Below are 576,716 nucleotides of genomic sequence, written 5' to 3' on the forward strand. Positions count from 1 at the left end.
AATTACAAGTCCCAGGATCCAAAGGAGAAAACTAGGATTGGTCTAACCAGTCCTGCATGGAACTGGGCAACTTGACAGCAATGTGCTTGAAATTAATTAACAAGCGTTTGCAATGGAATAGGTCTTGCATTTGCTTGAGTTAGAGCTATTGGCGTTGTAAACACATAATTTTTCTTGCCGCATAAATTGGTTAATCCTGCTACATAATTTGGTTCTCTCTGCTACATAATTCTAGTCGTCCTGCATATAACTAAAGCACTCCCATTACAGCTATGGTCCAGAGTGATTAAACCTTTTCAAAACACTAGCTACTTGTAGTCTCGGAGTTTCTTTGAGGTATTCCTTTAGTTGGGTGGCTATGGAAGCAAAAGGGAAACCCTGAAAATGGTATTGCACAGCTAGGGTAAAGGTAGAAGTGGGTTAGGGAAACAGGACCTGGTAAGTGATACAGATTTGCCTAACTAACACACGGACACCCCACTTATCACCCCCAAGAGTTTGGGACCATCATCCAACTACAAGGGTATTCTCTCCCGTATCAATGTGGCCTCCTCCTACCTGGGTAGTGGAAGTGAACAACAAACGGCCACCACAGACAGACATACTAGTATGGGTGTAGGGAACGTAAATGGTGACAAACAAGTCATTTGCAGGCATGGGAAGACAGTCAGCTTCAGACAATCTAAAACAAAGCTGCAAGAATCGCTATGCACACTGGACTCATAGAACACCTATCACCAATGTTAATTGTGTCTTAATGCCTACCACAATTCAAAGCCACAAAGCCTTTTCATAATAGTTCACCAGCATCTACTTTTTAAAGGACCCAACTGTTCCAGAATTGGGGCAGTTATGACCCATATCCACTCAGAATTTGGTTGCAAAAACAAAATGAACACCACTGGCAAAGCCTGTAGGTTTAGTGTTTTGTACGGCATGTTATTTATGAGCAATTCTTGTTTACGTGCTGACACATGACCTCAGGCTAAAGCATCTAAAAATGGATTATACAAAAAGTAAGACAATGCCGTGTTTTGTATAGCATCAACTATACAGATGCTTTTATCAGCACTCACCTCTTAGTGCTATAAGGCTGATCATAGACTCTTGAACAGTGCCTCATGCATTATAACGGAGGCAGAAAAACACACCAAAACAGCCAATTGAAAACGGCAAGAATTTCCTATGTGAGGGGGTCTGACAATGTTTCACGCCAATGGATGACGGTTTCAGAGCAAAACAAGCTAATGGTTACATCAACCTGACCGAAGCCCCTTAAAGTAAGTATAGAATACAATATGTTTGTTTTAAACGCATCAGTGATATACATATCAATGTAATTATGAAATGACATGATGGAGACAATATTGGAGGGGCAGAAAAGCACACAACGAGACAAAGCAACACAGGAGCAGTGAAGCACAGTGCGAGGCAGAGCAACACGGAGACATAGAGCAAGAGGTGTATATTATTGACATCAGCTACAGCTTTGGTTCAGATGAGCCGCAAGCAGGTTAAATGATGCAGTAACTCTTGAGTAATATATTTTTAGTACCACTGAGGTTTAAATGTTGTAGTGTCTGCATTAAAACTCATTACTTAACAGTGGTGGCAATGTATTGCATGTGTACATCAAACAAAGTTTTTTGGCATTTTTGGAATAGTGTCAGGTCTTGATGCATGAGGACTGTTTGCGTGTGTGTGAAGCGCACCCATTTGTGTGTATGTGTGTGCATGCATGCACGGGCATATAGATGCATCTGAATGGGACTTATTGATCAGATCCACCCGTAAGTGAAATGACCAATAATAAGGAAGAGCAACAAGGCAATGACACCAGATAAAATATTTAATGAGCAACCAAAGCAGAATCACCACGATATCTCAAACTAAGAAAAAATTTAAACTTGCTGGACTATATAGTCAGGCAAAATGTTTCAACGTGGTAAAGTGTGTTTCACTGTTTTTATTACTCCGATAAAAGTGTGTAGTTTGTTGTCTTGAGCTAGAAGACCCAATGAAAAACAGGAGGCACACGGCCCCCTGAAGCGGCCGCCATACTTAAAGATAAAGCGCAGCGGGCATGAATCGGCGTGCGCTAATCATTATCAAAATGTAACATGAGGGTGTGTACAGAAAAAAAAAAGGTGCGCTGCCTCCAGAAGTGGCCGCCATGTTTGAAAATTAAGTTGGTTCAGTGTTACGGGACTTGTTTACTTTCTGTCTATTTGCCCCAAAAAGCATTCGGGGGGGAAAGTTTCCCCAAGTGCTGTGAATATTGTAGTATTGGCTCTCCCGCTGTGCTGGGAGAGCTGCTTTGAGAATTTCTATGTTTTTTTACTCAGGAAGCTACCTCAAAATGCCATGGCCATGGCTGCCATGGAGTGCGAAAGGGGACAGCCAAAAGCAACATTAAAATGACTCGATTTGATGAACAATGTGACGTAATTGGTAGTCATGCAAATCGCTCCGATACCTCCGATCGAGTTTCCAATCAAGTTCCACTGTATGAAACAACCATGGCTGCCATGGACTGCAAAGGGGAGAGACAAAAGAAAAATGTAGTTCCCCTCACAAACGTATATCAGCAATCATGCAATTATCCATGTAACAAGGTCAGCCTGCAAGGCAGTAACCAAACCGCCCCAAGGCAGGACAAACGTAGACCATTTACCAATAATATCAAGGGAGTTTTGAAAAGCAAGCCCAGGAACAAATGAAAGTGATGAGTGTGAGGGGGCGTGGTCAAAGCCAACAAATAGATTACAATAGGTCAGAAAAGCAGCACTTGCGCCCTGCTATGCTCAACCTAAAAAGGAGAGCGGTTTCTTTTTTTTTTTAGTTTAATCAGCTTTATTATGGAATATAAAAAAAAAAAAAAAAATTCCATTAACACAGGAAATAGTAACAGTACAAAGCTAATAAGCAACATAGAGAGAAAAGCTGTTTATAATTTTATAATTAGAGGGAGAAGGAAGGACATAACAGGGGGAAGGGGAATGCAATTCAACATTTGAAGATCAGGTAGGTAGATATAATAACATATAAGCATAATGAGAAAAACTAGAACGATGTTACTGAGAAAAGTCAGAGATAAATAAACATATTACGGTGTTTTAAAATTTTCCAGGCCTAATGGATTGATCACATTGTTGAAAGTTATTATTGAGAAAGGTCATTAATGTGGACCAATACAAATCCCTATTCACCAGAAGTCTACAAACAGAAGCAAAAATTATGTCTAAACAATGATAATGGCAACATTATTCCACCAAGCTGAAAAGGATACGTTAGAGGAGGATTTCCAGTTAATTGTAACTTGTTGAAAAGCAAAGGCCAACATAAGATCAAATAATCCTTTGTCAAGGGCATGTAATTCAATTTGATCTCAAAGACTACCTAAAAAAAATGAGATAATTGACATGGGGCACTTTATTCTAAAAATAACTGAGAGTTGGGCCCAAACTTTTTGCCAAAAAATGGCAGTAGGGGGGCATAACAAAAGGATATGAAGCAAATCACCTTTCGAGTAATGACATGACCAACAGGCAGGACTAGCTGTGATACCAAATTTGGCTAGGGATGTTGCCGTATGATATAGCCTATGATAAACAAAAAACATAGATTGAGTGGTAGAAGCCGATCTTGACATTTTAGAGATTCTGGACCATATTTTGTTCCAGAAAAGAATGGTCCAATCACAACCCAAATCAGCTTCCCAAGAAAGTTCTACTTTGGCTTTAGGACGAAAAGGATCAGTTGATCAAAAATATTTGTATAGAAAAGATGATTTAGGGTTAAGGGATAACAAATGTAAAAGTGAATCTGGGGGAGAAGGGAAAAGATCTATGGACTCTAATGGGAGCGAACAGAAAATGTCTAAAACTGTCTTCATAAGGATTGAAAATTTGTGTAAAAATGATAGAAGACAGTCAAAAATCACTTGGAATTGAAGAAAGGAACGAGGATTGAGGCCATCAAAAGATCTTGAACCCAGATAATGCCCCTAGTTCTCCAAGATTTCCAATATAAGGGTCTATTATTAATAGTTATGAGTTTATTATACCAAAGTGCAAAAAAGTGACTCTAGAGGAGATTTTTCTTTGATAATAAGGACTCAATAAACAGCAGGTATGTTTAAAAAGCGGTGAGGAAATTAGGTTATTTTTTGAAGAAAACATTAAAATTTCTTTACTAGAGAAAGGTGCAAGTAATGCTAGTTCAATGTTAAGTCACAATGGAGTAAAAAGAGAGGGAGCTGAAGAAACCCATTTGGTACCTTGTTTCAAACAAAAAGCTTTATGATAAGTCTGAAAATCTGGACAGTTCACACCTCCATTATTCTTAGCTTTTTTAAGAAGTAAAAGAGAAATTCGAGACTTTTTCTTATTCCAGAGGAATTTGGACAGAAATGAGTCAATTTTTAAAAAGTAGATATCTGGTATATGAACTGGAGTCATAGATAAAATGTATAAAACAGTGGAAATAATCATCATTTTAATGGAATCCACACGACCCCACCACGATAAATAAAGAGGATTCCAGGAGGACAATAGTTTGTCAAATCTACTAATACAATCCTTCATATTTATTTTAACAGATTTTACAACGGAGTTAGTAAACCAAATGCCCAAATATTTAATTTTAGAATTATTCCAATGAAACCCAGTGGAGTAAGAGGAATGCTTAGTACAAAATTTAGTAAGGGGCATAATTTCGGTCTTCTCTGAATTAATTTTATAACCAGAGACAGATGAAAAACTTGAAAGTTCTTTAAGTAAAGCAGGTATAGAAATATCAGGATTAAAAAGGAAAAGGAGAATATCATTTCCATAAGCAGATAGTTTTAGGTGTTTATCACCATACTGAAAACCTAATATAGAGGCGTTTTCACAGATATGAGAGATGAAAGGTTCAAGGGCAATAAAGGACACCCTTGACAAACCCCTTGTTTCAAGGGAAAATAGTGAGATACACGACCGTTAATTAATACTGCAGCCTGAGGATCTGTGTAAAGCAAGGAAATAAGAGATATCATTTTGGGTCCAAAGCCATACCATTTCAAAACTTTGAGTAAAAAAGACCAGCTTACTCTGTCAAAGGCTTTTTCAGCATCTATAGAAATAGCCACTAGAGAATATGAAAGAGAAGGTGCTTTGTTTAATACATTAAAAAATAAACGAGAATTATCTGAAATTAATCTACCTTTAACAAAACCACATTGTTCTTTACCAATTAATTTGGGCAAAAAGGATTCAACACGAATGGCTAGTAATTTGGCAAACATTTTATAATCTACATTAACAAGAGATATAGGGCGATAATTCTTACATTGTGTGGGATCTAGTCCATCTTTATGTATTAGGCAGATAGTAGGTTCTTGAAAAGTACCACCAGTCTTGCCAGAAATGAAAAAACATTGAAAAAGTTGTAAAAGTTTAGGCATCAAAAGATTGGAAAAATTTCGATAAAATTCTACAGTAAACCCATCTGGGCCAGGTGACTTCCCTTTTTTCATCAAGTTAAGGGCTTTGAGTAATTCTGTAATTGATAAATCATCTTCAAGAAGATCAAAATTCAATAAAGGCTGGGAAGGAGGAGAAACAGAGTTAGGATAGGAATCAATAGAAGTAGAACTAATAGGATGTTCCGAAGTATATACATTTTTATAGAATTTCATGAATTCAATTAAAATGTCACCCTCTTTAAATAAAATTCTCCCATCTGATGATTGAATAAATTCAATAAAAGAGCATTCCTTATGTATTTTCAAATAATTGGCTAAATGTTTTCCTGATCTATTACGACCACCATAATAACGGGCACTACTACATGAAAATGCAGAGGAAGCTTGATCAGTTGATTTTTTATTAAAAGCTAATTTGGCCTGAAATAGATCATATAACGAAGAATCTGAAGCTGAGGAATAATGTAGGAGGCTGGCCTGGCTTGTAGTGGGTATCAATGGTACTTACACCTTATACAAGGTCCAGTTATCCCTTATTAGTAGAGTGTAGTAGTGTTCTAGCAGCTTAGGCTGATAGAGGAAGCTATAGAGCCAAGGCTGAACTATGAGACATGCAAAGCTCATGCAATACCACTTGTATCATACAGTATAGGTACTATATCATAAGAAAGACAAAACTCATGATTACTAAAAATATAGGTACTTTATTTTAGTGACAATGTGCCAAAAATATCTTAGAGGATATACTCCCTTACGAGGCAAGTAACATACACAAAATATATACAAATAACCAAATCAGGTAAATAAAACTGTCAGAAAGTAGTGCAAACACTGTAGAATACAAAAGGATGCAATAGGCCTAGGGGCAACACAAACCATATACTAATAAAGTGGAATGCGAACCACGAATGAACCCCTAGGCTAGTGTAGTGTGTAGATGGTCACTGGGAGTGTAAGAAAACACTAAGGGTGTAAAAGATACCCAACCCCAAGACCCTGGAAAGTAGGAGTAAAGTACTACTATTTCCCCAGAAACACACTAAAGTCGTGATAAAGGATTTTGCAAAGACCACAACAGACTGCAAAGCACTGAGGATGGATTCCTGGACCTGAAGACTTGCAAAGGAAGGGGACTAAGTCCAACAGTCGCTAAAGTGTCCGGGGGGGCAGGAGCCCATTAAACCCCGAATGAAGGTGCAAAATAGCTGTCTCCGGTTGGAAGAAGCTGCAAGTTTTGCAACAACGAAAGGAGGTAGGAAGTTCTTCTTCATGCAGAAGATGTCCCACGGCGTTCTGAAGAATGCAGAGTTGTTCCCTTGGCAAAATACCGCAAACAAGCATTGCTAGCTGCAAGAGTCGCGGTTGAAGAAAAAGGGTGCTGCCTCGGCCCATGAAGGACCAGGATGTCGCTATTTGGGAGAGGAGACAGAGGGGGCCCTCAGCAACGTAGAGAGGCCTCGTACAGGAAGGAAGCACCGCCAGAAGTCCTTGAACACGGGTTCAAAAAGTCTGAACATGGCGGTCGTCTCAACACTGCAAAGAGAGGTCCCACAACACCGGAGATCAACTCAGGGAGCTAAGCATCGCAGGACGGAGTGCTGGGGACCTAGGCTCGGCTGTGCATGCAGGATTTCTTGGAAATGTGCACAGAAGCCCTTGTAGCTGCAGATCACGCAGTGCACGGGGTTACTGTCTGGGGAGGGGAAGCAAGGACTTACCTCCTCCAAATTTGGACATTTGGACCACTGGACAGTCTGGGTCACTTGGGTGTTCCAGGGGCCATGCTCGTCAGGATGTGAGGGGACCCAGAGTACCGGTGACGCTGAAGTCTGGTGCCTGCTGGAGCAGGGGGAAGATTCAGTCGACCCACAGGAGATTTCTTCGTGGCTTCCAGTGCAGGGTGAAGGCAGGCAGCCCCCAGAGCATGCTCCACCAGGAAACAGTTGAGAAAGCTGGCAGGATTAGGCACTACAGTGTCGCTGGTAGTCTTCTGGCTACTTTGTTGCAGTTTTGCAGGCGTCCTGGAGCAGTCAGCGGTCGATCCTTGGCAGAAGTCAAAGACAGAAGTGCAGAGGAGTCCTGCTGGATTCTTGCAAGTCGTAATATGAGGAAAAGCCCACAGGAGAGACCCTAAATAGCCCTCAGAGGAGGATTGCTTACCTACTCAGGTATGCACCTATCAGGAGGGGTCTCTGACATCACCTGCTGGCACTGGCCACTCAGAGGCCTCCAGAGTGCCCTCACACCTCTGGAAACAAGATGGCAGAGGTCTGGGACACACTGGAGGAGCTCAGGGCACCACACCTGGGTGGTTATAGACAGGGGAATGGTCACTCCCCTTTCCTTTGTCCAGTTTCGCACCAGAGCAGAGCGTGTGTCAATCTTCTTTATTACATCACATCCTCCAGGTCCTTACAATGGTGATTCTAGCCAACACGTTTCACCTTGGTTGTTTGGGACCTTCACTTTCTCATGGCTAGAACAGATTACCAAAATGAATCCACCAGTTCCAATAATATCCATACACTACATCTAATTCTGTGTTCCAGGTTATTCATTGTTCCGGTACTCCATTGTGCAATCCTACTATATTTACCAATAGGGAGTAACCTTGTGCAGGACTTCAAGCAAAGTCCAAAAATAAGGAAGATGAGAGTTCAAACAGAAATTCACTCAGTGGCAAAAAAAAATGAGTTCACTAGACTGTGCTCATCCATTCACTTTCTGAGTTAATTTTTCCCTGAAAGCCACTCTCAAAACATATCTGTTATTGTGCCATTTTGTTAATCGTACCCTCACTACTATGAATTTCCATTATCTGCTTTTGATTGGTCTGTAACTTTAATTTCTACAGTATACCACCTGCTGTTCACACAATCAAATACGTACAGACATAATAGTTTGAACACCAGTGATGTTGGAATATTCATTTAACAGTCTAAAATAAACATTTTCTGAAAATGTCCATTCAGAATCATATTTCTGTATTATTTTCATATTAAATCTGTGTTGCTTATCTAAATAAGTTTGGTTAGATCTAGTTTCAGTTGAGGCATTCTCATCAGGAGAGTTAAGACACACTAGTAAGCCCTCTAGTAATATAACCTTGGTTAATGCCAACGAGCTAATATCATTTTGCAATCCCTTTTTGTGGTTGACGATGTGGTTTCTCTCAGGTCAGATCCAAAATAAAAACAAAATCTACTTGTATCCACAATACTCTGCAAATCAGCAAAACCATCAGTTCTATTTACTATACAGCTGTTAGTTCAGGTTAGCTTTAGGATTAGGAGCCTAAAACCTTCAACTAGATACTAAAGGGAAATTCTGTTCTTCTACTTGGTACATATGAGAACCTAATATCTTTGTCTGAATATCAAGGAAGAAAACATGAATTTTCAACCTTTGGACATATGTCACTTGAGTTTGTTAATCAAAAAATGTGTTCAGTTCTTTAGCTGTGGTAGCATTGTTCGTGGATTGTTTTCCAAAACACTTGGACGAATTTCATTTTCATTACTTCTAAAGTCAGGATCACCTTTAACAAAATAGTTCCACCTAGGAGCTGAATATCTTTGGTTTGGCACTCTTTGTCTCTGTTGTTCTGGCCTCAGGTTGTTCACTGTCACTAGCACTCTGTTCAAAACACTCTAGTGCTTCCTTGATTGTTTCTGGAATGCGTTCTTCTGACACAGCAGTTCTCCGTCACTCACCACTTTTTGTTCACTTCTCTTCCCTCTGTACATTACCATCAGAAGTGCTTGCCCTTTCTTCTAGTCCATGCTGCACACTCTTATATTCAGCTCCTTGTTAGAATGTGGTTACTCTTGCCTCATTCACCACAAGTTGTCCACTTGTCACAACTTGACTTAAAAAATCTTGTGTACTAGCTTCTCCTACCTCTGAACGTTCATTATTCTGACTCTGAGTTTGACTCTGTTCATTCAGTGATTGTGGTCACCAGTTCTTCACTGGCTTGTCTCACTTTTGTGGTATGGGAGGCATGTATCCAGTTTGGTAATCTGCCACGCTTAACAGCAGTGTTTGTCACAATGCTGACCTGAAAAGCTCCCTTCCAATGTGGCTCAAGGCCCATTTTCCTGATGTGTTTCTTCACCAGGACCTACTCACCTGGACTAAGGTTATGGAAGGTTCATCAAAGCATGGGGAAGAGTGTCAGACCATTTAAAAAAGGTAGACCTGCATACCTTGGCCATCCTTAATTTCAGAGGTCAGCATCCCTGTGCCGGAAGCCTCTGGCCTGTGACTACAGTGGAATCTCTAATTTATCTTCAGTGCTACAATCAGTAATCTCATATTCCCATTCATAAAATATAAGCTGCAATTTGACTCCAGACAAACCGAAGTCCAAATATGGGACTTGATTTCCTCAATAATAATTTTGCCACACTGATGTTGTTACACATCCTCGTTAGATACACTTCAACCCAACAGGAGGAGAGACAAACCATTAACAGAATGTAAATCGAACCTATTGCACATGGGCATCTCAATAAAGTCCAATTACATGCGATTAAATGGACCATCAGATCTCCCTATGTGACTCAAAGTCCCAACCGTTCTTTTGCCCGCATTTAACTGCTGGCACAGATTTTCAGCAATGACACAGAAATGAGGATTGTACTGGTAGTTACAAAAGGTGCACATCATGGTGCCTCCTCCTACGTGGATAGGACCATTAAAATGCTTAGCCATTGTGGAAAGCGTAGCATCAGGTAATACAGGTCTGCCATCTCTCGAAACCCATATCTCACTTGGATTCTTTACACCTCCAGAACCTTCCCACTTTTCCTTTCCTGTCTCTGTAGCTTCATCCTGTAATTATTTTCAATTCTTCCCAACTTTACTCAATGACATGTTTGAAAACAGGGTCATTGTCAAAGTCATATGGTTCCTCTTGATTAAATGTACAGGACCTAAGAGCTCAATACCTAGCCATTCTGTGCGTGTAGCCATTTCTTGCAGTAACACAATTCCATCTGCGCTTTTGTGCTGCACATTTTACAACTTATATCTTTCTAGACAGCTGTAATCCCTCTTGTAAGTCCATGACATTTTCCATTCGATTGGGGAACCAGAGGGTGTAAGGAAACCTCTCTGTGATCACAACTGTCCATAGTAGTAGACCATGAAAGGACCACATTGACTGTCATTGGAAATGGTGACACTTATAGTTTTAGAAATTGAACACGCTCTGGTCAGAGTAATCAGTGCAGCCACCTGTGTGGAAGTTACACTGCATAAATAGGTGGCTTCCTCAACACCATCTACGGTGCACAAAACATAAGCTGCTTTCAGAATTCCTTGTCTGTCTCTTAAACAAGAGTTGTTTACAAACATGTCACGGTTCCTAGCGGTTCTGTCAGGACCCCATGAGGTCACAGAATACCTCCCTATGGATGTAGTGTACCAAAGCAGAAGAGCAGATAAAGGCATACACCAGGAATGAACAGCTATAGTAAAGCACAGAAACAGGATAGTGAAGGCAGAGCAACCTTAGTGTGAAAAAACAGGGAACAAATCTGTAATGCACAACCACACTGGGGTTACCACTAAGGGTGTACACAGGTAAGGCTCAGGATGTCCCAAAGCAACAGGAAATGTCTATGCTTCCATGCAGATTACTCTTACAGATAGTCACCTCGCAAGCCCCAATAGAAAGGAGGCAGCAGAAGTGATTCTGTCTCTGGACCCTTAGCGCACAAACAAGGATTGTACTTACAAACATGAGACAAGCCCTTGTGGGTTCAGCTTGAGACACAGTGGCAATTCCTGGAAAACAGCAATGGCACACTGCCACAATTAGGCACTTAAGACTATATACAGCACTAGACAAAGGATGGGGCAGGAATTGCCTCCTGGAAACCAGAAGCCAACCCCTGTACAAAGGAAAACACATACACAAGTCAGGACTAATAGTACACTTACCAGACACAATAACCCAAGATGAAATTACAGAGGAAGAGCTAGAAAGGTGCCTAAGAAATGAAGCTCAAATTATACACAGGGATACGAGGAAACTGTAACAAGCAAGAGACTAACTACAAGAGAACTAGAGACTGCAGGAATCATAGAGAAGGAGAACAGAAACTAGGGGCCAAGTCTGAGACACAGAGAGGTTACAGGCACTAAGGAAGAAGTGAAGGAAGAAGTAAAGGGAAAATAATACCAGGAACAGAAGGAACAAACTAGGAAGCAAAGCAGGAACAGGAATTGGAAACAGGGAGCAGGGTCTGGCTGAAGCAAGCAGGAACAGGACTTGAAAACAGGGAGCAGGCTCTGGCTGAAGCAAGCAGGAACAGGACTGGGAAACAGGGAGCAGGCTCTGGCTGAAGCAAGCAGGAACAGAACTGGGAAACAGGGAGCAGGCTCTGGCTGAAGCAAGCAGTAACAGGACTGTAAAACAAGCCAACAAGAGGTCCACCACACAAAGGAAACAAACTCCAATGCACCACAGGGAGCTTCAGGAAATGGCAGCTGTTGGAAATAACCATTTTTGCAGGGTTATCCACAAACCTTTTGCCTTCTTTCTCCTATCTTTCAGGTCTGTTTTTGCTGGTTTATTGTCTCTGAAATCTTTACCACTGCTAATCAGTGCTAAAGTGCAAGTGCTCCCTAGGTAAATTGTACTGTTGATTAGTTTATCCATGATTGGCATATCTGATTTACTGGTAAGTCCCTAGTAAGGTGCACTGGAGGTGCCCAGGGTCTGTAAATCAAATGCTACTAGTGAGCCTGTAGCACTGGTTGTGCCACCCACATTAGTATCCCTGTAAACATGGCTCAGACCTGCCACTGCAGTGTCTGTGTGTGCAGTTTTAAACTGCCAATTCGACTTGGCAAGTGTACCCACTTGCCAGGCCTAAACCTTCCCTTTTACTACATGTCAGGCACCCCTAAATTAGGCCCTAGGTAGCCCCAGTGGCAGGGTGCAGTGTATTTTTAAGGTAGGACATATACTAGTGTGTTTTATATGTCCTAACAGTGAAATACTGCCAAATTCGGTTTTCACTGTGCAAGGCCTATCTCTCTCATAGGTTAACATGGGGGCTGCCTTTAAATATCCTTAAAGTGCAGATTCCCTTTGAGAGCAGATAAAAATATGGAGTTTAGAGTCTATGAATTCACAATTTAAAAACACATCTTTCAGTGAAGTTGGATTTTAAATTGTCTGTTTGAAAATGCCACTTTTAGAAAGTAGGCATTTTCTTGCTTAAACCATTCTGTGACTCTGCCTGTTTGTGGATTGTCTGTCTGGGTCAGTTTGATAGTTGGGCTGTTTTACATCTCTCTAGACAATGACACAAAAGGGGGCAGGGGTGTAGCCTGCATATCCTGATGTGCCATCTGAGCTAGAGGGGAGGGAGGCTGGTCGTTCACACCTGAAAGGACTGTGCCTGCCCTTACACAATACAGTCTCCGACCCCCTGGTGTGCGTCTGGGGCCTGGCCTGGACAAGGAAGAATCTTGCAAACACTTGAGACTTTGCTTTGAAGTTTGCCAACTTCAAAGGCAGAACAGGGTGTAAGAAGAAGACCCAAAACCCCAGACTTTTAGAATCTTTCTGGAATCAAGAGGAATCTCTGCCCAGGAGAAGAGCTGAAAGAGGAGTACTTTCCCTTTGCTGTGCGGCTTTGCTGGACTGGCCTGCAGTTGCTGCTTCTGCCTGAAAAGAGTGCAAAGGGTGATCTTTGCTGTGTGTCCTGCTTGAGAAAGGTCTCCAAGGGCTTGGAGTAGTGCTTGCCTCCTGTTGGAAGTCTCCGGGACACTAAAGACTTAAGTTTCCTCGACCTGCAGCACTGGGAAGTGTGTGTTTTGTGGTGTTCAAGAGGAGAAACCACTGCAATGCCATCAACGACGCTGCTGGCCTGCACCGTGACCTGCCAATGCCACACGGAGTCGCATTGGCCCACTTCGCACCGTGACCCTGATCAGACGAATTCACTGAGCCGCTGCTTGCACCGCGACCCAGAGGCCTTGCACTCCGGCATCGCCTACTCACACCGCAGCATGGGCCTCCCTGGCATCGCCGCTCCTGCTGACACTGGCGCAGCTGCCTGCACAGTGGCCTGTGGACACCGCTTGTGAGGAGCACGAAGCACCGTCCCGTCCGACACAGCAGCCCCGTTCCACCAATGCCAGCGCCATTGAGTCCAGTGTCGTCACCAGGCATCTCTGCCCACACCGTGGCCTGTGGACACCGCTTGTGAGGGTCACGAAGCACCGTCCCATCCAGCACTGCAGGCTTGGGCCTACCGACAACAGCGCTTCCACAATAACGACACCGCTGCCTGCACCGTGACCTGTGAACACCGCACGTTGCACCACCCCACTTCACACCACAGCCCTGATCTCACCAACACCACTGGAGACCGTCACCGAGCCGCTGCCTGCACTGTAACCTGTGGGCACTGCACGTTGCAATGTCCCACTTTGCACTGCAGCCCCGACGCCATCAACACCAGTGCACCTGACATCATCAGCCCGGAGTTCGATCCGCAAGGTGTGTGACTTCAAGGGCCGATGACTCCTTCACCGACCCTGGAACCGACACCGCGACGCCGCTCTCCGGAGCTCACCGTGAGGATCATGACGCCCTGCAATTCACCTGTACTGTTTTGCGGGTCTTCCCGACACCGTAGCTGGCCTGTAACGCTGCAGCTGCCTGAACTGATGGTTTTGTTGATCATGACGCCATGATAGCCCAAGGTGGAGCTATTGACTTCAAGGAACCGTATATTTGAGTAAATCTGGCAGAATTCATATATCTATTACTGTATGGTGGATTTTTATTGTATTCGTCCTTGTTTTATATAGATAAATATTGACTATTTTTCTAAAACTGGTGTGGTGTCCGTTTTACTGTATTACTGTGTGTTATGTACAAATGCTTTACACATTGCTTCTGAGATAAGCCTGACTGCTCGTGCCAAGCTACCAAGGGGGTGAGCATGGGTTATCTGAGTGGGAAGCTCCCTTATCCTGACTAGAGTGAGGGTCCCTACTTGGACAGGGTTCAAACCGACTGCCAACTGGAGACCCCATGTCTAACAGCAGCTTATAAGCAGTTCCAGGCAGCAGTAAGCCTAGGGTGGAGTTGCATGGATGGGCTGCACAAGAGTGGCCAGAGGTGTGTGCAGTTTCAGTCTCTCACAAGTCCTGGAGGAGAGAATCCAGAACAAAGGGACAGCAGGACTATTCTGATAGGAAACAATGGACAGCAGATTCCAGAGCTACTGACTACCATGCAGTGCATTATGGGACCCGAAGTCCATGGAAGCAAATGTAGTACTTCAATAGCATACCATACCGAAAAGGGAAGGAAACAGGAGTCAGAAAGGGACTCTGGATGAGTGTTAATGGTGATTACCAGGCTGCAGATAGTCCGTTTACAGTGCCCCCAGATATGGGACGACAGAGTTGTAACAAAACAATGGAAAATTGAGCTATTATAAGGAGACATTTCAAATGTCATCTGTTGGCTTGATGCACATCTCTGTAACATCAAGACAATCATGGTTCACATCATCATTGTCGGAGTCACCCTCAATAAGGGGCAGAAGAGTTGCAGGGTTCAGAACATTACACCTTCTAGGAGAAACCTTTTCTGCTGTGAAAATCACTTGTTCATATTTAGTGAGCCTGCTGTTCGTCATGTCCTGAGTCTGAGTGCAAGTCAATAAGATTTCAACTAAATGTGGGACCATCACAATAAGTTAGTAGGCCATAACTATGCCCTTGCACCGTTGGATACTAACACCCACTGCAGCTACTGCTTTAAGGCATCCAGTAATCACTGCGGCCACTTGATTGAGCTTGGTAGAGATATAAGTCACTGGCCATTTGGCTTCCTATTAGGTCTGTGTCCATGCAGACAATGCAAACCCTTCTCTCTCACAGCAATAAAGGACAAAGTATTTGTTGTATTCACGCATTGCTAGTGCTGCTGTAGGGCAGAGTTTCTCTCTAAGCTCTAGGTAGACACTCATGCATTCGTTGTCCCAAGGTAGAGGATCAGAAACATCATTGTATGTAAGTTTCCGTAGAAGCTTAGCTACTAGGGCAAAGTTGGAAATCCACTTACAACAGTAGCCCATTCTCAGGAACATCCTGACTTCTCTCTGTGTCGTGGGGTGGTTAATTCTCATTATTGTAGAGATACGTTCTTGGGATACTTTCCTAGTTCTTTTCTTAATGTGGTGTCCCATATAGAGAATCTCTCTCTGACAGTACTTACATTTTTAAGGGGACACCTTCTGTCCATTTTCTGCATTGTGATTCAACAAGGCAATGGTGTCTTACTTGCAGGCCTGTTGAATTATAGACACAACCAGTAGGTTGTCAATATACAGGACCAGAACCGAATTGCAAGGCAACTCCAGGGTCTCCAAATTTTATTTCACTATCTGATTAAAGATCGAAAGGCTTTCTGTATACTCCTGTGGAACTCAACACCACAATTGTAACTGGCTATCTTTGTGCGAGGTAATGAAAAAAAACACTTGACAGGGAGCCATTCGGCATCACATAGAATCAGGAAGAGAATCACAGCAGGGTCCGATACCAAGGAACAACATGGGACTACAATTTGGTTCACCTTTCTGATGTCCTGAACTATCCTCCATTTCTTGTTTGGTTTCTGCAAACTCATCACTGCTAAGTTGCAAGGATTCCCTAGCACCTCCTTCAAGGTGCTTGCTTCAACATATATTCCATGACAGGAGTGTTCTTGCCACCCCCCTCAACTATGAGGTTTTACTGGGGCTTACGGGGATACTCTGCATTAGTTTTCACTGTGATTCTCACTGGTTCACATTTTTAATCAGTCTAATGCCTTCGCCTGTAAAGTCCCAGATTTTCTGTTTCACCATACATCGTAAATTAAAACATAAGTGTACCTTGGTTTGGGCTGGGAACATTGCAACTGCTGTCTCTCGTGATTTGAACTTAAACTCTATATCCTCATTATGTGTCAGAAGTTCTACACCATCTGATGTGCAATAGATCACACAATTCAGTTTGCAGAGTTAATTCCTGGCCGATAGTTTTTCAGGACTTGAGTCACAGATTACAAAATGGTGGTCACGTTCAAGGGAGCTTATCTTTACAGGAACCTAGCTGAAACTGGATGCATACTCTGTCTGAGATGCCTACAACTTGGAAGTGTTTTCCAGAGTGGTAAGTTTGGGAGCGCTGCTGTTCTCCCAGTAGAGCAGGTAGCTCCAGTATCGATTACAAATAATATAGGATCCCCATTCGCCTCTCCATCCGCACATGGCCTACTCTGGTCTACCTCTAGAACTACACCAAGGACACAATTCTCCTCCCCTCTCAGGCAGTGTAATTCTAATTGATCAGGGTCCAGTCCAATGGGACTGCCAAAAACTGGGAATCGTTGGAGGTTGTCATCAACTATCAAAGGATTCTGCTGAATTTTGAAAACTGGATTTAAACTGTACCTTCTGTTTACCATATTCTGTTCCATCATCGGGGCTTGGGGAATATTAGCATCATATGATCTGTGAACTTGCATATTCTGCATTGCTGCTGTATTCATATTTGACATTTGAACATCATTTTGCTCTTAATTTGGGTTCAAATCACATTCTCACTTACAGTGGCCCACTTCCTTACTAATATGGCAAGTAGTGGTTTTCTACATGTTTATGTCCACCCCTGCATTTGAGTTGGCAGCATTCTTTGGCTTCTGCCTTGAGAACTAAGGGCCTCATTATGACCCTGGCGGCCGTCGATACGCTGGCGGTAACACCGCCAGTGTATTATGACCGTGGTGCATTAGCCAGGCGGTAATAATCCCCAACCGCCAGCCTGTCCATGGCGGTAAACATCACCATGGAAAGGCTGGTGGTAAGGTGGACTCGCGGTGCCCCTGGGGGCCCCTGCACTGTCCATGCACTTGGCACTGCATGGGCAGTGCAGGGGCCCCTAGGCACAGCCCCGCCGCGCATTTCACTGCCTGAATTTCGGGCAGTGAAATGCGCGACAGGTGCTGCTGCACCCGCTGCACATCAACATTGCCGCCGGCTCTATTATGAGCCGGCTGCAATGTTGATGTGACTTTTCCACTTGGCCAGCAGACGGAAACGCTGTTTCCGTCCGCTGGCCCCGTGGAAATGTCATAATAGGGAGCCACCAATACCGCCAGCACTGGCGGTATAGTGGTGCCCGCGGCTTCGTGGTCTTTTTGAAAGACCGCCGAAGTCGTAATGAGGGCCTAAATTTCCCTGCTTGTGCCATCTGACCACCACCTTGAAAACCAACTGCCTGCATCAACATCAGGAACAGAATTAAACCCTGAATCTGGCACATATTGACTGTTCTGACATCGTCTTTGCACCAAGTTAGTCTGTGCCAGCACTTGCCAAAGTTGTTTTTATTGAGTTGAACATTTTTACACAAATCAGAATAACATGTCTGGATTTCCTCTGACATCACTCAGTAGCTAACTAAAACACACAGCTTATACTGTGACAGAAGAGACCATTTCATGCTATCTTCTCATTAGAACTTCCAACATTTTAGTGATGAGAAACAAAAAAAAGAAACATAACAATGGTAAAATAAACCATTCGAGGTAATGAGGGGTCTTCTGTCTGGTGGGGTGGAGCATTTGTCGGGGAGGGGTGTAGTCCAATAGCCATTGGGTTCTGGGCCCCTTGCTCTGCCACTCCCCGCAGAGCCCTAAGATGGCACTCACTCGATCTTGGTAATGGGAAACCACTGGGTCTAGAACTGGAATAGGTAAAGGGCCCTGGTGTGTGTGGGGCAGGGAAATAGTGGTAAGCCTATTGATAAGAAGGTCACTAGTTGTCTCCACGTATATTCAAAGTTCTTACATTCACAAATATGCATACCATACCAATCCCTCCATTGTCAAAGCCTTCCAGAGGCAGGCGCGCCACTGTGTAATGGCTGGGGCCTCCTTCTTTTTCCAAGCTGCCACTAGTGTCGTTTTGGCCGCCCCAGGGCAAAGCCAGAGAATTACCCTATCACTACGTGGTTGGTGTTAGAAGGATTCGTCCCACATTCCCAAGAGGGTGAAGCTGAGCATGTGGGGTATTGGGTATCCTAATATATCTTTAATGTGTGCAAGTATTTCATTCCAAAAGGAGCAACTTATTGGACAATCCCACCCTATACGGTGGAAATCTCCCAGCAACCCACAACCCCTCCAACACAGATCAGATGTATCTGGAAATATTCTCTTCAATTTAGTAGGATACAGGTGCCAATCGTACATGATCTTGTAGAGGGCTTTCCTCAGAGAAATGGACTGATTGTACTTTAAAATGTCTTGACACAGATTATCCCGTTGAGTGTCAGAAATGTCTTCCCCTAAGATTTGCTGCCAAAAAGTAAGGCTGCAAGATCTAATTGGTGCTAACAGGGCAAGTAGCAAAGCATAAAGGAACGTCATAGCCCCTCGAGGGGTGCCCACCCGGTGGACACATTTTCCAACGGGGGCGAGTTCTCATGTGGCTGCTAGTTGGTTGTTGGGTTGCAGTGCCCAGTGTTTTAGTTGAGTGTAACGGTAGAATTATGTGTGGGAGAGATGAACATTTTGTTTACAATTATCAAATGTTAGAATGTCCCAGTTATCAAAGAGGTCAGCCAGGGTGAGGCACTCCCCTCCCTCCAGGTGTCAAAGGGACCCAGACGGCAAGCCGGGGGAAAGCTGGATTGAAGTGTATCAGTGTAGAGGGTGAGGGGAAGGGCATCCAAGCTTGTTTTTTAATCACTCCGTCCCAAACCTTCAGGGTCGTACTCGTTGGTGTGCTAAAATAGGCACTCTGAGGGTGATCTGACCTTGGCTTCCAGAGTAGGTCCCATATTACCCTTCCTACAATGGCTCGATCCATGTGTAGCCAATGTTTGTCTGGCGCTTTAAACAACCACTCAGTGATGACTCTCATCTGGGCTGCCTTGTAGTATAGTCGGAAATCTGGGATTCCAGGTCCCCCGATTTCCTTGACATATGCAGTGTTTTGTAGGCTAATCGGGCTTGGCTATTCTGCCAAATGAAGCAGGTGATTGTTGTACGTAATATTGATACAAATGTGTGCTCAACTTCTACTGATAGACTCTGAAACAGGTATAGCACCTTAGGGAGAATAGTCATCTTGATTGCATTTAATTCTACCTAACCAAGAAATGCAGAGTGATGTCCATCGTTTCAGCTCTTCCTTTATTTGGGGCAATAAGGGGGGGAATTTCACCCAGTTTAAATTTTCTATTCTCTGTTTAATGCCCAGATAAGTGATTTCTTTCTTTGCCCATCGAAAGACAATGGAAGACAGCAAAGTTGCCATTTCCTGTGGGGGAAGAATAAGATCTAGCAAAGAGGATTTGGGCCAGATGTACCAAAGGGTTTTTCCCATTCTGTGTCAATGGGAAAATGTGTTCGTACATATGGCCCTTGGAGAGGTTGATTTTGAAACCTGCAACTCCCTCGAATATACACAGTTCCTCCTGTACTGTAGAGAGTGAGGAGTCAGGGTTGGAGAGAGTGAGAAGGATATTGTCTGCAAACAAGGAGATCTCATCATATATCGACCCAAACAATATCCCATGAACTTGTGGAGATGAGCAAATGCGGGCTGCCAAGGGTTCTATACTGAGTGCAAATAAAAGGGGGGGATAGTGGCCACACCTGCCTCATCCCCCTTGTCAGTAGCAATGGCTCGTAGCTTATCCCATTGACCAGTACTGTAGATTGTGGGGATCCATAATTTTTCTAGGTCATCTTGATAAATTGGTTGCAAAATCCATAGCGCCGGAGACAGGAAGGTCCAGTCCACTCGGTCGAAAACTTTTTCAGCATCAAGACTCTGCAGAATGTCAGGGTTCTTTTTCTTTTGAGCCTTTTCAATCAAGTGGACCACATGTCAGATGTTATTGTGTGTCTGTCATCCTTTTAATAAATCCAGATTGGTCTAGGTGGACAAGGTCTGGGAGCAGTTCCTCCAGTCAAGATGTGAGTATCTTAAAGTTTTGCGTCTAGATTAAGGAGGCCGCTGGTGTGCGGGTCTTTTCCAGCTTGGGCATAACCGTAATAAGGGCCTCACCCACAGCAGACTGTGTGATAGCTCCTGCAGTGCCGATATAGTTGAATAGGGTTGTCAAATGTAGCATTAATTCAGAGCTGAACGTTTTATAAAATTGAGCCGTTAGGCCATCTGACCTTGGTGATTTGTATAACTTTAGATAATTGATCACCATCGAAATCTCCTTCTCGTCAATAGGTGGTCCTCGGCTGCCATTCTGAGTTGGAGACACTTGTAGAGATTGATGTCGCCCAAATAATAAAGTTGAGCGCTATCTACTGTTGGTGCTGCTGTATAAAGTTCCTGGTAAAAATCCCCGAATATGGTCGCTTTTTCTACATCAGAACTGGTCAGCTCATTTGTGGGTCATTGTATGTCACCTATGTATTCCCTCTCTCTCTTAATGCACAGTTATCTGTCCAGGTGGGAGCCTATGTTATTCCCCTGTTCATATGACGTCTTCTGGAGGTGCAGTAGGGTAAGCTCCATCAGATTTGTATAAATTGCATTCAATTTACTTTGCAAAGCTCTAACTTTGCTTTGGAGTATAAGCGTGGGGTGCTCTTTATGTGCTTGTTCTACATTGCGGAGATGTATCTCTAATTCACAACAATCCCTTGCTCTCTGTTTATTTAAGGCTGCCATCAGGGAGATACATCTCCCTCGGAGTACAGTTTGAATGCGTCCCATGTGACTCGGATTAGTGTCCTCTGAGTTGTTAAATAGGAAATAGTCTCTAGAGGATTTATCCCTAGTCAGGGAGGGTGGAGGAAAACCAGCGAGGGTAGCACAACTATCCTTTACCCACAGTAAAGTGACCTCCACCAGGGTGTGGACAGAAAGGGAAATGGGGGGATCATTGCCTTGTGTAGCCCTTGCCTTCTCACTTGACTAATAAAGACATAATCAATCCTAGAGTATGTGCGATGTGAGTGTGAATAGAAAGTATAGTCTTTGTCAGTGGGAATTGAATTTCCTCCACAGGTAGATAAACCCATCTCCTGCAGGGCTTGCTTTAATACATGGGAGAAGTTGCCTGTTGGGGAATGCTGTGGGTGCGTGCTATCACAGGCTGCATGCCACGTGAGATTAGAATCTCACATCAGGAAGATATCTCCCTCCGCAAATTTCCCCAGCATCGTCAAACATTTGTGAAATAAGTTTTCCTGGTTAGTTTTAGGTACATAAATAGTAGCAAATTTAGTCTGCTGGCCCCTTAGGAGTCCTTCAGACATGATTATTCTCCCCTACCTGTCAGTATGGTGGAATGTAGCGTGGAAATGTAAAGACTGGTGGAGCATCAGCGCCATGCGGTTGTGTTTTCAGGGGGCCGAGGATTTAAAACAGTGCTAGTATGACTTTTGTTTGAGTCTGTGATCGTCCTCACAATTAAGGTGAGTCTCCTGCAGTGCTGCCACATCATAGTGTTGATCTAGCAAATATTTCCAAGGTTTGTGATACTTTTTGTGTGAGTTTAGACCTTTGACATTCCATATAAGTGTTGTCATTACTGTGGTGAGGGTATGTGTAGGATGCTATGCTATATTATTCAATGTGTGCCGTCTTAGGAGATGTTTCTCCAGTATCCCATCCCTGTCACCCATGTTCCCTCCCCTTCTTCCCCCTCTCCACCCACAATATTGCAGCTGCCTTCAATCGCTTTAAACCCCCCCGATCCCTGTAAAAGAAAACAAAGACATTATAAACTAACTCCTTGGAAAGTGACTTCCTTCAATTTCGTGCTGCCTGCAGGATGACCTCTTTGACCTTGAAAGAACAGGGCATGGAAAGCACATCACGTGGTCATCGTTTATCCCCAGAGGCTTTGAGGCCAACTCTGTACTTGTTCCAATTTCACCTTCAGGTGTGTCTCCCTTAGTATCTCCTGGAACAACCCCACCATAAAGGCCTTGAGGTCTGGTCCTTCCGCTTCCTCTGCCAGACTGCGAAATTTGATATCATCGTGCTGTGTTCTTTTTTTTCTTCATATTTTCCTGTTTAAGTAGGTAAGCCTGGAGTTGTTGACGCAGTACCTGTGTCGCTTCTTTATTTTTAATATCTGTTTATTTGGGTTTCAACAGAACCGATACAATTTAAACAAACTTGATCAGACAGCATGTCACAATGGGCAGTGTACAATAACCATTCGCTTAGACAGCATTACCATACCTTCAGCACTCACATCATCAATGGAATCATGTTAGAGTCAACAGACAATTGGCTACAGGAAATCAGATGACCTCATTCCACCTAACAGACAGCAATCCCTGCGCGGTTTGCCCCAACCAGTATTGCGCCCCACCATACCCCTTCGCTGTATCAACAGACCTCAAGGCAACCTCATGATTCCCCTGTGTCTCTGCCACCCCCCAAAAGATAAGCCTGGAACGGGCCCCAGATATCACAGGGATGACTACAGCTGGGGAAGAGTTCGCCAAAAGTGTCGGATAGTATATTGCAATATGCCATAACCCTAACCCAATCCTTAAGTGTTGATAGGGAGGGCCTCCCCCACCACACTGCTTCCCTTTGCTTTGCTAGCAGGAGTCCTATGGTAGTCAGTCGACGTACAGTTGCCAGTACATTTCTATCGTAACCTAGCAGTGCCATCTGGGGGCCGAGTGCTAAAGGTTCACCCTCGATAGCACTTAGCTCCTGGAATACTATTTGCCAAAAGCTTTGTGTATCCGGACAGCCCCAGGCCAAGCGCAGGAAGTCTATCTCCTCCTCTATGCATCTAAGGCATGCAGCACTCTCTCAAAGACCAAAATTGTACAAACATGCTGGGATGCAATACACCCGGTTGATATATTTGAAATGGCTAACCTGTACCTGCTATTTAGATAAATCATCCTGGTAACTGAGCAGCAATACATCCACTTTTTATCGTCTGTTAGTACCCCAAGATCATTCTGCCATGCTATACAAGCTCGTGACACCCCCAGCTTACATGCCTCCTACGCGTACACATAATGTTGTGATATGAGATGACAAGGTGTAGATGTTTGCAAGAGTGAAGTCAAGGCCGATATTGCAGAGTCTCTAGTAATTCCTCACCCAAAAGAGCACGCATCCCAGCCCATACCCTGTGGCAATAGAACTGCATCAGTGAGTAACATGGAGCGCACGCTCCCGTATTTCCTCCCCTTCACACATACGTTCATCTAAGAACAGGTCCCCCAACACATGAATTCCCAAGTCCCACAGCGCCAGTATGGCGCCCCACTCTTGCGACAGCAGGAGCCATGTGCATCAGGCCAAGGGCACCACTGGGGAGTATAGCAGTGGACCGGCCTGTCGCTCCAGAAGTTTGTGAAATGCAAACACTGTCACATTTAGGGAATCCAGTGCCCCATACCTCTGGATCAGTTGCTCAAGAGGAGTCTGAGAAGTCCGTGAGGTGCCGCCATCCAGTCTGACATGCGGAAGCTCCTGTGGGCCGTAGACGCAATAGTGTGCAAACTGAGATTGTGTTACTAGATAGTATACCTCCAGGTCAGGGCATTAAAGCACCCCATATCATACAGTAGAGTCAAGGTCCACCTTCCAACTCTTAGCTGTCCACCCGCCCATGCCAAACGACACATGAGAGTTCGTAGTCTGTCAAATACTGCCTGAGTGAGAATTATCAGGATGTTCTGAAATAGAAATAAGAAGCGGGGCAGCACCACCATCTTCATGATAGCTACTTGCCCCGTGAGCAAAAGAGGAAACTTAATCCAATGCTCCATGGCATCGGTTAGGCTTTGTATCACTTTCCCATAATTGTCTCGCAACACTGTTTCTGGGTTTCTGTGAAATAGTATTCCTAGGTAAAGACAGAGTCGTTGTCCACTGTAGTGAGTATGCCATTTGTATTGTTTTAGTAACAGAGGTGAGAGAGAACATTATTGATTTACTCCAATTAACCCGAAACCCAGTATGGCTCCCAAATAGCACCACCTCCCGGAGAACCACAGCCAAATTATGCTCTGGATCCTTAATGTAAAGTAGTGTATCATCTGTGTAGGCTGACACTATGAGTGTCTATAAAGAAAAGCATAGGCCACGGTCTCGGCAACCAGGGCATACAGGAGAGGGGAGAAGGGATAGCCCTGTCTGGTCACCCTTTCTATAGGGATAGGAGTGGTCACCAGTCAATTCAAGAGGATGCGTGCCACAGGCTGTGTGTAAAATACCGTGATTAATTGAAGGAACGTGTCTCCAACTCTGACTCGCTGCAGGACTGCCTTCAGAAAGCCCCACTCCATGGAGTCGAAGGTCTTTTCTATATCGAGAAAGCCTGGAATCGTCTGAATCTCCAGGTTCACAATATGTATTGCACCAAACAGGGTTCGGAGATTAAACGACAAACTCAGCCCAAGTACAAAGCCTGTTTGCTCCATGCCTTTACAGTGGGATAAAGGGAACCTAAAATGGCATCATCCCTCCCTGCCTCCAATCTGGACTCCAAGTCCGCTATGTCAGCTTCCAATTGGCCAAGCCTGGCATGCAACAACTGCAGCACTGCGGCATGCTTTGCCATTGTCACACATCGTATATATACTTTAAAGGCTTCCCAAATTGGGGTAAACTTTGCTACAGTGCCTGCATTTAGTTTGAAGAATTCTTCCATGTCACGGGCCAGCTTGAAAGGCCTAATGTAAGAGTGAATTCAGAGGGAACCGTCATGAGAAGGCGGGACAGAGCGATCCAATCCCAGGACGATAGAGGAGTGATTAGAGTACATACAGAGTAGCACCTCACATTCCCTAATGCATGGGCCAGCCCCCTAGATAGCAACCAGTAGTCTATACAAGTGTGTGTGTCATATACAGTCGAATATTGAGTGTAGCCAGGAATCTCCGGAGACCTGTGAGGCCAAACATCTACCATTCCATTGCACTGTTTTATTTCAGTAACAGCACGAGCTGCCAATGAGGGGCGCTTCAGGGGGCCTTTTGATCTATCCCTCTCAGGATTAAGGACACAGTTGAGACCCCCCATATCTGAGGTTAGTTAGCCCACTGTCTAAGTGTAGCATTAGGTGTATGGTAAAAGCTTGGATCATCATAGTTAGGACCATATATTCCCACCAGCAGTATCGCATGACCATCAATGAAGCACTCCTTCCACGTCCATACACAGCTCCTGTAAATGGAGACCCACTCCTTTCCTGGTCCAGATGAGTACCCCCCTTGCATGCAAGATGAATCCTGCTGCTCATATCTGACCCTGCACTCTACGCTGCAACCATTCTTGTCTGCCGGAAGTAAGATGGATCTTCTGGAGAATGGCTACGTCCACCATATGCCTACTAAATAGGCCATCACTTCCCAAAGCTTACGATGATCATTAAGCCCCCTAACATTCCATGTGAGCAGTCTTATCGTCCTAGTCCCTCCCTGACCACTCATGTGTACCTATCCTGGGCTAACTTGCGGTTCCTGTGATGTGTGGCATATATCAATTAATGTGCAGTATGTGATGAACAAATATTTCCAGACATGCTGCTGAAATCCTATAACCCAAACAGCCTCCCCCCACCCACACCACGCTGCCCCCAACCTGCGCAGATTGCAAAGCACCCCGCTATCCCACACTGAAGGTCCCACAATAACCTTATATGCATGACAAGGGGTTCACACGTGGGGACCGATATGCCAAGCATTCTGTATTCTTCAGAGGTACTGCAGTGGCCACAATAACATATATACACTTATATTGCATCCTAAACAGTATCAATGACAGTTTGGATCCACAAAAATCAAGGCCTTACCATCTATCATCACCCTGAGGAGCGCCGGGTACAGAACGTTATATTCTATCTGTAGCTCCCGGAGTAATTTTTTGCCCTGCAAGCATTGTAGCTGGGAATAGCGAGATCTCTGGTCCCTCATGCCTTAACCCCTTCCTTGTCACAGACGTAGTGGTTACGTCCGATGGCGTGGCGCTGAGGCCTATATTAATTAGGCCGATCTGCCCCAGGGGGGCAGAAGCCACTAGACACCAAGGATTATTTTTTACATTTATATTGATAAGGGGAGTGACCCCTTAGGCAAGGGTCGCTCATCGGGGGGGGGAAATTGTTTTTAGGCCATTTCTGCCCCGTGGGGGCAGATCAGCCTATTTATATTAGGCCGATCAGCCCCTGGGGGCAGAAACCACTTGGGCACCAGGGATTGGTGTGTGTGTATGTGTGTGTTTTGTTTGGGGGGCAGCCCCTTGGGCAAGGGTCACTCCCCATGGGGGCACATTACTGTTGTCCATATCTGGCCCCTTTGGGGGCAGATCGGCCTATTTGTGGAAGGCCCATCTGCCCCCCAGAGACCAGGGAAGATTGTTTTTCAATTTAAGAGGGTGGGGTATGGCCGTACCCTCACCCCACATAAATGGGGCCAAAGTTGTTCTGCCCACCAGTGGGCAGATGGGGCAATTACCCCCGATCCACACCCCAGGGTGTCGAAAGTCTACTAGATTCCAGGGAATGCATTTTTTATAAAAGATAGTGTGGTGGTGGCTACCAACCAGTATGGGCATGCTTATGCCCCCACCCCAACTGAAGGGGTAACAATCTTTCAGCTCTCCCCCCACACACTAAAACATATTATCCCACTGCAAGCAAGAAGAGATTTGTTTATTTGGGGTTTTACATTTGGGCAATGAGAGCTTGGCTAACTCTCAAAATCGTCCCACTTGGAACGGTAAGGGCTGCACTTTTTGGACATTGGGACACTGCCATGTAGAAAAATCCACAAGACCGAGACACATCTGAAAACTAAACATCTGGGTGAGTCCAGGGTGGTGTGCTTCACATGCACCCTGCTCCATTTTCTTACCCACAATGCCCTGCAAACCTCAGAGTTTGCTGGAAATCACACAATTTTTCCACATTTTTGTGATGGAACCTTACAGAATCTCCAGGAATCCACACTATTCCTACCACCCAGCATTGTCTCATCTATACCGATAAAAATTCTGCCCCACTTGTCAGCCTAAAAATTTTTTTTTTTCAAACTGCCCTTTTGGACCCGCTTTGGTTCCACCTCAATTTTGACATGTTTTTGGCTCCTCCCTGTCACAGGCACTTGGCCCACCTACACAAGTGAGGTATCATTTTTACTGGCAGACTGAGGGGAACGTTGGGTGGTAAGAAATGTGTCCCGGTGCGGTGATCCCACACAGAAATGTGGGGAAAATGTGATTTTTTTAGCTAAATTTGAGGTTTGCTGAGGATTCTGGGTAAGAAAACATTGGGGGATCCACACAATTCACACCTCCCTGGATTCCCTCGGGTGTCTAGTTTTCAGAAATGTTTGGGTTTGGTAGGTTTCTGTTATATGGCTGCTGAGACCAGGACCAAAAATGCAGGCCCCCGCAAAAACAGGTAGTTTAGTATTTGATAATTCTAATGTCTCCACTTAGTGTTTTGGGGCATTCCATTTCGTGGGCACTAGGCCTATCCACACAAGTGAAGTACCATTTTTATCGGGAGACTTGGGGGAACGCTGGGTGGAAGGAAATTTGTGGCTCCTCTCAGATTCCAGAACTTTCTGTCAGTGAAATGTGAGGAAAAAGGTTTTTTTGGACCAAATTTCGGTAACAGAACCTGGTGAGAGCCCCACAAGTCACCCCATCTTGGATTCCCCTAGGTGTCCAGTTTTAAAAAATGCACAGGTTTGGTAGGTTTCCCTAGATGCCGGCTGAGCTAGAGGCCAAAATCTACTGATTGGCACTTTGCAGCTCTGTTTTCTTTGGGAAAATGTAATGTGTCCATGTTGTATTTTGGGGCATTTCCATTTCGTGGGCACTAGGCCTATCCACACAAGTGAAGTACCATTTTTATCGGGAGACATGGGGGAACGCTGGGTGGAAGGAAATTTGTGGCTCCTCTCAGATTCCAGAACTTTCTGTCACCGAAATGTGAGGGAAAGGTGTTTTTTTTGGCCAAATGTTGAGGTTTGCAAAGGATTCTGGGTAACAGAACCTGGTGAGAGCCCCACAAGTCACTACAACTTGGATTCCTCAAGGTGTCTAGTTTTAGAAAATGTGCAGGTTTGGTAGTTTTCCCTACGTGCCGGCAGAGCTAGAGGCCAAAATCCACAGCTAGGCACTTTGCAAAAAACAGGCCAGTTTTCTTTGGGAAAATGTGATGTGTCCACGTTGTGTTTTGGGGCATTTCCTGTCACGGGCACTAGGCCTACCCACACAAGTGAGGTACCATTTTTATCGGGAAACTTGGGGGAACGCTGGGTGGAAGGAAATTTGTGGCTCCTCTCAGATTCCAAAACTTTCTGTCACTGAAATGTGAGGAAAAATTGTTTTTTGGCCAAATTTTGAGGGTTGGAAAGGATTGTGGGTAACAAAACCTGGTGAGAGCTCCACAAGTCACCCCATCTTGGATTCCCCTTGATGCCTAGTTTTCAGAAAAGTGCAGGTTTGGTAGTTTTCTCTAGGTGCCGGCTGAGATAGAGGCCAAAACCCACAGCTAGGCACTTTGCAAAAAACAAGTCTATTTTCTTTGGGAAAATGTGATGTGTCCACGTTGTGCTTTGGGGCATTTCTTGTCACGGGCGCTAGGCCTACCCACACAAGTGAGGTGCAATTTTTATCGGGAGACTTTGGGGAACGCTGGGTGGAAGGAAATTTGTGGCTCCTCTAAGATTCCAGAACTTTCTGTCACTGAAATATGAGGAAAAAGTGTTTTTTTGGCCAAATCTTGAGGTTTGCAAAGGATTCTGGGTAACAGAACGTGGTGAGAGCCCCACAAGTCACCCCATCCTGAATTCCCCTAGGTGTCTAGTTTAAAAAAATGCACAGGTTTGGTAGGTTTCCCTAGATGCAGGCTAAGCTTGAGGCCAAAATCTACAGCTAGGCACTTTGCAAAAAACACGTCAAATTTAAATTAAAAAATGTTATGTGTCCATATTGCGTTTCCTGTTGGGAGCATTAGGCCTATCCACACAAGTGAGGTACCATTGTTATTGGGAGACTTGAGGGAACACAGAATAGCAAAACAAGTGTTATTGTACCTTGTCTTTCTCTACATTTTTTCATTCCAAATGTAAGACAGTGTAAAAAAGACATCTATTTAAAAAATGCCCTGTAATTCACATGCTAGTATGGGCACCCCGGAATTCAGAGATGTGCAAATAAGCACTGCTTCTCAACACCTTATCTTGTTCCCATTTTGGAAATGCAAAGGTTTTCTTGATACCTATTTTTCACTCTTTATATTTCAGCAAATGACTTGCTGTATACCCGGTATACAATGAAAACCCATTGCAAGGTGGAGCTCATTTATTGGCTCTGGGTACTTAGGGTTCTTGATGAACCTACAAGCCCCATTTATCCCCACAACCAGAAGAGTCCAGCAGACGTAACAGTATATTGCTTTAAAAAATCTGACATTGCAGGAAAAAGTTATAGAGTAAAACATTGAGAAAAATGGCTGTTTTTTTTACGTCAATTTCAATATCTTTTTATTTCAGCTGTTATTTCCTGTAGGAAAACCTTGTAGGATCTACACACATTACCCCTTGCTGAATTCAGAATTTTATCTACTTTTTAGAAATGTTTAGCTTTCTGGGATCCAGCATTGGTTTCACACCCATTTCTGTCACTAACTGGAAGGAGGCTGAAAGCACAAAAAATAGTACAAATGGGGATTTGTCCCAGTAAAATGCCAAAATTGTGTTGAAAAATTGGGTTTTCTGATTCAAGTCTGCCTGTTCCTGAAAGCTGGGAAACTGGTAATTTTAGCACCGCAAACCCTTTGTGGATGCCATTTTCAGGGGAAAAAAACACAAGCCTTCTTCTGCAGCCCTTTGGTCCCATTTTTGTTTTAAAAATGAAATTTTCGCGGAATTTTGGCTAATCCCTTGGTCTCCGTCAGGGGAACCCACAAAGTCTGGGTACCTCTTGAATCCCTAGGATGTTGGAAAAAAAGGACGCTAATTTGGATTGGGTAGCTTATGTGGACAAAAAATTATGAGGGCCTACGGACAAACTGCCCCAAATAGCCAAAAAAAGGCATGGCACCTGAGGGGGAGAAGGCCTGGCAGCGAAGGGGTTAAAGTTCCTAACTCCTGGGCCTTCTGAAGGGCGGCATCTCTGTAATTAAGCAGTCTCACAATTATAGGGGGCAGAGGGGCCCCAGGGCACGGCGCTAAGGAGCGATGCTTGCGTTCCACCAGACTATTGCGGAAAATGTTTCCATGCCCAATAAACCAGTCAGTATTTGTAACACAAATCGCTCCATGTTGTTGATGCAGGTTGACTCTGCCACCACCACAATTCGTAAATTATTCCTGCAGAAGCGAGCTTCCATGTCCTCTGTTTCAGAGCGTAGCACAAGGAGTAATTTGTTTGTTTTTTTCTGCGCTGTCCCCAGTGTATTCTGCTCATCTTCGTCCTCTGGCACCCTTCGTTCCACCAGATCAAGCCTCTCCGCCTGCTTGTCCATCCACTCAGACATGCGATCCATCCTGTATCTTAGAGTGTCTATCTTCCTATTGATCTTCGAGAGACTGTGCTGCATTGAGGCCAGAATTTGCTTTAAATCCAAATCTGACCCCTCTACAGCTCCCGCCTGCGTCTCCTCAGGTGCCTGCGATACTTCACTGCGAGGCTTTGGGGGCTTCTGCTGGTTAAACTGCAGCCTAGTTTGGACTCTGTCAGCTTTCCCCATATTTCCACCTACTCCCTGCACACACAGTCTCAAGGCTCTTCACTGCCCCATTCCGCTCAAAGATCTACCCTGGCGTCCCTCAAAAGCAGCCGAGGCCCGTCCTTTGGGGCTGAGAGGCCACGCCCTCTCACCTTTTGCCCCTCATGAAGAGTGCCTGATAGGCTGAGCAAAGGTCAGCCTGACAGACACTCTTCATTTTCAGATCAGGCAGCCAGGAGCTGGACATGCGCGATTTGCGCAGGCTCCTGGCCGCCTGGGATGAACCTTGCTGGGCTGAAGAGGTCACAGCTCCTATGGGTGTGACCTCCTCAGCTCAGCAAGGGTGCCTCGATGCCCCCCCCCTCGGTGACGAGGGAAGCGTCACCCATTGACTCTGACCTGGGCGCTTCAGGTTTACGCTTTTAGGGGGGATTCCAGGAGCCGTTGCATGTTTGTTTTGTGTCTAGGACGCCAGGATCATGAAGGAGTAATTCCTCGGCTGGAGGACCCCTCGGCCTATGCTGCCATTTTCTTTGCCCAGCAGACTCTTCCCCTGTGTCTCTTCTTCTGGCTGCATCGTACGGGCTAGCTTCCCCCTTGTCCTTTAATCTAATGGTATGTCTAGCGTGGGCTCGAAGAATCAAAATGCGGCGTGCTGTGGAAGGACGCTGTCCTAACTCAGCATGATCCTAGGCCTCTCCCATGTACTCTATACCCTGACGGTCGAAGGTGCTTAGGAGTCCACCAGGGGAGACCTCCTAACTCAGGCTCCTCACATATGTAGGATGTATCTTCCCAGACTGTTCGGGTGGGTGCCATCTTAAGGTAAGGCAGCCCACTCAGATAAGCTAGGCCCTTGGATTCTTTCCACCCAGCAGTCATTCCCCCAGGCATCGATTCTGCTAGATAGTCAGCTTAGACTCTCTGCCCCGGTGAGTAGATGATCCGCATTTGGAAGGCCTGATCAATGCTTGTTGTCTTCCATGCTGCACCCCGGGGCCCGGTCTCGGTGTCCCCCTTGTATAGCCGCTTTCCATCTCCCCTGTGGACCTCGGGAATCTCACTTGCCTACTTCAGTAGCTGCTACAGGTTACTGCTGCTGCAGGGTCAGAAGCAATGGGTTCTTCTGTAGTGTTGAGCCCTTCATCCGCCTCGGGCCTCACGTCTGCGTTGTTTTAGTGTCTCTAGGCCGTAGCTCCAGGTCCGCACAGCCACTGCCCTCCGCCACTTAGAAACTCCATGGGCAGCCTATTGGGGTTCTGTAGGAGGCTGGCCTGGCTTGTAGTGGGTACCAGAGGTACTTACACCTTGTGCCAGGTCCAGTTATCCCTTATTAGTGTAGAAGAGGTGTTTCTAGCAGCTTAGGCTAATAGAAGGTAGCTATGGCAAAGCAGCTTAGGCTGAACTAGGAGACATGTAAAGCTCCTACTATACCACTGGTGTCATATGCACAATATCATAAGAAAACACAATACACAGATATACCAAAAATAAAGGTACTTTATTTTTATGACAATATGCCAAAAGTATCTCAGTGAGTACCCTCAGTATGAGGATGAGAAATATACACAAGATATATGTGCACAATACCAAAATTATGCAGTAATAGCAAAAGGAAGTAATGCAAGCAGTGTAAAGTTACAATAGGTTGCAATAGGAGCACATAGGCATAGGGGCAACACAAACCATATACTACAAAAGTGGAATGCGAACCACGAATGGACCCCAAACCTATGTGAGCTTGTAGAGGGTAGCTGGGACTGTAAGAAAACAGTGAGGGTTAGAAAAATAGCCCACCCCAAGACCCTGTAAGGTAGATGTAAAGTGCACCTACAACCCCCAGAGAGCACATAAGTCGTGATAGGGGCATTCTGCAAGGAAAACCAACACCAGCAATGCAACAACAGTGGATTTCTGGACCTGAGTACCTGTAAGACAAGGGGACCAAGTCCAAGAGTCGCAACAGTGTCAAGAGTGGGCAGGAGCCCAGGAAATACCAGCTGAGGGTGTAAGGAAGCTGCCACCGGATGGAAGAAGCTTGGTGTTTTGCAAGAACGAAGAGGACTAGGAATTTCTCCTTTAGAGTATGGATGTCCTACATCGTGAAGAAGCTTGCAGAGGTTCCCATGCAGAAAGACCGCAAACAAGCCTTGCTAGCTGCAAGGGTCGCGGTTAGGGTTTTTGGATGCTGCTGTGGCCCAGAAGGGACCAGGATGTCGCCACTCAGATGAGGAGACAGAGCTCCTGGTGCAAGAAGGAGGCAGGCTACCCCCAGAGCATGCACCACCAGGAAATAGGCGAGAAGACCGTCAGGATGAAGCGATACAAGGTTGCTAGTAGTCGTCTTGCTACTTTGTTGCGGTTTTGCAGGCGTCCTGAGCAGTCAGCGGTCGATCCTTTGGCAGAAGGTGAAGAGGGAGATGCAGAGGAACTCTGGTGAGCTCTTGCATTCATTATCTGAAGAATTCCCCAAAGCAGAGACCCTAAATAGCCAGAAAAGGAGGTTTGGCTACCTAGGAAGGAGGATTGGCTACTAAGAGAGGTAAGAGCCTATCAGAAGGAGTATCCGACGTCACCTGCTGGCACTGGCCACTCAGAGTAGTCCAGTGTGCCAGCAACACCTCTGTTTCCAAGATGGCAGAGGTCTGGGGCACACTGGAGGAGCTCTGGGCACCTCCCCTGGGAGGTGCAGGTCAGGGGAGTGGTCACTGCCCTTTCCTTTGTCCAGTTTCGCGCCAGAGCAGGGCTGGAGGATCCCTGAACCGGTGTAGACTGGCTTATGCAGAGATGGGCAGCATCTGTGCCCATCAAAGCATTTCCAGAGGCTGGGGGAGGCTACTCCTCCCCAGCCTTCACACCTATTTCCAAAGGGAGAGGGTGTCACACCCTCTCTCAGAGGAAATCCTTTGTTCTGCCTTTCTGGGCCAGGGCTGCCTGGACCCCAGGGGGACAGAAACCTGTCTGAGGGGTTGGCAGCAGCAGCAGCTGCAGTGCAAACCCTGAAAAGGCAGTTTGGCAGTACCCGGGTTCTGTGCTAGAGACCCGGGGGATCATGGAATTGTCTCCCCAGTGCCAGAATGGCATTGGGGTGACAATTCCATGATCTTAGACATGTTACATGGCCATGTTTGGAGTTACCATTGTGACGCTATACATAGGTAGTGACCTATGTATAGTGCACGCGTGTAATGGTGTCCCCGCACTCACAAAGTCCGGGGAATTTGCCCTGAACGATGTGGGGGCACCTTGGCTAGTGCCAGGGTGCCCACACACTAAGTAACTTTGCACCCAACCTTCACCAGGTGAAGGTTAGACATATAGGTGACTTATAAGTTACTTAAGTGCAGTGGTAAATGACTGTGAAATAACGTGGACGTTATTTCACTCAGGCTGCACTGGCAGGCCTGTGTAAGAATTGTCAGATCTCCCTATGGGTGGCAAAAGAAATGCTGCAGCCCATAGGGATCTCCTGGAACCCCAATACCCTGGGTACCTCAGTACCATATACTAGGGAATTATAAGGGTGTTCCAGTATGCCAATATGAATTGGTGAAATTGGTCACTAGCCTGTTAGTGACAATTTGTAAAGAGAGAGCATAACCACTGAGGTTCTGGTTATCAGAGCCTCAGTGAGACAGTTAGGCATCACACAGGGAACACATACATATAGGCCACAAACTTATGAGCACTGGGGTCCTGGCTAGCAGGGTTCCAGTGACACATAACAAACATACTGACAACATAGGGTTTTCATCACTATGAGCACTGGGCCCTGGCTAGCAGGATCCCAGTGAGACAGTGAAAACACCCTGACATATACTCACACACAGGCCAAAAGTGGGGCTAATACGGCTAGAATGAGGCTACTTTCTCACACAACTTCCCCCCCCCCCAACAAACGAAGGACAATAAGGCTAACCTTGGCCAGTTGAGTCTTTATTGTCTAAGTGGTGATAAGTGGAGAGTAGCTCTGCAATAGACTGGTTACTCCCTTTATCATCCACTATATGGTTACTTCCCTGTGGGGATGTAAACCACCCTGTTTGAATTTTTTTTAGCTAACCAACAATGTGAAGATATATTTTCAGAGTTCCTATCAGTAAGTTTTAGTTTAGAACAGTGGGAATTGTCCACTAGACCTATTTCTATTGATGAGAATGCCAGACAGGGAGGCTGTCTCAGTAAAGCCATAGTTGGGCAAAAACATTGTCCATATGGCTGTAAGAGAGAACAGGGATGCTGTTTCTCTTTAGTTGGAGCAGGGCAGGGATGCTGTCCTATGAGCTCCACACTAGGGCAGGGCTGCTGTCCTAAGTGTTGTGAGGCAGTGCAGGGTTTCTGCACTAAAGTTTCTCTGGGAGGGTTGGAGGGATGCTCCATGTTAACTAAAATGGTGCCCTTTTTCTCACCAATATTAGTTATCCCACAGAGAGTTACTTCCACCTCAGGGAGTACAGCTATGCCAGCTGATGATTCCCTTTGTACTGGTGCCACCACAGGAGCGGTTTCTTCCACCACAGGAATGGTATCCTGAATGGCAGGGTGGGTAGGGGATACTGTGATACCCTTTTTACCTGTTGTTGGAGAAGGATCCTGAGTTTTCAGGCCTTTTTCTCTCCTTTGCTTTTTCATTTCAGTAGAAATGAGAGGGAACAATTCCTCAGGGATAGCCAGCATGGCTGCATGGGTATACAACTCTACCTCAGCCCAACCTGAGGTCTCTAGGTCACTACCTAAGAGACAGTCTACAGGTAAGCTAGGTGACACTACCACCTGCTTAGGGCCAGTAACTCCACCCGAACTAAGCTGAACTATAGCTAAGGGAAGAAATTTAGTGGAGTTATGGACATCAATAATCTTGTCCTGTGGTCCAATGATGTGTTGTTCGGGAGCCACTAGGTTTTCAGTCACCAAAGTGATACTGGCACCTGTGTCCCTGTAGGCCTGGGCCTCAACACCATTTATTGAAACTGTCTGCCTGTACTTATCCATTGTAAGGGGACAAGCAGCCAGTGTGGCAAGGCCAATGCCACTAGGTGTGACAGAAACTGTCTTGGGACTGACTACCCCAGTTTCTATGATAGACCCATAAGTGAACCCAACTACACCCTTAGTTTGACTGTTGCCAGCAGTCCCACCACTATTACCACTACTGTTAGGGGCACTAGAGCTTGATGTATTAGTGGTGGTTGTCTCAGGGGGTTTACCTGGACAGGACTTATCCCCTGGCCTATAGCCTTTATTTTTACACACAAAGCACCAAGGCTTTTTAATGTGTGTATGTTGTGAAGAAGAGGAAGAATTTGATTTATCCCCACCCCCTGAAGAGTGTTTAGGATTTGAAGAAGGATCTTTGGTTTTACCCTTATCCCCATGCTTATCCTGAGATTTCTCACCATCTTTCTTCTTTCCATCCTTGTCACCGCCTGTATGAACTTTTCTGTTCACTCTTGTTCTGACCCATTTGTCTGCCTTCTTACCCAATTCTTGGGGAGAGGTCAGATCTGAGTCCACTAGATATTGGTGTAACAAGTCAGACACACAGTTATTCAGAATATGCTCTCTCAGAATAGGATTATACAGGCTTTCATAGTCAGAAACTTTACTGCCATGTAACCACCCCTCCAAGGCCTTCACTGAACAGTCAACAAGGTCTATCCAGTCTTGTGAGGACTCTTTTCTGGTGTCTCTGAACTTAATCCTGTATTGTTCAGCGGTTAAGCCAAATCCATCCAAGAGTGCATCCTCCAAAACTGCAAAATTGTTAGCATCACTTTCTCTAACAGTAAGGAGCCTATCCCTACCCTTTCCATTGAAAGATAGCCACAATATAGCAGCCCACTGCCTTTGAGGGACCCCCTGTACCATACAGGCCCTCTCAAGTGCAGCAAACTACTTGTTAATGTCATCCCCCTCCTTGTAAGGGGGAACTTGTGCAGATCCCTGGAATCATGCTCTCTAACAGAATTACTATCAGGAATACTGCTGCTGCCACCATGGGGTCCAAACCCCAATCTCTGTCTCTCCTTCTCCAGGTTTAGGGATTCCCTGTCTAGAGCCAGTTGTTGCTGTTTAAGCTTTAGCCTGGTCTCTTCCACTCTCAACTTTTTGAGTTCCCTTTATAACATGTTGTCTTCAGGGTGGGTGGGTTGGGAATGTTTAGACACTGAGGACAAATTGGAAATAACAGTGGGAGATCTGTCCCTAACAGTTTCGACTCTAACCACCTGGCCTTCAGGAACAAAAACATCCCTACTATGATGGGAGCTTCTATTACTTCCAGCATTGCTATGAGGTCTGCTAAGGGGCAGATTTGGAAGAGAACCCTCCACTCCTCCCTCAAGGGGTTCCCCTGAGTCAGAATGGGAGCTATCTACTAACTTCTCAGTTGAAGTGCCAGCTAGGGACTTATCATTCTCAATGAGCATGTGAAACAGAAATTCTCTAGAAGGGTTCTTTCCTATCACTAAACCTCTATCAATGCAGAGACTCCTTAGGCTCTTAAAGTTCAAATTGTCATAAGTTGTATTGACCATTTTAAGAGAAGCTCCTACATCAGACATGATAGAAGAAGGTTTAGAGACAGTGAGAAGAGAGAAAAAGTTTCAGGACTTTTTAAAGAACAGGAAAAAAACTTTTTCAAACTTTTTGAAACTTTTTAGAAGTTTAGAAGTACTTTTCAGCACTTAGTAGAAAGTGGAAGAGAAGAAAAGCAAAACTTTTTGGTTAGGTGTACATACACTGAACTTGTTTTGTATATTATTCTCTTATGAAAAGTACAAAATGACAAAGTGGTAAGTAGTTACAAGTACTTATCCCACCGCTGCACAACCAATGTAGGAGGCTGGCCTGGCTTGTAGTGGGTACCAGAGGTACTTACACCTTGTGCCAGGTCCAGTTATCCCTTATTAGTGTAGAAGAGGTGTTTCTAGCAGCTAAGGCTGATAGAAGGTAGCTACGGCAAAGCAGCTTAGGCTGAACTAGGAGACATGTAAAGCTCCTACTATACCACTTGTTTCATATGCACAGTATCATAAGAAAACACAATACACAGATATACCAAAAATAAAGGTACTTTCTTTTTATGACAATATGCCAAAAGTATCTCAGTGAGTACCCTCAGTATGAGGATGAGAAATATACACAAGATATATGTACACAATACCATAATTATGCAGTAATAGCAAAAGGAAGTAATGCAAGCAGTGTAAAATTACAATAGATTGCAATAGGAGCACATAGGTATAGGGGCAACACAAACCATATACTCCAAAAGTGGAATGCGAACCACGAATGGACCCCAAACTTATGTGAGCTTGTCGAGGGTCGCTGGGACTGTAAGAAAACAGTGAGGGTTAGAAAAATAGCCCACGCCAAGACCCTAAAGGGTAAAGTGCACCTATAACCCCCAGAGAGCACAAAAGTCGTGATAGGGGGATTCTGCAAGGAAAACCAACACCAGCAATGCAACAACAGTGGATTTCCGGACCTGAGTACCTGTAAGACAAGGGGACCAAGTCCAAGAGTCGCAACAGTGTCGAGAGTGGGAAGGAGCCCAGGAAATGCCAGCTGAGGGTGCAAGGAAGCTGCCACCGGATGGAAGAAGCTTGGTGTTTTACAAGAAGGAAGAGGACTAGGAACTTCACCTTTGGAGGATGGATGTCCCACGTCGTGAAGAAGCTTGTAGAGGTGTTCCCAAGCAGAAAGACTGCAAACAAGCCTTGCTAGCTGCAAGGGTCGCGGTTAGGGTTTTTGGATGCTGCTGTGGCCCAGGAGTGACCAGGATGTCGCCACTTGGATGAGGAGACAGAGGGGGCGCCCAGCAAGTCAGGAAGCCCTCACAAAAGCAGGCAGCACCCGCAGAAGTACCAGAACAGGCACTTAGAAGAGGAGTGAACTGGAGTCCACACGAAGTTACAAAAGGGAGTCCCACGACGCCGGAGGACAACTCAGAAGGTTGGTTAGAGTGTCGGGGACCCAGGCTTGGCTGTGCACGAAGGAAATCCTGGAAGAGTGCACAGGAGCCGGAGCAGCTGCAAATCACGCGGTACCCAGCAATGCAGTCTAGCGTGGGGAGGCAAGGACTTACCTCCACCAAACTTGGACTGAAGAGTCACTGGACTGTGGGAGTCACTTGGACAGAGTTACTGAGTTCCAGGGACCACGCTTGTCGTGCTGAGAGGGGACCCAGAGGACCGGTAATGCAGTCTTTTGTTGCCTGCGGTTGCAGGGGGAAGATTCCGTTGACACATGGGAGATTTCTTCAGAGCTCCTGGTGCAAGAAGGAGGCAAGCTACCCCCAGAGCATGCACCACCAGGAAACAGGCGAGAAAGCTGTCAGGATGAAGCGATACAAGGTTGCTAGTAGTCGTCTTGCTACTTTGTTGCGGTTTTGCAGGCGTGCTGAGCAGTCAGCGGTCGATCCTTTGGCAGAAGGTGAAGATAGAGATGCAGAGGAACTCTGGTGAGCTCTTGCATTCGTTATCTGAAAAATTCCCCAAAGTAGAGACCCTAACTAGCCAGAAAAGATTTGGCTACCTAGGAAGGAGGATTGGCTACTAAGAGAGGTAAGAGCCTTTCAGAAGAAGTCTCTGATGTCACCTGCTGGCACTGGCCACTCAGAGCAGTCCAGTGTGCCAGCAACACCTCTGTTTCCAGTTTCACGCCAGAGCAGGGCTGGGGGATCCCTGAACCGGTGTAGACTGGCTTATGCAGAGATGGGCAGCATCTGTGCCCATCAAAGCATTTCCAGAGGCTGGGGGAGGCTACTCTTCCCCAGCCTTCACACCTATGTCCAAAGGGAGAGGGTGTCACACCCTCTCTCAGCGGAAATCCTTTGTTCTGCCTTCCTGGGCCATGGGCTGCCTGGACCCCAGGGGGGCAGAAAACTGTCTGAGGGGTTGGCATTAGCAGCAGCTGCAGTGCAAATCCTGAAAAGGCTGTTTGGCAGTACCCGGGTTCTGTGCTAGAGACCCGGGGGATCATGGAATTGTCTCCCCATTGCCAGAATGGCATTGGGGTGACAATTCCATGATCTTAGACATGTTACATGGCCATGTTCGGAGTTACAATTGTGACGCTATACATAGGTAGTGACCTATGTATAGTGCACGCATGTAATGGTGTCCCCGCACTCACAAAGTCCGGGGAATTTGCCCTGAACAATGTGGGGGCAACTTGGCTAGTGCCAGGGTGCCCACACACTAAGTAACTTTGCACCCAACCTTCACCAGGTGAAGGTTAGACATATTGGTGACTTATAAGTTACTTAAGTGAAGTGCTAAATGGCTGTGAAATAACACTGACGTTATTTCACTCAGGCTGCACTGGCAGGCCTGTGTAAGAATTGTCAGATCTCCCTATGGGTGGCAAAAGAAATGCTGCAGCCCATAGGGATCTCCTGGAACCCCAATACCCTGGGTACCTCAGTACCATATACTAGAGAATTATATGGGTGAACCAGTATGCCAATGTGAATTGGTGAAATTGGTCAGTAGCCTGTTAGTGACAATTTGTAGAGCAGAGAGAGCATAGCCACTGAGGTTCTGGTTAGCAGAGCCTCAGTGAGACAGTTAGGCATCACACAGGGAACACATACATATAGGCCACACACTTATGAGCACTGGGGTCCTGGCTAGCAGGGTCCCAGTGACACATAACAAACATACTGACAACATAGGGTTTTCACTATGAGCACTGGGCCCTGGCTAGCAGGATCCCAGTGAGACAGTGAAAACACCCTGACATATACTCACAAACAGGCCAAAAGTGGGGGTAATAAGGCTAGAAAGAGGCTACTTTCTCACAGGTTCTCCTCGCATCACTGCATCGGCGCCTCCCAGAACGTGAAGGATCGCACCGTAGTTATGTCTACATTCTTGACTTTGCTGCTGCTTACAGTGGAGCTAAGCGGGATTACATCTGATCAGCCATCTTGGCAGGCTACGCCCCCCACCTTCTCCTTTTTTTTGTAAATATTTTTATTACATTTTACAACACATTAGAACAATCCAAAATGTATAAGTTGTAATTTAGCTACCAGTAGGCTGAGTGCAGATGCAAATCTGCAATAATCAGATTACATGTTACAAATATTTGCTAACTTTAAGTCAGCATTTGATTTGGTACTCAGGAAAATCTTATGGGCTAAACTCTCAAGTATGGGAATCCTGCCGACTTTGCTAAAAGGAATTGTCCTATTACATACAAACATTTGGTCCTGTGTAAATACTGGAGGCTGCAGAAAGTATCTAAAATGATTTACACCTCCACTCGATTGAAACCAGGCTGGTGTTAACTCTATTACTGTTCAACATTTTTTTTGGCAGGTCTTTCAACGTCATTAGCTAACAACAGACCCATGCACCCACCACATCTACAACCTGGGAACATCACCAATCAACACCATCTAGACCCACATCATCAACACCTCTATCCCGTCTGTCACTTTCCAGGATGAATGGAAAGTTGCAGAAATCAATGCCCTACTCAAGAAGCCCACAAATGACCAGAATCAACTGAGCAACTTCCGACCCATCTCTCTGCTCCCCTCTTCAGTCAAAGTGATTGAGTATGCAACAAGCAACTCACAACCCATTTCTAACGTCACCATCTTCTAGACACCACTCAGTTAGGATTCAGAAAGAACCACAGCAATGAAACAGCACTCATTGTAGCCACTGAGGACATTCAAATAATCCTGAACTGAGGGGAAACAGCGGCCTCTATCCGGCTCGGCCTGTCCATGACCTTCGATACTGCCTCCCACAACACTCTCATCAGAAGCCTCCACAAAACTGGCACCCAAGGATCCACTCTGAAATTGATTGTTTCTTCTTCACAGGAAGAACCTAAAGGGCAAGGCTACCATCTTTCACAACAGAGACCAAGGGCCAGATGTAGCAAAGACTTTGCGAGTCGCAAACGGCAAAAATCGCCGTTTGCGAGTCGCAAATGCGTCTTTGCTATGTAGAAATGCATTTTGCGAGTCGGAACCGACTCGCAAAATGCATTTCCGAGTCGCAAATAGGAAGGGGTGTTCCCTTCCTATTTGCGAGTCGCAATGGTATGCAATTCCAATGGACTCGCAGTTACCATCCACTTGAAGTGGATGGTAACCCAGTCGCAAACGGGAAGGGGTCCCCATAGGACCCCTTCCCCTTTGTGACTGGACCAAAAAATAATTTTTCAGAGCAGGCAGTGGTCCAATGGACCACTACCTGCCCTGAAAAATACCGAAACAAAAGGTTTCGGTTTATTTTTCAAAGTGCAGCTCGTTTTCCTATAAGGAAAACGGGTTGCACTTTGAAAAAAAAAAACTGCTTTATTTAAAAGCAGTCACGGACATGGAGGTCTGCTGTTCCCAGCAGGCCTCCATCCCCGTGAGTACCCTGAGTCGCTATGGGGTCGCAAATTGCGACCCACCTCATTAATATTAATGAGGTGGGTCTTTGCGACCCCATAGCGACTCGCAGAAGGTGTCTGAGACACCTTTCTGCATCCCAAATTGCGACTTGAAATTTGCGAGTAGCAGGGACTCGCAAATTGCAAGTCGCAATTTGGGCCTTTCCTACATCTGGCCCCAAGAAACTGATATGCGGGGTCCCACAGGGATCGTCCTTCAGCCCCACACTTTTCAACATATACATGATACTGCTTGCCAACATCACTCAATCACAAGACATAATTGTAATCTCCTACACCGATGACACCCAACTCATCCTTTCCCTGCCGGACTAGACAAGCACCACCAGAACCAACTTCACCAACTGCATGATCATAGTAGCAGACTGCATGCGTACCAACTGCATGAAGCTCATCTCAGATAAGATGGAAGTAATGGTCTTCAGCAAAAAAGATATCCCCATGGGTTTCCAACTGGTGGCCATTGGAGCTTGGACCAACATCCACAGACCAAGTAAGAAATCTAGGGATCATCCTAGACTACAAGCTCAGCATGACGGCTCAAATCAATGCAGTGTGCACCTGCTGTTTCCACATCCCAAGTACACTGCAAAAAGATCTTGAAATGGTTGCCTCAGAACACCAGGCAGGCCATCACACAAGCACTCATCACCAGCAGGCTGGATTACAGCAGCACTCTCTAAGCCAGAATCTCTAAACAACTCCTACACAGACTCTAGGCCACCACTGCAAGACTTAACCAGACCTCCTGTGTTGCAACCACATCGCACTGCACCTCAGGAAGCTTCACTGTTCCCCATTCACAAGTGCAGCCAATTCAAATTTCTGAAGCACAGGTACAAAGACTTACAAACACAGGACCAGAATGCGTGAATGTAAGGAAATGCCTCCTTGGCATGGTTGCCCCCTGACTTTTTGCCTTTGCTGATGCTATGTTTACAATTGAAAGTGTGCTGAGGCCTGCTAACCAGGCCCCAGCACCAGTGTTCTTTCCCTAACCTGTACTTTTGTATCCACAATTGGCAGACCCTGGCATCCAGATAAGTCCCTTGTAACTGGTACTTCTAGTACCAAGGGCCCTGATGCCAAGGAAGGTCTCTAAGGGATGCAGCATGTCTTATGCCACCCTGGAGACCTCTCACTCAGCACAGACACACTGCTTGCCAGCTTGTGTGTGCTAGTGAGGACAAAACGAGTAAGTCGACATGGCACTCCCCTCAGGGTGCCATGCCAGCCTCTCACTGCCTATGCAGTATAGGTAAGACACCCCTCTAGCAGGCCTTACAGCCCTAAGGCAGGGTGCACTATACCATAGGTGAGGGTACCAGTGCATGAGCATGGTACCCCTACAGTGTCTAAACAAAACCTTAGACATTGTAAGTGCAGGGTAGCCATAAGAGTATATGGTCTGGGAGTCTGTCAAACACAAACTCCACAGCACCATAATGGCTACACTGAAAACTGGGAAGTTTGGTATCAAACTTCTCAGCACAATAAATGCACACTGATGCCAGTGTACATTTTATTGTAAAATACACCACAGAGGGCACCTTAGAGGTGCCCCCTGAAACTTAACCGACTATCTGTGTAGGCTGACTAGTTCTAGCAGCCTGCCACAAACCGAGACATGTTGCTGGCCCCATGGGGAGAGTGCCTTTGTCACTCTGAGGCCAGTAACAAAGCCTGCACTGGGTGGAGATGCTAACACCTCTCCCAGGCAGGAATTGTCACACCTGGCGGTGAGCCTCAAAGGCTCACCTCCTTTGTGCCAACCCAGCAGGACACTCCAGCTAGTGGAGTTGCCCGCCCCCTCCGGCCAGGCCCCACTTTTGGCGGCAAGGCCGGAGAAAATAATGAGAATAACAAGGAGGAGTCACTGGCCAGTCAGGACAGCCCCTAAGGTGTCCTGAGCTGAGGTGACTCTAACTTTTAGAAATCCTCCATCTTGCAGATGGAGGATTCCCCCAATAGGGTTAGGATTGTGACCCCCTCCCCTTGGGAGGAGGCACAAAGAGGGTGTACCCACCCTCAGGGCTAGTAGCCATTGGCTACTAACCCCCCAGACCTAAACACGCCCTTAAATTTAGTATTTAAGGGCTACCCTGAACCCTAGAAAATTAGATTCCTGCAACAAGAAGAAGGACTGCCCAGCTGAAAACCCCTGCAGCGGAAGACCAGAAGACGACAACTGCCTTGGCTCCAGAAACTCACCGGCCTGTCTCCTGCCTTCCAAAGATCCTGCTCCAGCGACGCCTTCCGAAGGGACCAGCGACCTCGACATCCTCTGAGGACTGCCCCTGCTTCGAAAAGACAAGAAACTCCCGAGGACAGCGGACCTGCTCCAAGAAAAGCTGCAACTTTGTTTCCAGCAACTTTAAAGAACCCTGCAAGCTCCCCGCAAGAAGCGTGAGACTTGCAACACTGCACCCGGCGACCCCGACTCGGCTGGTGGCGATCCGACACCTCAGGAGGGACCCCAGGACTACTCTGATTCTGTGAGTACCAAAACCTGTCCCCCCTGAGCCCCCACAGCGCCGCCTGCAGAGGGAATCCCGAGGCTTCCCCTGACCGCGACTCTTTGAACCTAAAGTCCCGACGCCTGGGAGAGACCCTGCACCCGCAGCCCCCAGGACCTGAAGGACCGGACTTTCACTGGAGAAGTGACCCCCAGGAGTCCCTCTCCCTTGCCCAAGTGGAGGTTTCCCCGAGGAACCCCCCCCTTGCCTGCCTGCAGCGCTGAAGAGATCCCGAGATCTCTCGTAGACTAACATTGCGAACCCGACGCTTGTTTCTACACTGCACCCGGCCGCCCCCGCGCTTCTGAGGGTGAAATTTCTGTGTGGACTCGTGTCCCCCCCGGTGCCCTACAAAACCCCCCTGGTCTGCCCTCCGAAGACGCGGGTACTTACCTGCAAGCAGACCGGAACCGGGGCACCCCCTTCTCTCCATTCTAGCCTATGTGTTTTGGGCACCACTTTGAACTCTGCACCTGACCGGCCCTGAGCTGCTGGTGTGGTGACTTTGGGGTTGCTCTGAACCCCCAACGGTGGGCTACCTTGGACCAAGAACTGAACCCTGTAAGTGTCTTACTTACCTGGTAAAACTAATCAAAACTTACCTCCCCTAGGAACTGTGAAAATTGCACTAAGTGTCCACTTTTAAAACAGCTATTTGTCAATAACTTGAAAAGTATACATGCAATTTTGATGATTTGAAGTTCCTAAAGTACTTACCTGCAATACCTTTCGAATGAGATATTACATGTAGAATTTGAACCTGTGGTTCTTAAAATAAACTAAGAAAAGATATTTTTCTATATAAAAACCTATTGGCTGGATTTGTCTCTGAGTGTGTGTACCTCATTTATTGTCTATGTGTATGTACAACAAATGCTTAACACTACTCCTTGGATAAGCCTACTGCTCGACCACACTACCACAAAATAGAGCATTAGTATTATCTATTTTTACCACTATTTTACCTCTAAGGGGAACCCTTGGACTCTGTGCATGCTATTCCTTACTTTGAAATAGCACATACAGAGCCAACTTCCTACATTGGTGGATCAGCGGTGGGGTACAAGACTTTGCATTTGCTGGACTACTCGGCCAATACCTGATCACACGACAAATTCCAAAATTGTCATTAGAAATTGATTTTTGCAATTTGAAAAGTTTTCTAAATTCTTAAAAGACCTGCTAGGGCCTTGTGTTAGATCCTGTTTAGCATTTCTTTTAGAGTTTAAAAGTTTGTAAAAGTTTGAATTAGATTCTAGAACCAGTTTTAGTTTCTTAAAAAGTATTCCAACTTTTAGAAGCATAATGTCTAGCACAGATGTGAATGTGGTGGAACTCGACACCACACCTTACCTCCATCTACAGATGAGAGAGCTAAGGTCACTCTGTAAACTAAAGAAAATAGCAATGGGCCCCAAACCTACCAAAGTACAGCTCCAGGAGCTTTTGGCAGAGTTTGAAAAGGCCAACCCCTCTGAGGATGGCAACTCAGAGGATGAAGATAGTGACTTGGAGGGAAATTCCCCCCCTCCAGTCCTACTTAGGGAGAGCAGGGCTTCTCAAGCCCTGACTCCACAAATAATAGTCAGAGATGCTGGTTCCCTCACAGGAGGGACCAACAACTCTGAAATCACTGAGGATAACTCCAGTGAAGAGGACATCCAGTTAGCCAGGATGGCCAAAAGATTGGCTTTGGAAAGACAGATCCTAGCCATAGAGAGGGAAAGACAAGAGATGGGCCTAGGACCCATCAATGGTGGCAGCAACATAAATAGGGTCAGAGATTCTCCTGACATGTTGAAAATCCCCAAAGGGATTGTAACTAAATATGAAGATGGTGATGACATCACCAAATGGTTCACAGCTTTTGAGAGGGCTTGTGTAACCAGAAAAGTGAACAGATCTCACTGGGGTGCTCTCCTTTGGGAAATGTTCACAGGAAAGTGTAGGGATAGACTCCTCACACTCTCTGGACAAGATGCAGAATCTTATGACCTCATGAAGGGTACCCTGATTGAGGGCTTTGGATTCTCCACTGAGGAGTACAGGATTAGGTTCAGGGGGGCTCAAAAATCCTCGAGCCAGACCTGGGTTGACTTTGTTGACTACTCAGTGAAAACACTAGATGGTTGGATTCAAGGCAGTGGTGTAAGTAATTATGATGGGCTGTACAATTTATTTGTGAAAGAACACCTGTTAAGTAATTGTTTCAATGATAAACTGCATCAGCATCTGGTAGACCTAGGACCAATTTCTCCCCAAGAATTGGGAAAGAAGGCGGACCATTGGGTCAAGACAAGGGTGTCCAAGACTTCAACAGGGGGTGACCAAAAGAAAGGGGTCACAAAGACTCCCCAGCAGAAGGGTGATGAGACAACCAAAACTAAAAATAGTAAAGAGTCTTCTACAGGCCCCCAAAAACCTGCACAGGAGGGTGGGCCCAGAGCCTCTTCACAAAACAATGGGTACAAGGGTAAAAACTTTGATCCCAAAAAGGCCTGGTGTCATAGCTGTAAACAGCATGGACACCAAACTGGAGACAAGGCCTGTCCCAAGAAAGGTTCCACTCCAAACTCCCATCCAGGTAACACTGGTATGGCTAGTCTCCAAGTGGGATCAACAGTGTGCCCAGAGCAAATCAGGGTCCACACTGAAGCTACTCTAGTTTCTGAGGGTGGGGTGGATTTAGCCACACTAGCTGTCTGGCCGCCTAACATGCAAAAATACAGACAGCAACTCTTAATTAATGGGACTAGAATAGAGGGCCTGAGGGATACAGGTGCCAGTGTCACCATGGTGACAGAGAAACTGGTTTCCCCTGGCCAATACCTGACTGGAAAAACTTACACAGTCACCAACGCTGACAATCAGAGAAAAGTACATCCCATGGCAATGGTTACTTTAGAATGGGGAGGGGTCAATGGCCTGAAACAGGTGGTGGTCTCCTCAAATATCCCAGTGGACTGTCTGCTTGGAAATGACCTGGAGTCCTCAGCATGGGCTGAGGTAGAGCTAAAAACCCATGCAGCAATGCTGGGTATCCCTGAACTGGTGTGTGTGAAAACAAGAGCACAATGCAAGGCACAGGGTGAAAAAGTAGAGCTGGAGTCTGGAAAAATGGCCCAGCCTACCAAGAGAACAGGAAAGTCAGTTGGGAAACCAACTGCAACACAGCAAAAGAAAGGGAACCTCTCTTCTCAGGAAGAAGTTCTGCCCTCTGAGGGAACTGAGCCTTTGGAGCTTGAACCTTATCAGGTTGAGCTCTTAGGCCCAGGGGGACCCTCAAGGGAAGAGCTGTGTAAGGGACAAGAAACCTGTCCCTCTCTTGAAGGCCTTAGGCAGCAAGCTGCTGAAGAGTCCAAAGGCAAGAAAAATGGAACCCATAGGGTCTATTGGGAAGATGGGCTCCTGTACACTGAGGCCAGAGACCCCAAACCTGGTGCCACTAGGAGAGTGGTAGTGCCTCAGCTGTTCAGAGAGTTCATCCTAACATTGGCCCATGACATTCCCCTTGCTGGACATTTGGGACAGACCAAGACGTGGGAGAGGTTAGTCAACCACTTCTACTGGCCCAATATGTCCAACATGGTTAAGGAGTTTTGCCTCTCCTGCCCCACCTGTCAAGCCAGTGGTAAGACAGGTGGGCATCCAAAGGCCCCCCTCATTCCACTTCCAGTGGTGGGGGTGCCCTTTGAAAGAGTGGGTGTGGACATAGTTGGTCCACTGGAACCTCCCACAGCCTCAGGAAATATGTATATCCTGGTAGTAGTGGATCATGCTACCAGGTATCCTGAAGCTATTCCCCTTAGGTCGACTACTGCCCCTGCAGTAGCCAAGGCCCTCATTGGTATCTTTACCAGAGTGGGTTTCCCTAAGGAGGTGGTGTCTGACAGAGGTACCAACTTCATGTCAGCATACCTAAAGCACATGTGGAATGAGTGTGGAGTGACTTATAAATTCACTACACCATACCATCCACAAACTAATGGCTTAGTTGAGAGATTCAACAAGACATTAAAAGGCATGATCATGGGGCTCCCAGAAAAACTCAAAAGGAGATGGGATGTCCTCCTGCCATGTCTGCTTTTCGCTTACAGGGAGGTACCACAGAAGGGAGTAGGGTTCTCACCCTTTGAACTTCTGTTTGGTCATCCTGTAAGGGGACCACTTGCCCTTGTTAAAGAAGGCTGGGAGAGACCTCTCCATGAGCCTAAACAGGACATAGTGGACTATGTACTTGGCCTTCGCTCTAGAATGGCAGAGTACATGGAAAAGGCAACCAAAAACCTTGAGGCCAGCCAACAGCTCCAGAAGTTTTGGTATGACCAAAAGGCTGCACTGGTTGAGTTCCAACCAGGGCAGAAAGTCTGGGTTCTGGAGCCTGTGGCTCCCAGGGCACTCCAGGACAAATGGAGTGGCCCTTACCCAGTACTAGAGAGGAAGAGTCAGGTCACCTACTTGGTGGACCTGGGCACGAGCAGGAGCCCCAAAAGGGTGATCCATGTAAACCGCCTTAAGCTCTTCCATGACAGGGCTGATGTCAATCTGTTGATGGTAACAGATGAGGATCAGGAGGCAGAGAGTGAACCTCTCCCTGATCTTCTGTCATCAGACCCAAAAGATGGTACAGTAGATGGAGTGATCTACTCAGACACCCTCTCTGGCCAACAGCAAGCTGATTGTAGGAGAGTCCTACAACAGTTTCCTGAACTCTTCTCCTTAACCCCTGGTCAGACACACCTGTGTACCCATGATGTGGACACAGGAGACAGCATGCCTGTCAAGAACAAAATCTTTAGACAGTCTGACCATGTTAAGGAAAGCATCAAGGTGGAAGTCCACAAGATGCTGGAATTGGGAGTCATTGAGCGCTCTGACAGCCCCTGGGCTAGCCCAGTGGTCTTAGTCCCCAAACCTCACACCACAGATGGAAAGAAAGAGATGAGGTTTTGTGTGGACTACAGAGGGCTCAATTCTGTCACCAAGACAGATGCTCATCCAATTCCAAGAGCTGATGAGCTCATTGATAAATTAGGTGCTGCCAAATTTCTAAGTACCTTTGACTTGACAGCAGGGTACTGGCAAATAAAAATGGCACCTGGAGCAAAAGAAAAGACAGCATTCTCCACACCTGATGGGCATTATCAGTTTACTGTTATGCCCTTTGGTTTAAAGAATGCCCCTGCCACCTTCCAAAGGTTGGTGAATCAAGTCCTTGCTGGCTTGGAGTCCTTTAGCACAGCTTATCTTGATGATATTGCTGTCTTTAGCTCCACCTGGCAGGATCACCTGGTCCACCTGAGGAAGGTTTTGAAGGCTCTGCAATCTGCAGGCCTCTCTATCAAAGCATCCAAATGCCAGATAGGGCAGGGAACTGTGGTTTACTTGGGACACCTTGTAGGTGGAGGCCAAGTTCAGCCACTCCAACCCAAGATCCAGACTATTCTGGACTGGGTAGCTCCAAAAACCCAGACTCAAGTCAGGGCATTCCTTGGCTTGACTGGGTACTACAGGAGGTTTGTGAAGGGATATGGATCCATTGTGACAGCCCTCACTGAGCTCACCTCCAAGAAAATGCCCAAGAAAGTGAACTGGACTGTGGACTGCCAACAGGCCTTTGACACCCTGAAACAGGCAATGTGCTCAGCACCAGTTCTCAAAGCTCCAGATTATTCTAAGCAGTTCATTGTGCAGACTGATGCCTCTGAACATGGGATAGGGGCAGTTTTGTCCCAAACAAATGATGATGGCCTTGACCAGCCTGTTGCTTTCATTAGCAGGAGGTTACTCCCCAGGGAGCAGCGTTGGAGTGCCATTGAGAGGGAGGCCTTTGCTGTAGTTTGGTCCCTGAAGAAGCTGAGACCATACCTCTTTGGGACTCACTTCCTAGTTCAAACCGACCACAGACCTCTCAAATGGCTGATGCAAATGAAAGGTGAAAATCCTAAACTGTTGAGGTGGTCCATCTCCCTACAGGGAATGGACTTTATAGTGGAACACAGACCTGGGACTGCCCATGCCAATGCAGATGGCCTTTCCAGGTTCTTCCACTTAGAAAATGAAGACTCTCTTGGGAAAGGTTAGTCTCATCCTCTTTCGTTTGGGGGGGGTTGTGTAAGGAAATGCCTCCTTGGCATGGTTGCCCCCTGACTTTTTGCCTTTGCTGATGCTATGTTTACAATTGAAAGTGTGCTGAGGCCTGCTAACCAGGCCCCAGCACCAGTGTTCTTTCCCTAACCTGTACTTTTGTATCCACAATTGGCAGACCCTGGCATCCAGATAAGTCCCTTGTAACTGGTACTTCTAGTACCAAGGGCCCTGATGCCAAGGAAGGTCTCTAAGGGATGCAGCATGTCTTATGCCACCCTGGAGACCTCTCACTCAGCACAGACACACTGCTTGCCAGCTTGTGTGTGCTAGTGAGGACAAAACGAGTAAGTCGACATGGCACTCCCCTCAGGGTGCCATGCCAGCCTCTCACTGCCTATGCAGTATAGGTAAGACACCCCTCTAGCAGGCCTTACAGCCCTAAGGCAGGGTGCACTATACCATAGGTGAGGGTACCAGTGCATGAGCATGGTACCCCTACAGTGTCTAAACAAAACCTTAGACATTGTAAGTGCAGGGTAGCCATAAGAGTATATGGTCTGGGAGTCTGTCAAACACGAACTCCACAGCACCATAATGGCTACACTGAAAACTGGGAAGTTTGGTATCAAACTTCTCAGCACAATAAATGCACACTGATGCCAGTGTACATTTTATTGTAAAATACACCACAGAGGGCACCTTAGAGGTGCCCCCTGAAACTTAACCGACTATCTGTGTAGGCTGACTAGTTCTAGCAGCCTGCCACAAACCGAGACATGTTGCTGGCCCCATGGGGAGAGTGCCTTTGTCACTCTGAGGCCAGTAACAAAGCCTGCACTGGGTGGAGATGCTAACACCTCTCCCAGGCAGGAATTGTCACACCTGGCGGTGAGCCTCAAAGGCTCACCTCCTTTGTGCCAACCCAGCAGGACACTCCAGCTAGTGGAGTTGCCCGCCCCCTCCGGCCAGGCCCCACTTTTGGCGGCAAGGCCGGAGAAAATAATGAGAATAACAAGGAGGAGTCACTGGCCAGTCAGGACAGCCCCTAAGGTGTCCTGAGCTGAGGTGACTCTAACTTTTAGAAATCCTCCATCTTGCAGATGGAGGATTCCCCCAATAGGGTTAGGATTGTGACCCCCTCCCCTTGGGAGGAGGCACAAAGAGGGTGTACCCACCCTCAGGGCTAGTAGCCATTGGCTACTAACCCCCCAGACCTAAACACGCCCTTAAATTTAGTATTTAAGGGCTACCCTGAACCCTAGAAAATTAGATTCCTGCAACAAGAAGAAGGACTGCCCAGCTGAAAACCCCTGCAGCGGAAGACCAGAAGACGACAACTGCCTTGGCTCCAGAAACTCACCGGCCTGTCTCCTGCCTTCCAAAGATCCTGCTCCAGCGACGCCTTCCGAAGGGACCAGCGACCTCGACATCCTCTGAGGACTGCCCCTGCTTCGAAAAGACAAGAAACTCCCGAGGACAGCGGACCTGCTCCAAGAAAAGCTGCAACTTTGTTTCCAGCAACTTTAAAGAACCCTGCAAGCTCCCCGCAAGAAGCGTGAGACTTGCAACACTGCACCCGGCGACCCCGACTCGGCTGGTGGCGATCCGACACCTCAGGAGGGACCCCAGGACTACTCTGATTCTGTGAGTACCAAAACCTGTCCCCCCTGAGCCCCCACAGCGCCGCCTGCAGAGGGAATCCCGAGGCTTCCCCTGACCGCGACTCTTTGAACCTAAAGTCCCGACGCCTGGGAGAGACCCTGCACCCGCAGCCCCCAGGACCTGAAGGACCGGACTTTCACTGGAGAAGTGACCCCCAGGAGTCCCTCTCCCTTGCCCAAGTGGAGGTTTCCCCGAGGAACCCCCCCCTTGCCTGCCTGCAGCGCTGAAGAGATCCCGAGATCTCTCGTAGACTAACATTGCGAACCCGACGCTTGTTTCTACACTGCACCCGGCCGCCCCCGCGCTTCTGAGGGTGAAATTTCTGTGTGGACTCGTGTCCCCCCCGGTGCCCTACAAAACCCCCCTGGTCTGCCCTCCGAAGACGCGGGTACTTACCTGCAAGCAGACCGGAACCGGGGCACCCCCTTCTCTCCATTCTAGCCTATGTGTTTTGGGCACCACTTTGAACTCTGCACCTGACCGGCCCTGAGCTGCTGGTGTGGTGACTTTGGGGTTGCTCTGAACCCCCAACGGTGGGCTACCTTGGACCAAGAACTGAACCCTGTAAGTGTCTTACTTACCTGGTAAAACTAATCAAAACTTACCTCCCCTAGGAACTGTGAAAATTGCACTAAGTGTCCACTTTTAAAACAGCTATTTGTCAATAACTTGAAAAGTATACATGCAATTTTGATGATTTGAAGTTCCTAAAGTACTTACCTGCAATACCTTTCGAATGAGATATTACATGTAGAATTTGAACCTGTGGTTCTTAAAATAAACTAAGAAAAGATATTTTTCTATATAAAAACCTATTGGCTGGATTTGTCTCTGAGTGTGTGTACCTCATTTATTGTCTATGTGTATGTACAACAAATGCTTAACACTACTCCTTGGATAAGCCTACTGCTCGACCACACTACCACAAAATAGAGCATTAGTATTATCTATTTTTACCACTATTTTACCTCTAAGGGGAACCCTTGGACTCTGTGCATGCTATTCCTTACTTTGAAATAGCACATACAGAGCCAACTTCCTACAGTGAACATTTGCATACATTTTCACAAACTCACCAGACAGCTATGCTCTTGCTCACTCTCAGTATCACACCATCCCCACATCTGCGTTGGCCCCAATGCTTAAAGCAATCCAGACGAAATTACTCCCTACACTTGCCTATATATAGTACTGAAGCCCTGAGAGGGGGAAATAGGTGAAAGTGCTTGACAATTTCACTACAGTGATTTACAAGAGTGCATGTCTTCTAACACAGTTCTCCTTACTAGCACAAACTCAATTAGAATTTGGCTTAGTTAAGCAAGTGATTGCCTGCAAAGTGGAGTTCTTGAAATTGTGCTTTAAATTTTGTCAGGCTTGGATGGCTGCGCTAGTCCACTTGTTCTGGTTTGAAACGGAAAGCTCAAGAGAGGATATGCCTATAAACAGTTACCTGCTTGCATCATTAGTCGATCTGCAAGATGAAGGACCATGGACTACCAGATCACATTTGTCTCTTTCCAAAAATTTGTTTCCGGGAACATCCGTTCATTGTCACTGCTGAAAGACAAGAAGGAACTGTCAAAAAGGCGCCCACGCTTGGACTGTTATTACCACCTACCCGGTTCTCACCGGTCAACTTTATTTGGGAATACACAACTTAACTACAAAATATAAACTTCTGGAGGACTTCCATCTTTAGAGCTAATGCCCATGTGGCGTAATCCCAATGACTTGCAGCATTGTAGACTCTGTGGTTATTTCAAAGAAACCACAGAACACATTTTGTGTGCCTGACCCGTATGAGCAAATGTTTAATTGGATAGGGCTCCGCTCGCCAGGCACAGAATTATGTCAGGACCAGAGGCTCCGATTATGCTTCTCTTTCTATGCTTTACTTTTCCCAGCAGCCAATAGTATTAAAGTAAACAAAACATAACAGTCACATGGTCAACCATAGAGATGGCCTATTTATATATATACTCTTGCCAGACATAACTCCTCCTATTTCTTTGCTGCTCCGCAGCCAGTTAAGTACTTCCTCATTACTTTATATAACTCTTCATTGCGATATTGATTGTAATTTATGCATATTCTAAAAGCAATAATTTGCACGTGCGTGCATCAATAAGACTGCATTACATTGCGCTGCAAAGCTTCTGTGAAGGCAGTTGTTGGCCCCTCAGAGCGAGGTGCTTGTCGACAACGCTTGCTATATTATGGAGAAGGAATTTGGAAACCAGGAGGACGCGATCTTTGATCGCGTCGTACTCTTTTCATTGCCTTCATCGAGAGCGGTTTCATTTCCTTATCATCGCGGCTCATCTTTTGAATGCGTGGACGTGTGCTTTTTCTCTACACGACCCGCTGAGATTGAAACTTGCTCCAGTGGACGCCCTGCCTAGACGGAGTGCAGCAGGTTTGTAAAATCTCTCATAGGCCCTGCCCAGAGCTGGATAAGGCCTTTTCCCCTCCACTCTTTACTTTGCACTTGGCGCTTGCCTAGTTCTTGGGGTTTGAGGAAAGTTTTGTATTTCTGCTGCCGTGCTCCTCCTGAGTACCCCTATGGGGCCTGAATTGTTTCTGATTCAAGGAACTGTATTGGTGATTAAATATTCTTTCACAGACAATATTTATAATCCTCTAACAATGTCTGAAGAATATCAACAAGGAGATGACAATTATTACTATGAGGAGGACCCCTCTGGGTCATTTGAACTGACGGATTTGTTCCGTATTTGAGAGTATTTTACTTATACTTTGTTTAAACTGAACTGATCTATTGTAAGTTCTTTTAGTGAATGGTTCCTATTGATCGAAATATGTGTTAATACGTTTGCAGACTATTGCTGCATTTCGTAAATTGATTAAGGATTGATTGGAGGAAAGAATATATGTATACTTGAGGTAATAATTTCATGTATTGATATTTTCTAGATTGAATTAAAAGGATGAGACATATGGCGTAGATGGGAATATATTGAAAATAAAAAGTCGGTGATTAAGTCAATGGGTATGTTTATCCATCTGAGGTAAGCCTTGCTTATTGTATGTATCTAGTATTTGGAGATCCAGTGCGATATGAGGAGCAGATATGAGGTGACTTAGGTATTTTTGTAATTTGATTTATCCTTTAGATTGAGCTGTTTGACCCATTGAAATAATGAAAAGAATGTTGTGATAAGAAGCTTTTTAGAAGTGAGGGTGAGTATATTTGCTATAACAAGATCAGCATAGGTAAGAATTTTCCATTAGTTTATTGTGATTCGTTCTATGGTATTATTATAGGGACTCCCACCAGCTAGTCCTGAAGAAGACCCGCTATGGAGCACTGAATTGGCCCAGGATTTATAAGGGTCAAAACGTCGACGTACTTTTCCCAGCCGGGATTGGTCTTTGTATACATATAAAGAAGGATATAAAAAGAAGATTGTTTTTTTGCCAGATAATTCGAAACTGAATTAATGCAGTGAATAAGGAACCTACCGGCTGTTTTTACCTTCTGTTTTTAATGTTTGGAATATGTGGACATTGACTATATTTCTCTATCGCCTAACACGAGCACTTTTTCTTTCACCTTGTCCTTCTGTCTCTTAGGATGGGATGGTTTGTCCTATAGTATGATTATATGATTTGTTATCCTTATGTTGATGTGAAAAATAATTAAAAGGTTTCTTTATTTAATGTACCTATGCCGGTTGTATATTTTATGTAATTGTTTCCCTTTAGGGGCATTGTCGTCTTTTGATAATCATTTGCACCCAGCCCCTTTGGGTATATGGGTTACCCTCTATGGTTTAGTAGCGCATTTTTGAACAGGGCCGGGTGCTTTAGGGGTTGAGCGTTTGGCCGAGGATAGCAGCAAGGCCCACAGAGAGAATATTATCAAAGAGGTAGAGGTGGCTACCAAGATCAATTAAGCACCTTCTACCCTTCCAGAACCCGCAACTCCAGAGGCCTCTTCAGAAAAGGGCAATTTAGGAGTAACCCTGGCTCCTTACAGACTCTAGTACCACTTGTAAGAATTTTTCCTTTAGCAGAGGTTTCTCTGGGGGGAAGAAGACAAATGTTTATTCACAACTGGTGCAGAATGTCTGTCAGGATCCTACGGAGGATCCCTGTTGACAAAACTCTAATGGCCAGTGTAGTGTCAACCAAAATCAAAAGTAGGAAACAAGTAGGAAAACAAACAAACTATTGGAAACAGAACTGGCAGCGCTGGAAACTCAAGATGGCTGCCAGATCAGGTTTCTCTGCAGCGCAGTAGATGTTCTCTCCTCCAAGCACGAATGGAATGCGAAGCATGCGCTAGCTAAGGAATGTGCACTTTACTGAAGAATTTGCTCAGAGAACAGGCTTCTCCAGAGTCTCCGTCAGGAAAGCTAGTTAAGTTAGAGGCATCATTATTTTAGCGTCGTTTTAGTGTCTCTGGTTTAGAATTCTTGTGTCAGCAGCCTGGATTAGGAAGGTAAACATTTTTTTTTTTCCATTCAGTCACAAAGGTCTTTCCCCTGGGTTTTTTTTCAATGCCTTCTTTTCTTCATGTTTTGAGAAAAAATGTACCTTGCATGGTTTAATGCTAGACATTCTAAACCATAATTTCCCAGGAAACAAAGACTTGTCTGTCAGAAAGAGAGTTTCTAGTAAATGGAACATTATTTCCTTTGTGGCATTTCAGTGAACTGGCTTTACCTTGAATTTAACAATTACTCTCAACTTAGCAGTGTGCTTTTAAGATTCAGTTCATCGAAAGGTCACCAGTTTTCAAGAAATAAGAAAAGGAAATTAAAACTACAGAATCTGTGAAGCTAAAGTTATTGTCTTTTCCACTGGGCCTTGTTCTTTCTGGAGCTGGCAAGTTCCACCTATAAGAAAAAGATAATAATGAAAGCTCAATATATATATTCATGTATATTAAATAGAAAAGAGAAGCAGTTGGCAAGTTGTGAACAATTCTGAGTAAAAGCAAAGGAGTGGAACAAGGTTATTAATATAGAGAGAAGTACAATCTTCAACTTTTCTAAAACAACATCTATTTCTCATATATAACGTCAAACACACATAGAAGAGGAGCAGTAGCCTTAGTTATATTAGGTATGTAAAAGTTTTAGAGTTTTCAACAAAAAAAAGTGCAATAAGCAAAATAGGTAATAAATGTGATAATGGTTGTTTTTCTTTTTCAGATCCAAAAACTCCACAAATAAGAAAACAAATTAGCAGTATTAGACGTTCTACACATAGAAGATAGAAAACACCAGGAGAGAAGGAACCAGTGACTACAAGGCTGTCTCTTCTTGTCTTCCCCATCCCCTTTCCCCCCTTAGAGTGCTTCTGTTACTCAGTTTTATTTGAGAACAGAAAGTGTTCTGGAAAGGGAATTGGGAATAGTCTTTGCATCTGCTCCTGTGCAAGCAATTGGTAAGAGCATTCTAACAATACCACAGGACCCATGGGTTCTAGAGACTGTGCAGGTTTTCAAACTGAAGTTTTACGAGACACCAGTGCAAATCCACCCCCGCCACACAATGGTGGTCATTCTGACCTCGGCGGTAAAAGGCGCTTACCGCCGGTCAGAAGACCGCCATAACACCGCCGCGGCCGCGGTAAACCGTCACGGTCATTCTGACCCGCAACTGGCAAACCGCCAAAAACCCTGACATCAACAAAAGTCTGCTACACCAAAGGCCAGCGTAAAACTGGCGATGACCAAACCTCCACCGTCACGCCAACAGAAATACGCCCATGCCATTCCGACCCACGAATCCACGCGGCGGTCTTTCAACCACGGTATTCCATTGGCGGTGCACATCGCCGCACTCAAAATACACACACATTTACAAAACACAACCACATTGGACAATTCGAAATACACACACCTGATACACATACACACACCAAACCCACACACCCAATTCAATATAAAACACACACCCACATCACCCACAAACCCTTACGACCAAAAAAAACGACAGAAAGCCAGAGACAGACAGCACTGCTTAGATAACACCATCACACAGAGGCAAACCACACCATCACCCACACAATATCCACGCACAAAACACACTGACCACACTCTACAACACATACACCACCCCACACCTCATCCACACCACCCTATGGCACCCCAAAGACACCCCCGGTTTTCAGACGCCGAACTCCGGGTCATGGTGGAGGAAATAGTTCGGGTAGAGCCCCAGCTCTTCGGGACACAGGTGCAGCACACCACCATTGCCAGGAAGATGGAGCTATGGCAAAGGATAGTCGACAGGGTCAACGCTGTGGGACAGCATCCACGAAATCGGGATGACATCAGGAAGCGGTGGAACGACCTACGGGGGAAGGTGCGTTCCATGGTATCAAGGCACAACATCGCGGTGCAGAAGACTGGCGGCGGACCCCCACTTACTCCCCCAGAATTTACAGCATGGGAGGAGGAAGTCTTGCACATCCTGCATCCTGAAGGCCTCGCAGGAGTATCTGGAGGAATGGACTCTGGTAAGTCAAATCTTAACTACTTCATCCCCCCACCCCACCTGCATCCCAAATCATACCCCCACCCCCATCACACCTACTCCCTGCAAATGTCTCACCATCACAACCCACCCATCCTAACACCTAGCCCTGCATGTGTCCACAAAGTATGGACACCCATCACCAAAGCATGCCCACTGCACATACACATCTCCCCCACAAGCCACCCTCACTAAAGCCCCCACACAGGAATGCCAGCCCTGGGGTACACGGGCACCCACCCATTGACCGATATGGCACACACTGAAGCAATAACCATACCTCTATACCCCTGCAAGACCCGAATGCCACCACACTGCCCAGGAGGGTCCAGAAATGTCCATCCCACCCCCAGAAGAGGCCACCAGTGATGACAGCAGCTCTGTCTCCCTGGACCCAGATGACCAGCCCGGACCATTGGGGACCTCGGGACAGTCGGTTCCCCTCACACAGGCAATGGCCACAGCAGACCCAACCCCCTCTGGGAACACCATCACAGCTCCCACCCAGCGGGCCCATGCCTCTGTCTCCAGGACACTTCAATCAGCGGTGTGTCCACCACTACAGGGCACCCAGGTTAACCCACCACCCCAACAACAACAGAGACCTGGGGGCAGTGGTAGTGGGCACTTGGTCCAGGGGACGGAGGCCCAGGGAAACAGGGGAACCGGGAGGGCTGCTGTGCGACAGGGGGGGGACAGGCCCAGGGAACCCACTCTCCACGAGGCCCTCTCCTCCATCATGGGAGCCTATCACCACTCCCAGGAGACGATGGCGACGGTACTGGCCAGGTTCCAGGAGATCCAGGTCATGCAGGAGCAACAGTACATGGGGTTCAGGGAAGAACTTCGAAGCATCAGTTCCGCAATGGGCACAATCGTCGGTGCACTCAACCAGATTGTCACCACATTGCGGGACCATGTGGCACAACAAAGGGCCCCTGTCACTAGCATGGACCAAGAACAGGCAACCACCTCCGCCGGCGCTAGTGGACAGGAGGCCCCCACACAACAACAGGCCACCAGAACCCCACCTCCTGCAGAAGAAGAACCACCCCGCAAGCGGGGCCTGAGATCTCGTAAGAAGACAGAGTAGGATGCCAAGACCCCCGCCAGCAAAGGATACCCCCTGATGTCATCCCACTGTCCCACATTGTCACCCTGTCCAACCTTGAACTGCCCCTGCTCCACCTTCCACAGGCATATGGACAATGCACCTGTGAGACTGAAAAGCTGGACTCTGCCATGGACATTCCTCCACCATCACCCATCACCGATTTGCAACCATGTCCCTATTTCCAGCACTTTAATAAAAACACTTATTGCACAAAAATAATTTGGAGTCTGCCTGTATTGTGAACAAATGTATTAGACATAACGCAGCCAAAATGTCCAGTTACACAGTGATGAGAACATACCACTGTCACACAGCTGTAGTCCATGGGGAAACAAAGCAGAGGTCACGCAGTGGGGGCCACATCTCTGAAATTTAAAGGGAAAGTCACAAATCAGTTAACATACACTGGGGGAATAGGCCAGACAGTGGAGAGGCAGGAGACTGTAAGTAATCGTAAAATGCCGGTGTTGAATCTTACCTGTGTGTTATTGAAAATACTGTTGTATCACTCTGTCCCTGTTGTCTGTGTCGTCCCCTTCGTCTTCCTCCTCTTCACTCTCCACAGGTTCCACCGCTGCCACAACACCACCATCTGGACCATCCTCCTGCAGGAAAGGCACCTGGCGTCGCAAAGCCAGGTTGTGAAGCATACAGCAGGCCACGATGATATGACACACCTTCTTTGGTGAGTACATTAAGGGGTCCACCTGTCATATGCAGGCACCTAAACCTGGCCTTCAGGAGGCCGAAGGTCCGCTCGATCACCCTCCTAGTACGCCCATGGGCCTCATTGTACCGTTCCTCTGCCCTGGTCCTGGGATTCCTTACTGGGGTCAGTAGCCAGGACAGGTTGGGGTAACCAGAGTCACCAATTAGCCACACACGGTGTCTCTGTAGCTGTTCCATCACATAAGGGATGCTGCTATTTTGCATGATGTACGCGTCATGCACTGACCCAGGGAACTTGGCATTTACATGGGAGATGTACTGGTCTGCCAAACAGACCACCTGGACATTCATCGAATGATAACTTTTTCTGTTCCTGTACACCTGTTCACTTCCTCTGGGGGGAACCAAAGCCACATGGGTCCCATCAATGGCACCAATGATGTTGGGAATATGTCCAAGGGTATAGAAATCACCCTTCACTGTAGCCAAATCGCCCACCTCAGGGAAAACAATGTAGCTCCGCATGTATTTCATCAGGGCAGACAACACTCTGGACAACACCTTTGAAAACATAGGCTGAGACATCCCTGATGAAATGGCCACTGTTGTTTGAAACGACCCACTTGCCAAAAAATGGAGTACTGACAGAACCTGCACTAGAGGGGAGATCCCTGTGGGTTGGCGGATGGGTGACATCAGGTCTGGCTCCAGCTGGGCACACAGTTCCTGTATAGTGGCACGGTCAAGTCTGTATGTCAGTATGACATGTCTTTCTTCCATTGTCGACAGGTCCACCAGCGGTCTGTACACCGGAGGATTCCTCCATCTCCTCGCAAGTCCCAGTGGACGGTGCCTAGGAAGGACAACATGGAGCACAGAGTCAAGCAAACCACAGGTACGTTCACAGAGCATGCACAGTACATGATTCTCTATGCATTGAATGGCTTGTATGAGTGGCAATGCAAGGCCTAGGCCTGTGTGACGCAGTAGAAATTAAGCCATGTGGGCCCTTGAAATGGCGGCTGCCTGACCTGTGAAGTGTGACAATGGGATGTGAGGTCAATGCGCTGGCGTGGCACACCGTGGCGGTAGGCGGTCGAAGACCGCAGTGCAAAGCCGCATTGGTTAACACTGAACCCTATGGGTTTCAGGAGCCAATGAGGATGTGCGCCGGCGGTCGCGGTACGCACCGCCGCGGTACGCACCGCCGTGGCCGTGACCGCCATTTTCTTTCTACTTAATCACTCGAGACCTGATCATCCACAGGAGAGGACCTATACTGCAAGTGCTGCTGTGACCTCAGTCTGGAAGAGACAATGGCTGCTGCGACTGGGGAAAGGGCCCCTGCCTTCACTTCAGAAGAATTGGAGAAACTCGTCGATGGGGTCCTCCCCCAGTATGCGCTACTCTACGGTCCTCCAGACCAACAGGTAAGTACACTGTGACCATGTTTTGTGGCCAATGCCTGGGTTGAGTGGGGTGAATGAAAGATGGTGGGGAGGGGAGCGAATGAGGCATGCATCGCACGACAGATGAGAGCATGTGCCATATGGCAAGGTTGGGGAGGGGGGGCCACTCACATCGACCATGCAGAAAATGATGATATTTTTTTTCCCACCCTGTCCATGTCACATAGGTCAGCGCCCATCAGAAGATCGACATTTGGCGTGCCATCGCCAAGGACGTCCGGACCCTGGGGGTCCACAACAGACGGGGCACCCACTGCCGAAAGAGGTGGGAGGACATCCGCCGCGGGAGCAGAAAGACCGCGGAGGCTCTGCTGGGGATGGCCTCCCAACCTAGGAGGGGTGCCACACGGCAATTGACCCCCCTGATGTCCCGGATCCTGGCGGTGGCCTACCCCGATTTGGATGGGCGCGTGAGGACATCACAGCAGACACAAGGGGGTGAGTACCATCAAATTCTGCTATATTAGCGCACAGTGGAGGTGTCTGGGTGGGTGAGGAGGGCTGTGGCTATCTCTAGGCCAGGGCGATTTCAGTAGGCTAGGCCCCTCTGTAAGGCATGGCCCTGTGCCCCCGCCCCCCACCTCTGTAGGGTGCTAAGTACAGCTATCCATGGCCCTGGGTCACCTATGTGTGCATTTGTCACCCATAGGCTTGTAGGCCAAGTCACAATAATTGAGTAGTGTACACCGAGTGCGCGGCGTAGTGCAGGGGGCTTCTGTGTCTGTCCTCTCCGCCAACGGTGTCGCCAATGCATGCACTCAACATGTCTTTGTTTCTCCCCCCCCCCTTTTGGTGTGGTCTTCCTGTTCATGTGTGCATTAGCATCATCAGGTGGAGGAGAAGTGGCATCGGAGCACGAGGGAGCTGCATCTCACATGCAACCGACTCCGAGTTCACCAGTGAGACGGAGGGCGAGGGGAGCTCCACAACGGGGACCCGTGGAGACGTCAGCGACACAGACACGTCCTCAGAAGGGAGCTCCCTTGTGGTGGCGGCAACATCCGTGCCCACCGCTACAACAGGTACAGCCGCCACCCAGCGCACCAGCTCCGCCCTCCAAGCAGCCCCTCAGCGCTCGCTCCGTGCCCGCTCGGCCAGGATGGCGGGCATCTCCTTCGCCCCAGGCACCTCAGGCCCTGCCCCAGTTACCCCTGCTGCCCTCAGTGAGGAGATCATTGACCTCCTCCAGACGCTCATTGTTGGGCAGTCTACCCTTTTGAATGCCATCCAGGGTGTAGAAAGGGAGGTGCACCGGAGCAATGCATACCTGGAGGGCATTCATTCGAGTCAGGCTGCCCATCAGCGATCGTTCAACGCACTGGCCTCAGCACTGACGGCAGCCATTGTCCCTGTCTCCAGCCTCCCTCCTCCAACTCCCTCCACCCAGTCCCAATCCCCTGTTCCTCTGCCTATCCCAGACACACCTACAGACCAGCCTGCACACACATCAACACCCAAGGGCAGCTCATCCAGACATAAGCACCACAGATCACACAAGCATTCACCCAAGCAACATCCACATGCAGACATACCAACAGCCACTGCCTCCTCTGTGTCCCCCTCCTCCTCGTCTCCCTCCTCCCTCCCTGTGACGTCTCCACTCACACCTGCATGCACACCACCATCAGCCAGTACGTCCATCACCAGCACACCCACCAGAACACTCCGCACACGTGCAGACACCACCCCCACTGCCATTTACACGTCCCCTGTGTCCTCTCCCAGTGTGTCTGTCACCCCCTCTTCCAAACCACACAAACGCAGGCAGCCACCCACCCAACAGCCATCCACCTCACGACAGCCTCCGTCACAAGCACCTGCACCCAAAGACAGCACACTTCACACTCCTACAACTACATCCTCTTCCTCCACTCCCATACCCACTGCACCTACCCTTCCCACTGCTCCTAAAAAGTTTTTCCTCTCCAAAATTAACCTCTTTGCATCACCTGACCCACCCCCTCCATCTCGTAAGAGTCCAAACAGCACCTCAGCCACCACAAGCCCTGCACCTACAAGGACCATAGTCCAGGGCTATTGGAGTCCACCAGCTTCTAGGGCAGCAACATCGGCCAGCAGCAAGGGGACAGCCAGCCCACCCCCTGGGAAAAAAACTAAAAAAGGGAAGGGCCGGCGCGAGAGGCCAGAGACGGCAGCCCCCAAAGACACTACCCAGGCACCGTCACCTGGCACATCCACAAAGGGAGGCAAGGGCCCCAGAGAATCGGCGAAGGAGGGCAAGGGCAGCAGGGCGGACAAGTCCGGCAGTAGGCGAGCTGCCCAGGAGGGCCCCACCAGCCCCATTTCGGGTGTGAAGGAGGACACCCACGGGCCCAGGACTCCAGCACAGGAGGGCCCCGCAAGCGAAAGGTCGGATGGCGACTGAGCGGAAAATATTGGCCCGATCTGGTTCCCTGGGTACACATGTGAAGCACCGCTGAACAGGGCCCCGCCGTGACAAGCACCACTGAACTTGGGCCCTTCAAGACAAGCACCGCTGAACTTGGGCCCTTCAAGACAAGCACCGCTGAACTTGGGCCCCGCCGTGACAAGCACCGCTCCGCTGGGCCCTTCCTGTCAAGCACCGCTCCGCTGGGCCCTTCCTGTCAAGCACCGCTTCGCTGGGCCCTTCCTGTCAAGCACCGCTGAACTGGGCCCTTCCTGTCAAGCACCGCTCCGCTGGGCCCTTCCTGTCAAGCACCGCTCCGCTGGGCCCTTCCTGTCAAGCACCGCTCCGCTGGGCCCTTCCTGTCAAGCACCGCTGAACTGGGCCCTTCCTGTCAAGCACCGCTCCGCCATCTCTGAACCGCTCCGCTGGGCCCTTCCTGTCAAGCACCGCTCCGCTGGGCACCGCCGTCTCTGAACTGCTCCGCTGGGCCCTTCCTGTCAAGCACCGCTCAGCTGGGCACCGCCGTCTCTGAACCGCTCCGCTGGGCCCTTCCTGTCAAGCACCGCTCCGCTGGGCACCGCCGTCTCTGAACCGCTCCGCTGGGCCCTTCATCTCAAGCACCGCTCCGCTGGGCCCTTCCTGTCAGGCACCGCTCCGCTGGGCACCGCCGTCTCTGAACCGCTCCGCTGGGCCCTTCCTGTCAAGCACCGCTCCGCTGGGCACCGCCGTCTCTGAACCGCTCCGCTGGGCCCTTCATCTCAAGCACCGCTCCGCTGGGCACCGCTGTCTCTGAACCGCTCCGCTGGGCCCTTCATCTCAAGCACTGCTCCGCTGGGCCCTTCCTGTCAAGCACCGCTCTGCTGGGCACCGCCGTCTCTGAACTGCTTCGCTGGGCCCTTCCTGTCAAGCACCGCTCCGCTGGGCACCGCCGTCTCTGAACCGCTCCGCTGGGACCTTCCTGTCAAGCACCGCTCCGCTGGGCACCGCCGTCTCTGAACCGTTCCGCTGGGCCCTTCATCGCAAGCACCGCTGGCCCATTGGCAGGGGTGGATCTGTGTCGGGCAGGGCTTCACGAAGCACTCTGGGCACCATGCCTCCTCCAGAACCAGTGGAGTCTGTAATCCACTTGATGGACTGTGGCTTTGCACTCCCCAGGATGGATCAGTGGGCAACCCACCCACTGTAGAGACTTGTGAGACTGTGGCTTTGCACTCCCCAGGATGGTCCAGTGGGCAACCCACCCACTGTAGAGACTTGTGAGACTGTGGCTTTGCACTCCCCAGGATGGTCCAGTGGGCAACCCACCCATTGTAGAGACTTGTGAGACTGTGGCTTTGCACTCCCCAGGATGGTACAGTGGGCATGGAGGCCCCTCGTGGATCTGGCGTCGTGGACTCATGTGGCTGAGGTGCCCCCCCTTCCCTTCCCCCTGAGGTGCCTGTAGTTTTACTATCTGATGCCCCTGCAGTGTTCTCTCCAATGGAATCGGGTCTCGTGTGTGGGCTTTGCCCATGTGTTTAGGCCCATTGGCCCACGAACAATGGATGATAGACAATATGGACCGGACTTTTGACCTATGTATATATTGTTGATGATGTAATATATTTTATTTATATATTTCATATTTCACTTAACTTCAAATATGCTATAATATACTTCAATTTTAATGATCATTTTATTTTGTCTTTGCATTCTTCCAGGGGGTTTGGGGGGTGTCACTCTGACGTGTTGCTCTGCATTGATGTGTGTGTTGTAGTGGGTGAGGGTGGGGGTGGGTGTGTGGCGTATGTGTGTCCCCGTAATTTTTTGCCTCCCCCCTCCCCTGTGTCGTAGGTGCAGTACTCACCGTTGTCGTCTGCGCCGGCGTTCGTGCTCCTGGTAGAGGAGCAGGAAGACAATGGCTGGGAGGATGTGTAGTTCCGGTTCCATGCTGTCCAGATTCCTCGTGGAGTGTGTAGAGGTGAGCGTTTTCCGTTAGGAAAGTCTGTTTCCGCCGTGCTTTTATCGGCGGGGCAACCGCCCCGGAAAAGGTGGCGGATTGGTGGGTCGTGATAGTGTGGGCGGTACATTGTCTCCCGCCTGTCTGTTGGCGGTGACCGCCGAGCTGTTTGTTTGTACCGCCGTGGCGGTCGGAGTGTTAAAGTGGCGGGCTGTGTTGGCGGTTCCCGCCAGGGTCGGAATTCCATTTTTTGGACCGCCAGCCTGTTGGCGGGTTGGCCGCCGCTTTAACACCGACCGCCAGGGTTGGAATGACCCCCAATGTATTTTTCTTGTTCCGAGCAGCGCTATTTGGCCTCAGAGATTCGGACACTAATATAAAAAGAGGCCATTCAGAAGACTCTTATACACCCGCTAGGTTTTACCAGTTCAATCTTCCTAGTCAAAAAGAAGAGGGGAGGGTCAAGATTAGTCCTCAACCTTCGGGATTTCAATCATTGGATACTCTACCGTCATTTCAAGATGGAACGTATCCATCTTTTAAGGGACATCCTACAGGAAGGAGACTGGATGGTGCGGTTAGACCTGCAAGATGCTTGTTTGACCATACCTATATTTCCTCCACATCGTCATTTCCTTCTGTTTTTATGGAACAATGGGCCAGATGTAGCAAAGGTTTTTCCCCATTCTGTGTCCATGGGAAAAAGTGTTTGTACATATGGCCCTATGTGTGCTACGAGCTCAAAGTCTTTCCTTTCAGACTCTCCTCAGCACCATAGTGTTTCACAAAGGTGATGAAAGCAGTGGTAAAGTCTCTGAGGTTGCAAGGAATTCGCCTCATCATTTACCAGGATGTCATTATTATCATGTCCCAGTGCTCTCAGAGGAAAATAACTCATCTAGAGTTTTCAACCACCAAAAGTCGGTCTTGACCCCGACCCAATGCCTGGAATTTCTGGGTTTCCACATAGATTCTCGCTCCACTCAACTAATTCCTCTGCCTCGCAAGGTGAAGAATATTAAGAAGGAATTGAGATCAGTTTGTCGAAGACGACCACATCATTGAGGTCCATGGCCCGAGTTGTAGGCCTTCTGAAATCATCAATACAAGTGATTTTTCAGGGTTCCCTACACTATCGGGCCCTTCAATGCCTGAAAATTCAGCACTTGAACAAGAGCTTTTCTTATTCCCAACAGATCTCTCTTTTGGAGGAGGCCAAGACGGAGATCTCCTGATGGCTAGATCATGTGGAGGCTTGGAATGGCACGGCTAGTTTTGGCTCATATCCAGAGATGATTATAGAATCAGATGCCAGCCATTTGGGCTGGGGAGCCCGCTGTGGTAAAATATCCATGGGAGGTTGGTGGTCCTTGACCGAATTGGACCTTCACATCAACTGCCTGAAACTGTTGGCAGGATTGTTTACACTGCAGAGTTTCTTGGCAGGGAAAGGGAATTGTTGCATCTTGCTCTGCATGGACAATATTTTGGCAGTCCGCTATGTGAACAAACTGGGCGGGACCAAGTCCAAGATGCTCACAGAGGTAGCCACGGATTTTGGCATTTTTGTATGCAGAATCGCATTTCTGTGACAGCGGAGTGTCTTCCAGGCCAACACAATGTGATAGAAGATTGGCAATCTCACCACCTTTGGGACTTCAGAAACTGGAGGCTTCAACCAAGAGACTTTCGTGCACTGATCTGCAAATGGGGCCCATGCGAGATAGATCTATTTGCGTCGCGCCTGAACCGTCAACTTCCGGTATTCATCAATTGGCGCCCAGTCCCAGAAACTCTCACTGACACGTTTCTACAGAACTGGAATCCATTTCGAAATTATGCATTCCTACCAGTTATGATGATTCCCAGACTATTAGCTCAAATGAGGCAGCAGAGCGGAGATGATTTTAGTGACTCCATTGTGGAGAGCTCAATCCTGGTTCCCAAATGTCTTAGAGCTAGCATGTGTCCCCCGATTCTTCTACCATAGCATTGGAACCTTTTGTTGGATCGAGGGGGCCTTCCACATTCATCGGTCCAGACAGGTCAACTGTCATTGGTGGCCTGGCTGATATTGGGGAAAGATGAAATCTCCCAGGCCTTTTGGGAGAGGATCAACAGTTCATTAGCTTTGCGTGATCAGCTGGTACCCATAAGAGATATGCTTCTGCATGTTGGTGTAATTGGTGCAATTCAGGGGGTGCAGATCCTGTTAGAGTACATTAACATATGATTGCAAATTTTCTTTCTTCATTAGCTGCGGCCGGAATTGCTTACCAGTCTGTAAACAACTTCCGATCAGCCATTTCAGGCGGACACTCCTTTATAGATGGGAACCCGGCGGGACACTTACCCATTGTATGCAAGTTGCTATGGGGTATTCGGATGTTCAACCTCCCTCAACCAAAATATTCCGTTTTATGGGACGTGATCATAGTCCTTAGGTTCTTAGATTCCTGGCCAAGCAGTAAATATCCATGTTGTAAACAATTGTCAGCCAAATTGACCATGTTGCTCTGCCTCATCTCTTGCAAGAGAGTTTCGGATGTGAGGGCTTTAGACCTAGCAGGTAGACAATTTTCCCCAGAAGGAGTTTCCTTTATAATATCTAGGAAAACAAAGAGAAATTCCAGAGTGGTATCGTATCCAGTGTTACCAGGTAATTCTATACTATGTTTAGTCCAATGTCTTAAGGCATATGAGGTCAGTACAGCAGAGATCCTAACTGACATGAAGGGTCAATTACTGGTTGCGTTACATAAACCCTTTCGTCCAGTGACAACAGCTACGGTGGCAAGATGGGTGAAATGGCTGCCTAATGAGGCAGGTATTGATTTTTTTTTCTTGAAAATCTGTTTATTATTATTTTCAGTGTACTACAACATTATGATTTACAACAGCATTAGGATAACAAATTTGTGCAATTACTGGTTAATTGTATACGCACAACGAAGAATGGTAGGTGTCAAACCAGCTGATGACTAGTCCTCCAGGTAGAGTGTTTAGCCACAGTGTGCCCAAACTCACATAGTTTACGATTAACGGACATACCATTTCTGAAGAGAGAGTTCATATAATAGAGTCTTAAAGCTTACAAACAATTTGAAAGAGGACAGATATCTCCATATCTCTTCAAACCCTACCTGAGGATCAACGTGTTCGTACAAGGTTTTGCTGGCAGGTATATAATTTAAGCAAATCACAGATAACAATAAGAACATGAACAACCTTTGAAGTGCTATTTATACAGTCAATAGGTTGTGATTTAAGCATTCCACCATAGGTGCGGGAATCTCACTGCACCATCCTTTCATACCAGTATAGGACGGGGTGACATACAAGCCAAAGACACCTGCCACCCTGGCAACATCCAGCCCCACCTCCAGAACCGAGACCGAACCAGCCTCTCAGGTACCAGCACCCCCCACTCACGCTCCTACTCCAGACGCGTGCCCACCCCAGCAGTTAGGTTGATTCCTCCGCATGTGAGCCCTGTCTCACACCCCGCAAACAGGACACCATCTGCTCCCAACTGTACGATAGTGGATACTTGTGTAGCCCCAGCGCGTCTTCTTGCCTCAACGCCACTCCTTCCGCAGCTGCCCACACCTCAAATGAATATTTCCAGGCCTGCTCAGCTGGTGGGTCAACTGACTTCCACCTACGGGTTATCAGCCACTTAGCCGTTATCAGGCCCAGATCCAGGAATCGCGCCTCAGCTCTATGCCGCCTGCCCCTAGGGAAGAGGCCCAGCACTCAGACCTCCCAGGTGAATGGAACCGGACACGACGTGCACTCCGATAGGCAGCCTACCACCGCCCTCCAGAAGCGGTGTAAGGACGGACAGGACCACAGCATGTGTATCATGTTGGCATCTATGGAAGAACAACGGGGGCAGGCTGCATCTTGATGAGCAAAATATCTGTTCACTCGAGCTGGAGTGAGATAGGCCCTGTGGATGATATAGAAATGAATCAAGCGAAATCTAGAGTTGCGGGGGACATTAACGTGGCCTGAGAGAGCTGACTTCCACTGCGTGTCCGTAAATAAAGAAGATGCATCCCTGTCCCAGGCCACACGCAGTGCATCGCACTCCAGGGCTCTGTGTATGCGCAACGCATCAGTAAACCATCTGATCAGGTGCCGCCCTTGCCCCATCACCTGCATGTACTGTACCAGCAAATGCGTGGAAGGGGCTACTGACACGTCACCCCACCTAGATGTTAAAGACCTCAACAGTGAGTTGTATAACAGGAATTGTCCCGCAGGCAGCCCCGACCCCTGAACCAGTGTAGGAAACGGAATCAGCCTGCCTTCATCATAGAGGTCACCCAGCGTATATAACTCCACCGCATGCCACGCACGTAGCTCGGGACCTGATGTAATCTTAGGGCCACGAGGGTACCCAGCAACGCCAGAGCTGGAGCAAATGGGACCACCCTCCCCCCGTAAGGCGCAGGGACCTACGATAACAGCTATAGGCCACTTTGAGGAATATTTTTTGCCGGCGATACCACCAGTGCAAGTGGGAGAAATAGGTGCGACACCTGCATGAGGGACCAAGGGCCTTCCGTGGTTGCCATGTCTGTGAGATGAAGACCTACCAACCACTTGGACACGCACTTGAGCTGAGAGGCCAGATAGTAGTGCTCCAGGTTAGGGACCGCCAGGTCTCCTCTCTCTAACGGCAAATACAGCTTTTTCAGCGTGACCCTGCATCGACCCCCATTCCAAATGAATTCCTACAATGTAGATTCCAGATTCCTGAAAAAGCTGGGGGGGATATAGTGTGGGAGGTTAGAAAAGTAATATAATAGGCACGGCAAGACTATCATTTTCAGCAGCGCTATCCTGCCTGCCATCGACAGCGGCAGCGTCTGCCAAAAAGTAATCTGGGATTTGATCGAAGACACCGCTGTCTTAAGATTTCTATCAACTAGGTCTCCCTCACGGTGATAAATACGGATGCCTAAATACCTAAATGCGTGTGGTTGCCATGGGACCGTGCTCCCAGCAAGACAAACCTCTGGATTCAAAAGCGTAGGATCAAAAGGGAAGAGACATGATTTGGACCAATTGACCTTGAGGGCAGATAGCGAAGCAAACTGCTGCAACAGGGTCCCAACCTCTAGGGGGGATTCACGTAATATCCCTAAAATACAACAAAAGGTCATCAGCGCACAGCGATGCCACGTGCAGGCCATCCCCCAGAGTAATACCCCAATCAGAGCCCCTATCGCGCAATACTGCCGCCAGTGGCTCCATGGCAAGGGAAAACAGCAGCAGGGAGAGGGGGCAACCTTGCCTCATACCTCTGCACACCTTGACTGACTCTGATATAATGCCCCCCATCTTAACCCAGATCTGAGGATTAGTATATAGCAACTTAACCATCCGGGTAAAGTGGGGCCCAATGCCAAACCGCCGCAAGACCCTGAAAAGATAGGGCCACTCTAGGGAATCAAAGGCCTTCTCCAGGTCGAGGACAAGGCATCCCGCCCGCGGCCAGTCCCGTCTCACATAGTGCATGATTCGAAACAGTTGCCTGATGTTGTGCGACGTATCCCTCGCCCGCACAAACCTGTTTTGATCCAGGTGCACCAGGCCCGGCGTTATAGGCGCAAGTCGAATTGCTAGCGTTTTGGCCAGTATCTTGTAGTCCGTATTGAGCATTGCCAGCGGTCGGTACGATCCCAACCTTACCGGGTCCTTGCCAGGCTTGGGAAGGGACACCAGCAGCGCCTCCCCCTGAGATGACGTCAAACAACCCCTCCGCACTGCCTCCTCATAAACACGGAGGAGCTTGGGTGCAAGAATTGAATTAAATGCCTTGTAAAAGTCAGCTGGCAGACCATCCAGACCCGGCGTCTTACCAGACGCTAGTTCACGAATACTGGCCTGTATCTCAGCGAGATCAAGAGGCTCCTCCAGTGTATTCCCGTGGTCCGCCGTCAGATGTGAGAGTTCCACACTAGCAAGGAACTCAGTACAGAGTGCGCAGCATAATTCAGGCGACGAAGCCGTTCAAGTAGCGACAAACGCTCAGCACGAGCCTTGGCTAACCAGGCCTCCTCCGCAGGGCTTCAAGCAGCTTCCCTCTCTGGGCTCAGCGAGTCTCGCTCTATACGAGCTAGGTCATGTTCAATCGAGCAGCGCAAATTCCACTGAGTCCCCATACAGTGACCTCAGTCAAATACCTTAAAACATCCCATTCCAATAGGCCCGTAGAGGCAGTACCATTGTTATGCTAAAAAAAATCAGGGATCACCGCGTCCAGCGATGCTTTAAAAGCAGTGTCCTCCAAGAGCTCAGGTCTGAGTTTCCAGGTAGGGACAGCCGAGGGGGAGAGATCCCAACCCAATCGTACAATCTGTGGGTTGTGGTCCGAGTGCGTACGCCCCAAGTAATCTGCGCCTACAACCATAGAGGTCAGGTTCCGCGTGCAGAGTATTCTATCTAGTCTTACATGGAGGGAGTGCGGAGCAGAATAGTACGAGTAAACTCTGTCTTCAGCATTCCACTGCCTCCAAATATCGATCAGGTGCCATTGTTGCGTCCAATTTACCAACCCGTGCGCGGCTACCACAGCAGGGGACGTAGGCAACGCGGGGAAGGAATGATCTAAGTCAATATCAAGCACACTGTTAAAGTCCCCTCCCAGTAACCAGGGTAGTCGCTCCAACCCGCTAAGTGGTGGGATAGATTGTGCAGAAAAGAAGTCTGATCTACATTTGGTGCATATATAGAGCCCAACACTATGGCCCGGCCCGCAAGTCGTCTACGGACCAGGGCAAATCTCCCTTGCGAGTCTATGATCTGTTCCTCTACTACAAAATGGACACCCGCTTTAATCCAAATCAGGGCACCTCTGGCATAAGTGGAGTGTCCTGTTGCACTCAAGCTGCCCCCTCCAGCGCCGCTGCAAACGAGGGAGCTCTGAGAGCACCAAATGGGTCTCCTGCAAAAAAGCGAGGTGGACAGAGTGCCTCTTAAGATATGAGTATATTGAATACCTGCGCCTAGGCATATGTATGCCGCGCGCATTCCAAGTGACCACAATGTATGGATTCATGGCAGGATCAGTTTAGTACGCCCGCCCACCGTCCATCCCATCCTTAAGCGTGACGCTGCGTGCACAGTAGCACACTCCTAGCACCTGGCCAGCCGCCCTGTACATAGCCTCCAACAGAACCAGAACAAAACCAATACCATTAGAGCAGATAAACAACCGGTCTCCGCCCAAACCTAGCAATTTGACCATTCAACAACATAATCACACATTCTAATTCTCCGTTAGCAGGAGAGTGGGGTAGGCCAACTCACGCAATGAAGCGGGCACTCACTAAACCAGTCAACCCGGCTATAGTGAATAACAGAGGGGGGGTGCAGCAGCTAACTGCAGATTTTAAACAGTAATCAGAGACAGCTACAATGCCAGCGGCAGCTTGCACGGTCTACTCATGGGAGTTTCCCATGCCTGGCTGCTGGGCCAACTGACGGCACGTGTTAAAGAACATATTGTCTCTGTTGTCTAGGCGTCCCATGGACTCCAAGGGGGAGGTTGCAGCATTACCGAGTCCTCTAAGTAGGCCTCTACAGGGCCTAGAAAAGTTTGTCAGCAGTAGCAGGCATAACAGATGGGCACTTCTGAAAGCCCAACTCCGAGAGCCGATCCGGCGTGACGGGCCAGTCACAGGGAGGCTGTGAAATTTCAGTTTCTAATTCTGATGCTGGCAGAGAGGCACTGATAGCCGCAGCTGATTGAATCACCTCACGCCAGTCCTGTATGAGCTGTTCCAAGTCAGTTGCACGTGCCACCACCTCCGTGATCGCACCACCACCCTTGCGGCCGCGCCTCGCCCGACTGCCCCTGCTCTTTGATGCGGGCGGGTTCCTCTCCATTTCCCGGCCCAAGACGCGTCCCGTTGACTCCAGCCACTGCCACGCCGCTTCTGGCGTGGTGAAGAAATTAGATTTATTCCCAGCCACGATGCAGAGATTGGCGGAGAATAGTAGAGAGTATCCCAGGCTCAGGTCTCGGAGTCTGCACTAGGAGGCCCGGTCCCTTTGCACCGCCAGAGTATAGTCCAGAAACTGCATTATTTGTGCATCGTCCACTTGAGGCGGCAGGAGGATCTCACAGTCTTGAGTATAATATCATGATCCGCATAGTGGAGCAAGCGAATTATAAAGGGACGAGGGCCACTTCCTGGAGGCCTGGGCCACGTGGGGATTCGATGAGCTCTCTCCACCGAAAAAAAAGGGGTTAGTGTACCAGCGGGCACCAGTCCCCGAAGCCAGTTCTCAGAGTAGGCCACAGCGTCCTGGCCCTCCGCTCCTTCCGGTAATCTAACCACACGTTTGTTATTTCTTCTGGTGCGGCCCTCCGCGTCTTCCACACGACGCTCCAGCTCCGCCACTCATGTTAAGACATCCCCCATCGTAGACTCCAAGCGAGACGTCACCGGTGCCAGCTCATCCACTCGCGCCTCTATCATACCTGTTTTATCTGCCAGATTACGGTGGTCCGCGTGCAGCAAGACAAGGTCACTTGCTACCTTGTTGATCTTAGCTTCCAAAGATATGTGTGCCCGCTCCAGCGAGTCACCGATGCGTTCCACCGCAGCCAGCACAGCATCTAACTTCTGGCTGTCTTACGCCGCAGTGTCCTGCGACCTCCCAGCGCCAGTGCCAGAGTGAAGGCGGCCCGTCCTCGCCATGATCAGGGCTAATGTAAGCTCCAGCCAGCTCCACTCCAATCACCAGCCGACACACCACCAGTTCCGGCAGCCTAGTGCCCCCCAGCGCACCTTGTTTGCGCGGGAAGACCAGGCCAGGAGACCGCTGCAACCCTAGTTTAAGTCCACAGCACCGGGCACCAGGAGGGGCCTACTCTTCGTCACCAACGTCGTAGCTGGCAGTAACTTTGCCATCCTGCCGCTTCCGAAGCCGATCGCATCAACGCCTCGAAAGGTCTTCAAACAGGGCTGGGCCCGCTTGCTTGTGCCCCCGATACAGCGCTGCGCAGCAGCACGAGCAGTCCAGCCCACCGCTGCTCCACTGCCCTCCTCCTGCCTCACTCCTCCAGGCCACTGTGCTCCAAACTCAGGCCACTGGGGCCCTAGGGAAACAATCCAGCCAAGAGCAAGCCAGCAGCCCAGTCCACGCGGCCAGCAGGCCTGGCTCTCCCCCACCGTGCCCAGGAGCTCCTCACGGGATGCCGGCGCACCCCGCCGCTTCTGCAGGATCTTCCTGCTCCTCTTCGCCCCCGATGGGGCACTGCCTCTCCAGGGGGCCCCCACCAGGCTGGTGTCCGCAGCCGGGCCTCACCGCACCACGCTCGAGCGACGCAGCAAGTCTGCGCCCGCCGCTCACTCGAGCCTGGTGGGCCGCAGATCCACATGGGCCCGGCCCGATTCCGCTCTGCACCGCTCTGGGGAGCCAGCACCGAGCTCCGCTACTGCGCGGGGCCCCACAGCTGCCCGGCACCTCAATTAATCAAGCGCCGCCGGCCTTCAAACCCCCGTGTGGCGTAGGACGAGCCGGGCGGGACGCCGAGCTCTCTTAGCTTGCGTCCCGCCATGAATGCCGGCTTGGCCACGCCCCCAATGAGGCAGGTATTGATACTTCAAAATTTGGCGTGCATTCGAGGAGGGGCGAATGGCTTCAACATCATTTTCTTTAGGGCCTCGTTTAGATGACATTCTGAAAGCTGCGGATTGGTCTTCTGAATCTACTTTTAAGAGTTTTACTATAAACCATTCCTAGATGTTGCATCAATTGTGATGGATCATCTTTAAACTACCATAATCTGAACCTCCGGTTCTGACATAGAATAAAAAATGTTCAAGCATTCACAACAAAGACTTTTCAATTCTATTATGGACACAGAAGCGAGGATTATCATACCTAGCTAGTTTACCAAAAAGGGTGTATCTGTTTTGTTTCCTGTCATGTATGATGGATCAGCATTCACATGCTACATGTTATACCCTCCCTAATCATTAGAAGTATGTTTTTCACAGTGACTGTACACACAGAAGGTAGAATGTGAAGGTTACAGCTCTTTGTCTCTTTTTTCTCAGTAGGACAAGATGACAAATGATCGATTTTTCTACGTCCCTGATGTCTGGGAGTCATTGGAGTGCTTGGTGCACTGAATAGTCGTGGAAGCAAGACCAAGTTGGAAGCCAGGTCCCCGGTTTCTGCTAACTTCAAGTTCAAGTGAAGTAGTTCTTTTCCCCGCGTTGAGTTTTAGACTTTGTTGGGAAGTTCATTGGTTATTGTCTTGTATTGCGCAAAGAAAGAGGAGTTATGTCTGGCAAGGAGTATATATATGTGCCATCTCTAAACTTGACCATGTGACTGTTATTTTTGTTTACTTTAATACTATTGGCTCGTGGAAAAAAGAAAGCATAGAGAATCATAATCCTTGCCTCTGTGTCCTTAATAGAATGGAAAATTCTTTGTTGTGAATGTTAGAAATGTGTTTTATTGTAGCTTCAAGTTCCGAACATTCAGTTGCGTACTCACTCTGTAAAATAAACTTCGTAGAAAAAACGTTTGCAAAGCCCGGAGCAAATTATTTACTCTTGGGTGCACTTTGCCCTTTTAACTGCATACTTATGACGTTTTTTACTCTGGTACTTTATTCAATGGTATTAATTAACTGGCACAAATAAAATTGTAATCTGGAAAAATGTAGTGGTGTGTGCTTTACATAACAAATATTATCAGGGCTCGGCTCGTGCAAGAACCCTTGGTTCGGCTCTTCTTGTTAGTTGGTTGGCTTACCGACCTCTACAACTGACACACAATATTGCACCGACTAAACAACCCTTCAAATAATTTGCTGTTAAGAGTGAGAAGTCTGTCTTTTAATCCACCCTCATTGTAGCCTCTTTTCAGTGTCCATGACGCCTGTCACATGCCTGTCCATGATGCCTTAGCCACTATTTTCACCTTTGTCGCCCTTGTCCTTCTGTTACCTCTATACGTCAATCCCGTGCGCAATGGCTGTTACTCTAGAAGAATAAACAAGACAAAGCATTATCTTTTCTGTTCATTTTAAATGTGTACAAACACGTTTTGAGATAGTTTTCTAAGCCGAAAGCACTACTAGGTCAGATGGGAGGATACCAACAGCCCAGAGTACTCCTCCTCCGCATGGTCATTGGTCACTAGATTTGTAAGCCCCGCCTCCCAACCGAGCCTTTAAGACGCGCCCGCTCGTGACGTCACCTTCAGGCGACCCTCATCTTTGTCAGTGAACAAAATGGTGTCCTACTGTGTGTCAGCCGGCCGGCTCCAGGTGAGGGTAACCTGCCCCGCGTAGTATTCCACAGGGTGGGGGAGTGAAGGGAGCAGGCAGGGTCTGCCAGGGAAGCGGCCTGTGGTGCACCCTCATACCCATGGGCCTCCGGGCCACGTTGGGCAGAGTCTGAACCATTGACTCTTTTGAACTTGACTAGCATGATTCTCCTACAAGCTAGTGCCGTGAGATTTTGTGTGAGTGAATGAGGGTCCGTAATACGGTTTGTCTGTGTATAGGCTGTGGGGTAGCCTTCCGCGCGCTGTTAACCTAACGGTCAAGGTGACGTCAAGGTGAAGTGGGCTAAGAAGCAGCGAACTGGAGAAAGGGACTGAGTCAGCGTAGTTTTTCTTCTGTGTGGTCTATCAAAAAATAACCATGTGTCCAGATGTGCCATTAAATGAGCCCCTGATAAATACGCCATTAAACTGACGCTAATTATAAAGCCATTAGTTTTTGGGGGGCTGGGGTCATGTTTGCTGTACTTGCCAATCTAAGGATTGTCCCCTTTGGTCATCTGGGGGTGATCTGCGATCCGATATCTATCACATGCAACAATTCCAAACGACATCGGCATTCAATGATATTCGCGTTGCTCGGAGCCTCGGTTGGCATAGCAACAAATATACGTGGTTTAATGTTGTGTATATGTATAGTGTACAGTCTGCCATTAGAATGGCGTTGTATCGCCACGTGGGACTACACGATTCTGGATTTCAATAGTAGATAAACGTTTATAGGTAGATGCCTCAGACGCACCACATTTAAGCCTAAGGTGATCCGAAAATCGGTCAGACTGGGAGTTACTAACAGCCCTGCAAAACGTTTGATTGACTAGCAAACATTTTACATCCACACGTTTATTTTCTTATAACGAAGGAGCTAGATTATGTTTTCCAATATTGTTTTTCCTACATCTATTTTTGCAGGCCCCACTGGACAAACTCCTAGAACGCGTTGCTATCTCAGTATATACTACACTGACCTAGGACATTTTTTTTTCATGTTATGTTCCTATACGGTAACGCGGTTGAGGGTCTTAACGTTCATTCGTCATTATGAGGTACCCAATGTTCTCCAGCTCAGTGGATTATTCCTAGGTCTTTTATAGCTATTTTTTTCCTTGGAAGATATCTAGTTAAGTAGGTGTCTGGTGCACTCTCCTTTCCCTCGTACTTAACAAAAAACAAATTAAGAATAACCGGTCGGTCATTTTGAGAATGTTGTTTTAATTTTAAAATGACTACCAGTCGGATACATGGAAAATCTCCAGTTTCATGCTTACGAGGTGTCAAGGTGTATTCTCACTGGTCTAGAAGTATTATAGGTATACCCTTTCAAAACTGTTTTTTAGGTCGAGGTCTATCAGACAGCACAGCTAACATCTGAGCATTCTGACTGGGAGTGCAGTCCTTCCATTGCTGACCATAGTCCTTGTGGTCTGTAACTCTGATTTTCTGGTTTTCCATTTGCTCGCTTTATTTCAGGCAGTCAGGCTTCACTTACTCCCTCCCATTGCCCAAATCTTGTTCACTTATTCTTCCACAAACTTGCTTTCTGTAAATAGGCCTTTAAATCTTGTTCTTAAGTTGTTCTTAAGTTGTCACATTTGCTGTGCATTCAAAGACTGAGGTCAAATGTCAACAGGCTCTTTTTTCAGAGGAAGCTTGGTGTTTACTTTCTTATTCTGACTTCAAAGTGAGAGAATTTGTGACAATTCTGCTGAGTACCCATGTGAGGAAAGGGTGTAGGATTTTTTTTCTAGCACACAAATATGATCTGTGCTGATCATGATGTTTCAGAATTTAACACAAATAGTACAAACTAAGCACACATGTAATTCTGAAGTGTGGGGAAACATTTGAATAGGATCACACATCAATACACTAATGACATTTGCACACATGGTGTACAGTAAAACTGTATTTTAGAGCAAATGTAAAGGCCATTTCAATTGAAATTGTGTTGTCTGTAATGGCAGTGTAATATCACACCACACATTATCCACCTACATCACTTCATGACACACGACTGTTCTACATCATGCCACTTAATTCTGTGGCACTAACTCCACTCTACGTCCCTCCACTTCACAAAACGTACCTTACTCCAATCTACCTCACCCCATTCCAGTCTACCCTAATCCACCGGATTTACCCCACTCCTCCCCAGTCAACCACACTCCTCCCCACGCCACTTAAATCTTCCTCAGTCGACTCCACTACAACTCAATGTCACCCACTCCACTACAATCTACCCACTCCATTCAATCTAGCCCAATCAATCCACCCCACTCCAATATAAACCAGTTAACCCCAATGTTCTGCACTCCACTCATATCTGCCAGTCTGGTCCAATCTACCCCACTCCAGTCTAACAGACTCCACTAAAATCTACTCCTTTCCAATCTACCCCATTCCACCAGATTCACCCTACCTCACTCCAGTCTACCCCAATTTACCCCACTCCAGTCAACCCCACTCTACCCCAGTCAACCACACTCCAGTTTACCCCACTCCACCCCAATGTACTGTAGTCCACTAAAAGCTGCCCTAGCTCCACTCTGATCTTCTCTTATTTATCCACTCCAGTGTACCCCAATCCAACCTACTACACTCTACCCCACTCCAAACTACCCCTATCGGCTCCACTCCAATCTACCAGACTCTGCTAAAATCTACTCCACTTCAGTTTGCACAGTACAAACTCCACTGCAGTCTACTCGACTCCTTTCTACTCTAATCTACCCCACGCCACTCCAATCTACCCCACCCCTCTCTACCCCACCCCAACGTGTTCTGCTCCAATCTACCCCACTTCTCTCAATCCACCCTACTCTAATCTACTCTATTCTAATCCACCCAGTCTACCTCACTCCTCCAAGTTACCCTTCTCTAATCCAGCCAATCTGCCCCTCCACTCTACCCCAGTTCTCTCCAATTTACCTTACTCTAATCCACACAATCTACCCTACTCCACCCCACTTCTCTCAATCTACTTTACTCTAATCCACTCAATCTACCCTACTCCACTCTTCCCCAATCTCTCACTCACTCCTAACTTGACTCCACTCAGTCTGTCCGACTTCACTTAAATCTTCCAAGCTCCAGTCCATCCAATCTGTCTCACTACACTGTACCGCAGTCTGCCACACTCCACTCTGCCATACCACACACCACTCAAATCTGCTCAAATCCAATAAAACCCACTCTACCCAATCCACCTTAAAACCCCAGTATACCCTGTCCCAATCTACCCCCACACCACTTTATCCAGCTCCACTCAATCTACCCCTTTACAAACTACCCCATTCCTATGTATCCCATTCAATGTACCACACTCCACGGTACACTGCTCCAATCTATCGTACTATAATCCACCCTAATCTGGCCCACTCCACTTTAGCCCAATCTGCTCCACTCTTCCTCAGTCTGCCACTCTACCCCTATACACCCCCACCCCACTCTTCTTTAGTCTATGCCACTCCAGTCTACCCCACTCCACTATAATCAAGTGAGTACTTCTCGAGATATTGATTTTTAGCATTCAAAATAGTTAACACAGTGCATTTTTCCGTAGCTGCAGTGTCTCTCTATGGGAGAGAAAACATACAAGGCAAACACGTACTCACACCAACATACAGGACCAGTCTTTTGTACTTAAGGTGAGTACAGGGTAAGTCCTAGGCCACACCACGAGGTCACCTCGTGCAGCACTAGGGCGGTCGTGTACAGTGGTGCCCTGTGTAAGTCAATTGGGATCAGTCCGGTCATAAAGATATTGCAGGGTGGACTGGAACTCAAGTCTGGGTGAACCACCAAGGAGGTTCAAGTCTTGGGATGGTTGGGGATGTAGGGACATCAGTAGTCCTGTTCTCCTTGGACCAGGGTGTCTGGGTGCAGAGGTGTCTTAGACTGTCAGATGTCTGTCATCAGTGGCAGTCGCAGTAGAGCGGGCCTGCAGAAAGAGGCTGTAAGTGTGGACTGGGTGTCCAGTTCGAGCAAACCAACAAGTGGGTTTGGGATCGTGGGGACACCAGTGGTCCTCTTTATCTTGATATGTGTGCAGAGGACCGTCTGGTCTGTCAACAGAGCTTGACACGGTTGAGGGGTGTTTGCTGAAAGAGGCTGCAAACGCCTTCGGGAAATCCTTACAAGCTGGATCTTTGTCCATGGAGGGCTTGGGAATCACGCTGACACAGTTGGCCCACTTAAGCTTGGGCTAGGAGACCTGGTGCAGTGGTGTAGGGAAGCAGCTCCTAGGGAGTTCTTGGTGAGTTGGAAAGCACTGGCAGCTCTCCCGGTTTCTTGGATGCTGTACAGTGGCAGGACATGTCAGTTGTGCCTCAAGGATCGGGCGCTGCAGGCAGGCTTGGCGCCAAGTCAGTCATGCTTCTCGGATCTTGGGTCAGCAGGCTTCTTTTTTGTGTCCAGCGAAGTTCTGATTACCTGGAATCAGGGGGTCCTCTAAATACTCAGTTTAGGGGACGTTGAGGGAGTGAGCGGTAGCAGCCAATAAGCTACTTACCCCTTCAGTCACTACACCCCCTAGATGACTACTTCCTTTGGGGAGAGGGTTTCACCCTGTCTAAAATGCCTAATTCCACCACATAAGATGGTGGAATTCCTAAGGTTTAGTCAGGTTGGTCACACTAGAGGTGTGTCCAGCCTGGCAGTGCAACACACCTCATGAATAGCTAATTTTCCCCCCTGTCCAGGTGCTAAATGGGCCCTGGGTCCGGGTCGGCATCCCCCTTCTGAGGGAAGCCAGATCTGCGTACCAAAAGCTTTGGTCTCCTTTGATGCCTCTTGCCTTGGACTAGAGATTTGCAGGAACCCTTACTGCCAGAGCAGGCTTTGGTCCTGACCTCCTGACAGCAAGGGCTTTCACCTGGGGAGGCGGTCGGGTCAGAAACCTGTCTGTTGGTGGCAGGCTGGCTAGAACTAGTCAGCGCAGTTGGTAGGTTTTCAGGGACGCCTCTAAGGTGCCCTCTGGGTCCATATATTAATAAAGCACTCACTGGAATCAGTGAAGGCTTTATACAATATGTTTGATACCGAACATCCCTAGTGTCCAACACCTACTTAAAATGGCTTCCCTGTTGATTTACAATGTCTAAGAATGGACAGACATAGCAGGGGCTTGCAGATATGTCCACATATGTAATATAATGCACCTTGCCAAAGGGCCTTAACATAACATGCATTTATAAAGTGCATGTTCACCCAGAAGGGTATCTTGGTGCTTAATAACAGATGTTTATTGGCACCCAACTCACTGGTACTCATTTTATCGACCTCAGAAAGATGAAAAGATGAGTGGACGCGCCAGGATATGAACCTGTCACCATGAGGTTGAACTCGGGCCTCTACAGTGGACACAGTAGTCCACTAAACCACCAGACCTGGCCTGTAAGGCATGCTTCAGAGATGACTTATAAATATTACATAGTGTTAACAGGACATGGCATTTGGGCTCTGTGCCCTATCCTCTTTCCACTTTTTGGAGCACCGTGACGTGCAGTCAGCAATGCCAGTCTGCATGAGGTTGGTGCTGGGTCCTTTAGATTGGCACAAGTTATGCTGCAGCTCTTACAAACTCTCTTTAGTACCTATGCCCTAGGTACCAGGGGTACCACTTACTAGGGGCTTACAGAGTTGCTAAAGGCTTAGCTTCTTAGGGATTCAGTAACCAGGGTTCTTGTTTTTGGGGAAGGAACACTTGCACTGGGGACCTGGTTAGCAGGAACCTAATATACTTCATCAAAACCCAGCAAAAGGTTGAGCGGGCAGGGGAGCTTCTGTAACCAAGACCCAGCTTCCTACAATTACTCCATCTTTGTAGGACTACAGTGTCAATACAGTGTTTCCAGTGTTAGACAAAGCAGCATGTAGCACTGACCCTTCTTGAAAAATAAAGGATTCACATCGAAGTTAAAGCAATAGTTGCCAGTTGATGTGCTTCTGCTGTCTGTTCTTACATGGGGTTTTGATAGTTTTGGAGTATCCCAGACCATATCCTCCTGCTGTCTAACTCTCTAGAAAAGGATTGAGAGGCTCAAAGGTAGTATTAAAAGTACACACCTCCAGCAACATTGAAGTCTGGGTGCGCATTTGTAATAAGTCAAGTGTGTGTAGGTATGATGTCTCTTTACAAGCATTACTTTTGTTAAGACATCATAAATAGACTGAAAAGCTGACCTAAATACAAGCTCACCTAAAGGACACCTTTATTGGTGGGGCTAGGTTAAATACGTGGTTTGAGAACCTCTCTAAAACTTTTGCTAGTGTTGCAAACGTTTCTTGGAAATAAACATTTTTTTTTAGTTAATAAACTGTCATCACCTAGGGTCATTAATTTTAGATTTGCGGCCAGCATGTTCCATGGTATGAAAGTGAGTCATGGGGTGGGATGTTCTTTCGTGCAGTGATTGTGATAGATATCTTATATTTTACATATCTTATATTTTCAGTCAAGTTTTTTTTTATTTTTTTTTTAACTAGTGCAGTTTTCTTACAGTGCCACTTCTCTGTTTTAATCTGAAGCTGGGTTTCATTGTGTTGTGCCTTGATAGCTGCCTACCAGGGAGGTTAAACTATTCCACCTGGCTAGCTTGGCCTCAGCCATTTTGACATACAGAAACAACAAACTAAGGAGACTTTTGAACATTCATTGATTTTTATTTTATCCTTTTCAATTTCTAGTATATTGCCATTACCTAGGGTTCCACAATTGTCTAAACCAATTTTAGTATGTGATTATAAATTGCTAGAAATTTGTAAATTCCTCCAGAGCATCCTTCTATATAACTTATGGTCTGGACACACCACACACCTCCCACCCACACGCACCACTCTCTCCCTTCTTTCTCTTTCTCTCCCTTCTTTCTCTTTCTCTCCCTTCTTTCTCTTTCTCTCCCTTCTTTCTCTTTCTCTCCCTTCTTTCTCTTTCTCTCCCTTCTTTCTCTTTCTCTCCCTTCTTTCTCTCTTGCTCTCCTCTTTCTCTTTCTCTCCTCTCTTTCTCTCCCTTCTTTCTCTTTCTCTCCATTCTCCCTCCTTCCTCTCCTCTCTCTCCCCCTCTCTCATTTACTACAGGTTCTCACAAGGTGTCCGGATTAAGTGTTCCTTTCAGAAATCTTTTATGAAAGGAGCTAATAATTTCTCCCTGGAATGTGGGTTCACTTTCAAGATGTTTGAGAACCCATTGGTTCTGGTGGCTCCTCAGTCATCTTGGATATCAATAGTGGGTCTGTGCCAGACTATACCCCTCATAATAAATCACTTCTTTACTGCATATGAACATAGATTGTTAGGGTATGTAGTTTATGTAGTTTCATCTCTTTGCTGAAATATATTTTTGATTTTTAGTATTCTTACGGTATCTAGCCTTTTGACAGTTGCCAGTTTTTAGTCCTCCTTTCAGAGTATTTCAAACATTTAAGCCCAGTGAACTGTTTCCCCCCCATAGCTGTCTGTTGTTTTGCAATTACTACTTGTCCAATTTGTGTATACATTTTTTTAGTCTTACCATACTAACTTCAGTTGTAAACCAGACTTATTGGTTTCAGCTGTGGCTTTTTCAATATAATAACTTGTTACACATGTCCATATAATGCTTAATATCCCTTAATGCAACACAATCCTCCTAGCCTTTTTATTTTGATTGCAAGTAGGTGTCATTGTTTTCTTCCTAACGTTACCTGCAGCCTTTATCAGGGTGAATTTATTGTTTAAAAAATAAAAAGCAATCTACCTGTGGTTGGTTGCATCTTCGTGAACAAAGTGAACTATTCAAGTTGAGCTGTTTCCGATAAGCTGTAATTTTTTTTGGAGCTTCTCATATTATTATTTAAAGATTGGAACAAATGTACGATTAATAAAATTGGTTGAGTATCATATAATGTGACTATAGTAAACCCATCCCACTTGGTGAGTAATCCACAGAGGGAGGAGGTGATCTAAAGTCTCTGCACTTCTGTTGTGCTGATAGAGAGGTTCCTTCACGGGTCCAACCTTCAGCCACCACTCAGTTCACTACATTCTTACATCTTTAATCAGTGTCATTGAGTGTAGCTGGACGGTTCTTGTTGCAGTGATTTCCCTTATCACAGACATCTCATACACAGCTGCCCACACATAATATCCACAGGCATAGTGTGGGCTAAATCCAATCCAGTGAGGTGGCTTCTCCTTACCACATTTTGAGTTATACTATATCCAGAGATTAATATTGTCGGCCAGCATGACCGGGTGAGCTTACACTATGTCTTGTTCACTTCTCACCCTTGCCAGTCTCTGTAAGGATCCTACAATTATGCTTGAAGGTATGATTCTGAGTTTTGCCATAGAATTATTGTATGCTGCAGTGAGTGAGCTGAGACTACATACATTTATTTGTCTGTTCATGTTTGGGAGAGATCAGAGATCCATGTTTTAAGGGTGCTTATATGCGCACACCTTAAGTACATAAATGGTTAGGATAAGGAGTACATAGATATCTGTTGGGGTTTCAGTTCCATGCTGGATGTTGTGGTGCTGCTCCCCATCCCCTGAATGTATAATATTAGAGTAGCATGTGTGTGCTTATGACTAGGGTGGCAGCTTGTGTTGAAGGGTTTTAGTGGAGCAATATATACCTTAAAATTAGACCTAAGTTTTAAGCACCATGCAAAATTGCAACTTAAATATCATTCTTGTTAAGTGTAGCCTACCACATCCTTCTGTTTCTGTACTGTAGTCTTCGGGGCATGTTAGCTCAAATGGTGGGTAGTCTTCCCTAGACTATCAAACATCTTCCAATTGACAGTGTCCTTGGGCGGAGAATAACAAAATAGCTCTTTTTAGCCCTATTTCCTGTTCACCTTGGATGTAATTTGTTGCATGTATTTCTCCAGTCTTCTTAGATGTGTACATAGTATCAGTGGCACTCCCCTTATTTTCTTCCCAATGCACTGGAATGTAGGAATGCTTTCAGCTAATATCTTTGAGAGTTTTATGATTGGTTTACACAATTAGGGTTTTTTGTGCTTGTGTTGGACACATAGGCCCAGGTTTTTTTTTTTTTTAAAGAATCATAGCCTCCTTTTGATGTCATCTGTTTTTTCAGCACTGGATCTTTCATAGATGCCATATTTTTTTAATCCTCTTGTTCATATATGTACATTTGCAGTGGTGCTTTTGATGGTCAGTGTTGGAAAGTATCTAAGGCATATCTCCTTGTTGGTGCATTCCTGTTCTGAATGACTTATGTGGTGGTTGCTTCCTCAATTACAATTTGAAGTGTGACCTATGATGAAGACATTCTACCGGCCTTCAGCCCAGATTGTCCTTTGCTGTACAATTTCTTTTTATCCCACTAGTACCCTAGAGCCCAGTTTCACCCCAGTGTCTTGTGGGATGTTCATGCCCTACTTCTGGCAGCCTTAGCAGCACACATCAAACATATTACAAAAACATTCTCATAGAAGAGATTTGTATGTGAATTTGTAAACAATAATGAATCTTGGTGAAATGGTTTAGTAAGCAAATAGTTTTTTTGAGTGGCAAAGAATTCTGGGAATTTTTCTAAATTTTGATGGGTACCTGATCACATTTCACCCAAACATGTTTGTCATGCTTCCATATATAAAAGAGCAAGAGATGCAAGTCTTGCTTAAAATAAAACTTAAGGCAGAAGTGTGAAAGCTATCTATAGAGAAAACAACACTGGAAAAGCAGTTAAAGGCAGATCAAAAGTGAGAGACCATTGTAGGAAGGGGGGCAATTGAGGTAACCTCACAGTAAGAAAAACAAGTTACACTTTTATTCCTTCTCAAAACTCCGTCCCTTGCATGGTTACCACTGCGGTTTTAGATATGATGGTTTTATTGTTCAAAATTTTAGGGCTTCATTCGATAAAACTGTAATTGTGTTGCTGCTCTCTTATTCTTGCTTTGTTGATGTAATGAAGCCAAGCCTTTTAGTTTTGCTTTATAGGTCTAATGAAAGCTCTGACATTTCCTCTCCAACTCTAGCAAGTCTTAAACCATGGGGTTCGGCGGTACCATGTCTCTGCGGCACTCTGCCAGAAGCGCAAGGTGGCAGTGAGTCACTTTGAGCCCAATGATTACGTCTGCTATGAGACACTGCAGAAGAAGATCGACATTGTGCGAAAGCGGTGAGTGATTTGTCTGATCCCTGAACACTGCAGGCCCCTAACCATTTCCTAGCATAATATCACTTTGGATTGCTGTAAAACATTGTACTGTAACAATTGAAAGAATCACTCTTGAACTTGGAGTGTGGCTTGACCAAGAATAAAAGGTGTTAAATACATTTTGTACAAACTACCATTTAGGTACAGAGCTCATAGTATTGTTCTCCCCCAAGAGAGCACATGTTGTTAGCACAACAGGCTTCTTGAATAATGGGGCTATCTGTATTATTGCTGAACACATAGGCTACTAACGTTGTGATAAGGCAAATGTCTTCATACTGTGGGCCGTGGCTTCTTTGGGGGGGGGGGGGGGGTGGGGAGAGAGGGAGGAGAGGGTGTAGATGTATTCAGGGGGAGGGTGAGGGGTGGTGTCAGGGGCGCAGATGTCTCTGCAAACATTTGTAAATGCAGATGGCTTGGACACACAACCTTGTTTATTTGGTGTGTTTCCGGGTGTGTTTATTCACATGCAGTCCTTGAAATGTATAGATGGTGTGGATTCTTTATTCATAAATGCCATGGGACGGGGTCAATGTGTGTGGTAGAGTCTAAGATGTGGCTAAAAAGAAAAAAATATTCTGTTAAGTATTTTGTTGTTTTTTCATCTTCAAATAACTGCATATAAAATAAGGCTTGCACAGCTAAAATGAAAAATAAATGCAAGGAAAAGTCGGAGGTGTCCCAAAAAAGGATGCAACCACTGGTGCGTCAGGTATTGGGGCAGGGGTGTGAATGGTCACTGCTCCCCAGTTATGGGTGTCTTACTACAAAAAAGCTTAGTATGGGTCCATTTCCTTGTTAGGATTGTAGTCCTGCTTAATAGTTTTTGGTTTTGTAATACAAACTGGCATAATGTCTTCTTTGGGCCTCAGACATAGGCGTGATGGGCCCAGTTTAGTGGGCACAGCAGACAGCTTGCCTTGCAGGACTATAGGTATCATTGCTGCAAGTCCAGTACCTCCAGGGTTGAGCAGTATTAGGGACCATGTAAACCACAGTCCTTGCTTTCAACATGGTTCATTGCACACTTGCTGTGCTAGTGTTGCTTTGGACCTCCCAGCAATTTCCTGAAAGTGTAAAATTGATGCAAAGGAGACACCTTATTCAGAGAGGTGGGTTTGGTAAGGTGGTAGCCCATGTACAAAGGGCATAGACAGTCTTCTTAGCAAGGCAGTAGCTATTGCTGGAGAAACCGGTGCAGCAGCACTAGGCATGAGGAGTCTGAGGGAGCCACTGCATTGCTATTAGGATGCTAAATTAAAAAAAAGGCCATTAGGGTTGATGGAAGCCTAGGTGCAAAAAGGAGCTAATGTTTGTTTTCTGAAAGGGACAGAGAACCTGTTTTAGGATTGGATTGATGTTCAGGCCTGATGTGGAAGGGGCGGAAGAGGCAGGGAAGATAGCCTGCTACTCAGGGTGGCATTCAATCATTCATTAGTTCAGGGGTGTGGAATTATTAAAATCTACTTGGCCAAGGGACAAAATGCTAATGAGATCTACATGTCCTGGAAAATCCACTTGTCCCACCTACTTCCTGCTACAGTCTCTGCGGGTGCATTGGTGGTGCTCTGGGGTGGCAGCCATTTGCTCCATTACTCGGTGATTGTAGGTTGGGGGCGCAGTCAAAGGACAGTGTTTACCCTCCACAGTTTCCATGTGTGGAGACTGAGAGCACTTATTCCAGTGTTTGGAGGAGTGGGCCACAATGTTCCGCTACCTGGCGTGGTGATATGATCCCGTTGCAGGGGAGGGGTGCGCAGTTCAGTGCTCACTTGCAGATCAGAGGCCTACAAAGGTTCTATACTGACAGAAAGCCCTGAGCTCCCACAGCTTCAATATTTACTGATTTAAGCCCTCATTACGAGTGTGGCGGTCTTAATGCCGCAGACCTGAGTGTAAAGACTGCCGCATTGAGTCTGGCGGTTTGGCCAAAGCCATACCTCCACAACGCTGCCAGTACCTTCAGGGTGGTTGGACTGTTGGGCCGGAGGTAAGACCGCCAGCGGTATTACTAATCTGCAAACCACCAGGCTTTCTGTGGAAGTCACTCTGCCACAAAAACCCAGGCGGTATCGCACCCGGCAACAGGAATCCCCCATTCCTGTCTGCAGCACACACACCCCCACATGTCCACAGACTTACAGACCCCCCCCCCCCCCCACTCATCCACACAATTAGACACCCCAATTCGCTCACAAACACACCCCACCCCCTTCAGACGGTCAACCTACCTGTCTTGGCGAGGTGATTGTCCGGGAAGGAATGGGACTCTTTTCTCTTATATACATTGTAAGGCATGAAGCTGAAACAATTAAACAAATTAAACAAGGTCCCAGGGCCTGACTGCTTCACTGGAGTTTATTTATTAAACTTTTTGTGAGCATTGTTTGCACCTGTTGTAGGCAAACTCTACAATGACCTGGGCACCACAGGAAAGAACTGCTACTGTAAGTAGCTGCTATAGTACTCATACCAAAGACTGAGAAAGATTGGGAGAATTGAGCTTCTTATGGGCTAATCTTGCTAGTAAATATTGAAGCTAAATTGTTTACTAGCGTCCTGGCTACTAGTCTATTTGTGAGTGGGGTTGGTGCCGAGCCTCATACACACATCAGTTGGGTTTATCCTGAACAACTGTGCAGTGACAAAACCACACAACCACTACACCATGTAGGAAATGCACAAAGGAGACACAAGAACTTGCTCTTTCTCTGCATAGACTACAAAATGTTAGATTGCGTTGATTGGCTGTGGCTGCATAGTCTTGCATATATTTTGGAGACGGCTTTCCTAATTGGGCTCTGTCAGATCACTTAATAGGAACCATATCAACATAGCAAGTTTCCTGGCTAGCCAAAAACACATGAGCCTTGTGACTATTCTCATCCCCTGAAAAGGGGCTTACAATTCCTTTCACCTTTTATATCGATATATTTTATCCCAGATTTTCTACCATCTTTAGATAAACATACATTTACAAAATGGAGAGTCAACAGATGTGTTATGATGGGGGTTCATGTTCGCAAATGGGGCCATTCAGCGTTTCGAAGATACCAGTACGAATTATCAGACTGAGCGGCTTGCTTATCGTCTAGCAGAGAATTATTCTAGTGTTGGGATTGTGATGAAGATTCCTATGATGTGTAACAAGCATATATGCTGGCAGGGCTAAATCAGGCAGTGGACTTTTTTTTTTTTTTTTAAATAAATCTCCAAATGGCTTTATTTTAGCTGTCTCTTGCCTAAAAGCTCCTCTGCTGCAATGAAAGTCAACAAGAAAAAACATTTCCCTGAGTTCTTCCCCATAGTCTCTTCCTTACCTGGTTGAAAACGGTGTTGTGAAGAAGCAACCTTTTCTAGCTAATCTGGAAAATGCTGAGAGCAATACTTATGCAGCCTCTAGAACAGGGGTCTCCAACCTTTTCTGTAGTGAGATCTACTTCTGATCAGTGACATTCATAGTGAGCTACTGAAGGCTAGACAACTCGAGCATACTTACCAGACACCCCCACAACCAACTTCATTGACTTTAAGCCTAATGGCCATAGAGCCAGATTCTGTGGTTTGAACAAAATACTTCCACTAGAGGCACTATGACATGGTTGCCATGTGTCATTGAGTGTGTGGCCTTTGGGGGATGTATAAACTTGTATGAGAGCTTGTTTTATGCAACTCTGTAGCACGGGACATACCTTTCACCGTATGTGGCATTGTTACATATGTACCACAAACATACAACCATTTTTGGAAGAAATCTGAAGTGCAGAAAAATATTCTGCAAAATTTAAATAAGGAACATTTTTCTGCACTTCAAATATCTCCCATTTAAAAAAAAAAAAGCTATTTTTCAGTTATACATATGGGACAGTGGCTACTGAGAGGTCTGTTGGTAAATGTGACACTTTGAAATGGCAGAAAATTAAAATGGAGCGTTCACTTAATCATTAAAGTAACTTTGAATTTTAATGTCTCCCATTTAACAGCATTCACAGTCATTTTATTGTCACCCTCCAAAATTGAATTGACAAGGACTGAAGGTGTCTGGGAGCTACTGGTAGCTCACGATCGACTGGTTGGAGGCACCTGCTCTAAAACATGAGTTTAAGAAATATTTGAAACCTTTTAAATGTGGCAATGTCTGTAACCTCAGGAAAAAAATACTCTCTTACATATTCTGTTGAATCTCTGGATCTTCAAGCTTTCTCTATTGCAGAACATGGAAACTCTGGAATGCTCACATATGGTATCTCTCTGGAACCTGAAGGATATTTGTCTAAAGTGTCCATAAAATCATCAGAATATGGGAGTATCAAATTTAAGTGTAGATGAATAATCTCTTATGTAGTGTCTCTGAAACCCCACAGACACCTGAAATATCTCTGGAATTACAGGAGTGCTATTTTAGAGAATAGCTGTGGAACTGGTGGAGTATATGTCTGGGAATACTTCTTGAATCTCATAGTGTCTCAAATTTTTTTTTTGGAGTCTCTTGGAATCTCCACAGTGCTCAGAGAATCTTTGTGGAATATTTGCCTATTAACTATATTTCCAGAGCCACAGTAATTCTGTTAGTCGTGATCATAAATGTCCTTTGCACAGTAATTCCTGTAAAAGCCCCAGCGTAATCTGTGAAGACCAAGTGATGATTGCTTATGAAATGTGGATACCCTGACTACCTGTCAGAGGTTAAATGTGTGCTGTTGGGTGATGGGCAGAGCTGACACACTGTGGTGTGAGTAGATCGTGTTGGTACACTTAAGTGACTTCAGGTACATATCTTAATCCTTTTCTGCTTGCTTTGATTTGATCAATTTCTCAGTGCCTTCTACACAAAAACTGTTTTACAACACACTTGAGGAAAAAAAATGGCGGTTCAGTGCGAAGCAAATATTTGAAGAATTGGAGTGGCAAGTTTGGGTTTGGCAGTATAGCTGGGGTAAATCCTTTCTCTCATTCCCATCTTCTAGGCTGGATCGTCCACTGACCTTGTCCGAGAAGATAGTGTATGGCCATCTGGATGACCCGGTGAAGCAGGACATAGAGCGAGGACGTACATACCTGCGGCTGCGGCCGGACCGCGTGGCAATGCAGGATGCCACAGCTCAGATGGCTATGCTCCAGTTTATCAGCAGTGGCCTACCCCGGGTGGCTGTGCCCTCCACCATTCACTGTGATCACCTGATTGAAGCACAGCTTGGTGGGGAGAAAGATCTGCGCAGGGCAAAGGTGAGATACATTAAAACCAATTCCATCCCCCTGTTGGGCTCGAAGCTTTTCTGAAAGAATTGGGAGATTGTGGTGGGTCCAGGGTAGGAGAAGGTTTGGTAAGCCGGTAGGTGGTGAAGGTAGAATTTATTTATTTTTTTAACTTAAAAATTGTTTAGTAACAGATCATGAGCATGCATGTAGGTAAAAACTGCTGGCAGACAGGTTTAACTTTTCCGTGTGGCAACTGTCATGGTTGTGTTCGATTGAAGGAGTCACCACTATTATAAGGGAATAGTGTGGGAAGCAGAAGTGACTCCCAGTGGCCACTCATACATTGCTAAAGGAGTGGACGGCTGAACCAAGGAATGGGCCCCAAGAAAAAGGTGTACCACCCAATAACTAAGCCTAGATCATGGCTGCCTGTTTTTAATTTTTTTTTTTTATTAATGAAGACATTTTCAGGTATTAAAACACTCGAGCTGAACTGAGTAGAAAGCTGGACAGAAATTTCTAACTTAAACAACCTCACCCCACCCACTGCCAAAACTACACTCGTGATTGACTGCCACCTGTCTCCTCCAGATCTGCTCACATCAGGAACCCCACCTACACCTGGGGACCCTTGCTGACTCTTAAGAACCTAATTTCAATTCCCAAAACAATAAACAATGTCAGCAAAAACACTGACCCGAACAATATCAGGGGCATCCCTTGAGGGTCCTTGATACCTTCCGGGGAGATGTGCCTGGGCTGATCTTGGCCCCCTGGGCAGACACCATCTCCCAATACCCCTGGACACCAAGACACCAAGGGAGAGTGTACAAAGGGCTAGAAACATCTGTTTAAGCGTCTCTACCAGCTCTGTTACTACTCCAGAGACCACACTTATGGAGAAAAAAAAAAGGGCCTCAGGATACTTGTTCTAATTTGGAGCAGGATGCCAAACCGGTCTACCTGTCTTGCGTCCAACCACAAAGTCCATCCTCGCCGCAGGCTGAACTAGTTGCTCAGCCAGTCTACCTTCTTCTAGTTACCACAAATGTGTTGTGCTGCAGTTGCAACCAGGGAGCCAAAAAAATGAGTGCCCGTCTGAGTTAATGGGCATAGTCCTCATTAAAGAACTGTTCCCCTCGCCCAAACACCAATGTGGGTATGGCCTTCATACCCTGTGCTCAGATGTTTCTCCATTCACCATCTAAGGTACTTGGCTGAATTAAGCTCTTTAACTATACCATGTCTCCAGATCCTTCTTGGGATGTGTGATCTTTCTGTTACTGCTTTAGGAAAAATATTTTGCTGGCTCCATGATCCCTAATGCACAAGGATGAGGAGGTAAAACACACTTTAAGAAGCAATAAACACAAAGGACATTGCACCCTGAAATGTAATGTGCCAATTAGAGCAAGTTAGGCCAAGGGTTGCGCTTGTAACAATCAGAGTTCCATCTTACAATTATTTTTTCTAGTCCTGGCTACAAAACACCAACTCAGGACGGAGTTTGCTGCCCTACTTCTAAACGAATGAGGGCTGAAATGAAGTATAATACCAGCTGCCCACATAACTAGCTCCACCACTTTGCTAAATTGATACTAAGACAATGGCATGCCATTGTCATAGATAGCACCTTAGCCTGGCAGACCAGGTGCAATCTAATAGCTGCACAGTGCCGTCAACGGGCAAAAGTAGGGAACCAATCCTCCGCCAACCCCACCCCCCTGCCTCCCTCCCCCCCAGTCAGTTACAGGAAAATGGAGGTATAGTGAGAGGGTGTCATGCAACAAATGTTTCCCTGCCACAACCCAATTTGAAGATCAATTTTGGACTGTGCCACCAGTTCCGCCACACTGAACACTCAATAAAAGCACCTACAAAAGGATGCTTTGAATAAAGCCCCCTCATAGGCTGATTATACAGATATGTGGCAAAGTACCTGCAATCTGTTAGTTTGCCCACATCTGTCAGCTGTATTGAATCTTCCTGACTGCCCTTTAAGTTTCTCACATGCACTTAATGTCTCAACGAACGTGGTAGGAATATTAGAAATGGTGAGCCCCTCCCATGATAGAGAAGATGACGGTAACATGCCTCCAGGCAAAGTCTGAAGACCTTCCTTTCTTTTTCAGGTGTCTAAGGAAAGCAGCCCACCTAGGTGTCCCTCTTAGGCAGGTCAGAAAGCGACTTAAACTAAAGAAGCTTATGAGGTGGCCTTTTCAGGCTCGGCTAATTGTTAAAAGGTTTGGTAGGACGGTACTCCAAGGTTAGAGAACAGCTGGAAAAGACTGGCTTCTTCCCCTGCCCCTGGATGATTGAATATGATGTGTCTTGAAACACGAAAATGCATCAGCATTTTTCATATCTCCAGGGCCACATTTAGCCCTGGTCATCAGATAAGAACAGTCTTTAAATAACTGGAGTGCCATTGTGCCCTTGCCACACTCAAACTTGATAGGTTTAATAACAGGCATGCTATCTGACCAAAGCACCACTTGATTGATCATGGAAGTGAGCTGTCCAGGCATACAGGGCAACCAGGATGGGGGAACTCTTCAGTGACCATCCTGTTCTTAATCAGACCAGATACAACCTTCTCAGGCTAGATCTGTGCACACCACTCAGAATGCAAAATTTCCACAAAGTCGATTCTGCTTGCCACGTCTGTATAGACTCATTTCAACTTTCCAAACAGGAGCTGGAAACACAATGGAACCATTAAAGTGATCAAAGAATGATGCCCAGATTGCCAAGACTTGCCTGATAATCTAGTTCCATAGTGCTTCTCTCTCAAACCTGACACAACCTGTCCTATTGATTCCATCGGAATGATCTGTAGAGTGAAGATAAACTGGTCAATCTGAACCTGAGCCTGCTGAAGTGTGACCTTGTGAGCATTCAAACAAGACCGGATCAACTCTTTGAAAGCTTCTTTCTCGAGCTGGATTTACAGATGCCCCAAACCATATTGATTTCAATACTCAGACTAAAAAGTAGGACAGCGTTAGTGTAGGAAGTTGGCTCTGTATGCACTATTTCAAAGTAAGGAATAGTATGCACAGAGTCCAAGGGTTCCCCTTAGAGGTAAGATAGTGGCAAAAAGAGAATACTAATGCTCTATTTTGTGGTAGTGTGGTCGAGCAGTAGGCTTATCAAAGGAGTAGTGTTAAGCATTTGTTGTACATACACACAGGCAATAAATGAGGAACACACACTGAGACAATTCCAGCCAATAGGTTTTTGTTATAGAAAAATATATTTTCTTAGTTTATTTTAAGAACCACAGGTTCAAATTCTACATGTAATATCTCATTTGAAAGGTATTGCAGGTAAGTACTTTAGGAACTTTGAATAATTTCAATAGCATATATTTTTTACATAAAACACATTTAGCTGTTTTAAAAGTGGACACAGTGCAATTTTCACAGTTCCTGAGGGAGGTAAAGTATTGTTAGGTTTTGCAGGTAAGTACACCACCTACGGGGTTAAGATTGGGGTCCAAGGTAGCCCACCGTTGGGGGTTCAGAGCAACCCCAAAGTCACCACACCAGCAGCTCCGGGCCGGTCAGGTGCAGAGTTCAAAGTGGTGCCCAAAACACATAGGCTTCAATGGAGAGAAGGGGTGTGTCCCGGTTCCGGTCTGCCAGCAGGTAAGTACCCGCGTCTTCGGAGGGCAGACCAGGGGGGTTTTGTAGGGCACCGGGGGGGACACAAGTCCACACAAAAAGTACACCCTCAGCAGCGCGGGGGTGGCCGGGTGCAGTGTGCAAACAAGCGTCGGGTTTCCAATGGGAGACCAAGGGGTCTCTTCAGCGATGCAGGCAAGGGGGGGGGGGGGCTCCTTGGGGTAGCCACCACCTGGGCAAGGGAGAGGGCCTCCTGGGGGTCACTCCTGCACTGGAGTTCCGATCCTTCAGGTGCTGGGGGCTGCGGGTGCAGGGTTTTTCCAGCCGTCGGGATTTTAGTCAGGCAGTCGCGGTCAGGGGGAGCCTCGGAATTCCCTCTGCAGGCGTCGCTGTGGGGGCTCAGGGGGGACAACTTTGGTTACTCACGGTCTCGGAGTCGCCGGAGGGTCCTCCCTGAGGTGTTGGTTCTCCACCAGTCGAGTCGGGGTCGCTGGGTGCAGTGTTGCAAGTCTCACGCTTCTTGCGGGGATTGCAGGGGTCTTTAAATCTGCTCCTCTGAAACAAAGTTGCAGTCTTTTTGGAACAGGGCCGCTGTCCTCAGGAGTTTCTTGTTCCTCTTGAAGCAGGGCAGTCCTCTGAGGATTCAGAGGTCGCTGGTCCTGGGGAAAGCGTCGCTGGAGCAGGTTTCTTTAGAAGGCAGGAGACAGGCCGGTAGGACTGGGGCCAAAGCAGTTGGTGTCTTCTTTCTTCTTCTGCAGGGGTTTTTCAGCTCAGCAGTCCTCTTCTGTAAGTTGCAGGAATCTAAATTCTTAGGTTCAGGGAAGCCCTTAAATACTAAATTTAAGGGCGTGTTTAGGTCTGGGGGGGTTAGTAGCCAATGGCTACTAGCCCTGAGGGTGGGTACACCCTCTTTGTGCCTCCTCCCAAGGGGAGGGGGTCACAATCCTATCCCTATTGGGGGAATCCTCCATCTGCAAGATGGAGGATTTCTAAAAGTTAGTCACTTCAGCTCAGGACACCTTAGGGGCTGTCCTGACTGGCCAGTGACTCCTCCTTGTTATTCTCATTATTTCCTCCGGCCTTGCTGCCAAAAGTGGGGCCGTGGCCGGAGGGGGCGGGCAACTCCACTAGCTGGAGTGCCCTGCGGTGCTGGAACAAAGGGGGTGAGCCTTTGAGGCTCACCGCCAGGTGTTACAGATCCTGCCTGGGGGAGGTGTTAGCATCTCCACCCAGTGCAGGCTTTGTTACTGGCCTCAGAGTGACAAAGGCACTCTCCCCATGGGGCCAGCAACATGTCTCGAGTGTGGCAGGCTGCTAGAACCAGTCAGCCTACACAGGTAGTTGGTTAAGGTTTTAGGGGGCACCTCTAAGGTGCCCTCTGGGGTGTATTTTACAATAAAATGTACACTGGCATCAGTGTGCATTTATTGTGCTGAGAAGTTTGATACCAAACTTCCCAGTTTTCAGTGTAGACATTATGGTGCTGTGGAGTTCGTGTTTGACAGACTCCCAGACCATATACTCTTATGGCTACCCTGCACTTACAATGTCTAAGGTTTTGCTTAGACACTGTAGGGGCACAGTGCTCATGCACTGGTGCCCTCACCTATGGTATAGTGCACCCTGCTTTAGGGCTGTAAGGCCTGCTAGAGGGGTGACTTATCTATACTGCATAGGCAGTGTGAGGTTGGCATGGCACCCTGAGGGGAGTGCCATGTCGACTTACTCGTTTTGTCCTCACCAGCACACACAAGGTGGCAAGCAGTGTCTGTGCTGAGTGAGGGGCCCCCAGGGTGGCATAAGCTATGCTGCAGCCCTTAGAGACCTTCCCTGGCATCAGGGCCCTTGGTACCAGGGGTACCAGTTACAAGGGACTTACCTGGATGCTAGGGTGTGCCAATTGTGTAAAACAAAAGTACAGGTTAGGGGAAAGAACACTGGTGCTGGGGCCTGGTTAGCAGGCCTCAGCACACTTTCAAATCAAAACATAGCATCAGCAAAGGCAAAAAGTCAGGGGGTAACCATGCCAAGGAGGCATTTCCTTAGTTTAGGTGGATGCCCTCACGTTCATGCCGCATGATATAGCATTCAAGCCTGTTGTATGGCTGTTAATACAGACCGATGAGGTGCAGGCTAATACAGTTTTCCTGCTATAACTTTCGTATTTTTCACAACATCAGTTATTTTAAATGGCAGAAGTTTCCAGATATTTTTACTTGTAGATAGGAAGTAGGTTTTACCAACGGCTCCCTCTAAATAATCTCATACTGTGACCCCCAACAGTGTTACTACAGAAAACATTTATAGTTTTTGGTTCGACTTCTATAAAGTAATTTTAGACAAATTACATGATGCACATTTGCACCTCAACGGTATTACCTACAGTTTTACATAACAAATTTGTGATGTTGGTGATTGTCAAAAAAGTATGCATGTTTGAATATATATTCATATTCACATTCACTGGGAAAAAAAAAAAAACGCCGCCGAAGAACACGAATATTGTGACCTGGAAACAAAGATGTTTGGAGAACACATCTTTCTTTAATCTCTTACGGAAGTTCACACCCATTTTCCCCTTCTTGAATCTTTCATTTGGGATTCTTAGAATTGATTGCAGATGTTCTGTAGAACTACAGCAAAGGAGTTGGAGGTGTTTTTTTGTTTTTCTTTTTTCATTGTCAAAATGGCAACATGAGGGAATGAGCAGCAAGCACCCAGAGGAGCACCACCAGTAGCAGGAACAACTTGGAGAACACAGTGAAGAAGAACCAGCTACTAAAAGGCAAACTATAGCCTAGGATTTTTTTTTACAATTCCCTCAGGAGAATCAAAAACAGTTGCCGAATTAGCAAATTGCATCTTGTGACAACTCTATCAAGGGGCAGCAATACAAAGTACTTTTGTGGTACAACTAGTACGTTGTACCACATAAAAACGTACCACAAGAGGAACCTCAGAAGAGCACAAAAGGAGAGACTCAACGTCCAGGGCTGCACTACCAGCTGCCGCACAACAAGTTCCAGCTGAAATGCGAAGTAAATGCCAAGAAATGTGTCCAAATCTGAGGCGTGTTCGAACCTACTGCTTCGACTGCAATACAAATCTGACAACTGGGGAACAGTCAGTTGATGCTATTTTGGAGGCAGCAAGACAACATACTTGCTAATTGTTTTGTCTTTTGTTGCACTAGTATTTCAGTTTTTCTATTTGTTCTCCATGTTTTTTTTTTCCTCTCGGTGCCACTTTGTTTGAGAAAAAAAAAATACAAAATGTTAGAAAATCAAAAAAAAATAAGTTACAGAAAAAATGAAGGAAAAAAGGTTTCTTTTTAGAACCGCATTTAATGGTTAAAAAAATAAGCTGCGTGTGTCTGTGACAGAGGCAGTGTGTGGGCGGCTAAACTGCATGACTGTGCACACAGTAGTGAGAAATTGCTTGTGTGGGATATCTTTGAGTAACTGTAACTGGTGTATGGCACAGAGAATGAGTGCATAAGTTGTGTATGGGTGAGTAACTGAGTGAATGGGTGTTGTGCAGCTGATAGTGAGTATTTGAGTGCGTTTCCAGATAAGTGAATGGATGCATTAATGACTCTTTAGGTAAGTAAGTGGGCGAATTAGTGGTTGTATGGGTGAGTGACTCCGTATCTGGTTTATGGGTGACTGAAAGAGTGTGAGTGCCTGTATGTGTAAGTGAGCGAAAGCATGAGTGTATGCATGGGTGAGTAACTGAATGAGTGCGGTATGGGTCATTGAGTGCACAAGTGCATATATGAGTGAGTGAGTGACAGTGCAGGAATGGCTCTAAGGGAGGGAGACTGGGCCCATTAGTGTATATATGGGTGGGTGAGTAGTGCATGGGTGAGTGAAAAATTGTATGAATGCATGTATCATAGAGTGCATGAGTGGTTTATGGTTGACTGAGTATGAGTGTATGTGCGGGCGAGTTAGTAAATGCATGTGTGCATATATGAATAATTGAGTGCAAGAGTGTGTGTATGAATGGTATATGGGTGATTGAGTGTATGGGCAAATGAGGGGGTGAATGAGTGTTGTGTGGGTGATTGAGTGCATGTATGGTGATTATGTGAGTGTATGAGTGAGTGAGCAGGTACATGAATGCATAAATGGGTACAGCATTTTTCATACCTCCAGGGCCATATTTTGCCCTGGTAATCAGATAAGAACAAAGTCTTTAAATAACTGCAGCACTATCGTGCCCTTGTCACACTCAAACCTGATAGGTTCAACAACAGACATGCTTTCTGACCAAAGCACCACTGATTGATCATGGAAGTGAGCTGTCCAGGCATACAGGGCAACCAGGATGGGGAACTCTTCAGTGACCGTCCTGTTCTTAATCAGACCAGATGCAACCTTCTCAGGCTAGATCTGTGTACACCACTGGGTGAGTGAAAGAGGATATCAGTGCGTATATGGTGAGAGTGCACGAGTGGTACATTGGTGACTGAGTGTGAGAATGCATGTTTAGGTAATTCAGTGTATGAGTGCGTATATGGGTGAGCAATTCGGAGCATGAGTGGTGTATGGGTGATTGACAGAGTGTATGACTGAATGTGAGTGACTGTGTTTAAGTGGTATGTGGGTGATTGAGTGAATGAAAGCATGTATGAGTGATCAGAGTGTCCGTGTCTGAGAGTGGTATATGGGCATTTGAGTGCATAAGTATGGGCAAGTGAGTGAGTATTGTGTGGGTGACTGAGTGCATATATAGGTGAGTGTGTGAGTGAGCGGGTACATGAATGTGTATGAGTGAGTGGGTACATGAGTTCATGTATGGGTGCATGAGTGGTAACAGATAACAGAGGACTGAGTTCATGAGTAGTAATCAGGTGATTGAGTGTGTGTTCATGAGTAGTAATCAGGTGATTGAGTGTGTGTATGGGTGAGTGAGTGAGTGCATGTATGGGTGAGTATGAGTATGTGTGAGTGGGTGAGTGAGTGCGTGAGTGGTGGATGGAAACAGAGTGCATGTACGAATGAGTACAGGAGTGGTATACAAGTGATTGTGTGTAAGTGCATGTGTGGGTGATTGAGTGAATGCAGGAGTGTGTGAGTGGTATATGGGTGATTGACTGCATGTGTGTGTATGGGCAAGTGAATGAGTGTTGTGTGGGTGATTGAGTGTATGTATGAGTGAGCGGGTACATGCATGTCTATGGGTGAGAGTCGGTACATTAGTGCATGTTGGTGATTATGTGAGTATGTGTGACTGAGTACATGAGTGGTGCGTGAGTGCATGTGAGTGACTGTATGAGTGAGTTAGTGTATAAGTGGTATGTGAGAGATTGAATAAATGCATGTTTAGGTGAGTTAGAGTGAGTGAGTGACTGGCATATGGGTGATTGAGTGCATTAGTATGAATGGGCATGTGATTGAATGTGTGTGTGGGTGATTGAGTGCTTGTATAGGTGCGTATGTATGAGTAGGTAGATGAATGTGTATGGGGGAGTGGGTACATGAGTGCATGTATTTGTGATTGAGTGGTGAATGGGTGACTGCATGAGTGATATAGAGGTGACTGTAGAAGTGCAGGTGTGGGTGATTGAGTGAGTGCATGGTTGGGTAACTAAGTGTATGAGTGCATGCATGTGTGTAACTCAAGAGCATGAGTGGTTTATGTGTGATTGAGTGTTTTAGTGTATATATCAGTGAGTGCATGAGTGGTGCATGCATGATTGAATGTATGAGTGCATAAGTGGGAGTGATGTATGGGTACTTGAGTGTGTGTGTGTGACTGACTGCAAGTTTGTCTTATTGATAGACTACATGTAGGAGTCTTATATGGGTGATTGAATGAGTGCATGTATGGGAAGTGAGTGAGTGAATGAGTATTGTGGGTGATTGTGTAGCTGCATTCCTGTATGCATGAGTGACTGAGTGCATGAGTTCACGCTTTAGTGAGTGCATATATTGGTGAGTGAGTGCATGACTGTTGGATGGTTGATTCAGAGGGTACAGGTGCCTGTATGCTTGAGTGCGTGCGTGTATGAATGAATGTATGATTGACTGAGTGTATATTGAGCGAGTTAGTGTATAAGTGTTATGTGGGTGATTAAAAGAATGCATGTATGAGTGAGTGGAAGTGACTGAGTCACGTATAGTTGATTGAGTGCATGAGTTTGTGTGGGTGATTTGGTTACAAGAGTGGCGTATAGGTGATGAAGTGCCTTACTATTGTATGGGTAAGAAAGTAAATGTACGAGTGGTGTATGGGTGGCTGAATGAGTGTATTAGCTGTGAATGTGTGATTAGCTGGGCGCATGAGTGATCTGTGGATGAGTGTGCGCATGAGTGCTGTATGGCTGAATAAATGTATGCGTACGATGTATGGGTGAATGAATTTGTGTTTGCGATGTATGGGTGAATGAATGTGTGCGTTTGCGATGTATGGGTGAATGAATGTGTGCGTTTGCGATGTATGGGTGAATGAATGTATGCGTTTGCGATGTATGGGTGAATGAATGGGTGCTGTATGAGTGAAGGCACAAATGGTGCATGGGTGACAGTGTATGATGAGTGCTTTTATGGATGAGTGAGTGCATGAGTGGTGCGTGGGACTGAGTGCATGTATGGGTTAGCAAGTGAGTGCATGAGTGGAGCATTGGTGACTTACTGAGTACATGAGAGAATGTATGGATAAGTGAGTGCTGTGTGTATATGGGTGATTGGCTAAGTGCATGAATACATGCATGGGAGATTGTGTATGGGTGTGCGAAAAGGCCTCTTTTGTCATGGTTAGCCCCTACTTTTTGCCTGGTATTTGATATGGTCTCAAAGTTAGTGCCCCTGCTAACCAGATTCCCTTGGCCAGATCTCTTTCCCAAAACTGTTGTGATGCATTGGCACAATTGGCAACACCTTTAACTGCCACTTTAAGCCTTTAGTAAATGATTGTTGGGTACCAAGGACCTGGGGTACTAATCGTAGGCCCCTGAGAGCAGCAGCAAGGATTGTGCCTCCCTCTAGTGGCATGCATCCTGATGCGCTCAGCACTGCAATCCTAAAATGCACACTTAACATGGCACATAACCTGTTCCATGTCCTCTATGCACTGCATGCAATAGAGGTATGTCACCCCTCTGGCAGACCTTCCAGCCCTAAGAAAGGGTGCACTATACTGTGTGTGTGTGTGGGCATAGATGCTTGAGCAATATGCCCCTACTGTGCCCTTGCCAAACATGGGACATAGTAATTGAACAGAGCACAGCCATTTTAAATGCACATGGTGGACACTGGTCAATAAGAGTTTTGCAGCTACATGATGGCCACTCTGATAAACAACCAAGGGTTCAAACGACTCCGTATGATAAATCCAAACTGGTACCAATATTGGATTTGTTCCAAAATGTAGCCGGGGCCAACTTCGAGGTGACTCCTGCAAAGCTAACTAAAACTGACATGGTTGCTGGCCGATCCCATCAGCCTGCCACTACCAGACACGTTTCTGGAGTTCTAGGATGCCAGCTCCTGCTCTCTGGGTCCCAGGACAAAGTCCTTCCTGGTTGGAGGTCTCCCACCTCCGTAATGTCACTGTGCTGCTAGTGAGCTTCTGCCTCTGTTGCAAACCCCCACGTTTGGCTGTAGTAACGGCAGGGGAAAAAAACAAATGACAGGAGTGGTCTGCCCCAGCTTGCAAGACCACTTCATTTCATTTTCCTCCATCTTGCATAGAAGGAAAATAGCCATTCAGGTGTAGGGAAGTGACCTCTGCCCACAGGAAGTGGTCACTTGTTGGGTGTAGCCACCCTAAGGTGGATGACCCATTGGTCACTATTACGTACTTCTCTAAACACCCACTAAATCCAGTATTTAGTGAGCATCCCTAGACCAGAGACTGATTCCAAGGACACAAGAAGACCTGCTACAAAGAATCCCCAAGGCTTGTGAACTGAAGTCCTGCTGCACCCAGAAGAAGGTGCTAAACCCTGCCTGCTGCACCCAGGACACAACAGTCGCCACTGAGGGGTTGCTCAGACATTGGACGAACTCTACAAACCCCCAGAGGACCTCGTCACTTCTGAAAGTTGCCAAAGATCTCCCTTCTGAGTGAAGGCATCACTCTCCTGCAGCCAAGACCAAAAGACCAGTGAAGTCCAGTTCACGGACCTGCTGCTGACCAAGGAACCGTCTGCCGCAGCCAGACCAAATTTCACCTGATGGACCGTGAGGACAAAACCTGCAAGTGTGCCAAGTTAAGTGACACTGCGACCTCCAGTGGGCGAACCATGCAGTAGCCCCAGGTATTGGCCATCAGCTTCGGACACCCAGAAGGACTGCCCACACCAGACTGCAAAAGGACCAGGTGGAAGCCACAGTCAAGGGACTTGAGAAAACACCAGGACCTCCCACCAGAGTGCCCCTGCTGGACCTGCAAGCTACCCTTAAAGCAAGCTACCTCCTGCTTCCAAAGGCACTTTTGCTCACAGCTTCTGGCTCACTGATTCACTCTGCGCCCTGCACCAAAGAGCCAGCTGTGTTCTAAGGGTTCCTCACCTCTTGCGACCTTGACACTCCAAGGGGACCCACTGGATGCTCCTTGAAACCCAACTGTGCAATGCTTTTCCAAGTGGTCCCCCACAGTGGCCTTGCACTAGCTCTGACAACTTTCTACAGCTGCTCCAGCCAAAACTGGGAGCTGAATTTCTCCAGCTGGTCCATAGTGCTCACCAATGACCCATCTACAAAAGGAGACATTGATAAACACATTGCCTGATTTTATATGCATTTGTTAAAAAAAAAAAGTATTTCTCCATTGATTCCTGTAGTGTGTAATTACGCACAGAACAGAGATTTTCTAAACTTTAAAAATAAATAACTTAAAAAGTACTTACCTGATTACTTTTTTTAATAGAAATCTGAAGTAATATTGTAAATTGATCTTGAGTTATTCTTTCGAGTCTTGCTTAATTGATGAGTACAACAAATGCTTTGCACGTCACCAAGATTAGCCTAACTGCTCGACCCAGCTACCATAAAAATGTGAGCATTAGTTGGTCTAGTTTTTACCTCTGTAAACCAACGTTTGGTTGCCTAGCTTTGCACACTACATAGTCAGCCTCCTGCAACAAGTGTATGTATCACATAGTGAGTGTATGAGCAGTGTGTGAGTGAGTCTGAGTAGTGTATGGGTGAGTTAATAGTTGTTTGACTGTTTCCATGAGTTATTAGTTGAATTATGCATTAAGGTGCTGTGTACCTATCAGAAAAATTATTAAACAAAGTTTTATGAAATAAGAACAAAGTAATAAAAAGCTATAGCTAGATGTTTATGCTTTGATACCATGGAGACTGGTTTCAGTCGCCAGTCTGTATCAAAAACTCATTTCAGATATCTAACATTGTTGAACGGCAGCAATTATTGGGGAAAACAACAAAAGAGAAAGGCATGTTAGTAGTTAATCTTCAGTTACAGAAACATATTAATTATATTTATGTAAAGCATTATTACAATCTAGTTTAAAAAATCAATTAAAATTTTTCAATCTTATCATCTTTTATACTTCACAATATTACAATAGCTTGTATAAAGCATTATGGGGGGGGGAGGGAGCATGCGATGAATTTAAAAAAAACAAAGCAGCACAGTAGATCTCTTCAAATAAGTGACACTATTCATTGCACTCATTGCATTTCTTTAATTATTGTCTTACTAGCTAGTTATAGCAGTAATCTAATATTTTTCTTAAACAATTATATCTGATAGAATATCAGAAATGTGAAGTAATTTTCTATTTTAGAAGTCTTTCTGAAAAACATCATCCCTGGTAGGCCAAATTATCTCTAAGGTGTTGATTATCCATGTATGCAAAATTTGTCAATAGTTTTTCTCCTCAATTAGGATGTAGAAGTTTCATTAGAGAAATAAAAGGGGACTTGTTTAGTTTTAAAGAAATGGTATTGTTTCAGCTTAGAGCTGCTGTCATTTCAGCATGTTCTTCCAGTTTTGGAGACTATTTATAGAACGTTGTATACATTTCATATATTAACTTTTGTAGATCATTAAAACAAGTCTTGACATTTGAGGATGTTTCACATTACCCTTTATATGCTGTCTATCTCAACGACAGATGAAGCCAGGAGAGGAAACATGAAACGCCAGTTTTTTAAATCCATAATTTTTCCTTGGAACTTGGGTTGAAGAAAGAAGATAGGATTTTGGTAGTTTGAAGGGATGTTTTTGTTTGTATTTTAAGCTGATGTTGCATTCTAGCCATTCATTTTTACTTTTTAAACACAGTGTAGTGTCTGCAAGTTGTAGTGACTCCTTCAAGAAAGATGATAGCGAAAGTAGTAAAAGTTCTTCCTGAAAGTGATTTGTCCAGCTTTAAAGTTTGTAATTAGTTTCCAATTTGGAACCATCTAGCGTACAGAGTTGTAGCATTAGTATTGCATATTTTCCTATTTTTTGTAGAAAGGTCAGATCTGCAGTTTAGGCACATCGTGTTTTGGTTACTGTTTCTGTACAAATTGCCAAAAGGTACACTTTTACATTCTGATAATGTTAAGTATAGAAATCTTCAGAGTTAATTTCAGTGCTACATGTAAAAGAGTAGTCTTCACAGTCATGGGTCCGCTTGTAACTGAGTTAAAAAAAAAAAGTCAATATTTACTACTTTTTCTAAGACTCCAAGCATGACCATAATTAATTTCTGGGAGTCCTGTTGAGAGAGAAACATTGATCTAGTACATATATCTAAATTATTGGATAGCTGAATGTATTACACTTTTGTCAGTCATTAAATGTTGCAGCAAATTATAGTGCAGATGACATTCTCTTATCTGACTTTTGTTCAGTTTGGTTTACTACATGGGGTAAATGGAACAGTACTTTAAGAATGACATTTGCATAGCAGTAATTTTCCTGTTTTCTCTTGGCACTCTGTTGTCCTTCTGTCATTACTTTTGTTTAGGGTCCGCAGAATGGTTTGTAATCTTTCCTTTTGGGCCCAGTATTGTCATAAACACAGGGTACTGGCCTAAATGAGGAGTGTAAAGTCTCCTTAACTGATTATACTCCGGTACGCAGTTTACGTCAGCACTAACTTTGGCTTGTTTTTAATTGATTTTGATGACCGCAGACAAACTTCTAGTTCGCGGCAATGCTACACATTACATTCCCTCTTTGAGTACAGAACTTCCAACATTAAACAAAGCTGCATCTGCACTTAATCCTTGTGATTTTATACTTGCTGCTTATGCTAAAGACAGTGGAAACTGTTGCTGTCGGATGTATGTCTTTAACAAGCAAAAAACGTGCAACACACCAACCAATCTTCTTTAATTATAAGGTATCTGATCAAATTTTATAGCCAAGTATTCCACTTCATCTCTATTTAGAAAATTAATGAATCCAACAACGTTACCCATTGCACCCTTCACTAAGCCTTCATCATTTAAATTGCTTCTTAAAATAACTCAACAGTTCTTGCAGACACAAACACTTATCTAATTCTGACGTTTTTGATACTGATTTCTCCAAAGAATCTAATTTTGCTTGTAGTTTCAGTCAGTCGTATTGTGACTCCTTAATGTTACATTTTATCAATAGCTGCAATTTCCAAAATGTCTTCTTTCTCCAGTTGTAGTAATTTTTCGTTAAAGTTTGAACACTCTTGAAGTGTTAGCATTAAAAAACTATCGATTTCTTTTCTTTGATGAAATTGAACATCAGTTCTGGTGCAGTTATGTCAGTTGGGACTAGATTCCTGCAGCGGCTTTCCGAGCCATGTTTCCTCGGTTTTGTAAGAACTTACTCTTTCAGTATCTCTCTATATTCCATATCTGACGTTTGGGACAATTATTTTTTTTACTAATTCTTTGTATTCAGAGTTAAAGTTCAATCAAATATTTACATTGCAGCTACTTCCTAGGGAATTCCTTGTTTCCTTATGCAGAAGAGTTTTTTGAAAATTGGTTGCCTTTTTACAGGGTTAAGTTGGAGTAGGTCTCCAGACAATTAAATGCTTTCCTCCAAACACTACATCATAGCTTGTTCTCAAAATCTGCTGCATCCTTGAGTGCATGAAAGCAAGCATTGTTTGATACCATGCCCACTTCATCAATAAAAAGTAATGTCACCTTTTTCAATACTCTTGATACTTCATGGCAAGCGCCATCAGATATCTCCTGATATTCCAGTTTGTCATGTTCCACGGGTAGCATTTATTACTCGATTGAGAGGAACACCTTTAATGTTATGAGCAGCTAATCCTGTTGGTGCTGTTACAACACACGACAAATTTCAATCCGTAGTCGTATGTAAACACGTAGTAAAAACTTTAATTAGGAAGCTCTTGCCAGTATTCTAATATTGGTTGATATGTAGAACAGCCACATAGTTTTTTGGTGTGGAGAAATCTGTGTTCTAATTTACTTTTAACTTCATTGTAAATTTCTCTGTATTCATTGTTTAGTTCGACTAAATGTACTAAATCCACAGATTCCTCCTTTGTCTGCTGCATGGCAATTTTCACTTCATTCATCGCTGTAGCTGCTTTATTTTGAATTATTGGCTCTCCAAGAGGATCTTGACTTCCTGTGGCAGAACGATGGCTGCTTTGCAAACTCTCCCTGGCTATTTCAGCAGCAATGGTTTCTTCCTGTGCAACCACATCTTTCAACATCTGCAAGTATGTTGGAAACACTGAACGCTATATTTTACAGCATTGAATGAATCTTCATAACTATAGTGTCCAAGTAGTTCTGATTCATTTCGCCATGGTTTGAAGAGTTGTAAAAGGCAAAGTAGAATTTTTTTTTGTTTTGTCTGGAGTTTGGCAACTAAGCTTCCTGTGATTTAGTTTTCCTTTGTCTTACCAAGCAACCATCACATCCAGTAACTGCAAATTTTCTTTCTTCAGAGTTGTCAGAGACATTAGATCTGTCATGCTGAAGTACTTAATAGAAATGCATGTTTTTGTGATGGATACTTATTCTTGGGTAGTGTAGGAAGTTGGCTCTGTATGTGCTATTTCAAAGTAAGGAATAGCATGCACAGAGTCCAAGGGTTCCCCTTAGAGGTAAGATAGTGGCAAAAAGAGATAGTACTAATGCTCTATTTTGTGGTAGTGTGGTCGAGCAGTAGGCTTATCAAAGGAGTAGTGTTAAGCATTTGTTGTACATACACACAGGCAATAAATGAGGAACACACACTCAGAGACAAATCCAGCCAATAGGTTTTGTTATAGAAAAATATATTTTCTTAGTTTAAGAACCACAGGTTCAAATTCTACATGTAATCTCATTTGAAAGGTATTGCAGGTAAGTACTTTAGGAACTTTGAATCATTACATTAGCATGTATACTTTTTACATAAAACACAATAAGCTGTTTTAAAAGTGGACACTTAGTGCAATTTTCACAGTTCCTGGGGGAGGTAAGTTTTTGTTAGTTTTGTCAGGTAAGTAAATCACTTACAAGTCTCAGGTTTGGGTCCAAGGTAGCCCACCGTTGGGGGTTCCGAGCGACCCCAAAGTTACCACACCAGCAGCTCAGGACCGGGCAGGCGCAGAGGTCAAAGAGGTGCCCAAAACACATAGGCTTCAATGGAGAGAAGGGGGTGCCCCGGTTCCGGTCTGCCAGCAGGTAAGTACCCGCGTCTTCGGAGGGCAGACCAGGGGGGTTTTGTAGGGCACCGGGGGGGACACAAGTTCACACAAAAAGTACACCCTCAGCGGCACTGGGGCGGCCGGGTGCAGTGTAGAAACAAGCATCGGGTTTTCAATGTAAATCAGTGAGAGACCAAGGGATCTCTTCAGCCTTGCAGGCAGGCAAGGGGGGGGCTCCTCGGGGTAGCCACCACCTCGACAAGGGAGAGGGCCTCCTGGGGGTCACTCCTGCACAGGAGTTCCGTTCCTTTAGGTGCTGGGGGCTGCGGGTGCAGGGTCTTTTCCAGCCGTCGGGAAATGGAGTTCAGGCAGTCGCGGTCAGGGGGAGCCTCGGGATTCCCTCTGCAGGCGTCGCTGTGGGGGCTCAGGGGGGACAACTTTGGTTACTCACGGACTCTGAGTCGCCGGAGGGTCCTCCCTGAGGTGTTGGTTCTCCACCAGTCGAGTCGGGGTCGCCGGGTGCAGTGTTGCAAGTCTCACGCTTCTTGCGGGGAGTTGCAGGGGTCTGTAAATCTGCTCCTTGAAACAAAGTTGCAGTTCTTTTGGAGCAGTGCCGCTGTCCTCTGGAGTTTCTTGTCTTTCTTGAAGCAGGGCAGTGCTCAGAGGATTCAGAGGTCGCTGGTCCCTTGGAAAGCGTTGCTGGAGCAGGTTTCTTTGGAAGGCAGGAGACAGGCCGGTAAGTCTGGGGCCAAAGCAGTTGGTGTCTTCTGTTCTTCCTCTGCAGGGGTTTTTCAGCTCAGCAGTCCTTCTTCAGTTAAGTTGCAGGAATCTACTTTCTAGGTTCAGGGAGAGCCCTTAAATACTAAATTTAAGGGCGTGTTTAGGTCTGGGGGGTTAGTAGCCAATGGCTACTAGCCCTGAGGGTGGGTACACCCTCTTTGTGCCTCCTCCCAAGGGGAGGGGGTCACATCCCTAATCCTATTGGGGAATCCTCCATCTGCAAGATGGAGGATTTCTAAAAGTTAGTCACTTCAGCTCAGGACACCTTAGGGGCTGTCCTGACTGGCCAGTGACTCCTCCTTGTTGTTCTCATTATTTTCTCCGGCCTTGCCGCCAAAAGTGGGGGCCGTGGCCGGAGGGGGCGGGCAACTCCACTAGCTGGAGTGTCCTGCGGTGCTGGCACAAAGGGGTGAGCCTTTGAGGCTCACCGCCAGGTGTGACAGCTCCTGCCTGGGGGAGGTGTTAGCATCTCCACCCAGTGCAGGCTTTGTTACTGGCCTCAGAGTGACAAAGGCACTCTCCCCATGGGGCCAGCAACATGTCTCGGTTGTGGCAGGCTGCTGGAACCAGTCAGCCTACACAGATAGTCGGTTAAGGTTTCAGGGGGCACCTCTAAGGTGCCCTCTGGGGTGTATTTTACAATAAAATGTACACTGGCATCAGTGTGCATTTATTGTGCTGGGAAGTTTGATACCAAACATCCCAGTTTTCAGTGTAGCCATTATGGTGCTGTGGAGTTCGTGTAAAACAGACTCCCAGACCATATACTCTTATGGCTACCCTGCACTTACAATGTCTAAGGTATTAGACACTGTAGGGGCACAGTGCTCATGCACTGGTGCCCTCACCTATGGTATAGTGCACCCTGCCTTAGGGCTGTAAGGCCTACTAGAGGGGTGACTTATCTATACCTGCATAGGCAGTGAGAGGCTGGCATGGCACCCTGAGGGGAGTGCCATGTCGACTTACTCGTTTTGTTCTCACCAGCACACACAAGCTGTATGAAAATGCTTTTGCACAGGGAAATTGGCTCTTATGCACATAGGTTTGGCTCTACAAGTTTGTTCTCCAAATCTAGAGGAATTTTGTGGGTAAGCTCAGGCCTTGCAAATACTCATAATATAGTATTAAAGACTTTTCCAGAAATAGAATCTGTTTCACAAGTAGATTCTGAGATTACAGACATTCTAAAAACGAACATGTCTAATACATACTACCTGTAAGGAAATGCCTCCTTGGCATGGTTACCCCCTGACTTTTTGCCTTTGTTGATGCTATGTTTTGATTTGAAAGTGTGCTGAGGCCTGCTAAACAGGCCCCAGCACCAGTGTTCTTTCCCTAACCTGTACTTTTGTTTACACAATTGGCACACCCTGGCTTCCAGGTAAGTCCCTTGTAACTGGTACCCCTGGTACCAAGGGCCCTGATGCCAGGGAAGGTCTCTAAGGGCTGCAGCATATCTTATGCCACCCTGGGGACCCCTCACTCAGCACAGACACACTGCTTGCCAGCTTGTGTGTGCTGGTGAGGACAAAACAAGTAAATCGACATGGCACTCCCCTCAGGGTGCCATGCCAACCTCACACTGCCTATGCAGTATAGATAAGTCACCCCTCTAGCAGGCCTTACAGCCCTAAGGCAGGGTGCACTATACCATAGGTGAGGGCACCAGTGCAAGAGCACTGTGCCCCTACAGTGTCTAAGCAAAACCTTAGACATTGTAAGTGCAGGGTAGCCATAAGAGTATATGGTCTGGGAGTCTGTCAAACACGAACTCCACAGCACCATAATGGCTACACTGAAAACTGGGAAGTTTGGTATCAAACTTCTCAGCACAATAAATGCACACTGATGCCAGTGTGCATTTTATTGTAACATACACCCCAGAGGGCACCTTAGAGGTGCCCCCTGAAACCTTAACCAACTACCCGTGTAGGCTGACTGGTTTTAGCAGCCTGCCACCCTCGAGACATGTTGCTGGCCACATGGGGAGAGTGCCTTTGTCACTCTGTGGCTAGTAACAAAGCCTGTACTGGGTGGAGATGCTTATCACCTCCCCCTTGCAGGAGCTGTAACACCTGGCGGTGAGCCTCAAAGGCTCACCCCCTTTGTTCCAGCACCACAGGGTATTCCAGCTAGTGGAGTTGCCCGCCCCCTCCGGCCACGGCCCCACTTTTGGTGGCAAGGCCGGAGGAGATAATGAGAAAAACAAGGAGTCACTGACCAGTCAGGACAGCCCCTAAGGCAACCTGAGCTGAAGTGACTCTGACTTTTAGGAATCCTCCATCTTGCAGATGGAGGATCCCCACTATAGGGATAGGAATGTGACCCCCCTCCCCTTGGGAGGAGGCACAAAGAGGGTGTAGCCACCCTCAGGGCTAGTAGCCATTGGCTACTGCCCTCCCTGACCTAAACACACCCCTAAATTCTGTATTTAGGGGCTCCCCTGAACCTAGGAACTCAGATTCCTGCAACCTAAGAAGAGGACTGCTAAGCTGAAAAACCCTGCAGAGAAGACGGAGATACCAACTGCTTTGGCCCCAGCTCTACCGGCCTGTCTCCCCGGCGCCCCCCCCCCCCCCCCCTTCTGAAGAAACTGCTCCAGCGACGCTCTCCTTAGGGACCAGCGACCTCTGAATCCTCAGAGGACTGCCCTGCTCTAGAAGGACCAAGAAACTCCAGAGAACAGCGGCCCTGTTCACCAAAGACTGCAACTTTGATTCCAAAGAAGCAACTTCAATACAGCTGTGTTTCCCGCCGAAAGCGTGAGACTTGCTACTCTGCACCCGACGCCCCCGGCTCGACTTGTGGAGAAACACTTCAGGGAGGACTCCCCGGCGACTGCGAGACTGTGAGTAACCAGAGTTGCCCACCCCCTGAGCCCCCACAGCGACGCCTGCAGAGGGAATCCCGAGGCTCCCCCGACCGCGACTGCCTGACTCCCAGATCCCGACGCCTGGAAAAGACTCTGCACCCGCAGCCCCCAGGACCTGAAGGATCAGAACTCCAGTGCAGGAGTGACCCCCAGGAGGCCCTCTCCCTTGCCCAGGTGGTGGCTACCCCGAGGAGCCCCCCCCTTGCCTGCCTGCATCGCTGAAGAGACCCCTTGGTCTCCCATTGATATCAACGACAAACCCGACGCATGTTTGCACACTGCACCCGGCTGCCCCCGTGCTGCTGAGGGTGTACTTTCTGTGCTAACTTGTGTCCCCCCCGGTGCCCTACAAAACCCCCCTGGTCTGCCCTCCGAAGTCGCGGGTACTTACCTGCTGGCAGACTGGAACCGGGGCACCCCCTTCTCCATTGAAGCCTATGTGTTTTGGGCACCACTTTGAACTCTGCACCTGACCGGCCCTGAGCTGCTGGTGTGGTAACTTTGGGGTTGCTCTGAACCCCCAACGGTGACTACCTTGGACCCAAACTTGAACCCCGTAGGTGGTTTACTTACCTACAAAAACTAACAAATACTTACCTCCCCCAGGAACTGTTGAAAATTGCACTAAGTGTCTAGTTTTAAAATAGCTATATGTGATTTATTTGAAAAGTATATATGCTATTGTGATTATTCAAAGTTCCTAAAGTACTTACCTGCAATACCTTTCATTTGAAGTATTACATGTAAAATATGAACCTGTGGTTCTTAAAATAAACTAAGAAAATATATGTTCGGTGGCATGTGTAGCTGCAGATACACATGCTTTGCATAGTCCGCCGTCTGGTGTTGGGTCGGAGTGTTACAAGTTGTTTTTCTTCAAAGAAGTCTTTTCGAGTCACGAGACCGAGGGACTCCTCCTCCTTTGGTTCCATTGTGCATGGGCATCGACTCCATGTTAGATTGTTTTTTTTCTGCCATCGGGTTCGGACGTGTTCCTTTTCGCTCCGTGTTTCGGGTCGGAAAGTTAGTCAGAATCAACGGAAAATTCGTCGGTATTGTTTCGTTCGGTATCGAGTTAGATTAGAGTCGACACCGAATCCAGAAGAGCTCCGGTAGCCCTTCGGGGTAATTTCGATCCCCCGTCGGGGCCTGGTCGGCCCGACCGCGTGCAACATCGAGACTGATGGAACGGACCCCGTTCCGATTCTGTCCTAAATCCCACAGTAAATATCCCTATACAGACCAACATTTGGTCTGTAACTTGTGCCTGTCACCCGAGCACAAAGAAGAGACGTGTGAGGCCTGTCGAGCGTTTCGGTCGAGGAAAACACTCCGAGACCGAAGAGCCAGAAGGTTACAGATGGCGTCCACGCCGGCAGGACAACAAAGGTTCGAGGAAGAGGGAGAAGAAGCATTCTCCATCCACGAATCAGATTCCGAAGAATTCGACGTCGAAGAAAACCGTGAGTAAGACGTCGAAACAAACATCACAGGGAAAAACAGACAAAGCCCAGGGGACGCCACTGCCAACAGGCCATGGCTCAACCCATAAAGTAGGTGACCGTCCATCGGCACCGAAGAAGGGCGAGACGGTGCCGAGATCGTCCGACTCGGGTCGAGACACAGGCATGCAGCAATCTCGGGACCGAGAAAGTGCCGCAGAAAAGGGTCGGCACAGAGGCGCCGAAGCTGCTCGGCACAGAGACAGAGGCGCCGAAGCTGCTCGGCACAGAGACAGAGGCGCCGAAGCTGCTCGGCACAGAGACAGAGGCGCCGAAGCTGCTCGGCACAGAGACAGGGGCGCCGAAGCTGCTCGGCACAGAGACAGGGGCGCCGAAGCTGCTCGGCACAGAGACAGGGGCGCCGAAGCTGCTCGGCACAGAGACAGGGGCGCCGAAGCTGCTCGGCACAGAGACAGGGGCGCCGAAGCTGCTCGGCACAGAGACAGGGGCGCCGAAGCTGCTCGGCACAGAGACAGGGGCGCCGAAGCTGCTCGGCACAGAGACAGGGGCGCCGAAGCTGCTCGGCACAGAGACAGGGGCGCCGAAGCTGCTCGGCACAGAGACAGGGGCGCCGAAGCTGCTCGGCACAGAGACAGGGGCGCCGAAGCTGCTCGGCACAGAGACAGGGGCGCCGAAGCTGCTCGGCACAGAGACAGGGGCGCCGAAGCTGCTCGGCACAGAGACAGGGGCGCCGAAGCTGCTCGGCACAGAGACAGGGGCGCCGAAGCTGCTCGGCACAGAGACAGGGGCGCCGAAGCTGCTCGGCACAGAGACAGGGGCGCCGAAGCTGCTCGGCACAGAGACAGGGGCGCCGAAGCTGCTCGGCACAGAGACAGGGGCGCCGAAGCAGAGGAAAATCTCGGCGGAGCCGAAAAAAACAAAAGGCACGGTTTCGGTGCCAAAACGCCCAGCAACCGAACCGAAAGCCAGTTCCTATTCAGAGGAACAATCACTGTCCTCCCAACTACAAAAACACCGATTTGAGGAGGAATTAAAAGAAACAGACGTAGATCACACGCAAAAGCGGATCTTTATACAAAGTGGGACAGGGAAGATCAGCACACTTCCCCCAATCAGAAGGAAAAGAAAACTAGATTTCCAAAACCAAGACAAGACACCACAAGCAAAAGTGGTAAAGAAGGTAACTCCACCACCCTCTCCACCACCAACAACTCATATATCACCGGCACAGACTCCGCCACAATCACCAGCTCATACCACCATGAGCCAAGATGATCAGGACACATGGGATCTCTGACGCTCCAGTATCAGACAATAGCCTTGAGTCGTACCCCACTAAGCCCTCACCGCCTGAGGACAGTACGGCATATGCACAGGTGGTAGCTAGGGCAGCAGAGTTTCATAATGTATCGCTGCACTCGGAGCCTATCGAGGATGACTTCCTCTTTAACACCCTGTCATCCACCCATAGCAATTATCAAAGCCTTCCTATGCTCCCGGGGATGCTAAGGCACGCTAAACAAATTTTTAAGGAGCCAGTGAAAAGCAGAGCAATAACTCCAAGGGTGGAGAAGAAATACAAGGCACCGCCCACAGACCCTGCTTTTATTACATCACAACTGACACCAGATTCAGTTGTCATAGGAGCAGCTCGTAAAAGAGCCAACTCACACACATCAGGCGACGCACCACCTCCTGACAAGGAGAGCCGCGAGTTTGATGCAGCGGGGAAAAGGGTTGCAGCACAAGCTGCAAATCAATGGCGCATCGCCAACTCGCAGGCACTCCTAGCGCGATATGATAGAGCCCATTGAGACGAGATGCAGCATCTCATCGAACACCTCCCAAAAAAATTCCAAAAACGGGCAAAACAAGTGGTTGAAGAGGGACAGAACATTTCCAACAACCAAATCCGTTATTCTATGGATGCAGCAGATACAGCTGCAAGAACAATAAATACTGCTGTAACAATAAGGAGGCACACATGGCTGCGCACATCCGGCTTCAAACCCGAGATACAGCAGGCAGAGTTTAATATGCCGTTCAATGAACAACAATTGTTTGGCCCAGAAGTGGACACTGCAATTGAAAAATTAAAGAAAGACACTGATACAGCTAAAGCCATGGGCGCACTCTATTCCCCGCAGGGCAGAGGCACATTTGGCACATTTCGTAAAACCACTTTCCGAGGAGGGTTTCGAGGTCAAGCCACACAAGCCAGCACCTCACAAACAACACCGCCTACCTACCAGGGACAATACCAAAGGGGAGGCTTTCGAGGCCAATACAAAGGGGGCCAATTCCCAAGAAACCGGGGAAAATTTCAAGGTCCGAAAACCCCTCAAAACAAGCAGTGACTCACAGGTCACTCAACCCCTTCACACAACACCAGTGGGGGGGAAGACTAAGCCAGTTCTACAAATCTTGGGAGGAAATAACAACAGACACTTGGGTCTTAGCAATTAACCAACATGGTTATTGCATAGAATTTCTCCAACTCCCTCCAAACGTCCCACCGAAAACACACTATGTCAAAACAGCATTTAGACCTTCTAGGACTAGAAGTTCAGGCATTACTGCAAAAAGACGCAATAGAATTAGTACCAGGTCCACAAAAGAACACAGGAGTTTACTCACTGTACTTTCTAATACCCAACAAAGACAAAACTCTAAGACCAATATTAGATATCAGAACACTAAACACCTACATCAAATCAGACCACTTTCACATGGTGACATTACAAGACGTAATCCCACTGCTGAAACAGCAAGACTACATGACAACATTAGATCTAAAAGATGCGTATTTCCATATACCGATACATCCCTCGCACAGGAAATACCTAAGGTTCGTATTCAAAGGAATACACTACCAATTCAAAGTGTTGCCATTCGGAATAACAACAGCGCCAAGAGTCTTTACAAAGTGTCTAGCGGTAGTAGCTGCACACATCAGGAGGCAGCAAATACACGTGTTCCCGTACCTAGACGATTGGCTAATCAAGACCAACTCGCTAACAAAGTGTTCACACCACACAGATTGTTATACAAACCCTTTACAAGATGGGTTTCTCCATCAACTATGCAAAGTCACACCTTGTGCCGTGTCAAACACAGCAATACTTAGGAGCGACAATCAACACAACAAAAGGGATAGCCACTCCAAGTCCACAAAGGGTTCAAAATTTTCACAAGGTGATACAAGCCATGTATCCAAATCAAAAGATACATGCAAAAATGGTATTAAAACTCCTAGGCATGATGTCCTCATGCATAGCCATTGTCCCAAACGCAAGATTGCACATGCGGCCCTTACAACAGTGCCTAGCATCACAATGGTCACATGCACAGGGTCAACTTCTAGATCTGGTGTTGATAGACCGCCAAACATACATCTCGCTTCTATGGTGGAACAGTACAAATTTAAACAAAGGGCGGCCTTTCCAAGACCCAGTGCCACAATACGTGATAATAGATGCTTCCATGACAGGGTGGGGAGCACACCTCAATCAACACAGCATCCAAGGACAATGGGACGTACATCAAAGAAAGTTACATATAAATCACCTAGAACTGTTAGCAGTATTTCTAGCATTGAAAGCATTCCAACCCATGATAACCCACAAATACATTCTTGTCAAAACAGACAACATGACGACAATGTATTATTTAAACAAACAGGGGGGGACACACTCGACACAGTTGTCTCCTAACACAAAAAATATGGCATTGGGCAATTCACAACCACATTCGACTAATAGCACAATTTTTTCCAGGGATCCAGAACCAGCTAGCAGACAATCTCTCTCGGGATCACCAACAGGTCCACGAATGGGAAATTCACCCCCAAATCCTGAACAATTACTTCCAAATTTTGGGAACACCTCAAATAGATCTATTTGCAACAAAAGAAAACGCAAAATGCCAAAACTTTGCATCCAGGTACCCACACCGGCAATCCCAAGGCAATGCTCTATGGATGAATTGGTCAGGGATATTTGCGTACGCTTTTCCCCCTCTCCCTCTCCTTCCATATCTGGTAAACAGATTGAGTCAAAACAAACTCAAACTCATACTGATAGCACCAACATGGGCAAGACAACCTTGGTATACCACACTACTAGACCTGTCAGTAGTACCTCATGTCAAACTACCCAACAGGCCAGATCTGTTAACACAACACAAACAACAGATCAGGCATCCAAACCCTGCATCGCTGAATCTAGCGATTTGGCTCCTGAAATCCTAGAATTTGGACACTTAGGACTCACTCAAGAGTGTATGGAGGTCATAAAACAAGCTAGAAAACCTTCCACTAGACACTGCTATGCAAGTAAATGGAAAAGATTTGTTTGTTACTGTCATAATAATCAAATTCAACCATTGCATGCATCTCCAAAAGATGTAGTAGGGTATTTACTACATTTGCAAAAGTCAAATCTAGCTTTCTCTTCCATAAAGATTCATCTCGCAGCAATATCTGCATACCTGCAAATTACTCATTCAACTTCCCTATTTAGAATACCTGTCATAAAAGCGTTTATGGAAGGACTAAAAAGAATTATACCACCAAGGACACCACCTGTTCCTTCATGGAACCTCAATATTGTCTTAACAAGACTCATGGGCCGACCTTTCGAACCCATGCATTCTTGCGAAATGCAATACCTAACGTGGAAAGTTGCATTTCTCGTTGCCATTACATCTCTAAGAAGAGTAAGTGAAATTCAGGCGTTTACTATACAAGAACCATTTATTCAAATACACAAAAATAAGGTAGTTCTAAGAACCAACCCAAAATTCTTACCAAAGGTTATCTCACCGTTCCACTTAAATCGAACAGTAGAATTACCAGTGTTCTTCCCACAGCCAGACACAATAGCTGAAAGAGCACTACATACATTAGACATCAAAAGAGCACTAATGTACTACATTGACAGAACAAAAATAATTAGGAAAACAAAACAACTATTTATTGCATTTCAAAAACCTCATACAGGAAATCCAATATCAAAACAAGGTATAGCCAGGTGGATAGTTAGATGCATCCAAACCTGCTATCTTAAAGCAAAAAGAGAGCTGCCTATTACACCAAAGGCACACTCAACCAGAAAGAAAGGTGCTACCATGGCCTTTCTAGGAAATATTCCAATGAACGAAATATGTAAGGCAGCAACATGGTCTACGCCTCACACATTTACTAAGCACTACTGTGTAGATGTGTTATCTGCACAACAAGCCACAGTAGGTCAAGCTGTACTAAGAACTTTATTTCAAACTACTTCCACTCCTACAGGCTGAACCACCGCTTTTGGGGAGATAACTGCTTACTAGTCTATGCAAAGCATGTGTATCTGCAGCTACACATGCCACCGAACGGAAAATGTCACTTACCCAGTGTACATCTGTTCGTGGCATTAGTCGCTGCAGATTCACATGCGCCCACCCGCCTCCCCGGGAGCCTGTAGCCGTTTGGAAGTAATCTTCAACATTTGTACATTTGTAAATATATTATTTTAATCTTCATTTTGTACATACTTATTCATTCCATTGCATGGGCACTATTACTAGCATACACAACTCCTACCTCACCCTCTGCGGGGAAAACAATCTAACATGGAGTCGACGCCCATGCGCAATGGAACCAAAGGAGGAGGAGTCCCTCGGTCTTGTGACTCAAAGACTTCTTCGAAGAAAAACAACTTGTAACACTCCGACCCAACACCAGACGGCGGACTATGCAAAGCATGTGAATCTGCAGCGACTAATGCCACGAACAGATGTACACTGGGTAAGTGACATTTTCCTTTTCTATACAAAACCCTATTGGCCTGGAATTGTCGGAGTGTGTGTTCCTCATTTATTGCTTGTGTGTGTACAACAAATGCTTAACACTACTCCTTTGATAGGCCTACTGCTCGACCGCACTACCACAAAATAGAGCATTAGTATTCTCTCTTTTTGCCACTATCTTACCTCTAAGGGGAACCCTTGGACTCTGTGCATACTATTCCTTACTTTGAAATAGTGCATACAGAGCCAACGTTCTACAGTTTTCTTCAGTTTTTAAGGACACAGTAACATTGTGTTAGGCTTTTGTAGTGAATGCTTCTCCAGCATACACAAATACAGTCCGGTTTCTCTGAACAGACTGTTTTAAACTTTCTAATCTCTTCAGTAAAGTTATCTACAGAAATACATATCTCCTGTTGTACCGCATTATCAGATTGTAGGTGACCATTTTCTCTGCACTCCTGTTCAGGTCCAAAAAAAACTTTTCCTCCACCAATGTTTCATGCAAAAGAGCTCTATTCATTTCCCCTAAACATAGTGCAGGAATCATCACATGCTAAAGTCTCTTAACTAAAGGTTTCATTCATGAGTGGTGTACACCTAACATTCTAAAATGATGAAAGGTGCTTTGGCACACTCATCGATAAACATACTAGTGAATGGCCCTGTAGATTAGTATATTTTTCTTACTCTGCATGGATCTAATTCTTGCAAAATGGCAATGTTCTGTTTGACTTTTGCATGGAAAGATCCATAGATCATTTCTAACTGTCAGTTGATTACTGACGAACAGTACAAATACTGCTACAATTTCACTTATATACAGGGGCCTGTGTATGTCTTCACTGAACCACTTCAGCCATCACTTCCTTCTCATTTCTAGGTACCATTACTACTTTCCAAATCGGATAACATCTTTCATTTCTTAACATGGTCCAAATTAAACATCTCTTGCAAGTAGCTTTCTTCGTTCAAGAAAGGCTCAGTACTAGAGGTATGTGTCCATTCCCCATTAAATTTGCAAACGTTAGTTCTGTTAAGTCTTTTCTTTTGGCTTTCCCCCCCGTATTCAACTCTAATTTATCTAATGTTTTTATTCTCTTTAAAAGCAAATAGTTTCCTCTTCAGTGTGAACGCCTTATCCACTATATTCGCAACCCGTTCCTTTTGTCTCACAGCCTTTTTAAATTTTTTTCATATTTCTCATTAGATTCTGGATTACTCTGCTACAGAACATTCTTACTCTTACTTCCTTGAACTGGCGCTGTCTTTTAGTTAAGTTCACTGCTTTATTGTATGACCTTTTTACTTCTGATATCATGCACTTTTACCCCTTTCATAGCTGATTACTGATTTTCTCTTATGAATTTCATTTTACAGTCTCATCTTGACCACATAGTATTCGAAGAAATGTCCTTGTTCTCTTACAAGCAACTCTGTTTTTTTTTTTTTTTTTCTTTTGCTCCTTTTTCTCCATTTTGCCCCCTCTGCTTCTCAGTTGTCTTTAGAGTATTATCGGTTTCTTTCTTCTCTGACTTATTAACCGCATAGCAAATGTGTTGCTATGAATAACGTGATACCTGAAAAAAAAAGACAATTACATTTGTATTTCCATTGTATAATTTAACATTAACAATTTGAAAATGTAATTATTAATGTGCATGTTTGTGTTATTCTAGATCAATAGCATTGTTCTGTTAACTATAAAGTTTTAATTGTAATCTGTTGCTCTTGATAAAAACTTAACGAAGACTACTTGGAGCCGATTTCAGTGGCCAGTGAGAGTGCGCACAAGCTCTCCACTGGTAGCCCCCAACCTTCAGAAAAGCATGGGTTGTCTGGATACATGAAGATTTTGTCAGTACTTGCCTATATATCGAAGTGAATGTGCCATTCTAGCTTTAGTAGCGCCATGAGGTATTATAGTGCCTCTGCTGCTATGACTGCCTTTTTTAGAACTTGAATGACTATGCAACTGTGTATGCAAGATGCTGAACATATACTTCAGAGCCTATGTAAAGGAACAGAAGGGTATGTGAGTGTGCAATTGGCTTTCCTATTACTGCCCATATAAGTGCTGTAAGGAAATGCCTCCTTGGCATGGTTACCCCCTGACTTTTTGCCTTTGCTGATGCTAAGTTTTGATTTGAGTGTGCTGAGGCCTGCTAACCAGGCCCCAGCACCAGTGTTCTTTCCCTAACCTGTACTTTTGATTCCACAATTGGCACACCCTGCCATCCAGGTAGGTCCCTTGTAACTGGTACCCCTGGTACCAAGGGCCCTGATGCCAAAGGTCTCTAAGGGCTGCAGCATGTCTTATGCCACCCTGGGGACCCCTCACTCAGCACAGACACACTTGCTTGCCAGCTTGTGTGTGCTCGTGAGGACAAAACAACTAAGTCGACATGGCACTCCCCTCAGGGTGCCATGACAACCTCACACTGCCTATGAAGTATAGATAAGTCACCCCTCTAGCAGGCCTTACAGCCCTAAGGCAGGGTGCACTATACCATAGGTGAGGGCATAGGTGCATGAGCACTATGCCCCTACAGTGTCTAAGCTAAGCCTTAGACATTGTAAGTGCAGGGTAGCCATAAGAGTATATGGTCTGGGAGTCTGTCATACACAAACTCCACAGCACCATAATGGCTACTCTGAAAACTGTGAAGTTTGGTATCAAACTTCTCAGCACAATAAATGCACACTGATGCCAGTGTACATTTTATTGTAACATACACCCCAGAGGGCACCTTAGAGGTGCCCCCTGAAACCTTAACCGACTAGCAGTGTGGGCTGACTAGTTTTAGCAGCCTGCCACACACCAGACATGTTGCTGGCCACATGGGGAGAGTGCCTTTGTCACTCTGTGGCTAGTAACAAAGCCTGTACTGGGTGGAGGTGATTCACACCTCCCCCTGCAGGAACTGTAACACCTGGCGGTGAGCCTCAAAGGCTCACCCCCTTTGTTACAGCACCACAGGGCACTCCAGCTAGTGGAGTTGCCCGCTCCCTCCGGCCACGGCCCCACTTTTGGCGGCAAGGCCGGAGGAGATAATGAGAAAAACAAGGAGGAGTCACTGGCCAGTCAGGACAGCCCCTAAGGTGTCCTGAGCTGAGGTGACTCTAACTTTTAGAAATCCTCCATCTTGCAGATGGAGGATTCCCCCAATAGGATTAGGGATGTGCCCCCCTCCCCTCAGGGAGGAGGCACAAAGAGGGTGTACCCACCCTCAGGGCTAGTAGCCATTGGCTACTAACCCCCAGACCTAAACACGCCCTTAAATTTAGTATTTAAGGTCTCCCCAGAACCTAGGAACTCAGATTCCTGCAACCTAAGAAGAAGAGGACTGCTAAGCTGAAAAACCCTGCAGAGAAGACTGAGACACCAACTGCTTTGGCCCCAGCTCTACCGGCCTGTCTCCCCCCTTCTAAAGACACTGCTCCAGCGACGCTCTCCCCAGGGACCAGCGACCTCTGAAGCCTCAGAGGACTGCCCTGCATCTAGAAGGACCAAGAACTCCCGAGGACAGCGGCTCTGTTCACCCAAGACTGCGACTTTGCTACAAAGAAGCAACTTTGAAACAACTTGCGTTTCCCGCCGGAAGCGTGAGAGTTGACACTCTGCACCTGACGCCCCCGGCTCGAGTTGTGGAGGACTCCCCGGCGACTCGAGACCGTGAGTAGCCAGAGTAGCCCCCCCACCCCCCCGAGCCCCTACAGCGACTCCTGCAGAGGGAATCCCGAGGCTCCCCCTGACCGCGACTGCCTGCTTCTAAGATCCGACGCCTGGTAAAGACTCTGCACCCGCAGCCCCCAGGGCCTAAAGGATCCGACCTCCAGTGCAGGAGCGACCCCCAGGTGGCCCTCTCCCTTGCCTAGGTGGTGGCTACCCCGAGGAGCCCCCCCTTGCCTGCCTGCATCGCTGAAGAGACCCCTTGGTATCCCATTGAAACCTATTGAAAACCTGACGCGTGTTTGCACACTGCACCCGGCCGCCCCTGTGCTGCTGAGGGTGTACTTTCTGTGTGGACTTGTGTACCCCCCGGTGCCCTACAAAACCCCCCTGGTCTGCCCTCCGAAGACGCGGGTACTTACCTGCTGGCAGACTGGAACCGGGGCTCCCCCTTCTCCATTGAAGCTTATGCGTTTTGGGCACCACTTTGACCTCTGCACCTGACCGGCCCTGAGCTGCTGGTGTGGTCACTTTGGGGTTGCTCTGAACCACCAACTGTGGGCTACCTTGGACCCAGATTTGAACCCCGTAGGTGGTTTACTTACCTGCAAAAACTAAAACTCTTACTCCCCCCAGGAACTGTTGAAAATTGCACTGTCTAGATTTAAAATAGCTATATGTCATTTATGTGAAAACTGTATATGCTATTTTGCTAATTCAAAGTTCCTAAAGTACCTACCTGCAATACCTTTCATTTGAACTATTACATGTAAATCTTGAACCTGTGGTTCTTAAAATAACTAAGAAAATATAGTTTTCTATACAAAAACCTATTGGCCTGGAATTGTCCGAGTGTGTGTTCCTCCTTTATTGCCTGTGTATGTACAACAAATGCTTAACACTACTCCTTTGATAAGCCTATTGCTCGACCACACTCCCACAAAATAGAGCATTAGCATTCTCTTTTTGCCACTATCTTACCTCTAAGGGGAACCCTTGGACTCTGTGCATACTATTCCTTACTTTGTAATAGTGCATACAGAGCCAACTTCCTACAAGTGCTTTCTGCATATGTCATTGAATGTAGAAATGTACCGGTTTGTCAGTAGCGGAGACTGAGCATCCATGTGCTGGAAGCTAGAATCTTAGTTCCTAGGTCAGTCCTATACTATACGCACTGCTTGGTTTGGCTTAGGTCTCTGAAAAGGGCGCAAGTAATTTTTATTTTTTATTTTAAACTAATTATCACATTCCATAATCACTTAAGCAGATAGCATGTTTCATGGCATACCTACAGTATGTCAGAGGTGAAAAAATTGCACTAAAAGGTGAGATTGAGACTTCACAAAGCAGTTTTACAGGCCAATTTCAGTGGTCAGTGACCAAGCACACACAAGACCTTTCAGAAAAGCATGGTTTGTCTCAATACATCAAGATTGTCAGTACTCGCCTATATAGCTGAGTGAATGTATCTGTCTAGCGCTAGTAGAGCTATGAGATATTATAGTACCTTTGCTGGTATATCACTGCCTCTTTAAGAAACTGTATGACTCTGCAAATGTATACATAAGATGCAGAATATATATACTTCAAAGCCTCTAAAATGTAACACAAGGTTATGTGAGTGTATGTGCAATTCTTTCCTATTACTGCACATACTAGTGCTTTCTGCGCATGTCTGTGAATGTAGAAGTGTACCTCTTTCTGTCCGTACCGCATGTAACAGAGGTGAAATATGAGCACTAAAAGGTGGCTTTGAGACTTTTCAAAGCACTTTTACAGGCAAATATCAGTGGTCAGTGACAGACTATACAGACGATCTACACTACGAGATCGAACCCTTCAGACTGAATAGGCCACATCTACAATATGTAGTTGCAGTGACAACACAATATAAAGAAAGTTATCACACAGTTGCTCGGCACCTCATTAGAAAATACATATTACACACCTATTAAAAATATGTAAAACCATTAACACAGCCACTCATACATAATTTCAGGTCATTTCAATTACTTTTTCTAAATATTTTATACTCTGTTTTAATAATCTCATATAAAATTAAGTTTTATATTTTTTTTCTCAGATACAGTTGACATACCTGAAAATTAAGTAAGTTCGTGAAGTTTTCTTCTCATCTCATGATAGTTTGAATTCTCTTAGCAGTTGTCAAAACTATTTGTCAACTCTTACACTTAGCAACCATGAATGCCAATCTTTTTAACTTTGCACTGTGTGAGAATTCACATGAGAGCAAATGAAAGCATACCTTTATTTTTTTTCTTTTGCAAGCCCACGTCTGAATGGCTACTATGTGTTAACCCTTTCATGTACTTTTCTAAAGAAGCCCAGTACGGTCAGGCTTATTTTCCATGATCACAAAGAAAAAATTTGTCCAAAAATACATTTGGCTTGGTAGTTTTATGACTTCAAGAGTATAGTTCACCTTATCAGCATTCCCTCTTTAGGAAAATACATCCTTATCATAGACTAATCAGTACAAACCCTTTTAGTTTTTACAAAGGCACAACTGTGTCTTTAAGACCCTTTCCTCCAGTAAAGTCTTAGCACAGTCTGCATAGCAACCCACTAGACCCAGTAAGTCACAATTTCGCTGCACATAGCATACATATTACAAAATGAGCTGCTAACGCACAGAATTAAAAGCATATATAGTTCTGCAGTGCACTTTGTTTTTACCAGAGCCAATTAAAGATGTGCTTACTTAATCTTCCAAGTTACTACCTAGTTTGTCTCCTGCATTCTTACAGTACCTAATAAAGTTTTTTTTTTGAAACCCAAAGCACGCCTCCATTTTTAACTGCATACCATTTTTAAAATTGACTTACTCCGCTCCAGCCTTTTCCCGATTGCTACTGCTGCTTAACCTCAGTATGTTTAGCATGTGGTTTGTTGGGCACAGCTGTGTGTGTTGGGCTAGAGAGGCCGCTAGAAAGATTGGCATTGACAGGGACTTGGGTTTGCCTAATGTGGACATTAATTGGATTGGCCAGTGAGGGTTAAAGTGGAATCAATTACTGCCTTTGGTTGAAAGTATTAGATTGCCGACCTCCTGATAGTGAACTGTGGTGGTAATGACTGGGCACACTGATTGGGGAAGGACTGGAAATCCTAATGCAGGGATACCTTTGCACAATTAATTAGACCTTTCCCTCACATTTTCTTGGTGTACTCAAACATATGCCAAAGGCAGAAATGGAAATGGTAAAATCATTTCCGTCCTCAGATTGAAAAAGCCAGGGAACTTTTTAATAAAACTGTTTCTGCATCCCTCAGGGACCATAACATGGGCTGTATATACAACAACCTGCGCTTTGACATGAATGGTATATACAGAAGTGACGATGTCCATTTCACAGATGAAGGCATCAGTTTCTTTGCAGCCTAAAACTTAATCTGCACCTACATGTAGCTACAACATACTTATATTGAACACTTCTCAGGGCCACCCTATTGCTCAAAACTCTTGTTTATTTTCTCTATGAACTTCCTTTTTATTTTAATTTGTAAAAATATTTGCAACAATGCAATATTTGTGGTTATGCCGCGTAAGCAGAAAAATAAAAGCAGGCTTCGAATGCACACCAGTCCATTTAAAATTCAGTTGTGTGTATCTATCAGTGTGTGTGTGTATGTATTTGTTTATGACATGTTTAATATCCCACGTCAATTACTTTCTAAAGAACTCCTCAAACACACATCTGACTCTCTCTGTCACAACATATACTGGAGTTTGAACGAGTCTTTCTGTGGCACAAAACTGGCTCACAACCTCTATCTCCAATTCACTCAGTGAATGTATCAGTCTAGTACATCTGTGAGTGGGTAAGTGAGGGCCTGAGTGGGTCTGGTCTGTGAGAGGGAGCGTAAGGGTCTGAGTGGATGTGTATGTCGGTGCATTGGGGTCTGAGTGGGTCTGTGAGTGGGTGCAAAAGCATCTGAATGGGTCTGTGAGTGGGTTGTTTAACGTCTGAGTGGTTCTCTCACTGAGTGCATGAGTGGATCTGTGAGAGGGTGCTAAGGGTTTGAGTGGGTCTGTAACAGTGAGGTTCTCTGGATCTGAGTGGCTGTGTGAGGGTCTCAGTGGGTCTGAGACTGGATGCGTGAGGGTCTGAGCAGATCTGTGAAAGGGTGCAAAAAGGTCTTAGTGGGTATGTAAATTGGGTACATAAGTGAGTGGGTCTGTGAGTTGGGTGCATCAGTGTCTGGGTGGGTGAGGGTCTAAGTGGGTCTGTGACTCAGTGCATAAGTGACTGAATGGGTCATTGAGTGGGCACGTAAAGGTCTGAATGGGTGCGTGAGGGTCTCAGTGGGTCTAAGTGGGTACGTGAATGTGTGTGGGTATGTGAGTCGGTGCATGAATCTGATTTCTGCTTAAACTGAAACAATTAATTTAGGAATAACGTAACTTTTTGTTGTTGTAGTCAATCACAAATTATTTGATGTTACAAGGGAGGGGCACGCTGACTGTCACGCTCTGTTAGAGATTATCGCAAGCCATAACAAAAAATTACTTTAGGGTATTGTCAGACCTCCATACTTATAATACAGCCCTGGTATCAGGGTACCACCACCCTGATCCCTTATGGCACTTTTCATGAGAAATTTCAGCCCCGGAGCCCATGTCCCATTTCATGAGATGGAGGCCGCAACTTACTAGTCAAGTTGCCGCCATCCAATCACAGCATCCCTGTTGGTGGGTGCAATTGCAAATTCATTGCGACTGTCGCAAAGGATCTGTGGCTCTAGATATACAGATTTATTTGCCCGTTCATCTCAAACTACTGAAAGGATTTACATAAAATCATAAAATAACCAATGGGAATTAACATGGGTAACACAACTTTTTTCAACCCCCTCCATCCCCAACCCCCTTCTCTCGGGCCCCCCGCTTGGCATATCACGCAGAACTTTCCGTGCATAGTTGGAATCACTGGCACCTTTTTTTATTTTTTATTTATCTTGGAAATATTTGTTCAACGGTGCCAAAGAGAGAGACACTTAAAAAAAAGCCAAAGGTAATAACTTACGGTTCGATGGCATATGTTGCTGCAGATACACATGTTTGGCACAGTCCGCTGCCTGGTGTTGGGCTCGGAGTATTACAAGTTGTTTTTCTTCGAAGAAGTCTTTTTGGTCACGGGACCGAAGGACTCCTCCCTCCTCGGCTCCATTGCGCATGGGCGTCGACTCCATCTTAGATTGTTTTTTTCCGCTGTCGGGTTCGGACGTATTCCTTTTCGCTCCGTGTTTCGGTTCGGAAAGTTAGTCAGAATCTCGGAAGAAAGCGTCGGTATTGTTCCTATCGGGATAGTTAGGTACATCGACACCGATCATCTGAAGACTTTGGGGTAGTTTCGATCCCCCATCGAGGCCTGGTCGGCCCGACCGCGTGCGACATCGAAGCCGATGGAACGGACCCCGTTTCGTTTCTGCCCAAAATGTCACAGTAAGTATCCTTATACAGATCAGCACTTGGTCTGTAACTTGTGCTTTTCCCCCGAGCACAAGGAGGATACCTGTGAAGCCTGTCGAGCCTTCCGGTCCAGAAAAACACTCCGGGACCGAAGAGCCAGGCGTCAACAAATGGCGTCCACGTCGACAAAACAACGTTTCGACGAGGAAGAGGAAACATTCTCGGTTCCGGAATCAGAATCCGGAGACTCAGACGTCGAACAACAGCAACAAACTGTGAGTAAGACGTCGAAAAGTAAATCCATCGACAAACCGAAAGCCCAGGGGACGCCACTGCCAACAGGCCATGGCTCGACCCATAAAACAGGCGACCCGTCGAAGGCGCCGAAAAAGGGCACGCCCATAGCGAAGACACCCGACTCCGGTCGAGGGACGGCCATGGAGCAACCTCGGAGCCGAGAAAGCGGCTCCGAGAGACAAAAACAAGATACCGGCACCGAAAAACATCGGCACCGAGAATCCATGCCGAAAGGAACAAAAATTCTGTCGGTGCCGAAACCGAAAAAAGATTCTCTCTCGGCGCCGAAAAATACCACACCTTCATCCTACTCAGAGGAACAAGGAATGAGTGGCCAAATGCACAAATTTGGACAAGAGCTCCAAAGTGTAGAATCGGACTACACACAAAAGAGACTGTACATCCAGCACGACACAGGGAAGATATCAACCCTTCCCCCAATCATGAGGAAAAGAAGGATCGGACTTCCAAAGGATGACGCACAACCACAAGCCAAAGTGGTTAAAAAAGTCACGCCTCCGCCCTCTCCACCACAGGCATCGCCGGCACAAACACCGCCACAAATGCACTCACCAGCGCAAACTACCATAAGTCATGACGATCAGGATCAAGACGCTTGGGACCTGTATGACACCCCAGTGCCGGACAATGATCCCGATTCATACCCCACAAAGCCGTCACCGCCAGAGGACAGTACCTCATACTCGCAACTGGTGGCTAGGGCAGCAGAATTCCACAATGTCCAACTGCATTCCGATCCTATAGAGGATGATTTTTTATTTAACACCCTCTCGGCTACACACAGCCAATATCAATGTCTCCCAATGCTACCAGGGATGTTACGGCACGCAAAACAAATTTTTGAAGAGCCCGTAAAATCAAGAGCCATCACCCCAAGGGTGGATAAGAAATACAAACCACCACCCACAGACCCAGTGTTTATTACTTCGCAGTTACCACCTGACTCCGTGGTAGTAGGGGCAGCTCGCAAGAGAGCAAATTCACATACATCTGGCGACGCCCCACCTCCGGACAAAGAAAGCCGAAAATTTGATGTGGCAGGGAAAAGAGTAGCATCACAGGCAGCCAACCAGTGGCGCATCGCAAATTCACAAGCGCTGCTGGCCAGATATGACCGCGCACACTGGGACGAGATGCAACTTCTCGTAGACCATCTTCCCCAGGAATACCAAAAAAGGGCGCAGCAAATAGTGGAAGAGGGACAAACGATCTCAAACAATCAAATCCGCTCTTCACTAGACGCAGCTGATACTGCAGCAAGAACAGTCAACACTGCTGTCACCATAAGGAGACACGCTTGGCTATGCACTTCAGGCTTCAAACCTGAAATCCAGCAGGCTGTCCTCAATATGCCCTTCAACGAGAAACAACTTTTTGGCTCTGAAGTGGATACAGCCATTGAAAAACTTAAAAAGGACACAGACACGGCCAAGGCCATGGGCGCACTCTACTCCCCGCAGAGCAGAGGCTCTTTCAGAAAAACTCCATTTAGAGGGGGGTTTCGTGGCCAACCCACAGACACCACCAGCCAACAAACAAGAACCACACCATATCAGGGTTCCTTCCAAAGGGGAGGTTTCAGGGGATATCGGGGGGGGTCAATTCCCAAGGAGTAGGGGAAGATTCCAGACTCCAAAAACACCTCCACCTAAACAGTGACTTTCATGTCACGCAACCCCTTCACTCAACACCAGCGGGGGGAAGACTAAGCCAATTCTACCAATCTTGGCAACAGATTACAACAGACAATTGGGTATTAGCAATAATCCAACATGGCTATTGCATAGAATTCCACAACTTCCCACCAAACATCCCCCCCAAAACACGCAAAATGTCACCACAACATTTAGAACTTTTAGGACTAGAAGTTCAAGCACTACTGCAAAAGGATGCAATAGAGTTAGTACCAGTACAACAAAAAAACACAGGAGTTTACTCCCTGTACTTTCTAATTCCAAAAAAAGACAAAACATTAAGACCAATATTAGATCTCAGGACACTAAATACCTACATCATATCGGACCATTTTCACATGGTCACACTACAAGACATCATTCCACTGCTCAAACAGCAAGATTACATGACCACATTAGACCTAAAGGATGCGTACTTTCATATACCAATACACCCTTCTCACAGAAAGTACCTACGGTTCGTATTCAAAGGAATACATTACCAATTCAAGGTGTTGCCATTCGGAATAACAACTGCACCAAGAGTGTTCACAAAATGTCTAGCAGTAGTAGCAGCACACATCAGGAGACAACAGATACATGTGTTCCCTTACCTAGACGATTGGCTAATCAAGACCAACACAGTAAAAAAATGCGCAAACGACACCACATTTGTCATACAAACCCTTCACAAACTGGGGTTTTCCATCAACTATACAAAATCACACCTAGAACCGTGTCAAACACAACAATATCTAGGAGCAACCATCAACACATCAAAAGGAATTGCCACTCCAAGTCCACAAAGAGTGCAGGCATTCCACAAGGTAATAAGTGCTATGTTTCCAAACCAAAAGATACAAGCAAAATTTGTGCTAAAACTTCTAGGCATGATGTCATCATGCATAGCCATTGTCCCAAACGCAAGACTACACATGCGACCCTTACAACAGTGTCTAGCATCACAATGGTCACAAGCACAGGGTCAACTTCAAAATCTGGTGTTGGTAGACCGCCAAACATACCTCTCGCTTCTATGGTGGAACAGCAAAAATTTAAACAAAGGGCGGACATTTCAGGACCCAGTGCCTCAATACGTTATAACAACAGATGCTTCCATGACAGGGTGGGGAGCACACCTCAATCACCACAGCATTCAAGGACAATGGGATATACACCAAACAAAATTTCATATCAATTACCTAGAACTGTTAGCAGTATTTCTAGCGTTAAAAGCCTTCCAACCCATAATAACACACACATACATTCTTGTCAAAACAGACAACATGACAACAATGTATTATTTAAACAAACAAGGAGGAACACACTCAACACAATTGTGCCTCCTAACACAAAAAATTTGGCAGTGGGCGATTCACAACAACATTCGCCTAATAGCACAATTTATTCCAGGAATACAAAACCAACTAGCAGACAACCTTTCGCGAGACCACCAACAAGTCCACGAATGGGAAATTCACCCCCAAGTTCTGAACAAGTACTTTCAAATTTGGGGAACACCCCAGATAGATTTGTTCGCAACAAAAGAAAACTCAAAATGCCAAAACTTCGCATCCAGGTACCCACACCGCGAATCACAAGGCAATGCTCTATGGATGAGTTGGTCAGGGATATTTGCGTACGCTTTTCCCCCTCTCCCTCTCCTTCCATATCTAGTAAACAAGTTGAGTCAAAACCAACTCAAACTCATACTGATAGCACCCACATGGGCAAGACAACCTTGGTATACAACTCTACTAGACCTTTCACTAGTACCGCATGTCAAACTACCCAACAGGCCAGATCTGTTAACACAACACAAACAACAGATCAGGCATCCAAACCCAGCATCATTGAATCTGGCAATTTGGCTCCTGAAATCCTAGAATTCGGACACTTAGACCTCACACAAGAATGCATGGAGGTCATAAAACAAGCTAGAAAACCTTCCACTAGACACTGCTATGCATCTAAGTGGAAAAGATTTGTTTACTACTGCCATGCCAATCAAATACAACCATTACATGCCTCTACTAAAGACATAGTAGGATACTTACTACATTTGCAAAAAGCAAATCTCGCTTTTTCATCTATAAAAATACACCTCGCAGCAATATCTGCTTACCTACAAACTACTCATTCATCGTCTCTATTTAGAATACCAGTTATTAAAGCATTCATGGAAGGGCTAAAAAGAATTATACCACCAAGAACACCACCAGTTCCTTCATGGAATCTTAACATCGTCTTAACAAGACTCATGGGTCCACCTTTCGAACCCATGCATTCCTGTGAAATGCAATATCTAACCTGGAATGTCGCATTTCTCATTGCAATCACATCCCTCAGAAGAGTAAGTGAAATACAGGCATTTACCATACAAGAACCATTTATTCAAATACACAACAATAAAATAGTTCTAAGAACAAATCCAAAATTTCTGCCAAAAGTAATCTCACCATTCCATTTAAATCACAGTAGAATTGCCAGTGTTCTTCCCGCAACCAAATTCTGTGGCTGAAAGGGCACTACATACATTAGACATCAAAAGAGCACTAATGTATTACATTGACAGAACAAAGCTAATCAGGAAAACAAAACAACTGTTCATAGCTTTTCAAAAACCACACATAGGAAATCCAATCTCTAAACAAGGCATTGCTAGATGGATAGTCAGATGCATTCAAACATGCTATCTTAAAGCCAAAAGAGAATTGCCTATTACACCAAAGGCACACTCAACCAGAAAGAAAGGTGCTACAATGGCCTTTCTAGGAAACATTCCTATGAGCGAAATATGTAAGGCTGCAACCTGGTCTACGCCTCATACGTTTACTAAACACTACTGTGTAGACGTACTAAATGCACAACAAGCTACAGTGGGCCAAGCTGTACTAAGAACATTATTCCAAACTACTTCAACTCCTACAGGCTAAACCACCGCTTTTAGGGGAGGTAACTGCTTTATAGTCTATGCCAAACATGTGTATCTGCAGCAACATATGCCATCGAACTGAAAATGTCACTTACCCAGTGTACATCTGTTCGTGGCATTAGTCGCTGCAGATTCACATGTACCCTCCCACCTCCCCGGGAAGCCTGTAGCCGTTTAGAAGTAGATCATAAATCTTAAACATCTGAACATTTGTAAATAATTATTAGAAACTCTTAACGTACATACATATTCACTCCATTGCATGGGCACTATTTATACCAAACAACTCCATCCTCACCCTCTGCGGGGAAAACAATCTAAGATGGAGTCGACGCCCATGCGCAATGGAGCCGAGGAGGGAGGAGTCCTTCGGTCCCGTGACCAAAAATACTTCTTCGAAGAAAAACAACTTGTAATACTCCGAGCCCAACACCAGGCAGCGGACTGTGCCAAACATGTGAATCTGCAGCGACTAATGCCACGAACAGATGTACACTGGGTAAGTGACATTTTCATTCTTGCCATGCACAGCTAACTACCCCATGAAGTTGCTAAAATGCTCTAAGGTAGAGAAGTGAAACGGAGCAACTTACTGGCACTCATTTGTTAGATGAGTAGGACCCCTCAAACTAAAAGCCTAGCCAATGAAAATCTGGGTGCACAGGAAGCGGACGTCTGACAGTCTCTGCTTCCATAAAAGAGCCCTTTTTCCCAGCAAGTTAAACATGACCAAGGCCTGATCCAGGGAAACATACCTCACTGAACGTAGAGTAGGATTGAGTGTCATTAACGGACTCGCCATGAGGAATGGAGAATGTAAGTCTGAACTCCCCAATCCTTGTGGGATTAGGCCCAATGGAGGACACATACAACCTTCAAGAGGGTCACCCCCGAAAGGCCCAGCTGTTCTAGCCAAATGCACTTCCTCATCGTTCTTAAGTGAAACTGCATCCACTCGGAGTGCCAAGAGCTGGCCATTTTTACAAAACGTGCCTCCCAGGAGCCCACTACCTATGTTCTTAAACCATAGCAGAAGCTCCAATAAAGCTGCTGAACAACCTTCTGGTTGGGATACTAGGTAAACAGGATGACCTGCGAGTGGGCCTTGTTTAAGCAATCCCTCGCGGTGTCTCACAAAAACCACATAATTCAGAATGAGCATGCTTGGTAAGTGGGTGAAATACTGCCTTGGACAGCAGTACACTTCTGAAAAGATGTTCCTCCCCAACAGGAGGCATAGTAAAGAGTTTAGTGACAGATACTGGGTTTAGCTGGCAGCAATAATTTAAGCAGTAGAGTTTAACATCTCCATGACTTCCCTCTCCATCTGTTCTTAGTTTCATTCCTTCCCTTTTTTGTTAATCTTTTTATTGAACAACAAAACAGCCATTGTACAATGTAGCATGCGACAATAACCTATCATTTATCTATAACTCGGAGACCGATTTCAGTAGATGTCAAATATCATAGACATAACATGTCAGTCCAGGCATTCCCCAGGAAACGTAGTTTGGTATATCCGGATCCCTTTCCCTCCACATGCTCGTGCATACCCTGACAAGGGGTCACTCCTTACTTCTGTAGGCCCCCCCACCCTCCCCAGACTTTCTCCCACTTCCTGGGGCAGTCCCTGCTCTCGTAGATTACTTTTTCAGCACTTTGACACCAGTCCATGTCTGTCTGCCATTCCTGTATACTGGGCATGGACTCTGTACTCCATGCCTGCGCTATATTATGTTTAGCTACCATTACTGCTATGGCCAACCATATTGATTGCTGTTTTGGCCAGTGTGCTTTGGTGTTATGACCACTTGAGAAAATCAACCGTCACTATCTCAAAATGCTGTAACTGCAGCCCAGAAGCAAGCAGTGACCTGGCAACACTTGTTAGGGTTAGATTCAGACCCAAACCATGTAAAACAAGGTCACTGCCAAGGATTGGAATGGATTGCAACCATATAATTTGACCCCTACATTAAATAACTGTCATTCTGTTACTAAACTGACCCAGAAATGGAATCATGAAATCTGGATTTCTGAAGGTGGCAAACCTTGAACATTCCGAATGAGTGCCTCCTATTGGCAGGCCTTCTCCCACTTTGGCACACCCGAACTCTGGGTGCTTTGTGCATTTGGATTAAGCTGTAGAAGCAGCAGACACTCAGTTAGCAGTGACACATAATGTTCAGCCATAGTATGACACTGGCTGAGCTCTCATAAGATGTAGACACCTGTGCAGCACTCCGTCCTCTTGTCCAGTCACAGTATTGCACTGGCTACATTTCTGGGTTTAGACAGCTGCAGCAGTGCCATCCAGCAGATTGAGGAATCAAGGCAGATATTTTCTTATTTTGTAATATAGCTATTTTGTTCAATGGCATGTGTGGCAATAGATACACATGCTCTGCCATCTAGTGTTTCGTTCGCAGTGTTACAAGTTGTTCTTCGAAGACGCATTTCCAACCACTGGATCAAGTGACTCCTGCGTCTTGGCGATATTGTGCATCTAGTCCTTTGTTAGATTGTTTTTCTCTGCTGTTGGGTTCAGACGTGTTTATCTACGCTCCGGTCTGAATTTCCTTCTGCCTTTCATTCAACAGTATTGTTCTTCCGATCATGAAATTCCATCTTTGCGGTCGATCTTTCCATTTGTCGAGTCGATTTTCGTCTGACCATCTTTCGGGGGCGACCTTGCCCGTTGCTTGGGCCTTCCTCCGTGTGGCACCGAAAAGAATGCGGAGCTGATGGAACACAGTTTCTTGTCTGTCCTCTGAAATAGCAAATTCCCCCACACTGTCCATCCTCAGGTGTATAATCTGTGCCTCTCCCCTGATCATCAGGAAGCTACCTGCCACGCCTGTAAGTCATATGGATCAAAGACCCTAAAGTACTGAAGAGCACATGGGTTGGAGATGGCACGTAAATCCCCAGCAGACCCCTGGACATCTTTGGGGAGGAGCACGCACAGGAGGAATGGAACAAAAAAGGCCTTCGCCATTCAAGATTCTGATGTTCAGTCGGAGACTGAGAACAGCCAGTGAGTACTGTAACACCTCCTATCCACTAAAAGACTGAGTAACCCCTTACAGAGGTCTTCGGAACGCCACTAGACAATGGTTGGTCTCATAAAACTTTGGCTGCCTTGCTTGTCGACTCGGCTCTGAAACCATTCTAACATCGTCCTCAGCATGGACCTCCAGTATTTTGGTCCAACATACTTCGCCAAACGTTTGGTACTTAGTACCTCAGTTCCAAACTGACCTGTCTCTCAGCAGCTGCTTCAGTACCAACAAAGTTACCAACTGAAAGTATTGGTACTGAAAACAAAGGAGTCAACTCCTTTGGGGCATATGGACTCAGTTCAGTCCTCCACTTCACCATCTCCAATTGAGTCTATATTGGAGACTATGGATGCAAATCAGCACTGCCTCCATATCTAGGAAGGTACAGGAAGTATCATTGTGTCCCTCTATCACATTCAAGAGGAAGTTATCCTTCCAAGAGGCTTTGGACACTTCACCACCTTGAAAAAAGGCCTCCAAGAACAAGGCTTACACTACTTTATCTAAACCTTTGCCTCCTTCTGAACCACCCTCCTTACCATCTCCACCCCATCCTACTCCTTCACCTCCTCGTTCTCTTTCCTATCCTGCTGCGGGGGACCTCACACCTCGGGCTTCACCTTTATTTGTAGGGGAATATTTGGGTGGAAATAAAGACCCGTGGGTTGCATATGACCCCAATCCCATGATAAATACAGACCCAGAATTATAGCCTGCAAGGCCCTCTCCCCTAGAGGACTCTACAAGTTACCAGCAGGTCATAGCAAAGCAGATGCCTTTCATAATGTTCAGCTCCATAGGGGTCAGATACAACAGGATTTTCTGTTTGGCACTTTAATTACCACACATAGGGATATTCAATTTCTTCCTGTGTTCCCTGGCATTATTTGTCACGCAGGTAACGTCTCTAAGGAGCCAGTTGCTTTAGAATTATCACTCCTACATTGGACAAAGTATAAACCTGTTCCTTTTGATCCACTATATATCAGGTCTCGTGTCCCGCCAGATTCATTATTGTCCACCACTGCAAGGAAGCGAGCCAATAGCCAGGCCATAGGGAACTCCACCAGACAAGGAGAGCAAAAAGCTGGATGCAGCAGGCAAGAGTTGTTGCACAAGCAGCAAATCATTGGCACATTGCCAATTCTCACGCCTTATTATCCAGGTATGATCGGGCTCACTGCGATGAAATCGATGAGCTCTTCCAATATCTCCCAGATGAGCACCACAAATGAGGCCAGGAGATTGTTACAGAAGGACAAACGATCTCCAGTAATTCTACACACTATGCATTACATGCTGCAGACACAGCTGCACGAGGTATAAACACAAGCATATTGTTAAGGAGACATGCCTGGCTTAGATGTTCTGGCTTCAAGCCAGAGATACAACAAGTGGTGCTCAAGATGCCCTTTGACAAAACACCTTTTCGGCCCTCAAGTGGACTCCACTCTGGAGAAGCTCAACAAAGATACTGACAGCAAAAGCCATTGGCACTCTTCAGTCTGACATACAGAGGTAATTTTTGTCACCCCACATTTAGAGGTGATTACAAAGCCACAACCTCAGAACCATCTACCCCTCAAACCAGACAACTCTCAACCTCAGATTCTCAAGGGGTTTTGAGAGGGCTCAATTGAGGCAACAGCCGAGGCAGAGGGAAGAGCACTAACACACATGGCACATCCTTAAAATCTAAACAGTGACTACATACATCTGCACGAGCCCCACACCTGTGGTGGGGCAACTTCAAAATTTCCACACACAATTAATAAATGGAACATTGGACCAATGGATCCTGTCCATTATCCAACATGGGTGTATTGTCTGGAGCTCACTACCATACCTCCAAACATTCTCCCTCATTCTCAAAGGTTATCTCACGAACATCTCGCCCTTCTAAAGAGAAAGGTACAGTCCCTGCTTCTCAGAGGCACCATAGAGCCTTTTTTCATTACAATAGCAGGGAACAGGAGTATACTTCTTATATTTTCTCATCCTAAAAAAGGATGGAACACTAAGGCCTAGTTTGTATCGCAGCCCATTAAACCACTATTTTCTCTCAGAAAACGTTAACATGGTTACTCTTCAAGGCGTTATTCCCCTTCTTCAACAAGGCAACTTTATGATGGAACTAGACTTAAGATGCCTACTTCCACATTCCCATCCACCCTGCACATAGGAAATGTCTAAGGTTCATGGTTGAAGGAAAACATAATTTCAAAGTCCTGCCTTTTGGAGTCACAACTGTTCCCAGAGCATTCACGAATTGCTTAGTTGTAGTTGCTGCAGACCTCAGAAGTCTGAATTGGCCCAGGTTCCCTTACCTAGGCGACTGGCTAACAAAAGCCAGCACAGTACAGCAGTGTCAGTCTTACACTCCAACCACAGTAAAAGTGCTTCACAAGTTAGGATTCACAATCAGCTTTCTCAAATCCCATCTACAACCTCTTCAGGTTCAGTCCTACCTGGTAGGCATTCTCATTGCAGAGTTTGGGTTGGTGTATCCCAACCCAGCATGCATTGAGTTTCCACTGTCTTCTCCCACAATTTCAGGAGAACCACACTTAAACAGTCAAGACTATCATGCGTCTCTTAGTGATGATGATCTGTATTGCCATTGTTCCCCAGGCCAGACTTCACATGCATCCCTTACAGCAGTGTCTGTCACATCAGTAGTCTCAGTCACCTGGAAGATCTAGTGTTAGACTCTGCAATGGTGGAACACCACCAACCTGTTGAGAGTGGCCTTTTCTGGAACTGTGCCTCAGCTCATTCTGATCAGATGCATCACTGATGGGTTGGGGTGCTCACCTTTGAGACCTCACAGTACATGGATTATGGGATCTCAGTCACCAGTCCATGCACATCAATCATCTGGCGCTTCAGGCAGGGTACTAGCCCTCAAAGCTTTTCTTCCTCCCTTGTCACACAGTTTTCTTAGTCTGAACAGACAACAGGACAGCCATGTATTATCTACAGAAACGGGGGAAACATGGTCATTCAGTTGTTCCATTTTGTCTGACCAAGTTGCAAGTGGGCTCTACACAACCACGTTCACTTACTGGCAGAGGCTCTCCCAGGAACAGACAACTTGGCAGACCTGCTCAGCAGGATGCATCAACTAGTCCACAAATGAAAACTCCACCTGCAAATCCTTCAAAAATATTTCCAAAAGTGAGGAACTCCTCAAATAGACCTTTTCACCACAGCAGAAAACTCAATGCACAAGCTTCGCATCCAAGCACCCGCACCCTCTAAGGGCAATACTCTATTGATAAACTGGTCAGCGATATTTGCTTACACTTTTCCACCTCTCCCTCGCATTCTATTCCTGGTTCAGAAAAGCAGACCAACATCCATACCATGATCCTTGTAGCTCCCTCTTGGGCATGTCATCCATGGTTCACTACACTCCTGGACCTTTCACTAGTTCCTAACGAGAAGCTTCCCATCAGGCCGGATCTTCCCATAAAGGATCAAGGACAAATCAGACATCCAGACCCCAAGTCACTCAGCCTTGCTAAATGTCTCCCGAAGTCATAGCTTGGTTACCTAGGATTGCCTTTCAGAATGTATGAACATTCTCAGGGAAGCTTGTAGACGTACAACAAGAGCATGTTATGCAGCAAAATGGAAAATGTTTGTTTGCTACTGTCAATCTAAACAAATTAACCCCATTAAGGCTACTGTTCAGGACATTGTTTATTTGCTTCTATACAGAAAGCAAATTTAGCTTACACCTTGCAGTGATAGCTGTAAATTTACAGAACAGACAACATACTTCCTTGTTCATAATCATTTCACCCAGGGTGCCTCCAGCACCATCCTGTAACCTCAATATTGTACTTACAAGGTTCATGGGGCCTCCTTTTGAGCCACTTAATTCAGGTCCTCTTCAGTATCTTTCTTGGAAAGTGATCTTAGTCGCTATCATCACTCAGACGTGTTAGTGAGATCCAGGCCCTAACATTGGAAGAACCTTTCGTCCAACTACAGAGACAAAATGGTTCTTCGTACAAATCCGAAGTACCTACACAGTGGTTTTTCAATTTCATATCATTCAATCCCTTGAATTACGTTTTTTTCCCCCTGCAACCGGAATCTGTTGCAGAAAGAGCTCTCCACAGTCTAGATGTCAAACGAGCACTTATTTATTACATTGATAGGACCAAAGACTTTAGGAAAACTAAAAGCTCTTTGTGGTGTTTTCTCTACCTCATAAGAGTAGTTCAATATAAAAAAAAAACTGCATAGCTAAATGGATAGTTAAATGCATATAAACATGCTATGCAAAGGAAAAAAGTCAGTCACCTGCGACTCCTAGAGCACATTCCACTAAGACAAAAGGGTCCACCATGGCCGCCTTAGGAAACATACCTTTAGTTAACATTTACACAGCAGCTACTTGGTCTGTACCACGTACATTCACAAAGCATTATTGTGTAGATGTATTAGCACGTCAACAAGCCAGTGTAGGACAAGATGTCATAACACTTTTTCAAACAACTGCAACTCCCGCAGGCTAGGTACTGCTTTCATGGAGGGACTACTTTACAGTCTATGCATAGCATGTGTATCTACACCCACATATGCCATTTATCAGAAGATGTTACTTACCCAGTTAGCATCTGTTCATGGCACGTAGTACTGTAGATTCACATGTTCCAGTTAACATATACTTGTATTAATTTGTATATATGAATATACACTTGCATGGACATCTTTCTCTACGCTTCGTGTATACTCTTTCCCACCCAGCTGTGCGAAATCAATCTAACAAAGGACTAGATGCCCATGTACAGTGTCACTGAGAAGTAACTCGATCCTGTGACTTGAAAATGCTTCTTCAAAGAAAAACAACTTGTAACACTCAAAACCCAACACTAGGTGGCAGGAGTATGCAGAGCATGTGAATCTACAGCAGAGCACTACATGCCACAAACAGATGCTTTTTGGTTAAGTAACATTTTCCTTTCTGTGTAAGTGAGATGAGAATATATTTGTTGATTACTGATGACAAGACATGTCTCCAGGCTAGGCAGCCATAGTAGATCTTCACGGTACATGGGTGACTATGTGGGACAGTGCAGGGGGAACCAAGCATTGCCTATTCTGTGTCTCTGATGTGAGCTTCCCTTTTCATCCACAGGATATTAATCAGGAGGTCTACAACTTCTTGGCAACAGCTGGAGCAAAGTATGGCGTGGGCTTCTGGAAACCTGGGTCTGGCATCATTCATCAGGTATTTAAATTAGTTTCCTTGTACAAACTGCGTTAATTCTTCCCAGGGATGGTGAGCTACACACTATTTTGACCTCATTGGTCTGCAAAACAATGTCAATGTGCTGGGAGCAGTGGAGGCCATTAAAGGAAGCAGTACCATGTCGTCCGGTAGAATTTAGCCTAAGTTGTTTTTGTTCTTGATGGTGTTGTCACTGCTAAATATCCTATGAAAGTTCCTTTGCATGCTGTAGTTCATGTTGTCCTGGATGGAGCTTTACCCATAAATGTGCTCCTAAAGCAACAAAGCATGTTTTTGTACCATACAGTAGTGTAAATTCTGTTAGAGCTATACAGAGGTATGCCTTCATTTGTTCCCTGTGTGCAGCTGTAACTTCAGAATTCTGTGTGAGATGTGGTTTTGTCCTGGATGCACCTGCAGCATCTAAATGCTATGTGAGCTACTGTTTTGGTCTATATTGAGCAGTAACCTACCACTGTCCTGTGGAAGACAACAGCTGACTGCTGTCAAATGGAGCACCTAAAGTGCAGCCTCCTCTGTTAACATAATTACTGCCCTCTGTATACATACAATGAGACTGACTGTGGCAGAACAATATATAGTTTGTAGACAAGTCTTTTCATCTGCACCTCATGAGGGAATTGGCGGGGGGGCATGGGGGGTGGTAAGCAAGGAGAATGAAATCCTTACCCAATCGCCCAGTGTAAAGGTCTATGCAGTCTACCATAACGGGTGTCCCTTGGTCTTCCATCATATTTGAGACTTGGATGGTGATCGCCTATGCTGTGATTAGTTTTTCAATGTGTGAGACTAAAATAAAGTTAGACATGGCATTCTACTTGTGCTTGTTGCATACTGGCTCTTACTATGATGGGCATTCAAACCTGAAGCCACATCCCCATCTTTTTTCCTTGAAAGTTCTTAAGCCTGCTGAGTTAGACGAGATAGTCCTTGGAAACTGTCTATTGTCCTCCTGGGAAGGACATACATTTGAAGTAACATAACTCTCCCTGTCACACTAAAAAACCCTACTAATTTATGACTGGGATTCTTTTCTGAAAGGTTTCCCATACTGGAGCTATTGTCTTTCTTTCTGGGCCTGGTAAAACACAGTTCCATCAAAGAGCAGACCTACATGACAGATTATCTGATTAGGTAAAACATGCCCACAGGATTGATAGCAACCCCGGCCCCCTCCCTCCCAATAAGGCTTACATTGGCCATTAGAAATTACATTAACATAACTGGTGGAATCAGATCTATAAACTGGGTTAGTGTGTCTTTCTTCTTGAAATAAACATAAATCAAAAGAATTCAATAGTTTCCCGTCAGGATCCAACAATTTTGACAAAAGACCTGCTATGCTCTAAGGGAAGAGGTTCCTTTCCCCCTTGGATTTGATTATGGAGTAGAAATAGTCTTTTTAGACCCCCGATCAGTCAGCCCTCCCTATCCTTGCTCTGGAGGACCCTCCTTGGTGGGGCTGATAAATTAACTGCCAATAGAACATTTGTTAGATCTTCAAAGTGAGGGGTATTTTGTCAAAAAGGTTCTAAGGCATTGAAGTCCATCACACAAATCCTTTGTGACTAGCCAGTTGTCAGTGTAGTCAAATTTCTCATCATAGAATGGATAACGTCTGGCCTTTAGAGTAGCAAATTCTACCACTGCACATCAGTTGGGTGGTTTATGAATCCAGTGAATTATCTTATTAATCAGTGATGATGTATCCCCTTACACCAGGGTGTAATTTTTGGACATTATGCAAATATTCAATAGTTTATTAAGTTTGGCTGGTCCAAACTCCGCGTTTTCTTCTGCTCAAGTTGTTCTGCCATGGATGATTTACCTTAATTGGTTGTTAGCCTGCCTTTCGTACAGGTCATGGTGACTCCCCGCGTAACTGTTGGTGAGCCAAAGGCCTACTAAAAGGTTGGTAGTTCCAAGACTCACATTGCATAGCAGCATATATTCCTTTATTGGAGAGGTCTGTTTTTATTCTCTATAGTAACCTTGATTAGATATTTGTTAGATAATTCACCACAGTATTTAATCCTGTGATTTCGGCCATTAATTCATTTACACTTTGGGCAAGTTTGACGATCCTATTTTCAAGGGATATTTCAGATTTTTGGCCTGTTTGATCTTCGATCGTGGAGGATTCTTTAGGCGGATTATCATTGTCCAAGGGCTCAAACCCATTTCTATAAGTCCCCAGCATTTCATGTAATGCTACTCTCTGCGATAGTGTCATGCGGGGTTTTACCTTCAGTATGAACCTGTGCCATAACATATTTTATTCCGTCTAAGGGGGTGTTTGACATCATGGGGTTTAGGGTTGTTCATTTGGGCTCTACCAAAGAGCTCAACAATTGGTTTGCTGCCTTGAGTAGGGGGGCAGCTGCATGGATCTGATTAATAGAACATTTTCTAGCAGTTGCAACAAGGTTTTTAGATTATATTAAGGACACGGAGGCAAGAATTATGCTTTCTCGATCTTTACTAATCCAAATATAGCAGCTAATCAAAAACAGTAAAACTCATAAACCGCATTTCCCATGAGGCTTTGAAACCCGTCTCCTTAAGTCCACTAATAGTATATAGACATGACCTACAAAGCAGTGAAACATCTTGACTGCCTTTCTGTGCTTTAAGAACACTCCAACTTATATCCAGAACCACAGTTTATAACTGGAACAAACCACCAGATCAGGAATCCATTTGATGTAGGTTCACACAATTCCAGAAGAAAACGATCTCTGAGAGGCAACTGGAGCTCCAAGACACTTCAGCCTTGCTTCTGATCGGAGCCTGAAAACAGAGATGGTATATGAACCCAGAACCACAACCCTGAAATCACAAGGGCGGGCAAAAGAGAACAATCATGAAATACATATCCGATACCATAACCAACATTATCACAACATCTTACTTTTCTGAATGGGTGGGGGATAATCCTCACCTCTGTGTCCTTAATAGAATCTAAAATTCTTGTTGCAACTGCTGGACAATGTCCTATTCTGTGGCAGGGCCTAGAGGCTCTGATTATACTGGTTCAAAGCTGATGTACCGCAACAGAAGCATGCACAATAGGCTTGTAATAAAATGTTTTAAACACAATCAGATGACCAGCGACAGGTAGAATATCTTCCACTCTGGAGCCAAGCACAAACACTTAGAGGCCATAGCCCCCAAGCATAATGAACCCCACTAAACAGACACATCAGTGCCAGCCTCTGCCATGACCCAACAAACCCAATGGGCCCAGGTCATGGCAGGTACTGGTTTAAAGGGGTTCTGAAGTGCTAACAATAGAGGGCTCAAGGGTTCAGCACTACAGTTCAGTGTTTCCCTCAAATACTTTCAAACAATTGACTACACATAGTTTTGCATTATGAGAAAAAGCCAGGTAATCAATATACCCAAACATAGTTTTTTCCCTTTTTTAAATAATGAAAGAGAAACAGGTGAAAACCTGCCTGCTAAGTCAAGGGCCATGACATCGGACACCCTTTCATACAAAACCAAAAGTAGAAGCAATTGGGCTACACGCGTCCTCGCTCCCAGGATGGGCTGCTGCCCAATCTGCGGCTGTGCGGAAAGTTAAAAGGAGTTTTGTTTTTTTCACCATAGGTATAAAGAATACCAATGAAACGAAAAAGGTGAAATTAAAGGTGCAACATGCACCTTAAGAGGGGAAGGAAAAGGGGCTGAACAGAGGTTTTGTGGTGAACCGAGAGTGCAGAGCACTTGCAGAAGCTGTAAAAAACAATGTAAGGGTAACAGCAATATGGCGCAAGTAGCGCAACAGTACAAATGCACTTATAATTTCTCACAATAGTACAAATGTCACAAGGTGCATAACAGAGGCACTTATCTTGACTGCAGAGCAGCAAAAAGGCAGTCAAGATGGTGCTTCACTGTTTTGTAGGTTAAGTCTTTATACTATTGGTGGACTTTGAAGGAGGCCTGTTTTAAAGCCTCATGGTAAATGTGGTTTATTAATGTGTTTTACTGTTTTTTCATGGCTGCTATATTTGGAGTAGTAAAGATGAAAGCGTAATCAGAACCTCTGGTCCTGCCATAGAATTAACATAGTTTCTACTTTTGCTATCAAATAATCTATTGCACTTCGATAGCAGTTGTTTGGTCCTTTCTTGATTACACTTGGTTTTTGTTTTGTTTTTTTTGTTACCCAACTGCTCCTTGTGGTGCATCAGCTGCCTTCCTTTTTACCATCACGAGCTTTCTCTCTGTAGGGGTTGCACTAACCTGTGTGGGGTCTGGAAATCAAATTAGGGACCAAAAGGTACCGAAGTAGCAGAGCCTGAAGTAGCAGAGCCTGAAGTAGCAGAGCCTGAAGTAGCAGAGCCTGAAGTAGCAGAGCCTGAAGTAGCAGAGCCTGAAGTAGCGGAGCCTGAAGTAGCGGAGCCTGAAGTAGCGGAGCCTGAAGTAGCGGAGCCTGAAGTAGCGGAGCCTGAAGTAGCGGAGCCTGAAGTAGCGGAGCCTGAAGTAGCGGAGCCTGAAGTAGCGGAGCCTGAAGTAGCGGAGCCTGAAGTAGCGGAGCCTGAAGTAGCGGAAGCATGAGGGAGGGCCTAGCCTGGCCTGCTTGGGCGGACCTTGACGGATTAGCTCTTGGCCTGGGCACATCATGAGCTGCAGTAGCCTGGTTCTTTATGCGTGCAATGGTGCTGAGGCAGTAATACAGCAAGGGTTCTTGAGGCTTGTGTTCTGGCCCCCGCTCAGTGTGGGAGTCATTGATAAAGGAGACCAGTTTTGACACTCATAAAATGTTGGTAACATTGGGTAAAGCTCCAGGTGCTAATTCTACCATTGCTTTCTTTTCACTTCTTTGCAGATCATTTTGGAGAACTATGCCTTCCCAGGAGTGTTGCTGATTGGCACAGACTCCCACACCCCAAATGGGGGTGGCTTGGGGGGAATTTGTATTGGTGTTGGAGGAGCAGATGCTGTTGACGTCATGGCCGGAATTCCCTGGGAGCTGAAGTGTCCAAAGGTGAGCCTGGCGCTGTGTGGGAGTAAAACTTTAGTCAAGGCATATACATTGATTTTGGTAGCAATCCCTGCTGTGGGAGAGCAGCATTTAAGTTGGTGCCTGTGGATCTGTTCTGGGGGCACTTTCTGAAGGGCAACTGAGGGCCCTGGTGTCTCACTTTGGTTTAGTGTTTGCAGGAGGGTGAGAGCTTGACTTTGGGAATGGCATATAGTTAGGTTTATGTGCACCTCTAGGAGGACTAGACAGGTGCTAATATGGGTACAAGCAGGATAACTTCCCATTCTTTTGATCGGACTTGGAACAGCTCTGGCATATTTACAGACTTTAAAGTGGTAGTGGGAGCTTCATTTGCAGAATGTAAGCAGGTCAGCAGTCAGTACCTGTGGGTTGGTGTCAGAAGCAGGTTGAGAAAAGAGCAGGGGCAGAACCACACGTAAACCTGTTTTACGTCTCAAAGGAAAAATCATGCGTGCGTTAAACCTGTTATAGTAGGCTCTGAAGTATCCTGATTGGTAGTCGGGATAGTGTCCAAAGGGTTGTGTACATTGCTCCTCACTTCTGCTGCTACACATACAAACGGCTAAACTGAGCTGAAGCAGAGCTGTTAACAACTACATTTAAGTTGTGCTGTTTTATTGCCTTTTCTAGTAAACATGTGCAGCCCTCTGATTGAAAGCATCAGCCCCCTTTCTTGTGAGATGCTACATCTGAATATTTTGCAATTAAAGAGCTTCTGTGCCTCTGACTTTTGTGTTTTTCCTTCATGTTGGAAACATTCATCCTGTACTCTTATTGTTCTAGATGCTTGCCCTTGACAGTTAGCTTTTCAATTGTCCTGAAAGTGCCCATACAGACTTATCCTGGTGAGGAGAGGAATCGTTGCTCTTGAATTTACTTTTAAGGTTCCCTGCTGCCAATCCCCATTCTGCCAGGAGAACGGAGTACCAGTGAGTGCTCAATTCTAAGAGCCTGGTGACCTTATTGCCTCTGAAAGAGAGGGATTGTAAAACTGCGAGGAAGCTGCAGGGACAAGAATTTATATACATCCCTCAGAATTCCTTGGTATGCTTAAGGTGGTAATGCAAGGATTTCATATCTGAGTCAGTGCTATGGTCGATCTAGCATCAGCTGACAACCCTAGATTGGGACTGGCAGCTATCACTTTAACCAGCCACATTAGCATCACTGAGACTGAGGATATCTGAGTACAGTACACTTGCAGAGCACAAAATTAAATGTTTGACCAAATATGCATCTGCCCACAGCTATGGCAAGTGAGCATGCCCTGGTAGAAGGCCAGCGACCATGCTGCATAGACCCTGAACATCGGGGAAAATCACACATAGATGATGTGGGGGTGGGAGGGGAAGGTGGCATTACATGGTTGATCATAGAATGAGCAGTTTTTGTACATATTACCCTAAGATCACCACCAACATTCAACAACTAGATATGTCACACTAGCATGGCTCAGTGCCACCAGACATGAATAGCTGTGCCAAACCTTTGCAGTGGAGGAGATGGCAAAAGTAATTTGCGATTTAGAGATGAGCAAAGCCCCATAGCCAAATTTTACAAGGAATATTGCAACACCCTTGCATCCAAATTCCTCAGTGTATGAGGAGGCGTACAACAGTGGTATTCTCCCACCCTCACTTTGACTGGCATCCGTAATACCCGGGTTTGAGCCCAGTAATCCTGCATAGTCTGGACTCCTACCATCCCCTATCGCTAATTAACTGCAATGCAAAGATACTGGCAAAGATGATTGCCAAGAGGCTACTCCCCCTGCTCCCACAACCGGCAGCACTACTGGACCCATCAGGATCGTTGCAGGGCTGCTCAATGGCCAGTAACCACTGCATGTTCCTAGTTATATCAGCTAAACTCTGACCTCCAAGCAGTATTGGTAATGCTAGATGCAACTAAGGCCTTTACAACACTAACTTGGGCTTCTTGGACCCCCTTTGTCAGCTGGATAAAACTGCTCTACACGAGCCCTTCAGTCCCCATAAGTCATTGGGTTCTCTTCAGAACCAATACTTATCTGACGCAGCACGACAGGGCTGCCCCCTCTTACTGCTACTGTTTGGGCGTGAGATTGAGCTATTGTCACCCAAAATGAAGCACTAGACTGGGTTTGCCATCTGCTATGCTGCATGTCCAGTGCTGATTTCACTCTATGCTGACATCACACTATACCTTAGGAACCAGACAGAATGCCTAAATGTTGTTCTGTGAGAATTCTTTACATTTGAGGGTCTGTAAGGCATCACCTTCAACTGGGTGAAGTCACTGATATTCCCTACTATGAATGCAGCAGCTGAATGCACTTCAGACTTTCCTCTGTTTTCAAGTGAAGGACCAGTTATAGAGGAATTTGGATACGCCAAGCCACTGCTGTCTCAGAGTAGCCATAAGCAAAATTGATTCTACCTCAGTTCCTGTACTACTTAATCCAGTCGGCTCTCATCGGTTGGATGTTATGCAGCTGATGAGCAGGCAAAGACAGGACAGCTACGAAATCAGAGTAGAGGACACTGTGGCCCTCTAAAAGCTGTGACTTAAACTGGAGTGACATTCTGGACCATTGATTTATGTGCTGGTGCATGATTTTAGCCAACCTGTACTGGTAATTGTGGTAAATTTCCTGCTACTTCTTGTGTTCGATGGCATCTGTCGCTGTAGATACACATGTTGTGCATAGCCCGCCATCTGGTGTTGGGTCGGAGTGTTACAAGTTTTTCTTCGAAGAAGTCTTTCGAGTCACGGGACCGAGGGACTCCTCCTCATCTCCATTGCGCATGGGCGTCGACTCCATCTTCGATTGTTTTCTTTCCGCCATCGGGTTCGGACGTGTTCCTTTCGCTCCGGGTTTCGGAATGGAAAGTTGTAGGAAGTTGGCTCTGTATGTGCTATTTCAAAGTAAGGAATAGCATGCACAGAGTCCAAGGGTTCCCCTTAGAGGTAAAATAGTGGTAAAAATAGATAATACTAATGCTCTATTTTGTGGTAGTGTGGTCGAGCAGTAGGCTTATCCAAGGAGTAGTGTTAAGCATTTGTTGTACATACACATAGACAATAAATGAGGTACACACACTCAGAGACAAATCCAGCCAATAGGTTTTTGTATAGAAAAATATATTTTCTTAGTTTATTTTAAGAACCACAGGTTCAAATTCTACATGTAATAGCTCATTCGAAAGGTATTGCAGGTAAGTACTTTAGGAACTTCAAATCATAAAAATTGCATGTATACTTTTCAAGTTATTCACAAATAGCTGTTTTAAAAGTGGACACTTAGTGCAATTTTCACAGTTCCTGGGGGAGGTAAGTTTTTGTTAGTTTTACCAGGTAAGTAGGACACTTACAGGGTTCAGTTCTTGGTCCAAGGTAGCCCACCGTTGGGGGTTCAGAGCAACCCCAAAGTCACCACACCAGCAGCTCAGGGCCGGTCAGGTGCAGAGTTCAAAGTGGTGCCCAAAACGCATAGGCTAGAATGGAGAGAAGGGGGTGCCCCGGTTCCGGTCTGCTTGCAGGTAAGTACCCGCGTCTTCGGAGGGCAGACCAGGGGGGTTTTGTAGGGCACCGGGGGGGACACAAGCCCACACAGAAATTTCACCCTCAGCGGCGCGGGGGCGGCCGGGTGCAGTGTAGAGACAAGCGTCGGGTTCGCAATGTTAGTCTATGAGAGATCTCGGGATCTCTTCAGCGCTGCAGGCAGGCAAGGGGGGGGTTCCTCGGGGAAACCTCCACTTGGGCAAGGGAGAGGGACTCCTGGGGGTCACTTCTCCAGTGAAAGTTCGGTCCTTCAGGTCCTGGGGGCTGCGGGTGCAGGGTCTCTCCCAGGCGTCGGGACTTTAGGTTCAAAGAGTCGCGGTCAGGGGAAGCCTCGGGATTCCCTCTGCAGGCGGCGCTGTGGGGGCTCAGGGGGGACAGGTTTTGGTACTCACAGTATCAGAGTAGTCCTGGGGTCCCTCCTGAGGGGTTGGATCGCCACCAGCCGAGTCGGGGTCGCCGGGTGCAGTGTTGCAAGTCTCACGCTTCTTGCGGGGAGCTTGCAGGGTTCTTTAAAGTTGCTGGAAACAAAGTTGCAGCTTTTCTTGGAGCAGGTCCGCTGTCCTCGGGAGTTTCTTGTCTTTTCGAAGCAGGGGCAGTCCTCAGAGGATGTCGAGGTCGCTGGTCCCTTTGGAAGGCGTCGCTGGAGCAGGATCTTTGGAAGGCAGGAGACAGGCCGGTGAGTTTCTGGAGCCAAGGCAGTTGTCGTCTTCTGGTCTTCCGCTGCAGGGGTTTTCAGCTGGGCAGTCCTTCTTCTTGTAGTTGCAGGAATCTAATTTTCTAGGGTTCAGGGTAGCCCTTAAATACTAAATTTAAGGGCGTGTTTAGGTCTGGGGGGTTAGTAGCCAATGGCTACTAGCCCTGAGGGTGGGTACACCCTCTTTGTGCCTCCTCCCAAGGGGAGGGGGTCACAATCCTAACCCTATTGGGGGAATCCTCCATCTGCAAGATGGAGGATTTCTAAAAGTTAGAGTCACCTCAGCTCAGGACACCTTAGGGGCTGTCCTGACTGGCCAGTGACTCCTCCTTGTTATTCTCATTATTTTCTCCGGCCTTGCCGCCAAAAGTGGGGCCTGGCCGGAGGGGGCGGGCAACTCCACTAGCTGGAGTGTCCTGCTGGGTTGGCACAAAGGAGGTGAGCCTTTGAGGCTCACCGCCAGGTGTGACAATTCCTGCCTGGGAGAGGTGTTAGCATCTCCACCCAGTGCAGGCTTTGTTACTGGCCTCAGAGTGACAAAGGCACTCTCCCCATGGGGCCAGCAACATGTCTCGGTTTGTGGCAGGCTGCTAAAACTAGTCAGCCTACACAGATAGTCGGTTAAGTTTCAGGGGGCACCTCTAAGGTGCCCTCTGTGGTGTATTTTACAATAGAATGTACACTGGCATCAGTGTGCATTTATTGTGCTGAGAAGTTTGATACCAAACTTCCCAGTTTTCAGTGTAGCCATTATGGTGCTGTGGAGTTCGTGTTTGACAGACTCCCAGACCATATACTCTTATGGCTACCCTGCACTTACAATGTCTAAGGTTTTGTTTAGACACTGTAGGGGTACCATGCTCATGCACTGGTACCCTCACCTATGGTATAGTGCACCCTGCCTTAGGGCTGTAAGGCCTGCTAGAGGGGTGGCTTACCTATACTGCATAGGCAGTGAGAGGCTGGCATGGCACCCTGAGGGGAGTGCCATGTCGACTTACTCATTTTGTCCTCACTAGCACACACAAGCTGGCAAGCAGTGTGTCTGTGCTGAGTGAGAGGTCTCCAGGGTGGCATAAGACATGCTGCAGCCCTTAGAGACCTTCCTTGGCATCAGGGCCCTTGGTACTAGAAGTACCAGTTACAAGGGACTTATCTGGATGCCAGGGTCTGCCAATTGTGGATACAAAAGTACAGGTTAGGGAAAGAACACTGGTGCTGGGGCCTGGTTAGCAGGCCTCAGCACACTTTCAATTGTAAACATAGCATCAGCAAAGGCAAAAAGTCAGGGGGCAACCATGCCAAGGAGGCATTTCCTTACAAAAGTTAGCTCAAAATCAGAAAATTACGTCGGTATTGTTGCGTTCGGGATCGGGTTAGATAGAATCGAAACGATAACATCTCCGTTGCCCTTCGGGGTAGTTTTCGATCCCCCGTCGGGGCCTGGTCGGCCCGACCGCGTGTGACATCGACGCTGATGGAACGGACCCCGTTCCGATTCTGTCCTAAATGCCACAACAAATACCCATATACAGACCAACATTCGGTCTGTAACCTGTGCCTGTCGCCCGAGCACAGGGAAGAAACTTGTGAGGCCTGTCGTGCGTTCCGGTCCCGAAAAACGCTCCGTGACCGACGAGCCAGAAGACTGCAAATGGCGTCCACGCCGACAGGACACCGAGAATTCGAGGAACAAGAAGAAGTAGAAGCCTTCTCGATCCATGAATCGGACTCTGACGAATTCGACGACCATGAAACAGTGAGTAAGACGTCGAAGATAGCACATAAGAAGACTGACAAGGCCCAGGGGACGCCACTGCCATCAGGCCATGGCTCAACCCATAAAAGCGGTGACCGACCATCAGCACCAAAGAAGGCCGAAATAGTGCCGAGATCGTCCGACTCTGGTCGAGACACAGGCACCCAGCTATCTCGGGACCGAGATAGGGCTGCCGACAAAGATCGACGCAGAGATAGCGGAGCCGAAGCTGCTCGACGCACAGACAGCGGCACCGAGGAGGATCGACGCCGAGAGGGTTCGACTCCGAAAAAGAGAAGTCGCCTCGGAGCCGAAAAAGAGCGTGGACATAGTTTCGGTGCCAAAACGACCCGCAACCGAGCCAACTACCGGTTCCTATTCAGAGGAACAATCACTGTCCTCTCAAATGCGAAAGCATAGATTCGAGGAGGAATTACAATCCACCGAGGTGGACCACACTCAAAAACGGATTTTTATACAGAGTGGAACAGGGAAAATAAGCACCCTTCCCCCTATTAGGAGGAAGAGGAGACTTGAATTCCAACAAGAACAAGCACCACAAACAAAACTGATGAAGAAGGTAACTCCGCCACCCTCTCCTCCACCTGTAGCTCACATTTCACTGGCACAGACTCCGTCACATTCACCGGCTCACACCACCTTAAGCCAAGGTGACCAGGACCAAGATGCTTGGGACTTATACGACGCCCCAGTGTCAGACTACAGTCCAGAGGCGTATCCTACAAAGCCCTCACCACCAGAAGACAGCACAGCATATTCACAAGTGGTGGCTAGAGCAGCGGAGTTCCATAACGTGTCTCTACACTCGGAGCCTGTCGAGGATGACTTCCTCTTCAACACCCTCTCTTCCACACATAGCACCTACCAAAGCCTGCCTATGCTCCCAGGAATGCTAAGGCACGCAAAGGACATATTCAAAGAGCCTGTCAAGAGTAGGGCAATAACACTGAGGGTGGAAAAGAAATATAAAGCACCTCCCACAGACCCAGCTTTCATCACCTCGCAACTGCCACCAGATTCGGTTGTGGTAGGGGCAGCTCGCAAGAGAGCAAACTTACACACATCGGGCGATGCACCACCCCCGGATAAGGAGAGCCGCAAGTTCGATGCAGCCGGTAAAAGGGTCGCAGTACAGGCTGCAAACCAGTGGCGCATCGCTAACTCTCAAGCGCTCCTAGCGCGATATGACAGAGCCCACTGGGATGAGATGCAACACCTCATTGAGCATCTACCCACAGAACTACAAAAGAGGGCGAAACAAGTGGTTGAGGAGGGCCAAAACATCTCCAATAACCAGATACGCTCCTCTATGGACGCAGCGGACACAGCAGCAAGAACAATTAACACGGCAGTAACCATACGAAGGCACGCGTGGCTACGAACATCTGGTTTTAAACCAGAGATACAGCAGGCGGTGCTCAATATGCCATTCAATGAGCAACAATTGTTCGGACCTGAAGTGGACACGGCAATTGAGAAGCTAAAAAAGGACACTGACACTGCAAAAGCCATGGGCCCGCTCTACTCCCCGCAGAGCAGAGGCACTTTCAACACCTTCCGCAAGACAACCTTTAGAGGGGGGTTTCGGGGTCAAGCCACACAAGCCAGTACCTCACATTCAACACCGTCCACCTACCAGGGACAGTACCAAAGGGGAGGCTTTCGGGGCCAATACAGAGGAGGACAATTCCCTAGAAGCAGGGGAAAATTTCAAAGCCCCAAAACACCTACAACCAAACAGTGACTCACACGTCACTCATCCCCTCCACACACCAGTGGGGGCAAGAATAAGTCAGTATTACCAAGCGTGGGAGAAAATAACAACAGACACTTGGGTCTTAGCAATTATCCAACATGGTTATTGCATAGAATTTCTACAAATCCCTCCAAACATACCACCAAAAACACAGAATATATCAAAACAACATTCGGACCTCCTAGAAATAGAAGTTCAAGCATTACTGCAAAAGAACGCAATAGAACTGGTACCAGATACACAAACAAATACAGGGATTTACTCACTGTACTTTCTAATACCAAAGAAGGACAAAACACTGAGACCAATCCTAGACCTCAGAACACTAAACACATACATCAAATCAGAACACTTTCACATGGTCACGCTACAGGAAGTGTTACCATTGCTAAAGCAACAAGATTACATGACAACCTTAGATCTCAAAGACGCGTATTTCCACATACCAATACATCCGTCGCACAGAAAATACCTAAGGTTCGTATTCAAAGGAATACATTACCAATTCAAAGTATTGCCGTTCGGTTTAACAACTGCACCAAGAGTCTTCACAAAATGCCTAGCAGTAGTGGCTGCACACATCAGAAGGCAGCAAATACACGTATTCCCGTATCTAGACGACTGGCTAACCAAGACCGACTCACTGACAAGGTGCTCACACCACACAGATCAGGTCATACAAACCCTCTACAAACTCGTTTTCACCATCAACTATGCGAAATCACACATTCTGCCGTGCAAGGTACTACAATACCTAGGAGCGACAATAGACACGAGGGGAATAGCCACTCCAAGTCCACAAAGGGTTCAAAATTTCCAAAAGATTATACAACGCATGTATCCAACACAAAGAATACAGGCGAAGATATTACAACTCCTAGGCATGATGTCCTCATGCATAGCCATTGTCCCAAACGCAAGGTTGCACATGCGGCCCTTACAACAGTGCCTAGCATCACAATGGTCACAAGCACAGGGTCAGCTTCTAGATCTGGTGTTGATAGACCGCCTAACATACCTCTCGCTTCTATGGTGGAACAATATAAATTTAAACAAAGGGCGGCCTTTCCAAGACCCAGTGCCACAATACGTGATAACAGATGCTTCCATGACAGGGTGGGGAGCACACCTCAATCAACACAGCATACAAGGACAATGGGACGTACATCAAAGAAAGCTGCATATAAATCACCTCGAACTATTAGCAGTTTTCCAAGCATTAAAAGCATTTCAACCAGTCATAACTCACAAATACATTCTTGTCAAAACGGACAACATGACAACAATGTATTATCTAAACAAACAGGGGGGACACACTCGACACAGCTGTGCCTTCTGGCACAAAAAATATGGCAATGGGCAATTCACAACCACATTCGCCTAATAGCACAGTTTATTCCAGGGATCCAGAATCAACTTGCAGACAATCTCTCTCGAGATCACCAACAAGTCCACGAATGGGAAATTCACCCCCAAATTCTAAACACTTACTTCAAACGTTGGGGAACACCTCAAATAGACTTATTTGCAACAAAGGAGAACGCAAAATGCCAAAACTTCGCATCCAGATACCCACACAGGCAGTCTCAAGGCAATGCCCTATGGATGAACTGGTCAGGGATATTTGCGTACGCTTTTCCCCCCTCTCCCTCTCCTTCCATATCTAGTAAACAAATTGAGTCAAAACAAACTCAAACTCATACTGATAGCACCAACATGGGCAAGGCAACCATGGTACACAACACTGCTAGACCTATCAGTAGTACCCCACGTCAAGTTGCCCAACAGGCCAGATCTGTTAACACAACACAAACAACAGATCAGGCATCCAAACCCAGCATCGCTGAATCTAGCAATCTGGCTCCTGAAATCCTAGAATTCGGACACTTGCACCTCACACAAGAATGTATGGAAGTCATAAAGCAAGCTAGAAGACCATCCACTAGACACTGCTATGCAAGCAAATGGAAAAGGTTTGTTTGCTACTGCCATCATAATCAAATTCAACCATTACACGCATCTCCAAAGGATGTAGTGGGTTACTTACTACACTTACAAAAATCGAACCTGGCCTTCTCTTCCATTAAAATGCACCTCGCAGCAATATCTGCATACCTGCAGATTACCCATTCAACTTCACTATTTAGGATACCTGTCATTAAAGCCTTTATGGAAGGCCTCAAAAGAATTATACCACCAAGGACACCACCTATTCCTTCATGGAACCTCAACATTGTCTTAACAAGACTCATGGGTCCACCCTTTGAACCTATGCATTCTTGCGAAATACAATTCCTAACCTGGAAAGTTGCATTTCTCATCGCCATCACATCTCTAAGAAGAGTAAGTGAAATTCAGGCATTTACTATACAAGAACCTTTTATCCAACTACACAAAAATAAAGTAGTCCTAAGGACCAATCCTAAATTTTTGCCAAAGGTTATTTCACCGTTCCACCTAAATCAAACGGTAGAGCTACCAGTGTTCTTCCCACAGCCAGATTCCATAGCTGAAAGGGCACTACATACATTAGACGTCAAAAGAGCACTAATGTACTACATCGACAGAACTAAAAACATCAGAAAAACTAAACAACTGTTTATTGCATTTCAAAAACCTCACGCAGGAAACCCAATATCGAAACAGGGTATAGCCAGATGGATAGTTAAGTGCATCCAAATCTGCTACCTTAAAGCAAAAAGACAACTGCCCATTACACCAAGGGCACACTCAACCAGAAAGAAAGGCGCTACCATGGCCTTCCTAGGGAATATTCCAATGCACGAAATATGTAAGGCAGCCACATGGTCTACGCCTCGCACATTTACCAAGCACTACTGTGTAGACGTGCTCTCCGCACAACAAGCCACAGTAGGTCAAGCCGTACTAAGAACCTTATTTCAGACTACTTCCACTCCTACAGGCGGAGCCACCGCTTTTGGGGAGATAACTGCTTACTAGTCTATGCACAACATGTGTATCTACAGCGACAGATGCCATCGAACTGAAAATGTCACTTACCCAGTGTACATCTGTTCGTGGCATCAGTCGCTGAAGATTCACATGTGCCCACCCACCTCCCTGGGAGCCTGTAGCCGTTTGGAAGTTAGCTTCAACTTTGTACATTTGTAAATATATTAAATCTTAAATAGGTACATACTTATTCACTCCATTGCATGGGCACTATTACTAACAAACAACTCCTACCTCACCCTCTGCGGGGAAAACAATCGAAGATGGAGTCGACGCCCATGCGCAATGGAGATAAAGATGAGGAGTCCCTCGGTCCCGTGACTTGAAAGACTTCTTCGAAGAAAAACAACTTGTAACACTCCGACCCAACACCAGATGGCGGGCTATGCACAACATGTGAATCTTCAGCAACTGATGCCACGAACAGATGTACACTGGGTAAGTGACATTTTCATTCCCTGGCTCGGGCATTATGCATGTGTACCAAAAAAGCAAATAAAAAAAAAAATCTCACAGCGGACAAGATGTTCTCACTTGACGTTCTGTTATAAATAAGAAAGGGGTAGCAAGAGTCCGGTTTGCCTTCTAAATATGTTCTTCCCTCTGTACAAACTCAACAGTAAAGAAAGTAGTAGAACTTGTTTTGTACCAGTTCTGTCTGTCTTTGTAGTCATGTGGCGACTTCTCCTTCCCTCCACAGGTCATTGGAGTGAAGCTGACTGGTGCTCTTTCTGGGTGGTCTTCTCCCAAGGATGTGATTCTGAAGGTGGCTGGGATCCTGACTGTAAAGGGTGGCACGGGTGCCATTGTGGAGTACCACGGTCCTGGTGTAGAGTCTATTTCTTGCACAGGTCAGTGCTGCTTTCAGGTGTTGGTTATTGTACTGTTCTTGGGGCATAGAAGTGTGCTCTGGTCTACAGAATTTAGCCGGGCTGTGCAGAAGGTATCATGTTGGTTATGACATTGTCAGGTTGTGGATGAAAGAATTGCTGCAGAGAGATGTTCTTCAGATTGTAAGTCATTGCATGCAGTCAGGCAAGATTTGTAACAATAATTCACACCGTCCTTCTACCAAAGGAAAGAATTAGGCATGCATAACTCTGCACACTGACTGGGTACTGTTGGAGTGCACTTTGTCCATTATCAGTGTTTATGCATTGCAGCAGGCTCCTTCAAAAGGAGGAGCACCCCATCTCCATTTTGTGAACTTAACTGTGTGGAACACAGGCACTGGGAGAATTCAAAGATTGGAAAATGTGCCCTGCATGCAGTGATATGAGTTTATTAACAGAGCAGTCTGGGGATATTGAATGCACTTATCCAGTTTATCATAGCCAGGGCTACTGAAATTATGTAGCAGAGGAGCACCAAATTGTGGCAGAATTGACTGTTCTGCAGCAAGAAAATACAAATTATGGAGCATAGTGTCATTTTTGATAGCATTTCATTGTCATTTTTCTTTACACAGTAATACTGTCTAGGCAGCGATTTCCTTTCACTAGTGTAGTGTCTTACATGATTAAGAACAGAACGTTTCTGACTCTCTGAGTACTCCGTATCACTGTGTGGTGTAATCATTAGAATATATATTCTGAGCCTTGGGTTTAAAATGTTGGGTTTCACCTGTACATGCAGAGGGATAAAGACGTGCAATTTACAGATTTGTGTGTGGCCTAATAATGAAGCAGGTACCAGGATGGGGAAGGTGCTACAACTGGTGATGAGATAGGGGATAAGTAACCTGAAGAAGAAAGTGCTTTCCTGCAGTGGTCCAAGCAAACTGCTTGAGTGCTACGTGCGCCTTTTTCGAAGTGCCGAATCAGCTGTTGGCGTATGTGGAGCCAAAGTGTATCTCCAGCTGGTGTGAATAGATAGAGCTTCATGGAAAAGTCTATGCATCGGTGGTCAAGACACTACAACCAAGATCATACAAAAAGGTACTGTGCTGTCACACCAAATAGTTATACTAAATATGGTGTGTAGATGCTTTAGGTGGATCAGCCAGGTGTTAGAAAGTGATGTGAAGTGTAAAAAGAATAAAATAGCTTATCAAGCCTGATACAGTCCTCATACTCCGTTTAATGATGGCCTCAAGAGAAGTGCCCGATGCTGTGCTAAAAGAGCATTCCATATTTTCAGTGGCCTGAAATGTGGCTGAAGACCATTCTGCTGATGGAGTCCATCAATGACGACCCCGAGGCCAGCCCATCGCAGTTACCCCCTGACTTTTTGCCTTTGCTGATGCTATGTTTTGATTTGAAAGTGTGCTGAAGCCTGCTAACCAGGCCCCAGCACCAGAGTTCTTTCCCTAACCTTTACTTTTGTTTACACAATTGGCACACCCTGGCATCCAGGTAAGTCCCTTGTAACTGGTATCAAGGGCCCTGATGCCAGGGAAGGTCTCTAAGGGCTGCAGCATATCTTATGCCACCCTGGGGACCCCTCACTCAGCACAGACACACTGCTTGCCAGCTTGTGTGTGCTGGTGAGGACAAAACGAGTAAGTCGACATGGCACTCCCCTCAGGGTGCCATGCCAACCTCACACTGCCTATGCAGTATGGATAAGTCACCCCTCTAGCAGGCCTTACAGCCCTAAGGCAGGGTGCACTATACCATAGGTGAGGGCACCAGTGCATGAGCACTGTGCCCCTACAGTGTCTAAGCAAAACCTTAGACATTGTAAGTGCAGGGTAGCCATAAGAGTATATGGTCTGGGAGTCTGTCAAACACGAACTCCACAGCACCATAATGGCTACACTGAAAACTGGAAAGTTTGGTATCAAACTTCTCAGCACAATAAATGCACACTGATGCCAGTGTAAATTTTATTGTAACATACACCCCAGAGGGCACCTTAGAGGTGCCCCCTGAAACCTTAACCAACTACCCGTGTAGGCTGACTGGTTTTAGCAGCCTGCCACACCCAAGACATGTTGCTGGCCACATGGGGAGAGTGCCTTTGTCACTCTGTGGCTAGTAACAAAGCCTGCACTGGGGGGAGATGCTTATCACCTCCCCCTTGCAGGAGCTGTAACACCTGGCGGTGAGCCTCAAAGGCTCACCCCCTTTGTTCCAGCACCACAGGGCATTCCAGCTAGTGGAGTTGCCTGCCCCCTCCGGCCACGGCCCCATGTTTGGCGGCAAGGCCGGAGGAGATAATGAGAAAAACAAGGAGGAGTCACTGCCCAGTCAGGACAGCCCCTAAGGCAACCTGAGCTGAAGTGACTCTGACTTTTAGGAATCCTCCATCTTGCAGATGGAGGATCCCCCCCAATAGGGATAGGAATGTGACCCCCTCCCCTTGGGAGGAGGCACAAAGCGGGTGTAGACACCCTCCGGGCTAGAAGCCATTGGCTACTGCCCTCCCTGACCTAAACACACCCCTAAATTCTGTATTTATGGGCTCCCCTTAACCTAGGAACTCAGATTCCTGCAACCTAAGAAGAAGACTGCTAAGCTGAAAAACCCTGCAGAGAAGACACCAACTGCTTTGGCCCCAGCTCTACCGGCCTGTCTCCCTCCCTTCTAAAGACACTGATCCAGCTACTCTTTCCCCAGGGGCCAGCGACCTCTGAATCCACAGAGGACTGCCCTGCTCTAGAAGGACCAAGAAACTCCCGTGAACAGCGGCCCTGTTCATCCAAGACTGCAACTTTGTTTCCAAAGAAGCAACTTCAAGACAACTGCGTTTCCCGCCGGAAGCGTGAGACTTGCTACTCTGCACCCGACGCCCCCGGCTCAACTTGTGGAGAAACAATACTTCAGGGAGGACTCCCCGGCGACTACGAGACTGTGAGTAGCCAGAGTTGCCCCCCCCCTGAGCCCCCACAGTGACGCCTGCAGAGGGAATCCCGAGGCTCCCCCTGACCGCGACTGCCTGTCTCCCAGATCCCGACACCTGGAAAAGACTCTGCACCCGCAGCCCCCAGGACCTGAAAGATCGGAACTCCAGTGCAGGAGTGACCCCCAGGAGGCCCTCTCCCTTGCCCAGGTGGTGGCTACCCCGAGGAGCCCCCCCCCCTTGCCTGCCTGCATCGCTGAAGAGACCCCTTAGTCTCCCATTGATTTCAACGACAAACCCGACGCATGTTTGCACACTGCACCCGGCCGCCCCCGTGCTGCTGAGGGTGTACTTTCTGTGCTGACTTGTGTCCCCCCCGGTGCCCTACAAAACCCCCCTGGTCTGCCCTCCGAAGACGCGGGTACTTACCTGCTGGCAGACTGGAACCGGGGCACCCCCTTCTCCATTGAAGCCTATGTGTTTTGGGCACCACTTTGACCTCTGCACCTGACCGGCCCTGAGCTGCTGGTGTGGTAACTTTGGGGTTGCTCTGAACCCCCAACGGTGGGCTACTTTGGACCCAAACTTGAACCCCGTAGGTGGTTTACTTACCTACAAAAACTAACCAATACTTACCTCCCCCAGGAACTGTTGAAAATTGCACTAAGTGTCTAGTTTTAAAATAGCTATATGTGATTTATTTGAAAAGTATATATGCTATTGTGATTATTCAAAGTTCCTAAAGTACTTACCTGCAATACCTTTCATTTGAAGTATTACATGTAAAATATGAACCTGTGGTTCTTAAAATAAACTAAGAAAAGATATTTTTCTATACAAAAACCTATTGGCCTGGAATTGTCTTTGTGTGTGTTCCTCATTTATTGCCTGTGTGTGTACAACAAATGCTTAGCACTACTCCTTTGATAAGCCTACTGCTCAACCACACTACCACAAAATAGAGCATTGGTATTATCTCTTTTTGCCACTATCTTACCTCTAAGGGGAACCCTTGGACTCTGTGCATACTATTCCTTACTTTGAAATAGTGCATACAGAGCCAACTTCCCACAGACGCAAAGTGATGTCGACACGCAAAAAGGTTGTGCTTCAGGTGTGGTTTGCGTTTCCCATGAGTGAAAAGTGTCTTGCTATTGGTCTCATATGCAAAGGGTGTGGTAACGAGAACCATTTTGTGATGTACAGAGTGAAGGAAAAAGTGTCACGGCACAAAGACAAAATGGCCACCAGAACATTCCAGAAGCAATGTTGGTCGCACGCCCACGAGGCCAAGTGGCAGCATCAGTTAAGGCAAATCTATACTAAACTAAGTTGATGGTCATCTAAATCGTCAGTTCTTCAGCCTCAATGAGTGAAAGTGATTGTGCCATGTCAATGTTTACTTCAGAAAAACATGCCATGTCTGTCTAGTTGCCTGTGAGAAGTGAGTCCAAGAAGTCGACATATAGAAATAAAAAAAATCGTACAAACACTGTCCAAAGATTACATCGAAAATAAATTGATGTTCAATACCTTTCATTATCGACAGTGGTGCTTTGTTACATATAATGCCTGAAGAAAAGTACAATGAACTGTCTCCGTTGCAGCGAGTTAAACCGTCAAAGACCAAAGCGTACACTTGGGCTGCATAGACGCCCATGGAAAGTAAAGGTTCGCTTATGGCGACAGTGAAACATAAGAAAACTAAGGTACAAGTAGCAATCCATGTGCTTCAAGGTATAGCGGCAAGTGCCTGCTTGTTCACTTTCAGCATACTGCTGACATGGGACTGATTTCAGTCAACTAAAACATGAATGCTCATCACAAGATATTAATTCAATTCCCTTCATTATTTCATGGTTTAGGAAAGGTAAAGACTATGAAAGTAAAGCAGCATATTAATGAGGATGTCAGTCCTGTTGCTCAGACAGAAGAGTTGCTTTCCATTTACAAGAAGCTGTTGAAAAATAACTTGAATCCTTACTCAAGCATGACCTTGAACTTTCCTCTGGCAAATACCATGTGTTTCTCCCATAGTAGTAGTGCTTAAAAAGAACCATGAAGAAGCTGTGCGCATATGTATTGGCATGACGAACCAAACGATTGAAGGAGAGCGACATCCAGGGCCGATCATTGCTGACATAATTATGCAATTGAATGGTACCAAGATCTTCTCTCAACTTGATTTGAATAAAGATTATCAGCAGTTAGAACTAGAAGAAAGCTACAGATATATTGCAGCCTTTGCTACACGTTGGTTTGTTTAGATACAAGAGACTTAGTTTTGGTGTGTCGTCAGCCACAAAACTTTTCCAAGATGTCATACAACCTGTTGTGAATGTTTTTAACTATAGCGATGACATACTGGTCTTTGGAGCTACACAGAAGCGTGATAGAGCCCTCACACGTGTCAATTCCTTGATGTAAGCTTGATTTTTAAAGGCAGAGAAATGTGAGTTTAATAAGATTAAACTGAAATTCATATATTTTTCAGGGGGGGGGGGGGCACGGTTCATGATCCTGCAAGTCTGTGCCTTGACTAATGCTGGATCCCAACACCCCCCCCCCACCCCCCCCCCCCCCCCCCCAACCCAAAAGATGTCTGTGGTACTTATTTTTTTTCTTTGAATGGCTAGGTATAGCTCACAATACATAAAGGATTTTACCACTGTTAGTGCGTTATTACGAGAGTTAACAAAGAAGTATTCCTTTTAAATGGTCAAGAAAATCAACACCATCAGAAATGGCGTACTTCAATCCAACGCTACACACTGAAATTGTTGTTGACTCCAGCCCAGTTGGATTAGTCGCTATACTTGCACAGCATAGTGGGCGTCCAAATGCATGACAACATATTGTGGCCTATGCTAGTAGAAGTTTGTCTCAAACAGAGCATGCTTATAGCCTGTAAAGGAAAGTGTGGCTGTAGTATTGGTTTGTGAACATTTACATGTATCCCTGTACGTAAAGCCATTTATGCTGGCGATTGATCATCAAGATTTGCTGACCATCTTTGGCAATCCAAAAGATTCCTTTTCTGTTGCTGTATCGTTAGGCCAGATTGTCACTGCTAGGAGTCTTGATAGTGACCTTCTAAAATTAAGACATACACCTCAGTCATGGAACAAACATGTTCAACCTCTCAATGATTGTGAATATCAAAAGTAGAAGAATGTCAGTCTAATCCTTCCTAACTCAGGAAGGAGTCATACTACAAGGATCCTGATTCTGGAGAATCTACAACAAAAGGTGATAGAAATAGCTCATGAAGGACATTGTGGTATTGCTACAAGGAGAGCTGTCCACGACAGAGTTTGGTTTCAATACCTAGATAAGAGTTGAAAAGGAACTCAGCCTGTCACATATGCAATTGCCTGTCAACTAAAGATACCAAATATACTCTGAACAGGTCAGTAATCCCTAAACATGCTTGTAAGAGAATTGCTACCGATTTGTGTGGTCCCCTTGACAATGGACATCGTTTAATGGTGACATAGATGAATATTCATGTTTTCCTTTGGTTGAATCTCTCATCCATGACACATGGGCGAGTAATTGAAAATCTTGATGGCATCTTTGCAACGTGGGGCTTACCAGCCATTGTGAAGTCTTACATTGGTCCACCCTTAAACACAAAGAATTTAAAGGAGTTTTGGAGCATCTAAACATAAAGCATCAAAAGACCACACCTTTATTGCCACAGGCCAGTGTACTTGTTGAGCGGTTTGAGTATGCTAAAGAAAGCAGTGCATGTTGCAACTCTTGTAAAAGCTCAGTCAAAAAAACCAGTACTGAACTCAACTGTGAGCTTATTCAACACCCCACTCAACCACAGGTGAACGTTCTGTGACTTTGATGTTCGCAGAGCAATGGCAAACAAGGTACCCTAATGGACTACAGAAATGGTTATGAAAACCTGATTCGTACGAGGGACTTAGTTCAAAAACAGAATGAAAATGTATGCAGGCAAGACTCGTATTCTGAAAAGGAGATTTGGTGATCACTCAACAGTTACGGAAAAGAAAATCTGATCCTCCTTACAGTGCTGAACTTTTTCAAGCAGTGTCGACTAAAGGACACATGGTGACTGCCCAGCAACCAGGAAAGTGCCTTAAGAGACTCTTCTCACTTAGGGCCGGTTTCATTGGGCTTCAACTCACGACAGTGAAAGAAAGGCTGATTCTAAAAACTCAGAGTGTTGCTGATTTGTTACCATCATTGGCAATCTCAGACATTGAAGATGATAGTTTGCAGCTTCCAGTAACTAGATTGGTTGGACAGGTCATAACTCCAAGAAAATTTATTAAAGAGATATAGTTGTACATGTTTCTCTATGTATGTAGACTTTTTTTCTGCCTCATGACTTCATTAACAGAGGGGGACTGTAGTGTCTTGCGTGAATCCTTCTGACTCCCTGAGCACTCCGTATCACTGAAGTAATTGTTAGGATAGAATCTGAGTGTTCAGTTTAGAAAGTTGGAGTTCACTGATAAAGCTAGTTATTCAGTGGGTACCCGGCTGGGGGTGATGCTGCAATTAGTACTGATAAAACAACCAGAAACAAATAAGCAACTGAAAGGTGACCAGTCAACCTTGGTGAAGGTTCTAACAATGTGCACAAGTGTTGCCACATTTTTTGTAAGGTTTGATCCTTTTGAACTAGAAACCATTTTTATTGCTACTCTGTAGCTTATGCAAAAGATGATGGATTAGGTTGCAAATGCAGAAAACCTGCAGTTAAGCAAAAATAGCCTCAGATGCAGAATGGCATAATTCAAGTGGCTCTGACCATAACATCATGCAATGCCAGTCCTTCAGCTTTCATGCAGTAAAAAATATCCTAGTGGATGGCGATGAGGCACGTGTAATCTAACTGGTTTTCTGACATCGAAATATGCCATAGAAATACAATTAAATGATATTATTAACCTCTAACATTGCACTGTAAACAGCTCGATAATGTCTAGAAGTTGCATCATGTGATGAACTGCACAACAGTTTCTTTATGCATGACTGCAGTTGATGTGAGCATTCCTCTGATAGCTTGATACCTTTCAGCAGTGTGCTTTAGCAGATCAGTGGTACTAAGCTGTCTATAAATGTCAATACCATAACTTAGGTTAGACTTTTTCTGTCCCTGGTACTTTTTCCCCTCTGACTTGGCCACTCTTTCAGTTTGTGTTTTCAATTGGGCCGACATAGGAAGAACTTCAGCTTCTGCTCTAAAGATAGTGGTTACAAATAGCCAGTTGAGGAACATGTTGGCTGCTTCCTAGCATGTTGTCTGATGTACACCCTGCACTACATCAAATTGGAGTATTCAGTTGTGAAAGACAAAATACACAATAATTTGAGAACTCTCCAGGCACTCAATCTAGCAGCCAATGGAGATACTCATTGTGGAACAGAGCTGACTCGAGCCCACCTTCTCTGTATCAGAGCAGAGCAATGAGGGGTTGGGAAGACAAAAGCTATAATTTCCATTTGCAGTTCACACTGCTCACCAAGTAGGGCTTTATGACACATCCTCGCTCAAAAGTTAGGGTGCCTTTTAGCCAGCTTCCCTACAGCCAGAGCCAGCAGCTATCTATGCAATGTATAAATGCAGAAGTAGACTGTGCAGCTAGAACAGGCAACCCTTATTGCTGACAGTTAAAATAACCCTAAACGCTCTTTTGTGGTAGTGTGGGCAAGCACTTAGGTTTATCCGAGGGTAGTGCTAAGCAATTAAAAACCGTCATTAAAAGAGACAAGAGGACACTGAAGACCAATTTTAGAAAAATACTATTTATATTTTTAGACACCAACAATCTTCAGCAAGAGAAGTATTGTTTGATATTGCTTTGCACATTTAGGTAAATATTGCACACGTGCTTTTACGCAGTAATGCTTTTCAATGGAGAAGAAACATGTACTGCATACAGATACTTGCAATAGAATTCAGTGAGTCCCCTTTAGCTCTTTGGGTGCTAGGGGGCCAAGGTCACGAGTAACAGCAGCAGTTTGGGTTTACCTGCCTTTGAGTGTCCAGGTGCAGAGGAGTCTTGCGCACTGCACAGTTGCAGAGGCGGCTTGGGGACACGTTGGGAAGCTCCCACCAGTCGGGTGTTGGATAAGAAGGGGGGGGGGGGGGGCGGGCGGGCGGGCTTAGTTCATCAGGGACCTAGGAGCAAGGGAACACCTTTGATAGTCATGGACCTGACCCAGGGTACTCGGGTGCGGAGGGTTTGTTAGCTGGTTCTGTGCTTCAGACGTGCTCATGGAGTTATGGTAGACCTGCAAAGGGGTGTGGGGGGATTGGGGGGGGGGGGACGCAGTCTCATGAGCAGCCTTGTCAATTAAGTCATCCCTTGGGAGCAGGACGTCTTTATGCAGTGGTGGTATCTGGTCAAAAACAAACAAGCCTTCATACTTGCAACTGCTCTGGTACCCTGGGTAGTGGTTCATTGTGACTCTTGGTGTGCTTGGCATCTCCGGACCTGGTTGGGAGACAGGTCTGTCCTGGAGCACGGTGACATCCTCCTGGGTGACTGCTGCACGTCGGTGGACCTGGTGGTCAGTGTAGGACGTTGGCTCTGTATGTGCTATTTCAAAGTAAGGAATAGCATGCACAGAGTCCAAGGGTTCCCCTTAGAGGTAAAATAGTGGTAAAAATAGATAATACTAATGCTCTATTTTGTGGTAGTGTGGTCGAGCAGTAGGCTTATCCAAGGAGTAGTGTTAAGCATTTGTTGTACATACACATAGACAATAAATGAGGTACACACACTCAGAGACAAATCCAGCCAATAGGTTTTGTTATAGAAAAATATATTTTCTTAGTTTATTTTAAGAACCACAGGTTCAAATTTAACATGTAATATCTTGTTTGAAAGGTATTGCAGGTAAGTACATTAGGAACTTTGAATCATTTCAATTGCATGTATACTTTTCAAGTTATTGACAAATAGCTACTTTAAAAGTGGACACTTAGTGCAATTTTCACAGTTCCTGGGGGAGGTAAGTTTTTGTTAGTTTTACCAGGTAAGTAAGACACTTACAGGGTTCAGTTCTTGGTCCAAGGTAGCCCACTGTTGGGGGTTCAGAGCAACCCCAAAGTCACCACACCAGCAGCTCAGGGCCGGTCAGGTGCAGAGTTCAAAGTGGTGCCCAAAACACATAGGCTAGAATGGAGAGAAGGGGGTGCCCCGGTTCCGGTCTGCTTGCAGGTAAGTACCCGCGTCTTCGTAGGGCAGACCAGGGGGGTTTTGTAGGGCACCGGGGGGGACACAAGCCCACACAGAAATTTCACCCTCAGCAGCGCGGGGGCGGCCGGGTGCAGTGTAGAAACAGGCGTCGGGTTCGCAATGTTAGTCTATGAGAGATCTCGGGATCTCTTCAGCGCTGCAGGCAAGGGGGGGGTTCCTCGGGGAAACCTCCACTTGGACAAGGGAGAGGGACTCCTGGGGGTCACTTCTCCAGTGAAAGTCTGGTCCTTCAGGTCCTGGGGGCTGCGGGTGCAGGGTCTCTCCCAGGCGTCGGGACTTTGGATTCAAAGAGTCGCGGTCAGGGGAAGCCTCGGGATTCCCTCTGCAGACGGCGCTGTGGGGGCTCAGGGGGGACAGGTTTTGGTACTCACAGTATCAGAGTAGTCCTGGGGTCCCTCCTGAGGTGTTGGATCTCCACCAGCCGAGTCGGGGTCGCCGGGTGCAGTGTTGCAAGTCTCACGCTTCTTGCGGGGAGCTTGCAGGGTTCTTTCAAAGCTGCTGGAAACAAAGTTGCAGCCTTTCTTGGAGCAGGTCCGCTGTCCTCGGGAGTTTCTTGTCTTTTCGAAGCAGGGGCAGTCCTCAGAGGATGTCGAGGTCGCTGGTCCCTTTGGAAGGCGTCGCTGGAGCAGGATCTTTGGAAGGCAGGAGACAGGCCGGTGAGTTTCTGGAGCCAAGGCAGTAGTCGTCTTCTGGTCTTCCTCTGCAGGGGTTTTCAGCTAGGCAGTCCTTCTTCTTGTAGTTGCAGGAATCTAATTTTCTAGGGTTCAGGGTAGCCCTTAAATACTGAATTTAAGGGCGTGTTTAGGTCTGGGGGGTTAGTAGCCAATGGCTACTAGCCCTGAGGGTGGGTACACCCTCTTTGTGCCTCCTCCCAAGGGGAGGGGGTCACAATCCTAACCCTATTGGGGGAATCCTCCATCTGCAAGATGGAGGATTTCTAAAAGTTAGTCACTTCAGCTCAGGACACCTTAGGGGCTGTCCTGACTGGCCAGTGACTCCTCCTTGTTTTTCTCATTATTTTCTCCGGCCTTGCCGCCAAAAGTGGGGCCTGGCCGGAGGGGGGCGGGCAACTCCACTAGCTGGAGTGTCCTGCTGGGTTGGCACAAAGGAGGTGAGCCTTTGAGGCTCACCGCCAGGTGTGACAATTCCTGCCTGGGGGAGGTGTTAGCATCTCCACCCAGTGCAGGCTTTGTTACTGGCCTCAGAGTGACAAAGGCACTCTCCCCATGGGGCCAGCAACATGTCTCGGTTTGTGGCAGGCTGCTAAAACTAGTCAGCCTACACAGATAGTCGGTTAAGTTTCAGGGGGCACCTCTAAGGTGCCCTCTGGGGTGTATTTTACAATAAAATGTAGACTGGCATCAGTGTGCATTTATTGTGCTGAGAAGTTTGATACCAAACTTCCCAGTTTTCAGTGGAGCCATTATGGTGCTGTGGAGTTCGTGTTTGACAGACTCCCAGACCATATACTCTTATGGCTACCCTGCACTTACAATGTCTAAGGTTTTGTTTAGACACTGTAGGGGTACCATGCTCATGCATTGGTACCCTCACCTATGGTATAGTGCACCCTGCCTTAGGGCTGTAAGGCCTGCTAGAGGGGTGTCTTACCTATACTGCATAGGCAGTGAGAGGCTGGCATGGCACCCTGAGGGGAGTGCCATGTCGACTTACTCGTTTTGTCCTCACTAGCACACACAAGCTGGCAAGCAGTGTGTCTGTGCTGAGTGAGAGGTCTCCAGGGTGGCATAAGACATGCTGCAGCCCTTAGAGACCTTCCTTGGCATCAGGGCCCTTGGTACTAGAAGTACCAGTTACAAGGGACTTATCTGGATGCCAGGATCTGCCAATTGTGGATACAAAAGTACAGGTTAGGGAAAGAACACTGGTGCTGGGGCCTGGTTAGCAGGCCTCAGCACACTTTCAATTGTAAACATAGCATCAGCAAAGGCAAAAAGTCAGGGGGCAACCATGCCAAGGAGGCATTTCCTTACACAACCCCCCCCCCAAACGAAAGAGGATGAGACTAACCTTTCCCAAGAGAGTCTTCATTTTCTAAGTGGAAGAACCTGGAAAGGCCATCTGCATTGGCATGGGCAGTCCCAGGTCTGTGTTCCACTATAAAGTCCATTCCCTGTAGGGAGATGGACCACCTCAACAGTTTAGGATTTTCACCTTTCATTTGCATCAGCCATTTGAGAGGTCTGTGGTCAGTTTGAACTAGGAAGTGAGTCCCAAAGAGGTATGGTCTCAGCTTCTTCAGGGACCAAACCACAGCAAAGGCCTCCCTCTCAATGGCACTCCAACGCTGCTCCCTGGGGAGTAACCTCCTGCTAATGAAAGCAACAGGCTGGTCAAGGCCATCATCATTTGTTTGGGACAAAACTGCCCCTATCCCATGTTCAGAGGGATCAGTCTGCACAATGAACTGCTTAGAATAATCTGGAGCTTTGAGAACTGGTGCTGAGCACATTGCTTGTTTCAGGGTGTCAAAGGCCTGTTGGCATTCCACAGTCCAGTTCACTTTCTTGGGCATTTTCTTGGAGGTGAGTTCAGTGAGGGCTGTCACAATGGATCCATATCCCTTCACAAACCTCCTGTAGTACCCAGTCAAGCCAAGGAATGCCCTGACTTGAGTCTGGGTTTTTGGAGCTACCCAGTCCAGAATAGTCTGGATCTTGGGTTGGAGTGGCTGAACTTGGCCTCCACCTACAAGGTGGCCCAAGTAAACCACAGTTCCCTGCCCTATCTGGCATTTGGATGCCTTGATAGAGAGGCCTGCAGATTGCAGAGCCTTCAAAACCTTCTTCAGGTGGACCAGGTGATCCTGCCAGGTGGAGCTAAAGACAGCAATATCATCAAGATAAGCTGTGCTAAAGGACTCCAAGCCAGCAAGGACTTGATTCACCAACCTTTGGAAGGTGGCAGGGGCATTCTTTAAACCAAAGGGCATAACAGTAAACTGATAATGCCCATCAGGTGTGGAGAATGCTGTTTTCTCTTTTGCTCCAGGTGCCATTTTTATTTGCCAGTACCCTGCTGTCAAGTCAAAGGTACTTAAGAATTTGGCAGCACCTAATTTGTCTATGAGCTCATCAGCTCTTGGAATTGGATGAGCATCTGTCTTGGTGACAGAATTGAGCCCTCTGTAGTCCACACAAAACCTCATCTCTTTCTTTCCATCTTTGGTGTGAGGTTTGGGGACTAAGACCACTGGGCTAGCCCAGGGGCTGTCAGAGCGCTCAATTACTCCCAATTCCAGCATCTTGTGGACTTCCACCTTGATGCTTTCCTTAACATGGTCAGACTGTCTAAAGATTTTGTTCTTGACAGGCATGCTGTCTCCTGTGTCCACATCATGGGTACACAGGTGTGTCTGACCAGGGGTTAAGGAGAAGAGTTCAGGAAACTGTTGTAGGACTCTCCTACAATCAACTTGCTGTTGGCCAGAGAGGGTGTCTGAGTAGATCACTCCATCTACTGTGCCATCTTTTGGGTCTGATGACAGAAGATCAGGGAGAGGTTCACTCTCTGCCTCCTGATCCTCATCTGTTACCATCAACAGATTGACATCAGCCCTGTCATGGAAGAGCTTAAGGCGGTTCACATGGATCACCCTCTTGGGGCTCCTGCTTGTGCCCAGGTCCACCAGGTAGGTGACCTGACTCTTCCTTTCTAGTACTGGGTAAGGGCCACTCCATTTGTCCTGGAGTGCCCTGGGAGCCACAGGCTCCAGAACCCAGACTTTCTGCCCTGGTTGGAACTCAACCAGTGCAGCCTTTTGGTCATACCAAAACTTCTGGAGCTGTTGGCTGGCCTCAAGGTTTTTGGTTGCCTTTTCCATGTACTCTGCCATTCTAGAGCGAAGGCCAAGTACATAGTCCACTATGTCTTGTTTTGGCTCATGGAGAGGTCTCTCCCAGCCTTCTTTAACAAGAGCAAGTGGTCCCCTTACAGGATGACCAAACAGAAGTTCAAAGGGTGAGAATCCTACTCCCTTCTGTGGCACCTCTCTGTAAGCGAAAAGCAGACATGGCAAGAGGACATCCCATCTCCTTTTGAGCTTTTCTGGGAGCCCCATGATCATGCCTTTTAATGTCTTGTTGAATCTCTCAACCAAGCCATTAGTTTGTGGATGGTATGGTGTAGTGAATTTATAAGTCACTCCACACTCATTCCACATGTGCTTTAGGTATGCTGACATGAAGTTGGCACCTCTGTCAGACACCACCTCCTTAGGGAAACCCACTCTGGTAAAGATACCAATGAGGGCCTTGGCTACTGCAGGGGCAGTAGTCGACCTAAGGGGAATAGCTTCAGGATACCTGGTAGCATGATCCACTACTACCAGGATATACATATTTCCTGAGGCTGTGGGAGGTTCTAGTGGACCAACTATGTCCACACCCACTCTTTCAAAGGGAACCCCCACCACTGGAAGTGGAATGAGGGGGGCCTTTGGATGCCCACCTGTCTTACCACTGGCTTGACAGGTGGGGCAGGAGAGGCAAAACTCCTTAACCATGTTGGACATATTGGGCCAGTAGAAGTGGTTGACTAACCTCTCCCACGTCTTGGTTTGTCCCAAATGTCCAGCAAGGGGAATGTCATGGGCCAATGTTAGGATGAACTTCCTGAACAGCTGAGGCACTACCACTCTCCTAGTGGCACCAGGTTTGGGGTCTCTGGCCTCAGTGTACAGGAGTCCATCTTCCCAATAGACCCTATGCGTTCCATTTTTCTTGCCTTTGGACTCTTCAGCAGCTTGCTGCCTAAGGCCTTCAAGAGAGGGACAGGTTTCTTGTCCCTTACACAGCTCCTCCCTTGAGGGTCCCCCTGGGCCTAAGAGCTCAACCTGATAAGGTTCAAGCTCCAAAGGCTCAGTTCCCTCAGAGGGCAGAACTTCTTCCTGAGAAGAGAGGTTCCCTTTCTTTTGCTGTGTTGTAGTTGGTTTCCCAACTGACTTTCCTGTTCTCTTGGTAGGCTGGGCCATTCTTCCAGACTCCAGCTCTACTTGTTCACCCTGTGCCTTGCATTGTGCTCTTGTTTTCACACACACCAGTTCAGGGATACCCAGCATTGCTGCATGGGTTTTTAGTTCTACCTCAGCCCATGCTGAGGACTCCAGGTCATTTCCAAGCAGACAGTCCACTGGGATATTTGAGGAGACCACCACCTGTTTCAGGCCATTGACCCCTCCCCATTCTAAAGTAACCATTGCCATGGGATGTACTTTTCTCTGATTGTCAGCGTTGGTGACTGTGTAAGTTTTTCCAGTCAGGTATTGGCCAGGGGAAACCAGTTTCTCTGTCCCCATGGTGACGCTGGCACCTGTATCCCTCAGGCCCTCTATTCTAGTCCCATTAATTAAGAGTTGCTGTCTGTATTTTTGCATGTTAGGCGGCCAGACAGCTAGTGTGGCTAAATCCACCCCACCCTCAGAAACTAGAGTAGCTTCAGTGTGGACCCTGATTTGCTCTGGGCACACTGTTGATCCCACTTGGAGACTAGCCATACCAGTGTTACCTGGATGGGAGTTTGGAGTGGAACCTTTCTTGGGACAGGCCTTGTCTCCAGTTTGGTGTCCATGCTGTTTACAGCTATGACACCAGGCCTTTTTGGGATCAAAGTTTTTACCCTTGTACCCATTGTTTTGTGAAGAGGCTCTGGGCCCACCCTCCTGTGCAGGTTTTTGGGGGCCTGTAGAAGACTCTTTACTATTTTTAGTTTTGGTTGTCTCATCACCCTTCCCCTGGGGAGTCTTTGTGACCCCTTTCTTTTGGTCACCCCCTGTTGAAGTCTTGGACACCCTTGTCTTGACCCAATGGTCCGCCTTCTTTCCCAATTCTTGGGGAGAAATTGGTCCTAGGTCTACCAGATGCTGATGCAGTTTATCATTGAAACAATTACTTAACAGGTGTTCTTTCACAAATAAATTGTACAGCCCATCATAATTACTTACACCACTGCCTTGAATCCAACCATCTAGTGTTTTCACTGAGTAGTCAACAAAGTCAACCCAGGTCTGGCTCGAGGATTTTTGAGCCCCCCTGAATCTAATCCTGTACTCCTCAGTGGAGAATCCAAAGCCCTCAATCAGGGTACCCTTCATGAGGTCATAAGATTCTGCATCTTTTCCAGAGAGTGTGAGGAGTCTATCCCTACACTTTCCAGTGAACATTTCCCAAAGGAGAGCACCCCAGTGAGATCTGTTCACTTTTCTGGTTACACAAGCCCTCTCAAAAGCTGTGAACCACTTGGTGATGTCATCACCATCTTCAAATTTTGTCACAATCCCTTTGGGGATTTTTAACATGTCAGGAGAATCTCTGACCCTATTTATATTGCTGCCACCATTGATGGGTCCTAGGCCCATCTCTTGTCTTTCCCTTTCTATGGCTAGGAGCTGTCTCTCTAAAGCCAATCTTTTGGCCATCCTGGCTAACAGGAGGTCATCTTCACTGAGAGCATCCTCAGTGATTTCAGAAATGTGGGACCCTCCTGTGAGGGACTCACTATTTCTGACTAACACAGTTGGAGACAGGACTTGAGGGGTCCTGTTCTCCCTATTTAGGACTGGAGGAGGGACATTGGCCTCCAAGTCACTAATTTCTTCCTCTGTGAGGTCATCAGAGGGGTTGGCTTTTTCAAACTCTGCCAACAGCTCCTGGAGCTGAATTTTGGTAGGTCTGGAGCCAATGGTTATTTTTTTGATATTACAGAGAGACCTTAGCTCCCTCATCTTAAGATGGAGGTAAGGTGTGGTGTCGAGTTCCACCACATTCATCTCTGTATCAGACATTATTTTGCTAAGAGTTGGAAGACTTTTTAAAGAATCTAAAACTGTTTCTAGAATCTAATTTCAAACTTTTAACAAACTTTTAAACTCTAAAGGACAATGCTAAACAGGGACTTAACACACAAGGCCCTAGCAGGACTTTTAAGAATTTAGAAAAATTTCAAATTGCAAAAATGAATTTCTAATGACAATTTTGGAATTTGTCGTGTGATCAGGTATTGGCTGAGTAGTCCAGCAAATGCAAAGTCTTGTACCCCACCGCTGATCCACCAATGTAGGACTTTGGCTCTGTATGTGCTATTTCAAAGTAAGGAATAGCATGCACAGAGTCCAAGGGTTCCCCTTAGAGGTAAAATAGTGGTAAAAATAGATAATACTAATGCTCTATTTTGTGGTAGTGTGGTCGAGCAGTAGGCTTATCCAAGGAGTAGTGTTAAGCATTTGTTGTACATACACATAGACAATAAATGAGGTACACACACACTCAGAGACAAATCCAGCCAATAGGTTTTTATATAGAAAAATATCTTTTCTTAGTTTATTTTAAGAACCACAGGTTCAAATTCTACATGTAATATCTCATTCGAAAGGTATTGCAGGTAAGTACTTTAGGAACTTCAAATCATAAAAATTGCATGTATACTTTACAAGTTATTGACAAATAGCTGTTTTAAAAGTGGACACTTAGTGCAATTTTCACAGTTCCTGGGGGAGGTAAGTTTTTGTTAGTTTTACCAGGTAAGTAAGACACTTACAGGGTTCAGTTCTTGGTCCAAGGTAGCCCACCGTTGGGGGTTCAGAGCAACCCCAAAGTCACCACACCAGCAGCTCAGGGCCGGTCAGGTGCAGAGTTCAAAGTGGTGCCCAAAACACATAGGCTAGAATGGAGAGAAGGGGGTGCCCCGGTTCCGGTCTGCTTGCAGGTAAGTACCCGCGTCTTCGTAGGGCAGACCAGGGGGGTTTTGTAGGGCACCGGGGGGGGACACAAGCCCACACAGAAATTTCACCCTCAGCAGCGCGGGGGCGGCCGGGTGCAGTATAGAAACAGGCGTCGGGTTCGCAATGTTAGTCTATGAGAGATCTCTTCAGCGCTGTAGGCAGGCAAGGGGGGGGTTCCTCGGGGAAACCTCCACTTGGACAAGGGAGAGGGACTCCTGGGGGTCACTTCTCCAGTGAAAGTCCGGTCCTTCAGGTCCTGGGGGCTGCGGGTGCAGGGTCTCTCCCAGGCGTCGGGACTTTGGATTCAAAGAGTCGCGGTCAGGGGAAGCCTCGGGATTCCCTCTGCAGACGGCGCTGTGGGGGCTCAGGGGGGACAGGTTTTGGTACTCACAGTATCAGAGTAGTCCTGGGGTCCCTCCTGAGGTGTTGGATCTCCACCAGCCGAGTCGGGGTCGCCGGGTGCAGTGTTGCAAGTCTCACGCTTCTTGCGGGGAGCTTGCAGGGTTCTTTCAAAGCTGCTGGAAACAAAGTTGCAGCCTTTCTTGGAGCAGGTCCGCTGTCCTCGGGAGTTTCTTGTCTTTTCGAAGCAGGGGCAGTCCTCAGAGGATGTCGAGGTCGCTGGTCCCTTTGGAAGGCGTCGCTGGAGCAGGATCTTTGGAAGGCAGGAGACAGGCCGGTGAGTTTCTGGAGCCAAGGCAGTTGTCGTCTTCTGGTCTTCCTCTGCAGGGGTTTTCAGCTAGGCAGTCCTTCTTCTTGTAGTTGCAGGAATCTAATTTTCTAGGGTTCAGGGTAGCCCTTAAATACTGAATTTAAGGGCGTGTTTAGGTCTGGGGGGTTAGTAGCCAATGGCTACTAGCCCTGAGGGTGGGTACACCCTCTTTGTGCCTCCTCCCAAGGGGAGGGGGTCACAATCCTAACCCTATTGGGGGAATCCTCCATCTGCAAGATGGAGGATTTCTAAAAGTTAGTCACTTCAGCTCAGGACACCTTAGGGGCTGTCCTGACTGGCCAGTGACTCCTCCTTGTTTTTCTCATTATTTTCTCCGGCCTTGCCGCCAAAAGTGGGGCCTGGCCGGAGGGGGCGGGCAACTCCACTAGCTGGAGTGTCCTGCTGGGTTGGCACAAAGGAGGTGAGCCTTTGAGGCTCACCGCCAGGTGTGACAATTCCTGCCTGGGGGAGGTGTTAGCATCTCCACCCAGTGCAGGCTTTGTTACTGGCCTCAGAGTGACAAAGGCACTCTCCCCATGGGGCCAGCAACATGTCTCGGTTTGTGGCAGGCTGCTAAAACTAGTCAGCCTACACAGATAGTCGGTTAAGTTTCAGGGGGCACCTCTAAGGTGCCCTCTGGGGTGTATTTTACAATAAAATGTACACTGGCATCAGTGTGCATTTATTGTGCTGAGAAGTTTGATACCAAACTTCCCAGTTTTCAGTGGAGCCATTATGGTGCTGTGGAGTTCGTGTTTGACAGACTCCCAGACCATATACTCTTATGGCTACCCTGCACTTACAATGTCTAAGGTTTTGTTTAGACACTGTAGGGGTACCATGCTCATGCATTGGTACCCTCACCTATGGTATAGTGCACCCTGCCTTAGGGCTGTAAGGCCTGCTAGAGGGGTGTCTTACCTATACTGCATAGGCAGTGAGAGGCTGGCATGGCACCCTGAGGGGAGTGCCATGTCGACTTACTCGTTTTGTCCTCACTAGCACACACAAGCTGGCAAGCAGTGTCTGTGCTGAGTGAGAGGTCTCCAGGGTGGCATAAGACATGCTGCAGCCCTTAGAGACCTTCCTTGGCATCAGGGCCCTTGGTACTAGAAGTACCAGTTACAAGGGACTTATCTGGATGCCAGGATCTGCCAATTGTGGATACAAAAGTACAGGTTAGGGAAAGAACACTGGTGCTGGGGCCTGGTTAGCAGGCCTCAGCACACTTTCAATTGTAAACATAGCATCAGCAAAGGCAAAAAGTCAGGGGGCAACCATGCCAAGGAGGCATTTCCTTACTGTCAGCACATCAGTTGACCGGAAGTGACATTGTGCGTGCAGGTTGCAGGGAAGTGGCCTCTCTACTCCAAGGGAGATGCTGGCTGGTTGGCAGCTCTTCGAGGCTTTTGGGAGATTCACAGCTGCATTACAAGTCAAGCCAAGGCGATTATCCGGGCAGTAGCAGGAAGGCAGGCTTTCGTGCCAAAAGTCCAGGCTGGTTCACAGTTCTCACATTGGTTGGCCCGTGTCCCCCTTCAGTCAGATGAATCGAAGTTCCTGGTGTAAGTGGGGCACCTAAATCATCAATTTAGGGGTGTTTAGGGGAGTGTAGGGTAGTAGCCAGTGGGCTACATATCCTGGGGTGACTACTCTCTCTATATGACTAATTCATGTGAGGAGTGGGCATAATCCTGTCCCAGAATTCGTAATTTCGCTAAAAAGAAGATAGTGGAACCCTTTCTTCGGCCTAGCTCATCAGGCTGTGCCCACGAAGTGGTTTGACTAGCCTGGTAGTGCACCATGCATCCTCACAAAGCTAATTACCTGCCTGCCCTTGTGCCAAATGAGCCTCAGGGCTGGGGGTGGCTTCTTCCAGGTCTCGAAGAAGCAGGGTTGCATATCAAAGGCGGCAGGGACTTTGTATGCAGATGTTCGATGGCATCTGTCGCTGTAGATACGCATGTTCTGCAATAGCTCGCCATCTGGTGTTGGGCCGGAGTGTTACAAGTTGTTTTTCTTCGAAGAAGTCTTTCGAGTCACGGGACCGAGTGACTCCTCCTTTTGTCTCCATTGCGCATGGGCGTCGACTCCATCCTCGATTGTTTTTTTTCCGCCATCGGGTTCGGACGTGTTCCTGTCGCTCCGAGTTTCGGAACAGAAAAAATAGTTAATTTCGGAAGATTTTCGTCGGTATTGTTGCGTTCGGGATCGGCATACTTACATTCAACACCGCATCGAAGATCGAAGAGCTCCGGTGCCCTTCGGGGTAATTTTTCGATCCTCCGTCGGGGCCTGGTCGGCCCGACCGCGTGCTGAAGAACGCCGATGGAACGGACCCCGTTCCGTTTCTGCCCCAAATGCCACAATAAATACCCCTACACAGACCAACACTTGGTCTGCAACCTGTGCCTGTCACCTGAGCACAGTGAAGACACCTGCGAGGCCTGTCGTGCGTTCCGGTCCCGAAAAACACTCCGAGACCGTCGAGCCAGAAGACTTCAAATGGCGTCCGCACCGACAGCCCGACGGGAGTTCGAGGAACAGGAAGAGGAAGGTACCTTCTCGATCCAAGACTCAGACTCCGAAGGATTCGACGATACACAAACCGTGAGTAAGACGTCGAAAACCACACAAAGAAACATTTACAAGGCCCAGGGGACGCCACTGCCACCAGGCCATGGCTCAACCCATAAAATCGGTGACCGACCGTCGGCACCGAAAAAGGCCCAAACAGTGCCGAGATCGTCCGACTCCGGTCGAGACACCGGCACGCAGCCTTCTCGGGACCGAGAAAGTGCTGGAGACAAGCCTCGACACCGAGATGCCGGTGTGGACACGGCTCGACGCCGAGACAGCGGCACCGAAACAGATCGACGCCGAGAGGTTTCGGCCCCGAAAAAGAAAAAAGTCACCTCGGAGCCGAAAAAACACGCAGACACAGTTTCGACGCCGAAACAAACTGCAAGCGACCCAGCTTCAGGCTCTTATACAGAAGAGCACTCGCTAACCTCCCAAATGCAGAAGCATAGGTTTGAGGAAGAGCTACAAGCAACTGATGCGGACCATACGCAAAAGCGTATCTTCATTCAGCAGGGGACAGGAAAAATAAGCACCCTTCCCCCCATTAGGAGAAAGAGAAGGTTGGAGTTCCAGACGGAACAAGCACCACAACCAAAAGTGGTGAAAAGAGTTACACCACCACCCTCTCCTCCGCCCGTGATTAACGTTTCACCAGCACAAACGCCATCACACTCCCCAGCTCACACCACCATGAGCCAGGGTGACCAAGACCAGGACGCATGGGACCTATACGACGCCCCAGTGTCAGATAACAGCCCAGAGGCATACCCTACAAAACCATCTCCACCAGAAGACAGCACCGCGTACTCAGGTGGTGGCTAGAGCAGCACAATTTCACAACGTAAGCCTCCACTCAGAACAGGTCGAGGATGATTTCCTGTTCAACACACTCTCCTCCACCCACAGCTCCTACCAAAGCCTGCCTATGCTCCCTGGTATGCTCCGGCACGCAAAAGACATATTTAAGGACCCGGTCAAAAGTAGGGCAATCACACCAAGGGTGGAAAAAAAGTATAAGCCGCCTCCTACAGACCCGGCTTTCATCACAACACAGCTGCCACCAGACTCTGTTGTTGTAGGAGCAGCTAGGAAAAGGGCCAACTCTCACACATCTGGAGATGCACCACCCCCAGATAAAGAAAGCCGCAAGTTTGATGCAGCTGGTAAAAGAGTCGCAGCACAAGCTGCAAACCAGTGGCGCATCGCGAACTCCCAGGCACTACTTGCGCGCTATGACAGAGCCCACTGGGACGAGATGCAACATCTCATTGAACATCTGCCCAAAGACTTCCAAAATAGGGCAAAACAAGTGGTTGAGGAGGGACAGGCCATCTCCAACAACCAGATCCGCTCCTCCATGGACGCTGCAGATACAGCTGCACGGACAATTAATACATCTGTAACTATCAGAAGGCATGCATGGCTCCGAACGTCTGGATTTAAACCAGAGATTCAACAAGCAGTTCTCAATATGCCTTTTAATGAAAAAGAACTGTTCGGTCCAGAAGTGGACACAGCGATTGAGAAACTCAAAAAAGATACGGACACTGCCAAAGCCATGGGCGCACTCTACTCCCCGCAGAGCAGAGGGAATTACAGCTCATTCCGTAAAACGCCCTTTCGAGGGGGGTTTCGGGGTCAAAGCACACAAGCCAGCACCTCACAAGCCACACCGTCCAGTTACCAAGGACAGTATAGAGGAGGTTTTCGGGGACAATATAGAGGAGGGCAATTCCCTAGAAATAGAGGAAGATTCCAAAGCCCCAAAACCCCTACTACTAAACAGTGACTCACATGTCACTCACCCCCTCCACACAACACCAGTGGGGGGACGAATAGGTCATTATTACAGAGCATGGGAGAAAATCACTACAGACACTTGGGTTCTAGCAATTATCCAACATGGTTACTGCATAGAATTTCTACAGTTCCCTCCAAACATACCACCAAAAGCACAAAATTTAACAACACACCATTCCAATCTCCTAGAGATAGAAGTGCAGGCACTATTGCAAAAGAATGCAATCGAATTAGTGCCAAACACACAAATAAACACAGGAGTTTACTCACTGTACTTTCTGATACCAAAGAAGGACAAAACACTGAGACCAATCCTAGACCTCAGAGTAGTCAACACTTTCATCAAATCAGACCACTTCCACATGGTCACACTACAAGAAGTATTGCCATTGCTAAAGCTGCACGACTACATGGCAACTTTAGACCTCAAGGATGCTTATTTCCATATACCAATTCACCCATCGCACAGGAAATACCTAAGGTTTGTATTCAAAGGAATACATTACCAATTCAAGGTACTGCCTTTCGGATTAACAACCGCACCAAGAGTCTTTACCAAATGTCTAGCGGTAGTCGCTGCACACATCAGAAGGCAGCAAATACATGTGTTCCCATATCTAGACGACTGGCTAATCAAGGCCCATTCGTTAATAGAGTGCTCAAATCACACAAATCATATCATACAAACCCTCTTCAAACTAGGGTTCACCGTCAATTTCACAAAATCCAAGATTCGGCCACGCAAGGTACAACAATACCTGGGAGCCATAATAGACACATCAAAAGGAGTAGCCACTCCAAGTCCACAAAGAATTCAAAATTTCAACACCATCATACAACGCATGTATCCAACACAAAAGATACAAGCAAAGATGGTATTACAACTCCTAGGCATGATGTCATCATGCATAGCCATTGTCCCAAACGCAAGACTGCACATGAGGCCCTTACAACAATGCCTAGCATCACAGTGGTCTCAAGCACAGGGTCACCTTCTAGATCTGGTGTTAATAGACCGCCAAACTTACCTCTCGCTTCTGTGGTGGAACAACATAAATTTAAACAAGGGGCGGCCTTTTCAAGACCCAGTGCCACAATACGTAATAACAACAGATGCTTCCATGACAGGGTGGGGAGCACACCTCGATCAACACAGCATACAAGGACAATGGAACGTACATCAAACAAAACTGCATATCAATCACCTAGAACTTCTTGCAGTTTTTCAAGCACTAAAAGCTTTCCAACCAATAATAGTTCACAAATACATTCTCGTCAAAACAGACAACATGACAACAATGTATTATCTAAACAAGCAGGGAGGGACGCACTCCACGCAGTTAAGCATGTTAGCACAAAAAATTTGGCATTGGGCAATTCACAACCAAATTCGCCTAATTGCACAGTTTATACCAGGGATACAAAATCAACTCGCAGACAATCTCTCTCGAGATCACCAACAGGTCCACGAATGGGAAATTCACCCCCAAATACTGAACACTTATTTCAAACTCTGGGGAACACCTCAGATAGACTTGTTTGCGACAAGGGAGAACGCAAAATGCCAAAACTTCGCATCCAGATACCCACACAAACAATCCCAAGGCAATGCCCTATGGATGAACTGGTCAGGGATATTTGCTTACGCTTTTCCTCCTCTCCCTCTCCTTCCTTACCTGGTAAACAAACTCAGTCAAAGCAAACTCAAACTCATATTGATAGCACCAACTTGGGCAAGGCAACCCTGGTACACAACGCTGCTAGACCTATCAGTGGTACCCTGCATCAAATTGCCCAACAGGCCAGATCTGTTGACACAGCACAACCAAAAGATCAGACACCCAGATCCAGCATCGCTGAATCTAGCAATCTGGCTCCTGAAATCCTAGAATTCGGGCACTTACAACTTACCCAAGAATGTATGGAAGTCATAAAACAAGCAAGAAGGCCATCCACCAGGCACTGCTATGCAAGTAAATGGAAGAGGTTTGTTTGCTACTGCCATATTAATCAAATACAACCATTACACACAACTCCAGAACATGTAGTGGGTTACTTGCTTCACTTACAAAAATCTAACCTAGCTTTCTCTTCCATTAAGATTCACCTTGCAGCAATATCTGCATACCTGCAGACTACCTATTCAACTTCCCTATATAAAATACCAGTCATTAAAGCATTCATGGAGGGCCTTAGGAGAATTATACCACCAAGAACACTACCTGTTCCTTCATGGAACCTAAATGTTGTCCTAACTAGACTTATGGGTCCACCTTTTGAACCCATGCACTCCTGCGACATACAGTTCCTAACCTGGAAGGTGGCATTTCTCATCGCCATTACTTCCCTGAGAAGAGTAAGCGAGATTCAGGCGTTTACTATACAGGAACCTTTTATACAACTACACAAAAATAAAGTCGTCCTAAGGACCAATCCTAAATTTTTGCCAAAGGTTATTTCACCGTTCCATCTAAATCAAACAGTGGAACTTCCGGTGTTCTTTCCACAGCCAGATACCGTAGCTGAAAGGGCACTACATACATTAGATGTCAAAAGAGCATTAATGTATTACATTGACAGAACAAAGAACATCAGAAAGACTAAACAACTCTTTATTGCATTTCAAAAACCTCATGCAGGAAACCCAATTTCAAAACAAGGTATAGCCAGATGGATAGTTAAATGCATCCAAATCTGCTACCTTAAAGCTAAACGACAGCTGCCCATTACACCAAGGGCACACTCAACCAGAAAGAAAGGTGCTACCATGGCCTTTCTAGGAAACATCCCAATGCAAGAAATATGTAAGGCAGCCACATGGTCTACGCCTCACACATTCACCAAGCACTACTGTGTAGACGTGTTATCCGCACAACAAGCCACAGTAGGTCAAGCTGTATTAAGGACATTATTTCAGACTACTTCCACTCCTACAGGCTGATCCACCGCTTTTGGGGAAATAACTGCTTACTAGTCTATTGCAGAACATGCGTATCTACAGCGACAGATGCCATCGAACTGAAAATGTCACTTACCCAGTGTACATCTGTTCGTGGCATCAGTCGCAGTAGATTCGCATGTGCCCACCCGCCTCCCCGGGAGCCTGTAGCAGTTTGGAAGTTACCTTCAATTATTTATATATGTATCATCTCAACCTTAAATAAGTGCATACTTAGTCACTCCATTGCATGGGCACTATTACTACAATTCAACTCCTACCTCACCCTCTGCGGGGAAAAACAATCGAGGATGGAGTCGACGCCCATGCGCAATGGAGACAAAAGGAGGAGTCACTCGGTCCCGTGACTCGAAAGACTTCTTCGAAGAAAAACAACTTGTAACACTCCGGCCCAACACCAGATGGCGAGCTATTGCAGAACATGCGAATCTACTGCGACTGATGCCACGAACAGATGTACACTGGGTAAGTGACATTTTCATTACTAGCCATACTGCTGGAGGAGGCGATAACACCCTCCTCTGGAGCAGGCCTAGTTTCTCGCCTCAGAGCGCGGGCTCTCACCTTCAGGGGGTCAAAAACCTGTCTGAGTTGGCAGATTGATAGATACCAGTCAGCCAGCACACTGAGGGGCAGATGTACGACCATTTTGTTTTGCGACTCGCAATTTGTGTTTTTTTGTGAATCGCATATTGTCGCACAACAAAATGTACAACAATGTCAACCGCACTGCCTGTGATTTGCAAATGGGATGTAAGAGACCTGCCTCATTGATATTCATGAGGCAAGTCGCAATTTGCAACCCATTAGGGAATGGCCTCATTCACAGGGATGGTGGCTTGCTGGGCTTAGCAGACCACCGTGTCTGACTGCTTTTTAAATAAAGCAGTTTTTTTAAATGCAGCCCGTTTTGCTTGAAGGAAAACAGGATGCATTTAAAAAAATAAAAAAATGTAAACGTTTGTTTCATTTTTTAGGAGTAAGAAGTGGTCTGTTGCCCATTGCCTGCTCTGGAAAAAAAGTTGGTGCCCCCACATTCTATTGGAAGTGTCCCTTGGGGACCCCTTCCTGTTTGCGAATGGGTTAGCACCAATTTGAAACTGGTGGTAACTGCTATGGTTGTGCGAACTCATTCACAGTCACAAAACAATCATACATAAGTCGCAGTTAGGAAGGGACGTCCTTGGAACGCTTTACATATATTAGATGCAGTGATTTGGGACATGGCACACAATGAATGTGCCATTGTGTGTTTTCACTCATGGCTTGCACCATGGCAGTATGCAATGGCAGGCTGTGTACAATTAGTAGGGGTGTGGGGGGGAGGCATGAAGTTTCTTAAGGTGGCGCAATACATGCTGCAGTCCTTAGGGACCCTCTTTAGTACGCAGACCTTAGGCACCGGGAGTACAATTCACTAGGGATGTACAAAGCTACTAAAGTGAGTGCCAATTGTACCCAGACCTTTTACCTTGTTTTAGGGAATGAGTACTTGCACTGGGGGCCTGGTTAGCAGGAACCCAGTGCGCCTTAAGTCGAGAAGCTGCAGTGGTAAAAAGTAAGGGGTGCCCATGCCAAAAGGGTCACTTTCCTACACCGACCACCTCTGATGCAGGGCATGCTGACAGGATTTAATGGTTATTCCTCTGAAAGTGCAATTTTTTCTGTGCTCCTCATTTAGGTATGGCAACAATCTGCAACATGGGAGCTGAGATTGGAGCAACTACTTCAGTCTTCCCTTACAATCACCGCATGAAGAAATACCTGGACAAGACAGGAAGGAGTGGTGAGTGTAACTGGATCTAAGAGTGCTGTATTCTGTAACTGGGGTAATCCCATATCCACTAGTGTCACTTGTCTAAAAAGGTGCATGTTTAATGTGGTCCTCATTGTCATAACTGAGTCGCACTTTGTGAATGGTTGTAATGTCTTATATTTAGATGACCAATCGCAGCCTTTTGCAGAATTGTGCAGTTGGATACCTTTCTAAGTATGTTTGCTAGTGTACAATCACTATTTTTCAAACTTGCAGCAACAATTGTAATTGTATCTGAAGCACACATACCTAACTAAATAATAGAAGATATACCTTAAGTAATCATTATTCTGAAGCCTGCTTTGCCTGTTACCTCTGTTACAATTTGGATAGATTATTTTGCTTCTGTAGACTTGGTATTCTCTAGCTCTCCAGGTTTCCCCTGTAACAATTGTTTCACTGCCTATGATACTGGCCCTTGCTGGTGTGGAAATTCTTCAGTTTTCTGTAGGCACTTGTAAAAATGTACCTCAAGCGACTCCAATAGCTCGCGTCACGGTTAGCCACTCAGGTGTAAACTGCCTTTCTGCATTGTGGGATCCTCATTGATGATCATGAACATTAGAATAATTCTCAGTTGCATGTGTGGACCCCCTGGAGCACTTAATATGCATTAATTGACCATGGAAACATGGGAACTTTTTCATTGTCCATATGTCATGCTATATGAAAAACACCCTGTTTGTAAAAGTCTACTCAATTCAGATTGCTCCAAGACAGGCGAAGAAAATGTTCAAAACAGCTCAGTTAAATACACTGCATCATTTGAAATAGAACAGCAATATTCTGTGATACATTGTACTGTCATTTGCCTCTGTCAGTTCTGTTTTGTGGCTCATATGAAAAATATCTGGGCACACATCAAGGTTTCTCCACACATTCACAGCTTCTCCTCAATGTTTTTGATACCCTCTTTTAAGTCAACATGATTTTCATGTTTCTGCATTTTTTACTTCGTTTTCCTGTCACTAGACAGTCGCTGTAAAGTACTCTATATATGGCACAAAGAAGGTGGCCTCAGACCCACAGTGTTTGTGGTGTGGCTACCATTGTCGCATTTCTCTATTTAAAAAAAAGTGAATGCTGCCTAATGTCAAAAAGGACTTTGAAAGACAAAGAAAGGAATACGATTGAACGGAAGTTGGATGAAACAATTACTAAAGAAGACCTGGCAAACAAGAGCGTTGAAGTCATCAACCGATCTTATTCCCAATAAGTCATAGCCTCAAAAACACTCCCCCAGAATGAGATTTTAGGGGTGGAAAAGTTAGAATGAAACATGGCCATTACCATTGTTCCTGAAGCCATTCGATGTCAAGGATCTCCACGTTGAGGGCCTCTGTTCCGACATGCTTGTTGTTAAGGCAAGGTTCATCACTGGCAAAGTATCCCGCAACACGCAGATTCTCGATTGACCCTGAGGCACTAAAGAGTCTCTTGGAGGTCGAAAGACCAGTCAGCATCACAAATGCCGTTGTAGATGTCGGAACAAGATGTTCGGTGGCATGTGTAGCTGCAGATACACGTGCTTTGCATAGTCCGCCGTCTGGTGTTGGGTCGGAGTGTTACAAGTTGTTTTTCTTCGAAGAAGTCTTTTCGAGTCACGAGACTGAGGGACTCCTCCTCCTTTGGTTCCATTGCGCATGGGCGTCGACTCCATGTTAGATTGTTTTTTTTCCGCCATCGGGTTCGGACGTGTTCCTTTTCGCTCCGTGGTTCGGGTCGGAAAGTTAGTCAGAATCAACGGAAAATTCGTCGGTATTGTTTCGTTCGGTATCGAGTTAGAGTCGACACCGAATCCAGAAGAGCTCCGGTAGCCCTTCGGGGTAATTTCGATCCCCCGTCGGGGCCTGGTCGGCCCGACCGCGTGCAACATCGAGACTGATGGAACGGACCCCGTTCCGATTCTGTCCTAAATGCCACAGTAAATATCCCTATACAGACCAACATTTGGTCTGTAACTTGTGCCTGTCACCTGAGCACAAAGAAGAGACGTGTGAGGCCTGTCGAGCGTTTCGGTCGAGGAAAACGCTCCGAGACCGAAGAGCCAGAAAGTTACAGATGGCGTCCACGCCGACAGGACAACAAAGGTTCGAGGAAGAGGGAGAAGAAGCATTCTCCATCCACGAATCAGATTCCGAAGAATTCGACGTCGAAGAAACCGTGAGTAAGACGTCGAAACAAACATCACAGGGAAAAACAAAGCCCAGGGGACGCCACTGCCAACAGGCCATAAAGTAGGTGACCGTCCATCGGCACCGAAGAAGGGCGAGACGGTGCCGAGATCGTCCGACTCAGGTCGAGACACAGGCACGCAGCAATCTCGGGACTGAGAAAGTGCCGCAGAAAAGGGTCGGCACAGAGACAGCGGCACTGAAGCTGCGCGGCACAGAGATAGCAGCACCGAAGATGGTCGACACCGAGAAGGTGCGACGCCGAAAAAGAGGAAAATCTCGTCGGAGCCGAAAATAACAAAAGGCACGGTTTCGGTGCCAAAACGCCCAGCAACCGAACCGAAAGCCAGTTCCTATTCAGAGGAACAATCACTGTCCTCCCAACTACAAAAACACCGATTTGAGGAGGAATTAAAAGAAACAGACGTAGATCACACGCAAAAGCGGATCTTTATACAAAGTGGGACAGGGAGATCAGCACACTTCCCCCAATCAGAAGGAAAAGAAAACTAGATTTCCAAAACCAAGACAAGACACCACAAGCAAAAGTGGTAAAGAAGGTAACTCACCACCCTCTCCACCACCAACAACTCATATATCACCGGCACAGACTCCGCCACAATCACCAGCTCATACCACCATGAGCCAAGATGATCAGGACGCATGGGATCTCTAGGACGCTCCAGTATCCGACAATAGCCCTGAGTAGTACCCCACTAAGCCCTCACCGCCTGAGGACAGTACGGCATATGCACAGGTGGTAGCTAGGGCAGCAGAGTTTCATAATGTATCGCTGCACTCGGAGCCTATCGAGGATGACTTCCTCTTTAACACCCTGTCATCCACCCATAGCAATTATCAAAGCCTTCCTATGCTCCCGGGGATGCTAAGGCACGCTAAACAAATTTTTAAGGAGCCAGTGAAAAGCAGAGCAATAACTCCAAGGGTGGAGAAGAAATACAAGGCACCGCCCACAGACCCTGCTTTTATTACATCACAACTGACACCAGATTCAGTTGTCGTAGGAGCAGCTCGTAAAAGAGCCAACTCACACACATCAGGCGACGCACCACCTCCTGACAAGAAGAGCCGCAAGTTTGATGCAGCGGGGAAAAGGGTTGCAGCACAAGCTGCAAATCAATGGCGCATCGCCAACTCGCAGGCACTCCTAGCGCGATATGATAGAGCCCATTGGGATGAGATGCAGGATCTCACACCTCCCAAAAGAATTCCAAAAACGGGCAAAACAAGTGGTTGAAGAGGGACAGAACATTTCCAACAACCAAATCCGTTCTTCTATGGATGCAGCAGATACAGCTGCAAGAACAATAAATACAATAAATACTGCTGTAACAATAAGGAGGCACGCATGGCTGCGCACATCCGGCTTCAAACCCGAGATACAGCAGGCAGTGCTTAATATGCCGTTCAATGAACAACAATTGTTTGGCTCAGAAGTGGACACTGCAATTGAAAAATTGAAGAAAGACACTGATACAGCTAAAGCCATGGGTACACTCTATTCCCCGCAGGGCAGAGGCACATTTGGCACATTTCGTAAACCACTTTCAGAGGAGGGTTTCGAGGTCAAGCCACACAAGCCAGCACCTCACAAACAACACCGCCTACCTACCAGGGACAATACCAAAGGGGAGGCTTTCGAGGCCAATACAAAGGGGGCCAATTCCCAAGAAACCGGGGAAAATTTCAAGGTCCGAAAACCCCTCAAAACAAGCAGTGACTCACAGGTCACTCAACCCCTTCACACAACACCAGTGGGGGGAAGACTAAGCCAGTTCTACAAATCTTGGGAGGAAATAGCAACAGACACTTGGGTCTTAGCAATTATCCAACATGGTTATTGCATAGAATTTCTCCAACTCCCTCCAAACGTCCCACCGAAAACACACAATATGTCAAAACAGCATTTAGACCTTCTAGGACTAGAAGTTCAGGCATTACTGCAAAAAGACGCAATAGAATTAGTACCAGGTCCACAAAAGAACACAGGAGTTTACTCACTGTACTTTCTAATACCCAACAAAGACAAAACTCTAAGACCAATATTAGATATCAGAACACTAAACACCTACATCAAATCAGACCACTTTCTCATGGTGACATTACAAGACGTAATCCCACTGCTGAAACAGCAAGACTACATGACAACATTAGATCTAAAAGATGCGTATTTCCATATACCGATACATCCCTCGCACAGGAAATACCTAAGGTTCGTATTCAAAGGAATACACTACCAATTCAAAGTGTTGCCATTCGGAATAACAACAGCGCCAAGAGTCTTTACAAAGTGTCTAGCGGTAGTAGCTGCACACATCAGGAGGCAGCAAATACACGTGTTCCCGTACCTAGACGATTGGCTAATCAAGACCAACTCGCTAACAAAGTGTTCACACCACACAGATTGTTATACAAACCCTTTACAAGCTGGGTTTCTCCATCAACTATGCAAAGTCACACCTTGTGCCGTGTCAAACACAGCAATACTTAGGAGCGACAATCAACACAACAAAAGGGATAGCCACTCCAAGTCCACAAAGGGTTCAAAATTTTCACAAGGTGATACAAGCCATGTATCCAAATCAAAAGATACATGCAAAAATTGTATTAAAACTCCTAGGCATGATGTCCTCATGCATAGCCATTGTCCCAAACGCAAGATTGCACATGCGGCCCTTACAACAGTGCCTAGCATCACAATGGTCACATGCACAGGGTCAACTTCTAGATCTGGTGTTGATAGACCGCCAAACATACATCTCGCTTCTATGGTGGAACAGTACAAATTTAAACAAAGGGCGGCCTTTCCAAGACCCAGTGCCACAATACGTGATAACAACAGATGCTTCCATGACATGGTGGGGAGCACACCTCAATCAACACAGCATCCAAGCACAATGGGACGTACATCAAAGAAAGTTACATATAAATCACCTAGAACTGTTAGCAGTATTTCTAGCATTGAAAGCATTCCAACCCATGATAACCCACAAATACATTCTTGTCAAAACAGACAACATGACGACAATGTATTATTTAAACAAACAGGGGGGGACACACTCGACACAGTTGTCTCCTAACACAAAAAATATGGCATTGGGCAATTCACAACCACATTCGACTAATAGCACAATTTTTTCCAGGGATCCAGAACCAGCTAGCAGACAATCTCTCTCGGGATCACCAACAGGTCCACGAATGGGAAATTCACCCCCAAATCCTGAACAATTACTTCCAAATTTGGGGAACACCTCAAATAGATCTATTTGCAACAAAAGAAAACGCAAAATGCCAAAAAACTTTGCATCCAGGTACCCACACCGGCAATCCCAAGGCAATGCTCTATGGATGAATTGGTCAGGGATATTTGCGTACGCTTTTCCCCCTCTCCCTCTCCTTCCATATCTGGTAAACAGATTGAGTCAAAACAAACTCAAACTCATACTGATAGCACCAACATGGGCAAGACAACCTTGGTATACCACACTACTAGACCTGTCAGTAGTACCTCATGTCAAACTACCCAACAGGCCAGATCTGTTAACACAACACAAACAACAGATCAGGCATCCAAACCCTGCATCGCTGAATCTAGCGATTTGGCTCCTGAAATCCTAGAATTTGGACACTTAGGACTCACTCAAGAGTGTATGGAGGTCATAAAACAAGCTAGAAAACCTTCCACTAGACACTGCTATGCAAGTAAATGGAAAAGATCTGTTTGTTACTGTCATAATAATCAAATTCAACCATTGCATGCATCTCCAAAAGATGTAGTAGGGTATTTACTACATTTGCAAAAGTCAAATCTAGCTTTCTCTTCCATAAAGATTCATCTCGCAGCAATATCTGCATAGCTGCAAATTACTCATTCAACTTCCCTATTTAGAATACCTGTCATAAAAGCGTTTATGGAAGGACTAAAAAGAATTATACCACCAAGGACACCACCTGTTCCTTCATGGAACCTCAATATTGTCTTAACAAGACTCATGGGCCCACCTTTCGAACCCATGCATTCTTGCGAAATGCAATACCTAACGTGGAAAGTTGCATTTCTCGTTGCCATTACATCTCTAAGAAGAGTAAGTGAAATTCAGGCGTTTACTACACAAGAACCATTTATTCAAATACACAAAAATAAGGTAGTTCTAAGAACCAACTGTAAAGAAATGGCTCCCTGTTGCAGTTACCCCCCACTTTTTGCCTGATACTGATGCTGACTTGACTGAGAAGTGTGCTGGGACCCTGCTAACCAGGCCCCAGCACCAGTGTTCCTTCACCTAAAATGTACCATTGTATCCACAATTGGCACACCCTGGCATTCAGATAAGTCCCTTGTAACTGGTACTTCTAGTACCAAGGGCCCTGATGCCAAGGAAGGTCTCTAAGGGCTGCAGCATGTCTTATGCCACCCTGGAGACCTCTCACTCAGCACAGACACCCTGCTTGCCAGCTTGTGTGTGCTAGTGAGGACAAAACGAGTAAGTCGACATGGCACTCCCCTCAGGGTGCCATGCCAGCCTCTCACTGCCTATGCCGTATAGGTAAGACACCCCTCTAGCAGGCCTTACAGCCCTAAGGCAGGGTGCACTATACCATAGGTGAGGGTACCAGTGCATGAGCATGGTACCCCTACAGTGTCTAAACAAAACCTTAGACATTGTAAGTGCAGGGTAGCCATAAGAGTATATGGTCTGGGAGTTTGTCAAGCACGAACTCCACAGCACCATAATGGCTACACTGAAAACTGGGAAGTTTGGTATCAAACTTCTCAGCACAATAAATGCACACTGATGCCAGTGTACATTTTATTGTAAAATACACCACAGAGGGCACGTTAGAGGTGCCCCCTGAAACTTAACCGACTATCTGTGTAGGCTGACTAGTTTTAGCAGCCTGCCACAAACCGAGACATGTTGCTGGCCCCATGGGGAGAGTGCCTTTGTCACTCTGAGGCCAGTAACAAAGCCTGCACTGGGTGGAGATGCTAACACCTCCCCCAGGCAGGAATTGTCACACCTGGCGGTGAGCCTCAAAGGCTCACCTCCTTTGTGCCAACCCAGCAGGACACTCCAGCTAGTGGAGTTGCCCGCCCCCTCCGGCCAGGCCCCACTTTTGGCGGCAAGGCCGGAGAAGATAATGAGAAAAACAAGGAGGAGTCACTAACCAGTCAGGACAGCCCCTAAGGTGTCCTGAGCTGAAGTGACTCTAACTTTTAGAAATCCTCCATCTTGCAGATGGAGGCTTCCCCCAATAGGGTTAGGATTGTGACCCCCTCCCCTTGGGAGGAGGCACAAAGAGGGTGTACCCACCCTCAGGGCTAGTAGCCATTGGCTACTAACCCCCCAGACCTAAACACGCCCTTAAATTTAGTATTTAAGGGCTACCCTGAACCCTAGAAAAGTAGATTCCTGCAACTACAAGAAGAAGGACTGCCCAGCTGAAAACCCCTGCAGCGGAAGACCAGAAGACGACAACTGCCTTGGCTCCAGAAACTCACCGGCCTGTCTCCTGCCTTCCAAAGATCCTGCTCCAGCGACGCCTTCCAAAGGGACCAGCGACCTCGACATCCTCTGAGGACTGCCCCTGCTTCGAAAAGACAAGAAACTCCCGAGGACAGCGGACCTGCTCCATGAAAAGCTGCAACTTTGTTTCCAGCAGCTTTAAAGAACCCTGCAAGCTCCCCGCAAGAAGCGTGAGACTTGCAACACTGCACCCGGCGACCCCGACTCGGCTGGTGGCGATCCAACACCTCAGGAGGGACCCCAGGACTACTCTGATACTGTGAGTACCAAAACCTGTCCCCCCTGAGCCCCCACAGCGCCGCCTGCAGAGGGAATCCCGAGGCTTCCCCTGACCGCGACTCTTTGAACCTAAAGTCCCGACGCCTGGGAGAGACCCTGCACCCGCAGCCCCCAGGACCTGAAGGACCGGACTTTCACTGGAGGAGTGACCCCCAGGAGTCCCTCTCCCTTGCCCAAGTGGAGGTTTCCCCGAGGAATCCCCCCCTTGCCTGCCTGCAGCGCTGAAGAGATCCCGAGATCTCTCATAGACTAACATTGCGAACCCGACGCTTGTTTCTACACTGCACCCGGCCGCCCCCGCGCCGCTGAGGGTGAAATTTCTGTGTGGGCTTGTGTCCCCCCCGGTGCCCTACAAAACCCCCCTGGTCTGCCCTCCGAAGACGCGGGTACTTACCTGCAAGCAGACCGGAACCGGGGCTCCCCCTTCTCTCCATTCTAGCCTATGTGTTTTGGGCACCACTTTGAACTCTGCACCTGACCGGCCCTGAGCTGCTGGTGTGGTGACTTTGGGGTTGCTCTGAACCCCCAACGGTGGGCTACCTTGGACCAAGAACTGAACCCTGTAAGTGTCTTACTTACCTGGTAAAACTAACAAAAACTTACCTCCCCCAGGAACTGTGAAAATTGCACTAAGTGTCCACTTTTAAAACAGCTATTTGTCAATAACTTGTAAAGTATATATGCAATTCTTATGATTTGAAGTTCCTAAAGTACTTACCTGCAATACCTTTCGAATGAGATATTACATGTAGAATTTGAACCTGTGGTTCTTAAAATAAACTAAGAAAAGATATTTTTCTATACAAAAACCTATTGGCTGGAGTTGTCTCTGAGTGTGTGTACCTCATTTATTGTCTATGTGTATGTACAACAAATGCTTAACACTACTCCTTGGATAAGCCTACTGCTCGACCACACTACCACAAAATAGAGCATTAGTATTATCTATTTTTACCACTATTTTACCTCTAAGGGGAACCCTTGGACTCTGTGCATGCTATTCCTTACTTTGAAATAGCACATACAGAGCCAACTTCCTACATTGGTGGCAGCGGTGGGATACAAGACTTTGCATTTGCTGGACTACTCAGCCAATACCTGATCACACGACAAATTCCAAAATTGTCATTAGAAATAGATTTTTGCAATTTGAAAAGTTTTCTAAATTCTTAAAAGACCTGCTAGGGCCTTGTGTTAGATCCTGTTTAGCATTTCTTTTAGAGCTTAAAAGTTTGTAAAAGTTTGAATTAGATTCTAGAACCAGTTGTAGATTCTTAAAAAGTATTCCAACTTTTAGAAGCAAAATGTCTAGCACAGATGTGACTGTGGTGGAACTCGACACCACACCTTACCTCCATCTTAAGATGAGGGAGCTAAGGTCACTCTGTAAAATAAAGAAAATAACAATGGGCCCCAAACCTACCAAAATACAGCTCCAGGAGCTTTTGGCAGAGTTTGAAAAGGCCAACCCCTCTGAGGGTGGCAACTCAGAGGAAGAGGATAGTGACTTGGAGGAAAATTCCCCCCTACCAGTCCTATCTAGGGAGAACAGGGTCCCTCAAACCCTGACTCCAAAAATAATAGTCAGAGATGCTGGTTCCCTCACAGGAGAGACCAACACCTCTGAAATCACTGAGGATAACTCCAGTGAAGATGACCCCCTGTTAGCCAGGATGGTCAAAAGATTGGCTTTGGAAAAGCAGCTCCTAGCCATAGAAAGGGAAAGAAAAGAGATGGGCCTAGGTCCCATCGATGGTGGCAGCAACTTAAATAGGGTCAGAGATTCTCCTGATATCCTAAAAATCCCCAAAGGGATTGTAACAAAATATGAAGATGGTGATGACATCACCAAATGGTTCACAGCTTTTGAGAGGGCTTGTGTAACCAGAAAAGTAAACAGATCTCACTGGGGTGCTCTCCTTTGGGAAATGTTCACTGGAAAGTGTAGGGATAGACTCCTCACACTCTCTGGAAAAGATGCAGAATCTTATGACCTCATGAAGGGTACCCTGATTGAGGGCTTTGGATTCTCCACTGAGGAGTATAGAATTAGATTCAGGGGGGCTCAAAAATCCTCGAGCCAGACCTGGGTTGATTTTGTAGACTACTCAGTAAAAACACTAGATGGTTGGTTAACTGGAAATGAAGTGTGTGACTATGTTGGGCTTTATAATTTGTTTATGAAAGAACACATTTTAAGTAACTGCTTCAATGAAAAGTTGCATCAGTATCTGGTAGACCTAGGTCCAATTTCTCCCCAAGAATTGGGAAAGAAGGCAGACCACTGGGTCAAGACTAGGGTAACCAAAACTTCCACTGGGGGTGACCAAAAGAAAGGGGTTACAAAAACTCCCCAGGAGAAAGTGGGTGACACTAGAAACAAAGAAAAAGAGTCCTCTGTAGGCCCCCAAAAACCAGAACAGGTGGGTGGGCCCCAAGACACAACCCAAAACAAAGGTGGGTACCAGGGTAAGAACTGGGATGCCACTAAGGCATGGTGCCACAACTGTAAACAGTCTGGGCACCACACCAAGGACACTTCTTGTCCCAAAAACAAACCCCAGAACAAGATTCCAGGGGTAACCAGTGTAGCCATGGGAGATGACTCCTCAGATGAGGAGGTCTTCATAGCCTTCAACTGGAAACAGGGCCCAACAGGTGAGTTGGAGATTCCAGAGGGATGTAGACACTTTCACCACCTACTGGTGAATGGAATCCCAACCACTGCCCTGAGAGACACTTGTGCCAGTCACACTATTGTGCATGACAGGCTGGTGCTCTCAAACCAGTACATCCCAGGTGAGACTGCCAGGGTAAGAGTTAGCCTAGACAGGGTCACTAAGAGGCCTGTGGCTTTAGTGCCCATAGAAGTGGGTGGCACTCTTAGCTGGAGAAGGGTAGTAGTCAGTACAGACCTCCCCCTTGATTGTCTCCTTGGAAATGACTACCCAGAGGTTAGTCAGAGCCCAAGAAAGGAACTGGTCCAGTGCCAGTCCTCTCCCAAGGATTCTGGAAGTCCTGCCTCTGCAGTAAATGCAAGCAGACCCCAGAAGAAGAAGAAAAGAAAACAGAGTAGGAAGGGTGGACAACCTTTAGCCAAGGTTACAGCAAGCCAAGGAGATTCTGCTCCAGTAGGGGAGAACTCCAAAAATGGCCCTGATAAAGTCCAACCTGACCCACAAGAAGTCCTGGCTAGTCAGGCAACTGTTAAACCTGAGTGGGTGGCTCCTCAGCTAACAGAAGAAAGAGTGGAAGAAGGGTGTTTACTACAAGATGTGGTAACCCCCCACTCTAATACAGCAGACAGGCAACCTGAACCCAAAGAAGCCTGTAACTTAGCCCCTTCCCTTTTAGGTGAAGAGCTAAAGGTGTGGTTCTGGGCACTGACAGCTGTCAGTGGCCTCTGCTGGGTGTTAGCCTTTATGGCTGCACTATCCTTGGCATGGTGGTCTGACCCCATGCCAAATAACAAGTTAGGCCCCCTGACCCTGTTGGTCATGGTGGGGTTACTCCAGCTCTGGGTAACCTCTTTGGGTAAGCTAGGGGTGACCCTGGCTAAGATAAGATTAGCAGAGGTGGATACCTCTGACCTCAAAATAGAGAGAATGGGTGAAGACATAAAAAGCACAGACAAGAGGCAGTTCAGACTAGGTCCTATCACTGTGGAAGTGGGTCAGTTCCCCAGAGGGAATGACCTGAACAGGAGGATGTAAGGCAGAGTAGGCCCTGCAACAAACCAGCCATTTCCTCTACTCTTCCTCGCCTGACAGACTAGGAAGACTCTTCCAGCGTTGGCTGAGTCTCCTGGCCTGTGGGCTGGGGGGGGCTTGTGTAAAGAAATGGCTCCCTGTTGCAGTTACCCCCCACTTTTTGCCTGATACTGATGCTGACTTGACTGAGAAGTGTGCTGGGACCCTGCTAACCAGGCCCCAGCACCAGTGTTCCTTCACCTAAAATGTACCATTGTATCCACAATTGGCACACCCTGGCATTCAGATAAGTCCCTTGTAACTGGTACTTCTAGTACCAAGGGCCCTGATGCCAAGGAAGGTCTCTAAGGGCTGCAGCATGTCTTATGCCACCCTGGAGACCTCTCACTCAGCACAGACACCCTGCTTGCCAGCTTGTGTGTGCTAGTGAGGACAAAACGAGTAAGTCGACATGGCACTCCCCTCAGGGTGCCATGCCAGCCTCTCACTGCCTATGCCGTATAGGTAAGACACCCCTCTAGCAGGCCTTACAGCCCTAAGGCAGGGTGCACTATACCATAGGTGAGGGTACCAGTGCATGAGCATGGTACCCCTACAGTGTCTAAACAAAACCTTAGACATTGTAAGTGCAGGGTAGCCATAAGAGTATATGGTCTGGGAGTTTGTCAAGCACGAACTCCACAGCACCATAATGGCTACACTGAAAACTGGGAAGTTTGGTATCAAACTTCTCAGCACAATAAATGCACACTGATGCCAGTGTACATTTTATTGTAAAATACACCACAGAGGGCACCTTAGAGGTGCCCCCTGAAACTTAACCGACTATCTGTGTAGGCTGACTAGTTTTAGCAGCCTGCCACAAACCGAGACATGTTGCTGGCCCCATGGGGAGAGTGCCTTTGTCACTCTGAGGCCAGTAACAAAGCCTGCACTGGGTGGAGATGCTAACACCTCCCCCAGGCAGGAATTGTCACACCTGGCGGTGAGCCTCAAAGGCTCACCTCCTTTGTGCCAACCCAGCAGGACACTCCAGCTAGTGGAGTTGCCCGCCCCCTCCGGCCAGGCCCCACTTTTGGCGGCAAGGCCGGAGAAGATAATGAGAAAAACAAGGAGGAGTCACTGACCAGTCAGGACAGCCCCTAAGGTGTCCTGAGCTGAAGTGACTCTAACTTTTAGAAATCCTCCATCTTGCAGATGGAGGCTTCCCCCAATAGGGTTAGGATTGTGACCCCCTCCCCTTGGGAGGAGGCACAAAGAGGGTGTACCCACCCTCAGGGCTAGTAGCCATTGGCTACTAACCCCCCAGACCTAAACACGCCCTTAAATTTAGTATTTAAGGGCTACCCTGAACCCTAGAAAAGTAGATTCCTGCAACTACAAGAAGAAGGACTGCCCAGCTGAAAACCCCTGCAGCGGAAGACCAGAAGACGACAACTGCCTTGGCTCCAGAAACTCACCGGCCTGTCTCCTGCCTTCCAAAGATCCTGCTCCAGCGACGCCTTCCAAAGGGACCAGCGACCTCGACATCCTCTGAGGACTGCCCCTGCTTCGAAAAGACAAGAAACTCCCGAGGACAGCGGACCTGCTCCAAGAAAAGCTGCAACTTTGTTTCCAGCAGCTTTAAAGAACCCTGCAAGCTCCCCGCAAGAAGCGTGAGACTTGCAACACTGCACCCGGCGACCCCGACTCGGCTGGTGGCGATCCAACACCTCAGGAGGGACCCCAGGACTACTCTGATACTGTGAGTACCAAAACCTGTCCCCCCTGAGCCCCCACAGCGCCGCCTGCAGAGGGAATCCCGAGGCTTCCCCTGACCGCGACTCTTTGAACCTAAAGTCCCGACGCCTGGGAGAGACCCTGCACCCGCAGCCCCCAGGACCTGAAGGACCGGACTTTCACTGGAGGAGTGACCCCCAGGAGTCCCTCTCCCTTGCCCAAGTGGAGGTTTCCCCGAGGAATCCCCCCCTTGCCTGCCTGCAGCGCTGAAGAGATCCCGAGATCTCTCATAGACTAACATTGCGAACCCGACGCTTGTTTCTACACTGCACCCGGCCGCCCCCGCGCCGCTGAGGGTGAAATTTCTGTGTGGGCTTGTGTCCCCCCCGGTGCCCTACAAAACCCCCCTGGTCTGCCCTCCGAAGACGCGGGTACTTACCTGCAAGCAGACCGGAACCGGGGCTCCCCCTTCTCTCCATTCTAGCCTATGTGTTTTGGGCACCACTTTGAACTCTGCACCTGACCGGCCCTGAGCTGCTGGTGTGGTGACTTTGGGGTTGCTCTGAACCCCCAACGGTGGGCTACCTTGGACCAAGAACTGAACCCTGTAAGTGTCTTACTTACCTGGTAAAACTAACAAAAACTTACCTCCCCCAGGAACTGTGAAAATTGCACTAAGTGTCCACTTTTAAAACAGCTATTTGTCAATAACTTGTAAAGTATACATGCAATTCTTATGATTTGAAGTTCCTAAAGTACTTACCTGCAATACCTTTCGAATGAGATATTACATGTAGAATTTGAACCTGTGGTTCTTAAAATAAACTAAGAAAAGATATTTTTCTATACAAAAACCTATTGGCTGGAGTTGTCTCTGAGTGTGTGTACCTCATTTATTGTCTATGTGTATGTACAACAAATGCTTAACACTACTCCTTGGATAAGCCTACTGCTCGACCACACTACCACAAAATAGAGCATTAGTATTATCTATTTTTACCACTATTTTACCTCTAAGGGGAACCCTTGGACTCTGTGCATGCTATTCCTTACTTTGAAATAGCACATACAGAGCCAACTTCCTACACCAACCCAAAATTCTTACCAAAGGTTATCTCACCGTTCCACTTAAATCAAACAGTAGAATTACCAGTGTTCTTCCCACAGCCAGACACAATAGCTGAAAGAGCACTACATACATTAGACATCAAAAGAGCACTAATGTACTACATTGACAGAACAAAACTAATTAGGAAAACAAAACTATTTATTGCTTTTCAAAAACCTCATACAGGAAATCCAATATCAAAACAAGGTATAGCCAGGTGGATAGTTAGATGCATCCAAACCTGCTATCTTAAAGCAAAAAGAGAGCGGCCCATTACACCAAAGGCACACTCAACCAGAAAGAAAGGTGCTACCATGGCCTTTCTAGGAAATATTCCAATGAACGAAATATGTAAGGCAGCAACATGGTCTACGCCTCACACATTTACTAAGCACTACTGTGTAGATGTGTTATCTGCACAACAAGCCACAGTAGGTCAAGCTGTACTAAGAACTTTATTTCAAACTACTTCCACTCCTACAGGCTGAACCACCGCTTTTGGGGAGATAACTGCTTACTAGTCTATGCAAAGCATGTGTATCTGCAGCTACACATGCCTCCGAACGGAAAATGTCACTTACCCAGTGTACATCTGTTCGTGGCATTAGTCGCTGCAGATTCACATGCGCCCACCCGCCTCCCCGGGAGCCTGTAGCCGTTTGGAAGTAATCTTCAACATGTGTACATTTGTAAATATATTATTTTAATCTTCATTTTGTACATACTTATTCATTCCATTGCATGGGCACTATTACTAGCATACACAACTCCTACCTCACCCTCTGCGGGGAAAACAATCTAAGATGAAGTCGACGACCATGCGCAATGGAACCAAAGGAGGAGGAGTCCCTCGGTCTCGTGACTCGAAAAGACTTCTTCGAAGAAAAACAACTTGTAACACTCCGACCCAACACCAGACGGCGGACTATGCAAAGCATGTGAATCTGCAGCGACTAATGCCACGAACAGATGTACACTGGGTAAGTGACATTTTCCTTATTTTGGCTCATTCATCTCCACTATTGTTGAGAATATGCTCTGTCATCCTGTCTAAGGAATGCTGATTTGACTGTGCCACCATCTAAACTGACAGCATCCATGCCATTGCTTTCACTATTGATTGAACATTTTTTCAGTGTCAGTGTCACTACTCCATTCCCATTTTTAACTCTACTGTGTCCCTGATTTCAGACTTCTGAGCTTTATCTACCGCACAGACATCCAAAAGAAGTTAAGATAGTAGTTTGTGATACAATGTGTCCATTGATTACTCCAAGGTTTATCTCTGTGGAATATTGTATACTCATTCCTCTTCCTCTGCTTCATCTTTCTCCTCTATATCTCAGCATGTGCAACTGCAAGTCATACCAAAGGCAAAAATAGTTTCACTGCAAACCTCCGTATTGCCAGCAGAAGATACACCTCTCTCACAAGTGGCTCCTTCTACACTAAGATCAGGAATGGGCTACTCCCCAGAGAAACCCGTGCTCTCCATCAGAGATAGAAAAAGATAATCTTCAGATCTTTTTCACAGTCTGTCAACTGACAGATCTTTGCCTTGCATCCTCTACATCAACAGTCTCTTACTAGGGTTTCACCACTACACAATTTTACAGTTTGTGACTTTCTGGTGATGGTGGTCTAATAATTTAAACATTCAAGTAGAATCATGAGTGTCAGTATCTTTTGTACTTGGGTTACAACAGCTAAAGGTTACTGCTATGCCTCTTCTCTAGGTACTGGGCTTATTGGAGGTCAAGTTCCTGACTCCTGTTAGTCATGGCAGAAACACCTTGGCTTTTGAAAAAATACAGATCTCCACAGAAGGATTCAGATTTCTGCAGATCTGCCCTGAAACCAGACTGTTGTGACTGAAGCCAGGATTCCCCATGAATCAGCTCTGTAGATCACTGCGACCCGACCCCTCCCTAACAGAGGGAAAACAAAAACTTAAACCTACCTGTAAAGAAAGTGTGCAGCACTGCATCTACTGTTCTAAACATTGTGTTACTAGGCTTCTATGGCCGGGAAACCCAGGAAGGAATGAGGTCCTTTAGTCAAGATCTATAACCACCATAGGTGCTAATCTCGGACAGTCGATGGTTCAGAATTGACAGCAGTGGGATACTACCATTGAGATTTCTTTGCACAGCTGGTCCTGGTTAAGACTAGCAACCTTAAACCTGATGTTCAACAGAAAATTACTAACCTCCCCTTTTCAGTTTAGCTCTTTGGACAGTGTACTAAGAATGAGATGCATTAAAATGAAACATGAGGATGACTCCAAAAAGCACTGGTTTGAAGAGGAAAAAAGCTTATTTTTCAGCAGGTGTCCATGGGTGATCATAAGCACTGAATAGCCCTGTACATGTGCCGAGAGCATTCAAACATTCTTTTGTTTCATTTAATTTTCTCCTTACTTTAGGAAGGTCACATTTTCATATAATACATATGTTTGCAACCTATAAAATAGGCTATATTGTCCAGTTCTTTAATTTTAAAAGGCCATAAAGAAAAATAAAGGTTAACTGAACACAATAACTTTAAAAAAAAAAAAACTTGTTCAGAAACCCTTTTGGAAATGGAGTTGAAGGAATCGTGGCAATGTAGACGTATATAGGATACGGCTCTGTTAGTGTAAGGAGTAATACTGTACTTAAAGGCCCACTTCCCTTCAGCATCCCATTAAGCCCAGCACTTTGTAATTACCTCAGTTCTTTTTCTGGGTCCTGGTGACAGCACTGCGCTTGGCCTTTTTGTCATCCGTCAATTGCACCCCCAACCCTCTTCCCCACCCCCCCAAAAACCACACACACACACTACTTCCCACTTAGTTCAGCCCAACTTCATTCGATGTCTTTTGACATCTAGAGTGTTTTGCTGTCATTTTGAGTCTGGAAACGTTTCATTATCTTTGCAAAAAGATCTTTTTCTTTTTTTTGCAAAGTACCCTGATTGTGACAAACAATCACTGTGGGAGCTTTTCCAGTGGTTCCTTGAAGGACAGTGTGATGTGCCTACTTTGAAAGGATGAACTGTGCTGCCAGCAAGAGGTGCCTCGTGTGAGGAAAGGGTTGAACATCTGCCACTGCTCTACCTCCTTTCTGGACTGCAAGAGAGGGAAATCCAAAAAGATCACAACAAAAAGGTGGCAATCCTAATTGATGTACTTCAGCATTGATGTGAGGTACAGTACCAACACAGTAGTAGTTGAGGACTGGGCTGCAGTAGGGAAGACACTGTAATTCGAGGCAGGCATTTGACCTCAAGACACACCAGTTCTTCTTTTTCAGTACTCTGATTGGCTAATTGGGTTAGAAAGATGAAATTGAAAGGGGAGGCGCACTGCATTAGACTCTGAATACACAAGAGCATATTTGCCATAGACCATCATCCATGGTAGTCATTCTGGATTCTCCTGTTCAGCCTTCTCCACAGCCTCCCCCTACATAACAACCAGTTTAGCCTTCGACTTCGCATGCAACATCTGCTACGCCACTCCTTCTGCATCCTCCCTTAATGCTTTGAGGGTGATCTCTCTATCAATCAAGACTGCCTGTAGTATCAGGAAGATCAAAGTCTTCATGGATCCAGATCTTTTTGCAGATCAGAGTTGGCATCTATGCATCGTTGTTATAACTCTAGCTGTACCTTCTCTTCGACATTATAGATGCAGACATCTACCTAGAACACGTTCATACTCCTCAACAACACCTAACACGGAGGAGTTTTCCTCCATTGACTTACTTTCCTCCAGCAAGAGTCTCCCCTGTTGATATTAGTACTTTTCGGGACATTCTCATCCGGGAAGCAAACATTCTCTGCCAGAGCCTACTGCTACCACATCTGATTTTTGAGACTGTTCAACGTACATTGTCAACACTTCTCCTTTCACTCGTTCCAAGCTTATTCTAAACTGCTATGGAATTACTTATGCCTGCATTGGCAAAAGCTGCTTCATTCAGGATCCGTTATTCCTTTGCTTAGATCCTCTGCCTGATTCTGTGATGTCCTTGAAGCAAAGAAGGTCCATGCAACTGCCCCTCTTATTGTTCCACCAGACAACGAAAATACAAAACTTGGTTTGTTCTGTGAAAGGTATGTAGTAAGTACAGCAGTCAATAATGAGGTCGACCAGTGCTAATGCCCCTCTGGACAGATATTACTGATCCTCTTTTCGGCTCCCTTCTACAGTTTGTTGATGATCTGCCGAGAGATCATGGTGATCAGTGCAGCTGTGAACTCCTTTCTATTGGCTGCACATAGATGGTGTTGGGGATTTACCTTAAGGAGACATTCTTGGCTAAAACTAACAGCCCTAATGCATGATCACAACAAGGGATCAACAACTTAATTTTCACTGGCACAACTTTTTTGGGGAAGTCCCATAGATGTGGATTGGGCGCGTATGTAAAGTGAAATGGAGACCTTGAAAGCTGCTGGCTTGGAGAAATGAAATGAACAAAGTAAACACAACTACAGAACGTATCATCAATGTTACTACTCAGAGGATTCAAAGCCCTCAGTTGCCTTAAGGTCAACAGCAACACAGGCCTTTTCAGCAAGCAAAGTGCCAACCAAATGATAGAGAAAATCACAAAGTTGATGGAGAAGGTATACCTCTTACAGGTACAAAACAGTAAGTCTTAACTACCTCCTTTTCTGTTAAACACTCTGAGGAAGCATTTCCAACTATCCGAAAGAGTGCTGTTCCATAAAAGATTTGGGTACTGAATATTATTCATAATGGCTACTGTCTAAGCTTCACTCATCTTCCACCAGCTACACCACCAAAGAAGTCTTTCATGCAACTTCTTGAATAGCTTCAACAAGTAAATATGCTCCTTCAGAATCGGTGATACCTCTTTCACAGAAAAGAAAGGGGAATTATTTCCATTTGTTGGTTAAACAATAGTCCAAAAAGTAATTCATACCCATTCTGGTTCTAAAATTATCAAAAATGGCAGATCCATAAAGGGGATTGGCTATGCTCCATATATCTTCAAGATGAGTACTTCCAGATACCAATTGCAAAGAAGCATTGCAAATTCCTGAGATTCGTGGTCGGTGGCAATAACTACCAGTACAGAGTTTCTTCTATTTGACCGTCTGCCCCATGAACATTCTTGAAGTGCATGTATGTCTTTGTAGCACATATCCGGAGACAGAAGACCTTAGTCTATCCATATGTAGAAGAGTGCCTAGTCAAGGCATAAGCTTCTCAGCAACCCAACATTTCCAGATGTCTGTCTCTGCTCTCAGAGAAGCTGTCACTCAGGGGTGCATGTCAATCACAAAAAATTGACATCTTCCTCGGTGTAGCCTCTTCACTTACCAAGAGTGGTTATGGATAACATAAAAGCAAACGTTTATTTGGTGGAGAGACTGTTATCTATACCTCTGAAATCTGAGTATCTGTTAAAACACCCGTCCAACAAGGCAGGACTGATCTCTACTGTGCTCAATGGCATTGTGTATCTTTCTGGTCCTGAACATCTACCTCCTTAAGAGACAATAACTGGCATGTCTGAAAGACGAGTGGAATCTGTTGTCATGAGGGAGGGCAAGATCACCCTGTCCCTCAATGCAGCACGTTCTCAAGTGGTAGTGTCATCTAAAGGAACTCTGCAACGAAAATAGCTTTCCAACAGGATTTTTGGCCAGGGGAGGGGGCTCCTGGATCACCTTCAAATTTTTGACATGTGGAGTTCGAAAGAGATACCATATAAATTTGCTGGAGCTGAGGGTGATACACTTGGCTCTGAAGTCTTTCCTTCCCTCCTTTAGGACAGATTCCCTCTTGTTCAGACAGAAACACAAGAACTGTACTGTCTGAACAAGCAAGGTGGTACGAGGTCCGGAGTCTTGTTGCTAGAAGCCCCACCATCTGAAATTGGTTAATAGCTAAAGACTTGAGGATCACTGCAGCCCATCTCCCAGTTCATAATATTCAAATAATCCTCCTTAGCAGATCAGTCAAAACTATTGAGTGGATCGACTCATTCACAATGTCTTCTCTGACTAAGCTTTACCTCAATTGGATCTCTTAGCCACCTCAGATTGAAATTCCCATACTTCACACTGAGGTTCTACAAACCAGGGACAGAGGAAAGGCCTCTGTGAATTAACTGGTCAGACAAATTCCACCCCCACCCCCTGTACCTCTTTTGCTAGCATCAAACAATTTTACTTGTGAGTTAAGATATTCATGACTGGGTTGGCCATATCCTTGGTGGTTCATAGACTTCCTTTACAAGTCAGAACAACTACTCAAGATAATATAATGCAGTGCAGACTGGACCTTCTCAATTTCAGAGGCCATCTGGAGTTTGCCAGGCTGACTCTTGAACTCTACTAATATGGCCACTTGAGCCTTCCACAGGAATATACAAATGTTCACCCAACCACCTGCCAAGAATTTAGTGTTTTTTTTTTTTTTTTTGCCAGATCTGGTTTACTGTTCTCCAGTTAAATTCCATTTGTCAGCTATTACTGCCGATTGAAAATTACCTTCCCAAACCTTTTTTCTTCAAGTTCCTGGTTGTTAGTGTAGGAAAACGCCCCTTTTTGACATGGTCACCCCCACTTTGTCTGGTAATTGATTCACTTTTCACAAAACCGCCACTGGGATTCTGCTAACCAGGTCCACAGTCCACTTTGCAGTTTTCCCCTGTCGACCCTCCCCCGGCCCCCCTCCCCAACCCCTGTAAGTGCCCAGTAAATGGCATCTTTGGCACCTAGGGCATTAGGTACCAGAGACGGTCCCCAATGGCTGCAGGATGTATTGTGCCACCCTCTGGTATCCCTCATCCCGCACATGCAGACTGTCATTACAGGATGTGTGTCTTGGTGTAGCTTAGTGAAGACGCAGCCTAGCGCACAGCTTGAGCAATGCCCTGGTAACAATGCATAAATTGTGTAAGTCTCCCCTGCAGCAGCCCTTGCATCCTTAAGGCAAGGTGCACATATCTGCAAGAGCAGGTATGTCCCTGCTATGTTTTTGTAGATTCTCAGATATAGTGAGTGAACGGGGAAACCATTCTAAGTACATGTACTGGACATTGGTCAGTACGAGTTCGTCAGCTACATGATGGTTTCACTGAAAATAGGGATGTTTGGTGTCAAACTTCTCGTATTAATCAACCCTTAGTGATGGATTTATCGATACATGCACCCAGAGGGTATCTTAGAGGTGCACCCTGAAAACTCTACCATTTACTCACTGTAGGAAGTTGGCTCTGTATGTGCTATTTCAAAGTAAGGAATAGCATGCACAGAGTCCAAGGGTTCCCCTTAGAGGTAAAATAGTGGTAAAAATAGATAATACTAATGCTCTATTTTGTGGTAGTGTGGTCGAGCAGTAGGCTTATCCAAGGAGTAGTGTTAAGCATTTGTTGTACATACACATAGACAATAAATGAGGTACACACACTCAGAGACAAATCCAGCCAATAGGTTTTTGTATAGAAAAATATCTTTTCTTAGTTTATTTTAAGAACCACAGGTTCAAATTCTACATGTAATATCTCATTCGAAAGGTATTGCAGGTAAGTACTTTAGGAACTTCAAATCATCAAAATTGCATGTATACTTTTCAAGTTATTGACAAATAGCTGTTTTAAAAGTGGACACTTAGTGCAATTTTCACAGTTCCTAGGGGAGGTAAGTATTGGTTAGGTTAACCAGGTAAGTAAGACACTTACAGGGCTTAGTTCTTGGTCCAAGGTAGCCCACCGTTGGGGGTTCAGAGCAACCCCAAAGTCACCACACCAGCAGCGCAGGGCCGGTCAGGTGCAGAGTTCAAAGTGGTGCCCAAAACGCATAGGCTAGAATGGAGAGAAGGGGGTGCCCCGGTTCCGGTCTGCTTGCAGGTAAGTACCCGCGTCTTCGGAGGGCAGACCAGGGGGGTTTTGTAGGGCACCGGGGGGGACACAAGTCCACACAGAAATTTCACCCTCAGCAGCGCGGGGGCGGCCGGGTGCAGTGTAGAAACAAGCGTCGGGTTTGTAATGTTAGTCTATGAGAGATCTCGGGATCTCTTCAGCGCTGCAGGCAGGCAAGGGGGGGATTCCTCGGGGAAACCTCCACTTGGGCAAGGGAGAGGGACTCCTGTGGGTCACTTCTCCAGTGAAAGTCCGGTCCTTCAGGTCCTGGGGGCTGCGGGTGCAGGGTCTCTCCCAGGCGTCGGGACTTTAGGTTCAAAGAGTCGCGGTCAGGGGAAGCCTCGGGATTCCCTCTGCAGGCGGCGCTGTGGGGGCTCAGGGGGGACAGGTTTTGGTACTCACAGTATCAGAGTAGTCCTGGGGTCCCTCCTGAGGTGTTGGATCGCCACCAGCCGAGTCGGGGTCGCCGGGTGCAGTGTTGCAAGTCTCACGCTTCTTGCGGGGAGCTTGCAGGGTTCTTTAAAGCTGCTGGAAACAAAGTTGCAGCTTTTCTTGGAGCAGGTCCGCTGTCCTCGGGAGTTTCTTGTCTTTTCGAAGCAGGGGCAGTCCTCCGAGGATGTCGAGGTCGCTGGTCCCTTCGGAAGGCGTCGCTGGAGCAGGATCTTTGGAAGGCAGGAGACAGGCCGGTGAGTTTCTGGAGCCAAGGCAGTTGTCGTCTTCTGGTCTTCCGCTGCAGGGGTTTTCAGCTGGGCAGTCCTTCTTCTTGTTGCAGGAATCTAATTTTCTAGGGTTCAGGGTAGCCCTTAAATACTAAATTTAAGGGCGTGTTTAGGTCTGGGGGGTTAGTAGCCAATGGCTACTAGCCCTGAGGGTGGGTACACCCTCTTTGTGCCTCCTCCCAAGGGGAGGGGGTCACAATCCTAACCCTATTGGGGGAATCCTCCATCTGCAAGATGGAGGATTTCTAAAAGTCAGAGTCACCTCAGCTCAGGACACCTTAGGGGCTGTCCTGACTGGCCAGTGACTCCTCCTTGTTTTTCTCATTATTTTCTCCGGCCTTGCCGCCAAAAGTGGGGCCTGGCCGGAGGGGGCGGGCAACTCCACTAGCTGGAGTGTCCTGCTGGGTTGGCACAAAGGAGGTGAGCCTTTGAGGCTCACCGCCAGGTGTGACAATTCCTGCCTGGGGGAGGTGTTAGCATCTCCACCCAGTGCAGGCTTTGTTACTGGCCTCAGAGTGACAAAGGCACTCTCCCCATGGGGCCAGCAACATGTCTCGGTTTGTGGCAGGCTGCTAAAACTAGTCAGCCTACACAGATAGTCGGTTAAGTTTCAGGGGGCACCTCTAAGGTGCCCTCTGGGGTGTATTTTACAATAAAATGTACACTGGCATCAGTGTGCATTTATTGTGCTGAGAAGTTTGATACCAAACTTCCCAGTTTTCAGTGTAGCCATTATGGTGCTGTGGAGTTCGTGTTTGACAAACTCCCAGACCATATACTCTTATGGCTACCCTGCACTTACAATGTCTAAGGTTTTGTTTAGACACTGTAGGGGTACCATGCTCATGCACTGGTACCCTCACCTATGGTATAGTGCACCCTGCCTTAGGGCTGTAAGGCCTGCTAGAGGGGTGGCTTACCTATACTGCATAGGCAGTGAGAGGCTGGCATGGCACCCTGAGGGGAGTGCCATGTCGACTTACTCGTTTTGTCCTCACTAGCACACACAGGCTTGTAAGCAGTGTGTCTGTGCTGAGTGAGGGGTCTCTAGGGTGGCATAATACATGCTACAGCCCTTAGAGACCTTCCCTGGCATCAGGGCCCTTGGTACCAGAGGTACCAGTTACAAGGGACTTATCTGGATGCCAGGGTGTGCCAATTGTGGAAACAATGGTACATTTTAGGTGAAAGAACACTGGTGCTGGGGCCTGGTTAGCAGGGTCCCAGCACACTTCTCAGTCAAGTCAGCATCAGTATCAGGCAAAAAGTGGGGGGTAACTGCAACAGGGAGCCATTTCTTTACACTCACGTGCAGGCTGACTAGTTTTAATTAGCCTGCCACCAACAGACAGTTTTCTGACCCCCGGGAGTGTGAGCCTTTGCTCTTTGGCAGATAGGAATAAAGCCTGGAAAGTGCCTAGGTCAACTAAGTAGGCAACCTTACCCTTTTTCCTCACAAAAGTGTGAGGACTACCCCATTTATCTTGGAGTGCCCTGGGAGCCACAGGCTCCAGGACCCACACCTTTTGTCCTGGCTGGTAAAGTCAACACAGCCTTTTGGTGATGCCACTGCTTTTGCAGTTCTTGGCTGGTGTCAAGGTATTTATATACCTTCTTTATGTACTCAGCCATTCTGGGTCTTAGGCCTAGCACATAATCTTATGTGTCCTGTTTGTGGGAGTTTGAGCTGTTGCTCCCAACCCTCCCTCAGAAGGGCAAGTGGACCCTTAACAGGATGTCCAATCAAAAGCTCAAAGGGGCTGTAGCCCATTCCCTTTTGTGTTCCTTTCCTCTAGGCGAAGAGGAGGCAAGGCAATAGGACCTATCTCCTGAGTTTATCTGAGAGTATCATGATCATGTGTAAAGAAATGGCTCCCTGTTGCAGTTACCCCCCACTTTTTGCCCGATACTGATGCTGACTTGACTGAGAAGTGTGCTGGGACCCTGCTAACCAGGCCCCAGCACCAGTGTTCTTTCACCTAAAATGTGCTTTTGATTCCACAATTGGCACATCCAGGTAAGTCCCTTGTAACTGGTACCAAGGGCCCTGATGCCAGGGAAGGTCTCTAAAGGCTGCAGCATATCTTATGCCACCCTGGGGACCCCTCACTCAGCACAGACACACTGCTTGCCAGCTTGTGTGTGCTGATGAGAACAAAACGAGTAAGTCGACATGGCACTCCCCTAAGGGTGCCATGCCAACCTCACACTGCCTATGCAGTATAGATAAGTCACCCCTCTAGTAGGCCTTACAGCCCTAAGGCAGGGTGCACTATACCACAGGTGAGGGCATATGTGCATGAGCACTATGCCCCTACAGTGTCTAAGCAAAACCTTAGACATTGTAAGTGCAGGGTAGCCATAAGAGTATATGGTCTGGGAGTCTGTCAAAAACGAACTCCACAGCTCCATAATGGCTACACTGAATACTGGGAAGTTTAGTATCAAACTTCTCAGAATAATAAACCCACACTGATGCCAGTGTTGGATTTATTAAAAAATGCACACAGAGGGCATCTTAGAGATACCCCCTGTATTTTACCCAATTGTTCAGTGCAGGACTGACTGGTCTGTGCCAGCCTGCTGTTGAGAGACGAGTGTCTGACCTCATGCGGTGAGAGCCTTTGTGCTCTGAGGACAGAAACAAAGCCTGCTCTGGGTGGAGGTGCTTCACACCTCCCCCTGCAGGAACTGTAACACCTAGCAGTGAGCTTCAAAGGCTCAAGCTTCGTGTTACAATGCCCCAGGGCACTCCAGCTAGTGGAGATGCCCGCCCCCTGGACACAGCCCCCACTTTTGGCGGCAAGTCCAGGAGAGATAATGAGAAAAACAAGGAGTCGTCACTGGCCAGTCAGGACAGCCCCTAAGGTGTCCTGAGCTGAGGTGACTCTGACTTTTAGAAATCCTCCATCTTGTAGAAGGAGGATTCCCCCAATAGGGATAGGAATGTGACCCCCTCCCCTTGGGAGGAGGCACAAAGAGGGTGTACCCACCCTCAGGGCTAGTAGCCATTGGCTACTAACCCCCCCAGACCTAAACACGCCCTTAAATTTAGTATTTAAGGGCTTCCCTGAACCTAAGAATTTAGATTCGTGCAACTTACGAAGAAGACTGCTGAGCTGAAAAACCCCTGCAGAGAAGAAGACACCAACTGCTTTGGCCCCAGCCCTACCGGCCTGTCTCCCTCCTTCAGAAGAAACCTGCTCCAGCGACGCTTTCCCCAGGACCAGCAACCTCTGAATCCTCAGAGGACTGCCCTGCTTCCAAAAGACCAAGAAACTCCAGAGGACAGCGGCCCTGTTCAACAAAGACTGCAACTTTGTTTCCAGAGGAGCAGATTTAAAGACCCCTGCAATCCCCGCAAGAAGCGTGAGACTTGCAACACTGCACCCGGCGACTCCGACTCGACTGGTGGAGAAACAACGCTACAGGGAGGACCCCCAGGGGACTCTAAGACTGAGTAACCAAAGTTGTCCCCCCGGAGTCCCCACAGCAACGCCTGCAGAGGGAATCCCGAGGCTCCCCCTGACCGCGACTGCCTGACTCTAAAATCCCAACGCCTGGAAAAGACCCTGCACCCGTAGCCCCCAGGACCTGAAGGATCGGAACCCCAGTGCAGGAGTGACCCCCCAGGAGGCCCTCTCCCTTGCCCAGGTGGTGGCTACCCCGAGGAGCCCCCCCCTTGCCTGCCTGCATCGCTGAAGAGACCCCTTGGTCTCTCATTGAAACCTATTGAAAACCCGACGTGTGTTTGCACTCTGCACCCGGCCGCCCCGTGCTGCTGAGGGTGTACTTTTTGTGCTGACTTGTCCCCCCCGGTGCCCTACAAAACCCCCCTGGTCTGCCCTCCGAAGACGCGAGGACTTACCTGCTGGCAGACTGGAACCGGGGCACCCCCTTCTCCATTGAAGCCTATGTGTTTTGGGCACCACTTTGAACTCTGCACCTGACCGGCCCTGAGCTGCTGGTGTGGTGACTTTGGGGTTGCTCTGAACCCCCCAACGGTGGGCTACCTTGGACCCTAATCTGAACCCCGTAGGTGGTTTACTTACCTGCAAGAACTAACATTACTTTACCTCCCCCAGGAACTGTTGAAAATTGCACTGTGTACACTTTTGAAATAGCTAAATGTGTTTTATGTAAAAAGTATATATGCTATTGTGATTATTCAAAGTTCCTAAAGTACTTACCTGCAATACCTTTCAAATGAGATATTACATGTAGAATCTGAACCTGTGGTTCTTAAAATAAACTAAGAAAATATATTTTTCTATAACAAAAACCTATTGGCCTGGATTTGTCTCTGAGTGGGTGTTCCTCATTTATTGCCTGTGTATGTACAACAAATGCTTAACACTACTCCTTTGATAAGCCTACTGCTCGACCACACTACCACAAAATAGAGCATTAGTATTATCTATTTTTGCCACTATCTTACCTCTAAGGGGAACCCTTGGACTCTGTGCATACTATTCCTTACTTTGAAATAGTGCATACAGAGCCAACTTCCTACATCATGCTTTTGAGGGTTTTGTTAAATCTCTCAACTAACCCATTTGTGGGTGATCAAGGGTGGTGAATTTGTATGTTACACCACACTCTTTCCACAAGGCTTTAAGGTATGCAGACATGAAGTTGGCACCTCTGTCTGACACCACCTCCTTAGGAAACACACCCTGGAAAAGTTTCACAGGAGGGCCTTGGCCTCTGCAGGAGCTGTAGTGGTCCTAAGTGGAATTGCTTCTGGGTACCTGGTGCCATCGTCCACCACTAGTATAAACCTGTTCCTAGAGGCAGTTGGAGGGTCCTGGGGCCCAACAATGTCCACACCTACCCTCTCAAAGGGTACCCCAACCACTGGTATTGGAATTAGTGGGGACTTTCGAGTGACAGCTGTCTTGCCACTGGCTTGACAGGTTACACAGGAGCTAAAAAACTCCTTTGTATCCTCAGACATGTGGCGGGTCAGTGAAAATGAGGGACAAGTCTGTTCCAACTCTTGCTTTGCCCCAAAATGCATGCAAGGTGGATGTCATATACTAAGGTCAACAAAAACTCCCTAAACTTTGAGGAATGACCAGCCTCCTGGTGGCACCTGGTTTGGGGTCTCTTGGCTCAGAGTAAAGGAGGTTGTTCCAGTAGACCCTATGGGTCCCACTGACTTATACTGCTTCCTAAGCTGCAGCCTGCTGCCTCAGTCTTCCCTGATGGGTTCCCTGGCATGAAGGGTTCTGCTGTATCCGCTTTAAGCTCCTCTGGTATAGCTTCCACCTAAGGATCAGGTTATTCTCCCTCAGGAGTAGGATCCTCATTGGAAGTCTGAACAAGATGTAACTTTTTACCCTACTTGCTTTCCTTTTTGGAAGATTCCTGGGCCATTTTCCAGGCTCCATTGCTCTTTGTGATTCCTGCTTCTTGGGCTGTGCTCTGGTTAGAGCAAAGATGGGTCCAGGGATACCCAGCATTGCTGTATGGGCTTCCAACTCCACTTCAGCCCAAGCTCAACTCTCCAAATCATTACCTAACACACACTACAGGTAGATCCATGGCTACCACAACTTTCTTTGGGCCAGTAGCATCCATCCTCTGACACCCCTCCCCCCCCCCCTTCCCCCAAGTAGCACCAAGTGTTGAGTGTCAGTAAGTGTTGTTCAAGTGACACCATTTTTTCCGTCACCTTTGTGACACTGGCACCTGTGCCTGTAGGCCTCAGCGGCAACACCATTTATAAGGGGATGCTGCCTGTATTTACCCATATTAAGGGGACAAGTTTGGGTGGCAAGGTCAGTGCCACCGCGAGAGTCTCAATCCTCCTCAGTGGTCTCCCTGACTAACCCAGAGCCCACTACAGTCCCCAGGGTGAGCCCAGCTACACTCTTGGATTGACTACTACCATTACTACTGCTAGGGGCACTAGAGGTAGAAGTGGTAGTAGCAGGCTTGGTGCTCTTTTTAGGACTGGTGCTGTCACCTGCCCTGTGGCCTTTCTGTCTACAGATGTAGCACCAAAGTTTCTTGTGGGACGAGGAAAAGGACTTAGACCCTCCCCCAGAAGAGGTTTGTGGTCCTTATGAAGACTTTCTTCGATTTGTCCCCACTTTTGTCGTGATTCTTGGAAGAATCCTTCTTGTGGTCACCTCCTGTGTAAGTTTTCCTTCCCACCCTGCTGTGAACCCATTTGTCTGCTTTCTTACCTAGTTCTTGGGGAGAGGTTAGACCTGAGTCCACCAGGAACTGATGGAGTCTATCAGACATGCCATTATTAAGAATGTGCTCTCACAAGAAGATTGTTCAAGCCCTGAAAATCATGCACATTCAGGCACCGAAAAACCATATGAATATTACTAGACCTGCAGGTCGAGTAGTTTGAATAATCTACACGACCTTACTGTAATGTAAATGACCCAGAAACAGGTCTCAAATTGTGATTCCAGGCAAATATTGTATTTTACGGTCACCTTTTTCGTCATTCTCCTATGAATGCACCTTCAAATGTGAGTTCAGCATTTATGCTGTAAAAAAAAAATTTTTTTTTATTAAATGCACTAAACTTTTGGTCCATGTATAATCTATAAGGTACACATGATCCATGCATGACTTGCCTCTTATTTATTAATAGCTCTGCCATCCGGGCGGGAGGGTTTCTGTTTGTTTAAACACTCACTTTTAATGTATTACTAAAGCATGATGTGATAGTGAACTGTCATTTACAGACAGTAAATTTCCAATAAATGTCCAAAACCCTTCCCACTAACTTGCAGCTTTACTGATAAAACTATAGGGTATGAACAATAATCTTTGAAAATTGAGTTTCAGACAACATTTATCATTTGCACATCACCAAGTAAAGTGTTCTGACTCATTTTCCATTCTATTAAAATAGTTGTCATCCCACAGAAGTAGGAAAAATGGTCTTTCACAGCTACTGAAATATATTTTTGAAACGTTTGTAAAGCTGAGTTAGTTATATAAATGTTGTTAGGAAAAACCTGATACCAAAAGCTTTTCATTTCACATAGGTCAGAAAGTTCACCTTACAAAATCCTGGAACTCTCTTCTTGCAACGCAAATACTTTTCCTTGTGACTTCAAACTGACTTTTGACCTCTGTCTCTGAACACAGAGGAAATGTAACAAGAATAAGGTTTAATCTTAATGACTAATTCAGTTTATGACTGAATAGAACACCTGTTCTTTGTCCACTCAACAGAAGGGTCGAGTGGAATCTAAAAATAGCCCTGACATTGCTGCCATGTAACCAGCCTTCCATGTACTTCACAGCAGTCCACAAAATCAACCCAATCGTGGGAGGACTCCTTCCTAGTCTCCTTGAATTTGATTCTATATTCCTCTGTGGGTAAACCAAATCCATATACACCAATGAGTGCATTCGTAAGTGGCTCATAGATATCTGCATCCTCTTCTCTGACAGTGAGAAGTTTGTCCCTGCCTTTGTCAGAAAAGGAAACCTAGAAGATGGCAGCTACTGTCCGAGGGACCCTCTGAACTTTACAAGCCCTCTCCAAGGCAGTGAACCACTTGTGTATATCATCCCCAACCTTGCAAGGTGGGACAATTTTACTTAAGTTCCTGGAATTATAGGAGTCTTCTTGGATCCTGGTGTCACTAAAGTTGGTGGTGCCACCATGGAGTGTTAACCCCAAATTCTGCCTTTTGCTTTCCACTGCCATGGTCTTCCTATCGTGGGCTAACTGTTGCTGCTGCAGCCTCAGTCTGGCCTCCTCTAGTCTGTTTACTGAACTCTGCATCTAGGGAATTCCCTTCGGAGGTAGAGTGGTTAGTCTCATCAGATACTGCTGGACTATGGACAGATGAGGAGGACCTACCCCTCCTCCTGGAGACTTTCCACTATACCCCGGGATTAAAGGTGGGCCTACTGGTGCCTACAAACCGCCTCTCTCCTCCCCCCCCCCCCCCCCCACGCGCACACATTTATTTTACTGCCATGAGTACTCTCTGCAGAACTAATGTGTTCCCCAGTTTCATCCTGACCCTCCCCAGTGAAATCGTGGTCTACCCTATCTAAGACTTGAGGGTCAGTCTCTCCCTCCTGCTCTTCCTGGCTTGCAGTGCTCTGGCTATCAGCTTGGAGAAGCTATCTTAGGAGGAGAGATTTATTGGGATCTCTCCCTGTCCTCCGCTTCCTAGATGCGCACATCTCCTTCAACTCTTGAAAAGTAAGGCTCCCATACTGAGTCTGGGACCTGAGCTGTATTTTCTACTGAAGACATTTCCCTAGAGTAGTGTAGGTGCACCTACCTACTCAAAGCTACTAGACTTTCTGAAGAGTTTAGAGAAAAGGCTATGCCAGGCCCCCCAACTTTACCTAAACTAGAAGTTTAGTGATCCTAACTACCAAGTGTAATGTACCCTATAGGCTAGTGGTAAGGCAATTGCAAGTCTTTTCCTGCCGCTGCACCATGAAGCTGGCCTGGTGTGTGGTGGACACCTAGGGTGTTTGCACCTTATACCAGGTCCAGGCAACCCCTATTAATGAGTGAGACAATGCCTAGGAAGCCAGGGCTCTCTAGTGGTAGCTGTGGTGAGCAGCCAAGAATTCTCTAGGAGCAGTGTAAAGCATTTGCAATACCACAGCAGTCACACAGTAACTTATCACACCTGAAAGGGACCACAGTGTTAAAACAACAAAGGTAATTTATTACAGCAGCACTGAACTAGATTACTTACAGGCAGTCCCCCTACTGGAGGTAAGTACACACTATATATACACAATAATTATTAGGAATTAGTATATAGAAACAACAAGCATTGGCAAGAAATGGCTCAGGCCCTATTGGGGCAGGGATGCAAATCATATACTAAAATAGTGGAATGCGAAGTTAGGTCCCCCACCCAAAGATGTGGAATAGTTAGGGAGTTTGGAGAACTCTGGACACCAAGAGTTAAGTAGCTAGGTGACCCCCCCCCCCCCCCCCCCCCCCCCCCTCAGCTACCAGGAAAGCTGAGGTAAGTTACCTGGTGTTCCAAGGGCTAACCAGGGTACTTGGAAAAGGAAGATTGCAAGACCAGTACCAGTCCAGTGCAACCCAATAGTGGATTCCGGAAGAAGAGAACCTGCAAGAGAAGGGTACAAAGTCCAGTCCACGCAGGAGTGTCCAGGTGGGGCAGGAGCCACTACCTACCTTTCTGTGGATGAAGATCTGGGTTGGCGAGGGAAGATAAAGATCAGCTGTGGAGCCCAGGAGCTGTATGGAGGGCCTTGGACTCATGCAAATGATGTCCCGTGTGGGTCGTAGATGGTTAGTGGTCAGGAGGCCCGACAAAAATCCTTGGAAACTGCAAATAGGAGGATTTGCAGAGAAGACCCTAAAGGTCCAGGCAAATTGACTCTTCAAGGGGAGTCCAGGCTGACTCTCCAGACTGCTTTATCAGCAGTTGGGAGAGCCTTGGTTAGATCTGTTCACCTCTGCTGACAACGAGCAATGTCAGAAGTAATGCACGTTGAAGTTTCCAAGTTGGCAATAGCCAATTCTTCGTCTCAAGTGGAACTTGGGTCTCCTGTACACCGTTTTATTTATACCACTTCTTCCCAGAGTTCTCAAGAAGATCACGAATGACCAGGCCCAAGTAATCCTTGTGCTCTGGACTGGGCACAAAGAGTTTCGTATCCTGGGCTGTTGAGCATGGCCATTGATCCTCCGATCACACTGCCCTTTTGGTAGGATCTTCTGACGCAGCAGCAGGAAAGAGTTCTCCACCCGAACCTGACCAGTGTCTACATTCTTGTGAGGAGATTGAGTGGCAGCAGTTGATAGATTTTGACCTTCTGCCAAAGTCTTTAACGTTATCTTGGCAGATAGGCATCCCTCCACAAAAACAGTGTATTCCTGTCATTGGAAGACATTTGTGCCATAGTGCACAGGCAAGTCTGTTGACTCCCTTTCTGCTCCTCTCTGAGGTTCTCTTGTTCATCCTTTCTCTTGCTCAGTAGAGCTCTGCTATGGGCGGTCTCAAAGAGTATTTATCTGCTATCTCTACATTTGAGGTGCTCATTCTACCAAGGCTAAAGCTGCGACCACTGCTTTAACGTGGAGTTCCAGTCCTTGATATTTATCAGGTGGCAGCATGGGCATCGTGCACACATTCACCCAACTGTCTGGTCCGTAGGGGTGAGCACTTTGCCTGTTCAGTCCTGCGGGACTTTCTAATATGAGCCTAGCTCGCAGGAACGCCCCTTACAGGACCCCCTTACAGGAATGGTATTGCTTGGGTATCTATTCTAAGGTAAGGAATCTGCAACTAGATTTCTCTCTCAGGTGTGCAGGTTACTTACCTTTGGTAATGCCTTATCTTGTAGAGAAAAAAAACAAGTTGCAGATTCCTTACAGACCCACCCATCCTCCCCGCTCTGTAAACTGATTTATAGGGAACGGGACTCCCCTTTCAAGGCACTAGTTTTGACACACCAAGGGTCAGAATTTTCATGGCTCTACTGGTGAGGAAAGTCGTGAAATTGGGGAGTTTGGTGGGTGTTTGGTGTAAGGAGTTACAAAGGTGAGTAACTTGGCCTTCACTCACTGGGATCACCCCAAAATCTGTTTGCCACCCCAATCAACAGTAAATGCTGGTTATTTGAAAGCAGATTTTGGCATCCAAGGACAATGCCCTTTTAATCTGTTGGTCGAAAACCTTTGATTATACTTTTGCTCCATTTCCCTTGATCCCCAGGGTGTTAAAGGTCAAGATAGATCATTGCCCTCTGATCCTACTTGCACTGGCATGGCCACACTAATATTGGTACACAGATCTATTTTGTTTCAGGGCATCAAGCCATTCCTCGGGAGGTGCATCTCAAGATCTTTTTTAGACATCAAGGAGACTTTTTCCATCAGAATCCAAAGTCTCTAAACCTGACCGCATTATACCTGTTAACTTAGGTTAGTCATTTGAATTAAAAAAAAATGTAGCAATATTCTGGCTCAGGCTCGAGATCAGACTATAAAGATCCACAACTCTTAAGTAGAAGTGTTTCGGTGTCTGCAGGAATAGGGATCATCATCCATTTCTAACAGAACCTCATGAGATCCTTTCCTATTTGTTGGTTCTAGCCAAGAGTGAATTTAAATATTCTTCGGATAGGGTCCATCTAGCTGCACTAGAGAACTTAGTGGTCAGCATCTAGTCTGTTCTCCCAAGAAGTTGTAAAACAGTTTGTGAAAGGGCTCTTCAGAGCATTTCCACCTCAGGCAGGTCTTGGTGCCATTGGAACCTAATACTGTTCTCAGTCATTTGATATTATTTCCTTTTGAGCAATACATAAAGTGGATTTGAAATTCCTGTCATGGAATAAACACTTCTCCTGGCTGTAACATAAGGTGGGAGAGATTAAAATGTTAACTATGTGGGAACTTTTTCTCCAATACATAAGACACTTCAATCCTCAGAACCAACCTGAAGTCCATTGTTAAGGTTCTCAGGACTTCCACTTAGATCAACCTGTCATTTTCTGATCTTTCCAAACCCACCTACATCAGTAGAAAGATCATTGCATTCTTTTAACTTGCGTAGAAGTCTCAGATTCTACATAGACAAGAAAAAGGACCTTCCCACAACAGACCAGTTGCTTGTGTCTTTTGGTCAACTATGAAGGGGCCATCCATTGTCCAGACGGGATTGCTTGTTGGCTCTCAGCCTGCATCACTGTCATTCCAAAGCCGGGTGTTCACTCCACAGAAGAGTGTGGGTGCATTCTACCAGGAACAGAGCATTAACTGAAGTACTGTATGCAGGGGTGCACTTACAGGACATCTGCTGTGCAGCCACCTGGAGAGCATGCACACGTTCATAGAGCACTACTATGTAGATGTGGACTCAGACATTGATGTGGCAGTGAGATAGGCAGTCCTGAGAAACTGGTTTCCGTAAGGGTGAGCCTGTTTCCCGCTTAAATATATTATAACGTATACTGCTTGCTATTCTGATTAAAGCATGTGAATATATTAAAGATCCAATGTTGGAGAAGAAATTACTTGAATGTAACTCCAGTTCTTCAACATTGGTATCTTTTATATATTCACATGCAGCCCTTCCCTCCTTCACTGCTAGAAGCTCATCCAATATTCTTACACTTGTGCTTCTAGGGTGAGTAGGAGAGTTTAAGCTTCCACCTCATTGACTGAAGTTTTGGTTCCTTCCCATGAGGTGGATGTTTTAATAAATATGCAAAGCTTCAGGCCTATTGCCATTTTACACTGTATACTGCTATTTTAATGTACCTGATTCCGGGCCAGACTGTGAATGATTAAAGCATTTTAATTTCAAACCAGTATCGGTGAACTGGAGTTGCAGATAAGTAATTCATTTCTCATGGGATACAGAATTATGTGAAAATATTTGCCTTTCTGATGTAAGGTGAAAATAGAAAGCAAGTTATATTTGAAAGAAGTGGGATCCCTCATGGGGAGCAGGGAGGGACTAATCAGTGCTTTCGAGTTCAATTGAGATTCTCCTTAAGGAGAGCTTCTCTTCGTGACTACTACAAGAATATGAAGTTCTGGCCTTTTGAATAACCTCCGCCCCACCGTGGTGAGGCTGGGCACATACCAGCTCAACACCAGATACCATTCTGGGTGATAGCCACACTTGACAAATACACATAACAGAACTGGGATTGCAGGTAAAGAACTTTCCTCTTTCAGACACAAATACACAGCATGGAGATGCTTCTTTCTAGTGATTGTTGAGCCCCCTTGCTGGCTGTTGGTATCAAAATAAATATCTAGGTTAGTTCCCTAAACCAATGTCTGCTCCAAGACAACAGCTCTTTCTGATGTTATACTCCTTCTCTTGGTTTAGGTTAGCAGTATCAAGACATCTAGAACTTAAAACGATGGACAGGTGGGCATGCAGTATAGTGGAGAAAAGGATACTTCCTCTTTCTGAGGGCCAGACCAAGGCCCATTGCTCCAAAACCAACATAGATATATTTCCAATAAATATCCCTACTTGGTTGATTGGTTCATAAAGGCTTACAGACTGTTGAAAACAAAACATTGAAATCACAGTGAAGTTGTAGGAAAAACTGGGACTACAAATAAACCTACAAAAATCAATCTATTCCAGTACAGTGCCTCTTGTCTAGGGGAAATCGCTTTGGTGGGGAGCAGTGGGCAGATCTAATAATGTAAGGTTACACCACAGACACAATTGTACCAAAGAAAAAGTACTTTATGAGTAATTATTTGCATGGCTTAACACAATCCGTAATGGAAAAAATTCTGGATTCCAAGCTGATGGCAGGAAATTCAAAGGTAAAGAATCTGCAGCTAGTCTCTGCCAGATAATGCGTTACCAAAGGCAAGTTACTTGTTAACCTGTACATTAGCATCAGAATGTATTGGCATATGCCATGCACAAGAGATGTTATAATTTCAAGAATAATCAGTCATGAATTGCAATAGCTTTGTCATTGTTTTGTGCAAAAAGTGTATCCCGTCACCAGTGGACGGTAAGTTTGGTTGTTTCAGCAGGAGTAGACCAAGAAAACAAAATCGGTAGGGATTGATGCTTAATTGGTACATGCAATGCAGACTACTTTGATCAACATGTCACCCATTGCTTGTCCTAAACAGCACAAATACTTCGTTTTTAAGTACTTTTTTTCCATTGGTACATCCACAATAAAGGATTTAAAAACAAGTGTTTCCTTTATTCATCAGGGTCTGATATCACCAAATATTCAGAAGCAGAATAGCCCTTAGTTGTATCTCTTCTCTCCTTGGCTCAATGGCATCCTGTATCTTCATTGTCCCAAATGCACAATTGCACAAGATCGTTCCAACAATGCCTAAGAGAACAGTGTTCACAAACTGAGGGCAATTGGGATGAAAGTGTGCAACCCGCTATTTTAGCAAGGCATTCTCTGAAGCAGTGATTCCGAAGGAAACCGTTGTCAAGTCTTAAACTGGGTACACCATTCCAAGTCGTGACTATATCACTAACAGGATTGGGGGTCACATATGGACCATTATCAGTGCAAAACCTATGAACAGAATAAAAGTTCATGCTGTGGCAGTTAATTAGAACTAAGGAGAGTTCATCTAGCCCCCCCCCCCCCCAAGGGTTTCCTCCTGTCTTGGAAGACCGACAGTCCCATTATGCAGACAGAGAATGCAACAATGATGAACTAACTCAACAACTGCTCTTCGACTGAAGCCCTGAGCAGGTATACTCAGCGCCTAGATACCCTCACAGGCGATAAATGGGCTCTATAAATCCTTGTTTGATTAACAAGCAGGGAGATACTATATGAAGGACACTTACATTTGAAGCTTAATTCTGGCTCTAGGCGATAGCTTGACTTACCCTGAAAACCATCCCAAGCATATTGTCTGCAAGCAGATTCTCATCCAAATGTATTAAGAAAATCACACATTAGTATTCAACAAAGAAACTGCAAAAGACCCCTTAACGCAGGGGAACGTTCTGTAAATCCATTTGTGACAAAGTGCAAACACTTGGCATCCAGTATCCCACAGCAAGCAGCAATGGAGCTGGCTTGTTTCAAAAGTTGGTTAAGGAGCATACATTAGTACTTTCCCGTAGTTCTGTGCATCATAGTCAAAACTCTTAGATTGAGAAAGACCCACAAAAAATGATACTAATAGATCAATTAGCCTAAACAGTGGAGAAACCCCAGACCTATTATGAATGTCTCAACATACAGGTAGCAATGAAACCAAGCCTCACTGGACTACAGGGGCAAATTCTGCACCCAAATCTTACTGTATTAGTCATAAAAACTGTTTTTCTCACAGCCATAATGGTTAGGAGAGTTAGTGAGATTCAGTTGCAGTGGCTGCTACAGGTTTCCATGATAATGTATGTTCGATGGCATCTGTCGCTGTAGATACGCATGTTCTGCAATAGCTCGCCATCTGGTGTTGGGCCGGAGTGTTACAAGTTGTTTTTCTTCGAAGAAGTCTTTCGAGTCACGGACCGAGTGACTCCTCCTTTTGTCTCCATTGCGCATGGGCGTCGACTCCATCTTCGATTGTTTTTTTTCCGCCATCGGGTTCGGACGTGTTCCTGTCGCTCCGAGTTTCGGAACGGAAAATTAGCTAATTTCGGAAGATTTTCGTCGGTATTGTTGCGTTCGGGATCGGCGTACTTAGATTCCACACCGCATCGAAGATCGAAGAGCTCCGGTGCCCTTCGGGGTAGTTTTTCGATCCTCCGTCGGGGCCTGGTCGGCCCGACCGCGTGCTGAAGAACGCCGATGGAACGGACCCCGTTCCGTTTCTGCCCCAAATGCCACAATAAATACCCCTACACAGACCAACACTTGGTCTGCAACCTGTGCCTGTCACCTGAGCACAGCGAAGACACCTGCGAGGCCTGTCGTGCGTTCCGGTCCCGAAAAACACTCCGAGACCGTCGAGCCAGAAGACTTCAGATGGCGTCCGCACCGACAGCCCAACGGGAGTTCGAGGAACAGGAAGAGGAAGGTACCTTCTCGATCCAAGACTCAGACTCCGAAGGATTCGACGATACACAAACCGTGAGTAAGACGTCGAAAACCACACAGAGAAACATTTACAAGGCCCAGGGGACGCCACTGCCATCCGGCCATGGCTCCACCCATAAATTCGGTGACCGACCGTCGGCACCGAAAAAGGCCCAAACAGTGCCGAGATCGTCCGACTCCGGTCGAGACACCGGCACGCAGCCTTCTCGGGACTGAGAAAGTGCTGGAGACAAGCCTCGACACCGAGATGCCGGTGTGGACACGGCTCGACGCCGAGACAGCGGCACCGAAACAGATCGACGCCGAGAAGTTTCGGCCCCGAAAAAGAAAAAAGTCACCTCGGAGCCGAAAAAACACGCAGACAGGGTTTCGGTGCCGAAACAAACTGCAAGCGACCCAGCTTCAGGCTCTTATACAGAAGAGCACTCGCTAACCTCCCAAATGCAGAAGCATAGGTTTGAGGAAGAGCTACAAGCAACTGATGTGGACCATACGCAAAAGCGTATCTTCATACAGCAGGGGACAGGAAAAATAAGCACCCTTCCCCCCATTAGGAGAAAGAGAAGGTTGGAGTTCCAGACTGAACAGACACCACAACCAAAAGTGGTGAAAAGAGTTACCCCACCACCCTCTCCTCCGCCCGTGATTAACGTCTCACCAGCACAAACTCCATCACACTCCCCAGCTCACACCACCATGAGCCAGGGTGACCAAGATCAGGACGCATGGGACCTATACGACGCCCCAGTGTCAGATAACAGTCCGGAGGCATACCCTACGAAGCCATCTCCACCAGAAGACAGCACCGCGTATTCTCAAGTGGTGGCTAGAGCAGCACAATTTCATAACGTAAGCCTCCACTCAGAACAGGTCGAGGATGATTTTTTATTCAACACTCTCCACCACCCACAGCTCATACCAAAGCCTGCCTATGCTCCCTGGTATGCTCCGGCACGCAAAAGACATCTTTAAGGAGCCGGTCAAAAGTAGGGCAATCACACCAAGGGTGGAAAAAAAGTATAAGGCGCCTCCTACAGACCCGGTTTTCATCACTACACAGCTGCCACCAGACTCTGTCGTTGTAGGAGCAGCTAGGAAAAGGGCCAACTCCCACACATCTGGAGATGCACCACCCCCAGATAAAGAAAGCCGCAAGTTCGATGCAGCTGGTAAAAGAGTCGCAGCACAAGCTGCAAACCAGTGGCGCATCGCGAACTCCCAGGCACTACTTGCGCGCTATGACAGAGCCCACTGGGACGAGATGCAACATCTCATTGAACATCTGCCCAAGGACTTACAAAATAGGGCAAAACAAGTGGTTGAGGAGGGACAGGCCATTTCCAACAACCAGATCCGCTCCTCCATGGACGCTGCAGATACAGCTGCAAGGACAATTAATACATCTGTAACTATCAGAAGGCATGCATGGCTCCGAACGTCTGGATTTAAACCAGAGATTCAACAAGCAGTTCTCAATATGCCTTTTAATGAAAAAACTGTTCGGTCCAGAAGTGGACACAGCGATTGAGAAACTCAAAAAAGATACGGACACTGCCAAAGCCATGGGCGCACTCTACTCCCCGCAGAGCAGAGGGAATTACAGCACATTCCGTAAAACGCCCTTTCGAGGGGGGTTTCGGGGTCAAAGCACACAAGCCAGCACCTCACAAGCCACACCGTCCAGTTACCAGGGACAGTATAGAGGAGGTTTTCGGGGACAATATAGAGGAGGGCAATTCCCTAGAAATAGAGGAAGATTTCAAAGCCCCAAAACCCCTGCTACTAAACAGTGACTCACATGTCACTCACCCCCTCCACACAACACCAGTGGGGAGAAGAATAGGTCATTATTACAAAGCATGGGAGGAAATCACTACAGACACTTGGGTTCTAGCAATTATCCAACATGGTTATTGCATAGAATTTCTTCAATTCCCTCCAAACATACCACCAAAGGCACAAAAGTTAACAACACACCATTCCAATCTCCTGGAGATAGAAGTGCAGGCACTATTGCAAAAGAATGCAATCGAATTAGTGCCAAACACACAAATAAACACAGGAGTTTACTCACTGTACTTTCTGATACCAAAGAAGGACAAAACGCTGAGACCAATCCTAGACCTCAGACTAGTGAACACTTTCATCAAATCAGACCACTTCCACATGGTCACACTACAAGAAGTATTGCCATTGCTAAAACTACACGACTACATGGCAACTTTAGACCTCAAGGATGCTTATTTCCATATACCAATACACCCATCTCACAGGAAATACCTAAGGTTTGTATTCAAAGGAATACATTACCAATTCAAGGTACTGCCTTTCGGATTAACAACCGCACCAAGAGTCTTTACCAAATGTCTAGCGGTAGTCGCTGCACACATAAGAAGGCAGCAAATACATGTGTTCCCATATTTGGACGACTGGCTAATCAAGGCCCATTCGTTCATACAGTGCTCAAATCACACAAATCAAATCATACAAACCCTCTTCAAACTCGGGTTCACCGTCAACTTTACAAAATCCAACATTCTGCCGCGCAAGGTACAACAATACCTAGGAGCCATAATAGACACATCAAAGGGAGTAGCCACTCCAAGTCCACAAAGAATTCTAAATGTCAACACCATCATACAACGCATGTATCCAACACAAAAGATACAGGCAAAGATGGTATTACAACTCCTAGGCATGATGTCTTCATGCATAGCCATTGTCCCAAACGCAAGACTGCACATGAGGCCCTTACAACAATGCCTAGCATCACAGTGGTCTCAAGCACAGGGTCACCTTCTAGATCTGGTGTTAATAGACCGCCAAACTTACCTCTCGCTCCTGTGGTGGAACAACATAAATTTAAACAAGGGGCGGCCTTTCCAAGACCCAGTGCCACAATACGTAATAACAACAGATGCTTCCATGACAGGGTGGGGAGCACACCTCGATCAACACAGCATACAAGGACAATGGAACGTACATCAAACAAAACTGCATATCAATCACCTAGAACTTCTAGCAGTTTTTCAAGCACTAAAAGCTTTCCAACCAATAATAGTTCACAAATACATTCTCGTCAAAACAGACAACATGACAACAATGTATTATCTAAACAAGCAGGGGGGGACGCACTCCACGCAGTTAAGCCTGCTAGCACAAAAGATTTGGCATTGGGCAATTCACAACCAAATTCGCCTAATAGCACAGTTTATACCAGGGATCCAAAATCAACTCGCAGACAATCTCTCTCGAGATCACCAACAGGTCCACGAATGGGAAATTCACCCCCAAATTCTGAACACTTATTTCAAACTCTGGGGAACACCTCAGATAGACTTGTTTGCGACAAGGGAGAACGCAAAATGCCAAAACTTCGCATCCAGATACCCACACGAACAATCCCAAGGCAATGCCCTATGGATGAACTGGTCAGGGATATTTGCTTACGCTTTTCCTCCTCTCCCTCTCCTTCCTTACCTGGTAAACAAACTCAGTCAAAGCAAACTCAAACTCATATTGATAGCACCAACTTGGGCAAGGCAACCCTGGTACACAACGCTGCTAGACCTATCAGTGGTACCCTGCATCAAATTGCCCAACAGGCCAGATCTGTTGACACAGCACAACCAAAAGATCAGACACCCAGATCCAGCATCGCTGAATCTAGCAATCTGGCTCCTGAAATCCTAGAATTCGGGCACTTACAACTTACCCAAGAATGTATGGAAGTCATAAAACAAGCCAGAAGGCCATCCACCAGGCACTGCTATGCAAGTAAATGGAAGAGGTTTGTTTGCTACTGCCATATTAATCAAATACAACCATTACACACAACTCCAGAACATGTAGTGGGTTACTTGCTTCACTTACAAAAATCTAACCTGGCTTTCTCTTCCATTAAAATACACCTTGCAGCAATATCTGCATACCTGCAGACTACCTATTCAACTTCCCTATATAAGATACCAGTCATTAAAGCATTCATAGAGGGCCTTAGGAGAATTATACCACCAAGAACACCACCTGTTCCTTCATGGAACCTAAATGTTGTCCTAACTAGACTTATGGGTCCACCTTTTGAACCCATGCACTCCTGCGACATACAGTTCCTAACCTGGAAGGTGGCATTTCTCATCGCCATTACTTCCCTAAGAAGAGTAAGCGAGATTCAGGCGTTTACAATACAGGAACCTTTTATACAACTACACAAAAATAAAGTCGTCCTAAGGACCAATCCTAAATTTTTGCCAAAGGTTATTTCACCGTTCCATCTAAATCAAACAGTGGAACTTCCAGTGTTCTTTCCACAGCCAGATACCGTAGCTGAAAGGGCACTACATACATTAGATGTCAAAAGAGCATTGATGTATTACATTGACAGAACAAAAAACATCAGAAAGACTAAACAACTCTTTATTGCATTTCAAAAACCTCATGCAGGAAACCCAATTTCAAAACAAGGTATAGCCAGATGGATAGTTAAATGCATCCAAATCTGCTACCTTAAAGCTAAACGACAGCTGCCCATTACACCAAGGGCACACTCAACCAGAAAGAAAGGTGCTACCATGGCCTTTCTAGGAAACATCCCAATGCAAGAAATATGTAAGGCAGCCACATGGTCTACGCCTCACACATTCACCAAGCACTACTGTGTAGACGTGTTATCCGCACAACAAGCCACAGTAGGTCAAGCCGTATTAAGAACATTATTTCAGACTACTTCCACTCCTACAGGCTGATCCACCGCTTTTTGGGGAAATAACTGCTTACTAGTCTATGCAGAACATGCGTATCTACAGCGACAGATGCCATCGAACTGAAAATGTCACTTACCCAGTGTACATCTGTTCGTGGCATCAGTCGCAGTAGATTCGCATGTGCCCACCCGCCTCCCCGGGAGCCTGTAGCAGTTTGGAAGTTACCTTCAATTATTTATATATGTATCATCTCAACCTTAAATAGGTGCATACTTAGTCACTCCATTGCATGGGCACTATTACTACAATTCAACTCCTACCTCACCCTCTGCGGGGAAAAACAATCGAAGATGGAGTCGACGCCCATGCGCAATGGAGACAAAAGGAGGAGTCACTCGGTCCCGTGACTCGAAAGACTTCTTCGAAGAAAAACAACTTGTAACACTCCGGCCCAACACCAGATGGCGAGCTATTGCAGAACATGCGAATCTACTGCGACTGATGCCACGAACAGATGTACACTGGGTAAGTGACATTTTCATTATGCAGACTCATCCTCATTTCTTAACCAAAGCAGTATCAGAATTTCAACTTAATTGATCCCTTTACCTGTGTATTTCCCTAATCCATCCATTTTGGCAGAACGATCCCTTAGGATGTTATCATGATTCAAAGATTTTACCAAAGTAATGCGAAAACAGCAGGAAAGGTGCACAACTTATTAATCAAAGGCACATTCATTATGTTATAGCGACTTCCAAACAGTCTATATGGAGACAGATTGCACCATGTATCTGTTACCAATTGGCAAACAAGCCTCTTCCTGGTAAGCCACAGGCCCATATAACAAGGGGAAAAACAGCCACAAAAGCTTGGTTTTGAAATGTTCCTTAGCAGACATTTGCAAGGCGATGACTTGTAAGTAATTGCATTTTTTCACTAAACACTGTCTAGATTCAGACACAAGTTGATGCTGAAGTCGACCTGCTCTTAATCTGTTTGGTTAACAGCGGTGTTTGTATCAAACATTTTTTTAATTTTGCTGACGTCTTGATAGTATACTTAAAAGCCATGTGCTGGGAGGGGAAGTCATCTGCATCGTTCTGAAAAGAATGCTTCTTTATATCTACTTCCATGAACATGAGTCATGTGTATTCACTATAGGTCTACATGGTTATGTGGATTGAAATCCAAGAACCTGGCCCTCAAGTTAGGGGTGCATTCACAGTGCACCTCATTTATAGAGTGGCTACTGCCCTCTCTCCCCAGACTGTGGCAGACTGGCAGTCATGGTAGCATTAATTTATTTTATGGGTGGAAGGGGGGGGGGGGGGTAAGTTCTTTTTGCTTCTGTCCTGTTTAGGATGAGTTTTGTTTTAGTTGGGTAAACTGGGTGAATTTCATGAGCCAGCTTTTAATTCAAGCCAAGCTGCTATCAGTTTTGATGGGCATTCCAGCTCACCAGTGCCTCTCCCTTGTCCTTGCAGAAACATGTTGGAATGGGAAAGGCACCAGCTTTTATCTGTGGTTAGCTTAGCCTCCCTCTGTTAGAATGACCCTCTCCCTTTCTGCTGGTGATGGCCAGGGCCTCCTGACCTGAGGTAATTAGCATTCCTCTATGAATAGCCCAGACAGCTACCAAAAGACAGAGGAACAGAATAACATGCCCTCATGCACTGATCATACAGTGAATATGCAGGAACTGCGCCCAATGATTGAACAGACTCAGCATTCAGAAGTAGTAGAACCCCTGATTGGATCAGCCTGTCCATCAGGGAATGAAGGGACTGGCTCATAGGTGAGTGGTTTGTTAAATGCTGTATTCCATTTCTTACCAGCCATGCATTGGGTGGTGGCATAAGCTGAGATCAAGGAGTGAAATTTAGGAGTTGAATCGCTATTTTCCCCTGCCAAAACCCAGAACAGGGTCTGAGTTTAAGGTGTCACTGTGACGTATTACCCATGAAAGGAATTTGCTTGCCTGACGGAAAGAGATAGACTTTAGCTCATTACAGAGCGTCCCAGCTGAGACCAAGCAATCTGTAGGGCTTGTGAAGGCAGTTGGCACCTTGAAGCCCAAGGAGACTTAAGGCAGCTGCTTAAGGTACGGTAACTTGATGCACATCAACGCTAAAGGAGCCTGGAAGCTTTACATAGTTGAAGGGGAGACTGTTGCCACTGACCCCCTCCCCTGTTGTATAGGTGCTTTTTGTTCTCCAGTATTGGATCTTTCATAGATTAAAATGCTTGAATCATCCCCTTCAGGAGAGGGGGAGGGGGAGTGGTAAGGGGAAGGGAGTGACCCATGGTAACCTTAAATATATAAATATATAAATATATATATATATATATATATCAGTAAGTATATTACACCAGGTCTCAGTGGCCACAGGCACTGTTACAGCCTATCCATGTTCTTTTATTTAAAAAAAAAACAAAAAACTAATCTGAACTACAACCAGACAGGCAACAGCACCCTCTAGAACACACCCAACAGAGGTGGTTTCCCTCCGATTTTCTACTTCACGTTGTGTGAAGGGACTCTCCCAGAGTTCTGCTCAGCTTCTTTCTCTAAAGCTATTCTGACAGAAATATTTCTTTCAGATATCTTGGATTTCCAGTGGACAGGGTGTCCCAACAAACTAAAAAAGGACTTTTCAGAAACTGTGACAATTGTGGGAGAAAAAGACCTCCTGTTGATGACCCCCACAAGAAGTGCACATACTGCCTACATCCAGACCATAAGATGAGTGATTGCAAAATTTGTCGCACCTTCAGTCATAAAACCCTGGAAGACAGAGAGGGTAGACTTTTGTTATGGCTACAAAAGCAGAAGGCCATGAAATACCCTTCTTCTGAAGAGTCCGGCTTCCCCGCAGGCTTCTTAATCCCTAAAAAGGCCCAAAAAGTAAAGAAAGACTTTCTGCAGAGCCTCCAAAGAAGGTTTTTAAGAAATGTAAACACCTTTCCTTAGAACAACAAAAAGGCCAAGAAAACTATGCCTCACCTTCAGAAATCCAGTCAAGACTAAAAGGTTCACTCAGAACCTACAACACCTTTAGGAGGTAGGGGGAAAGGCACCTCCAAAATGTGCTTCTGTCTTTGTCACTGGTGAAGAAACTGAAGAAATAGCCTTCAGACTCCGACAGCACAGGCTCGTTGACGACAAACCGGTCGACCACCTTTACAGTAACGCCGACTATCATGTTGACGTTCACCTTGGCATTCTCACCTGTGATAGTTACATCGTCACCACTATTGTCGACAACGATCATACCAGCTAAAATCTACTAGAGGGCACTATTGACTGCTATTCAACCAACAGCCATGCATGCGTCAATGAGAAAATTGTCGAGAGACAAACTAGGAGTGCGTCTACATCAGACCAGTCTACAAGACACAAATTGAAAACAATTCAGAGGGACCCGTCAACGAGGGATCTGTATACGATGCAACCGTCTATGACCTGTCTGTCGACACTCATTGACGATGCACACACCGACAAGAGAAGCGTCCACGACTGACCCGACGACCACCATTACAGGAATGTCAAAATTACTCCCTTTATCATTGATAACTGTGGGAAAGAAAGCATCTACAATCCTACCAATGCATACCTCTCCAAGTACGGTATTACCGTATCCTCCTCAACACCTATTAGATGATGATAATGGATGTTCTCAAGACGAAGGAATGTTTGGAGTGGCCAGCAGTCAGTCACAACTCAACGTCAAATGTCAGATCCTTGATGACGATCAATATCAGGGCAATTATTATACAGCAAAAGTTCAACCATATCCCTTGTATTCCTCATATGGTGATAGACACCTCTGTCCCTATGCCAAGGTCATTAGTGACAGATCTCCAGAACAGGTTTCAGGACTATTATAGAAGATTTCCACCCTCAGTACCAGCAACTCTGACAACACAGTAGTGTGACCTGCAAGCAGGACTGTAGACCCCTATCCATCCAGGGACACCCTCAGTCCCACAGGTGATGAAAGGGAAGAAGGAGAAATACCTGAAACCACCCCTAGTGAGTGGGACGAATACCTGATTCCTGCGCCAGCACCACTGTTTGCAGGACCAGTGGATTCCCCCTTGGAGGACATAGGGGTGTTCCATAATTTAATTGCAAGAGCGGCTAAACGTTTCTAACTGCCCATTCTCTCTTGAGAAACAGATTTTCCTATATGACTTTAAGGAACCATCAAAAGTCAGTTAGAGCCATAACTATAGTTGACTTTATATGGCAAGGATTGAAAGCAATGAAAAACCTTGCTACAATACCTTCTCAAATCCCATGTTTGGAGAAAAAATATCACGCCCTGTAAGATTCCCCAGCTTGTTTAATTAGGCAGCCGAAGCCGGATTCCGTGGTATCTCAGGAGGCACAACGCAGCTCAAAGAACCCTTCAACACCAATATCTTTCCCGCCAGACAGAGAAGGATGCTGTCTGGACAACATAGGAAAGAAGTTCTCCTCTGCAGCAATAAGAGTCAAAGCTGCCAACTTGTTAGCCATTCTAGGCAGATATGATGGATAAATGCCAGCAGACATGTCCTCATACATTGACCTCTTGGCCGAGGATGCTAAACTAGAGGCAAAGAAAGTGTTGCAAGAGGGAGAACAGATTGCAGCCAAAGTGATTGTGCGATCGTTATCTCGCTGACAGGATATAGACAACTGGCGGGAGCAGCAGTACTGAGCAGGCAGGGCTGGCTGAAATCTGCCTCTTTTAGGCCAGAAATACAAAGCAAAATACTTGACATGGCATATGATGGGGAATGCCTCTTCAGCAGGCATGTGGATGAGATATTACAATCTATCAAGGCACATACATGAACAGCTAAATCCCTAGGTTACTCTGCAGTACAGAAGACAGCCATTTTGAGGGGCTAGAAGCAGGGGGAAGTTACTCCTTTCATGGTGGTTTTCAGTCATACAGAGAAGAATACCAAGCTGCTCAAACAGGTTTTCAAGAGCAGTACGGACAACCGCAACAACAATACAGATTACCCTCTACAGCTGCCTACAGGCACCACACGAGGGGAAGAACCGCAGCCCATGGCAGAGACAAGGCACAAAACCATGACCATGCATTCATACCAGCTACCAGCGCCACATGTCTTTCAAAGATTGGAGGCCGCATCACCTAACACTTCCTTCAGTGGTAGAGGATAACATCATACAAGTGGGTACTGGATATAGTATCCAAGGGACATACACCAGAATTCATCCAGAAGCCTCTAAATACCTCTCTATCAGGACCACCGCCTCCACGATGGCTGCTCCTCAACAGCTCCTCAATGAAGTATATTCAGTGATATGCAAAGGAGCAATAGAAGTTGTTCTAGTACTGCCAAGGAACTGGGGGTTCTTTTACTGCTTTTTTCTAATGAAAAAGCCTTCGGGAGATTGTGGTCCCATACTGGATTTGAGGACTTTAAACAAGTTCCTGGAAAAAAAATAATCAAAAGGCAACTCTTCAGGACGTTCTATGCCTCTTAACCACAGGAGATCAAATGATAGCTCTAGACCTCCGAGATGCTCATTTCCATATCCCAATACATCAAAACTGTCGGAAATTTCTCAGGGTCAAGGTAGCTGGTATGCATCTACAGTTTTGAGTCCTCCCATTTGGATTAAAATCGGCCCCCAGAATTTTTACCAAAGTGCTGGTCCCAGTAGTGACTCACCTACATCAGCTAGGGATACAAGTCTTTCCATATTTGGACGACTGGCTCATAAAGGCATCCACAAGAAATCAAGTGGTAAAGCACACATCCACTTGCCTCCAGTTGTTTAAAACTCCAGGCCTTACCATCAACTATTGCAAATCACACTTCCATCCCAAAAAGCAGCTGAATTTTCTAGGGGCAATACTGATACTATCCAAAGCAAGGCATTTCCATCCCGAGAGAGACAACAAAAGATTTCCAAAATGGCTCAAAAGCTATCGACAAAAAAGTACGTTTCAGTTCAGAAGTACAAATCATTCATGGGAATGATTTCCTCATGTATCCCACTGATCCCAAAGTGCCGGCTGCATAGGCGACCTCTACAGGAGCAACTAGACACGTGAATGGCACCTTTGACTATCAAATTTAGATCACATCAGAAATTAAAACTGCTATGTCTTGGTGGAAAAAGCAGTCCAACGTATCCAAGGGCCTTTCATTTCTACAACAAGTGCCAAACTATAGAATGACAGATGCATTGCTGGAAGGTTTGGCTGCCAAACAGGATCTACAGAAAAGTGGCAACTGGACACAAAAGGTCAAACAGCTTCACATAAACCAACTGTGTAGGAAGTTGGCTCTGTATGTGCTATTTCAAAGTAAGGAATAGCATGCACAGAGTCCAAGGGTTCCCCTTAGAGGTAAAATAGTGGTAAAAAGAGATAATACTAATGCTCTATTTTGTGGTAGTGTGGTCGAGCAATAGGCTTATCCAAGGAGTAGTGTTAAGCATTTGTTGTACATACACATAGACAATAAATGAGGTACACACACTCAGAGACAAATCCAGCCAATAGGTTTTTATATAGAAAAATATCTTTTCTTAGTTTATTTTAAGAACCACAGGTTCAAATTCTACATGTAATATCTCATTCGAAAGGTATTGCAGGTAAGTACTTTAGGAACTTCAAATCATAAAAATTGCATGTATACTTTTCAAGTTATTGACAAATAGCTGTTTTAAAAGTGGACACTTAGTGCAATTTTCACAGTTCCTGGGGGAGGTAAGTTTTTGTTAGTTTTACCAGGTAAGTAAGACACTTACAGGGTTCAGTTCTTGGTCCAAGGTAGCCCACCGTTGGGGGTTCAGAGCAACCCCAAAGTCACCACACCAGCAGCTCAGGGCCGGTCAGGTGCAGAGTTCAAAGTGGTGCCCAAAACACATAGGCTAGAATGGAGAGTAGGGGGTGCCCCGGTTCCGGTCTGCTTGCAGGTAAGTACCCACGTCTTCGGAGGGCAGACCAGGGGGGTTTTGTAGGGCACCGGGGGGGACACAAGTCCACACAGAAATTTCACCCTCAGCAGCGCGGGGGCGGCCGGGTGCAGTGTAGGAACAGGCGTCGGGTTCGCAATGTTAGTCTATGAGAGATCTCGGGATCTCTTCAGCGCTGCAGGCAGGCAAGGGGGGGATTCCTCGGGGAAACCTCCACTTGGGTAAGGGAGAGGGACTCCTGGGGGTCACTTCTCCAGTGAAAGTCCGGTCCTTCAGGTCCTGGGGGCTGCGGGTGCAGGGTCTCTCCCAGGCGTCGGGACTTTAGGTTCAAAGAGTCGCGGTCAGGGGAAGCCTCGGGATTCCCTCTGCAGGCGGCGCTGTGGGGGCTCAGGGGGGACAGGTTTTGGTACTCACAGTATCAGAGTAGTCCTGGGGTCCCTCCTGAGGTGTTGGATCGCCACCAGCCGAGTCGGGGTCGCCGGGTGCAGTGTTGCAAGTCTCACGCTTCTTGCGGGGAGCTTGCAGGGTTCTTTAAAGCTGCTGGAAACAAAGTTGCAGCTTTTCTTGGAGCAGGTCCGCTGTCCTCGGGAGTTTCTTGTCTTTTCGAAGCAGGGGCAGTCCTCAGAGGATGTCTAGGTCGCTGGTCCCTTTGGAAGGCGTCGCTGGAGCAGGATCTTTGGAAGGCAGGAGACAGGCCGGTGAGTTTCTGGAGCCAAGGCAGTTGTCGTCTTCTGGTCTTCCGCTGCAGGGGTTTTCAGCTGGGCAGTCCTTCTTCTTGTAGTTGCAGGAATCTAATTTTCTAGGGTTCAGGGTAGCCCTTAAATACTAAATTTAAGGGCGTGTTTAGTTCTGGGGGGTTAGTAGCCAATGGCTACTAGCCCTGAGGGTGGGTACACCCTCTTTGTGCCTCCTCCCAAGGGGAGGGGGTCACAATCCTAACCCTATTGGGGGAATCCTCCATCTGCAAGATGGAGGATTTCTAAAAGTTAGAGTTACTTCAGCTCAGGACACCTTAGGGGCTGTCCTGACTGTCCAGTGACTCCTCCTTGTTTTTCTCATTATTTTCTCCGGCCTTGCCGCCAAAAGTGGGGCCTGGCCGGAGGGGGCGGGCAACTCCACTAGCTGGAGTGTCCTGCTGGGTTGGCACAAAGGAGGTGAGCCTTTGAGGCTCACCGCCAGGTGTGACAATTCCTGCCTGGGGGAGGTGTTAGCATCTCCACCCAGTGCAGGCTTTGTTACTGGCCTCAGAGTGACAAAGGCACTCTCCCCATGGGGCCAGCAACATGTCCCGGTTTGTGGCAGGCTGCTAAAACTAGTCAGCCTACACAGATAGTCGGTTAAGTTTCAGGGGGCACCTCTAAGGTGCCCTCTGTGGTGTATTTTACAATAAAATGTACACTGGCATCAGTGTGCATTTATTGTGCTGAGAAGTTTGATACCAAACTTCCCAGTTTTCAGTGTAGCCATTATGGTGCTGTGGAGTTCGTGTTTGACAAACTCCCAGACCATATACTCTTATGGCTACCCTGCACTTACAATGTCTAAGGTTTTGTTTAGACACTGTAGGGGTACCATGCTCATGCACTGGTACCCTCACCTATGGTATAGTGCACCCTGCCTTAGGGCTGTAAGGCCTGCTAGAGGGGTGTCTTACCTATACTGCATAGGCAGTGAGAGGCTGGCATGGCACCCTGAGGGGAGTGCCATGTCGACTTACTCGTTTTGTTCTCACTAGCACACACAAGCTGGCAAGCAGTGTGTCTGTGCTGAGTGAGAGGTCTCCAGGGTGGCATAAGACATGCTGCAGCCCTTAGAGACCTTCCTTGGCATCAGGGCCCTTGGTACTAGAAGTACCAGTTACAAGGGACTTATCTGGATGCCAGGGTCTGCCAATTGTGGATACAAAAGTACAGGTTAGGGAAAGAACACTGGTGCTGGGGCCTGGTTAGCAGGCCTCAGCACACTTTCAATTGTAAACATAGCATCAGCAAAGGCAAAAAGTCAGGGGGCAACCATGCCAAGGAGGCATTTCCTTACAAACTGGAGCTGAAAGCAATAGATCTGGCACTGAAGGCTTTCTTGCCAAAAATACAAAACTCAAATTCTCATCAGAACAGACAATGCAACAAGTATGTTTTACCTGAAGAGGACGGCACAAAGTCCTTGGAGCTTTCACGTCAACCTCAGAGAATATGTAAATTGTCCATAAAGCATCCGATTTCACTGAAAGCAGAACACCTGCCCAGGCAAGCCAACCTCCTTGAGCAGGACAGTCATCCCATATCACGAGTGGGAACTCGACAAACCGGTTTTCAAACAGTTTTTCCAGAAGTGGGGCAAGCCAAATGTGGATCTTTTTGCCACATATGAGAGCAAGAAATGCCCATTTTACACGAACTGGCATCCCCAAAAAGGGTCGTGGGGAAATGCTTTTTTTTTTTAATAAGATGGTCAGGAATCTATGCTTGCGCTTTTACCCTGATTCTACTCATACCCTGAGTGATCAGCAAAGGGATGCAGTCTCCTCCCAGTGGCACCCAGGTGGCCCAGACAGATCTTGTTCACAGAGCTCCTTCTGTATTTGAAACAACCACATTCTCTACTCAGACAGACATCAGCCCTACTGACCATGGGCCAGGTCAGGCATCCGAATCCTTCGTCTCTACACTTATCGGCCTCGCTCCTAAATTCAGTGAACACTCCACCTTGAACATTTCATCCGAAAGTACAGACATATTAGCCAAAGCTAGAGTGGACACCACCAATAAAACCGTTAAACGTAAATGGAAGCGCTTCTGCCTGTGGTGTTACGGAGGAGTCCATCCTATGACGTCACCTCCAGAACAGATACTTCCTTATTTATCACATTTAGCAAAATCTGGGCTTTCTAATTCCTCAGAAAGGGTGCATGTGGAGTCAATTTCAAGATTCCGCCACTCTCAGCAGACCTCCTCGGTATATTCTGACAGGATTGTAAAACAATTCCTCAACAGCCTTTTTAGAGCATTTCCACCTGTGTGTAAACCTTTACTGTTATGGTTATTAAACAGTGTTAGGACAACTCATGAAGCCTCCTTTTGAGCCGATCCACAGGGCAGAGTTACAATTCATCTCTTGGAAGACATCGCTTTTACTAGCTCTCACATCAGTGAAAAGAGTAAGCGACATACAAGCCTTCACCGTCAAGGAACCTTTTCTTCAGTTCACTCCAAATGGTGTTATACTTAGAACAAACCCTAAGTATATACCAAAAGTACCATCAAACTCATCTAAATGAGCCAGTGGTTTCCTAACCCACAAATGGTTGCGGAGAAAGCGCTGCATCGCTAGATGTAAGGAGATGTTTTAAATTTTACATTAAAAAAACACACAGCATTCGAAAATCAGGGGATCTATTCGTAGCCTATGTAGTTACAAGAAAAGGCTCTGCAATATCTAAGCAGACCATTTCCAGGTGGATTGGATTAGCTATACAGTTTTCATGCTCGGGCAGGGAAGCCGCTGCGCAGTGAGGTTAAAACCCACTCTACCAGAGGGGTAGCCACATCAGCAACTCTTTGCGGGAGTACCCCTGCAACACATTTGCAGGGCCGCAACATGGTCCAGCCAGCATACATTTACAAAGCACTACTTGCTGGATGAGACAAACAAAACGGATACAGCCGTTAGGCAAGCAGTGCTGAGACATCGATTCCATTAAGGTGAGCCTCTTTGGTCATTGAGCCTCTTTGGTCATCCCACCTTCCACTTGAAAGGTATGTGATAAATACTTGCCTAATGTTATTATTATAAATATTTTTATTGTTAATATTCTTATCATTCTCAATACACATGTATATTGCTTTCTAATAACTGAATGTAGCATCATTCCTATTATTATGGATGTTATGGCTAGATTAAACCATAATACTGCTTGCTACTCCAAGCATGTGAATCTATGAAAGGTTCAATACTGAGCAATAAAATTGGTTACCTACCTGTAACTATAGTTGTCCAGTATTGGTATCTTTCATAGATGGACATGCAACCCACCTTCTTCCCCTCAGAGGCTTCCCTTAATTATAAGACTATGTACTTCACACTCGTTCTAGAAAATCTGAGGGAAACAGCCTTGGTTAGGAGTGTTGTCGCCTGATTGGTTGTAGTTCTGATTTGGTACTTTTTTTTATAAAAACATGGATAGGCTACAACAGTGCCTGGAGAGGCCATTGAGGCATAGTGTAATACACTTACTGCTATATATATATATATATATATATATATATATATATATATATATATATATATATATATATATAGTTACTGTGGTACCCAACCTCCAAAAAAGCTCTGCAGTTGTGAATCTTTTCTGTCATTTTCTAACAATAAAATGATCATTTAAAGCAAAGAAAATTCCATCTTTCTTGGCCGAGTGTCCAACCTGGCAGAAAAAAGGCAAAATCAGATCCCCCATTATATTGGGCATACTTTGCCTACCTTACAGCCACGCCCCCCCCCCCCCCCCCCCCCCCCCCCCCCCCAACATCATCCCTGTAGGACCGTCTCCAGGAGAGACGGGGACAAGATGCTCCTTCATGGAAAAGAGGAGCTATGTAGACATCACTAGGTGCTATCTAAAAGCAGGATGTTGCATGAAGGAGATGGTCAGTCCTCTCCCAGGGCTTTGCCGCCACCATCTGAGGACTCCTGAAGAGGGCGCTCTAAAAACAGGACAAATTCAGAAAAGAGTACTTTCCCATTTGATAGTGAATTTAAGCGGCACTGTTGAGTCCTGGGGAAGGATGTTTGAGAGAAAGTGTTGTCAAGACACATTCAACGTCCAGAATCATTTTCCAGGGTTAAATGTGCTGATTCAGTCAGAAAATTAACGGGGAGAAGATTTTCCAGCATCTTTTGATTCAGTACATTCAAGAGCATAATCACTATCCAGACCATCACTGGTAGGCATTCCAGATTCTCCTGAACACTGTACTTCTCAATAACCTTTGTCAGTACAACCAGTTTCCTCTAGCAACTTCTCCACATCCTCCTACTTGTATGGCGCATGGTTTTGGGATCTCACTTTGAGACTGCATGTAGCACCAAGGAGACGTAAGGCTCCACTACTGAAGTCTAGATCTTGTTGCAGGTCAAAGCATCATTCAGAACATTTTAGACATACTTCAAGGTGTTTCAGACCCAAGGAGGTTTTACCCTCCTTTAACTGATTTTCCATCAACAAGAGCTTCACTAGTCAGTGTCATTAGCACATTTTAAGTATTAACTGGAGAGCTACTAAATTGAGCATTCTCCTACCAGCTCTCACAATGTTGATTTTTTTTTTTTTAAACTCTACGTTCATTAAGACCACTCCTACCACGAGTGCCAGGCGTATTAGAACCAACAATGTAATTCTTTCTGGAACCTGCTTCAGCAAAAGCTGTGCCATCAAGACTTAACAGAAAAAATACAGACCTCCTGAACAAGACCCATGTTTAGATTCTCCTGATTTTGTGGTGATCTTGGTTGCAAAAAATCGTTACTTCTCCTTTGTCTGTGGTACCACCTGAGAAGGAACGTAGGAAACTTGACTCTGTAACTCATACAGGATATGGAACAGAAGCCTCTTCCGGAAAAGTATGGGAATCTGGCAAAAATAGAAGGGTCTATAGAACAAACTCAGACCCATTCTAGATCCAAAAGTCTCAAATGTATAGAGAGAAAAAATCAGTGTGCTAGTGTCATACCAGTTTTACCCTCTGATCCATCAAGAGGATTGGCTGTGGTCCATAGATCTTCAAGATGAGCATTGTCATGTAGCCAGATTCCTGAGTAACTCCTTCTGACCTCAGTTCAGCCCCAAGAACTTATTTGAAGTGCATGGCTGTTGCAGCACATCTCAGAAAACGCAAGACCTTAGTCTATCTAGGCTGGCCCATCAAGGCTCCTACAACTTTCAGCATTATCAAATAATGGTGTAATCTCAGTCACTTAAGACTACACGTCAGTCATTAAAAATTAACATCATCCATGGTGTAGTCTCCATTATCAAGGAGCGATTCCTTATACTAAAAAACAAATATATCCTTAGGAGGTGAAACTGTTATCTATATGTCAGAAATATCAATCTCTAATAAAATACTTCCATCTGACAAAGTCTAGTGTCTTCTCTACTGGGTTCGATGGCTTCTTGCATCTTTTTGACCCTGATCGGCCACCTCAACCTGAGACAGGAGCAAGAATGTCTGGAAGAACAGTGGAGCTGATATTCGTACGGCTGTGAAGACGAGATCACCCTTTACCTCAGTGCAGTGTAATCTTTTAAGTATTTGTGTCAACAGAAAAATCTCCATCTTGGAATGGCCTTTCATCAGGAGGCCCAGTCAGACAATAGTGACTGATGCCTTCCTTTCATGTTAGGTGCACACATGGATCACTTTCATATTTAAACATTGTCCACAAAAGGAATACCATACCACATCAAGCTGCTGGAATAAAGAGCTGTTGACTTGGCTTTGAAATCTTTACAACTCTTTAAAAAAAGAATTACTTCTTGTTCAGACGTACAACACATCTGTGTACTATCAGAACAAACCAGGTGGAACAAGCTCCAGAGCCTAGTTGCTAGTAGCTAAATCCACCTTGAACTGGTTACTAGCCAGGAGTCTGGGTGTTAGTGCAGCCCATCTCCCAGAAGTCCAGAAAATTTGAGGACACCATTGGCAGATCAATTAAAAAAAAAAAAAGGTAGCTCCTCAAACTGTAATTCCTGATGTCTTCTGTGCCTGGGGTTTTCCTTGTATAGATCGCTTTGCCACCCACAGAGATCCAAAAATGCCTGGAATTTAATTCCTAATTCTACCAACTAAGAACAAATTAGTGTGCCCTATGGATTGACCATTCCGCCAAATTTCTTTATGCCGCCTCCCCACTGATACCTCTAAGTCCAGCAGTAATTAAGCTGTCTTACTCAAGAGCCAGAATGATTTTAATATCTGGCGTTCCCACATCAGTGCTAGGTCACAGACCTTCTGTACATATCTGAAGAATCACGCATGAGGCTGCTGTGCAGATTAAAACTTCACATTAAGTTGGGAGGCCATATAGTTCCTACCAACCTTCCTTCCTTTGAGTTTAGCACCCTGGTTCCTGATCGTGCCCAATAGGGACACTTAAGCAACACAAAAGGATGATGGACGGAGTGCTGACAATGCAAACACTCTCCCCCAGTCACAGATCTGGGTTTAATCCATCGTCGTTTTGCTCACCATGCCACCCCAGTTTAGACCCAGCCATATGCAAATCAGTCTTGACCCTGTTCCCCATAGGAACAGTCCAGCCCGAACTGCCAGGCCAGGTCCTCCCTGGACCGGAAACCAGCATCCTGGGACCAGTTTCAGGGTATCCCCCTTCTTCAGCCAGGCTAGCTTGATTCCAGTGGCACAGTGAGCAAGGGACCCACGTCTGGACGTACCCTTCCCACTTAGGGCAACTTAAGCAACACAAAAGGATGATGGAGGGAGTGCCGACAATGCAAACACTCTCCCCCCAGTCACAGATCTGGGTTTAATTAATCATTCTTTTGCTCACCATGCCACCCCAGTTTGGACCCAGCCATATGCAAATCAGTCTTGACCCTGTTCCCCATGGGAACAGTCCAGCCCGAACTGCCAGGCCAGGTCCTCCCTGGACCGGAAACAAGCATCCTGGGACCGGTTTCAGGGTATCACCCTTCAGCCAGGCTAGCTTGATTACAGTGGCACAATAGGGGACACTTGAGCCTTCAACAAGACTATATGGACATTCTAGAAGAAGCTAAACATCCATCTACAAAAGCCTCTTATTACTTCATATGGATGAGATTTTGTATTCGGTGTTCTGATGAGCTTTGATCTGACCACCTGCCAAGAGGAAGCATTACTACTGTATTTGTTTCATTTAACCAGATTTGGTTTGCAATTGTCTATTAAGGTTCATTTGGCAATTATTACTGCCTACAGAAAATCTTTAACAATCCCTTTTTTTAAGATTCCTGTGGCTAAGGACGTCTTAGAAGGCGTTACAAATATGTTTCTCCAAAAGAGATCAAACATTGTATTTTCACATCTCATGGGTTCTCCATTTGAACCTAGCATAAAGCCTGCTTACAACATCTTCCCTTGAAAGGTTCTTTTGTTGTGGGTGTCCCATCAGCATGCAGGATTAGAAAGATTCAAGCTTTATGCTCTCATAAATAATGTTATTTCATAGCAATAAAGTTTTCATGAAAACCCATTTAATACTTATATTAAGTAGTTTCTGATTTTCTTATCAGTTACCTTACAATATTTTTTTCAAGACTCTACTACTCAGCAGAAAAATCTTGCCACACGTTAGATGTGACGAGCTCTAAAATTCTATCCTGACAAATCTAAACATTTGTAAGTCAACAGTTGTTGCTAAATTATAGCCTGTTATGTACTGGTTTAGCTACATTTAAACAACTCCTGTCCGGATGGATAGTTTCTTGCCTTGCTTATACTTTCAAAAGACAGTTTACTAGTAGATCAACAGTCTGTTCTACCGAGACAAATCTAGAATGGCTGCTTGAATGAGGAATATTCCCATTATGGAATTCTCCAAGGCTGCCAAATGGAGATCTTTTCACACCTTTACGACACATTGTCTAGATACAGGTGCTCAAGGAGGACAAGCTTTCTTGAGAAATCTCTTAACATCCGCTGACCATCTTTCTCCTCATCCACTGCCTTTTTTCAGGATGGATTTAGTATTCTATTCAGTGTTTAGGATTATCAATTGAAAGCCCCTGAAGGAGCTGGAATGTTTTCTTATCTGTAATTCTAGTTTTCTCGCTTGAAGCAAAAAGCAACCCTCCCTTCTCCCAGTTGGAGAAAGAAAGCTAATTAAGTAATTCTAGATTTCAGTAACCTTTGTCCCCGTCGTTCTGTAACTGAGGTCACTGCCATCTGATGGACATAAAGGTATACTGGATGGCTATGAGTACTCAAAGGTGCAGTGTCAATTTTAATTCTAGCATAGCTGTAGCCTATATGTCCACATTGCCCTTTTCCCTCATCCCCATTTTCGTTGAAAAAGGTCTTAGTTTTTTTTTTTAAAGAAAGATTATCTTGTTTCTAGGAGCTTTCCTATTATTAATTTAGCCATTTTAAAAGTAAATTAAAGGAATTGGTTGAATAGCCGAATATATAGGCTGCCAAAAAATTTGTAAAAACGTGGCCCTAAAGTAAGGCAAAGATTGATTTTAACAAATGCTCCAGGATCCTGCATGTGTGTGAGACTGTTCGTGGGCATGATTTCAAATTGAGACTCCCCTGAAGGAGGACTGGGATTACAGGAAAGAAACATTTCCTTCATCATCTCAGCACGGATTTGCAGGAATAATCAAGGTGAGACAGAACCAAACTGTTTTCCCAGGGTCTCGTGTCAGGTGTGTCCCAGAATGTAGATCACTTATTTGCACTACATGTGTCCCGAAACACAATCATTTGCCAAATGAGGGGATAGTACATGGTTTCTCATGCTGTCAGAGTTGTTTTCTGAAGTTTAATTTCAACTTCTTTAATGTTAAGACCAGCTGTTTGAAGTTGGGTTCTGTTGCTACCTGGCTCCATTTGTTTAGCATCCCCTTATGTTTATTTGCATGCTGTTTCCAGAGATTGCTGCCCTTGCAGATGAATTTTCCAAGGAACTAGTACCTGATGAAGGATGCGAATACGACCAGCTGATAGAAATTGACTTGAACCAGGTGAGCATTTTAGCTTTGCAGCTTTTACCTTGGGCTGTGGCCTCTTTGAGGACAGTTATGCTGTGAAAATCTGTTTATTTTAAAGTAGTCATTAAACCCATCTGTCTACACAAATGGAAATGGTGTCTCACAGAGTTAAAAATTGTTTGACTTCGCAAGTCATCCCATCTTCTTTTTTTACTCAAGCACCACAAAGCTTTTGTGGTCTTGAGATCTACGTCAACCTTGTATTCCCCTCTTCTAGGGCAAGTGCCTACTTATACTCTGCTTTGCAGATTTTACCACTTTTGCACCTTAAGTGTTACAATGTAGTCCCTGTGAAGTTATAGCAGAGGCTGCAAGAGATCACTTTTTTTTTTTTTTAGAAAAAAAGCACAATGTTCTGTATAGCTGATCTTTGAGTATTAACTGAATGTTTCGTGGCAGTCTGCATTGTGAGATGGTACATTGAACTTTTTTTCAGCATGAAAGGTTATGTGTCATGAGGTAGTGTAAGTTAGAGTTGGCAGTGAATCAGGTGTGGGCCTTGGGCTTTAATGGGGAGCTAATCCTCAGACCATAAGGAGATATTTATGGCTGGTATTACATCTAGGAGAGCTGTACTGCTTCCTCTTTATAATGTCCAAATCCACTGTAGAATTCGATCCAGTGTTATTTAAGGTGCTTGTTCGCTTGCTTTGTTTGTTCTCACAGTCTTATGCATGCTACCCAAGTTGTTTGAGAGGCCAATTCTCTCGTGCCTGTTATTGTCCTTGGGATGAGCCTGTGACTGTCGCTGAAAAGAGCTTATAAGTGTGAATCTAGGGACAATGTCATTGCAGAAGAGCCTTTCCAATTATTAACTCTTGTATGTCCCACTGCTGACATTTCTGGTCTTGAATGGTGTATTTTCTTTTTCAGCTAAAACCTCATATAAACGGGCCATTCACACCAGATCTTGCCAACCCTGTGTCTGAGGTGGGGGCAATTGCAGAGGACAAAGGCTGGCCTCTAGACATCAGAGTTGGTATGCCTTTTTTCACCTTTCTTAAGATAAGTTTGACTGGACCGGCATGGCAAAAGATAAAATAGAGTAAATGGTGGTCTATGTGATGAGGATAACATACAGTCAAGCACTACAAGAGTTGCACACCCCAGAATTTACCATGCCTTCCACAATCGCTGGTTTCTAAATTCCACAAATGCCCCTGAAGTCAGGGCTAGTGCTTGTAAGGGGGGTAATGGTGGTGGATTTGCAGGCATGTGTTAATCAGACTTTTGGTAGTTGGGGAACAGAGAAACCTTAAAACATTAATTCAGTTTAAATTAAAGCATTAGACCATGTCAGGCAAAAACTGGTTGGGAAAGGCCGAGCGCCAGGGTAGAGTCAATGATTTAAGGACTTTGAGATCTACCTTGTTTCTTCTTCCCCTTCCAAACAGCTAAGACCCCTGCTCTCGAGTTCAACCCCATTTTATCAGGCTGCCATCGCAAAACTGTAACCTTTAGGTCCTCGTTCTCCACCTTAAAATTGGGGGGGGACAGTATTCTGTTTCCACTACCTGATTTTTTATTTTTATTTTTTAGAAAGCTAGGAGGTCGGTCTTCTGGCAGAAGTGATTTACAGGGTAGGAGGTGGTAGGTTGCCATGGTTGATGGTGATGCCAGTGTCAAAATTAAACACTGTACTTTGCCCTAGTTTCCATATTTTGTAGCATGGTACTTTTCTTTTGATCTCTCATACATCCCTTTTAGGTATTGTATAGTCTCCATCACATGCACTCAACACTGTGTACTGCATCTTGTCTGTGTGAATGAGCATTTAAAAGAATGTTTTTTTTTTTTATAACTCATAGCGTTTTTTTGCTGTTGGCATTTTTCATGCACCACTTTATTAATTACGTTTTGACCACACTATCCATACGTTTCCACCATTGAACTAAACTTGTTGTTTTGTCTTGTTTCATAGTCTTTTGATTTCCAATAGCTTTTCCTCAGGGATGCTCAGCCTTGGATCTTTAGATAACAGAACGGACATTTTTATTCAAAGAAACTTTAAAATGCAGTTCTGTTAAATATTTCTACGCCCTTAACATCAGTAGAACTACAAATGTTCCCAAATGCTGTAATTTAGAAACCTTGTAAATTTTCTAAAGTTGCTGAGAATTGATAAAATCTTGTAAAGTTGCTGAAATCGATGGGAATTCAGTCTAAAGTAGTTACTCCATTTTCTTCATGCCCCAGTGCGTTTTAAACATTGTAGAAATGGACAAAATCAACCTCTACTAAATATGCTCTCTAAGCCTTTGTCACAAGATGTTTTTTTTTGTGCATCCTGGTACAGAGAGCCTAATTTAGCATTACTCTACCATGTTTCAGCCTGCTGCTCAGCTGCTGGGGTACTGTCTGCTCTGAGCTATGCTTTTGCTGTGATCAAGATGGGTGATAGATGCTTTTTAACCTGCAAGCATATTTGTTGCCTTGTGAGCAGCAGATTCTGCTCAAGATCTTCATTGCCTAGTAACCTGCAGGGCATATTCTGTATACTAGTGCAGTCATTCCACTGCCTGTGGGTGCTCAAATTGTACACCCTTTTGCATAGGGAACATACCTGGAGAAAGCAAGACATGTAGATCCAGTAAGGGGAGTGAGTAGACTGAGATGCTAACACAAAAGTCGGTTAGCCAATGTGGCATTTGTATGTAGGTAAACTTAAGCACTTAGTCTATACACTAAGTCTTCTCAGGACCTTGTGTGGACAACCCATCTTCCCTGGCACACCTTCATGATAAACATCAGGTCTACTTTTATGTACTTGCTTGTGTATTTTATTATACAACCACAGCTACCCAAACACATTATCAATTTGAATAAAATTAAGCTTAAGGCAAAGCTAAAATACAATCAAAATCACAATTCATGTCTGCTTTAAATATCCAGAATACTTTAACATATCTAAAAATTCAACTATCAGTTAAAAAAAAAAAAAAACTTCAAATCTTTGTAAACCCCTTCCCTATGCACTTTTTTAGCATACATTGCTTCCTTTATACGTTATGTAGCTTAGTTCACCCCTCTTAGTACTCTGGTTGTTCTTCCTCCCTCCAGTTACTTATTATGGAATGTCAGTCAGTCAAAATAACTTTATTCGGCGTGTTGCCATAAAAGTACACATACATACTTAAAAATCATCATAAAATACAGAACTTATTGCATAATTCGAAGGCAAGTCTCTTTAATCTACAAGTCTATAAAATCTAATCTTACCACTTAAGCCTACTAGATCGATATAAAATAATAAATACTTATAAGATCGTATACAACAATAAAACAATATCTGATTTCCCTTAATAAATAGTCACGTTACTAATTCATATCAGTTCCTAATGGTGATAGCGGATTTAATAAAACTTAAAATAGAGCTGCACGTTTGTTTGGATGAAAGGCTTTGAATGCCAATCAATCCTTCTTTATAAGAAAAGGTGAGCAAATTACGCAAAATAGGTAGTAAAAAAGTTTCCCTAGGATCTGAGTAGAGTGTACAAAATAAAATAAAGTGACAAGTACTATGTTTTGAAAAATTGTCACAAGGGCATGGCGGTAGTGTTTTTTCCCACACGCATTTTGTCGGAAACGCCACTCTAAAATGAATCATGTTAAATCTAAAAAGTACAAGTAAAGAATATAGATAAGGGATCGGGAACCAAACAAAATAAGGTTCTAACGAATCTGATGATGAAATTTGTACATATGAATTAAAAGAACTCAATTTCTCTGCCACTTGATATATAAGGTTCATAATGTGCTCTTTATATCAGAGTTTAACAATTTCTTTCGCATTGGCGGGCAAGAGCTCTGGCTTGAAATACATAAACTCCAAATCCAGGTTTCGAAAACCATTGTGAACAAAATTTAGCCATGGAATTTTGTTAGTTTGCTAGCGGAATAGTCTTTTACACAATCATGTATTAAAGTAGCCGTCGGATTTGACCATACTTTATCCATAACAGAAGGGGGGCAATATCTATCAAATCTGTAATGTAACGAATTCCCAGCTCCTCATGGCATATAATATTCGCTACGTTCTTAGGTACCATAAGTAGCCGATGGAGAAATTTATTCTCTGCCAGTTGTAATATGCTTGAACTGGGATATCCCCAGTGGCCACCCCCGTAAATCGCCGCCGAAACACATTTGGATTCATAGAGCGTGATGATCTGGTGAACCGGTCTATGCCCTAATCTACGGGCAAAGCGGAAGATTGCTTCAACATTTCTTTCCAATTGTTGGAGCTTAAAATTCAAATTAAATTTCCATGACAGAGTGGAACTTAGGTATAGACCTAGATAACAAAAGTATTTTACCTTTGTTAAGGCGTTCCCCCCCCCCCCCCCCCCAATTATAAAACATTTGGTGCGTGTGTTTTTAGGGCCGCAAATCATGACGTGACTTTTTAAAATTGACTTTCAAATCAAGCTCTTGTGTGTGTGCGTTAAAAGATCCAAAAGAGTCTGTAGACCATTGGCCGTGCAGGCAATTAAAACGGTGTCATCGGCATATAATAAAATCGGCAATTGTCTAAAACTCATCCTTGGGAAATCCTTACCATTTTGGATTAAATAACTGTTTGGTGGCACGTGTAGCTGCAGATACACATGCTGTGCATAGTCCGCCGTCTGGTGTTGGGCTCGGAGTGTTACAAGTTGTTTTTCTTCGAAGAAGTCTTTTCGAGTCACGAGACCGAGGGACTCCTCCCACTTCGGTTCCATTGCGCATGGGCGTCGACTCCATCTTAGATTGTTTTCTTTCCACCGTCGGGTTCGGACGTGTTCCTTTTCGCTCCGTGTTTCGGGTCGGAAAGTTAGTCAGAATCTCGGAAAAATTAGTCGGTATTGTTTCGTTCGGTATCGGGTTAGTTAGAACAAATCGACACCCAATCTTGAAGAGCTCCGGTAGCCCTTCAGGGTAATTTCGATCATCCGTCGGGGCCTGGTCGGCCCGACCGCGTGCAACATCGAGACTGATGGAACGGACCCCGTTCCGATTCTGTCCTAAATGCCATAATAAATATCCTTATACGGATCAACACTTGGTCTGTAACTTGTGCCTGTCCCCCGAGCACAAGGAGGATACGTGCGAAGCCTGTCGCGCATTTCGGTCGAGAAAAACGCTCAGAGACAGAAGAGCCAGGAGGTTGCAGATGGCGTCCACGCCGACAGGACAACGGTTCGAGGAGGAGGAGGAAGAAGAAACTTTCTCCATCCACGAGTCGGATTCCGAAGAATTCGACGTCGAAGAACAACCAACCGTGAGTAAGACGTCGAAACAAAAATCACACGAAAAAACTGACAAAGCCCAGGGGACGCCACCGCCAACAGGCCATGGCTTAACCCGGAAAGTAGGTGACCGTCCATCGGCAATGAAAAAGGGTGAGCTGCTGTCGAAGTCATCCGACTCCGGTCGAGATACAGGCACACAGCAATCTCGGGACCGAGAGAGTGACGCAGAAAAAATTTGGCACCGAAGTTGGTCGGCACCGAGAGGGCACGACGCCGAAAAGAAAAAAGATCTTGTCGGAGCCGAAAAAATCCAGACACGGTTTCGGTGCCGAAACACCCGGCAACCGAAAACTGGTTCCTACTCAGAGGAACAGGGACTGTCCTCTCAACTAAAAAAAAACACAGATTTGAGGAGGAATTACAAACAATTGAGCCAGATCACACGCAAAAGCGGATCTTTATTCAAAAGGATACAGGGAAGATTAGCACTCTTCCCCCAATCAAAAGGAAACTTGACTTCCAGCAAGGAGACAAGCAACCACAAGCAAAGGTGGTAAAGAAGGTAACTCCACCACCCTCAACTCATGCATCACCGGCACAAACTCCACCATTAACACACTCACCAGCTCATACCACAATGAGCCAGGATGATCCGGATGCATGGGACCTCTACGACGCTCCAGTATCGGACAATAGCCCGGAGTCGTACCCAACTAAACCGTCACCACCTGAGGACAGTACATCATATGCACAGGTGGTAGCTAGGGCAGCCGAATTCCATAATGTCTCGCTACATTCGGAGCCTATTGAGGATGACTTCCTCTTTAACACCCTGTCCTCCACCCATAGCCATTATCAAAGCCTTCCCATGCTTCCAGGAATGCTAAGGCACTCGAAACAGATATTTCAGGAGCCAGTTAAAAGCAGAGCCATAACTCCAAGGGTGGAGAAAAAATACGAGGCTCCGCCCACAGACCCTGTTTTTATTACATCACAACTGACACCAGACTCAGTAGTTGTGGGGGCAGCTCGTAAGAGAGCCAACTCGCATACATCAGGCGACGCACCACCTCCGGACAAGGAGAGCCGCAAATTTGATGCAGCGGGAAAAAGGGTTGCAGCACAAGCAGTAAATCAGTGGCGCATCGCCAACTCGCAAGCACTCCTGGCGAGATACGACAGGGCTCATTGGGATGAGATGCAACATCTCATCGAACACCTCCCCAAAGAGTTCCAAAAACGAGCGCAACAGGTGGTGGAAGAGGGACAAAGTATTTCGAACAATCAGATACGGTCTTCCATGGATGCAGCGGATACAGCTGCAATGACAATAAATACTGCAGTCACGATAAGGAGGCACGCATGGCTGCGCATATCTGGGTTCAAACCCGAAATACAACAGGCTGTGCTCAATATGCCGTTTAATGAACAGCAATTGTTTGGGCCGGAGGTCGACACTGCAATTGAAAAATTAAAAAAGGACACTGATACAGCCAAAGCCATGGGCGCACTCTACTCCCCGCAGGGCAGAGGCACATTTGGCACATTTCGTAAAACAACTTTTAGGGGAGGGTTTCGAGGTCAACCCACAGAAACCAGCACCTCACAAACAAGACCACCTACCTACCAGGGACAATATCAAAGGGGAGGTTTTCGGGGACAATACAGAGGGGGCCAATTCCCAAGAAACCGGGGAAAATTTCAAGGTCCCAAAACCCCTCAAAATAAACAGTGACTCACAAGTCACACAACACCAGTGGGGGGGAAGACTAAGCCAGTTCTACAAATCTTGGGAGGAAATAACAACAGACACTTGGGTCTTAGCAATTATCCAACATGGTTATTGCATAGAATTTCTCCAACTCCCTCCAAACGTCCCACCGAAAACACACAATATGTCAAAACAGCATATAGACCTTCTAGGACTAGAAGTTCAGGCATTACTGCAAAAGGACGCAATAGAACTAGTACCACGTCAACAAAAGAACACAGGAGTTTACTCACTGTACTTTCTAATACCAAAAAAAGACAAAACTCTAAGACCAATACTAGATCTCAGAACACTAAACACCTACATCAAATCAGACCACTTTCACATGGTCACATTTCAAGACGTAATCCCACTGCTCAAACAGCAAGACTACATGACAACATTAGATCTAAAAGATGCGTATTTCCATATACCGATACATCCTTCGCACAGGAAATACCTAAGGTTCGTATTCAAGGGAATACATTACCAATTCAAAGTGTTGCCATTCGGAATAACAACTGCGCCAAGAGTCTTTACAAAATGCCTAGCAGTAGTAGCTGCACATATCAGAAGGCAGCAAATACACGTGTTCCCTTACTTAGACGATTGGTTAATCAAGACCAACACGCTAACAAAGTGTTCACATCACACAAATTATGTTATACAAATCCTTCACAAACTGGGTTTCTCCATCAACTATGCAAAGTCACACCTTTTGCCGTGTCAAACACAGCAATACTTAGGAGCGACAATCAACACAACAAAAGGGATAGCCACTCCAAGTCCACAAAGGGTTCAAACATTTCACAAGTTAATACAGGCCATGTATCCAACACAAAAGATATAAGCAAAAATAGTATTAAAACTCCTAGGCATGATGTCTTCATGCATAGCCATTGTCCCATACGCAAGGTTGCACATGCGGCCCTTACAACAGTGCCTAGCATCACAATGGTCACAGGCACAGGGTCAACTTCTAGATCTGGTGTTGATAGACCGCCAAACATACATCTCGCTTCTATGGTGGAACAGTACAAATTTAAACAAAGGGCGGCCTTTCCAAGACCCAGTGCCAACATACGTTATAACAACGGATGCTTCCATGACAGGGTGGGGAGCACACCTCAGTCAACACAGCATCCAAGGACAATGGGACATACATCAAAGAAAGTTTCACATAAATCACTTAGAACTGTTAGCAGTATTTCTAGCGTTGAAAACATTCCAACCCATGATAACCCACAAATACATTCTTGTCAAAACAGACAACATGACGACAATGTATTATTTAAACAAACGGGTGGACACACTCACACAGTTGTGTCTCCTAACACAAAAAAAATGGCATTGGGCAATTCACAACCATATTCGCCTAATAGCACAATTTATTCCAGGGATCCAGAACCAACTAGCAGACAATCTCTCTCGGGATCACCAACAAATCCACGAATGGGAAATTCACCCCCAAATACTGAACACTTACTTTCAAATTTGGGGACCACCTCAAATAGATCTATTTGCAACAAAAGAAAATGCAAAATGCCAAAACTTCGCATCCAGGTACCCACACAGGTACTCCCAAGGCAATGCTCTATGGATGAATTGGTCAGGGATATTTGCGTACGCTTTTCCCCCTCTCCCTCTCCTTCCATATCTAGTAAACAGATTGAGTCAAAACAAACTCAACCTCATACTAATAGCACCAACATGGGCAAGACAACCTTGGTATACGACACTACTAGACCTGTCAGTAGTACCTCATGTCAAACTACCCAACAGACCAGATCTGTTAACACAACACAAACAGATCAGGCATCCAAACCCAGCATCGCTGAATCTAGCAATTTGGCTCCTGAAATCCTAGAATTTGGACACTTAGACCTCACACAAGAATGTATGGAGGTCATAAAACAAGCTAGAAAACCTTCCACTAGACACTGCTATACAAGTAAATGGAAAAGATTTGTTTGTTACTGCCATAATAATCAAATTCATCCATTGCATGCGTCTCCAAAAGATGTAGTAGGATATTTACTACATTTGCAAAAATCCAATCTAGCTTTCTCTTCCATAAAGATACATCTCGCCGCAATATCTGCTTACCTGCAGATTACTCATTCAACTTCCCTGTTTAGAATACCTGTCATTAAAGCGTTTATGGAAGGCCTAAAGAGAATTATACCACCAAGGACACCACCTGTTCCTTCATGGAACCTCAACATTGTCTTAACAAGGCTCATGGGTCCACCTTTCGAACCCATGCATTCTTGTGAAATGCAATACTTAAAGTGGAAAGTTGCATTTCTCATTGCCATCACATCTCTAAGAAGAGTAAGTGAAATACAGGCGTTTACCATACAAGAACCATTTATTCAAATACACAAGAATAAAGTAGTTATAAGAACAAATCCAAAATTCTTACCAAAGGTTATCTCACCGTTCCACTTAAATCAAACAGTAGAATTACCAGTGTTCTTCCCACAGCCAGATTCAATAGCTGAAAGAGCACTACATACATTAGACATCAAAAGAGCACTAATGTACTACATTGACAGAACAAAAGTAATTAGAAAGACAAAACAACTATTTATTGCCTTTCAAAAACCTCATACAGGAAATCCAATTTCAAAACAAGGTATTGCCAGATGGATAGTTAGGTGCATCCAAACCTGCTATCTTAAAGCAAAGAGAGAGCTGCCTATTATACCAAAGGCACACTCAACCAGAAAGAAAGGTGCTACTATGGCCTTTCTAGGAAATATTCCAATGAACGAAATATGTAAGGCAGCAACATGGTCTACGCCTCATACATTTACTAAACACTACTGTGTAGATGTGTTATCTGCACAACAAGCCACAGTAGGGCAAGCCGTACTAAGAACTTTATTTCAAACTACTTCCACTCCTACAGGCTGAACCACCGCTTTTGGGGAGATAACTGCTTACTAGTCTATGCACAGCATGTGTATCTGCAGCTACACATGCCACCGAACGGAAAATGTCACTTACCCAGTGTACATCTGTTCGTGGCATTAGTCGCTGCAGATTCACATGCGCCCACCCGCCTCCCCGGGAGCCTGTAGCCGTTTGGAAGTATATCTTCAACATTTGTACATTTGTAAATATATTACTTTAACCTTCATTTGGTACATACATATTCATTCCATTGCATGGGCACTATTACTAGCATACACAACTCCTACCTCACCCTCTGCGGGGAAAACAATCTAAGATGGAGTCGACGCCCATGCGCAATGGAACCGAAGTGGGAGGAGTCCCTCTGTCTCGTGACTCGAAAAGACTTCTTCGAAGAAAAACAACTTGTAACAATCCGAGCCCAACACCAGACGGCGGACTATGCACAGCATGTGAATCTGCAGCGACTAATGCCACGAACAGATGTACACTGGGTAAGTGACATTTTCCATACAGGCCATTTATGTACAACAGAAATAAAAAAGGTGACAAAGTGCAGCCCTGTCTAACACCCCGATTGGATGCAAGGGGATGGGATCCTTCGCCGTGTTGTCCAAACTGAATTATAATAGTAAGGTCAGAGTATAATTATATTATGGAATGAGCAATCAAAAGAGCTATGAGCAATCTGACCCCAATGTCTTTGATTCCTACTGAAGTAGAGATGTGTAGAGCTATCTAAAAGCACAGACTTAATGTCTGGGGATGCACTAATTCCAATAGAATAGTTAAATAACTGTATAACCTTTGCCCAAAATTCAGTATCTTGGGTCAACTTGAGATCATGTGTTCGTGTCCCAGCTTTGTTGCATCTAGGAGAAACATTGCTAATAATATTCTGTTTGTGGAATCAATCAGGAGTGATATACTAGCCACTGATTAATAATCTGCATATGTTTGAAGTTGGGCCCCCACAGTGCCTTAATGTAGGAAACTGGACTAACTCCAGTATTCGAACTTTCATAGATTCAAATGCTTTCCAGGACCTTTACAAAGTAGTGTTAAAATATACCTAAAGGCGCTAGGCCATCAGTTTAGTATTCAGAGTCCTTTTGAAAAAAGGACTAAAGCTGAAAGTCCACTCTACAACACTCCTGAGCGAAGCTCGAGTCCCTCAGATTTTCTACCACACGTCATGCTAGGAAGTCTCCACTGATTAGCTTCACTCGGTTTCAGCATTTTAGAATACTTTTCTCATTTAAGGTTTTACCTTCAGTATTTACAGCTTTACCTTACTGTAAGATAAACACCATGTCTGACAGAGAACAAGTCTTCAGACCCTCCAAGATTTGTGGCAAAATGAGGATATATTCAAAGGACACACACCAGAATTGTATTTATAGCCTCTACCCAGACCACTCTGCAAAGGACTGCAAGCTATGTTGTACCTTTTCTTCCAAATGTTAAAGGACAGTGAAGGAAGGCTATTTGGCTGCAAAACCTGAAATCCAGGAAGGAACCAGGTTTAGACTGATAGTGAGGACTCTTCACCTTCTAGGATATCCCACGAGAGATCCACCCCCATGCTAGATCCTCCTAAGAACAGCCGAAGAAAGCCTCCAAAAAGACAACCTCAGAGTCTTATAAAGGCTGCAGCCCTTCCAAATCTCACAGATCCTTGTCTCATTCATCTTAAAAAGAGAAAAAAGAAAATCACACCTTCAGAAGGGTCTAAAAGAAATCCTCTTCCGAGCTGCTTATACTGCCTTTTAAGGCCTCCCATACCTTAAAAAAGCCTTCTTTAGCTCCACCCGTTGACAAGCCGTTGACGATAACCTCCCTGTCAACGAGAACTTCAGCGTCGATGACAGAGCATATAACTTCCCCACTGTCAATGCGAATGCTGGCGAGCACCCCACTGTCAATGAGTGTTGACGTCGTCCACCAGGACGTATACGACCCCATCAACATCAAAGACCATTTCCTCACAATCGACGTCAGCCTTGTTTCTAACTACATCATCAACAGTGTCAGCCACCAAGTCGTCCATGATCAATATCTGCTCTTCCCCGTCTAGGACAATACCCCTGCCATCTGACTCCACCAATGACGGGTGCCTCTTGCACCATCCTGCCGACGATCGTTTTACCACCTCATTGACAGCCTTGTCATCAGTGTTGAAGAGTGAAAAAAGGCTGAAAAAACAGAAGTGACAAAATTAACCCCTGAACACACTTCCCCAAGTAAATCTGTTCCCTTCATACCAACTCATTTGCTAGAGAGGGAAGATGACTGGGATGAAGAGGGACCCAATGGTACAGCACATAGCCCCTCCCAGTTACATGACAAATGTCAAAACGATGAACATTAATATGAGGAATACTACCAGCAATATTTTACTTCCAGAGAGCACCCCCATACCAAGAGGAGATGCTGTATATGCCAAGCTCCCAGATTTCTGACTTAAAACACATTGTGGCAGATTACAGAAAAAGATTTGGACCTACTGGAGAAGTTTCGCCTCTGCCATCTACTCCTGCTACATCCCTTGCTCCTCAAAAAGCCACCGCACTCTAGAGGCCTACACCGTTGCCTCTTATAACGATCCTTACACCAACTACAGCTTTACTTCACACAGACACCTCAGATGAGGAAGGTGAACTCCAGGATGATCATACAGAATGGGATGACTGTCCTCCCCACTCCATCCCCCTTGACCATGAAGATGGACTCGCCTCCTTAGGACATGGGAGGCTTTCATAACTTGCTTCAAAGCTGCCAAAAGATTTGCGATCCCAATACCATCTAAGCAGATGGATTGTTTATCTGACTTCAGGAGGCCGTTCCAATGCCTGTGGTCAGTCACATATGGGTGGAATGTTTAAATGTTTTACGGAATCAGGCTACAGTCACAGAAGTGCTTCCGCACCTTGTAAGAAATGCAAAGCTCTGGAAGATGCTCCAGCCTGCCTAACTGGTCATCCTCACTGAGACTCGGTTATTGCTCAAGCGGGCCAAAGGCGATCCAAAAACCCCTCCACTCAAATTTCGGCACCTCCGGACAAGGAGGGGAGATGTTTAGATAATATTGGCAAACCATTTTCATCAATATCAAGTCTAATGGTGAGGGTGACTAATCATTTTGTGATACAGGGTAGATATGACAGACATTTGTGGGCTGATATCGCCCCATATATTGATCAGTTACCACAGGAAGCAAAGCTGGAAGGAAAATCTTGAAAGGAGGCGAACGAACATAGGCAGAGATTATAGACTGCGCAATGGATATTGCCACCACTGCATTTCGCCAGCTCACTGGTGGCGTTGTGCTTAGGAGACAAGGCTAGTTAAGGGTCATGTCCTTTCACTTGACGTGCAGAATAAGATCTTAGATCTTCCCTTTGATGGACAGGCCTTGTTTGGCAAACATGTTGATGAAGCTTTCCAGGCAATTAAAACTGATACGGAGACACCCAAATCACTGGGAACATTACAATTTGGGAAGCCTTCCTTTCGGAGTACCGGAGGATGTGGGATGCCTTCTTATATGGGAAGTTATCAACATTAGATTCCCCTCGTACAAATCCACCTTCTAACAATTTGGTCAGCAATTTGCTCAAAGTCAATCTCCAAATGCAGTGTACAGCAGACCTGCTCCTAGGGTGTGACCGGCTTGTCAGTGAAAGAACTCGGCTCGCGACAATGATCTCCCCAAGGCTCCACCTACCACCATCCCTTCAGACTTCAAACTAGGAGGCAGGATTTCTTCATTCCTCCAGCAGTGGCAAAACATATCAGACCAATGGGTCTTGGATCTGGTCCAATTTGGACACACTAGAGTTTGTCACGATGCCACCTCAGAACCCTCCTCGCAAATCCAATCCAAGGTATCTCCATCAACTCAGAATAGAAGTCAGCAAGATGCTTCTGAAAGGAGCGATAGTTTCACATTCTCAATGGGGAAAAGAATTCTACGCCCGATTTTTCCTCATTCGCTAAAGATGGAAGGAAATGAGGCCTATCCTTTACCTCAGGAACTTCAACATCTATCTGAAGAAACAATTGTTCCGCATGATAACTCTGCAGTGTATCTTCCTCTGCTTAAACCATGGAGATTACATATCCTCCCTAGATTTGCAGGACACATTTTCATATCCCAGTCCACCCCTCCCACAGACAGTTCCTAAGATTCACGGTAGCCAGCAGCCGCTACCAGGTGTAAGTGTGCCCTTCAAAGCATACTGGTGGTTTGGGGAGGATACCCTTCCCAAGCCATGTAATGTCTATTTCCAAGGGAGAGGGTGTTATCACCCCCTCCCACAGAAAATCCTTTGTTCTTCCTTCTTCCTGAGCTGGTTGAGCAGCTGGAGGGCAGGAGCCTGTCTGAAGGGTGGCAGCAGCACAGGATGCCCGGAAAACCCCAGAAGCCAAGTAGCAGTGCTGGGGGGGGGGGGGGGGGGCTCTAAGGAGCCCCCAGAGTGCATGGAATGATACAACCAATACTGGCAACAGTATTGGGGTATGATCCCGACATATTTGATACCAAACAGGACCAGATTCAGAGTTCACATTATGTAGCTGGACACAGGTAAGTGACCTGTGTCAGTTACATGGGTAAAATGGTTTCCCCACACTTATGAAGTCCAGTGTAATGGATCTGGAGTTCGTAGGGGCACCTCTGCTCAGGCAGGGGTGCCCTCACACACGGGTACCTGCACCCTGGGCTAGGAGGGCCTACCATAGGGGTGACTTGTAGTGACCTGGTGCAGTGACCTGTACTGAAAGTGTGCATTCACCTTTTCATGCAGGCTGCAATGGCAGGCATGCAGACACATTTAGCATGGACTCCTATGAGTGGCACAATACATGCTGCAGCCCATCGGGAACCAATGATCTCCCAATGTCCTGGGTATCTAATTACCATATGCTAGGGACTTATATAGGGGCACCAGTATGCCAATTGTGTGGTGTGCTAAATCCTAAGCAACCAAATTTAGAGTGAGAGAGCAATCACTGGGGTTCTGGTTAGCAGGATCCCAGTGAACACAAAGCACAGTGACAGCAGGCAAAAAGTGGGGGGTAACATGCTAAATAGAGGGTACTTTCCTACCTTATGGTTTGCCTCCCCATAGGGCCCTGCACATTGTGTGCTATTTCTGCTTGTTCTTTGGTGTATATATTGTGTAGATATCTCCAAAGGGAGATATACCAATTCTAGTCTAGTAGGTATTGATGTAATAAAGAATCCTTTATTTTTGCAACACTAGTCTTGTGAGTTATGAAATGACTACTGTGGTATTGCAAGTGCTTTATGTTCCTCTTGCATATGCTTCAGCTGCCCGCCTCAGCTACCCCTAGAGAACTTTTGCTATCTGGAGGCCCAAACACTATCACTGAAGGTTGCCTGGACTCCGTATAGGGTACCACACCATAGGTGTACCCCATAAACTGAGCTATTCTCCTACAGTGGTGTCAACAGATACATCCCATATCCTCCACACTGGAACAGATATTACCCTACCTGTTACATCTGGTGTGTTACGGCCTAGCTCATGCCTCCATTAGGGTTTACCATTCAGACCTCTGTCTCCATAGTGGCGTCAATTCACAGAGCCTATTTGAAGTTTGTGATGGAAGGTCACCCTCCTAGTGGTTCTCAAGTCAACCAGATGAGTCGGTGAGATCCAAGCCCTGACGATTTAGGAACCCTTCTTACAGATTATGGAAAACAGAAAAATCCTACGTACAAACTCACAATTCTTACCTAAAGTTCCTTCGTGCTTCCATATTAATGAGCTGATAATCCTGAAGACAGTCTTCAAACCCTTCAACACCAGCGGAAAGGGATCTTCATTCTTTGGATGTGAAAAGATGTATTAAGTTCTACCTTGATAGAACCAAAACTTTCTGTAAAACTAACCAGTTTGTGGCTTACAGTACTCCAAGAAAGGGTCAGCCCCTTTCCAAACAAAGCATTGCAAGATTGATATCGGCTGCAGTTTGTTTTTCCCACCAGACAGCGGGCAAACCATTACAGTCTTCTATCTGTGCTCACTCTACTAAAGCTGTATCGACAGCACCTGCACTGTTCGTGGGAGTGTCACTCCAGGACATCTGCAGAGAAGCTGTCTGGAAGAGCTGTCACACCTACACACGAATTACTGTCTCGATTCCACACCTCAAGGGCAGTCCTGAGACATGTATTCCAGCAAAGGTAACCTATATCTACCATTTCCCACCATCCACTATTCCCACCATCCTACGGCTAGATCTGCACATTGTTTATCTTGAAATGTGCCAACAAGGAAATGTCAGTATACTGTAAATTTCTAATAACAGTTGTAGGCAGCTGTTTTGCGTGGTCTTATGTACACTTAGATATTCGTCATATTCTTTTGAAGCACATACAGCTGACACTACAAGTGTGCCTCACTACTGCTTGATTCTCGGATTCAAGCATTTGAATCTATGAAAGTTCTAATACTGGAGTAAGAAAATTAGTTACCTGTAACTGTAGTTCTCCAGTATTGGAATCTTTCATATTCACATGCAACCCACCCATCTCCTCAGAGAAGCTCACCTTTACTTCTGTTATGTATTATTGATAAGCACTAGTGCTGTGAAAATGAGGTACCAGAGTTTCTCTCAGGAGTATTCTAGAGTGTGATGTCACCTGATTGGACTCAAGGCCTTAGTCCCTTTTTCCAAATGACTAATAGAGTACTAAACTGATGGACCTAGGGCCTCTAGGTTTAGGTCTATTTTAACACTACTTTGTAAAGGTACCGGGAACTCATCGTGGCGACAGGGAATGACTCAAGCCTGTGCATCTATGAAAGATTCCAGTATTTGAGAACTACAGTTACAGGAAAGTGACTTATCTTCTCCTTCGAAGATGTCCCCCACTTTTTGCCGCCTTTTGAAATTTTAGATGCTGGTTTTCGACTCAGTGCACTGAGGGCTGCTAGTCAGACCTCAGTGATGGCACTCTTCCCCTAAAACATGTAAAGTCTAATTGTAACCCAACTGGCATGGACTATAGCACTCCTGTAGGTTCCTAGTAAACGGTACCCCTGGTACCTGGGGCATCAGTACTAAAGAATGCCCTTAGGGCTGAAGTGTGACTTATACCACCGTGATGTACCCCCCCCTCCCCCCCCCCCCCCCCCCCCCCCCCCCCCCCCAACACACAATTAAACACGGACTGTCGTTGCAGCCTGCGTGATATGGCGCAAACCATGTTAGAAAACATGACATGGCACACTGCAGTGTGCTATGAAAGACTCTGCATGGGCTATATGTCGGTCACCCCCCCTACAGCAGGCCTTGGAACCCTAAGGCAGGGTGCATTATGCTACACCTGTGGACATATCTGCATGGGCAGCTATGACACTGATGTCTGTTATTTCTTAGACATTACAATTGAACAGAGAAGCCATCTTAAGCTATGTACTTGCCAGTGGTCAAAACGAGTTTCCCAGCTACATAATGGCTTCACTGAAACCTATAGTGTTTGAGATCAAACACCTTGTTAATAAACCTGCACTGATTCCACTTAAGGATTTATTAATACATGCACCCAGAGAGGCCACCTTAAAAGTACCCCCAGAAACCTACTAGTCCTCTAGTCTGTTTGCTGACTGGTTTCGGACTTCCTGCAGGTGAGCCCATGCTCGCGGAGGCCATAAACAATGCGTGCTCCGGGGCAAGGTCTTCTCAACTCCTCCTGCAGGATGCCTAGTGATTTAGCATACCAAGGCCAGGAACTTCAAAGTCCATGCAGCCGTTGATATGTGACCCTGGGTTCCCGTGTCCTTGGAGATGCCACTCCCTGCCCTGAGGCCCATTTGGCACTAGGACAGGCAGGAAATCATAGTCTCAGGACATGTTACACTCCTAGGCTAATCACACCCCTAGGGTGGGCTTCATGAAGTGAACATGAAAATAGAAATTCCACCATCTTGTGTAGTAGAATTAGGCACTCTGGGAGAGGGATATGGCCGCTTACCACAGGAAGTGGTCTTACCTGGTAAGTATCCCATTGGCCACTACCCTTCACTCTCCTTAACACCCCTAAATTCAGTATTTAGGTAGCCCCTTGACACCAGGAGCTCCAGATCCCACAGACCTAAGGAGAACACTGAAAATCTGCGAGGCACAGCAACTGACTTGGCCCTAACCCTGCCATCCTGCCTGCTTGCCTCTACAATCATGCAAAAGTCAACTCGCCCTGCAGCTGCTCTACCTCTAAAAGCCTTGGTGGGCAGCATTTCAAGAAGCCACCACTTCACCTGAACCCCCTCCCCCCCTCACCACCCCCTTGCTGCTCAAGTCAGTGAGGCAACAGTGCCAACGACTTCATTAGACTTTCCAGAGCTAAAGCCCACCTTGGGTTTGGCCAGATGGCCCCCCCCCCCCCCCCCAATCGCCACCTGCAGCTTCTTTTGTGCAGAAACAAAGACTCAAGAGGAGTCTTCACAATGTGACCCCGCTGGACAAAGTACCACTGCACATGCATGCACCCTGCCCCCACACTCCACCCCCTGAGTTGCTGTGAACCAGCGGTGGCCCTGTGTGCCCAAGAGCCTTGAGACCTGAGCACCCCCGCACGCCCTCCCTCCCCCGTTTGGGTTCAGCCAGGCTGGCCACCCAGTCCCCACCTGCAGCCTCTTTACCCCAGGAACTTTTCCCATTAAAGTGAATGGGACACCCAACGCTGTAAAGCTCCTCTGCACTCTGACGCCCTAGTGCCTCCTGAAGTGACCAGTCGATGCTGCCTTGGACCTTGTCCCATAATTACTCTAACTCCAGAACAATATTCCTGTAAGTCGTCAAGTAACCGTATGCAGTATATGCTCTCCTCACCCATAGAAAACAATTACCACATTAAAGCCAGTGCAAGTGTATTTGCTGTATACTTCAAAACTGCCAGAATAAAATGTAATTACCCAATAGTTAAGCTCTTGGTGTTGAAAATAAACAATGTTTTTCTAAATTGGTGTGGATCTTCTTATTGAGTGTCATTTATTTACTGTGTACGCAGCAAATTTCTAACACTCCCCTTTGTTAAGCCAAAGCTGCTCGACCACCCTACCACAAATAGAGCACTTGGGATTTTTGAAGAAAGCCCTGTCCTCTACTACCGGGATACCTGAACTCTACACAGCATAAATCTTTTTGGTATACTATTTAGAGCCAGCTTCCTACATTTAAGCACAGATATTTCTTCCCACTTTCTCCAACTCAAATTGATAGCTGATTCCTCGACACTTATTTTGGATTGATGCAAAAATTAACTCTGGACTTCTATTTTTTTTTCAAGTTAATCAATTCATTTTGTCCATTGTGATTGCTTTCTAGGGGGGAGAGGTGGGAGCATATAAACCATGGGCTGTAGCTTTAGTGCTATCCATTTGTGGTGACCAGTATTCCTTTAACAAGCTTTTAATTTGGGGTGAAAGGAGCTTTTTCTTAATCTTTTGTGGTGCTAATGTAATACTAGCAGCTTTCCAAGAGATTTAATTGCTCATAACTAGTGCTATTTTCCATAGGCCAGCCCTTTCCCATCTCCGAATTTGATTGGGAGGGTCGAGAACAAAAACATATAAGGGGAATTGCTGCAAGGTTAGTTGGAATTTTCATTAAATGCAGGAGCAGTTTCTTTTAAAACTGCAATTGTTCTATAGCTAACTTATTTAGGATATGATCCATATGAGATTTGTGGATCGGGGGAAATTCCCATTTTATTTTTTGCCCCAAAAAAAAACTGGTTCCCAAAATCTGTACGAAGTAATTGAAGGGGTACTCACTGCTTCCAATAGTAGATTTAGCTCACATTGATTTAACTAAGGGCAATGTTTTCTCTATATACATTTGCTAATTTCAGAATCCACTTTATCAAAAATTGATTGGCTAGAAAACACAAAAGTGCGGTAAAGAAAATATTAAAGGTGAAATGTGCATCGGACTATAGTGAGTCTCTGAGATAGGAAGATTTTGCCATTTATCCAGCATCAACTTTATCTTCTGCCTAAGTGGATCGTACTTTAATTCATATGAATCTTCATAGTTTTTGGAGATTTCAATCCAAAAATGTTTAATTGGCTTTTTACTGTAGTTTGGTTCCACAAATCGAGGCAAAAGTTGTACACTAGTGCAGCTTAGTTTTGCTGGTGATAACTTTAGTGCCAGCAAGGCCTATGGGACTCATATCTATTGAAACATTTTTTTCTATAAATGAAGTATCTGGTTTCAAATAGAAAACCAGGTAGTCTGCATAGTTTAAACTTCGGGGCTCTAGCCATTGCTTCTTGAGGTTTTTGTATTTTTTCCCCTTCCCGATATCACCAGCGATATTAAGGGTTCAATTAAATATTCAAATACAGATGGTGAAAGCAGACTAACGTGTCTGCTGCCCCTTTTATATTTACTAGCTCTGTGGCTCTACAGGTCAAAACCAGTGTGGTTGAGTACCCTTCATAGATACTGGTAATTGATTTGATGAGCTAGGCAACTCAGTCACCTTAAACGGGTATTTCCAGCTAACCAGGTCGAAGGTCTTTACATCATTTGAACAAGCATTTGCATTGCAATGGGTCTCACGTTTGCCCGAGTTAGAGCTATTAGCATTGTGAATTCCTAACTGGACTTTTCTTGCCGCATAATTGAAAAATAAACAGTTGACATAAGCAAGCCAATTCAAAGTGCCACGGCCATCATGAGGGCGAAGGAGACACACACAAGAAAAAAGTTTGCTCACAGTCCAACGTATTGGCAGACATTCAGTTATCCATGTAAATGGGTAGATGGACAAGGCAGTAACAAAACTGCCCCACAAGGGAAAAACGTAAGGCATTTACCAATGATAAAGGATTTTTGAAAGGCAAGCTCATGAAAGAGTGATAGTGATGGACGTGTTTAGAAGCCCACAGATAGACTACAACATGTTAGTGCAGGCGCTTGACCGAAAAAACTGTTGCAGGTGTCTTAGCTACAGAGAGAGTATCACTTCAGTTCACTAATCTGTATTAATGAATAATTGGCAGCTCGGTATGAACCCTATTTGATCCTCCGTAATTTTGTGCTACTTGAGATGATTTTCATAAAGATCTTATAATCTGCATCTTACAGCAAAATTGGTCAAGACGTATGTCAAATAAATCCTTATATATCTTGGGAAAGCATATACGATTTCACCATTGAAGGAGGTACATTTTCACCCTTCAATATTTTAGTCAAGAATTGTAAGGGGGGTATTTTTATCTGCTCTATAAAATATTGATACTGTTCCATTAAAAATACATCTTCTCCAGCTGCTTTGCATTTACGGAGGTTCTTGACTATGTTCACTAATTATTCTTGACTTGTTGGACATGGTAAGTTGTAGGCTTCATAAGTTCTGAGTGACCCGATATTAATTTTGGCCATGAAAAACAAGCTATTTTGTCTGTAGGACTTGAAAACGTCTGTAGATTTTACACAAATACTCCGATATTTTGTTTCCTATTTGTTGCCCATTTCTGATAGTGAACTGGTGTTTGGGACCCTTATTTTAATTATTGTATTTTGAGATATGTAGACCTCAGTCCAGCTAAGCTAATAATTTTCCAGAGTATTCTCCGTTTTCATATTTCTGTTGGTTGAAAGTGTCTGAGTCAACAATCTTTCTCGAAAAAATGTCTCAGGTTTTGCTTTATCTCTTTTCTGGTAGTTCTAGTTGTTTCATAGGTTAGAGCAGCTTTATTTGAAAGTTATTTCATCTTAGTACTCTACATTAGATGATCCTAAAACAATAGGATTTGATAGAGGACTACGTGGAATTTCCTGGGACTGTAATAATTGGTGGGGACTTCAGTCTTTCCTAGTCTACAGAGTTCTGTTCAAGCAGACCTAAATGTTTCCAAAAGAAGCCAAAAATAGGCAAAACAATTAACCAACATAAAAGGGTACGTACATTAATGGAACCCTGGCGAGCAACAAACCCATAACAAAGGCACTATAATGCTTTTTCTAAACTATTCCATTCAACTTTGTGTAGATTTCTGTTAGACAGAATTACTAAGGCTGGTTTCTTTTATCCCAAATTTTCCATAGACCACATTGCAATTTCTCTTGATATAGACCTTTCATCATCTTCAGTTTCTCTTTATTGATGGCATTTTGATATGCTCTCTTTACCAAGAACAGTTTGATCAGATGGCATTTAAGTCAATTATATTTTCTCGAAATGAGGATACTGCAGCACTAACCATCAGTGGCTGAATTATTGCTGTAGAAAACCTGAACAAAGTTAATGTTCTGGAATCTCACACTAACAATGCACCATCGTTTGAACTTGTGGAATATTTGTACATTACAGACTGCTGTTATTTCTTGCCTTTTGCAGAGTGGATAGGTTCTATGACACTAATGCACATGCAGGGTATTTCCAGTTGGTTCAAGCTGAGTTTAAGGTGCTTGAATACACGTTTAGACACTCCCTGCACTGTCTCCACTAAAACCAGTCTGCATCCCTTTCTACAGGTCTCATAGGCAGCTGTACCAACTCCAGCTACGAGGATATGGGACGTTCAGCTGCTGTGGCAAAGCAAGCCTTGGCACATGGGATTAAGTGCAAGTCCCAGTTCACCATCACCCCAGGGTCTGAGCAGATCCGAGCTACCATTGAGCGAGATGGATATGTGAGTTGTTTTTTTTTTTTATTTGCAGGGGTGGAGGACTGCAGGGTGTGGATAAGGCAGCCAGTACAGATAAGCATTTCCCTTGCAAAACGGGATGTTTGAGGATGACCTTTAATTTATAAAAATAAATAAAATATACAGAAGGGTTGAAGGTACCCAGGCTTGATTTTATATTGCATAGAAGAAGCACACATTCAGATGGAAGGCAGGATAAAATAGTGGGCAGTGAAAAGGAGCAGGCTGAAAGTAGGACTGAAAGACAACTGAAATGCCTTTTGTGGGTAGGAGTTCAGTAGACCTCAATCCATTGGAAAAGATAAATATGATGAGCAGAGATGACAAGCAGGTATTTGTAATGAGATAAGTAGCTGTTGATTGGTAGGAAAGAGTAGCCCAGATGCCAGGCTGGAAGGAAACCTGTCACTGGAGATAGGATAATGTGGGTCGGAGAAGCAGATGTTGAAGCGAGATAGAAGAGGGAATGTGATCTCAATGTAGTAACTCAGAAAGGGAGCAGTGGATGACAGTGGCGATATAAGAAAGTAACAGGGTTCACAGTGGACCCTTCACTGCATTATCTGAGGTAAAGTTCTGGTGTGCCTTTCCTGCAATGTTTAAGTGACCCCCGTCCTCCATGGATTGGCAGGCACAGATGGCACTAGGTGTGTTTTTGGACTAACTTCAGTATGAAACTGTCTTAAGGGGAGTGAACGTTTATGGTAACTGGCCATGCATGAAAACTTGCTATTTTATTTGCTACACTGTTTCCCTTTTATCCTTTTCTTGTAGGCTCAGGTTCTGCGCGACGTGGGAGGTGTAGTACTGGCCAATGCCTGCGGCCCTTGTATTGGACAGTGGGACAGGTAAAATGTTGCGCAGAAATCTGAAAAGCAGTTAAGACTACCTAGAGCGCTGTAAGGGTGATGGGATGGCAGGAGTGACAGATCTGTGAGTGTGTACATAGCTGATGAGATGGAGAAAATATAGATCTGCTTTGCAACACTTGGTGGATTTTGATGGGGGCAGTAGAGGAGAACTTTGATGTAATGCAAAGTATGACAGTTTCTTATTTTTTTTTTTTTTTTTTACAAGCTGCCTTGCATGCTGTAGGGATACCCCTCCCCCACCACTACACACACGGGCATGCACGCACACGGGCACGCACACACGGACACGCACGCGCACACACACACACACACACACGCACACACTTTTTGCCTGGTATTTGATGTAACTTTGACTGAAGTGTACTGGATCCCTGCCAGCCAGGTCCCCAGTGTTCTTCCCCCAAAACTATCCTTTTAGCTATTCCTTTAGCACCCTTTGTAAGCCTTTAGTAAATGGTACCCCTAGTACAGGTCCTGGGGTACAGAGGAAGGTCCCTATGGGCTGAACCATGAATTGTGCCACCCTAAGGGACTCTTCACCAAGCACATTGAGACTGCCACTGCAGACTGTGTCTTGGTGCAGACAAGTGAAACACGACGTGACGCACATCCCTATGTGTAAGTCGGGGGTGCTTAACAAAGTTTATATTCCAAAAATGAACACTCGCCCAGTCCCATTTAGATTCTGATAATGCTGTGTACATAGCAGCGCCTTCAAAAATACTAAATCACTTAGATTCACAAAAACACAAAAGCTCAGCTTGCTAATGTCACTAGAGAGCATAATATCTCATATTGCTTTTTGTATTTTTTTTTAATTTTGTTTTTGAGCAGATACGTTGGTTACCTGTTTGGAAGATAGTAACCTTCAAAGCTGTGGTGATAGTTTAAACAGCTGTTTACTTGTCTGTAAGGAAATGCTTCCTTGGCATGGTTACCCCCTGACTTTTTGCCTTTGCTGATGCTATGTTTTGAATTGAAAGTGTGCTGAGGCCTGCTAACCAGGCCCCAGCACCAATGTTCTTTCCCTAACCTGTACTTTTGATTCCACAATTGGCACACCCTGGCATCCAGATAAGTCCCTTGTAACTGGTACCTCTGGTACCAAGGGCCCTGATGCCAGGGAAGGTCTCTAAGGGCTTCAGCATGTCTTATGCCACCCTAGAGACCCCTCACTCAGCACAGACACCCTGCTTACCAGCTTGTGTGTGCTAGTGAGAACAAAATGAGTAAGTCGACATGGCACTCCCCTCAGGGTGCCATGCCAGCCTCTCACTGCCTATGCAGTGTAGGTAAGACACCCCTCTAGCAGGCCTTACAGCCCTAAGGCAGGGTGCACTATACCATAGGTGAGGGCACCAGCGCATGAGCACTGTACCCCTACAGTGTCTAAGCAAAACCTTAGACATTGTAAGTGCAGGGTAGCCATAAGAGTATATGGTCTGGGAGTCTGTTTTACACGAACTCCACAGCACCATAATGGCTACACTGAAAACTGGGAAGTTTGGTATCAAACTTCTCAGCACAATAAATGCACACTGATGCCAGTGTACATTTTATTGTAAAATACACCACAGAGGGCACCTTAGAGGTGCCCCCTGAAACCTAACCGACTATCTGTGTAGGCTGACTGGTTCCAGCAGCCTGCCACACTAGAGACATGTTGCTGGCCCCATGGGGAGAGTGCCTTTGTCACTGAGGCCAGTAACAAAGCCTGCACTGGGTGGAGATGCTAACACCTCCCCCAGGCAGGAGCTGTAACACCTGGCGGTGAGCTTCAAAGGCTCACCCCTTTGTCACAGCACTGCAGGACACTCCAGCTTAGTGGAGTTGCCCGCCCCCTCCGGCCACGGCCCCCACTTTTGGCGGCAAGGCTGGAGGAAACAAAGAAAACAACAAGGAGGAGTCACTGGCCAGTCGGGACAGCCCCTAAGGTGTCCTGAGCTGAAGTGACTCCAACTTTTAGAAATCCTCCATCTTGCAGATGGAGGATTCCCCCAATAGGATTAGGGATGTGACCCCCTCCCCTTGGGAGGAGGCACAAAGAGGGTGTACCCACCCTCAGGGCTAGTAGCCATTGGCTACTAACCCCCCAGACCTAAACACGCCCTTAAATTTAGTATTTAAGGGCTCCCCTGAACCTAGAAAAAGAGATTCCTGCAACTACAAGAAGGACTGCTGAGCTGACAAACCCCTGCAGAGGAAGAACAGAAGACACCAACTGCCTTGGCCCCAGACTTACCGGCCTGTCTCCTGCCTTCCAAAGAAACCTGCTCCAGCGACGCTTTCCAAGGGACCAGCGACCTCTGAATCCTCTGAGGACTGCCCTGCTTCGAAAAAGACAAGAAACTCCAGAGGACAGCGGCACTGCTCCAAAAGAACTGCAACTTTGTTACAAGGAGCAGATTTAAAGACCCCTGCAACTCCCCGCAAGAAGCGTGATACTTGCAACACTGCACCCGGCGACCCCGACTCGACTGGTGGAGAACAACCAACTCAGGGAGGACCCTCCGGCGACTCTACGACTGTGAGTAACCAAAGTTGTCCCCCCTGAGTCCCCACAGCGACGCCTGCAGAGGGAATCCCCAGGCTCCCCCTGACCGCGACTGTCTGAACTCCATTTTCCGACGGCTGGAAAAGACCCTGCACCCGCAGCCCCTAAAGAAACGGAACTTCTGTGCAGGAGTGACCCCCAGGAGGCCCTCTCCCTTGCCCAGGTGGTGGCTACCCCGAGGATCCCCCCCCTTGCCTGCCTGCATCGCTGAAGAGACCCCTTGGTCTCCCATTGAAACCTGAAGGAAACCTGACGCGTGTTTGCACACTACACCCGGCCGCCCCCGCGCTGCTGAGGGTGTACTTTCTGTGCTACTTTGTGTCCCCCCCCCCCCCCGGTGCCCTACAAAACCCCCCTGGTCTGCCCTCCGAAGACGCGGGTACTTACCTGCTGGCAGACTGGAACCGGGGCACCCCCTTCTCTCCAATGAAGCCTATGTGTTTTGGGCACTTCTTTGACCTTTGCACCTGACCGGCCCTGAGCTGCTGGTGTGATAACTTTGGGGTTGCTCTGAACCCCCAACGGTGGGCTACCTTGGACCAAAAACTAAAACCTGTAAGTGACTTACTTACCTGTGAAAATTAACAATAACTTACTTCCCCCAGGAACTGTGAAAATTGCACTAAGTGTCCACTTTTAAAACAGCTTATTGTGTTTTATGTAAAAAGTATACATGCTAAAGTAATGATTCAAAGTTCCTAGAGTACTTACCTGCAATACCTTTCAAATGAGATATTACATGTAAAATTGGAACCTGTGGTTCTTAAAATAATTAAATGTTCGATGGCATATGTTGCTGCAGATACACATGTTTGGCACAGTCCGCTGCCTGGTGTTGGGCTCGGAGTATTACAAGTTGTTTTTCTTCGAAGAAGTCTTTTTGGTCACGGGACCGAAGGACTCCTCCCTCTTTGGCTCCATTGCGCATGGGCGTCGACTCCATCTTAGATTGTTTTTTTCCGCTGTCGTTTTCGGACGTATTCCTTTTCGCTCCGTGTTTCGGTTCGGAAAGTTAGTCAGAATCTCGGAAGAAAGCGTCGGTATTGTTCCGTTCGGTATCGGGATAGTTAGGTACATCGACACCGATCATCGGAAGACTTTGGGGCAGTTTAGATCCCCCATCGGGGCCTGGTCGGCCCGACCGCGTGCGACATCGAAGCCGATGGAACGGACCCCGTTTCGTTTCTGCCCAAAATGTCACAGTAAGTATCCTTATACAGATCAGCACTTGGTCTGTAACTTGTGCTTGTCCCCCGAGCACAAGGAGGATACCTGTGAAGCCTGTCGAGCCTTCCGGTCCAGAAAAACACTCCGGGACCGAAGAGCCAGGCGTCACCAAATGGCGTCCACGTCGACAAAACAACGTTTCGACGACGAAGAGGAAACATTCTCGGTTCCGGAATCAGAATCCGGAGACTCCGACGTCGAACAACAGCAACAAACTGTGAGTAAGACGTCGAAAAGTAAATACATCGACAAACCGAAAGCCCAGGGGACGCCACTGCCAACAGGCCATGGCTCGACCCATAAATCAGGCGACCCGTCGAAGGGGCCGAAAAAGGGCACGCCCATAGCGAAGACACCCGACTCCGGTCGAGGGACCGCCATGGAGCAACCTCGGAGCCGAGAAAGAGGCTCCGAGACAAAAACAAGATACCAGCACCGAAAAACATCGGCACCGAGAATCCATGCCGAAAGGAACAAAAATTCTGTCGGTGCCGAAACCGAAAAAAGATTCTCTCTCGGCGCCGAAAAATACCACACCTTCATCCTACTCAGAGGAACAAGGCCTAAGTGGCCAAATGCACAAATTTGGACAAGAGCTCCAAAGTGTAGAATCGGACTACACACAAAAGAGACTGTGCATCCAGCAAGATACAGGGAAGATATCAACCCTTCCCCCAATCATGAGGAAAAGAAGGATCGGACTTCCAAAGGATGACACACAACCACAAGCCAAAGTGGTTAAAAAAGTCACGCCTCAGCCCTCTCCTCCACAGGCATCGCCGGCACAAACACCGCCACAAATGCACTCACCAGCGCAAACTACCATAAGTCATGACGATCAGGATCAAGACGCCTGGGACCTGTATGACACCCCAGTGCCGGACAATGATCCCGAGTCATACCCCACAAAGCCGTCACCGCCAGAGGACAGTACCTCATACTCGCAACTGGTGGCTAGGGCTGCAGACTTCCACAATGTCCAACTGCATTCCGATCCTATAGAGGATGATTTCTTATTTAACACCCTCTCGGCTACACATAGCCAATATCAATGTCTCCCAATGCTACCAGGGATGTTACGGCACGCGAAACAAATTTTTGAGGAGCCCGTAAAATCAAGAGCCATCACCCCAAGGGTGGATAAGAAATACAAACCACCACCCACAGACCCAGTGTTTATTACTTCGCAGTTACCACCCGACTCTGTGGTAGTAGGGGCAGCTCGCAAAAGAGCAAATTCACATACATCTGGCGACGCCCCACCTCCGGACAAAGAAAGCCGAAAATTTGACGCGGCAAGGAAAACAGTGGCGTCACAGGCAGCCAACCAGTGGCGCATCGCAAATTCACAAGCGCTGCTGGCCAGATATGACCGCGCACACTGGGACGAGATGCAACTTCTCGTAGACCATCTTCCCCAGGAATACCAAAAAAGGGCGCAGCAAATAGTGGAAGAGGGACAAACGATCTCAAACAATCAAATCCGCTCTTCACTAGACGCAGCCGATACTGCAGCAAGAACAGTCAACACTGCTGTCACCATAAGGAGACACGCTTGGCTACGCACTTCAGGCTTCAAACCTGAAATCCAGCAGGCTGTCCTTAATATGCCCTTCAACGAGAAACAACTGTTTGGCTCGGAAGTGGATACAGCCATTGAAAAACTTAAAAAGGACACAGACACGGCCAAAGCCATGGGCGCACTCTACTCCCCGCAGAGCAGAGGCTCTTTCAGAAAAACTCCATTTAGAGGGGGGTTTCGTGGCCAACCCACAGACACCACCAACCAACAATCAAGAACCACACCATATCAGGGTTCCTTCCAAAGGGGTGGTTTCAGGGGATATCGGGGGGGTCAATTCCCAAGGAGTAGGGGAAGATTCCAGACTCCAAAAACACCTCCACCTAAACAGTGACTTTCAAGTCACGCAACCCCTTCACTCAACACCAGTGGGGGGAAGACTAAGCCAATTCTACCAATCTTGGCAACAGATTACAACAGACAATTGGGTATTAGCAATAATCCAACATGGCTATTGCATAGAATTCCACAACTTCCCACCAAACATCCCCCCCAAAACACGCAAAATGTCACAACATCATTTAGAACTTTTAGGACTAGAAGTTCAAGCACTACTGCAAAAGGATGCAATAGAATTAGTACCAGTACAACAAAAAAAACACAGGAGTTTACTCCCTGTACTTTCTAATCCCAAAAAGAGACGAAACATTGAGACCAATATTAGATCTCAGGACACTAAATACCTACATCATATCGGACCATTTTCACATGGTCACACTACAAGACATCATTCCACTGCTCAAACAGCAAGATTACATGACCACATTAGACCTAAAGGATGCGTACTTTCATATACCAATACACCCTTCTCACAGAAAGTACCTACGGTTCGTATTCAAAGGAATACATTACCAATTCAAGGTGTTGCCATTCGGAATAACAACTTCACCAAGAGTGTTCACAAAATGTCTAGCAGTAGTAGCAGCACACATCAGGAGACAACAGATACATGTGTTCCCTTACCTAGACGACTGGCTAATCAAAACCAACACAGTAAAAAAATGCGCAAACGACACCACCTTTGTCATACAAACCCTTCACAAACTGGGGTTTTCAATCAACTACACAAAATCACACCTAGAACCGTGTCAAACACAACAATATCTAGGAGCAACCATCAACACATCAAAAGGAATTGCCACTCCAAGTCCACAAAGAGTGCAGGCATTCCACAAGCTAATAAGTGCTATGTTTCCAAACCAAAAGATACAAGCAAAATTTGCGCTAAAACTTCTAGGCATGATGTCATCATGCATAGCCATTGTCCCAAACGCAAGACTACACATGCGACCCTTACAACAGTGTCTAGCATCACAATGGTCACAGGCACAGGGTCAACTTCAAAATCTGGTGTTGGTAGACCGCCAAACATACCTCTCGCTTCTATGGTGGAACAGCAAAAATTTAAACAAAGGGCGGACGTTTCAGGACCCAGTGCCTCAATACGTTATAACAACAGATGCTTCCATGACAGGGTGGGGAGCACACCTCAATCACCACAGCATTCAAGGACAATGGGATATACACGAAACAAAACTTCATATCAATTACCTAGAACTGTTGGCAGTATTTCTAGCGTTAAAAGCCTTCCAACCCATAATAACACACAAATACATTCTTGTCAAAACAGACAACATGACAACAATGTATTATCTAAACAAACAAGGAGGAACACACTCAACACAATTGTGCCTCCTAACACAAAAAATTTGGCAGTGGGCGATTCACAACAACATTCGCCTAATAGCACAATTTATTCCAGGAATACAAAACCAACTAGCAGACAACCTTTCGCGAGACCACCAACAAGTCCACGAATGGGAAATTCACCCCCAAGTTCTGAACAAGTACTTTCAAATTTGGGGAACACCCCAGATAGATTTGTTCGCAACAAGAGAAAACTCAAAATGCCAAAACTTCGCATCCAGGTACCCACACCGCGAATCACAAGGCAATGCTCTATGGATGAATTGGTCAGGGATATTTGCGTACGCTTTTCCCCCTCTCCTTCCATATCTAGTAAACAAGTTGAGTCAAAACCAACTCAAACTTATACTGATAGCACCCACATGGGCAAGACAACCTTGGTATACAACTCTACTAGACCTTTCACTAGTACCGCATGTCAAACTACCCAACAGGCCAGATCTGTTAACACAACACAAACAACAGATCAGACATCCAAACCCAGCATCATTGAATCTGGCAATTTGGCTCCTGAAATCCTGGAATTCGGACACTTGGACCTCACACAAGAATGCATGGAGGTCATAAAACAAGCTAGAAAACCTTCCACTAGACACTGCTATGCATCTAAGTGGAAAAGATTTGTTTACTACTGCCATGCCAATCAAATACAACCAGTACATGCCTCTACTAAAGACATAGTAGGATACTTACTACATTTGCAAAAAGCAAATCTCGCTTTTTCATCTATAAAAATACACCTCGCAGCTATATCTGCTTACCTACAAACTACTCATTCATCGTCTCTATTTAGAATACCAGTTATTAAAGCATTCATGGAAGGGCTAAAAAGAATTATACCACCAAGAACACCACCAGTTCCTTCATGGAACCTTAACATCGTCTTAACAAGACTCATGGGTCCCCCTTTCGAACCCATGCATTCCTGTGAAATGCAATATCTAACCTGGAAGGTCGCATTTCTCATTGCAATCACATCCCTCAGAAGAGTAAGTGAAATACAGGCATTTACCATACAAGAACCATTTATTCAAATACACAACAATAAAATAGTTCTAAGAACAAATCCAAAATTTCTGCCAAAAGTAATCTCACCATTCCATTTAAATCAAACGGTAGAATTGCCAGTGTTCTTCCCACAACCAAATTCTGTGGCTGAAAGGGCACTACATACATTAGACATCAAAAGAGCACTAATGTATTACATTGACAGAACAAAGCTAATCAGGAAAACAAAACAACTGTTCATAGCTTTTCAAAAACCACACATAGGAAATCCAATCTCTAAACAAGGCATTGCTAGATGGATAGTCAGATGCATTCAAACATGCTATCTTAAAGCCAAAAGAGAATTGCCTATTACACCAAAGGCACACTCAACCAGAAAGAAAGGTGCTACAATGGCCTTTCTAGGAAACATTCCTATGAGCGAAATATGTAAGGCTGCAACCTGGTCTACGCCTCATACGTTTACTAAACACTACTGTGTAGACGTACTAAATGCACAACAAGCTACAGTGGGCCAAGCTGTACTAAGAACATTATTCCAAACTACTTCAACTCCTACAGGCTAAACCACCGCTTTTAGGGGAGGTAACTGCTTTATAGTCTATGCCAAACATGTGTATCTGCAGCAACATATGCCATCGAACTGAAAATGTCACTTACCCAGTGTACATCTGTTCGTGGCATTAGTCGCTGCAGATTCACATGTACCCTCCCACCTCCCCGGGAAGCCTGTAGCCGTTTAGAAGTAGATCATGAACCTTAAACATCTGAACATTTGTAAATAATTATTAGAAACTCTTATCATACATACATATTCACTCCATTGCATGGGCACTATTTATACCAAACAACTCCATCCTCACCCTCTGCGGGGAAAACAATCTAAGATGGAGTCGACGCCCATGCGCAATGGAGCCAAAGAGGGAGGAGTCCTTCGGTCCCGTGACCAAAAAGACTTCTTCGAAGAAAAACAACTTGTAATACTCCGAGCCCAACACCAGGCAGCGGACTGTGCCAAACATGTGAATCTGCAGCGACTAATGCCACGAACAGATGTACACTGGGTAAGTGACATTTTCAATATTTTTCTATTCAAAAACCTATTGGCTGGATTTGTCTCTGAGTGTGTGTACCTCATTTATTGTCTATGTGTATGTACAACAAATGCTTAACACTACTCCTTGGATAAGCCTACTGCTCGACCACACTACCACAAAATAGAGCATTAGTATTATCTCTTTTTACCACTATTTTACCTCTAAGGGGAACCCTTGGACTCTGTGCATGCTATTCCTTACTTTGAAATAGCACATACAGAGCCAACTTCCTACATTGTCTCTGTTAATTTGTCTTAAGTCAGCTAGCACAAAGCTGCTAGACATCTGGGCTCTCTAATATACAGCATCTTCTTGTATCAAGAACAAGTCTTTTTCAGTGACTGCCTTTTCTGTTACGGTAGCAATAACGTGGAATGCCTTACCACTGTACTTAGGACAGGAATAGTCTGACCCATTTTAGGAAGTTGTGCAAAAGCCCTTCCATTTAGTGGTTAGCTTGTTATGTTAGGATTTTTTAGGACGCTGATTTTATGTGGAAATGTTCCTGTGCTTGATGTTGGTCATGCTGGCTTCAAGAAACTCCAAAGTTAGCAAATTCCATATAACATAACTGATCGTCATACACCTACATCTAGATGACAGGCATATAAGTCTCAAAATTGCAGCAGATTCTTCAACACTTGGCAGATGGTACCCTTTGTTCTGCCCTGCATTGCTTAGTGTTGCATTTCAAGCAGGAGAAGATAACATGAACTCCATTAGAGTCCATATGCTGTCTAGGAGCAACTTTGGACCCACTACAAATGGGTATCCTACTAGGTTTTATGGCATTTCGCATCTTCCTAGCTCCACATGCTAGAATTCACATGAATGCCCTGCTCCAGTGTCAAAGTGGAGTGGAGCCAATATTCAGAGAGATGGAGGGGTAGACTTGCTCTTTCTTTTAATGTGGGATCATTCTATTTGCTTGAGGTGCCAGCTGCAGAATCTCCTGTTTCTGTCCCTAAATGTGACAGATGTCTCCCTCAGCAGGTGAGGAGAATAGATCTTTAGAGGCAAGTTCTGTGCTGTCACAGGAAGATGTCATATCACTTAAATCTCCTTCAATTGAGAGCTGTGCCATTAGCCTCAAGCATCTCACACTGCCTGAACCAAATTATCATCTTGTTCACATAGCATGGCAGCAAGCACAAGTTCAACAAGCAAAGAGGACACAGTCTGGAGTAATGTCACAAGAAGCACTGATGATACCGAAGTTGCTCATAGCAGGGAACGTGCTTGTTAGTTATGGGGTCTCTAGTTAGCAGTGGCTTGCACCCTGTCCAAGCGGGGTCGCTCACTCTAGTTAGGGTGAGGGAGTCGCACAGCAAAAATAACCCTTTCTATATAACCTCCTTGGTAGCTTGGCAAGATCAGTCTGGCTTTTCTTGGAGGCAATGTGTAAAGTAGTTGTACATACTGTAACATGTTGAAAACACAACAAAGGTACTCCACACCAGTTTAGAAAATAGCAATATTTATCTGAGTAATAGAAGACCAAAATGACAAAAATCCAACATACAGAAGTAAAGATACGAATTTTCAAAGAGTAAACCTTAGTAAAGCCCTGAAACACAGCTTAATCTGCGACTATCGCTGCGTCTCGGCGGTGTCGTTCCCAACAGTTCAACATCTCTCAAGAGGGAGTGTGGGCCGGCCTCAGAGTCTCATGGACTCTAGGTTACTGTACCTTGGAGAACAATGAGGAAACAGACATTGCATGGAGTCGGGGAGGTGAAGTGTCGCTGAAACCAGTGCGGCGTCTGTTCCTTACTGCTACCAGGGAGAAGAGGCATAGGTTCCTTATGGTTGCAAGGGTATTGATGCTGCATCTGTTCCTTATGACCCGACTGGGTTGATGAATCCAGCAGGTCAAGATGCGAGGTGTCGACTTTGCGGTGTCACAATCACACCCAGGGCCACAAGTGCTGCAGTGGAGTCTGGTGTCACGAACATCAATGACACAGCACTCTGAACTCTAGCAGTGGGCAAAGGTCTGTGAGACCAGCTGCTGTAGCTTTTTAAAATATCCAGTGCCTCAGCGTTAGTGGGCAGCTTTGATAAAGCACTATGGGAATCTCTCCAGTCCTTCGCAAATTAAAATCAGAAGCAAAGAAAACAAGACTTTTTGTAAATTGTTCAAGAAAGACAAATAGCCAACCAACCAATCGGTGCTGCAGTGGACTTGGCAGATTTAGCACTTACTTCATTCTGTCACTGCAAACCACTTTGAAGAGCCTCTTGGCTCAGACTGACAACTTTTAAACTAGCGGGCTATTTGAAGACAATGAACTTCTCTTCTGGGGGATCTTCATCAATAGTCATAGGTATAGAATTATTATATATATGTTCAATGGCATTTTTTGCTGCAGATACACATGCTGTGCTTATATCGCCACTTAATGTTAGGCTCGGAGTGTTACAAGTTGTTTTTCTTCAAAGAAGCCTTTTTCGAGTCAGGGGATCGAGTAACTCCTCCTCTCGGCGATAGTGCGCCTTGACATCGACTCCTTTGTTAGATTATTTTCTTTCCGCTGTTGGGTTCGGACGTGTTCCCTCTCGGTCTGGTATTTTCGGTTCGGTACTTATCTGAACTTTCTCTTTTCTCTTACCATCGGTATAGTTTTGAACGCGGTTTCCCACTGCACTCGGTCCAATCGTACCGTCTGTATCAGTTAAACACCCTTTCGGGCTCCCACGCCGTTCTTGGGTCTCTTTGGGCCTACCACGTCACAGGCTCATGGATCGGACTCCATTCCGATTCTGTCCTCAGTGCCATGCCAAGTTTCCCTACACCGACCAGCATTGTGTGTGTAATCTTTGCCTTTTTCTAGACCATCAGGAAGAAAGCTGCAAGGGGTGCCGGTCTTTTCAATTGAAGAAAACCTTATGTGATCGGAGAGCAAGCCGATTGGAGTTGGTGTCGAAATTCAGAGGCCACCACTGACATCCTTGGCAAAAAAAAAGACACAAACGTCAGTCTTGATTCCAGATTCGGGACTCCGACCAAGATTGTCGAGGACAGTCCAGCACTATCTGTGGTGCAGTACGCTAATACATCAGCCCCGACCCCAGCAAGTAAAAAAACACACACGGCCTTGGGTGCACCACTGCTTCTTAGCCATGGTTCCACCTGAAAACATACAGTTGTCAACCGACCCTCGGGTTCAGTGCCAATAAAGGCCAAGACAATCCCCCAACAGGCTACCACATCTGTTTTGGTGTCGAGCCGAAAGATTCAGGCTTCCACCTCCGAGCCGAGTCTGCGCCCTGAGACATCGGAGCTGAAACATTCTCGCTCCTCTACAGAGCTGAAACATCGGAGTCTACCTTTGGAGCCGAAAACACCTTCCTATACCCAGGAAATTGGACTTTCGACTCGAACTAAGCATGATGCCAGTAAATTTACAGAACATTCTTTTAAAGGCACAAAACATGCTTTAGATCAACAAGGGGATGAATCAGACATTTAACCCATTCTGGAGGTTATGGACCATAAACAAATGAGAATTCAAATCCAGAAAGAGACTAGAAAAATGATTGCTTCTCCATCTGCGCTTACCAAAAGGAAGTTAGCATTCCAGGAAACTCTAGATACTGTCCCTTCACCGGTGAAAATGTACAATCTAAATGAAAAGCCAAAAACTGTTCAGCTTTCTCCACCACATTCACCAACTTTTTTTCTTCACAACCTCCTAATCCACAAACCGATCCACCTACACACTCATACTTCCTCACGCACAAAGATATAGGTGATGCTAGTTATACCATTGATCTGTGCAATATGTATGACTGATCCAATCCCACCTAACGCTCCTGAATTGTATCCCTCAAAACCTTCTCCACCCGGGGATACCATAGTGTACAATAAAGTTATTTCCAGGATAGCTGCATAGCATGGGGTTCAGCATGCATTTGAACCATTAGAGGAAGATTTTCTTTTCAACACTGTAGGAAGTTGGCTTTGTATGTACTATTTCAAAGTAAGGAATACATGCACAGAGTCCGAGGGTTCCCCTTCGAGGTAAGATAGTGGCAAAAAGAGATAACACTAATGCTCTATTTTGTGGTAGTGTGATCCAGCAGTAGGCTGATCAAAGGAGTAGTGTTAAGCATTTGTTGTACATACACAGGCAATAAAGGAGGAACACACACTCAGACAATTCCAGGCCAATAGGTTTTTGTATAGAAAAATATATTTTCTTAGTTTATTTTAAGAACCACAGGTTCAAATTTTACATGTAATACTTCAAATGAAAGGTATTGCAGGTAGGTACTTTAGGAACTTTGAATTAGCAAAATAGCATATACAGTTTTCACATAAATCACATATAGCTATTTTAAAACTAGACAGTGCAATTTTCACAGTTCCGGGGGGGGAGTAAGAGTTTTAGTTCTTGAAGGTAAGTAAACCACCTGCGGGGTTCAAGTTTGGGTCCAAGGTAGCCCACCGTTGGGGGTTCAGAGCAACCCCAAAGTTACCACACCAGCAGCTCAGGGGTGGTCAGGTGCAGAGGTCAAAGTGGTGCCCAAAACGCATAGGCTTCAATGGAGAAGGGGGTGCCCCGGTTCTATTCTGCCAGCAGGTAAGTACCCGTGTCTTCGGAGGGCAGACCAGGGGGGTTTTGTAGGGCACCGGGGGGCACACAAGTTAGCACAGAAAGTTCACCCTCAGCAGCACGGGGTGGCCGGGTGCAGTGTGCAAACACACGTCGGGTTTCCAATGTAAATCAGTGGGAGACCAAGGGGTCTCTTCAGCGATGCAGGCAAGGGGCGGGGGCTCCTCGGGGTAACCACCACCTGGGCAAGGGAGAGGGCCTCCTGGGGGTCACTCCTGCACTGGAGTTCCGATCTTTCAGGTCCTGGGGGCTGCTGGTGCAGAGTCTTTTCCAGGCGTCGGGATCTGGGAGTCAGGCAGTCGCGGTCAGGGGGAGCCTCGGGATTCCCTCTGCAGGCGTCGCTGTGGGGGCTCAGGGGGGGCAACTCTGGCTACTCATGGTCTCGTAGTCACCGGGGAGTCCTCCCTGAAGTGTTTGTTCTCCACAAGTCGAGCTGGGGGCGTCGGGTGCAGAGTAGCAAGTCTCACGCTTCTGGCGGGAAACGCAAGTTGTTTTAAAGTTGCTCCTTTGAAACAAAGTTGCAGTCTTGGGTGAACAGGGCCGCTATTGTCGGGAGTTTCTTGGTCCTTCTAGAGGAGGGCAGTCCTCTGAGGATTAAGAGGTCGCTGGTCCTAGGGAAAGCGTCGCTGGAGCAGTGTCTTTTGAAGGGAGGGAGACAGACCGGTAGAGCTGGGGCCAAAGCAGTTGGTGTCTCCGTCTTCTCTGCAGGGTTTTTCAGCTTAGCAGTCTTCATCTTAGGTTGCAGGAATCTGAGTTCCTAGGTTCAGGGGAGCCCCTAAATACAGAATTTAGGGGTGTGTTTAGGTCAGGGAGAGCAGTAGCCAATGGCTACTAGCCCTGAGGGTGGCTACACCCTCTTTGTGCCTCCTCCCAAGGGGAGGGGGTCACATTCCTAGCCCTATTGGGGGGGATCCTCCATCTGCAAGATGGAGGATTTCTAAAAGTCAGTCACTTCAGCTCAGGTTGCCTTAGGGGCCGTCCTAACTGGTCAGTGACTCCTCCTTGTTTTTCTCATTATCTCCTCCAGCCTTGCCGCCAAACATGGGGCCGTGGCCGGAGGGGGCGGGCAACTACACTAGCTGGAATGCCCTGTGGTGCTGTAACAGAGGGGGTGAGCCTTTGAGGCTCACCGCCAGGTGTTACAGCTCCTGCAAGGGGGAGGTGATAAGCATCTCCACCCAGTGTAGGCTTGGTTACTAGCCACAGAGTGACAAAGGCACTGTCCCCATGTGGCCAGCAACATGTCTCGAGTGTGGAAGGCTGCTAAAACTAGTCAGCCTACACGGGTAGTTGGTTAAGGTTTCAGGGGGCACCTCTAAGGAGCCCTCTGGAGTGTAGGTTACAATAAAATGTACACTTTGCTCAGTGTGCATTTATTGTGCTGAGAAGTTTGATACCTAACTTCCCAGTTTTCAGTGTAGCCATTATGGTGCTGTGGAGTTCGTGTTTGACAAACTCCCAGACCATATACTCTTATGGCTACCCTGCACTTACAATGTCTAAGGTTTTGCTTAGACACTGTAGGGGCACAGTGCTCATGCACTGGTGCCCTCCCCTATGGTATAGTGCACCCTGCCTTAGGGCTGTAAGGCCTGCTAGAGGGGTGACTTATCCATACTGCATAGGCAGTGTGAGGTTGGCATGGCACCCTGAGGGGAGTGCCATGTCGACTTACTCGTTTTGTCCTCACCAGTACACACAAGCTGGCAAGCAGTGTCTCTGTGCTGAGTGAGGGGTCCCCAGGGTGGCATAAGATATGCTGCAGCCCTTAGAGACCTTCCGTGGCATCAGGGCCCTTGGTACCAGGGGTACCAGTTACAAGGGACTTACCTGGATGCCAGGGTGTGCCAATTGTGTAAACAAAAGTACAGGTTAGGGAAAGAACACTGGTGCTGGGGCCTGGTTAGCAGGCCTCAGCATCTTTCAAATCAAAACATAGCATCAGCAAAGGCAAAAAGTCAGGGGGTAACCATGCCAAGGAGGCATTTCCTGTGTCATGCAGACCCCATCTTCTGTTCCAGCGGTGCTTCCTAGGCTGGACTAAAAATACAAAGCCCCAGAGAATTTACCAGCCTGTTTAATTGGTCACCCTAAGCTGGACTCAGTGATATCTCAGGCAGGCCAGCGTAGATCCAGGAATCCGTCCTCCCCGCTCACTGCACCCCTCGATAGAGCAGGAAGGCGCTTGGATTCGATTGGAAAAAAGTTCTCAATGGCGGCCACCATAGTCCGAGCAGATAACTCCTTGGCGATCTTAAGAAGATACGACTGTCAAATGTGGTTGGACATCTCCCAATTCATAGATCTTCTTCCTGAGGATGCTAGAGCCGAAGCTCATAAAATATTGCTGGAGGGTGAGAATTTCAGCCAAGATTATGGACACTGCTATAGATGTATCACCTACAGGTTTCTGCCAGTTAGCCATGGCTGCAGTATTAAGGCGTCAGGGGTGGCTAAAAGCTACACCCTTCTGCCCAGAGGTTCAAATGAAGGTTCTAAACATGACTTACGACGGAGAACTGCTATCTGGCAAGCACGTCTGATGGCCTGCAATCGATAAAGGCAGACACGAACATAGCTAGACTGCTGGGTACACTGCAATTTAAAAGGCAGCCCTTTCGAGGGGCAAGAGGAAGAGGACTTTACTCTTACAGAGGCGGCCTGCACCAATATCAGCAGTACCAACCCTACCAAGGCCAATTTCGTCCAACCATCAGTCAGCAGCAGCAGCAACACCTTATCAGCAAGCACCATCCGCAACCTTCAGACACCACAAGAGGAAAGTCCTCTTATAGAGGCAAAGACGCAGCCAGAAAAATCTGACCATCAGTTGCCTGCAACCATTCCCTATCTCAACACTCTGATAGGGGGCAGAATTTCCAGATTCTCCCACCAATTGTCCCAGATCACATCAGACCGATTGGCCCTCAATATTATCAACAAAGGGCATACATTGGAATTTCAACAATCTCCTCCAGAAGTACCACCACGAGGACCCCCACCTGCCCATCTAAAAGAGCTCCTGGTACACATTGCCAATTTGATCGACAAGAGAGCAATAGAGATCGTACCGAAGTCTGAGGGGGAACAGGTGTCTACTCTTGCTTCTTCCTCATACGAAAGAGACAGGAGACTGGTGACCAATTTGATCGACAAGGGAGCAATAGAGATCGTACCGAAGTCTGAGGGGGAACAGGTGTCTACTCTTGCTTCTTCCTCATACGAAAGAGACTGGAGACTGGTGACCTATCTTAGACCTTCGATGTTTAAACAAATTCATGAAAAAAGTCATTTTGGATGATCACTCTTCAAGATGTTACAATTACTCAACCAAGGAGATTTTATGACTGCCTTGGATCTCCAGGATGCCTACTTTCACAGCCCTATTCATCCCAGTCACAGGAAATTCTTACGCTTCAAGGTTGCAGACACTTAATACCAGTTCAGAGTGTTACCTTTCGGCCTCAAATCACCCCTGCAGGTTTTCACCAAGGTCTTAGCTCCGGTGACAGCCCACCTCAGGCAGATGGGAATCCAGGTGCTTCCATACTTTGACAATTGGCTCATAAAGGCACAAACAGCGTCCAACACAGCCAGAGACTCAGCAAAGTGCCTGTCCCTCTTCCAAAGGTTAGGACTTGCAGTCAACTACCCAAAGTCTCACCTAGTACCGTCAAACAAAATCACCTTTCTGGCAGGCGTATTAGACATGGAGTGAGCAAAAGCTTTTGCCTCTCAGGACAGGTGGAAGAGAATTCGGAGTCTAGCATACCGTCTCAGCAAAAGAAAGTCTACTTCTGTCTGGACTTGCAAATCATTTCTGGGGATGCTCTCCTCGTGCATTCCGTTGATATCAAACTGCCGTCTTCATGTGAGAACACTTCAACAGTTAGATAATCAGTGGAGGAAGATAAGCGGATCTTTCGATATTGTCCAAATAACCACACCAACGAGACAAGCCTTAGAATGGTGGTGGAGGACCCCACATCTCGGAAGGTCTCTTTCCTGAAAGACAAACCAGTGCATATTCTGACAACGGATGAGTCTATGGATGGATGAGGCGCGCACCTAGAAGACCTAACAGTGAAAGGAAAATGGACCATACAGGAAGCTGTGCTACACATCAACATGTTGGAATTAAAGGCAGTGTTCCTGGCGCTTAGAGCCTTCCTCACCAAGATCAAAGGCTCATTGGTTTTGATCCAGACCGACAACACCACAGTCATGCAGTACCTCAACAAGCAGGGAGGTTCAAGATTGCTGAGGCTTTCTCTCCAGGTGCAGGAGCTGTGGTATTGTGCGCTTCGCCATCCGATAACTCTGAGCAGAACACCCCCCAGGAATAACCAACACCTGGCAGATGTACTAAGCAGAACATCGACGACCTGCCACAAATGGGAGCTCAACCAGGCAACTCTCAATTGTCTTTCTTCACTGGGGCAAGCCCAATCTGGACCTGTTTGCGAACAGAGAGAACAAAAAGTGCTAATACTACGCAAGCTGGCAACCGCAGAGAGGGTCGAAGGGGAATGCATTTTTGATCAAATGGTCAGGGATCTATGCCTACGCTTTTCCGCTGCTCCCGCTAATACCGAGAATTCTTCAGAAGATGGAGAACCTTTCCGATATACTATTGATAGCTCCCAGACGGCCACGCCAGTTCTGGTTCACGGAGTTACTGCTCCTCTCGGAATAACCTCACATTTGATTGAGTCCGTCATCCCAACCTGACTTCTCTTCGATTATTGGCCTGGCTCCTGAGTTCTATGAATTTGCCAACTTAGACATTCCACCAGGCCAAGAGGTGCTCGCCAATGCCAGAGCCAAGTCTACGAATAAGACATACAAACTCAAGTGGAAAAGATTTTGCATATGGTGTAAAACCTTCAGTATTCATCCCCTAACGTCTTCCTCAGAGCAGATACTTCCGTATCTTTTGCAATTAGCAAAATCAGGTCTCTCCCACTAATCTATCAAGGTTCACCTAGCAACCATCTCCCGATTCCGATGTACTGCTACTTTACCATCTTTATGGTCCTCTAGGAAAATGAAGCTATTCCTAAAGGGACTATTCAGATTATTTCCTCCAATTAAACTCCCTCCTCCTCCCTGGCATCTCAATATTGTTCTTTTGCAATTGATGAGGCATCCCTTTGAGCCTATTCACAATGCTGAATTGAATACATCTCTTGGAAGACAGCACTTCTAGCGCGAGGGTTAGTGACATCCAGGCATTCACAATCTCACCACCTTTTTTTCAGTTTAAATCTGATATGGTAATTCTTAGAACAAATCCTAAATAATTCCTAAAGTTCCCTTGAACTTCTGAACGAGCCATTAATATTGAAGACTTTCTCCCCAAACTCTTGAACTCCAGCAGAACGAGCGCTACATTCCTTAGATATCAAAAGATGTCTCAAGTTCTACATCCATAGAACTAGCAGCGTTTGTAAAACTGATCAATTGTTTGTTAGCTATTGACAACTTAGTAAAGGGAATGTGGTTACCAAACAATCTATAGCTCAGTGGATCGCCACCGCCATACAATTTTGTCACCAGCTAGTGGGAAAACCACTAACAGCCAGCTTCAGGGCTCACTCCACTACAGTGGTGTATCGTCGCAGGAGTGCCTCTACACCAGATTTGCAGAGCTGCAACGTGGACTAGCAGCCACACTTTTACTCAACACTACTGCATAGATGCTGCTGATAGAATGGTCTCAGCAGTAGGACAAGCCGTTTTGGTTAACTTATTTGCATAAGGTGAGCCAACAATTTTCTTTACCCACCATCCTCAAATACTAATGTATGTATTGATGTGAATACGTATATGATGTTTATACATATAAATATTAACATCTTATGTTTACTGCAGATTATTCTGATTCAAGCATGTGAATCTGGCAGATACCCCAATACTGGAGAAGAAAATAAGTTACTTACCTGTAACTGTGGTTCTCCAATATTGTTCTCTTTCATAGATTCACATGCAACCCACCTTCCTCCACATAGAGGCTCACCTCCTTTTTCTCTATTTTGTATGAAACTTGTGCTGAAAAATCTGAGAGACTGAGTCTCTGTGCTGAGGGTTCTAAAGGGTGGTCTCGCCTGATTGGCTGGACTTTGGGTATTTTCTAATGAAGCTAATAAGCTATGAAAGTGAATGTATTTTTTCCATTGACTTCAATGTAAAAATGTAATCCACTGCTTCCTGTGTACCGCAGAATGACTCAAGTATGTGAATCTATGAAAGATACCAATACTGGAGAACCACAGTTACAGATAAGTAACTTGTTTTCTTTTTTTCCTCATACCAAAAAATGATGGTACTCTGAGACCCATTCTCGATCTCAGGCCTCTAAATCAATTTATCCTATCAGAGCATTTTCACATGGTCAGTCTACAGGATGTCATTCTCTTTTTACAAAAAAAAAATTACATGACTGCATTAGGCCTAAAGGACGCTTACTTCCACGTTCCCATACACCCAGCTCACCACATGTATCTAAGGTTCGTATTAGCAGGCAAGCACTATCAATTCAAGGTACTACCCTTTGGGTTAACAGCACCAAGATTATTCACAAAATGTCTAGCTGTAGTCGCAGCATACCTCAGAAGGCAGCACATACATGTCTTCCCTTAGCTAGACTGGTTAATAAAAGCCTGCACCATTCTAAACTGTCAACAGCACGCACAATACACAATAGATACCGTACGCAAATTACGGTTCACAATCAGCTACCAGAAATTTTACCTTCAGGCAGCATAAATTCAACCATATATAGGAGCAATTCTGAAACCTCAGTCATCGGCCTACCCAAATCCAAGCCCTTCACAATCCCATATCCCAATTAAGTCAATCAAACCTACACAGTAAGGTTTGTCATGGGGCTATTGGAAATGCAATACATATAGTGCCCAATACACGTCTAAACATGAGACCACTGCAACAGTGTCTCACAACAATGGTCTCAGGCACAGGGTCAACTACAGGATCTAGGGTTGTTGGACCGCCAAACTTACAAATCTCTGCAATGGTGGAATCAAACCAACCTATCGAAAGGGTGGCCATTTCAAGACCCTGTGCCACACACCATGATCACCACAGATGCATCAATGTCAGGTTGGGAAGCCCATCTCAACAATCTTACAATACAGGGGGAATGGGAATCAATCCAGCAAGCTTTCCACATAAACCACTTGGAATTGCTGGCAGTGTTCTTAGCAATAAAAGCATTCCAACCACAAATCATACACAAAACAGTCTTAATAAGGACAGACAACAGGACAGCAATGTATAATCTGCAGAAACGGGGGACACACTCATCCCAATTGTCCCTTCTAGCACAAACAATTTGGAAGCGGGCAATTCACAATCACATTCACCTGCTAGCCGAATACATCCCAGGGATACACAACCAACTAGCGTACCTCTTAAGCAGGACGCAGAAATAAATACACAAATGGGATATTCACCCACAAGTAATTCAACAGTACTTTTGCATGTGGGGAAACACCAAACGTAGATCTTTTTGCAACAAGCAAACTCAAAATGCCAAAACTTCACGTCCCGATACCCACACCCTCAATCCAAGGGCAATGCTCTATGGATAAATTGGTCAGGGATATTTGCTAATGCTTCCACACCCCCCCCCCCGTTAATTCCATTTCTAGTCAACAACATCTGCCAGACTTCCCTGACTTTGATACTCATAGCTCCCACAAGGGCATGTCAACACTGGTACACAAGACTATTGGATCTGTCAGTAGTACCACATTGCAAGCTCCCAAGCAGACCAGACCTATTGACTCCAAAACAAGGGTCCTGTCAGTCATCCCAATCCCAGTGTGATCAACCTGGTGGTTTGGCTCCTAAGGTCATAGAATTTGGATATCTACAGCTTCCATCTGAATATATGGACATTCTAAAACAAGCATGTAAACCTACGACCAGACAGTGCTACACTAATAAATGTAAACGTTTTGTATATTGCTGCCAAACTAAAAACATTGATCCACTTAAAGCATCAGTACAGGATATTGTGTTTGCTTAATTTACAGAAAGCAAATTTTGCATATTCATCTATTGAAATTCATTGAACAGCAATATCAGCCTACCTCCAAATCAGGCAACATACCTCTCTGTTTAGAATTCCTGTCATAAAAGCTTTATGGAAGGTGTTAAGAGTTATTCCACCTAATAGCTCCACCAGCTCAAGCGTGGAATCTTAACATTGTACTCACACAACTTATGGGCCAACATTTGAACCCATGCAATCTTGCCCTCTTCAGTTTCTCTCATGGAAAGTTGCTTTCCTAGTAGCAATTACTTCTTTACGAAGAGTAAGTGCAATTCAAGCATTCAGTTTAGAAGAACCTTTCTTCCAGGTACACAAATATAAAATAGTACTTAGAACAAATCCAAAATGTGTACCCAAAGACTTCTCACCGTTTCACATTAATCAGTTAGTGGAATTGCCAGTCTTCTTTCCACAGCCAGATTCAGTTGCTGGAAGAGCTCTCTACACTCTTGATCGCAAAAGAGCTCTAATGTATTATATAGACAGAACGAAAGACTTTAGAAAATCTAAACAACTTTTTGTCGCTTTCCAACAACCTCATAAAGGTAATCCTATTTCCAAGCAAGGATTAGCCAGATGGATAGTAAATTATTTTCAAACTTGCCATCTTAAAGCTAAAAAGCAACTATTAGTAAGTCCTAAAGCACATTACACTAGAAAGAAAAGTGCTTCCATGTCTTTCTTAGGAAATATACCAATAGCAGACATATGCAAAGCAGCCACATGGTCCACACCACACACATTTACTAAACACTACTGTGTAGATGTGTTATCTCGACAACAAGCAAATGTTGGTCAAGCGGTGCTTTAAACATTATTTCAAACTACTTAGGGACTGCTTTTCAGTCTATGCACAGCATGTGTATCTGCAGGCTAAACATGCCATCGACTGGAAAATGTCACTTACCCAGTGTACATCTGTTTGTGGCATGTGGTGCTGTAGATTCACATGCACCCTCCCTCCTCCCCAGAAGCCTGTATCCATTGTAGTACTTTATCATGTAAATATGTATATACATTGCATGGACATCTTCACTTTCAATATATATTTGTACATACACAATTCTTCACTCCTTACTTCACCCTCGTGCGGAAATACAATCTAACAAAGGAGTTGATGCCCATGAGCACCATCACTGAGAGGAATCAAAAACATTCTTTAACAGAGCCCTTCTGTCTGAACAGCGAGGAGGGTTAAGAGAAAAATTACGTTTCTCACCACAGTCCTCCGGAAGGAGGAAAGAAGTACCTCTCTGTTCCCTGTCTGTGTCTGGATCGACGTCAAGAGTGACAGTCCGATCAAGGTCGACAAGACCGACATCTGAGAAGTTGCTGGCGAGGCATGGTCAGTTGACGGCAAGAGTCCAGTCTGGCTGACACAACCAATGTCTGAGAAGTCGCCATTGAGACAGGGTCATTCATCGTTGAAAGATTACATCTTCGGTGGCAAGTTCAGTTGACTAATCCAGCTCCACAAGAGATGTCAAAGGCACAGGACTCAATATCAAGGCCTTTCTCACATCACATGATGTTGACACCAACTACGGAGGTTCCAATATTGACATCGGGAGATGCGTGACATCAAGCACAATCAACGTCTAGTCAACTATGAAGACGGCAAGACCGGCCCAGATCGACGTCGCAGCCAAGATTCCTGATGTCAACAAGCAGATCTTTCACAGAACAGATCCATTCATGAAGAGATGGCGCCAGGGCCAGATAAGTCCCACTGTGATCTACACGTCTCCCTCTGACTCCAGGTTTGGGCTATTCAAGAACCTATTTTCCATCCAGAAACCTGCGCATATGCCATCAAGGTTCTACTCGACATGAAATGTCGAACTCTCTTCTGCACTCCTCGCCCATCAGCCAGACAAGTGGCATTGCTACTGGGATTAATGGCCTCCTGCATCTTCATTGTTCCCAATGCCAGACTGCACATGAGACCTCTAGAGCAAGTCCTGGAAGATCAGAAGTCTCAATATTACAACCAGTGGAACAACAAGATTCTTCTCACAAGTGAAGCCAGTCACTCCAAAGGCGGATGCAGAAACATTTACAGATAGTTCCTTTTCACCAGGAACTTCCAAAAAAACATTGATCACAGATACTTCCTCTCTTGGTTTGGCTCACATGGGCCCCTTCTAAGTTCAGGGCCTGTGATCCGAAAAAGAACAATTGTATCATATAAACATGTTGGAACTTAGAGCAATCCATCTAGCACTGAAATCCCTCTGTCCTTCAATTCATACGAGCTCTCTGCTTGTTCAAACTGACAATACCACCACAGTGTATTATCTGAACAAGCTCATGGACCTAATCATTGGAAGTGAAAGCAATCTGGAAATGGTAACTAGGAAACTTGACAATATCGGTGGTTCAACTACCAAGATCTTTGAACACCCAAGCAGATTTTCTGACCCGCATGTATGCAGAGGATTACAACTGGGTTCTAAACTACGACCTAGTTAATACTATTTTTCAGGAATGGGGGCAACCACAAATAGACCTATTCGCAGACGAAGCAAAAAATGTCCAAGCTTCGCATCCAGGTTTTACCGACCAGGGACAAAGGGGAATGCCATCATAAAGTTTTCTGTATGCGTTTCCTCCCATTCCTCTGATTCCAAAGGTCATCAACAAGCTGTACAGGGTCGGAACCAGGATGATTATAATGGTCCCTGCATGGCCCTGTCATTAGTGGTACATGGACCTACTCCATCTGTCAGAGAAACCACACGAGATTGCAGTGCAGACCGGATCTCCTTCACAAACTCCAGGGGAAAATACTCCATCACAACCTTTCTTCATTGGGCTTACCAGCATGGCACCTGAATTCCTGCAAATTGGTCATCTAGGTCTTACGCAGGAATGCATGGACATTCCCAAGGAGCCCAAAAGACCGAAAACCAGACGTTCAAATGTGTTTAAATAGAAAAGATTTCATGTGGTGCATCCAGAATAATTTCCAACCGATCCTGGGACAGAAGGATGTCATTTTACATTACCTCCATCTGGCAAATTCAGGTTTGCGGTTTTCATTAATTAGGGTACATCTTACGGCTACAACTGCTTATAGAAAATCGCCTTCTCAGACATCCTTTTATCAAATGCCTGTTAAATATTTTTTAGAGTTTAAGAAAAGTTTCCCCCCATATTCGTTCATCCTCTGCTCCCTGGGAGCTAAATGTGGTACTTTCGAAACAGATGGGCCCACCCTTTGAGCCCATACATAAATCTTCTCTACAGCATATGACATGGAAAACAGCATTTCTTTTAGCTATTATCTCAGTGCGCAGAGTACATGAAATTCAGGCTCTGCAAAAGCGCCTTACACACAGTGTTCCATGACAATATGGTAGTTATGAAAACCCATCCTAGTTTCCTGCCAAAGGTGGTTTCTGATTTCCATATTAACCAGACTATTTCGCTCCCTGTTTTTCCCAAACCATCCATATTGGCAGAAAGAGCTCTACACTCCTAGGATCTAAAAACATTAGACACTCAGATCATTTGTTTGTGAACTATGATCCAATAAGAAAAGGCATGGCTGCTTCCAAGCAAACTCTCTAGATGAATTGTTTCCTGAGTTATGTTTAGCTACCTGTTAGCTAATAAGCCTTTGACCGCCAGACCAAAAGCCCATTATACCAGAGGCAGGGCGGCAACAATAGCTCTTAACATTTTTCTTTTTTTACCCACCTCTGAATTTTGCAAAGCAGTGACATGGAGATCAGTACATACTTTCACAAGGCACTACTCTCGATTCAGGTACTAGAGCAGACGCCCAAGTGGGACAGGCATCATTACAAAACCTTGCATACAGCAGTTCACGTTTTAGTGCAGTTTTTCATTCTTTACTTCACCATTAAGAAAGAACTGATCTAGTCATCTAACTGTCACCGTTCTCTGACCTTTGAGGCATGGTGGGATACTGGAAGTCTAAGGTCTTGAAGGCACGGTGCCTTTTATTTGCTTTACCCTGTTAATCTGAATGCAGCCCATTGGCTAAAAATGTCTGTGCATTTCATTACAGTTGTCTCTTCAATAAAACATAGTACTGTTAACTGGGTCTCCTCTCTTTCTGATTTTCAGAAATTCTGGAGTTCTTTCAGATTTATTAAAGGAAAAAGTAACGAAAATTAGACACGTTTTACCTTCATAACATAGGCTGCATGCATATGTATATTAATAAATATATATATATGTGTGTGTTGTGTATGTGTTACGTGCGCCAGGGTCCCCGGACGCGGCGCAGGGATAAATCAGTGCTTATGACTTTGAGGATTCTCATGGAAGGGAACTAGGATTACAGGTATATAACTTATCCTTACCTTTTACAGGGTCTGTTTTCTTTGGACCTCACACTGATGAGGATATGGAACACATGAAAAAGGGATTAAAACACTAAAAATTGGACTGGAAGACAAAAAACGGGTCTCCATATAAAGGATTACATGGAGCAATCCATACAAGGTTCAATTCCCTCACTGAATTCTGAACAATTCACTCCTTGCCTGTTACCCACTTCTCTGGGAGCGAGTGACACAAGCTACTGGGCAGAGTGGAAACCTATTACCACAGGCAGATGGGTACTTCAGATCATGCAGTCAGTCTGTGTCTTCGCTTCCAAATATCACCTCCATCAATCCCTCCCAAATCAGCACCAAAACACCAATTAAATGTGTTAATTCACAAAGTACAGCCTGTTCTCCAAATGAAAATGCAATAGTTCCTCCATCTCAGATAGGAAAACACATCTATTCCAAATCTATTTTGGTACCAAAAAAGGTCCAAAACAAGAATTCATACCTATTTTAGATCTATGGCAAGCAAACAAGTCAAAGATTCAGAATGTTGGCCCTACATCATAACTATCCACAACTAATTAAAAGGTAGAACGGATGGGTTATCTGGCTCATATATTCACCTTTTTATTACACAGAGGTCCTCGGTTCATAGTTGTCGGGACCAGTTTTCAATGAACATTTTTTGTGTTGGTGCTAAAATCAACGCAAAAGGCTTTTTTAAAATGCATGGCAGTAATTGCTGCCCACCTCCGAAGGAAAAAAATCTGCGTATACTCTTACTTAGACAACTTGTTGATTGAGATGCAAACTACATACCAGACACAATTGAGTTTCAGTGCAACAACCAATGTTACAAACCTTGGGTTGCACATCAGTTTGGAAAAATCATTGTCTCCAGTATAGATAGTCCGTTAATTAGTGGTTTCTCTAAACTCAAAGGATCATTGTATCCTTTGGAGGCGAGGGCATCTTCCATTTTACAAAAATGCCATCAGTTGCTACTCTGACCCTTTCCTAACAGCTACAAGTGCAGACTACTCTGCTTTTCCTCCCACCCAGGGTAACGGGGAGAACTAACAATCACCTGCATCGCTGGAAACTTAACAGATCAGTGGGTCCTTGGCCTAGTTCAGACAACTTTTGGAATTCATACAATACCCCCCTTCTCACCACGCCAGCCATGAACACAAAATCATCCTCTTCTCCTCAAATGGAAGGTCAAACCATGGAGCGATAAAATAATTTCACATGGTTGCACTCCAAAATACATTGTAACTCCTCAACAGGGGAGATTACATGTCATCCCTAGACCTCCAGGACGCCTATTTTCATGTACCCATCTATCTGAAACACAGAAAATTACTCAGGTTACCAGTAGCTGGTGTAGAAAAGTCACTCTTTGGAATGGTTACCCCCACTTTTTGCCTGTTTATCAGTGTTTTTAAACTGTTACCACTGGGATCCTGCTAACCAGGACCCCAGTGATTGTGCGGTCTCCTCGAAATTTGGTTGCTTTGATAACCTTTTCATCCCACAATTGGCATACTGGTGTACTCCTGGAAGTCCCTAGTAAATGGTACTTCGGTACCCAGGGAATTTGCACCCCAGGGGTCCCCCGTGGGCTTTAGGATGTATTATGCCACCCATGAGAGCCCATGGCCTGCCATTGCAGCCTGCATGAAAAGTTGCATGCACCCTTTCAACGCTGGTCACTGCACCATGTCATTGTCACCCCAATGGTAGGTTCTCCTAACCACAGAAGGCAGGGTGCGGCTTCCTGTGTGTGATGGCACCCCTGCATGGGCAGAGGGGCCCCTACAAACTCCAGTTCCAATGTACTGGACTTCCTAAGTGTGGGGAAGCCATTTCACCTGTGTATTTGCCACAGGTCACACTACCTGTGGCCAAGCTACATAATGGTAACTCTGAACCTTGGCATGTTTGGTCAAACATGTTGGAATTATAGCCCAATACTGTTGCCAGTATTAGTGGCATGATTCCGTGCACTCTGGGTCCTCTTTAGAGGACCCAGAGTATTGCTCCTTCCAGAGTTTGCGTGCAGCCCGTGCTGCTTCAGCCCCTCAGACAGGTTTCTGCCCTCTTGCTACTTGACCAGCTCAAGCAGGAGAAGACAGAAAAAAGGATTCCCTGTGGGAGAGGGAGGCAATACCCCGTCTCCCTTGGAAATAGGTGTTACGCGGCTGGATAAGGGTAGCCTCCGCAAGCCACTGGTTTCTTTGAAGGGCACATTTGGTGCCCTCCTTGCATAAACTGTTTTGCACCAGTCCAGGGATCCCTGGTCCCTGCTCTGGTGCGAAACTGCACAAAGGAAATGGGAGTGACCCCTCCCCTGTCCCATCACCACCCCAGGAGAGGTGCCGTGAGCTCTTCCAGGTGGCCACTTGATTCTGCCACCTTCATATGCAGAGGCACCTAGGAGCATCTGAGTGGCCAGGTCAGGCAGGTGACGTCAGTGACCCCCTCTGATAGGTGGTTTCCGGGCGAAGTGACAAAGCCCCCTGTTAGGGATATTTAGGGACTCCCTTGTGGGTGGGGTCCCCAGATTTGGCATGCAAGACTATACTAGGACTCCTCTGCATCAACCTCTTCTGCTCCTGGCCACTGGAACCCCAACTCGACATTTCAGGAACTGTCAAGAATGCAACTCCCGAGATTATCTCGCCTTGCAACATTGTTTTCCTAGCTCCTTCCAGCAGCTGCAACATTTCCACAGCTGTGTATCCTCTGGGGTTGCCAAAACTTTAGCTGCACCAAGAAGCAAGAAGGAATCCCCCTTGGAGTGAAGGAGTCCCTCCCCTGCATCTGCAGGCACCTAAAGCAACGGCGTCCGGCTGCTTGGATCTGCCCTCCTCTGGAACTGTATGAATCCTGCAACATAGGTGGTGGTCTGGAGTGGTCCCCTTGGTCCTCTCTGACCATTTTGATGGATGGTGAGCCCTTGCCTCTCCTTGCAGGACAGTACCCCTCTGCACAGTGACTCTTGCAGCAACCAAGGGTTGTTGGCTCCTGCTCCAAGAGATCTTCAGGCTCCAAGTAGCCATGATGTCCAGCACTTCATCCTTGCAAGGGCAGTTCCTCCTCTGCTGCTCCAGAGACATGGGACTTCTCTCCAGGTGAGCGGATTGGGCCTCACAGCAACTTACTGTGCCTGCTGCCAGTGGGTTGCCTGTGGGGGCTGTGACTGCTTCTGTTGACTCACTTGACTGCTAAGGGTCAGCCCAGACTCCCCTCCAAGGATAGAGTTCCCTGGACCTTGCTGGTTCTCTTCAGCCCTGCAACTCTTCTTTTGTTCTAACTTGCATTTGCAAAGGCTTGTTGGTGGTGGTCTTGACCACTGACCGGCGACTGATGCGAGACATCTGCCCGACTCCAAGGACTTCTGTGCAGCTCCTGTACTCCACAGCTAACCTTCATCTTCCCTCGTCTACCCAGATCTTCATCCACAGAAGGGTGGGTAGTGGCTTCTACCATGTCTGGACACTCCATCGTGGACTGGACTCTGTCCCCTTCTTTTGCAGGTCCTCTTCCAGAATCCATCCTGTTTTTGCAGAGTTCATTTTTTCTTAGTCCTCTTGTTAGACTTTGGGAAGACCACCTACTTACCTCTGCTCCTAGTAGCTGGGGGTCACTTCGGTACTCACCTCTAGGGGTCCTGAGTTCTCTCAGCTCCCCTCAACTACTTCACGACCTTTGGTGGGGAAGTTTGCTTCCCATGCCACTATTTTAGTATATGGTTTGGCCCCCGTATCGGGTCCTGTAGGAAGTTGGCTCTGTATGTGCTATTTCAAAGTAAGGAATAGCATGCACAGAGTCCAAGGGTTCCCCTTAGAGGTAAGATAGTGGTAAAAATAGATAATACTAATGCTCTATTTTGTGGTAGTGTGGTCGAGCAGTAGGCTTATCCAAGGAGTAGTGTTAAGCATTTGTTGTACATACACATAGACAATAAATGAGGTACACACACTCAGAGACAAATCCAGCCAATAGGTTTTGTTATAGAAAAATATCTTTTCTTAGTTTATTTTAAGAACCACAGGTTCAAATTTTACATGTAATAGCTCTTTTGGAAGGTATTGCAGGTAAGTACTCTAGGAACTTTGAATCATTACTTTAGCAGGTATACTTTTTGCATAAAACACAATAAGCTGTTTTAAAAGTGGACACTTAGTGCAATTTTCACAGTTCCTGGGGGAGGTAAGTTATTGTTAGTTTTCACAGGTAAGTAAATCACTTACAGGTTCGAGTTTTTGGTCCAAGGTAGCCCACCGTTGGGGGTTCAGAGCAACCCCAAAGTTATCACACCAGCAGCTCAGGGCCGGTCAGGTGCAAAGGTCAAAGAGGTGCCCAAAACACATAGGCTATAATGGAGAGAAGGGGGTGCCCCGGTTCCAGTCTGCCAGCAGGTAAGTACCCGCGTCTTCGGAGGGCAGACCAGGGGGGTTTTGTAGGGCACCGGGGGGGACACAAAGTAGCACAAAGTACACCCTCAGCAGCGCGGGGGCGGCCGGGTGCAGTGTGCAAACACGCGTCAGGTTTCCTTCAGGTTTCAATGGGAGACCAGGAGGTCTCTTCAGCGGTGCAGGCAGGCAAGGGGGGGGCTCCTCGGGGTAGCCACCACCTAGGCAAGGGAGAGGGCCTCCTGGGGGTCACTCCTGCACAAAAGTTCCGTTTCTTTAGGCGCTGGGGGCTGCGGGTGCAGGGTCTTTTCCAGCCGTCGGGAAATGGAGTCTAAGACAGTCGCGGTCAGGGGGAGCCTGGGGATTCCCTCTGCAGGCGTCGCTGTGGGGGCTCAGGGGGGACAACTTTGGTTACTCAGTCGTAGAGTCGCCGGAGGGTTCTCCCTGAGCTGTTTGTTCTCCACCAGTCGAGTCGGGGTCGCCGGGTGCAGTGTTGCAAGTCTCACGCTTCTTGCGGGGAGTTGCAGGGGTCTTTAAATCTGCTCCTTGTAACAAAGTTGCAGTTCTTTTGGAGCAGTGCCGCTGTCCTCGGGAGTTTCTAGTCTTTCTTGAAGCTGGGCAGTCCTAGAGGATTCAGAGGTCGCTGGTCCCTTGGAAAGCGTCGCTGGAGCAGGTTTCTTTGGAAGGCAGGAGACAGGCCGGTAAGTCTGGAGCCAAAGCAGTTGGTGTCTTCTGTTCTTCCTCTGCAGGGGTTTTTCAGCTCAGCAGTCCTTCTTCTTCAGGTAAGTTGCAGGAATCTACTTTCTAGGTTCAGGGAGAGCCCTTAAATACTAAATTTAAGGGCGTGTTTAGGTCTGGGGGGTTAGTAGCCAATGGCTACTAGCCCGGAGGGTGGGTACACCCTCTTTGTGCCTCCTCCCAAGGGGAGGGGGTCACATCCCTAATCCTATTGGGGGAATCCTCCATCTGCAAGATGGAGGATTTCTAAAAGTTAGTCACCTCAGCTCAGGACACCTTAGGGGCTGTCCTGACTGGTCAGTGACTCCTCCTTGTTGTTCTCATTATTTTCTCCGGCCTTGCCGCCAAAAGTGGGGGCCGGGGCCGGAGGGGGCGGGCAACTCCACTAGCTGGAGTGTCCTGCGGTGCTGTGACAAAGGGGTGAGCCTTTGAGGCTCACCGCCGGGTGTTACAGCTCCTGCCTGGGGGAGGTGTTAGCATCTCCACCCAGTGCAGGCTTTGTTACTGGCCTCAGAGTGACAAAGGCACTCTCCCCATGGGGCCAGCAACATGTCTCTAGTGTGGCAGGCTGCTGGAACCAGTCAGCCTACACAGATAGTCGGTTAAGTTTCAGGGGGCACCTCTAAGGTGCCCTCTGTGGTGTATTTTACAATAAAATGTACACTGGCATCAGTGTGCATTTATTGTGCTGAGAAGTTTGATACCAAACTTCCCAGTTTTCAGTGTAGCCATTATGGTGCTGTGGAGTTCGTGTAAAACAGACTCCCAGACCATATACTCTTATGGCTACCCTGCACTTACAATGTCTAAGGTTTTGCTTAGACACCGTAGGGGCACAGTGCTCATGCACTGGTACCCTCACCTATGGTATAGTGCACCCTGCCTTAGGGCTGTAAGGCCTGCTAGAGGGGTGTCTTACCTATACTGCATAGGCAGTGAGAGGCTGGCATGGCACCCTGAGGGGAGTGCCATGTCGACTTACTCATTTTGTTCTCACTAGCACACACAAGCTGGTAAGCAGTGTGTCTGTGCTGGGTGAGGGGTCTCTAGGGTGGCATAATACATGCTGCAGCCCTTAGAGACCTTCCCTGGCATCAGGGCCCTTGGTACCAGAGGTACCAGTTACAAGGGACTTATCTGGATGCCAGGGTGTGCCAATTGTGGAATCAAAAGTACAGGTTAGGGAAAGAACACTGGTGCTGGGGCCTGGTTAGCAGGCCTCAACACACTTTCAATTCAAAACATAGCATCAGCAAAGGCAAAAAGTCAGGGGGTAACCATGCCAAGGAGGCATTTCCTTACAGGTCCTAACTATTTTTCACTAATTTTTGCTAATGCTTATTTCTAACCTGCATCCAGTTGGGAGACTGCCTATAAGTAATTCAGTTCAGTGCTACTATAATAAAATACCTTTATTTTTGTAGCACTGTGTGGTTCTTTTCAGATGTGATAAGTTACTGTGTGACTGCTGTGATATTGCAAGTGCTTTACACTCCTTCTAGATAAGTCTTGGCTGCCCAACACAGCTACCACCATAGAGCCCTGGCTTCCTAGACAGTGCCTTTATTCACTAATAGGCGTTGCCTGGACCTGGTATAAGGTGCAAACACTATAGCTATCCACCACACATCAGGCCAGCTTCCTACAGCTGGCAATCCCTTTCAGTTCTGGGTGTTGCCCTTCAGTCAAGTCTGCACCCTGCATTTTCACCAAATGCCTGGCACCAGTTGCAGCTTATCTCAGCAAAAGCATCAAGTGTTTCCCTATCTCGATGACTGGTTGGTGAAAGCTCCCACCACCCAGTCAGCAGAAGCATCCACCAGAACCACCCTATGCCTCTTTAACATGCTTGGGCTCACTATCAATCTTGACAACTCAGTACTTCAACCATGAGGCGGATAACTTTCCTAGGAACCATACTGGACACAGACCTCAACATAGCCTACCCCACACTCGAGAGGCAAGAGAGGTTACGTACTCTGGCAAGCAGAAAAAGTCACTTTCAGTTCACCTTTACAAATCTCTCCTTGGTATGATTTCTTCTTGTGTTCATTTCATACCGTACTATCTCCTCCATATGCGTACTCTTCAGGAAACCGATCTCATGATCAAGTCACTCAACTGGTCTGCACGCCCTGAATCTTTCTACAGGTCTTCCGTTTTTACCTCAGACCTCTCTGCTAATAAATACAACGGTTGCTTCCCTGGATGGGTGGGTAGCTTACCTCCAGTATCTTCAGGTCAGTGGTAAATAGCCACCTTCACATCATTCTTTTCGAATAAAGGGTAGTATACCGTGCTGTACAGGCCTTCCTTCCCAATCCTCAGTACTCGTGCGAACAGATAACAAGACAGTGCACTCGATATGCAAGCAAGGGGGCACCTGATCTCGCTTCCTGTCCAAGGAAGCTCAGTTGATCTGGCAATGGTGCATATGACACCATGCACCTGACTGCAGAGCATGTCAGGAAACCAGAACGCCATAGCGCACACCTTAAGCAGGATTAAAACATCTTGACATGAGTGGGAATTGTACCAAAACACACTGGACCATATCTTTCTCCATTGGGGCAGACAGAGTCTGGATCTCTTTGTGACCTCCCAATACGCCAAATGCTAGTTCTTCACAGGTCGGCATCCCCCTTGGGAGGGGTCATGGTGGAATGCCTTTTCGAGTGCATGGTCTGGTATATTTGCTTACACCTTTCCTTCAATTCCTCTCCTTTCAAAAGTCCTCAACAATATGAAGGCTGAGCCCTATCAGATCATACTGATAGCCCGCTGTGGCTGTGTCAACACTGGTACACAGAATTCCTCCCACTGTCATTGCAACCTCCCATTAGACTCAAGCTAATCCCATCCCTTCTGGTGATGAGTCTGGGACAAGTTCTGCTTCCGGATCCTATCTCTCTCAATTTATCAGCTTGGCTCCTGAGTTCCAAAAATTTGGTCATTCTTTTTGATTGCAAGGACATACTTGCCAAGGCAAGGGTGAGCAGTACTTATAAAAGTTACCGCTTAAAGTGGAAGCAATCCTGTATGTGGTGTCAAACTGCTAAAGTGCGTCCCATCTCATCGTCTTTAGAAGAGATTTTACCTTACATCTTACACCTACCTTGCACAATCAGGCTTAGCTCACACTTCCATTAAGGTGCAGCTTGCTGACATTTCTCGTTTTCGGAGATCATCCAACAAGCCATCGCTGTGGTCTCACTTATCAAACAATTCTTAAAAGGATTGTTCAGTACATTTTTCTTCCAGGGGATCCTCATCAATAGTTATAAACACTGAATATTCCCGCCCACGTGCGAGGACCCAGGAGCATATACAAACACACATGTATATGTATGAAATATCTATGAAAAAACATTTTAGTAGAGAATTTCAATACAAATATATATACATGTGCAAACAGTCAATGCAGCCTATGTTGACAGGCTAAAAATGCTTTATTTTTTTTTGTTTTATTGTAGGAAGTTGGCTCTGTAAGTGCTATTTCAAAGTAAGGAATAGCATGCACAGAGTCCAAGGGTTCCCCTTAGAGGTAAGATAGTGGCAAAAAGAGATTATACTAATGCTCTATTTTGTGGTAGTGTGGTCGAGCAGTAGGCTTATCAAAGGAGTAGTGTTAAGCATTTGTTGTACATACACACAGGTAATAAATGAGGAACACACACTCAGAGACAATTCCAAGTCAATAGGTTTTTGTTATAGAAAAATATCTTTTCTTAGTTTATTTTAAGAACCACAGGTTCAAATTCTACATGTAATATCTCATTTGAAAGGTATAGCAGGTAAGTACTCTAGGAACTTTGAATAATCACAATAGCATATATACTTTTTACATAAAACACATTTAGCTGTTTTAAAAGTGGACACAGTGCAATTTTCACAGTTCCTGGGGGAGGTAAAGTAATGTTAGTTCTTGCAGGTAAGTAAACCACCTACGGGGTTCAAATTGGGGTCCAAGGTAGCCCACCGTTGGGGGTTTAGAGCAACCCCAAAGTCACCACACCAGCAGCTCAGGGCCGGTCAGGTGCAGAGTTCAAAGTGGTGCCCAAAACACATAGGCTTCAATGGAGAAGGGGGTGCCCCAGTTCCAGTCTGCCAGCAGGTAAGTACCCGCGTCTTCGGAGGGCAGACCAGGGGGGTTTTGTAGGGCACTGGGGGGGGACACAAGTCCACACAAAAAGTACACCCTCAGCAGCGCGGGGGCGGCCGGGTGCAGTGTGTAAACAAGCGTCGGGTTTCCAATGGGTTTCAATGGGAGACCAAGGGGTCTCTTCAGCGGTGCAGGCAAGGGGGGGGGCTCCTCAGGGTAGCCACCACCTGGGCAAGGGAGAGGGCCTCCTGGGGGTCACTCCTGCCCTGGAGTTCCGATCCTTCAGGTCCCGGGGGCTGCTGGTGCAGGGTCTTTTCCAGGTGTCGGGATTTCAGAGTCAGGCAGTCGTGGTCAGGGGGAGCCTCGAGATTCCCTCTGCAGGCGTCGCTGTGGGGGCTCAGGGGGGACAACTTTGGTTACTCAGTCTGAGTCGCCGGAGGGTCCTCCCTGAGGTGTTGTTTCTTCACCAGTCGGGGTCGCCGGGTGCAGTGTTGCAAGTCTCACGCTTCTTGCGGGGATTGCAGGGGCCTTTAAATCTGCTCCTCTGGAAACAAAGTTGCAGTCTTTGTTGAACAGGGCCGCTGTTCTCGGGAGTTTCTTGGTCTTTTGGAAGCAGGGCAGTCCTCTGAGGATTCAGAGGTCGCTGGTCCTGGGGAAAGCGTCGCTGGAGCAGTTTTCTTCTGAAGGAGGGAGACAGGCCGGTAGGACTGGGGCCAAAGCAGTTGGTGTCTTCTTCTTCTCTGCAGGGTTTTTCAGCTCAGCAGTCCTTCTTCTTTAAGTTGCAGGAATCTAAATTCTTAGGTTCAGGGAAGCCCTTAAATACTAAATTTAAGGGCGTATTTAGGTCTGGGGGGGTTAGTAGCCAATGGCTACTAGCCCTGAGGGTGGGTACACCCTCTTTGTGCCTCCTCCCAAGGGGAGGGGGTCACATTCCTATCCCTATTGGGGGAATCCTCCATCTGCAAGATGGAGGATTTCTAAAAGTTAGTCACTTCAGCTCAGGGCACCTTAGGGGCTGTCCTGACTGGCCAGTGACTCCTCCTTGTTATTCTCATTAATTCCTCCGGCCTTGCCGCCAAAAGTGGGGCCGTGGCAGGAGGGGGTGGGCAACTCCACTAGCTGGAGTGCCCTGTGGTGCTGGAACAAAGGGGGTGAGCCTTTGAGGCTCACCACCAGGTGTTACAGCTCCTGCCTGGGGGAGGTGATAGCATCTCCACCCAGTGCAGGCTTTGTTACTGGCCACAGAGTGACAAAGGCACTCTCCCCATGTGGCCAGCAACATGTCTCGAGTGTGGCAGGCTGCTAAAACCAGTCAGCCTACACGGGTAGTTGGTTAAGGTTTCAGGGGGCACCTCTAAGGTGCCCTCGGGTGTATTTCACAATAAAATGTACACTGGCATCAGTGTGCATTTATTGTGCTGAGAAGTTTGATACCAAACTTCCCAGTTTTCAATGTAGCCATTATGGTGCTGTGGAGTTCGTGTTTGACAGACTCCCAGACCATATACTCTTATGGCTACCCTGCACTTACAATGTCTAAGGTTTTGCTTAGACACTGTAGGGGCACAGTGCTCATGCACTGGTGCCCTCACCTATGGTATAGTGCACCCTGCCTTAGGGCTGTAAGGCCTGCTAGAGGGGTGACTTACCTATACTGCATAGGCAGTGTGAGGTTGGCATGGCACCCTGAGGGGAGTGCCATGTTGACTTACTCGTTTTGTCCTCACCAGCACACACAAGCTGGCAAGCAGTGTGTCTGTGCTGAGTGAGGGGTCCCCCGGGTGGCATAAGATATGCTGCAGCCCTTAGAGACCTTCCCTGGCATCAGGGCCCTTGATACCAGTTACAAGAGACTTACCTGGATGCCAGGGTGTGCCAATTGGGTGAACAAAAGTACAGGTTAGGGAAAGAACACTGGTGCTGGGGCCTGGTTAGCAGGCCTCAGCACACTTTCAATTCAAAACATAGCATCAGCAAAGGCAAAAAGTCAGGAGGTAACCATGCCAAGGAGGCATTTCCTTACATTTATTTTTGAAACACAAATTGAAATCTTCAATTAAAGGTCAAAAATGTTCTGTAGTCAAAGTAGAAGTCATAGAAAGTGTAAGCACTCCATTTTAAAAGAGAAAAACTACGATGAAAATAAAGGAGCATTATTAGCCAATAGGATGCATGCAGGGTAACACAATAGAACCAAAAATTGGCACTGTGCCTTAAAGACCCTGAGCACCTCCAGTATCCCACCATGCCTCAGGGGTGAGAGAGAGGAGACGGTTGGTTCACAGGTGAGTTCTTTTTTCCAGCTTCTTCTTCGAGGATCCTGGAGCATTGAGCTCTCATTTTTCTGGTTATTTGGCCAGAAAAATTATCAAAAATGTTTTTCCTTTTTTCTCTGCTTTACTCGACGGCTCTTCATATTTCCTGAGTAGTGCTAATTTTTTTCCACAAATATGCCTTCACTTTTTGTGAAATGTCCTCCTTGTGGGAAGAAGGCCCAGTCCGACCCCACACTGTGTGCATAGTATGTTTGCCTCAGAGTCACTGTCCAGACACCGGCATACATTGTAAGAATCTGTCCAAAAGAACTCTGAGACAGAAAAGGATTTGATTGCACGGTCTGCATGAAAGGGAGAAGACTTCATCCTCATCACTACCTAGGAAGACTTCTAAAGAATCTTCTGAACAATGGCGAGCCAGATCGATGTCGGCCGGTAGGAAAATTATTCTGTTCACCGTCAACGTCATCCCTTCCATCACCGGATGTCGAAGAGCACACCGCAGTCGACGGCGACTCAAGCGACGTTGAAAGACGTGACGTCAAAGTCAACTTCCTCATCGGGGTAGTTCTGTCGACAGTCACACACAGATCAACGACTAGCAGGCACATCAGTGCTCACACGGCATCAAAGGAGTAGTCATCCTCCGACATCGGGCATCCGCTGTCGAAGTCGGCCTCTAGAACAAGGTTGAGGTCCCCTCATCATGCAGTGTCGAGGCACTCGTCTCAGTCTTCCCACCGCTCAACGTCAGGGCACTCAATGTTGAAGCATATTCCTGCAACAGGCCACCACTTGTCATCGAGGCATTCGACGTAGATACCTGAGAAGACTGGGAAGTCTCACTCGACGTCAGGAACTCACAGATCTCCGTCGATGGCAGTGCAACGTCGATCGACATAGAGACAACCATCACCTGTCTCGCAAAGAGTTGTTCCATGTACCAGCCTCTCCTCAAAAGTCACGTGCATGTTCTGCAACAGACTTCTGAGACTGCTGTTCCTCACCAAGGTCCGGTGGTCACTATTCAGAGTGGGTCATTGGGGGCATCAAGAGCATCATCGCTAGGACACCTCTCCTATAAACTTGTCTCTAAGGTGGTTGGAAAGCCTTAAGACACCAGCTTCTCCAGACTCCATATTTGCGCCTTTATTCACCATCGGTGTCGTTACCACAAACGCCTTCACCAGCAGAACCCGCTGAGCGCACAAGGCCAACTTCGGACCAGCCCAGTCCTAGCGGCCAGCGCAGCCAGTCATAATCACCCACCAGGAGTAGGTTGAGATCCAGACTGCGCTTTAGATCATGGCACCAATGACGCAGGTCTCCTTCCTGGTCAACGGCATCAGTCTTCCATCAAAGATAATTCTCCCTGACTAACTCCCCTCCGGCAAGAGTATCGCCAATCGACAATATTACAACCTTCAACGAGGTTTTGGTTAGAGGGGCCCAGAAACTTAATATAGATATTCCAGAGCCGACTACTTCATTGTCGGTAATTTTTGAGACACTAGATCATCGTGCCTCGTCCAGACAGTTGTTGCCACTGGTTCCTGGTCTTCTACAACCAGCTATGGACACATTTCTGACCCCTGCTAGCCTACACTCAGCTCTGGCTAGGATACTGGAAAAAGTATAAAGCCGCAGACCAGGATCCTTTGTTTCTCAGGGTTGATCCACCACCAGGCTCTGATTTTAGCTACTGCCCGTAAGACTCATTCGATGGTATCATCATTGATGGTCCCTCCAGATAAGGAGAGTAAACATCTGGATTCATTGGGCAGGAAAATGTGTGGCACTTCAGCAGCATGCATGGAGGTCTCCAGTGCCTCTGCACTGTTGGGAATATACAACCATTCTTTGTGGGACTCACTGAACAGGTTTGTAGAAAAATTGTCTAGGGAAGATGGACATGATTTCCAAGAGATCCTTCAGGAGGGGAGTTTAGTGTCCAGCCAAGTTATTAGTGCTGCTGCAGATAGCGCAGATTTGGCGGCTTATGGCTACACACATGGCATTTGTGCAAGGAGATCATCGTGGCTATGCCTTACAGGGTTGAAACACAAAGCACAACACTTCATCCTGAACCTGCCTTTTAATGGGAGTTCATTATTTGGATCTCATACTGATGATGAGATAGTGAAAATGAAATCAGAGGTTGACACTTTGAAAGCAGTGGGGCTAGGTAGGCGAAAAGAGTATAGAAGGAGATACAGGCCTTATGATAGGCACCCTTATCAACAGAGGGTACAAACCCCTCATTGGTCCCAAAGACCTCAGCAGAAACAAGGACGGCCTTTTTTTTTCAGTCCCGCAAAACTACGAGAGATCGCACACCAAGCAGACCACATCAGTCTACCCACAAGGCATCAGTCAAACAATGAGGATTTGCTTCCCCTAATCCTGTCCACCATTCCAGCTTGGGGCGGGGGGTGTGTGGAAGTATAACGAATTATGTACACAAGTGGCACGCCGTAACAAAAGACAAATGGGTGCTAAACATTGTAGAGAATGGCTATTCTCTTGGTTTCAAATCTCCTCCACCCCCTCTACCACCAACTAGGTCAAGATCTGCTCACCAGTCAGTACTACGAAAGGAAGTTCACATCCTGTTTGCAGAAAAGAGCGATGGAGAAGGTTCCATTTTCCCACAGAGGAAAAGGAGTGTACTCTGGTATTTCCTAGTGAATAAGAAAGGCCAAGAAGGGGTTTTCAGACCCATTTTAGAACTGAGGCATCTGAACAAATACATCTGTAAAGAAAAATTCAGAATGCTGGCCCTTCATCAGATTTTCCCTCAGCTACATAGAGGGGACTGGATGTGCTCCATAGATCTACAGGACACGTACTTTCACATCCCGATAATAGCAAAAACATCAAATTTCTTCGCTTTGTAGTGGCATCACAACACTACCAGTTCAAGGTGCTGCCCTTCGGACTAAAATCAGCCCCTTGGACATTCTCCAAATGTGTAGCAACAATAGCAGCACACTTGAGAAAATGAATGTCTTTATTTATCTATACCTAGACGATTTGCTGCTAAAAGCCATCACCGCAGAGCAGACAGTGAATCATCTCAACATGATTCTGAACACCTTCAGTTCTCTGGGTCTGCAGGTCAATTTCCGAAAGTCAAATCTCACCCCAACTCACTCTGTTACCTGGGGGGCAATACTAGACACCAATCTAGAAAGATTGTATCCTTCGGAGGAACGACTATCATCAATAGTGCAGAAGTGCCACACACTTCTCCACACTGAGGCCTACGGTCCGTCAAATAATATCTCTGTTCGGCTCCATGGCCTCCTGCATTTTCATTGTCCCGAATGCCAGATTGCACATGAGACCTCTTCAAGAGAATCTAGAGAATCTAGAGGATCAGTGGAGACAACACACAGCCAAATGGGAAGACAGAATAACTCTTTGAACCGCGGCAAAGGCATCATTACAGTGGTGGATGCACCAACACCTGTTGGTGGGGGTTCCTTTTCACCAGAGCACTCCTTCCGAGATCCTTGTAACAGATGCATCACTGCAAGGCTGGGGAGCTCACCTGGGACGCTCACCTGGGGCCCCTCCAAGCACAGGGCCTATGGTCCAACAAGGAACAAAGTTACCACATCAATCTGCTGGAACTAAGAGTGGTCCATCTGGCTCAAGTTGTTTGCTCACTCTCAAGGGAAAGTCCATTCTGGTCCAAACGGACAATACAACCTCGATGTATTATCGGAACAGACGGGGGCAGGATGACAATCTTGTTCTGTCCTGAGAGTCTCAGACCATTTGGCACTGGCTAATAGCGAGGGGGATGTCTCTCACAGCGGTCCACCTTCCGAGAGAACAAAACTCAAAAGCAGATTTCCTAAGTCGAAGTCTAATAGACTCCCATGACTGGGTACTTCACGATGACGTCTTAGCAAACATTTTCCAACGGTGGGGGTCAGCCTCAAATAGACCTGTTTGAAGAAGACGTCAACAAAAAATGCCCAGACTTCGCATCCAGGTTCTACCGTTAAGGGATGAAGGGGAATGCCCTGTTGATAGACTGGTCTGGGACATTTCTCTACGCTTTTCCACCGATTCCCCCTAATACCTGCGGTGATCAACCAGTTCTACAGGTCCAAAACAAGGATGATACTGATAATCCCACAATGGCCTCAACAGTACTGGTACACATACCTCCTCCAGTTGTCAGAACAACCTCACAAGAGGCTGCTGTGCAGACTGGATTTTCTCCACAGATTAGAGGGGAAAATTCTGCATCCCAACCTTCTCTCTCTGAGCTTGACAGCATGGCTCCTGAATTCCTGTAATATGGACATCTAGGACTCCCGCAGGAATGCATGGATATTTTAAAGGAGTCTAAAAGACCATCTTCATGACGCTCCTATGTGTTCAAATGGAAGAGTTTTTACATGTTGTGCCGGAAGCACGATTCCAATCCTATTTTGGCCCAGGAGGAGGTTATCTTACCTGGTACATCTTGCAAATTCAGGGCTGCAGTTTTCCTCCATTAAGATACATTTATCTGCCATTACAGCTTATCGTAAGTATAAGGAAATGCCTCCTTGGCATGGTTACCCCCTGACGTTTTGCCTTTGCTGATGCCAAGTTATGATTTGAAATTGTGCTGGGACCCTGCTAACCAGGCCCCAGCACCAGTGTTCTTTCCCTAACCTGTACTTTTGTCTCCACAATTGGCACACACTGGAATCCAGGTAAGTCCCTTGTAACTGGTACCCCTGGTACCAGGGGCCCTGATGCCAGGGAAGGTCTCTAAGGGCTGCAGCATGTCTTATGCCACCCTGGGGACCCCTCACTCAGCACATACACACTGCTTGCCAGTTTGTGTGTGCTGGTGGGGAGAAAATGACTAAGTCGACATTGCACTCCCCTCAGAGTGCCATGCCAACCTCACACTGCCTGTGGCATAGGTAAGTCACCCCTCCAGCAGGCCTTACAGCCCTAAGGCAGGGTGCACTATATCACAGGTGAGGGCATATGGGCATGAGCACTATGCCCCTACAGTGTCTAAACAAAACCTTAGACATTGTAAGTGTCATAAGAGTATATGGTCTGGGAGTCTGTCAAACACGAACTCCACAGCACCATAATGGCTACACTGAAAACTGGGAAGTTTGGTATCAAACTTCTCAGCACAATAAATGCACACTAATGCCAGTGTGCACTTTATTGTAAAACACACCCAGAGGGCGTCTTAGAGATGCCCCCTGAAAACATACCCGATTACCAGTTTTTGCCAGCCTGCCACACACCAGACATGTTGCTGGCCACATGGGGAGAGTGCCTTTGTCACTCTGTGGCCAGGAACAAAGCCTGTACTGGGTGGAGGTGTTTCTCACCTCTCCCTGCAGGAACTGTAACACCTAGCAGTGAGCCTCAGAGGCTCAAGCTTCGTGTTACAATGCCCCAGGGTAATCCAGCTAGTGGAGATGCCCACCCCTGGACACAGCCCCCACTTTTGGTGGCAAGTCCAGAAGAGCTAATGAGAAAAACAAGGAGTCACTTACCAGTCAGGACAGCCCCTAAGGTGTCCTGAGCTGAGGTGTGACCCCTGCCTTTAGAAATCCTCCATCTTGATTTGGAGGATTCCCCCAATAGGGTTAGGGATGTGCCCCCCTCCCCACAGGGAGGAGGCACAAAAAGCGTGTAGCCATTGGCTACTGCCCACCCAGATCTAAACACACCCCTAAATTCAGTATTTAGGGGCTTCCCAGGAAATCGGATTCCTGCAACCTAAAGGAGGACTGCTGACCTCTGAAGCCCTGCAGTGAAGACGTGGACAACAACTGACTTGGCCCCACCAGCCTGTCTCCCTACTTCGAAGAAAACTGCAACAGCGACGCATCCAACAGGGTCCAGCGACCCCTGAAGCCTCAGAGGACTACCCTGCATCTAAAGGACCAAGAAGCTCCTGAGAACAGCGGCCCTGTTCAAGAAACTGCAACTTTCTGCAACAAAGAAGCAACTTTTAAAGACCACACGTTTCCCTCTGGAAGCGTGAGACTTTCCACTCTGCACCTGACGCCCCCGACTCAACCTGCGGAAAACCAACACTACAGGGAGGACTCCCCGGTGACTGCGAGCCCGTGAGTAGCCAGAGTTGACCCCCCTGATTCCCCACAGCGACGCCTTCAGAGGAAATCCAGAGGCTCCCCCTGACCGTGACTGCCTGCTTCAAGGAACCCGACGCCTGGAAACCACACTCCACCCGCAGCCCCCAGGACCTGAAGGAACCGAACTCCAGTGCAGGAGCGACCCTCTGCCTAGCCCAGGTGGTGACTACCCCGAGGAGCCGCCCCTGTGCCTGCCTGCATCGTTGAAGAGACCCCTCGGGTCTCCCCATTGATTCCTATTAGAAACCCGATGCCTGTTTGCACTCTGCTCCCGGCCGCCCCTTTGCCGCTGAGGGTGTACTTTCTGTGCCTGCTTGTGTCCCTCCCCGGTGCTCTACAAAACCCCCTGGTCTGCCCTCCGAAGGCGCGGGTACTTACCTGCTGGCAGACTGGAACCGGGGCACCCCTATTTCCATTGAAGCCTATGTGTTTTGGGCACCACTTTGACCTCTGCACCTGACCGGCCCTGAGCTGCTGGTGTGGTAACTTTGGGGTTGCCCTGAACCCCCAACGGTGGGCTACCTTGGACCCAACTTTGAACCCTGTAAGTATTTTACTTACCTGCAAACTTAACATTTACTTACCTCCCCCAGGAACTGTTGATTTGTGCACTGTGTCCACTTTTAAAATAGCTTATTGCCATTTCTGTCAAAACTGTACATGCTTTTGTGATTATTCAAAGTTCCTAAAATACCTGAGTGAAATACCTTTCATTTAAAGTATTGTTTGTAAATCTTGAACCTGTGGTTCTTAAAATAAACTAAGAAAATATATTTTTCTATATAAAAACCTATTGGTCTGGAATTTGTCTGTGTTCTCCTCATTTATTGCCTGTGTGTACAACAAATGCTTAACACTACCCTCTGATAAGCCTACTGCTCGACCACACTACCACAAAATAGAGCATTAGAATTATCTCTTTTTGCCACTATCGTACCTCTAAGGGGAACCCTTGGACTCTGCACACTATTTCTTACTTTGAAATGGTAAATAGTATATACAGAGCCAACTTCCTACAGAAGTATTTCTTTACTATGCCAGTGGTTAAGGATTTCTTAGAGGGCTTGAAAAAGTCTTTCTGCTGATTCGGAAGCCCTCACCTCCATGGGAATTGAATGTTATCTTGTCTAGGCTTATGGCCGCTCCTTTTGAGCACATCCACAAAGCTTCTTTACAACACCTTACGTGGAAGAAAGCTTTTCTGATAGCAATTACCTTGGCTAGAAGTGTCAGTGAGATTCAGGCTCTGTTCGAGGGAACCGTTCACGGTTTTCCACGATAACAGTAGTTCTAAGAACCCACCCATCGCTTTTGCCTAAGGTGGTGTCGGACTTCCACATTAACCAAACGATATCACTTCCAATGTTCTTCTCTAAACCTGTTACTCCGGAGAAAGCCTTGCACTCCCTGGATCTTAAAAGGGTGCTCAAATTTTACCTTGATAAGACTAAGTCAATCAGACATTCTGATCACTTGTTTGTTAATAATGGACATATGAGGACGGGGAGGTTGCTTCAAAACAGACTATTTCTAGATGGATAGTTTTGTGTATTCTGACTGCATACCAATTGGCTAACAAGCAATTGTCAGCTAAACCTAAAGCTCACTCCACTAGAGGGAAAGCATTGAGTGCAGCCATTCTTAAGAATGTACCCATCTCTGAGATTTGCAAAGCTGCCACATGGAGATCCGTACATACATTTACCTGGCATTACTGTCCAGATTCAGATGCCAAAACACACTCAAGTGGGTCAGGCTTCTCTAAGAAATTTGTTTTTATAAGACAAGTATGTTTCCTGCACTTCTATCATTCCGTCCGCAGGGGTGTGGGATGGGCTTGCTAATCTATTCAGTGTTTGACTATTGATGAGGATCCCCTGGAAGAGGAGGATAGGTTGCTGCACTTCTAAAAATCACGTCCAGGGAGGAGGGTGGGTTGTTTGACTTTAATGAGATACCCCTGGAAGAGAACTAGTATTTACAGGTAAGTAACTTATCCTTCCCCCCCACTTAGAGCCCCTCCTCTGATGTGGCAGCTCAACACAGTATTGGGGCAATTTATCCAGTTTGAGCCAATCCATAGAGTGTGGATATGAAGTATCTATCCTGGAAAGTAGCTCTTCTCGCTCTAACATCTGCACGAAGAGTAAGCGAGATTCAGGCTTACCACCCAAGAACCATTCCTTTGGTTCTGGTTGAACAGTGTTATTTTATATACTAATCTGAAGTTCGTTCATAAAGTCCCATCGGACTTTCATCTCAATGAGACTGTAATTCTTAAATCATTCTTTTCAAACCCTCAAACGTCAGCCGAGCGAGCTCTTAACTCACTGAATCAAAAAAGCTGCATAAAGTTCTACTTGGACAGAATTAGGAGTTTTCGAAAAAAACAACCAGCTCATTTGGTCCTTCAGTGCACAAATGGGAGGTTTACCTCTAACGAAACAGAGCATCTCTAGATGGATATCAAGTGCTGCTATTTTTTGCCATTAAAAGGCAGGTCAGCCTTTGAACTCTAGAGTGCGTGCTCATTCCACAAAAGCCATATGTACTTCCATGGCATTGTTTGCGGGAGTGTCATCATGACATATCTGCTTTGCAGCAACCTGGAAGAGTGCACACACCTTCATGCAAAACTACTGTTTGTATCCGGAAGTCTTCTGAGATGCCGCGGTTGGGCAAGTGGTCTTAAGATATCCTTTTCAATAAAGGTGAGCCATTGCTGTCTTCCCACTGTCCACTTAACCTGTTTTACACACATTTTCTTTACTGCTTCTGAGTTTCCCTTTGTTTTTTAACCTCATGATATGTTGTATCCCTGCAATATGTGGCTGTTACTGCTTTCTATTCTGATTCAAGCGTGTGAATCTTTGAAAGTTCCAATACTGGAGGTAGAGAATAAGTTACTTACCTGGAACTGTAGTTCTCCAGTATTTGAATCTTTCGTAGATTCACATGAGACCCACCCATCTCCCTGGAGAAGCTCACCTTTATTTGCTCAGTGTAATACTGTGTATGCACTAGTGTGCAGAACATCTGAAGGAATTCAGCTTCTCTCAGGAAGTTCTAAAGGGTGGTCTGACTTGATTTGTTAACTCTGAAGTTTGGTCTTTTTTTTTAATTTTATTTTAATTTTAATAATGACAGATATTTTACTAAACTAAAAGGCCTTGGGCCTATTGGGTTTGTCTATTGTGACATTGCTTTTCTAAGGTACCGGGTACTCCCATCTCAACGACTGGGAATGATTCAAGCATGTGAATCTATGAACGATTCCAATACTGGAGAACTACAGTTACAGGTAAGTAACTTATTTTCTTCTGTTGCAGAAAGATTATTGAATTCAATGGATGTTAGAAGATTTCAGAGGTTAAACTTGGATAAAACAAAAGATATATGTGAAACAGATCAATTGTTAACTGTGGTCCGCTCAGGGTGGTATGATTCTTTTAAACAGTCCATCTTTAGGTGGATAGTTTCTTGTATATCTGTTGCTACCAACTGGCAGATCAACCACTTCCAGGGAAATCCAAGAGCTCATTCTACTCGCAGCAAACCAGCTTCTGTTAAGAAATGTTCCTTTAACAGAGATTTGTAATGCAGCTGCCTGGAAACCAGTACACGTTCACAAAACATTGTTTAGATGAAGATTCTAGGGCTGACTCATTAGGAGATGCGGCCTTGAATTTGTTTGGTTGAACCACCATTTTAGTTCACTATCATATTGTTTGTTTAACTTCTTGACAGCCGGGGACTAGAGCTATGCTTGTTAGTTTGTTTTGTGACTATTGGTGAGGATCCTGCAATGCAGAAGAAAGTGTTATTTACTTGTAATCTTGGTTCTGCATTGTAGGTATCCTCAATGAAGTACTAAACAACCCACCTCACTAGTTGTCAATAAGTTTATTTTGTTTATTTGTAAAGCACACTATCACTTGTGAGAACGTCAGGGTGCTGAGCAAGCAGGTGTATGCCCCAAGCCCTTCCTATGGTGGGAGGGTTAATTGTAAGGCCATGTCTTCAGCTTCTTTAGGAATTCAAGAAGAGCAGGAGGCCCTGATGTGGATTGGAAAGCTGTTCCATGCTTTAGGAGTGTTATAAGAGAACACCCATCCTCCTGATCTGTTTCTGTGTATGAGTGGGATGTGTGGAAGTAGGAGTTCTGTGGAGCGGCGGTGTCTGGGTGGTTGATGAAAGGAGATGCAACTGTTCAGGTAGGTAGGGCCTAAGTTCTGTAGAGCCTTGAATGGGGTGTGTGAGAGGAGCTTGAAGTGAATGTGCTTATGTATTGGAAGTCAGTGGAGTTCCCTGAGGTGTGGTGTCATGTGAGTTCTGTGTGGGAGGTTAAGGATGAATCTTACTGCTGAATTCTGGAAAGTTTATAGTCTTCTAGCGAGTTGCCCGGTGATCCTGGCATAGGGGTTTTTCCCGTAGTCCAGCTTGTTGGTGGCAAGGGTGGGAGTGACAGTTTTTCTAGTGATGCCAGGGAGCCGTTTGAAGATCTTACTCAGCAACTTCCTGTTGTGGTTCAGATTTCGGCTAACCACCAGTTGGAGTCCCATGGTGAATGAAGTGTATTTGCCAAAGATCACTACTGTCTTGTCAGTGTTCAACTTGACAGTAGCTTTCATCCAATTAGCAACTTCAGTCCTGCAGATGGTGAACCTGATTCCTGTGTTGGGGATGTTATTTGAGAGTGCGAGTAGAAGTTGCAAGTCACTGGGTCTGAACAGATGTTGATGTTGTCCACACGGATGACATTGACTAGAGGGGATCATGTATGTGTTGAAGAGGGTGGGGCTGAGCAGTGAACCTTGAGGCACTCCACAGATTCAGGCTTGGAGGAGTAACGTGCTAGGCTGACAAGTTGTGTTCTATCTGTTAGGAACTTCTGTCTTATAACTTCTAACATGATAGTCGTGCAAAAGAACTGAGACTTGGGCAAGCTACCAGAAAAGTTCATGCTGGGAAAGAGAAGGTTCTGGTTTCTTAAAGATACAGTGACCCTTTTAGCTCTTTCACTCATAACATGACAGACAATCTTTCCCTGTGTTTGTCTTAATCACAGAGGGAAGATGAAAAAGTTGTTTAGGATACTGTGAGACACCTTCATTTAGGTGTTCCAATGTAATCCTATAACTTTATAACATGGAATTTTTTTCTCTTAGAAAAATGCTACTTTCTCTTTCCCGGTGGTCCATACTCATATATAGGCAGGAATACTCTATATTTGACTTCAGTGAAGATACCTACAATGCAGAGCCACAATTAAAAGTAACATATTTTGATAACTTCCATAACAGTATTCCCGTCTTTTTTTTTAAAATATATTTTTTTTTAAAGGGGGATAAAATGCAACCGAGTGGTTATGATACAGATAATGTTGGATTGTGATTCCTCAAAGCTGCAGTGACAGTTTTCCAGCCTTTTATTTGCTGCAGCCTCTAGCAACATTACCCTACATTTTCCATTTGGCTTCCTGCATAACAAATTTGTGAACGATGTTTATGATCTGGTTTATATGGTAAATGTTCCTTCTTAAATTGGCTGATCCTATTTAAAAAAAAAAAGTAAAAGGAATTGGGAAATATAACCTTCAAATAATCTGACAAATGTTGTAATAAAATAACTAGATTGCTAAACGTGTGGGTGAGACAGTTCAATGATTGATTTCAGTGATTTATTTCTCTGAAGGAGAACTAGGATTACAGCTCAGGAGCTATTCTTTTGTTTAGTGCGGCCCCTTCTTAGAGTTGAATAGTTGTCAAGGTTTCCGTCTCCTCTGAGTAAGACGTCTGGCACCTCAAGCCATATTTTAACTGATGACTCAGTATAGGCATGAGTATTCTGTAGAGTGCATACTAAAGTCTGTTTTTAAACTTTCAGGAAGGACATCAAGAAAGGGGAGAAGAACACCATTGTGACCTCATACAACCGAAATTTTACCGGGAGGAATGATGCCAACCCAGAGACCCATGCATTTGTCACCTCACCAGAGGTAGTGTACTTTTACGTACTTTCTCCTTCAGGAATTGAAATTGGGCTTTAGACATGTATTGACATCATATATTGACTTTCAACTATGTTGCACTAACCAGTCTTGTTACATCCCTGGAGCCCTCTGAGTGTCAGGCTTTTGACAAGCTTGACACACCCTATTGTAGTTGTGTAGGACTGACACTGTAAACACATTGTACTCTGGTCAGGAGAGAGATGAATGTAGGTGGGTATTTATTCTTTGACCTGGCCACTAAGTTCTGACTTCTCTTGCAGATTGTGACAGCGTTGGCCCTCGCTGGGACCTTGAAGTTTGACCCAGAGCAGGATTTCCTTGTTGGGGCCAAAGGAGAGAAGTTCAAGCTGGAGCCACCAGATGCTGATGAGCTTCCAAAAGCGGTATGCTTTTACTGTTATTGATACATCTTATGGTTAGAAAATGGCATTCTTGTTTAATCTGCTTTGCACAAAGTCTTGCCTAACCTGTAGTCTAAAATAAACCACTGCATGTCTGTACTCTCCTTCAGCAGCCACCTTGCTTTTCTATCATAGATCCCCATTCTGAACTCTGCCAACCCTTACTTGTTGCACGCCCTTTTTATTCCAGGACTGAAATCAGTGTTCATTAGTCAAGACCTTTAGTACTCACTGCAGTTAAAGTACCTAGCCAGTCACCTTTCTTACCATTACACACCATCCCATACTTTAAGCACTTCATGATGTTCTTCCGCTAGTAATCCCGTCATCTTGTCTTTTTTTTCCTCTTTGTGCAGGAGTTTGACCCGGGTCAAGACACTTACCAGTATCCTCCCAGTGATGGTGGCACTCAAAGAGTGGAAGTCAGCCCCACCAGTCAGCGTCTGCAGCTTCTGCAGCCTTTCGACAAATGGGATGGAAAGGACCTGGAAGACCTGCAGATACTCATCAAGGTCTGAATGTAGCAGGGGAAGGGAAGAAAGCCAGTCGGACTAGTACCAGCAGATTCTGTCTGTATATGAGGGAGAGGAAGGGCATGCAGTTTCAGCATGGGATTTTCTGTTAAATTTTTAAACGGTGAAAATATCTCCACATATGTGAGAATAAGGAAAGCCAATTAAAAGCACTGCTTCCTTTTTAATCCAGCAGAAAACACTCCCACAAGGCAACATAAACAGACTCATGCTTTTTCCTTAAAAAAAAAAAAAAAAAAAGCCACCCAAAATGTTTTTTTACAATACAGGAGAAGCAGGGAACGGTGGAAGTCATACATATAGTAGAATTAGACCCAGCTCCTTTTAAAATCTTGGCAAACTGTACTACCCCCATCGTACCCAACACAATGTCGGGCAATTTATTTTTTCCACTTATTGGAAGGTCCTGAGCACATTCTGTGTTATATAAGGTTATTTTTGTGCTGATTAGATCGCATGTTTTGGGGGTTGCTTTGGCTTTCACTTGACATGTTAGAACATTAGCATTTATTTGGTAAAAGAAAAGGTTTTTCTCAGTGTGCCATTTTCATATTGTTTCTGAATACTTTGCTGGCTTTTATTTTTAAATGCCCAAATTGTGGAGGGGAAAATGTCAAGGAATGCCCACCAAGATGTCTGCATTGTGTGTCTAATTGGCACCTACAGGACAGGAAATGTGCTTCAGGGTGAAGAAAAGAGAAATTAGACACAAGGCGTGCAGTGTCTACTTGTGCTTTCAAGGGTTGAGTTGTCCATTCCACCCTCCTCGCATGATGGCCTTTCTACCACTTCTACAGGTGGGTAGGCAGCTATTGGTCACTGGCATACCTGATCCCGGATGATATTGAGAGGCAGATAGCTCCTGTTCAGGACGCCCTTGCTTTAAAGTGGGGTAGTGTGTTGAAGCATAGACATTTTGACATTGGATAGCTTCCAGCCTCTGAGTCTCTTCAGTATGAGCTGAGTGGATTACCCCTCCCTTCCAGGTACTGGAAGATGATAGTTCCACCTTGTGCCTCTTATGGAACCTGCTGATGTGGCGATGGCTGTTTCATTGGAGGCGGATGACGAATCTCATCATAGCAGACAGTTCTCAGTGGGTTCACTTTCAAGTCTACTCTTCCTTCATCAGAAGTCCCAGATACACTTATTGAAGCCTAGTCAGAATGACATGTTGAGGTATCTAGATGAACATTGTTGCAGGTCTAGAGATCTCTGGATAGATATTCCTTCAAGAAATACTAAGACTATCTACAATGTCTCTTGTCACAAATGTCTGGTATCCATCATTCTGAGATTTGCCCAATCTCCGTAAACAAATATGGTGCGCACAGATCTTTGCTTCATGAGCCAGTTTAGTTTCTAATACATCCATAATTGTTTCTCTTGCTTTTCCTCATTTAGTCCCATCAAACCTTTCCTGTTGATATGGTGGTATTTTATGAGCTGTCTAGTACAGAATTGCAGGGAAATTAACATTTACAAACTACCATACCTGAAGTTAGTACTTCAGTCATCTTGGAGACATTACAAAGCCTTAAGGTCACCTTATTGTGCCTCGAATTGTAAAACCAAGTTCCCGATGGAGATGGCTCTGGCAAGTTCCATGGTTGTAGCTACAGCGTAGAAGTTTAATGAAGCTTTCTCCACAAGCTCTAAACATCCAGAGAAGGAAAGTAGAAGAGGGTGCTTTGAAAAGAAAAGTATGACTTTGGCTGCTATTCTTTATTTAACCTGCACCTCTGCCATGTTGAATCATTATAATTACTCTTTGGGACTCTGAATCAATCCCTGCTATTTGGTCTAAGAGAAGCGGAAGACCTGGAGGTAATCTGATCTATGTACTGTGGAGTACTGTGCACCTTCCTACAGCTGACATTTGTTTTGAAGCATCATTGAGACGCACCCCTGCGTCAGGATAAATTTGTATACCCCTTGTGCACAACAGTAAATGTATGAGTTGCCCTTAAAATGTTCATTGCTTTTTGGAGCATACGAGTAAATGAAGAAAGCTAAGGCAGAGACCTTGAAGTCTGTGGGTCTAGCGAACAACAAACTGTTCCAACAGGTACATGTTTCAGCATAGGGAAAACACACTCAAAAATACCATATGGGGAAACGCCTATCCTGGAACAGAAGAAGCAAGTCTTAATGCAGAAGTGAGTGTGGACAGCAGTCTTTAGCTGTCATAAGAAAAAAACATCTCCAAAACAACCTCATCATCCTGTCTTCACCAACACACAGCCCAGTTGATGATGTGCTTATGTCACTACTCTTTCTGCTCCAGCCAGCGCAAGTCCCTGAAGAGTTACTCCGTCAATCAGATAGACATCTAGTTAGATTCCTTACGCTTGAATTTCCCCCCAGGCATCATTCTGGATCTGAGATTTTTCTAGAGCAGTACCCCTGCACACAGTTAAGTGCTGTTGATCAGCTCAGCATACATCGTCCGTGCTGAATATGACGACATGAGTCCTATATAGGCGCCATCCCAGCGTGCTGACATCAGTTCTTTTCTTTAGGATCCAGCCAATGTTGATCTGACGAGAGATGCCCCATCAGCCATTTTTTGACTGGCCTTTTCCAACTTTTTGTCAGTTTTTTCGAGTTTTACAACTCTTGGTGCGTCAAGAATGTCATCTAGGAACACTGGGTTCACGCCCTGAGGATCCTGTCATTGGGCTATGCGGTGACTGATCCGCACCTCGTGTGTGTGCCTTTGGTGTTTGTAACACGACCAGGGCCCGAATTTGTGCTGTCGGTCTATGCATCCAAAGGCTTTGAATGAGTAGCCCCTGACGATTAAGGCGGGCTGATGCTTGTCTCCGTGTAAGTAGAGGTCCTGGTCAAGAGGAAGGTCCCCCATTGTTGTCGTCCCACTTCAAGTCCTCAGGGCAATCAGGTAAGTCGAGTCGCAAGAAGTCGTCGAACAAAGCAAAATGTACTTCGACTTCACCCTGTCAGTCTACGGACACTGGAGAATTGTCGTTCTAGGCCTCCATCTGCGGAGCCTGCATCTGGGCTGACTCAGCATCTCCCAGAGTTTCCACAGCTGGAGTGACCCATGCCCAACTCCAAGAGTTTTATGAGGCCATGCGCCTCATTTTTGGGCAGTCTGACATGGTTGGACCGCCCTCAGGCCTTCGGGTTTGGGTGCAAAATTCCAGCAGGTGTCCTCTGCATCGTTAACTTCATCTTCTTTCCCTGGCAGCTTTGGCTTCAGCTCTGCGAGGCACAGATGGATCCATACTAGGATCCCCCTGCCCCACTGATTCCCCTGGGAGGTGCAATCCCCATCTCCATCCTTATTGCAGACTGTGACCTGGAGCCGTATGGGAATCGTACAATGCTGGCGTCGACAGCAGCCATGCCTCCTAAGTCAGATCCTGAGCCTGTTTCCTATGGGTTAGGGTACAGTAAGGATTGGGATGGGTCGCTGGACCCTTGAATGCCAGCTCCAAGACTCTTTGGACCTGCGTGTGGACTTGGGTGAAGCCAGTGGACTGGACACCTCCATAGATACTGACATGCTTTCTCCTCCTACTGTGGTTACAGAGAAGGGTGCTTCATAGTCTATGATGGTGTGAAGAATAGCTGAGGTCCTGAACCTTGAGCTCCCTTCAGTGGCAGTCAGGGCTAACCTCCTAACAGTTACTTAAGCCTGGAGCTTCATCCTCTGAACCCCTGCTTCCTTTCACTGAAGCCGTCACAGATGTCCTACTGGGTGCCTGGTCCAAACCCAGCACAGGGGCTCCTGTGAACAGGACAGTCGCCTGCCATCTTCTCCTGCTCATGGTTTCCTTACTCAGCACACAACCCCTGGGAGCTTGGTTATACAAGCCTCCACTTAGGGAATCCAAGAGGCTGAACACACTTGGAAAGATGTTTTGTTCCAACCACCTGGTATTGGGGGTCTGTGAACACCGCATGCCTTTTGGGCTGTTATTTCCAGACCCTGTGAGATATGGTTGTGCAGATGCTGCCAGAGGTCCAGGAAGAGGCCCGGTTTATTCTCTCCCAAGCAGTTGCTGAGGGGGAGATATGCAGCAAAGTTCACAATCTGATGTGGACTGGTTGCAACTGACTCACTGGGCAGAGCTGTTGTTGACAATGGCCCTTAAGCTCCATGCCTGGTTGAGGACGTCTGACATTTTGGGGGATGTCCAAGCCAAGCTCATGGTCATGCCCTGTGATAGCACCTGTCTCCTTTGAGAAAAAGCAGACTTGAACGCTTCAAGGAATCTTGTGCTACAACCAGGTCCTTGGGCGATGGAAGGGGCCCTTCGTTTCCCCGGAGTCTGGTCTTTGTCCCTTTCGTGGGTAGAGAGGGGGCACCCAACCATGTCTATTCCCATTTAGCCTCTGTGCTACGCATGCTGTCCAGGCACTGTGTGGCCGGGGACCCAATGCCCTTGTGGATCATGCAGCCAGAGGTCTGGCCAGTCCACTGCCCCATCCTCTGCAGCTGCCTCCAAACCTTACTAGTCTGACTTATCCCCACCAGGGCCCAGTCGGAGGCAGGATTCACCATCACCTGCTCTGCTGGCAGTCCACATCAGGTGGGTTTTGCAGATAGTCCGAAAGGGCTACTCGTTCCCCTTTGAAACAACCCCTCCATCGATGCCACCATCCTACGATCCGATGATGGAGAATCACCTGGCACTTCTACAAGAAGACGTTAGGGTTCTCTTGGCCAAGGGAGCCCTAGAGGGGGTTCTTGTACCCAAAGTAGGTTTTGGTTACGATTTTTGATACTTTCTGGTGCCCATAAAGGACAAGTGCTTCTGCTACACCTTTCGTCCCTCAAACGTTTCCTCAGGAAGAAGATTTTCGAAATGGCTCAGGTTTTATCTGCCCTAGACCCAGGAGACTGGATGGTAGAGTTAGACTTGTAGGATGCTGATTTTCATATTCCTGTCCTGTCTGCCCAGATGTTACCTGCGGTTCACAGTGGGCCATGAGCACTTTCAGTTCACTGTGCTTCCCTTTGGCCTTACCAGCTCCCTTCTGGTGTATACCAAGGTGTTGGCAGTGGTCGCAGCTCATCTGTGCAGGTCAACGGTTTCAGTCTTGCCCTTCCCCCAACAACTGGCTGATGAAGGCAGGCTTGCCCCAGGCTGTTGTCTCCCTCCTCAAGACTATGGCAGACCTCCTGCATTCACTTGGTTTCACTATAAACATGCCAAAGTTACACCCGACTTCCTCTCGGATGCTCACTTTCATCGGAGTTCTGGACAGTGCAGTTTTAGGGTTATTCTCCCAAGAATTCCGATGTTTCAGCCTTGATCATGGAGTTCGATGAGAATGACTGTGAGGCTGTGGGGCCTCATGGTCTTCTGCATCCTGCTGGTGACACAAGCCAGATGGCATGTGCGGGCTCTGCATTGGAACCTAAAATTCCAGTGGGTGTGGCATCAAGGGAATCTCTGACATTGTCCAGATCTCACAGGGAACTGTGCAAGATCTGCATTGGTGGTTAACAAACCGCGATTGGGACAGATCCCTCTCCCATCCCCATCCAGAGCTGAAAGTAGTAAGATGCATCACTCCTGGGCTGGGGCTGCCATCAGGGAGAGGCAGAGATCAGAGGCATCTGGTCTCCGATGGAGTCCGGACTCTACATCATGTTAGAGCTCCAGGCGATCTGGCTACCATTGAAAGCATTTCTTCCTTCTCTCAAGAAGGTAGTGCAGGTGTTAACCGGCAACACCACCATGTGGAACTGCAACAGGCAGGGCTGGGTGGGGTCGTGGACCTTTTCTCACACCCATGTCCAGAGTCTTGTAACAGCAGGGCGTATCCCTGGTGGTTCAACATCTGGCGGGCTCCCCAAATGCTAGAGCAGGTGAACTCAGCTAAAAATGCTTACGCTATCATGAATGGCATCTCCCTCTGGAGGTGGCGCAATGTCGCTTTCAGCAGTGGGGAGAGCCCTGGTTACATCTGTTCTCCTCAGCAGAGAACATGCAATGTAAGCAGTATTGCGCATTTGAATTTCCAAGGCAGGAGTCACTTGACAATGCTTTTTGCCTCTAGTGGAACTCAGGCCTTCTGTATACCTTTTTGCCTATACCACTTTGACCCAGAGTTCTGAAGAAGATCAAGCAAGACTGAGCCCAAGTAATCCTAGTGGCTCAGGACTGCGCACGAAGAGCTTCGGGAGGATCGTCAGTCGCGGCAGCAGGGGAGGGTTCTCCACCCAAACCTGTCCAGTCTCCGCATTCTTGCTAGGAGATTGAGTGGCGGCAGTTGATCGCTTTTGACCTTCTGCCCAAAGTCTGTGACATTATCTTGGCAGCCTGGCGTCCCTCCACCAAAACAGTATATGCCTATCTAAAGAAATTTGTGACATGGTGCACAGACAAGTCTGTTGGCCCCCTTTCTGTCCCTCTCTCGCTGAGGTTCTGTTTATCCCTTCTCTGGCCCAGCAGTGCTCTGCTATGGCCAATCTCAGAGGTTATTTATCTGCTATCATGTTTGTCTCCTATTGTTTCTAGGTTGCTTAAAGGCCTTACTCGTGTGTTTCCTCCATCCCCATTCATTATGCCCCAAAACAATTTGAATTTGGTTCTGACATTCTTAATGTGTACTCCTTTTGAGCCTCTCCACAATTGTCCTCTCAGGCTTCTCACTTTGAAAACAGCCTTCCTTGTGGCTATTACATCTCCCCACAGGGTGAGTGAACTACAGGCATGGTCATATAAGCCGCCCTATTTTTTGATCTATCCTTACAATGTGGTTCTTTACATTATGACTTACTTTTTTGCGAAAAGTGGTAACACCCTTTCATGTAGGCCAATCCGTCACCTGGCCTACTTTATATGCACCTCCACATCCTTCTAAGAAGTGACTCCACCGCCTGGACCCAAAAAGAGCACTGACGTTTTACCTTGATTGAAAGAGTTCCTGGTGGATGATCAAATCTTTGTTGGTTATGTGGGTGCGAAGAAAGGTCTGGCTGTGCAGAAGAGAACCATTTCCAGATGGGTCATTCTTTCCAAAAAATTTGCTCCGCGCTGGCCTCTGCAAAGAACGCACAATGTCAGCAGTATTGTGAGTTGGAGTTTCCAAGGGAGCAACCGCACGGCGACACTTCATCTCGAGTGAAACTTAGGCCTCCTGTACTCCTTTCTGCCTATAGTACTTCTGCCTAGAGTTCTCAAGAAGATCATGAATGACCAGCCCAAGTTGTTCTTGTGGCTCTGGACTGGTCACGGAGAGTCTGGTATCCCGAGCTGAGTATGGGCATAGATCCTCCGATTAGACTGCCCCTTCGGACGGACCTTCTGTCGCAACAGCAGGGGAACTTTTCCAGCCTCTGGCTTCTTGCCTGGAGATTGTGGCGACAGTTGATGGCTCTTGACCTTCCACCCAAAGTCTAATGTAATCTTGGCCGCCAGGTGTTGTAGGAAAGCCCCCTCTTTTTGGCATGGTTTCTTAAACTTTTTGCCTGTTAACAGTTTGCTTTGACTTTTTTCACTGGGATCCTGCTAACCCTATGATAGGCCCTCCTAGTCCCGAGGGCAGGCCGCAGGTTCCTGCGTCTGAGGGCAACCTGCATGAGCAGAGGTGCCCCAACAAACTCCAGGTTCATTACACTGAACGTTGTAAGTGAAGGGAAGCCATCTTACCTGTGTCCAGATTTATAATGGTAACTCCTGAACCTGGGCATGTTTGGTATCAAACATGTTGGAATCATACTCCAATACTGTTGACCGTACTGGTTCTATGATTCCATGCACTCTGGGGGCCCCTTAGCAGACCCCCAGCATTGCTCCTACCAGTCTTTTCTGGGCAGCCTGCGCTGCTGCCATCCCTCACAGGTTTCTGCCCTCCTGCTGCTTGACCAGCTCAGGCAGAGGAAGGCAGAACAAAGGATTTCCTGTGGGAGAGGGAGGTAACACCCTCTGCCTTGGAAAAAGGTGTTACAAGGCTTGGGAGGGGTAGCCTCCCAAAGCCACTGGTTTAGCCCTGGTTTGCTTTGAAGGGCTTATTTGGTGCCCTCCTTGCATAAACCGGTTTGCACCAGTCCAGGGTCCCTTCTCTGAGACGAAACTGGAGAAAGGAAAGGTAAGTGACCACTTCCCTGTCCATCAGAACCCCAGGGGTGGTGCCCAGAGCTCCTCCAACTGGCCACTTGATTCTGCCATCTTGAATCCAAGATGTGCAGAGGCCCCTGGGAGCATCGGAGTGGCCAGGTCAGACATGTGACCTCACAGCCCCCTCCTGATAGGTGATCACCTTAGAGGTGACCAAACCACCTTTTAGGGCTATTTAGGGCCTCCCTGTTGGGTGGGGTCCTTAGATTTGACGTGCACGATTCCAGCAGGACTTCTCTGCATAGTTTTTCTTCTTCTTTCCACTGGAACCACAACTGGACTCTACAGGAACCAACAATCTGCAACTCCAGCGACTGCTCCGCTTTGCAACATTTTCTCCGGCTCCTTCCTCCAACTGCACCCTTTCCCTGGCTGTGTATCATGAGGTCGATGAGACTGCAGTCTGCACCAGGAAGTAAGAAGGAATCTCCCTTGGAGTGAAGGAGTCACTCCCCTGCATCTGCAGGCACCAACTGCAATGACGGACGGCTGCGTGTATCTGCTCTCCTCAAACTGCGTGGATTCTCCATCACAGGTGGTGGTCTGGAGTGGTCCCCTTGGTCCTCTCTGCCAGCTGTCCCACTTGGGAGATAGTAAGGCCTTGCCTCTCCTTGCAGGACAGTAACCCAGTGCACCACAACTGTTGCAGCTACCTAGGCTTGTTTGCTCCTGCTCCAAAGGATCTTCTGCCTTCGGGTAGCCCAGGGCCCCAGCACTAATTCTTGCCAAGCATAGTATCCTCTCTGCTGCTCAGCAACGTGGGACTCCAACAGGTGTGCTGAGTGGGCCTCACTGCGACTGCTGTGCCTGCTGCCAGTGGGTTGCCTGTGGGGGCTGCCTCCTCATTTTGTGACTGCCTGACTGCTGAGGGTCACCGAGGACTCTTTCTTGGGTCAAGTCCCCTGGGTCTTGCTGGTCCTCTTCAACCTTGCAACTCACATTCTTCCTTTCTTGCATTTGTCAAGGCTTGTTGGTGGTCTTCCTGCACCACTGACCCACTGCACCCCGACTGCCAACATGAGACATCACCTGTGTCACTTCAAGTACTCCTCTTCAGCTCCTGTGCTGCACAGCTGGTCTTCATCCCCCGTCGACCTGGTCCTGCATCCACAGAAGGGTGGGTAGTGGCTCCTGCCAGAACAGGACACTCCATCACGAACTGAACTTTGTCCCCTTCCTTTGCAGGTCCTCCTCTGCCAGAATCCACCTTTGGGTTCTTCCAGTCTTGTTTGGGACTTGCACAATATCATTTTCTTAAGTCCTCTTGTTTGTTTCGGTGAAACCAAGTACTTCCCTCTGCTCACCTTGTCGGTGGGGGTCAGTCTGGTACTCTATTTTTGGGGTTCCTAGTTTTTCCAGCTCCCCTCTGATTCCGCATCCTTGGGTGGGGAACTGTATTTTGTATTTCACTTGGTATATAGTTTGGCCTTCCCCTAGGGACTACACTATTTTGTAATACTTTTGCCAATGCTTGGTTTTTTTATTTTTACTGATTGCTATTGTTTACATACTTGGTGTGTTTTCTTACTTCCAGTTGGGGGAACTGCCCAATAGTATTCTAGTATTTGTTACCCTAATAAATTAACTTTAATTCTGATGGATACAACTACCTGTGGCTTCCTCACCTTATGAATTCTCCCAATGTGCCAGCATTCAACAGAAATTTTCTCCCCAGCTCTCCACGTCGACGAGGACGTCACAATTGTCCGGCTCCCATGCGACTCCGTCTGACATCATCGTGGCAATAAGAGGTCCTCGCCCGTGTGCTGACGCCAGTTCCCTTTTTTCAATGCCTTCGAAGCATATGTTTTTTCCTAGCTCTTGGGAGTTACTGTTGTCAAAGGTGTTTAACTGTAGGTTACAATGTCTCCTCCTCGAAAATCCGGGTTCAAGCCTTGTCGGGAGTGCGGGGATGCATGTCGGTGACTGACCCGCTCAATGACTGCCTGTGGTGCTTGAGTTCTGAGCACAATGTGCATGTGTGGTTCATGCCAGAGAATGAACCTGAAGGCGCTCAGAGCGGGAGGCAAAACTCTTTTTGGCCAAGGCGAAGAAGCATATGAGTCATCTGAGGTCTTCTAGAAAATCCTCGAGGTCGCACAAGAAACGGCATCGTCCTGATTCCTGGCATCGTTCAGATAGATGTCTGTTCCGATCGAGGTCTTCATCCAGTCGGCATCGTGCGACGTTAGTCCGATGACTCCATCACCTCAGAGTCCTCAAGCTTCTCCGGCGCCATCCGTCTTCGAGGTGGTTGGGCCTCCGGAGAGTCCTTGCTTCTCACCTAGAAAGCAATTGGACGTTCAGGATCCAACACAGATGCCACAGGAGGAACAGGGGTATCCTGCCTTCCCGGCTCTGGGTGCTCATCCAGTGGCATTTTTAAATGTCATGTTCAAACTCTTTAACTCTATGGCCCCTGGTGGTGCACCGGCCGGTCCCACAGGTCCTTTGACCTTTTCAGTGGGTGCTCCGGCTCCATATAGACTGCCACCATTTATGCCCTTTTGCCCTGTGGAGGGTGTTGGGCTGGCGCTGATTCCGTTGGTGTTGCCTGGAAAACCTTTGACGCCGGTGACTTCACCTCCGAGACCAGTGGTGCTGATGACGTTGCCCCATATTAATTCGACGCGGGTCAAGCGGGCCCGCGTGTCCTCGGCACCGTTGCATTCGGTTCCGGCGTCTGATGGATCCTGGGAGCGAGGTGTCTCCTGGTCCACGTCAGCAGGGATCTTCGATGTCTGTGAATTCCATGTTGACGCTGAGAATTTAGGCCAGATTAAGGTCAAGGAGAAAGGCTCTGAGGCTTTTAGAGGAACAAGAGTAACGGGCAACTCCTGGAGGAAGGAGAAATTGCTGAGCCCCTGGGGGACTATCACGGTTTGGACTCGGCAAGTGGACTAGGCACTTCCCCTGAGTGGGATCTAGCCTCTCCTGGGGAATTTACAGAGGAGGCAGCCTCCTTTCATTCTGTTATAAGGAAGGCGGCAGATTTTCTGGACCTCCCACTACCATCTGCAGAGGTCAAGACTAACATCCTAACTGTGGTCCTACATCCTGCTTCAGCTGCTGCGGAGCCACTACTGCCTTTTAACGATGCTCTTACGGAGCCTATTCTGGAAGTCTGGAAGAAGCCTGTTACTTCGTCTGCTGTTAGCAGATCGGTTGCAAGGAGGTATAGAGTGGCTCCGGGGGGACCCGGGTTTCCTGTCGAAACATCTGACTCCGGAGAGTTTGGTGGTCCAGGCTTCATGCTCGTCTCATTCGGCTCCTGGTTCCTTCCCTGGTACGCCTTCAGACAGGGAATCCAAGAGGATGAAGCCGTCTGCCAAAAAGACCTTTTCTTCATGTAGCATGGCCCTCAAATCTGCCAATGAGACTTGTGTTTTGGGCAGATACATGCTCTGATGGACGCAGCCAAGGCTGTGCTACCGGATCTGCCTTTGGAGATGCAGGGACTCCTGTTGGATGCTCAGACTACTGTTACGCAAGTTATACAATCTGGTCTGGATACTACAGACTCTGTGGCCAGAGCAATGGCACTTCCATTGTCACCAGAAGACATGCATGGTTGGGGTCTTCTGGGTTCTCGACGGATGTCCAGACGACCCTATTGGACCTGCCCCATGATGGGGACATTGTTTGGGGCTAAAGCTGACTGTGCATTTGAGCGCTTTAAGGAGAGTAGGGCTGCTGCCAAGTCCTTGGGCCTACAGGCTTCCACTGCCACCCCATTCAGATCTTTTCGGAGGTTTATGGGGTTCGGACGAGGAGCTTCCTTTCATGGGAGATCCCAATCAGCAGGCCAACAACCCTCAAGTCTGCCCTATAGATCCTATAGAGGACGGGGTAGAGTTAGAACAAGAGGGGCCACCCAGCAGCACCCTCCCTCTTCCTCTTCCTCCTTGGGGTGCAGCAAGGAAAGCAGCCTTAGTTCTCCGCCCATTACGTCTCATGTTTCTATTGTAGGGGGAAGGTTAATTTTCTCTGCCGGTGGAGTTAGTCACATCGGACTCCTGGGTCCTCAATATTGTGGGGAAAGGTTATGCCCTTTTTGGTAGTTCCCCACTCCCATCCCTCCCCGTCAATCCTTTTGCACAGAAGACCATCTCCTGTTACAGCAGGAAGTTCTAGTCCTTTTATTAAAAGGAGCAGTGGAGTTGGTTCCAGAGCAAGAAAGGGGTCAGGGTTGTTATTCAAGATATTTCCTGATCCCCAAAGAAGGATGGGTCGTTTGAGGCCCATCCTGGACCTGAGGGTTTTGAATTGGTTCCTCAAACTGGAAAAATTCAAAATGCTGACTCTAGCAAAGGTGCTCCTAGTGTTGAACAAAGAGGATTGGATGGGGTCTGTCGACTTGCAGTATGCTTACTTTAATATCCCTATTCTAAAGTCGCACAGGAAATATCTCCGGTTTGTGGTGGGGTCGCAGCACTACCAGTTTGCAGTCCTTCCGTTTGGTCTTACTTGCGCACCTCGAGTCTTCACAAAGGTGATGGCGGTGGATGCACCAAGTCTCAGGAGGAAGGGAATAGCGGTATTCCCTTACCTGGATGATTGGTTGATCAAAGCCAAGTCTCCAGAGCTCGTGCTGCATCACCTGCGAATGACAACTCAGTTGTTCGATCTGGGATTTTCTGTAAACGTGCCCAAATCTCACCTGGAGCCCTCAACGCCTCCTGTTCATAGGGGCAGTACTGGATAGAACATTGAATCTGTACTTGCCTCCGCGGATTCAGGACATTCAGGCGTTGATTCCAATTTACATTCCAATGTTTAAAAGTGGAGCGGTCTTTCCAGTCCTCAAGGTCCTTCGTCTGCTCGGTCTGTTTGCTTCATGAGTTCTTTTGGTCACTCATGCACACTGGCACATGAGGGCTCTTCAGTGGTGCCTTCGCAGGCAGTGGTTTCAACACAAGGGATCTCGAGGAGTCGATAACTATCTCCAGAAACACTGCAGTGGATCTACAATGGTGGGCTGTGGGCGGCAACCTTTCCCAAGGAAGGCAGTTTTCACTAATGCCTCCAGTGGCCACGGTTATAACTGATGCCTCCACTCTAGGGTGGGGAGCTCATGTGGGGGACCTGGAAATCAAGGGTCATTGATCTCCAGGGGAACAGATGTTTCACATCAGTCTGTTAGAACTGATGTCATCTTGGCAGCCGAGCATCCCTCAACAAAGAATGTATATACCTGCTGTTGGGACAAATTTGAGGACTGATGCACCTTTCTTTATGTTGCCCTGCTTTCTGCCTCCTTGTCTGAGGTACTACTTTTTGTGCTGTTGATGGCCTGGCAAGGTTTTACCTTGGGGCACCCTGAAAGGTTACCTATCCACCATTTTGGCTTTTTTCCAGTTACTGGGTCAGCCCTCACTGTTTAAGTCACCTGATGTTATGCATTTCCGTAGGGCTTTCAACACTTATTGTCCCCCACCCCTTTTGTTATGCCCCAATGGTACCTCAATGTGGTTTTGACGTTCCTCGTATCTTCCTATTTGAACTCATGCATAGATGTTCTCTGCGACTACTGACCATTAAGACAGTATTCTGGGTGGCCATTAGTCGCCAGGAAGGTCTGAGAGTACCAGGCTCTTTCAGTTGTACCTCTATGAACCACCTTCTACATGGACAAACTGGTCTTTAAGACATGTGCCTCCTTTCCGCTGCAAGTGGTGACTCTTCCAGTTGGCCAAAGCATCACACTACCAAGATCTTTTGGTCTGCCTCATCTCTCTAAGAAAGAGTGGAGACCCCCTCATTTGGATAAAAAAAAGCAGTCTTTTTGCTTCATTTGCACCGAAGAAAACCAGGTGATTGAGCTCTTCACTGGGCTCGCTGCAATGAAAAAATGCAAGGCGGTGTCTCGATGGATTGTACTGTGTGTCCAACTCTGCTTCACACTAGCTAAGAAGCAGCCTCCAGAGGGATTACGGGTCCATTCCACCAGCACTAAGGCTGCTACTACTGCTTTAGTATGTGTTGTACCTGACCTGGACATCTGCCAAGCTGCGACATGGGTGTCAATTCACACATTCACACAGCACTACTGCTTGGACAGTAGGGTCCTTCAAGATGGGCATTTTGCCTGTTGAGTTCCTCCAGGACCTCATGATTTGAGCCCTTTGTAGACCTATCTCCAGGGAGATATTGTTTGAGTTATGTATGTCATGGTGAGGAGTCTGCATTTTTCTTCTGGTAGTCTAACTGAATTTTCCTTGAACCTTCCCTGACCCACCAAAGCCTCCCCATTCTGAAATCTGACTCTTCACCATGAAGTATCTTAGATATCTGGACAATGGTCATACATTTTTCAGTCCTGGCTCAGGGTTTTCACAAAAGAAACTGATCTTAGCATGCTCTGGGGTGCCCATAGATGCACCATGTATGTCACTTCTGGTGTGGATGACAGCGAAGTGGAGCTGTCCTGCAGCAGTACTACTCAAGATTTTCCTGATCCAGTCGGACACTGGGGAATACTCTAAGGTGAGGAATATGTGATTAGATGGTTTCTACCAGAAAAAAACATTACCAAAGGTAAGTAATTTGTTCTTAGAGCCTTGTGGCATTTACGACTGCCAGGTGTTGATTACCAACTCCCACAATGACTCTTTGGTGCTGATTTCTAAGCCTAATTCTAGATTATGCGACAGGTGTTTAGCATAAACCCTAAAGCAATCAAGGATTTTTGTTGGCGAGTGGAGGTTGAAATGGTTGATCAAATGCAGCCAGGGTGAATGTCGAGCTCCGCAGCGGGCGAAGCAAAGTTCCAGGTCTGCTTCCCACTCTTCACCTTTATCCTATTTCTCCAAGAATGAAAGGTGTAAGCATAGGAGGAAGGAGGCACTCTGATTCACCAAGAAGAAAATTGAGGTTGAAGAGTAACTCATGAAAATGGGTTAAGACTAGTCGCCAACCACCAGGAGAACCATGGATGACAGCCTCCTTTGGCTTCAACTTACTATCCATGAGTGGCATCTCCACTCAGAGGTGGTTCAGGACATCTTTGCCCAATGGGGTACACCTCAGTTGGATCTCTTGGTTGCACATAACAGTGCTCATTACCTGATGGCCTCCAGTATCCATTGTAGAAAGCGTTGAAGGAAGTTTCAGTTGGAATTTTCTGCTTCACTTTATTACCTCACCCACCTTAGATGCATTGTATTTTGAGGAGTATTGTTCAGGACTAGATGCACGTTATCCTCTTCACCCTCGATTGGCTGAGAAAGGTGTGTTACCCGGACCTCCTGCACCTTTTCCTGTTCCCTTGTTTCTTTCCCAGCCGAAGGGGAAGGTTCTGCTTCCCAATTTCCAGAGCCCAGGCCTTCATGCCTGGCGATAGCTCTTTCTAGCTGCCACGATGGCGGTCAACATGATCCTATCTGCTTGTTGCACTTGACAAACGGTATTGCAGGAGGTGGAACATATTTGTCACTGTATGCTGAGCATAATATGGACTCCTTGAAAGCTCATCTGTCGGATCTTTCAATTAGCGCTCTTTGACCCAGCAGGGTTGTGTGGTGTGCACCATCAAGAAGTACAATAGAACTTGGTCAGCATTTCTAGGCTTCCCAGATGAGCCATCCCTCTAGGTCACCCATAAAGATGAGGTTCCAGAAGAGTCTGACTGTTAACCTCCAGTTCCTTTTGTCAGGCCCCTGAATTGGCATGACCTGAATTATGTTGCCTTTTTTGATGGATGTTCCCTTTTAGCACCTCCACAGTAACGTAGTCAGTTGCATGTATAACTCTCAAGACTGTTTTATTTTCTGCCATTACTTTAACAAGACATGTCACTGAGCATCAGGCACTGAACGGAGCATCTTCCCTCTGTTCTCTTCCTTCAAGATTGTCCTTAGAACTAAAACCACTTTCTTCCACAAGGTGGTGATTCCTTTGATTTGATGTAATCTCACTCTTACTAGCTTTACCCTCTACTCATCCCACCAAAGAGCAGTGGTTGCAATAACTGGACACCAGACACATTGCTAGTTCTTAAACAGACCACCCAAAGAGATCAGGTCTGGCCAGCATTTTATAATGTGCACTGCTGGCAAGGCAGACCAGAAGATAACTGTAGGAAGTTGGCTCTGTATGTGCTATTTCAAAGTAAGGAATAGCATGCACAGAGTCCAAGGGTTCCCCTTAGAGGTAAAATAGTGGTAAAAATAGATAATACTAATGCTCTATTTTGTGGTAGTGTGGTCGAGCAGTAGGCTTATCCAAGGAGTAGTGTTAAGCATTTGTTGTACATACACATAGACAATAAATGAGGTACACACACTCAGAGACAAATCCAGCCAATAGGTTTTGTTATAGAAAAATCTTTTCTTAGTTTATTTTAAGAACCACAGGTTCAAATTTAACATGTAATATCTTGTTTGAAAGGTATTGCAGGTAAGTACATTAGGAACTTTGAATCATTTCAATTGCATGTATACTTTTCAAGTTATTCACAAATAGCTATTTCAAAAGTGGACACTTAGTGCAATTTTCACAGTTCCTGGGGGAGGTAAGTTTTTGTTAGTTTTACCAGGTAAGTAAGACACTTACAGGGTTCAGTTCTTGGTCCAAGGTAGCCCACCGTTGGGGGTTCAGAGCAACCCCAAAGTTACCACACCAGCAGCTCAGGGCCGGTCAGGTGCAGAGTTCAAAGTGGTGCCCAAAACGCATAGGCTATAATGGAGAGAAGGGGGTGCCCCGGTTCCGGTCTGCTTGCAGGTAAGTACCCGCGTCTTCGGAGGGCAGACCAGGGGGGTTTTGTAGGGCACCGGGGGGGACACAAGCCCACACAGAAATTTCACCCTCAGCGGCGCCGGGGCGGCCGGGTGCAGTGTTAGAACAAGCGTCGGGTTCGCAATGTAAGTCAATGAGAGATCAAGGGATCTCTTCAGCGCTGCAGGCAGGCAAGGGGGGGCTTCCTCGGGGAAACCTCCACTTGGGCAAGGGAGAGGGACTCCTGGGGGTCACTTCTGCAGTGAAAGTCCGGTCCTTCAGGTCCTGGGGGCTGCGGGTGCAGGGTCTTTTCCAGGCGTCGGGACTTAGGTTTCAGAGAGTCGCGGTCAGGGGAAGCCTCGGGATTCCCTCTGCAGGCGGCGCTGTGGGGACTCAGGGGGGACAGGTTTTGGTACTCAGTCGTAGAGTAGTCCGGGGGCCCTCCCTGAGGTGTTGGTTCTCCACCAGCCGAGTCGGGGTCGCCGGGTGCAGTGTTGCAAGTCTCACGCTTCTTGCGGGGAGATTGCAGGGTTCTTTAAAGCTGCTTCTTTGGATAAAGTTGCAGTCTTTTTGGAGCAGGTCCGCTGTCCTCGGGAGTTTCTTGTCGTCGAAGCAGGGCAGTCCTCCGAGGATTCAGAGGTCGCTGGTCCCTTTGGAAGGCGTTGCTGGAGCAGAGTTCTTTGGAAGGCAGGAGACAGGCCGGTGAGTTTCTGGAGCCAAGGCAGTTGTTGTCTTCTGGTCTTCCTCTGCAGGGGTTTTCAGCTGGGCAGTCCTTCTTGTTGTTGCAGGAATCTAATTTCTAGGTTCAGGGAGAGCCCTTAAATACTAAATTTAAGGGCGTGTTTAGGTCTGGGGGGTTAGTAGCCAATGGCTACTAGCCCTGAGGGTGGGTACACCCTCTTTGTGCCTCCTCCCAAGGGGAGGGGGTCACAATCCTAACCCTATTGGGGGAATCCTCCATCTGCAAGATGGAGGATTTCTAAAAGTTAGTCACCTCAGCTCAGGACACCTTAGGGGCTGTCCTGACTGGCCAGTGACTCCTCCTTGTTGCTTTCTTTGTTCCCTCCAGCCTTGCCGCCAAAAGTGGGGGCCGTGGCCGGAGGGGGCGGGCAACTCCACTAAGCTGGAGTGCCCTGCTGGGCTGTGACAAAGGGGTGAGCCTTTGAGGCTCACCGCCAGGTGTTACAGCTCCTGCCTGGGGGAGGTGTTAGCATCTCCACCCAGTGCAGGCTTTGTTACTGGCCTCAGAGTGACAAAGGCACTCTCCCCATGGGGCCAGCAACATGTCTCTAGTGTGGCAGGCTGCTGGAACTAGTCAGCCTACACAGACAGTCGGTTAAGTTTCAGGGGGCACCTCTAAGGTGCCCTCTGTGGTGTATTTTACAATAAAATGTACACTGGCATCAGTGTGCATTTATTGTGCTGAGAAGTTTGATACCAAACTTCCCAGTTTTCAGTGTAGCCATTATGGTGCTGTGGAGTTCGTGTTTGACAAACTCCCAGACCATATACTCTTATGGCTACCCTGCACTTACAATGTCTAAGGTTTTGTTTAGACACTGTAGGGGTACCATGCTCATGCACTGGTACCCTCACCTATGGTATAGTGCACCCTGCCTTAGGGCTGTAAGGCCTGCTAGAGGGGTGACTGACCTATACTTGCATAGGCAGTTAGAGGCTGGCATGGCACCCTGAGGGGAGTGCCATGTCGACTTACTGGTTTTGTTCTCACTAGCACACACAAGCTGGCAAGCAGGGTGTCTGTGCTGAGTGAGAGGTCTCCAGGGTGGCATAAGACATGCTGCAGCCCTTAGAGACCTTCCTTGGCATCAGGGCCCTTGGTACTAGAAGTACCAGTTACAAGGGACTTATCTGGATGCCAGGGTCTGCCAATTGTGGATACAAAAGTACAGGTTAGGGAAAGAACACTGGTGCTGGGGCCTGGTTAGCAGGCCTCAGCACACTTTCAATTGTAAACATAGCATCAGCAAAGGCAAAAAGTCAGGGGGCAACCATGCCAAGGAGGCATTTCCTTACAATAACTTTATCTCCTGGTTGTGCATCAAAATGTGCTACACCCTTGCAAAGAAGCTACTAGTGGTAATCAGGACCCATCCCACCCAGGCAAAGTCTTACACTTCAGCCTTAACTAAGTGTACCCTTGTGGCTAATATTTACAAGGTGGCACAGAAGCTTACCTTCACCAAACACTGCAATTTGGATTCAGAAGGGAGGGGATGACCAATTTGCGCACACAGTTCTAAAGGATTTTCTCATATTTCTTCAAATCCTCCACCAGGTAGGTGCACTGGTTGCGAAACTGTACAAAAGGTCAGAAATCTGCAGGTAGAAGTAGGCATCAGAAGAAAGTTATCTTTGATATGTAGCTTTTCTGGTGAATACCTTATCTACCTCCAGATTCTTCACTAGTCACTCCCTCGTCCCTGTTTTTTAATGATGATCATAGGCCCAATTAATAAGGATACAAAGCGATCACCGCACGGCTATAATTGTTTTTCCTAGTCTCTGCCTGTCGTGGTGCTATGATGGGTACCATGTGGCTACAGTGTCATCACCATGACTCCACTTCTGATGTTGACATGGAGTCCGCACCCTCTTCTGGCCCAGGAGAGCTATGTCAGAAGTTTCCGGATCCAGTCCGGCACCTGAGAAATATGAGATTAGGTATCTGCAGGTAGCCACCAGAAAAATGTTTACCAAAGGTGTAGGAAGTTGGCTCTGTATGCACTATTTCAAAGTAAGGAATAGTATGCACAGAGTCCAAGGGTTCCCCTTAGAGTTAAGATAGTGGCACAAAGAGATAATTCTAATGCTCTATTTTGTGGTAGTGTGGTCGAGCAGTAGGCTTATCAAAGGAGTAGTGTTAAGCATTTGTGGTACATACACACAGGCAATAAATGAGGAACACACACTCGGAGACAATTCCAGGCCAATAGGTTTTTGTATAGAAAAATCTTTTCTTAGTTTATTTTAAGAACCACAGGTTCAAGATTTACATGTAATACTTCAAATGAAAGGTATTGCAGGTAGGTACTTTAGGAACTTTGAATTAGCAAAATGGCATATACAGTTTTCACATAAATCACATATAGCTATTTTAAAACTAGACACAGTGCAATTTTCAACAGTTCCTGGTGGGAGTAAGAGTTTTAGTTTTTGCAGGTATGTAAACCACCTACGGGGTTCAAGTTTGGGTCCAAGGTAGCCCACCGTTGGGGGTTCAGAGCAACCCCAAAGTTACCATTCCAGCAGCTCAGGGCTGGTCAGGTGCAGAGGTCAAAGTGGTGCCCAAAACGCATAGGCTTCAATGGAGAAGGGGTGCCCCGGTTCCAGTCTGCCAGCAGGTAAGTACCCGCTTCTTCGGAGGGCAGACCAGGGGGGTTTTGTAGGGCACCGGGGGGGACACAAGTCCACACAGAAAGTAAAGCCTCAGCGGCACGGGGGCGGCCAGGTGCAGTGTGCAAACAAGCGTTGGGTTTTCAATAGAAAGCAATGGGATACCAAGGGGTCTCTTCAGCGATGCAGGCAAGGGGGGATGCTCCTCTGGGTAGCCACCACCTGGGCAAGGGAGAGGGCCACCTGTGGGTTGCTCCTACACTGGAGGTCGGATCCTTCAGGTCCTGGGGGCTGCGGATGCAGTGCCTTTACCAGGTGTCTGGTCTTTGAAGCAGGCAGTCGCGGTCAGGGGGAGCCTCGGGATTCCATCTGCAGGCGTCGCTGTGGGGGCTCAACTCTTGCTACTCACGGTCTCACAGTCGCCGGGGAGTCCTCCCTGAAGTGATTGTTCTCCACAAGTCAAGCCGGGGGCGTCTGGTGCAGAGTGCCAAGTCTCACGCTTCCGGCAGGATACGCGTGTTGTTTCAAAGTTGCTTCTTTGTTGCAAAGTTGCAGTCTTTGGTGAACAGAGCCGCTGTCCTCGGGAGTTCTTGGTCCTTCTAGATGCAGGGCAGTCCTCTGAGGATTCAGAGGTCGCTGGTCCCTGTGGAAAGCGTCGCTGGAGCAGTGTCTTTAGAAGTGGGGAGACAGGCCGGTAGAGCTACGGCCAAAGCAGTTGGTGTCTCCGTCTTCTCTGCAGGGTTTTTCAGCTCAGCAGTCCTCTTCTTCTTAGGTTGCAGGAATCAATCTTGCTGTGTTCTGGGAGCCCCTAAATACTCGATTTAGTGGTGTGTTTAGGTCTGGGGGGTTAGTAGCCAATGGCTACTAGCCCTGAGGGTGGCTACACCCTCTTTGTGCCTCCTCCCTGAGGGGAGGGGGGCACAGCCCTAATCCTATTGGGGGAATCCTCCATCTGCAAGATGGAGGATTTCTAAAAGTCAGAGTCAACTCGGCTCAGGACACCTTAGGGGCTGTCCTGACTGGCCAGTGACTCCTTGTTTTTCTCATTTATCTCTCCTGGACTTGCCGCCAAAAGTGGGGGCTGTGTCCAGGGGGCGGGCATCTCCACTAGCTGGAGTGCCCTGGGGCATTGTAACACGAAGCCTGAACCTTTGAGGCTCACTGCTAGGTGTTCCAGTTCCTGCAGGGGGGAGGTGTGAAGCACCTCCACCCAGAGCAGGCTTTTGTTTCTGTCCTCAGAGCACAAAGGCCCTCACCACATGGGGTCAGAAACTCGTCTCTCAGCAGCAGGCTGGCACAGACCAGTCAGTCCTGCACTGAACAATTGGGTAAAATACAGGGGGCATGTCTAAGAATTCCCTCTGTGCATTTTTTAATAAATCCAACACTGGCATAAGTGTGGGTTTATTGTTCTGAGAAGTTTGATACCAAACTTCCCAGTATTCAGTGTAGCCATTATGGAGCTGTGGAGTTCGTTTTTGACAGACTCCCAGACCATATACTCTTATGGCTGCCCTGCACTTACAATGTCGAAGGTTTTGCTTAGACACTGTAGGGGCATAGTGCTCATGCACCTATGCCCTCACCTGTGGTCTAGTGCACCCTGCCTTAGGGCTGTAAGGCCTGCTAGAGAGGTGACTTACCTATGCCACAGGCAGTGTGAGGTTTGCATGGCACCCTGAGGGGAGTGCCATGTCGACTTAGTCATTTTCTCCCCACCAGCACACACAAGCTGGCAAGCAGTGTGTCTGTGCTGAGTGAGGGGTCCCTAGGGTGGCATAAGACATGCTGCAGCCCTTAGAGACCTTCCCTGGCATCAGGGCCCTTTGTACCAGGGGTACCAGTTACAAGGGACTTACCTGGGTGCCAGGTTTGTGCCAATTGTGGAGACAATGGTAAATTTTAAGTGAAAGAACACTGGTGCTGGGGCCTGGTTAGCAGGGTCCCAGCACACTTCTCAGTCAAATCAGTATCGGGCAAAAAGTGGGGGGTAACTGCAACAGGGAGCCATTTCTTTACAAAAGGTAAGTAACTTTTTCATTGGGAACTGTTGAGCAGCATGGGGAATTAAAAACATAAATAAAAATTAAGGGCACATATAGATGGTAGCAGGGAAAGCTGAGCAATAATAGATCAAAATCATTTGTGGCATGGGGCAAGGATGTGGGGGGGTCTTAGCGTGAGCTGGTAAGGCTTTGGGAGGGAAGGGTGACAGGAAAAGGGGAGAATGTGAAGTACGTACTTTGGAAAATACAGCAGGAACTAGTCAGCCACATTGCAAAAGCAAGTGAGTTGCTAGGGGAGACAACTAGGAAAATGAGAGTAAGAGCACCTGAGAAGAGTGCATGGGGTGGCGAATCGAGAGCGTAAGCTGCTGAGGCGAAAAGGAAGCAAAGTGGAAAATATACAATGGAGTGTCTGGCTTCTTAGTCTAGTGAGGCTAATTGAAAGGAGAAAAGCTTGAAGGACAAATTGCTGGGAATGGAAGTCACATCGTGCTGCTCTGCAAGACAGGAAAGAAGATGAGAAGTAATGTCTGAAACAAATCAAAGGTTAGGCAGATTTGATAATGAAGGGAGTGGATCTTCCTTTCTTTCTTGAACAATTGGTGCATTGGTAGAAGTTCTACTAATAGAGATTTTATTAGACTTTGGTAGCTGGATTCGGTGAGTGAGGGCATGTTGCCTATATTGGGGGTGAAGCTTATTGGATTGTTGACTGTTTTAGCTTCTTGGGCTGTCTAAGGGTAGTACCCTTTTTTACTAGAGAAGATTAATTAATTTGTGTAATATTTTCTTGGTATGTGGTGATTCAGGTGAAGGGGAAGTGCACCACAGATCACATCTCTGCTGCCGGACCTTGGCTAAAGTTCCGTGGCCATCTGGACAACATTTCAAACAATCTGCTGATCGGAGCCATCAACATTGAGAACGATAAGGCCAACTCGGTGAAGAATGCCCTAACGCAAGAGTATGGAGCCGTTCCAGATACCGCCCGCTACTACAAGGTGAGAATGGACTATAGGATGCACATGCATTTACTTGTAATTTGGAGAGTATGCTGTGTGCCAAAAATGACATTTCACACATGAGCCCAGCTTGCCACCACATGTACAACAGTACGGACTTGTCCAATTACTGCCACTACAGTGGGAAGGAAGAGGCTCTGAAAGCAGAAGGTAACTATGAATAGGTAACTGATTCCAGCATAGTTGCTACAGCAAGTGTAGATGGTGCCCAGCATGCACAGGACCCACAAGGTGAGACTGAGCTCAGCTGCACTTGCCTTCCCACAATATGAGGGTCGTCCTGTCCCAGGCATCGCTCAGAACAGGGTTCAACATGCACGCATGCTACTAGTGAATGCTGAGGGTGGACCCAAGCATCGCACAATCCTGTGCAACAAGGTGAGAGCAGCTATGTCACAGGTACTGCTTCATACAAGGGCAGAGCAGGCTGTGCAAGCACTGAGCCCAGTTAAAGTGTAGAATGTGATCTGACATGCACATCAGCTTATGGCAACAGGTTTTCCTAGCATGTTCTTATACAGTCTTCTAACAAATGAGAACTGCATAATTTGTGCACAAATCTCACTACCGCAAGTTGATAAAGCCTTTGATTGGTAAGGCATTTGGTATGCGTCTTTTGTGGTAAAAGGTTCAGTCCATAAAGTGTTAAGTGGCCGAGGCTGTTGTCATCCTAACCATGAGTCAGTGGAATTGGAAAAAGCCTGGTTGTTCAGTAAATGTTTAATAGCAATGAGTAAGTGATCATTTTTGTTGAATCATTCAAGCCTGGACAGAATCAGAACATACATTATTTGTGGGAAAGTTTAGTAATTCTGAGATGTTTTTCCCCCCACCTAAAGCTTCTCTAACATTGTTCTGCATTGCAGCATCTTAGTTGATAATTCAAAATTAGAATTTGTTCTACCCAAGGTCCCTGAACACTGTCACACACTGACAGATGTTGCAACGTTCGGTGCAGGTTTTTGAACCGCTGGTGCCCTTCAGTGTGGCTGTCCTGGGCCCAGTCATGGCAGCCTAAGAGAAACCCTTTCCATACCGGCAGCCAATCGGTATGTAGCAAGGACATAAAAGGCTGTTCTAGGGGGGTCCTCAAATCTTTTGTCCATCTGCCTACTCCTAGAGGCTCGGTGATGCAGTCCTTGTGCTGTCCCAAGCAGATTTCTGGTTCCCAACATCCCTGGCAGCTAAAGCTGACTAAGCTTGAAGCAGTTGGTAAAACATATTTCTGCCGTTAGTCTGGCCCTCAAATTATTAAACACAATGTCTGCTGAGGATATATACCCACACCTTGAAGGGTTATAGTTAACATGGTTCTTAACACCTACTGGATCAGGGATTTCACACCATGTCTAGGCTACCTTAGCAATATCCCATTTGATGGTACAATTGTTTTTTGTTGTTTTTTAAAATATATTTTAGATAAGGCAGAAGCAACCTGATCTAACACCCTCCCTCCAGCACTTACACACATAAAAGAACCACACAATGTTACAAAAATGAATGTACTTTATTATGGTAACACAAGTACTAAAATACTGTATAGGCAATACCCCAACTGGAGGTAAATAAACACACTATTATATACACATTACCAATCAGGGAATAGCATAGAAAGTAAAAGGCAATGGTAAAGCAATAGCATTGAGGGCCCTAATGGGAGGGCCAAACCATTATCTAAAAAAAAAAGTGGAATGTGAGAGGCAGTCCCCACCCAAGGAAGTGGAATCAGTAGAGGGGAGCTGGAGGAACTAGGAACCCCAAGTGGTAAGTACCAGGGTGCCCCCCAGCGACCTGGAGAGAAGAGGTACCTGGTTTTCCCCAAAACCAAAAGGAGTACTTTGGACTGGACAAGGACTGTGCTAGACCCATACAAGACTGGAAGAAACCAAAGGTGGATCCTGACAGAAGAGGACCTGCAAAGGAAGGAGACCAAGTCCAGTTTGTGATGGACTGTCTGGCTGTGGCAGGAGCCACCGCCCACCCTTTTGTGGATGAAGGACCAGGTTGACGGTGGATGAAGTAAGTCAGCAGTGCAGCACAGGAACAGAGGAGGAGTTCCAGAAGTGATGCAAGTGATATCCCAGGTCGGTGGACGTGATGCAGTTGGTCATTGGTGCTGCAAAACCGCCAACAAGCCTTGGCAAATGCAAGAGTCGGAGAATGTTTTGCAAGCCTGAAAAGGACCAGCAAGGTCCAGGGGACTCGACCAAAGGAGGCGATTCCAAGGTGACCCTCAGCAGCCGGGAGAGTCACAAGGACAGGACACAGCCCCCACAGGTGACCCACAGTCAGCAGGTACAGGAGTCGCAGCGAGGCCCAGGTCGGACACCTGAAGAGGAGTCCAACGTCGCTGGAGCAGCAGGCAGGAGACTGCTTTGCAGGAAGGAGTGCTGGGGGCTGGGGCTACACGGAGCCTGAAGTTCCCTTAGAGGAGAAACAAACAAGCCTTGGTAGCTGCAATAGTCTTGGGGTACTGTCCTGCAAGGAGAGGCATGGGCTTACCGTCGCTCCCAAGTTGGACAACTGGTAGAGAGGACCAAGGAGACCACTCCAGGCCACCACCTGTGATGCAGGATTCACACAGTTTCAGAGGAGAGAGCATCCGCACAGTCTGCAGTTGTTGCAGTTGGTGCCTGCAGGGGAGTGACTCCTTCACTCCAAGGGAGATTCCTTCTTACTACTTGTGCTGAAGACTCGTCGCCCTCAGAGGATGCACAGCCAGGGAACTGTTGCAGTTGCTGGAAGGAAGGAGCCGGAGAAACAATGTTGCAAAGCAGAGTTGTCGCTGGAGTTGCAGATTGTTTGTTACTCCAGTATTGGAACTTTCATAGATTCACATGCTTGAATACTTCCCAGTCGTCGAGATGGGAGGCCCCGGTGGAATGTACAACATAGGCCTAAAATGTATAATTACATTACATGTCCTTTTGTAAAATAGACCCAAACTTAAAATTGGACCCCCTCCCCAAATGCCTTACTCCAGGATTGGAACTTTCATAGATTCACATGCTTGAATAAGACTAGCAAGCAGTGACTAGCACAATACTGGAGAACTACAGTTACAAGTAAGTAACTTATTTTCTTCTGTTGCAGAAAGATTATTGAATTCAGTGGATGTTAGAAGAGACCCTAAATAGCCCAGGAAGGGGGATTGGTCACCTAGCAGGGTGCCTGCCTATCAGGAGGGGGTTATGACGTCACCTGTCTGACCTGGCCACTCAGATGCTCCCAGGGGCCTCTTCACATCTGATTCAAGATTGCAGAATCAAGTGGCCACCTGAAGGAGCTCTGGGCACTGCCCCTGGGGTGGTGATTGACAGTGGAGTGGTCACTCACCTTTCCATTGTCCGGTTTCGCACCAGAGCAGGGACCAGGGGTCCCTGGACTGGTGCAAACCGATCTATGCAAGTAGAGCACCAAACGTGTCTGTCAAAGCATACCGGTGGCTTGGGGCGGTTACCCCTTCCAAGTCATGTGACACCTATTTCCATGGGAGAGGGTGTTGCCTGTCTCGCCCACAGGAAATCCTTTGTTCTGTCTTCCTCTGCCAGAGCTGGTCAAGCAGAGGAGGGCAGAAAACTGTCTGCGGGGTGGCAGCAGCGTTGGCTGCCAGGAAAGCCCCCAGAAGACTAGTAGGAGCAATGCTGGATGTCCTCTAAGGAGCCCCAAGAGTGCATGGAATTATACAACCAATACTGGCAACAGTACTGGGGTATGATTTCGACATGTTTGATACCAAACGTGCCCAGGTTTGGAGTTACCATTATGTAGCTGGACACAGGTACTGCACTGTGTCTAGTACACAGATAAAATGGCTTCCCCACACTTATGAAGTCCAGTATAATGGAGCTGGAATTCGTAGGGGCACCTCTGCTCATGCAGGGGTACGCTCACACAGGTACCTGCACCCTGACCTATGGGCTAGGAGGGCCTACCAGAGGGGTGACTCACAGTGACCTGTAGTGAAAGGGTGCATGCACCTTTTTATGCAGGCTGCAATGGCAGGCTTGCAGACACATTTTGCATGGGCTCCTGATTACTCCCTCCCCTTCGTGACTGCCCCTCCATCTGTACCACCATCTTACAACCAGATGATGCAGAATCATTTGTTCCTTCTCCGCGAAGACGTTGCAGCTCTCTTGGCCAAGGGTGCCATAGAGAGGTTTCCGGTACCACAGTTTGCTGTGGATGCTATTACCGCTACTTTCTAGTCCCCAAAAAGGAAAAGGGTCTTTGCCCTTTCCTAGACCTATGAGCTGTCAGTCTCTTCTTGAAGTGGCGGTTCTGGATTCTCACATTGGCTCAGGTCTCGTCTGTCCTGGACCCAGGAGACTGGATGGTAGGGACTGATTTGCAGGACGCTTTTTTCCACATTCCGGTCCTGCCTGTCCCCAGATGTTCTCTTCCAGGGGAATCCTCATCAATAGTCAAACATTGAATATTCCCGCCCTCGTACGGGGATCCCGGAGCATATATAAAAACACATATATAAGTATGAAATATACATGAAAAAATAACACTTTTTGTAGATAATTTCCATACCAGAATCATGTGTTCGATGGCATCTGTCGCTGTAGATACGCATGTTTTGCAATAGCTCGCCATCTGGTGTTGGGCCGGAGTGTTACAAGTTGTTTTTCTTCGAAGAAGTCTTTCGAGTCACGGGACCGAGTGACTCCTCCTTTTGTCTCCATTGCGCATGGGCGTCGACTCCATCTTCGATTGTTTTTTTTCCGCCATCGGGTTCGGACGTGTTCCTGTCGCTCCGAGTTTCGGAACGGAAAGATAGCTAATTTCGGAAGATTTTCGTCGGTATTGTTGCGTTCGGGATCGGCGTAGTTAGATTCAACACCGCATCGAAGATCGAAGAGCTCCGGTGCCCTTCGGGGTAGTTTTTCGATCCCCCGTCGGGGCCTGGTCGGCCCGACCGCGTGCTGAAGAACGCCGATGGAACGGACCCCGTTCCGTTTCTGCCCCAAATGCCACAATAAATACCCCTATACAGACCAACACTTGGTCTGTAACCTGTGCCTGTCACCTGAGCACAGTGAAGACACCTGCGAGGCCTGTCGTGCGTTCCGGTCCCGAAAAACACTCCGAGACCGTCGAGCCAGAAGACTTCAGATGGCGTCCGCGCCGACAGCCCACCGAGAGTTCGAGGAACAAGAAGAGGAAGGTACCTTCTCGATCCAAGAATCGGACTCCAAAGGATTCGACGATACACAAACCGTGAGTAAGACGTCGAAAACCACACAGCGGAAGATTTACAAGGCCCAGGGGACGCCACTGCCATCAGGCCATGGCTCCACCCATAAATTCGGTGACGGACCGTCGGCACCGAAAAAGGCCCAAACAGTGCCGAGATCGTCCGACTCCGGTCGAGACACCGGCACGCAGCCTTCTCGGGACCGAGAAAGTGCTGGAGACAAGCCTCGACACCGAGATGCCGGTGTGGACACAGCTCGACGCCGAGACAGCGGCACCGAAGAAGATCGACGCCGAGAGGTTTCGGCCCCGAAAAAGAAAAAAGTCACCTCGGAGCCGAAAAAACACGCAGACAGGGTTTCGGTGCCGAAACAAACTGCAAGCGACCCAGCTTCAGGCTCTTATACAGAAGAGCACTCGCTAACCTCCCAAATGCAAAAGCATAGGTTTGAGGAAGAGCTACAATCAACTGATGTAGACCATACGCAAAAGCGTATTTTCATACAGCAGGGGACAGGAAAAATAAGCACCCTTCCCCCCCATTAGAAGAAAGAGAAGGTTGGAGTTCCAAACTGAACAGACACCACAACCAAAAGTGGTGAAAAGAGTTACCCCACCACCCTCTCCTCCGCCCGTGATTAACGTCTCGCCAGCACAAACTCCATCACACTCCCCAGCTCACACCACCATAAGCCAGGGTGACCAAGATCAAGACGCCTGGGACCTATACGACGCCCCAGTGTCAGATAACAGTCCGGAGGCATACCCTACGAAGCCATCTCCACCAGAGGACAGCACCGCGTATTCTCAAGTGGTGGCTAGAGCAGCACAATTTCACAACGTAAGCCTCCACTCAGAACAGGTCGAGGATGATTTTTTTATTCAACACACTCTCCTCCACCCACAGCTCATACCAAAGCCTGCCTATGCTCCCTGGTATGCTCCGGCACGCAAAAGACATCTTTAAGGAGCCGGTCAAAAGTAGGGCTATCACACCAAGGGTGGAAAAAAAGTATAAGGCGCCTCCTACAGACCCGGTTTTCATCACTACACAGCTGCCACCAGACTCTGTTGTTGTAGGAGCAGCTAGAAAAAGGGCCAACTCCCACACATCTGGAGATGCACCACCCCCAGATAAAGAAAGCCGCAAGTTCGATGCAGCTGGTAAGAGAGTCGCAGCACAAGCTGCAAACCAGTGGCGCATCGCCAACTCGCAGGCACTACTTGCGCGCTATAACAGAGCCCACTGGGACGAGATGCAACATCTCATTGAACATCTGCCCAAGGACTTCCACACTAGGGCAAAACAAGTGGTTGAGGAGGGACAGACCATTTCCAACAACCAGATCCGCTCCTCCATGGACGCTGCAGATACAGATGCACGGACGATTAATACATCTATAACTATCAGAAGGCATGCATGGCTCCGAACGTCTGGATTTAAACCAGAGATTCAACAAGCAGTTCTCAATATGCCTTTTAACGAAAAAGAACTGTTCGGTCCAGAAGTGGACACAGCGATTGAGAAACTCAAAGATACGGACACTGCCAAAGCCATGGGCGCACTCTACTCCCCGCAGAGCAGAGGCAATTACAGCACATTCCGTAAAACACCCTTTCGAGGGGGGTTTCGGGGTCAGAGCACACAAGCCAGCACCTCACAAGCAACACCGTCCAGTTACCAGGGACAGAATAGAGGAGGTTTTCGGGGACAATATAGAGGAGGGCAATTCCCTAGGAATAGAGGAAGATTTCAGAGCCCCAAAACACCTACTACTAAACAGTGACTCACATGTCACTCACCCCCTCCACACAACACCAGTGGGGGGAAGAATAAGTCATTATTACAAAGCATGGGAGGAAATCACTACAGACACTTGGGTTCTAGCAATTATCCAACATGGTTATTGCATAGAATTTCTACAATTCCCTCCAAACATACCACCAAAAGAACAAAATTTGACAACACACCATTCCAATCTCCTGGAGATAGAAGTGCAGGCACTATTGCAAAAGAATGCAATCGAATTAGTGCCAAACACACAAATAAACACAGGAGTTTACTCACTGTACTTTCTGATACCAAAGAAGGACAAAACGCTGAGACCAATCCTAGACCTCAGAGTAGTGAACACTTTCATCAAATCAGACCACTTTCACATGGTCACACTACAAGAAGTATTGCCATTGCTAAAACTAAACGACTACATGGCAACTTTAGACCTCAAGGATGCTTATTTCCATATACCAATACACCCATCGCACAGGAAATACCGAAGGTTTGTATTCAAGGGAATACATTACCAACTCCAGGTACTGCCTTGCGGATTAACAACCGCACCAAGAGTCTTTACCAAATGTCTAGCGGTGGTCGCTGCACACATAAGAAGGCAGCAAATACATGTGTTCCCATATCTAGACGACTGGCTAATCAAGGCCCATTCGTTAATAGAGTGCTCAAATCACACAAATCATATCATACCATACAAACCCTCTTCAAACTAGGGTTCACCGTCAATTTCACAAAATCCAAAATTCTGCCGCGCAAGGTACAACAATACCTGGGAGCCATAATAGACACATCAAAAGGAGTAGCCACTCCAAGTCCACAAAGAATTCAAAATTTCAGCACCATCATACAACGCATGTATCCAACACAAAGGATACAAGCAAAGATGGTACTACAACTCCTAGGCATGATGTCTTCATGCATAGCCATTGTCCCAAACGCAAGACTGCACATGAGGCCCTTACAACAGTGCCTAGCATCACAATGGTCACAAGCACAGGGTCACCTTCTAGATCTGGTGTTAATAGACCGCCAAACTTACCTCTCGCTTCTGTGGTGGAACAACATAAATTTAAACAAAGGGCGGCCTTTCCAAGACCCAGTGCCACAATACGTAATAACAGATGCTTCCATGACAGGGTGGGGAGCACACCTCGATCAACACAGCATACAAGGACAATGGAACGTACATCAAACAAAACTGCATATAAATCACCTAGAACTTCTAGCAGTTTTTCAAGCACTAAAAGCTTTCCAACCAATAATAGTTCACAAATACATTCTCGTCAAAACAGACATGACCACAATGTATTATCTAAACAAGCAAGGGGGGACGCACTCCGCGCAGTTAAGCCTGCTAGCACAAAAGATTTGGCGTTGGGCAATTCACAACCAAATTCGCCTAATAGCACAATTTATACCAGGGATCCAAAATCAACTCGCAGACAATCTCTCTCGAGATCACCAACAGGTCCACGAATGGGAAATTCACCCCCAAATTCTGAACACTTATTTCAAACTCTGGGGAACACCTCAGATAGACTTGTTTGCGACAAAGGAGAACGCAAAATGCCAAAACTTTGCATCCAGATACCCACACAAACAGTCCCAAGGCAATGCCCTATGGATGAACTGGTCAGGGATATTTGCTTACGTTTTTCCTCCTCTCCCTCTCCTTCCTTACCTGGTAAACAAACTCAGTCAAAACAAACTCAAACTCATATTAATAGCACCAACTTGGGCAAGGCAACCCTGGTACACAACGCTGCTAGACCCATCAGTAGTACCCTGCATCAAATTGCCCAACAGGCCAGATCTGTTGACACAACACAACCAAAAGATCAGACACCCAGATCCAGCATCGCTGAATCTAGCAATCTGGCTCCTGAAATCCTAGAATTCGGGCACTTACAACTTACCCAAGAATGTATGGAAGTCATAAAACAAGCCAGAAGGCCATCCACCAGGCACTGCTATGCAAGTAAATGGAAGAGGTTTGTTTGCTACTGCCATATTAATCAAATACAACCATTACACACAACTCCAGAACATGTAGTGGGTTACTTGCTTCACTTACAAAAATCTAACCTGGCTTTCTCTTCCATTAAAATACACCTTGCAGCAATATCTGCATACCTGCAGACTACCTATTCAACTTCCCTATATAAGATACCAGTCATTAAAGCATTCATGGAGGGCCTTAGGAGTATTATACCACCAAGAACACCACCTGTTCCTTCATGGAACCTAAATGTTGTCCTAACTAGACTGATGGGTCCACCTTTTGAACCCATGCACTCCTGCGAAATACAGTTCCTAACCTGGAAGGTGGCATTTCTCATCGCCATTACTTCCCTAAGAAGAGTAAGCGAGATTCAGGCGTTTACAATACAGGAACCCTTTATACAACTACACAAGAATAAGGTCGTCCTAAGGACCAATCCTAAATTTTTGCCAAGGGTTATTTCACCGTTCCATCTAAATCAAACAGTGGAACTTCCAGTGTTCTTTCCACAGCCAGATACCGTAGCTGAAAGGGCACTACATACCTTAGATGTCAAAAGAGCATTGATGTATTACATTGACAGAACAAAGAACATCAGAAAGACTAAACAACTATTTATTGCATTTCAAAAACCTCATGCAGGAAACCCAATATCAAAACAAGGTATAGCCAGATGGATAGTTAAATGCATCCAAATCTGCTACCTTAAAGCTAAACGACAGCTGCCCATTACACCAAGGGCACACTCAACCAGAAAGAAAGGTGCTACCATGGCCTTTCTAGGAAACATCCCAATGCAAGAAATATGTAAGGCAGCCACATGGTCTACGCCTCACACATTCACCAAGCACTACTGTGTAGACGTGTTATCCGCACAACAAGCCACAGTAGGTCAAGCCGTATTAAGAACATTATTTCAGACTACTTCCACTCCTACAGGCTGATCCACCGCTTTTGGGGAGATAACTGCTTACTAGTCTATGCAAAACATGCGTATTTACAGCGACAGATGCCATCGAACTGAAAATGTCACTTACCCAGTGTACATCTGTTCGTGGCATCAGTCGCAGTAGATTCGCATGTGCCCACCCGCCTCCCCGGGAGCCTGTAGCAGTTTGGAAGTTACCTTCAACTATTTATATATGTATCATCTCAACCTTAAATAGGTGCATACTTAGTCACTCCATTGCATGGGCACTATTACTACAATTCAACTCCTACCTCACCCTCTGCGGGGAAAAACAATCGAAGATGGAGTCGACGCCCATGTGCAATGGAGACAAAAGGAGGAGTCACTCGGTCCCGTGACTCGAAAGACTTCTTCGAAGAAAAACAACTTGTAACACTCCGGCCCAACACCAGATGGCGAGCTATTGCAAAACATGCGAATCTACTGCGACTGCCACGAACAGATGTACACTGGGTAAGTGACATTTTCAATACATGTGTATAATAGCAATGCAGACTGTTGATAAACAGGCTAAAATGCTTTATTTCTATGGAGTTTTTTTTTTTTTTAATTCATCAACACTCTCCCTTATAGTTACAAAAAAACAAAACTTTCTGAAGCCCAGTTGGAGGGCACAGAAAAAATACCAGCAACACATGTGAAAAGAGAAAATACTACATTGAAAACAGAGTATTATTAGCCAATAGGCTGCATGCAAGTCAATACAGCAGAACCACAAAAATTGGCACTGTGCCTTTAAGACCCTGAGCACCTTCAGTATCCCACCATGCCTCAGGGGTGAAGGAGGGGTGACAGTTGGTACACAGTTAGGTCAGTTCTTTTTTCCGGCTTCTTCTGAGAGGATCCTGGAGCATTGAGCTCTCAGTTTTTCTGAGTTTTTCACAGAAAAATATTCAAAAACCTTATTTTTTCTACCTTCACTCAACGTTTTTCACCTTTTTCTGAGTGAGGGGATTTTGTCCTGTCTGGAAATTGCCTTCTCTTTTTGTGAAGTGCCCTTCCTGTGGGAAGAAGGCCCAGTCTGATCCACACTCTCTCTGCATTGTGTGTTTGCCTCAGAGCCACTACCCTGACACTTACAGACACTGTAAAAACATGTCTAAAAGGACTCTGAAGGACAGAGAGAAAATACGACTTCATGGGCTTCATGAGAGGCAGAAAACATCATCCTCTTCTCTTCCCAGACAGTCAACAAGCCAGTCTAATGAGCGACAGGCTAGATCGAGGTCAGCTGGTATGAAAATACCTGTTTGTTCTCCATCGACATCATCGCTGCCACTGTCGCATCATCGGACCTTATCGCTGTCGACGACGACCCGACCGGCATCGAAGGATATGACGTCGAAAGCTCATCTCCCTCATCGGGACAGTTCTCAGTCGACGGCAACCCACCGATCGATGTCAAGCCAGCACCGGCGTGCTCATACGCCGTCGAAGGCATTACAACCCTCAACGGCACAGAAGACGACGTCAAGGTCGCCGCATCGTGCAGAGCAGAGACTTCCGTCGTCAGCGGCCCATCACTTGACAGCGAAGCATACGAAGTCGAGTCGTACACATGGAAAGGACAATCAGTTGCCGTCGAGACCTGAGCAGCCCACGACACATTCTGGGCCTCCTTGGACGTCGGTACACAGATCAACGTCAAGACAGCTACCGCCTGTCTCTCAAGGAGAAGAGTCCGCAACCTAGCCAACAAGAATCTCACTCCACCAAGTCCAGTGGTCTCCATAAGGAGTGGATCGTCCAGACGGTCAAGGGCCTCCTCGTCGGGGCACATCTCTCCCATAAACCTATCGCCTAGGTGGTTGGAGAGCCTTAACAAGGCGCCGGCTTCTCCAGACTCTCAGTACTCACGTATGTACTCACCATCAGCGTTGCTTCTGAGGTCACCAACGGCGCATACAGAGCGGGCTCGCTCTACGTCTCACCAATCTATCACTAGGCCTCGACGCACTCCCACAAGATCTTGGAGCAGGTCACGCTCCCAGAGGACATCTAGGTCAAGGTCGTGCCATCACAGAAGGACCCCTTCTTGGTCCACATTGTTAAGGTCTTCCATAAGAGCGAACACCCCGACTGACGGACTCTCCACCAGCTAGAGTTTCCCCGGTGGATGATATAACAACTTTCAATGATGTGCTGCTCAGGGGAGCACAAAAGCTCAACATTGATGTCCCGGAACCTTCCACTTACTCATCAGAGATCTTTGAAACCTTGCAGCACAGAACGGCTTCAAGGAAGTTGTTACCACTCGTGCCTGGTCTTCTCCAGCCGACCAGGGAGACTTTTTTGACACCAGCAAGCCTCCGTTCAGCTCCTGCTAGGATCTTGGAAAAGTACAAGCCCCGGATCAGGATCCTTTGTTTCTCAGGGCTGATCCACCACCAGACTCAGTCATATTAGCCGCAGCCCGCAAGACGCATTCGGTGGCATCATCCTCAACGGTACCGCCAGACAAAGAGAGCAGACATCTGGGGACTCTGGGTAGGAAGATGTGTGGTACGCCAGCGTCGATGATGGTCTCCAGTGCCTCAGCACTCCTAGGTAGATATGATTGATCCCTCTGGGACTCGCTAAACAGATTTGCGGAAAAGCTGCCTAGGGAGGACAGGCAGGACTTCTAGGAGATCCTTCAGGAGGGAAGTTTGGTGTCCAATCAAATCAGTGCAGACGGTGCGGACTTGGTGGCACATGGATACGCGCATGGGGTTTGCGCAAGAAGATCCCCCTGGCTGAGGCTCACAGGGTTCAAGCAAGAGGCGCAACAGCGTATCATGAATCTTCCGTTTAACAGAAACTCGTTATTTGGTGCCCACACGGATGATGAAATGGCACGCATGAAGGCGGAGGTCGACACAATGAGGGCAGTTGGTCTGGAAAGAAGGAAAGACTTCAGAAGGAGGTATAGACCTTATGACAGGTGCCCGTTCCACAGAGGGTTCAAACCCCTCACTGGTCCCAGAGATCGCAACAGAAGCAAGGGTGTCCCCTCTTCCAGTCCCGCAAGGCCACAAGAGACCGAGGATCAAGCCGACCTCCGCAGTCTACCCCCAAAGTCCCAGCAAAACAATGAGGGTTCACTTCCCTTAATACCGTCCACCTCTCCGGTTGGGGGAAGTATCACAGAGTTCGCTCACGAGTGGCATGGCATAACAAGAGACAAATGGGTGCTGAACTTTGTAGAGAATGGATACTCTTTTCCGACAACCTCCACCTCATTTGCCACCAACCAGGTCGAGGCCTGCTCATATGAACTTACTACGCAAAGAAGTTTGCATCCTGTTAGAGGAAAGAGCAATAGAAAAGGTGCCAGCCGCCCAAAGGGGAAAAGGAGTATACTCCTGATATTTTCTAGTAGCAAAAAAGGGTCGGGAAGGAGTCTTCAGACCTATTCTAGACTTGAGGCTGCTCAACAAGTTCATACGGAAACAAAAATTCAGAATGCTGGCTTTTCATCAGATTTTTCCCTCAGCTGCATTGAGGAGACTGGATGTGCTCCATAGATCTGCAGGATGCATATTTTCATATTCCGATTGTGCCCATACATCAAATTCCTTTGGTTTGTGATAGCCTCTCAACACTATCAGTTAGAGGTGCTGTCTTTTGGCCTCAAATCTGCCACTGCTGGAACTCAGAGCGTTTCATCTGGCTCTCAAATCATTCGCACCATCGATTCAGGGAAAGTCTCTGCTGGTGCAGACGGCTCATAGTGAGGGGAATGTCTCTTATAGCGATCCACCTCCCAGGGCAGCAAAACGTGGCGGCAGATTTCCTAAGTAGAACCCTCGCTACTGGGTTCGACTAGGTTCTTCACGACGAGGTTGTCGCAGACATCTTTCAGTGGGGTCAGCCTCATTTAGATCTGTTTGCAGACCAAGTAAACAAAAAATGCCCAGACTTCACGTCCAGGTTCTACCGTCCGGGCAATCGAGGGAATGCCCTGTTGATAGACTGGTCAGGGATATTTCTCTACGCTTTTCCACCGATCCCCCTGATACCAGCGGTGATAAACTCTACAGATCCAATACCAGAATGATACTCATAGCCCCGCAATGGCCTTGACAATTCTGGTACACGGATCCTCTCAAGTTGTCAGAGCAACCGCACAAGAGGCTGCTGTGCAGACCGGATCTCCTTTGCAGGCTGGGAGGCAAGATTCTTCACCCCAGCCTTCCCTCTCTGAGCTTGACGGCATGGCTCCTGAATTCCTGCAGTATGGGCATCTAGGGCTCTCGCAGGAATGCATGAATATTTTAAAGGAGTCCAGAAGGCCGTCCACGCGACGCTCCTATGCGTTCAAGTGGAAGAGATTCTACATGTGGCGTCGACAACAGGGCCAGAATCCTATTCTAGCTCAGGAGGAGGTCATATTGTCTTACCTGCTCCATCTGGTGAAATCAGGTCTGCAGCTGTCATATATTAAGGTACATTTATCTGCCATTACAGCTTATCGTAAGCCACCTTCTCAGAAATCCTTCTTTACCATGCCAGTAGTCAAGGATTTCTTAAAAGGTTTGAAGAAGGTTTTTCCACCCATTCGAAAACCCTCGCCTCCATGGGAGCTGAACATAGTTTTATCTAAACTCATGGGCCCTCCTTTCAAGCCTATTCACAGAGCTTCTTTGCAACACCTTACGAGGAAGACCGCTTTTCTCGTAGCCATTACTTCGGCTAGGAGGGTCAGTGAGATTCAGGCTTTGTCCTCCAGGAAACCGTATATGGTTTTCCATGATAAGAGTTGTTCTGAAAACTCCACCATCATTCCTACTGATGGTGGTGTTGGATTTTCACATCAATCAACTATCACTCCCAACTTTGTTTCCCATTCCGGAAAGCCTTGCACTCCCTGGATCTTAAGAGTGCTAAAATTTTACCTGGATAAGACCGGATTGATTAGACGATCTCACCACCTGTTTGTAAACTATGGAGATATGAGGACAGGCGATGCTGCATCAACACAAACTATTTCTAGGTGGATAGTCTCATGTATTGTAACTGTTAGCCAATTGATATGCAAACAGTTATTGGCTAGGCCTAAGGCTCACTTGACAAGAGGAAAAGCGGCTACTGCTGCCCTCCTTAACAATGTTCCAATCTCTGAGATCTGTAAGGCCGCTACATGGAGATCTGTACATACGTTTACTAGGCATTTACTGTTTAGATTCAGATGCTAAAGCAGACGCACAAGTTGGTCAAGCGTCTCTGAGAAATATATTTGCATAGTGTATGTCTTTTCCTGCACTTCTATTAGACAGTCCGCAGAGATAAGGGTTGGGCTTGCTAATCTATTCAATGTTTGACTATTGATGAGGATCCCCTGGAAGAGAAGGATAAGTTACTTACCTGTAAATCCTAGTTCTCTTCCAGGGGTATCCTCATCAAAGTCATAAACAACCCACTCTCCTCCCCAGACGCGAGTCTCCTAGAAGTGCAGTACAGACCATCTATCTAATCTATAGGATTCTTTGTCACCGTAAAAAAGTACTGACCTAACTGAACCAACTGTCATCTCTCCTTCACCCCTGAGGCATGGTGGGATACTGGAGGTCCTCAGGGTCTTAAAGGCACGGTGCCAAATGTTGTGGTTCTGCTGTATTGACTTGCATGCAGCCTATTGGCTAATAATGCTCTGTTTTCAATGTCGTTTTTTCTCTTCATGTGTTGCTGGTATTCTTTCTGTGCCCTCCAATTGGGCTTCAGAAAGTTTTTTTTGTTTTTTTTTGTAATTATAAGAGTGTTGATGAATGTAAAAAAAAAAAAAAAACTCCATAGAAATAAAGCATTTTAGCCTGTTTATCAACATAGTCTGCATTGCTATTATACACATATATACATGGATCTATTATGGAAATTATCTACTAAAAATGTTTTTTTTATATATATTTCATACTTATACATGTGTGTTTTTATATATGCTCCGGGATCCCCGCACGAGGGCGGGAATATTCAACGTTTGACTTTGATGAGGATACCCCTGGAAGAGAACTAGGATTTACAGGTAAGTAACTTATCCTTACTTACGGTTCACAGTAAATCACAAGCTCTTTCTGTTCACTGTGCTCCGCTTTCTTTACCAGTAACCCTCTGGTGTTTCACTAAGGTGATTGGTTTGCAGACCCTCTGAGGATGGTATTCCGTGGGCATCAGTTTAAAGGTAAAAGCTAAGTATCAGATCGACAAGTTACTTACCTTTGGTAGTGCCTTATTTTGTGGAGACCATATCTAGCTGCAGATTCCTTACTGACTGATCCATCCTTGCTCTCTGTGAACTGATTTCTAGGGGCAAGGTACTCCCTTTTCAGAGCCCTAGTTTTTGATATACCAGTGGTCAGTGTTCTTCGTGGCTTTGCGCTTCTGGCGTGGAAAGTCCTGGAAAAAAAACTGACTGAGCACCTGGGTGGTGCCTATATAGGAACTGCAATGTAATTTCCAAAGCAGACGACGCCAGTGATGGACGCGGAGAGGATCAATGTCTCTGGCGCGCAGGAATACTGCTTATGCAAATCTTCTGAATCAAGTCTGACACCAGGGTTGAATTCAGAGGTAAGGAATCTGCAGCTCGATATAGTCTCTACTAGATAAGGCGTTACCGAAGGTAAATAACTTGTCTGATACAAAAATACAACCCCAATTCAGAAACATAAGGTATATTTTTAAGTAGACACCAAAACAACAGTCTGTCAAAGGGAACTGGAGATAAGAGTCCTCAAAGTTGAAATAAATCACTGTAGTTCACTCTTTAAGATACAATAAATTGTTGCAAGTGGCTTAGTGGTTCTGAGCCACCAGGTTAGAACGGCCACTAAAACTCTTGAATTACAGTAGATTGGGTGTCAGTCACGGGTACTACTTAGGTCCAGGAAAAAAGTTACCTTTTGGGTCTAGCAGGCTCAGGATCCGCACTGTGCTTTTATCCTTTACTGTCATCCTGATGATGGGGATGCGGAATGCTGAAGAGGTGCAACTAGTCTTACTCCAGTATTGGAACTTTCATAGACTCATATGCTTGAATCATTCCCCGTTGTCGATATGGGAGCCCCTGGTATAAATTACACAAGTAGTGTTAAAATATATTAACAAAAAAAGGCCCTAGGCCTCTTCAGAGTCATTTTAGGAAAAGTAACAAACTTGAGTATCCACCAATCAGACGACACCACCCACTAGAATCCTCCTGAGAGAAGCTCCAGCACCTCAGATTTTCTACTGCACGTCGTGCTAGGAAGTCTCCTCAGAGCTCTGCTCTTTCTTCACACCTTTTCAACAACATTTTCTCTCAGAAAAACTTATCTGACTTGATTGGTAAACTATTTACAACATGTCTGATAAGGGGAGAAGGGTCTTTTCAGGAACTGCAAGACTTCTGGAAAGAAAAGACTTCATTCTGAAGACCCTCACCAAGATTGCATTTACTGCTTCTATCCAGACCATTCAGCCAAGGACTGTAAGGTTTTTCGTTCCTTTTCCTCTAAGACTCTAAAGGATAGGGAAGGCAGATTATTGATATGGCTGCCGAAACTAAAATACAGGGAAAATCCAGTTTCTGATTCTTAGAGTGATGACTCTTCAACATCTAAAAGGTCATCAAAGAGGGCGAGATCAGACACAAGATCTCCCTCCCAACACAAGGAAAGCCCACAAAAAGACTGCTTCAGGGTCTTACAAGGGCTGCAGCCCATCTTCTCCTCAGATCTTCCATCAGAGGGGAGAGAGGTAATTCTAGCAGTTCAGAGAGGCACACAAAATCCTCCCCTGTACCTCCATCTGTGCCTTTTGAAACCATCCTCTGTTTCTGCGAAAAAAGCACCGTCGACAACAGATTCATCGTCGACGAGACCATCGGTGAGTGTTTATCTGACAGCGACTTCTGCATTTCCATCGTCGACGAACGTCTACACATAGTCGTTGATGGCGCTTATGGCCGTATCAGCTCTACCGTCGTAGACGACCTCATCGACGGTAGACTTGTCGGTGAGACTTTATTCCATCAAGATCTCCATGCGTTCAGAGTCTACGACACTGCTGCCGACGAAAGCAGTGTATGCGCCGTCGACGACACCGTCAAGGGGAAAACATCAGACAATTCATAAAAAACTAATGCCAAAACATACATCACGTAGTAAGGTGTCCTCCCTTGTTCCAGTACACCTATTAGAGGGAGATGAAGTCTCAGATTCAGTGGTGGCTCAAACGGCACAAAAAGTCCAAAAATCCTTCTGCCCCGATTTCCGCACCCCCAGACAAGGAGGGTAGGTGATTGGATAATATCGAAAAAAGGTTTTCCTCTATGGCTAGCCTAGTGGTAAGAGCTGCCAACTCATTGGCTGTATTGGCTAGGTTTGATAGGCAGCTGTGGGCAGACATTGCACCTCATATTAGCCAGTTGCCGGAAGATGCAAGATCAGACGCAAACAAAACTTTGCAGGAGGGTCAACGCACGTCAGCCGAACTTATTGACTCTGCAATGGACAGAACAACCACTGCTTTTCGTCAGCTCTCTGGGGCAGCTGTTCTTAAAAGGCAAGGTTGGCTTAAAGCTACCTCTTTCCGTCCTGAAGTGCAGAATAAGATCTTGGACTTACCTTTTGATGGCCAGGCGTTATTTGGAAAACACATTGATGAGGTATTACAATCCATTAAGACAGACACAGCAAGGTCACTAGGGACCCTACAATATCGAAAGCCCTCCTTTCGAGCTAGAGGGCGTGGCCAACCTTCATACAGAGGAGGATATCAGCAGTACAGATATTCCACCTATCCTTCCTCTTCCCAACAGTACCGTCAGTACTACCCCCAGAGGCAGCCGCCGCAACCAGCCTATGGTAGATCTGGTGGTCGAGGACACTCAACTTGCCCAGCCAAACGCTCGGAGAGCCTGATGCATCCGAGGCGCTGGCTACATCCAATTCTCCTCCTTTCATTTTAGGCAGAAGGATATCCCTATTCCTCAAACAATGGCAAGTCATCACATCAGACAAGTGGGTCCTCCAATTAGTGAAACTGGGCCACACTCTAGAATTCACCCAACTGCCTCCCTCCAGTCTCTCCCCCCCCCCCCCCCCCCCCCCCCCCCTTGGCAGGACTCCTTCAAGATACCCACAACAACTCAAGAAGGAGATCGACAAGATGCTTCTCAAAGTAGCTATATAGAAAGTGCCTCGAGCACAGCGGGGAAGAGGATTTTATTCCAGGTTCTTCCTCATTCTAAAAAAAGTGGAAAGATTGGAGGCCTATCCTCGATTTACGGGGAACTACCTACTTAAAAAAGCAATCATTCCGTATGATCCGCCTACAAGACATCCTCCTGCGCCTCAACCAGGGAGATTTCATGTCTACACTAGACCTGAAAGACGCATACGTCCACATTCCCATCCACCCTGCCCACAGAAAATACCTGAGATTCACCGTAGCCGGCAGCCACTTTCAATTTCGTGTCCTTCCCTTCAGCCTAAAATCAGCTCCCAGAATATTTACCAAATGTCTAGCACCAATCGCAGACTTCCTCAGAAGGAGAAAACACAAAATGTTTCCATATTTAGACGATTGGCTGATAAAGGCAAAGACCTACGCAGGAGCGCGCAGATCAACAAGAAAGTGCGTTTCCTTACTAACCAATCTCGGACTCACCATCAGCTGGGAGAAGTCCAAACCTCTACCAGCACGCAGTATCACCTTTCTAGGGGCAAACCTGGACACGCAATCCACCACAGCATGTCCCACATTAGACAGGCAACAAAGATTAGACACTAACCAGATATATACAAAAAAGTTGTGTTTCCGTCAGTCTATTCAAGTCTCTGTTGGGCATGATGTCATCATGCATACCTCTAGTTCCTCTATGCCGACTAAAGATGCGCCCATTACAGAAGCAACTAAATCGTCAATGGCTCCAGGTTTCAGGATGCTTCGAGGATCAGATACACATAACCCCAGCAATACTCAGGGCATTGACATGGTGTTCTCTAAGGCATCATCTATCAATAGGCCTTTTGTTCCTACATCAGCCGGTTCCGTGGACCATCACTACGGATGCATCTCTGGAAGGCTGGGGAGCAGTGCTACAGGATCTTCAAGTAAGTGGCAAGTGGCCACCGCAACTGACAACGATACATATCAATTGGCTAGAGCTCAGAGCAGTGTATCTCGGTCTACAGGCTTTTCTCCCGAAAATCTCAGGATCGCACGTGGTAATAAGAACCGACAACACCACAACGATGCATTACCTCAACAAACAAGGAGGCACAAGGTCTCTCTCTCTCTCCAGAGAAGCCCAGAGAATTTAGAATTGGGCCTTGCAGCAAGACATCACACTCTCAGCTGTGCATTTGCCGAGAATAGAGAACAAGACAGCGGATGCACTCAGCAGGCAGAAATCAAGCTGCCACGAGTGGGAGCTTGGTCAGTCGATAGTGGACCACATCTTTTCCCAGTGGGGAACACCAACAGTAGACCTGTTTGCCAACAAACAACGCCAAATGCCAGTTCTTCGCAAGTTGGCATCACCAAAAGGGATCTTGGGGGAATGCGTTTTCGATAGTCTGGTCAGACATCTTTGCTTACGCCTTTTCTCCAATTCCATTGATCCCAAGAGTCCTCACAAAGATGAAGGCAGAGCCGTGCACTCTGATATTGATAGCTCCATATTGGCTGCGTCAACACTGGTTTGCTGAACTTCTACTGTCTATCAAGCCTCACATTCCGCTGAAGCCGTTTCCATAATTAACAATGAGCAAAGGGCAGGTATGGCACCCGGATCCGCAGTTATGCGTTTGCCAGCATGGCTCCTGGGCACAGGGAGTTCGCACATCTGAATATTCCACAGGGATGTAGGGATATCTTGTTCAAGGCTAGAGCAGATAGCACTAATAAGGCTTATTCTTGCAAATGGAAACAATTGTGTCTGGTGTCATCAGCGTCAGGTAGACCCACTATCTTCACCGCCAGAGGAAATATTGCCGTACTTATTGCAGTTAGCGCAAGCAGGCCTGGCACATTCTTCCATTAAAGTACATCTAGCGTCAATAGCAGCATACAGACGTTCAGATGCTTCACCCTCACGCTATTCCTCTTGTCTGATCAAGAGGTTTTTAAAAGGGCTTTTCAGGGTCTTCACTCCATTCAGACCACCACCTCCTTCTTGGAACCTAAATATCGTCTTAGCGCAACTGATGAAGCATCAGTTTGAGCCAATCCATCGTGCCTCTCTCAAATTCCTTTCGTGGAAGGTTGCTTTATTGGTGGCTCTCACATCAGCCAGACGAGTCAGTGAAGTGCAGGCCCTCTCTATTCAAGAGCCGTTCTTGCAGCTTAAACGAGACAGACTGCTGATGCGTACTAATCCGCATTTCATCCCAAAGGTTCCTTCGGACTTTCACATCAATGAGCCTTTTAGTCTTCAAATCCTTTTTTCCTCATCCTTCTACTCCGGCGGAGAGGGCATTGCACTCCTTATACGTTAAAAGATGTGTTCAATTCTATTTGGACAGAACTAAATCTTTTCGACGCTCTAATCAGCTATTCGTAGCATACAGTGCACCTAGAAAAGGCCAACCTCTCTCCAAGCAGAGTATTTCCAGATGGATCGCCTCAGCCATTCGCTTGTGCCATCAAGCAGCGGGTAAACCTCTGCACTCATCTGTACATGCTCACTCCACGAGGGCAGTCTCTTCGTCAGCAGCGATGTTCGCCGGAGTTTCCCTACAAGACATTTGTAGAGCAGCAACATGGAAGAGCTGTCATACATTCACAAAGCACTACTGCTTGGAATCTCTATCGCAGGGAGAGGTAGCAGTGGGTCAAGCAGTTCTCAGGAATCTCTTCAGGTGAAGGTGAGCAATCTCTTGTCCGTCCCTCCATCCTAGAACAGGATGCACATTGTTTATATCCCTTATGTTCGGTTACAGAGTTAAAAAAAAAAAAAAAAAGTAAACCAAAGAAAGAGAACAATGTAACATACAGAGAAGTGGACATATTTAATGATAGTATTCGCATACCATATGTTCTTTCAAGTGTTACTTGTATATAGATATTTATTAAAAAAATATATATGTTTATAGTTATATAGATTTCTATACATATATATACTTATGTTTTATATATGCGCGTGTTTTGTATCGTATATGGTTATAATGGTACAATGTGCATAACTACTGCTCTCTCCTCTGATTCAAGCATGTGAATCTATGAAAGTTCCAATACTGGAGTAAGAAAATAAGTTACTTACCAGTAACTGTAGGTTCAATGGCATCTGTCGCTGTAGATACGCATGTTCTGCAATAGCTCGCCATCTGGTGTTGGGCCGGAGTGTTACAAGTTGTTTTTCTTCGAAGAAGTCTTTCGAGTCACGGGACCGAGTGACTCCTCCTTTTGTCTCCATTGCGCATGGACGTCGACTCCATCTTCGATTGTTTTTTTTCCGCCATCGGGTTCGGACGTGTTCCTGTCGCTCCGAGTTTCGGAACGGAAAATTAGCTAATTTCGGAAGATTTTCGTCGGTATTGTTGCGTTCGGGATCGGCGTACTTAGATTCCACACCGCATCGAAGATCGAAGAGCTCCGGTGCCCTTCGGGGTAGTTTTTCGATCCCCCGTCGGGGCCTGGTCGGCCCGACCGCGTGCTGAAGAACGCCGATGGAACGGACTCCGTTCCGTTTCTGCCCCAAATGCCACAATAAATACCCCTACACAGACCAACACTTGGTCTGCAACCTGTGCCTGTCACCTGAGCACAGCGAAGACACCTGCGAGGCCTGTCGTGCGTTCCGGTCCCGAAAAACACTCCGAGACCGTCGAGCCAGAAGACTTCAGATGGCGTCCGCACCAACAGCCCAACGGGAGTTCGAGGAACAGGAAGAGGAAGGTACCTTCTCGATCCAAGACTCAGACTCCGAAGGATTCGACGATACACAAACCGTGAGTAAGACGTCGAAAACCACACAGAGAAACATTTACAAGGCCCAGGGGACGCCACTGCCATCCGGCCATGGCTCCACCCATAAATTCGGTGACCGACCGTCGGCACCGAAAAAGGCCCAAACAGTGCCGAGGTCGTCCGACTCCGGTCGAGACACCGGCACGCAGCCTTCTCGGGACCGAGAAAGTGCTGGAGACAAGCCTCGACACCGAGATGCCGGTGTGGACACGGCTCGACGCCGAGACAGCGGCACCGAAGCAGATCGACGCCGAGAGGTTTCGGCCCCGAAAAAGAAAAAAGTCACCTCGGAGCCGAAAAAACACGCAGACAGGGTTTCGATGCCGAAACAAACTGCAAGCGACCCAGCTTCAGGCTCTTATACAGAAGAGCACTCGCTAACCTCCCAAATGCAAAAGCATAGGTTTGAGGAAGAGCTACAAGCAACTGATGTGGACCATACGCAAAAGCGTATCTTCATACAGCAGGGGACAGGAAAAATAAGCACCCTTCCCCCCATTAGGAGAAAGAAGGTTGGAGTTCCAGACTGAACAGACACCACAACCAAAGGTGGTGAAAAGAGTTACCCCACCACCCTCTCCTCCGCCCGTGATTAACGTCTCACCAGCACAAACTCCATCACTCTCCCCAGCTCACACCACCATGAGCCAGGGTGACCAAGATCAGGACGCATGGGACCTATACGACGCCCCAGTGTCAGATAATAGTCCGGAGGCATACCCTACGAAGCCATCTCCACCAGAAGACAGCACCGCGTATTCTCAAGTGGTGGCTAGAGCAGCACAATTTCACAACGTAAGCCTCCACTCAGAACAGGTCGAGGATGATTTTTTATTCAACACACTCTCCTCCACCCACAGCTCATACCAAAGCCTGCCTATGCTCCCTGGTATGCTCCGGCACGCAAAAGACATCTTTAAGGAGCCGGTCAAAAGTAGGGCAATCACACCAAGGGTGGAAAAAAAGTATAAGGCGCCTCCTACAGACCCGGTTTTCATCACTACACAGCTGCCACCAGACTCTGTCGTTGTAGGAGCAGCTAGGAAAAGGGCCAACTCTCACACATCTGGAGATGCACCACCCCCAGATAAAGAAAGCCGCAAGTTCGATGCAGCTGGTAAAAGAGTCGCAGCACAAGCTGCAAACCAGTGGCGCATCGCGAACTCCCAAACACTACTTGCGCGCTATGACAGAGCCCACTGGGACGAGATGCAACATCTCATTGAACATCTGCCCAAGGACTTACAAAATAGGGCAAAACAAGTGGTTGAGGAGGGACAGACCATTTCCAACAACCAGATCCGCTCCTCCATGGACGCTGCAGATACAGCTGCACGGATCTGTAACTATCAGAAGGCATGCATGGCTCCGAACGTCTGGATTTAAACCAGAGATTCAACAAGCAGTTCTCAATATGCCTTTTAATGAAAAAGAACTGTTCGGTCCAGAAGTGGACACAGCGATTGAGAAACTCAAAAAAGATACGGACACTGCCAAAGCCATGGGCGCACTCTACTCCCCGCAGAGCAGAGGGAATTACAGCACATTCCGTAAAACGCCCTTTCGAGGGGGGTTTCGGGGTCAAAGCACACAAGCCAGCACCTCACAAGCAACACCGTCCAGTTACCAGGGACAGTATAGAGGAGGTTTTCGGGGACAATATAGAGGAGGGCAATTCCCTAGAAATAGAGGAAGATTTCAGAGCCCCAAAACCCCTACTACTAAACAGTGACTCACATGTCACTCACCCCCTCCACACAACACCAGTGGGGGGAAGAATAGGTCATTATTACAAAGCATGGGAGGAAATCACTACAGACACTTGGGTTCTAGCAATTATCCAACATGGTTATTGCATAGAATTTCTACAATTCCCTCCAAACATACCACCAAAAGCACAAAATTTAACGACACACCATTCCAATCTCCTGGAGATAGAAGTGCAGGCACTATTGCAAAAGAATGCAATCGAATTAGTGCCAAACACACAAATAAACACAGGAGTTTACTCACTGTACTTTCTGATACCAAAGAAGGACAAAACGCTGAGACCAATCCTAGACCTCAGAGTAGTGAACACTTTCATCAAATCAGACCACTTCCACATGGTCACACTACAAGAAGTATTGCCATTGCTAAAACTACACGACTACATGGCAACTTTAGACCTCAAGGATGCTTATTTCCATATACCAATACACCCATCGCACAGGAAATACCTAAGGTTTGTATTCAAAGGAATACATTACCAATTCAAGGTACTGCCTTTCGGATTAACAACCGCACCAAGAGTCTTTACCAAATGTTTTGCGGTAGTCGCTGCACACATAAGAAGGCAGCAAATACATGTGTTCCCATATTTGGACGACTGGCTAATCAAGGCCCATTCGTTCATAGAGTGCTCAAATCACACAAATCAGATCATACAAACCCTCTTCAAACTCGGGTTCACCGTCAACTTTACAAAATCCAACATTCTGCCGCGCAAGGTACAACAATACCTAGGAGCCATAATAGACACATCAAAGGGAGTAGCCACTCCAAGTCCACAAAGAATTCAAAATTTCAACACCATCATACAACGCATGTATCCAACACAAAAGATACAAGCAAAGATGGTATTACAACTCCTAGGCATGATGTCTTCATGCATAGCCATTGTCCCAAACGCAAGACTGCACATGAGGCCCTTACAACAATGCCTAGCATCACAGTGGTCTCAAGCACAGGGTCTCCTTCTAGATCTGGTGTTAATAGACCGCCAAACTTACCTCTCGCTTCTGTGGTGGAACAACATAAATTTAAACAAGGGGCGGCCTTTCCAAGACCCAGTGCCACAATACGTAATAACAACAGATGCTTCCATGACAGGGTGGGGAGCACACCTCGATCAACACAGCATACAAGGACAATGGAACGTACATCAAACAAAACTGCATATCAATCACCTAGAACTTCTAGCAGTTTTTCAAGCACTAAAAGCTTTCCAACCAATAATAGTTCACAAATACATTCTCGTCAAAACAGACAACATGACAACAATGTATTATCTAAACAAGCAGGGGGGGACGCACTCCACGCAGTTAAGCCTGCTAGCACAAAAGATTTGGCGTTGGGCAATTCACAACCAAATTCGCCTAATAGCACAATTTATACCAGGGATCCAAAATCAACTCGCAGACAATCTCTCTCGAGATCACCAACAGGTCCACGAATGGGAAATTCACCCCCAAATTCTGAACACTTATTTCAAACTCTGGGGAACACCTCAGATAGACTTGTTTGCGACAAGGGAGAACGCAAAATGCCAAAACTTCGCATCCAGATACCCACACGAACAATCCCAAGGCAATGCCCTATGGATGAACTGGTCAGGGATATTTGCTTACGCTTTTCCTCCTCTCCCTCTCCTTCCTTACCTGGTAAACAAACTCAGTCAAAGCAAACTCAAACTCATATTGATAGCACCAACTTGGGCAAGGCAACCCTGGTACACAACGCTGCTAGACCTATCAGTGGTACCCTGCATCAAATTGTCCAACAGGCCAGATCTGTTGACACAGCACAACCAAAAGATCAGACACCCAGATCCAGCATCGCTGAATCTAGCAATCTGGCTCCTGAAATCCTAGAATTCGGGCACTTACAACTTACCCAAGAATGTATGGAAGTCATAAAACAAGCCAGAAGGCCATCCACCAGGCACTGCTATGCAAGTAAATGGAAGAGGTTTGTTTGCTACTGCCATATTAATCAAATACAACCATTACACACAACTCCAGAACATGTAGTGGGTTACTTGCTTCACTTACAAAAATCTAACCTGGCTTTCTCTTCCATTAAAATACACCTTGCAGCAATATCTGCATACCTGCAGACTACCTACTCAACTTCCCTATATAAGATACCAGTCATTAAAGCATTCATGGAGGGCCTTAGGAGAATTATACCACCAAGAACACCACCTGTTCCTTCATGGAACCTAAATGTTGTCCTAACTAGACTTATGGGTCCACCTTTTGAACCCATGCACTCCTGCGACATACAGTTCCTAACCTGGAAGGTGGCATTTCTCATCGCCATTACTTCCCTAAGAAGAGTAAGCGAGATTCAGGCGTTTACAATACAGGAACCTTTTATACAACTACACAAAAATAAAGTCGTCCTAAGGACCAATCCTAAATTTTTGCCAAAGGTTATTTCACCGTTCCATCTAAATCAAACAGTGGAACTTCCAGTGTTTTTTCCACAGCCAGATACCGTAGCTGAAAGGGCACTACATACATTAGATGTCAAAAGAGCATTGATGTATTACATTGACAGAACAAAAAACATCAGAAAGACTAAACAACTATTTATTGCATTTCAAAAACCTCATGCAGGAAACCCAATATCAAAACAAGGTATAGCCAGATGGATAGTTAAATGCATCCAAATCTGCTACCTTAAAGCTAAACGACAGCTGCCCATTACACCAAGGGCACACTCAACCAGAAAGAAAGGTGCTACCATGGCCTTTCTAGGAAACATCCCAATGCAAGAAATATGTAAGGCAGCCACATGGTCTACGCCTCACACATTCACCAAGCACTACTGTGTAGACGTGTTATCCGCACAACAAGCCACAGTAGGTCAAGCCGTATTAAGAACATTATTTCAGACTACTTCCACTCCTACAGGCTGATCCACCGCTTTTGGGGAAATAACTGCTTACTAGTCTATGCAGAACATGCGTATCTACAGCGACAGATGCCATCGAACTGAAAATGTCACTTACCCAGTGTACATCTGTTCGTGGCATCAGTCGCAGTAGATTCGCATGTGCCCACCCGCCTCCCCGGGAGCCTGTAGCAGTTTGGAAGTTACCTTCAATTATTTATATATGTATCATCTCAACCTTAAATAGGTGCATACTTAGTCACTCCATTGCATGGGCACTATTACTATAATTCAACTCCTACCTCACCCTCTGCGGGGAAAAACAATCGAAGATGGAGTCGACGCCCATGCGCAATGGAGACAAAAGGAGGAGTCACTCGGTCCCGTGACTCGAAAGACTTCTTCGAAGAAAAACAACTTGTAACACTCCGGCCCAACACCAGATGGCGAGCTATTGCAGAACATGCGAATCTACTGCGACTGATGCCACGAACAGATGTACACTGGGTAAGTGACATTTTCATTCTCCAGTATTGGAATCTTTCATAGATTCACATGTGACCCACCCACCTCCCCAGAGAAGCTCACTTCACCTTTGTTTCGCTCTCTCTTTTTTTCTATCTGTGTGTATCACCTTATGACACTCAAGACTGTCACCCAAGCTGCACTTCTTTGGCTTCTAGCAGCGGGCAGGCGTTCCTGGGCAGTTGGGTGCTGGCTTCTTTAGGTCTTGTAATCCTGATGCTTAACAGGATGCTAGCTATTCAGCCCTTGAAGTCACTTCCATGGCACAAAGGGAGTTCTTTTCTGTTAGTGGCCACGACAGTCGGTCCTCTTTGTAGTTCTTTCAGGTGCTGAATTTGCAGTCCAGGATTTGGTGCAGCCTCTCTTTGCTGGGTCCAGTGATCAGCATGGCAGCTCTCCGGTCTCCTTTCTATTCCAGCAGTGATCGGAGGACTGTATGCCAGGGTTGCCACTATTATGCCATTTTAATGTTTGGGAGGGGAGGACTCACTAGCCAACGAGGCAAGAATTCCCACAGGCCAGCCCTTCTTGCTTTACATCCTTAACTGGAGATTTGGTCAAAAACATTTTGAGTACCCTTCTCTGCCTGAATAGAAGATGGCTCAAGCCTTCTGACCCTGTGTGGAGCTCTGAGCACGCCCTGAGGGTGTAACCAGATAATGAGCCACTCCTCCTGGAGGACACTGTTCTAAAATATTTTTTCTCCTTCTGGTGGAGATGCCAGTCTGCATACAAAAAAGAGTGGACAGATGGTGTGATGCCATTTCCTTCACTGAGACGTTATCCTCTCTGAAGATGAGCCATCTCTAGCCGCCTGTCGTCGCAAGGAACACTAGCTGCAGACAGGAAGTGCTACCAGAGGTTTGAGCAACAAAGTGGTGACTTTGCTTTAAAAGTTGCTTTAAATCTAACTTCAGCAATATGTCTAGTTTGATGCAACAAATAATTGGATACCCTGAAGTATTTTGTTTGGTGGTCCCATTTGGAAGTTAGCACTTAACGCGTGGGCTAGTGAAACTCCCATGTTGGTCATTGGGAGTTACAGGCCTTGCCACAGTGAACGACAATTGAGTCTCTACTGTCAAGACATGTAAGAAATAAATTCTAAATGTCTTCTTTAATATCAGCACCCTGTTGTATGGGTTTATAAGGCTTTCACTTGGGATGACTTATGGATATTAAAAACGAAAGTTTAGACCTGGCAAAAAGCCTATTTTGCCATTTCAAGTTGGCAGTTTGGAAGTGGATTGACTAGGTTGCAGTGGCATACCTAGAGACATGTTTTCACTTTGCTTCAACAGTGGTGGCACAAGTGCTGCAGTCCACCGGGGACCCGGAGTACAATATACTAGGGTCTTCTAGTTTGCTTAATCAGGGATAAGCCTGTAGGAAAGTGCCCCTTTTTGACATGGTCATCCCCCACTTGTTGTCTGGTGTTTGATGCAGTTTTGACTGACAGTACACTGGGTTCCTGATAACCAGGTCCCCAGTGCCAGATCTCTTTCCTTAAAACTGTGCAATTGTTATCCAATTGGCAATACCTTTGGCACCCTTGTAGGTCCCTTGTACAAGGAAAGTCTAGAACCTACAATTGTGAAGGCTAACCCTGTTTTGAATTGAGTCATACCTTTTCCCATAGTGCTGAAAGCTTTTCCCTTGAAAGGTTCCTAAAGTGCTAAAGTCAAATGGAAACTTCTCAGTGCAAAACTTAAAATTCAAATCCTCTGAAAAGAATGCTACTTAACTCCTTAATTAACATTCCCTAAAAATATTTCAAGACTCTCTTCCCCCATCCCAACGACTCTTCCATTATGCAGATATTCAAACAATTCTCAGTCGACTTGGGTCACTAATTGCTATGGGCCCCTATATATTTGAAAATAGGGAAATTGTATCCCTCAGAAGAGAAGCACATTTATCTTTAGAAGGATGTTAATCCTAGTTCAAGTAGGATTTCCTTTTTTTCTGGATTTCTTGACATAGTACATTTCATAGTACTGAACATCAGTTTACACAAAATGTCTTCAACAAGGAGTAGTGAAATCAAACTCAGACTGGAGGACAGTCTCCTCCTTTCATCTGAAGGACTTCAGTCTTCTCTGTGGTGGCAATAACGGACCAGTCTTACATGGAGTAGAGATCACACCAGATGCCAAAATTAAGCTGTTGGTGCAAATTATTTTCATAAATGCTATCCCCACCCTCAGAAATTTGAAAATTCAGGGTGCTTACTCAGTCAAATCGAAGCACACAAACAAGCTGTAACTTTGTCACCCACCTTGCCCCAAGGCCTTCCTTCCATCCATTATGATAGACATTTTTCTGATCAAGAAAGACAATGCTGTGACTGTTTTAAGTCTCAAAGAACAACAATGAGCTATATCACACTCTATTAATAGAGGCTTAAACAATCTGGAAATGGCTAATACCTAGGGCTTTCCAATTATTGTGATTCATCTCCCAGGAGCTCAGGAAAGTCAAGCAGATGCACGGAGTAGGATCTTCCTGGAAAATTACTAGTGTCCTGGATAACATATAGCACTAGAAGATATTTTATAAGAAAGAGTATTCTCCAATGTTTGTTGCAGCAGAAAGTGTAAAACGAAAGCTACTTCTCTAGGTACTTGAAGCAAGACTTTCTAAGGACTGCCCTTTTGAAGAACTGCTGTACATGTGTTTCCTCAGTGCATCCTGTCTGTAATGTTTAAGTGCCAGTAAGAATCTGAATGATCTTCATTGCCCTGTAGTGGCCAAGACATTGGTGATATGCAGATCTGTTTCACCTTTAAGAGAAACTTCAGAAGAGGCTGAATCTCCAGGCAAGTTCAAGGGATGAGTGGTGGGATCCAAGTCCAAAATCCTTGAACTTTGACTGCATGACTACTGAATTTATCCAGTATGGACATTTCAAGGTGTCAAAACACTGCATGGATATTCCTAAAGAAAAGAGACCTAATATGAGAGTGCAGTGTTCCTTTAAATGGAGAGAGTTCTTATCGCATCAGCAAAATAATTTAGGCCCCATCTCCTGCCAGCAAGAGGTGATTAATCTATTCCTGCATTTAGCTAAAACAGGGCTGCAGCATTCACCGACTGGAGTTTAATTAGCAGCCATCACAGCTTTCAGAATGAATCCTTCACAGAAATCTATTTTTACAAGTCTGTTTTTCCTCACATTCGGAAATCATCTTTCCCTTGGAAATTGTGGTTTTATCATTTTTACTAGCTAATCAGTTTGGGCTGATGCACAAAGCTGTTTTGCAGCATCTTTCCACTAAAGATGCTTTTCTGATTAGTTTTACCTTAGTTGAAGTTTGTGAAATTCACTTTCAGTTCAGGAACCTTGTATGGCTTTTTATTTGAATAGAGTAGTGTGAGGACTTAACTATCTTTTCTGTAAAGGTGGCTTTGGATTTTCATTTAAATTGTCCTGTCTCTGTACATGTATTTGTCAAAAACCCTGGTATTCCAGCGCACTCTGTTAAACATCTGTAGAGTCCTAAAGTTCTGCTTGGAAAAAATAACTAGGCTATGGTTCATTAAGATTAGGTTATTCAGCCTCTAATCAATATCTATATAGATTGTCCCTTTTTTCATTCAGTGATTAGCTAAGAGACCCTTACAAAGGTGACCAAGGACCCACTCGTAAGGTCAAAAGTTGCAAAGTCAACTTGGCTGAGGAAGGTTCTGTATCTGGTTTTAAAACTGCAGCTTGGAATTCTATGTATGCTTTTACCATACTTTATTGTTTTGATGCAAATGTGAGATGTAGTTGTAGGCCAAGCTACTCAGAGACCCTTAAAGACCTCCTTTCCTTTAGCAACTTGGTAATAGTTTGTTGGTTCTGCCTTATGTTCTTTATCCAAGAAACTTCGATGGAGAATAGACTTGATATTCTTTTCGCTATCAAGAAATGTTCTACATGCAGAATGGAATGTTACTCGTATTCCTAGTTCTGCGTCATAAGTTCTTTGAAGCTAAAACAATCCTCCCTTCTCCCAGTCTTCAATATGAGATCGTAAGGATTGCACTTCTTGGATATCTGTGTTTTGACTCCTGTCAAAAGTGGTGTTCTCCTTCCAGTGCCAGCAGAAGGCATGATGGGATGGGGAGGTTTGCAGGAGTTTTAGTCTCCGTTTTCCCTCAGTCTAACACTGTGGCCTGTCTGGCTGTTTTCCTTCATTTCTGCTATGTTTTCAGCATATTTGAAGTCAGCAAGTAGTTATGTTGCAAATGTATTTTCTATATATTTCTTGGAGTTGCAATTCCCTTTACTGATGATTTTGAATGTAATAGCATTGAAACTTAATAAATTGTCTGGGTAATATGTTGTAGGTGTCTCTTACTGGGATGAACATTTGACTTCAACAAAGATACTTGTGATTGAAAAGTAGAATAAGTAAGTCATTTTTGTAATGTGGCCATACTTGTAGCCCAGGGCAGTGGGAAAATGATTGCATGAACAAAAACTTGTCTTTCAGAGACAAGGCTGAGTTGTAGCGCCACGTTATATTACCTAGACTATTTGTAAATGTCTTACAGTCTATTTTGCCACTAAAATTATTTAGCAGTCTGTAAAAAATTTACTAAAAGACACTTCTGTCTGCCACCATTTGAATAGAGGTAGGTGGAAAGACAATGGAACTCCCATGATTTTAACGTGTGCCTTTTGATGCCACTCCAGTCGGTGTCCTCCCTTTGCCTGCTGCGCAGTGCAAATGAGTCTGGTTCCACTGTGCCACTGGGGAAAATGCATTAATTTAGCTGACATTCAATAACTTTGCCTTCCATGATCCTTGACTGTCACCCAGGTAGTTACTCAAAAGTGTGAATCCATCGAAGTTACCATAGCTGGGGAACTTTAAATGTCAAACTTAATTTCTTTTGGAACTTCTCGATCTTGAGCCTTTTGATGGTTTATGGCATGTGAATTTCCACAGTAACCGCATTTATTTTTCATTGCATGACAGAAACATGGTATCAGCTGGGTTGTGATTGGGGATGAGAATTATGGTGAGGGGTCGAGCCGGGAGCATGCTGCCCTGGAGCCACGGCACTTGGGCGGACGGGCCATTATCACCAAAAGCTTCGCCAGGATCCATGGTAAGTCCTAGCCTTGGAATGTGTATGGTTCTTTCTTCAGTGTTGAATCTTTTATCGAGTCACATGCTTTAATCATTCCCCTTCCTTGATTCCCCTCAATGACCTTTCAGTAGAGGAACAAATAATTTTATTAAAGCCAGCAAAACCAATTTCACTTTAGTAGGACAGTCGCCTTGTTAGAAAAGACCTGAACTACAGCCAGTGAGTTGTGCTGTTAACTCTAGTTTTAAAGTCTTTCATACTTCAGATTTCTACTGCACTTGGCATGGGAGTAACTCATAGCTCTACCCTGAGTTCTGGCACTGTGCTTTTCAGATTTTCACATGTCATTGACCTCTCCAGGCATTATTTCAACTGTCCTTTGGAGTAATAACCGATGGAATGACTGTAAAGACGGCTTGATCACTCTGTCCTCCTTTGGGCATATTCCTTATGTGACAATTTTTTTTTATATGTATGTACGTAGTTTTTCTAAATGCGATCCTAGCCAAAAGCCAGCAGATCACTGAGCAGGGTAATTGATATGCATAAAGTAATGGACAAGACAAGTGTTCAAGAGGCTTGTGGGTTTCTAATGTATTGTGATGTAGTGTTCTTTAAAGAGATGATACAGGGCGTGGCCAAGATGGTGGCGTGAGCGGACACGTTGGTCCGAGCTCCGCCGCCCGGGCCTCTAAAGTTGCCTGGGACTCCCGAGCTGGGGGCCCGGCTGGGGTGCCTGACGTGTCGGGACCCGGAAGCATCCGGGCGGATTGAAGTCGCCTGCGGCCGGACCGTCGCACGCGGAAGTGGCGCGTCCTGGGCCCGCGCCGCGACCAACGCAGGAGGATCGCTGGGATCCTTGCCGTGGTGCAGGCCTGGAGCCCGGTGACCCGTTGGCTGGACAAAGGAGCGTGGCGGCGCACTTGGTGAGGGCCGTGACCCTCTGGTGAGAAGAGCCTGCGGTGTGGGCCCAACGCGGTGCGGAGTGCTGAAATTGAGAGCGGCAGCACACGCCTGGTGGGCCTACTGGAGAGAGGCCCTGGAGACGACAGTGAGCGGGCAGAGCTGTGCCTGGGCTGCGGGGCACTGCGCTGGCGGAGTTTGGGGGCACGGAAGCATAGGACCTTATATTAAGCTGAGACGGACTGCTTGGTGGCGAAGCCCGCGGGGCCCCTTTCAGTGTGAAAGGTCGACGGCCACTAGCAGGAGCGGGCGGCCAGAAGAACATGACCCCTGGTTGCGGCGTGCAGAGGTCCAGCTGGGGTTCGTGTCTCCATAGTTAAACGGCGGGGGATGGCGACCTCCAAGACCAAGCGAGACCGGTCGGTGAGAGACATGCTGACTGGGGGACGTCCAGCCCCAGGAGAGGCCCCTGAGGAGCTGCCGCCCGCAAAGCCCTCTAAGGCAAGGGGGGAGGCGGCCGAGGATGAGGCGGCCCCTGTCACGAAGGCTTTCCTTACCTCCCTGTTTGAAGCTCTCCGCAGCAACAGGTTGAAGATGGGGAAATGGCCCGTGGGGAAGAGGTGGCGGACCTGCAGCAGGAGGTTCTTCGCTTGTGGGAGCAGCAGGACTCCCTTCAGATGGCAGTGGAGGACCTGGAGAATCTGTCGCACAGACATAACATCCGCATTAGAGGGGTACCGATCGGGGCTGAGAAGGGGGACATTGGAGATTTTGTGGTGGCGTTGTTCCGATCTGTCCTCGACCCGGAGGAATCTCGGGAGATCATCCTGGATAGAGTCCATTGTGTGGGCCGATCAGGTGGAACTGGGGATCGCCCACCGGACATCTTGGCCGGTGTTCACAGCTTTGCACTGAAGGAAAGCATCTTGCAGCGAACGCGCAACCTCCCGCAGGTCCATTTTAGAGGTCATCAGCTCCAATTATATCAGGACCTTTCGATCCGGACTTTGCAGCTGCAGCGTGAGCTTAAACCTATTACAGAGCACTTACGAGCACATGCTGTCGTACTCGTGGGGCCACCCATTTCGCCTTGTCTTCCGTTGGGAGGAGCAGCTCCGCCAGGTGAAATCTTTGGCGGAGGCGGCCAAGATACTGGGTCTGGAGGGAGACACCCAGGGCCCGGACATGAAGCTGGGGCCTACCGACTGGACTCGCACGCGTTGGCGGAGGAAGGAGAGACGGAGGAACCAGTGGCGCCCTACTGTGTCGGAGCAGATCACGGAGCGTCAATCGGCAGTGAGCAGTGTGGCAGCCGGAACAAGTACCTAGGCGATGAGAGACGAGGAGCTACTGGTCGGCTGTGGGCCACTATTTGCGGGATATAGGCCCTTATAGCGAGGCGTGGGCGGTGGAGTCGATGGACTTGGTGAACAAATCTGTGTGGTCCTATGGCCCTACTGTGACTTTTCCTCTTTGTGATGTGTGAGAGGACTGCTTTACTTTGAGCACCTGTTGTGCGTTATAGTTATGTTGGTATGCTTCCCTGCAAGTCTGGCGTTTATGGATTACAATGGTGTTGCCATGTGACCTGGAGTGGCTGAGGTGCTGCTCTGGGCCTTGGCTCCTCCGTGGATCTCCTCTTGGCTTCACACGAGTTTATGCCCGAGTCAGGGAGGCCACGATTGAGCCTAGGGCCTTGACCGATCATGCTCTGTAATTGTGGAGCTCGCCATGGACGTGGGTCAGGTAGGCACTCCGAACTGGCGCTTTAGGGACTCCTTGCTCCAGAGTGTGACAGTGGTAGAGTCGCTCCGGCGCGCGATCTTAGACTACATTAGCTTCAATGACGATGGCAGCACGTCCTTGGAGACTGTGTGGGAGGCTCTAAAAGCTGTGACACGGGGGAGACAATGGCACTGTCTGCGAGAGACAATAAGGCGAGGAGGGAGATAAGGGAGAAGTTGGAGCAGAAAGTGGCTGTTCTGGAGCGCTCCCATAAGTCCATCGGTGCACCTAGAATTTGGTGGGAGTTGGAGAAGGTGAGGCACCAGTTGAAACGATTGGAGTGGGATAGAGCGGAGTATGCGGTAGTGCGACTTAAGCATAAATACTATATTTGGAGTAACAGATGCGGAAAGCTCTTGGCGCATCGGCTACGTGCGCAGCGAGCGGCGTCGGCGATAAAACTAATCCGTTCTCCTTCTATAGGGGAGGTCCACACGAGCGACCAGGTTGCAGAAGCCTTTGCGGAGTTCTACCGGGGGTTGTATACGGTGGAGAGGCGGGACGATACGGCCCTTGATTCCTATTTGGAGGGCATAGCAGTCACCCCTCTTGTGGAGAGGGAGGCATCTCTGTTGGACCAGCCGATAAGAGCAGAGGTGGTTATATCAGCTCTCTCGCGCCTTAAGGTCGGGAAGTCCCCTGGTCCTGACGGGTTCACAGCATTATTTTAATAAGACCTTCTGCGTGGAGCTTGCCCCGCTCCTTGTGCGGCTTTTTAATTCCTTCAAGACGACGGGTGCCCTGACGCCTAGTATGTTGGACGCTACCATTGCTGTTATACATAAACCGGGCAAAGACCCAGAAGAGTGCGCTTCATATAGGCCGATTTCGCTCTTGAACATTGATGCTAAGCTGTTCACCGGGATTCTTGCGTGTCGCCTCAACCCTTATATGCCGGGTCTTATCGATCCGGATCAGTCTGGTTTTATCCCAAGCTGACAATGTGGTGATAACACGAAGCGGCTTCTACATTTGTTTGATAACAAAAAATAGGTCGATCTCATAGGAAAGTGCTCTTTTTGTCTATAGATGCCGAGAAGGCGTTTGACAGGGTTCATTGGCCATACCTCTTTCAGGTGCTGGAGCGTTTTGGCCTGGGTCCTGGGTTTAGGTCTTGGATCCGGTGTGCCTATCGGTCCCCTAGGGCTGCGGTTCAAGTTAATGGCGTGCTCTCTTTGCCGTTCCAGTTGAGCGTGGGACTAGACCGTGATGCCCGCTCTCCCCCCTCTTGTTTGCGCTATATATGGAGCCTCTAGCGCAACGCTTGCGGGACAGCCCTTTGGTTTCCGGTGTGAAATTTGGCGGGGACCACCATCTCATTACCCTTTATGCAGATGATGTGATCCTTACTATTGCGGAGCCCAGGACCTTGTTGCCCGCGCTTATGGAGATATTGGCGGAGTTTAGCCAGGTTTCGGGATTTACGGTGAACATGCAGAAATCCCAGATCCCAAGTCTGTCGGTGCATTCAGAGCATGAACAAGAATTGAGAGCTAGATACCCCTTTCAGTGGTTGTCTTCGCGTCTTTCCTATTTGGGGATCGAGCTAGGGACGTCTGCTGCGAAGACAGCGAGCCTGAACTACGCAAAGTTGGTTCGCGAGATACAGCGAGACGTGTGCGTCTTCAAGGCTCATGGAACGGACCCCATTCCGCTTCTGCCCGAATGCCATAACAAGTATCCATACACAGATCAACACCTGGTCTGTAATTTGTGTTTTTCCCCCGAACACAAAGAGGTTACTTGCGAGGCCTGTCGGGCATTTCGGTCGAAGAAAATGCTACGGGACCAGAGAGCATGAAGGCTTCAAATGGATTTGGCGCCGTCAGGACACCACGACATCCAGGAAGAAGAGACTTTCTCCATTGCTGACTCGGATGAGCCAGAAACAGAGCAGACGCCAAAAACCGTGAGTAAAACCGCCCCGGCCAAAACTCATGCAAAAATCATGAAGGCCCAGGGGACGCCACCGCCGGCAGGCCGTGGCTTAACCGGTAAAATCGGTGACTGGCCATCGGCACCGAAAAAGGGCACACACGTGTCAGTCATCCGACTCCGGTCGAGATACCGGCACAGAACATACTTGACACCGAGACCCTGGTTCCGACCAAACTCTACATCGAGAGACCGGCACCGAGAGATCGGAACACCGAAACCTAAAAAAGTGGCTTTGGAGCCGAAAAAGACTGTAGAAAAGGTTTCGGTACCGAAACATCCAGCTTCGGAGCCGAAAACAAGCTCCTACTCCGAGGAACAAGGCCTTTCAGCACAACTGCAAGGCCATAAATTTAGACAAGAGCTAGAAGCAGGGGAGCCAGATTATACACAAAGAAGGCTCCATATTCAAAAGGATACAGGGAAAATAAGAACTCTCCCTCCTATAAGGATGAAAAGGAAACTTGCTTTCCAAGACAAAGAAAAACAAGCAAAAGTGGCAAAAGCAGTAACTCCACCTCACTCTTCGCCACAACCATCGCCACACCACTCACCGCAACTGTCGCCAACACCCCCTATGATGCAATTTCCAACACACACAGGGATGAGCCAGGATGACCCAGATGCATGGGATCTCTATGATGCGCCTGTATCAGACAATAGTCCTGACTGCTACCCAGCAAGGCCATCACCACCTGAAGACGACAGTACGGCCTACACGCAGGTGGTGTCCAGAGCAGCAGCTTTTCACAATGTGGCACTGCATGCTGAACCCATTGAGGATGACTTTTTATTTAATACTTTGTTGTCGACACACAGTCAGTACCAAAGTCTCTCGATGTTACCAGGGATGCTGAAACACGCAAAACAAGTATTTCAAGAACCCGTCAAAGCCAGAGCCATCACACCTAGGGTGGAGAAAAAGTACAAACCTCCCCCTACAGACCCCTTGTACATCACACAACAACTGACACCTGACTCAGTAGTAGTGGGCGCAGCACGAAAAAGGGCTAATTCACACACCTCTGGAGATGCACCACCACCCGACAAAGTCGAAAGTTTGATGCAGCGGGAAAGAGTTGCAGCACAAGCGGCCAATCAATGGCGCATTGCCAAGCTTTGTCAAGATATGACGGAGCTCATTGGGATGAAATGCAGCACTTCATAGAACATCTGCCCTAGGAGTTCCAAAAGCGTGCACAACAAGTGGTGGAAGAGGGCCAAAGTATCTCAAACAACCAGATACGATTGGCAATGGATGCAGCGGACACAGCCGCAAGAACTGTGAATACAGCAGTCACTATTCGGAGACACGCATGGCTACGCACCTCCGGGTTTAAACCAGAGATCCAACAGGCTGTGCTTTATATGCCTTTTAATGGACAGCGGTTGTTTGGGCCGGAGGTGGACACAGCTATAGAAAAGCTGAAGGACGACACTGATACGGCCAAGGCCATGGGCGCGCTCTACTCCCCACAGAGCAGAGGCACATTTAGGAAGACACAATTTAGAAGGGGGTTTTGAGCCCAAAGCACAGAACCCACAACCTCACAAACCAGACCCACATACCAGGGCCAGTATCAAAGAAGAGGCTTTCGGGCACAATATAGAGGCGGACAGTTCCCTAAAACTAGGGGAAGTTCCAAAGCCCCCTCAAACTAAACAGTGACTTCACTGTCACAAATCCGTAACACCATTGGGGGGGGAGACTCACAGATTATTACCAGAATTGGGAGAAAATAACAGACTCGTGGGTCCTAGCCATTATCCAACATGGTTATTGCATAAAATTCCTAAAATTACCACCAAATGTGCCTCCAGGAACACACAACATGTCCAAACAGCACTTAGATCTATTACAAATAGAAGTTCAAGCGTTGTTACAAAAAGACGCAATAGAACTTGTACCCAACCATCAAAAAGGAACAGGTGTTTATTCCCTGTTCTCCCTCCTCCCTTTAAAAATCAGGGGACAGTGGGATCCGCAGCAAAGAAGTTGTCACATAAATCTGTTGCAATCCAAAGCAGTGGCACAGAGTCCGCAGTTCTTTCCTCCCAGAATAAAAGAATAATCAGTGCTGATACGCGCAGACAAGACCACTACCATGCATTTCAAGTGGGCACTGAAATATCAGGTGAAGTTAAGAGCAGAACATGTTACAGGAATAAGGACCGTTATAACGGGTACATTAAGAAGAAACAAAAACCGAAGCCACAAATGGGAACTTAACAAATAGAATCTTGACAGTATCTTTGATCTTAGGAACAGGCCACATCTAAACCAGTTGGCGACTCATCTGAATTGAAAGCACAGTTTTTACTGAAGCTGTAAACCACAAACGGGGTTGTGGGTGAATGCCTTTTTGATATGTTGGGCAGGGATCTTTGGTTATGCTTTTCTTCTGATCCAGTTAATCCTGAAGCAAGAGTCGTGCAGGATTATTCTAATAGTCTTGAAATGGCTCAGACGTTATTGATTCACTTGCCTAATCCTGCTATCAGAGAAAAACAGCACATTTGCCTGAAACGATTTTTGGCTTTATCAGTGAACAACCAAAAGCCTCATGCAGATCTGACAACCTTACACTTATCAGCCTGGCTCCTGAACACGAGATGGTGAGCCTAAATATCCCACAGAAGTGTAGGTAAGCTTGTGTTAAGGCCAGAGCTTATTCCACCAGAAAAACTTGTCAATTTAAATGGAATCACTTCTGTTACAACTTAATCTTATGTCTGCTCTTTCAGAATGTATTCTTCCCGATCAGCTATATTTGCCTAAAGCAGGTCTGGCTCATACCTCGATTAAACTACACTTAGCAGCTATATCAAGATTTTGAAGATCTGGTTCAATATCTCTGTGGTCCAATAGGATTATCAAAAAACACCTTAAATGGCGTTTCAAAGCCTTCCCTCCAATAAACAGCCTCCTTCATCTTGGCAACTTAATTTAGTACTTTCACAACTGATGAAGTCTCCATTTGTACCTATTAACAAAGCTGGGATGCAATTTCTATCATGGAAAAAGGTGCTTTTATGTCTGCTAGGAAGTAAGTGAATTGCAGGTTTTCATAATTAAGTCATTTCTAGAGCTCAGAGAAGATAGTGATGTTACAAACCAATCCTGATTCATGCCAACAGTTCCAACAGACTCATTTTAAACTTATAGTACCAAAGACTTTCATTCCAAACCCACAGGATGAAGCAGAAGGACGTTACACAGATTAGTTGCTTATGGTAACACTCAGTTTCCACTTTCCAGAGAATTGTACAGGGCATTGCTTCAGCTACCCAGTTTTGTAATTGCACAGCTGGAAAACCTCTGCTGGCTAAAATACAAGTGCACTCTACAAGAAGTGTCTACATCAACTGCTCTTATCATTGGAGTGTCTCTTCAAGACATTTGTAGAGCAGACACTCGTTTGCGCAGCACTACTGCCTGGACTCAACTGTGCAGAGACGCAGCAGTGAAAAGCAGTATTGTCATTTATTCCAATAAGGTGAGCCTTTGTTCTTTATCCCACCATCTGCTGCTTTGTCTTCATTATCATTATGCATTGCTTTAAGTGCTAGCTATTCTGATATAAGCATGTGAATCTATGAAAGATCCAATTCTGGTATAGAAAATAAGTTACCCTTTAACTGTAGTTCTCCAGTATTATCTTTCATAGATTCACATGGAACCCAAACTCCTATCCTGAGAGGCTCACCTTATCCATACTGGATTATATTTTTTTCTCTCCCTAGTGCTTGAAAATGTGAGGGAGTTAAGCCTCTGTGCGGAGTGTTCTACAGGGTTGATGTCACCTGATTGGTTGGAGCATAGTTCTTATGTAATGATGTGGATAAGTTAATGTAATGGATGTTTCTAGCCTTTCTGGGCTATGTATAACCTGTACTGCTTTTTCAGTTGTACCATGCGACTGTCACCTTGACGATGGGAAATGATTCAAGCTTGTGAATCTATGAAAGATGCCAATACTGAAGAACCACACTTACAGGTAAGTAAGTTTTTTCCATCTCAGCATTTGGCAAGTCCCAACTATCTCAGTGACCAGAGACATTTTAGTAATACTGTCCCCTGGTGGGTTTCATATGGCTTCATATTTAGTTCCCATGTCATGTAAGTCCCAGGACAGTTTTTCCATCGCTAATATTGGCCACTGCTTAGTTTGCCCATTCCTGTATAGACTGTCTTAATTGACTTCCACCTACAGGCCAAAAGCTGTTTAGCAGCATTTGTCAGGTTTGTGATAGAGAGGTTCTTTATTTCAGCTGATTGGATCCCCAACACCACTGTTGCTGGTCGGCTCTAATCTGTTGCCCCAGCATCCCTTTGATATGGCTTAAGATCTCTTTCCAGAAAGTCCTAAGGAGGCAAGACCACCAGAAATGTAAGTCGTCCCCTACCATACCACAGTTTCTCCAGCAGAGGCTTTACTATACATACTCTTCACTTTCACTGTTGCAATATGCTAAAGTATCATTTTCTTATACATGGTTTCTCTACTCAGTTGCCTTTTGCATAGGAATGGTATATCCAACCACAATTGTTGCCATTAGTGTTCAGTGATAGTGTTTGCTTGCTGCCACTGTCCCATGAAAAGTATACAAAACAGTATAGCATACAAAACATTGATGGATGTAATGCTTGAATTAATCTCAGGCACTGGTAATTACGTGGGGCTGCATCACACAGCATAGTTATTGTGCACACCATGCTGCCTCAATTTGGACCCAGCCAAGTATAAATCAGACTTGACACTGCTCCAATGGGAGCAGTCCAACTCTGTCTGGCCACATCCTTATTAAACCAGAATACAGACAAACCAGGATCAGTTTTGCTCTAGTTAGGCCTCCTAATCTATATATAGTTTGATTCCATTGACCGTGATCGTGGGACCAAAGACTGGGCATTCCCGTCCTGGGTCATGCCTGGCAGTTCAGGCTTCACTCTTACCACTGGAGCGGGGACAAGATTGATTTACATATAGCTCGCTCTCCAAACTGAAGTGGCATGGTGTGCAAAATACAGTGAACTAGGATGTGGCCTGGGTAATTATCAGTGGCTGAGATTAATTCATGCAATCTGTCCATCACTATTTTGTGTACTTTAGTAGGTCTTCCTACCTGGGGACGGGTATGCCCAGATGTGGGTTCCATGCACACTGTTACTAGAGCCAGTCTGTACCTGCCTGAGGAGCCCTTACTAGGGAGAAACTGGTCCTGGGTTGCTCATGTCCTGGTTCAGGGAGGACCTCTCCTCGCAGTTCAGGGTGGACTATTTCTTTTGGAGCAGGGTCAAGACTAGTTTGCATATGGCTGGGTCCAAACTGAGGTGGGATGGTGTGCAAAATAACAATGGACTTGGCTGCAGACCCAAGTAATTATGAGCGGCTGAGATTAATTCATGCATTAAATCCATCATTTTCTGTATACTTTACTGTTTCGTGTAAGGCCTTTGCATAATGAAACTCATTAATGATAGCTGTGCATGTTATAATAGAGTCCCTTCGGTGTGGTGTGAGTTGCAAAATAGTTTCGCACTGGATAAGGGGCCTACATGCTGCCTCCTTGTAAGCTTGGTTCTCTTCCAGGGGATCCTCATCAATAGTCATAAACACTGAATATTCCCGCCCACGTGTAGGGACCCCGGAGAATATACACACACATGTATATGTAAAATGTTTATGAAAAGTACAATTTTAGTAGAGAATTTCAATACAAATATAATATGTACATGTGCAAGCAGTAATGTAGTCTATGTTGAGAAAAAGGCTAAAATGTTTTATTTTTTGTGGAGTTTTTCTTTTCGTTTTTAAATGTAAACCTTCAATTAAAGGTATAAACTTTCTGCAGTCAAGTAGAAGGCATAGAAAGTATAAACAATCTACTTTGTAAGAAAAGAACTACATTGAAAATAAAGGAGCATTAGCCAATAGGCTGCATGCAGGAGAACCAAAAAAAAAACTGGCACCGTGCCTTTAAAACCCTGAGCACCTCCATGGTGCCACCATGCATGAGGTGACAGTTGGTTCACAGTTAGGTCAGTACTTTTTTTTCGGTGGTAAGAAGAAATAGATTAGACAAATGAGTTGTGCCGTACTTCTAAGATCACGTCCGGGGAGGAGGGTGGGTTGTTAGACTTTGATGAGGATACCCCTGGAAGAGAACTAGGATTTACAGACGTGCCTCAGAGGTGAGTGAGGTGACAGTTGGTTCAGTTACGTCAGTTTTTTTTCCGGCTCCTTCTGTGAGGATCCTAGAGCATTGAGCTCTCATTTGTCAGGGGTTTTTGCCAGAAAAATATTCTAAAGCCTTTTTTCTCAGCTTTACTCAATGATTTACCTGATTGCCTGAGTAAAGTAACAACTTTTCTCAGAAAAATGCCTTCACTTTTTGTAAAATGCCCTTCTTGTGGGAAAAAGAAAGCCCTGTCAGATCCACACTCTGTGTGCATAGTGTATTTGCCCCAGAGTCACTGCCCTGACACCTGTAAGAACTGTAAGAATATGTCTAAGAACTCTGAAGGACAGAGAAAGTATTCATCTACATGGGCTTCATGAGACATAGCATCGAGGAAACAACTCCCTCCTCGGGATAGATCTGTCGACGTCACCCACTGATGGACGTCTAGTAGGCACAGGAGTGCTCATACGCCGTCAAAGGAAAGACCAGATCCTGTGATGTCGAGACATCCAACGTCAGTCGACCTCAAGAGAAAGGTCGAGGTCGCCATGGTCAAGACACCATTCGACATAGACACTCGACATCAAGACACTTGCCACTGTTAGGCCATTGCTCGAAGTCAAGACAGTCAACTTCGAGGCATACCCCTCTGTTGTGCCATCAGTCACTGTCGAGACCTGAAAAGTCAGGGAGGTCACATTCGACGTCAAGGGCTCGCCTATCGCCGACGACATTACAGCATCTATCAACGTCGAGGCAAACATCACCGTTGACGACCACATCACAAAGAGCAACTCTATGTCCTAGCCCTTCTCAAAAGGCAACAACAGGGCATCCTGCTGAGATGACTCTACCTCCCCAGGGCCCGGTGGTCACCATACAGAGTAGATCTGGGGCTTCCCCAAGAGCCTTATCTCAAGGACATCTTTCCCCTAAAAACCTGGAAAGCCTTAACAAAACGCCAGCTTCTCCAGATGCACAATATTCAAGCCTATAATTCTCCCTCGGTTTCTTGTCCACGAATGCCATCTCCAACAACTCCCGCCAAACGGACAAGGCCACCATCTGACCAGCCCAGTCTGCAACAGAACAGCCCTTCACAATCACACACCAGAAGTAGGTCGCAGTGCAGGTGACAGTCAAGATCCCGAGCCTCTAGATCCCGTCAACAATGACCCAGATCCCCTTCATGGTCTACAGCATCGGAGTCTTTGATTAGAGACTATTCACCTACTTTGACAAATACTCCTCCGGCAAGAGTTTCTCCAGTGGACAATATAGCCACATTCAACGAAGTGTTGGTTAGAGGGGCCCAGACGCTCAACATAGACATTCCGGAACCGACAGCATCATGGGGGGGGGGGGGGGGGAGAATTACAAATTATGTACACAAGTCGCACACCATAACAAAAGGGTGCTGAATATTGTTGAGAATGGATATTCTCTTCGTTTCAAGTCTCCGGTGCTCCCAACAAAAGCAAAGTGTCTCCACCAGTCGTTGCCAAAACAAAAAAAGGAGGCTAGCATCCTGTTACAAAAACGAGCTATAGAAAAAGTTCCATCTTCTCAAAGAGGAAAAGGAGTGTACTCCCAATATTTCTTAGTGAAAAAGAAGGGCCAAGACAGGCTTTTCAGACCCATCTTAGATCTGAGACATTTGAACAAGTACATTCGAAAAGAAAAGTTCAGAATGCTGGCCCTTCATCAGATTTTTCCTCTGCTTCATCAAGGGGGCTGGATGTGTTCCATAGATCTACAGGATGCATATTTTCACATACCAGTTATAGTGAAGCACCGAAAGTGTATTCGCTTCGTAGTTGCATCCTAGCAACAATAGCGGCACACTTGAGAAAAAAAATATCTTCATTTACCTGCATCTTGGCGATTGGTTACTGAAAGCCAGCACTGCAGAGCAAACCTTGAATCACCTCAAAATCGCTTTGAACACCTTCAGAACTCTGTGTCTGCAGGTCAACTTTCAAAAGTCGATACTCAATCCAACACAGACACTCCATTACCTAGGGGCAATGCTGGACACCAATCTAGAAAGAGTGTATCCTACGCAGGAGAGATTATCAATAGCACAGAAGTGTTGCACACTTTTTCACGATCTAAGACCTACAGCCAGACAAATAGCATCACTACTGGTCTCCATGGCCTCCTGCATTTTCATTGTCCTGAACGCCAGATTACACATGAGAGCTCCTTAGGAGAACCTGAAAGATCAGTGGAGTCAACTCACAGCCAGATGGGAAGACACAATCCTTTCAACTGTGGCAAAAACATCATTACATTGGTGGACTTGCCATCGGCATCTGTTGGTAAGAGTTCCTTTTCATCAGAGCACTCCTGCTGAGTCCCTTGTAACAGATGCATCACTACAGGGCTGGGGAGCTCACATGGGCCATCTCCAAGCACAAGGCCCATGGCCTCTCAAAAAAGGGTCCTAGACAGCGTTTGTAGTTTTCACGTTTAGTAAGAGCTTGGCACTGACATTTCACCTCCAGGAAAACGGATCTACCCTCCTGCTCATTGCGTACAACATAAACTCCTCGAAGTGGCAACCCTTATGCTGCCCAGTCACAACTCCTCCCTTTTGGTATTTGTGGCAGAAGAGCGTTGAGTGGGTTATAGTTTGTTTTATGTACTTCCTGCCATGTTTTATGCCTTTTTATCTGGGAGTTTATACCCCTGACATTCCACAGTATTACCATACCCATGTTTGAATGATATAACATAACATGTGTATTTGTAGAGCGCACGTTCACCCGCAGGCATCTTGGCGCTGAATAACAGATGTTTATTGTTACCCAACTCAATGGTACTCATTTTATCGACCTCAGAATTTTGGATGAAAGGCTGAGTGAACCTGCCGGGATTTGAACCTGTGACCATGAGGTCAAACACAGGCCCCTATAGTGGACGCATTAGTCCACTAAGCCACCAGACCCTCCATATGATCAGGAGTTGTTCCTTAATTTGCACTATTGCTGTTTGGTGGGTCTAAATGATTATTTTCTGAGCAGTGCATGGTCCTGGTCGTATTTATATCTAGGTAGTGGTCACCCTCCAGATGAACTGAGGAAACTCCCCCAGCAACAACCCTAAACGGTCACTGAAATGGGATCAAATCCATCCCAACAGGATGGTAAATGTATTCGGATCTGCAGTTTTTTCTGGCTCCTAACTCTTAACACCCCACATCAAGATCTCATTGTCATCTTGTTATATCTAATGCATATAATTGTGGGCCACTCACTTCTGTCAGCAAACCCACTTTTCCTGTTCCAGACTACATTGTTTTTGTTGCATCTTCCAAGTTAGTTCAGATTTAGTTACTGCCTCACTTGTTCTTTTCATGGCCCAAGTGGAGAACCACAATCATAGTACAAGTTACAATGTCCCTACCTTCTTAGTTTCTATGCGCTGGTTATCAATGATAGTTCCTCATTTAAAGATGGATCTACGTGCGGGTTTTGGTCTTTCCCATGTGTCCCAGAGTCCTCCGTTACTTTGGTTTCCCTGTTCTTCTTGCCTGGATGATCAATGCGGAATACACTTTGCTGGTCCCAGTATCTCTTGACCTTTGTCTATCATGGGAGCAACATGTGGCAGTTATCGAGGATAATGGTCTACTTCTGTTTTGTGAGTTGTCTTGGAAGTTCTCTGAATGTTAACAGCTTTACTTTCCTTGCCTCTCATAATCTTGTTTACTTTCTCTCAAGTGTGTGCCTGGTGCTTCTCCTGGTGCCACCACTCTGTTCCTGAACTATGAGTATGTCTGTGGGCTGTTCTTCCTTTAGACATGATCTTCCTCTATCTTGGCTTGGATGGCTTGGGATTTCTCCAGCTTCTGGCTCATTGCAACCCTATTGTTTGTAGCAACTTGGTCCCTTAATGTTTGCCAGTCTTTTGCCATGTCCAACTCGGGCCTTGTCCGATTTTAGCGCTGCATCTGGGTACTCGCCTGGCTGCAGATTGCAAAAGAGGCAAGGAACCCAGCCACAAAAAGAGAGGAAGTAGACCAGAGCAATGGAATGGGCCATGGGGCGATTTCAGCCTACTGAGTCAATTAGCGTGTGACTACGACAACTAGGAGGATGTACAGTTATTGAGCAAAGCTTTCAAGCATTGTTTTAAGACCCCATCAGTTCAGGGACACCCCGAAATATTCCCTAAGTACTCAAGCACCCTGAGTTGGTGAGAAAAATTGAGGGAATTGGAGAGTGGAAGGCCCCCTACAAACCCAAAGCCTACCAGTCTTGCTTTTTTCACCACTTGGCTTAGTCCCCAAGAAAGAGAAGGACTAGTTCCGATTGGTCCACCACCTCATTTCCTTGGGGGTGGGTGGGGGGGGTGGAGAAATAACTCAACTGAATCAACCTAGAAGATTGTGCAGCAGGGTATGCATCCATGGAGGACATCATGTGGCCATTGATGTAGAGTGGGCAACAGGGAAGGAGGCACTAATAGCAGTCAGCATTTAGACTGCTTCATCACACTGACAGCTATCACCTCCTGGGCAGTGGTTATAGACATGCTGAAAGCTTTCTTGCTGCTGGCAGCAGAGATGGATGTCCCTTTAGCAGCAGACAAAACAGTGGGCCCCACTACAGAATTGGTTTTCTTGGGCATTGAGCTAGACCCGAGGAGAAGGTACAGAATATGAAGAAAGACGTCAAGGAATAATGGAGAAAGCCACACTGAGCGAGCTCTGGGAGGTCATTTGGAAGTTACATTTTGCTGCCCGGGTTTCCCTGTAGGAAGTGTTTGTGAGAAGACTCACCCACTTGACAAAGGGACTACAGAAGAAGCACCACTTTGGAAGACTTTGGCTGTACTTAATTTGAGCCAGTGGCTTCCGGTGCTCTGTGCCTGCACATAATTCTCGGCACTAGTATCAGTCCAGTCTATCTAATTTTGAGATGAGCACAGTCAAAGTTTGATAGTGTGAAATGTCATTTTAATGTACATTGAACTATCACACATTTCAGTATCTTTGGGTTGTAGCAGTAGCGTGGTTAGTAGTTGTGTTGGTATTGTTATTGACAGCACTGGCAGGTGCAATGGGGGTGGTGCAGGCAGCTTTGGTCTCTTGAGAAGGACCCTGTTACTTCATTTTCTACAAATTAAGCACTGGACTCAGGGCAGATTTGAAGCCAGACTTCAGAATGTGGCTAACGTTAGATTTCAGTGGGGGTTCCTCATATGTAGAGAAAGCTTGGTGTTAGACAGTTAGCACTGTACATCGACACATCAGGCATTCTGGAGAACAGGTGGTGTGCACAGAAATGACCACAGGGGAGTGCTCCAGGGCAGGATTTAAGAATATTGCATTCCTTGAGCTCTTCCCCATAGTAGTAGCGCAGGCAATGTGGAAGAAACTGAGGGATATGAAGCTGACCCTCTGATCTGATAATCAGGCAATGGTACATACCATTAAGAAAGGCTGCCAGGTGCCCCCAAGTGTTGAAACTGCTCAGGTACTTGATGATAATACAGCTGATATGCACCCTTGACATAAAAGCAAAGGCATGTCCTGAGGGTGAACTGCTCTCTAGCTTCCTGATGGACAAATTCAAGAAACTGGTGGCAAAGGCTGTGGGACCTGGCAAATGCAACCTGCTCCACCTAATTGAGCATGTGCTAGCACTTAAAACATCTTAGCGGTACACAGCGTACACTGAAACATTGAAAAGGGCAACAGTGTTGGCTGGCTGCTTTTAACAATCCTGAAGTGGCGGCAGAGCCGATCATACAGTCAGCCATCGAACAAGGGAAGTCAAAGCTCTGGGTTCAAGCGCACTTATTAGCAATCGCCCATTTAACAAAGCTCACAGGCAGCAATGAAAGGATTGTGAAAGCTGGAGGGACCTAAGCAGGATAGAAGGCTTCTGATTGAATTTCACGTTAGCGCAGCTGTTCAAGTTCGCCTTCACACTGGCATTCTTTGGGGTTTTCAAGGTCCACAAAATAGTGGCCCTATCAAAGAATGAGGTTAGTGAGGCCTGGTAATGCTGAGGAGGTCTAAAACGCATCAGCTGGTGAAAAGGGCAAAAGTGCTGTTGCACTGCCTCTGACCCTCGACCTCTGCCCAGTATGCTAGCTGAAAAAGTACTGCCACTGAGGCCAATTAGGAATGGGGAGAGGCGCCTTTCAAACATAGCAACAGGGACTGCATTTCACGTCAAGGCAGTGCTAAAGAAGGCCCTGACCAAAGCAGGCCTACCAGCAGCCTGTTTTGGTACACATTCATTCTGCATCGGGCAGTGACATCAGCTGTCCAGCTTGGGGTCACAGTGGAAGGAATAAGGCAGTAGGCAAATGGCACTCCAATGCATACAGAAGTGGGGGTATGCCAGGCCAGACCCTATGTAATGTGGCCATCGCACCCAAAGTTTTAAATTACACACTGGAGCAGAAAGTGCGTGGGGCATAGCGAAAGCTGGCATTTGTCTGCACTTACCTCTAGAAAGAACCAAGCACAAGAAGGTATGGGTGGTAGGCCACTCGTTCGTCTGGAGACTCCAGGCAGGGCTGGGGTGGGGTGGGCACACCCTCACAACAGACTAGCACATTCTGGGTAAACCAAACCACTTGATGTTAATCAGTTCTGGGCCACCCTTGGGGAACTGCATGAGAGCCAGGCACTCAAGCTAGACCTGTTGATTAAAGACTTTTGGGGAGGCTGGGGACTACATCTGGAGGAGCCCCTGGTCCAGCGGGCCCTGGATAAATCACAAAGTTAAATGTGGCTGTTTTAAAATTCTGCAGTGTGAACGGGTGGGAGAGCATCCGACACAGCCTTATCGATCTAAGGCTTCCAGAACACTAACAGTGATGGGGTGCACCTTTTTGGGGAAGGAATGGTGGTTTTCTGGGCCCACCTATTGGCAGCCATGGTCCTAGCAGGCTTCAAGTGAAATACGTGTGGCCCCTGGTAGAAAAGATGGGGGTAAGGGGCTACGACGAGGCAGCTTCTTTTAACCTTGCAAAAAACCCTCGGTCATTTTAAGTCACCCCGCCTCCCATCGGCTTACTCGGGTTCATGCCTTTTCTGTGTCATTTAGTACCTTGGCACCCCCTTATCTCCTTCCTCTTGGTGTGGTCGGGGTGCCATTTCCTGTTGCTTTATTCGTGACCCTTGAGGGCCACGACCTGTTCAGGCCTTGGTGGGGTTTACGCCCCTGTCCCTTCATACCCCCTTCAGGTGTGGTCCTTTGCTCTACTCTGTCAACTTGGGGGCTCGGCGAAGAAACCCCGGCGCGAGAGTTCACAAAGAAGGATGCCATGCATGTTTTTGACACGGAACGTACATAGCTGCGCTTATATTGTTTTGTGTTCTGACAAAACTAGCAAGCTGCTCCCCTTAACCTCTTAAGTGCGGGCGTTGGCCACTGGCCGACGCCCACACTACCTCCCTGGTGCAGGTCACGACCAGTGGCCGACACCAGGGAGGGGGTTAATAAATCCTCGGGGATTTTATTTATTTATTTATTTTTTTGATCCCTGGGAGACACGGAAGCTCTTCCGTGTCTCGGATTTCCCCATCGGAGCAGGAAGCGGCTGCAAGGGAAGGCCTCTTAAGAAAGGGGAGACTCTCCCCTTTCTTACGAGGCCTTCTGAAAGTGTTTCCTGGCCCCCGCACAGCTGCGATCGGGGGCCAGGAAACCCCACTAGACACCAGGAATTCCACCGCCGAAATCGTATTGTGGAGACATCAAAATTATCTATCGAAAAACAAACTGGTTTTGTAAGGCAGGCACATGTGTTTTTGGTCCTGGGTTCGGTGGCCATCTAGAGAAACACACTAAACCCAAACATTTCTGGAAACTAGACATTTGGGTTAATCCACAGAGGTGTGACTTGTGTGGATTTCCCAAAGTTTTCTTACCCAGAATACCCTGCAAAGCTGAAATGTTGAATAAAAACTCTTTTTCTCGCATTTCTGTCACACAAACTACAGGAGTATGCTGGGATCCACAAAATTCCTACCACCCAGTGATTCCTCACCTCTCCTGATAAAAACACTACCCCACTTGAGTGCCTACACCTAGTGCCTGTGTCAGGAACGGATCGCCCCAAGGTCAACAGCTGCCTCATGTAAGGACCAACATTGACAGTTGTGTGATCTATTCCTGTCGCGGGCACCAGGCCTACCCACACAAGTGAGGTACCATTTTTATCGGGAGACTTGGGGGAACGCTGTTTGGAAGGAAATTTGTGGCTCCTCTCAGATTCCAGAACTTTGTCACTGAAATGAGAGGAAAAAGTGTTTTTTGGCCAGATTTTTATGTTTGCAAAGGATTCTGGGTAACAGAACCTGGTCAGAGCCCCACAAGTCACCCCATCTTGGATTCCCCTGGGTTTCTAGTTTTCAAAAATGCGCTGGTTTGCTAGGTTTCCCCAGGTGCCGGCTGAGCTAGAGGCCAAAATCCACAGGTAGGCACTGTTTTCTATGAAAAAATGTGATGTGTCCACGTTGTGTTTTGGGGCATTTCCTGTCGCGGGGCTAGGCCTACCCGCTCAAGTGAGATATCATTTTTATTTGGAGACTTGGGGGAACATAGAATAGCAAAACGAGTGTTATTGGACCTTATCTTTCTCTACATTTTTTCCTTCCAAATATAAGAGTGTGTAAAAAAGACGTCTATTTGAGAAATGCCCTGCAATTCTCATGCTAGTATGGGCACCCAATAATTCAGAGATGTGCAAATAACCACTGCTCCTCAAAACCTTATCTTGAGCCCATTTTGGAAATGCAAAAGTTTTCATGATACCTATTTTTCACTCTTCATATTTCAGCAAATGAATTGCTGTATAACCAGTATAGAATGAAAACCAACTGCAGGGTGCAGCTCATTTATTGGCTCTGGGTACCTAGGGTTCTTGATGAACCTACAAGCCCTATATATCCCCACAACCAAAAGAGTCCAGCAGACATAACGGTATATTGCTTTAAAAAATCTGACATCGCAGGAAAAAGTTACAGAATAAAACATAAAGAAAAATGGCTGTTGTTTTCAGCTCAATTTCAATATTTTTTTATGTCAGCTGTTATTTTCTGTAGGAAAACCTTGTAGGATCTACACAAATGACCCCTTGCTGAATTCAGAATTTTGTCTACTTTTCAGAAATGTTTAGCTTTCCGGGATCCAGCATTGGTTTCAAACCCATTCCTGTCACTAACTGGAAGGAGGCTGAAAGCACCAAAAATATTAAAAATGGGGTATTTCCCAGTAAAATGCCAAATTTGTGTTGAAAAATGTGGTTTTCTGATTTAAGTCTGCCCGTTCCTGAAAGGTGGGAAGATGGTGATTTTAGCACCAGAAACCCTTTGTTGATGCCATTTTCAGGGAAAAAACCACAAGCCTTCTTCGGTAGCCCTTTTTTCCCATTTTTTTGGAAAAAAAGAAATTTGCACTGTATTTTGGCTAATTTCTTGGTCTCCTCCAGGGGAAACCACAAACTCTGGGTACCATTAGAATCCCTAGGATGTTGGGGAAAAAAAGGACTCAAATTTGGCATGGAGAGCTGATGTGCACAAAAAGTTATGAAGGCTTAAGCGCGAACTACCCCAAATAGCCAAAAAAGGGCTCAGCACTGGAGGGGGGGGGGGGGGGGGGGGAACGGCCCAGCAGCTGAGGGGTTAAGTACAACTTCATCTCCTTAACTACAAGCTTCATGTGTACTCTACTAAAGGGTCTGACCTTATTACCAAACTAGTTCATCTGTTGTGTACAGCTGGCAAAACCTCTTTGGTCGCTACCAAATTTTCCTCTGTATGTGAACAGCATTATCAAACTGTACAGTAGTGAAGTGAGAACGCTGCAAACTCTCTAGTACACTTCTAGAGTTAGATGAAAAAAAATTGCATGATCTTATTCCATCCTAATCGTAGCCCTTGTAGGTCACTGCTCCCTTTTGACTGCTCATTTTCCTTGGAATCTCACACAAAAGCTACTCAACATTGTGGATGTATTTAATGACCTCTTCAAACCATAAGTTGACCCACTGACAAACTTCTTCACCCTGTTTAGTGCTCTCCTGGCTTCTCTTAAAGTACAGAAAGTACTTAATCCTTGGTCGTTATGTCCTGTGTCCTTTGCTGTGATGGCAATGCAACAAAAGAAAACTGCAGTAAGTCCAGATCTATGCATCTAGTCTTGCCTACACCCTTCATTAGTCCAGCCACCTTCTTCACAGACTTGTTTCATGAAGCTATTGTGCAATCCACAACCCCTGCACCATTACACAGCATCTGACTGACTTTGACACAACTCTGGAATTTCTTTCCAGTTTGACAGGACTCGACCAGTCTTCTATAATCACTCTAGTAGAATACTGAAAGTACTTCAGTTCTGTGAGATGCAGCTTGGCTAAAATAGCCGCCTCCCTTACCACCCTGTTAGTGTCCTGCCAGTCTTCAGACAATGGACCAAGTTCTCTTCGCTGTGAGCCAGTAAGATCAGGCACATTCACAATTGGAGTGCAGTAGACCTATAATACCCTTTTCTGCCCCAGAACATCCACTATAAACCTGGCCTCTTGGGGGGCTAATATCTGATAGTGATGCCAGGGAAGCTTTCAAGTGTGTATTTTTGTTGTCTGTAAAACGTGATCCATGTAAGACAGTGAGCACTGAGTTCACAGCTTTCTAGGGCAGACGCACTATTACTAGCTCATGTGATGACATCAGAAAAGGGGTCACCAGGTCCATTTCTGTCCCGGAGTCTGGTGAAGATTTCTCCACAAGAAAATTCAATGTGTTTTATTTGTATCTTCCACTTCTAGAACACCACACCACCATTAACCTTCCCAATGGTGCTGTCTGGAGAACTGCAACTGCAGGCTGGCTTTGTGGTATGGGGTCACAGTCATCTGGCCTGATGAGGTGACGCCCCATTTGTAAATGTTACACTGAAGGTACATTACAGTTCAAACTTTGTCTTCAGACAGGAGCGGACCCCAATGAGCATGAGGTCAAGACAACCTCATATAGACATAGCCAAGTGGAAAACGTCTAAAATGACACTAGTACAGTGTGATAGTAGTCCACCTCCAACAGTTGGTGTACTCCACCCAGGTTCAACAGTCACTGTCCTCTTCCAACGTAGAGACCTACCACTGTCTGGTAGACCACAGCAGCCCGTCACTGTGTCCTTTAAATGAGACCAAATTTACTGGAACATGGGCTGGAGCACTAATGAAGTGCAACTGCAATGTTCAGCAGCTAGCTGCACCCCCTTAAGTATTAAGCTATATCTAACCTCGTGGCAAAGAAAACAAAAATTAACTTTGTGATAAGTGACACACAATTCATTGTCATATAACATCAGTCTTCATTTAGTAGCCCTTTGTGGAAAAAGGGAGCACTCTAATTCACTAATACAGGGAATCCCTTGAAGGCTACTGTATGGTCGCTGATTGTTTTTACTTCCTGAATGACAATATGAAACTTGTTATCTCACATTAAGTTAGCTTTATCTACTGTTAGAACTTAATGATGTCTTAATATTATATCTTAACATATAAAACTTTAGAAAACCTATTTCAGTCTAGAATCGTTTGGGGGCAGACTATTTTGTCTTCAGCTAGCAGAAATGGATGGTTGACAGTTTTTTTTTTTTTTTTTTTTGCTACTGCCGGCCGGGATGCTTGTAACCCATCTAGCACTGCCCTGTTTTTTTTGTTGTTTTTTTTAAAAGGCGTCACCGCTCTTAAGATGAGAAATAGGGTAGTTTGTTGAACTACAAGAATAGACCCGTGACCAGCAGTCTCCTCTGCCACCAACTGTCAGTTTCTTCTCCCCACGGAATCCCCCTCCTACAACGTTCTACATTCCACGCACTTGTCAGGGGCAGAACAGTGGGATCACATAAGTACATACTAAATATTCTTAAAGTATGCTGTTAGCTGTTACAATAAAGAGATAACACTGTTCAGTCCTACATTTTACGTAAATTAGCTTGGTGTGTGTTTAAAGACCGCCCAAAGAGAATTACGTGGACCGCAATTTCAGTTAACTATATACTTAGTCACCTCGGCTCTGGTGTCGCTACTAAAGCATGATTCATTTACATTATTGAAATGCACTTATTTCTGCAACACTGTACAGTGGGGATGATTTGCAATAAATTATTTTGTATAACTGCTTTTTTCAGAAACAAATCTAAAGAAGCAGGGCATGCTGCCCCTCACTTTCACAGACCCAGCAGACTATGACAAAGTCCACCCAGAGGATAAGATTACCATTGCTGGACTCAAAGATTTTGCACCGGGCAAGGTATGTATTGTGGATCATGGTTAAACCCTACTTCTGGCCATCACTAATGATTGGTCTCATATTTCAGGTTGTAAAGAGTAGTCTGTTTGGCAATCCAAAGGTGGTTCCAGATTCAAATTTTGCACAACCTCCTCTACACAGTGGACACTGGCAGCATTTATGAAAATCAATGAATAGTATAAAGAGTTGTCAACAAAATCTGAAATAACCTCTTACAGAAAGTGGAAATTGAGTTGTAACAGAAATGTGGCTCGCAAAAGAGTAAGAATGCAATTCTGTCTTCTGTGCTTTCTAAGGACCTAGGATGTGAGGTGCAAGTTGCCTAGCTATTTCCAGTTGTGAGGAATATGCAATTGGAAGTGAAGCATAACCGTTTTGGCAGTATGGAAGGTCTGTGAAGAATATTAGATCCTTTTCTTTCCAATCCCATTATTATAAACTTTAAGGAACTGGAAGTGAAAATGCCATTGCAAATGGCAATGGGGAAAAACATCTTGAGGATGGTGTAATTGAAATAAATGGTGTAGATAATCTGGCATTGTCTGAGAATAGCTGAGATTTAAGGAAGCTAAGTTGGTTCCTTGGAGTGAATATATAACCAGCAGTGCAGTACCGTGTGGTGATGTCATTTGTGCACCAAAAAGGAAGAGGGTCTTATGCAGTCTTATAAACCAAGTAATAGAGATTCTGGAGAAAACTTAAGGAGCTGAACCTATTTCCCCATAGACACCTGGCAATCTGTCTATAAATCTTTAAGTGCTGAGCCAACGCGCTGTTGGATGGGCTACAGCTGAAGTAGCATCAAGCTGGAATACAAAGGAGGGCATGTAGGTTGGCACACATTTGAGAATGCAGGGTCTTAAGTATGCAGTGATATGAAATTCAAGGTGAGGGTGAAAGGGCTAGACCTGTCACGATGGGAGAGGGTACTTTGTACTCAGAGTACCTTCAGCACTGTGACAAGTCAATTCAGCCTGCTCAGTTAGTTTAATTAAATGAAGGTCTCCAGCTTGACAGCTCCACAAGGCCTTCATAATTGTGAATTCCCGTAGCTAGTACATCCTAAAGATAAGTCTCTTGAAGGAATAGTAAAGGTGGACAGTTTGTTACATTTACTTTCATTGGATCTTCCTCGGTTTCATAAATATCTTTACAATTTCTTCCCCTAAAGAATTTAGTGTGGTGGATAACTATTCTAAGCAAGCACTGACAAAGCCAGTATGTCTGGCCCTGTCAAGCCAGCAGTATTTTTGGCGACCTTGTAACAGACATTCTGTCATAAACTTTGAATAATTCGGTGTGGCCTGCGTGGACCCCAGAACACCACCTTCAATATATCTTTAGATTTCATAAAGTGTTTTAATCGTGTTCATCATTTGAACCATTTTCTTCGTAGTTGCAGTGTGGACTATCAGTGTTGTATTATTCCTTGAAATGCTGAAGCAGCGTAGTAAGAATCGTAGTGAGAAAAAAGGCATTTTTAAGATCTGACTGAGCTGACTGACATAGCCTACCTGATTGTTTATTTCTCTTAAGATGCCTAACACTGAAAGCTTGAAATAGAGCCTGTACCTTTAAGGGCCCTTGAACAACCCCTTCCCAGAATGCACTGCATTGGCATTTTTCCGGAGTCAGTTTTTTTCCAGCTTTTTTAGGCAGGATCTCTGAACACCTCAAGTGATATTTTTTTTACCATGTGTCTGTGAGAATGTTTTGTGTTTTCAATCCTTTTTCACTTGACATCGCCTCACTTGTCAAGACATTTTTGCTCAATTTTCCTCTGGAAGAGTATTTTCTAGTAAAAAATGCCAGCTCTTTTCACAAAGTGCCCTTCGCGTGTCAGGAAAAAAATCAAATCATCTTCAGGTGCCCATAAAGTATATGTGATTATCACCTCAACACACCACTAAAGCCTGTGACATTTGTTTAAACAAAAAAAAAAAAGAACTCTAAGGTAGAGAAGGCTTAAGACTGTGGCTGGGTGGAAGACATGAAACCAGAACAGCAGAGGAAGGAAAGGAGGAGAATGGAAAGATGTTCATCACATATCTCCCCTCAGAAGAAGAAAAAAGCAGGTATGGACTTCCTCAATAGGAGATCAAGAGCTCTTCAGCCCAACATTGCCACCATTCTCATCGAGGACTTACATTGACGTCAAAACTGTTGCCGTCAAAAGGTCTGGCTCCATCCTGTTTAACTTCCAGACAAGGTTTAATGCCGACTGGACACTGACATCGTTCGACGTTAAGATCCATTGTTAGACACCCCACGACGCAGGGAACCTCCACACCAGCACACTCCTATTCAACATCAAGATATCATAGGTTGCGGTCAATAACACTGATATCAACGTCCATTGCTCACCATTTCACATCAGTGTCTATGCCTGATATCCAGTTGGTATCAAAAAGAGACATGTTGCTACCTAGAGATAGATCTTCACCTAAACTACCTCGTATGATGTTGACACCTCAGTCGATGTTGAGAACCTTCTGTAAAGACATTTCTTTGTCCTCATCTCACTGGTCAGGCTCTTCACAACGTTTGGACCTTCCTTCACCTGAACAAACCCTATGCCTGCCTCCAGTACGTCCCGTAATATCGCCCGAGGACACTCTACAGGTTAATTTACCACCATTAAATCTCAGCGGTAAGACAATACAATATATACTCCGACTTCTGCAGCACAGTTTCCAAGTAGGGTTTCACCAGTGGAGGACACATTAACATCCCAAGATGCACCAATAAGGGGAGCCTCTAAATTAAATATTCAATTGGATACCCCTCATCCTTCAGTGTCATTCATATTGAAGACCCTATAACCCAGGTCTTCCACTAGATCTCATCTCCAGATACTTCCATGTCTCATGGAAATAGTCTAAGAGAAATTCTTAAATCTACAGTTAAAGCTGCAACTCCGAGGCTACATTAAAAATATAGACCTCCACAGGATCCAAACAAGTCTTCTCACGCTAAAGGTAAGCATTCTCAGTCTAAACAATGAGAAGTGTTCACTTCCTCCACTGTTACCCACTCCTGTGGGGAGAGAGGTGCAACGTTTCCTGGAAGAGTGGAGAAAAATAAGAACAGACAAATGGATTGTAACCACCACTTGACAAGGCTAGGCTCACCGTTTTTCAAAAACTCCACCGCCAACCCCTTCGCAGCAAGTTACCCCAACCCATTTGGACATACTAAAAAAAAGAGGCATCTGTTTATTGCAGACAAAAGCAATAGAGAAGATTCCTCAACAGCAGAAGAACATAGGAGTATACTCAAGATATTTTTTAGTTAAAAAAAACTAAAACATCAACCCAGCCAATTTCGGCCTATACTAGATATCAAATTGCTCAACAAATTCATGAAGAAAGAAAAATTCAGGATCTTGTCTCCATCAAATATTACCTCATACACAGAAAAACCCTTGGCTCTGTACAGTGAGTCTCCAAGACGTGTACTTAATCCCGCTTCACAGAGAATTCCTGCAGTTTGTTGTAGGCACTATCAGTACTCCCCTTTGGCCTAAAGCCACCTTTTCCAAATGCATGGCATTCGTAGCTGCACAACTAAGAAGGAAAGGCGTCTTTGTATAGCCATACCTGGATGACTGGCTTATAAAGGCAGACTCTTTACACAAAGCCAAACAAGCCTATGCAATGGCAACATCTCTCCTAACATCACTAGGTTTGCAAGTCCATTCAGAGAAATCAATATCAACCTCAGTACAGCGTCTCAATTTTCTGGGAGCAACCTTAGACACTCAACAAGAAAGTGTGTTTGATGGTGTGTGTAGCTGTAGATACACATGCTGTGCATAAGCAGCCATCTAGTGTTGGGTTCGGAGTAGTACAACTTGTTTATGTTTGAAGAAAATTTTCGAGTCACAGGATCGAGTGACTCCTCTCGGTAATACTGCGCATGGGCATCGAGTCCTTTGTCAGATTGTTTTTCTCTGCCGTCTGGTTCGGACTTGTGTTCCTCTTGCACCGAGTTTTTGTCTCCAAGTAGTCTAAAATGGTATTCTGTCCATCTTACTAACATCAGTATTGTTTCCGAACGTGTATTGTTTAATAATTTAACGTTCGATGGCATCTGTCGCTGTAGATACACATGTTCTGCATAGCTCGCCATCTGGTGTTGGGTCGGAGTGTTACAAGTTGTTTTTCTTCGAAGAAGTCTTTCGAGTCACGGGACCGAGTGACTCCTCCTTCTGTCTCCATTGCGCATGGGCGTCGACTCCATCTTCGATTTGTTTTCTTTCCGCCATCGGGTTCGGACGTGTTCCTGTCGCTCCGAGTTTCGGAACGGAAAGTTAGTAGATTTCGGAAGATTTTCGTCGGTATTGTTGCGTTCGGGATCGGCGTAGTTAGATTCAACACCGCATCGAAGATCGACGCACTCTGGTGCCCTTCCGGGTACTTTTCGATCCCCCGTCGGGGCCTGGTCGGCCCGACCGCGTGTCCAACACCGCCGATGGAACGGACCCCGTTCCGTTTTTGTCCCAAATGCCACAACAAATACCTGTATACAGACCAACATTTGGTCTGTAACCTGTGCCTGTCACCTGAGCACAGTGAGGAGACTTGCGAAGCCTGTCGCGCGTTCCGGTACCGAAAGACACTCCGTGACCGTCGAGCCAGGAGACTTCAGATGGCGTCCACGCCGACAGCGCACCGAGAGTTCGAGGAACAAGAGGAAGAAGAAACCTTTTCAATCCACGAATCGGACTCCGAGGAATTCGACGATCAAAGAACCGTGAGTAAGACGTCGAAAACAACACATAAGAAAAGTGACAAGGCCCAGGGGACGCCACTGCCACCAGGCCATGGCTCCACCCATAAGTTCGGTGACCGACCATCGGCACCGAAAAAGGCCCAAACAGTGCCGAGATCGTCCGACTCCGGTCGAGACACCAGAACGCAGCCTTCTCGGGATCGAGAAAGTGCTGGAGAGAAGCAACGACACCGAGATAGCGGTGTAGAAACGGCTCGACGCCGAGACAGCGGCACCGACGAAGATCGACGCCGAGAGGTTTCGACTCTAAAAAAGAAAAAAGCCACCTCGGAGCCGAAAAAAGATACAGGCAGGGTTTCGGTGCCGAAACAACCCGTAACCGACCCAGGTCCAGGCTCTTATACAGAGGAGCAATCACTGTCCTCTCAGATGCGAAAGCATAGGTTTGAGGAAGAGCTGCAATCCACCGAAGTGGACCATACGCAAAAACGTATTTTCATACAGCAGGGAACAGGAAAAATAAGTACCCTTCCCCCTATTAGGAGAAAAAGGAGACTGGAGTTTCAATCAGACCAGGCGCCACAAACAAAGATGGTGAAAAAGGTGACTCCGCCACCCTCTCCTCCACCTGTAATTAACGTCTCACCGACGCAAACTCCGTCACATTCCCCGGCTCACACCACCATGAGCCAAGGTGACCAGGATCAAGACGCTTGGGACTTATATGACGCCCCAGTGTCGGACAACAGTCCGGAGGCATATCCAACAAAGCCCTCACCACCTGAAGACAGCACAGCATATTCTCAAGTGGTGGCTAGAGCAGCACAATTCCACAACGTAAACCTCCACTCAGAACAAGTCGAGGATGACTTTTTATTCAACACCCTCTCCTCCACCCACAGCTCCTACCAAAGCCTGCCTATGCTGCCAGGTATGCTTCGGCACGCAAAGGAAATCTTCAAGGAGCCGGTCAAAAGTAGGGCAATAGCGCCAAGGGTGGACAAGAAATATAAAGCACCTCCTACAGACCCTGTTTTCATCACCACACAGCTGCCACCAGATTCCGTCGTAGTGGGAGCAGCTCGGAAGAGAGCCAACTCCCACACATCTGGGGACGCACCACCCCCAGATAAAGAGAGCCGCAAGTTCGATGCAGCTGGGAAAAGAGTCGCAGTACAAGCTGCAAACCAGTGGCGCATCGCTAACTCTCAAGCACTACTTGTGCGCTATGACAGAGCCCATTGGGATGAGATGCAACACCTCATCGAGCATCTACCCAAGGAACTTCAAAAAAGGGCAAAGCAGGTGGTTGAGGAAGGACAGAACATATCAAATAACCAGATACGATCTTCTATGGACGCAGCAGACACAGCTGCAAGAACAATTAATACATCTGTGACCATTAGAAGGCACGCATGGCTAAGAACGCCTGGGTTCAAACCAGAGATACAGCAGGCAGTGCTCAATATGCCATTCAACGAAAAACAACTGTTCGGACCAGAAGTGGACACGGCAATCGAAAAACTTGAAAAAGACACTGACACTGCTAAAGCCATGGGCGCACTCTACTCCCCGCAGAGCAGAGGAACCTACAGCACCTTCCGCAAGACACCCTTTAGAGGGGGGTTTCGGGGTCAGGCCACACAAGCCAGCACCTCGCAGGCAACACCGTCCAGCTACCAGGGACAGTACAGGGGAGGCTTTCGGGGCCAATACAGAGGAGGGCAATTCCCTAGGAATAGAGGAAAATTTCAAAGCCCCAAAACCCCTACAACCAAGCAGTGACTCAGATGTCACTCACCCCCTCCACACAACACCAGTGGGGGGAAGAATAGGTCATTATTACAAAGCATGGGAGGAAATAACTACAGACACTTGGGTCTTAGCAATTATCCAACATGGTTATTGCATAGAATTCCTACAATTCCCTCCAAACATACCACCAAAAGCACAGAAATTGTCAAAACAACATTCCGACCTTCTGGAAATAGAAGTTCAAGCACTATTGCAAAAGAATGCAATCGAATTAGTACCAAACACACAAACAAACACAGGAGTCTATTCACTGTACTTCTTAATACCAAAAAAGGACAAAACACTGAGACCAATCCTAGACCTCAGAATACTAAACACCTACATCAAATCAGACCACTTTCACATGGTCACGCTACAAGAGGTGTTACCATTGCTAAAACTACAGGACTACATGACAACCTTAGACCTCAGACGCGTATTTCCATATACCAATACATCCATCTCACAGAAAATACCTACGGTTCGTATTCAAAGGAATACATTACTAATTCAAAGTATTGCCTTTTGCTTTAACAACCGCACCAAGAGTCTTTACAAAATGTCTAGCAGTAGTGGCTGCACACATCAGAAGGCAGCAAATACATGTATTCCCGTATCTAGACGATTGGCTAATCAAAACCAATTCACTAACAAAGTGCTTACAACACACAAATCAAATCATACAAACCCTCTACAAACTAGGTTTCACTGTCAACTTTGCAAAATCCAACATTTTGCCGTGCAAAGTACAACAATACCTGGGAGCCGTAATAGACACAACAAAAGGAGTAGCCACTCCAAGTCCACAAAGAATTCAAAATTTCAACAAGATCATACAACGCATGTATCCAACACAAACAATACAAGCAAAGATGATATTACAACTCCTAGGCATGATGTCTTCATGCATAGCCATTGTCCCGAACGCAAGACTACACATGAGGCCCTTACAACAGTGCCTAGCATCACAATGGTCACAAGCACAGGGTCACCTTCTAGATCTGGTGTTGATAGACCGCCAAACTTACCTCTCGCTTCTATGGTGGAACAGTATAAATTTAAACAAAGGGCGGCCATTCCAAGACCCAGTGCCACAATACGTAATAACAGATGCTTTCATGACAGGGTGGGGAGCACACCTCGATCAACACAGCATACAAGGACAATGGAACGTACATCAAACAAAACTGCATATAAATCACCTAGAAATGCTAGCAGTTTTTCACGCATTGCGGGCTTTCCAACCAATTATAATTCACAAATACATTCTTGTCAAAACAGACAACATGACAACTATGTATTATCTAAACAAACAGGGGGGGGGGGGGACACTCAACGCAGTTGAGTCTTCTAGCACAGAAAATATGGCGATAGGCGAATGTGGTTGTAAATTGCCCAATAGCGCGGTTTATTCCAGGGATCCAGAATCAACTTGCAGACAATCTCTCTCGAGATCACCAACAAGTCCACGAATGGGAAATTCACCCCCAAGTTCTAAACACTTACTTCAGACTCTGGGGAACACCTCAAATAGACTTGTTTGCAACAAGAGAGAATGCCAAAACTTCGCATCCAGATACCCACACAGGCAGTCCCAAGGCAATGCCCTATGGATGAACTGGTCAGGGATATTTGCCTACGCTTTTCCTCCTCTCCCTCTCCTTCCTTATCTGGTAAACAAATTGAGTCAAAACAAACTCCAACTCATTTTAGTAGCACCAACTTGGGCAAGGCAACCCTGGTACACAACACTGCTAGACCTATCAGTAGTACCCCACATCAAATTGCCCAACAGGCCGGATCTGTTAACACAACACAACCAACAGATCAGACATCCAGATCCAGCATCGCTGAATCTAGCAATCTGGCTCCTGAAATCCTAGAATTCGGACACTTACAACTTTCCCAAGAATGTATGGAAGTCATAAAGCAAGCCAGAAGGCCGTCCACTAGGCACTGCTATGCAAGTAAATGGAAGAGGTTTGTCTGCTACTGCCATCATAATCCGATCCAACCTATACACGCAACTCCAAAGGATGTAGTGGGTTACTTGCTTCACTTACAGAAATCTAGCCTAGCCTTCTCTTCCATTAAAATACACCTTGCGGCAATATCTGCATACCTGCAGACTACCTATTCAACTTCCCTATATAGGATACCAGTCATTAAAGCATTCATGGAAGGGCTTAAAAGAATTATACCACCAAGAACACCACCTGTTCCTTCATGGAACTTAAATGTTGTCTTAACAAGACTCATGGGTCCATCTTTTGAACCCATGCACTCTTGCGAAATACAGTTCCTCACCTGGAAGGTTGCATTTCTCATCGCCATTACATCTCTAAGAAGAGTAAGTGAAATTCAGGCGTTTACAATACAAGAACCTTTTATACAACTACACAAAAATAGTCGTCCTAAGGACTAATCCTAAATTTTTACCAAAGGTTATTTCACCGTTCCACCTAAATCAAACAGTGGAACTACCAGTGTTCTTCCCACAGCCAGATTCCGTAGCTGAGAGGGCACTACATACATTAGATGTCAAAAGAGCATTAATGTACTACATTGACAGAACGAAAAACATCAGAAAGACTAAACTATTTATTGCATTCCAAAAACCTCACGCAGGAAACCCAATATCAAAACAAGGTATAGCCAGATGGATAGTTAAATGCATCCAAATCTGCTACCTTAAAGCAAAACGACAACTGCCCATTACACCAAGGGCACACTCAACCAGAAAAAAAGGTGCTACCATGGCCTTTCTAGGAAACATCCCAATGCAAGAAATATGTAAGGCAGCCACATGGTCTACGCCACACACGTTCACCAAGCACTACTGTGTAAACGTGCTATCCGCACAGCAAGCCACAGTAGGTCAAGCCGTGTTAAGAACGTTATTTCAAACCACTTCCATTCCTACAGGCTGAACCACCGCTTTTGGGGAGATAACTGCTTACTAGTCTATGCAGAACATGTGTATCTACAGCGACAGATGCCATCGAACTGAAAATGTCACTTACCCAGTGTACATCTGTTCGTGGCATCAGTCGCTGGAGATTCACATGTGCCCACCCACCTCCCCGGGAGCCTGTAGCAATTCGGAAGTTAGCTTCAACTTTTGTATATTTGTATATATATATTATTTTAGCCTTAAATAGTACATACTTAGTCACTCCATTGCATGGGCACTATTACTACAACACAACTCCTACCTCACCCTCTGCGGGGAAAACAATCGAAGATGGAGTCGACGCCCATGCGCAATGGAGACCGAAGGAGGAGTCACTCGGTCCCGTGACTCGAAAGACTTCTTCGAAGAAAAACAACTTGTAACACTCCGACCCAACACCAGATGGCGAGCTATGCAGAACATGTGAATCTCCAGCGACTGATGCCACGAACAGATGTACACTGGGTAAGTGACATTTTCATTTCAGTTCCTTTTCCATACTCTGACTCAAATTTCTCAACCCTTTCAGGAACAGGAAGTTCCTTTTGGGCCCTCTTCGGGCCTACCTCTTCAACATGGTATCGAAGAATGCAGCCCTAATGGAACGTACTCCATTCTTTTTTTCCCTCTGTGCCATTCAAAGTTTCCACACACTGACCATCATCAGGTATGTAATGTGTTTTTTACCAGACCACAATGACCAGACCTGCGAAGCATGTCGTTCTTTTCGATCGAAGAAGACACTTAGAGATCGAAGAGCTCATTGAATGGAAATGACGTCTCGACATCCGGATAATACACTGGACATCTTCGGTGACAAGCATGGGCAAGAAGACTTGAAATAGGAGGGGGCCTTCTCCGTTCAAGATTCGGACTCAGATAGGCAGTCTGACATCGAGAGTCAACCCTTACAAGCAGCACAAACTAAGTAAAAAGCCCCCTTTCTCATCTGATAAAGCAACCACAAGAGAGGTCACTAGTCCACCACTGCCTTTCAGCCATGGTCTGAGCCGAGAAACTTAATCAGATGCCTCGCATACCAGCTTGGCACCGAAAAAAGTCCAGTACCTCCATTTCGGCACCGACCAAACAGAAATTCCCTGGTACTTCAGTGCCGACTACTTCAGCACTGACAAAAGATAACAGTCAACTGTTTCGGCACCGAAAACTTTCCATCCACAAAAACCACCTTAACCGAAAACATCACAAAAGACTTTCAGTAACTCTGGACAGTCTAGAACAACCCCTACATCACAGGTGGAACCAATTTTTTTTTTTTTTTTTTTTTTAAGTTATGGATGCTAAGCGGCACCAACTTCAAATTCAACAACGAACAGGGTGGATTATAATGTCACCTCTGCCACCTTTAAAAAGGAAACTAACTTCCAGAGTCTTGATTCTTCTACACCTCCAAAGACAAATACCTAAGAAAAGACTTCTTTTCATACTCCAACATCTCCACATTTACCTACTTTTCCACAACATACTCCTCCACCACCATTTCCCCATCGTTCAAAGTTCACACCACCTATTTCACCACCTGGTGGGTCTCAAGATTTAGGTAATACATTAGATGAACAGGACCCGTGGGATGAGTACGATCCGGATCTTATTACACCAAATGACCCAGATCTTTATCCAGCTAGACCTTCACCAGCTGTACGCCGATCCAATAGAGGGAGATTGTTTTTATCAGACACCCTGGTTGCAACACTTGAGGATAATAAATTCCTTCCAATGCTTCCAGGCATGCACAGACACACCGAAGAAATATTTAAAGAGCCTGTTAGAGCAAAGGTTATCACTCCCAGAGTTGACAACAAAAAAAAAATACAAGGCTGCGTCTGCTGATCCTTTATATATAAAAACACAAATCCTTCCAGACTCTATTGTTGCATCTACTGCAAGCAAAAGGGCTAATAGCCAATCAACAGAAGACACACCACCTCCTGATGAAGAAAAAAAATAAATGCTGCAAGAAAGAGTGGCAGCTCAAGCAGCCAATCACTGGTGAATTGCAAGTGCACAATCTTTACTATCCAGATATGACAGAGCTCACTGGGATACTATGGAGAAACATTTAAGAACAAGGCAAGAGAGGGATAGAAATTGTAAATGAGGGACAAACCATTTCCAACAACATTCGACGTGTGCTTGATGCTGCTGAAACAGCTGCACGCAGTAGTTAACACAATTGTCATCATAAGGGGTCATGCAGGCAGTTTTAAACATGCCTTTTGATAGAGTATTTATCTGATAGAGACTTCTAGCTGCAGCTTCCTTACCTTAGAATTCCTTGGCGTCTGCTTCGAATCCGGAGTTTTTTTTCTGAGCAGTACCCTGCGCGCGCGCTGCCGGGTGTCGTCGTTCGGGCGTGCGTCGTTGGAGCCGTCTGACGTCATGGTTGTCTATATAGACACCGTCTTGGCGTGCGTACGTCAGTTATTTTCCTTCCGTGCCCATTAAGCGCAGTTTTGGAAAGAGCTACCCTGCTTCAACGGTTTGACACTTTTTTGGCTTTTTGGAGTCATGTCTTCGAGAAAGACAGGATTCAAGCCGTGTGGTGCGTGTCATTGCATCATGTCGGTGAGGGAACCGCACAGAGTTTCTTTGGTGCCTGGACGAGGACCACGATTCCACCTCGTGCTCCGATTGTCGGGCCATGGCGCCAAAGGCCTTGAGAGAGAGATCCCTTAATCTTATGCAGCCCGACTTTCGTCTTCGGTCGGCGCGACTCCGCGGAGGTCACGGTCTCGCAGTAGGAGGAGGTCGCAGCACCGCTCCCGGAGCCCCAAGTCCTCTTCCTCGCATTCGAGGTCATCGGAAGGTAAGAGGCACAAGAAGAAGTCCAAGCGGACTTAGTCTTCGCCACGCCCGTCGACCGACGAGGCGTCTAGGGAACGTCAACGTTCCGAGCGCAGTTTTGCAGAGCCGTCGCCAGGGTCGACTCCGCGTCTTCCCCCCTTTCCGGGGACCGGATCGACCCCCGCTCAAATGAAAGAATTCTACGAGGCCATGCGTCTCGTTTTTGAGCGGGCTGTACCCTCGGGTGGGTCTTCGGGCCCTGTGGGATCAGCAGGGGCCCCTTCGGATTTGACACCGGCGGCTTCGGCGCCGTTGGGGACCTCCGGATCCGATACCGGATCTGGACCGGCGCCGGTCTCTGTCGGCCTCCTTCGGTGCCGGGTCCGATGTCGGCGATTCAGCCACCGGCGCCCACCAGTGGCAGCCCCATCCTTATTCCGGATGATCCGGAGCTGGAGCGACATCGACTCAGACGGAGCCGATTCGGCCTAGATCATTGTCTGAGCATTATTTGGAACAGCCAGACGCAGGAGAGGAATGGGAGGGGTCTGAGGACCCTTTAGAATCAGGATTGCAGCAGGACTGTTATGAGGATCTAGGGGAGGCCAGTGGACTGGACACGTCTCCAGATTCTGGTATGCTCTCTCCTCCTAATGTGGCTACGGAGGAGGGGGCTTCTTTCGCTATGGTGGTGCGCAGGGCAGCTGAGGTCTTGGACCTAGATTTGCCTACGGTGCCAGTCAGGATGAATATCCTGACAGAAGTGCTTCAGCCGGGAGTGTCAACATCGGAGCCGTTGTTGCCCTTCAATGAGGCTCTTACAGACGTCCTTCTGGGTACGTGGTCCAAACGCAGCACAGGGGCTCCTGTGAATAGGACTGTCTGCCGCCGCCATAGACTCGCTCCCAGCAACCCTAGTTTCCTGACACAACACCCCACTCCTGAGAGCTTGGTTGTCCAAGCCTCTGCTTCCTGTGGTGCCTTCCCTTCCGCTAACCCCAGAAAGGGAATCGAAGAGGCTGGATCAGCTTGGGAAGATGTTTTCTTCCTCCAGCCTGGCATTGAAGTCTGTAAACACCTATGGCCTATTGGGCTGTCATTCCCATACTTTATGGGATACGGTGGCACAAGTGCTGCCCCAGGTCCTGGAGGGCGTACGGGACACTCACCCAGGCTGTAAAGGATGGGAGAGATGCAGCCAAGTTTACAATCCGGTGTGGCTTGGACTCGACCGACTCGCTGGGCAGAGCAATTTCATCGTCAGTGGCCCTACGTCGCCCCGCCTGGCTACGTTCTACTGGTTTTTCAGAGGATGTCCAGTCCAGCTTGATGGACATGCCCTTTGATGGCTCTCGCCTGTTTGGCGAAAAGGCAGACTCCGCGCTTGAGAGGTTCAAGGATTCTCGAGCCACAGCTAGATCCTTGGGCCTTTCAGCGCCGGCACGACAGCAGTCTGTCTTTCGCCCCTTCCGAGGCTTCGGGAGGGGTGTGGTACCACGCCAGCCACAGTTTAGCCACCGTCCTCTGGCTTCACAGCATCCCTGAAGAGGACGTGGTCGTGGTACCATCAGACCCAGAGCGTCTGGCCAGAGGTCGCCCACCACACAGCCACTGCGCCCAAGCCCTCCTAGTGTGGTTCTGCGGGATCATGTCCATCCAGTTGGAGGGAGGATTCGTTTTCATTTCCTTCACTGGCTTTCCATCATCCACGGACAAGTGGGTCCTGCAGATCATACGGAAGGGCTACTCCCTTCCAGTCTTTTCCTCCTTCTATCCCTCCGACAAAGGAATGGCTGATGGAGGACCATCTGGCTTCGCTCTGCAAGGAAGTTACGGCTCTCTTGGCCAAGGGAGCTATAGAAAGAGTCCCGATATCAGAAGTAGGCAGTGGTTTTTATTCCCGCTACTTTCTGATTCCCAAAAAGAACAAAGGCCTTCACCCTATCTTGGATTTAAGGGACGTCAATTTCTTCCTCAAGAAGGAGAAATTCAAGATGCTCACTCTTGCTCAGGTTTTGTCTGCCCTAGACCAAGGAGACTGGATGGTAGCGTTGGATTTGCAGGATGCATATTTCCATATTCCTATCCTGCCAAGCCACAGGCGTTACCTGCGGTTCAAGGTGGGCCACGAGTACTTTCAGTTTACCGTGCTCCCTTTCGGTCTCACCAGCGCCCCTCTGGTGTTCACAAAGGTGATGGTGGTGGTGGCAGCTAATCAGCGCAGGTCAGGGATTTCAGTCTTCCCCTACCTAGACGATTGGCTGTTGAAGGCTCAGACTCCCCAGGCTCTAGTCACCCACCTCCAGATGACGGCGAACCTCCTGCATTCGCTGGGGTTCGGTATAAATGTGCCGAAGTCACACCTGACTCCCTCTCAGACACTTCCTTTCATTGAAGCTGTTCTGGACACAGTGCAGTTTCAGGCCTATCCTCCGGAAAAGCGAGTCCAGGATTTTCAGCTTCTATCTTTCAACCTCTATTTTGGGTTTCAGTGAGAATGACTGAGGCTGCTGGGCCTCATGGCCTCCTACATTCTGCTAGTGAGACATGCCACATGCCAGATGGCATATGCAGGCTTTGCAATGGACTTGAAGTTGCAGTGGGTGCAGCTTCAGTGAAATCTCTGACATGGTCAGATCTCAGAGGGGACTGCTAAAGACCTGCAGTGGTGGCTTTCAAATCCGCAGCGGCAGATCCCTCTCCCTTCCCCAACCAGATCTATCTATAGTGACGGACGCATCACTTTTGGTATGGAGTGGCCACATGGGCGAGGGGGAGAGCAGAAGCCCCTGGTCACTGGCGAAGTCTGGGCTCCATATCAGTCTTCTGGAGCTCGGGTCGATCAGGCTTGCGTTAAAAGCATATCTTTCCTCTCTCAAAGGGAAAGTAGTGTAAGTGTTCACAGACAACACTACCACCACGTGGTACTGCAACAAACAGGGCAGAGTAGGGTCCTGGATCCTTGGTCAGGAGGCGCTACGCCTCTGGACATGGCTGACACATTAGGCCATCACCTTGGTGGTTCAATATCTGGCGGGCTCTCTGAATACCAGAGCAGATTAACTCCACCATCGTTGCATAGCCGATCACGAATGGCGTCTCCATCCGGAGGTGGTGTAATTTTCTTTCAGCAGTGGGGAGAGCCTTGGTTAGATCTGTTTGCCTCCACAGAGAGCATGCAATGTCAGCTGTTTTGCACGTTAGTTTCCAAGGCAGCACTTGCTCGGAGAAGCTTTTTGTCTTGAGTGAAACTCCAGCCTCCTTTACGCCTATACCACTTCTGTCCAGAGTTCTCAAGAATGACCAGGCCCAATTTATCTTGGTGGCTCCGGACTGGGCACAGAGAGTATGGTATCCAGAGCTATTGAGCATGGCCACCGATCCTCCACTCAGACTGCCCCTTCGGGAGGAACTTCTGTTGCAGCAGCAGGGAACGGTTCTCCACCCGAGCCTGTCCAGTCTCCGCCTTCATGCGTGGAGATTGAGCGGCAGCAGTTGACCGATTTTGACCTTCCACCTGAAGTCTGTAATGTAATCTTGGCAGCCAGGCATCCCTCCACCAAAACAGTATATGCCGGTCGTTGGCATAAATTTGTAGCATGGTATACCAACAAATTTGTTGATCCCCTCTCTGCTCCTCTTTCTGAGGTTATTTTGTTCATTCTCTCTTTCGCCCAGCAGGGCTCTGTGTGGGGCACCCTTAAAGGTTATTTATCTGCTGTCTCAGCCTTTCTTAGGTTGCTTGATCAGCCTTCACTCTAAGTCTCCTTTTCTCAGTCGATTCCTTAAGGGCCTCAGTGGACCTCAGTTTTGTACTTACTTAATGTGTGCTCCCTTGAGCCGATGCACAATTGCCCCTTACTGCTCCTTAGTTTCAAAACTGTTTTTCTTGTTGCCATCACTTCTGCTTGCAGAGTGAGCGAGCTCAGGCTCTATCTTCTAAGCCGCCATTTTTGTCTGTGCACTCTGACAAAGTGGCGTTATGCACTAAGGCCTCCTTCCTTCTCAAAGTTGTTACACCTTTTCATGTAGGCCAGTCCATCACATTGCCTACTTTTTACATTCCTCCACATCCTTCTCATGAGGAGAAACTCCACCGCGTGGATCCAAAAAGAGCGTTTTATCTCAATGGTACTAAAGATTTCTGGGTGGACGATCAACTTTGTTGGATATATAGGTGCGAAGAAAGGGAAGGCAGTGCAAAAACGTACCATCTGACGATGGGTACTTCTTTGCATCAAAATGTGCTACGGTTTGGCAAAGAAGCAACCCCTAAAGGCTTACATGCTCATTACACCACAGCAACTGCTGCTTCCACAATGTTAGTATGCGGAGTTCCTGTCCTGGATATCTGCCAGGCAGCTACATGGGCATCCTTGCACACGATTACTAAACATTACTGCCTGGACAGTCAGGTCTGTAGGGATGGCTGCTTCGGTCATTCGAACCTGCAGGACTTTCTAGTATGATCTTGGTTTGCAGCCTACCTCTGAGGATGGCATTGCTTGGGTTTCTATTCTAAGGTAAGGAATCTGCAACTAGAAGACTCTATCAAATGTACAAGTTACTTACCTTCAGTAATGATATATCTGGTAGAGACATATTCTAGTTGCAGATTCCTTACTGGACAGTGCTTCCCCATTCAGGGCCTTAGCTCTGGCGCACCAATTAGTGTTCTTCGCAGCTCTGCGCTTTGGCATGGAAAGTCATGAAAAGAAACTGATGTCACTGCACTGAGGCGGCGTCTATGTACTACTCCTGACATCACAGCGACTACGACGTCAATGATGACTACGACTGACGCATATGGGTATTGCTCAAAAGAAAAATCTCTGGATCCAGCCTGACGCCTGGGGGGGTGGGGGGGGGATTCTAAGGTAAGAAATCTGCAACTAGAATAGAATGTCTCTACCAGATATATCGTTACCGAAGGTAAGTAACTTGTACATCAGTGGTCACAAAAGACTGGTCTTTTAGGAAGATCGAATTTTTCTAACAACCAATGCTAGTCAGTCACTCAGATGGTGGACCAACTCCTATAATCTCCTAGAGGGAGTCCCCTTCCAGAAACCAATACCAACAATTGTCACAGATGCCACATTGAAAGACTGGGGCGCTCATATTAAACATCTGCCCACCCAAGGGCTCGGGTCTCAAAGAAAAATATCACATCAATTTGTTGGAACTGAAAGCTGTTCATCTAGGTCTCAAAGCCTTCCTTCCAGCTTTCGAATCAAGACCTACTGAGTCAGACAGCCACCACTACTTCAATGTTTTATATAAATAAATCAGGTGGAACAGGGTCAAGGCAACTTTCTCTTGAAGCCAAACGATGTGGCTCTGGGCCCGGGCGAGAGGGCTTTCCATCACAACCTCTACATACCAGGAGTACAAAATTTAGAAGCAGATTTTCTCAGCCGTCATCATGAATGGGGTCCTCAACGACAAGGTGATACAAGGTATCTTCAAAGAATGGGGCATGCCAATATTAGACTTGTTCGCCACCACCCAAAACAAAAAATGCTGAGACTACGCATCCAGGGCTATGGAACCAAAGTCTCTGAACTCCATTTGTATATGCCTTTCCACCAATTCCTCTGATCCAGGAAGCAATCCAGAAACTAATCCCATCTCGTATCACAAGGATTGATAGCTCCAGAATGGCTGAGATAGTGGTGGTACACAGATCTCCCTTAGCTGTCCGTAGCCCATCACAAACATCTACCCCTCAGACCAGACCTCCTCTCCAAACGCCAGGGCAAGATTCTGCAACCAGCAATCCAATCATTAAATTTGGCAGCATGGCTCCTGAGATCAACCAGTACTGACATCTGAATCCCCCTGCAGAATGCATGAACATTTTGAAGGAAGCCAAACGTCCATCCATAAGAACATTCTGTGCGTTTAAATGGTGTCGGGATAGAAACTACAAACCCATTTCTGTACAACAGAATATAATTCTACCATATCTGTTACATCTAGAGAAATCAGGACTTCGATTCTCTTCAATTAAGGTTCATCTAGCAATAATCATGGCCTATAGAAAGAGTCCAGCACAACAGTCTTTCTTCAAGATTCTAGTAGTGAAAGATTTTCTAGGAGGGCTCAAAGATTTTTCCACCAATAAAAAGACCCTCATATCCTTGGGAACTTAACTTGGTGTTATCAAAGCTAATGGGCCCCCCTTTTTGGTGCATATCGTTAAGGCATCTCTACAACACTTGTCATGGAAAAGGGCTTTACAATCACCTCCGCTCTAAGAGTTAGTGAATTGCAGGCTCTCTTCAGTAGAACCCTTCACAGTGCTTCACCATAACAAGGTAGTGCTTCGCACACATCCTTCTTTTTCACCCAAAGTAGTTTGAGTTCCATATCAGTGACTCTATCCCACTAACTTTTTTCCAAATGCCTCCTCTAGCAGAGAGCATTACATTCACTAAATCTTAAGAGCTCTACGGTTTTATTTAGAAAAAAACTAAATCCATTAGGAACTCGACTCACCTATTCATAAATTATGACCCTTTCAGAAAAGGTCTACCAACCTTCAAATAACCCATAGGAAGATGGATTGTATCTTGCATCTCATTATGTTATCAAATAGACCTTTACCAAATAAGCCTAGAGCCCACTGAACCAGAGAAAAAGCCACCATCACGGTTTGGATGAGACACGTCCCTATAACAGGACATTTGTAAGGTAGCTTCTTGGCGGTCTTAAAATACATTCACAAAACATCACTGCCTAGACACTGCTACTCTAGCAGATTCTCGAGCTGGACAAACACTAAAAAATCTTTTCAAGTAGTCTGTCTTGTCCTCTTACATACAAATTGCAATTTTTAACCTGTTCGATCCCAAGTCATTTGCTTGCGGTCTCATAGTATATGATTACTGACAGCTGCTTCAGAAGGATCTTTACTAGCTTACTATTCTAAGTTTGACTATCAATGAAAATCCTACGATGCAAAAGAAAAAGTTACGTACTTGTAGACATAGTTCTGCATCGTAGGAATCTTCATTGAAGTCATAAACACCCTCCCTTCTCCTCGATTGTCAGATCAATCAGTAGTCTACACATTCCATAGAAATAAAATAACTCTTTCAGGCAAACTGCCACTGCAGTTTAATCTGCAAAGGGGTTTCTCAAGGGTCCTTAAAGGTCCAAGCTCTATTTCAAGCTTTCAGTGTTCTCCTATCAGACTGTTTTTATCCTCTCATGCTGCCTATGTCAGGGTCAGCTTTTTTCCTATGACAAAGTGTTGCAGATCTTAAAAGGGCCTTTTTCCTCACTGCTGTTCTTACTACCCTGCTTCAGCATTTCAAAGAAAAATACATTACTGATAGTCTACACTGCAACTATAAAGAAAATGATTAAAGTAATGAACACGCTTAACATTTTATGAAATCTAAAGATTACTGAAGAACTGTGCTAACAGGTATGTAACTTTTCCTTTGAAAGTAATAAAAAGTAAAGTTGGTGCTGTGGAAGGTGGCTTGCATAGATTTGCAAAAAAGCAAATCAACAATGACATAAAGAAATAAATATGAAACAATAGCAGAAATAGAGAATGGGCTGCCAACCCTTGCACAGATGTGGACTGCCTTCTAGGTGGAGTTGTACATGTACTGGAACAAAATTAAAACTCAGTGAAGCGCGAAGATGGCTTAAGTGGGCTGACCCAGTTGCCCATGCCGTGGGTTGTGGCAGGCTGAACCAAATGTAAATGATACCTGTCGACCAATGCATGAAACGGAAGCTCATTTGTTTTGTAGTTTTATCATGATTGGTGGGAAAATATGGGTCTCACACGACGTGCCAAACCCAAAAAAGGTAGTTTCCTTTAGATAAGAGTTAACTTGCTCACTGTAAAGTGATACCGTGCGCTTGTGTGTGCGTAATGAACTCTTGCAGGAAGTGACTACACTCTGACTCCTGATTATTGGTAAAGGTGGGGTGAAGGCAAGTGGGTGCAGATGGTGTTCTAGTCCTCCCTTGGTGACATTGAATTTAGGTGTGTGTAAGGTGTGCTAGATTTCAGCTAAATAATTTGTCCTCTCCACAGCCCCTGAAGTGCATCATCAAGCATCAGAACGGCAGCACAGACACCATCCAGCTGAACCACACCTTCAATGAGAGCCAAATAGAGTGGTTTCAGGCTGGCAGTGCACTTAACCGAATGAAAGAGCTGCAACATAAGTGACGGCCCACTGTGAACAACCTTCTGTGTCCACGCAGTCTGTTAAAGTTCAGTCATGTAACTGACACATTTTCACTTACCACTTGTTTGCTGCTTCTGTAAAGAAATGTTCTTTGTATGTCTGTGTAATTTCTTTTGCAGTTTCCCTCTTTCAATCTGGTCTATGGAAGGCTTCTTTGTGTGAAGCGTTGGGCTCTCCATCTTGTCTGCCTGCTCCTTCATTTTCCCATATTTATTTAGAATACTCTCAGCTGGTTTATTTTTATCCTCAACACGTGCCAGGGACTGAATAATTTTATATATCGTATATAAATTCTGTACATAATAAAAATAAAAAAAAATTGGATCGTAGCCAAAGTCTGGCACGGGTGGTGTTTGTTCCTCTCTGCATGTTTGGTCTTTGCCTTTTTATTGAAGCCTAGAAGGATGGGCGGGGTGTTGGGGGCAAGGCACGGAGTTGAGCAGCTTGTCCCTTAAAGAAAATATTGTATGTAAACAGTTCTGGGAAGGATTTGTTCTGGTGAATAAACAAACAGATTTAGGCATACGAGGGGTAAAAGGTGACCAGGCAGTTTTGAATGTGAACGGAAGACCAAAAACAGGTGCCCTAAATTTGCGTGACAGTTTTGGCCTGCCTTCAAATTATGTTCTAAAATATTGGTAAACAGAATGCTTTTTTCTCAATGGTAATATTCCTCAGCAGGAAAGAAATGTTGATAAATCTAATTATCAAGATTTCCATCCTTAATTTGAGATCTGTACAAGGCAAAAGGTGAGGGTATATATATCATGACTTTTTGTGACTGGTGCCGTTCTCATGCCAAATTCTTGGAAAGTGTACCCTCATATAGAAGCTATAAGGAGTAGAAAGTGCACACAAGTTACACACAAGGAACTGTTTAGGACATGGAATTTTCTCCAGAAGCAAGGTTGTTGAACATTGGGGCATTGTGAGCTGATGTCTTTTGGCCCCATGTAAAACTTGGACAAATGACTGCTTGCTGCTGTAGTGGACTGGATTCCTGTTTTTAGACCATGCATGTATCTGGTGTTGATATCCAAAGCTGTTTCTTGGGTGGTGAGGGTAAAACTTAATGTTTCTCTTCTTTTTGAGAATTGCCTTCCTTCCTCTTCAAAACAATTCCTAGAGCTGCCTTTACACACCCTACACCCTTCTCTGATTGAATCTGTATTGCTCCTCTTAAATACAGTGTGTTGGTGAATTAGTTTTGCCGGCTTCTTTTCTGTGGTTACACAGATCCTAATTAGTGATATTGATCTTGGGGAACAGTAATATAGAGGAGTTTCAAGTGGTCCCAGACTAGAACTTTTAACAGGATCTGCAATGGCTCTAACCGCATCTCAAGAGTCTTCCTCTCCAGTACATTGACTTTGTCCATTGCCTTACCTTTTGCTGAACCAATGTTATGAGGAAGTGAAAGGATGCATGTTCTAAGTCCCGCAGTCTTTAACTCTGTCACTTAGTCTCTCTATTCTTTAAAATTAAGCGGGAGCCCACAACATCATTCCAAGCAGTCGGACATATGTACTGCTGGTCTTGCCCAAGGCATACGCCAAACCTTGGATTTCTCCAGCAAGTATACCCATTATGGATTCCCCATCCTTGCCAACAACAGAGTATACTGTGCCATGCTTATGAATTTGAGGGGATCCGTGCTGCAGGATGATTGTAAGAAGTAGGTAAGTTTCCTTTCTTCAGGTTGAGATCATTGTTGGATTCCAGTGCTTTAAGTACTCCTGTTTTCTGGGGTATCCCAAGTATGGAGAAGTATGGAACGTTTGGTAATCTGAAATTCATACATATTTTTTGTAAAGCCAGCCTCCCTTGAAACCCAACATCTGACATTTACTCCTGCTCCAAACATTGAGTCTGGACCATAGCCGTCTGTTTAAAAAAGAATTGTAATTTGCTCTGGTGAGCTAGGATTAATCCGTGCGACAAGATTATTGAGATAGAAATGAAAAAAAGACCAGAACAGTTTGCTTTCCTATAGTTTACTGCAATTTCGCAAGTCTGAGACTTGCCATGTTTTATGGAAATCAGTGCCTATCTGGGAAGTTTGAGCATTACTGTTAAAGCCTCCAGTTAGTGCGGCTCTTGTAGTAGATTTTTACTGTAGTAGAATTACTATAGGTGCGGGGCACTGACCTTTGATCCCTAATGCTTTTTTAAAATGGCTGCAGTTGTCTGTCATTTTAGTTTTGGTGAGTGAAGTTTCCAGCTTTCCTATGGGTCTTCCAACTGCCAACAATGCACACACACAAAACTTCCTCAAGCTCTAGATGGCTAATGGTTAGCTGAGGCTTCTTATTTGTCCTGAATTGGGTCGCACTTTTTTTTTTTTAAACCTCTGTTTTTGTGGAAGTGTAGGACCTCCATTCTAATTTTCGCTGTGCTGCTTTAGGACTTGCTCTTTGGGATGCTTTAATATTTTGCTGTAATATTACAAAGGTAAATAATTTGCGGTCTTCAGATTCAGAATTCTGGGTTCTGTTGTGACTAGAATATGGCATGCACCCTTATGTTTTTAATACTGTGAGAAAATTCAGGGTACTTAGTTTAATAAAAACAAAATGCAGACTGACAAGTTGCCTCGTATTTTCTTCCGTAGTTTGTAAAACTCAATCAACATGTACAGTTTGAGGATGGAATACTGTTAAGATTGTTTATATTGATTTTGATAATAGAATTGACGTATGGGTCAGGGCTTTTCTGAGGACGCATGGATGTTATATATACTTGGGCTTAATTGTATGGCACATTTGAATGCACCAACTGGTTAGATTGTGTATTTGCAAGGCTCAATGCCTTGAAGACTAAGACTCTGACTGTTGATAATAGCTAAGCAGGTGTACAAGATCACCATATAAGAGGAAACATATTTTGCTGTGCAGAGAGCTACTTGTAATGAACATTACAAGGCCATCCAGTCCGGCACTGAGAAGATGTGGAAGGAAGCATCTTACAATATTTTTGCTTACCTTTCAGGTGTCTTTGAGACATTATTCATTGTGATGCAAGTATTAGTCAGATTAACAAATCCCCCTTTCCTCCATGGATAATTATTGAGAGAAAGGTATAAAGTAGACATAGGGAATTTGGGAAGGGCAGACAGAGAGGGATGCTTTGTTGAAATGCCAGAGGTTTTTTTTAGAGGAAAGTTTGTCAGTGTCAGGACATAGGAGATATTCAACGTCCAAGTCTGTGGATGTCAAAACATACCAAAGGAAAAAAACTCAAGACCTCAACGTCTCCCATCAACTTCAGACAGAGTACTCCAGGGCATATTCTCCATTGTTGCCTATAGTACTTCAGACTCTCTTGCTCTCCTGGTCCGGTCCCTCTTCCACTGCAAACACCTGTGGAAGCACCTTTGACTGGGACACCTGTTAATCCATCTCAGAGACCTTAAAATCCTCATTCCAGATCTCCGCACATATCCTGAATTTGGTCACGTTCACAACACCATCCGTCTCTGCGCTCCTCTTCAAGACTGATTTACTGGCACTTGTGCCATTTTCGTCCTAAATCTGCAGGGGTGTGGAAATCAATAAAATATCTACTTGTCCATGGGAAAGGTTGTGTATTAAATCTACTTGGCCTGTAAAAAAATATCTACTTGTCCCTTTAGTGCCATGTAGTGCAACGACAAATTAAGGTAGCAATCTCATTATGTAAGAGCTATGATAATAGCCTCTGATTATGCCAGGGCTACTACTATAGTAGGGCTTAAATACTAGCAATTTCAAGTCCTGCTGTAGCAATTTCCTTGTTCTGCCACCTTTACACCGATCTACATAGTGGAGCTTGGAGGAAGCAGTAAGCAATAGTTCCAAGGCTGGAATGCCTTTGAGTCTCTGCAATCCTACTAACTTGCATGTTTTAGGGATTTTCATTGGCTCGTCTCTAATATTTTCCCAGACTGAGAAAGGTTGGAAATGTACTCCTGACAAAGGCAGAAGTAGAAGTTCTTCTAGGGGTGGGGTTAAAAAAAAAAGTGGTTGGAGGGAAAGTGAACATGTAAACGATCAATAGATTTTTGCATGAGAAAATCTACACGTGCATATTTACTTGTGCTAAAATGCAGTTCACAGATATTTTCTAGGAAAACAATTTCCTGGTCTACTTCTGTAATTTCTTGTGAATTCATGAAAGCCACTAATTCAAAGGCATACCATGGGTGCACTTTTGTGACTGGAAGAATTGGGCCCCTAATTAGGTCTGGCGTCAACCAAGACATTTTGTTTTTATTAAAATTCTATGTTTCTATCAGCTGGATTTACTGTGAGTGATAGCATTCCGCTCTTTCACAGGGAGCCTATTAGTACACAAAGTAGTTTGTTCAGTGCCAAGAACTACTGTGGCAATGTGTGCTTTCTGGGACCAAAAACCTTTTTTTGCTTTTTGCCAATGTTTGTTAAAATGGTGAGAGCCTAGCATCTCCCACAAAAATACATGGTTACAAGAGCCATGTCAAAACAAGACATGCATTGACAAAACCAAAAGACTGACTACCAACGTCAGATCGGTTGGCTTTGCCAGTGCTTGTTTACTTTAATGTTTCACAATAATCTTGTTTCAGATGGTTACAACGATTTTCCTTTATGAATATTTTTGGGAAATACTAACATGCATCAACACATTTTGCTAAATGATCCTCAAAGACATAGTACCTAAAACTTCACAGTAATTTAGCAAAATATTTTTTTCGTAGTGGCATTTTCTTTCAGAACATTTTATTTTGAAAGCAAAGAATCAAGCTTGCTTACAAGCTTGTGCAAACATGTGCATTTAATCAAGGAGCATCCTGGGAGCATAAGTAGACTTGGATTGTTAGGCTTTTCAAATGTGTATGTACACTTTTTTTTGTTTTTCTTTTACTTGAACCACTGTCCGTAGTGCAGTGCGACCTTATGTTTATTTAGAGCGCTCACCCCAGTGATAAAGGCTTTGCTTTAATGAACCATTAATACAAGTTCAAACCGCATTAACATATTGACACAAATATTACCTCAACTGCAGACAGTTCCCTTCCCTGTAAACTGATAGCCAAAGGTTTTGTGCTGCAAGGGGTTGGTCCTACTTGTCCCAAGGACAAAATAAACATCAACACTTGTTGTCCTTGACCCGAAACCATGTCCTGGGCTTTTGGCTATAGGAATTCCACCCCCCTGCATCTGTCTAGATCTAGGACAAGGTCACCGCACACATCACCATATTCAACTTCCTCCTCCGGTGCAGGAAGATACTGCCCTACCTTGTTTGATTCTCCTCAAAAAGAGTCTCTTCGAAAGACGACATATACACCTTTCAGGAGGTACTTGTAAAGGGAGTTTCAAAATTGATTTATTACATTGTCTACCCCGCAACCAACATCAGTAATGTTTGAGACACTCGACCAATGAGTGGCTTTCAGACCTCTCCTGCCTCTAGCTACAGGACTATTGTAACTAGCAATGGAACTATTCTTTACGCCAGATGCAACCCAATCAGCCCTGTCGAGACCCCAGGCAAAATATAGACCTCATGAGCTGGACCCATTGTTCCTACTCACTGATCCACCTCCTGACTAGTAACTCTTGCTGCAAAACAGGTTGATTCTACTGCTCCCTGCTCTTCAGTTCCTCCAGAAAAGGAGAGTAAAAAAATGGATTTTGTAGGTTGCAAGATGTGTGGTACAGTAGCCACTACAATGAAGGCAGCAAGTACATCTGCTGTGCTAGGCAGGTACGAGTGAGCCTTATGGGACTTTTTACAGCAGTTTGCTGAACATCTTCCAAGAGATTGAAGGGAAGATTTTCTTGAGGTAGTTGAGGGTCTGATGGTCTCCAATGAGGTCATCAGTGGTGCGGCAGATACTTCATTATTAGCAGCCTACAGATAATGCCATGGGTTGGCCCTCCAAATGATTCTTGTCTTCATTTAGTGCCTTTGAAACCGGAATCCCAGCAACATATCCTTAATCTATCCTTTTCTGGAAATACTACAGTATATTCAGTAGCCATACTGATGATGAAATGGCAAGGATGAAATCAGAAAAAGGAGTCTAAAAGCAGTGGGCCTGGAAAAGCATACAGAGCAACACAAACATGCTTATAGGCTGCACAACTGACCTTTTTACCCTCAGAGGGTTCAAACTTTTCACTGGTTGCAGGGTCAACATCAGCAACTGAAGCAAAGATCTTTTCAATATCAACAGCGTTGTCGTCCTAAAGGAAGATCTACACATCAACCAGTGCAGGAAAACCTACAGCAGGCTCCAAACTAGTATTCGCACCTTCCCCCTTTTGCATTATTCTCACCGGCAGGGAAAGTATTTATCATTTTCTGAAAGAGTGGTAGTCCGTCACAACAGATGTGGGCTTTGAATATTGTAAGAAATGGGTATTCTCATGTTTACCAGCCGTGCACCAAACATTCCACCAAAACCGCCCAACCAACATTTGCAGATGTTAAGATCAAAAGTCAACACCCTGCTGCACAGGCTAGCAGTAGAGACTGTTCCTCGCAAAAGAGGCACAGGGATTTATTCCCAGTATTCTTCGGAGGCAAGACTTCTCTGTCAGTGTGAAGTGTCTGTTCTGTGGTATGGGACTCATGAGAGACTGTGTCATCTCTCCTAGGCTTGATGGCCTCCTATATTGTTCTGGCCCCAACACCTGTCTTCACATGAGACCACTTCGAGAGTGTTTAGAAAATCAGTGGGACCAAGGTTCATGCAACTAGGAGGACAGGATCTTTCTCCCAAAGCAATACAATCCCTGAAATGGTGATGGTCAACAAATCTCCTGCAAGGGATGCCTTTTCATCAAGAGGTTCCCTCTCAGACAATAGTAACAGATGCCTCTGTTCGGTTTGGGAGCTCGAATGGATCCTCTTCAGATTCAGGGAACATGGTTTCCAAGGGTAATTGCTTATTACATCAATCTTCGCGTGTTATGTGTGGTTCAGTTGGCGCTGAAGGCGTTTCTCCATCCTTCAAGATGAAATTCCTGTTTGTCCAAACAGACAAAAACAACAATGTACTATTTGTATAAGCAAAGGGGAACAGTATCCAGAACATTGTTTCACAAAGCCCAGACAATCTGGAAGTGGTTGATAGCCAGAGACCTGAGAATCCCTGCATCTCATATTCCAGGGGTTCAAAACCTTCAAGCGGACTCCCTAAACAGGGTCAAAAACAAGTGGGTTCTTCACAACAAGGTTATACAAAGCATACTCCACATGTGGGGTTGTCATCAAATAGACTTATTCGCAACCGCAGAAAAGAAAAAATGCCCACACTTTGCCTCAAGCTTCTATCACTCAGGGACACTGGGGAATGCCTTATGGATCAGTTGGTGCTGCACATTTCTCTACGCCTTCATGCTGATCCCCAGATTCCAACAGTTCTCATCAAACTTACTCAAGGGCCAGAATAATCTTGATAGCTCAAGAGTGGCCCCGTCAATGGTGGTCTACAGACTTTCTCATGTTGAAGTTGTCCACACATGAGACTACCATATAGACTGTGTGAGAAGGTCCAGACAGCAGTTAATTCACCCTAATCTCTCTCCTTTGAGTTTTGGCAGCATGGTTCCTGAGCTAGTACAATACGGGCATTTGAATCTACTACAAGACTGTATGATCATTCTCAAGGAAGCAAAACTTTCATCAATATGTTCTGATTTTTCATTGAAATGGAAGAGATTCTGTATCCGGTGTTCTGACCAGAACTTTGATTCAGCCAAATGCCAAGAGGAAGCGATTCTTCCATACTTGCTTTCCAAGACCAAATCAGGCTTACAATTCTCTTCTATAAAAGTTCATTTGGTGGCTATTACTACCTACAGAAAATGTCTTTAACAAATCTTTTTTCAAAATTCTTCTTGTCAAGGATTTCTTTAGAGGGTTTGAAAACAGTTTTTCCTCCAATAAGGCATCTATCCCCTCCCTGGGATTTGAAGATAGTCCTTTCACGACTCATGCAGGGCCCTCTTGAGCCTATTCATAAATCCTCTGTGCAATATCTCTTGGGAAACAGCTTTCCTCGTAGCGATCAATGTTCACGTAGGGTTAGAAAAATTCAGAAGTTATGTGCTCACGAACCATACACTGTTTTCCATTCTAGTAAGGCAGGCATGCGGATTTATCCCAAATTACTACTGACAGTTATTTCAGATTGTCACATTATTCAGACCATTTCTTTACCGTCCTTTTTTCAGCACCCTTCTACACCAGCTATAAGATCTCTCCATCCTGAAGACGTCAGGAGAGTCTTAAAGGTTTATCTGGATTTTTTTAAAAAACTATCCACAAAATGGAACAATTGTCTGTAAACTATGGGCTAGTCTGTACACGTTTAGCCACGTCCAAACAGTTCATGTCCGATAGAGTTGTGCATTCTGTTATGCTAGTAAAAGGCAAATAAGGTTCTGCGGTAGACCTAAAGCTCATTCCACTAGTGGGAAAGTGGTTACAGCTGTGTTAATGAGAAATATTCCCATTGCTGAGATCTGTAAACTGGCTACCTGGAGATCAGTTCACACTTTTACCAAACACTATTGTTTGGATTCTGATGCTAGATCAGATGCTCAAGCAAGGTATACATGATCTGCTCAGTTGATTGTGTTCAGTCGTTTCCACCACTCTTTGGTGGGTATGGGCTTACTATTCTACTCAAAGCTTATAACCATCAATGAAGATTCCCCTGAGAGAAGGAATATGTTTTCTAGCTAGAGCGTCAAGAATTTTCAGTTCTATTAAGGACATGGAGGTGAGGATTATGCTTCTCATTCTTTCCTGATCACTATTGCAGCAGCCAGTTAAAACAATGAAAGCTTTAAACTACATATCCCATGAATCTTAGCCCAATGTCTCCACCAAACAGTGTATAACAGTCTCCATATATAGCCAACTCGAAAAGTAAATTTGCAATCACTGGAATACTTGACCCCAAGGGGGGATATATTTCCCACACGGTATACCAATGAACTCGTATGCGCCAAGAGGCGGCATATCACCTATGAATATTAGGGCTTTGGAGTGGGATAAGAACAATGTCCTCCGAAACACATGGGACCTGCCATTCTCTGAAAATCCTCCACACTATGAAGGACAGGTGGTCCTGAACAACCAGTGGGTGAGAATCTGCCAGATCCACCAGATGGTCCTGGAATGTTAGAATTCAGACTGGTAGAGTAAAAGACTGCCCAGTGCTACCGGGAACCATGAGTGAGCCTTCAAAAAGAGTGTCACCAAAATCAGCTCTGCTGCCTCGTGTGGTACAAGACCCTCTGGATTATTGAGAAACTTGTTATGTAGCGAACGGCTGGCACATTGTCCATTCGAAGCAGAATGGAATATTTGACAGTGCAGAGTTAGTCTTCAATGCAAAAGAGCTGGCCAAGAGCTTGAGGCAATTGATGGAGATTAAACTCCTCTGGGGGCCTCCTGTCTCCACAGGGCTGTATCTCGCCCCACAGCTCCATCTGCTGGCACTGGATTCTAAAACCATCTCTGACACAGGTGCAAATATTGTCTTGCCATTCCAACCGTCCATATGATCCAACTACCAAGAGATCTCCATTCTGGCCTCCTCTGACAACACTGTGTACTGAGTACACAAAGTCCTTCTGGAGATGCAGTATCTAGAGGCATTGTAGCGCTTGATAACAAAGGGGTCCTGGAAATATGGCCTGAATAGACAACGCCAGAAGGCCCACCAACCTGGCCAAAATACTCTGTGATATTGTCTGCAAAGTAAGGGCTTTCCTCAACTCCTTCTTGATGGACAAACTCTTTGAAAGGGGTAATTTTAGCTGTGCCAAAACTGAATCTACCTGAAATTCCAATAACTCCGGAATCTGAGCTGGAACTAGACAAGACGTCTCCCTAGTGATTATGAAACCCATATCTTGGAGGAGTTGTGCCACCCACAAAAGATGAAGCTGGATGGTCTCCTTCCTTTGCGATACGATAAGGATATCGTCCAGATATTAATCCTATACACCCGTTCTGTGGAGAACTACACCACTGGATGAAGGACCTTGGTGAAGCACCAAGGGGATGAGCGGCGAACTCGTACCATTGTTGATGTAACTGGAACTGGCGGTGCATCCTTTGTCAATTTTAGTCTCCCTCCTGCAAAAGATCTTGCAGAAGATGTATTTCCTCCAACTTGAAGTGGTGCTACACCACCCAAGAGTTTCATTGCTTGAGAACCAACTGAAAACATTTTCCTTTTTTCTGTACCAGAAAAATCATGCTTACAAAACCTTAGACACAGAAGAGAGGGAACTATTGCGTTCTCCAGTATTGGATCTTTCATAGATGCACATGCTTGAATCATCGTCGAGGTGGGAGCCTCACGGTAACTTTAAATATATATAGCATTAAGTGTATCACACTAGGCCCCAATGGCCCAAATAGGCACTGTTCTAGCCTATCCATGTTCTTTTATTAAAAATAAAAAATAAAAACTTTAATTACAACCAATCAAGCGGCAGCACCCTCAAGAACACTCCCCTTAGAGGCTGTTTCCCTCAGATTTTCTACTGCACGTCGTGTGAAGGGAGTCTCCCTCAGCACTACTCGGTTTCTTTTCAGAACAATTTTCTCCGAGAATTTGGATTTCCAGTGGATGGGTGTAAGGAAATGCCTCCTTGGCATGGCTACCCCCTGACTTTTTGTCTTTTGCTGATGCCAGTTATGATTGAAAGTGTGCTGGGACCCTCTAACCAGGCCCCAACACCAGTGTTCTTTTTTTAAACTGTACCTTTGCTTCCACAATTGGCACAACCCTGGCACTCAGATAAGTACCTTGTAAATGGTACCCCTGGTACCAACGGCCCTGATGCCAGGGAAGGTCTCTAAGGGCTGCGGCATGTCTTATGCCACCCTGGGGACCCCTCACTCAGCACATGCACACTGCCTGACCGTGTGTGTGTGCTGGTGGGAGAACATGACTAAGTCCCCTCAGAGTGCCATGCCAACCTCACACTGCCTGTGGCATAGGTAAGTCACCCCTCTAGCAGGCCTTACAGCCCTAAGACAGGATGCACTATACCACAGGTGAGGCCATATGTGCATGAGCACTATGCCCCTACAGTGTCTAAGCAAAACCCTAGACATTGTAAGTGCAGGGTAGCCATAAATAGTATATGGTCTGGGAGTTTGTCAAACACAAACTCCACAGTTCCATAATGGCTACACTGAAATCTGGGAAGTGTGGTATCAAACTTCTCAGCACAATAAATGCACACTGATGCCAGTGTGGAATTTATTGTAAAATGCACCCACAGGGCATCGTAGAGATGCCCCCTGAATACCAGTCCGACTCCTAATGCAAGGCTGGCCAGTTTCTGCCAGCCTGCCACAACCAGACGAGTTGCTGGCCACATGGGGAGAGTGCCTTTGTCACTCAGTGGCCAGGAACAGAGCCTGTACTGGGTAGAGGTGCTTCTCACCTCCCCCTGCAGGAACTGTAACACCTGGGGGTGAGCCTCAAAGGCTCATGCCTTTTGTTACAGCACCCCAGGGCATCCCAGCTAGTGGAGGTGCCTGTCCCTCCGGCAACTGCCCTGCTTTTGGCGGCAAGGTTGGAGGAGATGAGAAAAACAAGGAGAAATCACCCACCAGTCAGGACAGCCCCTAAGGTGTCCTGAGCTGAGGTGACCCCTGCCTTGAGAAATCCTCCTTCTTGTGATTGGATGAGTCCCCCAATAGGATTAGGGATGTGCCCCCCCTCCCCTGAGGGAGGAGGCACAAAGAGGGTGTAGCCACCCTCCAGGACAGTAGCCATTGGCTACTGCCCCCCCCAGACCTAAACACCCCCCTAAATTTAGTATTTAGGGGCACCCCAGAACCCAGGAAATCAGATTCCTGCAACCTGAAACCAGGACTGCTGACCTGAAAGCCCTGCAGGGACGACGGAGACGACTGCTTTGGCCCCAGCCCTACTGGCCCGTCTCCTGACTCGAAGAAAACTGCAACAGTGACACATCCAACAGGGACCAGCGACCTCTGAAGCCTCAGAGGACTGCCCTGAACCAAAGGACTAAAACTCCAGTGAGCAGCGGCTCTGTTCAACAACAGCAACAACTTTGCAACTTTCTTGCAACTTTCAAAGACCTCACTCTTCCAGCAGGAGACTTCACCCCCTGCACCTGACACCCCCAGCTTGAGCTCCAGAGAGCCAACACTACAGGGAGGACTCCCAGGTGACTCCGACCTCGTGAGTAGCCTGAGATGACCATCATCCCCCCCCCCCCCCGGACCCCCACAGCGACGCATGCAGCGAGAATCCAGAGGCTTCCCCTGACTGCGACTGCCTGTAACAAGGAACCCGACGTCTGGATCAAACACTGCACCCGCAGCCCCCAGGACCAGAAGGAACCGAACCTCAGTGCAGGAGTGACCCTCAGGCGACCCTCTGACTAGCCCAGTTGGGGCTGGCCCAAGAAGCCCCCCAACCCCCGTGCCCGGCCTGCACCGCTAAGGTGACCCCCGGGTCCCTCCATTGATTTCAATACAAAACCAGACGCCTGCTTTGCACACTGCACCCGGCCGCCCCTGTGCCGCTGAGGGTGTGTTTTGTGTGCCTACTTGTGTCCACCCCCAGCGCTCTACAAAACCCCCCTGGTCTGTCCTCCGAGGACGCGGATACTTACCTGCTGGCAGACAGGAACTGGAGGGCCCCTGTTCTTCATAGGTGCTTATGTGTTTTGGGCACCTCTTTGACCTCTGCACCTGACTGGCCCTGTGCTGCTGATGTGGTAACCTTGGGGTTGCCTTGAACCCCCAACGGTGGGCTGCCTATGCCTAGGAACCCTACCTCCCCCAGGAACTGTTGATTTTTGCACTGTGTCCACTTTTAAAATAGCTTATTGCCATTTTAAATAAAACTGTGTATGCTATTGCTGTAATACAAAGTTCCTAACTTACCTGTGTGGAGTACCTTGCATTTTATGTATTTACTTCAAATCTTGAACTTGTGGTTCTAAAAATAAATTCAGAAAAAATATTTTTCTATATAAAAACTACTGGCCTGGAGTTAAATGAGTATGTGTTCCTCATTTATTGCCTGTATGTGTACAATGAATGCTTAACACTTCCCTCTGATAAGCCTACTGCTCGTCCACACTACCACAAAATAGAGCATTAGAATTATCTAATTTTGCCACTATCGTACCTCTCAGGGGAACCCTTGGGCTCTGTGCACACTATCTCTTACTTTGAGATAGTATATACAGACCCAACTTCCCACAACAGGCTGTCCCAGCAAGCCAAAAAAGGACTTTTCAGAGATTGTGGCAGTTGTGGGAGAAATAGACTTCATATTGATGACCCCTACAAGAAGTGCATATGCTCCCTACATTCAGACCATAAGGAGAGAGATTTTACAATTTGTCGCACCTTCAGTCATAAAACCCTGAAAGACGGAGGGTAGACTTTTGTTATGGCTCCAAAAGCAGAAAACCATGGAGTACGTTTCTTCTGAAGAGTGAAACCACCTCGCTGACTTCAGTCCTTAAAAAGGCCTAAACGTGAAGAGAAACTTTCTGCAGACCTCCAAAGAAAGTTTTTAAAAAATCTAAACACCTTTCTCTGGAAAAACAGAAAGACCAATGGAGCTCTGCCTCATCATTATCAGAAACCAGGGTTAAGCCCTTAAAGGTTCACTCCGAGCCTACAACACCTTTGGGGGGGGGGAAAAGGCACCTCCAAAAGTTCTTCTCTATCTCTGTCACTGAAGAAAAAAAACAGGAAAATACTCTTCAGATTCTGACAGAAAAGGCTTGTCGACGACATCACTGTCTACGTCCACAGTAATAACGATACCGTTGACGTTCACCACGGCAGTGCCCCCTATGATACTTACGTTGTCGCTGCTTTCTTCGGTGATCATCACATACAGGATATACAAAAGGAAACAGAGGCAAGCCAACAAAAATTCCCTGGTCATCAGACCTGTCAACGAGACATGAAGCAAAGACTCCGTCAACTAGATATTGGTCAACGAGGGAACCGTCGACGATGCAACCATTCACAATATCTTCGACTGCAGCCTTGTCAACGGAACAATCGTTGACTGATGCAGCAGGGGCTACGTCTACGAGTGATTTCACCATGTACACTTCTGGAACGGCAAAGTTCCTTCCTCTTTCTTTAATAACGGTAGGAAAGAAGACCTCTTCGATCCTGCCAATGCATACCATCCCCAAGCAAGGTGTTCCTGTATCCCCCGCAACATTTATTAGGTGATGACGATGATGTACTCTCTCAGGATGATGGAATGTTTGGGGTGGCCAAAAGTCCGTCACAGCTTAACGTCACATGTCGAGACCTGGATGACTATGGTGAAGATCAGTATCAGGACGACAGCTATTCTTCAGCCAGGGTCCAACCGGATCTGTCGTATTATACAGATGGAAACAGACACCTCTGTCCCTATACCAAGGTCTTTGTGACAGACCTCCAGAGTAGGTTGCAGGACTATTACAGAAGGTTTCCGCCCTCACTACCAGTGACTCTGATCAAGCAGCAGCATAACTTGCAACAGTGACGGCGCAGTCCTCACCCTAGCTATCCAGGAAGACCACCCAGAATGGATACAAACATCCCAGATATGATCGACAAATGTGGGTAGACATGTCCTCTTACATTGACCTCTTACCGGAGGATGCTAAACTAGAGGCAGATAAGGCGTTGCAGGAAGGAGAGTGGATTGCAGCCAAAGTGATCGATTGTGCGATTGATAGCTCACTAACAGGATTCAGACAACTGGCCGGGGCAGCGGTCTTGCGAAGACTGGGCTGGCTAAAATCTACTTCTTTTAGGACGAATGTTCAAAGTAGGATACTTGACATGGCATGTCATGGGGAAAGTCTCTTCCGCAAACATGTGGATGACATGTTGCAGTTCATAAAGCCGGATACGGACACCAGCAGATCCCTGGGTACATTGCAGTACAAAAAGCAACCATTTCAGGGAGCGAGAGGAAGAGGAACTTACTCCTTTCATGGTGGTTTCCAAGCATAAGACCACAATACCAAACAGCTCAGCAGGTTTTCCACAGCAGAATGTACAACACCAGCAGCAATATCCGGCACCACCTACAGCTGCCTATAGACATCCCAAGAAGGGAAGAACTGCTACCCGTGGTTGAGACACGGGTAGAAAACAATGACCGGGCATTAATACCAGATACCAACTCCACCTGTGTTCCAAAGATTGGAGACCACACACTTACCACATCCCTCAGTGGTTGGAGATAACTTCGGACAAGTGGGTACTAGATATAGTATCCAGGGGATATACTCTAGAATTCATTCAAAAGCCTCCGAATACCCCTCCGTCAGAACCACCACCTCCAATGTTAAAACACCTCCTCAGGGAAGTATATGTGACGTCACACAAAGGGACAATAGAAGTTGTTCAAACACTGCACATGAACTGGGGATTTTATTCCCGCTTTTTTCTAGTAAAAAAAAAAAGCCTTCAGGGGATTGGCGTCCCATCCTAGATTTGAGGTCCTTACACAAGTTTCTGAAAAAACAGACGTTTCGCATTGTAACGCTTCAGGACATTCTATGCCTCTTAAACACAGGAGATCACATGACATCTCTAGACCTCCAGGATGCGTACTTCCATATCACAATACATCGAAACCATTGGAAATTTCTCAGGTTCAGGGTAGCTGGTATGAATCTACAGTTTTGTATCCTCCCATTTGGATTAAAGTCAGCCCCCAGAATCTTTACCAAAGTGCTAGCGCCAGTAGTGGCTCACTTATGCCAGCTGGGCATACAAGTCTTTCCAGATCTGGACGACTTGCTCATAAAGGCATCCACAAAAGCTCAGGTGGTAAATCACACAGCCACTTGCCACCGGTTGTTCAAAACTCTGGGTCTTCCCATCAATTATCGCAAGTCACACTTCCATCCCACACAGTATCCAGAATTGCTCCTAAGAAATTCAGCCTCTATCAAAAGCAAAGCATTTCCATCTCGGGAGAGGCAACGAAAGCTATCCAGCATGGCTCAAAACCTATCAGCAATAAAGTTCGTTTTAGTTCGGAATTACAAATCATTCATGGGAATGATCACTTCATGTATTCCATTGATCCTAAATTGCTGACTACACATGCAACTTTTACAGGAGCTACTGGACTCTCAGTGGCTCCAAGTGAATGGCTCCTTTGATCGAATTCTCATCACACCAGTAATGAGAACTGCCATGTCTTGGTGGGCAAAACAGACCAGCTTATCCAAAGGCCTTTTCTTCAACAAGTGCCACAGTACATAAGTGTCACTCGAGGGATGGGGTACCCACCTTCAAGATCTCCGGATAAGGTGCAACTGGACACAAAAAGACAAACTGCTTCATATGAACCAACTGGAACTCAAAGCGATAGATCTGGTGCTGAAGGCCTTCTTACCAAGAATACGGAGCTCAAAAATTCTCAGCAGAACGGACAATACCACAAGTATCTTTTACCTGAACAAACAGGGCGGCACAAAATCCTTGCAGCTTTCACATCAAGCTCAAAGCATATGGGAATGGGCCATAGCAAACCAAATTTCTCTGAAAGCGGAACACCTGCCAGGGCAAATAAATCTCTAAGTGGACGCTTTGAGCAGAACATTCATCCCGTATCACGAGTGGGAACTTGACCAAGTTCTCAACCAACTTTTCCAGAAGTGGGGCAAGCTGCATCTAGATCTTTTTGCCACATACGAGAACAGGAAATGCCCATATTACACAAGTTGGCATCACCAGAAAGGGTTGTGGGGCAAAGCGTTTTTGATGACATGGTCAGGAATCTATGCCTACGCTTTTCCCCCCTTATTCCGCTTGTCCCCAGAGTGATCAACAAAATGAAAGCAGAAGGATGTTGCCTCCTCCTAGTAGCACCCAGGTGGCCCAGGCAGATTTTGTTTACAGAACTTCTTCTGTATTCTGAAAGCCTCATGTTCTTCTCAGACACCAACCCTACTGACTATGCAACAGGGCCAGATCAGGCATCTGCATCCTTAATCTCTACACTGAACGGCCAGGTTCCTGAATTCAATGAACATTCCACATTGAACATTTCATCGGAATGTAGGGAAATATTGGCCAAAGCCAGACCGGACACCACCAATATGACCTATAAACTTAAATGGAAGCGTTTGTGGTTTGCCGCAAAAGCAATCCATCCCATCATCGCCCCTGGAGCAGATACTTCCTTATTTGTTGCACTTAGCGAAATCTGGGCTTTCGTATTCTTCCGTACGGGTGGCAATCTCAAGATACCGCCCCTCTCAGCACACCTCCACACTATATTCTACCAGAATTGTAAAACAATTCCTCAAGGGGCTTTTTAGAGTGTTTCCACCGGTGCTTAAACCTCCACAGTTATGGTTCCTTAACATAGTGTTGGGACATCTCATGAAGCCACCTTTCGAACCAATCCACAGGTCAGAGTAAAGTTCCTCTTGTGGAAGAAGTTACTTTTACTGGCTCTCACATCAGCAAAAAGGGTGAGTGACAATCAAGCATTCACCATCAAAAAACCTTTTCTTCAGATCACTCCAAATGGATTGATACTTCTAACAATTCCAAAATATATACCAAAGGTACCATCAAACTTCCATTTAAATGAGCCAGTGGTCTTAATGTTTTTTCCTAACCCACAAATAGTTGCGGAAAAAGCACTGCATTCGCTGAATGTAAGAAGATGTTTAAAGTTCTATCTTCAAAGAACACAGAGCATTCGTAAATCGGACCAGCTGTTTGTAGCTTTCCGAGATGCCAGAAAGGGCTCTGCGAGATCTAAGCAGACCATTGCCAGATGGATCGGTCTAGCGATAGTTTTTCATGCCCAAGCAGGAAAGTCCCTTCGAAGTAAAGTTAAAGCCCACTCTACCATAGCGATGGCAACATCAGCAGTGCTCCTCACTGGAGTACCCTTGCAACACATTTGCAGAGCAGCAACATGGTCCAGCCAGCATACTTTTACAAGACACTACTGCCTCGATGAGACGAACAAGACTGACACGGCTGTTGGGCAAGCAGTGCTGAGACATATATTCCATTATTGTGAGCCTCTCTGGTTATCCCACCTTCCAGCTGAAAGGTGAGTGATCTATACTTGACTAATGTTATTATTGTTATTTTTATTATTACTCTCGATACATAGCTATATTGCTTTCTAATATTAACTGAATGTAACATCATTCCTATTGTTATGGATGTTATGGCTAGTTTAAACAATATTACTGCTCGCTACTCTAATTCAAGCATGTGAACCTGTAGGAAGTTGGCTCTGTATGCACTATTTCAAAGTGAGAAATAGCATGCACAGAGTCCAAGGATTCCACTTGGAGGTAAGATAGTAGCAAAAAGAGATAATTCTAATGCTCTATTTTGTGGTAGTGTGGTCAAGCAATAGGCTTATCAGAGGGTAGTGTTAAGCATTTGTTGTACACACAGAGGCAATAAATGAGGAACACACTCTCAGACAATTCCAGGCCAATAGGTTTTTATATAGAAAAATATATTTTCTTAGTTTATTTTAAGAACCACAGGTTCAAGATTTACAAACAATACTATAAATGAAAGGTATTTCCCTTAGGAACTTTAGGAACTTTGAATTAGCAAAATAGCATATACAGTTTTCACACAAATGGCAATAAGCTATTTTAAAACTGGACACAGTGCAATTTTCAACAGTTCCTGGGGGAGGTAAGTGTTAGTTTTGCAGCTAAGTAAACCACCTACAGGGTTCAAAGTTGGGTCCAAGGTAGCCCACCGTTGGGGGTTCAGGGCAACCCCAAAGTTACCATACCAACAGCTCAGGGCCGGTCAGGTGCAGAGGTCAAAGTGGTGCCCAAAACAAATAGGCTTCAATGGAGAAGGGGGTGCCCCGGTTCCAGTCTGCCAGCAGGTAAGTACCCGCGTCTTCGGAGGGCAGACCAGGGGGGTTTTGTAGGGCACCGGGTGGGACACAAGTCAGGACAAAAAGTACACCCTCAGTGGCACAGGGGCGGCCGGGTGCAGTGTGCAAACTGGCGTCGGGTTTGCAATGGAGTTCAATGGGAGACCAAGGGGTCTCTTCAACGATGCAGGCAGGGGGGTGGGGGGGGCTCCTCTGGGTAGCCACCACCTGGGCAAGGGAGAGAGCCACCTTGGGGTCGCTCCTGCACTGGAGGTCGGATCCTTCAGGTCCTAGGGGCTGCGGGTGCAGTGTCCTTACCAGGCGTCGGGTCTTTGAAGCAGGCAGTCGCGGTCAGGGGGAGCCTCTGGATTCCCTCTGCAGGCGTCGCTGTGGGGGCTCAGGGGGGTCAACTCTGGCTACTCACAGGCTCGCAGTCGCCGGGGAGTCCTCCCTGTAGTGTTTGTTCTCCAGAAGTCGAGCTGGGGGCGTCTGGTGCAGAGTGCAAAGTCGCACGCTTCCGGCGGGAAACGTGTGTTCTTTCAAAGTTGCTTCTTTGTTGCAAAGATGCTTCTTCCTTGGAGCAGAGCCGCTGTCCTCAGGAGTTCTTGGTCCTTTTAGATGCAGGGTAGTCCTCTGAGGCTTCAGAGTTCGCTGGACCCTGTGGAACGCATCGCTGGAGCAGTTCTTTTGAAGTGGGGAGACAGGCCGGTAGAGCTGGGGCCAAAGCAGTTGGTGTCTTCGTCTTCTCTGCAGGGTTTTTCAGCTTAGCAGTCCTCTTCTTAGGTTGCAGGAATCTGAGTTCCTAGGTTCTGGGGAGCCCCTAAATACTCGATTTAGGGGTGTGTTTAGGTCTGGGGGGTTAGTAGCCAATGGCTACTAGCCCTGAGGGTGGCTACACCCTCTTTGTGCCTCCTCCCTGAGGGGAGGGGGGCACATCCCTAATCCTATTGGGGGAATCCTCCATCTGCAAGATGGAGGATTTCTAAAAGTCAGTCACCTCCGCTCAGGACACCTTAGGGGCTGTCCTGACTGGCCAGTGACTCCTCCTTGTTTTTCTCATTATCTCCTCCGGCCTTGCTGCCAAAAGTGGGGCCGTGGCCGGAGGGGGCGGGCAACTCCACTAGCTGGAGTTCCCTGGGGTGCTGTAACAAAGGGGGTGAGCCTTTGAGGCTCACCGCCAGGTGTTACAGTTCCTGCAGGGGGAGGTGAGAAGCACCTCCACCCAGTACAGGCTTTACTAGCCACAGAGTGACAAAATCACTCTCCTCATGTGGCCAGCAACATGTCTGGTGTGTGGCAGGCTGCTAAAACTAGTCAGCCCACAATGGTAGCCGGGTATGGTTTTAGGGGGCATCTTTAAGATGCCCTCTGGGGTGTATTTTACAATAAAATGTACACTGGCATCAGTGTGCCTTTATTGTGCTGAGAAGTTTGATATCAAACTTCAGTTTTCAGTGTAGCCATTATGGTGCTGTGGAGTTTGTGTATGACAGACATCCAGACCATATACTCTTATGGCTACCCTGCACTTACAATGTCTAAGGTTTTGCTTAGACACTGTAGGGGCATAGTGCTCATGCACTTATGCCCTCACCTATGGTATAGTGCACCCTGCCTTAGGGCTGTAAGGCCTGCTAGAGGGGTGACTTACCTATACCTGTAGGCAGTGGGAGGTTGGCATGGCACCCTGAGGGGAGTGCCATGTCGACTTAGTCATTTTATCCCCACCAGCACACACAAGCTGGCAAGCAGTGTCTGTGCTGAGTGAGGGGTCCCCAGGGTGGCATAAGACATGCTCCAGCCCTTAGAGACCTTCCCTGGCATCAAGGCCCTTGGTACCAGAGGTACCAGTTACAAGGGGCTTACCTGGGTGCTAGGGTGTGCCAATTGTAGAAACAAAGGTACAGGTTAGGGAAAGAACACTGGTGCTGGGGCCTGATTAGCAGGCCTCAGCACACTTTCAAATCATAACTTGGCATCAGCAAAGGCAAAAAGTCAGGGGCTAACCATGCCAAGGAGGCATTTCCTAACAGAACCTATGAAAGATCCAATACTGGAGAAGAAAATTGGTTACTTACTTGTAACTATAGTTCTCCAGTATTGCTACCTTTCATAGATTCACATGCGACCCACCCTCCTCCCCTCAGAGGCTCCCCCTAATCATAAAACTATCTGTGGCACACTCATACTAGAAAATCTGAGGGAAACAGCCTCTGTGTAGAGTGTTGCAGAGGATGCTGGCGCATGATTGGTTGTAGTTCAGTTTGGTTCTTTTTTTTTTTATTATAAAAGAACATGGATAGGCTATAACTGTGCCTATTTGGGCCATCGGGCCTAGTGTGATACACTTACTGATATATATGTGTTTGATGGCATGTGTAGCTGCAGATACACATGCTGTGCACATCCCGCCATCTGGTGTTGGGCTCGGAGTGTTACAAGTTGTTTTTCTTCGAAGAAGTCTTTTCGTGTCACGAGACCGAGGTACTCCTCCCATTTCGACTCCATTGCGCATGGGCGTCGACTCCATGTTAGATTGTTTTTTTTCCGCCATCGGGTTCGGACGTGTTCCTTTTCGCTCCGTGTTTCGGGTCGGAAAGTTAGTTAGAATCTCGGAAAAATCGTCGGTATTGTTTGCATTCGGTATCGGGTTAGTTACAACAGATCGACACCGAATTAAGAAGAGCTCCGGTGGCCCTTCGGGGTTTTTTCGATCCCCGTCGGGGCCTGGTCGGCCCGGCCACATGTCTCTTCAAGGCTGATGGAACGGACCCCATTCCGCTTCTGTCCAAAATGCCATAACCAGTATCCATATACAGATCAACACCTGGTCTGTAACTTGTGTTTGTCACCAGAACACAAGGAGGATACTTGTGAGGCCTGTCGAGCGTTTCGGTCCAGGAAGACACTCAGGGACCGAAGAGCAAGAAGACTGCAAATGGCGTCGGCGCCGACAGGACAAGGGCGTTTCGAGGAGGAGGAAGAAACATTCTCCACCCAGGATTCGGACTCGGAGGAGATCCCGAAGAAACGCCAAAAACCGTGAGTAAGACGTCGAAACAAAGAACTCACAAAAAGACCGCTAAAGCCCAGGGGACGCCACCGCCAACAGGCCATGGCTTAACCCGAAAAATAGGTGACCGTCCATCGGCACCGAAAAAGGGCGAGCTGGTGTCGAAGTCATCCGACTCCGGTCGAGATACCGGCACACAGCAATCTCGGGCCCGAGAGAGTGGCTCCGAGAAGATTCGGCATCGAGACAGCGGCACCGAAATGGGTCGGCACCGAGAGGGCACGACGCCGAAAGTAAAAAAGATTTCGTTGGAGCCGAAAAAATCAGCCGAAAAGGTTTCAGTACCGAAACATCCGGCCTCGGAACCGAAAATAAGTTCCTATTCAGAGGAACAAGGACTGTCCTCACAAATGAAGACACACAGATTTGAACAAGAATTAGAGACAATAGAGCCAGATCACACACAAAGGCGGCTCTTTATTCAAGAAGACACGGGGAAATCAGCACACTTCCTCCAATCAAAATGAAACGTAAACTTGCCTTCCAAGACAAGGACAAACGGCCACACGCAAAGGTGGCTAAACAAGTAACCCCACCACCATCCCCACATCACTCTCCACAACCATCACCAGTAGCCACTCCACCAATGATGCAATCCCCAACTCATACGGGGATGAGTCAAGATGACCTTGACGCATGGGACCTTTATGACGCACCAGTGTCAGATAATAGTCCTCAATGCTATCCAGCGAGACCATCGCCACCAGAGGATAGTACAGGCTACGCTCAAGTGGTATCAAGAGCAGCAGCATTTCACAATGTCAGCCTTCATTCAGAACCCATTGAAGACGACTTTCGTTTTAATACACGGTCGTCTACACACAGTCAATATCAAAGTCTTCCGATGTTGCCCGGAATGCTGAAACACTCCAAACAAGTGTTTGAGGAGCCTGTCAAAGGGAGAGCCATTACTCCAAGAGTAAATAAAAAATATAAACCGCCACCAACAGACCCAGTGTACATCACACAACAGCTATCACCAGACTCTGTTGTAGTTGGAGCAGCGCGCAAAAGAGCCAACTCTCATACTTCAGGAGATGCACCACCTCCAGATAAAGAGTAGAAAATTCGATGCTGCAGGCAAAAGGGTGGCGGCACAGGCAGCAAACCAGTGGCGTATCGCAAATTCGCAAGCTTTGTTAGCCAGATATGATAGGGCCCATTGGGATGAGATGCAAAACTTTATTGAACATTTACCAAAAGAGTTCCAAAAAAGAGCGCAGCAAGTGGTAGAAGAGGGACAGAGTATCTCCAATAATCAAATACGATCAGCAATGGATGCTGCAGACACAGCTGCTAGAACTGTCAACACAGCAGTAACAATAAGGAGACATGCATTGCTGCGTACATCAGGATTTAAACCAGAGATACAGCAAGCTGTGCTGAATATGCCATTCAACGGACAGCAGTTGTTTGGGCCGGAGGTGGACACTGCAATAGAAAAACTTAAGAAAGATACTGACACGGCCAAAGCCATGGGCGCACTCTACTCCCCGCAGAGCAGAGGCACATTTCGAAAGACACAATTTCGAGGGGGGTTTCGAGGGCAGACGACAGAAGCCACAACCTCACAAACAAAGCCCACTTACCAGAGCCAGTATCAGCGGGGAGGTTTTCGGGGACAATATAGAGGAGGACAGTTTCAAAGAAACAGGAAAGTTCCAAAGTCCCAAAACTCCTCCAAACAAACAGTGACTTCAAGGTCACAAATCCCCAACACATAACACCTGTGGGAGGGAGACTAACCAAGTTTTACACACATTGGGAGGAAATAACAACAGACACTTGGGTCTTAGCAATTATCCAGCATGGTTATTGCATAGAATTTCTCAAATTCCCTCCAAACGTCCCACCGAAAACACACAGTATGTCAAAACAACATATAGATCTTCTAGGACTAGAAGTTCAGGCATTGCTACAGAAAGAAGCAATAGAATTAGTACCAACACAACAATTAAACACAGGCGTTTACTCACTGTACTTTCTGATACCCAAAAAAGACGAGAGTCTGAGACCTATACTAGATCTCAGAACATTAAATACCTACATCAAATCAGACCACTTTCACATGGTTACTTTACAAGACGTAATCCCACTGCTCAAACAACAAGACTACATGACAACACTAGACCTAAAGGATGCGTATTTCCATATACCAATACATCCTTCACACAGAAAGTACCTAAGGTTTGTATTCCAAGGGATACATTACCAATTCAAAGTGTTGCCATTCGGAATAACAACTGCGCCAAGAGTTTTTACAAAATGCCTAGTAGTGGTAGCTGCACATATCCGAAGGCAGCAAATACATGTGTTCCCGTACCTGGACGATTGGTTAATCAAAACCAACACGCTAAAACGGTGTTCACAACACACAAAATATGTCATAGAAATCCTACACAAACTAGGTTTCTCAATCAACTACGCAAAGTCACACCTTCTGCCGTGTCAAACACAGCAATACTTAGGAGCAACAATCAACACAGCAAAAGGGATTGATACTCCAAGTCCACAAAGAGTTCAAACATTTCACAATGTAATACAGGCCATGTATCCAAAACAAAGGATACAAGTCAAAATGGTAATGAAACTACTAGGCATGATGTCTTCATGCATAGCCATTGTCCCAAATGCAAGGTTGCACATGCGGCCCGTACAACAGTGCCTAGCATCACAATGGTCACAAGCACAGGGTCAGCTTCTAGATCTGGTGTTGATAGACCGCCAAACATACATCTCGCTTCAATGGTGGAACAGTATAAATTTAAACCAAGGGCAGCCTTTCCAAGACCCAGTGCCACAATACGTGATAACAGATGCTTCCATGACAGGGTGGGGAGCACACCTCAATCAACACAGCATCCAAGGACAATGGGACATACAGCAAAGACAGTTTCACATAAATCACTTAGAACTGTTAGCGGTATTTCTAGCGCTGAAAGCATTTCAACCCATGGTAACCCACAAATACATTCTTGTCAAAACAGACAACATGACAACAATGTATTACCTAAACAAACAGGGAGGGACACACTCAACACAGTTGTGTCTCCTAACACAGAAAATATGGCATTGGGCGATTTACAACCACATTCGCCTAATAGCACAATTTATTCCAGGAATTCAAAATCAGTTAGCAGACAATCTCTCTCGGGATCACCAACAGATCCACGAATGGGAGATTCACCCCCAAATACTGAACACTTACTTCCAAATTTGGGGAACACCACAACTAGATCTATTTGCAACAAAGGAAAATTCAAAATGCCAAAACTTCGCATCCAGGTACCCACAACATCAGTCTCAGGGCAATGCGCTATGGATGAACTGGTCAGGGATATTTGCGTACGCTTTTCCCCCTCTCCCACTCCTTCCATATCTAGTAAACAAGTTGAGTCAAAACAAACTCAAACTCATACTAATAGCACCAACATGGGCAAGACAACCTTGGTACACAACACTACTAGACCTTTCAGTAGTACCTCATGTAACTACCAAACAGACCAGATCTGTTAACACAACACAAACAACAGATCAGACATCCAAATCCAGCATCGCTGAATCTAGCAATTTGGCTCCTGAAATCCTAGAATTCTGACACTTAGACCTCACACAAGAATGTATGGAGATCATAAGACAAGCTAGGAAGCCTACCACTAGACACTGCTATGCAAATAAGTGGAAAAGATTTGTTTATTACTGCCATAATAATCAAATTCAACCCTTACACGCATCTGCAAAAGATATAGTAGGATACTTACTACATTTGCAAAAGTCAAAACTAGCTTTCTCTTCCATAAAGATACATCTTACTGCAATTTCAGCTTACCTGCAAATTACGCACTCAACTTCATTATTTAGGATACCAGTCATAAAAGCGTTTATGGAAGGCCTAAAGAGAATTATACCACCAAGAACACCACCAGTTCCTTCATGGAACCTCAACATTCTCTTAACACGACTCATGGGTCCGCCTTTTGAGCCCATGCACTCTTGTGAAATGCAATACTTAACGTGGAAAGTTGCATTTTTAATTGCCGTCACATCTCTAAGAAGGGTGAGTGAAATTCAAGCATTTACCATACAAGAACCATTTATTCAAATACACAAGAATAAAGTAGTTTTACGGACAAATCCAAAATTTTTACCAAAAGTTATCTCAACGTTCCACTTGAATCAAACAGTAGAATTACCAATGTTCTTCCCACAGCCAGATTCTGTAGCTGAAAGAGCACTACATACATTAGACATCAAAAGAGCGCTAATGTACTACATTGACAGAACAAAACTAATTTGAAAAACAAAACTATTTATTGCCTTTCAAAAACCTCATACAGGAAATCCAATTTCAAAACAAGGCATTGCTAGATGGATAGTTAAGTGTATTCAAACCTGCTATCTTAAAGCAAAGAGAGAGCTGCCTATTACACCAAAGGGCACTCAACCAGAAAGAAAGGTGCTACCATGGCCTTTCTAGGAAATATTCCAATGAACGAAATATGTAAGGCAGCAACATGGTCTACGCCTCATACATTTACCAAACATTACTGTGTAGATGTGTTATCTGCACAACAAGCCACAGTAGGTCAAGCTGTACTACGAACATTGTTTCAAACAATTTCAACTCCTACAGGCTAAACCACTGCTTTTGGGGAGATAACTGCTTACTAGTCTATGCACAGCATGTGTATCTGCAGCTACACATGCCAATGAACGGAAAATGTCACTTACCCAGTGTACATCTGTTCGTGGCATGAGTCGCTGCAGATTCACATGCGCCCACCCGCCTCCCTGGGAGCCTGTAGCCGTTTAGAAGTTGATCTTGAACATTTGTAAATGTGTAAATATATTACTTTAAACTTCATTATGTACATACGTATTCACTCCATTGCATGGGCACTATTACTAGCATACACAACTCCTACCTCACCCTCTGCGGGGAAAACAATCTAACATGGAGTCGACGCCCATGCGCAATGGAGTCGAAATGGGAGGAGTCCCTCGGTCTCGTGACTCGAAAAGACTTCTTCAAAGAAAAACAACTTGTAACACTCCGAGCCCAACACCAGATGGTGGGATGTGCACAGCATGTGAATCTGCAGCAACTCATGCCACGAACAGATGTACACTGGGTAAGTGACATTTTCCATATATATATATATATATATATATATATAAAGTTACCGTGAGGCTCGCGCCTCGACGACGGGGATGATTCAAGCATGTGAATCCATGAAAGATACCAATACTGGATAACTATAGTTACAGGTAAGTAACCAATTTTCTTCTTGGAAAGCAAGGCCTGAATTTCTGCAGTGATGAAAAGACTCTTAACACGAGAGGAAAAAGGAGAGGAGGTTGAATGAACTCTTGGGAGGGAGTCACATAAAAATCTATCTTGAAACCCTGCATATTTTACAGCACCCAGGGATCCTAAGTAATGCTTCGTCTATTGTGTAAGAAGTATTGCACTCTGCCGCTTGCCGCCCCCACCACCACTTTTGAAGAAGGAATGATTGTTAGCTATGTAGGTGGCATCTCCCTCTGTTGGACTGTCCTCAACCATCTGATAGAGACTTCTAGGTGCAGCTTCCTTACCTTAGAATTCCCTGGCGTCAGCTTCGAATTCGGATTTTTTTTTTTTTAAACAGGACCCTGCGTGCGTGCCTTCGGGCAGCGTCGTTTGGATCTGCGTGCGTCGTCCGCGTCGTTGGAGCCGTCTATGACGTCACGGTTGTCTATATAGATGCCATCTCGGCGCACGTACGTCAGTTCTTTTCCTTCCGCGCCGGTTAAGTGCAGTTCCGGAAAGTGCTACCCTGCTTCGATGGTTTGTCGACGCTTTTTTGACTTTTTGAAGTCCTGTCTTCGAGAAAGACAGGATTAAAGCCGTGTGGTGCAAATCATCGCACCATGTCAGTGACGGATCCACACCGTGTTTGTCTTTGGTGCCTGGAGAAGGACCACGATTCCACCTCGTGCTCCGACTGTCGGGCCATGGTGCCGAAGGCCTTGAGGGAGAGATCCCTTAAGCTTCTTGCGGACAGACATTAGTCTTCGGTCGGTGCGACTCCACCGAGGTCACGGTCCCGCAGCAGGAGGTGGTCGCGGCACCGTTCCCGGAGCCCCAAGTCCTCTTCCTCGCATTCGAGGTCATCCAAAGGTAAGAGGCACAAGAAGAAGAAAAAGAAGTCCAAGCGGACTTCGTCTTCGTCACGCCCATCGGCCGACGAGGCGTCTAGGTAACGTTCACGTTCAGAGCGTGGTTCTGCGGAGCCGTCGCCAGAGTCGACTCCACGTCTTCCCCCCCCCCCTTTCCGGGGACCGGATCGACCCCCGCTCAAATAAGTTTTACGAGGCCAGGCATCTCGTTTTTGAGCAGGTTGCACCCTCAGGTGGGTCTTTTGGCCCTGTGGGGTCAGCAGGGGCCCCTTCGGATTCGAATCCCCAGAGTACATGGTATCATGCAACTAACACTGAAATCAGTGTAGTTGCATGACTCCAACATGTTTGATACCAAACATGCCTATATTTGGGGAAGCCATCATATAGTTGGACCACTCATGTTGACCAGCGTCCACTACATACCTTAATATGGTTTACCCACACTTACAAAGCCCAGGGAATGTATTCTGGCGTTTGTAGGGGCACCTCTGCCCATGGAGGGATGCCCTCACGCTTAGAACCATGCACTCTCCCCTTAGGTTAAACGACCTACCTTAGGGGTGACTTGCGGGGTCAGATTCCAGTGACCATGATGTAAGGCAAACCTTCTATCTGGAGTGAAAGGTGCATGCACCATTTCACACAGGCTGCATTGGCAGACCTATAGTTACTGTTTGCATGGGCCCTCGTGTGTGGCACAATAAATTCTACAGCCCATGGGGATCCCTGGGCCCTAAGTACCATATACTAGGGCCTTACATGGGTGCACCAGTATGCTAATCATGGGGAGTAAATGTTACTTTACAACTAAATTCAGGGGAGAGAGCACGGACACCGGGGTCCTGGTTAGCAGGATCCCAGTGTACTACAGTCCAAACACACTAACACCAGGCAAAAATTTGGGGTAACTATGACAGAAAGGTGCTACTTTCATACTTGCCCCTCTCCTCTGCTAACTTTCTGCAGTGATTATAACTATTTGGTTCTCTATTGGTGTAATACCCCACTATGGTCTAATATTGCAATGAGGATAACTCCTTTGGGACTGATGAATCTTATGAACATCAGATGGAGGAAAGGCTGGTGGAGGCACTGGACAACCATGTGCAAGACTCTGAATAGAGCACTGCACCCGTTTATGGGACCTTTTGTTAATTATGGTAAGAGAAAGTTTGGCTCTGGCTCATCAAGGGATAACAACCCTTTTTTGGGAGTGAACTCCACTAACACTTGTAGACCTACTAAGGGTCTTGAAAGACCACCTTTGAAGGAGGCCAGTTCTCAACCGATCAAGCACGAGTATGGAGCCTCTTCCACCCTAGGGCATTCTGGAGCCCCTTGCACACAGGTTGACACACAAGATGACTCTGCCTCCCAATTCTCTTATCAAGCGGAAAAAGAGCAATCAGGTGTTTTTTTGCCTACAGTCAAATGTAAAGTTTGTCATTCTGATGACGCCACATCCGATCACCCTCGCAATCCCCCTCTTCAACCCGCTTGCTATCATACATCCCTGCTCTACTGACTGGGTCCGCTGCCCGGAAGCGGTTGACTATGTCCAAGCTCACTTACGCAAGGGATTTGAAAAGATGATGTGCAATAAAGTGAAAATCGAGTGACATTGTCCATTGCTTATGGTCAAAGATGCAGATACCCTCGAGGTGGACCTCATTGTGACAAATTTTGTTAAGAAGTTTGCTAAGGATCCCAAAAAAGGGATCAATCGCATCTGCCAAGACAAGTTCTTCGACCCGCCTCCTCACTAAGATTCTTGAACTGGTTGTACTAGCCAAAGATTCCAACTCACCGTGGATCCAGATGTATTGATGGAATGGTCCTCCATGCTCCCTGTCTGTTAGGTAATGCAAATCATGCCATGTGTGAGGAACAAATAGTCTCTTGCGATGAGGATCGACCAAAGTTGGCCAAACTGTTATTTCATGGAAGTAGGACCTTCATTAATCGTTCTTCTATTTGGAGACAGATTTATGAAGGACCAGGGCAAATATGTTGCCACCTCCTATGGTTTGGACAAAGCTCAGTCTTAAATAAAAAATGTTTTTCATTCTGGCCTTTTTGCTACGACCGGGCGCTTCAGAGGTAGAGCGCCAGGCCAAGGTTATCTCCAGGCCTCATCCAGAGGTTATGCTCAAGGCAGAGGTGTCAAGTTCTATTCAAGTTCAAATATCTCTTACCCAGTAAGGCAGAGAAGAACAAGTTACTTACCTTCGGTAACGAGGTATCTGGTAGGGACTTTAGCTGCAGATTCCTTACCTTAGAATTCCCTGGCGTCCGCTTTGAATCAGGAGTTTTTTCTGAGCAGAACCCTGCGTACGTGCCGTCGGGTGGCGTTGTTCGGATCCGCGTGTATCGACCAGCTCCGCGTGCGTCATCAGCGTCGTTGGAGCCGTCCATGACGGCACGGTTGTCTATATAGATGCTGTCTCGGTGCACGTACGTCAGTTCCTTTCCTTCCGCGCCGGTTAAGTGCAGTTCCGGAAAGAGCTACCCTGCTTCGACGGTTTGTCAACGCTTTTTTGATTGTTTGAAGTCATGTCTTCGAGAAAGACAGGATTCAAGCCATGTGGTGCGTGTCATCGCACCATGTCGGTGATGGATCCACACTGTGTTTGTCTTTGGTGCCTGAAGAAGGACCACGATTCCACCTCGTGCTCAGACTGTCGGGCCATGGTGCCGGAGGCCTTGAGGGAGAGATCCCTTAAGCTTCTTGCGGCCCGACATTTGTCTTCGGTCGGCGCGACTCTGCGGAGGTCACGTCCCCGCAGAAGGAGGTGGTCGCGGCACCGCTCCCAGAGCCCCAAGTCCTCTTCCTCGCATTCGAGGTAATCCGAAGGTAAGAGGCACAAGAAGAAGTCCAAGCGGACTTCATCTTCGCCACTTCCGTCGGCCGACAAGGCGTCTAGAGAACGTCGACGTTCCGAGTGCAGATCTGCAGAGCCGTCGCATGGGTCGACTGCATCTTCCCCCCCCTTTCCGGGGACCGGATCGACCCCCGCTCAAATAAGAGTTTTATGAGGCCATGCGTCTAGTTTTTGAGCAGGCTGCACCCTCGGGTGGGTCTTCGGGCACTGCGGGTTCAGCAGGGGCCCCTTTGGATTTGACACCGGCAACTTCGGCCTCGGCGCCGCTGGGGACCCTAGGATCCGATGCTGGATCCGGACCGGCGCCGGTCTCTCACAGTTGACCTCCTTCGGCGCCGGTCAGATGTCGACGATTCCACCACCGGCGCCCACCGTTGGCAGCCCCATCCTTATTCCAGATGATCCGGAGCGACGTCGACTCCGACTTCAACAGAGCCATTTTGGCCCAGATCATTGTCTGAGCATTATTTAGATCAGCCAGACACAAGAGAGGAATGGGAGGGGTCTGAGGACCCTTTAGAATGTGGATTACAACAGGACTGGTATGAGGATCTAGGGGAGGCCGGTGGACTGGACATGTCTCCTGATACTGGTATGCTCTCTCCTCCTAATGTGGTTACTGAGGAGGGTGCTTCTTTCGCTATGGTGGTGCGTAGGGCAGCTGAGGTCTTGGACCTAGATTTGCCTACAATGCCAGTCGGGATGAATATCCTGACAGAAGTGCTTCAGCTGGGGGTGACAACCTACGAGCCAATGTTGCCCTTTCAATGAGGCTCTTACAGACGTCCTTCTGGGTACGTGGTCCAAACCCAGCACAGGGGCTCCTGTGAATAGGGCGGTCGGCCGCCGCCATAGGCCCGCTCTGAGCAACCCTAGTTTCCTGACACAACACCCCACTCCTGAGAGCTTGGTTGTCCAAGCCTCTACTTCCTGTGGTGCCTTCCCTTCCTCTCCCCCAGATAAGGAATTCAAGAAGCTGGATCAGCTTGGGAAGAAGATGTTTTCTTCCACCAGCCTGGCATTGAGGTCCGTATGCACCTCTTGCCCTTTGGGCCGTTATTCCCATACTTTATGGGATACTGTGGCACAGGTGCTGCCCCAGGTCCCGGACGGCGTACGGGACACTCACCCAGGCTGTCAAGGATGAGAGAGATGCAGCAAAGTTTACGATTCGGTGTGGTTTGGACACGACCGACTCGCTGGGCAGAGCGATTTCATAGTCAGTGGCCCTGCGTCGCCACACCTGGCTACGTTCTACTGGTTTCTCAGGGGATGTCCAGTCCAGCTTGATGGACATGCCCTTTGATGGCTCTCGCCTTTTTGGCGAAAAGGCAGACTCCACGCTTGAGAGGTTCAAGGATTCTCGAGCCACGGCCAGATCCTTGGCCCTTTCAGCGCCAGCACAACAGCAGTCTGTCTTTCGCCCCTTTCAAGGCTTCGGAAGGGGCGTAGTACCACGCCAGCCACAGTTTAGCTTCCGTCCTCAGGCTTCACAGCATCCCGGAAGAGGACGTGGTCGTGGTACCATCAGACCCAAAGGGTCTGGCCAGAGGTCGGCTGCCACACAGCCCCCCTCCACTGCGCCCAAGCCCTCCTAGTATGGTTTTGCGGGATCACGTCCGTCCAGTTGGAGGGAGGATTCGTTTTCATCTCCCTCACTGGCTTTCCATCACCACGGACAAGTGGGTCCTGCAGATCATACGGACGGGCTACTCCCTTCCCAGTCTTTCCCTCCTTCTATCCCTCCGACAAAGGAATGGCTGATGGAGGACCATCTGGCTTTGCTCCGCGAGGAAGTTACGGCCCTCTTGGCCAAGGGAGCCATAGAAAGAGTCCTGATATCAGAAGTAGGCAGTGGTTGTTATTCCCGCTACTTTCTGATTCCCAAAAAGAACAAAGGCCTTCACCCTATCTTGGATTTAAGGGACGTCAATCTCTTCCTCAAGAAGGAAAAATTCAAGATGCTCACTCTTGCTCAGGTTTTGTCTGCCCTAGACCAAGGAGACTGGATGGTAGCGTTGGATTTGAAGGATGCGTATTTCCACATTCCTATCCTGCCAGCCCACAGGCTTTACCTGCGGTTCAAGGTGGGCCACGAGCACTTTCAGTTTACCATGCTTCCTTTCGGTCTCACCAGTGCCCCTCGGGTGTTCACAAAGGTGATGGCGGTGGTGACAGCTCATCTGCGCAGGTCAGGGATTTCAGTCTTCCTCTACCTGGACGATTGGCTGTTGAAGGCTTCTACGCCCCAGACGGCGGACCTCCTGCATTCGCTGAGGTTCACTATAAATGTGCCGAAGTCACACCTGATTCCCTCTCAGAAGCTCACTTTCATCGGAGCTGTTCAGGACACAGTGCAGTATCGGGCTTATCCTCCCGAACAGCGGGTCCAGAATATTCAGGTTATGATACCGATGTTTCGGCCTCTATCCTGGATTTCGGTGAGACAGACTCTGAGGCTGTTGGGACTCATGGCTTCCTGCATCCTATTGGTCAAGCATGCCAGATGGCGCATGAGGGCTCTGCAGTGGGACCTGAAGTTCCAATGGGCACAGCATCAGGGAAATCTTACCAACGTGGTTCAGATCTCGGAGGGGACTGCAAAAGATCTGCAGTGGTGGTAAGTGAACTACGATTGGGTCAACGACAGACTCCTCTCCCTTCCCCAACCAGATCTAACGGTAGTGACAGATGCGTCACTTCTGGGATGGGGCAGCCATCTGGGGGAGGTGGAGATCAGAGGTCACTGGTCTCCGGCGGAACCCGGGCTCCACATCAACTTGCTGGAGCTTCGGGCGATCCGGCTAGCAGTAAAGGCATTTCTTCCTGTTGTGAAAGGGAAGGTGGTGCAGGTGTTCATCGACAACACTACCGCAATGTGGTACTGCAACAAGCAGAGCGGTGTGGGGTCATAGACCCTTTGTCAAGAGGCTTTACGTCTCTGGACACAGCTGGAACAGCAGGGCATGACCCTATTGGTTCAACACCTGGCAGGTTCTCTGAACGCCAGGGCAGACTAGCTCAGCCGAAAATGCTTAGAGGATGACGATTGGTGTCTCCATCCGGAGGTGGCGCAAGGACTTTCAGCAGAGGGGAGAGCCTTGGTTAGATCTGTTCGCCTCCGTAGAGAACGCACAATGTCAGCAGTTTTGCACGTTGGAGTTTGCAAGGGGGCGATCGCTAGGCAACGCTTTTCGTCGCGAGTGGAGTTCAGGCCTCCTGTACGCCTTTCCACCTATACCACTTCTGCCCAGAGTTCTCAAGAATGACCGGGCCCAAGTAATCCTAGTGGCTCCTGATTGAGCACGGAGAGTTGTTATCCAGAGCTTCTCAAAATGAGCAACAGTCCTCCAATCAGGGTGCCTCTTCGGGAGGATCTTCTGTCGCAGGGGAAGGTTCTCCACCCGAACCTGTCAACTCTGCACCTTCATGCGTGGAGATTGAGCAGCGACAGTTAATGGTTTATGACCTCCCTCCCGAGGTCTGTGATGTCATTCTGGCAGCCAGGCGTCCCTCTACGCCTGCAGTTGAAAACGCTTTGTTTCATATTGTACAGAGGTGTCTATTGATCCTCTTTCTTCTTCTCTAACATCCTTTTGTTTATATTGTCTCTTGCCCAGCACGGTTCCTCCTTGGGGTTCTCAAGGGCTATCTTGTGGCCTTATCGGCTTTTCTTCAGTTGCCAGATAAACCATCTCTGTTTAAATCACCTATAGTACAGAGGTTTTTGAAAGGGCTTGTGCATCTGTTCCCGTCTGTGCCTTTCGTTATGCCCCAGTGGGATCTTAATTTGGTTCTTACCTTCCTTATGTGTGCTCCCTTCGAGCCCTTGCATAACTGTCCTCTCTGGCTGCTCACTATCAAAACAGCCTTTTTGGTGGCAATTACATCTGCCAGGAGAGTGAGTGAGCTGCAGGCTTTATCTTCAAAGCCACCTTATCTCATGATATTGCCTGACAAGGTAGTGTTAAGAACTTGTGCCTCTTTCCTCCCCAAGGTAGTGACCCCTTTCCATCTCGGTCAAAATATCACCCTGCCCACCTTCTTTGTACCACCGCATACCTCTAAGGAAGAGGAGCGTCTCCATGGGCTGGACCCAAAAAGAGCGTTATTGTTCTACCTTGACCGCACTAAAGAGTTCTGGGTGGACGACCAACTCTTTGTGGGGTACGTTGGTGCAAAGAAGGGTCGGGCGGCGCAGAAATGATCCATTTCGCGCTGGGTCATTCTCTGTATAAAGATCTGCTATGCTTTGGCAAAGAAGCAGCCTCCCGAGGGCTTGAGAGCTCATTCTACTAGGGGGAAAGCTGCTACCACTGCGTTAGCACGTGGCGTACCAGTGGTGGACATCTGTCAGTCTGCAACGTGGGCTTCTTTGCACACGTTTGCAAAACACTACTGCCTGGATAGCCAGGTAAGAAGAAAGGGGCATTTTGCCTGGTCTGTTTTGCAGGACTTCCTAGTGTAAAAATCTCCTTCAGACCCACCGCCAGGGGTTATAGCTTGGGTATCTATTCTAAGGTAAGGAAGCTGCAGCTAGAAGTCTCTATCAGATGAACAAGTTACTTACCTTTGGTAACAAGGTATCTGGTAGAAACTCTATCTAGCTGCAGATTCCTTACACCCACCCAAGCCTCCCCGCTCTGTGGATATTTTTTATAGAGATTTTTTATAGTGATATATATATACATATATATAAAATTGATACGAACGATTACTGAAGGTCCTGCTTCCATGAAAAAACAGTTTGGCCAACTTTGGGTCGATCCTCATCGCAAGAAACTTTATTTGTTCCTCACACATTGCATGATTTGCATTACCTAACAGACAGGGAGCATGGTGGGACCATTCCATCAATACATCTGGATCCACGGTGAGTTGGAATCTTTGGCTTGTACAACCAGTTCAAGAATCTTAGTGAGGGGGCGGGTCGAACAACTTGTCTTGGCAGCTGCGATTGATCCCTTTTTTGGGATCCTTAGCAAACATATTGACAAAATTTGTCACAATGATGTCCACTTCGGGGGTATCTGCATCTTTGCCCATAAGCAATGGACGATGTCACTCGATATGCACTTTATTGCACATCATCTTTTCAAATCCCTTGCGTAAGTGAGCTTGGACATAGTCAACTGCTTCCGGGCAGCGGACCCAGTCGGTAGAGCAGGGATGTATGATTGCATGTGGGTTGAAGAGGGGATTGCGAGGGTGATCGGATGTGGCGTCATCAGAATGACAAACTTTGCATTTGACTGTAGGCAAAAACACCTGGTTGATCTTTTTCCGCTTGATAAGAGAATTGGGATGCGGAGTCATCTTGTGTGTCAACCTGTGTGCAAGGGGCTCCAGAATGCCCCAGGGTGGAAGAGGCTCCATACTCGTGCTTGATCGGTTGAGAACTGGCCTCCTTCAAAGGTTGTCTTTCAAGACCCTTGGTAGGTCTACAAGTGTTAGTGGAGTTCACTCCCAAAAAAGGGTTGTTATCCTTGATGAGCCAGAGCCAAACTTTCTCCTACCATAATTAACAAAAGGTCCCATAAACGGGTGCAGTGCTCTATTCAGAGTCTTGCACATGGTTGTCCAGTGCCTCCACCAGCCTTTCCTCCATCTGATATTCATAAGATTCATCAGTCCCAAAGGAGTTATCCTCATTGCAATATTAGACTATAATGGGGTATTACACCAATAAAGAACCAAATAGTCAGTTATAATCACTGGAGAAAGTTAGGAGAGGGGCAAGTATGAAAGTAGCACCTTTCTGGCATAGTTACCCCCAATTTTTTGCCTGGTGTTAGTGTGTTTGGACTGTAGTACACTGGGATCCTGCTAACCAGGACCCCAGTGTCTGTGCTCTCTCCCCTGAATTTAGTTGTAAAGTAACATTTACCCCCCATGATTAGCATACTGGTGCCCCCATGTAAGGCCCTAGTATGTGGTACTTAGCAGGGCATTGCTACACCAGGGATCCCCCATGGGCTGCAGCATGTATTGTGCCACACACGAGGGCCCATGCAAACAGTAACTATAGGTCTGCCATTTCAGCCTGTATGAAATGGTGCATGCACCTTTCACTCCAGATATAAGGTTTGACTTACATCATGGTCACTGCAATCTGACACTGCAAGTCACCCCTAAGGTAGGCCGTTTAACCTAAGGGGAGGGTGCATAGTTCTAAGTGTGAGGGCACCCCTCCATGGGCAGAGGTACCCCTACAAACTCCATACTCCATTACCTGGGCTTTGTAAGACTGGGTAAACCATCTTAAGGTATCTAGTGGACGCTGGTCAACACGAGTGGTCCAACTACATGATGGCTTCCCCAAATATAGGCATGTTTGGTATCAAACACGTTGGAGCCATGCAACTACACTGATTTCAGTGTTAGTTGCATGATACCATGTACTCTGGGGATTCCCTAGAGAATCCTTCATGTCTTCCTGCCACCCCATACTGCCGCCGACCCCAGACATTGTTCTGCCCTCCTACTGCTGAGCCTAACTCAGACGGGGAAGGCAGGACAAAGGATTTCCTGTATGACAGAAGTGTTATCACCTCCTCTTTAGAAACCAGTGTCTGTGGAGTGGGGGGTGCCTCTGAGCACCACCAGAATGCTTTGAGGGGGTACATTTGGTGCCCTCCTTACATAAACCGGTTTGCACCAGTGCAGGAACCCCCGGTTCTGGTGCAAAACCACACAAAGGATAGGGGAGTGACCAGGCCCCTGTCCAGCTCCTTCCCAGGGGGGGGGGGGTTGCACAGAGCTCCTCCAGGTGGCCACTTGAGTCTGCCATCTTGGAAATCAGATGAGCAGAAGCCCCTGAGAGAATCTGACTGGTTAAATCAAGCTGGATGACATCCCTGACTGCCTCTGATAGGTGGGTCACGGCAATTAGTGTCCATCACCCTTCCTGGGTTACTTGAGGGCACCCTGAGGATGGGACTCTAGATTTGTCTGCCAGACACTTCTGTAACTTTGACACCAGAACTGCTGCTCTTTGCTGGAACCAGAAGCAAGTCTGTAACCAGTAGGAGGGCCTCCTACTCCAACTTTGTTTCCAAGTTCTGCGAAGACTTTTGCAAACACGTGGCCGTGCATCCTCCAGAGTCACTGGGACGCTGCCTGCAGTTGGGAAAGCAAGAAGGAATCTCCCTTAAAGTGAAGGTATCTCTCCCCTGCATCTGCAGGCACCTAAAGGACCAGCTTGTGGATCCTGCAGTCCCACAGACTCTCCAAGGCTCTGCAACACTGATGATGATGATGATTCTGTGGCTCAAGAGGTCTGACCTGTCTTCCTTGCAACTGGGTAATTTGTGGTCCCTCGCTGGAACTGCTTGGCTGGAAACCCTGTGCACTGCGTCTGCTTGTCGTTGCATTCTGGGGCTAGCTCAGTGTCTTGAATGTATCCACCAGATTGCGCGCATTTCCCCTAAGCCACTCGAGTGATTTCAACTAAACGTGCATGCTCGCGTTCAAAAGAGACTACATCCGCCTCAAGTCCACCTGTGCATCAACCACCCCTGCTCTCTCTACTACTGGCAGGAAATAACCAAACGAGGGTCAAGTCCCTCAGGAAGGAACAGTGCGACTGCTGCTTTGTAAAAATAATTTGCACTCCGGCACAAGTTAACGAGAAAAGATTTATGTATAATGCACTTACCTGAATGCTGCAGCCAAGAAAGAGGACGGACACAGGTTTCAGCAGCTTATATATGGAGACTCTTACAAACTGATTGGAAATATTTGGCTAAGGCTCATGGGATATGTGATTTAAAGCTTTCATTGTTTTAATTGGCTGCTGTAATGTTTATCTGTTAGAGACTTCTAGCTGCAGATTCCTTACCTTTGATTTTTCCCAAGCGTCAGACTGAATCCGGAAACTTTTGCTGAGTGATACTCCTTGCTTACACCGTCGGCTGCCTCCTTTTGGCTCCACCTGGCAGCGTTGGCACCAGTTCTTTTCTTTCTGCACCATTTAGCATAGATCTGGAGAGAGCTACCCCTTTGTTCCTTTTTGGTCAGACTTTTTGTTTTGTTTTTTGACTTTCGTCTAGTTTTTCTTCATGTGTGTGCCGTGGATGTCCTCGAGAAACGCTGGTTAAAACCATGGTGCCTCTCACTGCTTCATGTCAGTTACAGACCCCCATCTTGCTTGCCTCTGGTGCCTCAAGTGTGACTATGATGCCAGGTTGTGCTCTGACTGCCAGGCCATAGCGCCGAAGGCTTTGAGGGAGCGGTCTCTAAAGCTGCCTTTGACCTCGCAGCCTGCAGCACCGGCATGTGCGACTCCGAGGAGGTCTCGGCCCTGGTTGAGAAGGAAGTCACCTGACTACTCCTGGAGCCCCAAGTCCTTCCCATTCGAGGTCCTCAGTACAGTCTGGAAAGAGGCATTAGAAGTCCAAGAGGACTTCGACTTCACCTTGTCCTTCGGTTGACGCAATGAGTATGGAACATCGGCCTTCCTGGCACGGTTCTTTAGAGCCATTGCCCAGTTTGACGCCGCACCGCCTCCCAGTTTGACTCCGCACTTCCTTCCCGTTTACAGGAGCTGGATCAACACTTACTCAGATAAAGGAATTTTATGTGGCCTTTCGTCACATATTTGAGTGGGCAGACCCCTCTGGCACCTACACTCTGCAACCCCCCCTCCCCTCAGTCCCCCCCCCCCCCCCCCCCCCCCCACCACCACCACCACCACCACCACCACCACAGATCAGAGGAGGCCCCAACAAGTTCTAGACCAGTGGCTTTGGCCTCTACTCCAGGAGCTGGTCATGAAGCCGATGCTCCCACCACCATCCCTGTTCTGATTCCCAATGATCCAGAGTGGCATTGCACAACTCTGATTCCGGCACCGACAGGTTCTAGATCATTCCCTGAGCCTTATTTGTCACAGCCAAGCATGGGAGAATAGTGGAAGGGGTCACTGGACCCTTTAGAACACCAGATGGAGATATCTTTGGACTGGTATGAGGAGCTAGGAGAGGACACCTCTCCAGATGCTGGCTTGCTCTCTCCCCAACTGTGACTACAGAGGAAGGCGCTTCCTATGCAATGGTGGTGCAGAGGTCCTTAACCTCAAACTAATTCTCAGTGGCTGTCAAGACGGGCATCTTGATGGCAGTGCTTCAGCCTGGAGCTTCTACATCCAAACCCTTTTGTCCTTTAACAAGGCACTTAAAAGTGCCTTTCTGGGAACTCGATCCAAACCCAGCACAGGGCCTTCTGTAAATTGGACTATCGCCTTCCGCTATCACCCTGCACCAGGTGACCCTAGCTTCCTCAGCCAAGATTTCACCCCTGAGAACTTGGTAGTCCAAACCACTGTCTCTCAATGTGCATTCCCTCCCACAGACCAGGGAATCCAAGAGGCTGGAGCATCTCTATAAGAAGTTATCTTCAACCAGCCTGGAACTGAGGTCGGTGAACACCTTGTGCTTATTGGACAATGTATCACATACCATTTGGAATACAGTTGTGCAAGTGCTGCCTCGGGTCCCAGAGAAGGCCCAGGCCATACTCTTCCAAGCCATAAAAGACAGGAGGGACACAACTAGTTTACCATTCGGTGTGGCTTAGATATGACTGACTCGCTTGCGTTGGCAGTGGCCCTAAAGTGCCACGCCTGGCTGAGGACATATGGTTTTTCGGGGGATGTCTAAGCAAAACTGATGGACATACCATTTGATGGCACACGCCTATTTGGCGAGAAGGCAGGCTCGGCACTTGAGCCATTTTAAGGAATCTCGGGCTACGGCCAAGTCTTTGGGTCTCTTGGCGGCCCCCTGTGCACCGTCTGCATTTTGTGGTTATAGAAGGGGCGTGGTACTGCACCAGTTCTATGCAAGCCACTGGCCCACGCAACCAGGCCAGGGTATGTGAGCGCGGTTCCTTCAGACCTAGAGGGTCTGCATGCCAGAAGTCTTCTGCCACAGCCCCCAGCATCTGCAGCCTCAATGCCCTCCAAGTTTGGATCTGCAGGACAATGCTGGCCCAGTTGGACGGAGAATACACCATCTCCACTGGGAGTCTATAACATGGGATGCCTGGGTACTGCAGATAATCAGGAAGGGCAATGCCCTGCTTTTCCTACCCCCTTCCAACATCATTCGAACAGCTGGCAGAGGATCAGTTGTCACTACGAGAGGAAGTTACGGCTCTCTTGGCCAAGAGAGCCATAGAAAGGGTTCCAATAGCAGAAGTAGGCAGTGGTTGTTTTTTCCTGCTACTTTCAAGAACCAAGGTCATCGCCCTATTCTAGACCCACAGAGGGTAAATCTCTTCCTCAAGAAGTTCAAGATGCTTACATTGGCTCCGGTCTTGTCTACCCTAGAACACTGGTTGGTAGAGCTGGACTTGCAGGATGCGTATTCTCATATCCCCATCCTGCCTGCCCTACAGGCGTTACATGCAGTTAAGGATATGCCACAAACACTTTCAGTTCACCATGCTGCCACTTGGCCTTACCCGCACCCCTTTGATGTTCACCAAGGTGATGGCAGTGGTCACAGCTCATCTGCGCAGGTTAGGGGTTTCGGTCTTCCTGTACCTTGATGACTGACTGTTGACTGACTTTTGAAGGGGGGCTTGCCCCAGGCTGTTACGATGACTAATTCCCACTCCTTATCATGTACCTTATGTTCTGCAACCAATTGATTTATGAACCATGTAGCCGCTCCTCAATCACACCTTAGGTTAAGTATATGTGCTAAGTGTGGTATCACTGTTGCCTATACCAAACCTTTAAATTATCTTCGTGTTTACAATGTTCCATGTGCTTGTAATTATCCCTAGCTTTGACTAAAAGGCCTCACGTTTTTGTTCCACATTTGTACAAGCCTCGCTTCAATGAGTACCTTTTTTCTGTTATTTCTAATTATTCATGTGGTTGATAATTATCCATGTGCCTGTAGACGGGGACTTTCCAGAGGGATTCACGTGCCCTTCTAGAAAGTACTATCTATATATAAATACTCAGTCAAACCCCAGTTGGGCACTTGGCTTTATTTCCTGAAAAAGAACCCTTACCTTCTGTGAGAAAGTAGCCTCTTTCTATCATGGTTACCCCCATTTTTGGCCTGTTTGTCAGTGTATTTTTACTGTCTCACTGGGATCCTGCTAGCCAGGACCCCAGTGCTCATAGTTCGTGGCCTATGTGTGTTGTCAGTATGCTTGACTGTCACTGAAGTTCTGCTAAGCAGAACTCCAGTGCTTATGCTCTCTCTGTACTTACCAAATTTGTCACTACACTTTAGTGACTCCAGATTTCAATTTTGATTGGTACACTGGACCCCCTCTTACATGTCGCTAGTATATGGTACCTAGGTACCCAGGGCATTGGGGTTACAGGAGATCTTCATGGGCTGCAGCATTTATTTTGCCACCCATAAGGAGCTCATACAAACCTTTCATCAGGACTGCCACTGAAGCCTGAGTGAAATAGTGTGCACACTATTTCACAGGCATTTTTCACAGCACCAGGTAACTTATAAGTCACCTATATGTCTAACATTCATTTACTGAAGGCTAGGTGCCAAGTTACTGTTTTTAAGGGCACCCATGCACTAGCAAAGGTGCCCTTACGTTGTCCAGGGCTAATTCCCTTGACTTCGTGAGTGCGGGGACACCATTATAAGCGTGCACTACATATATGTCAATACATATATGTAGCTTCACAATGGTAACTCCGAATATGGCCATGTGACGTGTCTAAGATCATGGAATTGACCCCCCCCACCCCCCAATCCACATATGGTATTGGGAGGCATATCCCATGCACCCTGGGGGCTCCACCATGGACCCGCAGTACTGCCAAACCAGCTCTCTGAGGTTGCCACTGCAGCCCCAGCTGCTGCCACCTCACAGACAGGTTTCTGCCCTCCTGAAGATTGAGCAGCTCAATCCCAGGAAGGCAGAACAATGCATTTCCTTTGGGAGGAGGGTGTTACACCCTCTCCCTTTGGAAATAGGTGTTACAGGCTTGGGACGGGTAGCCTCCCACAGCCTCTGGAAATGCTTTGAAGGGCACAGATGGTGCTCTCCTTGCATGAGCCAGTCTACCCCAGTTCAGGGACCCCCAGTCCCTGCTCTGGCGTGAAACAGGACAAAGGAAAGGGGGGTACCCGGAGCTCCTCCATTGTGTCCCTGGCGTTAGCCCTCTTGTATTCCAAGATGTGGGGACGCTCTGGCGATCTGAGTGGCTAGTGCCAGCAGGTGATGTCAGAGATCCCTCCTGATATGTGCATACCTGGGTAAGTAGCTAATTCCCCTCTCGGGCTATTTAGGGTCTCTCCTGTGGGTGTGTCTTCAGATTCAGCTTTCAGGACTCCTCCAGGAATCCTCTGCTTCAGCTTCTGACCGTCTGATCAACTGCAGACTGCTCCAGGAAATGCTGTAACTGCAACAAACTATCCAGGACGACTTCTGTGACCTGCAACTACAGCTCCAGCCAACCTTTGCAACAGTTTCCAAGGTGTGCACGCTCTGAGGACTCCCTGTCTTCACCCTGCACCAGAAGGACCAAAGGAATCTCCAGTGGAGTGACGGAGTCGCTTCCCTGCTTCTGCAGCCACCTTCTGCGATGACGACCAGTTCTCTGGGACGCCTGTCCTGACGACGAGCATGCTCCCTGGAACACTAGTGGTGGACCAACACGACCCAGACTGTCCTAAGGTCCAGCTGTCCACATTTGGAGGCGGTAAGAGCTTGCCTTCCCGGTTTGCGACAGTATCCCTGTGCACCGGGTCATCTCCAGCTCCTTGGCCTTCTGTGCACTTGTTCCATGAATCCTTCATGCACAGTGTAGCCCAGGTCCCCAGCACTCCATCCTGTAATGCACAACTTGCTGAGTTGTTCTCCGGCGGCGTGGGACCCTCTTTTGTTGTGTTGCACCAACCACATTTTGCATCTTCTTTGTCCCCGTGTCCTGGGACTCCCATGGGTGCTGCCTGGTCTTCTGTTGGCTCTCTCCAGTGCTGGGAGCCCCCCCTCTGCCTTCTCAGTCAGAGTTGAGGCCTCAGGTCCCTCCTGGGTCCAGGCAGCGGCATTTTGACGCAAACCACGACCTTGCTTGAACCAAGGCTTGTTGGACGAATCCAGCGACGAAAACAGCCTGTATCCAACATCTCGACGTGAGACATCTCCTGCACCACGCAGGAACCCGCAGCCATCTTCTTTGATGCTCTGCTGCAGATTTCTTCTAACTGGAGAATCCTCTTTTGCACCATCTTCTAGGTTGGCCGGGGCTCCTGTTTTTCCTGGAATCTTCTGCAACTTCTGAACTTGGTCTCCTCTCTTCACAGGTCTTCAGGTCCAGAAATCCACCATTTGTTGATTGCAGTCTTGCTTGGTTCTTGCAATATCTGTCATCACGACTTGTAGTGTGTCCTGAGGAAACTTGCAGTACTTTACTCCAACTTTCCTGGACTCTGGTGTGTGGTACTTCACTTACCTTTGGTGTTTTCTTTCACTCCCAGCGCCCCTCTACACTCTACACTTGCCTAGGGGCAAATTTGTGATTCACGTCCCACTTTCTTAGTATATGGTTTGTATTCGCCCCTAGGCCTTTTGCATTCTATTGTATTTTCTACTGTTTGCACTATTCTATGACTATTTACTTACCTGATGTTTGTCTCTAGTGTATATATTGTGTATAATACCTCCAGAAGGATTATTGCCTCCAAGATATTTTTGGCCTTGTGTCACTAAAACAAAGTATCTTTATTTTTTGGTAACACTGAGTATTGTCTTTTATTGTGTATAAGTACTATGTAACTATAGTGGTATTGCAGGAGCTTTGCATGTCTCCTAGTTCAGCCTAAGCTGCTCTGCTACAGCTACCACTAGACAGCCTAAGCTGGTAGAACCTGCCTACATTTCACTAATAAGGGATAACTGGACCTGGTATAAGGTGTACGTACCTTAGGTACCCACTACAAACCAGGCCAGCCTTCTACACAGGCATGGGAGGGGTATTCTCCTAGAGCCACTAGAAATGCTTTGAACAGCACAAATGGTGACCTCCTTGCTTAATCCAGTCCACACCTGTTCAGGGACCCCCCAGTTCCTGCTCTGGCGCGACACTGGACAAATGAGAGGGGAGTGACATCTCCCCTGTCCATCACGACCCCAGGGGTGGTGCCAAGAGCTCCTCCAGTGTGTCCCTGGTGTTAGCCATCTTGGATTCCAAGGTGTGGGGACCCTCTGGAGACTTCTGAGTGGCCAGTGCCAGCAATTGACATCAGAGACCCCTCCTGATAGGTGCATACCTGGGTAGGTAGCCAATCCCCTTCTCAGGGCTATTTTGGGTCTGTCCCCCTGGGTGTTTCCTCAGATTCGTTTTTCAAGATTCTTCCAGGACTCCTCTGCATCAGCTTCTGACCATCTGATCAACCGCAGACTGCTCCAGGAACCGCTGTAACTGCAACAAAGTATCCAGTACGACTCCTGTGATCTGCAACTTCAGCTCCAGCCAGCATTTGCAACAGTTTCCAAAGTGTGCATGCTCTGAGGACTGCCTGTCTTCACCCTGCACCAGAAGAACCCAAGGAATCTCCCATGGAGTGACAGTCACTTCCCTGCTTCTGCAGGCACCCTTCTGCGACAACTGGTATTCTGGGACTCCTCTCCTGACAACGAGTGTGCTCCCTGGAACACAGGTGATGGACTGAAGTGACCCAGACTGTCCAAAGGTCGAGGTGACCAAATTTGGTGGAGGTAAGAGCTTGCCTCCCCGTGCTGTGACAGTACCCCTGTGCACCCGTCTTCTGCAGCTCCTTGGGCTTCTGTGCACTTCTTTCAAAAGTTCTTTGTGCACAGCGTAGCCCAGGTCCCCAGCACTCCCTCCTGCGATGCAAAGCTCTGAGTTGTTCTCCGGCGGCGTGGGACCCTCCAGTGTAGTGCTGCAACGACCGCACTTTGCATCTTTTGTCCTCGTGTTCTGGGACTCCTGTGGGCACTGCCTGGTCTTCTGAGGGCTCTCTGAAGTGCTGAGAGCCCCCTCTGTCTCCTCAGTCCGAGTTGAGACCCTTAGGTCCCTTCTGGATCCAGCCAGCTCCTCTTTGACGCAAACCGCATACTTGCTTGAACCAAGGCTTGCTGGCGGAATCCAGCAACACAAACAGCCTGCATCCAACAACTCAACATGGGACATCTCTTGCATCAAGCAGGAACCTGTAGCTATCTTCTTTGGTGCATTTCTGTACTTTTCTTCTAATCGGAGAATCCACTTTTGCACCTTCTTCCAGGGGCTCCTGTTATTCCTGGACTCTTCAACTTCTGGACTTGGTCTTCTCTCTTCACAGGTCTTCAGGTCCAAGAATCCATCATTTGTTGCTTGCAGTCTTGCTTGGTTCTTGCAAAATCCTTTATCATGACTTGTAGTGTGTCCTGAGGAAACTTGTTGTACTTGTACTTTACTCCTGCTTTCCTGGGCTCTGGGGTGGGGTACTTTATTTACCTTTGGTGTTCTCTTACACTCCCAGCGCCCCTCTGCACAGTACACTTGCCTAGGGGGGAATTCGACATTTGCATTCCACTACTTTAGTATGTCCTTTGTGTTGACCCTAGGCCCATTGCAATCTATTGTATTTTCTACTGTTTGCACAATTCTATGACTGTTTACATGATTTTGGTTACAAGTGTATAATACAGAATACAGTATAATCCAGAAGGAATATTGCCTCAAAGATATTTTTAGCCTTGTGTCACTAAAAAAAAGTACCTTTATTTTTGGTACAATGAGTATTGTATTTTATTGTGTATAAGTACTGTGTAACTATAGTGGTATTGCAGGAGTTTTGCATGTCTCCTAGTTCAGCCTTGGCTGCTCTGCTACAGCTACCCCTAGAAAGCCTAATGTGCTAGAACACTGCCTATATTTTACTACTAAGGGATAACTGGATCTGGTATAAGGTGTAAGTATCTTGCAAACCAGGCCTGCCTCCTACACTTCTCTCCCACTCTCCTGGATCATCGCCCCCTCGTCTCCCTGATCCAAGCTTTCTAGCCTGACCCAGTGACTTCTGCACCCCCTCAGACATCTCTGAGCAGCTCATCGGACTATTTTACTACTAAGGGATAACTTGATCTGGTATAAGGTGTAAGTATCTTGCAAACCAGGCCTGCCTCCTACACTTCTCTCCCACTCTCCTGGATCATCGCCCCCTCTTCTCCCTGATCCAAGCTTTCTAGCCTGACCCAGTGACTTCTGCACCCCCGCAGACATCTCTGAGCAGCTCATCGGACTACCCCCCCCTCATACCTGCATTCCAGACACGACCTACGGTGAGTGACGGTTGGGAATCCTCTTTGTGGCTGCAGCCGTTAAGGAACCGTCCCATTTGTCATTCTGACATGTGAGGGTATAACCTGCAATGAAAAGACGACAAAGCAAAAGAAGAAAAAAAACAAGGTTAGTACCCTGTTCTTTGTTTCGCTTCTGCAACAATTCTGCAAAAATAAAGACTTCAAGACTTGTGAATAATCCAGGCATAAGACACCCACGCTATCTGCTGGAAGTTCAAGAGACAGTTTGCTAACTTTTAAAGAGAAAAAGAGAATTCAAAACAAAGGACATTCACATAAGAGCATATGACATAAAATGCTGCCAGGGGAAAAAAAAACTGAACTGTTATCTGAAGCTCAAGAAAAGAGTGGGAATTTCTCTCTCACAAGAAATAAAGGAGTACATATTTTCTGTGTTAAGCATCTCCGAGTTAATGTATTTTCATTGCTCCAATGTTATTTGAACTATTTATATTAACTCATGCCAATGCTAATATAGTGTTTTCCTTTCCTTTAGTTGACTCTCCTACACACCCTGAAAAAGGAACTCACTTCAGGCATTCCCAAACAGAATAGCGAGCTAGACACCACTCAGAGAACGCAAGTCTCTTTTATTTTGTCCTGACCCCCTTCCTTCCTAGGACACCACCTTATTTGAGGTTATCATTCCTTGGTCCAGCGTTGTGTTGGGAGAGAGTAGGGTCCAAATTGTCTCTGTGGACAGGTTCTCCAGGTGAGTGGCCTGACTAAAAGCCAAGCCACTACAATTCTTTCCCCTAGACAATATGGACTCAGGAGAAGTGTTAACCCATCCCACACATTGAACTCTGTGCAATCATGGAAAGAGGAACAATTACAACCTGTAGGAAGTTGGCTCAGTATATACTATTTCAAAGTAAGAAATAGTGTGCACAGAGTCCAAGGGTTCACCTTAGAGCTAAGATAGTGGCAAAAAGAGATAATTCTAATGCTCTATTTTTGTGGTAATATGGTCGAACAGTACGCTTATCAGAGGGTAGTGTTAAGCATTTGTTGTACACACACAGGCAATAAATGAGGAACACACACTCAGACAAATTCCAGGCCAATAGGTTTTTATAGAGAAAAATATATTTTCTTAGTTTATTTTAAGAACCACAGGTTCAAGATTTACAAGTAATACTTCAAATGAAAGGTATTTCACTCAGGTATTCTAGGAGCTTTGAATAATCACAATTGCATGTACAGTTTTGACAAAAAAGGCAATTAGCTATTTTAAAAGTGGACACTGCAAAAATCAACAGTTCCTGGGGGAGGTAAGTATTTGTTAAGTTCACAGGTAAGTAAAACACTTGCAGGGTTCAAAGTTGGGTCCAAGGTAGCCCACTGTTGGGGGTTCAGGGCAACCCCACAGTTACCACACCAGCAGCTCAGGGCCGGTCAGGTGCAGAGGTCAAAGTGGTGCCCAAAACACATAGGCTTCAATAGAAATAGGGGTGCCCCGGTTCCAGTCTGCCAGCAGGTAAGTATCTGTGTCTTCGGAGGGCAGACCAGGGGTGTTTTGTAGGGCACCGGGGGGGAACACAAGCAGGCACAGAAAGTACACCCTCAGCGGCACAGGGGCGGCCGGGTGCATAGTGCAAACAGGCGTCGGGTTTCTAATAGGAATCAATAGGGAGACCCGGGGGTCTCTTCAATGATGCAGGCAGGCACAGGGGCGGCTCCTCAGGGTAGTCACCACCTGGGCTAGGCAGAGGGTCGCTCCTGCACTGGAGTTCGGTTTCTTCTGGTCCTGGGGGCTGCGGGTGCAGTGTTGGTTCCAGGCATCGGGTTCTTTGAAACAGGCAGTCGCGGTCAGGGGAAGCCTCTGGATTTCCTCTGCAGGCGTCCCTGTGGGGGCTCGGGGGGGTCAATTCAGGCTACTCACGGGCTCGCAGTCGCCGGGGAGTCCTCCCTGTAGTGTTGGTTTTCCACAGGTGGAGCCGGGGGCGTTGGGTGCAGAGTGGAAAGTCTCACGCTTCCGGCGGGAAACATGTGGTCTTTAAAAGTTGCTTCTTTGTTGCAGAAAGTTGCAGTTTCTTGAACAGGGCCGCTGTTTTCGGGAGCTTCTTGGTCCTTTAGATACAGGGTAGTCCTCTGAGGCTTCAGAGGTCGATGGACCCTGTTGGATGCGTCGCTGTTGCAGTTTTGCAAGTAGGGAGACAGGCCGGTGGGGTTGGGCCAAATCATTTGTCGTCTCCGTCTTCACTGCAGGGCTTCAGGTCAGCAGTCCTTCTTCTTTAGGTTGCAGGAATCTATCTTCCTCGGTTCTGGGATCCCCTAAATACTGAATTTAGGGGTGTGTTTAGGTCTGGGAGGGCAGTAGCCAATGGCTACTGGCCCTGAGGGTGGCTACACCCTCTTTGTGCCTCCTCCCTGTGGGGAGGGGGGGACAGCCCTAATCCTATTGGAGGAATCCTCCATCTGCAAGATGGAGGATTTCTAAAAGTAAGAGTCATCTCAGCTCAGGACACCTTAGGGGCTGTCCTGACTGGGGAGTGACTCCTCCTTGTCCTCCTCATTATCTCCTCCAGCCTTGCCGCCAAAAGTGGGGGCAGTGGCCGGAGGGGCGGGCATCTCCACTAGCTGGGATGCCCTGTGGCGCTGTAACAAAGGGGGTGAGACTTTGAGGCTCACCGCCAGGTGTTACAGTTCCTGCAGGGGGAGGTGAGAAGCACCTCCACCCAGTACAGGCTTTGCCCCTTTGTGGCCAGGAACAAAGGCACTCTCCCCATGTGGCCAGCAACATGTCTGGTGTGTGGCAGGCTGGCAAAAACTAGTCGCCCACACTGGAAGTCTCTAAGATGCCCTCTGGGTGTATTTTCACAATAAAGTGCACACCGGCATCAGTGTGCATTTATTGTGCTGAGAAGTTTGATACCAAACTTTCCAGTTTTCCGTGTAGCCATTATGGTGCTGTGGAGTTCGTGTTTGACAGACTCCCAGACCATATACTCTTATGGCTACCCTGCACTTACAATATCTAAGGTTTTGCTTAGATACTGTAGGGGCATAGTGCTCATGCACTTGTGCCTCACCTGTGGTATAGTGCACCCTGCCTTAGGGCTGTAAGGTCTGCTAGAGGGGTGACTTACCTATGCCACAGGCAGTGTGAGGTTGGCATGGCACTCTGAGGGGAGTGCCATGTCGACTTAGTCATTTTCTCCCCATCAGCACACACAAGCTGGCAAGCAGTGTGTATGTGCTGAGTGAGGGGGTCCCTAGGGTGGCTTAAGCCATGCTGCAGCCCTTAGAGACCTTACCTGGCATCAGGGCCCTTGGTACCAGGGGTACCAGTTACAAGGAACTTACCTGAGTGCCAGGGTTGTGCCAATTGTGGAAACAAAAGTACAGTTTAGGTAAAGAACACTGGTGCTGGGGCCTGGTTAGTAGGGTCCCAGCACACTTTCAAATCATAACTTGGCATCAGCTAAGGCAAAAAGTCAGGGGGTAACCATGCCAAGGAGGCATTTCCTAACACAACCTAATAGTCCTAATGTTACTGGTAGATCATTAGCACAGAGCATCCCTATTTCTACTTCTCTAGGAGCCAGACATGGAGTGGCATTAACACAAGTGGCCACTGCAGGTTCACCAGCCATTACTTACCCTCTCCCAGTGTCTTCATATGGAACACTACTAGTTGGCTCATTTACCATTGCATCAACTAGACCTTCACAATACCAAGCCATGGGACTCTACAAAGTGTACTCCCTGTTCCCAGTAATGGAATGCAGGCCTCCTGCTCCACTCCCAGCCAATCAAGCAGACTTTCAGTGTCCTCTGCACAGATTTCCAGCCAGGGTATTATCACAATACCCAGCAATCGGGTGCATCTGACTTGCCCTGCATCTACATCAGCATTCACCCCATTGACTTGCTCACCTAGCCCCACATTTATTTCAGATCCTAGTGCTGAGTCTGCATCTGGGCACAAGCATATTGCCTTATCATCTAATGTTCCTTCTATTTTAAAACCAAGGCCACTATTATCTGCTTCTGTATTGGTTTCTAAGTCAACATCAGAGACTCTTTCTAGTCTGTGAACCAACCTATCTGCTAGTTCTTTGCCAGTCTCTAGCCTTGGTTTCTCTTTAGCACCAAAACGTCAGCCTGTCTGTGTAACCCCATTATCACTTCAACTGTGAGGCCTCTTATGCCAATGTCTAGTCCTCTTTACACTGTGGCAGTTCACCCACCTGCGCCAGTTTCAAGACCTCTTACCAACGGTTGCACGTCCTACAGCACCAGGATCAAACTCTGTCCCCACATTGGCAAACCGACCTCAAACACCAGTTAACAGTTCTCCAACCACATAAGCTTGTTGCCCTTTGACTCCAGTTTCCAGCTCAGGTAACATTTTGGGAAACTCTCCTTTGAGTCCAGCAAACATGTATTCCACACATTAGCAAACAGGCCTCTTAATTCTGTTTCCAGCTCTACTAATGTACTGGTAGCCCATTCCCCAATTCCAGTTCCAAACAGTCTTGCAAACTTTACAGCCCAACTTCTTAACACAGTTCAAAGCTCTCTTACTACTACTGCAGTAGCCTAGTATAGGAAAGTCACTCTTTTTGGCATGTTACCCCCAACTTTTTGTCTGTTACAAGTATGCTTAGACTGTTTTCACTGGGATCCTGCCAATCCTGCTAACCAGGACCCTAGTGATTGTGCTCTTTCCTCTGAATTTGGTTGCCTTGGTATCCTTTACACCCCACAATTGGCATATTGGTGTACCCCTGTAAGTCCCTAGTATATGGTACTTGGGTACCCAGTACACCAGTGGTCCCCCATGGGCTGCAGCATGTATTATGCCACCCACAGGAGCCCACGCAAACTGTCTGCAGGCCAGCCATTTGCAGCCTCCGTGAAAAGGTGCATGCACCCTTTCACTGCTGTTCACTACACCAGGTCACTGTTAGTCACCACTATGGAAGGCTCTTCCAGCCCGAAGGGCAGGGTGCAGGTCCCTCTGTTTGTGGGCACCCCTGCAAGAGCAGAGGTGCCCCTACGAACTCCAATTCCCTGGACTGCGTCAGTGCGGGAAAGCCATTTTAGCTATGTACTGGCCAGAGGTCACAACCGATGATCGTTACATAAAGGTAACTCCGAGCCAAGGCATATTTGGTATCAAACATGTCGGAATCATACCCAAACACTGATGACAGTATTGGTGGTATGATTCCATGCACTCTGGGGGCTCCTTAGGGGACCACAAGTATTGCTCCTACCAGTCTTCTAGGGTTTGCGAGCAGCCCATGCTGCTGCAGCCTCCCAGACAGGCTTCTGACCTCCTGCTGCTTTGCCAGCTCAAGCAGGGGAAGGCAGAACAAAGTATTTCCTGTGGGAGAGGGCTGCAGTCTCCTCTCCCTTGGAAATAGATGTTACAAGACTGGGGAGGGGTAGCCTCCCCACACCACCGGGCACATCAGCTCTCCTTGGATTTCTGGTTTGCACCAGTCCAGAGATTCCCCGATCCCTGCTCTGGTGCGAAACTACACAAAGGAAAGGTAGTGACTACTCCCCTGTCCATCACCACACCAGAGTGGTGCCCAGAGATCCTCCAGGTGGCCACTTGATTCTGCTATTTTGAAACCAAGATGGGCAGAGGCCCCTGGAAGCATCTGAGTGGTCAGGTTAGTCAGAAGACATTTGTGACCCCCCTCTGATAGGTGGTAACCTTACAAAGTGATCAGGCCCCTTTTTGGGCTATTTAGGGGCACTCGCCCGTATGGGTCCCCAGATTCGACGTGCAGAACTCCACCAGGACTCTTCTGCAATGACTCTTCTGCTGCTGGCCACCGGAGCCGCTGCTGGACTACACAGGAACTGAACAAGACTGCAACACTGAGACAACCTCACCCTGCAACATTGTTTCCGCAGCTCCTGTTAGCAACTTGCAACATTTCCACAGCTGTGCATCTTCTGGGGTCGGCAAGACGTCAGCTGGACCAAAGAAGCAGGAAGGAATCTCCCCGTGGAGTGAAGGAGTCACTCCCATGCATCCCCGGGCACCTAAGGCAACAACGACTGGATGCTGAGATCTTCTCTCCTCTGAAGATTCTCTAACACAAGTGGTGGTTTTGAGGGGGTCCTCTTGGTCCTCTTTGCCTTCTTTCCAACTTGGGAGATGGCGAGCCCTGTGCACTGCAACGGTTTAGCAACCAAGGCTTGTTGACTCCTGCTCGGTGGGATCTTTAGACTCCAAGTAGCCCCGACCCCCAGCCCTCTACTTCTACAAGGACAGTCTCCTCTCTGCTGCTCCAGCGACTCCTCTGCAGCTGTGCTGTCTGGGCTTCACTGCAACTTACTGTGCCTGCTGGCTCTCCTGTCATCTGAGGTTCAGCCTGCACTCCTGTCCAAGGGTCGAGTCTGAAGGAGCTTGCTGGTTCTCTCCAGCCCTGCAAATCTTCTTCAGCTCTGACTTGCATTTACTCATGTTTATTGGTGGGCTTCCTGACCATTGACCCATCTGCAATCTGTCGAGGGACAGTTCCTGGGTGACTTCAAGGACTTCTCTGCAGCTCCTGGACTCCTCGGCTGGCTTTTATCCATCACCTTCGTCCCAGGTCTTCACCCACAGAAGGGTGGACATTGCCTCTTGCCCCGCGTGGACACTCTTGCGTGGCCTGGACCCTGCCCCGCTTCTTCCACAGATCCTCTTCTTCCAGAACCCACAGTTGGGTTCCACTGGTCTGGTCTTGTTCTTGCACTGTTTCAATTAAAATTCCCCATGCTAGGCTGTGGGATGACCAGGTAACCTACCTCTGCTCCCTTGGTCGCTGAGGGATCTTCTAGATACCTCTTGGGGTTCATCCTCTCCCAGCCCTTGGCTAACTACTACATATCCTCTGGTGGGGGACCCATTCTCACATTCCACTATTTTAGTATATGGTTTGCCCCCCCCATAGGGCCCTTGCTATTTTCTAATTTTATGCTAATTCCTATTACCTACCTGTGTATATTTTGTGTACTTACCTCCTGAGAGGGGGGATTATTATAGTAACAATGAACTAGAATACTATAGGCAAAGTACCTTTATTTTTGCAATATCTATGTGGTTCCTTTCATGTGATAACTTAGTGTGACTACTGTGGTATTGCAAGTGCTTTACACTCCTCCTAGGTAAGTCTTGGCTGCTCACCACAGCTACCACTAGAGAGCCCTGGCTTCCTAGACACTAACACTTACTAATAAGGGTTGCCTGGACCTGGTATAAGGTGCCAACAACAACATAGGTGTCCACCACACACACACACCATGCCAGCTTCCTACATTAGTGGTGCAGCGGTGGGGCAATTGCCTTACCACTTTGTCACCAGTGAACAGTCCACAGGAAAGGTCACTGCTAGTATTTAGGACACACTGCACTGGGTAGCAAGTTGGGGGGGGGGGTGGGGGTCTAGCATAGTCCTTTCTCTGGACTTTTAGGGAGCCTAACACCTTAGAGTAGATAGGTGCATCCATAATGCTCTAGGTAACATGTCTACAGCAGGAGACACAGCTCAGACCTCAATCACATTATGAGGGCTGTACCTTTCATGAATTGAGGGAGATGTGTGCTTCTAGGAAGCTCAGGAGGGGGGAGAAATCATAACACATCTACTCCTGGGATTGCTATTCCAGGCTGATAGCCAGAGCACTGCAGGACAGGAAGAGTAGGAGGTAGAGACTGATCCTCCAGTATTATATATGGTAGACCTAGATCTTACTGGAGAGGGTCTGGAAGAAACTGGCTTATACACCAGTCCTGTAGGGAGCACTCATCGCAGTGAAAAGGGTGGGGGGGGGGGACACACTAGTAGGCCCACTTTTACTCCCAGCGGTTGGTACAAAGGATCTCCAGAAGGAGAGGGTAGATAATCCTCATCTGTCCTCACCCATGTCTCAGCAGTATCTGATGTGACTAACCGTTCAGCAAACTGAGGCTAGAGGAGGCCAGACTGAGGCTGCAGGAGAAACAGTTAGCTCTATATAGGGAGGCCTTGGCAGTGGAGCAGGAAAGTCAGAATTTGGGGTTGATACCTCATGGTGACAGCAACAGCTTTAGAGAAACTAGGGTCAGGGAGGACTCCTATGACTCCAGAAATCTCAGTAAAACAGTCCCACTTTACAAGGCTAGGGATGCTATCCACAAGTGGATCACAGCCTTGGAGAGGGCCGGTAGGGTACTGAAGGTCCCTTAAAGACAGTGGTCAGCCATCTTGTGGCTTTCCTTTACTGACAAGGGTAGGGACAAACTCCTCACTGTCAGGAAAGAAGATGCAGAGAACTATCACACACTGAAGGATTGTCCTCATAGAAGGTATTGAGTTAACCACAGAAGAACACAGGATAATATTCAGGGAAAACGGGAAGGAGTCCTCCCACAGTTGGGTAGATTTTGTGGACAGCTTTGTCAGGACCTTGGTAGGCTGGGTACATGGCAGTAAAGTGCATGACTATCAGGGCTTGTACAATCTTATGAGCGAGCACATTCTTAACAGTTGCATATCTGATATCAGCATCTGGTGGACTCCGATCTGACCACTTCCCAAGAATTGCGTGAGCTGGCAGACAAATGGGTTTGCACCAGAGTGGGTAGAAAAACTCACTTTGGGGGTGACCAGAAGAAGAAGGATTCTTCCAATAATTGGGACAAAGGTGGGGACACATCTAAAGAAAAAGTCTTCATCAGGCCCACAAAACTCTTCTGGGGGTGGGTTTAAATCCTCTTCCTCATCCTACAAGAAACCTTGGTGCTACATCTGTAGACGAAAAAAGCCATAAGGCAGGTGACAACACCTGTCCTAAAAAGAGCACCAAGCCTGCTACTACCACTTCTGCCCCTAGTGCCCCTAACAATAGCACAGGTAGTAATAGTCAGTCCAAGGTGTAGCTGGGTTCAACTTGGTAACGGCAGAGGGCTCTTGGGTAGTCAGAGACCACTGGGGCAGAATTGGTTTCGGAGGGTGGTATTGATGTTGCCACCCTGCTGCTTGTCCCCTTAATATGGTTAAGTACAGGCAGCATCCACTCACGAATGGTGTAGGCTGAGGCCGTCAGGGACACAGGTACCAGTGTCACAATGGTGACTGAAAAGCTGGTGTCGCCTAACACCTATTTGGTCCCACTTATCAAGTTACTGATGCTCAACACTCAGAGCCACCCCATGGCTGTTGTTGATCTTAGCTTTGGGAGGGGACTGGCCCAAAGTAAGTTCTAGTACCCTCTGATCTGCCTGCAGAGTTTACTGGACAATGATTTAGAGACCTCGGCTTGGGCTGAAGTGGAATTTGAAGTCCATGCAGCAATGCTGGGCATCATTGGTCATATCTTTACTCTAACAAGAGTACAAGCCAAAACACAGGGAGAGCACTGGAGTCTGGAAGAATGGCCCAGGAGATTCCTCAAAAGGCAGGCAGGATTAGAAATGAACCCCTGCCCAGGCTTCAGGTGAGGATCCCACTCCTCAGGGAGGAGAATCTGCCCCCTGGGTGGAACCCACACCAGAGGAGATTAAAGCTGATACAGCTGAGCTCTTGGGTGCAGGGGGACCCACCAGGGAGGAACTTAGCCTGGGACATAAGTCCTGCCCTACCGTAGAAAGCCTGAGGCAGCAAGCTGCTACTCAGCAAGCAGGGGATGTCAGTGGGACCCACAAGGTCTGCTGGGACAATGGCCTCCTTTATTGTGAGGCAAGGCATCCCAAACCTGGTACAACCAAAAGGTTGGCCATTCCTCAAATGTTTAGGAAGTTCCTATTGACCTTGGCACATGACATTCCCCTTGCAGGCATTTTTGGGGCAAAGCAAGACTTGGGACAGACATGTCTCTCACTTTCACTGGCTTCATATGTCTGAGGACACAAAGGAGTTTTGTCACTCCTTGTGACCTGTCAAGACAGTGGCGAGACAGGTGTCACTCCAAAAGAGCCCTCTAATTCCACCCTTTGAAAGGGTGGGGATTGTAGGAGGTTGGCCTGGTTTGTAGTGGGTACCTACGGTACTAACACCTTATATCAGGTCCAGTTATCCCTTATTAATTAAATGTAGTAGTATTCTAGCAGCCTAGGCTGATAGAGGTAGCTATATCAGAGCAGCTTAGGCTGAACTAGGAGACATGCAAAGCTCCTGCAAAACCACTATAGTTACACAGTACTTATACACAAGTAAAGACAATACTCTGTGTTACCAAAAATAAAGGTACTTTATTTTAGTGACACAAGGCCAAAACTATCTTAGAGGCAAAACCTCCTTCTGGAGGTAAGTATTATACACAATATATACACTAGTAACCAAAATCAGGTAAGTAAACAGTCATAGAATAGTGCAAACAGTTGAAAATACAATAGATTGCTATGGGCCTAGGGGCAACACAAACCATATACTAAAGTAATGGAATGTCAAATTACCCCTAAGCAAGTGTAGTGTGAAGAGGGGTGCTGGGAGTGTAGGAAAACGCCAAAGGTAAGTAAAGTACCCCACCCCAGAGCGCAGGAATAAAGTACAGCAAGTTTCTTCAGAGCACAGTCATGATGAAGAATTATGCAAGAACCAGGCAAGACTGCAAGCAACAAACAATGGATTCCTGTACCTGAAGACCTGTGGAGAGAGGAGACCAAGTCCAGAAGTTGAAGAAGAGTCCAGGAAGGACAGGAGCCCCTGCCAACCTAGGAGAAGGTGCAAAAGTGGATTCTCTGATTAGAAGAAAGGTACGGAAGTGCACCAAAGAAGATGGCTGTGGGTTCCTGCTTGGTGCAAGAGATATCCCACATTGAGTTGTTGGATGCAGACTGTTTGCGTCGCTGGATTCTGCCAAAAAGCTTTGGGTCAAGCAAGTACGCAGTTTCTGTTGAAGAGGAGCTGCCTGGGCCCAGGAGGGACCTGGGGGGGGGGGGGTCTCAACTTGGACTGAGGCGACAGAGGGGGCTCTCAGCACTTTAGAGAGCCCTCATAATACCAGGCAGCACCCACAGGTGTCCCAGAACACGGGGACAAAGAAAATGCAAAGTGCGGTCGTTGCAGCACTACACTGGAGGATCCCACGCTGCCGGACAACAACTCAGGGAGCTGTGCATCGCAGGATGGAGTGCTGGGGACCTGGGTTACACTGTGCACGAAGAAGTTTTGGAAGAAGGGAACAGAAGCCCAAGGAGCTGCAGAAGACGCGGTGCACAGGGGTACTGTCGCAGCACGGGAAGGCAAGCTCTTACTTCCACCAAATTTGGACAGTCTGGGTCACTTCGGTCCACCACCTGTGTTCCAGGGACCACGCTGGTCGCCAGGAGAGGAGTCCCAGAGTACCGGTTTTCATTGCAGAAGGGTGCCTGCTGAAGCAGGGAAGTCACTCCGTCGCTCCACTGGAGATTCCTTCGGTTCTTCTGGTGCAGGGTGAAGACAGGCAGTCCTCAGAGTGTGCACACCTTGGAAACTGTTGCAAATGCTGGCTGGAGCTGAAGTTGCAGGTCACAGGAGTCGTCCTGGATACTTTTTTGCAGTTACAGCAGTTCGTGGAGCAGTCTACAGTTGATCTGACGGTCAGAAGCTGAAGCAGGGGAATCCTGGAGGAATCTTGCAAACCAAATCTGGAGAAACACCCATAGGAGAGACCCTAAATAGCCCTGAGAGGGGGCGTGGCTACCTACCCAGGTATGCACCTATCAAGAGGAGTCTCTGATGTCACCTGCTGGCACTGGCCACTCAGAGGTCTCCAGAGGGTCACCCACACCTTGGAATCCAAGCTGGCTAATGCCAGGGACACTCTGGAGGAGCTCTGGGCACCACCCCTGGGGTGGTGATAGACAGAGGAGTGGTCACTCCCCTTTCCTTTGTCCCTTTTCACACCAGAGCAGGGACTGGGGGTCCCTGAACCGGTGTAGACTGGCTTATGCAAGGAGGGCACTGTTTGTGCCCTTCAAAGCATTTCCAGACGCTCTGGGAAGATACCCCTCCCATGCCCGTAACACCTATTTCCAATGGGAGAGGGTGTAACACCCCTCTCCTAAAGGAAATGCATTGTTCTGCCTTCCTGGGATTGAGCTGCTCATTCCCCAGGAGGGCAGAAAACTGTTTGTGAGGTGGCCGCTCCAGTGGAAACCTCAGAGAGCTGATTTGGCAGTACTGGGGTCCATGATGGAGCCCCCAGGGTGCATGGGATTGCCCCCCCATACCAGATTTGGATTGGGGGTCATTTCCATGAGCTTAGACATCTCACATGGCCATATTCGGAGTTACAATTGTGAAGCTACTTATATATATTGAAACATTTGTAGTGCACGCTTATTAGGGTATCCACGCACTCACGAAGTCTGGGGAATTGGCCCTGGATGACGTGGGGGCACCTTTGCTAGTGCAAGGGTGCCCTCGCACACAGTAACTTTGCACCTAGCTTTTCAGTAAATGAAGGTTAGACATATAGGTGACTTATAGGTTACTTAATGCAGTGAAAAATGGCTGTGTGTGCACTATTTCTCTCAGGCTGCAGTGGCAGTCCTGAAGAAAGGTTTGCATGAGTTCCTTATGGGTGGCAAAATAAATGCTGCAGCCCATAAGGATCTCCTGAAACCCCAATGCCCTTGGTACCTATGTACCATAGAATAGGGACTTATGGGGGGGGGGGGGGGGGGAGGGGGTTGGGTTGGGTTGGTTTGGTTTCCAGTGTGGCAATCAGAATTGGAATATGGAGTCACTAATCTATAGTGACTAATTTGGTAAGCAGAGAGAGCATAAGCACTGGAGTTCTGATTAGGAGAACTTCAGTGACACAGTCAAGCATACTGACAACACACATAGGCCAAAAACTAGGAGCACTGGTGATCCTGGCTAGCAGGACCACAGTGAGACAGGCAAAACTCACTGACAAATATTCACAAACAGACCAAAAATGAGGGTAACCATGCTACAAAGAGGTTACTTTCTCACAGAGCCTTGCACCTCTCTGCACTTTTGCTGCCATGCTGCAGGGAAGATAAGAAACACTAATGGGTATATTATAAAGGGTCCTGTTGCGTCACCGCTTTGCGCTGCCCTGGAAGCACTAAAAAGTGCATCCGGGGCCTCTGCAGCCCACAAACCAATAGACTGAAGACTAAGTTTAGGAAGGGGATCAGGCCCCCTCACCCCACCCGAAACTTCCAGCCTGGTGCCATTAGCAGCTCCCCCCTCCCCCCCATTTGTGCTGCCCCGTGAAGACAATCTGATAACCATGGTTGTGAAATCCGTGAGAAATAATTATTTAGATGTCCTCTAATAGGTATGCCTAAGTTATACTGAATTCATAACATCTAAAAATGTATACATTACATGAAATCCTAAAGTGTAAATTCATAACAGAGTACCTGATCCAGAAATTGACCTCATGCAAGAAAAACAAAATATGGTACTCACTTAACAGAAGAGCGCCATGGTCAGCCTGACCTACCCTGTCGTCCAAGCTGCCCATAATGATTCAGAGCTGGGAAGTGCCGGCATTTATCCCCCACGTGGGTGGGGATTAGGAAATCGATGGACACAAAGAAAGGACCAAAAAGAAAGGTGAAGTAAAAGGTGGTGGCCATCTTGGAGTGTATTCCCATCGGCGAGGTAAACTGCAAAAAAGACTTGAAATAAGTAGATTTTTAAGAGGAAAGTGGTACCCATCTTAGAATATATCTAAGTCGCTTTGTGACTTTTTTTCCCTTGAGTGGGGTTCTGGCCTCATACGCCTTCCTGCATTGCCACTTCTTCCCAGAGTTCTCCGAAAGATCAGGAACAATTAGGTTCAAGTCATTCTTTGGCTCTGGCTTGGGCAAGCATGAAGAGTCTGATATCCCAAGTTATTGAGCATGAGCATTGGTCCTCCAATCAGGCTGCCTTTTCAGAAGGATCTTATCTCAGCAACAAGGGAACGTCCTGCATCTGAGTTGACAGCTTTCGACTTTCCCCCCCCAAAGTCTGTGAGATTATTCTGGCAGCCAGGTGTCTCTCTGTCAAGATGATGTATACCTATTGCTGGGAAGAAAATGTGGCATGGTGGGTAACTAATTTAATCAACACCACCCGTACCCTTTTCCCAGGTTTTAGTTTTCTCTCTGCTCTTGACACAGTTAAGGATTTAGCAGGCATTTTGGTGGTTGCCGAACCAACCACCTTTGTTCAAGTCACCTGTTGTCACCAGGTTCCTTAAAGCTCTCCAACATATGTTTTCTTCTAGGCCATTTGTCATGCCCTAGTGGGACTTAAATTTACTTCTGACTTTTCTGATGTGCACACCCTTTGAGCCACTGCATAACTGCCCACTGCGGATGCTAACTGTCAAGACACCTTTCCAAGTGGCTGTATGTAGGAAAGTAGCCTCTTTCTAGCATGGTTACCCCCCACTTTTTGGCCTGTTTGTCAGTGTGTTTTTACTGTGTTGACTGAGATCCTGCTAATCAGGACCCCATTAATTATGCTCTCTTCTTTAAACTTGGTTACTGGAACCTTTTTCACCCCACATTTGGCATACTGGTACTCCCATGTAAGTCCCTAGTATATGGTACATAGGTACCCCAGGCATTGGAGTACCAGGGGATCCCTATGGACTACAGCTACAGCATGTATTATGCCACCCATAGGGAGCTCATGCAAAGTGTTCTACAGGCCTGCCATTTCAACCTGCGTGAAAGGGTGCATGCACTCTTTCACTACCAGGTAACTGCACCAGCTCACTGTAAGTCACCCCTATGGCAGGCCCTCCTAGCCCAGAGGGCAGGGTGCAAGTATCTGTGTGTGAAGGCCCCCCTGCACTAGCAGAGGTGCCCCCACAAACTCCAGGTCCATATTTCTGGAATTCATGAGTGCAGAGATGCCATTTTATGCATGTACTGGACATATGTCGCTACCTGTGTTCAGCTACATAATGGTAACTCCGAACACAGGCATGTTTGGTATCAAACATGTTGAAATACTTTTGCAAGTAGTGGTTGTATGATCGCTTGCACTCTGGGGGTCCTTAAAGGACCAACAGCATTGCTCCTTTAGCCTTCTGAGGTTCCAGGCAGCCCAAGCTGCTGCCACCTCACAGACAGGTTTCCTGAGCAGCTCAAGCCCAGGAAGGCAGAACAAAGGGTTTCCTTTGGGAGGGGGCTGTTACACCCTCTCCCTTTGGAAATAGGTGTTACTGGGCTTGGGAGGGGTAGCTTCCCCAAGCCACTGGTATGCTTTGAAGGCCACATTCTAGTCCCTGCTCTAGTGTGAAAATCGGAGAATGTAAATGGCGGTGACCACTCTCATGTCCATCACCACCCCAGGGGTGGTGCCCAGAGCTCCTCCAGATGGTCCCTGTGTTTTGCCATCTTGAATCCAAGGTTTGCAGTTAACTCTGGGAGCATCTGAGTGGCCAAGTCAGGCAGGTGATGCAAGAGCCCCCTCCTGATAGGTGGTCACCCACCTAGGTGACCAGCCCCATTTCAGGGCTGTTTGGGGTCTCTCTTTTAGGTGGTTCCTCAGATTCGGCTTGCAAGATTCCAGTAGGATTCCTCTGCAACCTCCACTTCGACGTCTGAGCGAAGAAACTGCATCTGGACTCCAGGACATGACAATCTGCAACAAAGATGAAGACTTCACTTCCAAGGCTCCTTCCAGCTTCTGCAACATTTCCCTGGTTGTGCATCTTTTGAGGACAGCCCATCTTCAGCCTGCAGAGGAAAGAAGAAGGAATCTCCCTTGGAGTGAAGGAGACACTCCCCCTACATCTGCAAGCACCAACTGTAACGACGACCGGGTGTGTGGATCCCCTCTCCTGCTGAGCTGCGTGGATCCTGCATCATGGGTCATGGTCAGACATGGTCCCTTTGGTCTTCTCTACCAGGTATCCCACTTGGGTGGAGGTAAGCCCTTGCCTTCTCAAACAAGACTGTACCCCCGTGCACTGCGTCTTTTGCGGCTGCCAAGGCTTGTTGGCACTTCCTCCAAGAGGTCTTTAGGCATTGTGTATCTCCAGCCCTCCTTCCTGTGAGTGGCTCTCCTGTGGCGTGGGACTCCTTTTTGTAGTGCTTCGTGAGCTACATCTGCAACCTCTGTGTCCACATTCTGTTGGACTACTGTGAGTGCTGCCTGTGCTTCTGTGGGCTCTCTGTGACGTTGAGGGCCCCCTCTGACTTCCTCTCCTGGGGGGAGTCCTCCTGGGCCTTGCTGGTCCCCGGCAGCACCACTTTCCGCCAAATGCAAGTTTTGCATGTGCCAAGGCTTGTTGGTGGAATCCAAACACGCATACCCAACTGCAATCTTCCTTCCAGCGTGGTACATCACCTACATCCTCCAGGATCTTAACTCCGACTCCGGGGCTATAGTGCTGAATTTTCTTCCTCACTGTCGACCACTTCTGCATCCTCAGCTTAGTGGGTAGGGGCTCCTGCCTCCACTGAACTCTGCTGTGTCTTCTGGACTTGGTCCCCTCTTTCCACAGGTCTTCCTCTTCAGGAATCCAGGGTTAGTTTCTTGCAGTCGTCTCTGGGTTTTGCAATTCTTTTGCAATTCTCTTCTTTTCTTCTTACACATTCCACTTACCTATGTGGGTGTCCAACTTTCGTATTCAATTTTATTTTGTATATGGTTTGTGCTCCCCCTCGGATCACTATTCTCTATTGTGTTTGACACTGTTTTGCACAGTTTTTATTCCTATTTCTGACTGCTAGTGTATATGTCTTGTGTGCTACTTAACTCCTAAGGGAGTATTGCCTCTATAGTATTTTCGGTGCGTGTTACTATAATAAAGTACCTTTATTTTTGTAACACTGAGGTGATCATTATGACATTGGCGGTGAGTGATAAAGTGGCGGTAATACCGCCAAAAGGCTGGCGGTAAGTACCGCCAAATTATGACCATGGTGGTGATAACTCCCATAGACAGCCAATGTACCACACCAAGCGCCAGGATGTAAACACCACCGACCACGTCGGTTGCCATCAACAGCCAGACGAAAGACAAGGTACCGCCCACCATATTATGATATAGCACACCGCCACGATTTCTGGGGTGGTACCAATGCCATCCAAAGCCTGGGGTAAACAGAACACAGAAGACTAAAGACTCACCCTCGGAGACACAGAGAAGATTAAGGCTGCCATGGAACCGGAACTTCAGGTCTTCCCGATGCTCTTCTGCGCCATGCTCCACCTGGAACACAAACTCAAACGCCAACCATGACAGTGAGTACAGCCGCCTAGCACACAAGGGAGGGAGAGAGGAAAATGAGAGTGACACACACTCGCACAACACACACCATTCATACACCAAGCACACAACCAGCTGCAGAAGAAAAACAATGTCACCGGACCCACGTCATAGTAATGCAAGGACTACAGCATTCCAGAACTGAAAGTGTAATTGGATGAAAACAGCCACCATATTGTCCATGTGACAAAATACATGAGTCACTGTGCAGAAAGGGCGAAGGGTGAGTCCAAAGTACAAACGGCTCAACCGGCCACAGGGCACAGTCCAAGCCCCAACTCTTTCCCTGAAGTAATCCGCATTACACTGTGCAGGGACAATATGGTGAGAATGGCCAGGCACCTCAGGGGTAAGGGGGGTGGGGGATACCGCAGCTGAAGTGGGGAACTTGCCCACTGGTTCTGGAGGGGGCTTCATGCCCATTTTCTTATGCTGGGGAGTGCAAGGTCACAGTCTCTGAGGTGGGGAACTTGCCCACTAGTTCTAGAGGGGGCTCTATGCCCATTTTCCTATGCTGGGGAGTGCAAGGTCAAAGTCTCTGAGGTGGAGAACTTGCCCACTGGTTCTGGAGGGGGCTCCATGCCCATTTTCCTATTCTGAGGAGTGCAAGGTCACAGTCTCCAAGGTGGGAAATTTGCCCACTGGTTCTGGAGGGGGCTCCATTCCCATGTTCCTATGCTGAGGAGTGCAAGGTCACAGTCTCTGAGGTGGGGAACATGCACCCTGGTTCTGGAGGGGGGCTCTTTGTACAACAGTCCCTGGGTGTGGCCTACATGCCCTCTGTTGGAGTTGTGGGCTGCTGTGTCCCAGCCTGAGGTGAGGGCACCTTGACCAATGCTGTTGGCCCTCTTAGTTGGTGGAGTGGGGTCCTTCCCTCTCTTGGGTGGTGGAGTGGGATCCTTCCCTCTCTTGGGTGGTGGAGTGGGATCCTTCCCTTTCCTGGGTGGTGGAGTGGGATCCTTCCCTCTCTTGGGTGGTGGAGTGGGATCCTTCCCTTTCCTGGCTGGTGGAGTGGAAACCTTCTCTCTCTTGCCTCCACGACTAGGAGGTGTCTCCACTGTCCTCGTGGACTGTTTGGCTGAGGTGCTGGGGTGGGTCGTTGGGACCCTGCTTTTACGGGCAGGACGGGGGGAGTGGAGGGGGCAGGAAGAGGTCAAGTTGGGCAAGGAAAAGCTTCTTAGGGATGGTGGGGGGATGAGGGATGGGAGTGGAGGTTGAGGGAGTGGTTGTCTGAGGTGTACATCTGCTGGACTTGGGTGCAGGTGCATGGTCACCAGTGTGCTGATGTGAGGTGGATGGCTGTTGGGTGTCTGTGTGCGTACGTTTGTGTCTCTTGGGAGGTGGGGGGCAGACAGGGTGGGAGAGGACACAGTACAGGTGAGGTGTGTGTGTGCTGCTTGTGATTGTGGTGGTGGCTTTTGATGCAGTGCATGCAGGTGTGAGTGCGGATGTGACAGTGAGGGAGGAGGGGGAGACAGAGGAGGCAATGGATGTTGTCGTGTGTGCAACTGTCTGTTGTTTGTGTGAGTGCTTGTGGCCTGAAGTGTGCTACCTGTGTTTGTCTGTGCTACTCTTGTGTGATGGTTTGTGTGCAAGGGAAGGGTTGGGGTTGAGCAGATTGGGACTGGGAAGTGGTAGTTGGAGGTGGGAGGGTAGAAACAGGGGCAATGGCTGCCATCAGAGAGGAGGTCAGAGCCTGGATCGATCTCTGTTGGGTCGCCAATACACCGTGAATGCCCTCCAGGAATGCATTGCATTGCTGCATCTGGGATACCAGCCCCTGGATGGCATTCCCCATGGTTGACTGCCCCACAGAGATGGTTCTAAGGAGGTCAATAGCCTCCTCACTGAGGACAGCAGGGCTCACTGGGGCAGGGCCTGAGATGCCTGGGGCGAAGGAGATGCCCACCCTCGTGGGTGACCGGGCACGGGCAACTCGATGAGGGGCTACTGGGAGAGCGGTGCTGGTATGGGGGTGGCGGCTATACCTGTAGCAGGGGTGGTCCCTGAGGTGTCTGCCACCACCAGGAAGCTTTCATGGGAGGAGGTATCTGAGCCAGTGTTGTCACATCCTGTCTCTGCCGCATCGCTCCCCTCACCCTCCGTCCCACTGGTCCCCTCGGCATCAGTGGACTCTGCTTCCTGGGTCCTGTGGGATGCAGCTTCCTCTGTCGCCGGTGCCCCTGCTCCTCCGCCAGATGATGCTAATGTACACATGGACAAGATGACAGAAGAAAAAAAGGGGGGGGGGTGTAGAGAGAAAGGGAGCACTGGGTTCATTACAGCACCAACACCGCATATGGCATACACATCACTGTCACATACAGGGATCAGGATTGTGTCCCATGCATCGCACTGGCATTACACCGCCAACTGCACCCTGCTTGGGACCCCCTACATCCTGTCTGACATGGTATGCAACCTAGCTCTGTTATCAGATTTAGCAATACACCCATTACCCTTGAGCTGGATCACGCTGTATTCTCTGAGCGGGCATTTAGGGGCACCCACTAACTGACATCCACCACCAGGTTCCCATGTCACCTACCAATCATATTTGTAACACACACTGTACTCACCCCCTTGTGGCTGCTGTGATGCCCTCAAGCACCCATCCAGCTCTGGGTAGGCCACCGCCTGCATGCGGGCCATCAGGGGGTTCCGGTTCTGACAGGTACCCCGCTCTCGTTGGGAAGCCATCCCCAGCTGGGCCTCTGCGGTTTTCCGGGCCCAGCGTCTCAGATCCTCCCACCTCTTCCTACAGTGGGTGCTCCGCCTGCTGTAGGCCCCCAGGGTCTGCACGTCCTTGGCAGTGGCACGCCACAATCCCTTCTTCTGATGGGCGCTAACCTGCAGCAGAAACAAAGACACGAGGACACCATTACACATACAATCCAGCCTCTCACACATATGACCCACAAATCCCCTTCCATCCCCATTAGCGCACACATCTTCATGCAACACTGTCACATGCCTCGTGCCCAAGGTGTACTCACCTGTTGGTCTGGAGGCTCATGCAACTGCCCATACTGTAGTAGGACCCCATCCACCAAACGCTCCAACTCCTCTGAAGTGAAGGCAGGGTCCCTTTCCCCAGTCACACAGGCAATGGCAGGATCCAGACACAGGTCACAGCAGCACACACAATGTAGGTGTTGTCCTGTGGAAAGTCAGGATTCGATTGGGGTTATGGACAGAAAATGGGGGTCATGTCTGCGGCGGTGTACACTGTCACCGCCGCAGGTGATCCCCATTGACCACTGTACTCCGTAGAAACCCATGTTAGCCAATGAGGAATAGCATGGCGGTGCAAGACCGCCTTCAGCCATGACGCTCAACGCCGGCGGAGTTACCTCACTTCCACCTGTCCCTACATACAGGACAGGCTGTCGACATTTTATGGTGGTGGACAATATTCAGAAAATCGAGAACTGCATCATTTCCATTTTTTGCACATACATTGCCATTCCCAGTGTCCCATCACGTTCCTGCTCTATGTACACTGAGGTGGTAGATCCATTGTTTAAATTGTGACAACCTACTCACTCTTGTGTCCCTTAGGTACCTACCACCACGGAGGGATGGGAGGATGAGACAAGCCCCTGTATACAGACCCCTTGTGGACTTGGCTACACCGGAGGAGAGGCATTTAATACTCGCCTATAGACTGGACAGGGCCACAATCATAGAGCTATGTGCTCAATTGGAGCCTGCTCTGATATCAGCTGTCCGTCATCCCATTGGGATCCCCCTCTAGTGCAAGTTCTATCAGTGCTCCATTTCCTGGCAACTGGTGCATTCCAAGTGACAGTGGGCTTGACAGTAGGAATGTCAGAGCCAATATTCTCAATCGTGCTGGCAAGGGTTTTGTCTGCCCTAATGAAACACATGTGTAGCTACATTGCTTTCCCCTAGGTGGAAGATTTACCAACCGGGAAGGCAGGATTCTATGCAATGAGACATATACCCAACATTATTGGGGCGATTGACGGTACACTTGTTGCGTTTGTTTCCCCACCCCCAAACCACCCTCCCGCCAGGAATCAGAAGAGTTTCCACTCACTCAATGTGCAAAGGGTGTGCCTGGCTGACCAGTACATCTCCCACATCACTGCCAGGTATCCAGGGTCGGTGCATGATGCCTTCATCCTGAGGAATAGCAGCATCCCACATTTGATGGCACAACTACAGAGGCACAGGGTGTGGCTAATTGGTGAGGCTGAGTCCCCACCCAATGTATGCCAGTGTATGCCTTCTGGTGTTGAACCCATACCATTGTGTAAGGTTAACGTATGTCCCTCAATACTTGCTGGTTACTGGCTATCCAAACCTATCGTGGCTCCTGACCCCTGTGAGGAATGCCAGGACAGGGGCTGAGAATCGTTATAATGATGCACCTGGGCGAACCAGGAGAATTATTGAGAGGACCATCTGCCTCCTGAAGGGCAGGTTGAGATTCCTCCATCTAACTGGTGGATCCCTGTGCTATTCACCCGAGAAGGTCTGCCAGATAGAAGTGGAATGCTGCATGTTGCACAACCTGGCCCTAAGGCGACATGTACCTTATCTGCAGGAGGAGGAGACTGGAAATGCCCCTGTGGCAGCAGTGGACCCCGAGGACAGTGAGGATGAGGAGGCAGAGGATCAGGATGTGGACAACAGAACATCAGTTATGTGTCAATGCTTACGATGCCACACAGGTGAGACAGAGGAACTGACCATTCCTCTGATTATTGATGTGTTCTGTGTGGCTGTAGCAGGATGGCATTCACTTCATTTGCATCTCTACTTTCTGTCACCTATGGCTTCTCATTTTGCAGATGTTGGTGATATGACAACAGTGTGCTGATGTGATGTCTACAGACAGATACAGGTCTTAAATGTATAATATCACAGTATTCGAATCTATAGGACAAGATGTAGCTGTTTCCATGTATGCACCTTTTTATCACGTAAAACACTTTCACTTAGGTTGTGTTCAAGGGTGTTTATTGTAGTGCAAATAATTGACGGAATAGTGCAATGGAATGGGGTGATGGTAGAGGTTAGTGCAAGGGATTGTTCCAGCCCTATTGTAGCACAGGTCCAGTGTCCAAAGGGCCATAGGAAGGAGAGCAAAGGCTGTTCAAAGTGGACAAGGTGGTACACAAGGGGGACATTCAGGAGGGTGTCATTTCCTGGCGGTGGTTTTGGTCTTGGCAAGTGTCTCTGGCTTCTGTCTGGGTCGCAGGGAACGTTTGCGCGGTGGCTCACTTTCTGCAGGAGGAGGGGTGCTGGTGGCCTGTGAGTCCTGTGGCAGGGCCTCCTGCCCACTAGCTGCAGCGGAAGTGGTAGGCTAGTCAGTACACTGGCTAGTGGTAGGAGCCCGCTGGTGTGCTGTCCTTTCCCTCAAGATGTTGGCCATATCTGCCAGCACCCCTGCTATGGAGACCATGGTGGTGTTGAGAGCCTGCAAATCCTCCCTGGTCTCCTGATGGTGTACCTCCTGCAGCCGCGTGTTCTCCTGCATGTTGGTACGGATCTGGCCCATCTTGTCCTGCAATTGTTGGTAAGCCCCCAGGACATTGGTGAGTGCCTCCTGGAGAGTCGGTTCCCTGGGCCTGTCCTCCCCCTAGCGCACAGCAATCCTCACAGTGTTCCCGTGCCCCTGTGCCTCTGTCCCCTAAATAGTGTGCCCATTACCACTGACCCCAGGTCCCTGAATGTCTTGGGTGTGAGTTTTGGATTGCAGTCCCTGTACAGTTGGGCAACTGCTGATTGACGTGTCCTGGGGACAGAGCTGTGGGGACGTTTGGTGGGTTCTGTGGTGTTGGATACTGATGGGGGAGGCTCTGTGGTGGACTGTGAGTGGGCTGGGGTGGCCAACTGACGAGGGGTCCCTAATGGGCCAGATCTTGAATTCCAGACTTACTAGCATTACTGGGGGCGTCTTTTGTTGGGGGACTGGTTAGTCATGGCACCTCCTCACTGCTGAGATTGGCCGGGGCAGTGATGCATTCTACTTCATGTCTGTGACATAGGCCCTCATTCTGACCCTGGCGGTCTTTGACCGCCAGGGCGGAGGACCGCGGGAGCACCGCCGACAAGCCGGCGGTGCTTCAATGGGGATTCCGACCGCGGCGGTAAAGCCGCGGTCGGACCGGCACCACTGGCGGGGTCCCGCCAGTGTACCGCGGCCCCATTGAATCCTCCGCGGCGGCGCAGCTTGCTGCACCGCCGCGGGGATTCTGACCCCCCCTACCGCCATCCAGATCCCGGCGGTCGGACCGCCGAGATCCGGATGGCGGTAGGGGGGGTCGCGGGGCCCCTGGGGGCCCCTGCAGTGCCCATGCCACTGGCATGGGCATTGCAGGGGCCCCCGTAAGAGGGCCCCTAAATGTATTTCACTGTCTGCTGCGCAGACAGTGAAATACGCGACGGGTGCAACTGCACCCATCGCACAGCTTCCACTCCGCCGGCTCGATTCCGAGCCGGCTTCATCGTGGAAGCCTCTTTCCCGCTGGGCTGGCTGGCGGTCTGAAGGAGACCGCCCGCCAGCCCAGCGGGAAAGTCAGAATTACCGCCGCGGTCTTTCGACCGCGGAACGGTAACCTGACGGCGGGACTTTGGCGGGCGGCCTCCGCCGCCCGCCAAGGTCAGAATGAGGGCCATATTGTACAACCCTTGCTTCCCCTCTATTGTTGCTGTTGCCCTGCCACCTTTGTTTGTGTATGGTGATGTATTGTGTGCTTGTTAGTTCTCCATACTGTGCATGCTTTGGTGATGGGTGTCCATGCAGGGCTGGGAGGGCTGTCCAGGCATTGGTATGGCATGCAGAGCTTGGCATTGGGGTTAGTCATATGTGTAGGTGCAGTGTGTGGGATGGAGTGGAGTGATGGGAGTGAGGGTGTGAGATGGCATTCAGGTATGGGGGTTGATAACTAGTAGATATTGACTCACCAGTGTCCAGTCCTCCGGCTACTCCAGTGAGTCCCTCAGGATGCAGTATTGCCAAGACTTGCTCCTCCCATGCTGTGAGCTGTGGGGGAGAAGGAGGGGGTCCACCGCCAGTCCTCTGGATGGCGAGCTGGTGCCTTGCTGCCACGGAACGTACCTTCCCCCGTAGGTCGTTCCACTTCTTTCTGATGCCGTCCCTTGTTCTTCAATGCTGTACCACGACATTCAGCCTGTTCACGATTCTCCGCCATAGCTCCATCTTCCTGGTAATGGATATTTGCTGTAGCTGTGCTCCAAACAGCTGTGGCTCTACCCTAACTATTTCCTCAACCATGACCCGCTCCTCCATCTGTGAAACGGGAATGCCTTTGTGGGGACATGGGTGTTGTGTGGTGTGTGTTGTGCAGAAGGTGTTGAGTGGTGGGGTGTGGGATGTGGAGTGCGTGACGGATGTATGGGTGTTTGTGGTGTGTGTGTGTAGTTGTCTCAGTGGTCTTTGTGTTAGTCTTGTGGCGCTTATTGGTATTTGTAAAGGGTGGTGTATCATGTGGGTGTGTATTTTATAGTGCTATGGGTGGGTGGGTGTGGTGTGTATATGAGTGTCAGGTGTGTGTGTTTAGTTTTGGCCATTGTGGTTTTGTTTTGTATTAGGGTGGCCATTCTGAGCGCGCAGCTGTGTACTGACAATGGTTTACCGCCATTGAATGTCCGCAGTGTTGATTTGTGGGTCATAATGTGGTGGGCATTGTTTTGTTGGCGTAACGGTATGGGTGTTTGCACCGACACTTTAGCACTGACCTTTTGGCTAGCGGATTTGCGTTTGTGGCAGTATTCTGTCGGTTTGTGTGTTATAATATGGCAAACGGATATTCACCACCGTGGCGGTATGTTGGCGGCCGTCACCACAGCGGTAAGTGGGATTTACCACCAATACCATAATGAGGGCCTGAGTGTTTTTTTTCATGTGTGTAAGTACTGTGTGACATATGTGTGTCCGGCCGTCTCGGGCCGACCAAACACACATGCGCAGTAGGCTCCCTGAAGCCTGGCACTGTGTTGCCGGGCTGGAGAGAGAGCCTGCACAGGCTCCCAGTCTGCCTGGGAGCGCCCTGAATGGGGGCTTCAAACCAATCCTGATGCTGCTTTGAGCAGCGCCAGGATTGGCCGCAGGGCAGGATGGGAGCCTGTGCCTGCAGGGAGGCAGAGGAGTGGCGCAGGAGTGAGGTACATTTTTATTTTATTAATTTATGTTTTTATTCAATTTTAGACCCCCCCTCGGGCACCACACCCACCCCTTATTAGCAAAGCCAGATGTGACTGGAGACCCCCACTGAATTGTTATTGGAATCAAAGGACCCCCCCCAACTGAGTCATTACTGGAAGCCAGGAACCGCCGCAAAACATTATGGATGATTTGAACTACAAATCACATAACAATACACACAAAATACAGAAACAAGCATTCATCAAACACATACACAAATGATAACACATTTTATTTGATTTGCAAACAAATATAAATAAAAAATTTAGAGTTCGGCAAAAAGAACTCTGCCAGCCGGCGGTGAAGCGGAATTCATTGGCGCACTGCTCACCCATAAAATAAGCAGAAAGATTTTCCTATACCAAGATTGTGCTACTTCTGAACATGAAGACAGTGATGTGCTAGTTGCTACCCAGCTGTCAAATTACTTTGATATTTGTAAGAGAACATTTTTTGTAAAGGCAAATCTTGAATTGGAATTACATCTGTGTTTAGAATTTAAGTTTGAGTCGTATATCAAAACATCTAATTTATAGCCCAAGGTTATCCAAAATAAGAGAAGGTGCTACTTAAAGCGATGTACCATGCAGTCAGAAGCTCGGATTCTTGAGCAGTGTATATTCATTTTATTCAATGACAGTCGCTGCTCATGGGGGGGGGGAGGAACGGCCGCTCCTCCGTCCTCACAGCATGCACAGACTCGCGGCCTGCCCTGCAGACAGTCTTAACGCTGCTTTCATGCTGCTGGCAGTGTTAGGATTGGTTGGAGTACCGGGGCTTGGCGCTCCAAGGCAGAGTGGGAGCCTCTGCCTCCTGTCTCCAACCCGGCAACACAGTGCCAGGATGGAGAGAGCCCAGTCTGCATGTGTGCTTGGCTGGCCAGAGACAGCTGGCCAAACATACATGCTCACTGAGAGGAGTGCAGTGCACTCCCCCTCCGTCCCTGTCATGCCCCATGGCCCCCCCCCTTTTTACAATATAACAGTAATAAACATAGTTTATTATTGTTTTATTGTAAATGGTTTGCAGCTCCTGCTGCTGGCGGGGGAAGGGGGTGACACTCCTCTGCCATAGCGAAGGAGCTGCCGGTGCTCAAAGACAAGTTTTTAACGAGAAGAACCTTAGAGACAGATGTGTCATTAATTCCAATAGCGATTACCAAATTGCGATTGTTTTGCGAATCACAATTAAGTAATCACTATTGAAATGTATGAAACTCCAGGGGTTTCATATACCGATTCGCAAGGGCTCGCAAATGGACCTACCTCAGTAATACTCATGAGGTAGGTTGCAATTTGCGACTCATTGCGAATGGCTACATTCAAAGGGATGGTGGCCTGCTGGGCTCAGCTGACCACCATATCTGTGACTGCTTTTAAATAAAGCAATATTTTTTTAAAAAATGCATCCCGTTTTCCTTAACCACTTGGATGCCTGGGATGTAACGGTTACGTCCTGGGCAGCACCGCTCGGGTGCCCAGGACGTAACTGTTACATTCAGCACCCGGCCCTCGGGGGAAGCTCTGGCACTCCCCCCGAGGGCCTCCCTCCCACCCCCTCAGGAATCGCTTCTCCTTCTACTCTCGCCCCCCCCCCACCCAATGACGTCAGCGCCCGATCGCGTGCGAACATCATTAGAGGCCATTTACTTCCAGCATGTTGTGGGAAAAGAAGGTGAGTTTCTCCTCCGGCTGGGGAAGTGGGGATTGCTTCAAAAGAGGCATGGGAGGAAAGGAAAGGGTTTTCCTTTCCCTCTATGCCTCTTTAAGCATTCCTGCTGCCCGATCGCGATGCAATCGGGCAGCAGGAATGCCCACTAGGCACCAGGGATTTTGTTTGTGTGCTTTTTGTGGGGGGGGGCGGCCCCTTGGGTAAGGGCCGCTCCCCCAAGGAGGCATAATCTTCTACGCCGTTTCGGCGAATTATTTTTCAGCTGATCTGCCCCCGGGGGGGGGGGGGGGGGGTAGAAGCCACGATAGCACCAGGGATGTGTTGCTATTTGGTTTTTTTTGTGCGGGGGAGAAACACTTTTAGGAAGTTCTGCCCCCCTTGAGGGCAGATCGCCCTTGTTTTTTTGGCCCATCTGCCCCCAAGGCAGAATCCACAAGGCACCAGGGATTTTCATTTGTGTGTGAGTTTTTTGTGCTGGGGCAGCCCCTTGGGCAAAGGGCCGCACCTCAAAGGGGGCATAATATTGTATGCTCTTTCTGACCATCCCTGGGGGCAGATCGGCCTAGTTTTTTCTTTTTTTAGGCCCATCTGCCCCGGAGGAATGCAGAGTGGAAGGAAATTTGTGGCTCCTCTCAGATTCCAGAACTTTCTGTCATTGAAATGTGAGGAAAAAGTGTTTTTTTTTTTGCCAAATTTTTAGGTTTGTAAAGGATTCTGGGTAACAGAATTTGGTGACAGCCCCACAAGTCACTCCATCTTGGATTCCCCTAGGTGTCTAGTTTTAAAAAATGCACAGGTTTGGTAGCTTCCCCTAGGTGCCCACTGAGCTAGAGGCCAAAATTCGCAGCTAGGCACTTTGCAAAAAACAGCTCTGATTTCTTTTGTAAAAATGTGATGTGTCCACGTTGTGTTATGGGGCATTTCGTTTCACGGGCGCTAGGCCTACCCACACAAGTGAGGTACCATTTTTATTGGGAGACTTGAGCGAACGCTGGGTAGGAGGAAATTTGTGGCCCCTCTCAGATTCCAGAACTTTCTGTCATTGAAATGTGAGGAAACATTTTGAGGTTTTCAATGGATATCTGGTTAACAGAACCTGGTGAGAGCCCCACAAGTCACCCCATCTTGGATTCCCCTAGGTGTGTAGTTTAAAAAAATGCAAAGGTTTGGGAGGTTTCCCTAGGTGCTGGCTGAGCTAGAGGCCAAAATCTACAGCTAGGCACTTTGCAAAAAACACGTCAGATTTCAATGTAAAAATTAGATGTATCCATGTTGTGTTTCCTGTTGTGAGCATTAGGCCTACCCACGCAAGTGAGGTACCATTTTTATCAGGAGACTTGGGGGAACACAGAATAGCAAAACAAGGGTTATTGCCCCTTGCCTTTCTCTACATGTTTTCCTTCCAAATGTAAGACAGTGTTTAAAAAAGACGTCTATTTGAGAAATGCCCTGTAATTCACATGCTAGCACTTCTTCTTAACATCTTATCTTGTGCCCATTTTGGAAATACAAAGGTTTTCTTGACACCTATTTTTCACTCTTTATATTGCAGCAAATGAATTGCTGTATACCCGGTATAGAATGAAAACCCATTGCAAGGTGCAGCTCATTTATTGACTCTAGGTACATAGGGTTCTTGAGGAACCTACAAGCCATATATATCTCCACAACCAGAAGAGTTTAGAAGTTGTAAGGTATATATTGCTTGAAAAAATCTGACATTGCAAGAAAAAGTTAGAGTAAAACGTTGAGAAAAATGGCTGTTTTTTTCACCTCAATTTCAAAATGTTTTTATTTCAGATGTTATTTTCTGCAGGAAAACCTTGTAGGATCTACACAAATTACCCCTTGCTGAATTGAGAACGTTGTCTACTTTTCAAAAATGTTTAGCTTTCTTGGATCCAGCATTGGTTTTGCACCCATTACTGTCACTAACTGGAAGGAGGCTGAAATCACAAAAAATAGTAAAAATGGCATATGTCTCAGTAAAATTCAAAAACTGTGTTGGAAAATGGGGTTTTCTGATTCAAGTCTGCCTGTTCCTGAAAGCTGGAAAGCTGGTGATTTTAGCACTGCAAACCTTTTGTTGATGCCATTTTCAGGGGAAAAAACACAAGCCTTCTTCTGCAGCACTTTTTTCCCATTTTGTTGAAAAAAAAAAGAAATGTTCTCTGTATTTTGGCTAATTTCTTGGTCTCCTTAAGGGGAACCCACAAAGACTGGGTACCTCTAGAATCCCTAGGATGTTGGAAAAAAATGATGCAAATGTGGCGTGGGTAGCTTATGTGGACAAAAAGTTATGAGGGCCTAAGCGCAAACTGCTCCAAATAGCCAGAAAAAGGCCTGTCACCTGAGGGGAAAAGGCCTGGCAGCAAAGGGGTTAAAGGAAAGCGGGATGCGTTTAAAAAAGGAAGATGAAAAGTTTTCTTTTCATTTTTTTAAGAGTAGGCAGTGATCTGTGGGACCATTGCCTGCTCTTAAACAATGTTTTCGCATGCATTCACAAAGGGGAAGGGGTGTCTTGGGGAACCCTTCCCCTTTGCGAATGGATTAGCACCAATTAGAAATTGGTGTTAACTGCTATTGTTTTGCGACTGCATTCACGGTCACAAAACAATCATACATACCTCTGCAATTCTGTATTAGGAAGGGACACTCTTTACACGCCCCTTCCTAATATCAAATCAGTATGTAGTCGCAAATCCAATTTGGACTTCATACATACCAAAATGCATTTTTGCTCACCCTACCTGCTGGAAAGATAACATTCTGCTAAAACTGATGTATCCATTCTTTTTTTTTAAAACACCAAGAACAAGCGATGTGCCATTCGAATACTTTTCTTTGCATTGCACAACATTAGGGGAGCAACATATTAAAAGTAACCAGCACCTTTCCACTCTGTTTCCATAAGTCCCTAAACAGTGACCTTTCAAACGTAAAAGTAGGTAACTCAGTCCCGAGGTGCACACCATAGATTAGCTAAAAGACACGCTGCTCACCTCTGTAAATCCTGCCCTTTTCACTCATTGTTACTCAGCCAGACTCGACAGACAGCTCTGCTAATGCACCTCAGTTTGGCCCTTCAGAAGTCTGTGTAGGTATGCAAGCGGATCACTGGAAAGAAGCTGACGGGAAGAAAGTTAATAGGGGGATGGCGCTGTGAACCGGAATTGATTCGGACTCATTGAGAAAGGCGTTTTGGTCGTGGACTGTGAAACATTTGAAGAGTGGCGAACACAAGGATCGGTCTGCAACTCTGCGCTTCCACCCACCCAGAGCAGCAGATAAGAAACCCCTGGTGCAAGCGACAAACAGCGGCAGCCAGCCGAGCCCTGCCTGCCCCCTCCTCTTGCGCTAACTAGGCTGCTTTAACCCCTTAGCTGCTGGGCCGTTCCCCCCCCCCCCGTGCTGAGCCCGTTTTTGGCTATTTGGGGTAGTTCGCGCTTAGGCCCTCATAACTTTTTGTCCACATAAGCTAACCAAGCCAAATTTGCGTCCTTTTTTTCCAACTTCCTAGGGATTCTAGAGGTACCCAGACTTTGTGGGTTCCCCTGAAGGAGGCCAAGAAAATTTCGTTTTTTTCAAAACAATTGGAAAAAGTGGCTGCAGAAGAAGGCTTGTGGTTTTTCCCCTGAAAATGGCATCAACAAAGGGTTTGCGGTGCTAAACTCAGCAGCTTCCCAGCTCTCAGGAACAGCCAGACTTGAATCAGAAAACCCAATTTTTCAACACAATTTTGGCATTTTACTGGGACATACCCCATTTTTGCAATTTTTTGTGCTTTCAGCCTCCTTCCAGTCAGTGACAGAAATGGGCATGAAACCAATGCTGGATCCCAGAAACCTAAACATTTCTGAACAGTAGACACAATTCTGAATGCAGCAAGGGGTCATTTGTGTAGATCCTACAAGGGTTTCCTACAGAAAATAACAACTGAAAAAGAAAAATATTGAAATTGAGGTGAAAAAAACATAAATGTTTCTCTACGTTTTACTCTGTAACTTTTCCCTGCAATGTCAGATTATCGAAAGCAATATACCGTTACGTCTGCTGGACTCCTCTGGTTGCGGGGATATATAGGGCTTGTAGGTTCATCAAGAACCCAAGGAACCCAGAGCCAATAAATGAGCTGCACCCTGCAGTGCGTTTTCATTCTATACCGGGTATACAGCAATTCATTTGCTGAAATATAAAGAGTAAAAAATTGCTATCAAGAAAACCTTTGTATTTCCAAAAAGGGCACAAGATAAGGTGTTAAGGAGCAGTGGTTATTTGCACATCTCTGAATTACGGGGTGACCATACTAGCATGTGAATTACAGGGCATTTCTCAAATAGATGTCTTTTTTACACACTCTCCTATATTTGGAAGGAAAAAATGTAGAGAAAGACAAGGGGCAATAACACTTGTTTTTGCTAATCTATGTTCCCCCAAGTCTCCCGATAAAAATGATACCTCACTGGTGTGGGTAGGCCTAGCGCCCGCGACAGGAAACGCCCCAAAGCGCAACGTGGACACATGCACATTTTTGGAAGAAAACAGAGGTGTTTTTTGCGAAGTGCCTACCTGTAGATTTTGGCCTCTAGCTCAGCTGGCACCTAGGGAAACCTACCAAACCTGTGCATTTCTGAAAACTAGAGACCTAGGGGAATCCAAGATGGGGTGACTTGCGGGGCTCGGACCAGGTTCTGTTACCCAGAATCCTTTGCAAACCTCAAAATTTGGCTAAAAAAACACATGTTCCTCACATTTCTGTGGCAGAAAGTTCTGGAATCTGAGAGGAGCCACAAATTTCCTTCCACCCAGCGTTCCCCCAAGTCTCCCGATAAAAATTATACCTCACTTGTGTGGGTAGGCCTAGCGCCCGCGACAGGAAACGCCCCAAAGCGCAACGTGGACACATCCAAATTTTTGGAAGAAAACAGAGGTGTTTTTTGCGAAGTGCTTACCTGTAGATTTTGGCCTCTAGCTCAGCCAGCACCTAGGGAAACCTACCAAACCTGTGCATTTCTGAAAACTAGAGACCTAGGGGAATCCAAGATGGGGTGACTTGCGGGGCTCGGACCAGGTTCTGTTACCCAGAATCCTTTGCAAACCTCAAGATTTGGCTAAAAAAACACATGTTCCTCACATTTCTGTGGCAGAAAGTTCTGGAATCTGAGAGGAGCCACAAATTTCCTTCCACCCAGCGTTCCCCCAAGTCTCCCGATAAAAATGATACCTCACTTGTGTGGGTAGGCCTAGCGCCCGCGACAGGAAACGCCCCAAAGCGCAACGTGGACACATCCAAATTTTTGGAAGAAAACAGAGGTGTTTTTTGCGAAGTGCTTACCTGTAGATTTTGGCCTCTAGCTCAGCCAGCACCTAGGGAAACCTACCAAACCTGTGCATTTCTGAAAACTAGAGACCTAGGGGAATCCAAGATGGGGTGACTTGCGGGGCTCGGACCAGGTTCTGTTACCCAGAATCCTTTGCAAACCTCAAAATTTGGCTAAAAAAACACATGTTCCTCACATTTCTGTGGCAGAAAGTTCTGGAATTTGAGAGGAGCCACAATTTCCTTCCACCCAGCGTTCCCCCCAAGTCTCCCGATAAAAATGATACCTCACTTGTGTGGGTAGGCCTAGCGCCCGCGACAGGAAACGCCCCAAAGCGCAACGTGGACACATCCAATTTTTTGGAAGAAAACAGAGGTGTTTTTTGCGAAGTGCCTACCTGTAGATTTTGGCCTCTAGCTCAGCCGGCACCTTGGGAAACCTACCAAACCTGTGCATTTCTGAAAACTAGAGACCTAGGGGAATCCAAGATGGGGTGACTTGCGGGGCTCGGACCAGGTTCTGTTACCCAGAATCCTTTGCAAACCTCAAAATTTGGCTAAAAAAACACATGTTCCTCACATTTCTGTGGCAGAAAGTTCTGGAATCTGAGAGGAGCCACAAATTTCCTTCCACCCAGCGTTCCCCCAAGTCTCCCGATAAAAATGATACCTCACTTGTGTGGGTAGGCCTAGCGCCCGCGACAGGAAACGCCCCAAAGCGCAACGTGGACACATCCAAATTTTTGGAAGAAAACAAAGGTGTTTTTTGCGAAGTGCTTACCTGTAGATTTTGGCCTCTAGCTCAGCCAGCACCTAGGGAAACCTACCAAACCTGTGCATTTCTGAAAACTAGAGACCTAGGGGAATCCAAGATGGGGTGACTTGCGGGGCTCGGACCAGGTTCTGTTACCCAGAATCCTTTGCAAACCTCAAAATTTGGCTAAAAAAACACATGTTCCTCACATTTCTGTGGCAGAAAGTTCTGGAATCTGAGAGGAGCCACAAATTTCCTTCCACCCAGCGTTCCCCCAAGTCTCCCGATAAAAATGATACCTCACTTGTGTGGGTAGGCCTAGCGCCCGCGACAGGAAACGCCCCAAAGCGCAACGTGGACACATCCAATTTTTTGGAAGAAAACAGAGGTGTTTTTTGCGAAGTGCCTACCTGTAGATTTTGGCCTCTAGCTCAGCCGGCACCTTGGGAAACCTACCAAACCTGTGCATTTCTGAAAACTAGAGACCTAGGGGAATCCAAGATGGGGTGACTTGCGGGGCTCGGACCAGGTTCTGTTACCCAGAATCCTTTGCAAACCTCAAAATTTGGCTAAAAAAACACATGTTCCTCACATTTCTGTGGCAGAAAGTTCTGGAATCTGAGAGGAGCCACAAATTTCCTTCCACCCAGCGTTCCCCCAAGTCTCCCGATAAAAATGATACCTCACTTGTGTGGGTAGGCCTAGCGCCCGCGACAGGAAACGCCCCAAAGCGCAACGTGGACACATCCAAATTTTTGGAAGAAAAGAGAGGCGTTTTTTGCGAAGTGCCTACCTGTAGATTTTGGCCTCTAGCTCAGCCGGCACCTAGGGAAACCTACCAAACCTGTGCATTTCTGAAAACTAGAGACCTAGGGGAATCCAAGATGGGGTGACTTGTGGGGCTCGGACCAGGTTCTGTTACCCAGAAACCTTTGCAAACCTCACAATTTGGCTAAAAAAACACATGTTCCTCACATTTCTGTGGCAGAAAGTTCTGGAATCTGAGAGGAGCCACAAATTTCCTTCCACCCAGCGTCCCCCCAAGTCTCCCGATAAAAATGATACCTCACTTGTGTGGGTAGGCCTAGCGCCCGCGACAGGAAATGCCCCAAAACGCAACGTGGACTCATCAAATATTTTGAAAGAAAACAGAGGTGTTTTTTGCAAAGTGCCTACCTGTAGATTTTGGCCTCTAGCTCAGCCAGCACCTAGGGAAACCTACCAAACCTGTGCATTTTTGAAAACTATAGACCTAGGGGAATCCAAGATCGGGTGACTTGCGGGGCTCTGACCAGGTTCTGTTACCCAGAATCCTTTGCAAACCTCAAAAAGTGGCTAAAAAAACAAGTTTTCCTCACATTTCGGTGACAGAAAGTTCTGGAATCTGAGAGGAGCCACAAATTTCCTTCCACCCAGCATTCCCCCAAGTCTCCCGATAAAAATGATACCTCACTTGTGTGGGTAGGCCTAGCGCCTGCGACAGGAATGGATCACACAAGGGTCAATGGTAGTCCTTGCTTGAGGTCTACTGTTAACCCTGGAGTGATTCATTCCTGAAGCAGGCACTAGGCGCAGGCACACAAGCGGGGTTGTGTTTTTATCAGGACAAGTGGGGAAACACTGGGTGGTAGGAATTTTGAGGATCCCTGCAGATCCCTGGACTTCTGCCCATTGGAATGCAAGGAAAATGTGTTTTTTAAGCACATAATGTAATTTCAAGGGGATTCTGGGTGAAGGAAAACTGGTGAGAGCCATGCAAGTCCTGCACCCTTGGACTCCCCTGGTACTAGTTTGTTAAAGTTAACCCACCACTCACACTGGTTGGTTTTAGCACCTCCAGAAATTATGGTTTCAAAGCATGATTACTTATCAAAGTATCTGAATATTGAAACCAAGCCTTCTGAAGGTGGGCCATAAATCCGCGTCCAGGCACCAACCTCTTTATGGTCCATTCACACGCCATTCACACACAACAAACAACCCTTTCATATCGCCAGCCACGGGCCCAATCCAACCAATCACTGCACTCACATTAACTTACCGCTGCCAGACAAGGGCCCATCACATTCACACGCCACAGAACGGAATAAGTTTGACTACATTTTACCACCTGTCAAGTAACTGCCTCCTTCTTCCTTAACATTACCAAATGCATGCGTAACGAATCTTTACTAATGACTCCTGTGACAGCCACCTGAGGCTCAGGAAGACATGTTTTTCATGCGCCTTTAACGCACTCTCTGTGCTAAATCCAACTCCTTCCAGTTTGTGGGTGCAAGTTGGGGGTGTCCGAGTATGCCGTACAAAGCGATTCCTCGAACTGAGTGAGCATATCTACCTTTGAAACTAAGGGAGACATGCTGGGGATTTCTCATGCTGTTACCTAAAGAGAAGGTCATAGGCTAACTACCTCCTTCTTCCTTAACATTACCAAATGCATGCGTAACAAACCTTTACTAATGACTCCTGTGACAGCCACCTGAGGCTCAGGAAGACATGTTTTTCATGCGCCTTTAACGCACTCTCTGTGCTAAATCCAACTCCTTCCAGTTTGTGGATGCAAGTTGGGGGTGTCCGAGTATGCCGTACAAAGCGATTCCTCGAACTGAGTGAGCATATCTACCTTTGAAACTAAGGGAGACATGCTGGGGATTTCTCATGATGTTCCCTAAAGAGAAGGTCATAGGCTATGAAAAAGGGTAGTGTTTGGTACATAGGGGAGTCCATGAGAACGTAGCATATGTCTCAGCCAACATTATGTGCAGTGATGTGACTATAATGCACTTATACAGCAAACTGAACATATACTAAGTTCTGATGGAGGATGAACATGAAAAGCAGGTCAAACGCTGACCTATACAAGTCATTCACCTTCAGTGCTGGGATGGCACCAATGGGTTTGAATCCATAGTGTAGATGATGTACATCTGTACTACCTTTACTATCTGCCTTCTACCTGTGCAATAACCCTGTGAAGGCACTCCTACCATAAGCTTTCCTTACCCATCCATGTCTCTGTTCTCATCAGAGTCCTGGCTAATCCTGTATAATAGCCAAGTGAACCTATACTAGTTTGTGGAAGCAAGTGGGGGTTTCCAAGTATGCCGTACAAAGTGATTCCTCGAACTGAGAGAGCATATCTACCGTTGACATGCAGGTGAAGAAAGGGTACTTTGTGGCAATGTGGCATATGTTCTGTCCACTAGTATATGCAGTAGGGGGAATATACTGCATGTTAATTGAACAGAACACCGACCACGCCAAAAGGAAGTCCATGATGAAGTAAAATTCTGTGGCTCCTTGCCTAACGAAGCAGTGGCCCATGGACGTTCGGTATCCATGCACTGCCACTGAAAGGATTACCCAACAGCAGCTCAACCTCAGTCGATTTCCCAGAACTTTGCTTTAGTATGATACAACGTAAAGCAAGTAGGGATACAGAGGCCTGGTTGTGATGGACACTGGGGACAGTAATACCGACTCTCCTGCCGCTTTCCATGCTTTGAGCACACTTTACAGCGACGACATGGACGATCCTTTTTGGGTGTTTTAGGTATGCGATCAGCAAAGTGTCGCTCCTGCAGCCTTGCCACATCCTCCAGAACATATGAGGTGGAGGCTGCTGCTTCTTCTGTAACAGCAGTGAGGCTTTCAATTACAGACAACTGGAAGTCAAGGAAAGTCATGAGTCTTCCTGTTGTTGTCTGACGGTAAACAACATACGCATTATATGTTGCCATCTGAATCAGGTGGGTAAACAGTTTCTTGTACCAAGTGCGAGTTTTACGACACGCATTGTATGGTTGAAGAACCTGGTCGTTCTTGTCCACTCCACCCATGTACTTATTGTAATCGAGTATACAGATGGGCTTGTGGACTTCGGCCATCTGACCCCAAACCGTGATGGGAGAAGTGCTCTCATCATGAATTGTAGTGAGCACGTATACATCACGCCTATCTAGGAACTTGACTGCGAGCAGTTCGTTAGAACGCAATGCAGTACTCTGTAATTTCTGGAGCTTCTTGCAAACAAGCTCCTGCGGGAATCCTTTGCGGTTACAACGAACTGTACCGCAGGCCACAGTGCCAGCTTTGTAGAGCTCACTGAACAGCTCTACTCCTGTATAGAAATTGTCCACTTAAAGGTTATAACCTTTGTGAAGAAGTGGCTGGACAAGTTCCCATACAATCTTACCTGTGACCCCTAACGCAGGAGGGCAACCTACAGGGTTTAGGGTAGAATCCTTCCCTGTATACACTCTCAGGCTGTACACATAGCCAGTAGAGCTCTCACACAGCATGTACAGTTTTATGCCTTAGCGAGCTCTTTTGCTCGCAATGTACTGTCCGAAAAGCAGCCGTCATTTGTACAGGATCAAGGACTCATCGACTGCTATATTCTTTCCAGGAGTATAGATCTCTGGAAACCTGCCAGACAAATGTTCCACGACAGGCTGAATTTTGAACAACCTGTCATGATCTGGATGGTCCCGGGGCAATGCAGCAGAATTGTCATTGAAATGCAGCATGCGCTGCAGTAGCAAAAAACGATCTCTGCTCATGTATGGTGCGAAGATGGGAGTTACCCAAACCGTGCGAGTCGTCCAGTAGGACTGCAAGGTGGGTTTCTGCACTAACCCCATTTTGAGCGTAAGGCCCAAAAATATCTTCAACTCCGCCAGCGAAGTGGGAGTCCACTGGCGTGCCCTAGAACGGGGCCCTAGAGTGCCTCCGCGCTCCCTCAGAAATTGGTCTGCACGCAAATTTGTTTGCTGCACACTTTCTGAAGAAAGTCAACATCCAAAAACAGATAGATGTAGTCGACTGGCAAAAAGTTAGCTGTATCGACTTTACATCCAGCGTCACCAGTAAAAGGTGGAATTTGGGGCTGAACCAAACAGGGGGGCTGCCAAGAGAGCACTCTCTCTGTGCTTGCGGTAGCAAGCACGTGCTCTCTGGGTTCGGCTAACCCAATGTGGTCCCGCTGCCCAGAATGTGCTTGCGAAGGGACAGCACGGATGTCGTCATTGTCTCCTTCAGACTCACTGGAAGAGGTGTCGTCAGATGTGACTCCGCCGACTGAAAAATCAATCCCAGAATCTGCCCCATTGTCCTCTCCCTCAGATGCTGTCTCAGTCTCTGAGCCTACATCAGAACTGTCCTCCATAACCCGAGCTAGGGCTTGATCAGCAGTCATCCAACGAGACGCCATCTCTGCAACTGGCTAAACTGTCCCTCTAAATTACTAGCCTACGTAGAAGGCAGATAGTCACAAAATTGCTTGTGGGTATGTTTGTTGTGTACAACAGGAAATGTCGTCACCTTACCTTCGCTTCTTCTCCAATTCTGCAGATTCTCTGAAAACACAGAAAAAAACAAAAAGATAATGTTTTACTTCACCTTACCACACACTCTGTGCAACAGTCATTTTTGGTGCTCTGCCTCCCATTACCTCCTCTTCTAATTCCCTCAGTACTACCCAGCAAAAGTGCCACTCATATCTCCTTAGTCCCCCTGGCATTACATTTGTTTTAAAGCGCAGGTAACGCTTGCCTTTACTAATCCACTCAGCTACTTTATGGCAACTGCCACTACAGAAAAGACATGCATATATATATATATATATATATATATATATATATATATATATTGTGTGAACAAGATTCTCACCCCACTCCACGAGGTTCAAATTGGCATCTTTTATTGCAAGCAACAGCCACGTACGCGTTTCGACTCTCAAGGAGTCTTGATCACAGTAAATGAGTCCCTCTTTTCTTTCATTGTTTATACTTGCAATAAAACATGTCAATTTGAACCTCGTGGAGTGCGGTGAGATTCTTGTTCACAAAATATTTTCGAGGTTGCTCTCCTCCAGCACTGAGCACCGGCAGTGGAGTGCGCTTCGCAACAATCTTTTTAACCAAATTTGTGTTGCATATATATATATATATATATAATAATATATATATATATGTTTAGAAACAAAGTGGTTGAAGGGTTGCTGGGCGGCACACTCCACTGCCGGTGCCCAGTGACAGAGAAGACCAATCTAGAAATTATCTAATGCCGAAAAATTTCACCGCACTCCACGAGGTACAAATAAACTTGTATTTTATTGCAGTCAATAACCACCAACGTGTTTCAACTCACCAAGGAGTCTTGATCACGGTCCTCGTGGAGTGCGGTGAAATTGTTCACCATTATAAAACAACACACACAAGAATAACAAGCATTTACAATGCAATGGGTCTCGCATCTGCTCGAGTTAGAGCTATTAGCGTAATAAACTCCTAACCCAACTTTTCTTGCCACATAAATTGATAATTGAAAGTTAAACTCTTTCACATAAGAGAGCCGATTCATAGCGCCACGGCCACCATGAGCATCATGTGAAGAGATACACAAAAGGAAAAGAAGTTTGCTCGCAGTTAAACGTAACAGCAAAAGTGCGATTAGCCATGTACCAGGGGCGATGGCCAAGGCGGTAACAAAACCTCCCCAAGGAGGGACAAAGGTAAATCATTTTCCAATGTAATCAAAGGATTTTTGAAGGGCAAGCCCACGAACGAGTGGTAGTGATGGGCGTGAGGTGGGCGTTGTTAGAAGCCCAGATACACACCAACAAGTCAGAAAAGCAACACATGGGCGCTGCAATGCTTGTCCTGAAAAAAAAAAAAAAAAAAAAAAAAATATATATATATATATATATATATATATATCTATATCTAAATATATATATCTAAATATATATATATATATATATATGTGTATACATATATACACATATATATGAGAGAGAGAGAGAGAGAAAACAAGACACTCATGTCACAAACCTTTTTTTTTTTATACATGTGTGCTTGCCCTTGGCAAAGCACACATGTATAAAAAAAAAAAAATGGCCCCATTGACGGTCACCCCAAGGGCTGACCACCAACAATTTTTTTTTTCTTTTTTACCCTGGGGGGGAGATCGCCCCCCCCCCAGGCAAAACTACATGTTTTTTTTTTCCCCCTGGGGTCGGCCCGTGTTCCAATGGCCGACCCCGCCATTTTGTTTTCTTTTTTAAAAACGTTTTTTTATATTGTGGGGGGCGCGATCGCCCCCCAAAACCGTGTAAATAAATATTGCCCCCGGGGGGGGAGCTGGCCCTTTTACAAAGAAGATCCCTGGTGCCTAGGGGCGTTTCCTGGCCATGGATCGCAGCCGCGCTGCGATCCATGGCCAGGAAATGGTGCCAGGGAGGCATCGATGGAAAGGGGAGAGCCTCCCCTTTCCATCAATGCCTCCCTGGCATCTGGGGAGGCCGTTTTGGCCTTTTTTTCCCCACCGGAGAAAAAGAGAACGCTTCATAAGGGGGCGGGAGGGGGGTGGGATGGAGACGCGGAAGCTCTTCCGCGTCTCCCACGGTTAAAAATAAAATAAAAAAATCCTCCGGTGCATTGCACCGGAGGATTTTTAACCCCCTCCCTGGTGTTGCCCACTGGTCGTGACCCGCACCAGGGAGGGAGTGTGGGCGTCAGCCAGTGGCCGACGCCCGCATCTAAAAGGTTAAGCTGCCTGACACAGATGCCCCACCGCCTTTCTGCCATGTGAGAAAAACCTGGAGCCATGGGTGAAAGCAACTCCCGGTGGAGCGTGTGAGCGGACCTGTGCTCACAGTGTGCCAGGTGAGTGGACACTGTGACATGCAATGCCTTTGGGTAACTGCCTGGGTGGGGAGGGGCCGGACTGTGAGTCTGCGACCTTGTGCCTCTTTAGTGGTAGTTTGGTGAGAGCATTTTTTGGGCTCTCCAAGGCGGTATTCCGCCACACGTGGAACTCTGCAGAATTTCACTGAGTTTTAGATAATTCAGCGGAATAGAACTCTGTGTTCTCCACCGACACTTAACGCAGACTCCCTGAGGAGGCTTTGCGGACCCCCCAACGGTCTCCAGACTACAGGTTGTGGGTGTCACTGTTCTAAGGTAAGGAATCTGTGGTAGATAGTATTTGCCAGATAAGGCGTTATCAAAGGTAAGTAACCTGTTCTTCAGGGGGCCAGGGTGATGGTCCATGCATCTATAAATGCTACTGCAAACGAGCTTCTCTGGCAGGGTTGTTTGCTTCATAACACTATGAATTTAGTTGAGCCTGACCCATCCTAGAGAAGAGTGAGAAACACATGTTAATTTTCTTTTTCTTTGAAGGGGGTGCAATAAGATCCCTTGGGGTTAAGGAAATCTTTCTGGGTATACCCTTTTATTTTGTGTGGGAATTTGTGGGGCAGGTCACAACGGGATAACATGATATAAAGCGTGATACAAACGGCAATACACCAGAATAGGATCCGCCCCTAATTGATTACTTTAGAATAATTCCTGGCTGCCAGCCAAGACATTACATTCCCCTTTACAATCAATGTTCACAATATTTCATACTAAAATGTTTTCTCATTTTAAAATTTTTGGAAATTGGAATTGTAGTTGTGAGAAACTAACATAGCAGCCTCACACAAACAAGGGCCTGTTTGTTTTGTTTCTTCACTGAGTGTTGCTCATGGCAGTGAGGAGGTCACTTTATTGCTTATTGTATTCTGACCATACTTTTTGAACTATTTTGTCTTTTGGGATTTTTTGTTTACTGCAAAATGCTGCATATTTTTTTTCGGCCAAGCAAGAGAGCAGTGTTTGTAGCATGTGTGGCTGTAGATATACATGATCTGCTTACTCCTGTCCTGACTGTTCCGCCCTCTAGTGCTGGGGCAGATGTCTCCAACTTGTTTCTTATCAAAGAAGTTTGAGTCAAGAACTGACTCCACCCTTTGTCCACTATGCACCAGCACATTAGCTCCATTTCAGATTGTGTTAATCTGCCTTTGGATGTGGATGTTCAGAAATGCTGCACCAGGACTGATGTGTTGTACTGTTGCCCCTCCACCCACCAGCTACTCGCTGTTTGAACCTCGTAACAAAAACAGTGTTGTTGCGCCGCTTCACCAGGATCTTGGAAACCATGGTCATCTACGATTAGGCTTTGATACAAACCTGATCCCTTCTGAACCGAATACCCAGGTCCAGCACCATCAGTTTTAGGGATCCGGTAAAGACCAGACTTGTTACACTTAAAATTGAAAAATAGACTAAACCAGCCTGGACGACATAACTTATATTTGTGGGTAAGTTGTCCCACACTCCCTAGAAGTTCACACTATCCATAAGAGGGCATGTGCTGAGGCAACAGGGATTACTCCACCACATAATAAAGAATCAAAGCACATTGGTGTGGAGTAAAGCATGTAGTGCTTGGAGCAGCTACACATTGGTGCATTGCAGACCTGATTTATATGCTTTCCAGATACAGCTGTTACCACTAGGAGGAGATGGAGAAGCTGGTAAAGCAATTCCTGAGGCCCAATGCAAACGTGGGCAGGAGTTAATTGTAGAAGGTGTAACCAATGCTAACATTAGATGTCCTCTTGACACAGCAGATACAGTTGCAAGAGGGATCAACAACTGAGTACCTCCTCCACAGGCATGCATGGCTGAGGGTGCCTGGCTTTAGACTCTAGATTCAATAGCATCTACTGAATATCCCTTTTAATGGTGAGCATATGTCTGTAAACAAGATGCTTCATGTTGAACAAGATACTTGAAAATATCAAAAGAACACAAACATTGCTAAGTACATGGGTGCCCTGCAGTACCCGATTCCTGATTGTAGGAAAGCACCCTTTCTGGCATGTTTAGCCTCCCTTTTTTGCCTGGTATCTGATGTTAATTCGACTGAAAGTGCACTGGATTCCTCCTAACCAGGTAACAAGTGCCAGATCTTTCCCAAAACCGCACATTTTTTCCCCCCGACAGGCAAAACCTTTAGCACCCCCTGTAGGTCCCTAGCAAGTGGTACCCCTGGTACTAAGGACCTGGGTTATTAAAGAGGGCCCCTAAGGGCCGTGGCTTTATGTACTTTTCATTTTCACATACACATCAACATTTCAAGCTGCCTGCTGCACTACGCAGCCTCTACACTCTCTCCCTATGGCAGCCATGTTGGTTCCCTCTATGTGCACACGCTCCTAGCTGTTTGTCGTTCAGCGGGTTCACCCACCTTGATTGCACTGGTGTTTACTGCCACTTACAGATATCGCCTTTCACTTTGACACCCATGGAGTGTTACGGTAACACAATATGGTAATGTTGCTTGTAGTGATAGAGCGTTCCGTACTAGTAATTTACCGGTACTTTGGAAGCTCTTTAGGCCGATGAAATCTTTTGGCTAAGTGGGACCCTCTCCACCCTTAATCAGTCAATTTACTCGAACCAATAATCAATAACGAACATAAGCAATGCCCTGATCAACATAACATTTAACAATTAATCCAGAATACATTTTCGGCGAACCCTGACCTTTCAGTCAGGAATAACCACACCAATTTATTCAAAGTTAGTGAATTTATTTCCCTATATTAACAAAGCTAGCACAATATAGATGTGTCTCAACACCAAATGATAAACATATATGGACATTAATAGCTGTCCGTAACGGCGAAACAGGTGCAATCTATGCAGCATTTGAATAACAAGGCATTCGATGATAGCAATGCAAATCACTAGAACTATAATCTGTAATGAACTAATTGCATACATTTAGTCAGCATAACAAGATCTCAAATTGCATCATGCGACAAAAGGAACCCTCATCTAACCTCAAATTAGCATCGGCATGTGGGACTTCATGCAAAAAACAATTTAGCAACATTAATTTAGAAAACTCCTAACTAGGGCTCTTATCAAAATCAGCAGTTGGTTACCTAAAAGAAACACAATGCAATTTTACAATTTCCTTTCATATTTACCAATTACAATCAGCATTCAAGGAAGTCTTCGTCTCACAGGTACCGTTTCTCGATCAGCATGGGACGGGGCAAAGGGGCAGGGGTGGACGGGGCAATTGCCTCACGGCGGCAAAATAAACTACTACTTCATGCAAAGGGACAAATCAGAGTTAAAGTCTCTAGGGTAAGAATCATTTAAGTCTCTTTCTCTCGATTAGAGAAAGCATCAAAGTCTCTCAAAATGGCGTCGCAGCAAGGTGGGCCATAATAGCTGCAATGTCCTGCAAAATGGCGGGTAACGGCAATAATGGCTGTAATGTCCGTAATGGCTAATTTCTTCTTGTGCACCTGGTTTAAATAGCCAACAGTTCAAATCCAGTAGGGTCTTCCATTGGAGGGTTCATAGGTTAGCTTCAAATTGTCCAATCAAAAACAACAGTTCTCAAGCTTTTACTTAAGCATACATTATCCTTGGAGACGGGTACGCAAGTTGCAACATTTTATATCAATTAACTCACTTTCAGAGCTTCCATTGTCCGCACCTGCAGATCGACCTTGGAGTAAAGAGAAAATATGCCAGGCTGGCATGAAACCTTAAGATAAGCATGTGAACGATCTCAGTGGAAAAGTACAGCTTCAAGCAAAAATACACGTTTATTAGCACATTGGAAAAATACGAGCATCTAAACCGTGAGACCAGGCAACTAGGCCGAAGCCTGCACTAAAGTAATGCTAAGCTAAAAACATTTCAAACAAGCAAATCATAGCACACGTTTACGATTATGTCGGATTAGTGCAATTCTAATACATCACGTTATATAAAGCACGCTTATAAATGTTGGCAAACTACTCTGAGGGCACATTTTGTCCCCGTACAATCTTTATTAGTTCGGTTAAAGTCACACATGATTATTTCACACTACGTTTATGCGTTAATAAATGTAAAACCTTCATTTCAGCTTCATCAATCCCTCCTCTGATGACTACTTGTCATCACACCACACCATGCCCACAAATTTTATTCCATTAAAATTCTGTCAGTTCTCTTTTCCTTTTAATTCCCCTAGTTTTCGCTTTGTATTCTTCTGCCATTCTTTTCATAATTTTCTCTTCCTTCCTTCTTCTAATTCTTTCCATTATCATTATTATTCCTCTTTTTATTCCCCAAATTCCAAAAATGCAAATTAGAACTATTAGAATTCCCTGTATTATTTTTAGCAATATTCCATTCCAAATGCCCCCAATCCAATTTCCCACTGAAGCAAGTCCTTTTCCAACCTTCTCCCACACTCCTGGTTCTTTCAGTTCCTTCAAATCTGCACTCTCTTTTGTTAGATTAGCAAGCATAGTTTTAATCTTCACACTATTGTCTGGAATATACGTACAACAGTGTCGTGCACCAAGCATTTTGCAAACGCCGCCATCCTTTGCTAAAAGAATGTCTAAAGCAAGCCTATTTTGAAGAGTCATAGCTCTTTCCGCTGCAAGTTCAGCATCTATTAGGATTATAGCACCTGAAAACTTTGTCAACATGTTATCCACTATAGTAGACAACTTTCTTATTTTGATGGAATTCAACACAACTCCCAATGAAGGAATCATGACTCCAAATATATCTCCCACCACAGCAGCTGCGGTCTCTCTCTTCTGGACACGATGGGATCCAGATGTCTTTTGAATCATCGATAGGTCATCCAGTTGATAAACCTTTGGGAACACTATACCCAAATAACATCTCCCCCACCATCCCTTTGGAAGACGATAATAGGCATTATACCCACAAATGTAATATACACCTGGTATGACAGGGTCAAGTCCGTTCATCATGAATGTCCATTTGGCCTTAAAGATAAACGTATGTTTACACTCACTCGCTCCTACGAAAATATTGTCATAATAGGATTCACCTCGATATATACAAAATTTTCCTACATGCCAAGCATCTAAAGCTATTCTCCCTTGTGTCTTTATTGCGGCAAAATCATAATTGTCTACTGAAGTCCTCTTATGTAGCTCTTTTTCTAATTTCGCCTTCATTTGTGCTCTTCTATCATCTGTGCGATCTAAAAAACTTATTTCTATTGCAGAGAGCGAGCAGGTAAGGTTTTCCCTATGAGCGTGAGCCGTTTCAAAAGGTTGCATTGGCTCGAAAAATTCCCTCATTATTTTAGCATCCCAATCTTTAGCAATCTGGCTTAGCTGCGCTATTATAGGAACATATGCAAAAGTAACATCATAATTTGAGTAAAAATACTGTATGTTAGTTTGACCATAAAATCTAGACATTACTATACTACATGTAATCCCGTATGTAAGAGGCATGTGGTGATAAGTCACCCCTTCCTTTACTGATGTCGGGATCTGTGTACACACATAACAATCTTTCGCGTCCATAGTCTCAACATATTCTGTTAATAAGCGATAGAAAACATTATATGAAAGCTCTTTCTTATCATGCAAGTGTCTCTCATCTAATTCTAGTCTTTTCAGTGCAGTTAGTTCAGTGACAGTAACAGGAGCAAAAGTAGAAGCATCAATTTTCTCATTCTCAACCTTACCATGCATTCCAAGCACTATTGCCATTATTATTAGTACACATGCAATTACTAAGCCTATACACACATATTTACAATATTTCTTTCTATTGTTTTGCGTCATGATCTGTATAGAATCAGAGAGCTAGAAGCACCTGTAAAAGAAACTATTTAGCAATTCAGTTACAAAGCTGAGCGAGCGCAATGTTCACACCGTCTTCTTCAGGAGGCCAGTCACTTATCGGTTAGCAGCATTTGTCTCAATTCGGCAATAACTCAGTCTTTTATCAGATCAGCAAGTGTCTCATCCGGTTTAGCAATGTCTCAACTGGTTGTTTGTATCCCGTTATATTGTAGCAAGCAATGTCATTTATCACCCTTTCAATCAACAGAGTCCATAAAACTTTTCTTTTCTATAGGTATCTCTTCTTCTTCGTTCTCGAGGCTAAGAGATACAAATTCGTCAGTCCAATCGTCATGAACTACATATGCCCATTCAGGACCGGGATATCTTCTGTTCGGTATCCTTTTCCTTTTCAATTTTGCTTCTCTTTTCGACTCTGCTTCGCTGGTACTTTCCTCTTTGGCCAAGTCTTTTCCTTCAGTTGAGGATGGTACCACGACAGTCACTTCCTTTCTTTTCTCCTTCACTTTTGGCCTTTCTCCGTCGTTCAAACTTTCTTTAGTCCTTTCTTTTATGGGTGATATACTTAGTCTTCTCTTTGCACCGTGTCCATTTGATGGACCTGCAATCTTTTCTGTGGAAGCTTGAACTGTTTCGTTCTGTTCTGCCTTGTCCCCTCCTTCTGGGGAATCAATCACGTTCTCCTTTTCTTTTTCTCTATCGTCTGTTTCTGGGAAAGCCCTCCTCTGATCAGGCTCTCCTGCTTTTTCACCTTTTTCGAGCCCTTCGTCACCGTTACTTTCTTCAGGCTCTTTATCACTTTCAGCTGCTTCAGGTTCCTTGTCACCTTCAGCTGCTTCAGGCTCTTTGCTACCCTCAGCTGCTTCAGGCTTTTTGTCACCTTCAGCTGCTTCGTCGCTGTCTGAACTTTCTCCTTGGTCTTTCCCAAGTGAGTTGGTCTCTTCGTCCTCAGAGAATATCTCTCTCTCTTCCGTTTCTGCCTGTTCGCTTTCAGTTTGATTTTGCTCTGTCTCAGCGCTCAGCACTGTTTTATCAGGCACTGGTAGTTTCAGCGCTTCAACTTCCTCATCTGTGGGACACAACACTTTCTTTGTGTGGCTGGCGTGAATCCAGTTGGGAACCCCCGCACACTTCACAGCGGTAGTTGTCGTCAGGATCACTTGGAAAGGGCCTTTCCAACGGGGTTCCAGACACGACTTCCTCACGTGCTTCTTTACCACGACCCAGTCACCTGCTTTCAGTGCGTGTCCTGGACCTTGGATCGGTGGCAAGGTGGTTGCTTCCACCTGGTGAGAGAAAGAGCGAACCACGTCAGCTAGACCCTTGCAGTAGTCTAACACCATATCATCTGTAATATTCAAAAGCGCGTTTGCGGGAACTGCAGGAAGTCTCATAGCCCTGCCCATGAGAATTTCGTGCGGAGACAATCCAGTCTTTCTATCAGGGGTGTTTCTCATTGACATTAGCACTAAGGGCAATGCGTCAGGCCATTTCAAATTTGTCGATGCACATATTTTCGCCATTCTTGATTTCAGTGTACCATTCATCTGCTCCACCAGTCCTGATGCTTCAGGGCGATAGCTACAATGTAGCTTTTGCTCAATGTTCAGCGCTTCGCAAAGTAACTTTATCACCTCGTTATTGAAGTGACTTCCCCTATCTGATTCTAAAGAGATCGGGAATCCGAAACGTGGTATTAACTCCCTCAACAATAGCTTTGCAACTGTAAGGCTGTCATTTCTACGTGTGGGGTATGCCTCAATCCAGTGACTAAAAATGCACACAATCACCAACACATACTTCAGACCTCCATGCACAGGCATCTCAATGAAGTCCATCTGCATTCGACTAAACGGGCCGCTGGCCCTGCCAATGTGGCTCGCGTTCACAACTGTTCCCTTCCCTGGGTTCATCTGCTGGCAAATGACACATTGATGGCAAACTTCTTCTGCAGCTTGACGAAATCTGGGGTTAAACCAATCGGTTCTGAACAATCTTATCATGGCATCTCTCCCTAGGTGAGCTTGCCCATGATAGAACCGCGCAAGCTGTGATAAGAGACTATTTGGCAAAACAAATTTTCCCTCATTTGAAACCCATAACTCGTCTGGTCTCTTTATACATTGTGATTTAATCCAGGAATCTCTTTCATCCTCCCTGACGTTATTCTGTAATGCTTTTAATTCATCTATTGTATCTACGACCTTCAAGGCAAATGCTTCAGCTGGTTCGAGTTCTGGTTCACTAATCGAATTCCATTCATCTCTGAGTAATATACAATTCAAGGCACAAAATCTTGCGACTTGATCCGCATATGCATTTCCCAGAGAAACATAGTCCTGTCCTTTTGTATGAGCACTACACTTTACCACTGCAACTTCGGCTGGCATTTGAATGGCGTGTAACAATTCCCTTATCCTTTCCCCATTTTTCTCTGGGGATCCTGAAGAAGTCAGGAAACCTCTCTGTGACCACAGTTGTCCAAAGTCGTGCACAATCCCAAACCCGTACTGACTATCAGTGTAAATGGTGACTTTCATCAATGCAGACAGTTGACATGCTCTTGTAAGGGCTACAAGTTCTGCTACTTGTGCAGAATAGACTCCTTGAAGCCACCCCGCTTCCAAGACACCTGTTACAGTACATACAGCATATCCTGCTTTCAAAATTCCCATCCCATCTCTTAGACATGAACCATCAACGAAAACAATTTGGTCATTTTCATCAAGCTTAGTATCCTTAATGTCAGGTCGAGGTTTTGTGCAAAATTCAGTCACCTGAAGGCAGTCATGCTCGACGTCTTCAGCGTTCTCAATTTCAGCAATTTCTCCAGGAAGCAAGGTTGCTGGATTCAACGTAGTGCACCTTTTCAGCAGCACATTCGGTGAGCCCAGAATTATCGTTTCGTACCTTGTGAGTCTTGCTCTGGTCATGTGTTGCGTTCGGGAGCGGGTCAAAAGTATCTCAACTGAGTGAGGGACCATGACTGTTACTGGGTGTCCCATCACTATTCCTTCACTCTGAGTGAGGCTGATACCAACTGCTGCTACGGCGCGCAAACACCCTGGAAGTGCTGCTGCGACCGGATCCAAAGTAGCTGAGAAATACGCTACTGGTCTATTTATGCCACCATGGGCTTGAGTCAAGACAGACAAAGAACATGCATCACGTTCATGACAAAACAATGTGAAAGGCTTTGTGTAGTCAGGCATACCTAAAGCTGGAGCCCTGCACATGCATTCTTTCAACTCAATGAAAGCATCCATCTCGTCTCCTTTCAGCTCAATTTCATCCAATGCGTCCTTCTGGGTCAATTTCAGTAAAGGCTTTGCTAGAGTCGAGAAGTTGGGAATCCACTGGCGACAATAGCCCACCATTCCCAAAAACTTCCTCACCTCCCTCCTTGTCTTTGGTGGACTCATTTGAAGTACACTTGTTATTCTTTCCTTCATTATTCTCCGTGACCCTTTCTCTATCTGGTGACCCAAATATTTCACTTTCTTCTGACAGAACTGCAATTTGGAAGGAGACACCTTATGTCCATTCCTTCCCAAATGGTTCAACAGAGCAATGGTATCGGCTGTGCAGCCACTTTCTGTCTTTGATGCAATCAGTAAGTCATCAATGTACTGTACTAGAGTTGACTCGAATGGCAATTCTAATGCTTCCAAGTCCTTCTTTAGAATCTGATTGAATATCGACGGTGACTCAGAAAACCCTTGAGGAATTCGACACCAACTGTACACTCTATCTAAGAATTTGAAACAAAAGAGAAATTGGCTGTCCTCATGAAGAGGCACCGAAAAGAATGCTTGTGACAAATCGATGACTGAGAACCACTCGGCATCGCAAGGGACCTGGAACATTATCACAGCTGGATTCGGTACTACAGGGCAGCATTTGACTATGATGTCATTTATTTTCCTCAAGTCCTGCACGAGTCGGACCTTTCCACTCGGCTTTATTAGTCCCATTATTGGTGAATTACATGGACTGCTTAACACTTCTTTCAGCACTCCCTGTTTTACAAATTCGTCAATGAGTTGAGCAACTTTCATAAGGGTATCTTGTGCCATGTGGTATTGTGGGGTCTGGGGAAAGGTTGCATTGGGCTTTACAGTCACTTTCACTGGTTCCACCCCTTTCATCAATCCCACCTCTTTCCCTGTCATATCCCACACTTCCTTTCCGACTGTTTCCCGTAATTCAGCTGGAATATCTTCTTCAGTTATCATCGGGAACAGACAAATCAGAGGATAATCTTCATCGACAGTTTCCATCTCATCCCCCTCTACACTGTCCTCTTCTTCCCCATCACTGCTCGTCTGTATTTTTATTCCCTCGTTCGAACACATAATCAAACAACCCAATTTACACAATAGGTCTCTCCCTAACAGTGCTATCGGGCTTGAGTCACATACCACAAATTGGTGTAACCCTTGATAGTTACCAATGCTGACTGGTACCGGATCTGTAATTGGGTTTGTCAGGTGCCTGTTTGCTACTCCCACCACTTGAACTGTCCTTCCTGAGAGTGGCAAATTTGGTACTTCAATGCTCTTAACAGTTGAACGTGTGGCTCCAGTGTCAACCAAGAATGAGACACGATGACCCATTACTCTTCCCTCCACGTACGGACCCTTTTGATCAACTTCCAAGGATGCTGCAAGCACACAATCTCCTTCTTCTCCTGAACTTTCACTCTCCCACACATTGTTTATTCCACTCTCACTGTGTAGTGGGAACTGTTGTACGGTGCCATTTGTACTCATTACCTGACCCGAGACCTGTGGAGGAACCATCACTTGCTGCTGACTCATTGGTGCCAAAGGTATTTGCATTTGCTGATTAGGCACCATGGGAAACTGCTGTTGCATTGGCTGCATTTGCGTCACCTGCATACGAGGCATCTGCATCTGCTGCGGCTGCATAGGTTGTAATCCCTGCAACTGATTTACGGTCTGAAAATTTGGGGTTGGACCTCTCATTTTCGGTCCCCTCATTGTTTGAAATGCATTGACATCATTGTTTTGCTGACCAACACCTGCACCTTCCTGCACCACCATCGGGCACTCGCTTTTCCAATGTCCGACAATTCCGCACACGTGACATGGCATTACCTTCTTCATTGCCTGCACACCATTCACAACAGTGTTCAAATCCGGACCATTATTCACAAAACCTCCTCTGCCTCTGCCTCTCGCCTGTGGCTGAAACGCCATGTTTCCCTGCAACTGCGGCTGCGGTTGAGGTACCTGTTGTTGGAACCCCTGCAACCCTTGCAGACCTTGCAGACCTGTCTGAGCTGCTTTAAGCTGCATCATCATCACTTTCTCTTTCAACCTTTTCTGTTTCACTTCAATTTCGTCGCTACAGTATTTCGCATAATTCAATACTTCATCAATAGGTTTCGACTGCCAACAAATCAAATGCGACTTTATCATCTGACTTATCTCTGGTCTCAGCCCTTCCACAAATCTAAACACAAAATGAAGCATGTCCTTCGCCTCTATTGTTTCCGTGCCACTGTAGTTCTTGAACGCCTTCAACAACCTCTCATAGTAACTATGAATCGACTCTTTAGCTTCTTGGGCAGCTCGATCAATCTTCTGCCAATCCACATTTTTCGCGGCAACCTTCGTCTTCAAATGCTCAATCACCTTATAGTACAAGCTCATCACTATAGGTGATGGTGCACCCGTATCCCTGTCTCTCTCCGGTTCACTTGTCGGCCAACCTACAGCTCTTTTGCAATCCTCCCACAAATCTGCCGGGACCACAATCTCAAAGAGGGTGTTCAGGTCTTCCCAAAGACATTTTGCAAGCTTCACAAACCTGTCAGTCTGTTGATACCATTCAATCGGTTTCTCTCTCAGTTTGGGAAAATCATCCGTAAAAGACTGAATGTCGCTTCTGTGCCATGGTACATGTATTAATTTTCCCCCTGCTGTCTCCCTCATTGGTAACATGGTTACTGCCTCGCTACTCTGTGGTCTTTTCGCATTGTGCTCTGTAGCACTGTCCCTCCTCTTTTCCTTTCTCTTTACCCACCTGCTTTCCCACTTGTCTAAACACCTCCACACTTGTGCACTCTGCAGCAATTCTCTAAGGTGCGCCTTCATGCCTGCTGACCTCATGTGTTCAAAGTCTGTGGTCCCAAAATCCAATCTGTAGCTCCTGCTCAAGTGTTTTGTCTTGTCTATATCAACCCCGTTTTTGTCAGCTATTTCTTGCAAGCTTCTATGTACCTTGTTCACTTCCTTCGTAATCCTGGGACATAGATACCTCAGCTCTTCTTCCGAGTAGGACTCTAACCTATTCACACCCATAGTCCCTTCCACCAATTCTTGTGCTTCCATGTTCAACCTGACCCTATTCAGATAGTCTTCTCCCTTCCCACTGGCTGAGCTTTGTGTGGAATTCAGACTGTTGAACCACTGTGTCAGCTGTTGCGCATTCAACCCCATCAGTGAAGCATTCACATCGACTGCCATTGATGGTTGCGGCAACTTTTCAGTGTTCGATGTTAGAGGTATTATCAGTGGGGGACTCGACCTCACCAGCGTTGACTGAGCACATATGGGACTAAACTCCATCAAGGACCCAGATCCGGTTGGCTGGGCCGTTATCGGAGTTATCCCTGGAGTGTTTTCTATGCACCTCCTTTCTGTCCCACTCTGCAGCATTGATCCCTGACCGCTCATTCCTAAGTTAGGCTGACTGTACAAAGGTACCGGTGGACCTACAGTAATGGGTAGTGATATCGCGTCTGGGTTCTGTCCATTTCCCATGTTCTGAGACATGTTCATTCCCACACTATGGGTCATCATTGCCGGCATGCCCATCTGACTCCCCGTCATCTGAGCATGTGCTGTTCCCCCCTGCATCTGCTTTTGAGGCATCAAAAACTGGGTTGATTCAGCTTGTACCATGGTTGGGTTGTGACCATTCTGTCCTCCCATTGCGGCAGGGTCTAAAATCATTCCCGTACTATTGTCACTGCTGTAGTACCTTGGGGCCTGCGGCTGATAATTTTCTGCTGGTTTCAACATGGGCACATCTGGATATATTCTCCTAACCTGCGGTATCTGCGGGGTGAACAGTAAACTCGGGTCCTTAGATCCCGATGATGCTCCTGAACTCTGGGTTTCACTGTTCTGTACCGGTGCCGGAGGGGCAGAACTGGTACTTGGACCTTGTCCACTCTCCGCATAAGGTGGTGGACGGTCGTTCAGCAATTGCATTATTAACTCCTCATCCTCTAACTCCTCTTCTCTTCTCAACTTTTCCTCGTCCTCTCTATCCTTGGAACACCTCCTGTTTGTCTTACAGGTAGCTTTCTTACCTGTCTCCTCTTCTTCCTTAGTAATTGCGGGGAACAATTTTATTCCCTGCAATACATCTGACCTCCACACCTTCTGTGCATTATCCCACCTAGCGTCCGCTAGTGTCTTTTCTACCTTCCTTATCCTAGTCTCGAACTTATTTTGCTGCTGCTGTCTAGCCATTAGCTCCCAAATTGCTAGAGCCTCAAACTGTGCTGGCCTTGGAGGTACCTTCATGTCGTACATCGCAAATCTCAAATTCTCTAGGATCCTTATATTGAATGTCCCATGAATCGGGAACGCTACGCTCCCATGTTTCTCTGTCAGCTTGTGCCATTGCTTTAGCCACAGACACGGAGCTACCCCCTTTTCCTCCATTACAATGTAAGCTGGTGTGCCCTCGGGCGGCGTCTCCTCTCCTACGCTCGCTTTAATGTAAGACTCCCCCTTCATCGCACTCTTGAATGCTTTAAAAAATTTCATTTTCTCGTCTTTTATTTCACAAAGTTTGTAATCAATAGGTGACTTTAATTCCCGGAATACTCTTCGCTTGCCTTTCCCCTTCCAATCGGGCACCACGGACTGCGTCCAATCCGTGCGCGACCCTTCTCTACAACCAACCTATCCCAACGCGGCTCCTAGTGACGTCACACTCACACACACTGCGGCTGACAAAGCCTCGCGGCTAGTCCTCCTTCACTCAGCTCTTTTCGTAACAACTTCTTGCATGTATCGCGAGCTACCAAAAATATAAAACAGATCTGTCGGTTTACTACAGGAAGGGTAACACAACCGCTTCAGGACCTTAGGGATTTTTCACTAGCCTCGGCAGTTATTCCATCTTTCTCGGTCCCCACTTTCGCAAGCAAATCTGACCCGCAGACCTACTCTCAACTTGTCAATGATCTATTCTAGTGCACTTAGAATTTTGTCAAAGCCCGAAGTCGAAGTTTCTTTCACTCCCTTAACACACGTACCGACTCGTTGATCACGCCCGATCAACCTACTAAACCGCCCAGACCACAACATAAAACAACATACTCCGGAGTCTCTTGACCTCGCAGGGCCTGTCTCAACAACAACAACCACGTGGACCTTTTTATGCACAAAGCGCCACACGCACATGAAGTTCGACGACTTCCCTACTCTCACACTCGGAGTCGCACCTCCGCTATTTTCTATGAAGTTCGACGACTTCCCTACTTCTACACTCGGAGTCGCACCTCCGGTATCCTCTAAAAAGGAAAAAAAAATTCCTCGCAACCTTCTCACACAATCTGCGGCAATAAGCTGTGCAAGCGCAAAACCCTAACTTCACTCATACCATCACTAGTACCGCCAACGCCGATTCCACACCTCCATTCTCTCCATTCGCAAGCTCCGAGATCCCGGGAAAGTCGCGGTGGACCTAGCCCATCATCATTCTGTCAATCTATTTTACCCAAGAAAAATCTAATTCAACTTCTCGAGTGGGGTCTCAAAAGGCGTAACCGTTAATTCAACACCATGTACTCTAAGTGTACGGGGTCCCAAAAGGCGTAACCGTCCTCTGCTACCATCTACTGATAGAGCGTTCCGTACTAGTAATTTACCGGTACTTTGGAAGCTCTTTAGGCCGATGAAATCTTTTGGCTAAGTGGGACCCTCTCCACCCTTAATCAGTCAATTTACTCGAACCAATAATCAATAACGAACATAAGCAATGCCCTGATCAACATAACATTTAACAATTAATCCAGAATACATTTTCGGCGAACCCTGACCTTTCAGTCAGGAATAACCACACCAATTTATTCAAAGTTAGTGAATTTATTTCCCTATATTAACAAAGCTAGCACAATATAGATGTGTCTCAACACCAAATGATAAACATATATGAACATTAATAGCTGTCCGTAACGGCGAAACAGGTGCAATCTATGCAGCATTTGAATAACAAGGCATTCGATGATAGCAATGCAAATCACTAGAACTATAATCTGTAATGAACTAATTGCATACATTTAGTCAGCATAACAAGATCTCAAATTGCATCATGCGACAAAAGGAACCCTCATCTAACCTCAAATTAGCATCGGCATGTGGGACTTCATGCAAAAAACAATTTAGCAACATTAATTTAGAAAACTCCTAACTAGGGCTCTTATCAAAATCAGCAGTTGGTTACCTAAAAGAAACACAATGCAATTTTACAATTTCCTTTCATATTTACCAATTACAATCAGCATTCAAGGAAGTCTTCGTCTCACAGGTACCGTTTCTCGATCAGCATGGGACGGGGCAAAGGGGCAGGGGTGGACGGGGCAATTGCCTCACGGCGGCAAAATAAACTACTACTTCATGCAAAGGGACAAATCAGAGTTAAAGTCTCTAGGGTAAGAATCATTTAAGTCTCTTTCTCTCGATTAGAGAAAGCATCAAAGTCTCTCAAAATGGCGTCGCAGCAAGGTGGGCCATAATAGCTGCAATGTCCTGCAAAATGGCGGGTAACGGCAATAATGGCTGTAATGTCCGTAATGGCTAATTTCTTCTCGTGCACCTGGTTTAAATAGCCAACAGTTCAAATCCAGTAGGGTCTTCCATTGGAGGGTTCATAGGTTAGCTTCAAATTGTCCAATCAAAAACAACAGTTCTCAAGCTTTTACTTAAGCATACATTATCCTTGGAGACGGGTACGCAAGTTGCAACATTTTATACCAATTAACTCACTTTCAGAGCTTCCATTGTCCGCACCTGCAGATCGACCTTGGAGTAAAGAGAAAATATGCCAGGCTGGCATGAAACCTTAAGATAAGCATGTGAACGATCTCAGTGGAAAAGTACAGCTTCAAGCAAAAATACACGTTTATTAGCACATTGGAAAAATACGAGCATCTAAACCGTGAGACCAGGCAACTAGGCCGAAGCCTGCACTAAAGTAATGCTAAGCTAAAAACATTTCAAACAAGCAAATCATAGCACACGTTTACGATTATGTCGGATTAGTGCAATTCTAATACATCACGTTATATAAAGCACGCTTATAAATGTTGGCAAACTACTCTGAGGGCACATTTTGTCCCCGTACAATCTTTATTAGTTCGGTTAAAGTCACACATGATTATTTCACACTACGTTTATGCGTTAATAAAAGTAAAACCTTCATTTCAGCTTCATCAGTAGTTCTTCGGTATTGCTTACTAATCTCATCTGCCTTCCCGGGTTGGAGTATTGTCGTGGATATTAACCTGTGACTCATCTATATTCACTTGTGGAATTCCTTAACTTCAGGTTAGTAATTTTGCATGGTTTTGCATTGGCCCAGTTGTGACCATGAAATATTCCCTTTTAACTCCTTGCCCCCTTTTTTCAACAGTACTGGATTATTGGAGCCCTTTCGATCATAGTTGCTACTTACCTTGATGTCCTGAGTGGCATGCTTTGTTGTCTTGTGGGCAACAATGGGGTACTTTCAGAGTCATTTAATTTCACTGCACACTGTTTCGATGTGTATACTTTTTAGAACTACATTGCTGGCACCATCATGAATGTTTCCTATGATTCTACTATTTCGATGTTGTTGACATATATTTTTGTGGTCCTCTCACATATTTTGCCACATGATGCATGACATAGAATTACTTTTTGCATATATTTTTTGTCACCTGTGTGATCTGCATGCCTCCACTTCCACACCTTTTGCATGGTGTGTTGTCTTGTGGTTGAATATATGAAATCTAACTTAGTTCTCCCCTTTCTCTCTTTTTTCTTTTTGTCCTCCCCCTTTTTTTCCACAGCTGGCATTTGGTTGAATGTGTAGTAACCTCCATTGTTTATCCCAGGCATACATTTTATGTCCTGATGAGGATCCCGGAATTTGGTTAAGGGATCGAAACATCGTCGTCCATAGTACCTTGAATATACTTGCTGTAATTGTTTGTCTTGATAAGAGCATGGGTACTTACAGTTTGTGACTTCGTCTTTGTATTTCATTTATGTCACAGAAGATCTTCCTGAGTGCCTGAACCTTGATGACCCTTTAGGTTTTTGTTTTCTCGCTACAATGGTTTTTACCTCGATATAATAAATATACAATACTATATTTATCAACGAAGTAGTAAAGGCTGTGTCCACAGGCCAGAATGATGCCCCTTCCCTGAATACACAAAAAATCCCTATCTTGCTCTTTGCCGATGATTCACTCCTCATTTCTAAGACACCAATGGGGTTGCAGACCCTTGTTGACCGGTTTAACCAATTCTGTAGCGATTATGGGCTGGAGGTTAACATTAACAAAACAAAATTGATGGTCTTATCCAAGGGACCTAGGAAAAGATGTTCCATCCACATTGAGGGAGTACCGCTGAAGGAAGTAAGCTCTATAGATTACTTGGGAGTTAGGTTAACCAGTAAACTACTATGGGAAGAGCAGATTACGAAAAGTGCAGGGCTCCTTCAACATAGAGCCTCATCCATATTGCGTTTTTATCAAAGCTCCTTTACAAAGGTTGTTTCCCCAGCAATAAAAATTTACACGGCTAAGGCTCAAAGTGCAGCCCTGTACGGAGCGGAGGTATGGGGTTATGCTAACTGCAATAAGATCAGTGTGGGGGAAAACAACTTTGCAAGGGCTTTAATTGCATGTCCACGCACTACACCCTTGCTTCCAATATTTCTAGATCTGGGGCTAAGCCGAGTAGCAGATCTAGCTACTCTAAGACCTCTCCTTTATTGGATTAGATTATGGACAACCCCCGAACTAGATATATATAAGACCGCATTACTCGATTTACTGAAATGCCAAAATGCTAATACTCTTCCCTGGATTCGCCATGTTGCCAATTGGCTTAGGCTTTTGGGCTTGGGCGACTATTGGGAAAATCCCCACAAATTAGAGAGACGGCACAAAAATGTTTTAAAGTTAACCTATTGGTCTTATGTTAAGGACAACTACATAATCCATAAATCCCATGGTCGCTTAACTAATTCCTTTACTGATATTAAATGGTCCCCAAAGTTTGAATCCTATTTGGATGTGATACCGGACTTGCAAGGCAAGAGCTTATACGCAAGGTTTCGTTTTGGCTCACTGCCCCTGATGTCATTGATTCATAGGTGGGGGTCGATTAATCTTCCCGATACATGCCCTGCCTGTGGCAGTATTTTTGAAACCATTGAGCATTTTATGTTCTTCTGCCCAGCCTATGCGATTCCGCGAACAAAATGGATCCGCAAGATTTGCAGGGACATGGGATTCAAGAATTGCTCCTTGGCTCTACGGGTTCTAAAAAGCCATAATTCAGCTGACGTAATTCTTTCAGTAAGTAAGTATTTAGCAACAGCTTGGCGCATACGTTGCCATCTTCAAAAAGTTATTTAAGGTCTTATCTCTATATAGGTAAGATTTAAAGCCATATGTGCAAATCAAGTTATTTTTTTAATATTTTACACCTATTTACAGACATGTATTTATTTATTTACTTAAGAATTATTATATTCTGTTTTATGTGCTTTTATGGTCATTGATGAACTAAGTTGATGATGAAGATGATCTGGATGAAGTGGGTTGGATAGGGCTCGGAATAGATTTTTCAGACATTATGTAGGTAATCATTATGTGTTTCTGCCATTTTAACACTAGTTTTAGCCATAAAGAGCTATTTTTTATGCATCTGTCTGGCACTCGTGCCATTTTAACATGAATCCGATAACCATTTTAAGTCAATATATAAGCTTTTTATCACTGTGTCTTAACGACTTGACAGTGCTTAAATTTGCCAAATGATTGTGCCGGTAGTAGGCTCTCTTTGTTAAAGTATGCCATCTAAATTATTAAGGAATTATATTATTATGTAACATCAAATCAGCACTTTAAATTTTTACATCTTGGGTCGGATAGTTTGTATTTATCTTGATGATGATACCATCTGGGAAATATGTATTTTGAAATCACCCCATATTGTTTTAAGAGTTTTAAATATTTGTACTATTTTAACGTTATGAAGTAATTGTCTCAGAAACCCTGGTATCCAAATGTTAAGTTATGTATCGGGATCAATGGTGGATTATAGTAGGCCATTGCCTATAGAAGCTTTTCCTATTCTAAACCTTACTATTTTCAGCCAGTGTAAAAGTATAATGAAGAAAACGTACCTTTTTTGTACAATCTAATATGTAACTTTTATGACCTATGGTCGAATAAAGTATATGATGATGATGATGAATAAATATACAATATTATCCATTTGGACTCTCAACGTAGATGTCATTGTATTTCTATGGTATATCCAACTTCTGATTTTTTTACTAAGGGACCCTTGTTCCTTTAGATATAAAATCCTAAGGGCTGCAGCACAAATTGTGCCACCCCAAGGGACTCCTCACCAAGCACATGACAGGCTACCATTGCAGGCTGCGTGTCTTGGTGCAGACAAAAGTGAAAACACAACATGGCACACAGCCTGTGTTGTGTCCTAACACTGCATGCAAAATCTGCACAAGCAGATCTGCTCCTGTTATGTCTTTGTCAATCCTCAGACATAGTGAGTGGCCAGGGAAGCCATTTTAAAAGCATGTGGTGGACACTGGTCAATACGAACTTCACTGAAGATAGTGATGTTTGGTATCAAACATCTAGTATTTGTGAACCCGCACTGATGCCCGTGTTGGATTTACCAATGCATGCACCCAGAGGGCACCTTAGAGGTGCCCCCTGAAAACCTACCAGCTGCTAGTGTGTTAACTGACAGGCCCTGACCAGTTCAGCCACCTTAGCCACATTTCTGACCCCCTTAGGTGAGAGCTAGTGCTCTTGGAGGCCAGAGACAAAAGCCTGCACTGAGCAGGGATATTGACACCTACAGGCAGGATGGACATTCCAGAGCAGAAAGCTTCAAAGGCCTAGCCGCCTTGGTAATGTAATCCAGGTCTCTCCAGGTGGCGGAGATGACCAACCCCCTGTCCTGATCTCACTTTTTGGTGGCAACACAGGTGGGAAAATTGGATAGATTAGGAGGTGTGCCCACCTCATACCAGTCCCAGCCCTGAGGTGGACAAACTGAAGTGGAGACCACTTTTTAAATTCCTCCATCTTGTTTTGACTGAAATTAGACCTCTGGGGTCAGGGTTATGCTAATTTCCCAATGGAAGTGGTTATAGAGAGTGTGTAGTCACTCTAAAGGTGAGCAACCCATTGGCTGCCACCTGGCACTCCCTGTAATGCCCGTCAATTGAGTATTTATGTGGTACCCCTGAACCCAAGAACTCAGATCCTGACAACCTAAGAAGCCCAAGGACACCAAAGAGTCGCACCAGCAGAAAAAGAGGAAAAGAAACAGCTGACCTGGTACCCACCCCGCTGGCCTATCTGCAACCCTGGACATACTCTGCACCAAAAGACGACTTGTCATGCAGCTGAGCCTCCAGAAACCCATAAGGACTGCCTGCCATCGAAAAAGACTCAAGACTCCAGTGAGCAGCAGATCTGGTCCCCAACAAACTCTAAAGAAAGAACGCTGAAGCCTCTGGAACCACAAAGACCTGACAACTGAGGACACCAGTGCACCCGCCGTCACCGACCCGAGGGGGACTAGACCACCGGTGCCAACAAGGTTCTGTAGAGTCTGAGGTTTTATCCCTCCTCAACTCCCTGAAGTGGCCTGCAGCCTCTGCGCGCAGGCCCCCTCTCCTGCAGCCTGGCCAGAGCTGAAGTGGGCCCCTGGTGTCAACGGTGCCCCCCAGCTCCCCTAAGCCTGAGTCCACTGTGGTTTTACCCCTCCTGGACTCCACAACGACACCTGCAGCCTCACACCGCAGGGCCCCTCAACCGCGAGTGCTCCCGGAGACAGAAACCCAACACCAAAGGACACCCCGCCATCCGTTGCCCCTGGGCCTTGGAGAAGAGGTTCAAAGATGTACCTAGGTCCTGAACACCCCACTTTTGTTACCTACCTGTTGGTTTTCCCCGACTGGCTTCCTAGCCAGAGCCTGCAGCCTTTTCCCCAAGCACTTGACCCCACACTACACCTCTGCACCTGACTGCCCCAGTGCAGGCTTGTTGGTGTAGACCTGACATTTGCCCAATACTTACCTTAACCTTTTTACTGCGGGCGTCGGCCACTGGCCAACGCCCACACTCCCTCCCTGGTGCGGGTCACGACCAGTGGGCGACACCAGGGAGGGGGTTAAAAATCCTATTTTTACCCCGTCGGAGACGTGGAAGAACTTCTGCGTCTCCATCCCGACCCCCTCCCGCCCCCTTGTGACGCGCTGACGTCACAGTTTTTCCCCACCCGAGAAGAAGAGAAGCAGGTAAGCGTTCTCTTTTTCTCCGGTGGGGAAAAAAAGGCCAAAATGGCCTCCCCAGATGCCAGGGAGGCATCGATGGAAAGGGGAGGCTCTCCCCTTTCCATCGATGCCTCCCTGGCACCGTTTCCTGGCTATGGATCGCAGCGCGGCTGCGATCCATGGCCAGGAAACGCCCCTAGGCACCATGGATCTTTTTTGGGGCGGTCGGCCCCCTTGTAAAAGGGCCGCCCCCCCCGGGGGCAATATTTATTTATTACCACTGTTTTGGGGGGCGATCGCGCCCCCCACAATTTAAAAAAAGTTAAAAAATTAAAACAAAATGGCGGGGTCGGCCCTTAGAACACGGGCCGACCCCAGGGGCAAAATAAAAACGTGTAGTTTTGCCTGGGGGGGGGGCGATTGCCCCCCCCCTCCCCAGGGTAAAAACAGGAGAAAAAAAAAAATGTTGGTGGTCAGCCCTTAGGATGACCATCAATGGGGCCAAATTTGTTTTTTTTATACATGTGTGCTTTGCCAAGGGCAAGCACACATGTATGAAAAAAAAAAGTTTGTGACATGAGTGTCTAGTATTCTCTCTCTCTCTCTCTCTCTCTCATATATATGTGTATATATATATCTATCTATATATATATATAGATAGATATGTATATTTCTTTTTTTTTTCAGGTCAAGCATTGCAGCGCACATGCGCTGCTTTTCTGACTTGTTGGTGTGTATCAGGGCTTCTAACAACGCCCACCTCACGCCCATCACTACCACTCGTTCGTGGGCTTGCCCTTCAAAAATCCTTTGATTACATTGGAAAATGGTTTACCTTTGTCCCTCCTTGGGGAGGTTTTGTTACCGCCTTGGCCATCGCCCCTAGTACATGGCTAATTGCACTTTTGCTGTTACGTTTAACTGCGAGCGAACTTCTTTTCCTTTTGTGTATCTCTTCACCTGATGCTCATGGTGGCCGTGGCGCTGTGAATCAGCTCTCTTATGTGAAAGAGTTTAACTTTCAATTATCAATTTATGTGGCAAGAAAAGTTGGGTTAGGAGTTTATAACGCTAATAGCTCTAACTCGAGCAGATGCGAGACCCATTGCATTGTAAATGCTTGTTTTTCTTTTGTGTGTTGTTTTATAATGGTGAACAATTTCACCGCACTCAACGAGGACCGTGATCAAGACTCCTTGGTGAGTTGAAACATGTTGGTGGTTATTGACTGCAATAAAATACACGTTTATTTGTACCTCGTGGAGTGCGGTGAAATTTTTCGGCATTACATAATTTCTAGATTGGTCTTCTCTGTCACTGGGCACCGGCAGTGGAGTGTGCCGCCCAGCAACCCTTCAACCACTTTGTTTCTAAACATATATATATATATATATATATATATATATATATATATATTATATTATATATATATATATGCAACACAAATTGGTTAAAAGATTGTTGCGCAGTGCACTCCACTGCCGGTGCTCAGTGATGGAGGAGAGCAACCTCGAAAATATTTTGTGAACAAGAATCTCACCGCACTCCACGAGGTTCAAATTGACATGTTTTATTGCAAGTATAAACAATGAAAGAAAAGAGGGACTCAATTACTGTGATCAAGACTCCTTGAGAGTCGAAATGCGTACGTGGCTGTTGCTTGCAATAAAAGATGCCAATTTGAACCTCGTGGAGTGCGGTGAGATTCTTGTTCACACAATATATATATATATATGCATGTCTTTTCTGTAGTGGCAGTTGCCATAAAGTAGCGCAGATGGTTTATTGTCCTGCTGCAAAGGAGATACATTTATATGTATTTAGCTGAGTGGATTAGTAAAGGCAAGCGTTACCTGCGCTTTAAAACAAATGTAAAGCCAGGGGGACTATGGAGGTATGAGTGGCACTTTTGCTGGGTAGTACTGAGGGAATTAGAAGAAGAGGTAATGGGAGGCAGAGCACCAAAAATGACATTTGCACAGGGTGTGTGGTAAGGTGAAGTAATACATTCTTTTTTTGTTTTTTTCAGTGTTTTCAGAGAATCTGCAGAATTGGAGAAGAAGTAAAGGTAAGGTGACGACATTTCCTATTGTACACAACAAACATAGCCACAAGCAATTTTGTGACTATCTGCCTTCTACGTAGGCTAGTAATTTTGAGGGACAGTTTAGCCAGTTGCAGAGATGGCGTCTCGTTGGATGACTGCTGATCAAGCCCTAACTCGGGTTATGGAGGACAGTTCTGATGTAGGCTCAGAGACTGAGACAGCATCTGAGGGATAGGACAATGGGGCAGATTCTGGGAGTGATTTTTCAGTCGGCGGAGTCCCATCCAACGACACCTCTTCCAGTGAGTTTGAAGGAGACAATGACGACATCCGTGCTGTCCCTTCGCAAGCACATTCTGGGCAGCGGGACCACATTGGGTTAGCAGAACCCAGAGAGCACGTGCTTGCTGCCGCAAGCAAAGAGAGAGTGCTCTCTTGGCAGCCCCCCTGTTTGGTTCAGCCCCAAATTCCACCTTTTACTGGTGACGCTGGATGTAAAGTCGATACAGCTAACTTTTTGCCAGTCGACTACATCTATCCATTTTTGGATGTTGACTTCCTTCAGAAAGTTGTGCAGCAAACAAATTTGCGTGCAGACCAATTTCTGAGGGAGCGCAGAGGCACTCTAGGGCCCCGTTCTAGGGCACGCCAGTGGACTCCCACTTCGCTGGCGGAGTTGAAGATATTTTTGGGCCTTAAGCTCAAAATGGGGTTAGTGCAGAAACCCACCTTGCAGTCCTACTGTACGACTCGCACGGTTTGGGTAACTCCCATCTTCGCACCATACATGAGCAGAGATCGTTTTTTGCTACTGCAACGCATGCTGCATTTCAATGACAATTCTGCTGCATTGCCCCGGGACCATCCAGATCATGACAGGTTGTTCAAAATTCGGCCTGTCGTGGAACATTTGTCTGTCAGGTTTCCAGAGATCTATACTCCTGGAAAGAATATAGCAGTCGATGAGTCCTTGATCCTGTACAAAGGACTGCTGCTTTTCAGACAGTACATTGCGAGCAAAAGAGCTCGCTATGGCATAAAGCTGTACATGCTGTGTGAGAGCTCTACTGGCTATGTGTACAGCTTGAAAGTGTATACAGGGAAGGATTCTACCCTAAACCCTGTAGGTTGCCCTCCTGCGTTAGGGATCACAGGTAAGATTGTATGTGAACTTGTCCAGCCACTTCTTCACAAAGGTTATAACCTTTATGTGGACAATTTCTATACAGGAGTAGAGCTGTTCAGTGAGCTCTACAAAGCTGGCACTGTGGCCTGCGGTACAGTTCGTTGTAACCGCAAAGGATTCCCGCGGGAGCTTGTTTGCAAGAAGCTCCAGAAATCCCAGAGTACTGCATTGCGTTCTAACGAACTGCTCGCAGTCAAGTTCCTAGATAGGCGTGATGTATACGTGCTCACTACAATTCATGATGAGAGCACTTCTCCCATCACGGTTTGGGGTCAGATGGCCGAAGTCCACAAGCCCATCTGTATACTTGATTACAATAAGTACATGGGCGGAGTGGACAAGAACGACCAGCTTCTTCAACCATACAATGCGTGTCGTAAAACTCGCACTTGGTACAAGAAACTGTTTACCCACCTGATTCAGATGGCAACATATAATGCGTATGTTGTTTACCGTCAGACAACCACAGGAAGACTCATGACTTTCCTTGACTTCCAGTTGTCTGTATTTGAAAGCCTCACTGCTGTTACAGAAGAAGCAGCAGCCTCCACCTCATATGTTCTGGAGGACGTGGCAAGGCTGCAGGAGCGACACTTTGCTGATCGCATTCCTAAAACACCCAAAAAGGATCGTCCATGTCGTCGCTGTAAAGTGTGCTCGAAGCATGGAAAGCGGCAGGAGAGTCGGTATTACTGTCCCCAGTGTCCATCACAACCAGGCCTCTGTATCCCTACTTGCTTTACGTTGTATCATACTAAAGCAAAGTTCTGGGAAATCGACTGAGGTTGAGTTGCCGTTGGGTAATCCTTTCAGTGGCAGTGCATGGATACCGAACGTCCATGGGCCACTGCTTCGTTAGGCAAGGAGCCACAGAATTTTACTTCATCATGGACTTCCTTTTGGCGTGGTCGGTGTTCTGTTCAATTAACATGCAGTATATTCCCCCTACTGCATATACTAGTGGACAGAACATATGCCACATTGCCACAAAGTACCCTTTCTTCACCTGCATGTCAACGGTAGATATGCTCTCTCAGTTCGAGGAATCACTTTGTACGGCATACTTGGAAACCCCCACTTGCTTCCACAAACTAGTATAGGTTCACTTGGCTATTATACAGGATTAGCCAGGACTCTGATGAGAACAGAGACATGGATGGGTAAGGAAAGCTTATGGTAGGAGTGCCTTCACAGGGTTATTGCACAGGTAGAAGGCAGATAGTAAAGGTAGTACAGATGTACATCATCTACACTATGGATTCAAACCCATTGGTGCCATCCCAGCACTGAAGGTGAATGACTTGTATAGGTCAGCGTTTGACCTGCTTTTCATGTTCATCCTCCATCAGAACTTAGTATATGTTCAGTTTGCTGTATAAGTGCATTATAGTCACATCACTGCACATAATGTTGGCTGAGACATATGCTACGTTCTCATGGACTCCCCTATGTACCAAACACTACCCTTTTTCATAGCCTATGACCTTCTCTTTAGGGAACATCATGAGAAATCCCCAGCATGTCTCCCTTAGTTTCAAAGGTAGATATGCTCACTCAGTTCGAGGAATCGCTTTGTACGGCATACTCGGACACCCCCAACTTGCATCCACAAACTGGAAGGAGTTGGATTTAGCACAGAGAGTGCGTTAAAGGCGCATAAAAAACATGTCTTCCTGAGCCTCAGGTGGCTGTCACAGGAGTCATTAGTAAAGGTTCGTTACGCATGCATTTGGTAATGTTAAGGAAGAAGGAGGCCGTTACTTGACAGGTGGTAAAATGTAGTCAAACGTATTCCGTTCTGTGGCGTGTGAATGTGACGGGCCCTTGTCTGGCAGCGGTAAGTTAATGTGAGTGCAGTGATTGGTTGGATTGGGCCCGTGGCTTGCGATATGAAAGGGTTGTTTGTTGTGCATGAATGGCGTGTGAATGGACCATAAAGAGGTTGGTGCCTAGACGCGGCTTTATGGCACACCTTCAGAAGGCTTGGTTTCAATATTCAGATACTTTGATAAGTAATCATGCTTTGAAACCATAATTTCTGGAGGTGCTAAAACCAACCAGTGTGAGTGGTGGGTTCATTTTAACAAACTAGTACCAGGGGAGTCCAAGGGTGCAGGACTTGCGTGGCTCTCACCAGTTTTCCTTCACCCAGAATCCCCTTGAAATCACAAAATGTGCTTAAAAAACACATTTTCCTTGCATTCCAATGAGCAGAAGAAGTCCAGGGATCTGCAGGGATCCTCAAAATTCCTACCACCCAGTGTTTCCCCACTTGTCCTGATAAAAACACAACCCCGCTTGTGTGCCTGCGCCTAGTGCCTGCTTCAGGAATGAATCACTCCAGGGTTAACAGTAGACCTCAAGCAAGGACTACCATTGACCCTAGTGTGATCCATTCCTGTTGTGGGCGCTAGGCCTACCCAAACAAGTGAGGTATCATTTTTATCAGGAGACTTGGGGGAACGCTGGGTGGAAGGAAATTTGTGGCTCCTCTCAGATTCCAGAACTTTCTGTCACCGAAATATGAGGAAAATGTGTTTTTTTAGCCACTTTTTGAGGTTTGCAAAGGATTCTGGGTAACAGAACCTGGTCAGAGCCCCACAAGTCACCCCATCTTGGATTCCCCTAGGTCTCTAGTTTTCAGAAATGCACAGGTTTGGTAGGTTTCCCTAGGTGCCGGCTGAGCCAGAGGCCAAAATCTACAGGCAGGCACTTTGGAAAAAACAGCTGTGTTTTCTGTCAAAAAATGGGATGTGTCCACGTTGTGTTTTGGGGCATTTCCTGTCGCGGGCGCTAGGCCTACCCACACAAGTGAGGTATCATTTTTATCGGGAAACTTGGGGGAACGCTGGGAGGAAGGAAATTTGTGGCTCCTGTCAGATTCCAGAACTTTCTGTCACCGAAATATGAGGAAAATGTGTTTTTTTAGCCACATTTTGAGGTTTGCAAAGGATTCTGGGTAACAGAACCTGGGCAGAGCCCCACAAGTCACCCCATCTTAGATTCCTCTAGGTCTCTAGTTTTCAAAAATGCACAGGTTTGGTAGGTTTCCCTAGGTACCAACTGAGCTAGAGGCCAAAATGTACAGGCAGGCACTTTGCAAAAAACAGCTGTGTTTTCTGTCAAAAAATGGGATGTGTCCACGTTGTGTTTTGGGGCATTTCCTGTCGCGGGGGCTAGGCCTACCCACACAAGTGAGGTGTCATTTTTATCGGGAGACTTGGGGAACGCTGGGTGGAAGGAAATTTGTGGCTCCTCTCAGATTCCAGAACTTTCTGTCACCGAAATGTGAGGAAAACGTGTTTTTTTAGCCACTTTTTGAGGTTTGCAAAGGATTCTGGGTAACAGAACCTGGTCAGAGCCCCACAAGTCACCCCATCTTGGATTCCCCTAGGTCTCTAGTTTTCGAAAATGCACAGGTTTGGTAGGTTTCCCTAGGTGCCGGCTGAGCTAAAGGCCAAAATCTACAGGCAGGCACTTTGGAAAAAACAGCTGTGTTTTCTGTCAAAAAATGGGATGTGTCGACGTTGTGTTTTGGGGCATTTCCTGTAGCGGGCGCTAGGCCTACCCACACAAGTGAGGTATCATTTTTATCGGGAGACTTGGGGGAACGCTGGGTGGAAGGAAATTTGTGGCTCCTCTCAGATTCCAGAACTTTCTGTCACCGAAATGTGAGGAAAACTTGTTTTTTTAGCCACTTTTTGAGGTTTGCAAAGGATTCTGGGTAACAGAACCTGGTCAGAGCCCCACAAGTCACCACATCTTGGATTCCCCTAGGTCTCTAGTTTTCGAAAATGCACAGCTTTGGTAGGTTTCCCTAGGTGCCGACTGAGCTAGAGGCCAAAATGTACAGGCAGGCACTTTGCAAAAAACAGCTGTGTTTTATGTCAAAAAATGGGATGTGTCCACGTTGTGTTTTGGGGCCTTTCCTGTCGCGGGCGCTAGGCCTGCCCACACAAGTGAGGTATCATTTTTATCGGGAGACTTGGGGGAACGCAGGGTGGAAGGAAATTTGTGGCTCCTCTCAGATTCCAGAACTTTCTGTCACCGAAATGTGAGGAAAACTTGTTTTTTTAGCCACTTTTTGAGGTTTGCAAAGGATTCTGGGTAACAGAACCTGGTCAGAGCCCCACAAGTCACCCCATCTTGGATTCCCCTAGGTCTCTAGTTTTCAAAAATGCACAGGTTTGGTAGGTTTCCCTAGGTGCCGACTGAGCTAGAGGCCAAAATGTACAGGCAGGCACTTTGCAAAAAACAGCTGTGTTTTCTGTCAAAAAATGGGATGTGTCCACGTTGTGTTTTGGGGCATTTCCTGTCGCAGGCGCTAGGCCTACCCACACAAGTGAGGTATCATTTTTATCGGGAGACTTGGGGGAACTCTGGGTGGAAGGAAATTTGTGGCTCCTCTCAGATTCCAGAACTTTCTGTCACCGAAATGTGAGGAAAATGTGTTTTTTTAGCCACTTTTTGAGGTTTGCAAAGGATTCTGGGTAACAGAACCTGGTCAGAGCCCCACAAGTCACCCCATCTTGGATTCCCCTAGGTCTCTAGTTTTCAAAACTGCACAGGTTTGGTAGGTTTCCCTAGGTGCCGGCTGAGCTAGAGGCCAAAATCTACAGGCTGGCACTTTGGAAAAAACAGCTGTGTTTTCTGTCAAAAAATGGGATGTGTCGACGTTGTGTTTTGGGGCATTTCATGTAGCGGGCGCTAGGCCTACCCACACAAGTGAGGTATAATTTTTATCGGGAGACTTGGGGGAACTCTGGGTGGAAGGAAATTTGTGGCTCCTCTCAGATTCCAGAACTTTCTGTCACCGAAATGTGAGGAAAACGTGTTTTTCTTAGCCACTTTTTGAGGTTTGCAAAGGATTCTGGGTAACAGAACCTGGTCAGAGCCCCACAAGTCACCCCATCTTGGATTCCCCTAGGTCTCTAGTTTTCAAAACTGCACAGGTTTGGTAGGTTTCCCTAGATGCCGGCTGAGCTAGAGGCCAAAATCTACAGGCAGGTACTTTGCAAAAAACAGCTGTGTTTTCTGTCAAAAAATGGGATGTGTTCACGTTGTGTTTTGGGGCATTTCCTGTCGCGGGCGCTAGGCCTACCCACACAAGTGAGGTATCATTTTTATCGGGAGACCTGGGGGAACATAGAATAGCAAAACAATTGTTATTGCCCCTTATCATTCTCTGCATTTTTTCCTTCCAAATATAAGAGAGGGTGGAAAAAAAAGGTCTATTTGAGAAATGCCCTGCAATTCACATGCTAGTATGGGCACCCCGGAATTCAGAGATGTGCAAAAAACCACTGCTCCTCAAAACCTTATCTTGAGCCCATTTTGGAAATGCAAAGGTTTTCTTGATACCTATTTTTCACTCATCATATTTCAGCAAATGAATTGCTGTATACCCAGTATAGAATGAAAACCAACTGCAGGGTGCAGGTCATTTATTGGCTCTGGGTACCTAGGGTTCTTGATGAACCTACAAGCCCTTTATATCCCCGCAACCAGAAGAGTCCAGCAGACATAACGGTATACTGCTTTAAAAAATCTGACACCGCAGGACAAAATTACAGAGTAAAACATAAAGATAAATGGCTGTTGTTTTCAGCTCAATTTAAATATTTTTTTATTTCAGCTGTTATTTTCTGTAGGAAAACCTTGTAGGATCTACACAAATGACCCCTTGCTGAATTCAGAATTTTGTCTAGTTTTCAGAAATGTTTAGCTTTCCGGGATCCAGCATTTGTTTCACACCCATTCCTGTAACTAACTGGAAGGAGGCTGAAAGCACCAAAAATAGTAACAATGGGGTATGTCCCAGTAAAATGCCAAATTTGTGTTGAAAAATTTGTTTTTTTGATTCAAGTCTACCCATTCCTGAAAGGTTGGAAGATGGTGATTTCAGCATCAGAAACCCTTTGTTGATGGCATTTTCAGGGAAAAAACCACAAGTCTTCTTCGGCAGCCCTTTCTTCCCATTTTTTTGGCAAAAACAAAATGTTCACTGTATTTTGGCTAATTTCTTGGTCTCCTCCAGGGGAAACCACAAACTCTGGGTACCATTAGAATCCCTAGGATGTTGGAAAAAAAGGACACAAATTTGGCGTGGATAGCTTATGTGCACAAAAAGTTATGAAGGCCTAAGCACGAACTACCCCAAATAGCCAAAAAAGGGCTCAGCACTGGGGGGGAAACGGCCCAGCAGCTAAGGGGTTAAGTCTCTGAGATTGGTCTCGTAAGTCTTTGTAAAGTTCCTGTTTATTGACTTTATTTTCCTTCCGTAGGCTAACATTGAAGAACTCAAAAATTGCAATGTGTCCACCTTTGCAATCAGAAGTACTTGTGCTTAAAAATGTGATTACCTTGTAACGAACGTCTTGGTTACAAAAATATATATAAAAATACGTTGTTTTTTTTGTTTTGTTTTTAAATTTGGCCCCAGATTGTTTCTTTGAGTGCGTCATTTATTGCCTCTGTGAGTACAACAAATGCTTAGCACCACCCTCTTATAAGCCTAAATGCTGGCCCACAAAATAGAGCATTAGTACTATCTACTTTTTGCCTCTGAAAACCAATTGGGGACCTACTGGACTCTGCACTGTGTACTTCTTTTTAGTGCACCATATAAAGAGCCAGCTTCCTACAACCCCTAAACCACAGAGCATAGGCCATGCAGGGATTATCGTAATCAGATGTCTGTGGCAGACCGTCACAAAGTCTATGGTGCCTGGGATGGGACTATAACTCCAAAACCTGTGGTGATATGGGTCACCTGAAATAAAAACCATACTCACCGTCACCAGTCACAAGAAGTCTCTGTGCTGTGGCTGATTGAATTCTAAAGGAAAGTTCCATTCCTGTGCCCTGTCGTGGGTCTATGTCACAATCAAATTCTTCACGTAAGTCGATGCTTAAGATATTCAAGCAGTAAATTGCTCTTTCCCACCACTAACTCCAGAGAGTGTGTAGATGTGCCTCTTGTTCTTGCTCCCAATCTCCATTGGAGCTGATTCCCTCTCTGGTCGTGACGCATCCTGATTTCTAGGTCTACCTGCGATGTCATGTTAAGGCGACATCTTCCAGGAGGCTATGCTACAGATCTTCAGCACTTTACCGGCTATCTCTGGCACGCCTTCAGCCTAATGGAACCACAAGGTCCACCATTCGGACTTCCACCAACGGGTCCACCCTCAGTGGCGTCTGTGCACCTTCAATCCATTCTGTGTCCAGCACTGACTTTGGTGCCTGATTCAGCACCTTCCTCTGCGCCGGTCCTGCTCATACAGATGCCAACGCCATTAATGTCAGATGAGAATGTTCAATCTATAGTGCTATCCAAATCTGAACTATGTTTGCCATGACCTTGACAGAAGTTGGGCCTGGCGCACAGCTTCTTGCCCATCCCACTGACTTGGACACCTTGCTCATACCACATGGTAGGGCCCAGACTACCCCTCAGACTTATAACGACAAATATGATGACCGGGAGAGTTGTTTACCATTATGAGTATAACTGCTTATGAAGCATTTCAGGATGCTAGCAAGCTTGACACCTCACCTGATACTGTCTTTCTATCTCCCCCTGGTCAGGATATAGATGAAAGGGCCTCTTTCATTGTCATGATGCCAAGGGAAGCCATATTTTGACTGAAGTCTTGCAGTCTGGCCAGGCTCCTCCTGAGCCACTACTAAAATCCAACACACCACTTAATGATACCCTTCTGGGCACCTGGGCCAAGTTCTGTATAGGGCTGCCCATTAAAATACAGGTTGCCTATCTCCATCAGCCTGCACCTGGTTGATTATCCTGCCTCAACATTCTACTCCCTCAGTTTGGTAGTCAAGCGTCCATCAGCAGCGTTGATCCGAATGGTTTCCCTACCACTTTCCCGAGCAAGAATGGAAACTAATAAACTTTTGTCAAAATAATTTTATCCTCCACAAGACTTGCTTTAAGATCGGTGAATGCCTGCTGTCTCATTGGCTGTTATTCCCGTGCCTTTTAGGATACGGTTGCTCAGGTTTTACTGACTGTCCCAGATGACCTTCAGTGTCTTGTGAAGGCTTTTCAGGATGGCGGTGATGCAGCAAAGTTTGTGATAAGCTAAGGACTGGTCATGGCTGATTACCCAGGACCAACTATGGGCACCACTGTGGCTCTTCACCACCATGCTGCAGCTCCCCGAGACCACAAGGAGAAGATGGACAACATGCCTGTCAATACCATGCTCCTTCAGTGTCTGCTAATGCAAAGCTGCTGTAATATGTCCTTGCCTTTACACACTTACCCCGTCAGAGGCAGAATCCGATATTTCGGCCAGGTGTGGCAAGCCATGACAGCAAATAAGTGGGTCCTACAAATTGTCTGTCTGGATAATGCCCTTACCTTTCTTTCTACTCCACCACTTTCAGGGTGTTTAACAGTAGACCATATGTCCGTCTTGCGCCAGGAAGCGTAGGCTCTTTTGGCCAAAGGAGCCTTATTCTGGCCTTGTAAGTAGGAACTGGGTATTACTCCCTTTATTCGCATGTGCAGAAAAAGGACAAAAGCCTTTGCCTTATTTTAGATCTTAGCCCTCCCAACGTCTTCCTGTGGAAAGACAAATTCAAGATGCACACATTAGCTCAGGTTCTGGCTGCCCTGGAGACTGGATGGTGGCGTTGTATCTGCAGGACCCTTATTTTCATATCCTCGTCCTTCAGGTCACAGACACTACCTTTGGTTCACTTTGGGATAGGTGCATTTTCAGTTATCAGCGCTTCCCGTTCGCCTCACCAGTGCTCACTTGGTGTTCACAAACATGATGGTGGTGGACGCGAGGCACTAGTCTTTCCCTACCTTGACTGGCTATTAAACGTGGGCTCATCCCAGACAATTGTCAACCACCTATACACAGTGGTTAATCTTCTAACATTGGGGTTCACCATCAATGAGCCAAAGTCACATCTGACTCATTCACAAACACTCTTTCCATCAGTAGCATCCTGGACATTATTCCGGTGGAAAAGGATAGAACCTTACCAAGAGTCCAAGACATTTGGTCTATGATCCTGATGTTTCAGCCTCTGGCCTGGACCTCAGTGCAGGTAACTTTTAGGCTGCTGGGATTGTTGGCCTCCGACATCCTGCTTGCGTCACATGCCAGGAGGCACATGCTACTCTGCAGTTGGACCTGACAATCCAGTGGGCACAACATCATGGAAATATGCTGTATCCAGATTTCTGAGGGACTGCAAAATATCAGTGGTGGCTACTGGACCATTGTTGGGTCAGGGACAGGCCCCTCTCCTAACCCCATCCAGAAGTGATGGTGGTGGCAGATGTATCTGGGATGAAGAGGCCGTCTCAGAGATGGAGATCAAAGGACTCCACATCAACCTGTTGGAGGTGATGGTGGTTCGCTTAGCACTCTGTCTATCATCAATGAAAGCTTGTGCAGGTACTCAGACAACACCACCGCCAAATAGTATTGCAACAAGCTATGCAGAGTTGGGCCCTGTGTTTAGAGACCCTGTGGCTCATGAAGTGGCTGGAATTCCAAGGGATATCTGTTGGTTAACAACCTGGTGGGATCTGTAATAGCTGGGGCCAATGACTGCAGGTGCCCAGCAGATCAGAAATGGCAGTTGCATCTGGAGGTGGCACAGGCCCCCTTCCAGCAATGGGAAGAACCCTGGCTAGATCTTTTTGCCAAGGCCTACAACTCCCACTGTCAGCACGCCTGTGTGCTGGAGTTTCCAAAGCAGCTCTCCCTCTAAGACGCCTTCCCTCGGGAGTGGATCTCTGGATTCATGTAAGCCCTCCCACAACTACCTCTCTCGTCCCACGCTCTGAAGGTGATCAAGAAGAACTGGGCCTAAGTCATCATAGTGGCACCGGGCTGGGCCAAGAAAGTGTGGTATTCAGATTTCTTGGGCATCTGTCATCAGCTTAAGAAACTGCTCTGGGAGGATCGCTTGGAGAATAGGTGGCAATCTTTGATCTGCATCCAGAGGAAGTTGATGCCATCTTGGTGGTGAGGGGTCCCTCCACTTATCAGTGTACACCAACCATAGGGGCAATTTTTGGGATTGGTGCAGCACCTTTTCAGCAAAATTGTCTGAAGTTTTGTTCTGTCTCTGGCCCATCAAGGACATGCCTTGGGCACTGTTAAGGGTGATGTAACCGCTCTTCAGGCTTCCTGTAGTTGCAGGGTCAGCTTTTATTGTTTCAATCATCAGTGGTGATGCCGTTTTTTAAATGTTTTCAGCAATTGTTTCCACCAAAGTCCTTTGTCATGCCCCAGTGGAATTTGAGTTTCGTCTTCACGTTTTTAATGTGCAACCTGTTTGAGACTGCACAGTTTTCCCTTGAGACCTTTGACCTTAAAGACCACCTTTCTCATCGCCATAACATGGTAAAGACGCATGGATATTTGGAAACAGCAGAAAAGCATGTGTCCGAATTTACTTATTAAGGTGATCAGGAACAAATCAGTATGAGTCGCTGATTTAAATCTAGCTGAGACCAGTATATTATCCTTTTGCTGGATAGGTTGCTCTCCATTTATTCACTTGCATTGAATCTCTGATACATACCCATAATCCTTGCTCTGTTGGGCTTCTACTGCTTCCTTTTGAATAGCATTGCGTCTTTAGCAAGTTAGAGATTGCAAAAAATGAAAACCCTCTCCAATACCAATTCTTCTTGGGGTTGAGGTAAGTTTTTAAAGTGTAATAAATGGTTCTGGGCTGTTTTCAATTGAGGCATAAAAGGTCACTAGTCGCACAAGTGAACACGATGGTGCAGTGGACCTAGCACCAATTACCTTCTTTGTCATGGTGCCATTTATGGATCTGTGTGTCAAGGTTTCCCCTGTAGATGAAAAACACTTTAAAACTATCCATGTCTTAAACATCCTAAAATAAGTTAATTTAGTAGATGAAATAGGAGTCCCTTGAAATATAACCATAATCAAAACACATGCTTCAGTGGACTATACCTCCCTCTTGTTATTCAGGCTGTTAATATTAAACAGAAAGATTCTTAGTTTATATGACAGTCAATAAATTGTTTTCTTAACTTGCACTGTAACCGTATTTGGGTCACTCTGAAAAACCTTTGTCAAGTACGCCTCCACCCGTCTTTCAATATATCTTTCAGTAAAAAGTATTATGAAAACAGAGCTTCAAATTTAAATTGTGCAATCCAAAAGACATTGCTTTAAACCTTATTACATCTTTTAAAAAAAACAAAGGGCACTATGTATTATGCATTTTTAGGATCACAAACAGCCCGATCAGGCATTTGCAACCGCAAAAACGCATTTTGGTATGCATGAAGTGCAATTTGCGATCTGGCAACATATTACTGAATCGCAATTTGGAAATGCGCATACATACCGATTTGGTGTTTGGATGGGGTGTGTCAAGGGTGTCCCTTCCTAATACCCAATAGCAGCGATATGTGGAAATGTTTTGTGACCAAAATGCAGTTGCAAAACATTTGCATATTACCACCTACTTCAAGTATGTGGTAACCCATTTCGGTAGCAAAAACTTCTTTAAGAGCAGGCAGTGGGCCAATGGACCGCTGCCTTCTCTTAAAAGCATGAAAAGAAAACATTGTATTTTTATTTTTTAAACGCATCCCGTTTTCCTTTAAGGAAAATGGGCAGCACAAAAAAAAAAAAAGAATTGCTTTATTTAAAAGCAATCACAGACATGGGGGGTCATTCTGACCTTGGCGGTCTTTTCGCAAGACCGCCGAGTTACCGCCGCGGTGAAGACCGCCGACCGCGGCGGTATGCCGCTGTGCGCATTCTGACCGCTGGGAGCGTTCCGCCGGAAAACCGCCAGCAGCCACACTGGCGGTCGGCGGGAAAGTGGAGACTGGTCAACCTCCACCGCCACGCCAGCAGAACACCGCCCACAGAATTACGACCCACATTTCTGTGTGGCGGTCTTCTGTTGGCGGTCTTCTGTTGGCGGTCACCTCCCCATGGCTCCTGTCACCTCCCGGAGGACCAACGCACAAGGTAAGTTGATCGTCCGTAAGGGGAGGGGGTGGGGGGGTGTTGTGTGATGTGTGCGTGCATGGGGGTGTGCGTGTGAGTGTGTAGAGGGGGTGTGTGAGTGCGTGCATGCGGGCGGGGAGTGCTGCTGTGCCTATGGGCAATGTGTGTAGTTCGGCGGGTGCGCATGTCGGCATGTATGTGTGCGGGTATGTGTCCCCGTTGTGTATGTGTGTGTGTAGGGGGTGTGTATATCTGCATGTTGGGGGTGTGTGTATGTCGGGGTGCGTGTATGTGCATGTCGGGGTGGGGGTGGGGAGGGGGTTCGTACCACCTCTGGGGGGTGGCAGGGGGGTGGAGGGTGTGGGGGGAGGACTCGGGGGGGCAGTGGGGGGTGGGGGAGACCCCTATCAGTGCCAGGGAAGGAATTCCCTGGCCCCAATAGTGCCTACCGCCATGGTTCGCATGGCGGTTCCCGAACGCCAGAAACCGCGGCGGTAAGCAGGGTCATGATAACGTTGGCGGTCTTGGGTCGACCGCCGGACCGGAGTGCGCAGACTCCAGCCCGTCGGTCATGACCGCCGTGGCTGTCGGAGTGGGGAAGTGGCGGTCGGTCGCGGCGGTGACCGCCGCGGTCAGAATGCCATTTTTAATACCGCCGGTCTGTTCGCGGTCCGACCGCCGCCTCTCCGCCGACCGCCAAGGTCAGAATGAGGGCCATGGTGTTCTGCTGAGCCCAGCAGGCCACCATCCCTGTGATTTTTGTGTTTCCTATTCGGTCGCAAATTGCAACCTGCCTCATTAGTATTAATGAGGTAGATCGCCTTGCGACCCATTAAGAAATGATAAATGAAACTCATGGAGTTTCATACATTCAAGTAGCGATTACCTAATTGCGATTCACGCACAATCACAGTTAGATAATCGCAATTTGGAATAATGATACATATGGCCTAAAATATTTGCATCCTGAAGGCAACAAATGGTTAAAATACGTCTAATAAACTGGAGCTATGCTTAAATAAACTAATACTTGTGCAAAGACGCAACAGCATTAAAAGTACTTGCAGAAATAAAAGTTTGGCAAAAGTAAGTTTTCCCTCCCATCAGCTTCAAACTGTGTGTACATCTTAAATCCTGTGCAACATGATTATTTGGTATCTTCCTTTATACTGTAGAAACAATCCCTGTAACGACCTGTGTTATAGTGGGTGGCCCACCCACCAGCCTGCCCTAAGCACCCTTAACACCCTCCCAAAGCTGGCGGGCTCTGGCACACACTTAGATGCTGTCCCTTCCCTGTTTGTCTATCGCAGCACCACTTCCGTGTACTACATCTAGACAGTTAGGTAAAATGTAAATGTGAGCTCACTCTTATCATGGAATCAGTTTCATCCATACCACTACACAAATAACCCGCTTTGAGTTTTTTTTTTCTTTTAAGCCTGTGCATTTTTAACATTGGAAAACACTTGAACTGTTCTTTGAATAGCACCTTTAGTCAGGACATCTGAAATATGGAATCCTGAGCCTCGACTCTTTATATTCAGTCATCATCATCTTAAAATCCTTGTATCTGCGAGGCATTTCTGCCGTCACATCAGAGTATATACGAAATGATGACTCATTTTGTGCATAAAAATATTTTTTTCCTTAATGGCTGTAGTTTTTTTTATCAGTTCTTTCACGTATCCTTTAATTCCGGTTGCCGTATCGATCTCTTGATTTGTTGCTGCTTTAGGGATTTTTATTTCCCCTGGAATCTCATCTAACAATGTCTTGAAGCGTTCAAAAGAAAGACTTTGGTCGTTTGCTATAACACAACTGCATTAAGATGATAGTGACTGAGGATGCTGGAGTCTTAGCTCGCCTCTTGCTCCTCACCCGCTTAATGAGTGCTGTTGCTGTATCGATGATTACTTCTGATTGACCTGATTAGAGGGCTCCACTACTTCAAGCTGCTCTGCCAGTTTTTGTTTTATTTAGGACTTACTTGGAAATTGGCTTACACTAAAAAAGTGGAAATGTCTGCCAGCGTACTTACAGCTGTTTTAGCAGTGATACTTGCTGTCTCAGTCTGAATCACTCACTGGTAAGTCTGAAAGCATCTGAATGGAGTTACTCAAGATGGGGGCAAGGCTACTAAAAGTTTAATGGAAGCTCTCCCAGGATTCCACTACTTCTTGGCCCATGTGTGTCAGAACCTCCCCCCGCCCTATCTTTGCCCCTACCCCCATCTTATCTATTTACACTTGCAGGGGAAGACTACTGAGGCGTAGCCTGTATCAAGAGTGGAAAATGCACCCCGAGTTGTCCTCCTTGGTTTGAGAGAGGGAGGTGAAAGATTGCACAACCATTAGTATTTCTTTTTAATCCTGTAATTCAAGAACATTGGAAATTGCCATTGCATTAGATACCAGACCCTGATGTTTTATTGTTTTCATGAACTTTAGGGTTTTGGGTACACTGCTTGCAGTTGACTTCCTCATCGTGAGCTCCAAGAAGCCAGCGGTTTCATACACATAATTAGCTCGTAGTCTGCTGGTTATTTAATCTGTTTTTCATAAAGCAATAAGCCAAAAGTAGCTGTCACATATTTTGATTGAGCTCATTTTAACATTAGGAGCACTGTTCGTTAAGCCTCCCTGAGGCTGTGTTCTGGGAATATGATCCTGGTAAAACATCAACAAAATTCTTCACGATGAGGAAGGTGTGGAGCCTAATCCCTGACCCAGTAGACTAAAGCGTGACACTAAGGCGGTGATTCTAACCGCGGCGGGCGGCAGTCGCCGCCCGCCATGCGGTTACCGCCAAATGACCGCACCGCGGTCACAAGACCGCAGCGGCCATTCTGGCTTTCCCGCTGTGCTGGTGGGCGACCGCCAAAAGGCCGCCCGCCAGCACAGCGGGAAAGACCCAGCAACGATGAAGCCGGCTCCGAATGGAGCCGGCGGAGTTGCTGGAGTGCGACGGGTGCAGTAGCACCCGTCGCGAATTTCAGTGTCTGCTAGGCAGACACTGAAATTCTTTTTGGGGCCCTCTTACAGGGGCCCCTGCAGTGCCCATGCCATTGGCATGGGCACTGCAGGGGCCCCCAGGGGCCCCGCGGCACCCCCTACCGCCATCCTGTTCACAGGATGGCGGTAGGGGGTGTCATGGAGGATTCTCAAGGGCAGCGGAAAGTCGGCGGTACACCGGCGACTTTCCGTTTCTGGCCGCGGCTGAACCGCCGCGGTCAGAATGCCCAGCGGTGCACCGCCAGCCTGTTGGCGGTGCTACCGCGGTCATTCGCCCTGGCGGTTTTTACCGCCAGGGTTAGAATGACCACCTAAGATCCTAACCCTCATTTCAGGAGAGTTTTGGCTCCACGCTTACTGAGCCTGGGAGACACTGATATTGCTACATATTTAGGTATGCAAGTGATGGATGGAATGCTTGAATTAATCTCAGCCACTCGTAATTAATGGGGCCGCATCCCAAGCCATCGTCCTTATGCACACCACACCACCTCAGTTTGCACCCAGCTACATGCAAATCACTCTTGACTCAGCTACAGTGGGAAGAGTCCATCCCAAACTGCCAAACTAGGTCCTCCCTGAACAGGAACACAAACAACTAAGGAGCATTTTTGGCTTGTAATTGTCTCATCAGCCGGGTATAGTTTGGTTCCAGTGACTTGCTTGTGTCCAGTTCAGGGAGAACATGGCCTGGCAGTTCGGGCTGGACTGTTCCCATGAGGAACAGGGTCAAGACTGATTTGCATATGGTCAGGTCCAAACTGAGGTGGCACGGTGGGTAAAAAACAATGGATTGGGATGCAGCCCAAGCAATTGCCAGCGGCTGAAATTAAGTCAAGTATTCCATCCATCACCTTGTTATTTTTTGCATTTGCTGCCCTCAGTGCACCAGGTATGCAAAGACGTGGCTCCCGGGCTCATTGTGCTGCTAGAACCAAGCTATAACTGGCTGAACAGCTCTAACTAGGGTGAAACTAGTCCTAGGTTGCTCATGTTCCAGTTCAAGGAGGGGCTGGTTTGGCAAATCGGGATGGACTGTACCCATGAGGAGCTGGGTGAAGACTGATTTGCACATGGCCGGTCCAAACTGAGGTGGCATGGTGGTAGAAAAACAATGGATTGGGGTGTGGCGTAAGCAGTTGCCAGTGGATGAGATTAATTCAACCATTCCATCCATCACCTTGTTGTGTTTACATTTACTGCTATTGTTACAGCACCGCAGTTTGTGGGCGAACTTCAACTAAGATACAATCTGCCCTCAAAGCATCACCCCTTACGTTACCGCCTTTAATCTCTTTTTACTCCTAATGGTTTCTGCCCGCTCGCTGCTTCATAGCCACTCATCAAGAAATCCTTCAGCAATCTGTTGAAAACAAATCCAATACTCTCCTAGTTCCCAGAGCTTCACCGTGCCAACGCTGCTACAATCCATGTGCATCTATTCATGGAGGTTGATTGCAAACAGGAACCAGAAGTTAGAGAACATAGCCAACAGATGTCATTACATATTGTTTCAATATTAGAGGTGTTTATCTTTCAGGATTGGGACAACTTAATTGCCAGCTTGCCTTGTGGGAAAGTGTGTGGTCCAGACAGCTATCCATCAGAATTTCTTAAAGTGTTTGTGAGTGTCTTAAATACACACCTTTGTAAACTGATTAATAGCATCTTGGCTTGACATCCAAATCCCCCCTGCTTTTAACACAAGGATTGCAGCTAGCAATTTTAAATGGGTAAAAACCCCAAAAGATCCAAACTCATACTGTCTTAATTGGGATTATAAAAATGTTATCAAGTTTATAGCAAGTTGGATTAACAGGGTTGCATATACAATAAATCAAAAATACCATGTTTTTATCTCACGTGACCTTTGCATACTAACACAAATTTTTCCATTTAAAACTTGGATACTTTTACCTCTAGACTAATTTAAACAACGATGTCTTTATGTGATACACTCAGAGGGGCTGGGGGATGCAGGACCACATCCCCCAGACTTCCTCGCGCCCAGAAGCCGCCCTGATGTTCTTCTCGCGCCCAGAGGCGCTTATCTGTGGATTTCTGTCCCGCTGCGTGGAATACACTCCGAGGGGACCGTGGGATGCAGGACCACATCCCCCAGACTTCCTCGTGGCAGGAAGCTGCCCCTGCTGCTCTTCTCGCGCCCGGAGGCGCTTATCCGTGGTTTTCTGTCCTGCTGCGTGGGATACACTCCAAGGGGGCCGGGTGATGCAAGACCACATCCCCCATACTTCCTCACGGCAGGAAGTCGCCACTGCCGCTCTTCTCACACCCGGAGACACTTTTCTGTGGTTTTCTGTCCCGCTACGCGGGATACACTCTGAGGGTGCCGGGGGACGCAGGACCACATTCCCCAGACTTCCTCACGGCAGGAAGCCGCCACTGCTGCTCTTCTCGTGTCCGGAGGCGCTTTTCTGTAGTTTTCTGTCCCGCTGCATGGGATACACTCCAAAGGGGCTGGGGGCAGGTGGGATGCAGGACCACATCCCCCAGACTTCTTTGTGGCAGGAGACCGCCCCGCTGCTCTTCTCACGCCCGGAGGCACTTTTCTGTGATTTTATGTCCTGCTGTGCGGGTTACACTCCGAGGGGGCCGGGGTACGCAGGACCACATCCCCAGACTTACTCGCGGCAGGAAGCCGCCACTGCCACTCTTCTCGCGCCAGAAGGCGCTTTTCTGTGGTTTTCTGTCCCACTGCGCGGGTTGTGCCCGGCGAACACCAGGTAGGCCCGTCTGCGCACGTCAGCGACCAGACAAGACCGGGCCGGGCCCTGTCTCTTGGCTCGTGTATCTAACAAATAGGAGAGGTATTGGGAAATTGTGTAAATATATCACACCAGCACCCCATGATAATCGGGCTCACAATGGGGAAACGGAAAAATCCAAATGGGCTGGCAGGAGCTCCATCAGGGGATAACAGGTCCAAAATTGATAGCTAGCTATCTTACCTCTGTGATGGGGGCTATAGAAACTGAGATAGGGAGGGTAGAAGCAAGTTTGGGCTCAACTCTAAAGAAATCTGGCCTAGGAGATAAATTAGAAGCAGCTCCCCCTTGCAAATCTCCCTGTAACTATACCTAGGAACCCTTGTGTCGTTACAGAGCAGGAGCATCAAAATGAATCTATTTCTTTAGTTATTACTGACAGCCCTCCTCCCAAAGAGTAGACAACAAGGCCCTCAAAATGTCATAAATCTGCCTCCTGACTCTCCACTGTCGCATTCAAAGGCCATAACTCCTTCTGGGAAGGATTTATTAGCCCAAGAAAAGGGGAAAGGAAGGCCTAAGTCAAAGATGTCTAAGAGATTCGCGAGTGAATGTGTTGTTAAAGAGAAGTCTTCTGTTATTTCACTTGACCACTTTAATCAATTTGAAACCTTTTTTAAAGATATCAGGCAACTGTGTTCTCAAGTCCTACAGAAAATGGAGGTTCTGGAAGGCAAGTTAAAAACTATTATGGCCACGGGGAAATCCCTAGTACCCTTATCTCTATTGGGAGATAATAATTTGTCTGAAACCCATGAGTCTACATGCTCTCCAGCTCCCATTACCCCTTTTTGTCAGACTGAAGGCCTAAGTCGAGGGCATCTTCATATTGACAGAGCCTTAACCCCTGTAACTAAAAGACATAGACAAAAATTACCTTGCAAACAGAGGGCTGAGGATCACTCCGTCTGTAGGGCCACTGAACAGGTTGTGACGTCAATAACTTCCAACTCTCACCCTCCTTATCCATGGATTCCCCCAGCCAGTGCCCCTTATATCATGATTTTGGAAAATGCACCTAGAGTGGCTGTTAAGCATTTGGAGTCTCAATCTTCTTTACGTAATAAAGCTATGTACTGGGTTAGGAAATATTCGGGCTGGAGCTCTGATCCCTCTGAAGAAATTGTAACAGTGAGAAGGGTACCATGGATAGGCTCCTCTAGTAAAGCCTCCCTAGGGGATTGTATCATTATTAATTTTAGGAACCCACAGTTAGTTGCTTTCCTGCATCATCGCTTGTCCACACCAATATTTGATCTTGGATCCATAAGAGTAAGATGGCTGTCATATTTTTCCTTCACCCAGGGACAGCAGTATAGTTCCAATAAATCTGCCTTACAGAAACCCAGCACCTCCCATCAGTCTAGGCTTTCCGATTGTTTAATTCCTGTAGCCAATAGCTCTGAGGCATTGAATTATTTGGGGCAATTGGATTGACCACCAACTTGTGGGAAAGCGTTCGAGGGAGTTAGGGAGATAGGTACACTCTCCACTATAAATTCCCACCCTTCCAGTTTAACTAATATTTCTCTGTTACAATTTCAGGATTGATTTCATGGAATGTGGCTGGGCTGAGGGATACGCTGGGTAACTTAGCTTGGATAAAGTTTGTGGACCAATATTCAATTATCTGTTGTCAGGAATCTTGTCTTTTAGATCCCCCCTATATTAACGGGTTTGCCACCTACTTCTCTCCTGCTATTAAATCACCTTCGGGAAGGGCTAAGGGAGGTTTGGCCACATTTACATATGTTTCTGTAAAAGATGTAGTCACAAGTGTCATTGACACCACACCATACTATCTGGTACTGCTTCTCAAACTGTCTGGCCCATATGATGTTCTATTAATTAATTATTATCATAATGTCTTTGACTGGCCAGACACGAGTGTGATTGATAGTTTGGAATTCATGATCCACAGCACCTTGAATAGAAGTAAGAAGGATATTATGATCATCATGATAGGTGATTTCAATGTCCATTTATTTGATTTGGCACCACTAGACCATTACTGATGAATATGACTGCCCCATTCAGCATTTTAACCATTCTCCTTATTGGAATGCGTTAAATCGACTGATGACCGCTAATATGATGATATTCCCGACCCTGGAAATTAAGGGGATTCCTACATTCTCAGGGGGTAGAGCTCAATCGATAATTGACTTTATAGTCTACTCTAAAGATCTTACCCCCTTTGCAGGAAAGTTTAGGGTAATTCCGAACTGCATGAGTGATCACAATCCCTTAACTTTAGAACTCAGGCAAGGTGGGGTTAAGGGCTCTGTTGGCAAGTTACACCAGCCATCTTTGAGCTTTAATGGGCACAAAGGAGTGACAATCAAGTGGGTAAGGTAGATAAACATAGTTTTTTATACAGATTTGATGAAGAACAAGAAGGAAGAGATTATGACAGCTTTAGGTGAACATGCCCCGGCACAAAACATAATTGAGGCCTTTTCTGCTATAACAAGTTATATGGCGGATAAATTACAGCAGTCAAGTATTGATAGAAATAGAAATCCCCACTGGTTTAATCACATATCTACATCCTCCCTCAAAGATCTAAAGAAGATCACTAACTCTTCCACGTAATCAAACCGATATAAAAAAAAAAAAGGCCAGAAGGACTTACAAGGTCGCTCTTGTTGCTAGGAAGAAAGAATTGAGGGAGCTTGCCTGGGATGAATGAATTGAGGCTAGTAGTAAAGATATGAAGACTTTTTGGAAGGTGGTCAACTCTACCCCACTTGTGGAGAAAGATAATTCGATAATAGATATTGTTGTCCCCTCACAAGTTTGGTTTGAGTATTTCTCCAAAATTTTTAACATAGAAGCCAATACTCCCCCGAGAGACCCGGCTGTGTTGGTTAACGGGGGAAATTGTCAACACCAGGGCAGTGCGCGCTCTATTGGAGACTAGAATGCAAAAACCCAGCACTCTCAAAACAACGTAATTTATGCATTGTGCTGATATGTTGTTTTTTAACCTTTTGCATTGCAGAGTTTAATCGTGAAGACTTATTTTTAATGTGTTTACAAATACTGTTCATTTGCAATGTATTGCTGCAGGCTTTCGGAGTGTGTTAGGGTGTGGTCCCTTTCCAGGGCCTTCCAGAGACTTTCCCTGCAGCATGCCTGGGTGTGGTTGTGGGCTGGGCCAAGACTCTATAAAAGGGAGCCAGCCCAGCTCCAAGTGCTCACTATTCAGAGGTCCCGGTGCAGAGCAGCAGCTACTACCTGAGCTCCTGTTCCGGTGGCCATTTGATATTCCAGGCCTCTGCCCTTCATTCTTCATTGGTGATCCTTGTTCTGGGCGGTAAGACAGTGGTTGGGCTGGCCTCCCGATGCCGTTATCGAGAACTTTCATATTCTTGGCCTAATTCTTTAATGATTAACAGATTACTTTGCGTGCTACCATTTCTTGACATTTACACGGTGGCTTACGAATCGGCAAGACGCGTGATTCGTTTCATGATGATTTGACTTTGTTATTCATTGCACGCTACCATTTCTTGACATTTGCGGGAGGACATTGTAGGAAGTTGGCTCTGTATGTACTATTTCAAAGTGAGAAATAGCATGCAGAGTCCAAGGGTTCCCCTTAGAGGTAAGATAGTGGCAAAAAGAGATAATTCTATTGCTCTATTTTGTGGTAGTGTGGTCAAGCAGTAGGCTTATCAGAGGGTAGTGTTAAGCATTTGTTGTACACACACAGGCAATAAATGAGGAACACACACTCAAAGACAATTCCAGGCCAATAGGTTTTTATATAGAAAAATATATTTTCTTAGTTTATTTTAAGAACCACAGGTTCAAGATTTACAAACAATACTTTAAATGAAAGGTATTTCACTTAGGAACTTTAGGAACTTTAAATTAGCAAAACAGCATATATAGTTTTCACATAAATGACATATAGCTATTTTAAAACTAGACACTGCAATTTTCAACAGTTCCTGGGGGAGGTAAGTGTTTGTTAGTTTTTGCAGGTAAGTAAACCACCTACGGGGTTCAAAATTGGGTCCAAGGTAGCCCACCGTTAGGGGTTCAGGGCAACCCCAAAGTTACCACACCAGCAGCTCAGGGCCGGTCAGGTGCAGAGGTCAAAGTGGTGCCCAAAACGCATAGGCTTCAATGGAGAAGGGGGGGCCCCGGTTCCAGTCTGCCAGCAGGTAAGTACTGCGTCTTCGGAGGGCAGATCAGGGGGGTTTTGTAGGACACCGGGGGGGACACAAGTCAGCACAGAAAGTACACCCTCAGCGGCACGGGAGCGGCCGGGTGCAGTGTGCAAACAGGCATCAGGTTCGCAATGTAATCCAATGGGAGACCAAGGGGTCTCTTCAGCGATGCAGGCAGGCAAGGGGAGGGCTCCTCAGGGTAGCCACCACCTGGGCAAGGGAGAGGGCCACCTGGGGGTCGCTCCTGCACTGGAGGTCGGATCCTTCAGGTCCTGGGGGCTGCGGGTGCAGTGTCTTTACCAGGCGTCGGGTCTTTGAAGCAGGCAGTCGCGGTCAGGGGGGGCCTCGGGATTCCCTCTGCAGGTGTCGCTGTGGGGGCTCAGGGGGGTCAACTCTGGCTCCTCACGGTCTTGTAGTCGCCTGGGAGTCCTCCCTCTGGTGTTTGTTCTCCACAAGTCGAGCCGGGGGCGTCGGGTGCAGAGTGCAAAGTTTCACGCTTCCGGCGGGAAACGTGTGTTGTTTCAAAGTTGCTTCTTTGTTACAAAGTTGCAGTCTTTGTGGAACAGAACCGCTGTCCTCGGGAGTTCTTGGTCCTTCTAGATGCAGGGTAGTCCTCTGAGGCTTCAGAGGTTGCTGGACCCTGGGAACGCGTAGCTGGAGCAGTGTCTTTAGAAGTGGGGAGACAGGCCGGTAGAGCTGGGGCCAAAGCAGTTGGTGTCTCCGTCTTCTCTGCAGGTTTTTCAGCTCAGCAGTCCTCTTCTTCTTTGGTTGCAGGAATCTGAGTTCCTAGGTTCTGGGGAGCCCCTAAATACTAAATTTAGGGGTGTGTTTAGGTCTGGGAGGGCAGTAGCTAATGGCTACTGTCCTTAAAGGTGGCTACACCCTCTTTGTGTCTCCTCCCTGAGGGGAGTGGGGCACATCCCTATTCCTATTGGGGGAATCCTCCATCTGCAAGATGGAGGATTTCTAAAAGTCAGAGTCACCTCAGTTCAGGACACCTTAGGGGCTGTCCTGACTGGCCAGTGACTCCTCCTTGTTTTTCTCATTATCTCTCCTGGACTTGCTGCCAAAAGTGGGGGCTGTGTCCAGGGGGCGGGCATCTCCACTAGCTGGAGTGCCCTGGGGCATTGTAATACAAAGCCTGAGCCTTTGAGGCTCACTGCTAGGTGTTACAGTTCCTGCAGGGGGGAGGTGTGAAGCACCTTCACCCAGAGCAGGCTTTTGTTTCTGTCCTCAGAGAGCACAAAGGCCCTCACCACATGGGGTCAGAAACTTGTCTTTCAGCAGCAGGCTGGCACAGACCAGTCAGTCCTGCGCTGAACAATTGGTTAAAATACAGGGGGTATCTCTAAGATGCCCTCTGTGTGCATTTTTTTATAAATCCAACACTGGCATCAGTGTGGGTTTATTATTCTGAGAGGTTTGATACCAAACTTCCCAGTATTCAGTGTAGCCATTATGGAGCTGTGGAGTTCGTTTTTGACAGACTCCCAGACCATATACTCTTATGGCTACCCTGCACTCACAATGTCTAAGGTTTTGCTTGGACACTGTAGGGGCATAGTGCTCATGCACCTATGCCCTCACCTGTGGTATAGTGCACCCTGCCTTAGGGCTGTAAGGCCTGCTAGAGGGGTGACTTACCTATGCCACAGGCAGTGTGAGGTTGGCATGGCACCCTGAGGGGAGTGCCATGTCGACTTAGTAATTTTCTCCCCACTAGTACACACAAGCTGGCAAGCAGTGTGTCTGTGCTGAGTGAGGGGTCCCTAGGGTGGCATAAGACATGCTGCAGCCCTTAGAGACCTTCCCTGGCATCAGGGCCCTTGGTACCAGGGGTACCAGTTAAAAGGGACTTACCTGGGTGCCAGGGTTGTGCCAATTGTGGAGACAATGGTACATTTTAGGTGAAAGAACACTGGTGCTGGGGCCTGGTTAGCAGGGTCCCAGCACACTTCTCAGTCAAGTCAGCATCAGTATCAGGCAAAAAGTGTGGGGTAACTGCAACAGGGAGCCATTTCTTTACAACAGGGCAGCCCTATTTCTGTTGTATTACTTTCCAAAGAAGCAATGCATCCCTGTCTAAGGTATAGGTCAAGCACAAGTGGCACCATCTCTAAGTGTCCAAACCATCTAAAAAAATAATCCTTTTAGGTCCCCATGCAAGTTATGTAGCTTTATCACTTGAGACCAGAACTGTTGTTCAGTAGCAAAGCAAGGGTCATATTCAAATTTTAAACATACAAGACCATAGAAATTCACCAGTTATAGTTAGAGTTACCTCAAGTAACTATAACTTTTGCCCTAAGGTAACTATAACTCACTTCCCCGCCTTGCACGGTATTTTCATCAAAAAGTTTACTGCAAATATTACATTGATATTATCAACGATGTTATCAAAGATGTCAAGAGTGCCGTAATTTGTGGGGTCATTGGCAGTGCATGGCGAGGGTGCAAGTTATAGTTACCTTAGGACATGTGTTATAGTTGCTTGAGGTAACTCTAACTATAACTGGTGAATTTCTATTGTTGTGTACGTTTAAAATGTGAGCCTAACTATAACGTTTTAAGTGAATTTCTATGTTTTAAAAAAATTCTTTTACCTAACTATAACATCCCTGTATTCGTTGTTTTTTCAGTGAATTTCTATTTTTTTAATGTATGTATTATTTTTCATTACTATATGTTAATCCAACTACTGCCGCACATGGCCTTTGGCTGTTCGCGACTACTACTGGCAACAGGGCCTGGCCTTTTGGGCTCAGACCCTGAGACCAACCCCCTATAATCACCCAACCTTGCACCATGCATGGCCTTCGCCTGTGTGCAGCAAAGATTGCCCGCAAGACCTAGCCTGCAGACAGACCCTGTGGGCAACCACCTAACCCTTTGCCGTGCACAGCAGAAGTTGCCCACAGCCTCTCTGGGTGTCACAGTAGGTGTGAGAGGGTGTATCTGGGTGTGATAGTGGCTGTGAGAGTGTCTGTCTAGGTGTGAGAGTGCATACTTCAGTGTTTTGGTGGGTGTGTCAGTGTGTGGGCAGTTCTGTGAGTGGGTGCATGAGACTGTGAGTGGGTCTGTGAGAGTCTGAGTGGGTCTGTGAGTGGGTGCATGAGGGTCTGACTTGGGCTGTGAGTGGATGCATGAGGCTCTGAGTGGGTCTGTGAGTGGGTCTGTGAGTGGGTGTGTGAGTGGGTGTGTGAGTGGGTGTGTGAGTGGGTGCATAAGTGTCTGAGTGGGTGTGTGAATGAGAGAAATTGATTGAAAGAGACAATGAGAGAAATGAGAGAGAGAAAAAGAAAGTGAGAGGGAGAGAAAGATTTGTTTAGGCTTTGATGTATGATATACTTAGTATTAGATAATTCTGTACAATTTAAAACAAAAAATGTATCTGTCATTTTTAAAAATGAATTTGTACTTTAAAAAAAAAAAAAAGCAAGTCTGGCTGGACTCGAACCCGGAGTACTCAGGGCTGAGCTATTGCTTGCTTTTCTTATTTCTTTTTTTTAGCTCTTTGTGGGCTATCTGGGACTGTGAGAGAGCCCTTAAGGGCTCCCCCATGGTCCCTACATATTTATTTAAAAAATTTCAAAATGGCCATTACAGGATAACTGGCACCGCGGGTAAGGCTTACCTCGCTGTGCCATTGCCTCAGCAATGTTCCCTGCAATCGTGCAGGGGACAGAGATGAAAGCTGTAAAAAACCAGAGTGTTTTTGGATTGCCTTGGCTGCAGCTGCAGAACCGCAGCCAAGAAACAGCAAACAGCTATGTCCAGGGGTTGGGCACCCCGGGACATAGCAGGAGCTGGCCCTGGAGTGGTGGCGTTCCCCAGGGCCATCAGTGGTTCCATGAGGGGGGCCGCGCTGCACCCCTCCAACAAGATATAGCCCGGGGGGGGGGGGGGGTACTATTTTATTAGCTATTCCATTTGGCACCCCTCGCTGCCCTGGGGATTGCTACCTCCCTGGGGCTATATAAAATAAATAGGAGGGGGCGCCCAGTCCTTCCCCCCACCCCAGGGACCACCACCTCCCTGGTACTTCATTAGTATTTAGTGCGTGGGGGCCATGAGGATGCCCCAGTGCCCCAGGGATAATCACCTCCCCGGGGCAGCGGTCGTCCACGTGGAGGTGGTGATCCAGTGGGTGGGGGGGGGAGGGCCGGGTGCTCCCTCCCTATTTATATTATGTAGCCCCAGGGAGGTATTATTCACTGGGGGCAGGGGTGCCGGATGCCCCCTGCTTCTTAAGTAATTGAAGCCCCGGGGAGGTGGCAGTCCCTGGGGCCGAGGGGGAAGCCTCACCTATGCCTAAAAAATATTTCCCAGGGGAGGTGGTGATCCCCGGGGTGTGGCATGCAGGGCCCCCTGCACATAGTTTCCATTGTGTCCCGGGGAGGTGGTGGTCCCCTGGGCTGCTGGGGGGGGGTCAGGAGGCCCCTGTACTCAATAAAAAAAGAATGCCCCTGGGAATTGGCCCGACCGGGGGCTTAATAAACATAAAGCGGTTGTCTTTGAATTTTTGTCAGATCCGGCCGAAATTAAAAAAAAAATCTTTTAGCCTTTGGGTTCCCTACCACCAGAGCTAATGGGTCAGAGTGTCTGTACCCTGGCCTCTCTTTTTTTAACATTTTTTTCTGGGACTCGGCTACAGGGTCCCAAGATGGCTGCCAACATTTTCTGGTTGAAGTGTTGACAGCCAATCAGATCTCTGCTCGAGATCGGGAGGGGTTGTGAATCCTTTGCGTCCCTTTATATTCAAATTTGTTTTCCGATTATTTTCTCAAAAACTAGTGAACATATTTACACCAAAACAAAAAAGGTTGCTTTCTGGAACGGGGCCTACCTTTTTTTTTTTTTACAAATCTGGTGTAATTCCATCCAGTAATCACGGCACTATTGCTGTTCAAAACCCCAAAGGAAAAATGAATTGGCCAAAAGTGTTTTGGGACCTGCCTTTTTTCTCTGCCTCCCCAGACGGATCACCCTGAAACATTCCAGATAGCAGCCGATATGACTGGCAATTTGTTGCGTAAAGTGTTGTGAAGATTCGTCATGTGGCGCCAAAGATATAGGCAACTAAAAAATATAAAATACTTTTTATATAGAAACTAGGTCCTAACTATAACTACCTAGTGGCAACCACTACTCGGTTATATATATATATATATATATATATATATATATATATATATATCCCTCTCCCTCCTTAAAACTTGGTTAGTTTGAAAACTATTATGTTTTAATTACCCCTAACAATCCGTACTCCTCTCTCTTTTTCCACGGCCTCTTAAGCTCCTCTTGTGTCTGGCTTCTCATAAAATATATTATGAGAATAATATATTAACAGTGTGATTGTTGTTTACAACCACTTCCCCCCAACAATCCTATGGAACAAGCTACGCCCATGCAGGTACTTGTTTGTGCCCTGCTGTTTTCCAAATGCCCATGCTGAGGTGTCTACCTGCCACCCTATTGTTGACACTGCTCGACAAGTAGGCAACTTGTTGCCACGCCCTGAAATTCCCAGTGACAGCTTGCTATGACCATGAGTCCGCCATTGTACATCACATCAGTCCTAAAGTGGTGTTTGCTGTAACAAAGATTCTCCCATTATCTGGCTGTGCTCTATTGTCAGTGAGTCGGCTGCAGATGTATAACTTTTCCCGATGTCTGAATCCAAAGACTGCATTAAAAAGACTCACCTGCATCAGTTTGTCAACCCGACCTGGTCTGCTACATCCTCATAACTATAAGGGCCAGACGTACGACCGTGGGTTTTGCAACTCGCAATTTGTGACTCATTTGCGAGTCACAAAAGCAAATGCAAAACAGTCTAACTCCCACAGTTTGCAATTCCCAATTGGGTACCTCATCAATATTCATGAGGTAGGTCGCAATTTGCAATAGCTGCACTCACAGTGATGGTGGCCTGCTGGAGAAAGCAGACCCCCATGTCTGTGATTGTTTTTTTAAATAAAGCGTTTTAAAAAATAAATAAATAATGCAGCCCGTTTTTCCTCAAAGCAAAATGGGATGCATTTCAAAAAGAAAAATTAAACGTTTGAGTTTAATTTTTTCAGAGCAGGCAGTGGTCCGTAGGACCACTGCTTGCTCTGAAAAAATATTTTTGCATCCATTCACAAAGGGGAAGGGGTCCCGTGGATACCCCTTGCCGTTTGTGAATGGGTTAACGCCAATTTGAAATTCGTGGTAACTGCTATTATTTTGCGACCACCAATTGCGGTCACAAAACAATCATAAACCCCCGCAACTCACTATTTGGAAGGGACGCCCTCAGCAGGTTGCTTCCAAATAGCGACTAGCAAATCTATTTTGTGATTCACTAAAAAGATTACAAAATCGCAAAATAGGGTTTGTACATAACAAAATATTTTTTTCTTTTTGCAAACGGCCTGATTCTGCGAATGGGGCTGTTTGCGACAAGAAAAAAGCTATATCCACCTGGCCCTAAATCTCATACAAAAAGAAACAATGTAACCAGTCTAGAAACGATGTATACCCTATGCTCTAGTGACTCTAAGTGCAAGGCAAGCTCAGTGGGGTTGAGGCTTTGCTGCTGAATTTCCAGCCAAAGCAGTCCAAAGATCTTCTTTGATTAAAAAAAAATAAAAAAATCTACCTCCAAAACAAGGGTCTAATCCACGTTGAAGATGAACTTTTTAGTTGCCAGTTTCCTTCCCGTGTTCAGTTACCTAGGGTGACTGGAGATCTGTTGGTTTGTATCCAGCATCACACAGATGAGAGAGAGAGAACCTTTAATGACTAAACTAGTTTCACATTACGAGAGGAACAAAAGTAGTGGTTCAGCACTCACTTAAGTAACCAGGAGCATCAATTTTTATTTAACTGTATTTCAGAACAGGTTGCTCGTGATAAAGGATTTCAAGTGATGGTGGTTGCTTCTTGACCAAAGGATTGGCCAATTCCAACCGGGAGGTGTCAACTAGAGTCTTAGAACAATTTCAAAGGGAAGACGTTTTCCATAAGTGTAAGGATTTAGCAGAGGGCTCAAACAGTTCTGGGATTAGGGTGTTGGGCCAAGGATAATAGAACACACCTTCAGTGGCATGGGAGAACAATAAAGAACAATCCTGTGTCTCTCTGACGCTAGATGGTACAGGAAATACGAGCACCTTAATTTAATGGGGAGGAACCAACAGGCTTACCACTGATGCTATTATAAACAATGTCGGGGTAACTTGTTGACCTCATGCAATGTTCTTTCTTTGATCCTTGATCCTCGTCAGCTGAGCTGCAGGGACGTTATGCTCCTGGTTGCCTTAATGTATGAAGACGGCCTCAATGTAGATCTTAGGTCAGCTGGGTCCTGAGAAGGTGTTCTAGCAGTTGAGCTCAGCTTCTTTTCTTCTTGGGTTGTGGCTGTAGGATGCCTTTGAATTTAAGACTTGTGCCCAGCTTTAAGGAAAGGAGCAACCAGGAAATGTTCACTTCTGGCAAGTGCTGTCTCTACACTGCCATGTGGAGTCCGCCAAGAAGTCTGCTGATATGCAAGCTTGTTTTATTTATGTATTTTTAACAGTTTTATGCAGTGTGGACAAAAACCAAATAGATGACAGAGTTTTACAAAACAACAGTTATAATCCTTAAACTCTAAGTTACTTACATCACATCGTACCACAGGCACCTACAGGATAAAAGTTACATTCAAGCAAAAAAGGCAACTGGTGTAAAAGCGCTTTAGCCAGCAAACAGACCAAACACTGCAGGGTAAGGGGCTCCAGACAAACAGCCTGCCTTTTCGTTTGTCTGTAACCAGCACTCACCACAGACCCCCCCACCAGTCCTGACTAGGACCACCTGCCACCCTTGGATAGTGGTATGAAACAGCCCTTACAAAGGTCTAGGAAAGACACATCCCTATCTCTGCAGTTGCCAGGCCATCATATGGTGCCCTGAGAAGAAAGCAAGATAGTGTTCTAGCTGTTGGAAACTTTTCAAAAGAAAACAATAGCAGCCTCCAGGGTTCTAGATTACAGCAATAACACCAAAGAATGATGCCCGTCGTATGTGGGGAGACCTGCCACAAGGCATGAAACTCCTCAGAACCAGACAGTATCCCCACAACATCCACTGCTCCAGGCCACTGGTGTCCATCTTGGTGTCTTTGCCGTTGCATTGAAGGGACATGGCGGTAAGGCACTCAAACTACCACTGAGGTGCGGACATCAGCAAAAATGGGACAGCGTTGCAACCACAGTTCCCTGAGGAGTACTGCTAAACATCTGCACAAACCTGGACGTGAGCATCAACACCATGGGTGGTCATTCTGACCTCGGCGGTAAAAGGCGCCTACCGCCGGTCAGAAATCCTCCATAATCCCGCCGCGGTCGCGGAAACCCGCCACGGTCATTCTGACCCGCAGCAGCCAAACCTCCGAAAATCCGACAGCCACAACAGACCGCCAGACCAGCGGTTGGCGGAAAAGTGGAGGTGACGAAACCTCCACCGTCACGCCAACAGAAATACGCCCATGCCATTACGACCCACGAATCCACGCGGCGGTCTTTCAAACGCGGTTTTCCATTGGCGGGACACACCGCCGCGGTCAGGATACACACAAACGAACAAAACTCAGCCACATTGGCCGATTTGAATTCCACACACCTGATACACATACACACACCACTCCCACACACACAATACAATATAAAACACACACCCACATCACCCACAAAACCCTACGACCAAAAATTCAGAAAGAAGGCCAGAGCGAGACACCACCATCCACAAACTAGCAGCCACAGCCACTCAACACCATCACCCACACAATATCCACACACAAAACAACACACACCACCACACTCAACACACTTAACTACACATACTCCACCCCACACATCATACACACCACCCCATGGCACCCCAAAGACACCCCCGCTTCTCAGATGAAGAACTCTGGGTCATGGTGGAGGAAATCGTTCGGGTAGAGCCCCAGCTGTTCGGCACACAGATCCAATACACCAGCATTGCCCGGAGGACGGAGCTATGGCAGAGGATTGTCGACAGGGTCAACGCTGTGGGACAGCACCCCAGAAATCGGGAAGACATCAGGAAGCGATGGAACGACCTACGGGGGAAGGTGCGTTCCATGGTATCCAGGCACAACATCGCCGTGCAGAAGACTGGCGGAGGACCCCCACAATTTACAACATGGGAGGAGGAAGTCTTGAACATCCTGCATCCTGACGGCCTCGCAGGAGTCGGCGGAGGCATGGATACTGGTAAGTTGAAGCTTCACTACTGCTTCCCCCCCACCTGCATGCCAAATCATACCCCAACCCTCACCCCCATCCTCGAACCCCACCCTTACCCCCACCCCCATCCTCACCCCCACCACCATCCTCACCCCCACCACCATCCTCACCCCCACCCCCAGCACACCTATTCCCTGCCAATGTCTCACCATCACAACCCACACATCCCAAAACCTAGGCCTGCATGCGTCCACTAAGCATGGACACCCATCACCAAAGCATGCCCAATGCATATACACATCCCCCCCACAAGCCACCCTCACCAAAGCCCCCACACACGAATGCCAGCACTTGGGGACACGGGAACCCACAGATACACCCATATGCCACACATTGAAACTATAACCATACCTCTATACCCCTGCAGGACCCGACCGTCAACACACCGCCGCGGAGGGCCCAGAATTCTCCACACCCCCCACCCAAGAGGCCGTCAGCGATGACAGCAGCTCTGTCGACCTGGACACTGATGACCAGCCCGGACCATCGGGGACCTCTGGACAGTCGGTTCCCCTCACACAGGCACAGGCCACTACAGACCCAAACCCCTCTGGGAACACCAGCACAGCTCCCACCCAGCGGGCCCATGCCTCTGTCTCCAGGGCGCGTCAATCTGCAGTGTGTCTACCACTACAGGGCACCCAGGATAACCCACCACCCCAACAACAGGGACCTGGGGGCAGTGGTAGTGGGCACACCGGCCAGGGGGCAGAGGCCCAGGGAAACAGGGCAACTCGGAGGGCAGCTGTGCGACAGGGGGGGGACGGGCCCAGGGAACCCACTCTCCACGAGGCCCTCACCACCATCATGGGAGCATACAACCGCTCCCAGGAGACGATGGCGACGGTACTGGCCCGGTTCCAGGAGATCCAGGTACTGCAGGAGGAACACTATCGGGGGTACAGGGAGGACATCAGAGCCCTCACCTCCACCCTGGTTACCATGGTAGGGCTGCTGCAGGACCTCATCAACACCAGGACGGACACTCAACAACAAAGGGCCCCTGCCACTAGCCTGGACCAAGAACAGCCAACCACCTCCGCCGGCGCTAGTGGACAGGAGGCCCCCGCACAATAGCAGCCCACCAGACCCCCACCTCCTGCAGGAGAAGAACCACCCCGCAAGAGGGCCCTGAGATCTCGCAAGAAGACAGAGTAGGATGTCAAGACCCCCGCCAGCAAAGGATACCACCTGATGTCATCCCACTGTCCCACATTGTCACCCTGTCCATCCTTGAACTGCCCATGCTCCATCTCTCCACAGGCCTCTGGACAATGCACCTGTGTGACTGTTACTCTGGACTCTGCCATGGACATTCCTTCACCATAGCCCCCACCCACTTGAAACCACCCATCCCATTTTGAGCACTGAAATAAACACCTATTTTGCACAAAACTATCTGGAGTCTGGCTGTGATTTCAAAATATTGTAATTGACATGACAGTGCAAATATGTCCTTGTACATAGTGAAGTCAACAAACAGCTGCCACAAAGCTGTAGTCCATGGGGAAACGAAGAACAGGACTCGTAGTGGGGACCCCAGATCTGAAATAGGGAGGGAAAAGCCACAACTCAGTCATCATACACTGGGGCAAATAGACAGGCAGCAGAGATGCAGGAGAGTAGTTCAGATTTACTAAATTATCTTTGAATTGTTACCTGTGTCCTATTGGAAGTACTGTTCAATGATTCTGTCCCTGTTGTCTGTTTCAGCCCCGTCGTCTTCCTCCTCGTCACTCTCCACAGGTTCCACTGCTGCCACAACACCACCGTCTCGACCATCCTCCTGCACGAAAGGCACCTGGCGGCGCAAAGCCAGGTTGTGAAGCATGCAGCAGGCCACGATGATGTGACACACCTTCTTAGGTGAGTACATTAGGGATCCACCTGTCATATGCAGGCACCTAAACCTGGCCTTTAGGAGGCCAAAGGTGCGTTCGATCACCCTCCTAGTACGCCCATGGGCCTCATTGTACCGTTCCTCTGCCCTGGTCCGGGGATTCCTTACTGGGGTCAGTAGCCACGACAGGTTGGGGTACCCAGAGTCCCCCAATAGCCATACACGGTGTCTCTCTAGCTGTTCCATCACGTAAGGGATGCTGCTATTCCTCAGGATGTAGGCGTCATGCACTGACCCTGGGAATTTGGCATTTACATGCGAGATGTACTGGTCAGCCAAACACACCACCTGGATGTTCATGGAATGGTAACTCTTTCTGTTCCTGTACACCTGCTCCCTGTCTCTTGGGGGAACCAAAGCCACATGGGTCCCATCAATGGCACCAATGACGTTGGGAATATGTCCAAGGGTGTAGAAATCACCCTTCACTGTAGCCAATTCGCCCACCTCAGGGAAAATGATGTAGCTCCTCACGTATTTCATCAGGGCAGACAACACTCTGGATAACACCTTCGAAAACATGGGCTGAGACATCCCAGAAGCAATTCCCACTGTTGTCTGAAATGACCCACTTGCCAAGAAATGGAGTACTGACAGGACCTGCACCAGAGGGGGAATCCCTGTGGGTTGGCGGATGGGGGACATCAGGTCGGGCTCCAGCTGGGCACACAGTTCATGTATAGTGGCACGGTCAAGACGGTAGGTCAGGATAATGTGGCGTTCTTCCATTGTCGACAGGTCCACCAGCGGTCGGTACACGCGAGGATTCATCCGTCTCCTCGCCAAACCAAGCGGACGGTGCCTAGGAAGGACAACATGGAGCACACAGTCAAGCAACCCACAGGTACGTACTCACAGCTAGCACAGTAAACGATTCTCTATGCAGTGAATGGCGTGTCTGAGTGGCTATGCAAGGCCTAGGCCTGTGTGACGCAGTTGAAATTGAGCCATGTGGACCCTCGAAATGGCGGCTGCCTGACCTGTGAAGTGTGACAATGGGATGTGAGGTCAATGCGCTGGCGTGGCACACCGCGGCGGTCAGCGGTCGAAGACCGCGGCGCGAAGCCGCATTGGTTAACATTGAAGCCTATGGGTTTCAGGAGCCAATGGCGAAGGGCGGTGGCGGTACGCACCGCCGCGGTACGCACCGCCGCGGACGTGACCGCCATTTTCTATCTACTTATCCACTTGCGACTTGAACTTTCACAGGAGAGGACCTATACTGCAAGTGTTGCTGTGACCTCGGTCTGGAAGGGACAATGGCTGCTGCGACTGGGGAAAGGGCCCCTGCCTTCACTGGAGAGGAGTTGGAGAAACTTGTGGATGGGGTCCTCCCCCAGTATGCGCTACTCTACGGTCCTCCAGACCAACAAGTGAGTTTAATTCAATATGGATTTGGGGCCACTGGCTGGCTTGGGGCCTGGCGGGGATGGGGGGGCATGTTGGGCCTGGCGGGGGGCATGGCGGGGGGCCTGGCGGGGATGGGGGGCATGTTGGGGCTGGCGGGGGGCATGGCGGGGGGCCTGGCGGGGATGGGGGGCATGTTGGGGCTGGCGGGGGGCATGGCGGGGGGCCTGGCGGGGATGGGCGGCATGTTGGGCCTGGCGGGGGGGCATGGCGGGGATGGGGGGCATGTTGGGCATGGCGGGGGGCCTGGCGGGGATGGGGGGCATGTTGGGGCTGGCGGGGGGCATGGCGGGGGGCCTGGCGGGGGGCCTGGCGGGGATGGGGGGCATGTTGGGCCTGGCGGGGGGCCTGGCAGGGATGGGGGGCATGTTGGGGCTGGCGGGGGGCATGGCGGGGGCCTGGCGGGGATGGGGGGCATGTTGGGGCTGGCGGGGGGCATGGCGGGGGGCCTGGCGGGGATGGGGGGCGTTGGGCCACTGGCAACGAAAATGCAGACAAACTTGAACGTGGTATTTCTCCCTCCCTGTACGTGTCACATAGGTCCGCGCCCATGAGAAGATCGGGATTTGGCGTGCCATCGCCAAGGAAGTCCGGACCCTGGGGGTCCACCATCGACGGGGCACCCACTGCCGCAAGAGGTGGGAGGACATCCGCCGCGGGACAAAGAAGACCGCTGAGTCTCTGCTGGGGATGGCCTCCCAACGTAGGCGGGGTGCCTGCCGTCAACTGACCCCCCTGATGTTCCGGATCCTGGCGGTGGCCTACCCTGATTTGGATGGGCGCGTGAGGGCAGCACAGCAGACACAAGGGGGTGAGTCCAAGCATTATCTACTCTGTTGTCGCGCAGTGGAGGTGTCTGGGTGGGGGAGGAGGGCTGTGGGTCCCCCTAGGCCAGGGCGATATCTGTAGGCTGGGCACCCCCGTAAGCCCCTGTGTCCCCAGCCACCACCCTCAGTAGTGTGTCAGTACAGCCATCCCTGGGCCGTGTCATCCATGGGTGCAGTTGTCAACTCTAGGCGTGTAGGGCATGTTCCACGGAATGCGTAGCGGACCCCAAGTGCGCAACTTAGTGCAGGGGGCATCTGTGTCTGTCATGTCCGCTAACTGTACCGGAGATCCATGTACTCAATATCCCTTTATTTCTCTCTCCCCCCCCCCCTTTTTGTTTGTCTTTCTGTGCTTGTGTGCATCAGCATCATCAGGCGGAGGAGAAGTGGCATCGGGGCAGGAGGGAGCTGCATCTCACATGGCCCAGGAGGGCCATGCCACAGAGTCTGACTGGACCAGTGAGACGGAGGGCGAGGGGAGCTCCACAACGGGGACGACTGGACCCTGCAGCGACACGGACACGTCCTCGGAAGGGAGCTCCCTTGCGGGGGTGGCACCATCCGTGCCCCCCGCCATTACAGGTACAGCCGCCACCCAGCGCACCATCTCCGCCCTCCCAGCAGCCCCTCAGCGTTCGCCCCGTGCCCGCTCTGCCAGGAAGCCGGGCATCTCCTTCGCCCCAGGCACCTCAGGCCCTGCCCCTGTTACCCCCGCTGCCCTCAGTGCGGAGCTCATTGACCTCGTGAGGACGCTCATTGTTGGGCAGACTACCCTTTTGAATGCCATCCAGGGGGTGGAGAGGGAGGTTCATCGCAGCAATGCGTACCTGGAGGGCATTCATTCGGGTCAGGCTGCCCATCAGCGATCATTCCAGGCTCTGGCCTCAGCACTGACGGCAGCCATTGTCCCTGTCTCCTGCCTCCCTCTACTAACTCCCTCCTCCCAGTCTCCTGTTCCTCTGCCTGTCCCACCCACACCATCAGACCAGCCTGCACACACCTCAACACCCAAGAGAAGCTCATCCAAACATAAGCACCACAGATCACGCAGACATTCACACACGCAACATTCCGATGCAGACATGCCAACAGTCACTACCACCTCTGTGACCCCCACCTCCTCGTATCCCTCCTCCCTCCCTGTGACGTCTACACTCACACCTCCATTCACCTCACCATCAGCCAGTGTTTCCATCACCAGCACACCCTCCACTCCAGTCCGCACACGTGCAGTCACCACCCCCACTGCCATTTACACGTCTCCTGTGTCCTCTCCCACTGTGTCTGTCACCCCCTCTTCCACACCACACAAACGCAGCCACCCACCCACCCAACAGCCATCCACCTCACGACAGCCTATCCCTCCTGCACCTGCACCCAAAGACAGCAAACGTGACTCACCTACAACCACATCCTCTCCCTCCACTCCCATTCCCACTGTACCTACCACTCTCCATTGTCCCAAGAAACTCTTCCTCGCCACTGCTAACTTCTTTCCTGACCCTGAGCCCCCCCTCCTTCTCGTCGGGGTAAGAAGAGCACCTCAGCCACCACCAGCCCTGCAGCCCCCTTGACAAGGGTGCAGGGGTATTGGAGCCCACCAGCCCGCATGTCTGGATCTTCGCCCAGCAGCAAGGGGACAGCCAGCCCACCCCCTGGGAAGAGGAGCAGAAGGCGGAAGGGGCGCCGCAGGAGCCCGGCTTCTACATCCCCCCCGGACACCACCCAGACACAGTCACCAGCCACAGCTCCAAAGGGAGGAAAGGGCCACAGACTCCTGACTAAGGAGGGCAAGGGCAGCAAGTCGGAGAGGTCAGGCTGCAGGCCTGCTGCCCAGGAGGAGCCCACCACCCCCATAGCCGCTGGCCAGGGAGGACCCAGCCCAGCTGGCCAGGAGGGCCCCACCACCCACAGCCCAGGTGGGCATTGAAGGAGCACCATCCCCGCTGCCCAGGAGGGCACCACCAGGCAATGAGCAGTTGGCCATAGACCGGCCGCCGTCTCAAGCACCGCTGAACTGGGCCCCGCCGTCTCAAGCACCGCTGAACTGGGCCCCGCCGTCTCCAGCACCGCTCCGCTGGGGACCGCCGTCTCAAGCACCGCTGAACTGGGCCCCGCCGTCTCAAGAACCGCTGAACTGGGCCCCGCCGTCTCAAGAACCGCTGAACTGGGCCCCGCCGTCTCAAGCACCGCTGAACTGGCCCCGCCGTCTCAAGAACCGCTGAACTGGGCCCCGCCGTCTCAAGCACCGCTGAACTGGGCCCCGCCGTCTCAAGCACCGCTGAACTGGGCCCCGCCGTCTCAAGAACCGCTGAACTGGGCCCCGCCGTCTCAAGCACCGCTGAACTGGGCCCCGCCGTCTCCAGCACCGCTCCGCTGGGGACCGCCGTCTCAAGAACCGCTGAACTGGGCCCGCCGTCTCAAGAACCGCTGAACTGGGCCCGCCGTCTCAAGCACCGCTGAACTGGGCCCCGCCGTCTCAAGCACCGCTGAACTGGGCCCCGCCGTCTCAAGAACCGCTGAACTGGGCCCCGCCGTCTCAAGAACCGCTGAACTGGGCCCCGCCGTCTCAAGAACCGCTGAACTGGGCCCCGCCGTCTCAAGAACCGCTGAACTGGGCCCCGCCGTCTCAAGCACCGCTGAACTGGGCCCGCCGTCTCAAGAACCGCTGAACTGGGCCCCGCCGTCTCAAGCACCGCTGAACTGGGCCCCGCCGTCTCCAGCACAGCTCCGCTGGGGACCGCCGTCTCAAGAACCGCTGAACTGGGCCCCGCCGTCTCCAGCACCGCTCCGCTGGGGACTGCCGTCTCAAGAACCGCTGAACTGGGCCCCGCCGTCTCAAGCACCGCTGAACTGGGCCCCGCCGTCTCAAGCACCGCTGAACTGGGCCCCGCCGTCTCAAGAACCGCTGAACTGGGCCCCGCCGTCTCAAGCACCGCTGAACTGGGCCCCGCCGTCTCCAGCACAGCTCCGCTGGGGACCGCCGTCTCAAGAACCGCTGAACTGGGCCCCGCCGTCTCCAGCACCGCTCCGCTGGGGACCGCCGTCTCAAGAACCGCTGAACTGGGCCCCGCCGTCTCAAGCACCGCTGAACTGGGCCCCGCCGTCTCAAGCACCGCTCCGCTGGGGACCGCCGTCTCAAGAACCGCTGAACTGGGCCCTTCAAGGCAAGACCCGCTGAACTGGGCCCTTCAAGGCAAGAAGCGCTGAACTGGGCCCTTCAAGGCAAGAAGCGCTGAACTGGGCCCTTCAAGGCAAGAACCGCTGGCCCTTTGGCAGACGTGGCAGGGCAGGATCTGTCTCGGGCAGGGCTGCAGGATGTCCTCTGGCCAACATGCCTCCTCCAGTGGCAGTGGAGTCTGTTATGGACTGTTTGGACTGTGGCTTTGCTCTCCCCAGGATGGCCCAGTGGGCAGGCCACCCACTGTATGGACTGTGGCTTTGCTCTCCCCAGGATGGCCCAGTGGGCAGGCCACCCACTGTATGGACTGTGGCTTTGCTCTCCCCAGGATGGCCCAGTGGGCAGGCCACCCACTGTATGGACTGTGGCTTTGCTCTCCCCAGGATGGCCCAGTGGGCAGGCCACCCACTGTATGGACTGTATGGACTGTGGCTTTGCTCTCCCCAGGATGGCCCAGTGGTCATGGAGTCCCCTCGTGGATCTGGCGTCGTGTACTCAAGTGGCTGAGGTGCCCCCCCCTTCCCTTCCCCCTGAGGTGCCTGTCCTATTTTCTTTCTGATGCCCCTGCAGTGTTCTCTCCGTGGAGTTCTTGTCGTGGGACTGGGCCTTGCCCCTTTGCACAGGACCCCTGTGGTCCACGGACAGTGGTTGGACTACATTTAGTAGCTGTATATATTTTGTACATAGTTTATTTATTTATTGGGATTACTGGTGTCCATATTTCAATATATCTGCCCGTTTATGATCTCTTCTTTTGGTCTTTGCATTTTTTCGGAGGGGGGGGTTTGTGGGTTGTGACAGTGATCTGTGGGAATGCATTGATGTGTGTGTTGTAGTGGGTGTGTGTGGGTGGGTGGGTGTGTGCCGGTACTCTTTTCCCTCCCCTGTGTCGTAGGTGCAGTACTCACCGATGTCTTCTGCGCCGCCGGGCGTGCTCCTGGTACAGGAGCAGGTATAGGAGTGCGGGGATGACCTGCAACTCGGGTTCCATACTGCCGGAATCTCGCGTGGAGTGCGTAGAGGTGAGCGTTTTCCCGTTCGTAGTCTGTTTCCGCCGTGTTTTTATCGGCGGTGCTCCCGCCCCGGAAAAGGTGGCGGATTGGTGGGTCGCGATAGGGTGGGCGGTACATTGTCTGCCGCCTGGCTGTTGGCGGGGACCGCCGCGCTGTTTGTTTGTTCCGCCGTGGCGGGCGGAGTGTTAATGCGGCGGGCTGTGTTGGCGGTTCCCGCCAGGGTCAGAATTGCATATTTTGGACCGCCGGCCTGTTGGCTGCTTGGCCGCCGCATTATCACCGACCGCCAGGGTCAGAATGAGGGCCCATGTCTCTTGTTGAGACTAATAAGTTACTTACCTTTGGTAACCCTCTTTCTGGAAGAGGCTTTACCTAGCACAGATTTCTCACCTTTTGACTATTTCCAGTTATCAGACTGGAGCTGCCAACTTTTCAGCAGTGCCTCAGTGCGCCATCAGGTGGTGTCATGTGACTCTACATTTGCGTTATACCCCAGAAATTACATACTGAGCCCATATGGGCACACGCCCTGCATGCTGATGTCACTTGCTTTCAAGGCTGTCCATGTCCCTAGACACAGAATCCCAAACAGAAATTAGTTTTGACCAGTGTGCAGATTCCTAGACTTAGGATGTTTTTAATGGATAGAGTCCAATCACAGAACGGGGATCTGCTGCTAGACAGTCTCTCTATCAGAAAGAGCGTCATGGAAAGTAAGTAACCTGTTCTTCTGATGGAAACTTCTGGCTGTAGATTCCTTACCTTTTGAATAGACATCAAAGCAGTACCTATTTGGAGGCATATGTGTGAATGGATTCAAACCAGAAAGTCCTGCAAGACTGAGTGGGCCTCATTTATACTTTTTTAGTGCTGCATTTGTGTCATTTGTTGACGTAAATGAGACGCTAACATAGTATAAATCAGGCTATGAGTGGCCAAAATGCCCCTGTCAACGATTTGACCATCCAGGCAAAAGTGCCTTTTGAACGTTTAGCGGGACTGGCAAATGTCTAGGACAGGGACCCCACGTGGCAATGCAGTGGTAGCAGCACTGGTCCTGGTCGAATGAGCATGCAGTCCTTCTGGAGGCTGCTTTCTCGGTAAAGCATAGCAGATTTTAGTGCAGAGCACGATCCAGTGGGGGTATATTTCTCTTCTGCAATGCCTTGCCTTTTTTTTGTGTCAGAGAACCTCACAAAGAGCTAATCACCCATCTGGTGTTCTTTGGTATGATCAATGTAGAAACGATGCACGCGCCCTTAGAACTAGCTAGTCTGTTAAGAATGTAGTGTATGGTGAATTTACAAAAAGAGCTTGAAGCTCACTCACTTGCGAGGAGCTGTAAACGACAGCTGTGAAGCAGATCAAACAGAGAGCACATCAGACAAGTAAGGACAAGATTAAAGTCCCATTGGAGCATTATAAAGGGAGATGGGGGGGAACATATGCTGTAGCCCTTTTAAAAATTGCATCATAAATGGTCAC

At 46.7% G+C, this 576,716-nt stretch overlaps 1 protein-coding gene across 1 annotated transcript; it reads left to right on the plus strand.

The window, feature by feature from the left end:
• Window positions 1-78,174: 78,174 nt before the first annotated feature.
• ACO2 (aconitase 2) lies at window positions 78,175-425,459 on the plus strand. The gene is made up of 18 exons (XM_069231254.1): window positions 78,175-78,296; window positions 88,309-88,451; window positions 93,458-93,716; window positions 144,050-144,142; window positions 149,001-149,159; window positions 160,624-160,774; window positions 188,424-188,528; window positions 248,518-248,609; window positions 249,510-249,615; window positions 271,059-271,216; window positions 272,006-272,079; window positions 321,845-321,956; window positions 322,232-322,354; window positions 322,729-322,884; window positions 345,892-346,083; window positions 379,158-379,290; window positions 402,246-402,367; window positions 422,716-425,459. Exons 1-18 carry the CDS (start codon window positions 78,261-78,263, stop codon window positions 422,851-422,853), a joined length of 2,352 nt encoding a protein of 783 aa, XP_069087355.1. The 5' UTR covers window positions 78,175-78,260; the 3' UTR covers window positions 422,854-425,459.
• The last annotated feature ends 151,257 nt before the right edge of the window (window positions 425,460-576,716 follow it).

This window comes from Pleurodeles waltl, chromosome 4_2, assembly GCF_031143425.1.
Source record: "Pleurodeles waltl isolate 20211129_DDA chromosome 4_2, aPleWal1.hap1.20221129, whole genome shotgun sequence".
NCBI classification, from domain to species: domain Eukaryota; kingdom Metazoa; phylum Chordata; class Amphibia; order Caudata; family Salamandridae; genus Pleurodeles; species Pleurodeles waltl.

Bases quoted from the DNA above. Each gene is read 5' to 3' on its own strand.
- ACO2 (XM_069231254.1), top strand. From the start codon at position 78,261: ATGGTGTCCTACTGTGTGTCAGCCGGCCGGCTCCAG. The intron at 149,160-160,623 runs GTGAGCCTGGCG...TTCCCTCCACAG, and splicing joins GGGAGCTGAAGTGTCCAAAG to GTCATTGGAGTGAAGCTGAC. The intron at 249,616-271,058 runs GTATGCCTTTTT...CCCTTTCTACAG, and splicing joins GCCTCTAGACATCAGAGTTG to GTCTCATAGGCAGCTGTACC.